This window comes from Anabrus simplex, chromosome 1, assembly GCF_040414725.1.
Source record: "Anabrus simplex isolate iqAnaSimp1 chromosome 1, ASM4041472v1, whole genome shotgun sequence".
Classification (NCBI taxonomy): domain Eukaryota; kingdom Metazoa; phylum Arthropoda; class Insecta; order Orthoptera; family Tettigoniidae; genus Anabrus; species Anabrus simplex.
The window spans coordinates 1,342,148,430-1,342,725,145 of NC_090265.1; the positions used below are offsets into that span (position 1 = coordinate 1,342,148,430).

General features: G+C 38.6%; 2 protein-coding genes across 9 annotated transcripts in view; one reads left to right on the plus strand and one right to left on the minus strand.

Annotated features, from left to right (window-relative positions):
• Nucleotides 1-11,914: 11,914 nt before the first annotated feature.
• Nucleotides 11,915-336,704, minus strand: Sec10 (Exocyst complex component Sec10). 4 transcript variants are annotated; one of them, XM_067137790.2, is made up of 17 exons: nucleotides 336,360-336,704; nucleotides 307,296-307,420; nucleotides 306,321-306,438; nucleotides 289,801-289,998; nucleotides 260,598-260,662; nucleotides 245,772-245,955; nucleotides 219,068-219,208; nucleotides 159,288-159,364; nucleotides 159,100-159,210; nucleotides 158,932-159,027; nucleotides 127,680-127,839; nucleotides 65,709-65,941; nucleotides 53,134-53,220; nucleotides 52,920-53,022; nucleotides 37,279-37,435; nucleotides 17,968-18,128; nucleotides 11,915-12,160 (listed from the first exon to the last, which is right to left on the minus strand). In XM_067137790.2, exons 1-17 carry the CDS (start codon nucleotides 336,384-336,386, stop codon nucleotides 12,062-12,064), a joined length of 2,142 nt encoding a protein of 713 aa, XP_066993891.1. In that variant the 5' UTR covers nucleotides 336,387-336,704; the 3' UTR covers nucleotides 11,915-12,061. The 4 variants fall into 4 exon arrangements, with proteins under 4 accessions (XP_066993891.1, XP_066993892.1, XP_066993893.1 ...); XM_067137791.2 differs by having other exon boundaries at nucleotides 336,653-336,700; XM_067137792.2 differs by lacking the exon at nucleotides 11,915-12,160 and having other exon boundaries at nucleotides 17,973-18,128; nucleotides 37,259-37,435.
• Nucleotides 336,705-453,432: 116,728 nt separating this feature from the next.
• LOC136878797 (mitochondrial mRNA pseudouridine synthase RPUSD3) overlaps nucleotides 453,433-576,716 on the plus strand; it is a 192,446-nt gene continuing 69,162 nt past the window's right edge. The window contains exons 1-2 of one of the 5 annotated variants that reach the window (XM_067152298.2): nucleotides 453,433-453,742; nucleotides 455,511-455,651. In XM_067152298.2, the coding sequence (XP_067008399.2) occupies nucleotides 455,648-455,651 (4 nt within the window). In that variant the 5' untranslated portion in view covers nucleotides 453,433-453,742; nucleotides 455,511-455,647. Of the gene's footprint in view, nucleotides 453,743-454,002; nucleotides 454,024-455,510; nucleotides 455,652-501,559; nucleotides 501,628-502,862; nucleotides 503,019-576,716 lie in introns of those variants that run through there. The other 4 variants (XM_067152288.2, XM_067152279.2, XM_068228939.1 and 1 more) reach the window with 4 other exon arrangements.

Here is a 576,716-nt window from a genome sequence, read left to right on the forward strand (position 1 = left end):
ATACATGCAATTAGTATTTTTACAAAGATTTTATGAGGAGCATTTATTAAGGCGTACGTTTTCATTCTGTACTAAATGCATGAGGCCGGACAGAAGAACTAGCTGGAAGCTAAGAGTCTTGCAGGGGTGTCGCTTCCTACTCTGTTCACTTTTCCAAACCAAACTTCATGACGTAACAGCCCCGAAGCACCATAGCCTACCAAGCGACGGCTGTTCAGCCCGGAGGCCTGCAGATTTACGAGGTGTCGTGTGGTCAGCACGACGAATTCTCTCCACCGTTATTCCTGGCTTTCTAGACCGGAGCCGCCATCTCACCGTCAGAGCGCTCCTCAGTTATAAGCACGTGGGTTGAGTGTACTACGAACCAGCCCTCAGTTAAGTCCCTGACCTGGCCGGGAATCGAACCCGGGGCCTCCGGTAAGAGGCAGGCACGCTACCGCTACACCGTGGGGCCGGCTGGTGACTTTTAGGTCTCCTTATTTTCGAATTTGACTTAAGGCATCCTGCATTCGATTCCCTGCACTGGCAGAGTTAAGAAAGGCATGGGATGGGGAGGATACAGCCTTGTTTTTGGGTGCAGTAGAGCTTTCCTTGAGTCTGCCGTAATCGAAATATCTACGGCCTGGAATGTAGTCACCTGCACGGGGTGTAGTACCAAAGTGGTCCTTCTTTTAAGAAGACAAATTAAATGAAGAATCCACTTCCTCACAAACGAAGAACGATATTATCAATTTTACGAACAGTTTCAATAATGCAGACGGCTTATGTTAAGAGTACAGAAGCTATGATTGTACACGATAACAATCAAAAACCAACAATATCTACTGAAGATCCGTCAGCGCACTCGGTAGGACTGGCTTTCTTTTCATATCCACCGGGCGAGTTGGCCGTGCGGTTAGGAGCGCACAGCTGTGTGCTTGCATCCGGGTGATAGTGGGTTCAAAACCCACTGTCGGCAGCCCTAAAGATGGTTTTCTGTGGTTTCCCATTTTCACACCAGACAAATGCTGGGACTGTGCCTTAATTAAGGCCACGGCCGCTTCTTCCCACTCTCAGCCCTCTTCTTTCCCATCGTCGCCATAAGACCTACGGTGCGACGTAAAGCAAATTCTAAATAAAAAATCTTTTTACAACCCCTTCCAAGGAAAAGTATTATCCACACTACTAGCCTGGACTGAAATCATTTTGTGGGTACGCCACTGCATCCACTCACCATTTAAGGTACAACGGAAGTCCGAAGAACGGTTGGATACTCAAAATACGCCACCATAAATGATGCGGTTCTGGCTCAAAAGTATAAGGAAAGGTAAGGGACGGGATCTAGTGTTTTAAGTAGAATCCGTATCAATAGAACGTGACTTCCCATTTTAAAAATGCTTCATGTATCGACTGCGATTCAAGCCTGGGCCGTCCTGATGAGAAGATAGAACCATTGGAACTGCGTCCCCGGGCATTTGACAAAATATATAGGCCTACCTATCAAACTTAGGCACGCATCCGCGATTTTCTTGCTACTGTAAGAATAAAAACCTTATTCATAACTTACCGAGGATGCACATAGTGTTGGCTTCTCAGTGACAAAACGGTCCCTCTTCAAAAAAATTTACTTATATGGCACAAAATGAGGAACTAACTTGCAGCTCACAATCCTGTCACAGTCTTCCCAACGCTGCAACTTAAACACAGGCACACAGCACATCTCTCAACCACGGTACAACCCGAGGATCCCTAGGACATTGTTGTTTCCGGGAACCGATATGCAAAAGCTGACACGATGTTGTAAGCTTGCAACTGTTTCTGGACGTGGCCCCCGTTATCTCGGTGGTCACGTTCCGGCTCCCTACTGAGTAATCCCTTGCTAATTGCCCCTTTCTTCATGTCTTGACATTCGTCAACACATGGTTACATTCCCAGTAATGAAGCCTCTACAGGGAAATATCCCCGTGCATCACAATCCTGTCTTCCTTTCATTCAAGCAGTACAAATATGGAGAATTGTGTATGGCCCTATTGAGCACTGCTCCCTAGATTCTTGTCGCTACGTTAAATTAACATTTCGGCGTACGTTTTTAAGTTGTTCGTACCGTACGTAAAACGGCTGATCCTCGCTCTAGTTTCAGGAAATATTTTTGGGGGGGCCCGGCCCCCCTGCCCCCCCCCTTGGCTACGCCAGTGAATCAAGGTACCTTTTCTTTCTGGCAATATGTGAAGACAGGTGCCCACCAGGCTCAACTCTAACTCCTTTGCTATTTTCAGTCTATATCAATGACCTAACTAAACAGCTGACACATTGTAAACGTCACATTTAAGCTGACGATGTATAATTGTACATTCATGCAAAACCAACAGACATGTCAACAGCAATCGAGCAAATTAACATGGATTTAAAGGCCGTAAGCAAATGGTCTTCCCAGCATGGACTTATTTTAAACCCGAAAAAATCCAAACCATAGCAATTACTCACCCTAGACTTATTTCCAGTAACTACTACATGTCCATCCCTGATATACGACTTCAAAATCAAGTTTTGCTTTTGTGCAAGAGCGTAAAACACCTGAGAGTAGTCATGGGAGTAATCACTGACCAGCACCTCCTGTGGTCGGATTAGATAATATCTGTGAGTAGATGAGTTTTTGCCATGTTGCACACTTTAAACAATTTCAAATTGACTTTCCCGTTCAGTTTAAAGGATAAACTAGTTGAAACCCTTGTGCTTACAATATTCGACTATTGTTACATAGTTTTACAAAGATGCGAAAACCGTACACGAGGTAAACTACTACGTGCAAGATTTATATGTAATTTGAAATTTTTATATCATGTTACCCAGTCTTAGGTCGACCTCAGATGGCTGCGTCTCAAAGACAGACGCATGCTGCATACCCTGACTTCGTTGCACCGAATCCTTACTTTACAATCCCCAACTTATCTGTATGAATGATTTCATAGTCTTTCTGAACACCTTGATAAAAATACCAGAGTACTGAAAACAATGCTCGCTATTCCTAAGCATAAATCCTCAACCTACAATAATTTCTTTACTGTTGTGGCCAGCCATGAACGGAACTTCCTTTCGCAGGTTAGAGGGACATCAAACCATGGAAGGTTTAAAAGAGGGTGTTCAAAATATCTCCATGAAACAAGATCGTAGTGAGAGTTTTCTTCTTTTTCTCCTCCTCCTGGTCCTCCTTCATCTTTTTTCTTCTTCTTCTTCTTATTCATCGATACTGTTAATGAAAAAGGACGGCAAGGGGGAATTATAAACAATGCTAATACAATACAAATACAGTAGAACCTCGATTCATCGTTCGCGGAACTGTCGTTTTCCCGTATTCATCGTTGAATTTATTCGGTCCAAAGAATGTTCCATATAAACCAATGTTAAATTTCCCCGCATCCATCGTTTCTCGAACTATCGTTTTACCGCATCGATCGTCGAAAAATTATTTGTCCTCGGACACAATTTTCCCGCATTGATCGATCGTACGTAAAAAACCCGCAACATTTCTTTGAATTTAGAGGGACTGCTCAATACTCTTAGCATATAATAGTGGCAACCTGTTGCGAGAATGTACGAGCGATTCGGAGTTGCTAGTCTTGAACAAGGATATTGTAGGCTGGAGTGCTGTGCGCAGGTTATTCATGCGCAACCTCACTACGAACCTCGTGGTGCGAACGCTTCTCCTCGACCCACTAGCCGACCCCTAGAAATAGTCTTATTTACAAGAATTAAAACGTAGACAGCGTAAAACTCAAATTTGCCACCATTTTGTGTTGTTATAGGCTGGCTAGGGCTGCCAACTTCGTTGAAAAAAGAGAAAATCGCGCAGTGCGCCAGATTCGTTTTAATTACTCACAGGGTGATTAATCGCGTCACCTTGTGGAGTGTGTGGGATGCTATTCTCCGGACCACCTTTTGAGCAGACTAAAACGGATGTGACGTCATTGTCTCGTCACACTCGCCGTGGTTGCCAAACGAGCCGGCGCGCCATTCAAAGTTGTACTCCACCACTATAATACAGCACAGCTCACGGATTAAACCTCGAATGAATTTAAAAGAATTAATACACTAACGTCTGCGTGTTAGAATCCCATACAGTTTTTTAACGGCTTTAAACAATTAATTTACTGAATTAAATTTTAAATGTTTTCCAGTTAATGACCGGGTCAGGGATGGAATAAATGAAGCCTCATCTTGCGGAGAGGATAGGAATTCAGCCGGTTGCCGAAGCCTGTCTCACTCCTCTGGGGCAATGATTAATAACTGACAGATGAAATTAAATTATACTGGAGAGTGATGCTGGAATGAAAGGTGACAGAGAAAACCGGAGTACCCAGAGAAAACCTGTCCCGCTTCCGCTTTGTCCAGCATAAATCTCACATGGATTGACCGAGATTTGAACCACGGAACCCAGCGTTGAGAGGCCGACGCGCTGCCACCTGAGCAACGGAGGCTTCCACAGTTTTTTTTGCTAGGGGCTTTACATCGCACCGACACAGATAGGTCTTATGGCGACGATGGGATGGGTAAAGGCCTAGGAGTTGGAAGGAAGCGGCCGTGGCCTTAATTAAGGTACAGCCCCAGCATTTGCCTGGTGTGAAAATGGGAAACCACGGTAAACCATCTTCAGGGCTGCCGATAGTGGGATTCGAACCTACTATCTCCCGGATGCAAGCTCACAGCCGCGCGCCTCTACGCGCACGGCCAACTCGCCCGGTTTTCACAGTTTTAATGTACTAACTACAATTTCACGATTAAAGCATTGCGAACGAATTCTTTTGACATAAACAGTAAGTATTACATTCATTAAATTATTACTATTTTTATTTTATTATTTTATTTTATTATTTATTATTCACTATTATTATCTAAATATATGGCCTGATTCCTCATGGGCGATTTTTGAATAAGCGAGAGAAGTGAGGATTATGTCTTCGTACTGGAATTAACTTGAAACTGACAGATGAAGTTGGGGATCCAGGCGAAAACCTGTCCCACCTCCGCTTTGTCCAGCACAATTTCAATAAATTCATTATTACAAATATATTTTTATAAAAAATATTATTATATATCATTATTACTATTATTATTATCATGCAGGAAGTTTCAGCGTCAGCTTACCTTGTGCCACAGTAATTAATGTGTGTCACTATCGAGTGGCTGCACACCCAAGTCGGAATCAGAGCCGGGGTCAGCACACGAGGTAAACTAATCCCGCCGTCAATACTATTCGCTCGGAAGTGCTTATAAACAGGCAGAATCATATTTCTCTTGCCGGAAGTAAAAATGTTGCGTTTCTTCTTCAGCTTATAACAGTCTGGTGAATTTTTGTTCGGATCCATTGGACAATAATGTCCAATAACGAGTAAGAAGAAACCTACAAACGTACAAGAGACTACAAGAATTATGAATCAGCACACAATACGCACATACACTGTTTTTGTAAAAGCGAAGCACACTGATAAAATTATCTCACTGCTGTTTTAAACAGACTATGATTGGAACTGCACTCACATGTTCAGGACATCCACTGAGTAAGTACGGCAGCTCCGCATTGACTGCACCATTGCCAAAACTCGCACTGAGTAGCGCACCCCCTTTGCCCCCTCACCTACCGTGTGACAACACGGTAGGCGCTGCCCCTATCGCCCGCGCCAGCCCCTGGTCTATACACGCACTTCCGCTTTAGTCTGCTCAAAAGGTGGTCCGGAGAATAGAGACCTGTTGACCGCTTTGTTGCCCTCTGCCTAATTCTTTTCTCATAGTCTAGTCCCGTAACATGCAGTTAGCAGCTTCGCACAAGCCGCTGTGACATCATTCGACATGCGCTGCGTTGAATTTCTAACCTCTGTGACATCGTCTGAGCTGAGCTGTGGGAGCCGCGCCGTGTTGGGCATCTAACCAACACCACCTAGATATATCTAGGTGGTGTTGATCTAACCTATCGTTCGCAAAGGGTCTACGGAATATTTTCCTAAATACAGGTTATCGCTGTAATATCCACGTATATATTTATTTTGCAATAACAGGACTGAATGTTTTTCAATTATTACAAAATGTGTAAAGAAAAGTGAAACGAAACGGCGTAAAAGTCACGCTTTTTCTTTTCACCTCGTAGGCCTATATCATGGTTGCAATATTTGGATACCGTTATGGTTATGTATAGTATGAGCTAAATGGTTAGCACGTGTTGGCCTTTGGTTCAAGAGGTCTCGAGTGGATCGAGGATTTTAACTTTCCTTGGTTAATTCCAACGGTTCGGGGCTGTCTGTCTGCCCAATTACACATTAGAATTCATCTAAGGTAGGGCCGCATTTTAATATGCGCGTAGACCGCCTATCACGCGACAACTAGAAAGACGTGCACCCGGCTCCGAAGGCCACGTGCCATTATTGTTGTTCTTATAATAATAATAATAATAATAATAATAATAATAATAATAATAATAATAATAATAATAATAATAATAATATTTACAAAACGACAAATGTCCCAATACAGTACCACCCGTATTTTATTATTTTACTTTCCCCCCTATTTTTATGTTTCCCGCATTTATAGTCTTCTCCACATCCGTCGTCATTTTCCCCCTGCGCCCTGAAAAACGATGCATCGAGGTTTTACCGTATATGTTATGATCAACTCTGAAATTAAATACACGAAGTTACATCTTGATGAGTGCTCATCTGTTTTCACTTTACACTGGGAACACTTTCCGTGGTCGTATAAAACAAGGAAATTAAGCAGAATATGCCTCAAGAAAATACTGATAATATCGTGTCTTAGTACATTACTAAATCGCTTAGAAATTCGTCACACAATTCCACGAGTTTCAGAACTACCGCCAATGTTACACACGCACACAAACAAAGCCTTTCAGCTGCTACGAAGCACGACGCAGTTACTAAAGGTTGTTTTACATAAATTCACAGCCTGCTACTTTTTACGGATTTCTTTTCTTCAAAATCGCAGCCTGCTACTTATTTGGGAACATCTGGAGTTGGTCTTGATCTGACTGAATCGCTGAATGAAGTAGCAGTTGCGGTCGAACAGATGACAAAAGCACGTTGATAACCGATAATGTGATTATCGATACATTTACCCGTCGAATTTCGAACACTGCATCTCGTATTACCAGCTACTATCGAAAGTCAAACAAATCCGATTTGACCCAGAAGCGAAACCAGGCGCGGATATTCAAAATCCGTACAATAACGTTGTTCATCCGTACAACCGTAAAACACACTCAAAATCCGTATATTCTACGGAAAAACCGGAATACTTGGCAGGTATGCAATCCTCATTTTGTAATGCTTTATACCCACAGTCACAACATGAAAACAAACTTTCGTCAGTGTGAAAAATTTCTGGAAGTACATATTAAATTTTAAATAATACCGGTAGTAGGTTCATCTAAAATTATTATTATTATTTATTGTATTTTCATTTCTTCATAGGTATTATATTTTTGTACTTAGGAAGCAAAATGTTCATTTATATTGTGTATTATAATAAATATTTTACGTACAGTAAGATTGCATAGTACCATAGTAATTTGTTTCATTCTCTCTTTATTTAATACGAGGGGCGTACTAAATTGTTTTACACTTTAATTTTTGTACGTCTGTGTATGGTTCACATTTCACTTTTGAAGGTGGTGACGTGTAACTAGTGTCTTGTTCCAACGTTTGGTAGCAGCACATGCACAGGAGCCAACGAATGCACTCTTCATAGCCATTTCATAACAACACTGTCAGCGCAGGAGGAGACAACATGGAAAGCAACTGTTCAGGGACAGCGCTATACAACTTGGTTCCTATGTAAAGAAGGCGTGACCACTACAGAAATTTATCTCCGCTTGGTGACAGTCTGTGGAGAACTTGCGCCGTCATGGAAAACAGTTTACAACTGGATGGAAGGTTGGTAAACAGGGCGCACATCGGTGGACAAAGGAACCAGTTCTGGAAGGAATGTGACAGTGTCAACACCAGCCAACATTGTCTGGGTCGAACTGGCCATCCAAAGAAACAAATGCATCACATTTATGGAAATGGAGGCAGCACAGGAATTATCCGAAACACCCTGCAGTGGATCGTGCATGGCCACTTACAGTTGGAAGGTGTCATCCACATGGGTGCCTAGACTCTTGTCTGCAGACGAAAAGCAGAGGTGTATGGACGTGTGCAGAGAACTTTTGCAATGCCATTATCAAAGTCCAGCCGACTTCATGGCTAGGCTTGTGACTGGTGATGAGACCACCGCTGCCATTGATCAAATGGGATTCATGGTGCTGCCACACCCGCCATACTCTCCCGACTTGGCACCAAGTGATTATCACCTGTTCGGGAATATGAAGAAACATCTGCGTGGTCACCGTTTCACGGATTTTGCAGAACTGGATACAGCTGTCAAAGCATGGGTATGCAGCACTCTGAAAGATCGGTTTCAGGAAGGTCTGGAGAGACTGACACATCGATGGCGAAAGTACATACAGGTACAAGGAGATTATGTTGAGAAGGTGGATGTAACAACTGACGTGTAATGTACTTCATCTGGGTAGAAAAAACTGAAGTGTAAAACAACATAGTACACCCTTCGTATCTTTATTTTATGTTATTTATGTATTCACTGCTTCAGTGTAAGACAGGGAAACGTGTCCCTACTTTGCCAGTTAAAATAAATCGTATCTTTCTATCTATCTATGTCACATAAGCTTGCGAAGACTCGATGACAGCTGACATCACACGTTAGCTCTCTCGCCCGCTCTTGGATGGAGCATATGTACAAGTGGTCGCTGAGGTTTTATGGGATTGCTATGGACCGGTACGATATAAATATTCTTAACGAGTGAGCAAAATAAATAATCTGAATTTGATGATGACGTGCAAAAGATAATACTATAACTATATACGCATAATAAAGTATGAAAATATCCGTTCACAGCATCTTTCATCCACTTCACTGAATATGGCCTATATTCTAATAATGATAGCATAGCTTCTCTGGCCTTCAGCCCAACTTGGCAGGTTCGATACTGGTTTAGTCCGGTGGTATTTGAAGGTGGTCAGATACATCAGCCTTGTGTTGGTAGAATTGCTGGCACATGAAAGAACTCCTGGGTGACTAAACTGTGGCACCTTTGCATCTCCAAAAACCATAAAAAAGGACATAGTTGGACGTAAAAGTGGTGGTGGTGGTGGTGGTGGTGGTGATTATTGTTTAAAGAGGAAGTACAACTAGGCAACCATCCTCTATATAACACTAATCAGAGAGAAAAAGGAAGGGATCCAACTCATAACATTATTATTATTTAAAATCACTGTCACAGTGTCCGGCTCCATGGCTAAATGGTTAGTGTTGGCCTTTGGTCACAGGGGTCCCGGGTTCGATTTCCGGCAGGGTCGAGAATTTTAACCATCATTGGTTAATTTCTCTGGCACGGGGGCTGGGTGTATGTGTTGCTTCATCATAATTTCATCCTCATCACGACACGCAGGTCGCCTACGGACGTCAAATCAAAAGACCTGCACCTGGCGAGCCGAACCCGTCTTGGGATCTCCCGGTACTAAAAGCCATACACCATTTCATTTTTTTCACTGTCACGGTATGCCTACAATCGTCCGAGGGGACAGGTGAATAGTTTATACTTACATCATACTTTCGGTAGATATAACGTAGGGTATTAACATTAGGCGTCCGGAATGTGATGTATGTACACAAATCATCAGACAGAACATCATTCTGTTCTAGCTAAACAATGAACGCAATGAAAAAAATACACCCTCCGTTTTGACGTTTATCATTGCAACACACGACTGTGCAAAGGAACAAAACCGAGTGTAGTCTTTAGAAGTTGAGCGAAGGTCGAAGAATAGCGGCGGGATGTAAGCAGTACTTTTTTTTGCTATATGCTTTACGTCGCACTGACACAGATAGGTCTTACGGCGACGATGGGATAGGAAAGGACTAGGAAGTGGAAGGAAGCGGCTGTGGCCTTAATTAAAGTACTGCCCCGGCATTTGCCTGGTGTGAAAATGGGAAATCACGAAAAGCCATCTTCAGGGCTGCCAACAGTGGGATTCGAATTCACCATCTCCCGGATGCATGCTCACAGCCGCGCGCCCCTAACCGAACTGTGTGTTTCTGTGGTGATTTGTAGTGTAGTGTGTTGTGTGAATATGAAGAGGAGGGTGTTGAGACGGACACAAACACCCAGTCCCCAAACCAGGAGAATTAATCACAAGCGATTAAAATCCCCGAACCGGCCGGGAATCGAACACGGGACCCTCTGATCCGAAGGCTAGTACTCTGACCATTCAGCCAACGGGTTTGACAATAACAATACAAGTTTTCCTACAAGGAGGTCACAGGAATAATATTTCATAGCTATCAACAAATCCCTGGTGGCTACTTCCACGCTGCACAGTAATAAAAGTAATAATAATAATAATAATAATAGAACGCTGCCGTTATCGACATTAGAAAAAGTCCCCACTACAGTGTGGAAATTGTCCCCATCCCACGCTCATCTTCGGTCCTACGTGTCTATCTTTCAAGTTGACGGTTTGTTAGTAAGTCATAAATATTTTGCCTATGATGATAATTATCGTAACAATCAAATTATTGACGACCGATGACTCAATAAAACCAATCATCAGTAGCAAACATATTGCAATCCACATCACAAAAATATTCTGTGAGTGACCCTGAATGCCGTGCAATCCAGTTCAATAGATTATAGTTCTAAGACATGTCCACAGATAGCGACACTAGTATGCTTAGACTCTAGTCTGGAGTCGAGTATACCGGTTCTAAGAGCACTCTACTCGATTCCGTCGCTAGCCCATCACTAAATGCCGTGCCACATCCGTGTATTGGTGCCGTGTGTACTTCACCGATCTCATAAATGAACGCGATAAAATGTCAGGCTTTGAGATTCTGTGGAAATGTTCAAAGAAGTTCTGTACTGCAGATATACTACTCAATTTCGCATGTTTTGAAAGCGATCTGGTGTTATTTCAGCTTTGTTGAAGTGGAACATCTTTCTTGCTTACGTGTAACCATCATGGCATCTTGAAGTATACATTCATCTCTTGATGATGAAGAAATTGAATGTTTCCTCATAAACAGTGATTCTGAAGTGCTAATTTTGATTATGAAGGTGGATAATATCTAAGTGGTGACAATGAACTATAGTACGCAAACCTTTTCTAGCCCTAGTTCCCATTCTGTTCTATGGAACTCGTGGCTCAAGAAAAGTTTCGTGTACTATACAAGAACGTGCGAGACAAAGTGGTAATGATGAATCTCATGCGGAATTGTCACCCCTTCCTCAGATAAATTATTTTTTCCCCAAATGTAAATGATTTTGATATTACGAGTTCTTGGATAAAGAAATTTATATTATATGTCAGTAATAGTATCACCCAGCGGAGTAGCCGCGTGTATTAACATGCTACAGCTATGGAGCCAAGCTCTGCACTCGGCAGGCGAGTGGGTTCGAACCTCATCGTCAGCTGTCTTGAGAATTTCTTTTCTTTTCTTTGTGGTTTCCCTTTTGCTTTCCCAAGTAAATGCTGGGACAGTTCCTATTCGTAAGACATATAGATTCCTTCCACTTCTGTACCCAGTTTCATTCACCATCATCATCATCATTCTTATTCATTATCTTCTCAACTGAGGTTTGCGCCGGGAAGGGCATCCAGTCGTAAAATATGGTGTAAAATATAATCTCACTTCATCCCCGACATTGTATTGGGCTGCAGGGCTAAGGGGACATTGTGCATTCCATAAATAGTATCAGTAAATATGTATCTGTCAAAGTGCTTCTTCCTTTAAAAAAAAAAAAAAACGGCCCACAGGGCTCGGCTGGTCATCAAAACTCGGCAGTGAAAAGGTTAAAAGAGAATCTATCACCAATTTCTTATGTAAATTTATTCATAACTTATATACATTTGCCTACATATGAAAATAAGAATTATCAAACAGAACAATCTACAGTTATTTGTACCAAATCTGAGATAAGCACCAGGTATATTTCCGATGTCAACTGCAGTTGGTATTATGTAGCAAGACCTTTCAAACAGTTGGCAAGTTTCTGTGTCTTATAATCACTTCTTAGCTGAATGAAGTTCAAAAGAATTGAGCGATCCAAACCAGCCTGAAATAAGAATATGAAAATATTAGTAAATTCAAGAACTGTAGTTAAATCTACCATGGATCATACTTTATTTTCAAATGGTTTAATGTTGCACAAACTCAGACAGGTTTTCTGGCAAAGAGCTAGGCAATAAAAGACATGCTAGAAATAATAATTAAAATATTCAACAACATTTTTGACAACAGGAAATTCTGAAGATTTTGGCATGAAAGAATAATATGCCCTATTTACAAAAGGGAGATACCGTATACAAAAGGAATTATAAAATGGGCAGAGGATTACTCTGTATTATCTGCATACCAGTCAGGATTCAGGGAAGAAATGAGAACCGCAGACAATATATTTATAACTAAAACAATACTTGATAAACACATAAAAGAAAAGGTTATATACTATATATTACAGCTATAGACCTAATAAAATGCTTTTGATTCGGTCAGCAGATGGGTTAATTTAAGATATTACCAAAATTTATTAGGATCAACCTATTCAATTTTGGTAATATCTTAAATTGATGTACATTTCAATACGGACCAAATATGAAATTTGTAACATGTAAAGCAGCAGATGGGTTGTCGTTACAAAGCTGGCTAGAATAGGACTGTCAAAAAAAATGATTAAGGCTATAGAAGATCTATGTGGAAGTGATATGCATGATTAAAGTAAAGGAAGACTAAACAGTAAGAGAGAGACATTCAAATATTGGTCTTGAGCAGATATTTAAACTCTCACCAATATTGTTCATAATCTTTACTAATGTTGTTTTGGACAATGAAGGGAATGAGGATAGAACAATCCTATGTCTGAATAACAGAGAATTTCCTGGCCTGGTTTTTGCAGACAACATCCTTCTGCTGTTTTTGACATCATTTAGTATCCAAAACAAGTATCAAGAAAATTGCTGAATGCTGCAGAAAATGGAATTTTAAAAATTAACATTAAAAACTTAAGTAACTGTATGTAGAAATGGAGATAAATTTAAAAAACATTCAAGGTGATTGTTAGAAGAAGAACAGTATGATTTGAGGAAAGACAGATCAACGTTTGACCTAATCTTTACATTAAGACATATGATGGAGAAAAGATGGGAGTTTGGAAAAGACATAGTGATGACATTTATTGATAATGAGAAAGCTTATGACAGTGTACCTAGACAGTGGTACTAATCGCAGGTAATCTCATGGTTCCAAAAACATCATCCCTTTATCGTCCCTTTTAGTTGCCTCTTAAGGCCGGTCTCCACTGATTAACATTTAACAACAACATGTTAAATGTTAAAAGTGTTAAATGTTAACTGGTGACACCATCAGCATGTTAAATGTTAAATGTCAAAAACTGTTTCATTTAACATTGTGTCCACACTTAATAAACATGTTAAACTTGACATCCTTTGTTTATATACAGGTAGTTCATCATATCAATTTATGGTAATACATTTAGATGGTGTCTAGTATTTTTAAATAACGACAATGGACTCAGATGAAGAGGAATTGGCCTTTGTTATTGCCACTGTTGCTTCTTGTTATGATTTAGAAATTCAGTTTTATTAGGCACATTTCCTCCCCTCACTCTGCTCATAGCTTCAAAAGCAAACCACTTTGAAGTACAGGGTATAAACTTCGTCCGCTCCCGACTACCGACTTTTCTGAACTTTCTGCAATTCTCGACTGTACTGGGAGCGGAGGGACGCTAGTTTTCTTTTTTTTTTCGATTTACTCGCGGGAACAATTATAGATATTTTCGAGTTCCTGGAAACTGTCGGCTTTCTTCGCTTTATATCTGTATTCCTCTGATGAGACATCCCACAAATAAGGCCTTTCTATTATATCATTAATTAAGTCCAGAGTAATCTCCTTGCTCTACCCCATTTCTGATATTTTAGTAGTGCAGAGAGAACGACACACGTGCGTGTACTGTATTTGTAGCTTATAACAAAGAGAAGGAGTATTGCGGAGTGTTGTAATTATAATCCAACTTCATGAGGAGCACGTCGTTTGCATCGTTTAGGTTATGTGTTGGCATGGAAACATCATGGAAGTTGCCGAAGCTGTGCCGACAACGCACGAACAACGAATTGACTTGACATGTTTTCCACTTGGAGCGGAAAACACGCCAACATGTTAAAAGTGTTAACTCAACATTCTGAGTTAACATGCAAAGTCAATTGGAAGACACAATCACAATATACATGTCAACTGTAACATGTTAAATTTAACATGTTGGTGTTAAATGTTAAACAGTGGAGACCGGCCTTTACAACAGGCAGGGGATACTGCAGGCGTATTCTTCATCTGCATCCCCCACCCACAGGCGGTAAAATCATTGTTTATTTTGTGGAGAAATAATGGAAGAGGTGCATCATTTATTTTTTTATTTTTGCTAGTTGTTTTACGTCGCACCGACACAGATAGGTCTTACGGCGACGGTGGGACAGGAAAGGGCTAGGAGTGGGAAGGAAGTGGCCGTGCCCTTAATTAAGGTACAGCTCCAGCCAGCACTTACCTGGTGTGAAAATGGGAAACCACGGAAAACCATTTTCAGGGCTGCCGACAGTGGGGTTCGAACCTACTATCTCCCGAATACTGGATACTGGCCGCACTTAGGCGACTGCAGCTATCAAGCTCGGTAGAGGTGCATCTATTAAGAGTTTGTAGGGAGAGGGATGCAATAAAAATATCTAGATAGGGAATATAAAAAATTAAAAAGAGAGAAATAATTCTATACAACTGTTAAATTATTGAACAAAGAATGGGTTACGTCAGGAAGAATAGCAACATTTTTCATATTTAAAAAGAAATGGGGCAAAAAAAAAAAACAAGAACTAGAATATGTATTATTGTATTACATGTAGGAAAAAAAAAAATTGATAACATTGGGAATGGATATAATTACTATTAGGTTTAAATATAATATTTAGTGTAGTACTAGATAAATAGTTGTAACAAAGATAATGTAATGCATGTAACAAGCAAATGGAATGCAATCCAGAACTAGGAGATGGGAGTATTCTATTTGATTCTAATAAGCAGATAACAGATTAATATTAAATCCACCAGATAACAAAAGCAAAATGGGCAATTTTGGATTCTGGGCATGATTTAAAATGTATAAGGAATTACAGTACTTCTCTGATGAGGTTGAACTTCAGTATGAAGGGGAAAATATAAATTTAACTTCTATAGAAAGCTTTATGGAACTGTTATTTCTGAATCTTCAGAACTTAAAAGTCTATCTCAAGCTAACATAAACTTGACATCAGTCTTCATTCCAAAAAATTAACAAAGCTTGCTTTGTCAGAATGTTGCTGATGGAATAAAATATTTTCAACAAACAGGACCCAAGGATTTCAAAAAATCTCAGAAAAAAATAAAAATTCATGAAATATTTAAATGTAGTTCCTGATGCATTAAATTCATGTATTCTTTCAAAAGTACTGTATAAAGATTCAGACTTACACACAAAACTCTTTAATTTTCTCAATCTTCTGAAGACTGCTAGCAATAGTTTACATCATTTGGAACCATGAATCACTAATAATGTATACTAAGAGAACCTTGCAGTTAAGTAATTGGCTGTGGGACAAAGGGGAAAATATATTTTAACATCTAAACTTAACCCAGATCCTTTGAAAATCCACTATGGAATTTTGCATTCTTTTATTTGTGATGACCATACTTCTGTAATCGATTTCCTACATTTGCTACTTGCTTTACGTTGCACCAACACAGATAGGTCTTGCGGCGACGATTGGATAGGAAAGGTCGAGGAGTGGGAAGGAAGCGGCCGTGGCCTTAATTAAGGTACGGCCCCAGCATTTGCCTGGTATGAAAATGGGAAACCATCTTCAGGGCTGCCGACAACGGGGTTCGAACCCACTATCTCCTGGATGCAAGCTCATAGCTGTGCGCTCCTAACTGCATAGCCAACTCGCCCGGTCCTTACATTTGCATTACTGCAATGTATTATATATATAACAGCGCACAGATGTGCATGAAGTTTTTTTAGGGAGTCAGATCTCCTTACTGTACTCGTTCGGGCCAGATGACCTTCGATGTTAGGCCCCTTTAAACAGCAAGTATCATCGTCATCATCATCATCATCATCATCATCATCAACTGTACTCGTTCAATGATCTAGTTTGATTTTTGCAGTACGTGAAGTGATATCTTTCACATGGTTTGTCACATAAGTTGCATACGCAGTGATTGTTTGGTTCATGGAAGTGTTTTGTTTTACACAGTTTGTGGTGGAATTTGTGAATAACGAGTCTTGCGATGGCGCTTCGCATGCTCTGGTTGGGTTTGATCCAGCCACTGTCAATCATTGCATCTGTACTACAGAATTCAATCCAGATTTCTTCTCTTTTGAGTTTTCTCTCATTGACCACGTCTTCTACTGGTCTAGTGGATGGGAGTAGGGATGTCTTTAAGTCTTCGATGAGGAAAGTATTGTTGGCTAGTTCGTATATTAGTTTTGATGGTGCATATTTTGAAGTCCCTAATGCTGTTTTCAGGAATCTCGCTTTCACTGATTCCATAAATTTTATGTCTTTCTTTGTTAGTTGCTGCCAGGTGATCGATATTCCATATGTCAGTGTTGGTATGATTTTTGCCTTGAATATTTTTTTAGCCGTTTTCAATGAGAGGTTTGTTAGGTATCTAATTTCGTAGATGGCTCTGATTGCTGCTACTGCTCTGTCTTTGGTGTGTGCACTGAAATTGCATCCTGAATATTGCAGTGTAATGCCCTAGGTACTTGAAATGGTTTACTACTTCTAGTTCTGCAATGTATTCATGTGCCTATTATAGAAACCTTGCTATCTGGAGCAAACTGTAAACAAATGTATCTCTCACTTGGTTTATTAATCAAATGTGACTGCTGCCAGAAAAGTATAAGATCATAACAATGATGCTGTAAGGTCTGTGGAGGCAACTCTGAACAATAAGATTATAATTCAGGATTCAAACCCACAAGGTAAAGATTGGGAAAGTCAGATACCCTAATTAGAAACATCCACTGCTGGGCTAGATAACAGAGATATATTTAGTTCTTCACTGGGCAGGATACATTCTAAAATATTCTACTACATTTATTCAATGCACACTCAATACCAAGCTTCTCCCTGAACAAAACCCTACATCCACAAGTGAGATAAAAAACTGGCTCCAAAAGGAACATGCTGTTTTTAACCCAGCCATCTGTAAGTGGTTTTGAAATATTCCTTCAAATTGAAAGAGTTACATTCTAATATGAAGTGCAGAGTGATTTTTTTTTTGTTTTAGTGCTTAGACAATGTACCAAATAAGAAAGTGATTTGATCCTCAAATGTAGGATGCTGTTCAGAACATATAGAAAATACAATTCTGAAATTGGTGGTCCATTGTAACTTATGAAGAGTGTTTTCTTTTTCTGAATGAAATAAATTTGCAGAGAACTTCAAGCTTCAAAATATTTTAATTCAACCTGGAAACTTTCCAAAATAAAAAATAAAAAGAAACATTTTGGTGAGTGTGCAACTCATTCATCTACAATTAGTTTACATCATTTTTGGTTTTTACATACCTCAGTTTCTATTTCATTTGATACATTTTATATAACATTATGTTGAAGGATTTAAAATCACTATGGTCATAGACTAGAGCATGCAGAAGTGAGTGATGTATCACAGCCCAGCTAAAAATTAGCACCATGCTGCAGCCAGCCCATGCAAGAGAAGTGGGTCAGCACACTAATACTTCTATACATGATGATTTTACTAAACAATACATATTAGCACAAAAAAACAAGGTGTCCCACAAAATACATACCAGTTGATCTCCTGTACAAACTTGTTTCAAATTTTCTGGCTTCACCAAAAGGAGGTTACATAGAGCATGCAATGTATCGAACAATGTGTTCACCAAGGGCACTTTGAATTCCTTCACACATTTCCTGTATTCATTCATATCACAGATAGCGCACATGGCACCTGAAATAAAAGATAAACTGTATTTATTGTTTAATTCAAAAAATGTGTACATGAAAGAAAAATTAACAAACATACATACATTAGATTACACACATGTCCATTTCTGTTAAAGAATATTATGTCTAAGTGGTCAACAAGTCTTTGTACCTGAACTGCCTCTATAATACTACATTCCAAGTAATACTAAAACAACTTCTGTTTCAATATATCCTGCCAAAAATTAAATGAATACTGTTTCTCTACAGTGCGTCCTATGTTTTGACCAAGTCCATTAACTTCATTGATGAATATTGCTCTCCCACTTACCTTGTATGTTCCAAATATATTGTAATTAGGATACGTCTGAACATAGTTTAAAATTATTGTAGTGTATAGTAATATATAGTATGTAGTGTAGTGTATAGTGGAAATATCTGTAGAAACTCTCTTACTAGAATTCTGTCTTAACTGCAGTTTAGAATTGTGTAATTCTTGTGTATTCCTTTCGGTATTCAGTAATTAACGGCAGTTTTTATCCTGTTTAGGGTGTTGTAGGATAAAAATATAGTACGACTAAGTAGTACTGTACTGTAGTAGTATATTAATTACCTTATTGTCGTGTGATCTTTGTGTATTATCCTAGACAATATTTCTTCACTTTCATTTTTTATTGCACAGACGAAGTTATTTTTCCTTTTCTTTTCATTTTTCTGTAAAGAATGGCTAAGGAGTGCAAGTGTAGGAACTGTGGGTGTGACCAGGCATTAAGGAGTGTGAGGGAGGAGGGAGATAATTAGGATTCTCTCAGAAGACAGGAAAGAAGGTAGGCCTCCCTCAAACTATGTACAAGATACAGTAGGTGTAAAAGAGGGATGGGAAGGACAGGGGGGAACTGTAGAAGAAAAGTAGTCTAATGCTTTCACCCAGCAACGGGCGCGTGGTGAGGGGATCACTCACTCCTTGATTTTGTCATATCCCACTGCGCAATGGTTTTGCGCACGAGTCTCTCCTTCTAGGTATTCCATGTTCATTGTTTTCCGTGTAAGTCTACAACTGTTGCTTGTTGGTGAGGGTTTGTTGTTTTTGTTTGTGGTGCATTGTCGTTATCCTTGCAGTTCAGTGAGATTTTCCCTCACCTTGTGCATTGTTGCATTATTATTTCTGGCATTGTTAAGTAAGGAAGAATATCCTGTTTGTAACTAAAATATTCTTAAATACAATAATTCTTATGAAAATAAATACAGAAAGCTTTAAAACACCAATTAAATCTAAATACATACAATAAAGACAATTTTCTTTATTCATTTCATGGGCGAGAGCAAATCTCACCAAGCGCCTGTAGAATATCCTAAATTTGTAACTATAATAATGTAAAATACAATAATTCTTACAAAAATAAATAAAAAAGCTTTAAATCACCAATTAAATCTACAAATGTACTATAAAAATGAATTTCTTCAATCATTTCATGTGTGAGAGAAAATTTCACCACGCTCCCACCCCGTTCCAACTCACCATGCACTCGCTGCCAGGTTAAGGGGAAGGAGATTGCAGGCTAAGGGCTCTATTCAGGATCAGAATTCAAGACAGGTGCCTGTGAGAAATTGGTATGAGTCACTGCAGTTAGAACAACAGAGGGAAGATGAAGAACAGAGAACTGTTGCTGAGAAGTGTGAAATTAGGAGGATGGGAAAAGGTAGGAAAAGGAAATGTGGAGTAGAAGACAGGAAAGTGTGTAAAGGAAAGGGAAACTGGTAGAGTGTTATTCAGGAATTAGGTTGAGGCAGATGAGGAAAGTAGAAGAGAAGGAGGAGGGAAAGGAGAAGGTGGTAGTGTTTCACGTTGGTACCAACAACGTAAGGCAAGCAGGTATTAGGGCTGGTTTACACGGGTAGAGTAGCGAGGCGAGTAGAGTAGATAGTAGAGTAGCTACGTTACTCTACTCTACCACTATCTGGTCGAGTTGACACTCATGTCGTTCATATGGGAGTAGAGTCATACAGTAGAGTAGTAGCAAAATGTTAAGACGTAAGCACATAGTAAGGAAGTGTTTAAAGACATTTGCAAACATATTAATGCAAGAGATTAGTGAAGCATTATAAGAAGTAAATGAGGAAAGAATGGAATGGGTAAGAGTCTGGCTTAGTAGGAGAGATACACTCGGGGCATCAACATTAATTCTGAGAGAACTTGCGACAGAGTATAAAGAAGAATAATGAAAGTGTATGAGGTTGACGCCTGATAACTTTCAGACATTGTTAGATGCTATAACACCGCAAATTCAAAGACATGACACAGTGATGAGAGATGCAATAACACAGAAAGTTAAGCTTGAGGTGCCTCTGAAGTTCTTGACCACTGGTAATAGCCATCAGTACACTGTAAATCATGCTGGCGTAAGCGTAATTTGTAGTAGCTTCTTCGCCAAAAATACCCCAATTATTGATCTATGTATATCCTTTTTCTTTGTTCGTTGCTTGTACGGCCCAGTTGTAGAGTTTCAAGATCTGACATTGTACAGTACTGTAAACAATAATTATTTTGGATATTCCAAACAAAATATGAAAATTATTCAACTTTTTGGGGAAATTACTTTTATTGCTGGAAATTAATTGCAATGGCAAGTGACATGTAGAAGATCCCTATGTATGTTATTAATATAAATAAAGTACACAGTCCTGCACCAATGTCTTGCCTAACTTAAACACGTCGAGACACATTATGGACTCGCTGTGTAACAATTAAACTTGAGAAACCTTCATTTAAAGGGACAATTCAGCTGACACTTGTTTATATTTTATGTTGCATCTTCGAAATTATTATAGGTATAGGTATTTTTAAAATCCTTCTTAGACAATACACCTGCATTTGTTTGACCTCCAAAGGTGTACCTCCCCTTAATATCACTCAGCTATAACGTTACGTTGTGGATGAATAGGCCTAATATACCTAGCTTTTGGTATTGCCTTGCAAAATACACTTTACTAAATCACTTAAGAGGGGCAAGTAGAAGTCTGCAGCACCACCTCCTGACTTCTTGGATTTACGAATTTTCATCAGTTCTTGGTTGTAGGTACATCGTAATTTTTCATTTATTTTCTGTTTAAGTTCCATTAAACCAAAACCCTCTTTACCCAATTTCGTAATCAAGTCCTCTTCCGCCGTCCGGTGCATATTCTTGTTTCTGTAAATAATGCTGTTTATGTTCCATAAACATTCTTTTTCACGGTAAAGTTCTACAAATTTGCACGTTTCTTCTTCCGTCCACTTCATTTTACCGCCAAATAAACGCACAGATTCTCAGTACACTCAACGGAATACCATCAGAACACATATGGAAATAGTCGAACGATGCGCTAACTGAAAAATCGAGCGTCCTCGGCCTTCTCCGCTAGCTCTCGGAGCTCGGTTCCGATGGAGGGGGAAGGATAGTGGTAGAGTTACTTTACCATACCGGAAACCCACTCTACTCTGTTGCCTACTAGCTACTCTACTCTACTTGCTACTATCCCAGTCGTTTACACTATGCTAGTAGCTTTACTATCCACTCTACTCGCCTTGCTACTCTACCCGTGTAAACCAGCCTTTAGTACCAACGTACTTAGGGGTGTGTGGGATCAGGCAAATGCAGCACGGGTGAAGTTTAAGGAAGTGCAGATTGTTATCAGTGGAATACTGTGTAGGAAGGATACTGACTGGAAGGTGATTGGGGATTTAAATGAGACTATGGCGTGGGTATGCGGGAAACTGGAAGTGAGATTTCTAGATCAAAATGGGTGGGTAGGAGATAGGGATCTGCACTCAGATGGCCTTCACTTAAACTGCAGTGATATGTAAAATTTAGGAAATTTGTTTAGAAGGGTTATAGGGAGGTACATTCAAGGAAACGGGGTGGTCAAGGGAGCAATGATAAGGGTACAGAAATCTGAAAGTTAAGTAAGGATGACATAAAAATGTTAAGTGTTGAAGTTTAAGTATTGTAAAGAAAGGAATAGAATTACGTAATTTAATAGATATGTACTTACCAGATATTGCAATAGGAGTTGAATCATGGCTGAGAAATAATATAATGGATGTAGAAATTTTCTCACGGAACTGGAGCGCGTATCGTAGAGATAGGATAGGAATGGTAGGAGGAGGAATATTCATTCTGGTGAAAGAATTTTTTAGCTTCAAAAAAGTTAAAGATGACAAACATCAAATTCTAGGTGTAAGGCTCATTTCTAAAGTAATAGGCAACTTTATGTCTTCGGAATATACAGCCTGGGAAAAGGTAGTGCTGACGCTGATTGAGAATTATTTGATAAGATAATCAGCTATGTGGGAAACGATATGGAAAGGAATATAACTGTAGAGGGAGATCTCAATTTACCAAATGTAAATTAGGAAAGAAATGCGAATGACAGGAAGCATGACCAACAAATGGCAAATAAGTTAATATGGGAAGGGCAGCTGCTTCAGAAAGTGATGGAACCAACTAGGGGGAAGAATATTCTGGATGTGGTGCTGGTAAAACCAGATGAGCTCTATAGAGAAACCAAAGTAATAGATGGTGTTAGTGATCACGAAGCTGTTCTTATCGTAGAATATGATACAAAGGAAGATCTTAAAAGTAGGACTATTAGGCAGTACCATATGGCTGATAAAGCAGGCATGAGGAGTTTAAAAATATAACTACGATCAGTGGAAAATAGTAAATAAAAATGTAAACAGACTCTGGGATGGGTTTAAAGCAATTGTTGAGGAATGTGAAAACAGGTTTGTACCTTTAAAGGTGGTAACGAATGGTAAAGACCCACTTTAATATAATAGACAGATAAAGAGACTAGGAAGGAGGTGCAGATTTGAAAGGAGAAATTGAAGGAACTTACCACGAAAATGAATCTAGCAAAGAAGTCAGCTAAGGATAACATGATGGCAAGTATAATTGGCTGTCATACAAATTTTAGCACAAAATAGAAGGTATGTATAGGTACTTTAAGGCAGAAACAGGTTCCAATAAGGACATTCCAGGAATCATTAATGAACAAGAGGAGTGTGTATGCAAGGATCTTCAAAAGGCAGAAGTATTCAGTCAGTAGTATGTAAAGATAATCTCCAGATATGATATTCTGCTGTTTGTTTAAAGGGGCCTACCATCTAGGTCATCGGCCCCTAATGGTACAAAATGAGACAGAATGCAATGACAATTGAAGTACAAAATTCATCCATTGACCAGAATTCAAAAGGTGATGATGAAAAATGTATGGTTGAATATGAATTTTAAAACATCAGTGGATCTGACCCGCAATGTCTCACCTTCCCAGAAACTATATGACCGACCAAGGGATTGCTTCCAAAGCACTATCCTGAATCGATGATGCTTGTTGTCTAAAGGGGTTCAAGATCCAGGTCAACGGTCCCTCATAATGGCACTTATCGCTAGTACTGTAAAGTAGAACCATGGTATTTCTCATGTTGTGGTACTAAACAAAGGTAGCGTTAATTCACGGTGTTCCAAACATCATGGTACTACTCACATGTATTGTACGTCGTACAGTACCTGTACCTGTGATTAGTACCATTAAGTAAGAAACACTGCGGGTCTGGGCGTTGCCTGTGATTAGTACCTCTATATGTGTGACACTTGGTCTGTGTTGCCTGTGATTTCTACCCATTATGCGAGGAACACCACAGGATAGTACGAGTCCCTGTGATTAGTACACCTATGTGACGTGCACCATGGGTCTAACTTAATGCACATTCTACAGGTAACACAGACCTATGTTGTTTCACACATAAAGGCGCTACTCGCAGGTAATGCATGGCTAGTGCATACCGTGGAGGCCACTGCGTAGGCTATACGTCTTGGTGGGTGTTCTAGGTACCAATTGATGAGCCCAACCTAGCACACGGGGGCAAAATGTTTGCAACTAGGAATGAGTTAGCTGGAAAATTTATAATGTCCAATAATGGACCATTTATATTGATATTATAAATTTACTCATGTGGGACAAATATTTCAGGTTCCCTATGGGAATCAACATCTATATCATGAAGAAACCTCTGCGTGGTCGCTGTTTTGTGGATTTTGCAGAACTGGAGGATACAGCTGTCAAGGCATGGGTACGCAGCACTCCGAAAGAATGGTTTCAGGAATGTCTGGAGAAACTGACACAGTGATGGCAAAAGTGCATCGTTACAAGGATATTATGTTGAGAAGGTGGACGTAACAACTGCTGTGTAATGTACTTCATCTGGGTAGAAAAAACTTAAGTGTAAAACAACATAGTACACCCTTCATACATTATTAAGATACGACTTAGACAGGGAGGAAGAGCACAGAACCGCAAGAAAAAACACGCGGCCTACAACTCCAACGAAACTACGCACAGAAACGATGTTAACAGTGCACGAACCATCCAAAAACAAACTCATTCTTTCATCTCGATTAACTGAGTCACTAGCGCACGCTAGCCTCCCTTGCTTGTAGGACTATTTCCGTCCTGAATCCCCAGCTGTAAAGCACACACTGCTGTGGTGACATGCTTGTGAAATTAATAACTGGTTCGATAGAAGGCAGTGTGTGTTTAGGAAAGGATATCCTACTGAAGCTCAATTTGTAGGATTCCTGCAAAATATAGCAGATATCTTAGATTCAGGATGTCAAATGGACTGTCGTTATTGAGCTGGCGAATGCATTTGATAGGGTGGATCATAGGAGACTACTGGCAAAAGTAAGTGCAATTGGATTGTAAAGAAAGGGTACAGATCTCTGCACACGGTTATGAGGGTGTTTAGGGGTTGTAGTAAGGATGTAAAGGAGAGGGCACATAATACTTTCGTAAGACCATAAATAGAGTATGGTTGCAGTGTATGGGACCCTCATCAGGATTACTTTATTCAAGAACTGGAAAACATTTAAAGAAAAGCAGTTCGATTTGTTCTGGGTGATTTCCGACAAAAGAGTAGCGTTACAAAAATGTTGCAAAGATTGGGTTGGGAAGACTTTAGAGAAAGGAGACGAGCTGCTCGACTAAGTGGTATGTTAGGCATAGATATCAAGGATAATTAAAAAACCACCTATTCAATACTTTCCACGTTTAATGTGGTTATTATCTACATGATTTTATGTAGACTTTTATGTAGAGTTGTTACTTGTAAGTGGTATGTTACAATTTACAAACTTCATCATCTAGATCCGTATTGATACAGTTTAAATTAAGAACCAGTGTTAGGTTTAATGGTCCATTTAATCAATACACTTCACTTTACAAGTGAAAACACACACTAATTTTAAGATTCAAAAACTTATTTAAAACTTTCTAGCCTGGTTGGCTTCACTGTCACAATTTACAAACTTTACCATATAGATCCGTATTGATACAGTTTAAATTAAGAACTAGTGTTAGGTTTAATGGTCCACCCAATCAATACACTTCGCTTTACAAGTGAAACTGCACTACTTTTAAGATTTATAAACTTATCTGAAACTTTCTTAGCCTGGACCATTCTGACTTTGTCTTGTATTTCTTGCTTGCCCAAGCACTCTTGCCTTTTCCATTGTGCCCCTTCTACTTCTTGCAGCAGCATTTAAAGACGAATTTCCTGAATGAAGCAAATTGTTGTAAAATGATTTATTTTGAGTGAGGGGCAGAAATTCCTGTGGGATTTTAATTTTTGCTTCATTGATCCAAAGGGGACCCTCATATAAAGGAGTGATGGGAGTTGTCCTCTCACTAACTCATAAATTGGATTCAGTGACTGCTCTGAAAGCGTAACAGATGGCTGCTCCTTTTCAAAACACATCTATCTTATGTAGAGCCATTTAACTGGATGTTCAGTTTCATCTTTACATTGTATCATCACAACAACTGAACCGACTGTATCACGTGAAATAAAACAAAACTTACATAAGTTAATTACAAGTAAACCAAGACACACCAATTTTAACCACTGCAGATCCAATATATCCTCCAACCATCAATGAAGAGGAACTGTTAATTAAAGAATTAAAAATTTACAAGGCATATGGTGAAGACCTAATCTTTGCAGACAACTAGAAAAATGCCAGAAAGCCTTCGATAATAAATCTCCATGAACATCTAATGGAAATGTGGATCACGGAGAAAATTCTGGAGCATTGGACCACAGAAATAATCCATCCATTATTTGAAAATGAAGATAAAACCAACTCAGATAATTACAGAGTAATAACCCTTCTGGACAGCACACACAAAATTTTCTCTTGGATAATTTACAAATGGATCAAAAACACACTGGAACTACAACTTAGTGAATACTAAGAAGGATTTTGCTTATACAGAATCTGCCCAGACCAAATTCTTGGCCTGAAACTTAAAATCCTCAGATCATATGGTCTTCGTCCCAAATGAATAAAAATCATCAATCTAACTTTAACCAACATGAATTCCAAGGTAAAGTTTAGAGAGGAAGTAACAAAAGCTTTCACAATAAAAACTGGCCTCAGACAAGGTGATGGGTTATCTCTACTGCTTCTCAATATGGCTCTCGATTACATCATGAAACTGTGGCAAAAGAAAAACCTATCTACAATCAAAATTGGAGCTAAGCCCTCAATATGAATAAACTCCAGGAATTTGCAGATGATTTAACTCTCTTAGCCACTGACTTGGAAGAAGTTCATGCCTAGCTCACCAGTCTCCAAAAAATCACCCTAAAAATAAGATTACAAATAAGCTTAAAAAAATTAACATAATTCTACAATTTAAATATCTGGGAGAAATCATCACACACAACTTAAACAAGAAAGAAACATGGATAAATGGAACTAGCAAAATGAAACAAGCCTACATTTCTAACCTGGTCAACATATAAGAAATGCCTGTCAATAGACATTAAGATCCAACACTATAAAACCGTAACTCTCCCGGAAACCACTTTTGCTAGTGAAATCCTGTTCGAAATTAAAAACAAAAGAAGAACTGATCAGCTCCTCAAAACTGAAAGAAGAATCATCAGAATTTGCATAATAAAAAATACCAGGTCGAAGGAGTCTAGAGAATCCTTCCTAATGAAACTGTTTATCAAGAGACTGACCCAATCATCAGCACAATGAAGAAGAAAAGAACCTCATATTTCTTTCCCATCGCGCCAGGAAACCAGATTTTACGACAACTAGTGATGAGAAATCTTGGAAAGAAGGATCCATGAAATTCAGCAAGATCTCAAAGCAGTTGAACTCAAGATAGCAGATGCAGAGGACAAAAATAAAATTAACACTCACAAATTTTCAGCAGAAATGACGCATAGAAGGGCTGTAGTGATTTCAAATGAATTGAGAAAATTATGATCAGAACAAATGAGAAAGTACTGGGCAGATCACAAGATCCAAAACGGTACAACCTTCAAAGAGAAAGAGAACACGTAATGACTCAAGTGGTGAAATGTGGCCAATAAAGTAAATAACGACAACAAATAGGAACAGGATAGAGAACTCTTACCTTTTGCAATTAAAACCCAGTCCATCATCTAAATTCATATTATTCTTCACATTCTTCATGCTGCAATACACAGAAGTTCACACTTACATCCACATATAACGGCATCAACTGGATATACAAGTGTCACGTTTTTCCTTGTATCTCTTGATAAGTGTAGAGCACATATGGACGGTCCAATAAATAAAATCACTAAGTCCATTTTTTGACAAATGGAGATAATGCATGTATCCAGACCAAAATTTCCCGCTCTTTTCAAATCTCCAATCAGTTTCAACGATAAATAACCCTAAGTCTATGTAACTTGCATAAGTATAATTCGTACTTTCTAGTAATTAAATTTAAGAAATCTGTAAGTCCAAAGAAATCACTAAGTCCACTCGCAGCAAAATAAATCACCAAGTCCACTCAAGGCAATTAAAGAAATCCCTAAGTCCACTAAATCCATTGAAATAAATCCAACATTTCCCTCTTCCCATCTTAGATATTGTTGTCAACAAATACACTCTGCCAATTTCATTTATTGCTCAACAATCAAGTCAGAGGAATAATATTGCTTAGTAGTGTGTTTGTAACACTCCCATGTGTAGTGAGGAAGATGTCGAAGTACATGTTAGGTGCAGATGAAATAGGTATGTACAAGAAACTAAGTTTTGCTTTATTCCACTTCATTCATATGGTTTTACTGAAAGTTTAGACTATAAAAGTATCTGTATACAAACATATTTCACCTTTTGGTTTAATATTCAGAGAGAATATTGATGGACCTTGAGGCCACCTCCAAAGAACACGACAATGAATCTGTGTGAGAGACTACAGAGCAAGCCGAGATATCCACCATTATTCAGTTACAAGAAGACAATGGAAATATGGAAGAAAGTGGCTTGAGAAAAGAAGGTATCTTGTACACTGAAACAGGAAACAGCCAGGCATCAGTCAAGTTAGAATAGGTGGTAACTGATATATTTTCTGCAGAAAGAGAGGATGATAATTTACCAGGTCAGTAAAGAAAATTCACTTAGCAATATAGTATTTACCTCCCCAAGTTCATTTGCCATAATTCAAAATTAAAGGGTTATCTTTTGTGGTATTTCCGCTTAAACATTCTTGTGTTTTTTGTTGCAGAGCATGAGAGTCCTGTTCATCAACAAAGCAAGAAATCTGTGACAGCCAATGTTGATTATAGATCATCAGGTACTGCAGATGGTATGAAGAGGAGCGCCGTTATAGAAGGAGAATATAACGACAGTGTTAATATTCAAAGTGTTAAGAACGTGAAAGTGGGCAAGAAAAAGAAAGCTTTATGTAAAAAAACTGGAAACAAAATAGGAAAATAGCCAGTAACACAAAGGGTGAAAAAAGGGTGATGGGGAACATTCTTCCATGCCGGTGCAAGTGTGCCAGTAAATTATCAGTGCTTGACAGGAAAAAGTTGTACGACAAATTTAACAGTCTGCAATCACACACGGAGCAGAACATATATTTACAAGGCTGTCTGCAGTTAATTCAACCGAAAAGACATCGTCCAAGGGTATCTGATATTCCTTCCCGTCCTAGGCGACTTTTCAGATATTCTGTAACTGTAGACAACAATCAAACAATTTCATTGTGCCTCTCTGCATTTACTGCTCTTTTTGGTATTAAGCAGGATAGTCTGGTAGCAAAAGTGCAGAAACCAGGTAACAGGGTAATAGATATGAGAGGAAAGCACCAACATCATCAGAGAACAAGTGAGGAGACACTAGAGAAAGTTAGAAATTTTATTGACAATCTGCCCTGTAGAGAATCACACTACACACGATCAGACAATAGGCTGAGGAAGTTCTTAGACCCAGAAATGAACACTTCAAAGCTTCATAAAGCTGAACATAAAGACAATGTCATCTCATACGAACTCTTCCTGCGGGTTTTTACGATTGAGTTTAATATATCGTTTGGTCTGCCTAGAAAAGATATGTGTAATATCTGCACAAGATACAAAATACACATTGATGCAGCTAAATCATCCAAAAATGACGGAACTGAAGAAAATCTGGTGAAGTGCTTGGAGCAGCACCAGAGAAATGCAGAATTTTTTTTTTCAGCAACTCAGTGCTGCGAAAAACTATGATTCTCTAGATACTCCTGCCATTTGCTTCGATTTACAGAAGAATTTGCCCTTACCTGTCACAAAGGTGCAAGTTGAATATTATCGCCGTCAGTTGTGGATTCACATATTTGGAATTCATAATATAAAGACAAACAAAGCCGTTATGCACATGTATGCAGAACATTTTGCTGCAAACTGCCCTGATGAAGTAATAACCTGTCTTGAGGATTACATTAATGTTTACAAGTCAACAGAAAGGAATCTTGTTCTTTTTTGTGATAATGCATTCTCACAAAACACGAATAGGTATCTCTTTTGTTATTTAGATCAGCTATGTGTTAAGAGGATTTTTGATAAAATAACAATAGTGTACCCTGTACCAGGACACAGTATGATGTCTATTGATTCAGATTTTGGAGCAATCGAGCGATATAAGAAGAAGTCTGAAACAGTTTATGGTCCTGAAAAGTATGTGAAAATGGTAAAGGAGTGTAAGAAGAAGAACCACTTTGATGTTGTGTTTGTGCAAAAATCCCTCACAGGTAGTTCTGAAGATCCTAGGAAAGAGGACAGAGTCATTCCTGTCCTACACTATCAGGAAATGTACAGGGGCATATTAAAGCCCAGTTTGCCAGGTATATCGAAATGTCGTCGGGTCGTTTTCCAAGCAGGGGGAAAGATGCAATTATCTGAAGAGACCAACGTAACAGGTTTTAAGGAGGTGTCACTGTAGAGATATGGTGTATCTAAGAATAGCCAGCTGAATTTGAGACCCAAGCAGAAGTACAGAACGTACTTGCCACTGAAGGAGGGAAAGGTGAAGGACTTAAAACACATGCTCCAGTATGTGCCAGTAAGTGACAGATTGTTTTATAGCAGTGTGTTTCAAACTACTGACTCTAGTCTTGATAGTTCTGATGAAATGGGTGATGTGGATGAGTACGAGTGACATTTGAAGCCCAAAAATGAAAACAGGAAAACATTATACAGACCAAAAAATCACTAAGTCCATGAGTGTATTTTGCATTTTATAAACTATATTTCACTGCTAATAAGAGCTTTTAGTTATTTTAAATAATAATTCATATGTACATTTCCATATAACAGAAAATTGGATTACAGAAGTGAAAAATATAGATTCTGTGTAAGTTTGAAACTTTGTATTTCATTTCCTGAAAAGTTGAAAAAATGAACTTGGGATTTTATTCATTGGACCCTCCATATATCTCTAACTAGAGATTTTCAATTTTGTATTTTGTACCACTTATTTTATTAAGCATTTGATTTCTTGAAAAGAAGCTGTCCTCGCCATTCTTTAACAGCATTAGGGGCTTGTTGCACACAATCTTTCTTTCATTTTATGGGCAGCTGCCAACATACTCGGAACACACCAGAGAAAACCTTTTTCAACTCCTCGTGTTTCATCATTCTGCACACACTTGCTTCCCAAACTTCTGTTTTGCTCACGGTTACACATTTACTGTCCATAATCACATTGTAAATGTGCTGCACATCGGCAGGTATTTGCGTGATGTGTGGTCTGCTACTGCAAAGAAAATCTTCAAATGTCTATTGTTGCCCAATTGTTTCCATGGCCAGGAACTTATTGTACTGAGATTGATACAGTTAGTCCATACACTTGTTTCAACCTTGTCAGTGTTTCCCAATGTTTCATTCCCACAAAACAAGAATTGCATACTGCACCATGTGCAGGAATTAGTACAATTAAGTTCAAATATGTGTAGTAAGGGTGATTCTATGTACTTTATTAATAGCAAAAGTGTAGAAAAAATTGGCTTTGTACACAAAATTTGGTGCATTATTTGTGGAGTGAACCTTGTAAAAATGGAGAAAAATAGATTGAGATGATTTGGACACAATGAATGGATGAATGCAGAAATAATGTCAGTTCAAACTAAGGAATTGCAAATTAAAGGAAAGAGGTTGAGGTAAACCTAGACTATCATGAATTGACCCACTTAAGAATTGGATAGGAATATATTAGTGGATCAGGAGTGGTGGAAAGAGAGATTAAATGGAAAGGATGATGATGATGCTTGTTGTTTACAGGGGCCTAACATCTAAGGTCATCGGCACCTAAATGGAAAGGAACCATGTTTGTCCTCATCTAGTTGCTTACAGGTAAAGGAAACAGTGATGTTGTGGCATAACCATACAACATCATTTATTTTATCTGTCATCCTTCATATTAGCCTGATATTACATACTTGATTCAGAGTCAGTAATATACAGTAGAAGTCCGTTATAGCGAGAATTCATAACAGCGAAAAATTTACTTGCTATAACGGATTGTCGTTATATCAGATTTTTGTATAAAAGTCAGAAAACTCCCCATATACCTTAAAATCGGTATGAAACGGCAATCAGTTTGTTCAAAACTTGCGTTTCCGCAGATGATATTCAGACTACGGCTTATTTGTTTGTTATTTTTCGAAATCCGATACTACGTGAAAATGTATGTTTAATTTCATTCTGAAAAAAATATAGTACCCTATTTCTCCAAATCCAAGATGAACTCCACTTTTTCCTTCAAAAAAATTTAAATCAGGCTCAAAAAGTACGTTGTAAAATCATATGAATGCCTTTGTTGTACAGTAGGCCTACGCATTTTTAGACTTATTTTTAGACGCCGAACATTAACTTTCATCATGCCGTATTTTTTTTGCGGCTGTGCAATTATTCTTTATTTCCGCGGGTTTAAAGACCATTAACTTAAAATTGGCATCATAATACCGAAGAGAACCAGTTGAAAATTTGCCGGCAAGACCTATTCCATGCGTCTCTATAATACGACGATCCATCAGGAAATTATTCTTGCTGTCTATAAAACTTTTACTTTTCTCAGCATCAGATATAACCGGATACCACTACACACACGTCTCGCTTGTCGTGTTCGGCTAAATTCAGTGGCTAGCGATGTATAGGCCTAATCGCGGACGTTAAAAGTCAACGAACGAGTTTATCGCGCCACGGTATGGCCATTCCGCCCTTGCGTTTTTCTTGCACATACCTCACAATTTCATCTTCGACTTCTTTCAAACGTCCTTGTTGTAGACCACTGAATGCATTTTTTGTACATTACGCATTTTTTTAGCTCCCTGTCTTCACGCTAACACCAAATATTGGCTTTAGTTAGGCCTATGCCGTATTTTCTTGCGGCTTCACAATCATTCTATATTTCCGAATGTTTAATAACCATTAACTTAAAATTGGCATCATAATATCGACTAGAACCCGTTGAAAATTTGCCAGCAATACCTTTTCCATGTATCTTTACAATATGACTATCCATCAAAAATATTCCTGCTGTCTACAAAACTTAATTTTTCGAAGCGTCAAGTACAACAGACGCGTTATAACTCTGCCAGTGAGTAGCCATGGCCTTTCTAAGAATTTGAAGGCTCGTATGTTTTGATGCCATTCTGCAGATTTGAGAAATGTTTTTGTACAAGCTAATAGAACGCCATGCTCTCTTCACTATTTCCTGAGATCCAGTGACGTTACACACAGGCACTGAACAACCGGTTGTCACAGCTAGCGATATAGGCTATGGTAAAGAGGCGGTCGTTTCTTGTCAACGAGTTTTGTGCACGTGTGAAAAGAAGCAGCGTGGTTACCGCGGTAGTTGCCAGTGGTATCAATTAACTTATTGTTAGGCCGCGAATGCAAGACAACCCTTGAGTTTTCGCATGAGATTCTGAGAAAAAAAAAAACAGTCTTGGATTCGGAGAAATACAGTATCACTCCAGAGGTTTCTGTGGCAAACACTTCAGTTTTCTTCTTCAAACGATGTCACCTAACGTAGTCGTATATGTATCATGAAAACATATTTGAAACGCATGTAGATAAATGATAACCTACTTGCGAAATACTTGTAAATAGCCTTTCCGAAACTTAACTAGACGCGAGAAGATATGAAATATCCTCTGAAATCAGTGATGTACTCTGCCATATCTTTAGGTGTATCATATTCTTACTTAATTTCCGGATATAACATTCAAATCAAGATATCATTTACTTCAGTCACTATTTTTAACGAGTTAAGAACTGCTATCGGCCACGTTATTTATGCATTTGTTACGAAAACGTGTTATCCTCTTTTATTTCAAATTTTCTTTAGAGAACAGCAGTCGACGGGTATTACTAATCAATTCCAACATCGCCTTTGAATGTCGACGAGAGCGCTCGCAAATGTACTAAGTGAGAAAACTATACCGTACCGAAGATGATCGATTGCATTTTGTTGCAAACGTTACAGTTTTCTTATTCAAACGGCTTTACCTATCCAAACTTTACCGTACTATACGTATGATGAAAACACACTTCAAGCGCCAGTAGAGAAATGATAACCTTCTCGCTATAAATTTTCATAATAGCTTTTCCGTAATTTAACCAGATGCGAGAAAATATAAACTAACCTCTGAAATCAATTAAGCACTCTGCCATATCTTACTTAATTGCAATATTTAGCATCAAAATTAAGCGCTCGTTTAGTCAGCCTTAATTTTTAACGAGTTAACTACCATTATCGGACACGTTATTTATGTATTTCTTACGAAAATATGTTCCGTTTTATTTCAAAATTTCTTTACGGAACAACAGTGGATGGGTATTACTAATCGACTCTGACATCGCCTTCGAAAGTCGACGAGAGAACTAGCTAGTGCACATAGCGAGGAAACGATGCCGAAGGTAATCGATCGCATGCAATATCATCGCTGGGGTGCATAAATATCGGTAACGGAAATAATCATGCGTGCTTAATCACTCGTAATAACGGATGCGTCAGTGATAGGGCTCTCGCTGTAACCGAAGGACGATACACAGTTTAATATAGGAATTTTGAAGGGACAGAAAACAATCATCGCTATGGCAGAGTTCTCGTTATATGGTGTACTCACTATAGCGGACTTCTACTGCAGTTGTATTGGAAGAAATGGAAGCATCAGCTCAGACACTGCTAGAGGATATTCGCATGACAAAAGAGCACAACAATAGCACTTGATAAGAAATAAAAAACCAAGTGGTAATAAAAACAGCAAACAAAACAAAAACAAACAAACCACCCATCATACAACAGTCCCAAAGGGCTATGGCCTACTAAGTGACCACTGCTCAGCCCGAAGGCCAGCAAATTACGAGGTGTTGTATGGTCGGCATGACGAATTCTCTTGCCCTTTATTCTTGGCTTTCTAGACCAAGGCCGCTACCTCACCTCAGATAGCTTCTCAATTTTAATCACCTACACAAAGTGGACCTTGAACCAGTCCGCAGATCCAGGTAAAAAACCCTGACTTGGCCGGGAATCGAACATGGGGCCTCTGAGAGGTAGGCATGCTACCCACACACTATGGGGCCAGTTGGAAGTAAAACACAACTGATTCTAAATGGTGAATCTGTTGAATAAGATGGTTTCAAATACCCAGGTTTCCTGATCTCAGCCTGAAAGATGGCAGTTCCAAGCAATTTCAATGCCTGAATTGGCAGTCCCCAAGGCAGCATTTACCAGCTTAAAAGGGTGCTTGTAAAAAAAAAAAAAAACCGTCAGCCCGAAGGCCAAAATGAGGGTTTATAATGGTGCTGTTCTTCCAGTTCTTCTGTATGGTTCTAAAACCTTGGCATTTTGCTTTCAGACCTTGGTGGGACTTGCAAATTAAAAAAGCATGTTCTAATCAATTAGACAACTCCACTACTTTGGACACATCTACAGGATGGAGGAAACCCATCTTCCAAGACAACTATTGGATCGCTCTCATTCTCCTGGCTAGAAAATTGTATGCAGAGCTCAATGGAAAATGTGGATCAGCCAAGCAGAGGCAGAGGCCAAGCATCTGAGTTCAATGATGTAATAACTGAAGAAAGCAGCTCAAAATATATTGAATTGGAAGAAGAGCATCAACAACTGCTTGCCATGTCCACTACAGAAACAGCAGGGGTGCACTACCAGCTTTGGTCAGGATTTCCTGCTGGTTCTTGAGCAAATAACTGACTGACAAAGTCCAAAATATATTTCCAAAGAGTTTTTAGATTGCTGGGGAATTTCCCACAAAACTGTGACAAAACAAGACATCGTTTTCATGGTAAAATGCAATAAATAACACTGCAGTGTGTTTCAATATCCTGTCTTTTTAATCACAATTCAAGCACTTTTTTCCTAAAAATGTTTAATAATATGCTTTCATATGCACACACAGAAATAAATTAAATATGCAGCAACATTTTAAATGTGCATACACAGGGTGTATCAGAACTACACCAACAAAAGATCAGGGATGCACTTCATGTTATGTTAAGAAGGATGGTGCAATATGAATGACAGAGAATTTTTTTTTCCCCAGAGAAAATTAGGTGGTTTTATTACTTCTGGATGCATATGAAAACATATTATCAATCATTTTTAGCAAACTAGTACTTGAATCATAATTAAAAACAGAGCATAAACTGCTGCCATGCTTCAGGGAAGAGAAGGGAGGGGGGCTGAGGGAAAGAGGGATGTATGATGGAGACAGAGATAATGCTTTGCGTAAGCGCAAGTTTCCTCGTTTGACTCGCACAGGATTGCCGTTGTCTCTTACAGGCAATATCCGCAGTTCATCTATTAAAAAGCTGTAACTGCACACACAGTACAAGAACATACTGCAATTAAGATACACTTGCCAGTCAATGCACCAGACCATTTCTCCTCTCGTCTGTTCGTCGCAGTAACGTTCTTTATTATTTAACATGCTCAAAGATACAATGGTGCCACCCCACAAATGTGTATTCCTTCACTCACAATATTATAAGTGGAATGAAATAGTGAATGAAGGAAACAATATGATGAATGGTTTGATTACAGTAGATGTTCAATATGCCTCCCTCTTACTTCGATGCACAGTTCACAACGGTGTAGTAGTGACATTTGGACTCTGTTCAGGATATGCGGTGTCATGAACGACCTGGAAAGCTGCCTGTTCATCTTCCCTTTCTATGGGGTTCACACAGTAGTCAATTTGTGCAGAACAAACTGTACACTGCCTACTGGGGCTGGGAAGCTACTATGTGAAATGAACGAGGAACTTGGGTATTCGCACCAAGCATTTCCTCTGTCTCCCATTTCCCTTCCCTCCTCTGGTGCACAGCAATAGGCAGCGGCTGGCTCTCTGGCAAAGCAAATATGGCAAGTTCATCAATTTGAATTGTGCACCCAGAAATAACAAAGTAACTTCATTTTCTTGAAAAGAAAAATGTTCTCCACCAATCTCATTGCACTATAACATAACACTAAGAACATCCCACATTTTTTTGTTGGTATAGTTCTGATACACCCTGAATTATAAACACTGTAACCTTTTATGCCTTCATAGCAATTGTACATATGTAAACAAAATGTTTTGAATGAAGGAATAAAGCATGCAAAAACACTCAAATCAACCCTCTAGCTTTAAGGAAAAACCTCCTTGATAACCAAAAACTGGGTGAGTGTGTTTCTGGACAGGTGTTTCAGAGATCAATAAAATATTTTTGGAACATTCTGTAGCACCCTCATGTTCTATTATTTTATGCATTTTTTACTGAAAATTTATATAAATATGTAAGACCTTGAGTGCAACATATTGACCTGCAGAGTTGTACTGGAACTGCTGCAAATGTTCAAATATTACTCTGTGGAAACGACTCCCCAATTCCATCATTAAAGATTCCACATTCTTTCCATCAAGGCTATCCCGGATTTGCTCCACCATGCTGCCCACATACTGCACTACAGCAAGACAAGCCTGAAAATATAGAATGGTAGATCAGATTTTAAATTTGTGAATAAAACAGGAATACAGCAAATTTAGTGGTTGCTAAGACGTGATTCAGAAACCAAAAGAGATGATTAAATACATGGACAAAACTTGGAAATACAAGTAGATACCAAATAGAACTTATAACAGATAGGCAGAGACTAAGTGTTGAATTGCAAAACCTTCTCAGAAGCAGATGTAGACTCTGATCACAACTGAGTGGACATGAAATGCTGACTCATGTTGAAGAAACTGAAGGAGGTCAGAAAGCAGAGATGGCATTCACGTTGATTAAAACAGAACTGAGAAAAAGTTTCAAGGAAAGTGTTACACTAGGACTATCTGTAGAGAGTGAAAAAAATATAACAGATCAAGAGTGTATAGTTCAATGAGATCAGTAGGGGCTGCTGATAAAAGTCAAGTAGATAGTTTATCTCCTACTAGATGAAGTAGGATAATTCAGGAGATACTAGACCTGACTGATAAACTCCACACATGAAATACAAGACTAAAAAGGGTAAAAATGATTATAGGCAAAAAAAGAATGAAGTATACAGAAAGTGCCAGATTACTAAGGACAAGGAGTGGTTGAAAGAGATTTGTAAAGATGTTAAAGAGTCTACGATTGTAAGAAATGTAAATGATGCCTACAGGAATATCGAAGAAACCTTTGGAGAAACGAACAATAGGTACATAAATACTAGCTTGCAAGCAAGATGTAATCTCTAAATTCTCAATCACCAACAACCTTCTAAAATTTTTAATTTTTTGTTCAAAGTAGTTGTTTATGGTCTGCAGTTGTTGACTAGTTGACTGAAACATTTGTTCTGATCTGTTGTAAGATTCTTAGAAGAATTTTGTAAGCTCCTTTAAGAGAGAAAATTTACAAAGATATTAAAACAGAAACTTCCAGAAATAATGATTTACACACACAGTCAAAGCAAAAGTCTAAGCAATTCTGTACAATTTTGTGATGAACATCCTTCTGGAGGAGCAAAATGAACAAGAACTAGAGAGGCATTCTGACTGTTTGAAATGCTGATTAACAGTTCAGCATGTATTCAGAGAAATTGATGTAACACTGGAAGATTCGAAAACATATCAAGTGGAGGAAAAAAAAAAAAGCCTTGATATAAGAAGATATGAATTACTAATAATATAATAGTTCATCTTCCAGAAGACTAACCCAACGTCTATGTCATGAAGTAAGGGACTGTTTGTAGGGTAAATTACAATGGGGACTAGGTGTGCCCTGGGACCATTACAGTAGATACGAAGGTCTTCAGGAACCCTGAAAAATTATGGCTAACAGGGTTGTGGTGAATATGCTCCTGCCTTGTAGTGTAGGGGAGTTGGGTCTCGAAAGGCTAGGGCCAACAACTCTATGCCAGAACAAAACCTTTTTTACAGAACCAAGAAACAATAAAAGCCAAATGGATGTATCAAGTAAAGGACCATGCCAAAGGAAAAGGAATATGAATTGGTATTTAGCAACAAGCAATATGAAAATACTGGGTAAACCTGGGGCACTGCAAAACTTAAGAGGAATGGAAGAAATATAAAGTGACTGTATGAGCAATTAAAGAGTCGAAAAGGAAAGAGTGGCCGAATACACTGTTTTATAGCTGTGAGGATGGAGTAGGCCTACACGGTGGTGCTTGGTTCCTTATTAAAAATGTACACAAGGTAGCTATATTGAACTTTAAACCTGTTAACGAAACACTGTTTTGCTTCTGTGCGAAGTGACATCTTTGATGTAATGAAGTGCGTTGTCTGCGACTTACGTGTTTGAGTGGAGATTGCGCCAGACTCTTGTCAAACGAGTTTAGTTTTGCAACTCTTTCTTGTAATTTTTTTTTGTGTGTGGACAGGCTAGTGATGACCTTGCTAAGTTAAAATAAATATGTTACGGTATATTTAACAGCCGACTTCTCAAGTGGTCTACTTTGTAATGGTATATAATTGTTCTAGAATTGAACTGTAGCTTGACTCCAGTGCCTTCACCATGTAAAATCTCATGATAAATATTAATGAGGCAATGGTGTGATGATAAACAAGGTTAAAAGTCAGGTTGTGAGTTTCACAAATAGGAAAAGTCCTCTCGGTTTTAATTACTGCGTTGATGGGGTGAAAGTTCCTTTTGGGGATCATTGTAAGTATCTAGGTGTTAATATAAGGAAAGATCTTCATTGGGGTAATCACATAAATGGGATTGTAAATAAAGGGTACAGATCTCTGCACATGGTTATGAGGGTGTTTAGGGGTTGTAGTAAGGATGTAAAGGAGAAGGCATGTAAGTCTTTGGTAAGACCCCAACTAGAGTATGTTTCCAGTGTATGGGACCCTCACCAGGATCACTTGATTCAAGAACTGGAAAAAAATCCAAAGAAAAGTAGCTTGATTTGTTCTGGGTGATTTCCCGACAAAAGAGTAGCGTTACAAAAATGTTGCAAAGTTTGGGCTGGGAAGACTTGAGAGAAAGAAGAAGAGCTGCTCGAATAAGTGGTATGTTCCAAGCTGTCAGCGGAGAGATGGCGTGAAATGTCATTAGTAGACGAATAAGTTTAACTGTCGTCTTTAAAAGTAGGAAAGATCACAATATGAAGACAAAGTTGGAATTCAAGAGGACAAATTGGGGCAAATATTCATGTATAGGAAGGGGAGTTAGGGATTGGAATAACTTACCAAGGGAGATGTTCAATAAATTTCCAATTTCTCTGAAATCATTTAAGAAAAGGTAGGAAAACAACAGATAGGGAATCTGCCACCTGGGCGACTGTCCTAAATGCAGATTAGTATTGATTGATTGACTGATTGTGAATATGTACCATGTTTAATAATGAAAGATTAAATAACATTTGGCAATGAAAATCCTTCAAATAATTTTTTACATCAGATTACAGTGGCATGTGTGAAACTTATTTGGTGTTATGATGTGGTGCAATTACGGACATCAATTGAATGACCGGCTTCTGTGTGACGTTAGGGATGTCAAAATTCTGATTACCCCAGGGCTCACTTCCTGGTTGGTGATATTTCATGCTAGAGGTTTCAGTCCTCGAGTCCGAGATTCTCTCCATAAAGTATGTATTATAGCAGACAACACCACCACCAAGCAACACTGAGAACTTCTACTTATTCTTTCTGTATAAACTTCAGCTATCCTAGGAACACACTTTTCTACAAGGGATAATAAGTTCTTTGTGTTTCATAAAATACAAGACTAAAAAGCGTAAAAATGACTATAGGCAAACAAGAAATGAAGTATACAGAAAGTGTCAGATTACTAAGGAAGTGTGGCTAAAACCGATTTGTAAAGATGTTGAAGATTTTATGATTGTAAGAAACTTAGGTGAAGCATACAGGAATATCGAAGAAACCTTTGGAGAAATGAACAATAAGTATCCCGAGAGGATTTCAACGTGGGATGAACTGGAGTTAGGATGGAGTTCTTTGTCTTCTGGAACTACACCTTCAACATGATTGTCCAAAGAGTGGAACTGAGGCTGACAGCTTTAAGACGTGAAGCAGCTCATCCATAATGATCATCGAGGACAATCTCCAGCCATCCAAGATGGGAGAAAAATTTAAGTTAACAACCTTTATAAATGGGGTAGATTTAATATCAGTTCTTTGTAGAAGTAAACATAATTTATTTAGTTTTGTGGCGGAGAATCCATGCCTTATTTGCTCTCAATTTCTCACTGTAATACTGTATTTTCTTTCAAATTTCATGTTTGGTGAGACAACAGACTGCCTAAATGCAGATCAGTATTGATTGATTGACTGACTGTGAAGAATGAAAGATTAAATAACATTCGGCAATGAAAATCCTTCAAATAATTTTTTACATCAGATTACAGTGGCATGTGTGAAACTTATTTGGTGTTATGATGTGGTGCAATTTATTTGATATTTTTGAATAATTGGTGATAGATTTTCTTCTGATAATGGCCATTTGTAGATGACAGAATCACAATTATCATGACTCTAAATAATATGAAGTCCATCCACCATAAATTTAATTAAGTGACTTGGTTAACCATGTTGTATCTGTTACCATGATATTTCTTTCTTTCTGGTTCTTGGATGGCATTGAAGATTAGAGATTAGTCATAAGTTAAACATCCCTTATTTTGGTATAACACAGAACACATGACCAGGGATATAGGTGGAAACCTCAACGGATGTGAAGGTGGAAGCGAAAATCACTGTTGCGGTGGATATACTGGAAGAGGCAATATCTGATCCCTGAGAACTGACTCAAGGCCTGTTGCCTTGCAGGTTGATAGGGGACTATTAAAGGCTAAGGGAGATAATCTTGACAGAAAAATCTTCGGAAGTGATAGGACCACCAAGTCACCTTCTGAGTAAATTGGAATTGCTTTCAAAACTAAACGAGGCCTCAGATGAAAGAAAATACTGTAATCACCAAAATAATTACTATTTCTCCACTTGGTTATAATATTAATTATGAATCAACCCTCCATGCTTCATCACAACCAAAGAGGACAAAACACAAAACTTCATATGAGACCTTAATCAAAATTGCCATGCTAAACATTCTGACACTAACTAGCAAAATAGACAAATGTAAACAAGGAACATCAACATACTGGAACTCAGTGAAACCAAGTGGAAGGGAAAAGGATCAAAAGAACTCTGAGGGATATCATCTATTCTGATCAGATAGAGATCAAACAAAAAACAGAGTTGATATTATGGATCATCGAATGAAAAATCTTGTGGTAGAAGTAAAATATGCTTCTGATCGGATTCTTCACATCGTTCTAAAATTAGGTTCTTCCCAGAACATCATCATTCAGTGCTATGTATCACAAACTGGCAGTGAAGAAGAAAAAGAAAATTTTGAAGAATATATACAGGGTGTATCTGTGATGTTACAAACTTTCAGGGATGATGGCAAATTGATCAATGTGAGATAAGGAACATAGTCCAGAAACTTTGAGTCAAAAGTTATTACTAATTCAAGTTGTTTAACGTCCGTCCATTCTTAACAGGCACCAAGGTGTCGGAATTTCGTCCCGCAGTAGTTCTTTAATGAGCCGGAAGCAAACGACATGGGGTTGTCACCTTTAAACACCCTTAAAAGCCACCAACCTCAGTCGGGTTTGAACCCACTAACTTGAGATTAGTAGACCAAAGCCATATCCACTACACAACTGCAGCCAGCAGTCAAAAGTGAAAGCAAAAACCGGTCTGATACCTCCGAATGTACTGCACACTGTCCCTTTTCCATGGTTCCTCTACTCAATATCAAGGAAATGTTTTACATATCATTAGACCACCAAGTCAATTTTTATCACAATCTGAACAAATACACCAAAAAAACAAACATTCTTTACGAGGCCACCCATCCCCTTATCCTCAAGACATATCTAGGCAGAACGCCGCGACAACAAATCACTCCCCCACTCTCTCACACTCCCTCCACACCACAACCAACCCAAAGCAAGCCACCCCCCCCCCCCTCTCTCTCTCTCTCTCTCATAGCCAACAATAAGCACCATACACACAAACAGTCGAACAGAGCGCATCCTACTCTTCTAACGGCAGGTCAACCTGAGCGGGAACAAAGGAGTAAGTACTATTCAAATCACTTTATAATTAAACCCGAACACACACATTAGTTTCTCATTTCTTTTCTTTTCTTTTTTCTCAGACATCCACCTTTAATGATACTGTGCCATAAACCAAGGCCATACAACATCAATTCTTACATCAACAACAATAGTAGACTAGAGTTTCAACTTCAAAAGCAGATGTTCCACAACGAAGGATGTTCCCCCAATTCCTCAGTTAATTTTAACTACCAACTATTCTTAACATCAGCTTTCCACAAGACCAACAAGTTTGATCCATACACTACAAAAGCACTGCAAGATTATGAGACCTAGAGCAAAGCAATTTCTATATCTGTCATATGTTTCATTGTCAAATGTGTTTTATTTCAACCAGTTCATATGTTTTCAAGTTGATTGAATCAAGACCGACAAGTCTGTTCCATGTTCTACAAACACGCGGCAGTATTTTTAACCCAGATCCAAGAACTTTCTTAAAGTGCCAAGCATTTCATGTCATTGTGTATATAATTTGTCATTATGTTTATGTCAACCTTACTTACTTACTTACTTACTCCATGGCTCTACGGTCCTTTAAGGACCTTGGCCTCCTTGACCACAGCTCTCCAGTCGTCCCGGTCTTCAGCATGCCTACGCCACCTCCTGACTCCAACGGTCCTCAGATCAGTCTCCACATCCTCCAGCTATCTCATCCAGGGCCGACCTTTCCTTCTCCTGCCCCCAGGGTGTCCTGTCAGTGCTTTCCTTGGAAGTCTTCCCTCCTCCATCCGTTGTACATGCCCCAACCATCCAATTCGTCTCATTTTGATTGATGTCACCAAGTCCGGCTCCTTATACAATAATCTTATTTCTTCATTTGTTCTGATTCTCCATAAATCTCCCTCCTTCACCGGTCCAAATATCTTCCTCAGTACTTTCCTTTCCCACACATTTAATCTCCTCTCTGTGGCCTCAGTCAATACCCATGCCTCACTCCCATACATAAGCACTGGTTTAATTATTGTTTTGTAGAGAGTCAGTTTTAATTTCCTGCTTAAGTTTTTACTTCTCAGAAGGGGATTCAGTGCCCTGTAGGATCTGTTGGCAGCCTTAATTCGATTTACAATATCTCTCTCAACTTTATTTTCTGATGTTATTACTGAGCCAAGATATGTGAAGCTATCTACTGCTTCAAAGGTGTAACCATCCACTTGGAGTTTTTCAGTGTTCCTTCCATTTCTCTCTGTTACCATATATTTAGATTTAGCCTCACTTATGTCCAAGCCCAAGGACCCAGCCGCATCTTTCAGCTCCCTCAAGGCAGTTGTGAGTGCCTCGTTACTTCTAGCAGATATCACCACATCGTCTGCATAAGCCAAAATTTGGATCAGTCTATTGTAAATATTACCACCCGGATTAGTAGTTACTGATCTTACAGCTTTCTCCAACACTAGATTAAATAACACTGGTGATGAGGGGTCTCCCTGCCTTAGGCCTTCTTCGGTTCTGAAAGATCTTGACAGACTTCCCTGCACTTTTACCTGACTTCTGCTGTTCTCCAGGGTCATCTTAGTCAATTTTATTAACTTCTGTGGGAATTTAAACTCCTTCATTGTTTCCCACAATGTCGATCTCTTAACTTTGTCATAGGCTTGTTTAAAATCTATAAAAAGATGCCCTAGTCGAACGTTTCATTCATATGTCTTTTCCAGAGTCATTCTCATGGTGAAAATATGGTCCATCGTCGATCTTCCAGGTCTGAAACCAGCTTGGTACTCCCCTATAATTCTTTCCGCTCTACTACTAACTCTCTTTGTTATGGCTGTAGAGAGGATTTTGTATACTATACTCAGTAAGGATATACCTCGATAATTCTCGCATTGCATGCGTGACCCCTTCTTATGTATAGGACATATATTTGCTAGTGTCCAGTTCTCCGGCACTGTACCTGTTTCCCATACCGTTTTAATTATCTCGTGTATTTTCTTCACCAACACTTCTCCTCCATGTTTTACCATTTCTGCTGTTATGAGGTCATTCCCTGGGGCTTTACTGCTCTTCAATTGTTTTATAATATCTCTTATTTCTTCAATCGATGGTGATCCCATATCGTCTTCATCCTCATCTCCATTCTCCTCATCCATCCCTTCCTCCTCACACTCATCTCCATATTCACCCTCCTCATCTCTCTCTGAAGTTTCCATACGGTCTGATCCTTCTTTTTCTTCATTTATTGGTCTGACAGAAAGTAATGTTTCAAACTGTTTTGACCATTTTTCCAGAATTCGTTCTTTCCCAACAATGAGTCTATCAGTCTCATCCTTAAGCATATTCACTCTGGGTTGATATCCCTTCTTTACTTGTCCAACCCCATGGAAGAATTTTCTGCCTTGTTTGTTTTCAAAATTCTTCTGCATTTCATCCACTCTCTCCTTTTCTTCTATTCTTTTCTTGTTCCTTATCAATATCTTTGCTATTCTCCGTTTCTCTTTAAAAACTGCAATATCATTTCAAGTGGGTCTCTGTAGCATTCTTTGTCGGGCAAGACTTCTCTCTTCCAGAACCTTATCCACTTCTTCGTCATACCATTTATTTCTACTCTGTTTCCATCTCTCTCCAAGTACTTCCTGCGTCGTTGTATTTATTGCTAGCTTGGTTTCCTCCCACATTGTGTTGATGTCCACATCTCCGTTTCTGCCCATCTGTAGCTTTCTTTGCAGCCGGTCTCTATACTCTTCCTCCTTCATCTCATCCCTCAACAGTTCTACATTATAGATTTTGCTCTGCTCAGCTCTGTCCCTGGGTTTAATTGCCAGTCTTTCTCGGAACTTGATTCTCACCAGTATGTGATCTGAATCACTGTCTGCACCACGCATGCTTCTCAAATCCATTATATTGGAGGCATGTCGCGCATCTATCAGCACATGGTCTATCTGGTTCTTTGTCAGACCATCCGGTGATATCCATGTCTCTTTATGGATCTCCTTATGGGGAAAACATGTGCTCTTAATCACCAGCTCCTTGCTAAAGGCAAAGTCAATCAATTTCCACCCGTTTTCATTTGATTCTTGGTGTTTACTATGATATCCTGCCACTGGGTGGTTTTCTTTCTCTTTGCCTACTTTGGCATTATAATCCCCTAGGACAACTTTAACATCATACTTGGGCATGGGCGCCCGCAGGATCTTTTCCAGGGGGGGGGGGGGGCACATTAACAATTTTCTTGAATATAAAAACCAATATAACGTCAGCAACATTAAATTGTTTACAGAAACTTCCAGTTATAACATATGCTAGATGACTGTCAGTAATTTCAGTTTATTAAATAATCTGGTATGATATTAAACAATTGAACATCAACATCTTTAGAATTCCAGGGGGGGCAAGCGCCCCCCCTTGCGGGCGCCCATGTACTTGGGCAACTTGTCATATACTTGCTCCATTTTTTCATAGAAATGTTCTTTCTCTTCCTCATCGGCATCCTCTGTTGGTGCATGGACACTAATTAGTGATATGTTGGCCAATCTCCCTCTCAATCTTAACCGGCATAGTCTGGGGCTTATTGCTTCATATTCAATCACATTATGACTGACCGATTTCTTGACCATAAACCCTGTTCCTATTCTATTTTCTTCCTCCCCACTATTGAACAAAATGTAGTGCTGTAGATCTGTCACCTCGATTGTCTTCCATCTTATCTCCTGTAATGCTGCCACATCTATCTGATATTTAAGTAATTCCTCCTCCAATTTTCTACTAACCCCGGCCTGAAAGATACTTCTCACATTCCATGTTCCAATATATCCATATCGTTGCCATTTAGCGCGCTTTAGTCGTCTTAAGTTTGGAACCGTCCGGTTATCTTGATTTGGTTTCTGAACAATATGTAGTTTTGTGGTAGTGGAGTTGTTAGCCCCACGTACCAACCCCCAACCTGGAGGACCAGGGTATCACTCTTAGTCTGGATCATCACCTTAGACCTGTCCGGCTTGGGTGGCCCTACCAGGAGCATATGCTCCCGCCGGCATAGCTCTAAGGATCATTTGAACACGCAAGCCTCCAAAACACCCGGCAAAATGTATTTTGCCTTCGTCAAGGTGGTGATACCATCGGGAGGTTATGTCAACCTATTGATATGTATTTAGGCAATTGTCACTGTGTTATATAATTTTGTCATTATGTTTTATCTCAACCTATTGAGATGTATTTAGGCAATTCTCATGTTGATTGTTATGAGATTCCCTTTGATTTAATTACTCTGCAAGAACTGATGATGACTCCAAGGGAGTCAAAACCGGTCTTCGCTTAATAAATTTCAAATATTTTACATTGTGTTGAATGGTGAAACATCCCTGAAAATCATAATATGATAGTCAATTTGAGTTTCGACAAGGTAACTGTACTACTACTGCTGTTCTTGAAATTGTTAATCATACATTAACAGGTTTTGAAAACAAGAAGGCCGTCTCTTTGGTGTTATGTGATCTAAGTAAAGCATTTGATTGTATTAATCATGACATTTTACTTGCAAAGCTTGAGATGTATGGTGTCTAGTATCCCTCACTGCACATAATCAAGTCATACTTGAATAACAAGTTAAAAATAGGTATTCCGCTTTGAAGAAAGTTACAACTGTGTGCTGCAGGGCTCTGTCCTTGGTCCATTTTTATTCATTCTGGCAATCAATGATTTACTGCAAAATGTCACAGCTAATGCTCTTATATCCTATGCGGATGATGCAACTTTAATTACAAAACACCAGAGCATCTCAGATTTGAATCAGATGTCACAGGAAGCTCTTGCAACTGCAATGCATTGGTTTTCATACAATAGGCTGTTGTGCAATCAGGATAAAACTCAATTTCTCACACTAGATTTATCCAAAGATATTGAAAGTCAGTCAGTCAAACTTTTGGGTTTTCATACTTGATGCCAAATTGAACTGGGAAGCACAAATTGATCATATTTGTAAAAAAAAATATCACGAGTGACCTATTTGAGGGACTATGGGATTTAGGTAGTAGTGACTACCTAAGGATGGCATATTTTGGTCTCTTCCAGTCACACATTACTTATGGACTGTTATTATGGGGCCATTCTTCTTAAGTATATAATATTTTTCTAATACATAAAAAGATTGTCCACACAATGTGTAGGGCTGGTGCAGTTGAGCACTGTCGACTTCTTTTCATTAAGCTTAAACTACCAACATTTGTAAATTTGTACATTTATGCCTCTTCAACATATGTTAAAAACAACATAAATGAATTCAGTACTAGGAAACATTTTCACCTTCATGATACTCGGGGCAAAGCAGATATTGTCATCCCAATTTATAGGCTGTCAAAAGTGGCTCATTCACATAAAATCAGTTGTTTAAGATTATTTAATAGATACCACATTCTGCACGGTCCACTCCTTTAAGCAATTTTAAAAGGAAATTGTATGATTGGTTAGCAGAAAATCCATTTTATAATATCTCTGATTTTTAGAAATTTTAGTTTTGTGCACGTGTGGGGGTGATGGGAAGGAGCGTGATTACTGTGGTAGCTGCCAGTTGTGTTTTTACTGTTAGGTCGCGAATGAAAGACTACCCTTGATTTTTCACATGAGATTCTGAGGGGAAAAAATCTTGGATTTGGAGAAATACGGTATTACAGATAATGAAAGAGAAGAGATATACAGTATACAAGAACAGCTGTTTGTAATAGGAATTACTTTGCTCTGGGCAAAGTATTCAAAGCACAAAGTCTCAGCAGAAACCTAAAGTTAACTATGTATAGTATTGTGGTGAGACCTGTAGAGATGGACAATGACATATGCGAATGAGGAACTGTTAAGGAGATGGGAAACAGAACTTTTAAGCTTTTCAGTCAGTTGAAACAAATGTAATACTTATAACACTATAATATACCTGTAAAAATGGACAAAAAAAATTGCAAATGGGAAAGGAAAATTCTTAGAAAAATTTATGGTCCAGTGAATGATTACAGATTTTTCAAGAGTGAGAAGCAATGGAATGATCAGAAAACTGTAGAAAAGACCAAATACTATTTCAGAAATTAAAAGTAATAGACTGAAATGGCTGGACCATGTGGAAAGAATGCCAGAGGATAGGGTGGCTAGGAAGGTTTTCAAAGGGAAACTAGGAGGATGTTGAATGAGAGTCAGGTCTAGAACCAGGTGGCCAGATAATGTAGATCATAACCTGAGGATGGGAGTTAGATGATGGGAAATAGAGCAAAGGAATAGAGAAGTGTGGGCAGAAGTTTTCAAGGACCATTCAAGGGTTGTAGTGCCAAAGAGTAAAGAAGTATGAATGGTTCACTTGGAAATAAAAAAGTCATCTTAACTCTGAACACAGTAAAGCTAACTTTACACAAACAGTACATAATGAAATTCAGAAATGGCAGGTTGAGAACATGTTGACATCTGTCAGACTCAATTCTGATCTGAGTACTATCAAAATTTTGAAATATTCAGTAGCATAATGGGAAATAGGACACTTGATGACATATCCTAAAAATTACCAATGCCTTTGGAGAAATCAGCATAGTAAAGCTATTCCATTCGTACACAAATATACGAGACAGGGGATGTGCAATTCAATTTTGGAAAAAAATGTTATCCCTACAAGTATGAAAGCAAGTCCTGACAAGCATGATAACTATTAGTAAAGTATTTCAAAAGAATACATTTTTACCACAGATCATTTGCAGAAGAATAGAAAAACAAGGTAAAGCCAAACTGGGAGATCAGTTTGAATTCTTTTTAAATGTAGGAAACAAGTAAAGTATACCAACTACCTAAAGTAGAACCCCTATTTAATATTTTTACAGAGACCTGATTTCTTTAACCTTAAATGGGGCTTTACCTTAAATGGAGGTTTCAGTATAAAGCACACCTTTTCCAGAGATCTTTCCCTGTATTGACATAAATTTTACCAACACACATTATTTACACAGTGACAGCAATAAAACAGGGAGATATTTACCCTACACACTGTACTGCAGTTACGGTTTGTGCTTCATTTTGACAGATTTTTGTCAGTGAATGCAAAACCGCTTCGGTTTAAGGTTGTTCTTATAACATTATGCATGATTTTCCATAAAAGTCGGGAAAGATACTAAACACGCACAAAAAAAACGTTAAAATTGGTATGAAACAGCAATTGGTTTGTTTAAACATTTTTGCGGATGTTTCCCAAGCAGTGGCTTACTCATTAGCATGTATTTTCTAATTCCAATAGACTGAACATGCATTTTCCGTTTCGTTCTTAAAAATTGTGCTGTAATAGCATCACTCCAGAGGCTTGTGGCAAACATTTCCAATTTCTTACGGTACTTCAAATGGCGTCACCTAACCTAGTTTTACTGCACACGTATTATGAAAACATATTTCAAGCTCCCTGTAGCATAATAACAATTCCAGAATAAATATACATGGGAACAGCCTTTCTGAAATTTAATAAGACATGAAAGTACGTAACCTAACCTCTGAAATTACTTACACACACACAGCTGTATCTTGAGAAGAAGTATCACATTTTATTTCAGAACATAGTATTAAAATTAAGCAATCGTTTACTTCAGCCTTTATTTGTAAGGAATTAACCCTCCATTAGGTGTGTGGGCTACAGGTGTAGACCAGCCATTTTGTTTTTGCCCCCACTCCTAGGCTCATTGGCCGAAGATGGGGAGACTATCAGTACCTTTCTTCATCGCGCTGCTCTCGGGATATAGTGTGCTCTGGCACTGCTTACTAAAGTTGTCTTTCCACAACCTCGCTTCAAATTTGGTTGGGCTAGAAATGTAGCCCGCGCGCCTATCCATGTTATAGCGAACAGTGATCGCGTTTCAGTGACATCTACTGGTTTTAGTGATAAGTTTCGTATTGTGAAATGGTTGGATGAGGGCTGTGAACTAGAATAGGAAGTGGATGGTGATAGCGATGAAGGGGAGGAGGATCACGTGACAGAGGAGATCCATAACTCTGACACGGAGGACGGAGGGAATTATAGATGGCAAAGCAAATGTGATGGAGGATTCTGACGATATCACTTCCGAAGAAGAGGAACACGTGCGAGGGAACATGTTTTACTATGGAAAATATAATTTTTGATGGAGAAAGGATATTGCGGCTCCCAATGTTCGTACTCGAGCAAACTATATTGTTATGCACTTTACAGGGCCGAAGGGGAGTGCTAGGAATACCCAGTCATGGCTTCAATGTTTTGAACTCTTTTTCGATTCTAATACTGTGAAAACCATTACTGCTTATACAAACATTTATATTGAGGTGAAAAAGAAATTTGTGCGTGAGAGACGCAAGACTTACTGATGAGACAAATTCGTGCCTTCATTGGAATTTTATTGCTCACTGGTGGTTTGGGACAATTCTTGTGGTTCTGGAGTGGAATCATGTTTTCTTGCTATGAGCGAAAAAAGATTCCATTTTCTCTTGCGTTGCTTTAGGTTTAACAATATAGGTGATCGCGCACTGCGCCGAGAATTAGACCGATTTGCACCGATCTGAGAAATATTTGATATGTTCGTACAAAATTTTCAACATTCATTTTCACCCAGTGAGTATTGTACCATCGATGAACAGTTGGTTGCATTCAGGGGAAAATGTCCATTCAAAGTGTACATGCCCAACAAACCAGCTAAATATGGAGTAAAAGTTTATGCTTTGGTTTGCGCAAAGAGTATTAACACTGTTAATTTAGAGCTTTACATTGGAACACAGCCTGATAGAAGTCCCTTCCAAATGTCAAACTCTGCTGCTGACATCGTTCTAAGGATGGTCCAGCCCATTCAAGGTACAAATCGAAATGTGACAGAGGACAACTGGTTCACTTCCATTCCTCTGACTGAAAAGTTGTTCACTGAGAAGAAGCTGACGTACTTTGGGACCATTCGTAAGAACAGACGAGAGATTCTGAAAGAGTTTCAGCCGAATACTAATTGTAAAGAACATTCATCCCTGTTTGGGTTTCATAAAGACATGACCCTTGTGTCTTACTGTCCCAAAAAGAAGGCAGTGTTGGTGCTGTCGTCAATGCACCATGACAAAGAAAGAAAGAAAAAAAAAGAAAGGAAGGAAACTCTGAAACAGTAGTTAATAAAATTATTAATATGATAAACAAATAGAAAACAAATAAAGCAATATTAAATGGTAACGACTCAATATTTTGCCAAGTTACAGGCATTAGCTGGGCCTTCCCCAGATCCCCCATCGTGCAGAGTACCTGCTGAAGTACATGGTGATAATATTGAAGAATGTTGAAAGTAAGATGGGAAGTTTGAATTATGAATCAAAGGAAACAGGATCAAGTTGGTGAGAAGAGAATTGATTGGGCTGAATTTGACCAGGAGGAGAGATAAATTGATTAGGCATATCTTGAGACACCGAGGACTTTTTCAGTTGGTTTCTGAGGAAGGGTAGTAGTAGTAGTAGGGGAAGCTGAGACATTAATATAGCAGATAATTCAGAGTAGTAGATGCAGCACGCAATAGTTATGTTGAGGTTAAGAGGATACAGTATCATGGAAGGCTACATCAAACCAAACAATCCGGTCAAGTTAATGCTTAGTATGTCTCTGTAGTATCCCAAAACAGTCTAGGAAACAGATAATGAGATCTGATATTGAGAGTACCACACTAAAGAGTTTGCCAGCTCCAAGAATGGATACTTCAGACACTCTGGCTATGAATTTGTTAAATAAAACCAAAAGTACCAGTAAAGTCCTTTGCTTAAAACCTAATTATCTGCATCTGGCATGTTAGTCACTGTTGTGATAATGTTGATGAAAAAAACTGTGACAAAGTAAAAATAGTAACATGTGATTTACTTTTTCTACAAATGAAAAAATAAATACAATCTCTTACAGGAGAAGCTAGTGTATCCACATCTGTCTCAGGTTTGAAATCAGTCTTCTTCTGTTCTGTCTGCAGATATATCTTTACCCAGCCAACTATAGCATTGATGGACCTGTACAGAAGAGAGGGAAATGTTTTTATACTGAACAGCCATAGAACAAAATATTACTCTTTACATACCTGTATTTTAAAGAAAGATTTCTGGGAATTTCCCCAGAATTACCTGTCAAGCCCTGTGTCCAATTTGAGTTCAATCTGCTCCAGCAAGTACTTCTTCTTTTGTAAGCAATCTCCATGCTTAGGTGTTGAACTATTAACAAAAAAATCACAACAGAAGCTTTTTAATCACAGACAATTGAGACTTTCAATACACACTACTTCTGGTTGAATTACACAAAGAACAAGATGAAAGGAAATGAAAGAATGATAAACCATACAACTTCAGTAGCAACAGACGATGATCAACACTGCCAAGATAAACTAAAGATCAGCTGAAAATTTGGGGACTCTTCTGCTGACAGTTTCATAATCAGAAGGCACACACACTCCAGTTCAACACAAGTGTACAAAACCAGATTAAGGACCAGTGGCGTATTCTGGGACTACCAAGGCTATCGGTGAAGCCAAAACCTCAAATGAGAACGATGGAAATCTAAAAGCACATTATGATGTAAGCATCTGGCACTTTGTTCCATTTACAAAACTTGAAAGCGATGAGAAAAAAGGTCGCACATATTTCTAGAGCAAGGCATAGGAGAATGGTATTGCCTTCCAAGTGCTGCATCTCTCTCCCCTCGCCACACCTCGCGCGTATTGCTACTGGTTGTCCGATTGATGCGGAGACCGGAGGGATAGGTGTGCTAGGCTTCCGTTCGTCAGATCACCACTGCTATCAACCATGCGTTCCTCATCGTATACACTTCCTCACCTCATACTCATAGATAACAGAGTGCTGATATTTCACTCCCGTTTACTTCTACATCCTTGTAGGAAGACACTGCAGAGCTGTTGTTACATGAGTAATATAGTTTTCTTTTTATAGGTAGATCTTCTAAAATGAAATGCAATCTTTCCGGTTTAGTGTTCTCTTTTGTTGGTTGGAATCGAACCCCCTAATCATGGGTCGCACACCACCACTGATCTCCCGAGGAAGGTAATAAACCAGAAAACGATGGGTACGACCACTGGTAATGCTGTAAAATTCAAAATTTGTATTTAATATTAATAATAATAATAATAACAACAATAATAATGGTGGTGGCTTAATTAGGATGAAATGAATGGCGAAGATGTCATAAACACCCAGTCCCCAAACCGGGGGAATTAAGAGTATGAGGGGGTTGATTCTGAGAATTGAACCGAGGCCATTGGATCAAAGGCAAGCATTCTATCCAATTAGCCACAAAGCCAGACTTCTGCTAAGGAATTTATTTTGCTAAACCTTAGGCTACCATCTCCACTGATCAGGTGTTTATTATTGACAGTAGCAGAGGCTAGGGCAGTAGCTTGTGAAGCAGCCTTGACTACTCCGTTGGCTATTGGCTGCAGTTCAAAACGCTTAAGACTTGGTGCTCACTAAACCAACCATCGAAGAGGTAACCTAAGCCTCATGGTAGCCCAAGTCTTGATCCCAGCATACACCACTGTTAAGGACACTAAATAACTAGTTCAAAAAATAAAACATAATCTTCCTTAGTCCCTCGCCAGATATAAGCTATATAGGTCACATCAAGAACATAACATATTGTACCAGGAATGCCTACGGCCTGGCACATTGTATTTTTAATTTGTAATTTATTTGCGATATGAAGGCGCTAGCACTTGAAGTCAGCATGCAAAGCGGATGTTCGAGATACTGCTGCAAGTTATGTGAGTGAGAGAGAGAGCACTACATCACAGGCGGGGAGCTAGCCGGATGACGTAATCCACGTGGTGCCAGCTCAGCAGTCTTTAAAGTGCTGGAACATTTTTTATATCTGCTAAACCCTTTTAGCTATGAAATAATGAAGTACACCACCGTGAAGCATGTATTTTAAAAGTAAACTGGCCAAAATTTCAATAAAATCGAGCTACAGATTTCCAAGATATTGAGGTGGAAAGGAAACATATTTTTTCGTGAGAAGCAGAGAGCCAGCTTCACTGGAAGTATATAAGAGCCTCGACAAGTGGGGTATAATCAGTTACAATCTACAACTCTACTATGACAGTCGCCGTGAGCAGGTGTTGAACCTGAAACTCTGTCGCATTACGCAAAGTTAGTCGTCGAACTTGTAAAAATTCTGCAGTGCTATGGACTTAGAACAATCCGGCGTGTACCAAGACAAATAAAATTTCTGCAGTGCTACGGACTTATAAAAATCTAGCGTGTATTAAGTTGAACTCTATTATTCTCAGTAACTTATAAAATTTCAGCAGAGCTTAGACTTAGAAAAGATCCAGCGTGTAATATTTCCGATAACTTATAAAATTTCTGCAGTGCTACGGACTAAGAAAATACAGCGTGTGCCAAGTCGAACTGTATTATTTTCGGTGACATCTCCGAACTTAGCAAAATTTCAGCGTGTGCGAGAATGAGTGTTTGATGTTGGACAGTGACTTATCAGAACTTAGAATATTTCGAGAACACGGAAATTAGTATTTGTCGTAGCCGAGTGGGGACAATTTTGCCAACTATTAGTTATATTAGATACCAAATGACTTAGTAAACCTTAAGGATATTTTATGGCATTTCCATGAAACATTAACCCAAATGAAGTAAAATAACACTTAATATCCTCTTTTGTGTTAGTAATAACTAGAAGCAGTTATTTACATCTTGCGTGTGTAGGACATGGACTGAACTTATACTTAACATTCCGATAAGCTTTGAACTTAAGGTTTCATTTTGAAACCAGTACGTGTTCTGAATGCCAGAAACATTTTTCTCTTGTGTAAATAGTCTGAATTATATGAACAGTGTTTTCAGAAACTCGTATTACTTGAACTATGCTTAAGAAGTGTGACTACTTAAAACTGTGGAAACTTCGAACTGTGATGTCTGTTTCAAATTCATAAATGTTTCAGACTGTGATTTAATTCATTCAAAATCCAAAATGATATTTGTGATTATTACTTTGAAGTTACGTAATTGTGTGTGATTAAAATGCATGTAACAGACCGATTCAAAGTTCACGTAATAGAATGTGATTCAAAGTGCAATTCTGAGTACGGTTTTCCAGTGACTTGCTAGTTTTCACTTGACCAGATAGTGATATTTTTAACATTCACAACCAATCGTCAATTGAACTTTCTCGTGTCTCTTCACAATTAAGTGACACCAGAAATTTTGACCGAGTGTTTAATCCTCATATCAACCTAACACCTGACTCGACGTGGGAGATGGTACGTGGTTCGACGTGGGATATGATACGTGGTACAGCGAGGGAAATGGAACATGATACAATGTGAGATATGGTACGTGGTACAACATGGTGCTGACAACATTGATGGAGTTCTAGATGCTGTTTGTAGAACCACATTCACCTGTTCCAGCATCAAACATTCAGGTGATATGAGTGCATTTAGCGTTAAACTTTCAAACTATCAAAAGCAGTGATTATTTTGAAACCATTTATAGCACTAGACATTTACGAACCTACTGAAGAGGCACTGTAATATTTTTAAATCATCCTTTTCAAGTGCTAACTTAACTACAAGTCTTAATCTAATTACAAGTGCCAATTTACTTTCAAGTGACAATTTCAAGTGATAATTTGAACAGACTTTAGGTGCTTTAAAGTAATTTCATCTTAAAGTTATTCAATTAAGACTGTGAAGTGCATAACTTAGAAAAGACTGCAGGCATTATCAGTGGATGATTTAAAAAGACTGTAGGTCTTACATGAGAATAATCTGTAAGGACTATGGGTATTTATTCCAGAAAATTCTAGAGACTCGTGAAACAATATTTAATTTACGAATTTCATGAAGAAATAAGTTCATTTTTCAAATTTCATTTATTGCAAGAATTTTCGAGAATTCAAATTTTGATTGAGGTATTCAAGAATAAACATAACAGAAGATATTTCCAATTAATCTCACAGTTTCAATGCGAGATAATAAGAAAGTTATTTATGCACCTATTCATTTGAATAAATATTAATTTTGCAAAATAACATCTATTATTTCGCTCTGCGAACTCCTTTCTCTGTACCGGCTCCTAAGAATCGATCGCTACCCGAGACCTTTCTCATGATCCTTATCCCAACAACTTTTCCTGGTACAATATCTTATCCATGATATTTAGCATTCACTGATGGACCTATAATTCACTTGCCTGAAATTGCATACTTTCCTATTGGTTACGTTTGCTGCTCATCTTTTTTTTAATATACAGTAGAACTTTGTTAATTTGAGTGTTTTTAATTAAAAATTCAAATTTTTCTCACAGTCCTTTGACATCTCTATACAATATAGTGTAAAATAAAAGCTAAAGGTTTCCACCTATTCAATACTGTTTGTTGTAACCTTAAAAAAGTTACATATATTTGCTGAAACTAGTTTTGGTCTTACCAGAGACCATCATCAGTCAGACCGAAACTAGTTTAGAGAAATATATGTACAGTGGAATCCTGTTTATCCGAAATAAAGGGGGCGGAGCCAGTTCGGTTGATATGTTTTTTTTTTTTAGGATGACACATGGTAAATTTTCGGAAGTTAAATGTTAAATAAAAATGCATAAACTCTGTTAAGCAAAGGTTCATACTGTATATTAACATTAAAATGTTTACATAATGTCACTCATTGTATAAAATCAGTGATTTTCTTCTGAATTTTCTTGGTGCAGCGCTGTCGTCCAGCTATGTCGTGCCACCGTTTAAACAACAATACATTAGCTGGTGTAGATTCATTGCCTTGTTCAACAAAGCACAAAGCAATCTGAAATAATGAAACAATTATTTTGTTACTATTCAACTGAATAATGTATATAGTAATTTTATTCTAGTACTGTAATTTAAGTGCGAGGTACTGTTCAAAATCAATCTTACCTCCAATGCATTAAATCCATCATCTGCTGTAACTCTGTTCTCAAAACTGCTATTGTCAAGGTCAGAGTCATCTGCATAATCTTCATGACGAATAATAATAATAATAATAATAATAATAATAATAATAATAATAATAATAATAATAATAATAATAATAACAACAACAACAACAATAATAATACAGTAATAATTCCTGCTTGTTCAAGAAAAAATGTATCATGGAATGAACTAGAGGGTAAGAAACTGTTTTGTTTTGTGCTACATGTGCATTCTGGGATAAGTCATAATATAAAAGTAAAGGTTTGCCTAGTACCTCTCAGCACTTAAAACAAGAGAATTACTAATTTCGACCACTAACGAGAGGGTAAAAACAAAATATTGAAATACAATTTTGCCACTGCATTTCGGTTAAGCCTGGTTTTGGTTAAGCAAAGTACGGATAAGCAAGGTTCTACAAACTTTTAAGTTTCAACAAACAGTACTGAATAGGTGGAAACATTTAGCTTTTGTTTTACACTATATTGCTCTTCAATATGGATTAATATGAAATTTATTACCTATAATCCCTATACAAGATGGTGTTAAAAATTTGTGTTTAACTTGAATATTATATTGTTCAATTTGGAGGAAAAACGCCCTATTAAAAGTCAATTTTCAAGACATAGTGTTTAAGGTAGATGGAATGCTGCCTGGGTGGAGGAATTAATGTGCTGGAAATGGAACTATAGTTACTGCAAAGCTAAGAAAAGGTTTGGCCACTTGTGAGTATACAGTACATTCCTTGATTCTAGCTAAAACTGAATTTTGGTAACCAAAAAATCTGCTCATTAGCCTAAGCATGGATTGGAAAGAAGCTTGCTGGAGATTCTAGAAGTGAAGACATTGCAATGGTATGGTCACATGAAAAGAATGAACTCTCACAGGATTCCTCGAACATACACTGACCACGATGTTCCTGGGAAGAGACCAAGAGGAAGATCTCATGATGTTTGGGAAAAACAGATAATGAAGGACCTTGAAATTAGAGATGTGAACTGGAGTCGCATGTATGAGCAGCACCTATGGATGGATAGAACAAACTGGAGGCGGCTCGTACACAACCGCAACTGGCTTACTGGAGTGAAGAAATTAGGATGATTATGATGAGAAAAAAAAAGTAGAGATCGATTTGAATTCAAGATTCGGGTAAATACAGTGTGTGATATTATTATGTATTTTGAATTTGTCATTGATTCAATTTGTCTTCCTGGATCTTTTAGGTTCAAGTTAACCAAGTTCTACTGGTACTGTGGGTGTAAAGTTCACAGTAAAGGTTCCTTTTTATAACACAGTCACTACCAATCTGCATTTAGGGCAGTCGCCCAGGTGGCAGATTCCCCAACTGTTGTTTTCCTAGCCTTTTCTTAAATGATTGCAAAGAAATTGCAAATTTATTGAACATCTCCCTTGGTAAGTTATTCCAATCCTTAACTCCCTTTCCTAAAAACAAATATTTGCCCCAATTTGTCCTCTTGAATTCCAACTTTATCTTCATATTGTGATCTTTCCTACTTTTAAAGACACCATCCAAACTTATTCGTCTACTGATGTCCTCCCACGCCATCTCTCCACTGACAGCTCGGAACATACCACTTATTACATGTTATAATTCTCATGTTTAGGTCCGTATTGAAATGTACAATGAAGTCAGGTGGAATAAATAAACCTTAATATTTATTTGACATACCACTTAGTCGAGCAGCTCATCTCCTTTCTCCCAAGTCTTCCCAGCCCAAACTTTGCAACATGTTTGGAACGCTACTCTTTTGTCGGAAATTGCCCAGAACAAATCAAGCTGCTTTTCTTTGGATTTTTTCTAGTTCCTGAATCAAGTAATCCTGGTAAGGGTCCCATACACTGGAACCATACTCTAGTTGGGGTCTTACCAGAGACTTACATGCCTTCTCCTTTACATCCTTACTACAACCCCTAAATACTCTCATAACCATGTGCAGAGATCTGTACCCTTTATTTACAATTCCATTTATGTGATTACCCCAATGAAGATCTTTCCTTATATTAATACCTAGGTATTTACAATGATCCCCAAAGGGAACTTTCACCCCATCAACACAGTAATTAAAACTGAGAGGACTTTTCCTATTTGTGAAATTCACAACCTGACTTTTATCCCCGTTTATCATCATACCATTGCCTACTGTCCCCCTCACAACATTATCGAGGTCATTTTGCAGTTGCTCACAATTTTTAACTTATTTATTACTCTGTACAGAATAACATCTGCAAAAAGCCTTATCACTGATTCAACTTCTTTACACACATCATTGATATATATAAGAAAACAAAGGTCCGATAATACTGCTTTGAGGAATTCCCCTCTTAATTTTTACAGGGACAGATAAAGCTTCATCTACTCTAATTCTCCGAGTTCTACTTTCTACAAACAGAGCCACCCACTCAGTCACTCTTTTGTCTAGTCCAATTGCACTCATTTTTGCCAGTAGTCTCCCATGATCTACCCTATCAAATGCCTTAGACAGGTCAATCGCGATACAGTCCAATTGACCTCCTGAATCCAGGATATCTGCTATATCTTGCTGGAATCCTACAAGTTGGGCTTCAGTGTAGTGTTGGGTCGCTCAGGAGTGAGTCGTTCCTGATGAACGACTCTTTTTGTGGAGCAACTCCCCACTCGCTCCTTTCAAGAGAGCGGACCGTTCAAACATAACACTCGCTCATACTGAGAGCGTCAAGGGAGAGAGTGAAGAGAACTTACCTTGACATTCAGCTCATCCCCCAAGCTCGCTCCGCTCTTCACCATGCCGCTCTTCCCTCTCCAACTCCACCCCTTAGACACGTACATGTAACCAGTCTGTTTTTAAAGCCACATTTGAAACTACGCCCTTTGGTAATACACAGGGCCTGTCCAAACTGGCTATTCAACATTTGTTTCGTGCCCGTAAATTATCACTTAAAATGGAATGAAATAGTTTTTAATACGCTAAACTAATGCGGCTGCATTCCTATAATAATATTCTTAGGCATATAAAACTAGAAGCTAAAGTTTATGTACAAACTATTTACACAAAGCACATCACCCGAAATACATCACTCACTTAAATTAGAATTTAAAAATAAAATCTGGGACACTTGCTTTCCTGTGAATCGGCTCCTCCTCTCAGTTATAGTCTGTCCTGCCTTTGAAAAAATTCTCTCACAAGGCGTTGAAGTAGCGACTACACACAAGCGCTTCAATGCCAGTTTGTGGAGAGAAGGGTACACATGTTGTCTTTCTGACCACCAAACAAGTGGATTTCCTTTCAGAGGCAACAATGGCTCTTGAAAGAATTTATCCACTTGAATTACCGCAGCTCATTTTGGGTGTGGACTCCGGACAATACTCAAAACTTTAGCTGTGAATGGACTCCTTATCAGAGAGGGCAATAGGAGAAACATCATCTGAGCCGACGGGAAGTTGGTGACTTTCACAGAAGCGGATAAGTCCTTGTTTGCAGGAGTTATAACAACTCTTATCCGTGAAACCATGTAATTTAAAGCGTGGATCTACTGCTGTTGCTTCTGAAAATATGGCATTCTCTTCGTTATTCCTAAACCTTACTGTGAAAGCTTCCAGTATCTTTTGAGCCATCTCCTGCACTTCCATACACATTGCAGAGTTATTTACAAACTGGGTACACCATTGTTTAAGTGACTGGCTCAACAGAATCACTTTAGAGGCTGTCACTCGTTTCTCACTGCTCATCTTTTCAGTGACCAGTTTGAAAGCTCTGAGCACTTCACAAACTTGCTTAATCTTTTCAATGTCATCGCTAGTTAGCTGCGGCAGATCAGGGTAGTTTAAGGCAATTGTTGAAATTAGAGCTCGTTGGACCTCAATAATCCTCTCGAGCATAACGAAGGTGGAATTCCACCTTGTTACCACATCTTGTTTAATACTCAAGACTGGTTCACCCATCTGCTCCTGCATTTTTCGCAGTTTGCCTTCAGCTTGTGAGCTGCGTTTGAAAAAGTCCACAATTGTTTTCACTTTTGCAATGATGTCTTTAACACACTGGAGTCCGCACTTCACAACTAAATTTAAATTATGGGCGAAACATGGGATATGCCTCCAGGCTGTCAGATGTATTGCAGCCTTAATGTTTGCAGCGTTATCGCTAACAATACACATGATTTTAGTCTCCACTTTCTACTCACGAGCAACTCTTATGAGTTCTTCAGCCAAGTTTTGAGCCATGTGCTTCTCGTCGTACTTGAAACATTCCAGTAGAACAGCTACCAACTCGACTCCCTTGATGAAATGAGCCGTCATGGACAAGTAGGAATCGTTGTTCATAGAAGTCCAACCATCAGTAGTTAATGTCACATAGAATGCGGACTCCAATGGTTCTTTGACAAATTCTTTCGTCATGTTATACAATTGTGAAAGAATTACTTGCAACAGAGTCTTTCTTGTAGGCAAGTTATAAGCGTTATTGAGTTTATGAATCAGTGTCCTAAATTTTTTACTTTCAACGATGCGGAATGGCAAGTAGTTTTCCACAATTGTCTCCAAAACTAAAAAATCAATTTCTCAACTAATGGACGTCTGACCTGAATTGTGGTGCGGCGTTCCGCTTTGCTCAGCTGATGCTGGTGTGACTGCACAATCATCTTCATTAGAAGTTGCAATAAAAGCCACTCCTGACCTACGATCATCCAAAATTTCTTCTGAAGAGGGAAGAGCGGGCGTAAACCGTTCTATAGATAAAGACATAGTAGGAAGTAAATTTCGAACGTGGTGCGAGAGATTGAACGTACTGCCACTTTTATATGAAATATGTTTTGAGCAAAAATTGCACTTTGCTTTCCCACCGCCTAAATCTTTAAAAAGTTCCAAATGTCACTCTTTTTCTTTTGCCTCAAAGCCATGATTTCCACTGAGCACTGTAGACAAAACTGACCATAGACCGATATTCGACAAACTCCAGTTCACAATGGATCATTGGTGCCAATGAATAAAACGGAAAAAGCAGATAATGTTGTCTACTTGAAATTTTGACGCATTCCTTTTTAGTGTACAATAATTAAAGAAAGACATAGGAATTTGTTGCGTTATGGAATTTTCTCAGTGTACACTGGAATTATGAGAATTTATTTATTAATGAATGGTTTACGGGTTGAGTTGGTCATAATGCCTTTATGGCAGGGGCAGGTACACTGAGAGTGACACATCTGGTTAACAGATGATACCCTGTCTCTTCCTGTGTATGTGTTCCTCACAATTTGTCGGGTTTCCAAAAAAGATATTCTTTGAAAAGAACCGTATTGCAAAGCTATCTATTGCCTATTTGATGAATTACGTCCTAAACACAGTTTGTAGTAAGGGGTGGGGGTGAACAAGGGTACAGCCTACCAACACAGATTGTTTGTCGTCTTTGTTTTTAAAATATTTAACAGGAAAAAATATTATTCTTCTCGGAGTTATATGATTCTAATATTCTATGCAAGGACATACATTAGAATGTATTTATTAATAATATAGATTTTCAACCATTTCCTTCCTTTTCTTCTCACAATGTCATTGGCAGCAGTGGCACAGACGCACACATCTTTAAATGAGGGAAGGAAGAGCGATGCAATACTTGGAGCGTGTCGAAGGAGCGAGTGAATGAGGGAGGGGGTGTGGAAGAGGCTAAGCTCTTCGAGCCATGCGATGCTTGGAGCAAACCGCTCCTTCGAATGACTCCCCGGAGCTGACTCCATCTGGAGAGCGGAGCGAAGAAGCGCGTTCCTTTCTTTGAAAGACTCCAACCCAACTCTAGAATAACCTTTCCTAAACCCAAACTGCCTTCTATCAAGCCAGTTATTAATTTTGCAAACATGTCTTATATAATCAGAAAGAATGCTTTCCCAAAGCTTACATACAATGCATGTTAAACTGACTGGCCTGTAATTTTCAGCTTTATGTCTATCACCCTTTCCTTTATATACAAGGACTACTATAGCAACTCTCCATTCATTTGGTAAAGTTCCTTCATGCAAACAATAATCAAATAAGTACTTCAGATATGATACTATATCCCAACCCATTGTCTTTAGTATATCCCCCGAAACTTTATCAATTCCAGCTGCTTTTATAGTTTTCAACTTTTGTATCTTACTGTAAATGTCATTGCTGTCATAGGTAAATTTTAATACTTCTTTAGTATTAGTCACCTCCTCTATCTGGACATTATCCTTGTAACCAACAATCTTTACATACTGCTGACTGAATTCTTCTGCCTTTTGAATATCCTCGCATACACACTCCCCTTGTTCATTAATGATTCCTGGAATGTCCTTCTTGGAACCTGTTTCTGCCTTAAACCACCTATACATACTCTTCCATTATGCTGGCCATCATGTTATCCTTAGCTGACTTCTTTGCTAGATTCAATTTCCGAGTAAGTTCCTTCAATTTCTCCTTACTTCCACAGCCATTTCTAACTATTTCTTTCCAACCTGCACCTCCTTCTTAGTCTCTTTATTTCCCTGTTGTAATATAGTGGATCTTCACCATGCCTTACCACCTTTACAGGTACAAACTATTTTCACATACCTCAACAATTGCTTTAAACCCATCCCAGAGTCTGTTTACATTTTTATTTACCGTTTTCCACAGATCATAGTTGCTTACTAAAAACTCCCTCATGCCTGTTTTATCAGCCATATGGTACTGCCTAACAGTCCTAATTTTAATCTCTTCCTTTCTTTTACATTTATTTTTAATTACCACAAAAACAGCTTCGTGATTACTAATACCATCTATTACTTCGGTTTCTCTATAGAGCTCATCTAGTTTTACCAGCACGACATCCAGAATATTCTTCCCTCTAGTTGGTTCCAACACTTTCTGAATCAGCTGCCCTTCCCATATTATTGCTTCCTGTCGTTCTCATTACCTTCCCAATTGACTTTTGGTAAATTGAGATCACCTGCTACAATCACGTTCCTTTCCTTATCATTTCCCACATAGCTGATTATCTTATCAAATAATTCTGAATCAGCATCTGTGCTACCCTTTCCTGGTCTGTACACTCCAAAGACATCAAGTTGCCTATTATTTTTAGAGATGAGCCTTACCCCTAGAATTTCGTGTTTGTCATCTTTAACTTTTTTGTAGCTTACAAATTCTTCTTTCACGAGAATGAATACTCCCCCTCCTACCATTCCTATCCTATCTCTACGATACACCCTCCAGTTCCATGAGAAAATTTCTGCATCCATTATATCATTTCTCAGCCATGATTCAACTCCTATTACAATATCTGGTAAGTATATATCTATTAAATTACTTAATTCTATTCCTTTCTTTACAATACTTCTACAGTTGAGCACTAACAGTTTTAGGTCATCCCTGCTTGTTTTACAGTTCCCTGTTCCCTTAACACCGCTCCCTAGGCCACCCTGTTTCCCTGAATGTACCTGCCTATAACCCTTCTAAACAAATTTCCTAACTTATATGTACCACTGCGGTTTAAGTGAAGGCCGTCTGAGTGCAGATCCCTATCTCCTACCCACCCATTAGGATCTAGAAATTTTACTCCCAGTTTCCCACATACCCACTCCATAGTCTCATTTAAATCCCCAATCACCCTCCAGTCAGTATCCCTCCTACACAGTATTCCACTGTTAATCTCCGCTTCCTTAAATTTCACCCGTGCTGCATTTTTGAAAGGTATAATGAAGGAACAGTTAATTCTTAATGTGAGAAAGGAATACTGGCACTTACATAACAAGAGGGACCAAGCTGTCAATGAACTGCTTTTCCAGTAAATGCACAATGGCATTGCACTGACGAACTACATCAAAGAAGTAGATCTGAGGCTGTGTCTTTGTCTCTGGGATAGGAATTGCCTGCAACCCCAGTTCCAGAGCATAGTCAAGATGTTCAGCCATTAGGTAATGGAGAAGGATCTCAAATATCTGCATTGCATTGCCTGGAAGATCGGATTGTCTGGACAACTGAAACACACAAATAATATCTAAAACTGTATTATATATTATTTCTTCTGATGCAGTTTCAGCTCATATTACACAAAATATCACAAATATTGTAATATACAGTAAAAAAACTTGCATGAAATTTCTAGTTAAATTTATTCACACAGAATTTATGAATAACTAAATTATTCACACTGTTCTGAGATGCATTTTGTTTCTTAAGAGCCAAGCAGTGCTATTTTCATATGAATTATTTTAACTATGTCAATGTAAATTTACCAAGTGCTTAACACACATTGTCATTGGCTGTTGCTCATCTCTGAGTACGCAATTTTTTTGCCTGACAAACCACTTCACACATGATCCACATGTTCAAGAATGGATCGCCCCAAAGTAAGCGATTCTAAGCAAGGTCCGTTTGCTGAAGTTTGTCTTTATAGCGTCTCAAAGGGGCACCTCGGGGTCATGTGCAAGAGCAAGGTTCACCATACAGAATTTGGTTTAATAAGCCTACCGTCATTTGCATGATGGACATGCCCAGTCCATCTTAGTCTATGACCAATGATGGAGGCTTCCACACTACTAATATGTGCTTTCTCTAAAACTGCAAGACTGGCGATATTGTCCTCTGCATGATATTCACAATGTAGTGGAGTTTCTGCAGGTGAGTGTGCTCAAGCAGGCGTACGAGGTCCAGGCTTCACATCCATTAAGTAGTGTTGAAATTATGACAGCCTGGTAGACCATGAGTTTGGTAGGATGCTTAAATCTTTGTTCTTGTAGGTTCTCTGGGATAGTCATCCAAATGCCACGTAAGCAGCATGGAGTCTGTTATCCCCATCCTGTTCCAAAATACACCACATGGACAAAATGCTCCCAAGGTATGAAAAGTGGTCTACTTGTTCTACTGTCTATATCGATGGTGAAATTGAATTCCGCACTGGGTGATCCTGGAGCAGGTTGTAAAAGTACCTTGGTTTTATGAGTGTTGGTGAGGCCAAAATTATCTCAGAAACATTTGAAACAATTGACCGATTGTTGTAGCTCAATGGGTGTTTAAAGCAGGTGATGCAATATCATCAGCATACTGCATTTCAGTTACCTAAGTAAAATTGGTTAAGTCCAGCCCTGTGGTGTAGGGGGCAATGCGTCCGCCTGTCACCCAGCAGCCCCGGGTTCGATTCCCGGCCGGGTCAGGGTTTTTAAATTGTAACTATTAATATCCCTGGCCTAGAGACTGAGTGTTTGTGATGCCTTTAATCTTCCTTTCCTCACACACAACATTCCACACTACCGCCATTCCAATCGCACGCAGGTTCATACAATAGGGTGCCAGTAGGGGGCAAAAGATCCACATGGGTCGATGCCCTGAACAAATAGCATTTTAAAAAAAAATTGATTAATCACTGTGAGCGATGTCGGCCATCTTTGATGAGTCCCTCCACCAAAATGATACTTGATCTTTATCCCTGAGTTGTTCACAATGGTATTTCACAAAGCATGGCAGCCAGGTAAAGAGCAAAGAGTGCTGGGGCAAGTACACAGTCCTGCTTCAAATGATGTGTGACTGGAAAAGGTTCAGAGATATTATTTGTTGTAAAATTTGCCCAGATAATGGCATCATGAAGTGCTTGGACTGAACACTCAAAATGTTCTGGGCATCCAAAGCCCATACAGCAGGTCCTGGCACAGAATGGAAGGCCTTTTCCAGATCATAAAATACCATAAACAATGGTTTCTGTTGGTCTCTACATTTTTCCTGAAGTTGTCTTGTACAGATCATATCAACTGTGCCTCTGGAAGTTTGGAAACCACATTGAGATTCAGGGACAATCCTCTCAGAAATACGATAACTTAGAGGCAGCTAAGCAGAATTCTTGCTAGGACTTTACCTGATATAAATAGGAAGAATATACCATGGATAGTTTCTACATACACTACGGTCACCTTCCTTGAATATAGTGATGATAGTGGCATTTTTGATGTTATCCAGTCTTGCCTAAGCCACGGACGAAGGAGGTCGCAGTGAGCTGTGGGTCCCGAGAGGGGGAGTGGAGTTAGAGAGTGTGAAGTGCTGGAAGGTCGCCGAGAAGTGGGCCGATAATGATTGGCATAGAGCAGTACAGAGTGACGATAGGAAGATGGCAGAGGAGAATGAAGAAAGAAGAAAAGAAGCCAGGTGGGTGTAAAATGGATATGGAGAGGAAAGGAGAACTATTGTTATCGGCAGCAGTGATTATAATTTTATTATGTATTGGGGGGGTCGAGTTGAACCCAGGCCCGTCATCTGGTAGAAATGAGGATAGGGAAAATATGGATGCAATCAAAAGAGCTGTAAGAGAGGTGTTGACAGAAGTTTGCCCTTTTGGGCAAATAAAAGAGATGATTGAAGAACAAACCAGTAAGATTGAAGAAATGGAAGTATGGATAAGAGAAAAAACGGACGACATCGTTGCACAGGCGAGAAATAACACCGAGGAAGTGGTAGCATTAAGGGAAAAAGTAGGAAGACTTGAAGAGGAGAATTGCAAGTTGAAAGCAGAAGTGGAAGCAAATACTTTATACAGAAGGAAGAAGTGCTTGTTTATTTATGGAGTGCCTGAGGAGTCGAGAGAAGGCAAAGTACTTACTACTTATAAAGTAGTGGACCTTATACAGGGGAAAATGAAAATAAATTTTAGTGAAGTAGATATTGACGATGTGCAGAGAGTGGGGAGAACTAGAGGCAACAGGCCTATAAAGCTACAATTGTTTTCAACGTTGATGGCGGATGTTGTGTTAACAAATGCGGGAAACATCCAGAGGGAGAAAATATGGATAAAGAGAGACGTTGGAAGCGACGCGATCAGAAATGAGAGGATTCTCAGAAAACACAAGATACTGGCTGTAAAACAGGGGCTGAGGGCAACTATTAGAGGTCAAAATCTAGTGGTGTCAGACAGAAGCTGGAAGAGGATCTGGTCTGCGGATAGATTGATGGAGTTAGAGAAGTCAAGACAGGCCGAAGAAAAAGAGTGTAGTGCAGCGATTAGTGGAGAGGATAGGCAAAATACCAGAAGTAACAGTGTACCGTGTGAAGAGAGGCAGGGAGAAATGACAAGTGCTAACGGCAAGGAAAGAGCAGTGGACGGACAGTGCAGTCGAGAGGCTGAAGAACAAATGGGTGATGGGGGCAAGAAGAGTGAGCAGCAAGAAGCTGAGAGAGCCGAGTGTAGTGGTGTAGCAAGGCAAGATCAGGGTAAAAAAGTAAGGTCAGTGTTAACCCGGGAGATTTTCGAGCAGAATCAGAGTTTTAGCGGAGGGAGGAATAGAAGCTTAAGGGACATGTGGAGAGTTGCGCAAAGTAATGAGGGTATTGTAACAAGAAGCAAAAAACAATAATATAGCGAGTAAGTAAATAATGTAGTGTTGAGGAATGAGTGCTTGGTATTTGTAGGTGAAGATGAAGTGATATTTTGAAGGTTGTGATGATGTATGAGTGTATGGTATTTGTAGATGGAGATTTATTTGATGGTAGACGAGTGTGTGCTAGAGCTGAAATGTGGTGTTGGAAGTAGAGGTGGTATATGTTGAAATGTGGTGTTGGAAAGGTATGGAGAAGTGAGGGTGTACTCATGAGTAAGTTGTATCTAATGTGATGGTATATGAGTGGGTGGTATTTGTAGATGTTGAAATGTGGTGTTGGAAAAGTATGAAGATGTAGTGATGTAATTTGGCTATTTGTATGTGGAGTTGGTGTTGTATGAGGTGTTATGTGGTGTGGGAGAAGTGGTGATATAAGATAGTGGAAGGCAGAAGGTGAGTGTAATTGTCGGAGAAGTAGAAGTGGTATATATAGAAATGAGGTGTTGGAAATGTGGTTATGAGGTGATGTATGGCTTGGTATTGAGATGGTTTATTTACGGCTGAATTCGTAGGAGTTGGGAGGTGGTATTATTGTATTGGTGTCTGGTATGAGTATTGAATTTTTGGAGTTGGAGAGAGATGATTTTATTATCATTTTGTAAATTTTGGTTTGTTTGTGTAGAAGGGACGAAGAAATATGATGTTGGAGAGGTGTTGGTATATGATTACCGAAATTTTTTGGAGATGGAGAGGTAATTTTAGTATGGAGTGCTATGACGGAATGAAATGAAATGAAGCAATGTTACCGAGGATTTGTAAAAGTTGTGGTATGGTGGATTGGAATGTAATGACGGAATATTGTTGTTATTATGGCTGGTTTGGTATGCAATCGTGTAATGTTGCTGTGGTAGTTTATTTTGGAGTAGGTCAGGGAACAATAAAGGTGATGAAAATGCTGAAGGTAAACATAGGCATGGTTGGCCTGAGCACACCAAAGCAGAGTAGGTCAAACAGAAAAACAATGGCGGTGTGGGAATGTGCTGAGTAAGAAAGGAGAGTCGGTGGAAGGTGTAGTCTTGCTCCGGGATCGCATATGTGATATTTTTAGTTTATTATTTACTGCAAGTAAGGCAAACGGTTCATAGAGGGAATCTACCGTTGGCCAGTTGATTATTAATTTTATTATTACTTTATTATTATGATTATTATTATTATTTTATTATATTATTATTATTATTATTATTATTATTATTATTATTATTATTATTATTGACATCATTATTATTATTTTATATGTGGGTAGGGGGTATTTTATATTTAGTTATCTATTTATTTATTCAAATAATTATTTATATGACGTGATAGTGTAGAGTGGCTTAGGAATTGAGTATTTTTTAGAAGGGAAGCATGGACGTGCCATGGGGAAAAAAAGGATGGCTGCCGTGGTGACCTATATTTGAAGGCACGTTTCCGGAGCATCTGATGGACTCCATGGCGCGCCCAAAGGAGTGCAGGATGGCATGTGGTTTTCTCTCCCTAGTCATGTATAAAGACGGAGTGGGGGTGGGCCCATTCCAAATGAAGAAGGGGGTGGGAGGGGCCCACGCAGATTAGAGTTAAGAAGATAAGATGGGAATAGAGGAATAGGAGAAGGGAGCGGCGCCAGTGAAGTGGATGGGCCGCATTGGATTGGTGAGAGGGAATCACATTGTCACCTGTGAGGATTATGGGGGCCCATAGTTAGACCCCAGGGAGAGGGCCGGCCATGTCATCGACGGGAGGGTGGCCTTTCTCTCACCAAGGGTGATGACATGGCCGGACAGTAGTAGTAGTAGTAGCTAGTTAATATTATGCTCTAATGTGAACATGTATTGGGGCTAATCGCCTGTGTTGTTCATTAATAAACCAACCAGAATTTTTGATGTTATCAGGAATTTTCTGGGCTTCCCAGGTTAAAAGAATAAGTGTGAAAAGTCTTATCTACAGAGGTAAGCCTCCACTTTGACTCCGCTCCTGAGGGATGTTATCTGGGGCCTTTCTGGATTTCACCCTATTCAGTGCCTTGCTGAATTCCCTGTATGTTGGTGGCACTGCCATCCTTAGCTGTTAAGGTGGTTGTGGAACATCATTGAGAAAGTTATCAGTAAAAGAGTGTAAAAGTGTTCCTTATAGCACTCCAGGATGTTGTTGCTGTCAGTAAGGACCATATCACTGCCAGCAGATTTCAAAGGTTCCTATCAAGTTGCAAGTTGGTCCATATAGTTCTTTTATTCCTGTGCAGATGTTCTGCAGGTGTTGGGCATGAGAAAACCTCTGAAGATTTTGAGCCTTCTTTTTACTACCAGCTATTCATACTTTCTCTTAGGCATAACATTTCTGTTAGAGGCCTTGAAAGTGAGCCTTCTTCAGGCTAAAAGATGGATCTTAAAGGGACAGATGAGCTTCCTGTTTGGCACTGATGAAGCTCAACATTTCTTCAATGTTGTACTCAAACCAGTCTTGCTTCTTTATTTTCTCGAAGCAGATAATTTCCTCTACTGACTCTGTAACCTTATGGAACAATGACCGTTTTTGCTCAACGTCTTTCATGTTATTTGGATTATTTGCAAACCTGTCTAGATTGTGTTTCAAAAGTCTGTAGCAATACATTAATCAGAGTACTTAGAAATATTACAATTCCAATGGAACAGATTTAAGCAAAGCACAGGTGGCTTTCTGCAGGAAAAGATCTGAGTTCATGATCTGTCCAGTAATCATTAATATTTGTCACTATCTTGGTGAGAAAAACATCTTTCTTATCAAATTGTCAGGTGATGATGTAATCAAGAATATGCCAGTGTTTAGAGCATGGGTGCATTCATGTAGTCTTAAAACGATTTTGCTGGTGGAACTAAGTAATAATGATGAACAACTGATGTTCAGCATAGAGACCAAGAAGCAATAGTCTGCTGGCATTTCAGTTACCAAGTCCTTGTCTGCCCATTATATTTTACCCAGAGTTGGTTATTTCTTTCAACTCTGGCAATGAAGTCACCAAGGAATAATAGTTTGTCCCTAGATGGTACCTGTAAGATGACTGTACTCAGGAGTAGAACTCATTCTTATTATCGTTAAGTAATGAACAATATTCTGACATATACCTGGCAATTACAACCCAGAAAATAAGAGGATATCCTTTTTTCGTGTGGCTCTTTCTAGCCGAGTGCAGCCCTTGTAAGGCAGACCCTCCGATGAGGGTGGGCGGCATCTGCCATGTGTAGGTAACTGCGTGTTAATGGGTGGAGGATAATGTTATGTGTGGTGTGCGAGTTGCAGGGATGTTGGGGACAGCACAAACACCCAGCCCCCGATCCATTTGAATTAACTAATGAAAGTTAAAATTCCTGAGCCGGCCGGGAATCGAACCCGGGACCCTCTGAACAGAAGGCCAATACACTGACCATTCAGCCAACGTGTCGGACAGGATAATTATACACTGCAACTACAGCCACTCTTATTAATAATGTTATTGGCTTTTTTACGAAAGACTTTTTACGGTTTTCGGAGACGCTGACGTGCCGTAATTTAGTCCCGTAGGAGTTCTTTTACAGCCAGTAAATCTACTGACACGAAGCTGATGTATTTGAGCATCTTCAAATACCACTGGACTGAGCCAGGATCAAAGCTGCCATGTTGGGGTCAGAAGGCCAGCGCCTCAACCGTCTGAGCCACTCAGCCTGGCACAGTTACTGTTACCTCACATGAACTGAAAATTCGCCTTCCTGTTTTTCATTGAAGCACGATGTTGGTAATATTGTGGGTGGTCTGGTATGGCATGGAAAAATTACCCAATAAGTTGGCCCTGAAGATGGTTTTCCGCAGTTTCCCATTTTTACACCAGACAAATGCTCTGGTTGTGCCTTAAATAAAGCCATGGCCACTTCCTTCAAACTCCTAGCCCTTCCCTATTCCATCGTCGCCGTAAGAATTATCTGCGTCGATGCAACGTAAATGAAATTTGTAAATTTAAAAAATCGAAATGAATTTCCTCTGCAAGAGGAGAGAAAGTAGGAATGAAGTAATCTCCACAGAGTGGCGCAATCTAACGGGGACATTTGGAACTGTTTCTCGATAGGGGACTTGCTAGTCTCGTGCAACTCCCTGACACCGATACTGGCGAGCATGCTACCTGATGCTATGCAGGTTTAGGCTCGTCCCTGCTGAGGTACATTGCGCCGCGCTGTCCGCTAGGGAGTTGCCATAATAAAGCAAACCCCCTGATTGATTCGAAGCCAGCAGCGTTTATTGCTCCGTTAGTTCAGCATTAGTTCAGCGAACGACCAAAGATGGTTGATTTTAACATGTTTTCGAATATATGTTAGGTTTCTTAAACTAAAACATCAGAAGAAAAGACGACAAATGAAGAGTAAAATTATTGGGAGTTGTGCAACACTGCAACAATACCACGCACCGCCCCTGATGGTATAACCAAAGCCTTACTCCGCAATTTTTCCTTCACTAGACAGTCTGATTTCACTCAATGAAGCAACATCGATGTTTAATCTTGCAAGTTCATAGGTGGTGGGTACTGTTGTTCTCTGAGGTCTGTTGCTATCTCTTACATCAGGGAGTGTTCTGATATTCCAAGTTCCAATTACAATATGCAATAATTTGTGTCGTTTGGACCACATGTGCAGTGACTCGTTAGGTGTGACTGCCCAATCAGGTAAGCAACTACCACTGTTTAGAACATATTTATACATTTCCCACAATGTTTTTGTTGTCATTAGAGATTAAGTATCCTAAATATAAATACATTGGATGGTATTCTTTGAACTATCTATTGAAAATCTCAGGTTGCCTTGTCTTTGAAGATCTGTATTGATGAACGACATCAAAGAAGATGATCTGAGGCTGTTTTTGTCTCTGAGATAGGAATGGCCTGCAACCTCAGTTCCAGAGCATAGTCCAAGTATTTGACAATATAGGACATCATCACCTAGAAGTTACCACTGAAAATTCAGCTTGGCCATAGACTATGAAATTAAATAAATCTAGTGCCAAATAATACCTGCTCAGTGGGACTCAGTCAAGCCCTATCAACATTATAAAGGGAGTAAAGCAAGAGACCGACTGGCATCTTTTCTATTTAACCTGAACATTTTAAACAAGCTGAGTGACAGAAACAGGTAACAACAACAATAATAATACTGTATGTCTGACACGTCATGATTATAATCTCCATTTTTATTGTTTCACTGTATCCATCTGTGATTTACGCCTGTAATAAGTATTGTTATTTTAATATAAACTGTGCTGATCTTATTATTTTCTGAAACACTGTGCCTTTTCAACAGGTTATGGGCCCAGGATGCGAGTTTGGAAAGTGATTAATAGAGAAGGTAGTTACATATCGTGACATGATACTGTATCCTAATCCATAACAGTAAGCTGTTCCAGAAATATATGTTCCTCCGGAGACCCTAATACAAAAGTAACTGTCTCAGCGAAACTAATTGAAGGGTAGGGAGTTTCTGATTGGCTAGCGGGTATTAGGAAGCATAGCAGCTCGTTTTAAAAGTGCACTCCTGCGCAGGTGCGAGAGGTACTTTTTTAACAGTTTAGGGGCAGTACTGATATGCCTATCCTGTTACTTGCTGGTCGATTACAGATATTCTGTAGTTATTCGAAGTGCTTTGTATTAGGCTTAATGGTGGTAATACATACAGTAGCGTAGTTCCTCGGAACAGTTACGCATAGTCTTCCCACCTTGCATCTCGAGTTTCACTCCATGTTCTGGGCAATGAGTGAGTGGATGTATGCTGTTACATCTGATACGATTTATGTGGACAAAAACTCAATTACAGGAAAACTGTTTCTTAGAAACGCGTTGAAATAAGGTACCCAATAATAATAATAATAATAATAATAATAACAACAACAATTTAAAAAAATCTACCCATTCATATAGTTCTGATAATGTACATGGTACTCAAATATCAGGTCCTGAAAAGCTATTGCGAGTCCCATCACACGAATATGTGCGTCCTGAAATTTTGTCAATGACTGCAACCTGTGAGGCAGTGCAGCAAAAGTTTGTATTATATTCTTTACCAGTACAAAAGAGAAGGTGTGATATACAGAAAAAAAAAGTCCAGCTCCATGGCTAAATGGTTAGCGTGCTGGCCTTTGGCCACAGGGGTCCCGGGTTCGATTCCTGGCAAGGCCGGGAATTTTAACCGTCATTGGTTAATTTTGCCGGCACGGGGGCTGGGTGTACGTATGGTCTTCCATCATCATTTCATTCTCATCACGACGCGCATGTCGCTTACGGGCGTCAAATCAAAAGACCTGCACCTGGCGAGCCAAACTTGTCCTCGGACACTCCCGGTACTAAAAGCAAAACGCTGGCAACCAGGAATGAGTTAGCTGAAAATTTATAATGTCCAATAATGGACCATTTATATTGGTATTATAAATTTACTCATCCGGGACAAATATTTCAGATTCCCTATGGGAATCATCTATATCAAATTTAGCCAAATCGACGTCTTCTCACCAATTCGATTCAGTATTCATTCATGATTTTATCTATCCATCTCACCTTCAGCATTCCTCTGTAACACTAAAATTCAAAAGCTTCTATTCTCTTTCTTTCTGAGCTGGTTATTGTCTATGGTTCACTTCCATACAATGCCATGCTCCATATGAAAGTCTTCAAATGCATTTTTCTAATTCCTATATCAATACTCGAAGAGAGAAAATTTCTTTTCTTGAGAAAGGTCTTCCTTGCACGTGCTATTCTGCATTTTATGTCCTCCTTATTTCTGCCATCATTAGTTATTTTACTACCCAAGTAACAATATTCATCTACTTCCTTTATTTAATAAGCTAATATTACCTGCATCACTTGACTTTGTTTGACTGCACTCCATTACTTTTGTTTTGAAATTTATTTTCATCTTGCAATCCTTCCCCAAGTCTCCGTCCATACCATTCAGCAATTTCTTCAGATGATTTGCAGTCTCAGATAAAATAAAAATATCATTGGCAAATCTCGGGGCTTTGATTTCCTCTCCTTGGATTGTGATTCCCTTTCCAAATTCCTCTTTGATTTCCTTTACTGCCTGTTCTATATAAACAATGGAAAGGACAGGGAGAACAGGTGGGGGAGAGGGGAACTGCAGCCTTGCTTCACTACTTTCTAGATTCCTGCTTCTTTCTTAAAGCCAATGATTCTTATCACTGCAGAAATGCCTCTTCTAGATCTACGAATGCCATGTAAATGGGCTTGTCCTTCTTACTTCAGTCTTCTAAGATCAGATGTAAAGTCAGGATTGCTTCATGTGTTCCTACATTATTTCTGAAGCCATATTGATCTTCTCTCAGCTCAGTTTCAACTTGTCTCTTCATTCTTCTGTGAATAATACATGTTAAAATTTTGCAGGCATGAGATACTAAACTAATGGTGCAGTAATTTTCACACTTGTCAGCACCAGCTTTCTTAGGAATAGGTATAACAACATTCTGCCACAAATCGGATGGCACTTCTCCTCTTTCATACGTCTTACACACTAAATGTAATAATCTTGCTATGCTGTTTTCCCCCAAGGCAATCAGTAAGTCAGAGGGAATACCATCAATTCCAGGTGCCTTGTTCATATTTAGGTCTCTCAAAGCTCTGCTGAATACTGAACTCAATATTGGGTCTCCCATTACATCCACATCAACAGCCTCTTCTTGTTCCCATCTTTACTTTGATACAACTGTTGGATATGATCCCTGCCATCTTTCTGCTTTGTTTTCTTCCCCTAGAAGTGGTTTTCCATCAGAACTCTTAATATTCAAACACCTATTTGCATTTCTCCAAAGGTTTTCTTGATTTTCCAGTATGCAGCACCTACTTTTCTGGCAACCATACAACCTTCAAATTCCTGCAATTCTCTTCCAGACATTCTTCCTTAGCTGTCCTGCACTTTCTACCCAATTCACTGTTTAATTGCATGTAGTCTTTTCTGCCCTCCTCATTTTTTGCATTCTTGTACTTTCGTTGTTCATCAATCAGGTCTAGTATCTCCTGAGTAGGCCACTGATTTTCTATAATTAAAAAGGATCCCACATCCAAGATCCAGCAGCACCAATTAAAACAAATTCTCAAGAATACATCTCTTTTGTTAACTGACTATGATAATACCAATATAGTTGGTCCGTTATTGGACATTATAAATTTTCCAGCTAACTCATTCCTGAATCCTGGATTTCCAAAAGCTACAGCATTACCCAAGATTCATAAAGCTGGCATTCTCATTAGACTGATATTAACCTCAGACCTAGTCCATTATATAGAGTCTCTCAGTTTATATACAAAGATTTCTAAACAAAATTACTGCCTTTCAAAACAAAAACAAAAAAAAGAAAAGAATTTCCATATATCCATCTTATAATAACAAAAAGTTGCTTTTATGTCGCACCGACACAGATAGGTCTTATGGTGATGATGGGATAGGGAAGGGCTAGGAGTGTGATGGAAGCAGCTGTGGCCTTAATTAAGATCCAACCCCAGCATTTTCCTGACGTGAAAATGGGAAACCACAGAAAACCATATTCAGGGCTGCTGACAGTGGGATTTGAACCCACTATCTCCCGAATGCAAGCTCACAGCTGCGTGTCCCTAACCACACTGCCAACTCACTCAATATATCCCATCTTAAAACTTGATTTACATAATTATTTCTGCTTTGATAACACAATCAACCAACAAAATGGATTAGCCATGGGCTCACTGGAATTTGGAATCTTAGTTAAAATTTACATCGACAACTTAGAGCATCCTAAAATCGTTAATAGTAGGCCTACAGTTTTTAACAACATTTATTTCTGGGCTAGATATGTAGATGATGTATTTGTCATAATGGATAAAAGTACTAATAATGTAACAGTCACTTTGTCTAGTCTAAAAGCACTTAATTCACACAATAAATTTACTTGAGAGTCCTAGTTTCATCAAGCCCTTAATTTTCTAGATTTGACTATTACCAGACACCCAGAATTCCTTAGCTATCTTGTTTACGGAAAACCCACCCAAACAATTAAATCATCTTCAGGGCTGCTGACAGTGTTGAATCAACACCATTCAACACGACTCTTTGCACCCTTAATTCCCCCCCCCCAAGGCTGCATACTGCAGTATGGTTCATCATGCCTTGAGTATCCCCCCATCCAATAAAGATCTTAAAGATGAACTAGACACAATTCGCAATATTGCCAAGAATAATAATAGGCAATTTAGAAAAAAAATAAACAACAAAATCAAATATCATCCTTCAACCAACTTTATCCAGAGATAAAGGGTCGATTGCAGAAACGGTGTTTAGACGATGTCTATGGTTAAACAATGCCTAAGTATGTTTGCCACATAGCAGAGACGTTATTTATCACTTAGACACTGTCTAAAACCAAAGTTCAGCCGATCATGTTTAAACACTGCCGAGAGCACTGTTTAACATCAAATGAGAGGAGTGAATCACAATCAAAGGTTATGTACCATGAAACATGTAATTTGTATTATCATGTTGAGACGATTCCAGGAAGAAAGGTTAGTCTGACTGCCTCTCTGTGGGTTGCCTGCTGCTAAATCGCAGCAATTCATTTAACATGTATGGGGAGATAGGTCTTAAAATAATATTTTGCTTTTCAAGAGACTTGTTTCTTGAAACTGACAAAGGGACAGTCCGGTAACTGTCAACTTGAATACAATTCTTGGCAACCGATATATTTTATTATATACATGGCGTAATTTCCATGGAATTATAGGTCACTTCGACTATATACATATCAGAATTACGTGTTGGGATCGTCAGAGGGCTGTCACATACATCAACCAGGAGGGATTCACTTATATTTACTACCAAGTAAACACATATAACAGTGAAAACTAAAACGTAGGTTGTATGTGGTTTTTATATAACGTATATAATCGTGTAAGTTTTCAGCAACTATCAGATAGGAAAAGGCAAGTGATGGTGATGGTGGTGATTACTGTTTATAGAGGAGGACTGGGGAAGAAGAGCCGTGGCCATAATAAAAGCCCTAGTATTTGCCTGGTGTAAAAATATGGAAACTATGGAAAACAGTCTTCAGGGCGGCCAATGATGCGTTTCAAACCTATGATCTCCAGAATGCACGCTACATCTATATATATGGCTCGTACAACACACTCTGTTACACAGACATTACTATTGCTTCATCTTCCCTTCGTCGAAGCTATCGTATTTATGAGTAGATTGCACTCACTGTAACAACGCTATACTCAAAGCTATACTTCCCCGTATAGTGGCGTGTCACTTTAGTGTTGATAATATTATGAGATTTAATTACTACTGAAAGCGATACTCTTATCTGAGGGTAAGTCATGCTAATGCTTAGCCATATTTCAGTAATGTGTAGGAAGACTAACACCTGACTGGCGTTTGGCGCGCACACCGACGAATTTCATTGGTTGCGACATGCAAAGAGTTATACTATATTAAAGAGAAGGAAGGATCCACCTTTTAATACTCTGTTGTTAGGTTGAACCAAACAGAAGTTACAACCTGTTTTTTTACTCTTTGGACTGTGATCATTGTGTTATGAACATCAAGTGGAATTGCTTCGGCATGAAATAGTGTTAATTTTTTGCCTGTGATCATTGTGTTAGTTGCTTTAGATCTTTATGACGTAATTTTTGCACTGCTTTGCTAATTGGCTGATGATGACACTTCAAATGTGCTGAAACCAGTCCCAAATGAACAGGTTGTAACTTCTATTTGGTTCAACTTAACAACGAAGTATTGAAAGATGGATCCTTCCTTCTATTTAATATTGTATGTTTCTCTATTCAATACAGAACAATCATGAAATTTTTTACTTTAAAAGCAAAGAGTAGCATGAAAGACACTTCTATCTCTATTTACAAACGAATATTGAAACTTTAAACGATGTCTGGTTAAACATCGGCTGAACATTGTTTATGCAATGGAAGATCGTGCTTGATTTAGACGTTGGTTAGGTAGACGTTGTCTAAGGCTTAAAACTAGTCATCATTTCTGCAATCGGCCCTTAGATCTTAAAGATGAACTACACACAATTCGCAATATTGCCAAGAATAATAGGCAATTTAGAGAAAAAATAATAAACAAAATCAAATATCATCCTTCAACCACTTTATCTAGAGATAAAGTACCTGAAACCATTACTTCCACCTTCACATTCAATAATGAAAATGTACACCAGATCTCTAATATTTTTAGAAAATACGACCATAAAATAGCTTATTCAAGGTTATAAACTTCATTATTGGTTCTGTATTGAATTAAGATTACATATAATATACGAAGTTTATTCCACCTACTCAATACTGTACAGTAATTGCAATGTTTATAAATACATTACAATATATTATCAAGGTACTAGTTTCGACCCTATATGGGTCATCATCAGCCTAACTAAGATACACTTATGGATTTGCCGAAGTCTAAGACAGAATTACATTGTGGAAATAAGATTTAAAAGAATGAACTGTGAATGTGATGCGATAATGTACATATAAATTGGTGGATTGATAAACTATACTTATCAGTGACAATTAAAATTTTTAGGATTTACATCAATTACAACTAGTTGCACTCCACCGGTCAGGTTGTTCACATTGCGCGCAAGGTTCTATTGGTTCCAACTTGGATTGGGAATATTCCTCACACTACAGCAAGAATTCATTATATTTATTATAAGAATGTTGCATGGTTTTATCTACATTTAATTTCTGTATCAGAAATATTGGACCTCAAGCAAGACAGATACCCTCTGCGCCAATGTTCAACTTTCAATTCTCCACCTGACGATACACTCGGAATTCTAGAACTCAATAGAAGCATCTGGACTTTGCATTCAACCGGCATATTACGTTTTTAAAGTGCAATTTTAGAGTATTCACTAACAAGGGCATATTTTAATCATTATTGTAATAATTGTATGATAACTATTCTTACAGTCTAATTGTAATTGACGTAAATCCTAAAAATTTTAATTGTCACTGACAAGTACAACATTATTTTATCTATAACAGTTCATCTTTTCTTCCTTCCTAACATTTCTTCAGCAACCCTACTGACTTCATTTTTCATGACTCTCCACTCTTCCTCTATAGTGTTTCCTTCAGCCTTTTCATTTAGTCCTTTTGCAACATGTTCCTTGAAACAATCCCCCACACTTTTTTCTTTCAACTTGTCTGGATCCCATCTTTTTGCATTCTTTCCTTTCTTCAATTTCTTCAACTTCAGATGGCATTTCATGACCAACAAGTTGTGGTCAGAGTCCACGTCTGCTCCTGGGAAAGTTTTGCAATCGAACACCTGGTTTCTGAATCTCTGCCTAATCATAATGAAGTCTATTTGATACCTTCCAGTGTCTCCAGGTCTCGTCCACGTATACAGCTGTCGTTTGTGGTGTTTGAACCAAGTATTGGCAAGGACTAAATTATGATCAGTGCAGAATTCAACCAGCCGACTTCCTCTTTCATTCCTTTGTCCCAATCCAAATTCTCCTACTGTACTACCTTTTCTTCCTTGGCCTACCACTGCATTCCAGTCTCCCATCACAATTAGATTCTCATCACCTTTTACATATTGTATTAAATCTTCTATCTCCTCATATATTCTTTTGATTTCTTCATCATCCGCTGAACTAGTAGGCATATAGACCTGCACTATTGTGGTGGGCATTGGTTTGGTGTTCATCTTGACGACAATAATTCTTTCACTATGCTGGTCGTAGTAGCTTACCCGCTGCCCTATTTTCTTATGCATTATTAAACCAACTCCTGCATTTCCCCCGTTTGATTTTATGTTGATAATTCGGTAGTTGCCTGACCAAAAATCTTGTTCTTCCTGCCAACGTACTTCACTTATACCAACTAGATCTAACTTTAGCCTATCCATCTCACTTTTCAGATTATCTAACCTACCACAACGATTCAAACTTCTAACATTCCACGCTCCGACTCGCAGAATGTCAGTATCCATCTTCCTCTCGTGTAGTCCCCACCCGGAGATCCGAATGGGGGACTAGTTTACCTCCAGAATATTTTACCCGGGAGGAAGCCATCATCAGTACATCATTCATACAGAGAGAGCTGCATGTCCTCGGGAGGTAGTTACGGCTGTAGTTTCCCATTGCTTTCAGCCGTGTAGCAGTATCAACACAGCTAAGCCATGTTGAGTATTATTCCAAGGCCGTATCAGTCAATCATCTAGACTGCCGCCCTTGCAACTACCGAAAGGCTGCTACCCCCCATTTCGATAAACCATTCATTAGTCTGGTCTCTCAACAGATACCCATCCGATATGGTTGCACCTGCGGCTCGGCTATCTCCATCATTGGGGCACGCAAGCCTCCCCACCGCGGCAAGGTCACATGGTTCGCAGAGGAGGCTCTATTTTTTATAACACCCATTTTATTTATCAACAAAACAGGTTTTCTGAATCAAAGGTTTATAAACTTGAATGCAAATGTTGTGCAGCCACGTATGTAGATCAAACAGGCCGTAGTTTTACAATACAGTATTTAGACATGTTAATGTTTTTATAAAAAAGACCATAAAATAGCTTACACAACCAAAAACAATAATGCCTCTATTTTTCATAACACGCATTCTATTTATCAACAAAACAGGTTTTCTGAATCAGGGGTTTATACATTTAAATGCAAAAGAACAAGTTAATAACAGATTTCCTGCCATGGGCCAACATATGTCGGAATCTAATCATATTCACAGTTACTGGACATGAAGAAAGTAGTTTACATGGGTGCATTACTTAAATCATGGAAAATTGTTTCATTCATTTAGAGCAATATTTTTTTAAAAAATTTGATTTACGTCACACTGACACAGATAGATCTTATGACGTTGAGAGCAATATTTTAATGCTAATTTTAACCTCAGTAAGATTTCTGAAAAACATAATATTCTGACAATTATTCCAATCTATACGTATATATAATAATCTGCCTGCTGTCATTTCTTGATGGATACAGTACTTTTGCATCCATCTCTTGGCACAGGCCAGAGTAAAGTGTAGCTTCCATCGAAGTCCCAGTCAACATCCATGGCCGTGACAATATGGTAGTTGCTGGGGTATGGGTAGTGCTGAGTAATGACGTTCAAGGTATGACTAGTGCATCTGAGTGTTATGAAAGGTGCTGCTCATAGGGTCAGTCGTGCTGCAATAGTACTTTCTGACCCAGTGAGGAAAGCAATGGCAAACTACCTCACACCTCATTTTGGTGCTGTCATTGGTTTTTGGGGTTTCCTTATAACCTCTGAGCTGATGACCAAACAGACAGACAGACAGACAGACAGACAGACAGACAGACAGACAGACAGACAGACAGACAGACAGACAGACAGAATAATATAATAAGAGAGTGCGAATTTTGGGAGTTTGTTTATATCTGGAGGGTAATCTCTGGAACTACTGGACCGATTCTAAAAATTATTTCACTAATAGAAAGATACATTATCCCTGAGTGCTATAGGCTATATTTTATTTCCAAAACAATTCGAGGGGGAGGGCGACGGAGGGAGATATAAAAATAATAGACAAATACAGGTGAAATAGCTAATTTGTCGTGCTAGGACGAGACAAAGCTCATTTTAAGCCCCTTGATGCAAAGAACAAAACTTGGTAGCCCCTACAGACCTGAAAACCATGTTTTAAGGCCCTAACACCAACTGTTATGGAGATATTGGCACCCCACTACCCCGGCTGTAGGAATACGATAAAGAAATGAACTGTCGTAACCATGGCAACGTCAGCTCCAGGATTCCAGAGCAGCGAGATAATGCATGTATGTTTGGGCATAGCTGCCAACCAAAATTGGTACACACAATCCCTAAGGGACATTGGCTGTATTTAAAGGGGGATGAAAGGATTGAAACGTTAGCTGAATTAGTTGGATGATGATACTTATATCTACAAAAACTTAAAGATGTTACAGACGTAAAAATGGGTATTTGGAATCTCCTTTAAAAATTAAAAGAACACGCATTGTGGGGGGGGGGGGGGATCAACTTTGGGAAGGGGGGGGAGGAAATAGGAGTTAAATTATTTACATGAGAATACAAATACCTCAAAAATTGAAGATGTTACAGTCATTATACTTGGTATTTGGAAGATCCTTTATAAATAAACACATTTTTTTTGTTTTCGGAAAATTCACTGAAGGGGGAGAGGGGTGGAAAGAAGTGACAAAGAAGTTGAACTTTTTATGAGCACACTTACATCTCAAAAACAGAAGATGTTACAGACGTGAAAACTGGTAAAAATAAACACGTATTTTTTGTTTTCGGAAAACCACTTCAGGGGCTGAAGAAAATTGATAAAGCAGGTGAATTTTTTAAATGAGTACCTGTATAACTACAGCGTATGTCAAAAACTTAACATGTTACACACATGAAACTTGGTACTTGGAAAGTCTTTTAAAAATAAAGAAACATGTACTTTTTGTTTCCAGAAAATCCACGTAGGTGGGGGTGGAGGAAGGGCTGATAAAGGGGTTGAATTCTTTTTATGGGGATACTTATATCTCCAAACCTGAAGATGTAGAAATAGGTACAATAGAGTCTCGTTAATCCAAACTAATTGGGACCGGAGTCTGTTCGGATTACGAAATTTTTCGGATTTAAAGTTAAAAACTTCATTATTGTTCCGTATTGAATAGAGAAATAAGATGTACAATATAATAGGTTAGGATCCACCTTTCAATACTCCGTAATAAGATGGTAAGAAGTAGTTACAACCTGTTTAATGGGACCGGTTTCAACACATTTTAAGTGTCATCATCAGCCAATTTTCGAAGATCTTAAAACAACTAGCACAATGAATACAGGCAAAAAATTAACAATGTATCATAACGTAGCAATTCAGTAAATGTTCAAAACACAATAATCACAGTCAAGAGAGTAAACAGAACATCACTATCTTGCGCCGAAAACAAATATAGCTGAAGTTCAAAAGCAGGTCAAATATTCGCTTATGTAAAGTCGTTGCTAGGCAGGTCTTGTAGGCATTTGTTTTTCCGGCCGAAGAGCAAAAGGTGACGTGAATGAAGTCTTAGGAAAACAGTATAGGATTTAATTTCGTCAAATTTCAAAGTGGATATATAGGTTTTATAAAATAATTTAAAACGTTAAAAAAGAATAAAGCCAAATAAAAATATATTTAAAAAATAGGGAGAAATAATGAAAGAAATACGAGGTTCAACTCGAAACAACTTGCCCTTGTCTTCCTTTGGCTGATATCTTCATTTTTCGAAGTATCGGATCCCTTCCATTTTTTCATTTTTTCTTTCCTTCCCATCCTCCATCCCCCAGGGGCTCTGAACTTCAGAGCGTGGATTGGCGACCACGGGGCCCTTAGCTGAGTCCTGGCATTGCTTCCACTTACTTGTGCCAGGCTCCTCACTTTCATCTATCCTGTCCGACCTCCCTTGGTCAATTCTTGTTCTTTTCCGACCCCGATGCTATTAGGTTTGCGAGGGCTAGGGAGTCTTTCATTTTCACGCCCTTCGTGGCCCTTGTCTTCCTTTAACCGATATCTTCATTTTTCGAAGTGTCGGTTCTTTTTTCTTTTTTCTTCGAATTCATATTATATTAAGGATTTTTGCCCAATTATATTTCCTCTAATAACAATAACCACCACCACCACCACCACCACCACCATCACCACCCTCTAATTAACGTCCCCCCTTTCTCTATTTATCATTTCTTTATCAATTACTACGGCAAGTTGTTTCGAGTTGAACCTCGTATTTCTTTCATTATTTCTCCCTATTTTTTAAATATATTTTTATTTGGCTTTATTCTTTTTTAACGTTTTAAATTATTTTATAAAACCTATATATCCACTTTGAAATTTGACGAAATTAAATCCTATACTGTTTTCCTAAGACTTCATTCACGTCACCTTTTGCTCTTCGGCCGGAAAAACAAATGCCTACAAGACCTGCCTAGCAACGACTTTACATAAGCGAATATTTGACCTGCTTTTGAACTTCAGCTATATTTGTTTTCGGCGCAAGATAGTGATGTTCTGTTTACTCTCTTGACTGTGATTATTGTGTTTTGAACATTTACTGAATTGCTACGTTATGATACATTGTTAATTTTTTGCCTGTATTCATTGTGCTAGTTGTTTTAAGATCTTCGAAAATTGGCTGATGATGACACTTAAAATGTGTTGAAACCGGTCCCATTAAACAGGTTGTAACTACTTCTTACCATTTTTCGGATTAACCGAAAAATATTTTCTAATAATAATGTTATTGTTTTTACGTCCCGCTAACTACTTTTACGGTTTCCAGAGACGCCGAGGTGCCAGGATTTTCTCCCGCAGAAGTTCTTTTAAGTACCAGTAAATCTACCGACACTAGACTGACGTATTTGAGCACATTCAAATAACACCGTACTGAGCCAGGATCGAACCTGCCAAGTTAGGGTCAAAATGCCAGCGCCTCAACCGTCTGAGGAAAATAGTTTCTACAATACAGTACAGTAATACCATAATTCGAAATGTCCATTCTTTAGGAGTTACATTAATAAAATACTGTCTAAAATTACAGTAGGGTAGTTAAGAACCCGTAGAGGAGAAAATGACAAACTAGGTTAAAACTTGTCTCCTAAAACTGCTAAAATAGGTACAGGTTACACTTTTGCATTGTGCCCGGGATGCGAAGAACTGCTTGCGATGTTTATTTAATAGTTCTGCCGCTCTCTCAGTGGTAGCGCTGCAGAATGTGAGAGTGTCAGTGAGCAGTTCATGAGGAAAACCTGGAAGAAATTGTGGCCGAGTCTCGCATTCATCGAGAGTCCAGCGGAAGCGTCTGCACATGTCAATCTCCTTGAATCTAATGGAAACAAAATAGGTCCACCTATTCAATACCATATAATATTATAAGAAAAATTATAACATTTTATTATACTCAGTACCGGTTTCGATGCTGGTGTGCATCATCATCAGCCAAAAATAAGAAAAATATACATAGACAAGGTTACAATAAACAATGCATAAAGTATACACAAATTTTACAAAACTGGCAAGACCTAATTAAAAAACGAAATTCATAAACATTAACTTATGACAACCTTAAAAATAGCACCGTCTTAAAACTTTGAATATACTGTACCCGGATGAGATGGGCCCTAGTTATCCAGATTTGATATTATAGTATAAATGCAGACATATGGGAATATTAAATTATGTACAGTGTCAGTTTGGTGTGTAAGGAAAAATTTCAACATAGACGTATTCTCGACAATCTGTCGCCAAGAGTTAAGCCTGTAATTATGGGTAGTATTATTTCCTTGTCGAAAGCTAAGAGGATGAAATCTAGAACTCACAACAACAGTCCTAATTGCAACAAGGAAGTGAGAGAGCATTTATTTCTGAACAAGGTGCAGCCGGTGTGTCACAAAATATGAAGAAGATGACGAAATACGGTTTCCAACGCCTCTAGGCATTTTGTCGTTAGGTTGCAAGGAAGAGATATTTCAACTAACCGCTGCGGTGTTAGCCAATGACAAAATTTATCAGAGAATCGCAGATGCGCCAACATAAGAGAAACCAAGATGAACTCCAGTTAGCTTCTGCGATAAAAGTAATGAAATTATTCCAACCACAAAATTGAACAGAGGGGATTTTTGTGATATCATCCCAATGTTGATTAATTGTAATTGTAATAAATTAAAGTAATGAATTCTTGGAAATGAGATACGCTAGCTCGCCATTGGTCAAGACGATCACGCCATCAGGGACGCCGACTTAGCGCGCAAAAAGTGGAGGACAGAAATCAAGTGATATCTCCGTGATCGCCGAACGATATGAGATCAGAATACGACACGTGAATGTGTATCGCCAGTTTATTAAGTGGGATTAATTAAGAGATCCAAATCCACCTGCAAATGCCGATTTAGGATAACCAACCCCCCTCCCTTTGGTATGACCTCGGATGACCCACGTGCAAAACCAGGTCGACCATATATACTAGGGAGTCGAGCTTCACATCAACCAGTCATTTGAAATAATTTGATACGCTGATATGGTGACTCTGTAACTCAGTACCAGAAAACGCATTATAGATTCTGTTAGAGTTGAAAGTACGTTAGTAGTCATGAAGGTGAAGACGAACAGTGATAATTATTCAGAACATCGAGTGTAAATTATCAGTATCACTGTATTTGAAAATAATATATTTCTCAACATTTCATGTGTTGGAATTTGAAGGATTGACGGAATGCCAATGGTAAATTTTGAAGGCATTGTTCAGAGCCTGAAATAAATATTTCATGATAGACGGTGTAACAATTATTGTAGCGGGGAACTGTAGGAGCGAGGCGATCATGAGACGGCCTTGTATACATCAGGAACTGGAAAAAATCCAAAGAAAAGCTGCTCGATTTGTTCTGGGCGATTTCCGACAAAAGAGTAGCTTTACAAAAATGTTGCAAAGTTTGGGCTGGGAAGACTTGGTAGAAAGGAGATGAGCTGCTCGACTAAGTGGTATGTTCTGAGCTGTCAGTGGAGAGATGGCGTGGGAGGACATCAGTAGATGAATAAGTTTGGATGGTGTCTTTAAAAGTAGGAAAGATCACAATATGAAGATAAAGTTGGAATTCAAGAGGACAAATTGGGGCAAATATTCGTTTATAGGAAGGGGAGTTAGGGATTTGAATAACTTACCAAGGGAGATGTTCAATAAATTTCCAAATTCTTTGCAATCATTTAAGAAAAGGCTAGGAAAACAATAGATAGGGAATCTGCCACCTGGGCGACTGCCCTAAATGCAGATCAGTAGTGATTGATTGAATGATTGAGGAAGTGCCGGATAAAGAACGCGATATGCGCCGGTTCGAATGAAACAACACTTCGTCGTATTGTGTCACATCTTGTAGTTCGGGCTTAAGGAAGAATATATTGTGCAAATGTAATGGGTCTAGAGGCACCTATAAGTGTTTTTTATTCTTGTATAAATTAGTGTAAATTCTCTAGTTTTCACCCCAGGCAAATGCTGGGTCTGTACCTTAATTAAAGCCACGGCCGCTTCCTTCCAACTCCTAGTCCTTCCCTGTCCCATCGTCGCCATAAGACCTATCTGTGTCGGTGCGACGTAAAGCAACTAGCAAAAAAAAAATTCTCTAGTAAGGTATTAATCATGGGTAGTCACCCAGAAGTGTTTTATTGTGTTAAATTTATAAAGTGCGATATGATGTTTGAGTAAAATTACCATGGGGCCATGAGGCTTCTCATCCGCTACAAGACAATTGAATTCTACATAGGAATGAGTACACAAATTTAATATTTGGGGATGTTATCGTGACAAAATGGGGTTCAGTGTAGATTAATCATGGTTACTTAACATGGTTCGCCTCCCAAATCCATGATTTTTTGATAGACGGACGAACTAATTTATATGAACGTAATAATGGGTTAGATTAATTAATTGAGTATTTATTGTTGTATATAATGTAAATATGGGATATTTCTTTCAATTAATGCATGCTGTTTGTGGATACCTGGATTTAAGTTCAATTCAAGTGTTACGATTTCTTTTGTGCTAACCCATTTATTTGATTATCAATCACTGCGGTGATTATTTGTATGTTAGTATGAATATTTGTTACCGGACAGCCAGATTATGAAAGTGCCAGAGAGTAAAGTTTGTGCTGCGTACGGAAGGTAATAATAATAATAATAATAATAATAATAATACTGCTTTATGTGCTTTGTGTGTTCACAAGTTCTATAATAATAGTAATACTGCTGGGTGTGTCTGCGAGTGAGAGATAATAATGTTTGTGAGTTGGCAAGTTAAAGTATAATAATAATAATAATAATAATAATAATAATAATAATAATAATAATAATAATAATAATAATAATAATGACAGTGCTTCGTGAGTTGGCTAGTGCAAATAATAATCAATGTGGAGATGACATGTAGCGTTAAAGAATTTAATTCGGGCAGTAAGTTTGATTTTACGTAAATTGTTGATTTCACGTTTTTGGACTATCTTAACCATTAAAATTTGTTTCAAAGCGATAGAGGCACGTGAATTGGAATAGTCACGATATGTTGAAAGCCCAGAGTGGTTTGAGCCCATACTTAGAGTGGGAAGTCATGAGGGACGAAAATCCGGCATGAAGTAAAATTGAGCCGCACTGTTTTTAATGATGAAATAGATGAATCTCAAGGCCTAAGATGATATAAAATGCCGATTCCGGTGTTATGAGTGGCAGAATCCACGCACCGAGGATTAATTTACGAATTAAATGTTTGAAGAGTTCCAATGAAAAAAAGATGGACTTCAAATGAATTGGAAGGAATAGTTTAGCAATCGCCGGCATTGGAGGTATTTGCCCAGCTGCGATGTGCCATAGGTTGAGAGATGTGTCTTGGGAGGACATGTATCCCCATAAAATTAACGGCAGTACGAAACTGAAGGTGCGATCCCGAATACCGTGTTGTCCCGACCGATATAAAGCAGATCTTGGTGGTTCATAACGGGATTTAACATATGTGACTGAATTCTAAAGAGTGGAAATTAAAATATCAAACTTTCCATTTTTAACAATAACAATAATAATAATAATAATAATAATAATAATAATAATAATAATAATAATAATCATCATCATCATCATCCAAGTGAATCTTGTCTTAAATCATTTGCTTAGTGCCAAAGTAGACCGAAATTGTAAAAGCTTATGTATTAACCATAAATATCGCTAACGGTAGTGTAACACGTGAAATTAAGTTACCATAATAATAATAATAATAATAATAATAATAATATGAAGAGGAATAATAGGAAGAATTTATTCGATTAATTTGAGAATAATTATGGTGAGATCTCTGTAAAATATTAAATCCATGATGAATAAGTGATACAATAATGATTATCTCCACTAATAATAATAATAATAATAATAATAATAATAATAATAATGAAAAGTTGAAGGAGCAGAAGAACAACTTGCAATAGTAATTTGAGAATAATAATAATTGATGAAAGGAAATTAAGATGTTTAATGGACGATGATTCATTGTTACGAAAATAATAATAATAATAATAATAATAATAATAATAATAATAATAATTTATTAGGAAACTGATCATTAATTTGTGCGGATAAATTACGAGGAAGAACGACCCTTCATTTGAAACGTCGGCAAGGGTTAGCATATAATCATCCCGGATGACGAATGATAATAATCAAATATAGGATTATAATTGAAATTAATGATAATAATAAAATAATTGATGGTAATCAAAGAATATGATAATGATCAGATAAAGAATGATAATGATATTATTTAATAATCATAGGAGGATATGATAGGGACAGTCGTCCTGTGTCGAACTGGTCGGAACCAGATGTCGGGTCTCCACGGGGGAGATTGTTAGCGGTAGTTACGAAATTACCATTGTCAGAGCATGGTAATGAACCTTTCCGTACGTCTTGTCGTATTGACAAATGTAAATATTGAGACAAGCTATGAGTTAATGAGCTATACTTGGCACGTTTGTGAATCTGGAAATATAGGCTAGGGTTTGTCCGTACTTTAAATTCCCGTTTTAAATACGATAATATTTCCACGGTGGGGGTCCGGCTCACCAGAATGTACATACTGGAAGTGTCTCATGTCGCACGGAACGAGGAGATGACAGTAAATAGTTACTCTCATGCCTTCGTCTCCGAAAGAAGATCTCCAGCGGTGAAACGTCCACTCATACGGATGTGGATTCGATCCCCAATGGGGCGAATTCACCAAATATTGTACACTACCAGAGTAGTGAGGTGAATCCAAGTATTAAGTCATTTGTTATTGAGGATAAAAGTGTCCCAATGTAATAATTGTCATCATGAGCAGTTTGCAAAATAAGTCAATAAATTGCTCCTCATTGCAATTTCAATAGGAAACTGTTTCCATATCTTTTTATTGTAGTTAGTCCAGTATGCCTATGAAATTTAAGTTGTCACTTCCCAGTCCTATTGTGGAGTCTATAATTTGTATCCATGAATGAGCCGCCCCCCATTGCCTTAATTTGTATGCCCTGTTCATCCCTGTGTTCATTTGGTGCGCCAATATATATTTTGATTTTTTAAAATAATTATTTTTCTTTTACGAACTGATCACCCCTGAGATTAAGGCTAGTCTGGGACTCAGGTGAGCGGGTGCAATACGTCCTCTTGATAAAAGTCCTCTGAATCTAAAAACGTTAAACCATGTGCGAGCAGATTATATTAAGCCGAGGACAAAAAACCAATGCTTCACTATCATAAACTTGAATCTCCTTGAAATCGTTCAAAAACTTCCTGGGTTTAGGAAGCCAATAGAAACGACATTAGCAAGTGGATGGAAGCTGACTGTCATCAATTACAGACAGGCAAATAAATTATAGGTATGGTGGAGAAAGAATCTGGAGTTGATGAGGAACAGAGTGACGATGAAGAAGACCACAATGAACAACTAGTGTCACATTCAATGCCGCGGCCACCTTAGAACTTGCCGTATGCTACGTCGAGCAACACTCCGCTGCTACGCCCACTGATGTGATGATTATGAGACGCTGGTTTAACACTGCATCTTCGAGTACGTTCCAATCACTACGGCAAAAGAAACTAACAGACTTTGTAAAGATAAACGACCAGTGATTGATGGTTTATGATGTGTAATTATGTTTAGCCTACATTAAGTTATTCTAGTAAAATATGACCAATAAAATGCAAGTAAATCTTCATTCTATAATACGTTCTTTCATTTCTATAACGAGAATTAAAAAAAAAAAAAATGAATATTTCAGTTCGGATTAATGGGACTCTAGTGTATTTGAAATGCCCTTTAAAAATAAAGTGTTGGTTATTTTTTTACTTGAGAGAAGACTTTCTCACATGTACAGTTCTATGTCGCATGGTCATCTTAGCTCCAAAAGGCAATACCACAAACGTGGTTTACAAACAGTTTCTGGGGTAAATGAAACTCAATTTTTCAGTGAGGTTTTATACTTTAAGGATTTTCAAATGTCTTAGTACAGTACCGAGGAACGGTTACTTTTATCAAATTATGAAATCCACGCGAGAGAAGCCACGGGTAACAGCTAGTCTATGATAAATGCACATCTGATGAAAACCAAAACACTCACTCGCTTAATACTTTTGCATTACCCCCTTCAACAACCTCCTATTTTTCTGCACCTGCCTCAGCCATAACCACACCCTACCCCTTCCATTCCTGCTCCTCCTTCCTACAACCTACATCCTTTCCTATTCGTGTCATTGTGGTTTTTGTCACAGGATTGACAACATACATATACTGGACTGTATATTCATGGGGGTGAGTCTCTTATAAGATTACTCATTCAACTCTCCTTTTCTTCACACATAGCTAATCCTTTTTATTTTCTTTCATCCACTACTTTGTCTAATTTGATTTGTATACAACAGGCTATTTTTGAACTTAAACGATCTACTGATCAACTTTTAAGATGTTCCCCATTTGAGATACAGCCATGTTATCTATATTTTTTATCATGTACACCCAAATGGGTAAATGCCTAATGTCATACAAATGTGAGATAACCTTTCATTTGGATGATTTTATATTCAACTGGCTGATGTACCCGTGCTTCGCTACGGAATTCCACATTGTATATGGAATTCTAGTGTACACATCAGCAAGATTGTATTAAATTGCATAGCTCTTAACGTTACCCTAGAAACGCGATGGGGAAGTCACCAAACATCTATTCTCATATGAAGACTGAGTTAGCGCAGTCACGATCAGGTTGGGGAGATAATGGTAGACACTCACTCTCCACCTGCCTTTTTACATCCTCAAAAAGACTGTCTTAATGGTTTTGCGAACTGAAATGAATGTACATTACAATGACGTCAGTAGGAATGGCGCGATTAAAAGCAGTGCTTTCATCATATGAAATACTCGACCAAATGAAACACCACATATTTTCTCATTTTTAACGAACAGGACCACACTGCCAATCAAACAGTCCAAAGTTCCAGAGCTGGAATGACTAAGCCGCAGACAGCCGTGATTCGTGAACACTTTTTGTCCTTTTCGGCGGGGAGAGGGTCGAATAGTGGAGACTCCCAGGGCAAAAACCATAGCTTTTACTAATCTGTTTCCTACGAGTACCCGATGAGTCAGAAAATATCAATTCACTGCACTGGTGGCGGAAAAATCTGACTTGGAGGCAAATTTTTCCTCCTAGCCAGAGGAGAAAGCCCCTCTTCACTGATGATTTGGAATAAAATGAATGTAGAATTTAATAAAAGTGAAGAGGAAGAAGCTTTTCTTAAGAAACAGCTCTTTTCAGGGTTGAATTCTGAGTTATTTAGTGCATTGTGGTGTTATAATTTGGAATAGGCCTAAATTGTTATTCTAGACCAGGCCATACTACTACTACTACTACTACTAAGTCAGCCTCTGCCTTAAGTATACACACTGCTCATTAAACAGCGCGTCAGAGTAGGGATCGAATAACTGGAATACTATGAAGAACCAGTGTGTTACCTACCAGCTGTATCAGAAAATGTATGAACCAGAGGAATGGCATGCTGGAGAAGAAAGTTTTCTAACTCCCCAGCTATTTCCCGCCAATATTCTGTCAGGCTGTTATACTTAGTACGCAGCAATAATCCCATCTATCTGAGTTGAGCGGCAACATAAGAGACAAAGAACATCACAACAAACAATGGTCAATGTAATTTTATTGTTGATCAATGTTATGCACTTTCGATATTGTAGGCCTTCACATTTAGTTTTCTTCCAACTCTGAAATACCACTCTTATCATAGTCGGTACGGTAAAACTGAATAAAACATAAATGATCGGAAATTGTATTCTCTGTAACTTTTGTTATGTAGTACTTTTAGATAGGACCAAACACACAGGTACCTATTTAAAAATTAAATTTTAGCCACCTTCCCCTAAACTGCAATTTCATACAGAGCGTATAAAATTGTTTATAACTTAGACTGTAGTTTCTTATACCCCGACTCTATATACCGACTTTGATTAAATTCTGTTAACCCATTTTCTCGTGACTCGGCGTTGATATGGACTTGGCAACAAAAATACAAATTCATGAATATCTGTGTTATCAAAGCTGCTAACGGTAACAATGTACGACATAAATGATCGGAAATTTAATTCTATTTAACTTTAGTTATGTAGTATATATCGATAGGACCACTAATAATATAAATATTTGAGAATTCAATTTTAAGCCTTGTGCCCATTTACATCTCGTAGACAGCTTTAATATGAAGGCCATACACGTCACGGAACGGTCATATATTGAAGGCACTACGGACAGTGGACTGTCAAATGAATTTTTTTTGCGAAAAAAAATAGAAGACAACGGATTGTTAAAAAACTCCATCTTAAAAATTTTCATCGGAGGGTGAAGACGCCCCCGAACGCGCTAAGTAATTTGAAGAAGACGGAAAAATTTAGTAGAAGTACTTGAGAAAAAGGGATCGTCGTAGTAAAGAAATGACGTAATTCACCAGCCGACGAAAGAAAGCCGATAAAAAAATATAAATTAGGCAAGTTACGACGAAATACGCGTGGGAGGATCTCGACAGTAACTGAGCTACATTCCACAAGGAAGAAGCAAGTGAAACCTAGGAGAAAGATTCCCATATGGGAAGAAGACTATCTGAATTTAGTTTCAAGAGAAGAACAAATTTTTTCGACATTTGCGGGAAGCAGCCGCTATAGATATATATACGCAGAACTTAAACCCGACGAAATTAAATTCACCTCTGAGAGCAGCAAAAGAAATAATAATTGAGGAATTATTATCGTCGAATGGAACATACCATGGCTATTTACTGCTCTGAAATCTGCATTTTTGTTGCTAACAGAAGTAGCATGATGATGGCTTGCTAAATACGCATGATGGACTGAGCTGGAGGAGCAGTACATCCTTACCGGAAGACCAACCCACGATGAGGAAGGCAATGGGAAACCACACCACCAACCCATGATGAGGAAGGCAATGGGAAACCAGTTGACCAACCCATGATGAGGAGGCCGAGGACCTACCAAGCGACCAACCCATGACCTGACCGCAGAGCCAACTACATCCGAGTGGAGGCGGAACAGCTGGACCAGATGTAACGATAAGCGAGCTAAGTCATTTACATTATTTAATTACATAGTTTTTGGTTCGCGTACACAGGTGCTTTTTGCATGTGCCGATAAATTGGTTATAGAAACCGTGGAATTTAAAGTGGAAGTGAATAATGAAAGTGATGTGTGAGATATTTAAGTCCATAGTAATACGATTAAGCAGTGTAGAATAAGATTCTTGTATGTTATATATATATATCCATCACCGCATTTTGGTCAGAATAACTCGTGAGTAACTACAAGCGGAAAGAAGTGTCTTTAATAACAGCTGATAGTAATGACACATTGTGGAATTGCAATGAATTCATATTTGTTATGCTATATGTCTACGCCACGTTGGTATGCGCGGTGGTAATGAATGCATAGAATCACGTACTCTTTGCTTCGCAATAAGTACATTGAACTCAGTTTTAGGGTTATGATAAATAGCGATATTGAAACGCGTTTATGAAAAAGGAATTGTGGCATTTTGACATGGTAAAGTGAAGATAATCGCGACCTGTTGTTATGGAGGCTATGATAGTTAAGATGTTAAATGAATGTGGAAATATGGTTACAATAGTGGTAACTCGACGAAGTATGTTGTTGTATATGAAATGCGAAGATTTATTAATGTATTACGTAGAGGCCAAGGAGTGCCTGCAGCTTAGGATATGCCATGCCACACTTATTATAGGGAAGGAATTATGTGACAGGATACAGGTACGTGAAATTGACCACACCGCGGAGATGAGCTAAACAAAGGTATGGATGGAATTCATTGAAGTAGAATTAAATTTATGACAGGATTATATGTCAATTGTAGATGCTTTGTTTCAATTACGAGAATATTACCATATGTTTTATGACGATGATCTTGACCAAATGCATTCAGGACACCCATAAATGCGATGATATATTCTCATGTACAAATACGTATTATTTACATTACGACTGCGCATAAGAATTCGGTAACTTGCCTAAACGAGAAGTGTTATGGAATATAACAGAGAGAGGGCATATTGAACCTCAAATACGTGTGTATGTCGACCAAAAACTTATGTTGAAGTTAGATAGCTTATTTATCCTGAAACGGAGTTTGTTGGAATTTACATTCTTTTAATGAGTAATGGTTAGGGAAATGATAGGCTAGGAGCCAGATTTAACAGGCACTAGGGGGAAATGCCTTAGTCCGTAAATCGTTAGCCATGCGCAACATTGAAGAAAGAACAAATAAATGAGTTCAGATTTATGATTTGCAACGTATAATTTAAATATGATTCATAATTCAAATATAATTGAGATATATAGTTCAAAGTTATAAATCAGAATTATTTTCAAGCTTAGATCTATTTGTTGATCTTACATTCACTTCAGATTAACTGTACGTCTACTCAGATCTATTTAGCTTAGGTTTATAATGAAACTGAGCAATCCTAACAACATAATGATATTGGTGTCGTCTCAAAGACTTGATTTCAAGGAAGACCGTAGGAATCCAGTGATTAATTGTAAATATTTATATCCGATTTTGAATTCATGACGGAACTGATGTACATAACTTAACGTTGTGCCCGTTCGCATCTCGTAGACCATTTACAAAATGGCGGCGTAGGAAGGTATGGCCCATGCGATCTATTAAGGCAATGAACTTCTTATTAATACGGCATATAGGAGACCATGCACGTCACGGAACGGACTGATTTGGAAGACACTGCAGGACAGTAGAGGCTCATTTTGAATTGTTTTGAAAAAAATATAGCAGCAGAATGATTGTTTAAAAATATACTCTAAAAATTTCAACTGCAGAAGTAAGACGCAAATACAAGTGAAGCTTTACATCTGAAGATTATCCTAAACTCCTGAGGAAGATATTGACTGTTTACAATCAGCGATAACATCCGATAAAATAATTCACCCACGTATGTTATAAAGAGACGAGATCATAGAAATAAATAATTTGTGGTGAGATACGTCTGACTTGGGTCCGGTGAGCAACCACTCTGCGATTGAAGAATAAGGACTCACCATATTGCAGAACCGACAATTTCGTATGAGAAGAAAGTTACCCCTGTGGTTATAAACTTAATATCTATATACGGAGAACTTATCCCAACCGAAGAAAACTTCGTCGTTTAGAATAGCAGTAGAACTATGGAATATATCATGACTGATTGCTCCGCAAAAGGAATTTTCTACGCTGACTGCAGATTTGGAATGATGACTGCTTGCTAGATCTACATGATGGACTGAACTGGGGATGAGCACCGGCGAGCCAGAGGACCGGCCGATGAGGATTGCACCGGCCAGCCAGAGGACCGGATGATGAGGATGAGCACCGATCAGCCAGAGGACCGGACGGTGAGGATTGGACCGGTGAGCCATGTGACCAGCTGATGACCAGGAAGACGTTATCCAACCAGAGATCCAGATCCTAACAGAGGGTCTAACCACAACCTAGGAATGGAGCGACAACCAGACCAAACGTAGCATCTGACGAGCTAAGTTCATACATTTTTTTAGTAGAGTAGTTTCTTGCAATCTACACCCTCAATCTAACTTCGGCATGTGCTGAATAACTGGTGATATTTATGAATTAAGAACGTGTGTGAAACAAAGTGAACTGTGAGATATTTAAGGCTATAAGATAAGATGGCAGTGTAGAATTAGAATTCTATTATATCATATACAGGCTACCGCACTTGCATATATACAGTAGAAACTAGCATGAGTAAATGAAAGAAGTGTTACTTGTGAAGACCTAATAGCAATGAGTCTATATAACTAGTGAAATTTTGATTAATCTCGTTTACCTGTACAAAGATTACGTCACGAATTTACCTGCGCGACACAGATGAATATAGTTAAGTTACGTATTCCTTTCTTCATAGAAAGAGGGCACTGAATTCAAACTGCTGTTTTTAAGATAAAAGGTTATTAAAATGTGTTTATTACAAGGCAATTCTAAAACGTTTGGCATATAGTTTTGGGTGTTTTCGGCTATATGCGTACGGCAATATGTATGCCGGTGGTATGATAATGTATATTTGAATGGTGTTGAAATGTGGTTATTTCTTGGAGCATATTAAGGAATACTTGAAATATAGATGTTTGTTTATATTCTGCGGTAAGAGAAAGAATTGCTATTCGCCGAGGAAACGTTGTGTTAGATTTACATGAGGTGAGTTTCTGTGTCAAATGGAAAGAATATGTCAAAGTGTGAATATCGCGCAGATGACCATTTTAAGGTAAGATTGACATGTATTATGGTAGAATTGTGAATTGTGACAGTTTTTATCTGACATGGGTAAATGGCATGTACCGAGTATAAGAGAGTTCTTTAATATACGGTTTACTAGGCTCATGACTAAGTATACATGTGATATTCTTTGGTGTGGTGATGTTTCAATATAATACGTATTAATTTCATTCTGTACTGTCCATACGAGTAGCTCGTACACATAAGAGATATTGAGTAAGAGCAGTTAGCTAAAGCACATTGAGCCATTGATGGAGGAGTGTGTGGATCGGAAACTACTTGAACAGTTAGATAGATGTTCATTTCTTTTCACGCAGATATGATTTCAATTGAAGTGTTTTAAATATAAAGAATAGGATAATGGTTAGTTAGGGGCCATATGTCGTAGGCTCTAGGGAGGTATTGTCTTAGCCCGTAAGTTGTTATTTATGCGTATTCAAGATGGGTGACCAAATAATCAGAGTTCAGATTTATGAATGGAAAATTTGGAGAACAGTTTTACGATTTCACACTTACGCAAGAGTTTGTTTGGGAAATACATATGTAAAGGTATGATCAGATTTACATTCGCAACCTGACTTTATCCCATTTAATTTTTATTACGTTTCAATTTAGCAAACCATCCATTTTTATCACAGTGAGACGACTTAAATGTGGTGAGAATAATTTATATAATTAGCGTGACAGTATTCACAACGAGTATTTATATGGAGACCGTGATTGCTCAGTGATCTCTTGAATATAATTGGAGAAAATCAATTACATTTCGGAACATGGCTACGAATATAGAAGTAAATAACTAATATGAATTTGAACATTAAATGAGAAAGAATGTAAATAATTTGAAGCTTAATTATTTTACTTTTATTTGAGCCAGCGCTGACTCTAATCCTTTATGCTTAAATATTATTAAGATAATACTACCCAGAATTCACATTAACTTACATTGAACATGATTTATTCAATAAATTTTCTTATATTTTTCTTTTAGAAAGTACCTGTGTTTTGAATTCCTTTTGGGTAACGGCTAGTTTGTAAGTTAGCTAATAAGTTTTGTAGATATAAGTAATTGATGAGTTTGACAAAAAGAGATTCTTTTTGAGGTTTTCGGCCACAGGTCCTTACTTGAGCGTATAGGTATTCCCATGATGTGCATCTCAACAGACCGAGTCTCTTCCGAAACCACGTAAAAAACAAACCCATATAAAATCATAGATTTTATGAGCGATAGATAGAATACCCTGAGAAGAAATTGAGTTACCGGGAGAACTTGGCACTGACCGCTCGATAGGTGGGTACAACGTTATATTGATTTTCTTTTTCTACGAGCCAGCGCTGACTCTGAACTTTACTTGTAAATAATACCAGACAAATACTACCCCAAATCAGATTACATTTTCATAGGGCATCTGTTTATTCAATAAATACTATTATTGTGCTTTTCTATAATTTGGTGTGTTATGAATTCTTTCATCTTGACATAGTTAATAAGATATGTGAACTAACGAATGGGTATTTACCCAATTTGAATATATTGAGTTCTCACATCGTTGGTACCTTAGTTAGGAGAATTAATTGATATTAACGACCGCAGATAAGTTTACCGTGGATCGCCATTCTCTTCGACCTCACGTAAAGCGAAACCTAGTGTAAAATCTCCAGATTTTACTTGACAATTGGATACCCTGAGAAGAAATTGAGCTGTTGGGAAAAATGTCCAGTCAACGACTGTGTCACAGCCTTCCCCTAAACTACCATTTTACTCAGCGTGAATAAAATGATTTATAGCCTAGACTGTAGTGGCTCATCCCCTGACTTCACATACCGATTTTCATTAAATTCTCTTCAGCCGTTTTCTCGTGATGCGTGTACATACATACATACATACATACATACATACATACATACATACATACATACTATGCCTTATGATTTTATTTGATTTGCGACCTTTACCGGCATCTCTGTCTTATGTTATTGGAGTCATACAAAGATTCCAAACTGGAATAATATTTATGAGCATAAGTTCCAACATATGGCATATAATCATTTCTCAGGGTAAAAATTTGCTTCGTTGTTCCCATATGCATTAAATAAATTGCGGATTCCGTTGAAGAGTCGCCGACCGTTAAAACATTCATACCATTTCCTTATGTCAAAAGAAATTATCCGAACCTCACCTAAAATTCAGTGTAAGCTAACTCAATAATTCCGTATACTATCCTACTACTACCTACTTAAAGAATGGAAATGCAAAATCAAATCTATATCTAATTTATTAGCATGCTAATGTATAATAAAATTGAATAATATATATTCATTGGCAATAACGAAAGGAAAATCATAGAATTATAAGTATCATTCTCAAAAATGCTTGGTTTCCGGGATAAACATATTTGAAAGAACTTTAAATCTTCAACATATTTGCTTACATATTTGTTAAATATCAAATTATACCATATCTTCCATGATTAAATTCATATAAGGGGAAAAATAGGGATCAGAACTTTATTAAACCAAGGAGGAGTGGAATATCTTTCTTTTAATGTTGTTTGGGAATTTCTTTGGGGCATAAGTTAAGTTTCATTTTGGTTTTCGGTCTATTTGACCAAAATATACTCGGACACATGTTTAGATTCATGTTTGGATTCTTGTTTGCGACTCACCACGTTACGAGATAAGCATTAGCATGTTTAATTATGGGTTCAAAACACCCATACAGTAACCAATATTTCTATCATAACCCACATGAATAAATTAAATCAGTACATCACTATATGTACAACACAAACCAAGTAAATCTAGTACGGAGTGCCATAGATTTGACGGTACGTCATTCTAATCTGCGAAAATCGTGCCAAACAGTCCTATTCATGTGCCAAAATATTTACATACTCCCAAATATTTCTTCGCTGTGCCATAATTTCGATAAAGCAAACCGTTCTCCGTATAAGCGCTAACGTGCTGACCTTCAAATACGTAAATGTGCGAGATTCCTTTCTATTCCCAAATATATATAACGTAATGCATATCAAACACGTAACCTCTCCATATCCTCCTCCGAAAGTTACAACGAAACACATACAGCTTGGCTCGAGACATGTATTCAACTCAACATGGCCTATATTCCTTACTTGCAGTGCTAACCAAAATCTAAATATAATATGTAACACAGGAATTCGCATTTCAGTTATCTATCCCATTTTTAAATAACGAACAGAAACATATCTCCTCATTCTACTTATAACATGCCACATTAACACTTCATTTCCTTTATATATATATATTCCTCCATAATTAAAATATATCATCATTCAATTCCACTAAAATAACCTCTGTGTTACGGATGCAATATTCATTAACCTGATTATTCTCTTATACACTGCAACTTCGTAATATTTCAAACACTTCTTTTCCATATTATTATCGTACTGGCCACGATTGGTATACATATTGACCTGAAGTTCTAGGTTACGTCTTATATCTCGCTTATATTTATATATCCATAACTGGTTAAAGTGGGTTAAACGCTTCACGGTCTACACGTATTAACTGGCACAAAACATGCACAAATACTCAGTCAGATCTAGTTTCAAATAACCTTAAAATTATCACATTAGCATTGCAGTTATATAGCATAAAATAGCACATTTCATCGGCTAATAATTGGCATTTATATTCATATATCCTTTCATTGGCACTTGATCTCATATATCTAGCACTCCAGTACACCTATAAATATTTTTCATCAATTGATTTGAAATTTATTACGATGCAACTCATAATACTTATCTCGTAACGGGATTTTGCCGCTGGATCTTTGCTGGACTACGGCATCTTGGAGTAGGCAACCACTGCGATCCGAAGACTACGTCATCTGCGGCTTCATCTTGCGTCTTGGCTTGAGCTAATCAGTCTTGAGCAAACATCCCTTCTGTTTAAAAGCTGAGTCCATCTTGTCACCAGTCATCATGCAATCATAAAAGAACAAATACATAGCAGAAATCATAGTATACTGGTGAATAATAGGCAATTCAATTCGCAATATTTGTTTTTGGAAACTCGAGTTGGACGAAAATATTCTTTTCTTTAAATTTATAGATTTCTCTAATTTGGCCTATTCCTTGCTCTTTCTTTTGCTTAAACAGATATTGTCTCCCTCCTGGAAACAACAAATTATGCCGCTATGGTACTAATTTCGGCAACGTGTAATTCGGCTGAAGCTTCCTTTCCGTTTCTGAATTCTGGCCTCACAGTAACGAATATTTCTTTCAAATCTACTCTTTTTCCGTATTATGTTCTTGCAGATATAGTCTTCTATTCTGTTAATATACTAATATTTTCGTATTTGACGTTGAGTTGATCTTTTTTATAATCTTTTTATAAGCCGTGCAACTTCCCTTCAACTTGTAACTTTATCTTCACAAAGTAGTCAAGAATCGTTCCCTTTCAAAATTTTTCGTCCATCATTATTTAACTCTTGAGATTCTTTTCCCTTGCGGCCGGGCGATATCGATTTATTAGATCACTACTCTGTGTACTTGCACCTGAAGCTATTGTCCGCCATCTTTGTCCACTGTATCCATTACATTGACGGCCGCTAATGTAACGTAATGGTACAATACATACATACATACATACATACAGAGAGACAGACAGAAATTATGGAAAAGTAAAAGGTGCATTTCCTTGTTACTATGGGCATGACCGATACAGAAATACCATTCTTTTCAAATTCTGAGCAATGTACAGACAAAACTCTTATATATATATATAGACAGATTGTAAACCACAAGCCAAGACAGTTAATGTTTACCTTAATGCTATGACTGTGTAATAACTTCATAACTTTTACTCCGCATGTATTATACATCCTGATGAACTGTTGTTTATAATAATAATAATAATAATAATAATAATAATAATAATAATAATAATAATAATAATAATAATAATAGTTATAATAATTATATTATATAATAATAATAATAATGATAATAATAATAATAATAATTATTATTATTATTATTTTTTTTTATTATTTGCTTTACGTCTCACTAACTATTTTTGTGGATTTTGGAGATGCCGAGGTGCTAGAATTTAGTCCCACAGGAGTTCTTTTATGTGCCAGTATATTTACCGACACGATGCTGACTTATTTGAGCACCTTTAAATACCACCAGACTAAGCCAGGATAGAACCTGCTAAATTGGAGTTTTTAATATTTATTAATGTACATTTTGTTGTCAATGATTAAGGCAAATATTGGTTATAAGGCTGAAGATGACCTCTTAGTAGGTTGAAACTAGTCCCAAGATGTTGTAATGTTTACATAACTTACATCTTCAATAAATGTGTACTGAATAGGTGGACCTTTGCTTAACTTTATATTGTTATAATCCAGTATTTTTCATAGACTTCCCAGTCTCAGTACTGTTTTTTGGTGCATCATGCATCACAGATTTCAGAATTAAAGCTTGATTTTTTTTTTAAATGTAAGATGTGTTACATCTTCCTAAAATCCAAATAGAAATGATTGCATTTTTCACTTTTTATTAGCCTGAAACTCAGCTGGGATTTCTTTGTTATTTTTCAGTGTAGCAATGCAAGTAAGATTCTTCTATAGAACAGACTTTACCAATGGATAACTGGGTACGATTTATCAATGGTGATGTTCCTGTTGGTACCTTCAATATCAGAAATCATTCTGCAAACAATACCATACTTGACCTTTGCTGGTTTATTTAGGACAAACAAATGCACCCGTGCTCTGCTATGGTATTCTACACTGTATACAGATTTCTACATAAATTACTGTACATGCAGGGAAGTAAGATGATATTAAATTGCATATCTCTTAGCGTTGTAAGAGAAACACCACGGGGAGGACCCTACACATTGTTTCCGATGCAAGGTGTACACTGGAGTGTTTTGATAATAATGACAGGCACTTTTTCCTAATGCCAGTCACAATCTTGTTGGGGAAATTGGGTTATAATTTTTAAAATGCAGCTCTATCTTAAGTATAAGGGATCGAGATAGGACAAGAAAGTCAGAGGACCAAAGTTGATCTCTCCAAATTGAAAGCTGATCTTATGATACGGTTTACCGTTAAGCCACGAATTACCCCAAAACAAAGGTCTACACCACCATTAGAATTACCTCCATATTTTTTTGGAGCCAAAAGTTACACAGTTGAATGAGTTTTAGGGATTAGCACTTGCATACATAAAGAGGAATTAAGGAAGAAAGTAATACAGTTAAGAAAGTAGACATTAACTGAAGATAACAGAGGACAGCTGGATAGGACAAATATGTATATACCACAAGGATGAAATGGCAAAATGAAATGTTTCTCACTAAATAGTGATGATATGAGTTACGGATTTAAGAAAGCGGTAACAGAGGAGAAATTTAGGCAAAGGGATTCTTAGATAAAAAGATGGTTTATGGTATTACTTAAGCCTGAAAAAGCAAGCAAGAGGCAAGAAATTAAAACAGAAAATGGAAGTACAAAGGCAGTTCAAATATAAACTGGAATTTGAATGTACCACTGCCGTTGGTAATAATTCTGAGGCAGGGCTTTGTCAGGATGTTGGTGGGAGTGTCTGGAGAAAGGGTTTGCATGTGCAACAATGGTGGAGAGCTGGGCTGCTTCAGTATACCACGAGTGAGCAAGCAAGAGGTGCACACGTCTCGCAAAAGAGGGCACCAAACCTTCCGAAATTTTGAGACGGCTCCGCGCACAGTTTGGGAAAGAAATACTTTTGCAGACTCGAGTGTATGAGTGGGCTAAAAATGTTGTGGCAGGAAAAGAAGCTGTGGAAAATGAACCTCTTGGAAGGAGACCGTAGACAAGCATCGCTGCAGACAACATTGTTGCCATTTGTGACATTATTGGTGAAGATCGGCGAATAAAAATTTTGGAAATTATTTTAGCCGTAGGAATAAGTTACGGAAGTGTTCAAACCATCACCCGAGATGATATCCGTTTCAGAAAATTGTCTGCCAGGTGGTTTCCTCGTCTCCTCACCCTGTGACTACCATTTGTTTGGACCACTGAAACAAGACCTAGGAGGACAGTGGTTCGATGATGATGCAAGTGTAGAAGAGTTTGTGCTCAACTGGCTCTGCACACGTCCCACTTCTTTCTATCAGGACGCCATCAAGAACTTACCAATCCGATGGAAAAAATGTGTATCAAAGACAGGGCCACTACGTAGAAAAGTGATCTCTGTGTGTGTATATTTTTGGTTGATGCATTAATTAAAAAAGTAGTTCTCGTTTATATTTGATCTGCCCTCATACAAGAGAAATACAGTAAAAATTATATCAAATGCCATAAAACACCTTATGGTGTGAAATAATAGGCTTCACACAACGGTACTGCTGAAATATTAACAACCACCCTTAGTGCTATTTGAAGACTGGTAACTTCCAAGGGTATTCCGAAAATAACCTGCAGAATGGCAGCTTGACGTCTCTCTCACCTTCTACACAACTAAAAATCACGAGTTTGCAGGAATAATGACGAAAATAGCATTATGTTATCATCAGTTAAGATTAGGCAACTCCTGCGACCAACTAAGGATAGTTTGCCTAAATTACAACAACCTGGTATCTACAGAGTTCCCTGTACTTGTGGCAAGGTTTATATTGGGCAGACTTCGAGAACGGTGTGTACTCGTATCAAAGAACATACCAGATGTATCAGACTCAACCAACCTGATAAATCAGCTGTTGCTGACCATGCCCTAACACCTGGTCATGATGTCTTGTTCCAAGAAGTGGATGTTCTTGCCCGTATAAAGCAATATCGTTCAAGAATTATCAGGGAGGCGGTTGAAATACGTAAACATCCAGATAATTTCAACCGCGATACAGGTTACAACCTCAGTGAATAATGGCTACCTATAATCAGAACCATTAGAGAGTAATGCTTTGCTGTTATTATTCATTGTCTCTAGCATTGGGCTAAAATGGCGTCCCCTTTACATCTTTGGGCACCATTTGAAGCTTCCTTGTTGCTTTCTCCTAGCAACCATCAATACGTCGTTTCTCTTCTCTTTTGTCTCCTGATGAAGAAAGGCAAGATTCCTTTTGAAACGTTGAGTGTGTTTTATAATTATTTACACAGCATAAGCCCAAAAATAGAACTCGTGAATAGCATTATGTTACTTCCCCACTAGCAAACAGCCAGGCACAATTCCATGGTAACCAGTATGTTCGTTGTCAAGTCTGCGCGGGTGTCCGTCACTCAATGCAGAGCATGGAACCTACAGAATATAGCCATTTTCTCCGTCATTTGAAGAGTATTACAAGTAATGAAAATCATTGTGAATCCATATTGAAAGTAATCTTATGATAAATGTAAGAAATTTGCTTCTCTTCCACCTATTCAATACAAATCGATATATTAGAGTCAAATCCTCATTAAAATAAGAATTGGTACGTTTTGCCCTTTCCTATGAGGGTATCATCAGCCGTATCATTACCTCAAACAATATTAGGTACCTGGTTAAAATTGATCTAAAATCTACTACAAAATTGAATACATTAAAAAACTTCACTTAAAAAAGCCGTCATTATATGAGTAACTTGATTTAGGTACAAATGAAAATTAACAATATTGATGGCCTTGAGCCATGGTCAATGTTGAATATGAATGAAAGTTTAAAAATATTGTTACAAAATGATGAAAGTGAGTATAGAACAATACAAATGATTATATACAAAATAATAAGGAAATGCATTCCAACACTGCCATTTTTTGTAATATTGGACCTTAATATGGGTACTTGATATAGTCTTATTCAAAAGTAGCAAATAAGTTGAAATTTTTTAGTTTGTAACTAGCCCAGAAAGACGTTATATTTATGACACTGTATAGGCTTTTGGGCTTATACCATGTCAAGAAAATAAGGTGAAATTCTTTACGTGCTCTGCATCATCAGAAGAAAATCTCGACTGTCCACGAGAAAGACTTCTTAACAATGACTTTTTGAAATTAGATGTTATAATAGAAGTGGAAATGGTACGTTCATTCGTCATCAGATGGCACTGCTGGTGGCCTCCACGGTATGCACTAGCCATGCGTCTTGGTGAGTGTGCTATTTACCAACTGATGAGCCCAACTTAGCATGCTGGGGCGAAACGCTGGCAACCAGGAATGAGTTAGCTGGAAAATTTATAATGTCCAATAACCGACCAACTATATTGGTATTATATTGGACCTTGTGATGTGTACTTGATATAGTCTTATTCAAAAGACAGCGAATAAGTTCTAATTTTTTTTAAAAGTTTGTAACTAGCCCAGAAAGATTTTATATTTATGTCGTAGTTCTACTTGAGCACCTATGTTGAACAATTTATTAGAGAACAACTTAATGAGGCTGTTGAAATGTCATTAGACCATCTTCTGTTGAGCAATATTCTGTGTTGATAATGTGCCAAGTACAGAAAGACGTTGCTTTCATGTAGTAGTTCTACTCAAGAACCTATGTTGAATAGTTAATTAACAACTTAATGAGGACTGCTGAAGTGTCATTGATTATTTTCTTCTGTTGAACAATATTCTATATTTATGGTGTGCTTCTGTTAGTGTGTTCAGATGGTAGTTTACTAGTTGAAACGGGCTGTCAAACTGTGGTTTAAGTTTTTAATGTTAAGCTGTCCAATGTATACAAGCTCTGAAAGGAAGGAAAAATCCATAATTAATTAGGTTGAAAAAATGAAAGAAAAAGAAACGAGGATTTATGCGTAAACTTTGAGTCGATGGTGTTAACGCTTACCTTTAATATTGTTGTCTTGTTGTGTGAGAGGTTTTTGAAATACTGGCAGTCACTAACGTTCTGCTCCTCGTATTGTAAGTATGTCGTCTTGGTGGAGGGGAGTGGACCTGAGAAACTAACATCTTAACACACTAAAAACAGAAGCACACCATCAACATAGAAAATTGTTCAACAAAGAAAATAATCAATGACACTTCAGCAGTCCTCATTAAGTTGTTAATTAACTATTCAACATAGGTTCTCGGGTAGAATTACGACAAGAAAGCAATGTCTTCCTATACTAGGCACACTATCAACACAGAATATTGCTCAACAGAAGATGGTCTAATGACATTTCAACAGCCTCAGTAAGTTGTTCTCTAATAAATTGTTCAACATAGGTGCTCAAGTAGAACTACGGCATAAATATAACATCTTTCTGGGCTAGTTACAAACTTTAAAAAAAAATAGAACTTATTCGCTGTCTTTTGAATAAGACTACATCAAGTACACATCGCAAGGTCCAATATAATACCATTATAGTTGGTCCGTTATTGGACATTATAAATTTTCCAGCTAACTCATTCCTGGTTGCCAGCATTTTGCCCCAGTGTGCTAAGTTGGGCTCATCAGTTGGTAAATAGCACACTCACCAAGACGCATGGCTAGTGCATACTGTGGAGGCCACCAGGTCCAATATCACGAAAAATGGCACAGTGTTGGAATTCATTTCCTTATTATTTTGTATATAATTGTTTGTATTGTTCTATACTCACTTTCATCATTTTGTAACAATATTTTTAAACTTTCATTCATATTCAACATTGACCATGGATCAAGGCCGTCAATATTGTTAATTTTCACTTGTACCTAAATCAAGTTACTCATATAATGATGGGTTTATAAAGGAAGTTATTTAATGTATTCAATTTTGTAGTAGATTTTAGATCAATTTTAACCAGGTACCCGATGAGGTTTGGAAGTTTTTTAATGTATTCAATTTTGTAGTGCATTTTAGATCAATTTTTAACTGGTACCTGATATGGTTTGAGGTAATGATACGGCTGATGATGCCCCATAGGAAAGGGCAAAACATGTACCAATTCTTATTTTGATGAGGATTTAACTCTAACTTTAATATATTGAGTTGTATTGAATAGGGGGAAGAGAAATTTCTTACATTTATCATTTGAAGAGTAAGCGAAATTATGTACATAACAAAAGTTGTTTAAAATGAAGGATCATTTCACATATAGTCTATGGATTTTACAGAAAATAACTAGTATAAGAGAAAATTGAAAAAACCTGTTGTGGTCTTCCTAAAATCCCCAGTCTGCTCAGAGATTTTTAAATAATATGCATATCTGAACCTGCTCCTGGTTGAGTATTTTCTGAATATGGAGTTTAGTCGAGATCTATCCAGCCGTTTCACCGTGATGGTGGAAGAGACAAACAGACATGAAAGTTAAAAACCACTGATGTAGTCTTGAGTTGACCTAAAACAAATAAATATCCGAAAAATTGGCAAAATAAACAAAATTACAGATAGTGGACCCCCTACAACTTTATATGGATAAGCTTGGGCACGCTTATAAGTGCAGATCATCATTTCAAGATTTACTGCTTTTAGATGGTACATCATATCGACAAACAGATTGCACCATCAGACACTGCTTTATGTGTTCTACAGGGCTGGTCCTACAACATTTTCTTGTCTCTTCTATATTTATGGGTTAGATTGAGTTAGAAACACTGAATAGGTGAAATCTGAGTAATTTTCACACATTGCTTTATTTTACGGATGCTTATGTGGCAGGTGGAATCATAAAATTTGGCCAGCAGACGACCACTGGTCGTGTCAGTGTGTATCCCAAATTTGATAATTCTATCTTTCCCGTAAGTGTGTCAAACTATAAAATACACACGTAAAAAGTACAAAATTAACCTAAAATGGAGAAATGCAGCTCTATCCAATGTATAAGGGATAGAAATGTGACAAAAAGTCATAGGACCAAAGTTGTGAATCTCTCCAAATTGAACAGCAATTTGTGCTGTCTGTTTTGTGATATGTCTTAACGGTTAGCCACCAATTAGTTTGGAACAAAGGTCTGCACCATCATTAAAATTGCCTCCATATTTCAATATTTTTGGGGTCAAAAATTTACACAACTGAACATCTGGAATTTTTTCTCAAAGTGAAGAGAGTCCAGGTTTTGGGATTACCTCTCGTATACGCATGGAGAAATTATGGAAGAAAGTAATACAGTTAAGAAAGTTGATATTAATTGAAGATAGGATAATAACTGAGGACATCTGGATAGGATACATATGTAAATACCAAATGGGTGTACGAAAAAAATGAAATGTCCCTCACTTAATTGTGGTGATATTAGTTACGGATCCCCCTGTGGGTGCAGGCGGTAGAATAACACCCATGGTATCCTCTGCCTGTTATAAGAGGTGACTAGAAGGCGCCCCAGGGACTCTTAACTTGGGAGCAAGAGTTGGCGACCACAGAGCCTTGAGCTGAGTCCTGGCATTGCTTCCACTTACTTGTGCCAGGCTCCTCACTCTCATCTATTCTATCTGACCTCCTTTGGTCAACTCCTATTCTTCTCCAACCCCGACGGTATTAGAGCACTCAAGGCTCTAAGACTCAAGGAGTCTTTCATTTTCACGCCCTACGTGGAGCTTGTCTTTCTTTGGCCAATACCTTCATTTTTCGATACCAGATACCTTCCATTTTTTCCCTCTGATTAGTGTTATATAGAGGATGGTTGCTTAGTTGTACTTCCTCTTAAAACAATAATCACCATCACCTGAGTTACGGGTTAGCGGAAACTTTTCTTTTGGCTAGTGTTTACATTGCACCAACACAGATAGGTCTTATAGCAAGGATGGGAAGGAAATGCTTAGGAGTTGGAAGGAAGCAGCCGTGGCCTTAAGGTACAGCCCCAGCATTTGCCTGGTGTGAAAATGGGAAACCACGGAAAACCATCTTCAGGGCTGTCAGCAGTGGGATTCGAACCCACTATCTCCCGGATGCAAGCTCACAGCCGCGCGCCCCTAACCGCACGGCTAACTCGCCCGGTAAAGCGGAAACAGAGGAGAAATTTAGGCAAAGGGATTTTGAGATAAAGGAATGACTTATGGTGTCATTACTTAAGCCTAAAGGGGCAAGGCAGTGGGAAGAAATTAAAGCAGAAATAGAAATACAGTCAAAATGATAGCAAATGCCATGAAACGCCTCACGGTGTGAAATAATGCGCTGCATTCCGCAGTACATTTGAAATATTAACAGCCACCGTTAGTGCTATTTGAAGACGATTGTAACCTCCAACGGTATTCTTCAAACATCCTGTTGCTACGGTAACCGGTAGGATTGTTGTCAGTCTGCCACTCAATGCAGAGCATGAAACCTGCATCTGAAGAGTAAGCAAAATTATATACATAACGGAAGTTACAAGTAACAACTCTCATAATTGTTCCGTATTGAAAATGATGTTAGGCAAAAATATCGTAAAGATAATAAAACCACCTATACAATACATACCACGTTTAATGTGGTTTTAATCTACATGAATTTATATAGACTTATCAGATACATGTTTCACCCTTTTTGGGCATCTTCAGCCTGTAGTCAACCTTAAGATCAAGGTCCGGGACCTTACTTAACCATTTATAGTATGAAATATGGACGTTAATGTTACACAGCAATAACCTCTTAAAATTAACATGCCACAATAATAATTTTTTAAATGTGAACAATACATATATGTAGGAGACATAAATTAATGGTATTTTAAAACAATTAAAACTTGTCAGTCCTATTCTATCTAATTTAAAAAAATGTCCATTACTAAAACAGATCTTCTACATCCAACTTGAGGAACATTAGGATGACAATGATCTTAGGTAAATAATATATTCACCCGGGGGCTCATTTGGCCCAAAACTAAAGGGCCCTTTACACGCTCAGACATTTACACAGATCTGTCTGTACAGATCGTGTTTGTGCAGACAAGTCGTTGCGTGTAAATGAATCGCCGACCGTAATTTTGGTCTGTACTGCGGTCTGTGTTCGGCCTGTGCAAAGTCTGGCGGAGTTTTAATTAACACAGACCACGCTCAGACAGATAGCGCAATCCTTCGTCTGGGAGCGTGTATGTAGTGTTGTACTGTAGCGTAGTGTTTGCTCTCAATACAGAAACAGCTATGAGTGAGTTTACTCAAGATTCGCGTAATTGTACCCGTACATTTATGATTGCATTAATAGAACTCTATAAATCATTGCCAAGTGTTTGGAAGATGAAGAGCAAAGAATACAGTGTCCGCAATGAAGAAAACGCGGCATATGATGTATTAGTTTCTAAACTAACATTTCCTTATCACAACTTGTCCATCTATCACGATATTAAACATTAAAATTAAGCCTACTAACTAGTTACACCCAATCTTGAAATTGTATTTTAATTAATTAATTCACTGATTCATTCATTCATTCATTCATTCATTCATTCATTCATTCATTCATTTTGTCCTTGATGTTAACAGTGTTATATGATCTAGGACAACATGCAGGCCTATCTTAACACTTCGTGAGTTCAGTTAGTGCTTCATGTCACAATTCTGTACTTGATCCAGTTATACTACAATTACAACACACTTTGTGAATGACTGCATGAATTGATAAATGAATGAATGACTGCACGATTGAACTGTATTCATGCATATTTGCATGACCCTATAAATACCGCTACTGTTCTCTCCCTGTCACGGATAACCACCAGATGAAAAGAGAGCCCTTATTATTGATGGATGGATGAATAAATGAATGAATGAATGAATGCACTCAACTTATAGCTACGGAACTCCAGCAGCTGAGGAAAGAACACGCAATCTATTTTACCTAAGCAAAATAATGCCTTTGAATTCTCACCTTCAAATATTCCTCTCTTAGAACGTCATATATAGCACGGCATGTTTCCGGAATGATGTGGCTTAAAGATGAAGGAGACACTATAGCAGAAAATTTAAGGTCCGCATAGCTTTTTCCCGTTGCCAGAAACCTCTATGTTACTACAAGTCTTTCTAAAGTGCTTAACGATTCTCTCATTACACTGTCTTCTCTCCTTATATACGGTGTGACATACTGCAACAGCACTAAGAATTTCTTTTCGTCCATTCTCAAGTATTACAAGTTGTCCATTTCATGACCGTATCGATGTTTAATCAAGAAGTAAGTATAAATAACCACCTAATCGATACTTTATTAATGCCTCAGGCAAAATTGAATAAAATTAAAACTTACAGGACATGTTTCGACCACTTAGTGGTCCTCTTCAGTTGTATAAATAAAGAACTGAAAAGAAAAACATTGACAATAAGCACAAATAAAAGTTCTTTGGAGACTCCTTTGATAAAAATGGAGGTCGTCAGAATAGGTCATCTTGCCTTTCGTTCTTGTTTGGAAAAGATGTTTATTCTGCGCTGTCTAGAGGGTCTGTCTTTGAGCGCGACCTGGTGAAGTAACGATGTGATACAGTTTGACAGTTCATGGAAAGCTCTGGAGAGAAGGGAAGTAGAGTTTCATCGTCATCTAAAATAACATGTGAGGGAGGAGGGAGATTGGGCTGTGCTTCTGCGATGTCGTGTTTGATTATATCTCTTGTTCGTCTAGTTTGTTTCATGTCTCAAACAGACTAGACGAACAAGAGATATAATCAAACACGACATCGCAGAAGCACAGCCCAATCTCCCTCCTCCCTCACATGTTATTTTAGATGACGATGAAACTCTACTTCCCTTCTCTCCAGAGCTTTCCATGAACTGTCAAACTGTATCACATCGTTACTTCACCAGGTCGCGCTCAAAGACAGACCCTCTAGACAGCGCAGAATAAACATCTTTTCCAAACAAGAACGAAAGGCAAGATGACCTATTCTGACGACCTCCATTTTTATCAAAGGAGTCTCCAAAGAACTTTTATTTGTGCTTTTTGTCAATGTTTTTCTTTTCAGTTCTTTATTTATACAGCTGAAGAGGACCACTAAGTGGTCGAAACATGTCCTGTAAGTTTTAATTTTATTCAATTTTGCCTGAGGCATTAATAAAGTATCGATTAGGTGGTTATTTATACTTACTTCTTCATTCTCAAGTAGTTAAAGCAGTCATCTTTTTCCAATTTTAACTCCTTCAAAAGATCAACGTGCGAAAGCGAAACGTGTTGTAGAAGCCAGTCTTTTGTCCACCTTCTACGTTGTGATTTCTTCCTCGTTTTAACTTCCGAAATAACAACACTAGACAGAAGTACCACTTTGTAAGTTAATTGACTTAATGTGGCCATGGTCAGGAAATACTACCTGTGCTCGTCTCGATTAGAAATACGGGACTGTGCGAAAGCTGTACAAATGGTCGGAACGTGTAAACACAGCGTGGACAGTGCAGACCAGATGTGCAGACCAGATGTGCAGACGGTCGTTGCAAACGTGGTCTCTGCAGACAAATCTGAACGTGTAAAGGGCCCTTAAGAAGCAGCCTACGAATGTATTCCTCACATTTATTGTTAACACATTCAACAGGAAACCAAGAAGTTTATATTTTCCATCACAACAAAATTTAATGTGGTATTAAACAATCTTATCCAGCCTACATAATACAATTGGTTTTAAGTCTCCATTCGTGATTGACAACACATTCCAAAATTGGTTTCGTCAAGATTAAGTAAATGATATATGTGGGTCAAATGAGCCCCAGGGTGAATATATTCTTTACCTAAGACCATTGTCATCCTAATGATCCTCAAGTTGAATGAAGAAGATCCATTTTAGTTTTGGACATTTTAAAAAATTAGATAGAATAGGACTGACAAGTTTTAATTGTGTTAAAATACCATTAATTTATGTCTCCTACATTTATGTATTATTCACATTTTTAAAAATATTATTGTGGCATGTAAATTTTAAGAGGTTTATGCTGTGTAACATTAATGTCCATATTTCATACTATAAATGGTTAAATAAAGTCCCGGACCTTGACCTTAAGGTTGACTACAGGCTGAAGATGCCCAAAAAGGGTGAAACATGTACCTGATAACTCTATATAAATTCATGTAGATTAAAACCACATTGAACGTGGTGTGTATTGAATAGGTGGTTTTATTAAATTATCTTTAAGATATTTTTGCCTAATAACAGAAGTTGTTTAAAATGAAGGATTATTTCACATATAGATTTTACAGAAAACCAATAGTATAAGGGATGTTGCCATTGATGCTTCCACGGCCCGTACTAATAGACATGATGCTGTATAGGCTTTTGGGTTTATGCTATGCCAAGAAAATAAGGTGAATTCTTTAAGTTTCGAGAAAGCCTTTCTCGTGGACAATCGAGATTTTCTTCTGATGACAGAGTGCAGTTCTCTGCAAAACATAAAGAATTTCACCTTATTTTCTTGACACGGCATAAGCCCAAAGGGCCTAAGCAGCATCATGTCTAGTATAAGAGATAATTGAAAAAAATCTGTTCTGGTCTTCCCAGTCTGTTCAGTGATTTTAAAATCATATGCATATCTAAACCTGCTCTTGGACGAGTAAACTCTATATATGAAGTTTGGTCGATAACTATCCAGCCATTTCACTGTGATAGGGGAATAAGTAGACAAATGGACATGAAACCTAAAAACCGATACGATCTTGAGTTGACCTAAAATGTATAAATATCTGAAAAATTGGCAAAATAAACTAAATTACAAACAGGGTACCCACTACAACTTTATTTATATAGATAAACTGCAGGAAACTGCACTGTCCACAGAACGATTGAAGGTTTTTTTGTTACTTGTGATGTAAACATCAATACTGTAACTATTCCAACAGTTCAGTATAAAAGCATCCAAAAAAGGATGTATGGCCAAAAATTTATTTTCTTTTATTTTGTCTACCCTTGTTTCCCCATTATTGAATCACAGAGTATGGAACAAGAATAAAAATCTTTGATAGCATATTGAAGCTCTGAGTATGTGCATTCCAGTTCCATCTGAATTCCAGAGCTCTATAACATTTGTGTCGTGTCCTTTATTAGTGCCTACTCTAGGCATCTGTGTTCAATGTACACATTTGCGTGAGTCATGATGTCATCTACTACATTTGTATCAACTTCTTTATGAAATTAAGATATTTCATTCTCGATTTCTCAAGGACTATATTTAGAACCAGGAAATACTCTAATGATATTTCTGGATTTAGCTTTTCATGCCCCAAAGAAAACTTTTTCTCTGCATGTTTATTTATTTTTTACAATCTGCTTTCCATCACACCAACACAGACAGGTTTTACGGTGATGATGGGATAGGAAAGGGCTTGGAGTGGGAAAGTACAGTCCCAGCATTTGCCTGGTGTAAAAATGGGAAATCATGGAAAACCATCTTCACGGCTGTCGACATTGGGGTTTGAACCCACTATCTCCTGAATGCAAGGTCTCAACTGCACGCCCCTAACCGCAAGGCCAACTCACTTGGTGATGGTGGATGTTTTGTTTTTCCAACAAAATATTCATCACAACATTTGTTTTCACTTTCTTCTTAGTCAGTTCCATCTTGTGAAGTGAGGTCTTCCCCCCTGAGATTCAGTCTCGTCACTTCTAGTGATGATTTTATATTCTTCATCTGATTCTCTACTGTCCAAGTGTTCCTCTGGTTGAATGTGAAGTAATTTGGCTATTCCCTCGGGCAACAATTTCCTAAATAACTGGATAAATATTGTTTTTGAGTAAATAGTGTATTTTAAATGTTGATGTGTTGGAAAATATTAAGAAACTAGCAGGATACCCACGCTTTGCTACAGTTTTGAGCTGAATGTTATCTTTCAAAGGTTTAAATTTTGGGGAGTCCACTGTCTGTTGGGCCTGTAAATACACCCTCAGATCCTATGTCAAACAGTTTTGGAGGAATGATTATTTTCGGATCCAACACTTATCTGAATCCCAAAGAATTGGGATGTTTTAAAACCGTATCTTATTTAATATCCAGGATGTATAAGCGACCAACATGTGAAATTTAGACTTCGTACATCAAACAGTAATGGAGGAATGAATACTTTTTATTAGCGATAGAAGATTTAAAAAATATTTCTTATTTAACATCTAGGACCAACCTTCAAGTAAAATTTTTTATTTTGTACCTGAAACTGTTTTGGAAGAATGAATATTGTGATTTTCAGGGTCAATCCCCATTTAATTCACTGTGGAGGTTATTTTATTATTTTTTTTTTTTTCCAAAACCTTCCTTTATTTAACATCTTTTATCAACTTAACAACTTTTTAAGTCAAATGGTTTCAGACAAATTAATATTCTTGTCATCACACCTCAACCGCTGTCCCTAAAAATCCCTTAGAGGTACAGTGTTTTAAGATCACTAATGATTTAAAATCAAAGACATATAGGAGCAACCATCATGTGGAATTTTAACCTTGTGTGTGTAGTAGTTTCAGAGAATTGAATATTTTCATTATTATCAGGCCTCAGCTCTCTCCCTGGCCAGTAAAAACTCTTACAGGAGTATTATTTTAACACCACCTCATACTTAAAATCTAAGATATATAAGAGAAATCTCCATGTGAAATTTTAACCTTGTATGTCAAATGGTTCCAGAGAAATGAATATTTTTTACAACAGGCCTCACACCCCAATCAAAACCCTTTAGAAGTGTATTGTTTTAAGACCATGCTGAAATACGTGTTTCATAATTTCTATTGTAGAGTATTTCTGCTAAGTTTCAAGAAAATCCGACCAAAAAATTTTTTTCCAATACAAACTTTTATACCCCATTTTTACCCCTTTATGGGTTGATTTACCAAAAGAGTTTATTTATATTTTGGAGTACTTTTACAGAGATTTAAGTCAGTAAACATGTTTAGTAACATTACTCCCTATAAACTTCGAATCCTTTTATGAACTCTGCACAGGGTGAATTATGAGAAATCCCTTCTTACTCTCTACATCAGGGCCTCTCAGGGTGCATGCACCAGTGCATTGCTCTGTGCAAAAGATGACTTTGCTTGGTTGACCAGAGTGCAGACCCCCACTCCTCGATTTGGAGCAATAGCACTGTCTCTCTCTTTCCCCACGCTTGTCTCACTCTCTCCGCCTGTTCCCCCCTTCCTCACTTGCTTCGTAGCGCTTCAAATCTGAGCCGAGTTGAGCCGAGCTTAGCCGAGTAGCCCAGAGACGAAGTGTTGGTCCGAGCCGAGCCGAGTGGGACCGATGCAAAGTACACAGGAAGTCTGCACCTCAGTTTGCACGCATGAGGTTTTGAGCATTCGAGAGGCCCTGCTCTACATGATAAAATAAAACTACTGAGCAAATTTCATAATTACAGCTTCAGTGGTTTCAGGCTCTGTGATTATGAGTCAGTCAGTCAGGACATATTTAATATATATATGAATATAATCGAAACACTTATTCGAATGGGAGTGATGGATACACTGTACCCCGCTTAATCCACAAAAATAGTTAGACGATTATCTTAGTTGCAGAGAGAATATTATAATTCTAGAAGACTTATCACTGTGCTCAAATTGAGTTTCCAATCATCAAGATTTGGACTACACAGTGCTGCTGCAGCAATGAAGACAACAATGAAGCTCAACTGCACTCACAGCGACTCCAATTACCATATTCAACAACCAAGGTCACACTGCAGGAATAGAAGACAAGTAAGCATCCTTAGAAAGACTACAGTGAAAAATTAATGGTGTTGAACTTTATACCCCATCTTCCTCAATTGTTCCCCAATGATTGTTAATCAAATTTTTTATCTATCCTTTTTGTTTGTAAGCACCATCTCAATCTTCTTTATACCAAAATTTCATGCTGTATCGTTGTACTATTTCATTGCAGGCATCCAACTGCTCCTGAACTTCCTTCTATGTATTCTCCCCCACATCATTAATAATCAATGAATACCATTACTTTAATCTTTTCCTCCTCTATTTCCTCATCCACTCTAATTATGATATTCATTACTACAACGAAAATAAACTATGTGAGTGCACTTCCTTGTTTCAAATCATTCTTCTGCTCTCTCTCTCTCTCTCTCTCTCTCTCTCTCTCTCTCTCTCTCTCTCTATCACACAGCTCACACTCCCCTGATACAGGGACTGATGAGGGGAAAGCCTATCTATTCAAAGATGGTAGTGTAATGAAACCGTACAGAGTCTGGTACAAGTTTAATTTACAAGTGCCGAGCTGAGTGGCTCAGACGGTTAAGGCGCTGGCCTTCTAACCCCAACTTGGCAGGTTCGATCCTGGCTCAGTCCAGTGGTATTTGAAGGTGCTCAAATACGACAGCCCCATGTCGGTAGATTTACTGGCACGTAAAAGAACTCCTGCGGGACCAAATTCCGGCACTTCGGCATCTCCGAAGACCTTAAAAAGTAGTTAGTGGGACATAAAACAAATAACATTATTATTATTATTATTATTATTATTATTATTATTATTATTATTATTATTATTAATTTACAAGTGCGAAGGTGCGAGTGTCATACCTACCTTGTCAGTGCTTTGGAATTGCTACAAACACAAGCTTTGGTGGGAGATCAAGGTCAAGAGGTGTTTGGAACAGCTGTATTAAAAAGAATGAGTTAGTGCATGTATTTAAACAAAAGGAAATTTGTACTCTTTCAAAAACTGTGCCAAGAACTATTGCCAGTGTTTTCTAGTATAATCTTGTGGTTTAGTAAAGAGGATAAGTGGAATTACAAGCTTCGACATGCTGTCATTAATAACCAATCCAATTCCATTCCATTCTACGTCACCTTAGGCCGAGTTTATGAGTGTCTTTGCCACACAATTCATGTTCTCATTAACTTGTCGTTCTTCAAGGGAGCAAGTTAAGTATCCTTCCCAACAGACAGTTGTCATTGGAACACTTAATCCACAAAAAATAGTTAGACGATTATCTTAGTTGCAGGTGGAGAATATTATAATTCTAGAAGACTTATCACTGTGCTCAAGATGAGTTTCCAATCATCAAGATTTGGACTGCACAGTGCTGCTGCAGCAAGCATGTTTGACATGGAGAGTTACTAAGCAAGTATACAAGGCCTTTACTTCAATTAAGAAGCCCGGGAACAGCTAAATGCAACCATAAGGAAACCAAGAGACCTCGAAGAAGAATGTGACAGCAAAATTTATGTAAAACTGTAAACTAGTTACTATCTTACCTTACTAAATTCTGTTTGTAGTGGTAATGGTAGGAATTGTAGTAAATCTTTTAGATAAATTTCCATTTGAAATTTCCTTAGTAGTGCAATTGGGGTATTGTAATTATTTGGCGATGTGCACAACAGCAGAGCCGTGTAACGTGTAACTACTATATAATATACTATGATCATGAGTGAACTCATGAGCACAACAAAAACAGTGTGGATCGAAACCACACAACAATAAAGATCACATAAATGGCAAATATACACAATCAAAGAACAAAAACATGTCATATTTTCCCGGTATCACCAAGAAAAAGCATGCTGCATTTATGCAACTCTCACTCACTCACTCACTCACTCACTCACAGTCTTGATGGAACATACAAGAAAATAAATGTACACTTTGAGCAATCACTTTCTATTCAACACAGGTTCCTGAAATAGATTATGTGACACAAAAGCAATCAACTGATGGACTTTACAACATCACGCATAAATCACCGTGGATTCCTGAAATAAATTACATGACACAAAATTCAAGAAAACAGAGTAGGCTTTAACCTACAACACAACTCAACGTTGGTCTCTGAAAAAAATTACATGACACAAATATTCCTCAGCGCGGTCATATCATAAAAGAAAACTCAAAACTAAACGTTGCGATATAAAAATCTCTTCTATAGCAACAACCATAGTGACATGGACAAAAGCCAATAAAATCAACATGAAATATAGGCTGCTAAAATAAAACTCTCTTTGGTAGAAACACACAACATCCTCGCCAACCACTCAAATGACTCAAAAGCAGAGATTCAGTCTCCTAAAATAATGCAGCAAATACCAAAAACATCCAGGGTCCAACCCTTAACACACACTGCTCACAAATCTACCCTAGGCAAGTTACTCAAACATGAAAATGCACGCCTATCAAATGAGGAATGCATCCCGTTGCTCATTATCACACAAAATATCACATGTCCTGAAGTTGCCAAAAGGAGATACAAATACAAATGACGTCTCACATTCACTCTCATGAAAAAGAAACAAACACCGCATTGGTCACAAATCATAGCACCCGTGCTCGTAAAGTTAAACTTTAATTAAAATGGCCAACTCTGTAATAATACCATAACTTTAAATTAAGAAAAAAAAACACATAGACATAGACCATGTCTGAAAATCGCATTAATAATAATAATAATAATAATAATAATAATAATAATAATAATAATAATAATAATAATAATAATATTTAAAGAAACTGATTCTAATATTCAGAACTTGGAATATGAAACTGCGTTTGAAGAACTCATGAACCAAACACTAATTCAGACTCATCTTTACATTCAAATAATCATGCAGATGACGCTACCAGAGGTCGTGAATCCAAACTCCACCATCTCACACATTCTCATTCACACTTCATGCAACAAATCAGGGAAAACGTGACGGTTTGTTTTCGTACACTTTGAACTCCCATTATCAATTGAATCTAGTCCTTCCTGACTTTAATTTAAATCCTTTTTACATTTACATTCAAGCCCCGAGACGTTCACTGTGTCTCAAACATCCAAGGAAAACAAATCAAAAATCTCGTAAGTATACTACTTCTCACGACGTTACACCTTCGAAGACTTCTAATGGGGTCGCTAGCCCATGCACTCGCTTTTATTAATTCGTCTTCATAGACGCTGTTGTATGCTCATTTAAGGCTACCTCTCGCTTTAATCATTGCATAGCCAATATCGTAATGATGTTACCTTTTCAATGGTTCAAAACATTGCGTGCGTGAATATTACTTCAAACTTTTATCAAATGACCTCCTAGCCTTTTGCCAGGCTTCCGAAAATGTAGTCCATTGGTCCATGCCGTTGTACTTATATTATTTCCTTGTTCTAATAATAATAATAATAATAATAATAATGTTATTTGTTTTACATCAAACTAACAGCTTTTTTTACGGTCTTTGGAGATGCCGAGGTGCCGGAATTTAGTCCTGCAGGAGTTCTTTTACGTGCCAGTAAATCTACAGACACGAGGCTGTCGTATTTGAGCACCTTCAAATACCACCGGACTGAGCCAGGATCGAACCTGCCAAGTTGGGGTTAGAAGGCCAGGGCCTTAACCGTCTGAGCCACTCAGCCCGGCATTTCCTTGTTCTAAACCAAGCACATTAAAGTTGGCTGCATCATGTAGAAATCTCTCCTTAATATAGCTTGCAAACAAATAGACCCTCGGCTCCAAGTTTCCTATTGAAATTGTGAAATGTACTGTGAATGTATTTGGTCCCTGCAAGTTACTAAGACTCAATAAAATGAAATATTCTCTGTACTCTCAAATATGAATGATTAAATGAGCACTTCAATAAGGGCACAGTAACTCACAGTGGTCCAGCTAAAGCGAATGGGACCCTTACAGTGTTGTACAGTTCAGTGTGCCTGGTCAACTGCAGGGACTGCACTGGGCAAAACTATACAAACTCCAGGTAAAACATGTTTTTAGGAAAAATTGTCATATTTTTATGAGTGTGGAAGAAAGAAAAAAAAAAATTACGTTTCTAGCTTAACTGCTTTGTAAGCTACTTTATACACATGCAGTAAACAAATGAGAGTCTCACTATGATAATAAAAACCAATCTTGCATCTTTATCTACAGGAAGCCAGTTGCAACAAATTGATCATATTTCAATTAAGGCAAGATAAAAACATTAAAAATAATTATATCTGCTGCCCGTCTTTAGAGAGTTATCCTACTGATAGCAGTAGAATGTGCATCGACAACATATACCGAAATACGCATGCAGCATTCAAATCTAAGTCAGACGTTGAGAGAAGATCACAGTCATCTAGTGAACTGGCACTATTACTTGAACTGGTTGGACTTGAGATATCTAGAGCGCACTTTTCATTGTTTCCTTCTCAAGCAGTAAGATAAGAAGCTTTAAAATTACTCAATGTACCTTAAGTTGCGGCCTGAGTTACATGTTGGCGTTTGGAAGGGCATCCGCTATGCTTATTGTACCTATGTTCAAGTAATCCATTTTAATCTTTACATACATTGTTTGATATAGGCCCATTGTTCTTATTAATTTCTGGTGCCTTAATCTATAAAATAAAATCTTCAAATGACAATTCATTCATTGCTTTTATGATGACATATCCCAAATGGCAAGTGTTGTTTATACAGCTGGCCGTAACAATAAACAAACCTTTTACTACTCTGTTTCTAACAGTTATGAACAGAGAGGCAACTGAAAAACATAAACAACATAGACAATAAATGAAATAAGAATATTACGGCAATTTCTGATGGCACTGTGTGTTGTGCAGTCCACAGCAATTCATTTAAAAGAGGGTTTGGAACTTTGGAACCCACCTATCTTCAGAATCTATGGTTCACTGAATTTAACATGCTGAGCTACCTTGGTCAAAGGAAGAGGCCATTTAATCAGTAATTTACTTGGGATAGGGTGGTCATTTCCCTCCTCCCCTTAACTTCAGCGATTAGCCTCATGGGGCTGGTGAATTCTTGTTTCATACTGTTATGACTAAAACAGCATCCATTTTATCACTCTAATTTCAGGATGACCCAATAAATGTACATACACATGCACGCGTGTGCATCTTTTCCACTATGAAAGGCCACAATTACTAATTGCTGTCTGTTTACAATCTCCCTTCCTTATGGCACAGCAGGCCGTCTGGCCCATTGCTATTACCTGGGTACAGCTAATCTTTACTTTCACTTTCCCAAGTCCAGTCACCTCGTACAACAGTTGTGTGTAGACCACTGGATTTGAACACAGGGCTAGGGGCTAAACAACACGTGAAGACTAACACCCCTGTCGCCCTCAGCCCAGCCACCGATCCCCTACAAATTGAGTCTCACACTGACTACACCACGGTGTTCTACACTGACTCCGAGTCCAGCACCAACACCGACTCCACTACAGAGTCCAACACTGACTGAATCCAGCAGTAATACAGTGACTGACTGTCCACAGCTAGCCTCCATTTTTATTGCTCGGGTGATGTAAACCAGAATATTCGCAAGGTAGCTAGAGGTGGAATATTCTCGTTAAATCTCCAAGAAACTCACAGGTAAGCCAGTCAATGAATGACAACAGTACACAGAAATGCAAGCCATGCACTCCAGGCCAGGTGGGAGCTCCCTGGTCGGCTAATTTACCAGTCTTTTCCAAGAAGTAGCAAAAGGAGCTACCACAGGCCTGGCACATAACCAATACTTTTAAGCAGTCATCAAATTCATGGCTGAACTGGGAATCGAACTAATAGTCCACGATCAGTGATGAATGCCACTCGACTGACACGACTGTAATTTTATATTAAAATGATATAAATATTAAACATAAAATACTATCTAAATAGGTCCTAATACAGGTTGATTCTTTTGCTATGGCCCCAAATAGTGCACCATCTTTAAATACACTGTCTTTTATCATGAACTACTATTGTTAGCAACATGAAAACCATTCTAAGAGAACATCTGAACCTTATTCTCCAACTTAGCTCCTGGAAGTTATTTGAGGTAGCGATACCCTGTGTTTAAATAGCATTCTGAAGTACGTACTTCTGCAGAAATTTTTTTTTAATTGCTGATTATCATTATTGTTAGTAAGCCATAAAATGCAAACTACTCAGCATAGAAATGCGATTTTTATTTCTATATATTCGGAAAAGTGTTTCATTTCATTCTAACCACATGCAGAATCTCAAATACAAAAATCATGTTTGAGCATGCATAATATTTGAATGTGAAATTTAGATGCAGTGAGGTGACGAGCTGTATAACTTCCAATAACATCGCACTTGCACGCTATTGGTGCAAGGGAAAAAACCTCTAGGTTTACAGGTTTGACAGAATCCTCTCAAGTGATACCATTGCAAGTATTCATGTAGTATCAGAATTAGAAAAATAACTAACGAGTAAGCCACGGTAAGGAAATCATCCACCGTTTTATACCAGTTTTAATGTATGTGGGTTTTCCCCTCACCAACTTTTACGAGAAATCTGATATAATGACAATCCGCTATAGTGAGTAAATTTCTTGCCATTATGAATTCTTGCTATAATGGACTTCTACTCTATTTATAATTACAATAAGGTCACAGAAAGAACTGATAGTAGAATGAGTTCTTGGTTCAAAGTAGTTTTATGGGTTAGATAAGGTTGTCATTTTTCACCTTCATTGCTACTAGCAAATGAGTGAGGGAACAGGAAAGGGCCTCACCACTCTCTTGCCATAACATGGGAGGGGCATGACTGTCTGGAATTTTGCTGTATTTCTCAGCATTAAGTTTCCTGGTTACAGGAACAGGAATGTCTGGTCCATTTCATATAAAACAACCGCAAGTTATAATGCCGCCTCAATCAAATTTTACAACTGGTACGGCCCATGTAAGATGACATTCACCTGGCATTCTTGAAATCTAGACCTGTCCAGCAGATTGCCACAGAGTGTAATATGATTTGTCAATCCAGAGAATCAGTTTTCAATGTTCAGGAGTCCAATGAATCCAAGATTTACATAACTAACCATTGCTTGCTTTGTGTTCTTCAAGCTATAGAGCAGCTGCTTGGAAATGGAATATTAATTTATACAATTTTTGAACAATTTTGGTAATGTCATTGCTTCCAGCGATTTAAGAACTTGGGAGTGTGGTATTTCTTCTAATGAGATGTTTAAATTTGCACAAACACAATTTTTGAAAAGGTGTAGGACTGGGGAGTAAATATGGCTCTAATAAAGAACAAGTCCCAGCATTTGCTGGATGTGAAAATGAGAAACCATAGAATTAGAGGTCATTTTCCACAAGGTAAAACAATATGGAGTTCTAAAATATTTACAAGAGAAATCCAGAGTACATGTCTAAATGATCCATAAACATAAAATCTAGTTTAAAGATTTGGTCAATAAAAATGTAAAGATTGTGAAGTTCACTCACCAGCTCACAGCGACGAAAGGCCAACTTACTTTCCTGCAGTAAGGCAATGGCAACTTCTTCAGACAAAAATGTTTCTCCTCCATAATTTTCTATCTGAGCAATATTGAAATTTGCTCTTGTTCCAATCACAGCTTGTAAGTCTCTTCTTAAGTCCTGGAATCTATTGAAGGAATAATGATCACATCATGGACAGAAATTGTAACAATACTAGGCCTGTATGAAAAAATAAAAAAATTGTAACGGTTATCTTGCTTTTACTGCTTTAGTTCATAAAATAGTATATCTCAGTATCAGAGCGTATGTCACAGCGTGTATAGGTTATTCAGTATTAAGAAAACAGTATTGCTCTTATGACAACAACGTTGCCATAACGAACGACTCTGCTCAACATAATCATGAGAAAATGGAGACAAATTCACCTAAACTCAGTATTCAAGTTCAAGATAAGAGCAGGAACTATGCTGCAAATTAATTTTACTAACTCAAGGGGCCAGGGGTTTTAGTGGGGACTCAACTTGGTTTTCACGGCAATACAGGAAACTGGTGGCACATTATTGTTGTTGTTGTTTGGGTCATGAGTCCATAGAATGGTTTGATGCAGCCCTTCATGCCATCCTATCCTGTACTAACCTTTTCATTTCTACATTGGTACTTCCTACATCTACTCTAATTTGTTTGTCATATTCATGCCTTGGTCTTCCCTTGCCATTTTTTCCACCTACACTTTCCTCAAGAAGAAATGAACAAGTCCTGGGTGTCTTAAGATGTGTCCTATCATTCTATCTCTTCTTGTGATAAACTTTTGCCACATTCTCCTCTCACCAATTCGATCCATTATCTCTTCAATTGTGATTCGATCTACCCATCTCACCTTCAGTATTCTTCTGTAACACCACATTTCAAAACCCTCTAATATCTTCCTCTGCGCTAATATCATCCATGTTTCATTTCTTTACAATGTCGTGCTCCAGATGAAAGTCTTCAAAAAAGTCTTTCTAATTTGTATATCGATATTCGAAGTGAAAAAATTTATTTTCTTACGAAAGGCCTTCCTAGCTTGTGCTAGTCTGCATTTTATGATGACGTTATTTCTGCCATGATTAGTTATTTTAGTACCCAAACCAAACCCCATGGCACAACAGCCCGAAAGACCTTGGCCTAGTAAGTGATCGCTACTCATCCCGAAGTGGAAATTCTAAGTTCCCATAGAGGGAATTAGATTCTTTTCCACCAATAGAGCATATCAAAAATCAGATCAAAAATTAGATGGATGGCTTTTCCGGCGTTTGCTCTATTAACCAGCGTTTCGTCTTAGGTCTGACACTAGACTCTTCAGAGTGGGATGTGTCAGACCCTACCCACTGACGCTGGGGTGTATGCAGGTGAACTTATCAGAAGCTTATTTATTGAAGCACAGTCTGATAACTGCATACGGGAGATAAAACTCCACAATGGAATTAATGCCCGCCTAGCAATTCCAAATGGAAATTCTAAGTTCCCTGCCTGCAGATTACAAGGTGTGTGGTCGGTACGACAAAACCTCTCTGCTATTATTCTTGGCTTTCTAGACCGGGGCTGGTATCTCACCGTCAGATAGCCTCTCAACTGTAATCACGTAGGCTGAGTGGACCTCAAAACAGCCCTCAGATCTCTATAAAAATCCCAGACCCAGCTGGGAATCAAACCTGGGGCTTCCAGGTAAGAGGCAGGCATGCTACTCCCACACCATGGGGTTGGCATATTCTACTACTCAAGTAACAATATTCATCTACTTCTTTTAAGACTTCAACTCCTAATCTAATACTTCCTGCATCACCTGACTTCATTTGCCTGCACTCCATCACTTCTGTTTTCAATTTATTAATTTTGATCTTGTACTCCTCCTCCAAGACTGTGTCCATACTATCCAGCAATTTCTTATGATCTTCTGAAGAATCAGATAAAATAGCAATATCAACAACATATCTCAGTTTTTATTCTCTCTCCGGTTGTGACTCCTTTTCCAATTTCCTCTTCGATTTCCTTTACTGTCCTATATAAACATTGAGAGAGGAGACAAACTGAAGCCTTGCCTAAATCCTTTCTGGACTGTTGCTGCTTTTTAATAGCCTTTGATTCTTATCACTGCAGACTGATTTTTGTACAGATTGTAGGTAATTCTTCTTTCTTGGTATCTGATCTCGAACACCTTCAGATTCTCAAATAGCTTGGTCCATTCAACATTATTAAGTGCCTTTTCTAGATCTACGAATGCCATGTATGTGGGCTTGTCTTTTTTAATTTGATCCTCTAATATCAGACAAAGTCAGGATTGCTTCAGGTGTTCCTAAATTTCTTCTGAAGCCAAACTGAACTTCTCCCAACTCAGCTTCAACTTGTCTTTCCATTTTCTGTAAAAATATACATGTTAAAATTTTGCAACTATGTGATAATAATTGTGTGGTAGTTTTCACACTTATCAGCATCTGCTTTTTTGGGAATAGGTATAACAACATTGTCGGAAATCGGATGGCACTTCTCCTGTAACACATATCTTGCCCACTAAATGGAATAACCTAGTCATGTTGGTTTCTCCTAATGCAGTTAGCATTTCTGAAGGTACATCATTAATTCCACAGCCTTGTTCCTGTTTAGGACTCTCAAAGCTCTATTGAATTCTGACCTCAAAATTGGATCTCTCATTTCATTGGCATCAACGGCCTCTTCAGAACCTTATCTACTTCTTACTCTTGACACATTGTTTACTATGTTCTTGCCATCCTTCTGCCTTGTTTTTCAACTTATCTAGACCCCATCTTCTTTCATTCCTTCCTTTCTTCAATTTCTTCAACTTCAGATGACATTCCATGACCACCAAGATGTGTTTAACGTCAAAAACTTCATAACTGGTCCGTACTGAAAAAAGATTTACATTCAAAGATAAAGATATAGGATATTCCACCTGTTCAATACAACTTCAAATGTGATATAAATTAAAATGCCACATTTTATTATTAATTTTTAGGTACTGGTTTTGGCATTTTTTATGCCATCATCAGCCTAATGTTAAGCAAACAAGGACATAGAGTAAATTACATATATATACACACAAATAAACCTTCTAAAAGTCTAACAATTCAAAATTGCATCACAACATAAAACATTTGAATGTATAAAACTCTCATATGTACATCATAATAAAGTTCATAACAAAAGGTAAAATTTATCTATGTAAAGCTCTGTGCATTTCTATCACTTGGTGATGTTAAATGCTATGATTGTGTATAGAGTTACAGTAGCCAATAAGTTTTTGTAAAATCTTCTGTCTAGACTATTTACACAGCTGATTAAAATTAGAGTATTGACCTTCATGTAATATATAAAAACTTTTTGAACGTTCTACCATAAGAGATTTTAGCATATATACAATATTAACTGAATTTTTCAGAGTACGGTACCGGTATTGTATTTATGCTAAAATCTCTCATGGTAGAACGTTCAAAAAGTTTTTATATATTACATGAAGGTCAATACTCTAATTTTAATCAGCTGTGTAAATAGTCTAGACAGAAGATTTTACAAAAACTTATTGGCTACTGTAACTCTATACACAATCACAGCATTTAACATCACCAAGTGATGGAAATGCACAGAGCTTTACATAGATCAATTTTACCTTTTGTTATGAACTTTATAATGATGTACATATACATTCAAATGTTTTATGTTGTGATGCAATTTTGAATTGTTAGACTTTTAGAAGGTTTATTTGTGTGTGTATATAAATGTAACTCGCTTTCGCTCGTTGGGGGCTGCGCCCCCAAACCCCCAATTCCTCTACATTAGAAGTGGTCCCATGGAAATTTACTGTGAGGAACCGGTACTTCGTTACGAAAAACGGATTGTGCCACCAGAAGGCCCATTTATTTGCATATATTTTTGGTCCTATAATATTTTATCGTACCGAATATTCACGATTTATTGCAGGGATAGCGTTAAACGTTTGGACGTGGTGCAAATTACGTACGGTTCTCACAAGATATTTTCCTAACGTAACAGGGAGTTATAGTTTGAAACTTGGTAGGTTTATCGTGGTTGAAACTCTCTATATTTACGTTCATTGATGTTCTGTCGTATCTGCATCGAGTTCAGCGAAGATTGGTTCAGAACCTTGGATTAGGAGTACAGGGCTTACGTATTACTTCCGTTTTTCCATTCTTACAGGTTGCTAGAATCATGCATTTTGCTCACATATGATCCACGAACGTCCAATGAGCCTGCCAAATTTCATGATTCTATTGGTCTTATAAGTGTGTAAAACAGTAACATTTTTATGGAAAATGTTAAAAAATGGATGTCAAATCTGAAAAAAAGAAGCTCTATCCAAGGCATAAGGGATCAAGAAACGACTAAAATTCCCGGGACCGAAGTTGTAGATCTCTTCATGATGGGATCAACATATCTTGTCCATTTGGCGGTACGACTTACAGTTTAGCCACCAAAATCCTCGAAAAGTTAGTTATCACCATCATGAAAATTGCTTCCAGATTTCAATAATTTCTGGAGATAAAAACATTAAACAATGCAACTCTTTCAAATTTCTCCGTGGGTTGCAGGCCAAAGTTGTAACTGCGACAAATATTAATTTTCTTGCGCACGGTAACACATCGTCCACAATTTAGTTTAAGGGAAAGGAAATAAAAATAACAAAAATCAACATTTAGCCAGGCAATGTGCATGCTAAATAGTGCAGGCTTTCATTTGGAATTTTATTGCGGGCAAACGGTGCGTCGTATCGCGGTACGGATTGCGGCGTTATACGACCCTTTTAGTCGTCTATATTACTGTCTTAGGCGCTTTCTCGTTTCCCGCATATTTATACCATAGAATGAGGTGAGGAAATAAAAATAACAAAAATCAACATTTAGCCAGGCAATGTGCATGCTAAATAGTGCAGGCTTTCATTTGGAATTTTATTGCGGGCAAACGGTGCGTCGTATCGTGGTACGGATTGCGGCGTTATACGACCCTTTTAGTCGTCTACATTACTGTCTTAGGCGCTTTCTCGTTTCCCGCTTATTTATACCATAGAAAGAGGTGATCGTTTCGACCCATGTCAAATTTCGTCCACTTTTCACAAATTGAAAAATAATTTTTCCAACTTAGCAGATAGGTACAGTCTTGAAACTTTGCAGGCAGGTTGACTATGAAACGACCTATAATTTTGGTTATTTGAGGTTTTGCCGTATCACAACGGGCTTCGCCATAAATTGCTTAAGAATCATAAATTAGGCTAAAATTTCAGTAGTGTTTCCACATGTACCCACAGTTTTCCCCTATTTGCAAGGCAGCTAGAATAACAAAAGTCGGTCTACATATGGCCAGTGACGTTGCCAAGAAGCGTGCTGAATTTCGTTCATCTACCCATCTTATGAGTGTGTGAATCAGTAAAATCATTTATGGAAATTTAACAAAAATTACCAAAACCGGGAAAATGAAGCTCAATCTAATGTAGAAGGAGTCGAGATACGACAAAGTCATAGGACCAAAGTTGTAGACCTCTTCATTTTAGGTCACGGAAGTGCAATCCGTTTATTGATAGCATTTACCGTTGAGCCGCAAGATAGCTCGAAACGAAAGTCTGCACCGTCATTAAATTTTGCTTAATATTTCGAATTTTTGAGTGGGTAAAAGGTTAAATATTTGAACTTCTTGCAATTTCTACGTCTCTAACAGGTTAGGAGCTAGATTTTACCAAATTTTAATATTTTAGGGTACTGCATTATGGCGTCCGCCACTTTGTTTGGTGCTAGGGGGGCAGAGGATTTTGATTGGGCGGTGTAGGGGTAAATATGAGAGGGTCGCATAGCTGTGAGCTTGCATTTGTGAGATTGTGGGTTTGAATCCTACTGTACCGGGCAAGTTGGCCGTGCGGTTTCTTGTAAGTTATAGATTGTATGACTGTCGTTTTTGCTGATGCATGAACCACGGGCAACTGTTAAGTGGCCACCGTTGGTCCCATAACCCGTTACAGTGAGGCATTTTACTCAGTGGGACAATGTGTAATACTTCACAGAATTTCATCTAGTATAATTCAGGATATGAAAAGAGGATGGGTAACATACAGGTAGGCTATTCCGTGCATAGTAGAAACAGCAAGGGAATGCCTTGGAACAACTATATGTAAAAACTGATGTCTTCAATGGCAGGAGGGTATTCAGAACAAGGAAATAAAGACTAAGTTATGAATGAACTCTATGTATGACCTGGCTTCGGTTATGAGATGATCAAAACCGTAGGCATGGTGTCAAAGTATGCAACGTTGTGGTTGTGTTCCCAGTGGCAAACTTTATTTTCCAGATTATAGGTTTCCAAACGGAACCGAGTGAACCGGCCGTGCGGTAAGGGTCGCGTAGCTGTGAGCTTGCATTTGCAAGATTGTGGGTTTGAATCCCACTGTACCGGACAAGTTGGCCCTGCGGTTAGAGGTCCGCGGCAGTGAGCTTGCCTCCGGAAGGTAGTGGGTTCGAATCCCACTGTCGGCAGATCCTAAGATGGTTTTCCGTGGTTTCCCATTTTCACACAAGGCAATTGCTGGGGCTGTACCTTAATAAAGGCTATGGACGCATTGCCGAATTACAAGTTCCCAGCTCATATGGAAGGGTCTAACCCGAAAATAGAGTCCGAAATTTTGAATCACGGGGGGGGGGGGGGGCTAAGTATGAAAAATTTGAACTTTTGGAATTTTCCTTGGGTTACAGCGTAATAGGTATCAGATGGACGAATGTCAACTTCCTAGCTCATCTGGAAGGGTCTAACCAGAAATTTGAATCCGATATTTCGGGATGGTGGAGGGGGGGGGGAGCAAATGTGAAAAATTTGAACTTTTCGGAATTTCACCTTGGGTTGCAGCGTAATAGGTATCAGATTGCCGAATTTCAAGTTCGTATATCATCTGGAAAGTTCTAACACGAAATTTGAGAACGATATATTGATTGGGCGGGGGGGGGGGGGGCTATATATGAAAAATTTGAACATTTTGGAATTTCTCATTGGTTTGCAGCCTATTAGCTATCCGATTGCCGAATATCAAGTTCCTAGCTCATCTGGAAGGGTCTAACCCGAAATTTGAGTGATTCGTTGGGGGGGGGCTAAATATGAAAAATTTGAACTTTTTGGAATTTTTCCTTGGGTTACAGTCTAATAGCTATCCGAGTGCCGAATTTCAATTTCCTAGCTCATCTGGAAGGGTCTAACCTGAAATTTGAGTGATTCGTTGGTGGGGGCTAAATATGAAAAATTTGAACTTTTTGGAATTTTTCCTTGTGTTGTAGCCTAATAGCTATCACATTGCCGAATCTCAAGTTCCTAGATCATCTGGAAGGTTCTAACATCAAATTTGAGCCCGATATATTGATTGGGACGGGGGGAGCTAAGTATGAAAAATGTGAACTTTTTGGCATTTCTCCTTCGGTTGCATCCTAATAGCTATCAAATTGCCGAATTTCAAGTTCCTAGCTCATCTGGAACGGTCTAAAACGAAATTTAAGTGTTTCATGTGGGGGGGGGGGCTAAAAATGAAAAAAATGAACTTTTTGGAATTTTTCCTTTGATTGCAGCCTAATAGCTATCAGACTGCCGAATTTCAAGTTCCTACCTCACTTGGAAGTGGGCAACGACGTTTAGCCACAAGAGATCTCGAAACAAAATCCTGCACCGACTTTAAATTTGGCTTAATATTTCGAATCTTTTAGTGGATTGAATATTAATTATTTCAACTTATTGCAGTCTCTACGTCGGATACGGTCTAGGAGCTAGAACTTCGCCAAATTTTAATTTTGTAAGGCGCTGCATCACGGTGTCCGCCATTTTGTTTGAGGGAGGGGGGAAAAATTAAAAATTTATACTTTTATTAATTTTTCCGCACGTTACACGCTAATAGCTATCACATTGCCAAATTTAAAGTTCCTAGCTCATCTGAAAGGGACTAATCCGAAATTTGAGTCCGATAAAATTGTGCGTGGAGGGGGGCTAAATATGAAACATTTGAACTTTTTTAAATTTTTCGTTCGGTTGCAGCTTAACAGCTATTAGACTGCCGTATTTCAAGTTCCTAGCTCATCTGGAAGGGTGCAAGCCGAAATGTGAGACCGACATTTTGATTCGTAGGGGAGGGGGCTAAATAAGGAAAATGGACCTTTTAGGAATCTTTCCTTGGGTTACAGCCTAACAGGTATCAGATTGCCGGCTGGAAGGGTCTAACACGAAATTTGAGTCCGGTAATTTGATTGAGCCTTGAACTTTCCAGAATTTTTCCTTCGGTTACAGCCTAATAGGTATCAGAAAAGGTCTACGAAATTTGTGTCCGATAATTTGATTGGGCGGAAGGGTGTAGCACGAAATTTGAGTCCGGGATTTTAATCCAGTGTGGGGTGCTAAATATGAATAATTGGAACCTTTTGAAATATTTCCTTCGGTTAAGAAATAACAGCTATCAGATTGCCGAATTCCAAGTATCTAGCTCATCTGGAATGGAAGGGTCTAACCCGAAATTCGAGTCCGATATTTTGATTCGATGGGGGGCTAAATAAGAAAAATTTGAACTTTTTGGAATTTTACCTTGGGTTACAGCCTAATAACTATCAGATTTCCGAATTTCAAGTTCCTAGCTCATCTAGAAGGGTCTATCACGAAATTTTACTACGATATTTGGATGGGGCGGAAGGGGGCTAAATATGAAAAATGTCAACGTTTTTGAATTTTTCCTTGGGTTGCAGCCTAATAGCTATCAGACTGCCGAATTCCAAGTTTCCAGCTCATCTGGAATGAAAGGGTCTAACCCTAAATTTGAGTCCGACATTTTGATTCGACGGGGGGCTAAATACGAAAAATTGAACTTTTTTGGAATTTTGCCTTGGGTTACAGCCTAATAGCTATCAGATTTCCGAATTTCAAGTTCCTAGCTCATCTGGAAGGGTCTAACACGAAATTTTACTACGATAATTTGATGGGGCGTAAGGGGGGCTAAATATGAAAAATGTCAACGTTTTTTAATTTTTCCTTGGGTTGCAGCATAATAGGTATCAGACTGCCGAATTCCAAGTTTCCAGCTCATCTGGAACGGAAGGGTCTAACCCGAAATTTGAGTCCGATATTTTGATTCGATGGGGGGCTAAATACGAAAAAATTGAACTTTTTGGAATTTTGCCTTGGGTTACAGCCTAATAGCTATCAGACTGCCGAATTTCAAGTTCCCAGCTCATCTGGAAGAGTCTAACACGAAATTTTAGTCCGATATTTTGATGGGGCGAAAGGGGGGCTAAATGAGAAAAATTTAAACATTTTGGAATTTTTCCGTGGGATGCAGCCTAATATCCATCAGATTGCCGAATTTCAAGTTCCTAGCCCACTTGGAAGTGGGCAAACATTAATGTCAGTGAGTTAGTCAGTTAGTTAGCCTTGCGGCTTTATATATATAAGAATAAGAAAGATAAGATAGAGCCAGGCAATGTGCACGCTAAATAGGTTTGGAAATTGATTGCGAGCAAACGGTGCGTCGTATCGAGGTACGGATTGCGGCGTTAGACGACCCTTTTAGTGGTCTACATTACTGGCTGAGGCGCTTTCTCCTATCCCGCATATTTATGCCATAGAACGAGGTGAACGTTTCGATCCATGTCAAATTTCGCCCACTTTTCACAAATTGAAAAATAATTTTGCCAACTTGGCAGACAGCTACAGTCTTGAAACTTTGCAGGCAGATTGACGATGAAACGACCTATAATTTTGGTTATTTGAGGTTTTGCCGTATCTCAACGGGTTTCGCCATAAATTGCTTAAGAATCATAAATTAGGCCGAAATTTCAATATTGTTTCCACATGTACCCTCCGTTTTCCCATACTTGCAAGGCAGCTAGAATAACGAAAGTCGGTCTACATATGGCCAATGACGTTGCCAAGAAGCGTGCTGAATTTCGTTCATCTATCCATCTTATGAGTGTGTGAATCAGTAAAATCCTTTATGGAAATTTAACAAAAATGACCGAAACCGGGAAAATGAAGCTCAATCTAAGGTAGAAGGATTCGAGATACGACAAAAAGTCATAGGACCAAAGTTGTAGATCTCTTCATTTTAGGATCCGAAAGTGCAGTCCGTTTATTGATAACAATTACCGTTTAGCCACAAGAGAGCTCGAAACGAAAGCCTGCACCGTGATTTAATTTGGCTTAATATTTCGAATTTTTTAGTGGATGAAATATTAAATATTTTCACTTTTTGCAATTTCTACGTCGGTTACAGGCTAGGAGCTAGAACTTTGCCAAATATTAATTTTGTAGGGCACTGCATCACGGTATCCGCCATTTTGTTTGTGGGAGTGGGGCAAAAATTTAAAATTTAAAATTTTTGGAATTTTTCCGTAGGTTACACGCTAATAGCTATCACCTTGCCAAATTTCAAGTTTCTAGCTCATGTCGAAGTGGGTAAACATTTATGTCAGTCAGTGAGCCTTGCGGCTTTATATATATAAGACTCGCTTTCGCTCGTTGGGGGCTGCGGCCCCAAACCCCCCATTCCTCTAAATTACAAGTGGTTACATGGAAAATTACTGTGACGAACCGGAACTTCGTGGATTGCGCCACCAGACTGCCCATATATTCGCGTACATGTTTGGTCCTCTAATATTTTTTCGTACCGTACATTCACGTTTTATAGAAAAGAAGAATAGCGTTGAACGTTTCGACGTGGTGAAAATTACGTACGATTCTCACAAGATAAGAAATTATTTTCCTAATGTAACGGGGAGGTGTAGTCTTGAAACTTGATAGGTTTATCGTGGTTGAAACGCTCTATATTTCCGTTATTTGATGTTTTGTCGTATCTGCAAAGTTTTCACCGTAGATTGGTTTAGAACCTTGGATTAGGAGTACAGTGTTTCCGTTTTACTTTCGTTTTTCCATTTTTACAGGTTGCTAGAATAATATATTTTGCTCACGTGTGACCCACGAACTTTCCAGTGAGCCTGCTAAATTTCATGAATCTATCGGTCTTATAAGTGTGTAACACAGTAAAATTAATTGCGCAAAATGTAAAAATTTGACGTTAAATCTGAAAAATACAGCTCTATCTAAGGCATAAGGGAGCAAGATACGACTAAAATTCCCGGGTCAGAAGTTGTAGATCTCTTCATGATCGGATCCGAACGTCTTGTCCGTTTGGTGGTAGGAGCGTGCGGAATTTCGTTCATCTACCCATCATATGAGTGTGTGAATCAGTAAAATCATTTATGGTAATTTAACAAAAATTACAAAACCGGGAAAATGAAGCTCAATCTAAGGTAGAAGGAGTCGAGATACGACAAAAAGTCATAGGTCCAAAGTTGTAGATCTCTTCACTTTAGGGTACGAAAGTGCAGTCCTTTTATTGATAACAATTACCGTTTAGCCACAAGAGAGCTCGAAACGAAAGCCTGCACCGTCATTTAATTTGGCTTAATATTTGGAACTTTTTAGTGGATAAAATATTAAATATTTCAACTTTTTGCAATTTCTACGTCGGTTACAGGCTAGGAGCTAGAACTTTGTCAAATATCAATTTTGTACGGCACTGCATCACGGTGTCTGCAATCTTGTTTGGGGGAGAGGGCAAAAATGAAAAATTTTTACTTTTTGGAGTTTTCCCGTAGGTTACACGCTAATAGCTATAACATTGCGAAATTGTAAGTTGCTAGCTTACCTGAAACGAAAGGGTCTAACACGAAATTTGAGTACGATATTTTGATTCGATTGAGGGGGCTAAATATAAAATTTTGAACACTTTGGAATTTTGCCTTGGGTTACAGTCTAACAGCTATGAGATTGCCGAATTTCATGTTCCTAGCTCACTTCGAAGAGGGCAAACATTAATGTAAGTCAGTGAGACTGTGAGTCAGTTAGCCTTGTGGCTTTATATATATGTAAGATAGAGCCAGGCAATGTGCATATTAAATAGTGCAGGCTTTCATTTGAAAATTGATTGCGGACAAACGGCAAGTCGTATCGTCAAATTTTAATTTTGTAAGGCGCTGCATCACGGTGTCCGCCATTTTGTTTGGGGAGGGGTCAAAAATAAAAAAATTATACTTTTATTAATTTTTCCGCACGTTACACGCTAATAGCTATCATATTGCCAAATTTAAAGTTCCTAGCTCATCTGGAAGGGTCTAATCCGAAATTTGAGTCCGATAAAATTATTGTGCGTGGAGAGGGGGCTAAATATGAAACATTTGAACTTTTTTAAATTTTTCGTTCGGTTGCAGCTTAACAGCTATTACACTGCCGAATTTCAAGTTCCTAGCTCATCTGGAAGGGTGCAAGCCGAAATGTGAGACCGACATTCTGATTCGTAGGGGTGGGGGCTAAATATGGAAATTGGACCTTATTGGAATTTTTCCTTGGTTTACAGCCTAATAGGTATCAGATTGCCGGCTGGAAGGGTCTAACACGAAATTTGAGTCCGGTAATTTAACTGAGCCTTGGGGGGGGGCTACATATGAAAAACTTGAACTTTCCAGAATTTTTCCTTCGGTTACAGCCTAATAGGTATCAGAAAGGGTCTACGAAATTTGTGTCCGCTAATTTGATTGGGCGGAAGGGTGTAGCACGAAATTTGAGTCCGGGATTTTAATCCAGTGTGGGGTGCTAAATATGAATAATTGGAACTTTTTGAAATATTTCCTTGGGTTATGGAATATCAGCTATCAGATTGCCGAATTCCAAGTTTCCAGCTCATCTGGAACGGAAGGGTCTAATCCGAAATTTGAGTCAGATATTTTGATTCGATGGGGGCTAAATACGAAAATTTTGAACTTTTTGGAATTTTGCCCTGGGTTACAGCCTAATAGCTATCAGATTGCCGAATTTCAAGTTCCTAGCTCATCTGGAAGGGTCTAACACGAAAATTTACTACGACATTTTGATGGGGCGTAAGGGGGCTAAATATGAAAAATGTCAACGTTTTTGAATTTTTCCTTGGGTTCCAGCCTAATAGCTATCAGACTGCCGAATTCCAAGTTTACAGCTCATCTGGAACGGAAGGGTCTAACCCGAAATTTGAGTCCGATATTTTGATTCGAAGGGGGCTAAATACGAAAAATTTGAACTTTTTGGAATTTTGCCTTGTTTTACAGCCTAATAGCTATCAGACTGCCGAATTTAAAGTTCCTAGATCATCTGGAAGGGTCTAACACGAAATTTTACTAAGATATATTGATGGGGCGGTAGGGGAGCTTAATATGAAAAATGTCAACGTTTCTGAATTTTTCCTTGGGTTGAAGCCTTATAGCTATGAGATTGCCGAATTCCAAGTTTCCAGCTCATCTGGAACGGAAGGGTCTAACCCGAAATTTGAGTCCGAAATTTTGATTCGGGGGGGGGGGGGGGCTAAATATAAGAAATTTGAACTCTTTGGAATTTTGCCTTGGGTTACAGCCTAACAGCTATCCGATTGCCGAATTTCAAGTTCCTACCTCATCTGGAAGTGTCAAACCTGAAATTTGAGTGATTCGTTTTGGGAGGGCGGCTAAATATGAAAAATGTGAACTTTTTGGAATTTCTACTTCGGTTGCAGCCTAATAGCTATCAGATTGCCGAATTTCAAGTTCCTAGCTCATCTGGAAGGGTCTATAACGAAATTTAAGTGTTTCGTGGGGGGCTAAATATGAAAAATTTGAACTTTTTGGAATTTCTCCTTGGGTTGCAGCCCAATAGCTATCCGACTGCCGAATTTCAAGTTCCTAGCTCATCTGGAAGGGTCTAACCTGAAATTTGAGTGATTCGTTTTTTGGGGGGGGGGTAAATATGAAAAATTTGAACTTTTTGGAATTTTTCCTTGGGTTGCAGCCTAATAGCTATCACATTGCCGAATCTCAAGTTCCTAGATCATCTGGAAGGGTCTAAAAGGAAATTTAAGTGAAATTTAAGTGTTTCGTGGGGGGGGGGGCAAAGATGAAAAATTTGAACTTTTTGGAATTTCTCCTTGGGTTGCAGCCTTATAGCCATCCGATCGCCGAATTTCAAGTTCCTAGCTCATCTGGAAGGGTTTAACCCGAAATTTTAGTGATTCCTTGGGGGGGGGGGAAATATGAAAAATTTGAACTTTTTGGAATTTTTCCTTGGGTTGCAGCGTAATAGTTATCACATTGCCGAATCTCAAGTTCCTAGATCATCTGGAAGGGTCTAAAACGAAATTTAAGTGTTTCGTGGGGGGGGGGGCCAAATGTGAAAAATTTGAATTTTTTGGAATTTCTCCTTCAGTTGTAGCGTGATAGGTATCAGATTGCCGAATTTCAAGTTCGTATATCATCTGGAAGGTTCTAACACGAAATTTGAGCCCGATATACTGATTGGGCGGGGGGGGGGCTAAATATGAAAAATTTGAACATTTTGGAATTTTTTCCTTGGGTTGAAGCCTAATGGCTATCCGATTGCCGAATTTCAAGTTCCTAGCTCGACTGGAAGGGTCAAACACGAAATTTGAGTCCGATAACTTGATTCGGTGTGAAGGGGGCTAAATATTTAAAAAATTCGACTTTTGGAATTTTTCATGGATTTAAGGCCTAATATCTATCATATTGTCGAATTTCAAGTTCCTAGCTCACCTGGAAGGGTCTAACCCGAAATTTTAGTCCGATACTTTTATTGGGTAGAGGGGGGGGGGCTAAATATGAAAAGTTTCAGCTTTCTGGATTTTTTCCCGAAGATTGCAGCCTAATACCTATCAGATTACCGAATTTCAAGTTCCTAGCTCATCTGGAAGCTTCTAACACGAAATTTCAGTGCGCCATTGTGAATGGGGGGCTAAATAAGAAAAATTTGAGTGCTTTGGAATTTGTCCTGGGGGTACAGCCTAATAGCTATAATATTGCCAAATTTTAACTTCGTGGCTCATCTGGAATGTTCTAACCCGAAATTAAACTCCGATATTTTGATTGGATAGTGGGGGCAAATATGAAAAATTGGAAGGTTTTGGAATATCTCCATGGCTTACACCCCAATATCTATCAGACTGCCGAATTTCAACTTTCTAATTCATATGGAAAGGTGTAACACGAAATTTGTGGCCGATATTTTGATTGGGAGTTTGGGGGGGCTAAATATGAAAAATTTGAACATTTGGATTTTTTCCTTCAGTTGTAGCTCCATAGCTATCAGATTACTGAACTTCATGTTCCCAGTTCATCTGGAGGGGTCTAACACGAAATTTGAGTCCGATACATTGATTGGGCAGAAGGGGGGGGCCAAAAATTAAAAATTCAACTTTTTGGAATTTTTCCGTGGGTTGCAGCCTAATATCCATCAGATTGCCGAATTTCAAGTTCCTAGCTCGTCTGGAAGTGTGTAACACGAAATTTAATCCTGATATTTTAATTGGCCGGAAGGGGGGCTAAATATGAAAAATTTCAACTTTTTGGAATTTTTCCTTGGGTTGCAGCCTAAAAGCTATCAGACTGCCGAATTTCAAGTTCCTAGCTCACTTGGAAGTGGGCAAACATTAATGTCAGTCAGTGAGTGAGTGAGTGAGTGAGTGAGTCAGTTAGCCTTGTGGCTTTATATATATAAGACTCGCTTTCGCTCGTTGGGGGCTGCGCCCCCAAACCCCCAATTCCTCTATATTACAAGTGGTCTTATGGGAAATTACTGTGAGGAATGGGTACTTCGTTACGGAAAACGGATTGTGCCACCAGACGGCCCATTTATTTGCGTATATTTTTGGTCCTATAATATTTTCTCGTACCGTATATTCACGATTTATAGCAAAGATAGCGTTAAACGTTTGGACGTGGTGCAAATTACGTACGATTCTCACAAGATATGAAATATTTTCCTAACGCAAAGGGGAGTTATAGTCTTGAATCTTGGTAGTGTTATCGTGGTTGAAACGCTCTATATTTACGTTCTTTGATGTTCTGTCGTATCTGCATCGAGTTAGGGGAAGATTGGTGTAGAACCTTGGATTAGGAGTACAGTGTTTACGTATTACTTTACGTATTTTTACAGGGTGCTAGAATCATGCATTTTGCTCACATATGATCCACGAACGTTCCAACGAGCCTACCATATTTCATGATTCTGTCGGTCTTATAAGTGTGTAAAACAGTAACATTAATTAGGGAAAATGTAAAAAAATGGACGTCAAATCTGAAAAAGCAGCTCTATCCAAGTCATAAGGGATCAAGATATGACTAAAATTCCCGGGACCGAAGTTGTAGATCTCTTCATGATGGGATCCGAACGCCTGGTCGATTTGGCGGTAAGACTTACAGTTTAGCCACCAAAATCCTCGAAACGTTAGTTATCACCATCATGAAAACTGCTTCCAGATTTCGACAATTTCTGGAGATAAAAACGTTAAACAATGCAACTCTTTCGAATTTCTCCCTCGGTTGCAGGCCAAAGTTGTAACTGCGACAAATATTAATTTTCTTGCGCACGGCAACACATCGTCCACAATTTAGTTTAAAAGAAGGGAAATAAAAATAACAAAAAAATCAACATTTAGCCAGGCAATGTGCATGCTAAATAGTGCATGCTTTCATTTGGAAATTTATTGCGGGCAAACGGTGCGTCGTATCGAGGTACGGATTGCGGCGTTAGACGACCCGTTTAGTCGTCTACATTACTGTATTAGGCGCCTTCTCGTATCCCGCATATTTATACCATAGAAAGAGGTGAACGTTTCGACCCATGTCAAATTTCGTCCACTTTTCAAAAATAGAAAAATAATTTTGCCAACTTAGCGGACAGCTTCAGTCTTGAAACTCTGCAGGCAGGTTGACGATGAAAGGGCCTATATTTCGGTTATTGGAGGTTTTGCAGTATCTCGACGGGCTTCGCCATAAATTGCTTAAGAATCATAAATTAGGCTGAAATTTCAATAGTGTTTCCACATATACCCTCCGTTTTCCCATACTTTCAAGGCAGCTAGAATAACGAAAGTCAGCCTACATATGGCCAATGACGTTGCCAAGAAGCGTGCTGAATTTCGTTCATCTATCTATCTTATGAGTGTGTGCATCAGTAAAATCATTTATGGAAATTTAACAAAAATGACCAAAACCGGGGAAATGAAGCTCAGTCTAAGGTAGAAGGAGTCGAGATACGACAAAAAGTCATAGGACCAAAGTTGTAGATCTCTTCATTTTAGGGTACGAAAATACAGTCCGTTTATTGATAACCATTACCGTTTAGCCACAAGAGAGCTCGAAAAGAAAGCCTGCACCGTCATTAAATTTGGCTTAATATTTCGAATTTTTTAGTAGATGAAATATTAAATATTCTAACTTTTTGCAATGTCTACGTCGGTCACAGGCTAGGAGCTACAACTTTGCCAAATTTTAATTTTGTAGGGCACTTCATCACGGGGTCCGCCATTTTGTTTGGGGGGAGGGGGGCAAAAATTAAAAATGTGAACTTTTGGAATTTTTCCGTTGGTTACACGCTAATAGCTATCATGTTGAAAAATTCCAAATTTCTAGCTCATCTGGAACGGAAGGGTCTAACCCGAAAATTGAGTCCGACGATTTGATTCGACGGGGGCTAAATACGAAAAATTTGAACTTCTGGAATTTGTCCTTGGTTTACAGCCTAATAGGTATCAGAAAGGGTCTACGAAATTTGAGTCCGATAATTTGATTAGGCGGAAGGGTGTAGCACGAAATTTGAGTCCGGTATTTTAATCCGGTGTGGGGGGCTAAATATGAAAAATTTGAACTTTTTGAAATATTTCCTTGGGTTATGGAATAACAGTTATCAGATTTCCGCATTTCAAGTTCCTACCATATCTGGAAGGGTCTAACACGAAATTTCAGTCCGATATTTTGATGGGGCGGAAGGGGGGCTAAATATGAAAAATGTCAACGTTTTTTAATTTTTCCTTGGGTTACAGCCTAATAGCTATGAGACTGCCGAATTCCAAGTTTCCAGCTCATCTGGAACGGAAGAGTCTAACCCGAAATTTGAGTCCGACATCTTGATTCGACGGGGGGCTAAATACGGAAAATAGAACTTTTTGGATTTTTGCCTTGTGTTACATCCTAATAGCTATCAGATTTCCGAATTTCAATTTCTTAGCTCATCTGGAAGGGTCTAACACGAAATTTTAATCCGATATATTGATGGGGCGGAAGGGGGGCTAAATATGAAAAATGTCAACATTTTTGAATTTTTCCTTGGGTTGCAGCCTAATAGCTATCAGACTGCCGAATTCGAAGTTTTCAGCTCATCTGGAACGGAAGGGTCTAACCCGAAATTTGATTCCAATATTTTGATTCGATGGGGGGCTAAATACAAAAAATTTGAACTTTTTGGAGTTTTGCCTTGGGTTACAGCCTAATAGCTATCAGATTGGCAAATTTCAAGATCCTAGCTCATCTGGAAGGGTCTAACACGAAATTTTAGTCCGATTATTTGATGGGACGGAAGGGGGGCTAAATATGACCAATTTCAACTTTTTTGAATTTTTCCTTGGGTTTCAGCCTAATAGCTATCAGATTGCCGAATTTCAAGTTCCTAGCTCACCTGGAAGTGGGCAAACATTAATGTCAGTCAGTCAGTCAGTCAGTCAGTGAGTCAGTCAGTCAGCCTTCTGGCTTTATATATATAAGATTTACTCAATGTCCTTGTTTGCTTAACCTTAGGCTGATGATGGCATAAAAAATGCCAAAACCGGTACCTAAAAATTAATAATAAAATGTGACATTTTAATTTATATCACATTTGAAGTTGTATTGAACAGGTGGAAAATCCTGTATCTTTATCTTTGAACACCAAGATGTGCTCACAGTTCAAGTCTGTTCCTGGGAAGGTCTTGGAATCCAACACCTGGTTTCTGAATCTCTTCCTAATCATAATGAAGTCTGCTTGATACCTTCCTGTATCTCCAGGTATCATCCACGTATACAGCCATTGTTTGTGGGGTTTGAAATAAGTATCAGTAAGGATCAGTGCAGAATTAACCAATCGACTTCCTCTTTCATTCCTTTGTCCCAGTCTGAATTTTCCTCCCCTTCCTTGAGCTACCACAGCATTTCTGTCTCCCATCAGAATTAGATTCTCATCTCCTTTTACACATTGTATTGAATCTCCTATCTCATCAAATATTATTTTGATTTATGCATCATCTGTTGAACTAGTAGGCACAAAGACCTGCACTATTGTGGTGGGTACTGGCTTGGTGTCTATTCTGACAATTTGTTCACTATGCTGGGTCATACTAGCTTACCTGCTGCCCTATTTTCTTATTCATCATTAAACCAACTCTTGCATTTCCCATGTTTGATTTGTGTTGATAATTCTGTAGTCACCTGACCAAAAATCCTGCTCTTTCTGCCAACATATTTCACTATGCGATCTTCATCTAATTTTAGTCTATGCATTTCCCTCTTCAGATTTTTTAACCTACTACAATGATTCAAACTTCTCATATTCCACGCTCCAACTTGCAGAATATCAGTATTCATCATCCTCATGATTGTTTCCTGCTGTGGAGATCTGAATGGGGGACTTTTACCTCTGGAATATTTTACCTAGGAGGAAGTCAGCATCAGTACATCATTCATTCATACACAGAGCGCTGCATGTACTTGAGATTTAGTTATGGCTGTGGTTCCCTGTGGCTTTTAGTCATGTGGCAGTATCAACAGAGCTAAGCTATGTTAAATATTATTACAAGGCCATATCAGTCAGTCATCCAGACTGCTGCCCTTGCAACAGCTGGAAGGCTGCTACACCCCTTTCGATGAATCATTCACTAGTCTGGTCTCTCGACAGATACCCATCCTATATGGTTACACCTAACGATTGACTATCTGCTTCACTGGGATGCGCAAGCCTCCCTACCGTGGCAAAGTCACATGGTTCATATGGGAGAGGTGGCATATAAATTTACAAAACTTGGTTTTAGGTTAAAGAGATGATGATGATGATGATGATGCTTGTTGTTTAAAGGGGCCTAACATCGAGGTCATCGGCCCCTAATGGTACAAAATGGAATGACAAATTAAAAGTCAAAAATTCTCCACCGACCACAATTCAAAACGTGAGGACGAAGAATGAATGGATGGATATGAACTTAAAACAATCAGTGGATGCGACCCGCAATACCTTACATTCATAGAAACTGATGGAAGAACAATAGTATTACTGACCAAGGGACTGCTGCTATAGCATAACACTAAATCGATTATGCTTGCAGTCTAAAGGGGGTCCAAAATCCAAGTTATCGGCCCCTCATAATGGTACTCATCACTAGGAATGTAGAACCATGGCATTTGTCATATTGCGGTACTAATCAAAAGTAGCAGAGACTCGCGTTATTCCACACATTATGGTACAACTGACAGGTTATGAAATTCGACATATAATACAGTCCTATGGTTTTTCTCACATTGCGGCGCCATTTACAGGCAAAGCAACCCTATGGTGTTCATCACATGAGAGTACTAACCGCAGGGACCTGCACAATCCCGTGGTGTTCCCCTCGTATAGTGGGTACTAATCACAGGCAAGGCAGAACCATGGTAGTTATCATCCCATGGTACTGCTCATATGGTGGTACTAATCACAGGTACTGCAAAAGCCAACCGCACAGTGAGGTTAAAGATATAACAAGTAAGAAACCAAGCTGCAAATTATATTTAAGGACTCAAGAGGACAGGAGTTTTAGAGGGGGCTCATTGTGATTTTCACAGCAACACACAAAAACAGTGGCACATAAATTTGTGAAACTCAGTTTTAAATTCAAGACAAAAGGGGGAAGAAACTAAGCTACAAATTATTTTTATGGACTGAATGGGATGGGGGTTTTAAAGGGGAAGAATACTGGCTACAAATTTATTTTTATCAACTCAAGGGGGACAGGTGGTTTAGAGGGGGCTCAATTTGGTTTTCATGGCATAACGGGAAAATTATGGTGCATGAATTTGTTAACACTGTATTTTAAGTCAAAGCAAAAGGGAGGAGAAACTAAGTTGCAAAGTACGTTTAGTAACTCAATGGGATAGGTGTTTTAGTGAGGGCTCATTTTGGTTTCCCATAGTATAATGGGAAAAACAGTGACACAAATTTGCAAAGCTCAGTATTTAAGTTCATGATAAAACTAAGAAGAAACCAAGCTGCAAATTATTTTTATGAAATCTAGGGTACAGGAGTTAAGAGGGGATTTATTTAGGTTTTGACAGCAAAAAAGAAAAAACTACTGCTCATACAAAATCTCAGTAGTGAAGTTAAAGGCAAACTGGGGAAGAAAACAGACATCTGATAATTTTTACAGCTTCGTGGGGTGGGGGATGCAGTTAATTACATTTGATAAATTTGGCCAGGCAATGCCAGATACTACTATGCCATTGTATCGAACCAAGAAAAGAATGGAAAAATTAAATTTGGTTGTAAAAACACAGTGCCTAAAAGAAAATGCGCTTAAGAAATAGCAGCTAAACATAAAACTAAGCAAAGATAAAAATCATAGCGAATTTCTGTATCAGTATAGAATGCCATTATGTATCGCTGCACACTACAGTATCAGAACATTCAGCAACAACTACTGTACAGTACGAGAATATTAGAATACACGAATACTATGCAAGATACAGCTAAAGCAAAATATATGCCATTAGATAATTGCTTTTTGGTGCTCTCCAAACATTTCTTCCTCACTGCTGTAGGCTGAAGCACCCCCTATCAATCAAAATCTGAATAAGATTTACTACCAACAGCAATGGTGAAGGACTCCATTTCATCTTGGATTAAGTTAGATTTCCACATGTCTGCTTCAATATCTTTCAAATACTTCACACAGTTTGACCCATTTTTCAGCAGACGTGTGTGAAACCTTCATCAATGAGTCTTTCAGTTTTTATTTTGGAAAAGATGGTGGTCATAGCAATATAGTGCTTCACTTCTATTCTAGTGTCTTTACGTCGCACCGACACAGATATGTCTTATGGCGACGATGGGATAGGAAAGACCTAGGAGTTGGAAGGAAGTGGCTGTGGCCTTAATTTTAAGGTACAGCCCCAGCATTTGCCTGGTGTGAAAATGGGAAACCACAGAAAACCATCTTCAGGGCTGCCGATAGTAGGATTCGAACCCACTATCTCCTGGATGCAAGCTCACAGTCGCGCGCCCCTAACTGCACAGACAACTCGCCCTGTAGTGTTTCACTTTTGCCAAAACTAGTTCAATAGAATTAGCTTACAATGGTACAGTGGCAAACAAAGAACTATGACTCGAATTTCTCTTGCCATTTCATTGATTCTGTGGTAATCATATTTCCTTCGTACACTGCTTATGAGGGCTATCAAGTCTGTTTTTACCATGCTCTCTGCGTACACTAAACCATGTTCTCAAAGCCATGACTGCAGGTTCTCTTTCTTCTATGCCTTCCTTCCAGCCATGATAGGTGTCACTGTCAAGAACGACAAAAGTTTGGTGGCAGGTTCAGTAGCAGACATTCTTTTAAAATATTCCTCACTTGCTGATGTACCCATGCTTCGCTACAGAATTCTACATTGTATACAATTGTATACAGAATTGTAGGTTAAGTAGTAAACACATCGTGGATAAGATTGTATTAAATTGCAGAAACACAATGGGGAAGTCACCATATGCCTTTTCACATGTAAAGACTGGGTTAGGGAATTATCATTGTAGTGGCAGGCCCTCTTGCCTACCAGTCACAATCGAAATGGGCAGTTTTCACTGTAATGGCAGACACACTCCACCCACCTTTTTACATCCTCCAAACTGAAATCAACATAGGTCATTATAATGACATCAGTAGGAATGTCGCCATTAAAATCAGTTATCATATGAAATACTTTATCAAATGAAAAAAAACACATTTTCTCACTTTTAACAAACAGTACTATGCTGCTAATCTAACAGTCCAAAGTTCCAGTGCTGAAATGACCAGGCCGCAGACAGCTGTGAACACTCCTCTGCCATTATTTCATTAAGTATGCACACTGCTCATTCCAATCAACACTTCAGAGTCAGTACTGAATAGCTGGAATAATATAAACCAATGTGTTATGTACCAGTAGTATCAGAAATTTTATAAACCAGAGAATGGCATGCCAAAGAAAGTTATCTAATTCCTCAGCTACTTCCCACCAATGTTCAGGGAAGCTGTTATACTCGGTATGCAACAGTAATCCCATCTATCGGAGATGAGTGGCAGCAGAAGAGAGAAAGTACATCACGACAAACAAGGGTCAATGTAATGTTATTGTTGATCAATTTAATGAGCTTTCAATATTGTAGGCTTTCACATTTAGTTTTCTTCCAACTATGTGATATTCGGACATCTAATGTAAAGGAAGTCATCGTTTCTTTCATGAATCATCCTTGTCTTATTCTTCAAGCTATCGTTCCCTTATGATTTTTTCTCATTTTTATGATCATCTTCATAATTTTCCTTGTCGATATGGACTGATGACCATGTGTTTTTCACACCTTAAGGAAACATGACAAAAACCATCGCCAGTTAACATGACTGAACAATATTTCTATGTCTGCGTTGATAAGGACTAAGCAACAAAATTATAAATTCATATAAATTCATGAATTCCTTTATCACAGTCATTCCTCTTTAGGTGAGGGCCGTAGAATAACACCCACGGTATCCCCTGCATGTCGCAAGAGACGACTAAAACGGGCAGATGGGGCCTCTGAACCTGGAAGCATGGGTTGGCAATCACAGAGCCCTTAACCGAGTCCTTGCATTACTTATGCTTACTTGTGCCAGGCTCCTTATTTCACCTATCCTATCTATCCTATTTTAACCTTTGCAATACTTATTGAAGATAAAAAGTTTCCACCTATTCAATTGACATAGTGATTCAATTAGACATCACATATTTACTATAAACATTATGGTGTACATTATGGTACCGGTTTCGGCATCTCGCGTGCCATCATCAACCATTAAGAAAATAATTGCAAGGTATGTTGGAAGAATATATTAAAAAAACTATTAGTACAATATAAAATATATACAGAGCATACTATTCTGATTAGTGAGTCTTACATTTTATATATATACACAGCCCGCCTGGTGGCCATGATCGTTAAGGCGCTGAAGTCTAAAACGGTCTAACACCGAGGTTAGCCGGTTCGAGTCCCGTTGGTCGAAAAAATTTTCACCACCAGAATGTTGGCCGGCAGGGTAGGGGAGGTGGTGGTATACAATTTCTAATCACTAGATTGCGTGCCAAAAGCCTGGATTAAATTCCAAACCTCTCCGCAGTGCTCATATGGAGTGAGGGCATATGACGCTGTTGATGGTGATTCGTCCGTCGGATGGGGACGTTAAGCCTTGAGCAGACCCCTTGGTGCTATTCGACAGGAGTAGGCTATGTGCCGGCACCGGGTTTCACCCTCTCCCTACTATCATATATCACGTCATTCATTTCATCTCCCATTAACTCCTCTGATGAGGTTGACGTCAGGAAGGGCATCCGGTCATAAAAAACCGCCACGACAAATTCATCTCACCTCATACCCGACCCCGTAGGGAAACGGGACAAGGGTTGGACAAACATATATATATACACACACACATTAAAATATATGTGACTAAGTAGCAAAGACCAATTCATCTTTGGAAAGTTAAATACGTTTTAAAACACAATATTATCTTGTATGTCAAAAAATCTGTTAATAGTTAAAAATGTCTGTATTTGGCCTAGAAAAGTACATGGATTTCCTTATAAAATTTATCATCAGTCCTTCAATAACATCTGACGTGTTGAATACATAATTTCTAGAACATTGTTCTTTGGTTAGGTGCGAGTTATACGTATTTATGTAAAACAGTCCCTCACAATATATAATTGTAATATTAATATCGTATACAAGTTTTTCTTCCTTTTTAAAAATATCACAGTCTTTGTGTGACTATTGTAAAAACATCAACCGCCTCCCTGATAATTCTTGGGCGATGTTGCTTTATACGGTCGAGAACATCCACTTCTTGGAACAAGACACCATGACTAGGTGTTAAGGCATGATCAGCAACAGCTGATTTATCAGGTTGGTTGAGTCCGATATATCTGGTAAGTTCTTTGATGCGAGTACACACCGTTCTCGAAGTCTGCCCAATATAAACCTCGCCACAAGTACAGGGAACTCCGTAGATACCAGGTTGTTACAATTTAGGCAAACTATCCTTAGTTGGTGGCAGGAGTTGCCTAATCTTAATTGATGTTCGAGAAACAGTTTTTACATGGTACCTACTGTAAATATTTAATACTAAAAGGGTGTGGGGTAATAAGCTTACTTTTGACAACATACCATATGTATGTATGTATGTTTAGTCCTCAGCCCGAAGGCTGATTGGATCCTCAACAGCTTCGCCATCAGCTGTCATAAATGGCCTAGGCATCACTGAAGAGGCGTACTAGGGAAATGAGGAGTGAGGTAGTTTCCCGTTGCTTTCCTCACCGAGCCAGCCGTTGCTATTACATATCAGTCTGCCAAGCCCACTGAAATGCATGCACCAACTGATCCTATGAGCAACATTTTCACACCATTCATAGCAGGGACTGGCTGCATAAGGAATGGCATTACTAGCATCACTCATACCTCAGTCACTTTCATCTTGTCAAAGCCAAGGATAAAGCTGAGACAGATCAATGAAAGTAACAATATTGCTCTAGCCCATACCAGAAGACATAGTGCACCGTAAACACAACGTCCTGCCAGCAAAGGCATACATACCATATAAGTTCTGGAAAAAGGAGATTGGCGTTTAGTTTCTCTATTAAATTTAAGGTTACGATATTTTACTGTCATTGAAATAATACTATGAATTCATTTGATAGAACAAAATATATTCTTGAAATTATATATAAAAAATAGTAAGTCTTGTTGCTATAAAACAGATGAGAATATGAAATTAGGACATTGCAACTGAAAGAAACTAGGCATGAATTTGAATTCTTCTTTACCGGACATTTAACAATTTATATGAAATATATCTCTCACTGTTTCACTTGACTGTACTTTCAACACTTTGAGTGTAATTACGACGTATTCCTTCGATCTGGTGTTTACTGTAGATGTGTCACGCCTAATTTGGTGATGTATCCATGTGACTGCTTCTTCTCCATATCATATGATTTCTTGGTAAATCTGTATGGTATTTAACTACGTGACCGACCAACTTTGGCCTCACTCTCTCAACGACCAAAGACTAATGGCTCATTGAGTCTTCTCCATCTCGTTCACACTTGTTGACTCTCGTTGACTGACCGACTTAGGCCTCTGCTTCCAATTGAATAATGACTGACGCTACAAGATACACCCAGCTTATGTAGACGTTAGGTTGATGCACCTACGTAACCTCCAGAAATAACTATAATATACTTCCACCTCGCGACAAGTGTTACCTACAATGGCGAAATAACTTGGAGCGGCCTGGGTTTCTCAAAGAAAGTGAGCTCAGTGCTAAATACTCACGATGACGTAGCCATGACTCTGCATTTACTCCAGCAATATTGCACAATGTAGCAATGTCACATCCACATCTGATAGACAGCAACTCTTACTGTACATGTCTCGAGTGTTATTCTACACACACGTATATATGCATACATTTAACTGCAATCATGCAAGCGACAAGCATTGCAGAATTGAACTGAATAAGAATGATAATACAATAATAGTAATCTCACAGATAAAATAATAATAATATGATCATAAATAATAATAATAATAATAATAATAATAATAATAATAATAATAATAATAATAATAATATCACAGATGAAATAATAACAATAATGAAAATACAGATATCACCTTGTAACGGGATATGAACCGTTACACTACGTAAGATTTTAGCAATATGATCTGTCGTGTTATGCATCACCCCGCCCAGAAACATGGTATCCTTACAACTCTGACTACCAGGGCCAGGAGGATTTGTGAAGTGTCAGCTCTACAAGAGGAAATTAACACCTTGAGAACCACCTTTGAGAGCAACGGTTACAGCAGAGCTTTGATCTCAAGGGTTCTGAAATCGACACATAATTGGACGTCTGTTAAGGAAAAAGATGTAAAAGGAACTGCTTACCTACCTTACATCAGTAGAGTGCATTTATTGCAGATAAAGGTACCCTAGTTATTGGTATTGGTGATGTGCATTCCTTTATCTGTGACCATTTATGTCTTAGTTGTAAAAAATGTCTGTATTAATTTATGGCTGGCCAGCCCACACGTGTGTTAGCCCTGTGTATATAAACCTTTGTGTATGATCTGTATCAGTAAGTTAAGGAATAGAAATTGTAATTTGTGAATTAGGTATCCTCTTTAGGTATTTTTTTAATATAACGGATTTTGTGTAGTTATCATTAGGTTATGTAAGTTTCATTTTTTTGCAAGTTGCTTTACGTCGCATCGACACAGATAGGTCTTATGGCGACGATGGGACAGGAAAGGGCTAGGAGTGGGAAGGGAGCGGCCATGGCCTTAATTAAGGTACAGCCCCAGCATTTGCCTGGTGTGAAAATGGGAAACCACAGAAAACCATCTTCAGGGGTGCCGACAGTGGGGTTCGAACCCACTTTCTCCCCAATACTGGATACTGGCCGCACTTAAGCGACTGCAGCTATTGAGCTCGGTAGATTTTGTTTTTATAGTCATGACTTGGAGAATTGTAACTGTAACATTGAGGCTCTGCGGTAAACTCCTGTAGGCTTTCATATTTCATCTTTGATCCTTTTTCGAAATTAATAAAATAGTGCTTGCTCTGGGTTCACTGGTATCCCGAGTGTGGGAGGGAATCTCTCAATGGAGCACTTACTGAGCCACTGGTTGGGTGATGCTCGTTTCATTATTGTAACAAAATTTAAAAAACATCCTTGGATATCATCGTTTATCTTCATCAAAACCCTTCAGAATTGTTGGACACTGGCCTTGCCTGTTCTATTCCCCTTTTCTGGTGTGTTGCAGTTGCTACAATATTTTTGGTCCATCTGGTGGACATACTACTGTGCCTGTCTAGATGCTGCACTACACTATTTGGTCGCAACAATCCAATACTGGGATCAGAGTTAACGGTATGTTCCTGCCTTTATGTGGTTGGGTTGCAAGTGTATGGGGAGTTTGTTGGCAGACGGCCGGTGTCTACAGCTACCTAAATCAGCGATACCCGAAAGAAAAGGCAGTGGGTGCACATTGACGTTCCTACAGTGAATAGCATCAACATTGTGTGGCGTGTGGCAAAAACTCCAATGAATGAGAAATGTTTGTCAGTTTTCGAGCGTAGCTCAAGTTTGTGAAGTGGAGGATGTGGCAGTATTACGACAGCAGTGGGAATTGATTGAAATTAATTTATTGTTTAAAAATTATTTTTGTTGTTGTATAAGATATTTTGTTTGGACCTTTGAACTTGGAAGAATTAGTTTTAGAAACACTTTTTGTGTGTTGTATCAAAATTATAATTTATCTGTGAATTTTAATATTTTCGTTTCTTATCAAAATTTGTGAAATGGCGTGTACCTAACATGTGGAGTTCTAGAAATGCATATCCTGTTGCGTAAACAAATACTTTTCTTTAATATTTGTCAGCAAGAAAGAAGAGACTTTTGATTGGAGAAAATAAGAGTTCATGTAATTGGTGAATGTGAAAGTCGAGGGTAAATTCCATATTCTGATTGGTTCTCTTTGGTGGTTGCACCATTTCCTGTTTCTGGACCTTACGCTGCTTCTTCGTTCAGAGTGAGATAGGCTCTGGGTCCTTGAGCATCTGACCATCTTAGAGAGTGGACGTACTCTTCCTTCGGTTCCGTCATGGGATACCTGTCCTCAGGGTAAGCACTGTTTCTACGTTTATTTTGTTTTTTAACTTGATTTAAGTAATTCCTTTCCTTATGCAGGAGTTTATCCTCAAGATTCACCTTCATTACTAAAATTTGTCGAAATGACTTAGCCTTTCAGCTAAGATCTTGTACCTTTTGTTTCAGAGGCTTTTTTTTTTATTTTTTAAACCATGTAACTAATAATGTAATTAACTTATGCCTCGGGTTTGCCTCCCGTATTTCTGTGTCACCTTACATAAGTACTTAAGATCTATGCTCATTACCTGAAGTGTTTTAGGTAGTGATGAGAGTTTTCTGTGCCTCTGTGTCAGATCTTAATTCTACTTTGTGTAGATTGGGATTAGCCCTCATTTTAATCGTCATGTATCATTGGATAATTTTACTTCCATTCAAACATGAGATCAAATTCCTTTTGAGCATTGCACATGTCTGCAGGTGTGGTTAACACTTACATTTACCTTTATAAATATCCTTTTTGAGTTTTTGATTTGTTCTTTCTAATATGAGTTTTGATTTGTTTCCTTTTTCTTAAAATAAATGTGTGTGATCATAGGGCAATTACCCTCTACGTTTTCTTTCTTCGCAAAAGGCTATGTTCCATTACCTCTCAGGGCTCTACACCGCTTTCCACATCCATTCTGTAGTTGTCATGTTTCCCAACCTGTTGTTTACATTTTGTAGTGCATCGCTTTTGTTGAACCTTTAGTTTTCTTTTACTGTGTTTAAAATTTCATAACTTTTATTATTATTGTCACCTTATTTGTGTAATCAAGCCATAAACGGTTACAATATCCACCTGATAACACAATCTTGAGTGAGTAGATTCCAAATACATAGTTTGGTTGAAGCAAGTCCAGCAGTTTTTCACTTTTAGGAATATACAGACAGACAGACAGACAGACAGACAGACACCAAAGGGGAAAATTCTACCTCATGTTTCCTCTGTGTTCAGTTACATTAGGTGGGGTTAATTTTCAAGCCGAGCTAAATATTATACATCCTCTGATTTTCTTCTGTTATGGATCCTCCAAATAACTGTAGGTCTGCAACGATGTCAGTCACTGGCTGCAGATCATGAAGCCCGTAGAAAATAGTAATTTTCTCAGTCATTTCAAGAGTAAACAAAATTATGTACATAGGAAATTTTTTTCAAAATTAAGGGTGTTTCACATATAGCGTACAGATTTTTACATATAATCAATAGTGTAAGTGAAAAAAAAATCCTCTCTGGTCTTCCTATAAATCTCCAATCTGTTCAATGGTTTTTAATTGATATCCAATCCAAACCTGCTCCTGGATTTGTAGACTCTAAACATAAAGGTTGGTCAAGATATAATGAATAATGTAAGAGAAAATTGAAAAAAAAGAACTCTTCTGGTCTTCCTATAAACCCCAGTGATTTTAAAATGACATGTATATTAAAACCTGCCCCTGGATGATTAGACTCTAAATATAAAGTTTGCTCAAGATACAATCAATAATGTACGAGAAATTTGAAAAAAAAGAAAAACGCATCTGGCCTCCTTATAAAACCCTCAGTCTGTTCAGTAATTTTTCAATGATATGCATATCGCAACCTGCTCCTGGATAAATAAACTCTACATATCAAGTTTGGTCGAAATCTCTTCAGCTGTTTACAGGTGATGGTGAAACAAACAAAAAAACAAACAGACTTGAAAGCTAAAAATTACAGATATGATCTTGAGTTGACCTGAAATGGATAAATATATTAAAATTGGGAGAAATGACATTACAGACAGCAGACTCCCTATAACTTCATAAGATTTGTCACTTCTATGCTATTAGAATGAGTAGGCGATAACATCCACTACAAATTGCCTCAGACAATGTATGCAAATTTCCTAGCATAACAGAACTACGCAAGCTAATTGGAAAAGTTTGTTTTGAACAACTATACATAAGAGTGAGATAAGAAATATTTTAAAATATCCAAGCTCTTTAGCTCATTTCAATCATGAAATTACCAGAAATTCGCCCCAGTAGGGCAGCAGGCTCACCAGTTACATTTCACAATTAAAAAGGCCTGAAGAGCCTTCAACACTTGCAATCAGCAAAATTAAAATATGGTTTTTATCCTGAAACTTATTTTTTGGTAAAAAATATTTTATTGTGAAAGACCATAGCATGGGAAGAGGTATACAATATTTGATGCTGAATCTTTCATAAAAGAGCAGTAAATATACCAATATACAGAGCCAATGACCTACAGGTTAAGCCCCTTAAAACAATAACCATTGCTCCAATCTAAACAAGGAAACAAAGTAATGCAATAACTATTGTTGTATTTCCTTGAACAGTGTACCTGGCACAGTGGTATAGACATTTCAGATTATCTGTGAGGGTTTCTAACAGAGTATGAGTGGTAGTATTAAAAAATACAAAATGATACTCACCCTCCAGTTTGAATTGGTTTCTTCTGATGGTTCTTTGACTCATAATACTTTTGTAACACTGCAGCACTTTTCTCCTTAAGGCATTTAGTCTCTACACTGTGAACAAGAGGTAGTTTTAATGAAATGAACTCTTTACCAAACAAAACAAGTCAAATAATGATCACCCACCTTATGTATGAATCCAAATATTTTTGGAAAATGTTTCTGGTCAACTTGCTTAGATAGGTATTGTCATTTCCCATATCAAAATGGGATAAATCTTTGGCCAAACTGATAGTCCTGAAATAGGAAACACACATTAAAGATACTGCTATCCACATGTACATCAATCTATTAAATGCAATCATTCCACTTGCCTGGAGTATAAATCATACAAATTCTTCAGGTACTTATCAACAATGCTTCTATCAGCAAGGTGATCATTAATGTATTTCTGCAACAAAAAAGTCTATAGTTAATTATAATTTGGATGTGCATGAAATACTTTTTCATGATGATGATGAAATACTTAGGCCTATAGAAATCAATGGAAAAGTATAAGGTGACTACATTAACTTAAAGTTTGCTTTTGTTGAGGCTATCCTTTCAAATCATTTATACAGTACATATGTTAGAAAATCTAGTTTGTCTAAAAGATTATGATACCAAGAGAAGGTGCAAGGACGCATATAATCAAGCTAAAGTTTGAGTCCATGACAAAATTACTTACATGTAATTTATAGTTTAATCTCCATGTTGATTCACAATGACAATGGAAACTGAAAGGATTGTTCCTCCTAATCAACACAATATAATTTTAAAAAAAATATTTTTAAATATTTTAAAAATATTTTTTTTAAATGTTTAAATAAGAACTAGTTTCAACCCTTATCATTAAGTCATCTTCAGCTGTATAAAGGGTCTCTCCTATAAAACCACACTGTCCAGCAGCATTTTTACACTTGGAGACCTAAACAACTGTACGGGAGGTGTGCGCATAGTTCTTGACCTTGTAAGGAGCGTGTACATGTTTGACCTAGCATCAGTATCCAGTCTGAATCTCAGCCATTAACATGGTGAGACAGTTATCATTGCAACACCGTATTTTCGTATGTAAAAGTTACTTTAAGTACGAGTCTGCTCAACGGGTACGCGATGCATTTGTTAACCAATTTCCTAGTGAAGTGCCACCTTCACGAGCACACATTCACGTAATTGTAAATAAATTTGAAGCTACTGGCTCACAAAATTAGCACAACAAGTAGGGGTTTTGGTTTCTTCTGCACACACAGTTACAAAGCTATTACACATCAAACCATACAGGTTTACATGGGCCCATTGTTTGAAAAACCTGTTAATCCAGCCACAAGTGAGATACTGTGAGTGGTACCTTGCACCACTGAATGATCATTTATTCGACCCAGAGCTTGTGTTCCTTTCGGAATAGGCCTGGTTTCCTATGGAAAATTCTAAATTCCCATGGAGGGAATTAGATATTTTTCTTAATGGTCCTGTGAACAGTCGTAACCCTCGCTATTGGTGTGCAGAAAAAACTAATGGTGTTAATGGAGGATGACACTGCCAGTATCTTTTATAAGGTAACATTTCAGATAAGAGTACATACACGCTTAAAGCAGGGCAGCCGCACGCGACGTAAGTTGGGCTGAGGCAGCTGCTGCAGCACAGAGTAAAAACACCACACGCTTGGTCTGAGTTTATAAGAGACCCCGTAGATAAACATATGTAATCTCATAAAACAAATTAGCACACCACATTAAAAGGGTTATTTAACAAACATATAAAAAGAAACATATAAAAAGACATAACAAATGATGACAAAATTTTTAACGTAGTTTTCGACATGTTGTTCGAGAGGACTTTGTAAATATTTGTAATTAATCTAAAAATTCTAATCAGTACTGATCTATGTATTGAAGTCTATACGACTTATTTATATAGTAATTTACATAACTAAATAACAGTATCGTTTCATTGTAGTTTGTGTTGAACCCTACAGAAAATTTTAATTGAATTATTAAAAATATATATGGATCATGGTGTGGGTTACTGTAGTCATATCCTAGTTCATGAACCGTGGGCAACGACTGAGTGGCCTATTAAGTGGTCATGAGAGTCGGGATTGCAGATGCTATGGAATGGGAGTGGGCATCTCCGACATATTCTGAATTATGGCTCTCCTTGTGCTCAGGCGGCTAGGACTATGCAATCCACCGGTGGTCCCTAACCTGTTAGAGGACAGATCATCACTTGGACTATGTGTAAGTAAGGGTAGAATCCTGCTTCACAGAATTTTTCATCGAACAAGCCCAGGAAGTTTTTTTTTTTTTTTTTTTTTTTTTGCTAGGGGCTTTACGTCGCACCGACACAGATAGGTCTTACGGCGACGATGGGACAGGAAAAGCCTAGGAGTTGGAAGGAAGCGGCCGTGGCCTTAATTAAGGTACAGCCCCAGCATTTGCCTGGTGTGAAAATGGGAAACCACGGAAAACCATCTTCAGGGCTGCCGATAGTGGGATTCGAACCTACTATCTCCCGGATGCAAGCTCACAGCCGCGCGCCTCTACGCGCACGGCCAACTCGCCCGGTTCAGGAAGTTTTAAGCAAGCCTCGGGCCTATGGAAGTAACGGAGTTCCACTCCCATCTGACAGGTGAGGGACTCCTTGGAAACAACTTGGTGAAAGAAATGGAATTCGAAGGGAAGCTATCAATATCAATGGGGCTTATGGAAGAAAGAAAGTAGAACTGGCTGAGTCAGCAAAGAGGATGCATCTGAATATGTTAGGAGTTAATGATATTTGGGTAAGAGGAGATAACGAGGAAGAGATAGGAGATTATAAAGTGTTGTTGTTGTTGTTATTATTATTATTATTATTATTATTATTATTATTATTATTATTATTATTATTATTATCGCTAGTGGCTTTACGTCGCACCGACACAGATAGGTCTCATGGCAATGATGGGATACGAAATGCCTAGGAGTTGAAAGGAAGCGGCCGTGGCCTTAATTAAAGTACAGCCCCAGCATTTGCCTGGTGTGACAAGGGGAAACCACGGTAAACCATCTTGAGGGCTGCCGACAGTGGGATTCGAACTCACTATCTCCCGGATGCAAGCTCACAGCCGCGTGCCTCCAACCGCACACCTAACTCACCCGGTATTATAAAGTGTACTTGACGGGTGTTAAAAAGGGAAGGGCACAGTGTGGGGTTGGGCTGTTCATCAGGAATACTATTGCACGCAACACTGTTTCTGTTAGGCACGTAAATGTTATTAGCTATAAATTTCATTTTTGTTCCGTATTGATATGGCCTGCCTGCTTCCTCCAGCAAGTCAATGCTTGTTCTACAACAGCCATTAGAGATTTACTTCTTTGCCTCAGGTCCAAAGTCAACTTAAAGACATCATATTGTGACAAGATCATAACCTTAATTTTTGTTATATATATTTTTATGTTATAATTATTTCTACAACAATGTCCTTGTCTGGTATACATATGTTTTAGTTATCACTTAATTTGCTTAATTTTTATTTGGCTGAAGATGGCCACTATGTGGCTGAATCTAGTTCCATGACTTATGTAATATCATTTACTTGATATATTGTATTGAAAAGGTCAATTTATTCTTATAAAGGCACGTAAATGAGCAAATGATGTGGGTAGATTTGGTGGTTGGAGGAATTAGGATGAAAAATGTCTCTGTGTATTCACCATGTTACGGTGCAATGAGGATGAAGTTGACTAGTATTATGAAACATTGAGCGACATCGAGGTCAGGGTGCACAGCAAGAACAGAAGAGTGCTAGTGGGCAATTTCAATACGAGAGTTTGAAATTGAACTGAAGGATATGGAAGGGTGACTGATAAATGTGGGGAAGATATTGTACCAGGAAAAGTTGATTTCAAGAGCATGAGGTCTTTCTGAGGGGTGCCTAGTCCTTAGGAAATGGTACAGAGAGGGAAGATCGCAAGGCAAAATAATAGATATTATATCTTTCTTTCCTTTATTCAATCTCTGGGAGGTCACCCTATTATATCGCCGAATCATAGATATTTACTAGAAAATAAATCCCAATTTCAACAACAGAATATCGAAAATCAAGTTGATCAAGTAAAATTCAACTGAATAATGTCTTTCTCACTCAGTTATGTCCACCATAACTCTCATGGCATAAATTAATAATAAAGCATGTTGTAAGTAAATAAGAAATCCTGAAGTCTTTTCTACTGGCACTTGCGATTTCTGATTACGTTTTCTACATAAATTAAATAAAGTAAATTTGGTAATTCCTTCTTGTAAACACATCAAACTCAAATATGAGGCACTTGAAATTAAATCTGATCTTCTAGTATAAAGTTCTGAGTATTGTCCTATTTTTCTTTGTAACTTATTGTACACCCTATGTAAATATTGTAAATTGAGAGTTTATGATACACTTTCACTATGAATAAAACACTCAACTGATATCCTAAAGTTCCGATAAATGAGAATATACGACATTACGAAAGCACACAGTTATTTGGAAGTCTGTCCTTACTTTAAGAGTTGTAAAACATCAATTTTCCAAGCTCATGAAATATTAAGTGAGCCTTTTCATATTCTTTGTCACTAATGACACTGTTTATAAATGTTCTGTTCAAAGTTAGAATTATGTTTCTGAATGGAAAAAGCACTGATATCACCTCACATACGCCTTCTTGTTGAGCTCGAACAGTTGAATACTGCTCTGCAAGAAGCAATCTGGAACTCAGCTATCAGCAAACACCACGATGTTCCATAGTACCACGTCCCTGGAACTGTCCCTTGTAGTACCAAGTCCACGTTGATCTGCATCAAATCTCCATCGATTTACGTCGATCTCTGTTGTCTCAAGTCAGGGTTTCTCATGTTACTAAAAGAGTGGCTTTAACACGAGAAAGTCCAACTGACTAGGTTAAAATGTGCACCAATTGATTTTGCACTGTTAGAACATTATCACTGTCTCATAAATAATCACCATTCACTGCGTGAGAAATACGTCGGAGCACTGTCTATTATTGTAAATCATGATAATGAGAAAATACACTTCCCTGCACGGTTCATCTTGACACTTACTGCACACTGTTTGTATTGAAAAAAAAAAAAAAAACCTTTCATTCGAAGCACAGTTTATCATGGCTCACTTTCACAGCAAATAAATAAATAAATAAATAAATAAATAAATAAATGGCTCTCTCTCGCAATATCTCGTATGTTCCTTCTCACTATTAGTTCTACAAGCATTCATGTACGAGTCCTATACTTCACAATATCACTGAATTACGAAGTTCATTATACAGTCTATCCACACGGGTTGTTTTAAATGGTACAGTGTGTTAAGATGATACGCAAACAGTCTTTCAGCAAAATTAAAGTGTTCTAGGCTCTGATAATACTCAAAATAGTCAATGTGTTGCGACCTACACTCACGATATGCTGAGTTGAAACAGTTCAAGATCATTACAATTTAAAGTAGCCTTGCTAACTCCAAGTTTGTTATAATTATTCACACAAAAATTCCGATATTTGTCAAGTTCAAATATATGTTAAAAATTAAATAATTGAAAAAGAGGTTCAACCTATTCAATACATAGGAAAGAAATGTAGTGATTACATTTTTATTTAATAGTAAATATAAATGGGACCGGTTTCGACCCTAGTCCAGGTCATCGTCAGCCGTAAAAACATGTAAAACAATGCATATGAAAAAGAAAAAGAAAAAGATTAATTAAACTCTGGATCGGTATATGAAACAGTACGTAATATTAAGAATGGTAGTATGGCACACGCAATGATAGGCGAAGTCTCACAATGTTTATGAATATTGGAGAACAGTCAAAAGGGTCAGTTTCCACACTCTGTCAGGCACAAAGTCACAACACTATCAAATAATATATGAAGATCATAAATAACTTGAAGTCGCAGACGAATAGATTTGTAAAAGCAAACCGCCAGCTCCCGCTGATCAGCGCGGCACATTCAAGGTCATGCGCTGCGGTCTCGAACGCCAAAGTAGAATGGAGAATATCCTGAAGGTCCAGTATTTGTCTCGGTTGCGGGAAGGTAAGTACGTGTATATAGAAATATACAACGCAAATCAGTATAATTGAATGAGTACTTGTGCTCCTGCTAAGTTCTTGGAAAACAGTTGACTTGAAAAAACAATTGTAAAGAGAAAAAAATATAGTAAAAAGCGCAATATCGGAAAACAAATGAAAACTTATATGCACAGTGCGCTATTTTTTAAATTGAAAAAATTTTAGGTCATGATTGAAGTAGTCGAAGTTGGCGCAAGACAAGAGTTAAAATTTGAAAGAGGAGAACCGAAATGAAGGTCGATGGTTTTTTTTTTTATAATAGAGAAGGTAGAGTAAATTAACAGAGGAAGAGTGATAGTGAAATAAGAGAAAGAATATAAGAAATTGAAGTTAGATGGTATTGAGGAAGGATAAGATAGGGAAATGAAGGAGGGGTAGTTTAGGGTGGGTTAGGAGGGTGGGTTATTGGAGGTAGAAAATGTGGGTGGGAACTTTGTAAGGCATGGAAAATAGAATTGGGGTTTTGGAATTTGGAATTTTTGAGAAGAAGAATTAGGAAGTCAAAAAGGATATTGGGTTTTTCAGAAATGTCGTTTAAATTGAAATTAGGGTTGAAGTACTGGTCAAGGTGGATAAAGCAATTTTCAGTAATGTTTAAGAGGGGGCCTTTGTTAATGATTTTAAGTATATTCATGTCATTGTCAATACTGGTGAAACTATGCTTGGAGTCTTGTATGTGCTGTCCTATGGCGGAGAATCTGTTGTATTTAATGGCGTTGACATGTTCAGAGTACCTGATATTGAAGTTGCGGCCAGTTTGTCTGACGTAGGAGGAATTGCAGTTGTTGCATTTGAATCTGTATACACCAGATTTAGAAAAAGCATTAGACTTATTTAGAGATTTAGAGTTGTATAAGATATCAAGATTTCTATTGTTAGTTCTAAAAGAAATTTTCATGTTATGTTTTTTAAAAATATTAGTTATTTTATAAGCATCCTGAGTGAAAGTGAAGGTGGAAAAAGCAGTTGGTTTTATTGTGTCTTTAGATAAAGTGGTTTTTGGACGGTGTTTGAATTTGTTGATGATGCGGTTTATGAAGGAGTTGTTAAAGCCATTGAATTTAGCAATGTTGCGGATGGTGTTTAATTCATTATTTAAATCTTTTTTGGACATAGGGGTGTTGAAGGCATGAAAAATTAAGCTGTTATAAGTAGCACGTTTATGAGCTTGGGGGTGCGAAGAATCTTGTCTTACTGTGGTTGCTGTTTGGGTTGGTTTTCCGAAAATTTTGTAAGATAAAGAAGAAGGATGTCTAGTAATGGTTAGGTCTAGAAAATTAAGAGTTTGGTTGTGTTCTGATTCGAGGATGAATTTAATGTTAGAGTTTAAGTTGTTGAGATGAAGAAGTGTAGAGGCTGCGTTGGTTGAATCCTCATTTAATATTACTAATGTGTCATCGACATATCTCGCCCAAAAGAGGATGTTGGAGAAATTATTATTATTATTAATTCTTGTGTTTTCTAAGAAGTCGAGGTAAATTTCAGCAAGAATGCCAGAAGCTGGTGAGCCCATAGCTTGTCAATGGTGTTGTCAAAGGTAAAATAATTATTGTTGAGAACTAATTTTAAAATAGACATGAATTCTTGAATTTCAAGTTTACTTAGGTTATTGAATTTGTTTAGGTTGTTGTTTATAATGGGGAATAATTTTGAAATTGGAATACTAGGGTACATGTTCACAATGTCAAAAGAATGGAGAGAAAAATTTGGTTGGATTTCAAAATTCTTTAATTTGTTGATTAGATCAGAAGTGTTTTTGATAGATTTGTTGGATAAAAATCTATAATTTTTTAGTAAAAATGTTTGGATGAATTTAGAAGTGTTGTATAGGGGACTGGGTCTGTAATTGATTATTGGATGGATGGGAATGTTAGTTTTGTGAATTTTAGGGAGGGCTTTGGCAGTGGGTAGTCCTGGGTTCATGTTTATTAATTTAATTTTTCTTGATCTGTGAGGAGAAAGGAAGCGTTTTTTAAAGTATGTTTGAGTAGGCGTTGGATTTTTGTGGTTGGGTCTTTTTTTACTATAGAGAAAGAAGGGTCACTGAAAAAGTTTTTGGTTTTATCTAAGTAGTCAGTTTTTTCCATTATGACAGTAGTGTTGCCTTTATCAGATTTGGTGATAATGAGATTATTGTCACTGATTTTCTTTTTAAGATCTGAAATGATTTTATTATCTTTAATTAAATTATTATTATTATTATTATTATTATTATTATTATTATTATTATTATTATTATTATTATTATTATTAAGAAAAATGTTTTTGTTATTGTTAATGAAGATTTTTTCTAGTTTCCTTTTTACTTCATATCTGATTTCATCTTGTTCATCTGTTGGCATTTTGTTAATGGCTATTTCAGATTCAATAATTACATTGGTGGCTACATTGAAAGTGTTGAGATTGGGCCAATTGTGTTTGAGGCCCTTCGAAAGAATTGAGTTTTCAACATCACTCAGAGTTGTTTTAGATAGATTTACGATGGGAGGATGGAATTGTTCAATAGTTTTGGAGGGTGTGTTACGGTTCTTAAACTGGAATTCATGTGAAGAAGAGTTGTTCTTAAGAATTTTGAGTTTTTTCTCTAGGGTTTGTTGTTTGATTGACAGTACATGAAATAACTTATTGTCTACTTGAGTTAGGAAGAGGTTCCATTGTGCACTCGGGAGAAGATTAGCAATTTCTAGATGTGTTTCGTATAATCTGTTGTTTAAAAATGATTTTTTCTTGTATAAGAAACAAATTTTGTTTTTTACCCAAATTTTGTTGGTTATTCTTTGGGTTTTTAACATGCGAGGAGAAGAAATGTTTTTTCTGGTACAACTTTAAAGAAATTTGGGGGTAAGATTGTAGGATATGCATTGTTTCAGGAAGTCGATGTCTTTTCCTAATTTAGCGATCTTGATCTTAAGGCCCATGTAAGAGAAGGCTTTTTGTTTAGCATGGTTAGCTTGTGCATTTAAAGATAAAAATTTCATTGTTCCGTATTGAAAGTATTAACGTTAGAAATTAAATAATTGAAAAAGAGGTTCAACCTATTCAATACATAGGAAAGAAATGTAGTGATTACATTTTTATTTAATAGTAAATATAAATGGGACCTGTTTCGACCCTAGTCCAGGTCATCGTCAGCCGTAAAAACATGTAAAACAATGCATATGAAAAAGAAAAAGAAAGATTAATTAAACTCTGGATCGGTATAAGATGAAACAGTACGTAATATTAAGAATGGTAGTATGGCACACGCAATGATAGGCGAAGTCTCACAAGAATTAATAATAATAATAATTTCTCCAACATCCTCTTTTGGGCGAGATATGTCGATGACACATTAGTAATATTAAATGAGGAATCAACCAACGCAGCCTCTACACTTCTTCATCTCAACAACTTAGACTCTAACATTAAATTCACCCTCGAATCAGAACACAACCAAACTCTTAATTTTCTAGACCTAACCATTACTAGACATCCTTCTTCTTTATCTTACAAAATTTTCAGAAAACCAACCCAAACAGTAACCACAGTAAGACAAGATTCTTCGCACCCCCAAGCTCATAAACGTGCTACTTATAACAGCTTAATTTTTCGTGCCTTCAACACCCCTATGTCCAAAAAAGATTTAAATAATGAATTAAACACCATCCGCAACATTGCTAAATTCAATGGCTTTAACAACTCCTTCATAAACCGCATCATCAACAAATTCAAACACCGTCCAAAAACCACTTTATCTAAAGACACAATAAAACCAACTGCTTTTTCCACCTTCACTTTCACTCAGGATGCTTATAAAATAACTAATATTTTTAAAAAACATAACATGAAAATTTCTTTTAGAACTAACAATAGAAATCTTGATATCTTATACAACTCTAAATCTCTAAATAAGTCTAATGCTTTTTCTAAATCTGGTGTATACAGATTCAAATGCAACAACTGCAATTCCTCCTACGTCAGACAAACTGGCCGCAACTTCAATATCAGGTACTCTGAACATGTCAACGCCATTAAATACAACAGATTCTCCGCCATAGGACAGCACATACAAGACTCCAAGCATAGTTTCACCAGTATTGACAATGACATGAATATACTTAAAATCATTAACAAAGGCCCCCTCTTAAACATTACTGAAAATTGCTTTATCCACCTTGACCAGTACTTCAACCCTAATTTCAATTTAAACGACATTTCTGAAAAACCCAATATCCTTTTTGACTTCCTAATTCTTCTTCTCAAAAATTCCAAATTCCAAAACCCCAATTCTATTTTCCATGCCTTACAAAGTTCCCACCCACATTTTCTACCTCCAATAACCCACCCTCCTAACCCACCCTAAACTACCCCTCCTTCATTTCCCTATCTTATCCTTCCTCAATACCATCTAACTTCAATTTCTTTTATTCTTTCTCTTATTTCACCATCACTCTTCCTCTGTTAATTTACTCTACCTTCTCTATTATAAAAAAAAAAAAAACCAATGACCTTCATTTCGGTTCTCCTCTTTCAAATTTTAACTCTTGTCTTGCGCCAACTTCGACTACTTCAATCATGACCTAATTTTTTTTCAATTTAAAAAATAGCGCACTGTGCATATAAGTTTTCATTTGTTTTCCGATATTGCGCTTTTTACTATATTTTTTTCTCTTTACAACTGTTTTTTCAAGTCAACTGTTTTCCAAGAACTTAGCAGGAGCACAAGTACTCATTCAATTATACTGATTTGCGTTGTATATTTCTATATACACGTACTTACCTTCCCGCAACCGAGACAAATACTGGACCTTCAGGATATTCTCCATTCTACTTTGGCGTTCGAGACCGCAGCGCATGACCTTGAATGTGCCGCGCTGATCAGCGGGAGCTGGCGGTTTGCTTTTACAAATCTATTCGTCTGCGACTTCAAGTTATTTATGATCTTCATATATTATTTGATAGTGTTGTGACTTTGTGCCTGACAGAGTGTGGAAACTGACCCTTTTGACTGTTCTCCAATATTCATAAACATTGTGAGACTTCGCCTATCATTGCGTGTGCCATACTACCATTCTTAATATTACGTACTGTTTCATATACCGATCCAGAGTTTAATTAATCTTTTTCTTTTTCTTTTTCATATGCATTGTTTTACATGTTTTTACGGCTGACGATGACCTGGACTAGGGTCGAAACCGGTCCCATTTATATTTACTATTAAATAAAAATGTAATCACTACATTTCTTTCCTATGTATTGAATAGGTTGAACCTCTTTTTCAATTATTTAATTTTTAACGTTAATACTTTCAATACGGAACAATGAAATTTTTATCTTTAAGTTCAAATATAGGCGAAATCTTATAAGTCTTATGACTTTGATGTTATACACACGATAATTTCCTAAGTTTGAATGTCTGACGAATTGCAAGTCCCACAATTTATAAGTTACTTACTGGTATTCACAGAAACTAAGTGTCAACTTGCTGTCAAAATTATCTAAGTATTATGATGTCCGGCAGTATGAATACTGAGTTCGACTAGTCGCGTGCAGCATGACATGCGAGCCAGCTGTGAAGAATGTGAACTGAATTGCCACGGTCTGGTCTGCTGCTTATATTCCGTATGACCCAAGGTTGCTTGCCACGTCAGTGGGGGAAGTGTGATTCCTTTCTCGTTTATATCTCTTGAATGCCGTGATGGATTTTATTGAAATCGACATATGTTTACGTTCAGAACATGAGCTACATGATGATGTATGTCTCATTTCCATAACTTTATCGCCTAAAAAGTTAGACATTTTCCTTCAAGTACATTTGAGAGAAAGGCGCACATGTGGCAATGATGTCATCCGCAGGTTCATTGCTCATCACGTGTCCAGCTCGCCGCGAGGAGCCTCGTACCGCGCTCGTACAAGATGTCGGGCATACGAACACGTAATATTGCCGTCCCATTTCCATATATTCCGGCAATTATAAAACAATGTACAGGGTTGGAACAGTTGCTGGTACATATTCCTCCCTCCTCGAATTAAGAAAATTCAAAGGATTTTCTTATCTCAATTGCCTATCCTCCTTGTGAAACATATTTCTTGAAGTTGACATATGGGGTGACACATGGCAAAATTATGCCATCATTCTTCATCTGACTAATCAATGCCCTTGCCTCATCTCGATATTTCTCAGGAACGGGATATGCTTTCCGTATATAAGGAGAACTATCATTAACATTGAGGTGATACTCAAAACCTTGAATTTCCCCTGGTTTCTCATCAAAGACAAAAACTTCTTGTCTAGCCGAATCAAGCTTTGCTTCGAGTTCTGACTCTTCAATTGCATGGTTACGGATCCTAATAAAGAAGCGCCGATAACGGAACATGCATCAAATACGGACATTCCCTCGTCCATTCCAGGGTTTCCCATTTTCAATAGATTTACCGCGGCTAGCGCATCCTCGCATTCAGAGGGCTTATCCATGTCGCTACTGGGTTCTTCAGCAGGGGTTCCCTCTTCACGAATTTCCGCATCATAGCGATCCACCAGCTGCAATTCTACAGTCTCAGCGTTGCTTAAACTGACAAGATTCAATTTGTAATTTATGGTTCCCTTATACTTGATCATGAAGTCTGATCCCAATATAACACTGAAATTGAGACGTGAAATGACAAGAAAAGTATGTTCGAAAAGTCTTCCACTTATATAAAATTCTATAAATGCTTGTAATTTACACTTAATGTTGCGATCAGGTACCACACCTCGAACCTTCAGTTGAGCTACAGACATTAGTGAGACAGTGTCTTTCCCCAAACAATCTACGAGTTTGTCCGAAATAAGCGAAGCTTGGGCACCGCAGTCAACCAAAGTCATCACATTAAGGTTTCCGACTCGTATAGATATGACTCTTAACTATAGGCCTATCCTGAAATTCATCCTCAAATAATAATTCAGAATCATCGATGTGCCAGTACTGTACTTCTGTAAAACAAATAACTTTATGATCGTCCCCTTCTTCGTTTTCAGGCAATCTCCAATTTAGTTGATCTGAGTTTTTTTTTATTGCGCCAGTCGATCTGAGGTCTTTGTCAGTCTCTTCTTGAATTCTTACAGGCTTTTGGTGTTCCAATGATGTGGCTCCCAAGTCCTCATTAGTTCTGTTCCTGTCTCGAATATATTCTCTAGTTTCTTTCCATCTATTTTCAAGATCTTCCCTCCGAGCACTTCTGGCTTCTTTGGAAGTTAATTCAGGTTTTCTCCACGGTGGTCTCGTTCTGTACGTAGGCTGTCACTGGTCCGGTTGTCTTTGGAATTTCCTAAACCTGGGAGGAGTACGTGAATTATTTACATTTTCCTTCGGTGTTGTTTCTTGATTCGTAGTCTGCACCTTGGCTGAATTACTGGATACCCCTTTAAGTTTTGTACTCTTTGGAATTGACTGCGTATTAGCTGTGTCTAGTCATCTCAATATAGCATCCAACTGTTCAAGTGTTTGGATGTTTGCTGCCACTAATATTTCCTGTACATGGGACGGAAATTGAAGTGTCATTATTTGGATAAGTTCTGGGACCTGTAGTGAAGGATCCAGATATTGCATCTTCTTTAATTGCATCAAACAATAATCTGAGTATCTAGATGTATTCACCGATGTATTGTATTTCCGCGAATACAACTGCATTTTCACAAGATGCTGTGTCTCTGTGTCCTAAAAACAATTTAATAATGCCTTTTTTAAATCATTATAGGTCTTGAAATTGTTCTTAAAGGATATGAACCAAGATAATGCCCTGCCTTCCAACAATTTAGATACTGTGCGTAACTGCCTATCATGTCCTATGCGATTTTCTTGAAAGAAATCCTTAACATTTTGAAGAAATTCCCTAGCAGTATACTTATCTCTACCCGAAAATTTAGTGGGTTTGTCATCTTGAATTTTAATGAGTGTTGTGGTGTTAACTAACTCTCTAGATGTACCTGGACTGGAAATAAATGACGAGTTTTCTCTTAACTTAATCGAAGAGACTTCTTCTGTAAGGGTGTCTACTTTTATCTGAAATGTGTTATCAAGAGTTTTAATTTCAGATTGTAAATCAGTTTTCAAAGCTTGAACATCCTTACAGAAGGCGGTGAGTTGTGTGTGGGTGCTATCCATTCGACTCTTGAAACGCTTGTCCATTTCGGCTTGTGTGGATTTCATAAGTCCCACTTCAGTATTGAGTTTGCTGACATCCGATTTGAACGAGTCCCTAAGGTTCTCCTGGATTTGTGCCATTTTTATTTGAGCCTGTGAAATATGTCCATGAGATTCTTGAAATTCGGCTCGAAGTTCTTTTAACTCCGTAGAAACGGATTGAACATTTTTGAGATCTTGACCAAATGAGTGAATAACTTGACCTTTAATTTCTTCCTTCAATGTTTCAAGATTCTCTACGAATTGAGTTTTTATTTCTCCTAACTTGGATTCAACTTTGTCACTGGAATCTTTGAGCCTCTTTTCTAAATTAGCATTTGCCTCACAAAATCTTTGTTCGAGATTAGCAATTGATTCAGCAAATTGGTTAATAAAGGATTTATCTGCCTCTGCAAATCTTTTCTCTAAAGAAGCTTGTGCTTCATCGAACCTTGAGTTAAGGTTATTAGCTAACTCTTGCATTTTATTATGAGTGGTTTTTATCTGTTGACCTAGTTGTTGACTTAATTGTTTGTTAGCCTGATCAACCCTAGCATTTGATTTCTTGATTAGAGTATTTAATTGTGCGTTTGATTGATCTATTTTTGTATTTTGACCGTTAATACTAGTACGAAGAGCTTCAATTGCTGCTAATATATTCTCCATGATGAAACTGAAAATTAATTATGTATTCTGAAGATCAAAATTGCAATTGGCTGTGCATAATCTGGCAATGCCTGTGTTTCCTAGCGTTGTCTAAAGAAATTCACATGCCATTTCGCATATCGTATTTCAAAATATGTTATGCTACAGTTTATCACGTAAAGCTTAAGTATAATTTTATTCAATATCCTGTTATTTTTCGTGCTATAACATCCAGCACAGTTCCTATTGAAATCCCTAAGTTGGCCTTCATTTATTATTACACACGGGGTGTCGCTACGCATTTGTTGCTAGCGTTGTGTATCTCCTTCCGAGGCCGCTTAAGTTGGCCGCCATTAATACCTTCCCTCCTCTCTGTACCAGGAAAAGTTAATTTCAAGAGCATGAGGTCTTTCTGAGGGGTGCCTAGTTCTTAGGAGATGGTACAGAGAGGATCGCAAGGCGAAATAATAGATATTATACCTTTCTTTCATTTATTCAATCACTGGGAGGTCACCCTATTATATCGCCGAATCATAGGTATTTTTAGAAAATAAATCCCAATTTCAACAACAGAATCGAAAAATCAAGATCAAGTAAAATTCAACTGAATAATGTCTTTCTCACTCACCTCTGTCCAACATAACTCTCACGGCAAAAATTAATAATAAAGCATGTTGTAAGTAAATAAGAAATCCTGAAGTCTTTTTCTACTGGCACTTGCGATTTCAGATTACGTTTTCTACATAAATTAAATAAAGTAAATTTGGTAATTCCTTCTTGTAAACACATCAAACTCAAATATGAAACACTTGAAATTAAATCTGATCTTCTAGTATAAAGTTCTGAGTATTGTCTTATTTTTCTTTGTAACTTACTGTACACCCTACACACATATTGTAAATTGAGAGTTTATGATACACGTTCACTATGAATGAAACACTCAATTGATATCCTAAAGTTCCAATAATTTGAGAATATACGACATTACAAGAAAACACAGTTATTTGAAAGTCTGTCCTTACTTTAAGAGTTGTAAAGCATCAATTTTCCAAGCTCATGAAATATTAAGTGAACCTTTTAATGTTCTTTGTCAGTAATGACACTGTTTATAAAAATTCTGTTCAAAGTTAGAATTATGTTTTGGAGTGGAAGAAGCCCTGATATCACCTGACATACGCCTTCTTGTTGAGCTCGAACAGTTGAATACTGCTCTGCAAGCAGCAGTCTGGAACTCAGCTATCAGCAAACACCACGATGTTCCATAGTACCACGTCCCTGGAACTGCCCCTTGTAGTACCAAGTCCACGTTGATCTGCATCAAATCTCCATCGATTTACGTTGATCACCGGCGTCTCGAGACAGGATTTCTCATGTTACTAAAAGAGTGGCTTTAACACGAGAAAGTCCAACTGACTAGGTTAAAATGTGCACCATTTGATTTTGCACTGTTAGAACTGATTATCACCGTCTCATAAATAATCACCATTCACTGGATGAGAAATACGTCGAGCACTGTCTATTATTGTAAATCACGATAATGAGGAAATACATTTCCCTGCACGGTTCATCTTGACACTTACTGCACACTGTTTGTATTTTTTTAAAAATAACCTTTCATTCGAAGCACAGTTTATCATGGCTCACTTTCACAGCAAATAAATAAATAAATAAATAAATAAATAAATAAATAAATAAATAAATAAATAAATAAATAAATAAATAAATGGCTCTCTCTTGCAATATCTCGTAATGTTCCTTCTCACCATCACAGTTCTACAAGTATTCATGTACGAGTCCTATACTTCACAATATCACTGAATTACGAAGTTCATTATACAGTCTATCCACACGGGTTGTTTTAAATGGTACAGTCTGTTATGATGATGCGCGAACAGTCTTTCGGCAAAATTAAAGTGTTCTAGGCTCTGAGAATACTCAAAATAGTCCATGTGTTGCGACCTACACTCACGATATGCTGAGTTGAAACAGTTCAAGATCATTACAATTTAAAGTAGCCTTGCTAACTTCAAGTTTGTTATAATTATTCACACGAAAATTCGAGATATTTGTCAAGTTCAAATACAGGCGAAATCTAATAAGTCTTATGACTTTGATGTTATACACACGATAATTTCCTAAGTTTGAATGTCTGACGAATTGCAAGTCCCACAATTTATAAGTTACTTACTGGTATTCACAGAAACTAAGTTTCAACTTGCTGTCAAAATTATCTAAGTATTATGATGTCCGGCAGTATGAATACTGAGTTTGACTCGTCGCATGCAGCATGACATGCGAGCCAGCTGTGAAGAATGTGAACTGAATTACTACGGTCTAGTCTGCTGCTTATATTCTGTATGACCCCAAGGTTGCTTGCCACGTCAGTGGGGGAAGTGTGATTCCTTTCTCGCTTACATCTCTTGAATGCCGTGATGGATTTTATTGAAATTGACATATGTTTATGTTCAGAACATGAGCTACATGATAATGTATGTCTCATTTCCGTAACTTTATTGGCTAAAAAGTTGGACATTTTCCTTCCAGTACATTCGAGAGAAAGGCGCAAATGTGGCAATGACGTCACCCGCAGGTTAATTGCTCGTCACGTGTCCAGCTCGCCACGAGGCGCTTCGTATCGCACTCTTATAAGATGTCGGGCATATGAACACATGTTATTGCTGTCCCTTTTCCATATATCCGGCAATTATAAAACAATGTACAGGGCTGGAACAGTTCCTGGCACAATATGTAAGCTAATAGGGCTAGAGAGTGTTTGCTGGACTCTGTGCTAGTATGGGATATCGGTCTCAGTATGCGATTTTTCTTTTTTCTTACGAAAGAAAAATATCACATGAGAACACGTTTACTTCTTTGTGTAACAGCTTTATTGACAATATGATACATATTATAACCTTCTAATGGTCTCCGGATCAGAGATAGAGGAACCATTGAAGGTTATGAGAACGAGGAAATCAATGGAAATTATACGATAGTATACGTCCAGCTATTATATGTCCAGTCACCATACACCCAGCTATGTCTGTAGGCTGAGATAACTCTCTCATTTGAACAGAAATGTTGATGGAATGGGATGAATGCATAAATCCATAAGCTCAGAACCCCATGATTTTTGGATAATTATGTCCAGATGCATATTATCTAGTATTCAAGCAGAAACCAGTAAATGAAAAGATCACATATCAGCGGGAGAATAAATCAACTCTTTATATGCAACATTTTGGTCTAGCAATGACATAGTGGAGGCCATGGAATGGTTAGAATGATGCAAATTCAGTAATCAAGAAGGCGTTTGTGAAATAATCATATGTTAAGAAATAAAGCGAATAGTTAAGCGAGTTGCTTTGAGTGCCAGGCGTGGTCTTGACTAGAGGATCTACTCATGATTGGCTGGCCAGGATGAATCCAGACGTGTCATGTGAGAGGAAGGGGAAAGCTGATGTCTATTTAGGCATGTGAGGATACACTAAGGGATGACGACACTGTACGGGATTGAAGTAGTGCTGACACATGATACGGGAGTGAAACTTCACAATATGGTACTGGAGTGACACTTCTGCGCTATACTGGACTGGACTTCAAACGTTTGTGGAGCATAGTCTTTTTATGTTTGTGGAACGTGACTGACCTATGAACTGCGGAGTGCTTATGCAATGGGTATTGTATCACTTGTGGCAGCCTGGTATTATAATGTTGGTGAAAGCTATCTCAGACTTTCCATACTTTATGTTCAGGAACGACAAGCATGTGTTGTTCAAGTGAATATATCTTTAAAACAAGTGTTAGAATCAGTGAACAGTATTATGAGGTACAGTATCTGTGTGATATAATACAGTATTATGAGGTACAGTATCTGTGTGATATAATAAGTGCCAATTATGAGAATCTACAAGTTGTGCTGATACACAGAGACAGTGAAGGGTACTTATCTACATATATGTGCATATAAGTGCAAAGATGTCGAAGGCTGTATGGTCCTGGGAAAGGTAGATGCTGCATACAGGAAAATCAACGAAACCTTTGGAGAAAGGAAATCTAGGTGTATGAATATTAAGAGCTCAGATGGAAAACCACTTCTAGGGAAAGAAGACAAAGCAGAAAAATGGCAGGAGCATATCCAACAGTTGTATCAAGGTAAAGATGTAGATAATTTGGTTCTGGAACATGAAGAGGCTGTTGATGCTGATGAAATGGGAGACCCAATTTTGAGGTCAGAGTTTGACAGAGCTGTGAGTGACCTAAATAGGAACAAGGCACCTGGAATTGATGACATTCCCTCTGAATTACTGACTGCCTTAGGAGAAACCAGCATGGCAAGGTTATTTCATTTAGTGTGCAAGATGTATGAGACAGGAGAAGTCCCATCCGATTTTCAGAAGAATGTTGTTATACCTATTCCCAAGAAAGCCGGTGCTGATAGGTGTGAAAACTACCGCACCATTAGTTTAGTATCTCATGCCTGCAAAATTTTAACACGTATTATTTACAGAAGAATGGAAAAACAAGTTGAAGCTGAGTTGGAAGAAGATCAATTTGGCTTCAGAAGAAATGTAGGAACACGTGAAGCAATCCTGACTTTACGTCTGATCTTAGAGGATCGAATCAAGAAGGACAAGCCCATGTACATGACATTCGTAGATCTAGAAAAGGCATTCGATAATGTTGATTGGACCAAGCTATTTATGATTCTGAAGATGATGGGGATCAGATACCGAGAACGAAGAATTATCTACAATCTGTATAAAAATCAGTCTGCAGTGATAAGAATCGAGGGCTTTGAAAAAGAAGCAGCAATCCAGAAAGGAGTGAGGCAAGGCTGCAGTTTGTCCCCTCTCCTTTTCAATGTTTACATAGAACAGGCAGTAAGGGAAATCAAAGAGAAATTTGGAAAGGGAATCACAGTCCAAGGAGAAGAAATCAAAACCTCGAGATTTGCCGATGATATTGTTATTTTATCTGAGACTGCAGAAGATCTCGAGAAGTTGCTGAATGGTATGGATGAAGTCTTGGGTAAGGAGTACAAGATGAAAATAAATAAGTCCAAAACAAAAGTAATGGAGTGCAGTCGAACGAAGGCAGGTGATGCGGGAAATATTAGATTAGGAAATGAAGTCTTAAAGAAAGTAGATGAATATTGTTACTTGGGTAGTAAAATAACTAACGATGGCAGAAGTAAGGAGGACATAAAATGCAGAGTAGCACAAGCAAGGAAGAGCTTTCTTAAGAAAAGAAATTTGCTCACTTCAAACATTGATATCGGAATTAGAAAGATATTTTTGAAGACGTTCGTGTGGAGCGTGGCATTGTATGGAAGTGAAACATGGACAATAACTGGCTCAGAAAGAAAGAGAATAGAAGCTTTTGAAATGTGGTGTTACAGAAGAATGCTGAAGGTGAGATGGATAGATCGAATCACGAATGAAGAGATACTGAATCGAATTGGTGAGGAGATCAATTTGGCTAAATTTGATGAGAAGAAGAGTTAGAATGATAGGACACATCTTAAGACACCCAGGACTTGTTCAGTTGGTTTTTGAAGGAAGTGTAGGGGGTAAGAACGGTAGGGGTAGGCCAAGATATGAATATGACAAGCAGATTAGAGGAGACGTAGGATGCAATAGTTACGTAGAAATGAAAAGGTTAGCACAGGATAGGGTGGCATGGAGGGCTGCATCAAACCAGTCTATGGACTGATGACTCAAACAACAACATGTGCATTATTCAACGGACTAACTGGAAATGGTGGCTTAGTCCTCGCTTTCGTTTTCCCACTGTTTACACTGTTATTATTGTTGCTGTAAATATGGAGTCATCCAGTAATATTTTGTGTGTATATTATATGTACATTTTGGTGTGTTGATGAGGTGCTCATGCACAGATTTTATTGAAAATATAGCAGTTAGTTTAGAATCGGTGGAGTTATTGATGAACCTAGGTGCAGTTCCTACCTATTTAGTCATTTTTTCAAAGTTACGTGAGGCCTAAAGTAGATGTACCAGTACACAGCTTTTGTGTACACGCCCTGGGAGAAAAAGAATTATCATCATGCTCTATTAAAATTCGAGGGATCCATTCTGGTGAACTCTGGAGCCCATACAACGGACATTTTGAATAGTTAATTTTATAATTTTTTTCAAGTATTTTATTAAGTTTTTGAGTAATATTATTTATAATCATTTATTAATATTAACATGAAGTTACAAAGGTTTACCAGAATTAGGATATCGGACCTACGAGAAATATCCCCCTAAAACCTTCAATATCTATCCTGGACCTTCCTTTCTCTAGGTCTTAAATTATATCTAGGTGTCCTGATACCTATGTCTTAAACTCTCCACCACAACCAGCCCTAACACACACAAAATACTTACCTCGTGGACCGGTCAGAACAGCCTAGAGACTGACCGGAACTGAATTTGTGCCTCTTAAACATATGAAAGGATGTAGAAAAGGCACGTACCCACAGTAAAAGATTGGGATCACAAGAATAAGGTTTATTAACATAACATGAAATTCAAATGAATATGCAAACAGCAAAAGAAGTAGGGTATAGAGAGAAAAAGGTACTCATGTTTACAGACGTAAAGAGAATTCGACACACAGTCATGTTTTTTCTTTAACCACAGAATTCTGCTTTGTAAATATCAAGGATGCAACAGAGGTGTTACAAAATGTGATAATTGTGATTAAAATAGATCTTTCATGGAAAAATAAGGTTTATTAACATAACATGAAATTCAAATGAATATGCAAACAGCAAAAGAAGTAGGGGATGCAGAGAAAAAGGTACTCATGTTTACAGACATAAAGAGAATTGTACCCGCAGTCATGTTTTTTCTTTGTAACCACAGAATTCTGCTTTGTAAACATCGAGGATGCAACAGAGGTGTTAAAAAATGTTATTGTGATTAAAATAAATCTTTCATGGAAAAATAAATTAACTCTTGACGCAAAGCATTCCTTTCTCCAGAGTGAAAAGTTGGACACGCATGAAAGAAACAAACATTACTTTAAAAGCCACACAAAGCATTCGGTAATCATACATTCCAAGATGCGAACATAACAATTATCTCCAAAGAGACAGCATCCCCAGATACAAAAACACTGAGAAATAGGCCCGGCAAAGAAAACAAAACAAAACAAGGAGACTGAGAGGTAGCCATAGTTACGAGACCAATAACCAAATCGAACAATTAAACAGATAAAACAGAAAGAAAAATCTATTAAAATAAACAAGTAATCAGGTGTGTAACGCCGAGAGCAAACGTAATAAAAGGAATAAAGATGGTGTAAAAAAATAACACCCGTGAGATGCAGAAAAATAACAAATCTAACCAGCCAATCCTCACAAACGCATGCACGGTGTAGAGACGAGAATGTGCAAGACCAAATAGGTAGTGGTTGTCAAGACACGTTACGAGACAATCCGTACAGCATGACAAGCAAAATCACAGGCTCGCGAACTTGATTCAAATACCCAGATTGTAACCCTCGACCGCCACATAGTAGGCCAGGCTCATCCAGTTACAATCGTGACTGTAAAACAGTATGCACGCTACATGACATATTCATATCGCCTTGCCCAAAGCGAACATGAAATGCATAGCATTAGTGTAAAACAATATCAATACCAAACAAGCTCAGCCAGATGTAGACAAAGAAAAATAATAAAAGGTCTCAAAAACTAAACCACAGGCAAGCACCTCATTCACACAGATCGATGTTATCCTCACCCTCACATATGTATAAATGTACGAGAAACAGATGCACAAAATGAAAGACATGTAAGGTCTGCAGCAAATGAATAATGAAAAGTCTGCAGAGCTAGAGTCTCAGAACACAATGTCAGCATAACTATGACAAACCAAAAAGTGCTATAAATACCTTAAACCTCATAGGATAGAACCCGACATTTCTATATAATTATGAACATTGACTCTAGATAGTCGTGTAAGGCAAATGGTAAATCCATTTATAAAACCATTTAAAATTTAGCATAATTATTTCACAGCCGAACGGTTCCATCTTATCAAAACAAGCCATTGTTGACTCTCTCAGAGAGCAAAAGATAAAGAGTAGCAAGAGAGAAATGCTTCGTTAATCTCTCATGGCAAGAAGTGCCTTCTGTCTAATAGAAGCAAATTACATGTCACGTTTGGGAATATTACAGTTTTATATGTCTGTGACATTGCCAAAGAACGCAATGTTAGAATGGTGCAACACACGGAAAACTTAGTGTGGCACAGTCTTCATAGCTCTTATCCTCCATGGTAGGTATCGGTGTGTGTTGATCCTCCCTGGAGTCCGCATTCTTCTAAGGCTCCTTAAAGAATGTCCACTCTACGGTCTCTCCGCCTTCTTGTAGGAGTCGAGGTAAGGTCTTCAATAGCGACGTATGCACCTTCCTTTTTGAGCTTAAATCAATAATCCACCTTTACAATACCAAAATTTTTATTATCTAATTATTTAAACAACATTTTTTAAAATATGACGGGACATGTTCCGTCTAACTCGTAGACATCCTCAGCCGCAAAATATTCAAGAAAAAGCACAAAAGGACAAGGACAAAATAACACATTAAAATAATTCGGACCGCCCAATACGTCAATTAAAATAGTGAGAATGTTCTAGATTGTTCAGAGCATAACATTCAAACTGTTGATGACAAACTTAAAATTATACACATGAGTTGATACATTAAAACTTGATGTTAAAATTTTTCTTTGTTGGTACTTGTTGACATGCAGTATTGAGATGTGTCGGTGAAAGATGATGTAGAGGTGCACAATCTTAATTTCTAGTAGAATAAAGACGATCAATGAGTAAGTATATGGAATCCAGTAAAAGGATATTAAGATAGTCTTATTGGTGCAAAGTTGTCATTTCTTGTTAAAAATTAGGTGGAATATCTGATCGTTTGACGTATATGAATGTACAGTGGAGGGCCCTAGAATGAAAATAAAGACTATTGTAAATATTGAAATTAGGCAAGTATTTGGTGTCATTACGATAGAAAAGGCAGAAGAATGAAAAGGAAGAATTATGGCACATCTGATTACTTACGTTTTCGCCTCTCCAAGAGCGATTAGCTTAGCATGGATGATTGTGGCTGACTGAGGACAAACTTTGGAGGTCATGTGTGATGGGAGCTGGTGTGAGGGGAAGTTAGGGGAAGGTTGGAATCGATAGGCGGGGAGCAATCACGTTTACTTGAATGTTTGTCAAAAAAAGGAACTGTTGAGTAATGCCTCAAAAATTACGTTCGTAGTTTCTGAAATCTCATTCAAATTATGAGTGGGGTTGCGTTTTTTATCTATGTTGATATAAATGTTTTCTAAAACATTGAGTAAACTGCCCTTATTATGAAAATAAAGAATTTTTAGGTCCTGTTCTATGGAAAGGAAGAAATGATTGGATTCTGTCATATAAATGCTCATGGCGGAGTATCTTCTATGTTTAGCGGCGTTAACATGTTCCTTATATCTGATTAAAAAGCCTCTTTCGGTTTGCCCAATATAGCTCCCGGAACATTGATTGCAATTCAACTTATATACATCTGATTTATTGTATTTATTCACAGTGTTGTTGATTTTATGATGGTTGTAATAGAGATTAATATTATTGTTTACTGTTTTAAAGGCAATGTTGATCTTATGCTGCTTAAAAATGTTGGCGATTTCATAGACCTTATTGTTGGTGTAGGTGAAAGAGGCGTAGTTGTCTGTTTTTCTTTTTGTTTCTCGAAGGAGGGTTGAATTGGGTTTGTTGACAACTTTTTTGACTATCCTGTCAATGAAATGCTTACTAAAACCGTTTTTTCTCGCTGTAAAGCGAATGGAGTTGAGTTCAATGTAATAGACAAGAAAAATGTTCCACCGATCAATACTATTTATTGTGAATGAATTATTGCACTAGTACCGGTTTCGGCCTTTCTTGGCCATCATCAGCTAGCATACAAATTTACAGTCATTAGACAAAATTACAAAGATGTTGCGTTAGAGCATCCGGATGTCTAATGAAAAATGGAAGTAAAATATATTGCAGTATGTTGCGTTAAAATATCTCTGATTAAAAGTGGTGATGGTTATAATAAACTAAAACCTATTGATTGAGCATAGACATGAGTACATAAACACATTAAAACATGGTATGTTTTAAAAAAGTCTATTAAAATTTGAGTTCATGTTGCATTGCATTCATTCTTCAATCCTCTTGTAGTTCTTGTGTTGATTAAGTTGTATTAGGTGATCATCGAGAATGTTCTATGGCTGATATACTTTGTATTGGTATGTTATAAGAACTCTTGTCATTAAAATTTGAAAATTGAGTGCTGTGCAATTCAACTGTTGATGTAGTCCAGTAAGATTTATATATACAGCGAGATAGGGTTTATTTTAGAGCAGTTGGTGGTGACACCTCTCTTGTCTATGCACGTTAAATGGTTGTTATCTGTAAAGAAAAGCTAATATGAGTATAGCGTGTGTATGAAGGAATGCCTGGATGTATGTGTGAAATGAAAAGAGTACTTACTGTTGTTGCTGTGGAGGTTGTGTACCAATATGTTTGGAGATTTGTTGTGTTCTGCTACGAGTACGTGCGGGGATCATGTTAGCTGTGTGGAGGGATGTTGGTGGAGGGGATGGAGGAGTGGCTATTGTGGAGGTAGGGGCGGGGTTAGGTTTGTGATTCGTCGGTTTGTTATGACGTGTGTTTACTAATTTGAGACAGTCATTTTTTATTGCAGGAATGGCTTTGTCAAAGATGATACTGGTTTTCTCTGTAATGTCGTTAATGTTATGATTGGGGTTAGCGTATTGATCCAAAGAAATGTAGAAATCTTCGGTTATGTTGAGCAGGGGGCCTTTAAAAGTTTATGTTTAATATCATCATGTCATTATTGATGTCTGTGAAATTGTGCTTAGATTCTTCTACATGTTGGCCTATTGATGAGAAATGGTTGTGCTTTACTGCATTTATGTGTTCATTATAACGGACGGTGAAGTTTCTGCCTGTACGTCCAATGTAGCTTGTGTTACAGTTGTTACATTTGATACGGTAGATACCTGATTGGTTGTATTTATAATTATTATTATTATTATTATTATTATTATTATTATTATTATTATTATTATTATTATTGACTGTTTTGGTGTTGTGTACAGTGTTGGTGCTGTTGTGTATGGTTTTGAATGCTATTTTCAGGTTGTGCTTCTTAAAGATATTAGTTATAGTACATATATTAGTGTTGTTGAAGGTAAATAGGACATAATCTTTTTTGGGTTTGGCTGTTTTGATTAATTTAGTTTTAGGTTGGGATTTTATTTTGTGAATGATTTTGTTGACCATTTCTTTGCTATATCCATTGTATTTGGCTATATCGTGGATTATTTCACACATACATCCAGGCATTCCTTCATACACACGCTATACTCATATTAGCTTTTCTTTACAGATAACAACCATTTAATGTGCATAGACAAGAGAGGTGTCACCACCAACTGCTCTAAAATAAACCCTATCTTGCTGTATATATAAATCTTACTGGACTACATCAACAGTTGAATTGCACAGCACTCAATTTTCAAATTTTAATGACAAGAGTTCTTATAACATACCAATACAAAGTATATCAGCCATAGAACATTCTTGATGATCACCTAATACAACTTAATCAACACAAGAACTACAAGAGGATTGAAGAATGAATGCAACGTAACATGAACTCAAATTTTAAGACTTTTTAAAACATACAGTGTTTTAATGTGTTTATGTACTCATGTCTATGCTCAATCAATAGGTTTTAGTTTATTATAACCATCACCACTTTTAATCAGAGATATTTTAACGCAACATACTGCAATATATTTTACTTCCATTTTTCATTAGACATCCGGATGCTCTAACGCAGCATCTTTGTAATTTTGTCTAATGACTGTAAATTTGTGTGCTAGCTGATGATGGCCAAGAAAGGCCGAAACTGGTACTAGTGCAATAATTCATTCACAATAAATAGTATTGATCGGTGGAACATTTTTCTTGTATATTACATTGAATCCAATCAGTACGGAATATGAAACTTATAAATAATAAAATGGAGTTGAGTTCTTTTTTTCGATCTGCATCAGATAAAGAGACATGGAAAGCTCTATGGATCAAACTATAAAAGGTTGCTCTTTTTTGAGAGTCCGGATGCACTGAATCTTGCCGAATAGTATTAACAGTTTGGGTGGGTTTCCTAAAGATATTACAAGAGAATTTATTGGAGCTGTCTTTGATAGTGATATCCAAGACGTTTAAAGCATTGTTGACTTCAACTTCTGAGGTAAACTTGATCCATGGATCGACCGCATTTAACTGTTCAAGAACAGTGTCACCATTGGAGATGTTATGATCTATTATGGCAAATGTGTCATCAACATAGCGCGTCCAGAATACAATACCTTTAATTTTATTGTGACTTTTGGAATTTTCCAAATAGTCTAAATAAATTTCTGCCATTATTCCTTAAGCTGGGGAGCCCATAGGAAGACTGTCCTGCTTTTAAATTTTTTCATTAAAAGTAAAACAATTATTGGAGGTTACAAATTCTAAAATATTTAAGAATTCTTCTATTTCTTGTATGCTTAATTTTTTGTGTTTTAGAAAATTGTCCTTAATGATCTTTAAATTTTTTTGACCAGTATATTTAATGTCAAAGGAGTACATCTTTTGTTGTGGTTGTAACTCTAGGTTTTTAGTTAAATTACAAAATTCTATGGAATTATTAACAGAATTGGGATTTTCAAACTTGTAGTATTCTTCAAGAAGTTGTGAATAAATTTAGAGGTTTTGTAAGTCGGGCTGTTCCTATAGTTGACTATGGGTCTTATGGGGATATCTGTTTTGTGGACTTTTGGCAATGTTTTGGATGTGGGAATACTGGGATTCATATTAATTTTTTGAGATTCATAATCCGTTAAAATAAAGGACGTTTGTTTTAATAGTTGTTTCAAGTTCTTTTGAATGTTGTTAGTAGGATCTTTTTTCATCAGTTTAAATGAATTATCAGAAAAGAAAGTTTCGGTTTTTTGTACATAAGTCTCTTTGTTCATGATAACTGTGGCATTACCTTTGTCTGCTTTTGTGACTATCAGATCATTCTCGTTGATTTTTTGTTTTAACGAGTCAATGTCTTTTTTTAGGAAATAAGGGAGCTGTAGATTTGTTACCTTCAACTAAACTAGAAAGTTTTTTACGAATGTTAAGTCTAATTTCTGTTTGATTTTCAATTGGTAATTTTTATATAGCACTTTCAATTTCAGCAGTAATGGTAATGGCATCTTTCAATTTAAAGGCAGTAGGCCAATTAAATTTAGGGCCCCTCTCCAAGATGTCGATATCTGATGCGCTAAGTTGTGTATCAGAAAGATTTTTAATTGGGTCATGAAACTTCAAGTCTCCCGAGTCGGATTTGTTAACGTTCCTACTGTGAAAAGTGAAGTTTTTGTTGGAATTGTTATTACGCAAGAGTGTGTTAAATTTATTATCTAGAGTAGCCTGTTTTTTAACGATGATATTCACTATTTTTGTGAACGCAAATTTCTGAAAAAAATCCCATTCTAGAGGGGTTAGGGAGGACGAAGCAATCGGATGTGCTTCATATAACTTTGTGTTGAGTAAAGATTTTTTCCTATATAGGAACTTGATTTCATTTCTGATCCATAATGCATTAGACTTAAATTGGGTTCTTTTGTGCCAATAAGAAGTATTGTTCTTATTTTGATTAAACTGCAAGAAATTAGGAATAAGTTCATTATGTAAACATTTCTTCAAGAAAGCGATGTCCATGCCTGTTTCTGATAGCTTAATCTTATAGCTCAAGTAGGTGTTAGCTTTGTTTGCCTGGTTGGCATAACCATTACATAAAATAAATTTCATTGTAAAGCCCGTATTGTCGTACGTATACTTTTTGAGGTTAAATCAATATTCCACCTTTACAATAACAAAATTTTTATTGTCTAATTATTTAAACAACATTTTTTAAAATAGACATCCCCATAAGACCCATAGTCAACTATAGGAACAGTCCGACTTACAAAACCTCTAAATTTATTCACAACTTCTTGAAGAAATACTACAAGTTTGAAAATCCCAATTCTATTAAGAATTCCATAGAATTTTGTAATTTGACTAAAAACCTAGAGTTACAACCACAACAAAAAATTTACTCCTTTGACATAAAAAACATGTATTCTAATATACTGGTCAAAAAAAATTTAAAGATCATTAAGGACAATTTTTTAAAACAAAAAATTAAGCATACAAGAAATAGAAGAATTCTTAAATATTTTAGAATTTGTAACCTCCAATAATTGTTTTACTTTTAATGAAAAAATTTACAAGCAGGACAGTCTTCCTATAGGCTCCCCAGCTTCAGGAATAATGGCAGAAATTTATTTAGACTATTTGGAAAATTCCAAAAGTCACAATAAAATTAAAGGTATTGTATTCTGGACGCGCTATGTTGATGACACATTTGCCATAACAGATCATAACATCTCCAACGGTGACAATGTTCTTGAACAGTTAAATGCGGTCGATCCATGGATCAAGTTTACCTCAGAAGTTGAAGTCAACAATGAACTTCTTGGATATCACTATCAACGACAGCTCCAATAAATTCTCTTATAATATCTTTAGGAAACACATCCAAACTGTTAATACTATTCAGCAAGATTCAATGCATCCGGACTCTTAAAAAAGAGCAACCTTTTATAGTTTGATCCACAGAGCTTTCCATGTCCCTTTATCTGATGTAGATCGAAAAAAAAGAACTCTACTCCATTCGCTTTATAGCGAGAAAAAACTGTTTTAGTAAGCATTTCATTGACAGGATAGTCAAAAAAGTTGTCAACAAACCCAATTCAACCCTCCTTAGAGAAACAAAAAGAAAAACAGACAACTACGCCTCTTTCACCTACACCAACAATAAGGTCTATGAAATCGCCAACATTTTTAAGCAGCATAAGATCAACATTGCCTTTAAAACAGTAAACAATAATATTAATCTCTATTACAACTATCATAAAATCAACAACGCAGTGAATAAATACAATAAATCAGGTGTATATAAGTTGAATTGCAATCTATGTTTCTGGGAGCTATATTGGGCAAACCGAAAGAGGCTTTTTAATCAGATATAAGGAACATGTTAACGCCGCTAAACATAGAAGATACTCCGCCATGAGCATTTATATGACAGAATCCAATCATTTCTTCCTTTCCATAGAACAGGACTTAAAAATTCTTTATTTTCATAATAAGGGCAGTTTACTCAATGTTTTAGAAAACATTTATATCAACATAGATAAAAAACGCAACCCCACTCATAATTTGAATGAGATTTCAGACACTACGAACGTAATTTTTGAGGCATTACTCAACAGTTCCTTTTTTGACAAACATTCAAGTAAACGTGATTGCTCCCCGCCTATCGATTCCAACCTTCCCCTAACTTCCCTTCACACCAGCTCCCATCACACACGACCTCCATAGTTTGTCTTCAGTCAGCCACAATCATCCATGCTAAGCTAATCACTCTTGGAGAGGCGAGAACGTAAGAAATCACATGTGCCGTAATTCTTCCTTTTTCATTCTTTTGCCTTTTCTATCGTAATGACACCAAATACTTGCCTAATTTCAATATTTACAATAGTCTTTATTTTCATTCTAGGGCCCGCCACTGTACATTCATATACGTCATACAATCAGATATTCCACCTAATTTTTAACAAGAAATGACAACTTTGCACCAATAAGACTATCTTAACATCCTTTTACTGGATTCCATATACTTACTCATTGATCGTCTTTATTCTACTAGAAATTAAGATTGTGCACCTCTACATCATCTTTCACCGACACACCTGAATACTGCATGTCAACAAGCACCAACAAAGAAAAATTTTAACATCAAGTTTTAATGTATCAACTCGTGTATAATTTTAAGTTTGTCATCAACAGTTTGAATGTTATGCTCTGAACAATCTAGAACATTCTCACTATTTTAATTGACGAATTTGGCGGTCCGAATTATTTTAATGTGTTATTTTGTCCTTGTCATTTTGTGCTTTTTCTTGAATATTTTGCGGCTGAGGATGTCTACAAGTTAGACGAAACATGTCCTTTAATATTTTAAAATATGTTGTTTAAATAATTAGACAATAAAAATTTGGTATTGTAAAGGTGGAATATTGATTTAACCTCAAAAGTTATACGTACGACAATACGGGCTTTACAATGAAATTTATTTTATGTATGCACCTTCGTCAGCGGTGTAGTCTTCAGGAGATACATAACATTTCCCAACTTTTTATCCACCTTGAAAGGTCCGAGCGACTTTGGAGCCACCCCAGCAAGGACCTTTTGAAGCTAGTTGCTGAGTGGATGGTTTCGACGAAGAACTAGTGTTCCAGGTCTGAACTCCCTTTCCTCCGGTGCATCGTTGTTCTTGGCTTCTCTCTTTGAACACTCTTCGGCTTGGCGGTGCGCCTGTTAAATTTGCTGCTGGTTCCACACATGCCATGTATCAGGATCCTCCGGTTCCTCTCCTTGCCCATGGATGAAGTTCCAGTCGCTAGTTCTCTTGATTGGACGTCCAAGGAAAAGTTCTGCAGGCGAGAAACCTGTGACACGATTAACCCGCTGTCTCATGGCGAGAAGGGACTCATGTAGGTGTTGGTCCCACTTGGTATATTGTCTGTTGACCGAATGAATCCGTAACATCATCTTTAGCCCCTGGTTTCTCCATTCGGTGAGATTCATCTGTGGATGGTAGATCGGTGTCGTCCAGTGTTCAATTTGCCACTCCAACAGAGCTTGCTACCACTGTCTTGAGGTGAGTAGATACCCACACCGACTGAAGACTTCCGTCCTTAAGAGCTGTACGATGCGTCCTGATGTAGCTTCAGGGATGGCAAATGCTTCCACCCAACTGGTGAATAGATCAGTCACCATGAGGATCTCTGTTTTTCCCTGAGATGTACTAGGGTAGGGTCCCGTAACGTCAAGGGTGAGGACCTCGCAAGGTTGAGGTGGTCGGTGTCCTCTCGTGCTGGTACTCGCCTTCTGGTTGTTCCCCTTAGTGTGAGCACAGATTGCTCAGGCTTGAACGTAGTTGTTGATTTCCTGATGCATATGTACCCAGAAGAAACGTCGCCGAATCAAAGAATAGGTTTCCTCTTGACCAGGATGACTGGCTTCTGGATTATCGCGGTATTTGTTCAAAATTCTCACGGTTTGCGACTTCAGAATGACGATGACCGGACAAGATCCAGGCAGGTGGAAAGTATACTTAAGTATGCCATCTTCGAGTCAGAAGTTCTTATAGCACATCTTAAACTGAACTGGGACAGATCGACAATTAGTGCTGCGTTTGCTGATCCAGGATGCCATTCTGTTACAGGGCATGTCCTCAGCCTGCCACTTCCTTGTCAAATCTAAATCAATCTCATTATTTCCTTGCCGGAGAGCAAGAAGCACAGGGTCGGTTTGAGACCTCTTAGTTGGCCCAGGAATCTCTCTCCAATAAATTTGTGGCCAATTTCTGTCCGTCCTCAGGATTTCTTGATAGACTGTCTGCAGCTTGATTGGCTATGCCAGGAACATGACAAATTTCAAAGTCAAAATCGGCAAGGATCAAGGCCCATTGCATCAGTTGACTTAGTTCCAGAAACTTGGTTCAACCACTGAAGTGAAGAGTTGTCTGTAAAGAGTCTGAACTTCCTTCCTTCCTTCTAGATAACCTCTGAACTTCCCAACAGTCCATACAACTGCTAATGCTGCCTCCTCGGCTGTATAATAGTTTCTCTCGGGAGCAGAAAGTTTCCTACTGGCATACTCAATTATACAATTCTTGTAAATACCAGTAGTAAGTTCAATACGGGTAAAAAACATGAAATTTGCCTTGTGCAATACTCAATTAATCCTTGCCTCCTCCTCTTCTCCTTCGTGGAACAGTAGAGCCCCAAGACCGATGTCACTCGCATCCGTCTGCAAGCAGTGTATCCAGATAAACTAGACTTGGAGCGTCACAAATAGATCATTTTAGCTCCTGGAAGGCTGCTTCTTCCCCTTGGGCCCATTTAAATGTTTTTTTTATTGAGGAGGTCAGTTAGTGGAGCAACTTTAGTTTCAAAGTGCAGTACAAAGCTACTGTACCATCCACAGAGGCCTAAAAATTGATGTACCTGGCGTTTTGTACAAGGCCTTTTCTGTTCCTGAATGGCCCTATTCTTCTCAGTTCGTCTCTTCAAGCCCTTATCCATCCTAGGTACTCAACTGAGTTTGATGCGAACCGACACTTTCTGACTTGGCAGGTAAGTTCGTGAATCCTCAACCTCTCTAATATTCTAGCTACGTGTTCCAAATGGTCCGAAAATGTCTTGCTGTATACGAGGATGTCGTGCAGATAGACCTGGCAGAATTCTCCTGTGTATCCGGACAAGACTTCGTCCATCAGATGCATAAAGGTGGCTGGAGCATTCTTAAGACCAAATGGAATGACTCTGAATTGATAGAGTCCTCTTGGGGGTGGAAAAAGTAGTCATTGGTGAAAACTCTTCTTCGACTTCTACTTGCCAATAGCCAGAATTCAGATCGAGGGTACTGAAGACTTTTGCCCCACTCACTTGCTTTATCAGATGGCGGAGACTCGGTATGGGGAAGGCATCTGATATAGTCTTGTTATTTACCTGATGTAGGTCTACACAAAGTCGGTAATCACCATTTTTCTTCTTAGGTAGTACTATTGGAGAAGCCCATCCAGATACTGAAGGTTCAATCAATTCCTGATTCTCCACTTCCTTGACTTTTTCTACTATCAATTTTAGTTTATCTGGGTTAAGTGGATAAGGCCTTTGTTTAATTGGGACATTATCCTTACAAATTATTTTATGTTTTACCGTTGTGATAAATACGATTCTATCAGTAATGACCTCAGAAAATTTATTCAGCAACTTCTCAATGTCTTCCTTCTCCTCCACCCTTAACAGTCCTGTTTTCAGCTCGGCCAATACATTGGTTTCTAAAGTTTCCGACTCAAAGGCTTTATTTTCAACCCATGCCAACCTAATTATGTTTCTATTACAAAAGAATATTTCATTGGCTATATAATCTATCACTACCCTATATTTAACTAAGAAGTTGTGTCCTAATATGTCAGGTATCAAATCTTTGACAACCCTCACCGGTATATTTATGACATCAGTAGAGCATTTGGCTTGAAGAAAGGTACAACCCTCAATCTGGCAAAGCGTGTGATGAGTTGACCGCCTGACTGTTGCCACCTTGGCAGGACGAATAGGTTTTAATAATTTTGCCACATTCATGCTCACAAACGAGTGTGAAACTGAGTGTCAAGGATAGCGATAGAAGGCTTATCATCAATTGTCAAGTTAATAGTTGGCTGGAGTGGATTAGGTTCATCATCACTACAGATTTGACCATTATCTTTACCTCCTAGCCAAGTGTCATTTATCTGGGGCTTCTTCATTCTTCCGGAACCCTCCTTACCCCAACTCCAATGGTCCCATGCTAGTTTCTGGGCATTGGCCTTTAAAATGCCCGGTCTGCCCGCATTGGTAGCATTTCCGGGGTTCCTCCGCTGTTGAGGTTTTTGTTTTTGAGGCATGGTAACTTGTTCCTTCATCCAATTTTGCTACAATGTGATGGAGCTCTTCAAAGGTTTTTGGCTGTGCCACCTTAATAAGCGATCCAACCTTATCATGTAGTATTTAAAGATAAAAATTTCATTGTTCCGTATTGAAATTATTGATGTTAAAAATTAAATAACTGGAGGTTCAACCTATTCAATACTCAAAAGAAAGAAACGTAGCAATCACATTTCTATTTAAATGGGACCGGTTTCGACCTTAGTCTAGGTCATCATCAGCCATAAAAAACATGTAAAATGTTTAAGAATGTTGGAGGTCAGTTTTTCACTGTTAGGCACAAAGACACGACATCACATTCTGTTCTGCACAAAGTCACAACATTAACAATCAACTTGCGAAGATCAAAAAGGCTTGAATTCGCAGACAAACAGATCTGTAGATGAAAGCCGCCAGCTCCCGGTGACTACGTGGCACACTCAAGGTCACGCGCTGCGGCCAAACACCAAAGCAGAGTGGAGAACGTTTCGAAGGTCCAGAACCTGTCACGGCTGCGGTAAGCCAAGTACGTATATAAAAATGTACGATGCCAATTAGTATAACCGAATGAGCACCCGTACTCCAGCTAAGATCTTGGTAAACAGTTGATTTGAAAAAACAATTGTAGAGAGAAGAAAAAAATGTAGTAAAAAGCGCAATATCGGAAAACAAATGAAAACTTATACGCACAGTGCGCTATTTAAAAAAAATTTTTTTTAGGTTATGATTGAAGTAGTCGAAGTTGGCGCAAGACAAAAATTTTTGAAAGAGGAGAATAAATTAAACGAGGAAGAGTGATAGTGAAATAAGAGAAAGAATAAAAGAAATTGAAGTTAGATGGTAATGAGGAATTAAATTCTTAAGAATCGTCTCACTGCGAGACGATAGCACTTCAACTGGGATCCGAATTGTCTCGTAGTGAGACAATAGCACTTCGAGGGTTAATGTTCTGCCATCAAATCTCTGCTGACACTTTTAGCTGCTGGCTGACAATTTGCAAGTATATTTCCCGTAGGTATATTTGTATTACCCAGTAGAGACTCTGATGTCTTTAGAAATGCTTTAGGACACTCTTCGAGTCTCCCATGAAATTCTGAAAATTGCTTTATCCACCTTGACCAGTACTTCAACCCTAATTTCAATTTAAACGACATTTCTGAAAAACCCAATATCCTTTTTGACTTCCTAATTCTTCTTCTCAAAAATTCCAAATTCCAAAACCCCAATTCTATTTTCCATGTCTTACATAGTTCCCACCCACATTTTCTACCTCCAATAACCCACCCTCCTAACCCACCTTAAACTACCCCTCCTTCATTTCCCTATCTTATCTTTCCTCATTACCATCTAACTTCAATTTCTTTTATTCTTTCTCTTATTTCACTATCACTCTTCCTCGTTTAATTTATTCTCCTCTTTCAAAAATTTTTGTCTTGCGCCAACTTCGACTACTTCAATCATAACCTAAAAAAAATTTTTTTAAATAGCGCACTGTGCATATAAGTTTTCATTTGTTTTCCGATATTGCGCTTTTTACTACATTTTTTTCTTCTCTCTACAATTGTTTTTTCAAATCAACTGTTTACCAAGATCTTAGCTGGAGTACGGGTGCTCATTCGGTTATACTAATTGGCATCGTACATTTTTATATACGTACTTGGCTTCCCGCAGCCGTGACAGGTTCTGGACCTTCGAAACGTTCTCCACTCTGCTTTGGTGTTTGGCCGCAGCGCGTGACCTTGAGTGTGCCACGTAGTCACCGGGAGCTGGCGGCTTTCATCTACAGATCTGTTTGTCTGCGAATTCAAGCCTTTTTGATCTTCGCAAGTTGATTGTTAATGTTGTGACTTTGTGCAGAACAGAATGTGATGTCGTGTCTTTGTGCCTAACAGTGAAAAACTGACCTCCAACATTCTTAAACATTTTACATGTTTTTTATGGCTGATGATGACCTAGACTAAGGTCGAAACCGGTCCCATTTAAATAGAAATGTGATTGCTACATTTCTTTCTTTTGAGTATTGAATAGGTTGAACCTCCAGTTATTTAATTTTTATTATCATGTAGTAGTTCAATTATATAAGGGATGCTTGTATCAACATTTTCCCTTTCGTGGACTCGCTTAAAGAGCGAATTACAAATTTTGAATTACGAAAGCTCCTGCTCTCATTCCACTGGGTTGTGCTTCAGTTAGGAACTTTTTTTGTAGCGAAGTTTGGACAGACTACGAGTCAAATCTCTGGATGAATTCTTCCTTAAATTCTTCCCAGTTGAGACTGAGCCCTTTAACCCTCGAAGTGCTATCGTCTCACTACGAGACGATTCGGATCCCAGCTGAAGTGCTATCATCTCGCAGTAAAATCAATATAACTCCTAAAATTGGTATAACAATTTTAGGAACATTCTCGCTGCGGAATTAAATTCTTAAGAATCGTCTCACTGCGAGACGATAGCACTTCAACTGGGATCCGAATTGTCTCGTAGTGAGACAATAGCACTTCGAGGGTTAATGTTCTGCCATCAAATCTCTGCTGACACTTTTAGCTGCTGGCTGACAATTTGCAAGTATATTTCCCGTAGGTATATTTGTATTACCCAGTAGAGACTCTGATGTCTTTAGAAATGCTTTAGGACACTCTTCGAGTCTCCCATGAAATTCTGGTAGGCTGTCTTTGATTACTCTGGGATCGATCAGTATCCCAAGGGGGAGGTCCATATCTCTGCTAGGTTGACCACTGCCTACAGAAATGTTTTTCACCAGGGTTAAAATTTTTCTAACAACCTCTGATTCAAACTTCGTCAATTTCTGGCCTACTTCAGTTTTAAAACTTTTGGATTCCCACTCTATTTCTCCAATCTTCTCCTCGACTTTGCTTTCCAAGGTGTGCATATCACTTACTACTTTATATCTAATTCTATGCTGCTGATTTTGTCATTAATTTCTGAAATATTTTATTTAAGATCTTTGACCCAAGAATTGATTCGGCCCGTTATTTCTTGAGACTGGGTCTTGTATTTCCCTTCGAGTTTTTCAGATAGGGTCACGATGTTTTTACACTGGGCCTTGATCAAGGTAGGTAGTTGTGCAAGCATAATGCTTACCCGGTTGTTGGTTTCCTTCGCCGAGGCGACTTTAAAGTCAAAACTGCCTGGGACCTCCTTGTTTTCTATCAAATCCTGGTGCAGCCTCTCTTGTAACTCCACCTTGCTTCCAGCCGTCGGTAAACCTCGGGATGCCAGTGCCTTTTGTAAACTCCCCACGGTCATTTGATCAACCTTCATAGTCGAGTTTCGAAAAGTCCTGTTGCGGTCGCCAATTTGTCGTTCTCAAAATGTGATTTTTCTTTTCCCTTACAAAAGAAAAATATCACACGAGAACACGTTTACTTCTTTGTATAACAACCTTATTGTCACTACGATACATATACTGTTCTCTTCAATCGTCCTGTTTTCTATTCTCCAATTGTGATTTTTTTATTCCCTAAAAAACAATTGCTCTTTTTTAAAAACAATCTACAAAGAATATATACATGTTTCACACCAATGACCTATTGGTGATGTTTCTTGGTGCCATATTGGAAGTTTTTGTGTGTTAATATGCCCATTGCTATGTCACAAGTTTTTAAAAATCCTGTCCACTGGTACCTTACTCATCGTAAACTGAGCATGCTAATATAAAAGCAGGATAAGTATATGGACGTTACATGCATAGGGACACAAAACATCAATATATTAACACAATTTATAGATCATTGTAACTCCTATTATTTTATCTATTATATTAAATATGATTAACTTATTGAAGGTTTTACCACAATTAGGATATCGGACCTACAACAGGGATTAGCGGTTACAAACATTCTTCAAGCATAAGGCTATTCACCACCACAGATGACAGAGTCCAGATCCATAATAGACTATATCAAAACGGACTTTCAATTCAAGAAATCTGTCAGGAATGTGAGGGTATTCAAGCGATTTTTTAATGATACAGACCACTATCTGATATGTAGTGAACTAAGTATCTCTAGGCATAGGATAGAGAAAGTGAAATCTGTCTGTACATGGATTAGGGTAGAAAATCTCCAGAATGAGGAAATTAGACAGAAGTACATGAATATGATTAGTAAAAACTTCCAAACAGTGGACAGTAAGCAGGTTCAGAATATAGGAGGAGAATGGGTGGCATACAGGAATGCTGTAGTAAAAACAGCAAGGGATTGTGTGAAAGGTTGGGAGAAGGCGGATGGGAAAAGACAAACATCTCTGTGGAATGATAAAGTGAGAGCAGCCTGTAAACGTAAAAGGAAGGCTTATCAGAAATGGTTCCAAACAAGGACAAATGCAGACAGGGAATTGTATGTAGAAAAAAGAAACAGATAAAAATAAATAGTTGTTGAATTCAAGAAGAAGTCATGGGATTTTGGTAATAACTTGGAAAGGCTAGGTCAAGCAGCAGGGAAACATATCTGGACAGTAATAAAGAATTTTATGAAGGGAAGGAAAAAGAAAATGAACAGTGTTTTGGGTAATTCAGGTGAACTCATTATTGATCCCAGAGTGTCACTGGACAGGCAGAAATATTTCTAAAATCTTCTCAATGTAAAAGGGTACCTTCCCTATGATGTCTCAAACAACCAAGTTCATGGGGAGGAGGACAATTATGATGGTGAAATTCACTTGATGAAGTGGAAAGGATGGTAAACAAACTCCTTTGTCATAAAGCAGTAGGAATAGATGAAATCAGACCTGAAATGGTGAAGTAGAGTGGGAAGGCAGGGATACAATGGCTGCAGAGAGTAATAACATTAGCATGGAGTGTTGGTAAGGTACCTTCAGATTGGACCAAAGCAGTAATTGCACCTATCTATAATAAGGGAACAGGAAGGATTGCAACAACTATTGAGGTATCTCATTAATCAGTATAAAATGCAAAGTGTTCACTGGCATCTTGGAAGGGATGGTGCAATCAGTGGTTGAGAGGAAGTTGGATGAAAACCAGTGTGGTTTCAGACCGCAGAGGGGCTGTCAGAATCAGATTTTCAGTATGCAGTAGGTAACAGAATAATGCTACGAGAGGAATAGACAGTTATGTTATGTTTTGAAGATCTAGAGAAAGCATATGACAGAGTACCGATGGAAAAGATGTTCGCTGTACTGGGAGATGATGAGTTTAAGGGTAGATTATTAAAATCAATCAAAAGTATTTATGTTGACAGTTGGGCTGCAGTGTGAATTGAGAGTAGAATGAGTTCTTGGTTCATGGTACTTACAAGAGTTAGACAAGGCTGTAATCTTTCACCTTTATTGTTCAACGATTACATGGATCATCTACTGAAAGGCGGCTCTTTTAAGTTTTTTTTTTTTTTTTTTACACAATTTGTTTTACGTCGCACCGACACAGATAGGTCTTATGGCAATGATGGGATAGGAAAGGCCTAAGAGTGGGAAGGAAGTGGCCGTGGCCTTACTTAAGGCACAGCCCCAGCATTTTTCTGGTGTAAAAATGGGAACCACAGAAAACCATCTTCAGGACTGCCGATGGTGGGGTTTGAACCCACTATCGCCCGCATGCAAGCTCACAGCTGCGCGTCCCTAACCGCATGGCCAACTCGCCCGGTGAAAGGTATTAAGTGGCAGGAGGGATTCGTTTAGATGAAAATGTAGTAAGCAGTCTGGCCTATGCTCACGAATTGGTCTTAGTAAACAGATTGTGCTGAAAGCCTGCAGTCTAATATCTTGGAACTTGAAAATAGGTGCAATGAGTATGGTATGAAAATTAGCCTGAGACTAAATTGAAAAAAGTAGGTAAGAAATCCAAGAGAATTGAATGTCAGATTGGGAATACAAAGCTGGAATTGGTAAATAATTTATAAAGTATTTAGGATGTGTTTTCTTCCGGGATGGTAGTATAGTGAGACTGAATCAAGCAAATGTAGCAAGTTTGCAGTGGCGATCAACAGTATTCGGTAAGACGGAAGTCAACTCCTGGATGAAACTATCTTTACATCAGTCTGTTTTCAGATCAACTTTGCTTTATGGGAGTGAAAGCTAGGTGGACTCAGGATATCTTATTCACTTGCTAGAAGTAACAGACATGAAAGTAGTGAGAATGATTGCTGGTACAAACCGATGGGAACAATGGCAGAAGGGGAATCAGAATGAGGAAATAAAGGCCAAGTTGGGAATGAAACTCAATGCATGAAGCTGTTCGCATAAACCAGTTTTGGTGGTGGGGTCATGTGAGGCGAATGGAGGAGGATATGTGACCTACGAAAATAATGGACTCTGTTATGAAGGGTAAGAGGGGTACAGGGAGACCAAGACGACGATGGTTAGGCTCAGTTTCTAATGATTTAAAGATAAGAGGTATAGAACTAAACAAGGCCACAGAACTAGTTACAAATAGAGGATAGTGGCGACAATTAGTAAGTTCACAGAGACCTGCAGAGTGAACAGTGAAATGCATAACAGTCTATAATGAAAATGTATGTATGTACGTATTACAAATATACTGTCCACTCCAATATATACTGAATATACTAGACGAACATCTGAGCTTCTGATAACTGCAAGAAGTTGAAATACTGCCCACTTGACTTGTTTATAAAACTATTTACAAGCAACTTTAATAGTCACTTTGATAATTAAGACACGTCCTTGACTATCTGAAGATTTGTAGTCATAGTTTCGTACTTTTTTTTTTTTCAAGTTGTTTTATGTCGCACTGACACAGATAGGTCTTATGGCGATGATGGGATGGTAAAGGGTTAGGAGTGGGAAGAAAGCAGCCGTGACACTAATTAAGGTACAGCCCCAGCATTTGCCTGGTGTGAAAATGGGAAACCACAGAAAACCAACTTCTGGGCTGCCGACAGTGGGGTTCCAAGCCACTATCTCCCGGATGCAAGCTCACAGCTGTGCGCCCCTAACTGCACGGCCAACTCACCCGGTTTTCATATATGTATTCAACGGTGAAGACACTTGAAGCTGTACTGATAAAGTTGAAAGTACAAGAGAATATCCTTCGTGGTTTCAACTGTCAATGTAAATTGTCAATGTTAACTGAACAAAAGACTCCTATGATTGAAATTATATCTTGTGTCTGGTTGAAGGTAGAGTGGAAGTCTAAAAAAACAAGGAAAATAACCAATGAATATGTGTATGAACAGCTATAAAATGCATAATCTAGCCAACGTCTAATTTAAGCTTATTCCTCTTTGTTCTCTTGGAGTGCTTGCCAGCCGTGTTTACCGTATACTGCTCGCTTCCATATAGGATGGTAGGAGAGGAGATAGATGACTTCGTGGTGGGATGGAGTTGTGGATCATGAGCAGAGAGAGGAGTATCATCTGTCTGCTACTTAATTTGGCATATTTTTTGAAATAAATTGTGAAAATATAAGGAATGACAGAATTAAGCCGTAGGTTGTCTTTCTCTGTTGTTTCATTTAAATTCTGTTCGGAATTATACATGAAACAGTCTTACATAATATTGAGCAGGTTGCCCTTATGTATAACTTTTTATACTTCAAGGTCTTGTTCAATATTATTAAAATTATGTTTGGAATTCACCATATGTTGTCACACAGCAGAATGTCTATTATGTCTTTCAGTATTGGTATGCTCCAGATAACTGGTTCAAAACTTCCTTCCCGCCTGACCTATGTAACAGATAAGTAAAAATCCACCTTTTCAATACTAATATTAAACCAAATAAGTTATAACATTTACTTGGAACTAGTTTCGATGCTGGTGAGCGTCATCTTCAGCCAAATATGAGAACAGGCATCGTAAATATACATATCATTAAATCAATGCACATACACACACTTAATATGGGACTTATAATGCCTCTAAAAGTATCTGGAGAATAAAACTTCAAATAATCACAATTTCAAAATCTTGAAGTCACGATTAGCACGACACTTAACACAGTATAATCCTCTTCACTCAAGTTAGAACTTTGAAAGTCGAACTCAGTACGGATCCATTCTTCCTTGCTAGTTAGTCGCCGTGAGTGGAGCAATTAGTGCCTGCTCCATAGAGCAACGAATTGATGACCTATGATCTATACAGATACAATCCACAAGAGAAGATTGAAGTTTTATGGGCACCTCACAAGAATGAGTAAGAACAAACTGACAAACAGAATCTTCAAATACATCACAAAGATAAAAGTGTTCACAAAATGGTTGAGGAAACAAAGAACATGCAGGGAGTTTGGATCAATCCAATCTGGAATAAAAAGGTATTTCAAATTAATACTGACAAGTTCAAGGGGTTGTGGGAAAAAGCAAAGTCAAAAGACTAAGATCATCTGGTAGGAGGAAAGGAGGAGGAATTTCAGCAAAAGAATGGAGAAATTATTGGAGGAGAAGGAAAGACTAACCAAAAAACTAGTAGTTTCCTGCAGTCCACAGTAGGCCAAATTTAACAATAACAATAACAATAATAATAATAACAATTACAATATTAAAAATACTAGATACGGAAATATCGTGGAACAGAAAGGCGTAAGAAGGTGCCGGGGTGAATGGGTGGACAGGGAAGTGACCAGAGCATAAGTTAAAGCACTAAATTTAAAAGTTTTATTTCTTTCCTTCTTTTCTTGTGCGATTTTAAAATGTGATTTGGGATAAATAACAGTCAAATAATGTAACAAATGAGCTTGTCAGCTCTGATAACAACAGGGGACTACAAGTCCAAAAATCAGGTACAATAGAGAAAATTATAGACAAAGTGATGAGCAATATAGCTCTAAACAGGTACACTTTTACAAGAGCATGTTTGCTCCACTCATTTACATTCCAGGAGACTGAGCTCCTAAAGTTACTACGGTCCAGCCTCCCAGAGGCACAAGCTTCTTACAAAATGATGCCTGATAAACTTCAACTACTGTGTTTACAGTCACTTATGCTGAACAGTCTTTTACACATATGTCTATCAATAATTACAACTTAAACAGGGGCGATGAGTTCCCATACTAAATGGCCTGATTGTAAAAATAAAAAGTTTAAGACAATCAGCCATGTACAAAAGCTAGGAGGCAAAATATTTCACTCCCTTTAGAAAAACTCCTAACACCTTATGGGCTTATGTGGCCTGAAGTTGCAGAGGCTAAGCCTACACTACAGAGGGATTACTAAGCAGGAAATATTAAATGCTGAAGGAGAGTGAAGAATTTAGAGGTTTAGGAAATTTTAGTCACGCCATGCTAAGTTTAATGGGAATTAACAGAGGGTGAACACTCTTTGTTCCCTTAATTTACATGTTTTCCAGCAGGGATTTGAACAGAGTCGTCAGACTTGCTGAAAATTTACATTTAAACTATGACTTTAGAACTTTACATTAATAAAAGAAGTATGAAACCTTCCCCTCAAGCTATCTGCCTGGAGCTATCACATGTTAAGAAATGTCTGCCATTACCTTGAGTAGTTGGACCTTCTGAATGCCGACTTGCAGCCCCTGCCTCCTACTCACGCTGCACTCACTAGACCTGAGCGATGAAGATGACAATACGGCCCTAAAGCGCCCAGCTGTTATAGCACATTTCCAATGAGAAGTTTCCAGAACTCTTTTTAGATAGGAAGGATGCTTGTACACACCCCCCATTTTAATTGACTTGATAAATATACACAAAATTCCTGATTGGTTAATAATTAAGGAAGAAGGAAGCCGTAGGAGTGTTGAAAATTTTGAGCAAAAAAAATCTACAAAACTAAACCTTGAAAATTGAAATTCCCTCAAGAATGAATTGTCTTTAATCCCACCAGAGGGGGCACATACACCAATGGTGGAGACATCTAATGGCTGAAGGTCCAAGTATCTTATATTACATTACTTCAAGATTCATAGCACAAATGGCCTTCTAGAAGGCATGCAGTTCAACAGGATGGAGAAGGTGTACCCCTGTAAGAATAATAATAATAATAATAATAATAATAATAATAATAATAATAATAATAATAATAATAAGAAGAAGAAGAAGAAGAAGAAGAAGAAGAAGAAGAAGAAGAACTGGAGAAAAGAGAACGCAAAATTGTGAGAGGAATCTTGGGATCAAAGTACAGGAATGGAATCCATCAAAAGAGATCCAACAAGGAAGTCTACAGCAAAATAGAGAAAATTACCGACACAATCAGAAAAAGACGGACATGATTTTACGGTCATCTGAAAAGAATGGACAGAAGAATGTTAACTAAAGAAATCTTTCACTTTTTTGATTCAAACCCCAAAACCACAATTCCCTGGTTTAGAAATACCAAAGAAGACCTGCAAATGCTACATATATCAGCTGAAGACGCCCTTAACAGAGATCTCTTCTGCAAGAAAATATTGACGAATGGGCGAAACCGAGACAAGCAACCGAAGAGAAGACACGGTGCCCCTTGGACAGATGAGCGTAAGCAGGCCCACTCACAAAGAATGAGGGAAATTTGGGCTCTAAAGAAGGCCAAGTTCAGTGTCGAATGCAACAAGACTTAACGTGGTCCTTGATGGCCCCAGCGAATTATATATAATAATAATAATAATAACAATTAACCTGGAGATTGGCCATGCGGTTAGGGGCACGCAGCTACGAGCTTGCATCCGGGAGATAGTGGGTTCAAAACCCACTGTCGGCAGTCCTGAAGATGGTTCTCTGTGGTTCCCATTTTCACACCAGGCCACGGCCGCTTCCTTCCCATTCCTAGGCCTTTCCTATCCCACTGTCACCATAAGACCTATCTGTGTTGGTGTGACGCAAATCATATAGAAAAAAAACCTTTTAGAACCCAAAATAGCTGAATATCAAGCAGGAGTGAGACCAAATGGGTCATGCCCCAAACTAATTTTTAACCTCAAAACCATACTCAAAATGTGAGATTTCAGACAAAAACCCCTCGTTTGCACATTTGTAGATTTTAAAAAGGCTTACAATTCGATTGAGAGGCCTTCACTGTTCCAAATTCTAGAAGAGAGGGGACTAGATCCCAAAACTTGGGAACTCATAAAACAAACACTGTCTGGCACGAAATCCAAAGTGAAATTTATGGGGAATATCTCGGAACACTTCGGCATTCAAACAAGCGTGAGGCAAGGTGCTCGACTCTCTCCTATTCTGTTCAACATCGTCCTAGACAAGGTTTTGGAAGAATGGGAGAAAGAACTCAAGAAATGTGAGTTTTGGAAGCCAATCAGACTGGAATTTCCCAAAAATAACTTCTACATACCATAACTCGCTTTTGCAGATGATCTGGCGATACTAACAGAGGATGAGGAGACTCTCGTTAAACAGCTCAAGATACTTGTAGAAAGTGCAGAAAGGGTGGGAGTACAGATATCGTTCGAGAATATGTTCAAAGACAGATATCAAGAGCCTGGCAACAAAATATGGTACAATTTATAGGGTACCTTACTTTAAATACCTTAGAAAATTTATCGAACCTACAGGCCTTGAAAAGATCTCGCAACAAACTCTTCTCCAAAAAATTATTAGGATTAGTCCAAAACATGTACAACAAAAAATTCCATGTCAAGATAAAAAATTTGGCATTACAACACAAGTGAAACACTGGCACCCAACAGAAAACAAGAACTTGATGAAGAGAAGAAGATCATTAGGAAAATCTTACGAGCAAGATACACCCAAGACCGTTACAATCAATCAAAACAGAAAATTCCTCCAACATCGAAATTAACATTAGGAAAAGACAAATTAAATTATTCGGTCATCTTCATCAATCATCAATCAATAGTGATCTGCATTTAGGGCGGTTCCCCAGGTGGCAGGTTCCCTATCTGTTGTTTACCTAGCCTTTTCTTAAATGATTGCAAAGAAATTGGAAATTTCTTGAACATCTCCCTTGGTAAGTTACTCCAATCACTAACTCCCCTTCCTATAAGCAAATATTTCCCCAAATTTGTCCTTTTGAATTCCAAATTTATCTTCATACTGTGATCTTTCCTACTTTTAAAGACACTACTCAAACTCATTCGTCTACTAATGTCATTCCACACCATCTCTCTACTGACAGCTCGGAACATTCCACTTAGACAAGCATCTTGTCTTTTTCCCAAGCCTTCCCAGCCCAAACTTTGCAACTTTTTTGTAACACTACTCTTTTGTCGGAAATCACCCAGAACAAATTGAGTTGCATTTCTTAGGATTTTTTTCCAGTTCTAGAATCAAGTAATGCTGGTGAGGGTCCCATACACTGGAACCATACTCTAAGCTCAATAGCTGCAGTCGCTTAAGTGCGGCCAGTATCCAGTATTCAAGAGATAGTGGGTTCAAACCCCACTGTCGGCAGCCCTGAAGATGGTTTTCCATCATAGCCGACTACAGTTACAAGCCAGAGTCATGTAAGTTTTGCAACGTCCAGTGGAGGCCAAGGTGAAAGCGCGGGATCTATCCGTGTATGTTGTCTAGTGAACTTCATCTCGTGTTTCGTTTGAATTTTCACGAATATGTTCGAGTACCTATATATAACAAGATAAGTGATAAAATAAGCATACGTAGAGCCTATTCTAGAAATAATAGGAGGGCTAACCAGGGCTGAATAGCTTGGACAGTAGAACTGGCTTTCTCAGTCCGGTGGTATTTGAAGGTGCTTAAATACGTCAGGCTCGTGTCGGTAGATTTACTGGCATGTTAAAGAAAAATTCTGGCATCTCGGAGTCTCCCAAAAACCGTAAAAGTAGTTAGTGGGACGTTAAATCAATAACGTTATTTGTGATGGTGCGGACTGAATTTGGCGTATTAATAAAATGTTTCATGTACTTGCAGATGCTCAGAAAATGTTGTGCTCCCATGTATCGTAACAACTATAGCATTAAAAAGTGTTTTCTTACCTCGTTTAGTTTTCCTTCAGACGAGGAATTAAAACAAAAAGGATTTGTCATTTTAAACAGGATAACTGGGAACCAGGGAAGAATTCAGTCGTATGCATAAAACATGTCACACACGAAAGTTTTTCAACAGGGGATAAAATTTGTGATAATAAAGTCAACGTAACTCTACTACCACCTAAACTTAATGAGATTCTCCCTAATGCATGTCCAATTATTTTCCCAAATTTTCCAAAATAGGTCATCAAAAAGTGTTAAAAGAAAAGATCCTGAAGGTAGGAGCCTGGAAATGTAGAGTAGGGTAAACAAGAAGATAGATGTAATGCCAGGTATAACCCATTTACTCAAAATTCACCAAGATATGAATGCCACTGTATACGTATGTTAAGTTATCAGGTGTTGGTAAAAGAAATGACATGTTTAGCAAATGGTAAAATATCAAAGTAGTCTCAGCTAAATGCATATTTATTAAATTATATAGGAATCACTTCTTGTAGTGATAGTCTTAAATGTGTAAAAATAAGTCCATTACAATGCTTCACAATCTCATAGAGTATCGTGAGGTAAGCGGTAAAAGCACACTCTTTGTCTTGTCTCATATGTTTAAGGAAACACTTCGAACTCTGCACTAAATGGGCTGGGCTGAGTGGCTCAGACAGTTGAGGTGCCGGGCTTCTGACAGCAACGTGGCAGATTCGATCCTAGCTCAGTCCGGTAGTATTTGAAGGTGCTCAAATACGTCAGTCTCGTGTCGGTAGATTTACTGGCACGTAAAAGAACTCCTGAGGGGCTAAATTCTGGCACCTTGGTGTCCCCAAAAACCGTAAAAGTAGTTAGTGGGATGTAAAGCAATGATGATTATTATTATTATTATTATTATTATTATTATTATTATTATTATTATTATTATTATTATTATTATTTGCACTAAAAGGAAAAGAGTTAGGCCCTACTCAAAGAGTTTAGTTTGGAACTGTGAAAGCAAATTATTTACTGTCTAGAAACTTTCAAAGTGATAACTTAGAAAGACATTATTATTCCTTGGAGTTGTAGAAGAGAGAAGTTTCATTTTCTGCAAACGAAATAATAGAAAGCTTGAAGAATATTAATCCATTTTCACAGGAAAGTAGAAGTTACGCGAATTTGAGGAATTACTATCATCTCAACTGCAGTAAATAGAATAGCAGCAGTTTGAAAGTTCCTTTTGTGTGTGTTTAAGTGAGTGCATCATGAACGATCCTCCTGACACGGGTCAGGTAATTAACGCTGCCTTACAAGCATGCTACAGCAACTCTCCATCGATGATTCCAGACTTTACTTTAAATGCTAAAATTCCTCCGAATCCACATCAACTTCTGTCGACTCAACAACGTGTCAACACCTACTCAACAGAGATGCAAGGAGCATCTGCCGCATTACTTCAAAGAGGTCAGGTACCAGCATCCATTGCTTCAGCACAACCAGTCATCAAATCAGGTAATTCTGATTCTGAATTTTTATGTGAATTCAATCCCCAGAGCAAAAAATACGTCCTAGTCGAAGTGAACCCCGTCCTACAGAGGAGTCTGACATGCTCCTTGATGTCATAAACAGTTCTGGTTCAACTGATACCACAAATAGTTCTAATGGTGCAGATGGGGGGGGGGAAATAAATACTTTATCCCATCTGTAAATCAGCACAACACTAATCAAACAGTTGTATATCGCAATAGAAGCGAAAATAGATACAATCCCAATGATCATGGCCCTTTCGTTGTTATCGTTGAAAGTGTAAACAAAGACGTGGGTAGTCTCCATCCAATGGCGCTTGGTAGGCTTTTATTTAATGAGCAGGTCGTTTGCCATCAAAACATCCTGGACATAAAACCCATAGGGCGAAACAGACTTCGAGTTGAAACCACTTCAGGAGCAGTGGCGAATCAACTAGTGGAAACAGAATTTTTTCGTAAACAATATCTAGAAGCTTACATTCCGTCTAGTGTTATTCAAAGACAAGGTTTAATTAAAAATGTCGACCCCTCACTTAGTGAAGATGAAATATTACGGGAGAGACAAACCCCGTTACCAGTTGTTCGTGTAAAGCACTTCATTAAGATTATTTGCGGGGAGAGAAGGCCTATCCCAGTTTGTCTGTTAACTTTTCGTGCACAACAACTGCCAGCATATATCCACTTACTCGGAACTAGATGCCCAGTGCAACCATTTGTGATGTCTGTGCGATTATGTGAACGATGCTTGAGATTCAATCATTCTAGCCTGCAATGCCGAAGTGCGCAACGCTGTAGCCGTTGCTCAGGGCCTCAAGATATTAGTCAGTGTTCAGATTTAATTACTCCCTGTTGTGTTCACTGCAAAGCAGCTCATCTCCTCACTGACAAAAATTGCACAGAATATAAGAAGTGGATTTCTGTTCGGGAACTTATGGCATTTAACAATATCTCTCAAGTGGCTGCGCTTGATATTTATAACAACAGAGCGTACGCGGACTCAGCGTCACACCCACCAGTTAATTATCAAAATCAGGTGGAATTTTACCCCGCTACCTAATATTTCTGCAACCTCTAATATGTCAACAGTAAGAAACTTTCCAAGACAACATGAGCTCTTGACACCAATGGTTACAGCAGAGCCACCAATGAAGGAAGATGCCCCATGGAATATCACACAACAGAACTCTCCCCACTCAACATTTCACCAACAACTCGACCATCGACTCACCTCTCAGCGTAAAATTTCAGTTCCTGTAAACTCGTCAAGACGTCCGGTACAACCTTTTAAACACCATTTCCCCCCAATTTCTCAACTGGCCTATATTCCTCCACATTTATCTGTTACTCCGATTACTTACAATCCTTACCCTCCCCAACCCCATCGCGTAACATCAAATCCTGCTCAAAACAACGATCAACTCATTGAGCAAATATTCAATATTATTATGCTCATCGTAGGTCAGCTCCAATCTTCAGCGTCCAGCAACATTCATCCAACAGCAATCCGCGACATGATTACCAATATTTTCGCCTCTGAAAATGGCCTTTAAAATCTGACAGTGGAACAGCCGGTCGGTGATCTCGAAGAGAGGTGTTCTACAGCGTGAGATTCAAAGCCAACATGCATCCATAAACGCACTATCTGGGACATGGCTCCTTACTTTACTGATCCAACAATTTTCGTCTCAACCATCTGACTCTCTACAACCCATGGAGATCAAGTATATGCTGCGACAAATTTTCCAAGCTCATAATGGCATTTAAAATTCTTCAATGGAATGCACTATCGGCTATTTCAAACAAAGAGAGTCTAGATAATACACTTCACAATATAAACCCTCACGTTGTTGTCCTGACAGAAACATGGTTCAAACCTCAAAGATGTATACATTTTCGCAACTATACCATCTTAAGGGAAGACTATGATGATGGATATGGTGGCGTTGCTATTCTGGTACACACAACATTATCTTACCGAGCTAACTATCCAACGTAGTGTACTATCGCCATTTCAACTGATTGCAGCTAGTATACAACTACCTTCTAGAACTCTTACGATAGCATCTGGATTTGCCCACCGAGAACAGAAATCATGACGCAACTTCCTCCCCCACAGATCATCTGTGGAGACTTCAATGCTCACTCCACAGCATGGGGTTGTCCATCCACCGATCACTACGGCAATGATATAGTCAATATGGTCGAACATTATAATTTAGTCATCCTGAATGATCATTCCCCTACATTGGTTCCTTCACCGAATCGGCAAAAATCGGCAGTTGACCTCATTTTTGCCACCCCCTCTTTATCCTTGTCCACCAACTGGTCCGTCCTTACTGATTCTGGGGGTTCCAACCACTTTTCCATTTTGATCACAATAGACTTCTTCTCTACCTCAGCACCAGAAAGTGTCAACAGGAAAATGGAACTGCTCTACAGCAAATTGGTCAGTATTTACAGCCAATATGGATGAAGAGATATTACGCCTTCCAGTACGAAATTCTAGTGGTGTCAGCTACAATCTCTATATCTCCGCTATGGAGAAAGCTGCATCCAATTCAATTCCTCTGAAGAAAGTTGGATCTACACACAAGGGAAAACCAGCTGTCTGGTGGACCCCAAATTGCTCTCGAGCTGTTGCACGACGACGGACAGCGCTTCGTCAATATCGGGGACAACCCACTTTTGAGAGGTACCAGCAATGCCTGCACACTACAGCTCAAGTAAGGAGATTTTTGAAGGAGAGGAAAAGACACAGCTGGAAGGAATTCTATGCATCATTAGATAGGAATGCCAATATCTCCGACGTCTGGAACAAAATCAAAGCCTTCCGCCACAAAGATCATAGTTCACGATCCCATACGATCTCACCAGTCTGTATAGAGGGATTCTTTGACAAAATAGCTCCACCGTTTATTGATTCTCAACCCCTTCAGTTCAACACGAACCCGAGTACTCATTTCTTATGTTCTCCCTTCACATTGGCTGAGCTGCAAAATGCAATAAAACAGTCCTCAAGTACTGCACAGGTTTTGATAATATTTGTTTGGAAAGGAACCAGAGGATCCAAATGCTTACCGACCTTCATGTATACTGAAAACCCTCGAGCGAATGATTAAACTTCGACTCGAATGGTGGTTAGAATTTCACAATCTTCTAACAATCTTCTACCACGAACTCAGAATGGTTTTCGGAAAGGAAGAAGTACCTATGATAGTAATGCACTGCTCACTACGGACATATATAAGACATTTGCTATGAACAGTTATATGCTTGCCCTTTTTCTGGATATTTCTGCTGCATACGACAATGTTGATATCGCAAGATTAGTATCTAAACTGATGGACGTCAGCCTTCCTCATCCGCTCATCAAGGGCATTTACGATCTTCTACACACCAGATGGATATATGTGCGTTATCATGACAAACTACTTGGCCCAAGGAAAGTCTCACAAGGTCTGCCTCAAGGTGCTGTGCTTAGTCCCCTGCTCTACACTATTTACACCAGTGATCTAGAGAACATATTTTCACACAGGATTAAAATATTACAATATGCTGACGATGTGTGTGTGTGTATACTAGTGCAAGCTCTCTCCAAACTGTAGAAGCCCACACGGCTTTAGCTGTATATCAATTAGACCATTGGCTCCTTGAAAATAATTTATCCCTACCGCCTTCCAAGTCTCAAGTAGTGATATTTACACGAAAATACCTGAAAGTTCCACCCTTAACCTTGAACTTGGGACCATACAACTTCAGAGTCAAACCTCAGGCAAGGTTTTTACGTCTCACATATGACACTCGACTGACATGGTCGCCACATATATCTGAGCTTACACCAAAACTGGAACGATCTATGGATATTCTTCGTGCTCTCACCTGAATATGGTGGGGGGCTGATCCCTGTGTTCTCCTTCTATATCGCAGTTTGATCCAATCCAAAATGGATTATGGGAATATGTTTTATCATAACGGAAGCAAAATCGCTTTGCGCAAGCTGGACAGAATACAATATAGCTGTGTCAGAACCTGCATTGGAGCAATGGCTTCGACCCCAACAAATGCGTTGTTACTAGAGTGCGTCGAACCTCCTCTTGCTGTACGTCGACAGTATTTAGCAGACAAATTTGTATTAGCCAGGATGTACAACAATAAACCACCAATCTGCAGCAGTCTGGCTGATTTAGAAACAGTTATGAGAGAGCACGGACACCGAAAGTGGATGAAAAATATATGCCTTCTGAACAATCTTCAGTTTCTACGCCCCATACTTCCATCATCAACACCCCACAAGCCTTGCCCTGCTTTTGAGATTCCGTACTCCTACTTATTGTTTTCTGTTCCAATACATCTTTTTACAACAGACTTACTTCCTTTAACCAGAGTTCAGTCTTACTTTGTGGAATATACTCAAAGACAGTGGCCCAATGCTCTTCAAATCTTCACTGATTGCTCAAAAATACCCTCACCACCTGCAGTGGGATGCGCTTTTTACTGTTCCGCAACTGAAGAATCTTGTTTATTCACCTTACCAAACGACTGGACTATTTTTACAGCAGAAGCTGTCGTTATTTCTGAAGCTCTAGCATACAGTTTAAGAGTTAAACCTTCTCAGTTCTTATAATTACCGACTGTCTCAGTGTCTTGAAGACTTTACAGTCACCTGCTACATACAAACTAACGGTTCATCAAATTCAGATCATTCAGAGAATTAGACAACTTACTCGTCTCAATATTGCTGTGCACTTTCTTTGGATACCTAGTCATAAAGGTATCAAACACAACGAGTATGTTCACCGGCTCGCTAGAGCAGCAACGCATTTGGGCGAATGGCTAGATTCACCAGTGTCTATTCGAGACTACGTGCCACGTATCAAGCAGCGTTCCTGGACGCAAATTGAAGAAGAATGGTATATTACAAAAGGGCAACGGGGAAAACAATATGCTGCAGTCCAACCATACCCTCCTCACTCACCTTGGTTCTCCAAATGGAATGCTTGTCGCCGATACATCACTTCTCTTATTCGCATGAGGTTCAATCATGGCAGTTTTGCAAATCATCTCTATCGGATAGGAGTCCTAAACTCGCCCTACTGTTCCTGTGACCGCCAACCAATCGCTGACCTCAACCACATCTTCTTCTCGTGCCATCTTTACAATGTACAGCGGGAAAAATTCATATCAACTTTACTTTCATTGAACTTGCAACTACCACTCAACATCCAGTGCATTTTATCATCCCAACAACCAGAGGTGTATAATGCAATCGCTATATTCTTAAAAGACACCGATTTCAGATTATGAAGTTTGACGTGATTCTACTTCAGAAAAACTACGTAAATATACTATAGTTGCAGTGTCTCAATTTATTCTTTTTTCTCTTTGTACGTGTGTGTGCGCATTCTGTACGGGCTCAGAACGTCATACCAGTATAATATTATGGAGGATTCATATGTTCATATGTATTCTCAGTGTACATTTAATGTATACGCTTTGTATTCTTATGTATTTCTAGCTGGCTGTTTGGTCTGGCACCTAAAGCCAATAAATTAAAAAACTTAGAAAGAACGTTTAGTATAGCGTATTGGTTGTAACTACAATGTTACTGCACCTCAAGTCCTAGAAAGTGAGATGAAAATTAGGATTAAGGGTGTTCTAGGGTTGCGGTGGTGGTGATGATGGTATGGAAAAGTGAGGTTTGGCTGTAGCCAATTAAAAATGTCTTGATTCTATCAAGACAGATGTTATTGGGTTCAGTATGGAAATAATAAACAAGTTAGACTCACATTTATCATGTGAATGTTTTAGTGGGCATTTTGAGATTTCAGGGATAATATGCTGTACATTTCTGGGTATACAATAAGGGCAATATCAAGGATAAGCTGTGACACTTGTTTAGGTCTCCTGCAGAGTAATGAAACAGGTGATCCCTATACTGGAGAACTTCACAGAGGTGAGTTAGGGGTGCCATCACATTTTATTGTGTGTGTCTGCAGAACAGGGTATGAAGACCATCTGGGTTGTGAAAATTATAAAGAATTTCTGTTTACTCTATCCTGAGCTGCTTTAGGAAGATATGACAATCAACAGTTCCGGTTTGAACGCCGTCATTGTGGGCGTGAAAATAATGATGCGATAGATTGTTTATTGTCTTCATTTTTCAATATCGTGTTAAATAAGTGCTGAAAGCAGACGAAGAACACGAGTTATGTCAGCAGTGAGGATAAAAACACTAAGCAGAGGAAGCTGTCAACGCTACACAATAATCAAGCTTGTGAGTACTGTTCTTAAAATGTTTTGTTTTTATTCATGTAAAATGTGTATTTCTAACTTCAGTGAATGCATTTACTGATGTGTGTGTTTCTTAGTGCCATTTTACGAAGAGTGTGCATTTAACACAATCATCGTGTTGGTCTAAATCAGGGCCATCCAAACAGCGCTCTAGCCGTGCTCCAAGCCAGTGCTCCGAGCGCTTTGGGGGAAGGTAGTTTTGGCAGTGGTGAGAGGAGCTTGGCTAGCTGAGCGAGTGGTCTGCCCACCGGGCCAAAGAGAACAGCCGATTTTTTAGTGTGCCACTGAGATTTTGTGTGTTAAAAAACACAATTTGTAACGGCATTACAGTGCCAACCACAGGCATGATTACGGTGATTTGACAGACGCCAGTCGCCAATCGAAGTTGGAAGATATGAAAGAAAACTTCAAACAGCACTGTTCTGTAAGTATTATTGTTTTAATTTTTAAATGCTTGTTTACAAACGGGAATGAATAAATGATTGAATTATCTGAAGAACACGAAAGTTGTGACTTGCCGTATTTTTGTCTGACAGGAGATTGAGGAGAGTGAGGTTGGTGGACCCACTTTACGAACAAGCTACAAATGTTCGTCGCAAATTGCCAAAGCTAGGAAACCCTTCGCGGAAGGGAACGTTATCAAGGAGTACCTAATGGACGCGGCGGCATGTATTTGTCCTATGAAGCTAGTTGAGAAATTTCCTAAAATCTTTCTTTCTCCTCACACTGTGGCTCGCAGAATAGACAATATAGCGGTTGATATGAAACAGCAATTAATGGAGAATGCAGCAAATTTTGTATCCTTTTCCATCACCCTCTATGAATCAACCGACATTGCGGACACAGCTCAGCTCATTTTCATTCGAGGGGTAGATGACGATATTTGGGTCACCGAGGATTTCCTAGACTTGGTAGCTCTCAAAGACACCACTACCGGTTTCGATATTTTCAAAGCAGTGGGGGGCGTTTTGAGTCAATGGGATTAAAATGGGAGCGGTTGACGAGTGTAACGACAGATGGAGCTGCTGCATTACGTAGTCTACGCACGGGGTCCCTCAGCTATGTAAAATTAAAATTGACTGAGAGCAGTACTACCCTAAAGGCGGCGATCCAGTGCTTGATACACCAGGAGGGAATCTGTACAAAAGTCGCCAAACTTAAAGATGTAATCGAAACAGTTGTGCGAGTGGTAAATTTTCATCCATCCCATGGACTCGCGCACCGTCACTTCAAAGAGCACCGGGCGAGTTGGCCGTTCAGTTCGGGGCGCGCAGCTGTGAGCTAATATATAATTAATAATAATAACAACGTAAATGTTTCCACCTTTTCAATACTAAACTATATTCACAAAATTATAAATTACACGGTACTAGTTTCGACCCATCTAGGGGTCATCATCAGCCGTATTGGAGCAAAGAAAATGTTATTTTAAAGAATAACAAGTGAAAAGAGAAGTTATTATGGTAATAGTTAATAATACAAGGAATATACATACTAAGAGATTTTTAACAAAGAATAAAGTATAAATGGGGTGTTGTAAAAATTATAATCAAGGAAATCAGTTTCTTGTATTGAAATGACATATATAAAATTATATATGGCTTAGGAAGAGGGCTTAAGGTGGGGCTGTGAGCTCGCAATCGGGAGAACCCCACTTTTGGCAGCCCTAAAGATGGTTTTCTGTGGTTTCCCATTTTCACACCAGGCAAATGCTGGGGCTGTACCTTAATTAAGGCCACGGCTGCTTCCTTCCCAGTCCTATCCCTTTCCTGCTTCATCGTCGCCATAAGACATATCTGCGTCGGTGCGACGTAAATCCAATAGAGAAAAAAAAAAAAAAAAAAAAAAAAAAAAATCTTTGCTTCAGGGCGGAAAGCACAATATCTGCGATTTGTGGAATAAATTCAAGCGTTCAAAAGAAAATTGATTTTGTGGGAAAACCAGTTGCGTGCAAGGAACACAGGACATTTTCCACTGCTTGAAACAGTGAAATAAGGTGTCGACCTTGATGAGTAGGCCTACTTGCAGGTAATTCGCCAATTACAAGAAGAGTTTGAAAAGAGATTTTCAGAATTATCAGAACTCCAAGCGGTGTTAGATGTATTTGTTCGAACATTTTCACTTAGTGCAGACAGTGCTCCACAGCTATTTCAATTAGAGTTGCTGGAACTGCAGTGCAATGTTTGTCTTAAAGACCGCTTTCTAATGTCACAAAGTTTGGAAGAATTTTACAGCGGTTTTCCGCAAGAAGAATACCCCCTTTTATATAAACATGCATGTAAAGTTCTATCAATGTTCGGCTCAACGTACATTTGGGAGTGTTTCTTTTCGGTTCTTAAGCTTACCAAAAGTAAACATCATCCAACAATGAGCAATAGAAACTCGCGTCATTGTTTAAGAATCTTGGTAAAATATTGGTAAAATTTTGTTTAATTTACCTCTCAGATATGTTCATAATTTCAGTTTTGAATAAATCGCATTACTGCATTCTTTACTTAACACTTGATTTCGTTTCCTGCATATTCCATACATCGGAGTACCTTTCGATTTGTATATGCGGTATATGTGTTATGGCAAAACAGCCCTATCAATATGATGTCAACAAACCCACAAAAGCCGTCGGACACACGACTGTACGTACATATCTATTCAGCGCGGTCCGAACATCGTCCGTCTCAGGTCTCCTCGCTGCCACACTGTAGGAGTGGTAGGGGAAGGAGCGCTCGTCTGATCGCCCAGTGCTCTCCAAGCGCGGGCGCGCTCTCGGAGCGCAATAGCTGGATGGCCCTGGTCTAAATGTAGTGAATATGGGTGAAGTCATTCAAAATCGGACACGCCCCCTTTTCTCTCGGCCTCCGCTTGACAGATAAATACAGAGTTGCCAAGCGTACCTTCCAGCTTTAACTATAGATGGCTCTGTTTTCCATGGTTTCCCATTTTCACACGAGGCACATGCTGGGGCTGTACCTCAATTAAGGCCATGGATGCTTCCTTCCCACTCCTAGCCCTTTCATATCCCATCGTCGCCATAAGACATATCTAATACCAATGTAAATGGTCCGTTATTATATATCATCTGATGGCCAAGCAGGCATCAATTTTTTGGTAATGAGACAAAGTCTCTCATAGTGCATTGGCACTGCCGGTGGCTCCAATTAGCTTATGCAGTGGCCTCCACAGTATGCACTAGCCATGCGTCTTGGTAGGTGTGCTAGGTACCAACTGATGAGCCCAGCCTAGCACACGGGGGCGAAACACTGGCAACCAGGAATGAGTTAGCTGGAAAATTTATAATGCTCAATAACAATGATAAATTTACTCATTCGGAACAAATATTTCAGATTCCCTATGGGAATCAACATCTATATCATCAGCCATATCTGTGTTGGTGCGACGTTAAGCAGCTTGCAAAAGAAAAAAAGGTCTTATCAGAGACTTATATGCCCTCTCCTTTATATCCTTACTACAACCCCTAAACACCCTCATAACCATGTGCAGAGATCTGTACCCTTTATTTACAATCCCATTTATGTGACTATTCCAATGAAGATCTTTCCATATATTAACACCTAGGTACTTACAGTAATCCCCGTAAGGAACTTTCACCCCATCAATGCAATAATTGCAACTGAGAGGACTGTTCCTATTTGTATAATTCACAACCCGACTTTTAACCTTGTTTATCATCATACCATTGCCTGCTCTCCATCTTGCAACATTATCAAGGTTATTTTGCAGTTGCTCACAATCTAGTAACTTATTTATTACTTTATACAGAATAACATCATCCGCAAAAAGCCTTATCTCTGATTCCACTTCTTTACTCATATCATTTTTATATATATATATATATATAAGAAAACATCCAAAAAAATTTTTTTAAATACCGGGCGAGTTGGCCGTGCGGTTAGCAGCGTGCAGCTGTGAGCTCGCATCTGGGAAATAGTGGGTTCAAACCCCACTGTCGGCAGCCCTGAAGATGGTTTTCCGTGGTTTCCCATTTTCACACCAGGCAAATGCTGGGGCTGTACCTTAATTAGGGCCACGGCCGCTTCCTTCCCATTCCTAGGCCTTTCCTGTCCCATCGTCGCCGTAAGACCTATCTGTGTCGGTGCAACGTTAAGCAAATAGCAAAAAAAAGCATAAAATGTCCAATAATACTGCCTTGAAGAATTCCCTTCTTAATTATTACAGGGTCAGATAAAGCTTCGCTTATTCTACTTCTCTGAGATCTATTTTCTAGAAATACAGCAACCCATTCAGTTACTCTTCTCTCTAGTCCAATTGCACTCATTTTTGCCAGTAGTCTCCCATGATTTACCCTATCAAATGCTTTAAACAGGTCAATCACGATACAGTCCATCTGACCTCCAGAATGCAAGATATCTGCTATATCTTGCTGGAATACTACAAGTTGAGCTTCAGTGGAATAACCTTTCCTAAACTCGAACTGCCTTCTATCGAACTAGTTCACTAGACTGCTAGAAAATAGATTGTCACAAAGGATAATACATTATGTAACCTCACTTAAGAACTCAACAACCTGGCTTAATGAACTTCGAAAGGACCTCAAAAATTCAGACATAAGTTCAACAGACATTCTAGAAAGAGACAACTTTAGACACAAACAACCACAATAAAAACAGTACAGACCAAACTGGTCGGAAGAACGTAAACAAGCCTTCTCGGAAAGAATGAAAGCCTGTAGGAACAACAAGAACAACCCACATAAAAATTAATTGAGTTATTTACTTAACACCTTCCAATATTGGGAGAATTTATTACTACTACTATTACTGATAATAAAAAACAATATTAACAAGAACAAATGTCTCGTGTACTAAATGAGCAAGATCTCCTTTTATATCAATTAAAGACAATAAATAAAAGCTTTTTATAAATGCTGACATACCTGAAATCTCAAGTGATATATATTGAGGACATACTTTGCCATTACTTGCTCTGGATTGCTGAATACCTCTTTCATTATAGCAAAGTTCTTCTCGCACAATGGAATGACATCCCGGAAAATGTCCTTACTGGTAAAGGCTCCCTGAAAACACAACACAATTTAATGAATAATAGCAAAAATTTAAATTATAAATTCCCTTGCTGATGACCTATTATGTTAATTACAGTAAAACCTCTGTTATCCGTCCCGCGATTAACCGTTCTGCATATTATGTCACAAAAAAAAAAAATCTCGATTTTTTTAAAAGCAATGTACAGTCACTCCAAAACTGAATGAGTGTACTCTTGATGTCAACAATAATAATAATAATAATAATAATAATAATAATAATAATAATAATAATAATATTGATTTTACATCCCACTAACCACTTTGACGGTTTTCGGAGATGCCGAGGTGCCGAAATTTTGTCTCGCAGGAGTAGGGTATACTGCTTATTTAATCCGTGATAGGCTAGAGAAATTAAATGGACAACATCCCCCCCACTCTCCCGCTAAGAGTCCACATTTATTGCCCTGCGATTATCATCTGTTTGCACCACTCAAACAGGAGACAATGAGTAAAGGAGTCTGTTTTTGAACTGGCTGCAAACCCATCCCCGTCCTTTCTATGAGGATGGAATTGCAAGTTATAAATCTCATTCCACATTGATGGTTGTTACTTTACAAATAAAGATATTTATAAAATCCTCCTTATCAATACAAATCAACTCATCTGTTAGATGGAACAAGGTCTATACATGTTTCAGCCTATTCTCAAGGCCATCATCAGTAGCACAACAGATTATTACATAACACAAACAAATTAAAAATCTTGATGAAGTGAAATAAAAGTGATCATGATTGATGAATTAAAAACATAGAGGTACAAAGTCCTCTCGTCTGATGGGTCGTTCTTGATTGACAAAATAAAACTTGCTGACTGTTAAAAGGAAAAACTTGCTAGGCAGTGTAGTGAGACCGTCAATACCATGGATTAAAAAGTGTGTAACATCTGTAATGAGAAAAGGAATTATGACTGGATGAAAACGAGTCAAAAAATAATGTAAGAAAAGAAAACTCAATTAACTTACTTGTAAATAGAAGTTGTCGTCTCGAATGGAAATGATGTCAGTCTCAAGAGACATTGACAACTAAGCTTGTGTGTGGCTTACCGTGTATCTGTGCCGATAGGTTGGGTGGAGGAAAGGAGTGGAAGGGGCGGGGGGGGGGGAGTGTCACGGGGGGGGGGGGGGGTGTTGAAGGAAGTGCGGGGCTTGTTCTAGAATGTCGGTAGTGAAACTTGTTTTTATTAATAAATTGTTCACAGATAAGCGGGACAAAGGTTTCCAATAACATATTTTTCTTTTCATTGATTTCATTTAAGTTGTGCACAGGATTCTTATATTGGTCGATATCTGTATAAATATTCTCTAGTATATTAAGTAAGGGACCTTTCTGTTCATAGTGTAAGATCTTTAAATCTTGGTCTATTGTTGTGTGTTTGTGATTTTTTCATTCTACAATGTTCGTTCATGACTGAGTAGCGGTTGTACTTCAGAGCACTGAGGTGTTCAGAGTATCTCATATTGAAGCTATGGCCTGTTTGTCCAACATATGTTGAAAAACACGATTGGCATTTTAATTTGTATATCCCACTGTTTGAGAATTTTTTGTTGCTGTTGACAGTATGAGAATTAAAGAATGATTTTGCATTGGTGTGAATGGTCCTGAAAGCTAATTTTAACTTGTGTTCTTTAAAGATGTTTGAAATAGGATATATGTTATTATTATTATTATTATTATTATTATTATTATTATTATTATTATTATTATTATTATTAAGGTAAATGTGGTGAATTTCCCTTTAGGGGAAGATTATTTTTCTAAGGTGGTTATGGGTTTACTTTTCAATTTATTAAGAATTTTGTTCACGAAAGCTTTACTGAAACCATTACCTTCGGCTATTGTATAAATGGTGATGTTTCATTGCAGGCTTGCGTCAATGTCATACACCTGTCAATGTCATATGTGTTGTACACATGTGAACCTTTTAGACTGATTCTGATGGTTCGGTCAGCTTCTGCTTTGAACGCTAACGCTGTGTTATGTCCTGGGAGCCATCTGGTGGTGAATGAATGTACCATTTCCACTTCTATTATAACATCTAAATTTAAAGAGTCATTGTTTAAGAAGCCTTTCTCGTGGACAGTCGAGATTTCTTCTGATGATGCAGTGCCCAGTTTTCTGCGAAATGTAAAGAATTTCACCTTGTTTTCTTGACACGGCATAAGCCCAAAAGCCTATACAGTATCATATCTGTAAGTACGGGCCGTGAAAGCATCAATGGCAACAATACTTGTATTATTTGTGACGAGTTACAATGATCGATACAGATCAAAACCAGTACAGTAAATAGTGTACTTTTAAGCATAAATATATTGTACTTTTAATAAGCAATATTGATTAGGTGGAATTATCCCCACCTTAAAATCATGAGTTACAATTATTGGTCAGTACATATTTTGGCTTGTTTCAAGCTGCTATCAGCTATAACCACTAACAGACATACATAAAATACACACTAAAAACACGAGGATAACTTAAAATATTAATGCCTCTTGAAAATTGTGGACCGGGCGAGTTGGGCGTGCGGTTAGGGGCGCGCAGCTGTGTGCTTGCATCCGGGAGATAGTGGGTTCAAACCCCACTGTTGGCAGCCCTCAAGGTGGTTTTCCGTAGTTTCCCATTTTCACACCAGGCAAATGCTGTACCTTAATTAAGGCCACAGCCGCTTCCTTCCAACTCCTAGCCCTTTCCTATCCCATTGTCACCCTAAGACCTACCATCTGTGTCAGTGCGACATAAAGCCACTAGCACAAAAAAACACAAACAGTGGAATAGGATTTTAAAATCAATAAATATAAAATAACTGACCCTTCTCACAAATTCTTAAAATTGATGTTTCTTAAAAAGGAATGTCATGTTGAAACACTGCACATGAATTTGGTGATGAGTGCATGAATCCTATTGTATTATAAGTACTTGTTACATCAATTGACATAAAGGGAGGTGTGCATTTTCATGTGGTTTGAAGTTAAAGAATGTGTGGTGTTCTGAAATGAGGCTAAAAACATACTAAAACACTGCACATCTTAGGAAATTCCAAAAAATTTGTGCTTCTTGATGAAGAGAACATTCTGTTTGAAACACTGTTTAGTTGGATGTGAAGAGCATATTAAATTTTGAAGCAGAACATAGACCTTGGTTTGATTGAATCCTTAAAATAAAAGTGAAAATTTCTAAATTGAGATGCAAGAAATGTAGATATTAACTATTATGTGGTCAACATGTTGTTGACAAAACAGATTCATTATTTGGATGATGCATGGTCTTGGAACAAACTGGATACTTTATCTTCTGATGTTCTGCCAATACAGCCTAAATTGTTCAAATGGATGAGTTTAGAAATCAGATGAATGTCTAAGATGCACAAGATCTGAGAGTGAGAATAAACATACATTATAGAGAAATTTACTTTTAAATGTTGATTGGAAACTCACTTCTATTTTAAGGATTTAATCAAACCAACGTCTATGTTCTGTTTCACAATTTAATATGCCCTTCACATTAGAGTTGGCTAGAGTGAGTATGCTTCAAAACACTGAGCCAGCGCAATCAGCTGTCTCAATGCCTCGACACAACAACGCTTCATTGTTTCGAAGCAGTGAGTTTGCTATGTGTGTCATGTCGCGTGAACAGAAACTCCAGTCGTTCCGTATATGTCAGCTACATCAATGCTTTGAAAGAGTAACAGTGCTTTTTTTTATCCCCTCGCCTCAATAGTAACACTTTACATGATATTGCCCTGAAGATGAGCCGACATTCCTGAACAGACACTTCATATTCCGAACCGCCAGTCAAGTTACTAAAATAATAATGTATTCGGCAATGTAACGTCTGTTTTGTACATAAAAAGGACATTATTATTTTCAAAGCAGGGTTATACTATAACAGGAAGACGCTTTCGTTTGTCAAGTGCAAAAGATTCAAAATTATGTTTTTAAACTTCAATTTGAAGTAGATTTTAAAATTAGGTCAAATCTGTTACTGCTCATATAATACCGACCTTGGACTTTTCTTAGATTTAATTATTCACTTTATAATCATTTAAATTAGTTCATTTAGTTAACTATCTTACTATGCTTTCATAACTAGTTTAGGTTGCTTGTTAATGTAAGTAAAATTCTGATTTTGGACTCTTCTTAGATTTCATTACTCATTTTATAATTATTCAAATTAGTTAATTTACTTAGGCTACTATGCTTTTGTAACTGGATTAGATTAAATTTGTTGCTGTACACAGAATATCTATTTTGAATTATTCTTTAATTTCATTAATCATTTTATAATTATTCAAATAAGTTACTGTTTTAGAGTGCTTTTAACCGTAAAACTGATCTCTTTTAATATCATTGTAAGCGCGCAGTGAGGAAGCAAACGCAGTTTATTACTGTATATTGGTACTTATTATACTGAACATCATCTATTAATTATCATACTGTATTTTGTACATTTGTTCGTTAAATATTTCATGAACCTCATATTTTATCATTATCAGAACGTGGAACATTTTATTCGGTGAATTGAAGTTAGCTTTGAAGCGTGGTTCATGTTTCACCACGCCATCGTGAAATACTGCTGCTCTTCCAGTCCGAGACGGACACACTGCTTCACTATGCCATCGCGAGACACTGTCAGTCAAGGTACAACACTGCTTCTCTTGCAGTCTGAGACAGAAGTGCGCCATGTGTCGACACACTGCTTCACCACGTCATTGTGAAACACTGTCTAGGTACCCCTATAAGGAACACTGTTCCTCTTGCAGTCCGAGACGGAAGTGCACCGTGTGCCGACGCACTGCTTCAAAGCAATTCGCTGTACCATATCCAATGTTTCAAAACAGCCAGCAGTGTTGCTTTGCCCAACTCTGCTGCACATCCAACGAAACACATTCAACAGGATGTTCTCTTCGCCAAGAAGCATAAATTTTTAAGAATTTCCTAAGATATGCAGTGTACTAACTTGAATAATTATAAAATGAGTAATGAAATCTAAGAAGAGTCCAAAATCAGAATTTTACTTACATTAACAAGCAACCTAAACTAGTTATGAAAGCATAGTAAGATAGTTAACTAAATGAACTAATTTAAATGATTATAAAGTGAATAATTAAATCTAAGAAAAGTCCAAGGTCGGTATTATATGAGCAATTTCATGAACAACACACATTCTTTAACTTCAAACCACATGAAAATGCACACCTCCCTTTATGTTAATTGATCTAGCGAGTGCTCACAACAGAGGATTCATGCACTCATCCCCAAATTCATGTGCAGTGTTTTAGACACTCTTTTTGTAAGAAACATTGATATGAAGAATTCCTAAGAAGGGTCTATTATTTTATGTACATTGATTTTAACATATGATTCCACTGTTTTCAAGAGACAATATTTTAAGTCATCCTCATGAAGGTTCATATGTTTTTAATGTATATTTTACGTATGTCTTTTAGTCTATAAGAGAATGATTACTCTTTAGCATTGTTTGTCAGTTGATGATAGCTTGAAACAAGCCGAAACATGTACTGACCAATTGTTAAGTCATCACAAGTAATACAAATATTGATTATGTTGAGATTAATTAACATTTTATTTTGTAACTGGTAACTGTCAATGCGGACCACAATGACATTTGTAACAAGGAATATAGCCTCTCTTCACCATCAATACTGGAATATATTAGGGATCAGCATTTTCACCCTATTACGTGTGACCAGCAAACACCCCACCTGTGGATACTCCTCTACTCCAATGACATCTTTTTGGTGAATGTATGATGTGAAGGCTTCCAAGAGAAAACGCAGTTAAAGAAAGAACAGCTTGGTGAATTTGGGCTTTGACTTAATCTCAAGACGGAGTATGTGGAATATGGTACACAAACTGATGTTACCATCTGCGCCAGTGGAGAAAATTTTTTTTAAATGAAGCAATTCAAATACCTCGGCTCGCTCACATGCAGCAATGGTGACAGCCTTCCAGATGGCCACACTCAAGTCAATGCTACCTGGATGTCTCAACCAACCTGAAATAGCATCAAGTGACCGGGGGTCGTGTGTGATCATCGGAAAACTCTACGCCTCAGTAAAAGGTATACAGGTATGTATGTCGCCAAGTCACCCTCTACGGACAGGAGTGCTGGCCATCAAATCATAAGCAGGTTCTACATGCAATGAAAATGAGAATGCTGCGATGAAGCCTTGGACTAACATGATCTGACCACGCAAAGAATGATTATGTTCGACGATGACTGGGAACCACGCCAATTGTAGAGAAACTATAGGAAGGTAGATTTGAATAGTAAGGAGACTTTTTTGCAGAAAAGAAAGCTCTGTAGCAAGGACAGCCATGAGTCTGTAGCCTAAGGCCAGCAACTGTGTAGTCGACGAAAAAAACCCGGATGGATCACATTAACGGTGACAGAATATGTGTATAGATAAGAAAAGTGTTTTTCCACCAATCAATACACAATTTATTTTAAATAGATTAAACTAATACCGGTTTCGGCTCTTTAACGGCCATCATCAGCTAGTACATGATTTGTTTCCAGCCATTAGACAATTCAAAAGTTGTTATTGTATTAGACATCCGGATGTCTAATGGGGGATGGAAATGTATACAGTAGCATGTAATTAAAATATCAGTAGTCAAGGTAAAAAGTTACAATAAGTTAGAACATGAGTATGTAGGACATTAAAACATATGGGCCATAATATAAAACACTTAAAAAGTTTTAACACATTAAAATTTGGTAAGTATAGGTAGACACTTGTTAAAAATTTTTTGTTCATGTTACATAAATTCCATTCTTCTATCTTCTGTGTAGTTCCTTTGCTTCTATGTTATGTTGATTTTAGCTGTGTGAGGTAATCTTTGAGAATGTTCTGAAGCTGGTATGCGTCATATTGATATGGACCTTTGTCATGAAGAAATTTTTTATATTGTGTTATATATTCCAACTTGTGATGTACTCTGGTAAGTTTTAATATAGTAAACAGTAGGTCTTGAGTTTGAACTTAGAAGTAGTTGGTGGCAACACCTCTCTCGTCTACGTTTGTGGTTGTAGTCTGTCAAGATAAGGTAATATAAGTATACCAGTGGTGTGTGTGTGTGTGTGTGTGTGTGTGTGTGTGTGTGTGTGTGTGTGTGTGTGTGTGTGTGTGTGTGTGTGTGTGTGTGTGTAGGAATGCCTGGTGTGTATATGGAAAGAGTACTTACTATAGTTGTTGTGGAAGTCTTGTGCCGATGTGTTTGAAGGCTTGTTGTGTTCTACTGCGAGTGCGTCTGGGGCTCATATTAGCTGTGGAGGGGAAGAAGGAGTGGCCGTTGGGGAAGTAGGGGCGGGGTCGGGCTTGTGATTCGTTGGTTTGTTGGAGCGTGTGTTTACTATGTTGAGGTAATCATTTTTTAATGCCGGAATGGCTTTGTCAAAAATGATGCTGGTTTTTTCAGTAATATCATTAATGTTATGATTGGGGTTAGCGTATTGGTCTAAGGAAATGTAGAAATCTTCGGTTATGTTGAGCAGTGGGCCCTTGGAGTTTATGTTTAGTATCGTCATGTCGTTATTGATGTTTGTGAAACTATGCTTGGATTCTTCTACATGTTGGCCTATTGATGAGAAATGGTTATGTTTTTCTGCATTTATATGTTCATTGTAGCGGATGGTGAAGTTTCTGCCTGTACGTCCTATGTAACTTGTGTCACAGTTGTTACATTTGATACGGTAGACACCTGATTGGTTGTATTTATTGTTATTATCGACTGTTTTAGTATTATGTATAATGTTGGTACTATTGTGTGTGGTTTTGAATGCTATTTTCATGTTGTGCTTCTTGAAAATATTAGTTATAGTATATATATGGGTGTTGTTAAAGGTAAATAGGGCATAGTCTTTTTTAGGTTTGGCTGTTTTTGCTAATTTAGTTTTAGGTTGTGATTTTATTTTGTGAATGATTTTGTTGACCATTTCTTTGCTGTATCCGTTATGCTTAGCTATGTCGTGGATTAACTTCAATTCATTGTTTTGGTCTTCTGTTGTCATTGGGATGTTAAAAGCTCTATAAATCATACTATAATAGGCTGCTCTTTTTTGTGTATTGGGATGAATGGAGTCATTTTTTATTGTATTTGAGGTGTGTGTGGGTTTCCTGTAGATCTTGTAAGATAAGTGGTTGTCGTGTCTGGTTATTGTTAAGTCTAGGTAATTTAGTGTACGGTTATTTTCTGTTTCTTTGGTGAATTTAATTTGGGGATCTAGAGTGTTAAGTTTGTCTAGTATAGCTTGTGCGTCAGTGGATCTATTATCTGAAATTACGAAGATATCGTCAACAAATCTGCACCAAAAATGTATATTATCTATTTCTTTGATTGACGTGTGTTCTAAGTAATCTATATATATTTCTGCTAATATTCCGGAGGCAGGAGACCCCATAGGTAGGCCTTGTTGCTGATAAATGGTATCGTGAAATCTGAAATAGTTATTGTTTATGGCGAATTCAAGTAAGTTTATGAATTCGTTTATTTCTAAGGTGCTCAAGTTGCTATTGTTTTTTAGGTTAGATTCTATTATTTTGATTGTTTGTTTAACAGGAATGTTAGGGTACATATTTATTATGTCAAATGAAGCAAGGGTTGTTCGATCTTTAGCTCTTTGGTTCTGTTGCAGAAATCTATTGAGTTTAGTATTTTTTTGTTTGCTAAAAATGTATAGTGCTTTTTTAAAATTTTTTGGATGAATTGTGATAATTTGTAGGTTGGACTGGCTCTATAGTTTATAATTGGTCTCATAGGTACGTCTTCTTTACTGTATGTATTTTTGGGTAGGCTTTCGCGGACGGTAATTGGGGGTTCATTGTTATGAGTTTAGCAGATTCAGTTTCGGTGTGAAGAAAGTGTGTGTTTTTAAGTAAAATTTTTAAATTCCTTTGTATGTTATTGGTTGGATCTCGGTGTTTAATAGAAAAAGTATTGTCTTGGAAACATTTTTTAGTCTTTGTTATGTATTCATTTTTATCCATAATGACCGCAGTGTTGCCTTTGTCGGCCTTCGTTACTAGTAAATTGTTCTGTTTTATTTTATTTTTAAGTTTGTTTAAGTTTGATCTATTGGTGGTATTCATGTTTAGGTTATTATTGTGAATGTTATTGATGTATTGCGGGATCTTTCTACTGATTTCGTGTCTAACTTCATCTCGTACGTCATATGGGATCCTTTGTAAAGCAAGTTCTGTTTCGGTAATGGTAGTTATAATATTCTGGTAGGATGATGCATTACCCCAGTTGTGTTGGGGTCCCCTGCTCAACATATCCATTTCTACGTCGTCAAATACGGTTTGCGTAAGATTTTTTATAGGCGGATGGAATTTATGTTGGGAATCCTTGTTAGGAAGAGAGGGATCTTTGTTTTGGATTATGGTTAGTGGCTTTGGTTTACTTTGTTGCTGTTTCAGTGTTTCCAGTTTTTTGTTTAGTGTGTTTTGTTTCTTTATGGCTAAGTCTTCTATTTTTTCTCTGGAAATTCGTTGAAAGTAATTCCAATAGCTGTGTGGGAGTTCATGGGATGCTTCCAGGTGTGTTGAGTATAAAGTTCATTATTAAGGTGTTGTTTCTTACGATATAGGAATTTTATTTCTTCTTTTAACCAAATTTCATTAGTCCTGTTTTGTTTTTTGCGTGTCTGAATAGGCCAACATGTAGAAGAATCCAAGCATAGTTTCACAAACATCAATAACGACATGACGATACTAAACATAAACTCCAAGGGCCCACTGCTCAACATAACCGAAGATTTCTACATTTCCTTAGACCAATACGCTAACCTCAATCATAACATTAATGATATTACTGAAAAAACCAGCATCATTTTTGACAAAGCCATTCCGGCATTAAAGAATGATTACCTCAAAATAGTAAACACACGCTCCAACAAACCAACGAATCACAAGCCCGACCCCGCCCCTACTTCCCCAACGGCCACTCCTTCTTCCCCTCCACAGCTAATATGAGCCCCGGATGCACTCGCAGTAGAACACAAGCCTTCAAACACATCGGCACAAAACTTCCACAACAACTATAGTAAGTACTCTTTCCACACACACACACACACACACACACACACACACACACACACACACACACACACACGTATACTTATATTACCTTATCTTGACAGACTACAACCACAAACGTAGACGAGAGAGGTGTTGCCACCAACTACTTCTAAGTTCAAACTCAAGACCTACTGTTTACTATATTAAAACTTACCAGAGTACATCACAAGTTGGAATATATAACACAATATAAAAAATTTCTTCATGACAAAGGTCCATATCAATATGACGCATACCAGCTTCAGAACATTCTCAAAGATTACCTCACACAGCTAAAATCAACATAACACAGAAGCAAAGGAACTACACAGAAGATAGAAGAATGGAATTTATGTAACATGAACTAAAATTTTTTAACAAGTGTCTACCTATACTTACCAAATTTTAATGTGTTAAAACTTTTTAAGTGTTTTATATTATGGCCCATATGTTTTAATATGTCCTACATACTCATGTTCTAACTTTATTGTAACTTTTTACCTTTACTACTGATATTTTAATTACATGCTACTGTATACATTTCCATCCCCCATTAGACATCCGGATGTCTAATACAATAACAACTTTTGAATTGTCTAATGGCTGGAAACAAATCATGTACTAGCTGATGATGGCCGTTAAAGAGCCGAAACCGGTACTAGTTTAATCTATTTAAAATAAATTGTGTATTGATTGGTGGAAAAACACTTTTCTTATCTATATTTTGAATCTGTCAATACGGAAAATGAAATTTATAAATAATAAGACAGAATATGTGAACTCCACTTCAGAAAATGCCTTGGATAGGTCAAAATGGAAGATGGATGTGCTGACAAAGTGGGTCCTGCCACTGTGCGGGAATAATGCTAGGAAGGTTATGATTGTAATGATGAGAATATACTCCGAAAATTTAGTAAGCTCAAGAATTTCATCAGAATTTCTTTTGTCCAAACCCTTTTTGCTGATTGTTCATGTTCAGGGAACAGTGTCTCAACTAACCTGAGAACTGAAGTCTTCTAAAAGGATTATTTTGTTGGAGCAACATATATTTGTTAGGGCTAAATCTAGTGATAGAGGTCTTCTTTCTGGTCATCATATGATGTTTCTATGGCTATGTGGCTAACTGGTAAACAAGATTGCCTTTAGTCCAAAGGATCCTGGGTTCATTTAAAGTACAGGTCAGGAATTTTAACCTTCAATGGTTAATTCCTCTGGCTCAGGGACTAGATGCATTTGCTGTTCCAACATCCTAGTTAGCACTCCATCCTCACAGAAGCACAAGTTGCCATAAAAGACCTGTGCCAAGCCTCTCTGGAGGTCATATGCCATTAAAAACATCTGATGTTAGAGCACATATACTGATTACAGCAGCCCACTAGTTGTTACTAAGCTTGAGGTGGAGCATCATGATTATTTCACTCATTCCAGAAGGAAGTTCATTGAGGTAATCAACAAATTCATACTTGATTGCAAATCCAACTCCAAGAATAGAGGATTCATTTTTATCTTCCTTTCCCAAAAGAAAGTGAAAGTGAAAGTGAATTAACCACCTTGCTATTTATGCTGACCCTTTCCTGGTAGTCTAGTTTCACTTAGCAATGCCAATGACAAAAATGTTCAATTCACAAGCCACAATTTCTGTTCAATGTTGGGTCGAGTGTCTGCGTCAATGGCCATCAGAGTTTGAACTTTCCATGCACTAAAATTAATTTTCTTTATAAGTCTGCTCTCTCCGTGTAGCTGTCCAGTGAAGTAATGGTTAGGCTTTTTCTAGCTCCCATTCCCATTCAGTGCAAGCGGAGTGGATACCAAATAGGAGTGCTGAAACAAGTGCAGCGGTGGTCATTTAACAGCCAATATTTGAGCAAAAACAGCAATCAACAATCGCTGTCTGCATGTCGGTTAGTAATAAAAGCTCTCAGACAAGAACGATTCTGTTTTTGTCGAAACTCACTACAGAACTTTGTAGTGCATTTAGACTTGTAAATGTCACACACAAGATGCCAATGGTGTAGTTGGGAAACCACACCTGCCCCTTAATGGTAGCTGTCAATTTGATTCCCATCTTGACCAAGGAATCCAATTCTAGACTGAGGAGTGGAATCAACTTAAGTGATGTCTGATACAAGAGGCAGCGTACCCAGTTGAGAAAACCAAAACAATGCCTGAGCATGCTGTCACATGCACCATGTATTCACTTCAGCATTTACAAGCCACCTGACTAGACAACAGTTCTCTTGGCAGGTCAGGGCTCTTAATGAGCAGAATATGTTATGCAGTATGTTTTTATTATTTTTCTGCTACTGGTTTAATGTTGCTGTAATGTGGATTGGTGAAACACTATTACTTAGAGCATATTTAACCTGTGTATTGGGAAACTATTCCTGTTTAACCATCCATTATTTGGTACGCCTCTTTAATTGGTGTAATTCCACGGTTCCTAATTATTTAAAATGTGTGATATGTAATTGTTGTGTCCTTAATGGCATGCAGCGATTGGCCTCTCAGAAAGATAAACACTAGCACACATGTGCTGAGCTGCTTCTTGTTTGAGCAAGCTCGTTACTGAGCACTTTGCCCGTGCCTGTAATCGAAGATGGATGTGCATATGTGCGTGTCCTTTGGGAAACGTCCTGTGGTCGACGGAATGGAGTTTGATACTCCAGGATAGACTGATTTAAGATATCATCACACTTAATTTTCTATATGTAAATCTAGTTTTGATTTTTTAAAAATGTAGATCAAAGTGTTTTAATGTGTTAAAATTTACAAACGGCAGTGTGATGATCCTGGTATATCACAAGGTATGGATTACCTTCTTTATTTTCGTCTCGGCTGATGTAAGTAATTTCAAACTTTTTTGTTCATAAACTAACCTATTCTACAGCCCGGTGGATTAATGCAGGAGCATTTTACCTCAAGTTTGAGTAAACTAAAAAAAATGATTCAACAACAACTCTGTATTGATCGCAATGATCTACATATAATCAGTAATCTAAACTGGAATCAGACAGCTGATGTCAAAATCAGGAACAACTTCAATCAGAAAAGGTGTACATCAAGGTTGTGTATTATCTCCTCTTCTGTTCAATATTTATTCTGAGGCAATCTTCAAGGAAGCATTGGCGGATGATTGTGGAGGGATCACGATAAATGGAAAAGTTATTAACAATATTAGATATGCGGATGACACTGTCGTCATAGCAGATGAGCTACCTGCCCTTCAGTGCATGATAAACCACCTAGTTCAATGCAGTGAGGAATATGGCCTATTTATTAACACACTAATTCTCTATTCTCTAAAAGGAAAAAGTCAATAACCCTCATAATAAATGGAAAAACAGTTGAGCAAGTATTCTCCTTCAAATATTTAGGCACTATTGTGGACAGTCAATGTGACTGAGAAAGAGGTTAAATCTAGAATAGAACAAGCCCAGAAAAAATTCACTGATATGAAAAAATTCTTCATACGATCAGCTTATCACTGAGAATCAGAATGATCCGCTATTACATATTCTTTGTCCTCCTTTACGGGTGTGAAAATTGGACCTTGGACCCAAATACTGAGAAACGAATTTAGGCATTTGAAATGTGTTTGTACAGACGTATTCTACATATACCATGGATACTGGAAGCTTCAAATACTGAGGTCCTTCACCAGATGGAAAAGCAAAGAGAACTATTGCTTGTTATAAAAAGCTAAAAACAAGATACTTGGGACATATGAGAGGCAATAAATACCAGTTACCACAATTAATTATTGAAGGGAAAATTCATGAGAAAAGGTCTATTGGAAGACGAAGAAACTAGTGGTTGAAGGATATCCGAAGATGGCATTGTTGTACATCGGAGGAGGTCTTTTGTGCTGCAATGTCAAGATCAGAGCTGGCTGTATGGATCGTTAACCTCCATTCGAGAACAACGTTTTAAGAAGAAGGTGTCTACCCAAGCCATTAATGACTCCATGAGAAGAAGAAACAATTGTTGATTTCATATAACCTGCAAAGACTCGCCGGCGATTTTAATTCTAAATTAACTCCAAGAATGATTAAGTGGATGAATTATACGAATCAACTTTTCATAAATGTTTAAAAACATTCTAAATTGTAACTGAGGTGATTTGGAATTGTGGTATGTGGGCCTATGAGAGTAAAGGTTACCCTGCAAGTCTTTATTTAATTGGAATTCTTGCTGGTGTTTGATTTTTTTCTCCTGGTTTCATTTTGGGGTATTTTATTCTACCTCATTTGTTCGTATGCTTGTAATGTGAACTCTATTTGTATTATTATTATTATTATTATTATATTGTGGGTTTTGCCTGTGTTTGGTATTTTCTCATAATGGGATCCTTCTTCTTCTTCTTGTGTTGGGTGTTTAAATGTTACCTCATAAGTCCATCATGTTGCTTCCAAGGCCACCTTACATTAAATTCAATAACCATGATTTTGTCCTCTGTTAAATTAAATGATTGTATACAATGAAATCTAAATAATAGAATCTAATGTACTTCTTCTTCTTCTTCTTCTTCTTCTTCTTCTTCTTCTTCTTCTTCTTCTTCTTCTTCTTCTTCTTCTTCTTCTTCTTCTTCTTCTTCTTCTTCTTCTTCTTCTTCTTCTTCTTCTTCTTCTTCTTCTTCTTCTTCTTCTTCTTCTTCTTCTTCTTCTTCTTCTTCTTCTTCTTCTTCTTCTTCTTCTTCTTCTTCTTCTTCTTCTTCTTCTTCTTCTTCTTCTTCTTCTTCTTCTTCTTCTTCTTCTTCTTCTTCTTCTTCTTCTTCTTCTTCTTCTTCTTCTTCTTCTTCTTCTTCTTCTTCTTCTTATTATTATTATTATTATTATTATTATTATTATTATTATTATTATTATTATTATTATTATTATTATTATTATTATTATTATTATTATTATTATTATTATTATTATCATCATCATCACCATCACCGTGGTATGTAGAGAATTGAAATTTGATTCTCCTATCTTAATTTATATTTTTTAGCCACTCACCAGTCTGATCCACATCTGTGTTGTGTTTTCTTCCTTTCCCGTTATTACTAGCGTAGATTTTCCTTTTTTTAAATTTTTTAAAAAAATCATGCTTTGGTTAAGCCTTGTCTGATGTTAGTAGTAGCTTGCCTTGGTCAACTTCATTCCCTTTCGTGTGTAATTTTGTTCGGCAGTTTTGGTGGAAAACTCATATTTTCTTTAACGTTATGTGATTATATCGGGGAATGTTTTACTATGATATTATATTTAATCATTCAATTTGAAGGCTTAATTAGAGATTAATTTCAACTTCCATTGAGGTTGCATTTGAAATGCATTTGAAATTTGAACTTGTTACCATGATTATAATTTAACCATTTTACTGTGCAGGTTATTAGCTTGAAACAAATTTCAACTTTCATTAAGTTCATTATACAATTTTTTTTTTTTTCAATTGGATCAAATTAACTGTAACTATCAAAAGGAACTATGTTACTTACTGGCCAGTATTTGAGATTTATATGAGAATTATTTTCTGTTAGCATCAATATATATATATATATTAATCTTTGCTAAATACTATGAGTATTTGAACCATCTCCCATTTTGCTTAACTGTAAGTTAAATTTTTACTAGTTATTAAATATATTGTTTCCACCTTAGAAAGGTCTTATCATTTGGTATAAGTTACTGAGTATCATTAGTTGCTTGTCAGTGTATTTTCATTTGAGTCCTGGTCTTTTTACCTCTAATTTATTAAATCACTGCGGGCAAGGTAAGTAGTACTTGTTTCTTGTTCTCGTATTTGCTCATTTGTGACTTGTTTGTTTTTGGGTGTTCCTTATGCCAGTTCAGTTGCACTAACATATATATATATATATCTGATGAAGTTGGAGTGGGAAAGGGCCATCTTGGGCTGGGAAGGTATCAACCATGCTCTTCATTAAGGCATAGACCCAGTATTTCCATGGTGTGAAAATAAGTAACTATGGAACATCATCTTCAGGCTGGGAACAGCTACACAATCTGTGTACTTGGTGTGGGCTCTCTCCTTTATTTTTGTTTTGTTATTTTCAAAAAACTTGATTGGGTAAAAAATAACACCTATGTTTCCAAAACATATTTTTGCAAGTAGCAGCTAATTATAGGCCTGAACAATCAGCTACAATTTAATTACAGAAGGATATTGAGAAAATGCCATGATGTTGAAAAAGCTGTTGCTGGTACTGAAGAAATTTAAGTATTAACAATTTATGCCAATCAATAAACAGAAAGGAAAATTGAATAGAACTGTATTAAGAAAGTACTGTGGCTCATCTAAAAGAAGGAAACTATAAACCTCTATTACAAATATATTTTTAAATTTTATAATTAAAGTAATGCTGAAGTGAATGTAATTTTCAAGAATAATTGAAAGGATTCCAGTATTAAGAAGATTGCAGAATTTATTGGACTATGTTCAAAATTATATTGCAAGGACAATTTAATTTAGCAAGGCCACAATGTTTGATTGAAGGACCCAATGTTGTCCATAACTTCCAGACACGCTGAAGACAGTTTTTGGACAAACATCTACTGTGAAAACCTTATTTCCTGACGATGCCCTCTCAGTAGATACCGGCCACCAGAAAGCCTACAGTTCTCCCTGCTGCCTGGAACCTTGTATGCTTACCAACTTACCAAGGGAGATGTTCAATAAATTTCCAATTTCTTTGAAATCATTTCGGAAAAGGCTAGGAAAGCAACAGATAGGGAATCTGCCACCTGGGCGACTGCCCTAAATGCAGAACAGTATTGATTGATTGATTGATTGATTGATTGATTGATTGATTGATTGATTTGCTCTGTCCAGGTTCTTACCTTCAAGCAAACTATGAATTTTATGAAGCAGCATGCAACAGTATTTTGAGTATTTTGCATTGCTTTTAGGGGGATTGCCTTTAATGGCAAAACATAGTGTTTACAGTGTACTATGTCTTCTGGTATAGCAAAAAAAAAAAAAGTCAACTCAGAACAGGACATGAAAGCCCTTGGAGGGCACCCTCACCACCTCAGCCAGGCAGCCTCTTGTTCTGGTATAGGCTGGAAAAAAATTTGTTACTATTGTTGACCTGTCTCAGTTTCATCCTTGGCTTTGACAATATGAAAGTGAGATATGAGCGATGCTAATAATGCCATTCCTTATGCAGCCAGTCCATTATGAATGGTGTAAAAAAATTGCTCACAGAGTCAGATGGTGCATTCATTTCAATGGTATTAGAAGACTTTCATGCAATAGCAACTTGTGGCATAGTTAGGAAAGCAACAGGAAACTACATCAGTCTTCTTCTCCCTAGTGCACCTCATCAGTGATGCCTAGGCCCTCTATGACTGCTGATGGTAGAGCTGTTGAGGATCCAACCAGCCTCTGGGCTGAATACTCAACACAGGAAAATTGTGTACATAGTCCAGATAGAATTGTTTTTCCTTATGTTGGGATGCCTATCCACTTCCCTGCCCTCCTGTTTCTTAAGAGATTTATTCTGACTAATAAAAAATACAATCCATAGGACTATAGCAATGTAGGAGCAAAATCCTCTTCCCCCTCTTCACATACTTGGAAAATATAATTTCTGCCAAACCACCCCAGATGTGTAGGTAAATTGGCCAGTGATACATTGACATTTCATCCTATTACTTTTGAAAGCCAATGCCTATTCATTCCTCTTTCTTCTCATTTTGAAATTTGTTTAACTTTGCTCTACTGATATCAAGCCTAGGGCCCCATCTTGCAAATGATGGAGAAGGAGGCAGAGGAGTAAATCTCATTAAAAAAATCTGGGTCCACTTGGCTTGGGTGGTAGCATCCTGTTTATGGGGACCCTTGCCTGGGTACAGGCGAAGACCTCAAAGATAGTGATGGGGGGGAAGAAAGACTTTGGTGTGGTAGATCTAGCAGAGGAGACAACCCTTCTGTTAACGGTAATTAGAACAACAGGACCTACTGCCTTGTGGAATGAAGAGGGAATTTCGAAGGCTAGGGGAGGAGACCTCAACAGGAAACTGGAAAGCTATTAGGTCCAGGAGGCAGCCTCTCCAACTGAATATACCGGGTGATGCTCTTGTGCCTACTAATTTTATTTTATGCAGCCCAAAAAACATGTGAAAATGTTGTAAGGTTGATATTTCAATACTGACATCCTTTGTGATTCTAATGCCCTGTAAGCTCAGCATTTAAGCAACTGAAGACTTGAAATAAAGAAGGCTCTAAGTGCCAAAATAAATAGTTTTAAGGAAAATGAAAGTATAAAAGGCACTGTCGTGGAGCACAGAGCATGCCATCTGTTGATAGATATTGTTACTACACCATCATTCGTGGCAGTTCGAGCCTTTTCTACACTGTTAGGCTTGGCGTGTAGATTCCATTTCACACAATATCTCAAAATGTGTAACTTTGGTGCTTAGAGCCTTATTTATTTCAGGTTTTCAATTATAATCATGCCCAACAGTTGCTATAATTTGTCCAAAACACACATAGTTTAAATCAATTATCTACGTCAGTCTACCATGTCACTACGTTAATATGCCGTGCCTAGTGACCGGGTGTAGCAAAGCGCAAAATTAATGCTTAAAACGAGGTTACAGTGACGTGAAGAGCATATGAAATAGTGAACTGACAGAGTAATATACTCTAATCTACTCATACCACAAGCACACACTCACTCTTCCACCATAACACATGCAGTTAGATTTCTAGACTAGCAATAAATGGAACATATCATTGATGGTTTGAATACTACATCTTTCACATTTTTCTGCATCGATATGATGATTTAATACTTGGGCACAGTCCAGTATGTGCCACATGCAAATAGTAGAATGCCGCTGTTCTTGAAATTGTGCGCTCAACTGCTATATAGCTTGAATGAGTCACTTCAGTCATTCGTCATGTTTTCCATGGATGAATACATGAACATGCTCTGTATCTATGGGGAAGAAAGGTATCCAGACAGGCGACATCTGACTGGCAAAGACTTTCAGCAGTGTTAAGAGACACGTACCAACAACAGGCATGATTCATAGAGTACGACTTGTCCAAGAGAAAACTAACATCTGGTGAGAATGAGAAGGCAGTCCTAGACACAGCTTACAATAATCCATACACAAATACACAGGCAACTGTACAACAGTTGAACATCAGCCTGCCATCCGTATGGCGAATACTGCATGCACATACCCTACCATCTACAGCTACACCAAGAGCTCCACAGGTGAAATTTCGAAGTTTGAATGAATTTCTGTCAGTGGCTATTAGGAAATGTGCAAAACAATGTAGCATTCTTGTTGAAAATCTTGTTCTCGAATGAATCGCGATTCCACAATAATCAAACCGTGAACTGCCTCAATATGCACTATTGGAGTGCTGACAATCCTCAATGATGCGAGAGGCAACCTATCATGTAAAATGGAGAGTGAATGTATGTGTGGGATCTTGGGTGATCGCCTTATCGGACTGCATTTGCTCAACGGTCATTTAACAGGCACTCGCTACCAGCACTTTCTCTGCCATGAACTTCCACTACTGCTGGAGGATGTAGCACTTGGAGATCATTTAATGATTATATTTCAACAGGATGGAGCTCCACCACATTCAATGTTAGCTGCCCGTCACCATCTGAATAAGACTTATCCAGGAACATGGACAGGAAGTGGAGGAACGATTTCCTGGCCCACCAGGCCACCAGATTTAACGCCATTGGACTTCTTCCTGTAGAGGCATTTGAAACAAATAGTTTACACTGAAGCGCCAGGAAATTCCGAGCATCTCCGGCAACTCCTCACCAAAATTTCTAGATAAAGAACACCGGACATGCTTCAGCATGCTATAAGGCCTATTCAGCAGTGGGCCCAGATGTGCTAAACAATGGAGATCATCATTTCAAGGATTTGCTACCATAGCTAAACATTGTCAGCATAGTTTGGTTCTCCCTACTTCCTATTCTGTATTTATGTGGCTCTGATGTCAAATCGTCCTTCGTAGGGCAACATACACTGTCATTCACCGAAAATATGTATAGAAGATGATATCTCGCGTAAAATGAGGTAAAAATTACAAAAACGGAAACTGAAAAAGTATCCTCGGCCTGGATTCAAACCTCCCACCTCACACACAAGACCTGCCTGCTTAGCAACTACAGTACAGTATACGGAGGCACAATGTGTGCAGATTATAGCTCATGTAATAGTTTTACTGGGTCACAATGCCAACTTTGTGTTTTGCAGAAGTTTTATTTTCGTATAATTTAGAGAGTGCACTTATGATTGCCATTGCTTAATAACTTACAGCATAACATCTTCCTAAAATGGTTAGGCAGTAAATACGAAGATATCTGTTTGTTTTTGTTTGCGTACCAGAAGGGCAGATGTTCTCAAGACATACTCAGAGACAAAACAAAGAAAGATCCAGACAGATGAAAGGTGGTTGAAAGACTGCTGCCTACCAGCTCAAAAAGTTTCAAGAAAGAAGAAAAATTTGTTTAATATATTTGTAACCATTTTTCAGAGCAGCAATTTTCACTGAAGCAGGATGCAGGTCCTAATTACACATAAATCCCATTGAATGATCAGCTAAGAAAGCTAGCAGGAGTGAAATATACATACAAATCTAGGAAACAGATGGAGAGCAGCAATTTACCATATAAGACCATCTAAATCCAGTAGACAAAATAAAAACATGGGTCCAAACTTTTCGGTTAGAGGGAATAATTTCTTGTAGAAGATCTCAGGACAAGTATGCCCCTACCGAACACCAGTGCATCAGAGAAACTGCTGGCAAAACTGACAGAGAAGAGAGAAGAAGTCCAACCAGACTTCTATGGCACAGGGACAATGATAGATCACTCATGGACAAAAGCTAATTTTGAATTAAGACATGTCATTACAAGATTAGCAGTTTACAGTTTTCATCACCTACTCTGCAAATCAAAACACTTCCATGACCCAAGTATAGACTGAGTGCACACTATGTGGAAAAATGTGTGAACATACCACATTGAATTCTGTACAAGAAGAACAATGTCTATAAGTGATTATGCAAAAATGTAACCCATCAATGCAATCTATATTCTCAGTTATGGCTATTTGGCTGCATTAATATATAATTATTGAACTTTTCAGCTAGAGCCTTCATCAGGGGAGGATAGTAAAATCAGGGTCATTGTTCAAGTAGACGCTGTGTGAGGTGAGTGAAGGGAATGGGGGAGGGGGACAGACAAGATAATAGAGAAAAAGAGTGGTTATATAATGTTAAGGCTGGGTGCTTCCCTGACAAGAGGGTGGGAAGTTGGTAAATGTTTAAGGACTAACTATGAAACAGTCATCAAACGTAGTTTGATAGTGCATGGTGTGAATGGGGACGGGAACATGTTGAAGGCGGGGTTGCAGTTACTGCAGTGGCCACATATATATTTAGATAGTGTGTTTGTAGTTAAGCCAATGTAGAAAGCTGGGCAGTCTGCACTGAAGCTCGTAGATGATGTTGAAGTACAGTCATGATGACCTTGTACAGGGTAGGACTTTGTGATGCTGCTGGCAAAGGTGGTGCTAGGTGTATGTAAATGGCATCATTTACAATAGGATAAAAAAAACATTCTGGAACAACAACTTGGAGAATACCAAGGAGGATTCCGCCCATACAGAAGTCGCCCAGACCAAATTTTCAGCCTGAAACTAATAACGGAATATTACAAATACAGAAATAAATGGCTGTTTATTTCATTCATAGATTTCAAAAAGGCTTATGATAGTATACACAGACCCACTCTTTTAAAAATCCTCAGATCATATGGCCTTCATCCAAACTTAAACATTATTGAACTAACTTTAACAAACACAATTTCAAAGGTAAAGTTCAGGGAAGAAATGTCAAATAGTTTTACAATAAATACAGGCCTCAGACAAGGTGATGGATTATCCCCATTGCTCTTCAATGTGGCTCTAGATTACATCATGAAAATTAGGCAAAAAGAAAACCTACTTAAAATCACAATTGGAGCAAAACCCTCAATAAGGACAAAGTGCCTAGGATTTACAGATGATTTAGCTCTTTTAGGCCTTGATATGGAAGAAGTCCTTGCTCAGATCACCAGTCTCCAGAAAATTGCATTAAATATAGGATTACAAATATCCTTTGAGAAAACTGAGATCATGTCAATGAAACCTCTCAACTTAAATGAAGTCTTAAAAAATGATTTAAAAAATAACAAAGTCCTACAATTTAAATACTTTGGAGAAATCAGCAAAACTTAAGCGAGAAAGCAACATGGATAAATAGAACCAACAAAATGAAAAAAGCACAATTTCTAACCAGGTCAACTTATAACAAAAAATGCTTGTCAATAGACACTAAGATCCAACACAACAAAACTGTAACTTTGCCCAAAGCCACTTACGCTTGCAAAACCTTGTTCCAAATTAAAAATGAAAGAAGAACTGATCAGCTCCTCAAAACTGAAAGAAGAATTATTAGAACTTGCATAAATAAAAAGTACCAGGTTGAAGGCGTTTGGAGAATCCTCCCCAATGAAACTGCCTATCAAGAGATCAACCCAGTTACCAGCACGATGAAGAAGAAAAGAATCTCTTATTTCTTTCACATCTTATGATTATCAGAAAACAGGATTTTACGACAACTAGTGATGAGAAATCTGGGAAAGAAACCAGGAGGGCATTGGATCAAAGAAATTCAAGAGGATCTCAAAACAGTTGGACTCGAAATTACAGATGCAGAGAACAAGAATAAAATTAGCACCCTTCTTAAGAATCACAAATTTTCATCTGAAATGATGCACAGAAGGCCTGTAGAGATTTCAGATGACTTGAGAAAACTGTAATCAGAACGAATGAAGAAGTACTGGGCAGATAAGAAGAATCAAACAGTAGAACCTTCAAAGAAAAAGTGTACATGGATGACTCAAGTGGTCCAATGTGAATAATAATAATAATAATAATAATAATAATAATAATAATAATAATAATAATAATAATAATAATAATAATAATAATAATAATAATAATAATAATAATAATAGTAATAATAGTAATAATAGTAATAATAAAAAATGGCAGGTCTTACAGCGCTTGTGTTCACAGGGGAAAGCCAAATGGGGGGTTGAGGTCAGTGGGACTATAGCGCCAAACGGGTCTTGCTCCACAAAACGAGGCAGTTAAAGGAATGGGACAAGACAGCGTGAGTCAATCAGCGAGCTGTTATGGTGGACTTTGGAGGTGTTATTCATTACAATATGGCCCAGAGACAACATCTGGATGACTTCACTTGGGGAAGAATCATTGGGAAACTGGAAGAAGGACAAAGTGTGATGAGTGTAGCCCAGGAGTTTGGTATTGCTCACAGAACTGTTTCACGTGCATGGAGAGCATTCCGAACCATAGGCACTGCTGCCCGAAGGAGAGGAGGGCGTCGACCACAGTCAAGTACAGCAGCAGATGACCGGTACTTTGTGCAACGTCAAACAGGGGGTGCAATTGGAACCACATTTAACAGGACTGCAAGGTACCGAACCTCATGCTCCACAGTGGCATGATGATTGCATGGGGCTGGTCTGTTTGCCCGATGACCATTACGTTGTGTTCCGTTAACACATGCACATCAGCAGCGCCGTTTGCGATGGTGCCAAGAGCATCAGGTCTTGACCAACGAGGAGTGGGATCGCGTTCTCTTCTCAGATGAGAGCAGATTGAATCTGAATAGTGATTCTAGACGTATCCTCATCTGACAAGAAGTAGGAACACGTAATGCACCCAGGAACATTGTCAAACATGATCACTTTGGTGGTCCAAGTGTTATGATGAGGGGAAACAATGTAGCATAGGTGTATTGACCTCCAAATCTTTGAACAGGGTACACTCACCGGTTAACGTTATTGTGACAGTGTACTCCTTCCCTATGTATATCTTTTCAGGGGTGCGTTCGGCCCTGACTTAATTTTATCAATGACAATTTACGATCACGTCGAACAGTGCAGGTAGAGAAGCTCTTGGAACAAAAGGATATTCGGTGAATATTCCTCCGACTTGAATCCCATTAAGAACGTGTAGGACATGTTGGGCAGACGTACTGCAGCACGTCCACATGCACCAATGACCATCCAGCAGTTGTCAACCGTGCTGGTGGAGGAATGGAATGCCCTTACCAATCTTGTGGGCAAAATGGGAACATGTTGCAGAGCATGTATCGCTGTCTGTGGTGATCACACACCCTTTTAAGAACCATATCCCTTCTTTTGTGATGTCCATGTCTTCGTGGGTGTGCCATTTACGAACTGATGAGTCCAATTTAGCACACTGGGGCGAAACGCTGGCAACCAGGAATGAGTTAGCTGGAAAATTTATAATGTCCAATAATGGACCAACTACACTGATATTATAAATTTACTCATTCGGGACAAATATATCAGGTTCCCTATGGGAATCAACATCCATTTAAAGATAAAAATTTCATTGTTCCATATTGAAAGTATTAACGTTAAAATTGAATAATTGAAGAAGAGGTTCAACCTATTCAATACATAAGAGAAAGAAATGTAGTGATTACATTCTTATTTAATAGTAATTAGAATTGGGACCGGTTTCGACCATAGTCCAGGTCATCGTCAGCCGATCAAAACATAAAAAACATGAAAAACAATGCATATGAAAAAGAAAAAGATTAAGTGAACTCTGGATTGGTATAAGAGGCAATATAAAATGATGAAGGGGGTAGAAACTGTGAGTCACTTAAAAGAAAACAGTGCGTAATTTTATGAATGGTGGTACAGCACACACAATGATAGGTAAAGTCTCACAATGTTTATGAACAGCGGAGAACGGTCAAATGGGTCAATTTTTTTACACACCGTCAGGCACAAAGTCACAACACTATCGAACAACATATGAAGATCTATATCATTATATCTGCCAGCTGAGAGTTTGAGAACAACCAGTATACCGCATGGTACAGCTGATTGGCGTTATGTCAAAATGATGTCAGATAGACAAGAGAATGGTGATAGAGAGGTGTTAGTGGAGTGCGGGCCGTGTAGACGGGAGATCAGAATGGAACTTGCGCATATGTTAACAGTTATGCCATGATTGAAATGGTCAAATATCCAAGGTAACACAAATTCCACATATACACAGGTCACAATCTGTGGGTTTGATATGTATACAAGTGTCGATTCTGCCATCCTGCAGATGGAGGTTAACGGCAAGGAAAGTGGGAGATATGCGGGAGATCTGTCCAGTAAAATACAATTGAAATTTAAGTTCAGGCAGTGCAGGAATAAGTCAAGTAGGCTTGCTTCATGGTGCCACAAGAGAGAAACATTGTCAATGAACCTCCACTAGACTAGGGGCTGGAGTTCAGTTGTGAGGAAATAGTTCAAGTTTTCCCATATAAAGGTTTGCACAAGATGGAACCATCCTGGTGCCCATAATGGTGCTGCAATTCTGGTGGAGTAGTAAGATTCTACTAGTTTAGGGGCCACAGTGGACTCGACAGCCTCAAGTTGGCTGAGCATAGGGAGGGCTACATCAAAGAATATGCCCTACATGACCACTCCTGTTCGATAACAGACTGCTATTTCACCTCCTAAGATGATTTACTGGACTATTTCCCATAGTTCTTGAAATAGGATATGACTACAAAACCCACACCATGAACAATGCACAGAAGCAGGGGTTGTTACAGCGTTAGCTGTTTATACTGGACTGTGTAGGTATTTCTTTCCTTCTTTCATTCATTCATTCATTCATAAAAGCATGTAGACTGAATTTTCATTAAAATATCTTCAGCAGCTGTTGCATGATAGAGACAGACATATACAGATTTTTTTTTTTTTTTTTTTTTTTTTTGCTAGGGGCTTTACGTCGCACTGACACAGATAGATCTTATGGCGACATATACAGATTAACTGCTGTAATTTAAATATCACAAAAAGGCAGAAAAACAAACTGCAAGGCTGGCATTACTCTTATATTCATGCAGACTATTTGCTCATGAATCACTGATCAATCCAGTATAAGAATGTAAATAATTTGAACCAATCGCAGCTTCCAATTGCCAAAATTTTATCATTTTTGTTTCATCACTTATTTTGTAGTTATTTAGTGAACAGTCAAAATAAATACAACTTGAGCTCTAGATTCTCTCACGATAAATTCACTCCCAATTTAATTGTCCACGAATGTATCAATAAAATCTGGAATTCTCATTATATTACTACAGGACATTTTCTTTTCTGAAAACACGTTTAAACAAATCGCAGGTAGATCATGGTACTTTAAACACAAGTCTCTGAATAACAAGCAAAACCAGACAGGTAAACAATAAATACAATCTTTTGGATCCATTTTATCTCCTTTATGTTCAAATTGAAATTTTTAAATACTTGTTTACAACTTGCAAAAATAACCAAAACAAACTGTAATTTTTTACTAACCATCTGACTTTGTTCAATGAAGGCATCAACACACTGTGTGTATCCTTTGAAATGTGACAAAATTGATGCAATTTCCTTCATCCGTCCCTTGTCACCTGAGCGGTGAGCTTTAACAAATTCTTCTATGAGAGTTCTTTCAATTTCATCATATTTCATTGCTATCTTCTTTTTTGCCTTCTCAAACCTAGACATATGAACACATAATATAAACAAAGAGTTAGAAAATAAAAAAATAAAATTAATTGAATATTAACATAAGTATATAAACCATAGAGAAAACACAGAAAAATTTGTATCACACTGTAAGTCACAGATTTTCTAATAGATACAGTTTCAAAAAAATCTAAACAATAAAACCAGTGAAATAAGAGTTTAAATGCTCATACTGACTTCTTATATATTTAAATATAATACAGCTAAATCAGCAGAAGGGGCTGTTCCTGAAAGGAAAATAGACCAGGAAAAGGCAGTCCGACAAATATTTATTTTAAAAAAACACATCGAAACGTGAAGCACCACACAAATATACATTGGGATCTACAACATGGCAGATAGCTGTTAGCGCTAGTAAGAGTGTGCTCCCAGAAGAAGTATTTGTGCAGGTGAACTTCAAGTATATCATCACCATCATCATCATTATTTCACTTTTCCAGCTGACACCACGTGGGGGCAAATATAGTTCCTCCCTACTTCTTCCTGTCTTTCCATCATCCTTCATTCAACACTGTGTTCGAGTCCAGGTTCCGTTGTCCTATGCTGTTCTTCACAGAGTCCATCGTAATCTTGGGTTTCTTCATCCTATCTTCCCTGTCATCTGTCTTTCCAGTGCTTGTTTTGGCAGTCTCTTCTTTCATCCACTTGTATGTCCAAACCAACCTCTATCTGTTCTGTTCCAATTTGTGATTTAGTTATTGTTATTTAGTTATGTCTTCATTTCTCACTCTATCCCTCCTCGTCTTCTGTACAACACTTCTAAGGAATTTCATTTTAGCTACTTGTACTCTACTCTCGTTTCTCTGAGTCATTGTGCAGATTTCTGCTGCATATCTCATTATAGATAAGTAATATCCCTTGCACATTACTTCTTTAGTCTTCATTGGTACATCTTTATTCCATATTACTCTCTGTACAAGATGAAAAAGGCACTCCCCAGTTGTATCCTCCTACTAATTTCCATATTGAGTCTACAATTTTCTGTCAGTTCACTTCCCAAGTATTGAAATATTATAATATTCCCTGTTCTTGTCTCCTTCTTTACTTACTCTCCTCATCACCATTAACTTGCTCTTCTCCACATTGATTCTCTATCCCCATTGCTCAATCCTTCTATTCAGTATATTCAGCAGTTGTACCTCTTCATCTTCTCCCCAGATCACATCATCTGCAAACATCACTATATTAATTCTTTCCCCTCTATAACAGGCACGGCAGGTCTATGTTTGCCTGGTGTGAAAATGGAAGCAGCCGTGGCCTTAATTAAGGTACAACCTACTGTCAGGGGCTTCAGCTTGGACAATTCATGAAGAAAATAATTTGTAATGTTTCAGTAATGAGATAAAAACCAAATTCAAGCTTCAACAATCCAAATTTCAAGTTCAGATGAATTATATTTTTAAGTGTTTCTTGAGTCTTCATGTAAAGCAAAGCAGTAAGACATACAGCATAAATAGTACATTTTACTTATTGCCTTCAGATAAGTTTATAACTTTACTGCACAAATTTCCTTAGCAAAATATAACTTGGAACATCGCTTAAAAACCAAGTATAATTTGAATTATCAGTGTTGTTCACTTGAAGTTTTATAATTCTTACATGTTCTGTAATCCACTCATCCTTTGTCAGGAAGTAAACAATAGCAAAACAGAGAAGTGCATATTGAAAAGGAAAGTGCAAGAAACTGTATTTTTAATGAGAAATTATGTTTTAATAAAAAATAAGTGGAAAAGTTGCAAACATTGTAGTAATACAAATTAAAAATATTCAGAGAAGCATCCAATGTTTCTGAAAAGTTGAGGATATTGAAACTCAGTGATTGTTAATATCATGCTAAGTTATATTTTCTTTTCTGTGTGCATTTTAATCATAGTCATAATTTTAATCATAATCTGAACGAATCCACCAAAAAAACAAACATTCTTTATGACGCCATTCATTCCCCCATCATCAAGACATATCTAGACAGAACGGCTCGACAACGAATCACTTCCCCTCTCTCACACACCCCCTCCACACTTCAACCAACCCAAAGCAAGCCAGCCCCCTTACCCTCCTCTCCTAGCCAACAATAAGCACCACACACACAAGCACAGTTGAACAGATCGCAATCCACTCTTCTAATGGCAGATCAGCGCGAGCGGGAACAGAGTGAGTAAGTAATATATATATCATTTTACAATTAAACTCTAACACACACACAATAGTTTCTCATTTCCTTCTTTTCTTTTTCTTTTTCCTCAGACACCATCCTTCAACGCATGGTTCCATAAGCCAAGGCCATACCATCACTAATTCTAAATCAACAACAATAGTAGACGACAGTTTCAACTTCATAAGCAAGTGCTCCATAACGAAGGATGTTCCCCCAGCTCTTCAGACAATTTAAATCTACCAATTATTTATAACATCAGTTCACCACAAAACCAATAAGTTTACACCATACTATACTAAAGCACTGAAAGATTACATAAACAAGCAATTTCTACATTTATTAAATGTTTCATTGTCAAACGTATTTCATTTCAACTATGTCATATATTCAAGTTGACTGAAACAGGACCGACAATTATGTTCTGCGTTCCACAAACACACGGCAATTTTAAATCAGATCCAAGAACTCTCTCAAAATGCCAAGCGTTTCAAGTCAACGTATATATTTCAACTGATTCATTTTTCAAAGTAGATGAAACAAGTCCAACAAGTCTATTCCGCGTTCTTCAAACACACACGCAGTGTTTTAGACCAGAACCAAGAACTTTCGTAAATTACCAAACATTTCATGTGATTGTATGGTATAAGTAGTCATTAAGTTTTGTTTCAAAAGGTTCACATGTTTTCAAAATGATTGTGGCAAGACTGATAAGTCTGTTCCGAGTTATACAATAAAACAACAGTATTTCTTAACCCAAATCCAAGAACATTCTTAAAGTACCATGTGTTTCATGTCAATGTATACATTTCATGCCAATGAGTATATTTTCAACCAGTGCATTTGTGTCCAGTAGATTGAAACAAGACCAAAAAGTCTGTTCTGTGTTCCACGAACACACAACAGTTTTTTAAACCAGAACCAAGAACTTTTTAAGTGCCAAGTAGTTTATGTCTTTGTATGCATTTCATTTCAATGTGTATATATTTCATCTAGTTTAATTAGACTGAAGACCAGTAAGTTCAAGAAAATTCTTAAAGTACCATGTGTTTCATATCATCATATGTGCTTCATGTCGATGTGTATATTTTTAACCATTGCATATGTTTCCAGTAGATTGAAACAAGACCAACAGATCTGTTCCATGTTCCATGAACACACAATAGTTTAGACCAGAATCAAGAACGTTTTTAAGTTCCAAGTATTGCATATCATGTTTACGTTACATTTCAATGTGTATATTTCAACTAGTTCACATTTTTTCAAGTAGATTGTAACATGACCAACAAGTCTGTTCAGTGTTCCACAAACACTTGGCAGTATTTTCAATCCAGAACCCAGAACCAAGAACTTTCTTAAAGTGCCAAACATCTTCAGTTAATATGTATATAAGTTTTCATCATTTTTTAATTCAACTGATTCACATATTTTTCAAATTGATTGTAACAAGACCGACAGCCTGCTCTGTGTTCTACAAACACATGACAAGCGTTTTAAACCCAGAACCAAGATCTTTCTTAATGTGCAAAATGTTCCATGTCATTGTGAGCATAATTTGTCACTATGTTTTACAACCCATTGGCATGTTTTCAAGCAATCGCCATTATGTGTATAATTTTATTATGATGTCTTATATCAACCAGTCGAGATGTATGTACGCAACCCTAATGATGATTGTTATCAGATTCCCCTTGTTCTGATATTCAATAAGAACTGATGACTCCAAAGGAGTCGAAACCGGTCTTCGCTTAATAAATATATTTTACAATGTGTTGAATAGTGGAACATCCGTCAAACTCTATTATATTAGTTATATGTCAACACGGGAATGAAAATCATAACCTATGATCCTTAATTTAGTCGTACTTTCAAACAAAAGGTAATTTTATGCACAGCTGATTTGTTGCCTGCACTCCTCTATTTCAATTAACAATAACTTCCCCCTAGCCCCTCGTGTTTATTTGTTCACTTTAGTGTTTCCCATTCTTCCAAGTTGGCAACAGTTATGAGTGATAAACCAAATTCCTCTGATGTTACTAGTCTACTTCAACAGCCACTTCATGTCGCCATCGACCCGTTATCCTCTCCCGCCCTCCCACTGCCATCACTCTAGCAACAACCCTAAACAAAGTACCGCTATCATTCTTAAGAATTTCATCTCGCAACATCCCGGAGCCCTACAAGTCTATCATATAAACCGACAAAGCTAATTAGCAGCCAACCGAATGGAGGAGATTACAGAAATATTTACCGCAACTGTCTTCCATGTGCTATTACTGTCTGAGTCGTGGTTAACAGATAACAGCCAGTCTTCTTTGTGTCGTCTTCAAGGCTACTTGCTTCTGAGAAATGACCCCACTCGTAAGCGCAAGGCGGTTTGTGGTTATTTCTTAATAAGCCTAAAATCCAAGTAGTCAGGTCATTCACTAGGCAGGTATGAGAAAAAACCAGAATACAAGTTTGTTGAAATAACAGCAAACCAGATTAAAGGCCTTGTAGAAGTGGTTTACAAACCTCCTAAGATAGCCCACTTGGAAGATTTTGAAGCTGACTTAAGTAGATTACCGACAGACTACCCTCACACAGTCATTTTAAGGGAGACTTCAATACAGTTTTTACAATGCTTGGTAAAGCTGAAGGTTCCACCTATTCAATACATTATCATAATGGTCTGTTTAGAACATCATATATTTATTTAACTTATTGTAAAATACATCTTTGGGACCAGTTTCGGCAATCCACTATGCCATCATCAGCCAATGAAAGTTTTATAGCAAGGAACATTCAAAAAAGTAAAAATATGCTGTAGAATCAGTATAGAATGTATGCTTGGCATACTTTTAACAAGAAGTCCTATTCTACATGAAAAACATTAAAAATAGCTAGATAACATTGACCCATTGTATTATACAAATAACATGTCTTTTTTTTTTTTAATGTAGTATTATTTGGTGCGTCTAAAATGGTTTTTTAGGTATAAGTTGCATATCATGAGGAACCAAAAAACTGTGCTTTAATAGTGGCAGATGTTTTCTAGAATCATCTATCAATTTTATATGAACTTCCTGTACATCAACTACACCAAATTATAGACTTTTTCAATCACCTAAAAAACAATTTTAGACGCACCAAATATTACTATATTTAAAAAAAAGACATGTTACTTGTATAATACAATGGGTCAATGTTATCTAGCCATTTTTAATGTTTTTCATGTAGAATAGGACTTGCTGTTAAAGAACTGTGGTTTAAAATGGCAAATGCTTTGTAGAACCACTTATCAATTTCATATGAATTTCTTGTACATACGCTACACCAAATCATCGACTTTTTCAATCATATATAAAATAATTTTAGACGTACCAAATAATACTGTATCTTTTCAAAAAAGACATGTTATTTGTATAGTACAATGGGTCAATGTTATCTAGCTATTTTTAATGTTTTTCATGTAGAATAGGACTTGCTGTTAAAAGTATGCCAAGCATACATTCTATACTGATTCTACAGCATATTTTTACTTTTTTGAATGTTCCTTGCTATAAAACTTTCATTGGCTGATGATGGCATAGTGGATTGCCGAAACCAGTCCCAAAGATGTATTTTACAATAAGTTAAATAAATATATGATGTTCTAAACAGACCATTATGATAATGTATTGAATAGGTGGAACCTTTAGCTTTACCAAGGCCCGGTTTCATCAACACATGTTAGTACTTAACAAGATGTTAAATCATTTTAACATACGATTTAAGAAAATTTGCGTTTCATCAACAAATGTTAACATTAACAAATGTTAAACTGCGTATTAAAGTTAACATCAGCCATTTCCAATGTTAAATGGCTAACATTAGCATTTAGCAACCTGTTCCAAAATGGCTGCTGTGAATCTCGCTTTCGAGGCGGAATTGCTCTATTTAGATCTTTTACAAAACAATCCTGATCGAAGAAGAGTTCAGCGACGTAATGACTTTGAAAATTTGACGGATCCGAAATGTCTTCGTAGATACAGGTTATCGAAAACAGTCGTTGCTAAGGTTGTTGACGAAATTCAAGTGAGGTTAGAATATCCTACGAAGAGAAACTTACCTCTTTCTCCAATGTTGCAGGTACTGATAATATTACGAGTTTTTGCTACTGGTTATTTTCACATAATGGCCGGAGACAATGCTGGAATTTCTAAAGCCACTGTTAATAGAGTTGTTTGTCGAGTGTCTGCAGCAATAGCATCCATGAGAAGGAGGTATATAACATTCCCTTCAGTAGAAGAGCGTCAGCAAATTATCCGCGACTTCTATGAAATAAGCCGTTTTCCTGGTGTCTGTTCTACGTGCAATAGATTGCACATATGTAAGAATCCAATCACCTGGAGGCAATTGGGCCGAAATATATCGTAATCGAAAGGGATATTTCTCTGTTAATGTTAATGTTCAGGTGATTAGTGAGCCTAACCTCCAAATCAGGGATATACTTGCTAGGTGGTCTTGTTCTGCACACGACAATACAATATTTAATAACTCCCATATCGGAGCACAGTTTGAAGTGGGACAATTAACGAAGTGATTTTGTTAGGTGACAGCGGATACCCACTAAAAAAAGTATCTGTTTACCCCATTGAAACCCTCGCGGACTTTTCCCGCGCCTCGTCCATTTCTTTTATCGTCAAGCCATCTGTGCGCTTGCACTCAATAACTTACATATATTTACTAACTAATTCAATTAACAACTCTTTTTCGAAGGAGGAAAAATTAGAACTACGATTCCGTTTCACTTCACGCGCCATATTTTACAGCTGTGCTCAAACAAAAGTGCATCGGAGCGCGCTGTAAAACAGCATGTTCGTACCACTGCCTCCTTGATTCGCACCAGTTCGCAATATTGGGAGAGTTAACAGTCGATTAGTTAACATTTCACAAGAAAAGTTTGATGAAACGCAAGAAACCTAACAAGATGTTAAATTTCTAACTCCGTATTAACTAACTACTTGTTAGTATATATTTAACATGTGTTGATGAAACCAGGCCCAAGCATTGTAAAATCTTGAGTCAATACGGACAAAAAATGAAGTTTTTAATACTTCAATACAGACTTAACTGATGCAACCTCTTCAGACTGAAAACAGTTTCAAGCATATAACACTGACATCTTGCCTTCCCCCCCCTCCTCTCTCTCTCTCTCTCTCTCTCTCTCTCTCTCTCTCTCTCTCTCTCTCTCTCTCTCTCTCTCTCTCTCTCACCAATTCAACATAAGTTTCATTAGTACACAATTAGATCTTGTAATATGAAGGGATATGGTGAAACCCGGTGCTAGCACATAGCCTGTTCCTCTTGAATAGCACTAAGGGGGTCTGCTCAAGACAATGTCCCCATCCGATGGACAAATCACCTTCAATAGTGTCATATGCCCTCACTCCATATGAGACTTGGAATTTAATCCAGGCTTTTGGCATGCAATCTAGTGTTAGATATTGTATAGCACCACCTCTCTTACCCTGCCGACCAACATTCTGATAGTGAAATTTTTTTCGACCAACGGGACTCAAACCAGTTAACCACGGTACCACATCATATAGATTTTACGCCTTAACAATCATGGTCACCAGGCAGGCAGGCTACCGTCACCTATGTGTGAGAGGTAATACTGAACTTAGTTCTTTGTGGCACCACGTGAACAGAGGAGTTCCTCAAGGCTCTGTACAAGGACCTATTTTTTCACAATCTTTGTGAATACCATATGTATACTGATGACCTTAAACTCTACACAGACTCCACAGTAGCAGACCTCCACAAAAATAATGACTTATTACACACAGACTTACCGTTAGCGACTTGTCTGCTGATCACGGTCTGAAATTGAACCTTTTTTTTTTTTCCTAGTTGCTTTACGTCGCACCGACACAGATAGGTCTTATGGCGACGATGGGACAGGAAAGGGCTAGGAGTGGGAAGGAAGCGGCCGTGGCCTTAAGGTACAGCCCCAGCATTTTCCTGGTGTGAAAATGGGAAACCACGGAAAACCATTTTCAGGGCTGCCGACAGTGGGATTCGAACCTACTATCTCCCAAATACTGGATACTGGCCGCACTTAAGCGACTGCAGCTATCGAGCTCGATAAATTGAACCTTACAAAGTCATAAGTAATCCTTCTTGACCATCAGAACAAATGACAACTATAAGGAAACATTGGTTGCCCAGAGTAATCCTTCAAGACGTTCCAATTCCTTTCAAATCACAATTGAACAATCTCGGTATTATCATGGATGAATGCACGACTTGGTCTGCAAATGTCATACATATCTGCCAAAAAGTTTTCAGTTCTACATTCTTTATATAAACATATCTTTCCAATAAAACTTAAAAATAAATTAACTGAAGCTCCTGCAATGCCACATTTTTATTATCGTGATGATGTTTTCAATGATGTTAGGGGAGAATTGTCCCAAAGGCTGCAGCGTGCTTAAAATGCATGTGTAAGATATGCATCAATTGAAGAAAATATGACTCCTTTTCCTAGCATTAGAGAGGTTGCGACTCCAAGTTCGTTGAAACCATTATACTTTGTCTCTCCCCCACCAAGTTCTTACTGCAGCTTCTCAGTCTTACCTTTCTTTGCATTTTCCATTACTTATCAAATGTTAATAACAAAAATAAAAGATCACAAACATCAAACTTGCTGGTCATTCCTCACCACTGAACTGCCACATACAACAACTCATTTTCTGTGTCTGCCAAATTAGAATGAAACCGTTTACCAGATGATGTCAGAGGAATACAAACACAGTGTCATTTAAAAGAGCGTTAAGGAGTACAGCAGGATGTGAGCAAACTGTGCAATTCTAATCTTTCACTGATCGTGTCATTACAATATTATTATTAGCTATTATTATTATCATCATTCATTTTATAATTGTGTAACTATGTATGTCTCACTGCAGGGAAATTTTATTTTAATCACAACATATTTTGATTGTGTTGGAGTAACTTTGCTTTGTTTAGTATTAATTAAAATAGCATTAATCATGATTCCAATGTACAATAATTGATTTAGTGTAAGAGAAGGCCTAATGGCCTTAACTATGCCAATGAAGACATCTATCTATGTCTAGTCTCCAAAATATCATTCTTGTATTCTTTCTGAGAAATTTTGGAAGTACTTAATCGTTTAGAAAAAAAAGATTTAGAATTATGTAATTGAAGATTGAAATTTGATGTTCAATTTGATCACGTGAAGGTGCACATGGTTATATAGTGCAATGCTGAGAAGAAAGGGGAATATGAGGTATGTTTTTTTAAATTATATTTTACTTCAATTAAACATTTTGTGTCTACGGCAGCTGTCAACACATTCATCATTCTGATAACAAATATGATTTTCATTGATTTGCAGGAGCAGCAAGAAGGTCCATGTCACCAATGTGAACCACTGCAATATTAATGAAAAATAACCCAAGCTACTGATCACAGTTTAATGACTGATAATGAAGCTAGAAGGGTTATATGATAATGATCAATGAATTTGTATCCAACTCAAAGGCTGAATGGACAGCGTTGAGGCCTTCGGTTCACAGGGTCCCGGGTTCGATTCCCAGCTGAGTCATGGATTTCAATCATGTCTGATTAATTCTGCTGGCCTGAGGACTGGGTGTTTGTGTTTGTCCCAACACTTTCCTCTTCATATTCAGACAACACACTATACTACCAACCACCACAGAAACACGCAATAGTAATTACATCATTCCATATAAGGTTGGCGTCAGGAAGGGCATCCAGCCGTAAAACATGGCCAAATCCACGTGTGACACAGTTTGCACCAGTGACCCCTTAGATGTGGGAAAAGCAGAGGGGGAATAAGAAGAAGATGAATGAATGAATTTGCATTATAGAGACGAGTGGAATTAAGTTAAGAGAACTAATACAGAAATAAAATGAACTATAATAAGATTTTAAAATGAATTTTATCATTAATGGAAAAAATCATTTATTGGAAATACATGTACTTGATCAAGTATTCCATTTTTGCATCATATGTAGCTATTTTTAAGATGATATTTGCTGGCATATTTAGGCGATTTTTATGTCTTAAACATCCAAACCCTATTACTGGAGAACAGTAACTGTAATTAAAGACAGTAAACATAAAATTCTAGATGTAAGGCTCATCTCTAAAGATAATAGGCAACTTGATGTCTTTGGAGTGTACAGACTGGGAAAGGGTAGCACTGATGCGATTCAGAATTATTTGATAAGATAATCAGCTATGTGGGAAACGATATTGAAAGGAACGTCTTTGTAGTGGATGATCTCAATTTGCCAGATGGCAATTGGGAAGGTAATGCGAATGACAGGAAGCATGACCAACAAATGGCAAATATGGTATTAGTGATTACGAATTTGTTTTTGTCGTAGTTAAAAATAAATGTGGTAAAAAGGAATATGTTAAAATTAGGACTATTACTGTAGGCAGTACGATAGGGCTGATAAAAGAAGCACAAGAGTGTTTTTAAAAAGTAACTATGATCGGTGGAAAATGGTAAATAAAAATGTAAACAGACTCTGTGATAGGTTTGAAGCAATTGTTGAGGAATGTGAAAACAGGTTTGTACCTTTAAAGGTGGTAAGGAAGGGTAAAGATCCACTACATTATAACAGAAGTAAAGAGACTAAGAACGAGGTGCAGGTTGGAAAGAAATAGTCAGAAATGGCTGTGGAAATAAGGAGAAACGGAAAAAACTTACTAGGAAGTTGAATCTAGCAAAGAAGTCTGCTAAGAACAACAATTTTTTTTTTTGCTAGTTGCTTCACGTCGCGCCGACACAGATAGGTCTTATGGCGACGATGGGACAGGGAAGGGCTGGGAGTGGGAAGGAAGCGACCGTGGCCTTAATTAAGGTACAGCCCCAGCATTTGCCTGGTGTGAAAATGGGAAACCACGGAAAACCATTTTCAGGGCTGCCAACACTGGGGTTCGAACCTACTATCTCCCGAATACTGGATACTGGCCGCACTTAAGCAACTGCAACTATCGAGCTCGGTAAGGACAACATGATGGCAAGCCTACAGGTCGCAGGATGTCATTCACGTAGGTTAAACTGGTCACAGTGCCCTGGACATGCACCAACTGTGATTTGTGGTCGTACCCAATAGCACCCCACACCATAAGCCCTTGAGTTGGTGCAGTATGTCTTGTGCGAATGTGGTCAGCGTGATGCCTCTCCCCCTGTCTGCGGAAAAACAAAATGCGGCCATCATTTTCAAACAAACAGAACCTGGATTTGTACGAAAACACTAGCTGCTGCCATTCCTGTCCCCAGTGACGTCGTTCCATACACCATTGCAGCCTAGCATGTTTATGCACATTAGTCAAAGGAAGGTGGAGAAGAGGATGACGCGCCAATAATCCAGACCGTAATAAACAGTCACTCCTGATAGTGCACGATGCATTACACTGTACCACTGTTGCGCCAGAGCTGTGGAGGACTCATCTGTCCTGCAATGCCATTCAGATGAGCAACAATTTCCCGGATGGATGCATCACATTCTCTCATGTCAATAATGCGCCCTCTTTCAAACTTGCTCATTTCACGGTATGGTTCTCGCATACATCTGTGAGGCATCCCGCACATCTGCTCACTGATCCATTACCTTTGGTTTATGGTGACTCATATCATTAATCATTAATATAGACAAAAAAAGAAGTCCCAAAACAGACTATTTTATATATAGGCCTAAAAGTCATGTGTTCACCATTTATTGTCTTTTTAAATTTAGAAATACTGTCTTCCAACGAAAGTCAGCATGATCTTCCATTGCATAAACAATGTTCAGCCGGTGTTTAACTAGACATCGTTTAAGGTTTCAATATTGGTTTGAAAATGGAGATAGAAGTATCTTTCATGCAACTCTTTGCTTGTCGCAACCAATGAAAATCGTTGGCGCGCGCGCCAAACGCCAGTCAACTGTTTGTTTTCCTACACATTACTCAAATATGGGTAAACATGAGCACGACTTGCCCACAGATAAGAATATCGCTTTCAGTGGAAATTAAATCTCATAATATTATTGACACTAAAGCAACACACCACCGTAAGGGGAAGTGTAGCTTTGATTATAGCGTTGTTAAGGTGAGTGTAATCTACTCGTAAATAGCTATGACGAAGGGAAGATGAAACAATAGTAATATGTAACCGAATGTGTTGTACGGGCCAGATAGATATAGCTTGCATTCTGCAGATCGTAGGTTCGAAACACATCATCGGCAGCCCTGAAGACTATTTTCTGTAGTTTCCCTATTTTTACACCAGGCAAATACTAGGGCTGTCATATTGGCCACGGCTCTTCTTCCCCAGTCCTCCTCTTTAAACAATAATCACCACCATTACCAACACTTGCCTTTTCCTATCTCATAGTTGCTGAAACCTTATCTGAATTAGTGTGACTATTATATGTATAAAATCCACATAAAACCCACTTTTTAATTTTCACTATTATGTGTGCTTAAATGCCTTTGCTGGCAGGACCTAGTGTTTACAGTGCACTATGTCTTCTGGTATGGGCTAGAGCAATTTTGTTACTTTCATTGATCTGTCTCTGTCTTATCCTTGGCTTTGACAAAATGAAAGTGACTGAGGTATGAGCGATGCTAGTAATGCCAATCCTTATACAGCCAGTCCCTGCTATGAATGGTGTGAAACTGTTGCTCATAGGGACGGTTGGTGCATGCATTTCAGTGGGCTTGGCCGACGGATATGTAATAGCAACTTCTGGCTCGGTGAGGAAAGCAACGGGAAACTACCTCACTCCTCATTTTCCTAGTACGCCTCTTCAGTGATGCCTAGGCCATATATGACAGCTCATGGCGGAACTGTTGAGGATCCAACCAGCCTTCAGGCTGATGACTAAACATACATGTGTGTTTAATTGGCAGTAAATGTAAGTGAATCCCTCCCGGCTGATGTATGTGATAGCCCTCTGACAATTGGGACAAGTAATTCTGACGTGTATGTAATCGAAGTGACCAACAATTCCGTGACAATTACCATATGTATAATAAAATATATCGGTTGCCAAGAATTGTATTCAAGTTAACAGTTACCGTCCCTTTGTCAGTCTCAAGAAACAAGTCTCATGAAAAGCAAAATCTTAGTTTACACTCTACCTCACCGTACATTTCAAATCGATTGCTGCGATTTCGCAGTGGGCGACCCACAGACTAATCGGACTAATCTTTCTTCCAGGAATCATTCAACATAATACAAATTACATGTTTCATGGTATATAACCTCTGATTGTGATTCACTCCTCTCATTTGAGGTTAAAAAGTGTTCTCGGCAGTGTTTTAACATGGCCGGTTGAACATCGGTTTTAGACAGTGTCTGTGTCTAAGTGATAAATAACATCTCTGCAATGCAGCAGCCATACTTAGGCATTGTTTAACCGTAGACGTCTAAACACCGTTTCTGCAATCGGACCATAATATCTTTCATTGGTGGAGTCAAAACCTGGCGTGCTACTCAGAATCCTTTCCAGAATTTAATGGTGTAAGGTAAGGTAAATAGCAAATTTGAAGTTTTGTCAGCATATGATTGTTGTCTAGGGAGAACAAGAAAACTCATGTTAGGCAAAATTCTAGAATTCATGAACTTCTGTAATATTAATGGTGCTGAATTTAATTGTAGAAAGGGGAATTAATTTTAATTGTGCCCCTGGAAATAATCATACGTTTCAATTTCTTTGAATTAAGGCCATTCATGTTGAGTTGTTTTAAAAGAGTGAATAAATCTGACCAGCCAGATGGTTACAATGTAGTTCTTTGGAGTAAATTATTAATTAGTATATTTCTTTTGGCTCAAAACTTGTTATATAAAATTTTCCTTTTTTGTTATTCAATCTTATTTAATTCATGTTTCTGAGTAAAATAAAATTAAGTCAGTACTAATTTTGCCTTTAATTTATGGTGGTTAGACCGTTCTTGTTCTCCGTTGATCAAGTCAGCAAGTGACAGAAGAACCCAAAAACCTTCCAAGAATACAAGAATCTACGATCACATGCCTCCGACACAGCAGAGGTAATTGCAAATTGAGTTAAAGGGTTGAGTATGTCAGCTGTCAGTCCAAAACACCAGCATACGGAACTGTTCCGTAAGTTGGCGGCAATGGGTTAAGGAACGGGATGAGCACTGTGATAAATCTCAGGAGCAGACCTGGTATTTAATATGGACTGAGAGGTCAGCTGTTACAGAAACCACTGCACTTAGTCAATAGAAGTGAATTTCTAATGCAGATTACATTACAGAATCCAAAAACATTTCTGATGTGAATTAAGCAAACAAAGATTTATTCTCATATCTATGCAGAATAAGGGATAATGACTGATTCTTAATCCCACACATTATATACCTACATTAGTTTTAAAATAACTTTAAAATTAGCACAAGAGGAATATTGTACAATACATATACTCACTTTCCAGATGGTAGTTCTTGAGCAATCAAATGTAATTTTTGAATGATATCAGCTGCTTCATCAATCTGTTGAACAGAATAATGCTCTATGAGTACAGACATACAATAAATTCAGTAAGTAAAAGATGTTAAATTGTCGCCATTTTGTCAGATAAAATATAATGAAATACCTTACTTAATTTTTTTTACAACAGGAACTAGCCCAACATGTTATGATGGAACGTAAGGTTCATTTTTTTTTTTATTATTTTTTTTTTTAAGAAAAATTCTCCTTCAGTCACCTTTGTCTCTGGAGCTTCTGAGTTGGGCTGTGGATCACTTATCTTCAGTTTGCACTCTCCTTGTCCTGATCCAATTTGATTCTTCATATAGGTTATAATTAAGGTGAGCTTGCCACTCTCAATGGCATTTTATACCTAACTGCCACATTTCAATGATTTGAGAACAAGGTATGTTATAAATTGCAATTGTACAGGCTTTATCAAAGAGAATGGCAAAATCTGTATTAAAAACAAGGTAAAATGCTCTAATGAAAAAAGAAAATGTATAGGGTAATAAAGAGCAAGTTTGCAACTTGGTAGCGGTTTTCATGAGCAATCGGGTAATCCATGGGCAATGGCAGAATGCCGGCTGAACCTTTCACACCAGAATCATCATCCAAGCCATTTTTAAGACTGTAGTTAACTATTTTCTCTATTAATATTGAAGTTATGTCTTTAGTCAAAGAGAAACAGATACAAAAACCTATGCAAGCAAGAAAAATGCTATATTCTGTATACAGGAGACACATAGAAACAGCAAAATGTGTTGACCAAATTTCAATTGTATGATCCAACGCCACCATAAATATGGAAGTACCATATTTGTCCGACCTGATGTTCAGATTGTATCCACAGTCTTCACAGAAGAAAATGACATTGAAATCCTTACTGTTGAGCTTAATGACTATGCAATCACATCTCCATATAAACCATCCAGCACTGCATTTACAATCAAGAAACCTTCCAACTTTCAGAACCAGTATTATACTGATGATAATTGGAAATCTCAACTGCAACAGTACCACATGGGGTTATGAATCTGACAACAATGGTATTGCATTACAGGAATGGGCAGAAATAAATAACTCTCACACATGGTCCTACACTACCAGGATCCTTAAACAGTACGAGATGGGGACATGTCTATAACCCTAATTTTATAATTATTTAGCAATAACATCAGTAGCAATGTGTGAAGTCCATCTCCAGTCCAAAACCAAACATGCAGAACAGACTAATCATGTGTGAGGTATTTGCATCAGTAAGACCCAAGAGAGTTTCTCATTTTCACACCAGGCAAATGCTGGGGCTGTACCTTAATTAAGGCCACAGCCGATTCCTTCCCACTCCTAGCCCTTTTCTGTCCCGTCGTCACCATAAGACCTATCTGTGTCGGTGCGACGTAAAGCAACTAGCAAAAAAAAAAAAAAAAAAAAGAGAGAGTTACTTTCCACACGAGGCACAGGGGGTATAATTTCATGAGAGCTAACTGGTCAAAGTTCACGGAGATGAAAGATGCTGCAGCGTTTATACTATAGATCTAACACCAAAATCTTATGATACATTCATTGAAGCTGTGAAAAACTGCTCCAGAATGTTTATAACACACTATCAATAGTCATATATCCCAGGTCTCAGCTCAGATCTGGCTGCCCAGTTCACTGAATGTAAATCTCTGTACGCCTATGATCCCTTCGGCAAAGAGGTAGTGGAAGCTGGCAATCACCTCATCTCCTCCCTCTGTGCAGCAAAAAGAGATCACTGCATCAGGAAGATCTAGACCTGACAAGAGATAGCCACAAAGCATGACGATTGCTGGAATATCTCAACAATGACAACGAAAACCAATGGACACACTAATATCAGCACAAACCAGATTGCACATTAGTTACTCCTGAATGGAAAGAAAATCATAATGGCAGACTGCACAAAACCTGAAGAAACAACTGGAAGCAAGAACCAATCTTACTGTACCCTTCAGTTTGTTGGAAATGGACAAGGTTACCACAGAATGCAAAACTGGAAAGTCAGCAGGCCTGGATGACATCCAGTCACAGTACATAAAGAACTCTGGACCTAAACCAAGGAATGAATTCTCCAGCTCTTCAAGGAATGTATGAGCAGATGCCATATCCTGAAGTTGTGGTGGAAGATAAAGTGATCGCCCTGCTGAAACCAGGAAAAGATGTGAGCGATCCAAAAGATTTTAGACGTACAGCGCTTCTGTGCCACCTGTACAAACTGCTAGAAAGACTTATCCTAAATTGCATCCTACCTGTAATTGCCCCATTAATTATACCACAGAAAGATGCGTTTTGTCCCAGGAAGAGCTATGCAGGGCATTTGTTGAATGGCATGCTACCCAAATTTATTCTCAGAGTTAAATAAATTTTTGTTAAATAATTTGTAATATAAAGTAGTGAATATAGTGCGAGTTTGTTGAATTAAGATGTAAGATTATAAAAGGATCTGTAGTTAGGGAATACTGAACATGTATATCCTTATATTTGTATAACTTTTAATTTGGTTAAGAGTCTGTACACATGGCCCGACATGCAGATTGTGCAGCATGGGAAACAGTGACTATATTGGTAAAGATGGCTGAAGTTGGTTGAAGGTGTTGCAGCAAGAGGCTTGGAAACCTGGGGTACAGTGGAAGTATAGGCTGAAGATTTTAATTCATCAATGTGGATGAACGCAAGACTTCGCTAATTTTTGTATCTGTTGCTCCGTAACCAATCTGAAAGCTCCAGTTTTGAACTAGGTTGCATTAACTGAGAGATGCTTGGAGATGTGTTAGAGCGTTGCTACCAGTAGACTTTTGGAAATGCTACAGTAGCCACGTGGAGCAAGACTATATATACATGTGTGTGCGATAGATCATTAAGAGTTCTTATGAGTTCATTATGGAATCATTACTGTAAGAGTTCATTACGGAGTTATAACGACTTCATTACAGATGCATACAAGGTTATTAAAAATTCATTCTCTGTGTGAATTCTGTGGAAGACACTATATGGTATTCTTTTGCTTGTTCATTCTCCGAGAGAATGTACAGTGCTCGGTGGTTTATATGTGCAACTGGGAGCCAATGTGTTATTTCGCACAGAATTGAGTATTGCTAGATGAAACAGAGTAAGTGTTTATTACTTGTTCATTTTTTCATTGATTCGACATGGCATTCGTCGTTCATTGACTCTACATGGTGAAGCTGTTGACAAAGTATAGTGAGGTGACATTTTAAAACATCTTGTGTAATTATAATACATGGTAACTTCATTCCATGGTGATGGTGTTATTTTGTTCATGTAAAGCAGGTTAAGAAAGGGACAGCAATCTCCCCCATATGAAATCACTTTGAAGCCTGGCCTTCAAAACTACAGTATGTACATCTGTGAACCAAGGAGGCAATTCATGTATATTAGTCAGAGGCCACACCAACTTTGGAAATAGTTGTTGGAAGCTGGGAAGACTCAAGGCGTCAGTGAAGATGAAGTGTGTAATTAAGGTTAGGGATTACCTTTGCCGAAGAGGGGCATCCAAGTGTAAGGAAGGTTGTCATACCTACCCTTAATAGATAAAGTAGAATTCTAGTAGTATCAGGCAGTGCCTATCAGACTATTACCTTGAAACATGTTATAAGTATAAAGATGTATATCAAAACCGAGTGCATCTAAATTGTTCATATAATGTACATTTGTAGTTTATCGATTGTGGATTTACGAGTTCATGTAAATGGCAAAATGAGTTAGTCTCATCACGTGATTGTTGTTTTATTGTTTCTGGAGTAAATTCAAATACTGAAACTTATGGTAACTTTTCTTATTGGTGGAGAAGAGAAGAACCTGACATGCTACCCAGATTCAATTTCAGGGTTAAATAGTAGCAGGTAAGGTAATGAAGCAAGTTTGGAGCCTCATCAGTCTGATGACCGTCTCCTTGGAAGGAGGAGTTCTTTCATGCTCAACTGAGTTATTTATTTATGCAAGTATTTTGCAGATGGCACCAATTTACATCACCTAATTTTGTTGTTCATTTTATCAATTGAGGAGTGGCAATGAGAAACGCCCTAAGTGCCAGAAGGTACCTAGTGGAGAAATATGGACAAAACGACTGCTGTCAAGAACATGGCACTTACGTTGTTCTCCATTTCCCTCAGCTGGCACATGTAATGTTTTCCAGGTCGTTATGCAACACAATAATGAATGACCTATCATTCTGTTTTGGAACGTACTCTGTGCATTTAGGAACATTTTAATGAGTGGGTATGTATTCATCACATTTTCTCTCTCATACATTGTGATGTAAGCCTACATACTATCTAACATGAAAAGGGTAAACAAATGACACATTTCTAGTTAAGTTTTATGATTGTGCACGTTTCGTAACTGAAGACACACAAGGTATCTTTCCTATACAGAACATGTTAAAGAACACTGTAATCATCATTATGAAACTAAATATACAATACGTTCAGGACTTGTTATGAAGTGGATAATATCTGCATATGAATGTTCCACTGTAAAGGTAATGAACACACGGTTTCTTCTTGACACAGCTGACGATTGTAATCTCTAAACTCTATATCTAAGCTGTTGCAGAGTGCCAGCAGATCCTCCTTTTCTGCACACGGGGAAGCTGTGATGGTGGAGGAAGCCCCCACAAATTTACATTTTCTTAAATATCTTGTAGGACACCCAATCACCTTCGAATGATGTTCTGACATGTATTACTTTAGGGTGTCTGTTACTCTAATGTGTGAGGCTTTACTGGGCTGCAGCTTGGTAGTATTGGTGTACTCATTGGCGAGAGCTCCAAAGTCAAACCAATCATTTTTACCCATTTTAACTATCTTGAATGTTTTTTTCTTTGATCTTGCAGGCTTAATAAAGGCCTCTAGCTCATCTGGAATCATGGCTTTCGTATTTCCTTTACTCGATGAGACCAAAGTCCCTGTCACAGTCATGAAACTATGTCCGGACACAAAGAATTTTAAATCAATAGTTTCAAAATGGTCTTTAGCAACTACAGAAATGAGTGTCAGTATCATCCTGTTTTTGTTTTGTGATGTGCAGTTGTCACACCATATAAGAACGTTTCGTTTGAATATCCGGAAGTCATCACTTTGAATAAACAAGATGATATTTCATTACCCCCTCGACCTCCGCTCCCTTCATCCTACAAGCACATGAAACTGTCATTGGTGCCTGAATCATGTATACATTCAGTTGTCGTTAGTAAAACATAATGGAATGCGTGAGGGTCGGAACAAACAGAACTTGCTGCATATCCATACTCACTGTGCAGGTACTACTGGTGAGTAACTGAGAATCACAGATATCACTTTTCCTAAGTGTGTTTGTTTTTTCCACTCGCTCTACATGTAGCTGTAGTTCTCTGTTTGCCTTATGTCATCCCGACTCTGAAGACATGGCTTTCACAGCAGCCTGCAGCTTGTCACAATGACGGCAAGTGTTTGTTCTGGGTTTAGCAATGGAGAGTGTCTTAAAATCGGTCTTGAAGATGCCGCAATAGTATTTAAAAACAGATCAGAGGTAAGGCTTTTCAGGCGTTTGCTCTATTAAGCAGCGTTTTGTCTTAGGTCTGACACTAGACTCATCAGAGTGGGATGTGTCAGACCCTACCCACTGACGCTGGGGTGTATGCAGGTGTATGCTAGGCGGGCAATAATTCCATTGTGGAATTTTATCTCCCGTATGCAGTTATCAGACTGTGCCTCTTATAATGGACTTCTGATAAGTTCACCTGCATACACCCCAGCGTCAGTGGGTAGGGTCTGACACATCCCACTCTGATGAGTCTAGTGTCAGACCTAAGACGAAACGCTGGTTAATAGAGCAAACGCTGGAAAAGCCTTACATCTGATCTGTTTCTGACAAGCTCTATAGGTGAAAAATACCTAATTCCCTCCATGGGAACTAGAATTTTCCATTCGGAATTGCTAGGCAGGCAATAATTCCATTGTGGAGTTTTATCTCCCGTATGCAGTTATCAGACTGTGCCTCTTATAATGGGCTTCTGATAAGCTCACCTGCATACATCCCAGCGTCAGTGGGTACGGTCTGATACATCTCACTCTGATGAGTCTAGTGTCAGACCTAAGACGAGCCGCTGGTTAATAGAGCAAACGCTTGAAAAGCCTTACATCTGATCTGTTTTTGACAAGCTCTATTGGTTTTGCAAGCTGTCCACTTCATGGCCGTATCAATGTGTTTAATCAACAAATTAATCTAAAAAACCACCTAATCGATACTTTATTTCTTTTGCCTTTGGCAAACTTAAAAATACATTAACAAACACAGTACATGTTTTGATCACTTAGTGGTCATCTTCAGCTGTATATAAAAAAATCTTAGATGATAACATTTAAAAGCAAGCACATTGGATCTTAAAACTATATCCCATGGGAATCCAAAAACTATTGTTCTAGATACTTTAAATGAAATGGAAGATGGGGGGGGGGTTGGGGGTAAGGAGATTTATGTGAATGATACTTAAATCACAGTATCGTTTACAATTGTGTTTAAAAACTTAAATGATGAAAAACATATTTAAAATATTTAAAAGCGTCTATGGTAAAATTCTTTTTGATAACATTAGGTGGCGTGAATAAAAAGTTCGTGTTTGTAATAATCTTCAGGCATTTGTGAGAAAATAATAAATTAAAATTACGTCTGTGGTGCTGTTAAACACTTTGTTTTTAATAAACATATTTTAAAATATTCTAAAGTGTCTATGGTAAGGCACTTATTCAAAAACACTTGTGCTTGAATGAAAGTTTATGTCATATGCACCAGTCTTCAGGTATTTATTGTTTATATTTAATAACTTCCTTGAGTGATATTCTTGTGGTTAAAAGGCCGTGTTGACTGTTTAACTTCCGAGAATTGCTCTTCGGAATGTGATAAAAGAAATTGTGTTAGTCGTTTAACTTGCTAAAACCCTGTGGTGGCTTCTGTTATACAAAATGGCGATCTGATTCGGGCAGCTTGCTTCGCGATCTGTAACCAGCAGGAGATCGTAATATATTAAAATATGACATATGATAAAAGTAAAAAGCTCCAAATTCTAAATAGACAGCGGGAAGATATTTGTATTCAAGATTGCGTGGCCTTGACTTACCTTATCTGGCAAATGTTTAATCCGCGTTGCCTTGGAGAACTGCCTTCGTGCACGACCTAGTGTGATAGCGGTGTGACATGGTCTGATTATATGATATAGATGTTGATTCCCATAGGGAATCTGAAATATTTGTCCTGAATGAGTAAATTTATAATACCAATATAAATGGTCCGTTATTGGACATTATAAATTTTCCAGCTAACTCATTCTTGGTTGCCAGCGTTTCGCCCTCGTGTGCTAGGGTGGGCTCATCAGTTGGTACCTAGCACACCTACCAATACGCTGGCTAGTGCATACCGTGGAGGCCACTGCGTAGGCTAACTGGAGCCACCGGCAGTGCCAATGCACTAAGAGACTTTGTCTCATTACCAAAAATTGATGCCTGCTTGACCATCAGATGATATAGATGTTGATTCCCATAGGGAATCTGAAATATTTGTCCTGAATGAGTAAATTTATAATACCAATATAAATGGTCCGTTATTGGACATTATAAATTTTCCAGCTAACTCATTCTTGGTTGCCAGCGTTTCGCCCTCGTGTGCTAGGGTGGGCTCATCAGTTGGTACCTAGCACATCAGGAACATGTTAATGCAGAGAAATACAGAAGATACTCTGCTATGGGAGCTCATATGAAGGAAGCAAATCACAACTTCACCATCATCACAGAAGATCTCCAAATTATCAGTAGGATTAATAAAGGAAGTTTAATGAATAATCTAGAAAACATCCACATTACTCTCGATAAACTAGAGAACAGGGAACGGAATCTAAACGAAACGAACGAAAAAACCTCCTATACGAACAATTCAGTAAATACGTGGAAATGGTAAACAGTAAACAAACAAGACAAACAAATGAAATACTCGAGCACGACATCACTGAAACACAACCAGTAATCCCTCCCCCCTCACAAGACGTACTAGATGACAACACAACTCTACTTCCCCTTTCTCCGGAATATTCCACGGACAATCAGACCATGTCACACCGCTATCACACTAGGTCGTGCACGAAGGCAGTTCTCCAAGGCAACGCGGATTAAACATTTGCCAGATAAGGTAAGTCAAGGCCACGCAATCTCGAATACAAATATCTTCCCGCTATCTATTTAGAATTTGGAGCTTTTTACTTTTATCATATGTCATATTTTAATATATTACGATCTCCTGCTGGTTACAGATTGCGAGGCAAGCTGCCCGAATCAGATCACCATTTTGCATAACAGAAGCCACCACAGGGTTTTAGCAAGTTAAACGACTAACACAATTTCTTTTATCACATTCCGAAGAACAATTCTCGGAAGTTAAACAGTCAACACGGCCTTTTAACCACAAGAATATCACTCAAGGAAGTTATTAAATATAAACAATAAATACCTGAAGACTGGTGCATATGACATAAACTTTCATTCAAGCACAAGTGTTTTTGAATAAGTGCCTTACCATAGACACTTTAGAATATTTTAAAGTATGTTTATTAAAAACAAAGTATTTAACAGCACCACAGACGCGAATTTTAATTTATTATTTTCTCACAAATGCCTGAAGATTATTACAAACACGAACTTTTTATTCACGCCACCTAATGTTATCAAAAAGAATTTTACCATAGACGCTTTTAAATATTTTAAATATGTTTTTCATCATTTAAGTTTTTAAACACAATTGTAAACGATACTGTAATTTAAGTATCATTCACATAAATCTCTTTACCCCCAACCCACCCCCCATCTTCCATTTCATTTAAAGCATCTAGAACAATAGTTTTTGGATTCCCATGGGATATAGTTTTAAGATCCAATGTGCTTGCTTTTAAATGTTATCATCTAAGATTTTTTTATATACAGCTGAAGATGACCACTAAGTGGTCGAAACATGTACTGTGTTTGTTAATGTATTTTTAAGTTTGCCAAAGGCAAAAGAAATAAAGTATCGATTAGGTGGTTTTTTAGATTAATTTGTTGAAGCTCTATTGGTGAAAAATATCTAATTCTCTCCACGGGCACTAGAATTTTCCATTCAGAAATGCTAGGCGGGCAATAATTCCATTGTGGAGTTTTATCTCCCGTATGCAGTTCTCAGACAGTGCCTCTTATAATGGGCTTCTGATAAACTCACCTGCATACACCCCAGCGTCAGTGGGTAGGGTCTGACACATCCCACTCTGATGAGTCTAGTGTCAGACCTAAGACGAGGCGCTGGTTAATAGAGCAAACACCTGAAAAGCCTTACATCTGATCTGTTCGTGACAAGCTCTATTGGTGAAAAATATCTAATTCCCTCCATGGGAACTAGGATTTTCCATTCGGAATTGCTAAGCGGACAATAATTCCATTGTGGAATTTTATCTCCTGTATGCAGTTATCAGACTTTGCATCTTATAATGGGCTTCTGATAAGCTCACCTGCATATACCCCAGCGTCAGTGGGTAGGGTCTGACACATCCCACTCTGATGAGTCTAGTGTCAGGCCTAAGACAAGGCGCTGGTTAATAGAGCAAATGCCTGAAAATCCTTACATCTGATCTGTTTTCGGTCATGTGTCTCACTGAACATCTGTTCCCTGAGAACATTACTAAGCTATTTTACCACTGCATGACTTCCAGCTATTTCTTGTGTGGGGTGCGAATTTTTACGAACAGATGGACGGAGTGGCTATGGGAAATCCACATTCGCCCGTAGTGGCTAATTTCATTATGGAGCATTTTGAGGAGGAGGCTATTGCTTCGGCACCCGTCAAACCTATGATATGGTGGAGGTATGTTGTTGATGCATTTGTGGTCTGGACAGAAGGTCCTGAGAAACTTCATCTATTTCTAAACCACCTAAATCAGCAATATCCTTCAATAAAATTCACTATGGAGATTGAGTCGGACGGATGCCTTCCTTTCTTGGATGTTCTAGTAAGAAAGAAACCAGACGGCTCCTTAGGACATACCGTCTATCGTAAGCCTACCCACACAAATCGCTATCCATGCAGATTCTCACCACCATCCAGCACAAAAACAAGGCATTCTCACGACACTCGCCAAGAGGGCGAGACGAATTTGTGAACCATCACATATACAGGTGGAGATGGACATGCTCAAAGTCGCGTTACAGCGATTTGCAGATTCATAGAGCCCCAGAGAAACGACCAAGCAAAGCTCACAGAAGGAAGAAGTGAAGGGAACTGCCTACTTGCCTTACATCCACAACACCACAGATCGAATTGCCAAGGTCCTCCCCAAACACAATATAAAAACCGTGTTTGGCACCGCCACTAAAATTGCTCACAGTCTGAGTAAAACCAAGGACAAATTGTCCCCACTTTTACATCCTGGGGTACACGTAATTCTCTGTACTTGCGGTAAGGTATACATCGGCCAAACATGCCGGTCCATTGGTACCTGTATCAAAGGATACGAACGTAATATATGTCTCAACCAACCAGACAAATCGGCAATAGCTGAGCACACTCTATCGTCGGGTCATGATGTCATGTTCCAAGATGCTCGAGCTCATACCCACACTAGACACTACAGGTCCAGGATTATACGCGAAGCTGTAGAAATACGTAGAAATCCTAACAATTTCAACTGGGACACCGGCTATCAATTAAGTAATACCTGGTTGCCAGCCATTAAGAATTTACATAGGTACTTCCCTTCCCTGTCTTTTCACTAGTGTTATTTCATCTCTGTGTTTTCCAAATTTGTATGTTCCTCGGCGCCAGATGTTTCATTCCAGGCTTGTGTCTATATCATACACATGTCAAGTTCATATGTTACGTATACACATTATGTGAACCGCTTAGTCTGAAGGTTCGTTCAGCTTCCGCTTCGAACGCTAGCGTTGTGCCACGTCCTAGGAGCCATCTGGTGGCAAATGAATGTACTATTTCCACTTCTATTATAATGTCTAAATATTAAAGTCATTGTTTAGGAAGCCTTTTTCGTGGACAGTCGATATTTCTTCTGAGGACGCAAGGCACAGTTCCCTGCAAAACGTAAAGAATTTCACTTTATTTTCTTGATATGGCATAAGCCCAAAAGCCTATACAGCATCATGTCTATGAGTATGGGCCGTGAAAGCATGAATGGCAACACTAAATTGATGCAGTAAGTAAGAAATCCAAGAGAAGTGAATGTCAGATTGGTGATACAAAGCTAGAACAGGTAGATAATTTGAAGTATTTAGGATGTGTATTCTCCCAGGATGGTAATATAGTGAGATTGAATCAAGGTGCAGTAAAGCTAATGCAGTGAGCTCACAGTTCCAATCCACAGTATTCTGTAAGAAGGAAGTCAGCTCCTGGACGAAACTATCTTTACGTCGGTCTGTTTTTGGACCAACTTTGCTTTACAGCAGCAAAAGCTGGGTGGACTCTGGATATCTTATTCATAAGTTAGAAGTGACAGACATGAAAGTAACGAGGATGATTTCTGGTACAAACAGGTGGGAATTATGGCAGGAGGGTACTCTGAATTAGGTTATAAAGGCTAAGTTAGGTATAAACTCGATGGATGAAGCAGTGCACATAAACCGGCTTCAGTGGTGGGATCATGTGTGGCGAATGGAGGAGGATAAGTTACCAAGGAGAATAAAGGTCTCTCTTATGTAGGGTAAGAGAAATAGGGTGAGACCAAGATAATGATGGTTAGACTCAGTTTCTAAAGATTTAAAGACAAGAGACATAGAAACGAGGCCACAGCACTAGTTGCAAATAGAGGATGGTGGCAACATTTAGTAAATTCACAGAGACTTTCGGACTGAACGATGAAAGACATAACGGTCTATAATGATGTATGTATGTATGTATGTATGTATGTATGTACAAAGGTCGAGTCATAAGTCATGGCAACTAATTTTTTTTTTTCGCAAACAGGAGAAGACTTGGAAAATCTAATATATGCATTTGGAAATGTATGGTATGTACTTGGTATGTACTTGCGTATGATGGTGTATGTAAACAACAGTGTGGGTCTAAGCATGCCCCCAAGTTCAGTGTGTGAGTGAGAGCATCACAAAATGGAAGTCAACAAGCAGGAGCAACGATCGTATATTAAAATAGCAGTTCTCCGCAGCAGAAATGCACGCCAATGCCATGCAGAGCCCATGTAACTATGATCTAATCCCCAAAGTCAAGAAGCCATTACGTGGACAACTGTTTGCTAACAAAGAGGACATCGTGACAGCATTTTGGAGAGGTGTCACACGTTAGTGATACACATGCAGCGAATGGTATTCAGTGCCTGCCCCATTGCTGGCAACGCACAGTGGAAACCTTGGGTGATTATTTCAAAGGTCTGTAACCAGTAGAGACCTGTCCTTTGTACGTAGTCTTGTGTATTTGCTATCCATACAATAATAAAACAATGTTTACCAACGGCGTGTGTTCTGTCACTTTCCTACGAGAATCTCCTGAAGTCGAAATTTGTCTTCAGGCACTATGCATAAATACATGCCCTATATTTCCAAATGCATATCTTAAATTTTCCGTGTTGTCTCCTGTTCGCGAGAAAAAAAGTAGTTGCCATGACTTTTGGCTCGACCCTCGGATGTACATTTTATCAATATTTATGTCAAATTTCTGTCATCTCTTTTATTAATGTCAAACTTTTGATTTGATGCCTTACATCTATTGAATTGAACAGTTAATTTTTAAAATAATACATCCACTTCTTCCGTTACTTGTTGACATTATTTCAAGTAATAATTAGATTTCCTTATGCCACCCACCAATTTATGTCAACAAGTAACGGAAGAACCTGGAACCCCTGAGACCAGAACAGCCTATATTTACAAGAGCTAGAGGCAGATGTTGACAATCAGTAAGCAAGGGTGTGGTTTATTTTATTTAATGTAATGATGTATACAAGACAATAAAAAATACATTTACAAAAAAATACAGTTTACAGCATTATGATCATATTTTCATATTTGGAGTGAAAGGTTTGTAATCCATGTGATTGCTTCAGAAGTTACTGAGTGGAATTCATCCAAGTAACTGGATTCTTGTACAAGACAATGCTATACAATATGTTAGATGGTCAGCATTTCAAAACCAGTCCCATCAAGGAGAGCCTATCCAACACCAATGATGTAAGGCTGCACCAGTTTGAGCAGTACCACCCAGAATTCTGTTCAATTTTGGCTATACTGTCCGAGACAAACTGAAACCAGCTAGTCTTTTGGTAGGGTCACAGATTTGAACAAGGCCACGAGGTGATGAGTGACCATTCATTTCAGAGGTTGAAATGAGTAGTTAAGATTAGTGATGAGCAACGTTCTCGCTCGAGACTCTCGAGACTGACGTCGCAGATCTCGAGACTCTCGCGAGAAGAAACCAATCCTGTAGCGCAAGCTGTGCGACGTACCAGTAACTACGACTGTAAACTTGATAGTATATCATTGGCAGTTATTGCGTAAAATAACGTTCTCATATGAAAACGTGTGAGCCAATACATTTTGTCAAAAGCCTGGAAAAGTACTGCATATTCTACTATGAACCCCTTAATACCATTAACTAAAGTGGAAACAATGTCAGTATCTTAAACTGTTCACGACTTATTTGGGGTGGACATCTTAGGTGAATAACAATGCATACTTTGTGAATAACTGTAGATAGGATGTACACCTACTTGGATACTAGAGGCGTGCATTATTCGAACCTGAGACAGGGAAGATGTGCTTTGCTACATATGCAACCCCCATTACACAGGAGTGTAACAGGGGTGATGGGCAACGCTCTCGAGACCGATTCTCGAGTGCTGCGAGCTGTGCGACGTCCCAGTAACTACGAGTGTAAGCTTGATAGTTATCATCAGCAGTTCTCACATGGAAACGTGTGTGACGATAAATTTTGTCAAAATCCTATGAAAGCACTGCATGTTGAACTATGAGCTCCTTACCATTAACGAAAGTGAATACAGAATGCCAGTATCTTAAACTGTTCACGAGTTATGTCAGGTGGACATCTTAGCTGAATAACCCCTATAATTTGTTAATAATTGTTATTAGGATGTAATCCTACCTGGATGCCTCACAATCGTTGTCGGCAGGGTAGTTTCTTGTGATTCAGACCGGGCCGGAGGTGTTCTGTGACGATTCCTCTTCATTTATTTGTGGTTTTTTTTTGTTTTTTTTTGCTAGGGGCTTTACGTCGCACCGACACAGATAGGTCTTATGACGACGATGGGATAGGAAAGGCCTAGGAGTTGGAAGGAAGCGGCCGTGGCCTTAATTAAGGTACAGCCCCAGCATTTGCCTGGTGTGAAAATGGGAAACCACGGAAAACCATCTTCAGGGCTGCCGAAAGTGGGATTCAACCTACTATCTCCCGGATGCAAGCTCACAGCCGCGCGCCTCTATGCGCATGGCCAACTCGCCCGGTCTTCATTGATATTATGCGTTTGTAAGTGCTGGATCATCCCAGAAGTATTTCTGCCGATGTATATTACTTCTTTTGAATAAGCAACACAGTGGGCTGTGCTATGTGACATCTCTTAAAAATAACCGACATCCACGACTTACGTTGCATTTCGGACATCGTCTTCAAGTTGTCGCGTACAGTTCGACACAGTTCACATTGCACCGTCATATATCGAAGTACCTACCTAATTATGACGCGAATACTCTATAGCAATTTAGATTGCACATTCCACTCGTGCGTAAAGGTGGTTGCACATGCAGCAAGGCGCGTCTTGCCTCGTCTCAAGTTCGAATAATGCACGCCTCTAGTATCCAGTTACGTGTACCTACAGTAGCCGTCAGGTTCTGTACTTAAACCACTCATTCGTGTACCTGCCAGTGCATACAATGCCCGAATGTGTATCCTTTATAATTATGTTATACAGTACTTCGTCAAAATAGACCTCGGTATAAACGAACGCCCTAGTCGCTTGTTGACACGTATTTACGAAAATGAGAAGGCCCATGGGCTATTCGCATATTCGGAACAAACAACATTCAGCTCCGACTACCTGCAGGCCTACGACACGCTGCTCGCCGTACATTGTGGGGACAACGCTCTCGAGATTTCTAGAAATTTCTCGCGAGAAATAATGCCTGCGCTAGTCACGAGAAATCCCGAGAAATCTCGAGACCTCGTCTCAGACTGCCCATCACTACTTGTAATATTTCCTTTCTATGGAATTGCTTGTTGTACTCCTGTTGTTGTTGGGTAATTATGCTAACTTTACATATGACGCGAATACTCAATAACATTGTAAGGAATTATTTCCCTCGTCACCAAAATATCACAAGCAGTGGTCATATGTTATTGAATGTGGGGTCTGATAACGATGTACACCTATCTGTCGAAAGAATTGGAGCAAACTCTTTTAGATTACACATTCCACTCATGCGTAATGGTGGTTGCATACGCAGCAAGGTTCATCTTGCCTCGTCTAGAGTTAGAACAATGCACGCCTCCAGTATGCGGGCACATGTACCTACAGTAGCCGTCAGGTTCTGTATTTAAACTACTCATTCGTGTACCTACCAGTGCATACAATGCCAGAATGCGTATCCTTTATAATTATGTAGAAATGAACACCGTAGTCGCTTCTTGACACGTATTTACGAAATGGAGAAGGCTCGTGGTTGGCTATTCGCATACTCGGCACAAACAACATTCAGCTCCGACTACCTGTAAGCCTACGACACGCTGCTCGCCACACAATGCGGGGACAACGCTCTCGAGATCTCTCGAAATTTCTCGCGAGAAATAGTGCTTGCGCTAATCTCGAGAAATCCCGAGAAATCTCGAGACCTAGTCTCAGACTGCTCATCACTAGTTAAGATCTATAGCCATTTTGCATGCTGGCTTTTGGGATTTCAACCTGGTTGTAAAGAGCTGCCTGACATCATGATAAACAGAAAAAGCATCATTCTTCTTAATCCTACACCATACATGAGATAAGGGCTTGCTGTCTCCTGATGTGAGAGGGGAGCATTATTACTGAGTGCAGGTAGCTATTATGAGGGAGTGCAATGTAGGGTAGCAGAGTTGATCTGCATTGTCTGACAGAGTTGAATATCAACCACACGCCTGCACAGTATACAGCTGGAGAATATACAAAGGCCAGAGCAGTAGTCCTGATATGACATAATGAACATTAAGGACTCTCTTGATTTTGAACTTTTAAAACTATTTTCTACAATGAAATTTATTTCTCCTGCATATGGCCACATATTATTTACTAGATCATGCACTTGAAATCTAGTAGTGGTCTTCTGAAAATCATAATGTGTGTATGAAAAATGAACAGTCAAACAAATCCTAATGTTTCCTAAAATGCATTACATCTCTTTCTGTGAGTGAGAACTGTGCACGCTATTTCATTTGTATGTGCTTCCAATATCCCCATGCCTAGTGCATTTTCTTTGATTGTGGACTGCCACGCCATCTACTCCGGAACAACGCAACTGTGACGTTGCTGCCGATGGGGCACGCTGCTTCCACCAGGGCACACTAATTTCGCTCTCTCTGGACTTGCGTTATTCCCTCTGTATCAGCATCTGTTCGGCGGGAGGACTCACTGTGAGTGGACGTGTGCTGGTGGCGTGTCTATTATGACACGCCGAATTCCATTTAAGATGAAATGCCGAATTGAACCATCCTACAGGAGTGGGGTGAAGGAACTGATTTATTAAACCTTTATTTCAAAACAGTAATGTTAAAATTTTTCTTTCTCTAGGGGTATTTGTGGTAAGGTCAGTGATGTAGGATAGCTTCTGGTAAGTCTAATCAATTTATTCCCCACCCTCACTTGTTGTTGTTGCTGCTGCTGTTGTTGTTCATCATCTTTGCATTTTCCCATTTATGCGGGGTCTGCTTTCCTACAATGTTTCCTCCACTTCAATTGGTCCACAGCATCTTGAGGGATGAGTTTGGTGAGCCACATGTCACCTCTTACCCTATCCAGTCAGCATGTTTGAGGTCACCCTCGAGGTCAGAGACCCTCCACGTTCAGTTGAAGGGCAGTCTTTGCAACTGAAGTTTCACTGCCCATACCATCACAAACGCGATTCAAGCATTTTCTCTGTGATTGGGGCAATCTTGAATTTCTTTTGCACAGCATTGTTCCTGGTATGGTCCAGTCGAGTCAAGCCATTGGACCACTGCAGCATCTTCATTGGCACTGAATGAAGTGCCTGTTCGTGCTTCCATGTTGTAGGCCAGCATTCACATCCATAAAGGGCCACCTGTCTAATCACTGTGCAGTAGACTTTAGATTTTAGATGCAAAGGAATATTCTTATCACACAGGACTCCAGTAACTTGGCACAATTTCATCCATACAGCGCTGACTCTTGTCTTGACATCAGGAATCGTACTGCAGTCTGAGGTGATGCATGACCCAAGGTACTTGAACTGGGTCACTATTAAGTTGAACCCCACCCACAGTGATCGTGCCATCAGTTTGGTCACTGCATTCCAGGTACTCAATCTTCTTTAGATTTAATTTCATCCCAAATTTTTCAAGACGCATTTTCCACTCTTGTACTGGTCTAGCCAGGTTTCGTCCTGCCACAATAATAGAGTAGACTGTGCAGCCAGCGTCTCTACGCTGAGTGTTGGGTGGTGGGAAACAATGCCCTGAAGGAGCCAATGGCTTTGGGTGGAGGAGCTTCTTTGGGAGGGCGGTGGCCGCTCAGTTGGAGGAAATGCCATTGAAAACCACCGTGCAGCGGCTGTATTCCATGTTAGGAGCAGCTGCAAAAGGCATCTGTTCCCCATGTTAGGGGCGGCCTCAAGAAACCATGGCAGTAGGTGTAAAATGCCCTTGACGAGAGGCAGAGCGACACGTCAGTTGAGATATTCTTTGTCGTATCAACATGCAGTTGACTCTTCTTCATTATTATTATTATTATTATTATTATTATTATTATTATTATTATTATTATTATTATTTCTAAGCATTCTGATTAATTTTGTTTTAGGGTGTTTCTCCCCTTTATTTAGTTTACCTTATCATATTACATGTTAACATTTTATCCCTTACATCTATATATTTAAAAAAAAGTTTATTAAAAGCAGGTTTGGCAAATCTGTCCGCCCATTCTACTGGACCGTATTGCTTCATTATTGTTTTATTCTCTCCGGAATTATCTGCTGGTGTATCAAGAGACAATGATAAGTCTCTAAATTCAGCCAACTTTGAGAAATCATACAATTAAGTCATTAAATGATCACTCCAATAATTGCAGGTGAGGCTTACCCTAACCCGCAATTTATTCTGTACTTAGCAGGTTGCTAAGTGACTGACATTTTCATTAACATTCCGATACATGTGATTTTCATCCTTAGTAATGCCACTGCATGCAGCCATGTTTGATACTATCTGCCAAGCCAAAGCATAGACACTTCCTCTGATCATGGAAGAATATTTATTATTCTGTGCTATATACTCCGATTCTCTGACCTTCCCCAGCTTCTAAATATACTCAGCAGATGGCAGAACTTTCCTAATAACTTACGCGCTGCTGATAGAAATCACTGACGTACGCGCAGCTGGGAAGGTATCAAGTCAACTAGCCTTCTGTATGACCATTAGCAGTAATATGGGTATGGGTATTGTACTTATTCATAAAGGTTGGAGAATCTTGTATCTTGGCTTACCTCTTTATTCAGTTGCACTTATGGTTTTGTTGTTTTAAGGGGCCTAACATCTAGGTCATCAGCCCCTGATGGCGCAAAATGAAATGACAAATTAAAAGTTTATAATCATCCACTGACAAAAATAAATAATTGCATGAAGAATGAATGGATGGATGGATATGAATTTATAACAATCGGTGGATCCTAAACCACCATAAAAATTAGTATTACTGACCAAGAGACCCCTTCTAAAGCACAATCCTGAATCAAGGATGCTTGTTGTCTAAAGGGGTACAAAATACAGGTCAACAGCCCCTCATAATTGTACTTATCGCTAGTATTTGGTATTTGTCATGTTGGGGTACTAATCAAATGTAGCGTAGACTCACGGTGTTCCACATATGATGGTACTACTCACAAATAGTGGACGTCATACAGCTAACACAGACCTATGGTGTTTCTCACATAATGGCGCCACACATAGCTAACACAAACCGATTGTGTTCCTCACTTAGGTGTACTAATCACGGGCGAGGGTAATCCCGTGGTGTTCCTCACATACTGGGTACTAAGCGCAGGCAAGCAGACCCACGGCGCCGCTCATATAGTTGTACTAATCATAGGCAATGCCCAGACGCATGGTGTTGCTCACGTGGGTACATCTCAGGTGGTGGTGGTGGTGGTGATTTTTGTTTTAAGAGGAAGTACAACGAGGTAATCATCCTCTCTGAACAAATAAGTGGAAAAGAAATTTAAAATATTAAACAAAATTATTTATTCAACAAAGGAATTTGGAAACGCAGTACAAAATAAAACAAAAAAATAATTATAAAACTAGGCCGAAAGGATTACTAACGTATCAAAAGGGAACGTACGTTCCCTGAGTAACAGTACACTTGTAATTTACATACCCTTGATAAGTCCACTGTCGCACATAAAGCGGATGACGAGATCAGCAGTAGTCGCGTCATCGGCTAGTATGCGTTCGAGTGTTTCCTGCAGGCCGAGGCTCCGTCTTAGGCCAGAGAGATCGGCGCACTCTGTGAGGATGTGGGCCACGGTGAAGTCGGCACCACAAGAACACACTGGGGGGGTCTTCCCTCTTTAGGAGATAAGAGTGCGTGGATCGTAAATGACCTATCCTCAGCCTGCACAGTACTATGGCCTCTCTCCGTGAAGGTCGGAAAGAGGACCGCCACACGGTAGTTGTCTTCTTAATTGCTCTCAGCTTGTTGGGAGTTCGGCTATCTAGCCACTCCGATTCCCAGAACGCCAAGATGGTTCGACGTAGCTGAGAACAAATATCCTTAGCAGGTACATTGACGGGTCTTGGAGGTAAAAGTGCAGCTTCCTTTGCTGCTTCATCCGCAAGTTCGTTTCCCGCAATCCCAACGTGGCTTGGAAGCCACGCGAAAGTGATTCTGGTGCTAGCATCGCTTAACCTGGCTAGAAGGTCATGTATCTGCTGCACCAGTGGGTGTTGCGAGAAACAGGTTTCAATAGACTGCAGAGAGCTTAACGAATCGGTACACAACAGAAAGTGGCTTCTTTCGTCACGCAGTGCAAACTGCAGAGCCTCTAAGATGGCGTAAAGCTCTGCAGTATACACGCTACATACTTTAGGGAGCGAGATCTTCGTACTCATATCATCAATGACAAAAGAGCAACCAACATTATCTCCGATTTTAGAACCATCCGTGAAGATAAGTCTCGCGGCCGGATATTGGTGAACAAAGTCCTGGAAATACCTCCGATGAACAGAGGAATCAGTGTTCACCTTGGGTCCACGGAGCAGATCTAGACGTATATCCGGTCGCGGAACCAACCACGGAGGTACCTCGCTATGAGTTCGTTCAAGACAACCACCGATATCAATATTCAAATCATGACAAGCTATCAATCCGAAACCCAACCGGTCGTGTGGCATTCGGCCGGTTTTGGCACCGCTGGTGGTATTGGGTGCGATAGATGCATTGATAGCTTGGATGTAGCGGCATTTCACGAATTTTGGCAGCGTACGTTAGGAGTAACTGCTGCCTCCTTATCCGTAAAGGTGGAACTCCCGCTTCAGCGAGCAGGCTGGGAATGGGGCTAGTACGGGAAAGCACCCGTTGCCAGCCTTACTCCACTGTGGTGAATACTGTCTAAAAGGCTCAGCGTAGATTTTGATGCTGAGCCATAAGCCGCACTTCCATAGTCAATTCGGGAGAGGACCGTCGTCGTGTAAAATCGTAGCAGTACCGCACGGTCAGCCCCCCACGAAGTGCCACTGAGAAACTTAAGCATGTTAAGTCTCTTCATGCAGGCAACCTTTAACTGACGGATGTGGGGCTGCCACGTAAGTCTCTTATCAAAATGGAGACCCAGGAATTTGCAGGTGTCAACCACTGGCCAGACACTGTTTCGCAAGCGGAGCTCTGGTTCGGGATGCACAGGCCGACGTCGACAGAAGTGTACAACTGAGGTTTTCGCTGCTGAAAATCGAAAACCATGTTGCAGGGCCCATCTGTCGACTCGGTTAATAGCTTGCTGTAGCTGTCTCTCTGCAAACGCCACCCTTCCGGAGCTGTAATGTAGAGCCAAGTCGTCTACATACAGCGAAGGAACGACTGCGGGCCCAGCAGCGGCAACTATGCCGTTGATGGCGATTGCGAACAGCGTGACACTCAGTACCGATCCCTGAGGTACTCCATTTTCCTGAACGTAATATTGAGAAAATGCATTCCCTACTCGGACTCGAAAGAGACGGAGGGACATGAAGTTCTCAATAAACGTTGGCAAATTTCCCCGAAATCCCCACTGGTATAGAGTGGAGAGAATCCCATATCGCCAGGTAGTATTGTAAGCTTTTTCCAGGTCAAAAAACACGGCGACTAGGTGTTCCTTCCGGAGAAAGGCCTCCTGAATGGCGCTCCCCAGTCTGACCAGATGATCAGTGGCAGACCGATGAGAGCGAAAACCACACTGGTAGTTAGACAAGAGGCCCTCCCTTTCCATGGCCCACACAAGACGCCGGTTAACCATCCTTTCAAATAGCTTACAGAGGCCATTTGTAAGGCATATTGGCCTACAACTACCCAGAAGTTTTGGATCTTTACCTGGCTTGGGAATTGGTATTACAATTCCCTCACGCCATTGAGATGGAAACACTCCCTCACTCCATATTCTGTTGAATAGGGTGAGGATATCCTTGAGACATCTGTCACTCAAATGCTTAAGCATTTGATTATGGATTTTGTCCGGTCCAGGAGCCGTATCTCTGCATAGCGCAAGTGCACTTCGCAACTCCCACTCTGTGAAGGCCACGTTGTAGGGATGCGAAGCACTAGAGGCAAAAGAGAGATGGTGGGCCTCTGCTTCGCGCTTAATTGGAAGAAATGCAGGGTCGTATCTCCTAGAGCTGGACGTATCTGCGAAATGTGACGCGATGTGGTCTGCAATGACTGAAGGAATCGTAACTATATCTCCATTAATGGAGATTCCGGGTACTGAGGGCACATTCTGTACTCCGACAATACGGCGGAGTTTTGTCCACACTTGTGATGACGGAGTATGTGCCGTGATGGATGACACATACTTTTCCCACGTAGCTTTCTTACTTTCTCGAATCAAAAAAACGAGCCTTCGCGCGCAGACGCTTAAATGCGATATGATTGACCATCGTAGGATTCCAACGATAATGCTTAAAAGCCCGTCGGCGATCACGTATGGCTGCTGCAATTTCGTCCGTCCACCATGGGACCTGTTTCCGGCGACGAATACCGGACGAGGAAGGAATTGTTTCCTCTGCAGCAGCCAAAATTCCAGTAGTAATGGAAGAGACGGTGTCGTCAACAGACTCCAGCATATCATCAGCCATTACTGCGCGTTTTGTAAATTCTGGCCAATTTGCCCGCCGAAGTAACCAGCGCTTGGGTACTTCGGACTGTCTTTGATTCAAGAGAGACAGAATTATCGGGAAGTGGTTACTATCACAGAGGTCGTCGTGAACTTGCCACCGTAGCAGGGGAACTAGCGCACGGCTACACAAAGTGACATCCAGGTGTGAGAATGTGCCATGCGCGCTACTGAAATGTGTCGGTTCCCCTGTATTGAGCACACAAAGATCAAATAGGTTGATCATTCGCTCGAGCTTCCTCCCCCTAGAACAGGAAGACGGAGAACCCCATAGTGTGTTACGGGCGTTCACATCCCCCAGCATGAGGAAAGGAGGAGGCAACTGAGCGATCAAATCTTGTAGTGCTTGCATATCAAGGTTATAATCCGGTGGAAAGTACACGTTGCAAACCGTTGTCATGACTGGCAACGGAGTGCGAACTGCAACTGCATCTAGCTGAGTACGGAGCGGTACTTCTTCGCTGAAGATGTCGGAGTGAACTAGGGTACAAACGCCCCCAGTTGCCGCGCCATCCACAGCTACTCTGTCTTTGGAATAAAGACGATATCCTCTCATAGTCGTGTCGTGTCCAGGTCTCAAACGAGATTCCTGTAGACAGACTATGGAGGCCGCATAGACGGATATCAGTTGACGTAACTCAGCTAGGCGACAGTGGTAACTACTGCAGTTCCACTGCAATAGTGCCATTGTGTGGATTGGTAGTGTTGCGAAATTAGGACAATTGCTTGCCCTTCTTTTTGTCAACTACCTGCCATTTTCCGCCGTTGTTGTCGGTATTGTCGTCACCATCCACGACAATGAGTGGTTCAGTCTCCATTGTCTCCTCAGAAGAAGGAGGCGCAGTGACTGGACCCTCCGCGGACGGTGATCTCATTGGTCTGGAACAGTGGGCCTTCTTTCTGGGAGAACTAGGTTCTCCAGAAAGTGATCGAACAAGAGGGCGTCGGGGCCTCTCGCTCTTGCCCACCGTTTCTCTCTTTTTGGGAGGAGAGCCGGCAGATGGCTTGCCGGATTTCTTCGGTGATCCTGTGGACCCCGACTGAGTTGGAGAAGGCTTCTTCTCCAATTTTTTGAGGGAGCTCTGTGGCTTCACCTTCTCCTCCTTTATGATCTGGGCATTGGAAGGAGGGCTGGACTTTCCAGCCCTATTTGGGGAAGTCTTCCCCCCCGCCCTGTTGGGGGAGGACTTCCCAGCCGAACGTTCCTGGGAAGGGCCCTTCCCAGGCAACGTCGACAGTAACACTCTTTTCGGTGCTTCGCATGCTGAATCTCCAGTTTCTTTAGTTACTAAATTTTTTTGCTGGCTTTGACTTTTCAATGCATTTTCAGTACCGATGTTCTGTACAAAACTCTGTGGAGTGATCCGTACGTTTGCGACCTTTTCCGCGAATGAGATGGAGAACTCCGGAGCAGCCATGGATTTGAACTTCCTCCGGGCGTCTGGATAAGATAGCTTATCCAGCGTTTTTATCTCCTGGATCTTCTTCTCCCACTTGAATGTGGGGCACTCCTTGGAGGTTGGAGCATGCGTACCCGGGCAGTTGACGCACACAGGTGGTGGTGTGCATTCAACCCCAGCATGCTCGCACTTCCCACACATTTTGCAGGTCGTCGAACCTGTACATCGCAATGAGGTGTGGCCAAACTTTTGACAGTTATAACACCTCATTGGTGCCGGAATGTACGGACGAACAGTCAGACGATACATAGCTACTTTTATTCGTTCAGGTATGGTCTCAGCGTCGAAGGCAAGGATGAAAGCACCCGTATCGAGTAGCTTATCACCCACACGCCTCTTCAACCTCTTCACGTCGGTTACACCCCGACGTGCTAGGTACCGGATCATTGTATCATCGGAAGACTTAACCAAATCACTGTGGAATATAACTCCCTTGCAGGAGTTACGGGTTTGGTGCTTCTCGATTTTCACCTCTACCTTACCGAATAACTTGGCTTTAAGTAGCCGTCTGGACTGTTCAGCCGTAGATGTCTTAATAAGTACGGATCCATCTCGGAGCTTGCGCATCTCGTCGACTTCACCAGCAACAATTTCTTCAATTGAATTACTTATCATAAAAGGACATTCGTCAAGGAAACTTTTACCATCGACCCTGGAAGCAACCAGGAATCGAGGAAGACGTTCGTCACTCATGTAGTCTACAGGAACTGGAGTATACCGCTTACGTTTTTTACCAATATTTGACGCTGTTTTTTGAAGGGTGCCACCCTTTGTAAAAGAAGGAAGAGAAAGAGGTTCCGTCTTTTGTCCCACGAGTACTCACGGAAATATGAGGTCGACCTCCGGCAGAGCCAAGGAGATTTACCGGAGGCAAGGCTATATACTCCAGAGGGCGCCCAGTATCTGGAGGGGGTCGCTTGGAACTACTCTCCCAGTAGCCATGCATCACCTCGCCACGACCCGAAACTTGTGATTGGGGGAGGATAAAACCTCCGTACTAACCTAATTATTTTTTTATTTAATTTTTTTATTTTTTATTTAATTTGTTATTTTTCTGTAATGTCTAACCTAATCTACCCGAGGCAGAGAGGGTGGCCAGACAGGAAGAGGAATGAAATTAAAGATGGTGAGAATAGAAGGGTAGAAATAGTGATGAAGAATAAAGAGCACAGACACCTCTCAAGCAACTCGGGGGACACCTTGTTAGTCTGGCCCTACACCGAGGCCTATCCAGCATGGGTAACCCTGAGCTGGCACAGCCCTCGGGATCAACAAGCACACAAGCCCCCACACCGACTTCAAGGTCATGGTGTCCCTAGAGGGGGGGGTTACATCTCACGGGTACTGGAAACCCACAGTGAACTACTCTCTGCTTCTACTAATCACAAACCTATCTCGTACCTAATATAGTGGTACTACTCGCAAGTACAGGCAACCCATGGTGTTCCCCGTGTGATGGTATGAATCAAAAGTAGTTTCATGGTTCTAATTCAATCACCCCTTGGTCACCCCTTTTAGTCGCCTCTCACGACAGGTAGGGATACCGTGGGTGTATTTTTCGTCTGTGTCCCCCACCCACAGGGGGTAGAGAGAGAGAAAAAAAGAAGAAACAAGGGACCCGTCACTTCAAAAAATGAAGTAACGGACGATGAAAGGCAAGGGCCATGAAGGGCGTGAAAATGAAAGACTCCCTAGGCCTCGAATGCTCTAATACCATCGGTGTCGGAAAAGAACAAGAGTTGACCAAGGGAGGTTGGACAGGATAGACGAAAGTGAGAAGCCTGGCACAAGTAAGTGGAAGCAATGCCAAGACTCAGCTAAGGGCCCCATGGTCGCCAATCCACACTCCCAAGTTGAGAGCCCCTTGGGCCCCTTTTAGTCGCCTCTTACGACAGGCAGGGGATACTGCGTGTGTATTCTACATGTGTGTCCCCCACCCGCAGGGGGGTGCACATATGGTTTTATTCATATTTGATGTGTCAATGCCTTCGCCGGAAATTTCAGTGAATTCCAGTGCAGCAGATCAAGCAATTTTATTTTGTTTTCACATGCAATTTTTTGTGATCTTGTTTTTAAGTTACAGCATGATCCTGTTTAATTTAAGTTAAATTTTCACCACAACTGTTCTTTGTTTTGGGAGTTTATCATTAAGTGTATTTTACAACCTCATTAAGATTTCTGCACACGTGTTTGTTGATTGAGTTTTAATTTCAAATTAAATTTTTCTTTCTAAAGTAAAGTTTTCAGCATGCTTCACAATGAACTTTCATAGGAATAAAAATGGGCAAGTTTGTTCTGTGGTAGTGTTGGATGCTGTATTCATGTTTGTTGCTCTTGTTTACCCAGTATGTTATAATTATCTCCATCCCCTGATGATCAATCTACAAGCATAGCATCATTATAGGAGGTGACAGTGTGTTGACATCAGCGCCCTATGATGTTCCAGCTAACCGAATGAGTAGGTTGTTGCAACTTTTTAGTTTTGCAGCAGTTTTTAAATATATTTTCAGTAAGTCAGTACCCTATCCAGTGTCACACCAAAGTACTTAGTACAGCTGTTGAACTTCACTCTAAGATGGTAGGTTGCAAAGATGAAATGCAGCTACCAAAGATTTGAGGGACTAGGCTGGAGCTGCCACTTTCTGAAGTACTCATCCATCTTCTAAAGGTCTTCATTTGGTTTATCTTCTGTTGCATTAAATGTGATATTCAGGCAGACCTTGGATAAAGAACATAGGGGATAAAACTGATTTCTATGGTAGACCACTGTGGAGTGAATGGACCCTGCTCTTGACATTTTCAGTGTGAATACCCTGTTACTCAACATACTGCCAATAAGGATGACTGTTTTAAAGTCAAGGAACAGTCTTTATGAGTTTGAGAAGAAGCCTTATCTCCACACTGTATCAAGATCCAAGAAGGAAGAAACACATCTGAGTTTCTTCTCAAAGCCAGAATCCAGCTCGTTCGACAGGAATCAGGTGCTCCATTATAGGAGCAATCCTCTTTAGTACAAGCCTTTAAATTAATTTGAAGGTGACACTAAACAAGGCAATTAGTCTGTAGCTTAGGGTTAGCCTTAGGTCCTTTCCTGGCTTCAAGAATGCAATCATTTTGGTCTTCTTGAATGACAAAGGCAAACACCTGTATACAAAATGGAGCTGAAGAAGGTGGCAAGCCATCGTTTGGTTGCTGAACCAAATTTCTTGCGAATTTCCGGCCACCCGCACCATTGAATCCCACTGTTTTGCCACTCTGTATACCACTTAAAAACTTTTTATTATCTCTTCTAAAGAGAATGGTCGTGAATAAAACGTGAGTGGTAGGATTTCTCATTTTAAATTTGAATTCCAATCATATCTGTCTGCTAAATTTATTGGGTCTTTCTGTCCTGGATGTAGAACAAAGGGGTTAGCTATGGATTCTACATTGATAGAGGAACGTTTTCTTGCTGGTATATATAAGTGTTGAATCCAGTTTTCATTCAAGGGGCCATGCTTGCTTGCTTGCTTGAGTGGGTTAAGTTTACATTACCCTCTTCTAGTGCTGTCCAAGGATTTCAACATTTCAATTGCTTTCTTGTGGCTGTTGTTTTTTTCAACTTCATGGTTTAAGCAAGATGTTTTTTAATTCCAACCAGAAACATAGTCTTTGTGGGATCCTCCAGGAATGCTGCTTTTGACAACAGACATGATTAAAACAATAAACCAGCCATAGTTCTCAGGGGTTGGTTGCATTCATCAAATGTTAGCATTGGTATATCTGGCAAACATATCCCAATTAGCTTTTAGGAAGTTCTAGAGTTTCAGCAAGGTTGGCGTGTAGATCTTATTACAGGAATATGAAACCCAATCTTATAAATTATAGGTCTGTCTAAATGTGCAGAAAATCATTCAAAACTTGTCTGTTGATTCATAGTGTTGCAATCATTACACACTATGCGAGACAAAACACAGATCGGAAGAATATTCCTGGTTCCACCGAGCAGAATGAAATGTGCCTCGATCTTCAGCATCATGTATCGGTGATAGGTTATTTAAATCCACCCATTCAAATAACTTCCTTGTCACCATTATAGGCTAATTACTTTTGTCATATCCCCAGAAAATATGGTGGCTGTTGAAACCACCAAGTATTACACTATCTTCTTCAGGTACTAAGTTTGACAGGATCAGTCCAATAAACTGTTGAATGTTTACAGATGTTCATGATGGTAATATTATGTATTTTGATGGAAGCTGAGAAGACATTTTGACATATGTCAGAAGGCAAGACTGAAATGTAATTCTTAATGTAGATGCTAGGGCTGATAGCAATAGCTACGCCATTACAGTTAGGTGTTTCCCCGTGGTAGAACAACTTGTATCCTTCACCAATATCTTTAGCCTAGGAACCAGTCCACTTTGTTTCTTGGAGGCAGGCAATGTCTCTGTGCCAGTTATTAAGTACATCAGCAAGTTCTCGACTTTGACTCTTGAGGGTTCCAATGTTGATGGATGCCATCCTGATTTGTTGGAGTTGCTTCTTTAACCCACCCCATTCTTGAGTGGGTAGCCCTTACCCATTTCTCACACCATTCATGTGAAAATGATGCTCGTCGCTTAAAGTGGGGAACGCCCTAGCAGTTTGTATAAATCAATTGCAATATCATGCAAGTTGCACAATGCAATGTGCAACTGGAATTATATAGAAAATTCCTTACACTGGAAATGGGCTATTGGAGACTCTTAAAATTAGAAGAAAATATGCTGTGTCATTCTTCTAGGAGCCTGGCCAGGCAACGTATATAGAGGCAGTCTTGAGTGTAGAGTTGAGTTGTGTAACAAGAGTTGCGAGTCCAAGTTATCGAATATGTGAACTCGTTGTGATTGGTAGTACGCTGACATGCTATTGTGGCAGTCTTCTTCTTCCACCTCTTCATAGTAGTGTTTTGTTTCAAGATGGCAGTTAATTAGTGTGTGTGTGTGTGTTTGTGCGTGTAGAATATGTGTAAATTGTTTATCCACAAAAAAAATCTATAACCAATGACTTAAAAAAAAAAAAAAAAAGAGTAATAAATATCTGATTACCACATACCTGGGATTTATCTGTGAACACTTCTGAAAGTAAAGGGCCTGGACTCAGGAAATCAGCAAAGTGATTCATAAGCTTTTGTGCTTCGACAGCACGAGCCCTTGGGATGTTTACGCTCTCCAACTGATCTCCTAGATGCAACACCTTGATAGCCACATATTTAATGCGTTCATCAAGTTTATGGAACATGTTTACAGCTACCTGTAAGTAATATAATGCTTAAACTTAGTAATAATATTAACAAGTACAACCCAATACAGCAAGCAAAGAGTTAATACAATAAACAAAAAGAGACAATGAAAATTGCTAGTCTACTCAGGATATGGAAATTCACATGAAGGAAAGCAGCTCAGTCCTCGGTCAAGTTGCCATCTATTCCCTGTGCCGTGTCTAGGCAAGTGGATGACACAATAGCCACCTGACCCATATAGCTCAGCTCATGGTCACAGCTAGTCTGCAATCAGCTTCGGTACAGGGTACAGTGCAAATGTTTCTTATACAGCAGTAACTGTCAGAGTTTAGCGTATTTCTTGGGTTCTGAATTAAGCGTTGAACAGAGTATTTTTAAGCGTCGTAATTTTTAAATGCGAATCATACCAACATACTGAAGATTCATGAGGCTAAATTGCAGAGAGTGAACTGAAATATCATCACACACTACAATGCTTGTCTACAAGCTGAGGGAGAGCATTTTTCAACACTTACTGTAATGGGGTTTGCTTTATTGTTCCTGTTTTTCAAAATGATTATCCATTCATCGAAGTTGACGGTTTGTATACGAGCATATGGGAATGGTATAACGGCAACTGCATTCTCGTTTACGGACATGCAGCATGCACAAAGTGCAGCAACTCCTGTGAGATTTGTCCTGAGTTACAGGTAAGTCCATACCTTTAATCAGTAACATTTAACAATAGATCAAGGGTACTAAAATCATTCTTATTAGTATAATCATGAACTATTATGTCTCCAAATCTAAGGCAGCAGTGTAAGACAGCCCTATATCAATCTCTTGCAAGTGCATTCAAATTTCACTTAACTGATGGTAGTAAAAATTGAATTCATGAAAGATGAATCATAAATCTTACTTCACATTCTTTGCTAACGAGTGATATGTTCATTGCCAAGGCCACCAACCTGAACCTATAAATATATTTACTTTGGTAAGAAAATAACATACATCGTGCTACATTTTTTAATTCCATTCATGTCAACAGCCGCCCAGAGCTGGGCCTTGCCATGTGCATCAAGAGTGAAGCTGAGCCTCATGCCACCTGTTTCTCAGAGTTTGAGTTCAAACGTGGTGACCTGTGGCTGCCCAAAGATCATTATTCAGCATGGTGGCACAGCATTCAGAGTTCCCCCAAGCTGAATTTCAAAGGGAACAGTCATCAACTGCAGTCATAGCCTTTGGATGACCTGTGCGAGGCAAGTCATCAACAGTCTTGTCTCGCTGTATCACTTACATGTTCGAACTGCATCGCTTCGATTATGGACCACATATCTAGAAACTGCTTTTGTTGACCATTCTTCTGGACATAATGTGATGTATTCAAAGTCACATGTTGACAATGAACAATGTGCCATCCTAGATTATCACTACACTGCTTAGAACAAAACCTCTAATGCTTCTACACTAGTGTTAGAAATTCTACTGAAATACAGCTTCTCATTTGAGTGTGGCATTCTGCCTGTGGATTGAGATATGTGTAGTTGTAAGCTTACAAATATCCTAAGATTCATCTTTCCAGTCTGCATAGGACAAGCCAAGATAGCAACACTGCTCAATGCCAAACACAGGTAATGCAAAAATTTTTTTTTTTTAATGTGTTTGTATACAATTACCCCTGTCATCTGTTCAAATTATGCAGTTCTTTGGTGCCACATAGCTCTAGTAATTTTTCACCATAATTATTATACCCATTACTTTGACTTGTTCTTTTTTAATTACAATTTCCTTTGCCTCTTTACAATATAGTGGTTTATGGTGCGAAACCCTCACATTGAAGTCCCACATTAGCACAATACCTATGTCATCAAGCTTATTCCTTGATCTATTAATTTCTATTGCTAACTCAGTGAAAAAACCTCAAAAGGGTTATAGAAAAAAAATGATAAGTTTACTTCTCCCTTCTGGTTTATCTGTTTTTACCTGAAGTATTTCTTCTGAATTTTCACACCTACTGCCTCCCTTATTAAGTATAGTATTCCCCCCAAGATATCTCCCTGTATGAGCTCTCCTATCGCTTGTCCTGCTATACATTTTAGAACCTTCGATATGTATTTCATATCCTGGTGCAAACCAACTCTCAACAAAGGTAATAATGTGCATTTTGGCCATTAATCATTTCACCTGTTGATGTTCAAAAATCCCTCTATATTGAAACATCCTAGTCTCCATTACATCTATTTTTTTAACTTTTACCCTCTCATAACTTGAGAGTATTACTCCCATTTTCTCCATTTCTAAACACTCCCTTTCGCTGAATTAATCATTTCTTTTTCGCACTGTCCTCCTGTGCTTTACCTTTTTTTTTTTTTTTTTTTTTACCAGAAGTCCTTTAAACTTATACTTTTGGCTATCATTTCCTTTCTTCTCTCCTCTGCTTCTCCACTGGATCCTGGACTTGGGTTGACCTGATGGTCAGCTGCTCAGATGTCCAATGCTTCTGGACGTTCAGCTGTCTGTCCTCTTCCTTTCAGCAGCTCTGTAGCACACAAGCAGAATTATCCCTTGCAGCTACCTTGCACCATCGAGCAAGTATGCACTTCCGAAGCTGGCAAACTCAGTTGCTTATCTGTTCCCTTCAGATGTGCTGGAGCCGAATTTTCTAGTCAATTTCAGCCACCTAATATGAGGTGCTTACGTCGTATGTAGGTTGCAAGTCCAGAATTCCTTGCATTTCCTAAATGGAAACAGGATTTTCCATTCCATAATGGTTTCTCCAACCATGTCTATTTTCATCCATATCCTTTCCCCTTTTAAATTCTTTGCTTTCAATATGACTGTTTCCCATCAGAGCAGTGCCCAACTTACCTTTAATCTGTAACTTTACCATTACTCTCCACAGTCTGTGTACATCAGTCATTTTCACAGCAGTTTATCTTCATATGGTGATTTATAATGTCCAACACTTTACTCATTATATCAGGGGTCTTTAAACGGTGGACTCCGGTCCAGATCCTGACTCCAATGCCTTTTTTTCCTCAGACCTGCACAGTTTATACAATGTGAAGAGTAGGGAAGAAAGAAAGAAATAGCAATTAAAAACAGCAAAAATATTTTAAGAGAGTAAAATGTAAGTAGGTCCCATGGCTTAGAACAATGTATGCTTCACATATAGCAGTATCGTATTTTGAAAATGTGCGAGTGAATAGGTTTTCTATTTGCTCCAAAGAAGGCAGTGAGTGTTTACGTTGTTTTTCTCTAGTCTGCAGCCTTATCCCTGCTTTAGTTAGTATGTGGGTAACTGTTGCTTGCTCCACACATGAATTAAAAACTAATGCATGGCTTATGTCTGTCTGTTAGGTCATCAGCCCAGAGGCTGGTTGGATCCTCAAATAGCACCGCCAAAGGATATGCAGTTATAGGGAAACCACAAAAACCAATGGCAGTACCAAAATGAGGAGTACTAGGCAAGACGAGGAGTGAGGTAGTTTGCCATTGCTTTCCTCACTGGGCCAGACTGTACTACTGTAGCACAACTAACCCTGTGAGCAACACCTTTCATGACACTCGGACGCACTGGCCGTGCAGTGAATGGCATTACTGAGCACCACCCACAATCCAGCAGCTTCCATACTGTCACAGCCATGGATGAGACTGGGACTTCGGTGGATGCTACACTTTGCTCTGGCCTGTGCCATTAGATGGATCCAAAAGTACTGTATCCATCAAGAAATTACAGCAGGCAGGCATGGCTTATACACCAGTGTAAGTTCTCAATCATTACAGTGAATGCTTTCATCATGAGTAGGGTGACAGAACAAGAGACGTAAAGTGGATCTGAAAATTGTATCTTCAAGAACTGCATTTCTTCTTAGTTTTGCCTGAACACACAGATGCAAAATGGACATGTTTAATATGGAATCAGACAGTTGCTTTAATTAAGAGTGGCATATCTGCCAACTTTACTAAACCAAAAATCAGGAGATTTTGATACGAAAATCAGGAAAACCAGGAGATATAATTGGTCAAAACTGCATATTCTACATGTCTTGTACAATTCAGGAGCACTATGGTATATATTATAATACTTATTGTCTCAAAACCGGACTGTTGCTATACAAAGCTACGAGGCTAAAAATTACACATCTCTATTCCCTCACAGGAAGTATGTGAGTGAGATGATCGGTCTCTGATAAGCCTTCCTCTTTGGCCTGCGACGACGCATCAACAGTGTCGCCGGCTATTCCCCAGCGGATCTGTTCCTTTGTTGACAGCTATACGGCACCGGGGATTGGGAGATTCGTCCACCACCCACTTCTGGTCGAGATGATGCAACTGTTTTGTTAGCAGAGTGGCAGCAGCAGGACATCAAGGAGATGCAAGCTTTAGCCGAGAAGAGATCCCTTACCCAGGCCAAGGCTCAAGATGTCGAAGAGACCCAGATCTTCCTACCAGGACAACAAGTACTGTGACATAACCACCCAGTCAGTAATAAGATTAGAGGGTTTCACACAGGTCTTGCACCTAAGTCGGTTGATCCCATCGAGGTGGATAAGCAACTGGGCCATGGGGTCTAGTTACTAAAGAGCAACCCTCCTGTCAAGATCTATGCATCGGACTTGCGACAAATCAACCAACCGCTGCGTACACAGACTAAAGAGCAACCTTCCTGTCAAGGTCCACGCATCGGAGTTGCGGCGAGTCAACCAACCGCTGTGCATACAGAATAAGCCTGGTAAAGTAAACTCGTGTCCTCATCCCGAGGTAGTGCAGCTCTTTTCAGGCACACCCCCATTGGAGGTGAGCTGCATGTACCATTTCAACCACATACCAGCCCTCCTGTCATTCTTAAATTTCTGGCAGTACCGGGAATCGAACCCGGGCCCCCGAGGACGGCAGCTAATAACACTAACCGTTACGCTACGGAATAAGCCTGGTACTACCACGGGTCCACGTGGAAAAGAGGCTACTGATGACACAGCTCAGTCTGGTCATGGGGAGAATGCATTGACTATCATTGAGGAAGAGCCTGGTGGCGAGGCACAATCCGGTCGTCAAGAGGAGGAAAGCACATCCAGCGATGTCGAGGAAGAGAGAAGATACAATCTACAACCAAGGCAAAGTTGACGAGGGTGACAGACAGTGGAAATTATTTCAAATTATAGTGGGGATATTGACGCAAGTATGATAAACTGATATAACTTGAAAAAAAAAATGTTCTCTCACCCAGGGGTAAATAATGCAAGTATCAAGCTCGAATTATTATTATTAATATTATTATTATTATTATTATTATTACTTGTAATGTATGGCTACGAAGTGTTTACATCCATTTAGTATTATTATTATTTACGTACTTGGATGATCGCATTCTTTGTGAGGTTATGTCATGAAACCTGTACTGTATATAGACATTTATATGAGTTCAGTTAACGTAAGAACCTGTATATAATTTATTATTACCTGTATACTATAACCGTTCACGACATCGTCAAAAGAATGTCATGATACCCCGTAAAGAGGATATGCTGTTTTCTGCGATTCTAGGGCAAATAGTGTCCAAACCAGCATATTTTACCTGTTCTGGTACACGAGTGGCTCTCTGCCGGCTCGCGAGACTGAGGTCTCAGTTTGCGCAATTAGAAAAAGGAGGACTTGCGCTCGCTTGTAATTGAAAAGCGCTCTCTTTCTGTGGGAGAGAGAACAGGCTAGGCACGCGGCACATGAATCCAGATTTAGGTCACCAGGCGGGACTTAAGAAGTAGTCTCAACACATGAAACTGTATGTCTTCGTAGGTTTCCCTACATATCCACTGGTACCAACACACAGTCTTCAATTGTTTTAATAATAATAATAATAATAATAATAATAATAATAATAATAATAATAATAATAACCATGGCTTAGCTCCACTCACTGGAAAATATCTGATGACGCTTTGGATATTGTAGACAAACGATGCGATCAGGACGAAAATCGTTCAGTAAAAGAGGAATATTCAAGTTTTAATTTGATACCTCAACCAATGTCGAGGACCCTTATTAGCGGACCGATGTTTGGCCAGTAGGCGTGTTTCGCGCCCCCCGCCCTCTCCTAGCGCCAGGCATGTTCATCTATAAGAAGACAGAGCTTTGAGGCCCATTATCCAGTCTTTCAGTCTTCGTCATATCTTTACGCAGAATTCAGTATCGCACTTTTCGGCAGTCATTGTTCTTTATTCAGTGTGCAGTTTGACTAAAATCAGGATTTGTTGTGAATTCAATCATACTTTCAGTGATTTCATTATAATGTGTGGCATGCATACAATTTTCCGCTGGAGAATTCGTAAGCACGATAGTAATAGTGATCTGTGTAGATTACATGCCGAGCCATCACGGAGCTGTGAATTTATTTACCCTGTAAAGTATAATGCTATGGGTGAAACCCGCAGAATGCGAGTGAAGTGAGTGCGGTTTGATTACATTATAATATGCACAGAATGTAACTGAGCGCATAGCTGAAATAAAAGAGGAAAGTGCTATAGGAGAATCTATAACTTCATGATAGAATATTTTGGAAGTGAATTAGGTGGAAGAATGAGCGGCTTACTTACGGTATTATAAAACGGGCAGCATCTGCTAGACACCTTACAAACGTAGTGAGTAACCTGTCCTACGATTAACCATTGCCGTGAATTAGGCAAATCTAATATCACAAACACATAACGTGTTGATATAAATAAACATTGTGAATCCAGTGACTGTGACCAGATGAACGTGTGTAACTTCAGGGCCTAGATAGCCGTTAATCATCGAGATTAGCAAATGAGAGGGAATCAGTAACGGGTTACAGGACAATTACCATTACTGGACTAGAATACTCGAGTCTGAGTGGTTCTAGTTGTAACCAGTTATAATGTGTGACAAAATTAACACATTTATAACAAATCAATTTCCTCATTTGCATATTTGAACCAGCGACATCGTCGGACCCAGAGGAGTCTTCAAGCCATTTGCCTGCGTTCCATCTCAACGAAGCAGAGAACTTCTGGATTTTCCGATGCGGATTGAAGATCCAGCCAACATGAATGTAGTCCACCAGCAGGCGAACCCAGGATTCTGCACCGTTGAAGCCATCACCATGACAGTCTAAACCCATGGTTGTACCTGCCTGATAACAAGATGATTGCAATGCCCAAGTGATGAGTACATTTCTAATTGTAGGCATGACAAAGTCGATATCAAAAGATAACTGTAAATAATTAATTTATGCATGTAAATAATTGTAACGCTGTTTCAAAGGGAACCGAGCTGGATAGCTGCAGTCGCTTAAGTGCAACCAGTTCCCAGTATTCGGGAGATAGAGGGTCCGAACCCCACTGTCGACAGCCCTAAATATGGTTTTCCGTGGTTTTCCATTTTCACACCAGGCTGTACCTTAATTAAGGTCACGGCCACTTCCTTCCCGTTCCTAGCACTTTCCTGTCCCATCATCGCCATAAGACCTATCTGTGTCAGTGCGACGTAAAGCAACTTGCAAAAGAAAAAGTTTCAAAGGGATTGTAGTTTCATGTTTGTTACATTTTATAGGGGAATTTTCTTCATGGTTTGGATAATGATTTAGTTCATTTATAAACAGGGAAATGTAATGCATGATGTATTCATAAGACCCTAGAATTAATTACGTGTGAAGTACCATCATGTAAAGGGGCTAAGGATCATTAGAATGTTTCCAGCCATCATCAATTTATAAGTCAGTATGGGTAGTCAAAAGTTCTCATGTTATTTCATTGTACTTCACACATAATGTAGGAAGTTCCTCCAACCTTTAATTTTAAGAGTGCTGATCAAGATGACGGAGATATGACAACGGGGTGTGAAGTGTATGTTATTTAGATTGCAAGAAGTGAATTTGTCCCGAAGGTTAGAGTCTTTTCAGTAAACATGCATGTGTCTGAGGTATCGACGAGAATGGAACTTGCCTTGCGGGTCACTGTCCTGAATGTTGAGATTGTAGATGAAAATGCGAATTACCCTAAACGATCATGTATCAAGTGCGATGTGGAATGCCGCACCAAGATAATGGAATTAAAGCCACATAAGCGCCTGAAAATGATATGGATGCCAACAGCATCCAGTGAATTAAATAAGAGAAATATGCTTCCGCGATAATAATAATAGAAACGGAAACTGCTCCATTGTGTTGGGGAAATGAAAGTGAAAAGGGCGACCACCAGCGAGCGCGCCTGACTGATTTATGGCTCAGTTGCAGAGAGAAGGCCTGAATGAACTTGTGCTTTACCACTGCTCGGGACAGAACTGTAGGTTATTCGCTCTGCCTCTCTACGATATAACAATTGCATACAAAGATTAAGACATTAACACCATTGTGTAGACTGAAATGTTCACTAGATGAGAGAATTCCTCCTATTTTTCTGCTTGTATTTCATTAAATTGCTGTAGGAATTTGCAGGTCTGTCAGAGGAGCTTGGGTTCTCTCCCAGGCGGCAGTAAAAGCTATACTCACTGTACGTGATCGTGGATGGACTAGGCCATCTATCGGCCTTCTTGTGAATATAAAGTGTATTGTTCTTGTCCTTTCTTTCAGAGAGTGTAAATATTTATGTTGTGTTTTGTGATGGATATTGTTTTGCCATATGTGTTGTACTACAGGAAGCAACGTTGTTGAAATGTGTCTTTGCAAGTAGTGCTTAGTAATATCCCGGTGAAACAAGCATCGCTTATGATTTGATACTTAATAATATAGTCAGATAGTGTTTGATATAGTAGTGTTGTGATAAGACTTTCACATGTCTATGAAATGCGCTCAAGAAAGCTTTATTATACACTTCAGTCAACAAGATATTAGGGCATTATAACTTGTAATTTGTAAGATACACATCATGATGTGAGAATAATGAATTGCTGCGAGATATGCTTTTACTTAATTATATTTGTTCAAAGATGTTTCAGTGTGTCTTATAGTGAATTTTTTTCAAGTGATAATAAGTCCGAAAGGGGATGCCCTTTCGACAGTATAAGTTTAGGAAGTGAAAAATGTGGATCAGTAAGAATTGAAGGACATTAATTCGCTCCTCATAAATCAAATATATATTTGTTTGTGTGTGTAAATTTTCATGGCACACCTTCGTATAGATTTTTGGCATGTGCTTTCTTAGTTCATTAAAGGTTGTGTTTTCAAAAAGTATAGAACCATTCTTCTCATTTAGTAATATAGTCTTATTCCCCTCACAATTAAGATTCCCCTACTTTAGAGATAATTAGTTTAACCCATTGAGCCCTGCATATTTGTTGGATTGAAACTGCATTGGGGCTGGGATTATTTTGGAGGAAATATAGTGTGCTTCATACAGTGACAAATTTCTCACTTGCAAGACCATTAAGGATTTAAATATACATGAAAATAAATGGCTTTCATACCACGAACTGCGGAACAAGGAATACATTAAAAACCTTTTATTTTATTATCATGGGTCCGTACTCAGTCCGCCTGCTGAGCTGTAACACAGTCTTCTCCTTACACTTCCTCTTCAATTTCAACATCTATTTGTTCTTCAGGAGCATTGCTCACACTATTACTAATATTACTACTTATTTCACTGAATGAATGACATTCCTAATGAACATTACTTTCTGAAAGGGGATATAAATCGGTAAATTTCAGTTGTTTACCAACAGCCATCTTGTTTACAAGCGAATCTCAAAGTATAGAGATAGCCCACTTCAAATTAATATTGCCAAGCACACTATCGATATACATTACCAAAGAGCATATAACATTGCTAAGAAAGAGTCCCTACACAAAGTAAAAAATGCAACTCACTCTGCCATCTCTTGAGGAAAATTTTAATTACGTAGTAAAGTGAGACAATGGAACAGTTCCGTGGTCCGGCATTTGGTCCACAAAGACGAGGCATGGAATGGTTCTGTTGCTGGGGCCCAATGAGTTAATGCCCACTTTCCAGACGTACCATTGACCCGTATGCTCAGCCGCACATGTTGTTCAAGCAGGGGTGATGGGACTTTGATGCCGAAATTGTTTCCGAAGGTCTCATCTAAAATAATCCTTTCAGCCAAAGGCATTTGGGAATTACAATAAATCATTATGCACTGGAGCCCTGGACAGGTGTAATATATGATGTGTAATCTACTACAGTATTGTGAAACACACTAACATCCAGAATGACACTAGGTAGACGAGAACTACGGAGAAAATTCTGCACATTATATCTATGTATTAAGCACTCTAGAATTTACAAGAAGGTATTTTGTAACAGATCTTTCTAGAAGCCTGGCCAGGCACCTATATAAGGAGGTGGTCTTGATGGAACAGATGAGTTACTGTTTGGTTGGAGTTATGGTTTAACAGGAGTTGTACTTATGACCTTGTGGCCGACATGTTTGTAAGCATTATTATTATTATTATTTATAAGTTTAATTTTCTGTATTGATTGGATGCACTATACAGACAAGAAATGTGTTCCACCTATCAATACTTATTTATTATAAATGGATTTACATTAGTACCGCTGATGATGGTCGTGGAGGGCTGAAACCGGTACTAATGTAAATCCATTTATAATAAACAAGTATTGATAAGTGGAACACATTTCTTCTGTGTATAATGTTTGTAAGCAGTCAGCAGTCAATTGTTTTAAGGTTGCAATCTCCATGTGGCATATACTTAGTGATGGGCAACTGTTAAAATGGTGGTTTGATGATGTTTTCGGAGTGAAGCATTTTGTTTGCAACGGCAGTGATTAAGGTTATGTGTATTTAATTTGTAAATAATTGTAAATAGATAAGTGTACCAACTGACAGCATTTTGTGTGCGTGTTTGTGGCTACGTCAACTTTTCATTTTTAAATTGCTCACTCCTTGGTGAATTGCCCACAACTCCCAGAAAAAGTAACTTACATGTACCAGATATATGTACAAGGCTTAATCATACATTGTCTACAGATTGACATAGAACTAACTATGCATTCCATGGGCCAATTGAATGAATGTCAAGATTGTTAAACAAAATGCTCATTGTCACAATATAGAAATCACTTACGCTATCTCCAGAAGTGATTATTACTTTCCTGTGCTTACTTGTACTACAACCTCAGTATATATTTGTACATTATTTTTTCTTATACTCTACTGACCTTTCTTTTTAATTTGTTTTGTTTATTTTTCTCTACTGTGTTGTAAAATGGTATTACCATTAATGAAGTACAATATCATTAAAAATTTGCCTATCAATATACGAATACAGTATTTACCAATATGTAACTTTGTTTATATTGTTTATGATACTGCTAACAGAATGCTGCTGCATGCTGTTGTAATTGTTGTAACAATGTGAGTTCATACCTAAGTGCATAGAGGACTATGGAGCGCTGTCCCAGTTTGTGTATTTACCAAAGTATAATCACGAATGATAACCGATCAAAGGTATCCGATGAAGATATGACAGTTCATTTCCAACATTCAAGACTCGCTGGAAGGGCCCCCAGTCAGTCTAGTTTGTTACCAGAGTCAGAAATGTATGAATGTACATCTGCAATAAGGACGTCCGACACAGGCACTTTGGCACAGCACACAGAGAAGGTAGTAAGTACTGGTATACAGTAAAGCAAATGCAATTAGGCTACTGCATTCATTTCTCCCCAGGGGAGGGAAGTGTCATGCCTGTCCCTGGATTTGAACTCAAGACAGTCATTCCCTCTGAGAATCGATCCTACAGCCAGGAAGTAGGAGGAATGATGACACTGGGTTTCATGTAAACAAATTGAGAGTGTAATACTGACTCCAGGAGTGTAAGAAAATTTATAAATTAAGAATAAGATAATAACTTTAGGGAATTATGAGGAATTATAAAATTGACATTGGTACTGAAAGTAAAACAATAATATGTATTAGAGACTTAATGTTTCATGCAGTTGGGAAATGGCCAAGTCAAAAAAAAGTTTCATTGCAAAGCAGTAGACTCATTGTGGAAATAGGGATAGTCCAGTTTTGAGGAAGCCAACATGACCGTGTTGGAAGAAAGGAGGTTTCTGGCCACCAGATTGGTTGAACTGTAGTGTAATACAAATCCATGCAATGGAGGCTATATAAGCAATGTAACCCATGGTTTTGGACTCTTTCTGTTAGAGTTTTGGAGTCATTGCTAGACTAACCACTATCAGTTTGCAAAGGGATTGTGTAATAATAATAATAATAATAATAATAATAATAATAATAATAATAATAATAATAATAATAATAATAATAATAATAATAATAATAATAATTAGAATTCAAAGACTGGAGTAGAAGAGAGACTCCTCGTCGATTGTGCCATACTTGATAACTGCACTAGGGTCTGTACAACATTAATTCACTGTGGATTAAACAAGCAGAAGGAAGAATTGCCTTCTTATTCTCTACACACAGTCTGTGCTTCCTCACCCGAACTTTCCGACCACTCGCAAGTCAATCAACCAGTTAGCCCCAAGTTCCTGCCCCTACCACAGCACTATAACAGTGATTGAATCAGGTAAAAACCAAACTCAGACATATACCACCACAGGACTAGCGACCCATGGATATCACCACAAATAGTGCCAAAATACAAAATTCCACCAACTGGATGATAAGCAAATAATGTGGAAAATTAGAAGATGTCCAGCAATGAAAAAGCCTCCAAGGCAGACAGTAAATAGACAGCAGCAAATAGTATGAACAGGATCAAGTGAAATCAAATGCATCAGAGCTGGGGAAAGATCAGCCTGGCTATTTACTCAAGAGCTCCACAGCTTGACACCCGAGGAAGACCTGAAAAACTAATTGGACGAAGATGGCATACAAGGAAATATATTCATGGAGAACCTTAAGTCAAGCATAATAATCTGTTTTACAAATTCTCTGCTCAACTTTGGTATAACCTTCCTGGTGTAATAAAGGACCTTCCTACACAAAAATGTTGTTATAAAGTGAAGGATCTAGAAAACCTTAAAACCCATGTAAATTGAAAGTGAGTGAGTGATCCCATTTATTTATAAGCTAAGTGTTTATGGGTCATGTATTGAAGTTGTGTGTATATTTATCTAGCAATGTTAAGGTATAAAATTGTACAGCAGCAACAATAAGTATTTTGACAAACATATTTTGACCCCCTGAGCATGCATTGAGCACACAACTCACTGGACTTTGTGGCTCCTGCATACTCCTCAGTTAGATGCAGATGCGTGAACACACTGATCAGAGCTAAGCACAACCGTGGTGAGTACAGAACGATAAATTGTAGTCTGGTCGGTCAAAAAGTATTTTGACCCTGTTTGTCACCGAATACAGTTGGTTTACATTCAGTTTTGTTTGTTCAGACAGCTACCAACATGCCAAAGACAAAGGAATTTTCAGCAGACCTAAAAAATTGTGTAAAAAATACCCTACAACAAGGCAAATTGCAGGCACAGATGGCAAAAGATTTGGATCTGTCCAGAAACATGGTAAACATTTGGTGGAAAAAGAAAGACACCAGGTAGTGCCAGTAAAATCATGCCCCAAGTCAAAAATCTCATTCGAAGAATGTTTATATCCTCTTTGGACCAGTTTTTGACGAAGAACTACGTCAATACCTCAAAGTCAATATATCCCAGAGTAACATAATATCGAACCTCAAACAATCCAATTTGCAAGGACAATGCCCCAGCAAAAAGCTGTTCATATCACCGAAGAACAGGAAGGTACATCTTGATTTTGCAACATCGCATATAGATGGGAACAGTCAATGATGGTCTCGCGTGATTTGGAGTGACGAGAGTAAATTTGTTTTCTTACAATGGAATTCGATACATACGCAGACCTGTAAACAAAAGGAACAAGTCCAGTACCAAGGTACACACTGTAAAGCATGGTGGAGACCACGTGATGGTGTGGGGATGTTTGTCCTGTTCAGATGTTGGTCTGTTGGTACCTACCGAAGGTAGTATGGATGCCATCAAGTAATATAACATGCTTAAAAAAAAGCATCATATTGTCTCATGTTAAAAAAGACAATGGGCCAAAATTGGACATTTCAACAGGAGTAGATTATAATGCTTGAGTGACTGACCACAGCCCAGATGTAAATCCGAAAGAGCATTTGGGGGAAGTAGACCGAAGACTGGGGCAACGGACATTCAACATGAGGGCTGGTCTTCTAAAGTGTGTGAGCGAAGAATGGAAGAAAATACCTCAGAGCCGCCTGACCTAGCTGATCAACTCCATGCCCTCGTGCTATGCTGCAGTCATGAAGTCAAAATAGTACACAACCAAGTACTAATGAGCTCTAAACCATCTAGAAATATTAATGTTGTTTTATGTTACAAACAATTACACTGTTTGTTAAAATACTTTTTATCTAGCATTCTTCAATAAATATACCGTAATGTCTGAAGTATAATTTATTTTGTTTGTACTACAGCATATAATGCCGTTAATTTACTTTCGCAACAAATGCACTGCTTTCATAGAATGAAGTACAACAATTTATATACCGTACTGTCTCATCAAAGTACATTTATCCAAATATTTATTATTGCTACTGTATATATCATATGCAGATTTTTAATACGTACAATAACTTATATTTAATCAACAGAGATGGTGACACTTCTGTGTATGTGAGGCTAGCTCTTGCTCCACCTGCCGTCCACAACTTGTAGCTACAGTTTTTGGAGAAGAAGAAGAAGAAGCCCAAACAAAAGCATTAAACTTCATGACAAACCTCTCACTGTGAATGCTTATAAGAAACTAGAGCTTTATTCATCTGGCTTACATTTGAACCTCTAAGCCTATGGGCAAATAATGCAATACACCAGACCTTGACGGTCCCAACTTTCCAGTTTGTCATTCTGGATATGTATGAGTGCTACCCAAGACAAATGAATTGGTGAAGGCTCTTATTAAAATGAAGCAGTGTGCACTCCCTCTTAGTTGCCAGGATGGTTTTTTACTATTCACCTCCAATGATTTAGACCAATGTAATACCACTACAAGTCAGGTCTGTCCAGGCCAATCGAGAATCACTAACATATCTCATCTTGCTGCTAACAATAAAAGATCATCGAGCTGCAGGAGTCCCATTTTGAACTGCAGGAGCCTGCTGTCCAGGCCAGCAAACTACACTGAAGTTTTACTATGATAGTTCTGAAAAGTTAATTTTGTTCTGAAAAGGCTACCTTTCTTCTTTTTTTTTCCCCCCCCTGTGTCAATAAATATACTATCTACATCACATTGAAATTCATAATTCCTAAATATCGATTAAATGAGAGTTGACTGCAGCAGAAGGCAAGCATAAAAATAACAGTGATACAAAGCCACAGTCAATTTCTTTAAGGGAAGTTCAATTATGACTGATACAAAGTTGTATAAAAGATCCACTGTAATTACAGTATAACCTGTAATTACTGTATAGTGTACAGAGGATGGTTGCCCAGTTGTACTTCCTCTTAAAACAGTAATCACCACCACTACCACCTGCAACAAAATTGATTCCTGGATCCAAAGTTTCTGAATAAAATGAGCAAATAAGAAAAATAACAGAAGAGGGGCTGGACAATGGAAATGAAATAAGTTTTGAACCCTAGAGACTGACAAGACCATGAATAAGGAAACAAACTGAGCTTTAGAAAAGAAGAAGGATATACAGTAAAATTTTATAACAATTTTCTAGGTAAAATGTGATGGAACCTGCTACTAAAAGTAGTATATCATCACTATTAATCTGGAAGATAAAACTACTAGCACATAGACATAAAACTAACTTTTCTATATTCGTCACCATGGGGTATTCAGTCTTGTAACTGGTTCGACTCTGTGATAAGTCTTTTCCATTTAACTCTGTCTTGAGCACTACATTTTGCCTGTTAACAGCTTTGCAATCCAGTACAAGAGCACTGTCTTCATGAAGGTCTTTCTTGGTCTTCCTTGGGAACGATGGTATTTTGCCTTCAGTAAACTCTGTCATCAAACTGCCATGCCAAATCCTATGGCCTATTGACCTGAACTATCTCCTCCTAATCTGACTCATCAGCTGCCTCCTCTCCTAGTCCAACACCTCAGCACAGGTCATCTTTCTCCAACATATTTTCTACATTCGATGCCAGCACCACAACTCAAAATCTTCCTGCCTCTTGATGACTTTCTTATTCAGGGTCCAGGTTTCGGCACACTACAGTGCAACAAACTAAACATGTGCCTTCATTATTCATTCATTCATTCATGCCTGCTTTGCCATAGCTATTCAAATCATAATTAACTTTAAAATACAATGGTAAATTTTCAACACCGTCAACCTATAAGAAGATTTTCTACATTATATAAATGAAAAAGTGATTACCGTATTTCTTTCCTGCATCTGAGAAACTTCATGCCAATGATTTACTTCTTCTTCCCGGCAAATCATTTCCAAACGCTCGCATTTCTTCTGCTGGCGTTCCTGAAGCACTTGTAGATCCCTAAACAATATGTTTTTAAAATTGTTAAGTGTTTATTTTCCAGTCCCCTTCATTATAGCAGTAACAAATACATTCACATTCTCAACAGCCAAATTTACAACAAGAATAAATGCTATATACCTTTTACAATAAGATGAAGACAACATTAAGAAAACAAATAATTAACAGAAGATGATGTAAGGGAAGGATTTTATTGCTCTATAATGCAGGAAGAGATTGAAGGGTTTAAAAAAAACTTTAAAAAGCAGAACTTTATAGACCATGGTCAGCGTCATTGCTAGTTAATACTTCAACCGTAATATGGTTCCGGGGTTGTGGGTGTAATCTGTGTTGTACATGTGAACTCGGCCCAGTTTTGTGATTTGGTGCCCTTTCTGATGCCAACTGTAAGTGGAGGGATGTATTCACAAACTGAGTTTTTCTGTGGTGGTTCAGAAAGCAATGTGCTTTTTGTGAAATGATCACAAACACCCAGTTCCAGAGGTACAGTAATTAACCAGACATGGCTAAAATCCCTGACCCAGTTAGGAATCAAACCTAGGAACCAACGAACCAAAAACTGCTGACCATTCAGCCAACATAATAAATTACTTTTTGTAAAAGGGATTGTAGGCTGATAATTTTGTATTGGTTCAGAATGTTGCCAAGGCTTTCTGAATCAGAAAATGCTCACCTCAAGGGAGAATTATTATGACAAATACTTTGATGTGCAGATTTGATATATAATATGTATTACATATAACAAAGGGTTTCAATTTTAAATTATCTTCATCTATACAAAGATACACCAATTGATCACTATCTGAAGAATCAACAAAAATAAAATACATTAACATATATTGAGGAAAATAACTTACTTAATTGCCTGCAGAAATGTTTCATGAAGCAACACAGGATCAAAATTGCCAGTTCCCTCCTCTCTTGTTCCACCAACGGTTCGCCATGCCATCCGCTCTACAAATTCTTCAGGATCAAATGGTTCCTGCAAATATATGGGAGAAGATTACAATGAAATTGTGAAAACACTAGAGGTCTACAGCCTATTGTAGCTCTTATCAGCCACACTCCTTGGGAAGTTAAGCAACGTCTGTTGTATTCCCATAACAGCTATCAATGAAAATGAATTACTGTACGGTTTTCTTCTGGGAACTTAATTTTTGATATGAAGGCCAAAGGCAGGCATTTATACAAAGGGAGACACATGCTTCCCCTAGTGCACCGTCGCTGCATTGTCCTACATAGGAGGCTTGCAGTGGTGTCTCAACGGCGCACTACCGCCAGCATTTTGGAAAGATGTAGAAATCCAACTCATGAGCCCACTGCTACACTGCGGCGAAACACTGGTAATTTCACGACTGAAAAGGCCTGAAGAGCTTAAAGGTTTCTAGCTATAGTTAAATTTCTCCACTAGATTTTCATTCATTAGAGGCAGCATTTTAATGTGAAACAGTTGCATAACCAGTCATTAATGGGTTACTGAATATTTCCATGTCAGTGATGTTCGTCATAGACGGACTTAGAATTTAAGAATCTGTAATTGTTCCGTATTGAACTTACGGAAAAGAAAATATGTAATTTCAGTAGCCCACCTTGGTCAATACATTAAATGTTGATTAAAAACACATTAACGATACATGTTTTGGCCCTATTGGACTTTCTTCAGTCTTGAAAAAAAGAATGTAAAGTTTATAGAAATACTCTTAAAAAAAAAACACCACACTAAGAGTCCATGAAAAGAATTGATCTTAAAAGGTTTTAACTTGTCATAATGTGGAAACCCAAACATAACCAAAAATCATAAGAAAATAATATATAAAAAAACACTTATTCTTGAAGTCTTCTTATGAAGTAAGTGAAGTACCAGTAGCATCAGAAATACTGTGCCGTAGAAATGTTAGGAAACTGTCAATTTCCTAATCTTTCTAACTTTCAAGACGTCCTGATGATTTGTGGAAGCTCATCTAGGATGCCTGGGACGCTCTGGCTGAGAACAATCGTTATTTGACTAATTGATTCCATGCCCACTCGACTTCGTGAATATCAGTCCAACTTGTTACCACTACACCACAATAACAGTATGCAGAATTGGTTCATTACAATTACATGTATAATTTAAACATGTAAAACAAAATTGTGAGAAAAACATAATACTAACGCCTGTGTGTTACACATCAAAAAAAGATTTCCATCTCAAGATTACTAGAAAAATATTCCATTAAGCCATTTAATTGCATCAAATAATAATTTATTCCATGGTTCTATGAGGTTGTCTCCGCTGATCTTTCTATGGCAGCCCGACAGAGGGCTCTGTGCAGACCTTTCTCTGTTAGTCCGATAGATGGCTCTGTGAATTTTTTGTTTTTAAACGTCACATCAACACAGATAGGTCTTATGGTGACAATGGGATGGGAAAGGCATAGGAGTGGGAAGGAAGCAGCCATGGTCTTAATTAAGGTGCAGCCCCAGCATTTGCCTGGTGAGAAAATGGGAAACCACAGAAAACCATCTTATAGGGCTGCCGACAGTGGGGTTTGAACCCACTATCTCCTGGATGTAAGCTCACAGCTGCGTGCCCCTAACCGCATAGCCAACTCGCCTAGTGAAATCAAGATATTAGAATGTAAATTGTTGCACCATGTTGGTTCTAACAAGCAAGAAACAGAAAGGAATCTGTCTCAGGATAGTCTGTAAATCAAAAATCTTTTATTTGTCTCAAAATAATCATTTATTCACAAAATACGATGCTGTGGGCATTTAACTGCATTTGCCAGTAGATGGCTATATGCGTCTGTTAATATGTGTCTGCATATTCCGCTGATCTTTCAATGACAAGTTTCATCGATTGCCATGGGAGTGAGCTGTCCGTGCACAATGTTGGCTATTTCATTGCATGTGCACACAACACCATTGTACCAATAAATGAGTATTCTCTAAGACAGTGGTTTTGTTTGTGGTTCCTTCAGTGCATTCATCTAACTGCATTTGCTTATATCATAGTCCACAGCTAACAAAAATTTAATTATTGATTCTGTTCGTCATTTGTAGACATACTTTACAAAAGAAAATATTTATAAAATCCTCCTATCAATACAATTCAAGTCATCTGTTAGATGAAGCAAAGTCTATACATGTTTCAGCCTAATCTCAAGGCCGTCTTCAGTAGTAAAACAATGATTACATAATATACAAACAAATTAAAAAACGTAATGATGTGAAGTGACAGTGATCATGATTAGTGAGTTAAAAACACATTGAGGTGCAAAGTCCTCTCGTCTAATAGATCTTGCTGACTGTTAAATAAAACACTATGCTGAGGAGTGTAGTGAGACCGTCAATACTACGAATAAAACGTGTAACATCTGTAATGAGAAAAAAGGAATATATGAGTGGATGAAGAACAAATTAAAAATGATGTACGAAAAGAAAACTCATATGACTTACTTGTAACTAAAAACTTTGCACCTCAATGTGTTTTTAACTCACTAATCATGATCACTGTCACTTCACATCATTACGTTTTTTAATTTGTTTGTATATTATGTAATCATTGTTTTACTACTGAAGATGGCCTTGAGATTAGGCTGAAACATGTATAGACTTTGCTTCATCTAACAGATGACTTGAATTGTATTGATAGGAGGATTTTATAAATATTTTCTTTTGTAAAGTGATAACCGTCAATACGGAATGAGATTCATAACTTGCAATTTGTAGACATAAGCACACTTACGTGGTTGCATATTTTCTTCTTCATATCAAACAAACTGCTGTTATTGGGTAAACGAGACTAAAGAGCATGTCGAGTGTTAGCTGTTTGATTTCACAGCGCCACTGTGGCACCATCATGGCATATTTGATTATTTATTCGTAGTAACAGTGCCATTTTGTTAAATTTGGAACACAGTGACAGAAGAACGTGTTATTGATAACTGAGCATTCTGTGTTTGTCCTATATAAAACTGTTTTCTTTTCATGGTTCCTTATTCCTTGAATGAATGTCCTGCTACCTAGCAGAAAGCCAATTACTATTCTGTTTATCATATTTAGCGTGTGCACACACACGCACGCACACACACACATGCACGCTTATTTTCAATTTTCTTTTATGAAATGAGAAATGAATTCTGTTCCTGGGAGAGGACGCCCAAGAAGGTATGCTGTTTTATGAAGCACTGCAGATGTCAGAGCTTGAATTATTAAACTGATTAAAACAAGACTGCTACAAACATGCACAAGAAGATTACAATTGGGCAATTGCCAAGTTTCAAAATTTCCTTAGGTACAGTCACAAAGGAAGTGTAAGTTAAAGGCAAATAAATGGTATTTCAGAGTATATTTTCCATTACTTCTCACACTTCCTTTATCAGCAGTTTCATTTTCAGTCTTTGTTCACAGCTACTGCTGCGACAGGCCACTAATAATTATAGATATCAGACCACATCAGATGTGTAACATAGCCTGCCTTGTAGCAGTGGACTTGTGGTTTTTTGTTTTTTTTTCGTTGTTCACAGCTATACATGCTACACAATATTAAATAATAAACGTATTAAACCTCTACAAGCTACCACATAAATATCACCTGTGCTAGGGCCTGGAGAGCTAATACTATGGGAATCTAGTATGGTAAAATCACAAGTGGAAGGAACATCACCGTTTTTTTTTTTAAATAGTTGGATATTGCTAAGACAGATGCCACAAAGTCTTTCTTGTTGAGAATAAAATCTTTCATACTTCCTACCCGAAGCCAAAATATAATAAATACTGATAAAGTCCTAGCATAATAAACTCATGAACCTAGTGTTACTAAGACAGTCATAAAAGGGACAGAGCATTTATACATTTTATTTTTAATAACAATCAGTAGATTGTGTTTGAATGTATGCATACATGATCATTGGAGACTGTTATGCCTTTCAGCATTCAGTCTGTAAGCCTCTGCGAATTTACTAAACATCACCACAATCCTCTATTTGCAACTACTGCTTTGGCCTCATTTAGTTCTAAACCTCTTATTATTAAATTGTTAGAAACTTAGTCTAACAATCATCATCTTGGCCTCCCTCTACTCCTCTTACCCTCCACAACAGAGTCCATTATTCTCCTAGGTCACCTATCCCCCTCGACCCCACCACCGAAGCCAGTTTATGCGCACAGCTTCATCCATAGAATTCATTCCTAACTTAGGCTTTATCTCCTCATTCCGAGTACCATCCTGCCATTATTCTCACCTGTTTGTACCAGCAATCATTCTCGCTACTTTCATGTCTCACTTCTAACTTATGAATAAGATATACCGAGTCCACCCAGCTTTCGCTCCTGTAAAGCAAAGTTGGTCTGAAAACGGACCGATGTAATGATAGTTTCGTCCGGGAGATGACTTACTTCTTACAGAATACTGTTGATCATAGCTGCGAGCTCACTGCATTAGCTTTACTGCACCTTGATTCAATCTCACTATATTACCATCCTGGGAGAACACACAACCTAAATACTTGAAATTGTCTGCCTGTTCCAGCTTTGTATCACCAATATGACATTAAATTCTCTTGGACTTCTTAGCTACAGACATCAAATTAGTCTTCAAAAGGTTAATTTTCAAACCATACTCATTGCACCTATTTTCAATTTCCAAGATGTTAGACTGCAGGCTTTCGGCACAATCTGTCATTAAGACCAGGTTGTCAGCACAGACCAGACTGCTTACTAGTTTTCCACCCACCTGAACACCTCCCTGCCACTTTATACCTTCAGCAGATGATCCATGTAAACTATGAACAAGGGTGAAAGATTACAGCCTTGTCTAACCCCTATAAGTAGCCTGAACCAAGAACTTATTCTACCATCAATTCTCACTGAAGCCCAATTGTCAACATAAATGCCTTTGATTGATTTTTATAATCTACCCTTAATCCCATAGTCTCCCAGTATAGCAAACACCTTTTCCCTTGGTACCCTGTCATATGCTTTCTCTAGATCTACGAAACAAACATAACTGTCTATTCCTCTCATAGCATTTTTCAATTACCTGCCGTATACTGAAAATCTGATCCTGACAGCCCCTCTGTGGTCTGAAACTACACCGGATTTCATTCAACTTCCTCTCAACCACTGATCGCACCCTTCCAAGATGCCTGTGAATATTTTGCCTGGTATACTAATCAAAGATACCTCTATAGTTGCTGCAATCCTTCCTGTTCCCTTGCTTATAGATAGGTGGAATTACTGCTTTTGTCCAAATTGAAGGTACCTTACAAACACTCCATGTTAATCTTATTACTCAATGAAGCCATCACATCTCTTCCTTCCCACTATACTTCACCATTTCAGGTCTAATTTCATTCATTCCTGCTGCTTCATGACAATGGAGTTTATTTACCACCTTTTCCACTTCTTCAAGCATAACTTCACCATCATAATTTTCCCCCTCCACCTGAGCTCGGTTGTTCATGACACCACCAGGAAGATTTTTCACTTTGAGAATGTTTTGAAAATATTCCCTCCATCTGACCAGTGATTCCCTGGTATCTATTATGAGTTCACCTGAATTACCCAAAACACTGTTCATTTCCTTTTTCCTTCCCTTCCTAAGATTCTTTATTACTGTCCAGGAAGGTTTCCCTGCGGCTTGACCTAGCCTTTCCAGGTTATTACCAAAATCTTCCCACGAATTCTTTTTGGATTTAACAACTATTCGTTTCACTCTGTTTCTTTCATCTACATGCAATTCTCTGTCTGAATCAGCCCTTGTTTGGAGCCATTTCTGATAAGACTTCTTTTTAAGTTTACAAGCTGCTCTCATTTCATCATTCCACCAAGATGTTTGCCTTTTCCCATCTTTACACTCAGTTGTTCCTAGACATTCCCTTGCTGTTTCTACTACAGAATCCCTGTATGTCACCCATTCTCTTTGTATGTCCTGAACCTGCTTACCCTCCACTGTTTGAAACTTCTCACTAATAATATCCATGTACTTCCCCCTAATTTCCTCGTTCCGGAGATTTTCTACCCTTATTTGTTTGCAGACAGATTTTACTTTCTCTGTCCAAGGCCTAGAGATACTTAGTTCACTACAGATCAGATAGTGGTCTGTATCATCGAAAAATCCTCTGAAAACCCATATGTTCTTAACAGATTTCCTGATTTCGAAGTTAGTTAAGATATAGTCTATAATCGATCTGCTACCCCCATCCTCCCATTTGTAGCGGTAAATAATCTTATGCTTAAAGAATGTATTCGTAACTGCTAAACCCATATTAGCACAGAAGTCCAGCAAACGCTTCCCATTCCTATTATCTTCTATATCTTCCCCACATTTACCAATCACCCTTTCGTATCCTTCAGTTCCGATATAGATGTTGATTCCCATAGGGAATCTGAAATATTTGTCCCGAATGAGTAAATTTATAATACCAATATAAATGGTCCGTTATTGGACATTATAAATTTTCCAACTAACTCATTCCTGGTTGCCAGCGTTTCGCCCTCATGTGCTAGGTTACTAGGTGCCAACTGATAAGCCCAAGGGCGAAACACTGGCAACCAGGAATGAGTTAGTTGGAAAATTTATGTCCAATAACAGACCATTTATATTGGTATCCTTAAGTTCTATTTCCAACTCTCGCATTGAAATCGCCCATTAGCACTATCGTATCCTTGCTGTTCACCGTGACTACGATGTCGCTCAATGTTTCATAAAACTTGTCAAATTCATCCTCATCTGCACCCTCACATAGTGAATGCACTGAGGCAATTCTCGTCCTAATTCCTCCAACTGCCAAATCTACCCACATCATTGTCCGACTCATTGGCTGAATGGTCAGCGCACTGGCCTTCGGTTCAGAGGGTCCCGGGTTCGATTCCCGGCCGGGTCGGGGATTTTAACCTTCATTGGTTAATTCCAATGGCCCGGGGACTGGGTGTTTGTGCTGTCCCCAACATTCCTGCAACTCACACACCACACATAACACTATCCTCCACCACAACAACACGCAGTTACCTACACATGGCAGATGCCGCCCACCCTCATCGGAGGGTCTGCCTTACAAGGGCTGCACTCGGCTAGAAATAGCCACACAAAATTATTATACCCACATCATTCACTCATTTACGTGCCTAACAGAAACTATGCTGCGTACAATAGTATTCCTGATGAAAAGTCCTACCCCAAACTCCTTCTTACCTTTTTAACACCCATCAAGTACATTTTATAATCTCCTAACCCATCCTTGTTATCTCCCCTTATTCGAATACCACTTACACCTAGCACATCCAGATGCATCCTCTTTGCTGACGCAGCCAGTTCCACTTCTATACACCCCATTAATATTGATAACTCCCCATCGAATTTCATTTCATTCGCCAAGTTGTTTCCAACGAGTCCCTTGCCTGTCAAATGGGAGTGGAACTCCGTTACTCCCATAGGTCCAAGGCTTGCTCAGTAAATTCATCATGAAAGATGCCACCCTACTTACACACAGTCCGACCGAGGATCACTCTTCCAACAGGTTAGGGACCACCGGTGGATTGTGTAGTCCTAGCCGACTGAGCACAAGGAGGACCATGACTCAAAGTATGTCCGAGATGCCTACTCCCATTCCATATCAACTGGTATCCCGACTCTCAGGACCACTTACTAGGCCACTCACGATATTCCGCATGGTTCATGAACCAGGACGTTGACTACAATAACCCATACCATGAGACATCATGAAAATCAGTCCAACTTTTACCATTACACCAGAATAGTATCATGCAGAACTGGTCCATGATAACTATAATTATAGATATCACGTCTCATCAGACAACGGGCAACAGCGCTTGCCTTCTAATAGTAGAAAAGGTACCGAATGGAAATTATATTCAAGTATATTCAAGACCGATCACATTTTTTTGTTGATGCTGTACATGCTACACATTAGTGTTGTATTTGTGGGTTGATAAATAACACAAACTGATTAGAGAATTCATGTATTTAGAGGATAAAACTACAGTTACATACGGAGAGGAACAAAACTCATGGTTAGCAGTTGCAAGTCTTTCCGAGTCCACTATACTACCAACTGTCGGGTGTGAAATCACATTTGTTACACAGAGTTTGAATACACAACAATGATCTATATAAATAAAGTTGTAGGGCATCCACTGTCTGTCATTTAGTTTATTTTGACAATTTTTCAGATATTTATTCATTTTAGATCAACTCAAGAGCGTATCAGTGGTTTTTAGCTTTCGTGTCTGTTTCTCCTCCCCACTCACATCATGACTGCTCCGGTGCTCTGATGCCCTATGCTTAGATAGCCTAGAGGGTCATGCATGTATAACCATAAAGTGGTAACACCAGTGCAGATGCAGCAGAGCTAGGAGCAGACAAGAGAGCTGGAGTTGCTTCAGTCAAGGACCTTCACATGCCAACCCTCTCAATGCTTTATTTTTCACAATGCCCTAATGGGCTACAAGTATAGCAGAGGAACCTCTCCTGAATACCAAATCAAAGAACAATATGCAAATACAAGTACACACTGAACCATAGTACAAGAAGCTAAGTCTACTTCTAGGAGGCAAGAACATAGAACACACAAACACCAAACTGGTCATTTTGCACTAAGTTACCCAAGAAACAGGAGTGATTCGGCCTAGAGCTGCCCAGTAGGGCCATACGGCACACACACGAAGGTAGGCCTTTGTCTAACAGGGCACATGAGAGAGTCAGAAACACATATGTAAACTATCTCCAGGTCCTGGGAGAGTTGAAATAACGGAATCAACCAGCAGTGGCTAACCAGTAGAAGCACGGTACAAGCAGGCGAAGAAGATCAGAAGTCCGATGAAGGCCACGAGGAACAACATGGCAAACCATCACCAAAGGAATGGATGAACACCGGAGCAGTCTTGAGATGAGCGGAGAGAAGTTGTTGTTGTTGTTGCTGCTGTCACCTACTCCTCCCCGCTCATCTTGCACCTGCTCTGGTGCTCTGAGGCCCTTGGCTTATATAGCCTATAGGGTCGCGTGTGTATAACCACAAAGTGGAGGCACCAGTGCAGCCATGGCAGAACGAGAAGGAGCAGACGAGAGAGCTGGAGGTGCTTTGGTCAAGGACCTCTGCATGCCAACCATCTCAATGCTTACTCTTCAAATGACGGAGAAAACTACTATTTTCTATGAGTTTAATGCTCTGTGACAAGTGATGGACACCCTGGCAGACCAACAACAAACTACCGGTTATCATAGCAAAGTCTCTGGCTGCTTGCCAGCAGGGAAGTTACATAATATCATTTTCATCACCATTTGTATAAACTTGTGGTTGGTTGTTGGGTAGAATGTGAAAGAGACATCAAGCTGCCATTATGCGGAACACCGTTGAAGGTTACAATCATCTTCGAATAGTGCTAGGTGTGGCTCTTAATATTTCAACAGCACCGTGGAGTGTAGCCCATTATCACACACAAGATGTTCCCTGAAATTCGTTATAATTTTTGCTGTATTTCTCTTCTACTTCCATTTTCTGGTTTAATTTCTTGCCTCTGACTTGTCTCTTTAGGCATAAGTAATAACACCAAAAGTAATCTTATCTGAACACGTAAGAATCCCTGCTCCTAAATTTTTCCTCCGTTACTGAATTCTTAAATTCTTAACTCATTATCAGAATTTAGCACTTCGCCATATTCAGCCAACCAACATGCGACATCATGAGGAAGGGTGTCATCTGGCGCTGACATAACTCTGCAGACTGTCGTTTTTGAAATACCATCAATCAATCAATCAATCAATACTGATCTGCATTTAGGGCAGTAGCCAAGGTGGCAGATTCCCTATCTGTTGTTTTCCTAGCCTTTTCTTAAATGATTGCAAAGAAATTGCAAATTTATTGAACATCTCCCTTGGTAAGTTATTCCAATCCTTAACCCATTTCATCCCACTGGCAGGATTTCCTACCGGTGTAGTTTTCTCTATCTAGATGGCAGTGCATTAAGTTAATTTGTTTATTCACTGTTTTAGCATATTCCCTGACCTTCATAGAGAATCCAGTTATAAAGATCCATACAATCATTTTGTGCTATTAATCACCACAGGTGTATTAGTTTGAGCAAAAGATCGAGTGGAATGAAGTGGCATACAGCAACAGACATACATCGTAAGTATTCCTTTACTTCACCTTGGATTTGAGTAGTATTATGTATTTAAATTCTCAAGACAGTCAGGAAGACAGTGTTGCTACTGGAATTTTGCTCATTATTCTTGAAAGGGCAACAATGAACCATTTAAATCCTCTGGCAGGATTTCCTGCCATTGGGATATAACACTATCATTGTTAGCCATAATACTTATAGTTCTAAAAATGCGTGTTCGTTTTCATTTAGGCTGTGCGTCAATGAAATATGTGACCTGTTAGAATGTGATGCCTTGGATGATGTCAATGTGACTGGAATTTCTGTACTCCCGCCAGTTGAAAATGCAGACGCAGAGACAGATGCTGACTCCGACAAAAGTGATGATGAAGTGGATTTTCAGTTGCATCATTTACCTAGGCGTATACTCAAAAGTTCTGCTGAACTACTTATAGAAACGGGCGAAGATCAGCCAGTATTTAGTAATTCTAACACGTTATGCTCACCATCAACCTCAGCAGTAATACCCATTGACCCAGTCAAAGAAAGCTGACTAGAGAAAATGGCTTTCCTTGCACCCAATATGTCATCTAAATCTCCTATATCCAGAGAGACCTCCAATGTCCTCCACCAGAGGTCTGCGCGCCATACTTCGGTTACATCATTAGCTGGATCAGTTGTTACAATAGATGAAGACAGAAAAAAGAAGACAAATCAGAAAATAAATTTTGGTGCTTCTGACAAAAGAGTTGGACTAAACAAAAAAAACAAAAGGTAGTGGCCTTTGTTTGTTTGGGGGCTGAATGCAGCTGTTGTGAACACTTGGCGCCTTTTCCGAAGTCTTGGTAATAATATAACATTGCTAATGTTCCAGCAAGATATTAGTCAGCAACTGCTCCTGCAATATGGAAGTGAACGGTAGTGCTCCGGTCCAAGATTTCAAATCAGTGGCACCGCCGATAATGCAACACGGTTTGATGAAAGAAATCATTGGATAATAAAAAGTGAGCAACCTAATTCGAGATGCAAGCAGTGGAAAGGTAGAACAACGTACAAGTGTGAAAAATGTAACACACCTCTTCATCCTGAATGTCACAAGTACTACCATGTGAGACCTCTGTAAAGAAACAACACAGTGCAAGTTTTCGAACAAGTTTGTTTCAAAACGTTTTTATAGTTATGTAAGAATGTGGACTCAGTCATCATTGCTGATATAGTTTGTAACATTGCTGTAAATGTTTAACCTGATGAGCATTATTATGTAGTACTTTGACAATAAGTTCAAATAAAAGTGACAAGTTGAAACAGATAATGATTAATCCCAGTGGCAGGAAATCCTGCCATGCTAAAAATAACCCTGAAAATTATGTTAATTCAAAATCTATTTTTTCTTACAATTCCACACCCCCTATTGAGTAACTTTTGTGAAAATCAAGGCAATCCTTCAAAAATAAAATTCTGGGAACAAATGGGTTAACTCCCCTTCCTATAAATAAATATTTGCCCCAATTTGTCCTCTTGAATTCCAACTTTATCTTCATATTGTGATCTTTCCTATTTTTAAAGACAACACTCAAACTTATTCGTCTACTGATGTCCCCCCACGCCATCTCTCCACTGAGAGCTCAGAACATGCCACTTAATTCGAATAATAACAGTAAGTTATTTATTAAATAGTCTTAGACTTTGTATTGATTAGGTGGTCTATTTAATAAATAACTTACTGTTATTATTCCAATCAAATATCATCAATACAGACCAAAAATGATATTTATTACACGTAACATACCACTTAATCGAGCAGCTCGTCTCCTTTCTCCCAAGTCTTCCCAGCCCAAACTTTGCAACACTTTTGTAACACTACTCTTTTGTCAGAAACCACCCAGAACAAATCAAGCTGCTTTTCTTTGGATTTTTTCCAGTTCTTGAATCAAGTAATCCTGGTGAGGGTCCCATACACTAGAACCATACTCTAGTTGGGGTCTTACCAGAGACTTATATGCCCTCTCTTTTACATCCTTACTACAACCTCTAAATACTCTCATAACCATGTGCAGAGATCTGTACCCTTTATTAACAATCATATTTATGTGATTACCCCAATGAAGATCTTTCCTTATATTAACACCTAGGTATTTACAATGATCCCCAAAGGGAACTTTCACCCCATCAACACAGTAATTGAAACTGAGAGGACTTTTCCTATTTGTGAAATTCACAACCTGACTTTTATCCCCGTTTATCATCATACCATTGCCTACTGTCCCCCTCACAACATTATCGAGGTCATTTTGCAGTTGCTCACAATTTTTAACTTATTTATTACTCTGTACAGAATAATATCATCTGCAAACAGCCTTATCTCTGATTCCACTTCTTTAGACATATCATTGATATATATAAGAAAATATAAAGGTCCAATAATTCTGCCTTGAGGAATTCCCCTCTTAATTATTACAGGGTCAGATAAAGCATCGCCTACTCTAATTCTCTGAGATCTACTTCTAGAAATATAGCAACCCATTCAGTCACTCTTTTGTCTAGTCCAATTGCACTCATTTCTGCCAGTAGACTCCCATGATCCACCTTATCAAATGCCTTAGGTCAATCGCGAAAGAGCCCATTTGACCTCCTCAATCCAAGATACCTGCTATATCTTGCTGGAATCCTACAAGTTGAGCTTAAGTGGAACAACCTTTCCTAAAACCGAACTGCCTTCTATCGAACCAGTTAGTAATTTAGCAAACATGTCTAATATAATCAGAAAGAATGCCTTCCCAAAGCTTACATACAATGCATGTCAAACTTAGTGGCCTGTAATTTCCAGCTTTATGTCTATCACCCTTTCCTTTATACATAGGGGCCACTAAAGCAACTCTCCATTCATCTGGCATAGCTCCTTCGACCAAACAATAATCAAATAAGTACTTCACATATGGTACTATATACCAACCCATTGTCTTTAGTATATCCCCAGAAATCTTATCAATTCCAGCCGCTTTTCTAGTTTTCAACTTTTGTATCTTATTGTAAATGTCATTGTTATCATATTTTAATACTTCTTTAGCATTAATCTCCTCATGTATCTGGACATTATCCTTGTAACCAACAATCTTTACATACTGCTGACTGAATACTTCTGCCTTTTGAAGATCCTCGCATACACACTCCCCTTGTTCATTAATGATTCCTGGAATGTACTTCTTGGAACCTGTTTCTGCCATAAAATACCTATACATACTCTTCCATTTTTCACTAAAATTTGTATGACCAATAATTATACTTGCCATCATGTTATCCTTAGCTGACTTCTTTGCTAGATTCAACTTCCTAGTAAGTTCCTTCAATTTCTCCTTACTTCCATAACCATTTCTAACTATTTCGTTCCAACCTGCACCTCCTCCTTAGTCTCTTTACTTCTCTGTTATAATATAGTGGATCTTTACATACCTTACCATATTTAAAAGTACAAACCTATTTTCACATTCCTCAACAATTGCTTTAAACCCATCCCAGAGCCTGTTTACATTTTTATTTACCATTTTTCCAGTGATCATAGTTACTTTTTTTAAACTCCCTCATGCCTGTTTTATCAGCCATATGGTACTGCCTAATAGTCCTAATTTTAATACCTTCCTTTCTTTCACATTTATTTTTATCTACGACAAAAACAGCTCCGTGATCACTAATACCATCTATTACCTCGGTTTCTCTATAGAGCTCATCTGGTTTTATCAGCACCACATCCAAAACATTCTTCCCTCTAGTTGGTTCCATCACTTTCTGAATCAGCTGCCCTTCCCATATTAACTTATTTGCCATTTGTTGTTCATGCTTCCTGTCGTTCACAATACCTTCCCAATTGACATTTGGTAAATTGAGATCACCTGCTATTATCACATTCCTTTCCATATCATTTCCAACATAGCTGATTAACTTATAAAATAATTCTGAATCGGCATTAGCGCTACCCTTTCCTGGTCTGTACACTCCAAAGACATCAAGTTGCCTATTGTCTTTAGAGATGAGCCTTACACCCAGAATTTCATGTTTTTCATCCTTTTGTAGCTTACTAATTCTTCTTTCACCAGAATGAATATTCCCCCTCCTACCATTCCTATCCTATCTCTACGATACACACTCCAGTTCTGCGAGAAAATTTCTGCATCCATTATATCATTTCTCAGCCATGATTCAACTCCTATTACAATATCCGGTAAGTATATATCTACTAAATTACTTCGATTCCTTTGTTTGCAATGCTTCTACAGTTGAGCACTAACATGTTTATGTCATCCTTACTTGATTTCCAGTTCCCTCTTTGCTTAACACCGCTCCCTAGGCCACCCCGTTTCCCTGAATGTACCTGACTATAGCCCTCCTAAACAAGTTTCCTAACTTACACGTACCGCTGCGGTTTAAGTGAAGGCCATCTGAGCACAGATCCCTGTCTCCTACCCACCCAGTAGGATCTAGAAATTTCACTCCCAGTTTCCCACATACCCACTCAAGAGTCTCATTTAAATCCCCAATCACCTTCCAGTCAGTGTCCCTCCTACACAGTATTCCACTGATAACTCTATCTCCGCTTCCTTAAACTTCATCCGTGCTGCATTTACCAGATCCCACACATCCCCAACTATGTTGGTACTTATACCTGCTTGCCTTACGTTGTTAGTACCAACGTGAAACACTACCACCTTCTCCTTTCCCTCTTCCTTCTCTTCTACTTTCCTCAACATCTGCCTCAACCTAATTCCTGGATAACTCTACCCTGGTTCCCTTTCCTCCACACACTTTCCCCACATGTCTAACGATGGAATCTCTCATGACCAGAGCCTCAACCCTAGCCACCTCATTTGATCCCCTCCACTCCTGGTCAGCCCTATCTTCTCTCACTACTGCAGAAGCTACTTCCTCCTCCCTTTTCTCCCTCCCATGACCCTGTTTCACCTGTCTTTTCCTACATTTTCCTTTCCTACCTTTTCCCTTCCTCCTACTTCCACACATCTCAGCAACAGTTTCCTGTTCCTCATCTTCCCTCGGTTGTTCTACCAGCAGTGACTCGTACCGATTTCTCACAGACACCTGTCCTGAATTCTGATCCTGAACAGAGCCTTTAGCCTGCAATCTCCTTCCCCTTAAAACATTAGACCACCTGTCTTCTACAATTCTTCCAATTCCTTCCCATCCCTCCTTTACACCTACTGTATCCTGTACATTATTTGAGGAAGGCCTACTTTCCTTCCTGTCCTCTGAGAGAATCCTAACTTTCTCCCTCAAACTCTCCAACTCCTCCCTCATACTCCTTAATGCCTGGCCACACCCACAGTTCCTACACTTGCACTCCTTAGACATTATTTACGGAATAATGGGAAGAAAAGGAAAAATAAAAATAAAAATGAAAGGAAAGAAATATTGTCTAGGATAGTTCAAGATCACATAACAACAAGGTAATTAAATAAGCTACTACTACACTACAATATTGGTTGTACAAATTTTTTTCTACAACACCCTGTTAATTACTGAAAACCGAAAGTAATACACTAGAATTAGGCCTACACAATTCTAAACTGCAGTTAAGTCTACCCTAATTACTGCAACAGAATTCTAGTAAGAGAGTTAATACAGATACCACAGATACTATACTACCGATACTATACTACACAAATATTTCACAGTAATAGAATATAATAATAATAATAATAATAATAATAATAATAATAATAATAATAATAATAATAATAATAATAATAATGATTTCGTGTGGCTATTGCTAGCCGAGTGCAGCCCTTGTAATGCAGACTCTCCGATGAGGGTGGGCGGCATCTACCATGCGTAGGTAACTGCGTGTTACTGTGGTGGAGGATAGTGTTATGTGTGGTGTGTGAGTTGCAGGGATGTTCGGGACAGCACAAACACCCAGCCCCCGGGCCATTGGAATTAACCAATGAAGCATTTAACTTGGAAGATCTTTAAAATGTGAGTGATATGAGCAGTGATCATGGTAAGTCATTTTAATGTATTGCTTTTATTATTTATTGCACTTGACTTCGCCTAAAATAATTCCAAATATCACTTAAATGTGCTTTACTTTACATCCAATCACTCTAAATCACATTTAGATGGTCATAACTTCATTATTTATAGTGTTTTATGTCTTTAAAAACCAACATGTACTATTAATTCAATGTATTTCGCGCGAACAGCATAGCACAATATCGAGACCTCTAGCGGACGTTCGTAAAACTACTTGCGACCTGCATTTCTACTGGTCCACTTCCCAGCCTTGTATATCTCGTAGGCAATGAGTAGACACATTATACTCTGCCACTGAGCCGTGGCCTTTCTAAGAACATGAAAGCTCAATTGTTTTGATGCCATTCTGCAGATTTCAGAAATGTTTTTGTAAAGGTTACTAGAACATCATTCTCTTTTCACTATTTCCCGAGAACCAGTGACATTAGACAGAGGCACTGTACAACCGGTTGCTGCGGGTAGCGATGTATAATAAAGAGGCGGTCATTTATTGTCAGCGAGTTTTGTGTGCGCGCGCGCGCACGGGGATGAAAGGAAGCAGCGTGGTTACCGCGGTAGTTGCCAGTGGTGTTCATTACTGTTAGGCCGCGAATGCAAGATAACCCTTGATTTTTCACATGCGATTTTGAGAAATAAACGTCATCTTGGATTCGGAGGAATATGGTATCACTCCAGAAGCTTCTGTGGCAAACATTTCAGTTTTCTTCTTCAAACTGCGTCATCTAACCTAACCGTATATGTATCATGAAAACATTTTGAACTCATGTACAGAAATGATAACCTCCTCGCTATAAATTTACATGATAATAGCCTATCCGTAATTTAACCAGACGCGAGAAAACAAACCAGCCTCTGAAATCAATGATGCATTCTTACTTAATTGCAGTATTTAGCATTAAAATTAAGAGGTCGTTTATTCAGCCCTTATTTTTAAGGGATGAACAACTGTTATCGGACATGTTATTTACGCACTTATTACGAAAATATGTTCTCTTTCATTGCGAATTTTCTTTACAGAAAAGCAGTCGACGGGTATTACTAATCGACTCCGACATCGCCTTCGAATGTCAACGAGAGTGCTCGCTAGTGTACATAGAGAGGAAACGATGCCGAAAGTGATCGATCGTACATAACATAATCGCTGGGTGCATAAATATCGATAACGGAAAAACTTGCTTGCGCTTAATTGCTCGCAATAACGGATGCGTCAGCAATAGGGCTCTCGCTGTAACCGAAGGATAGTACACAGTTTAATATAGAACTTTTGAAGGGACAGATAAAACTTGTCATTATAGCGGGGTTCTCGTTATATACCATACTCGCTATAGCGGACTTCTACTGTAATTAGTTAAATTCCTCTTTGGTTCATTAAGCAATATTATGTTACACCTGTGACTGACAAGAACAGCGCCATGGGGTTGGTCAATTAGCTACTCCAGGATAGCAATCTTGTGCCTTACCCACTGCTATGGACTACATCAGGGCCTCTCAAACGCCCAAAATCTTATGCGTGCAAACTGAGGCACAGAGGTCCTGCGTACAGTGCACCTGACTCACATGGCTCGGACTAGCGTTTTGTCTTGGGGCGACTCGGCTAAGCTTGGCTCAGATTTGGAGCGCTACGGAGAAAGTGAGGAAGAGGAAGACAGGTGGAGTGTGCAAGACAGGCGAGAGGAAAGAGAGAAACAGCACTATTGCCCCAAATCGAGGAGTGGGGGTCTGCACTCTGGTCAACCGAGCAAAGTCTTCTTTTGCACCGTGCAATGCACTGGTGCATGCACCCTGAGAGACCCTGGACTACATGATACATGCTATTATCTTTGGGATTTGAGAAGAACTTAAAGAGAATGTATTGGAAGTGGGCCAGTAGACTGTGATCAGACAGAAATTGTGCTTATATTCCCCACAGCATTGCCCCTTCAAGCTCTAGTTTTGTAATACCCCCAAGTTTGCAGTTCACAATGGGGTTGTGATCAGCTGGTGTGGCACACGATTCAAATGGAAACGGAAAGTGAATCGACGCTTACAACTTCTTAAATTCGTTCTCCACGTACAGAAATCTTGTCCTCATCATGCAATATCATCTAATTTTCAACTGTTTTAGGATTACCAGGATGTTCACATGCTCACATGATCCTTATGACGAGACACCCCTGTGCTCAAGAATATGAAGATGACAAAGGGCCACTGATAGAAAAATGGGAGGTGGAGAAAGTAATCAATCTACGATCTCACAGAAAGGGAGGTTACGGGCTGTGGTAGAATACCATCTAAGGCACTGAAGGCCATAGAGAATGGTACATTAATTAGACTGACCATCTAATCAACATAATGTATTGTACCAGGAAAAGTTTTTGGAGAAAGGGCATGAGTAGGACCTCAGGGAGTGGAACTTGGTTTTGGAGCCGATACAGAGTACGATAGACTCGCAGAGCGAATAATAGATGGTTAAACATTTTCTTTCTTAACAATTTATTAATTCTTCACCCTGCAATATGATTATTGGACTCAAATCTGGCACTGAAATTAAAAGTTTGAACGCAATCTTCCTGAATTCTGTTCATGAAAATTAAATGAATATCACTGATTCCAAAGTCTTTCATATGTGAGAAGACGAGGTATTAGATTTCCACCTAAAGTCTTTCTAAATATGAGCACACACTTGTAATTGCAAATTGACATGAGAAATTAAATTTCTGTTAAAAGTTTTCAGTTTTTCAGTTTGTAAACCTTGATGTATAGCACACTTGAAAAGCCTAAAGTCTTTCTATGAGATATGAAAATGAAATTCGAAATTAAATTAATCACTTCTGAGAAACTATGAGAACTCTGAAATATTTGTTCACCCACGGCACTGAAGTTTCCACTGTTCAAAATTAATGAGAAAATTTTAGTCAGTTTGTTACTACTCACTTAATGAAATAAATGTTGCTACAAATGTTGAAAGATGGACATCTGGAATGTTCCGTGGAGAATCAGGATCGGCGGTGTTCCCTTAACACACCATGTTGACGTCCCCCGATGAGGTGATGACGGCTGGAACTGGATCGTGTACAATTGCAGCTTGTTAAGGTGATTTTTCGCACACGAAAAATTCACTTAGTGCGAGTAGTTATCACTGACACTGTCATTTACTGTTGAACACAGTTTATGGCGTAATTGAACTTTAAGACGTTAAATGAATAATCACAGTCCTTCCTGTATGAAATACTATTTAAAGTCGTTACTGAAACGTCCATAATTACACAGTTCACACTTGAAAAGGCAAATCATAGTCTATAATCAGTCTTTGAACACGGTCATTAAGTCACTAAGGATTATTTTCTGATTATCTTGTTATTATAACGTCATATTACCTCAGAAAAAGTTCTTAGTATTCACCCAGATTACTACTGTAAGTCGTATACTAATATGGCGTGAATAAAGAAATACAGTTCAATACTCGAAAAGAAATGAGTTCTGTTAATTCTACACATTAGTTTCTGTAGAAGTTCAATATCATGTGAAGTAACCTAAGTCTACACGTAATGACATATTCTGTGAACGTTAAATATTTGGTATTTGCACTTCAATAAGTTCACTCGTATTATATTCTCAAATGTCTTTAGAATTAGACTGTAGTCGCGACGCGATGTACTAAATACAGTGCGACGTCTTTTATAATTTTGTCGGCGATATAACTTCGTGTTCCAGAAACGCGACGGCAAGTACTTTCACCGTGACTGCGCGAACATACTGTACAACACATGTGTGTACTCGTCCTTGTACTGTGCTGCTCTGCTTGTTAGCCTTGACATATATATGCTGGCGCTGGGAGGGGTGGTTTCTCTTGGCCATGTGACCGTGAGTGTATAGTTTTCTTAGACTTTAAATTATTATAACTCAACAACCATGGGATGGATTAATTCAAAATTCACAGGGATTAACTTTTATGACGTCCGCTACAATTCAGCGTTTGTCCCGTTGAAATTGGTTAAGGCGTTGAAAAACTTGCGAAAAGAAAATTCTTTTCGAGAAATATCTCTAGGGGAGGTGAGCTTTGAGCGACAGGTGACGTCACTTGACTTCGCCTAGTGCACTCATGAAGTCTGGCACCTGCTGGAACATTCCTTTATTTAAATGTTCGTACGTCGGACGGATATTTTATGCTGGAATAACGTTTCTTTCGATTAATATGGGCCAGGACATAGGCTTTCCTGGTACAGTATGGTAGGGATTTCACAATACTGGTTCCATCAAGTCTACGAATAAACTAGTGCTGTGAAGAATAGAAAAGAGATAAAAGAAAATACAGAAGACCAATTTGGGTTTAGGAAAGGAAGAGGAATCAGTGATACAATTGAGTGTTTGACAATGACGACAAAGAGTTTTGGAAGTATACGCTTGTTTCATTGATTGGAAAACAGCACCTGACAGTTTTTATTTTCACGTGCTGCATTTAGGACTGTCACCCAAGTGGCACTGGTATCATTACAGAAAATGTTGAAGGATTTTGGTATAAACTGGAAGGACAGAAAGCTAACTGAGGAGGTTTCTAGAAATTTCAGGATATATGGCAATGTCCTGAAAAGTATTGCAACTGTGACATCTTCAGAATAATATTTAATCATAATAAATCATAGCAGTCAAACACAAAAACTTTTTGATGCCTTTATCGCAGGTGGACATACCTTAAACTGCGTATCAGCCATTGTTTGGAAAACAGTACTCTGCAAAAGAAAATCCTTCTAGGATTCAGAAGTGCATAGTGTTATTTTACAAACTGAACTCTTTTGCTGCATCTACAGTTTATGCAGGACTTTATCAACATTATTCTTTGACTCAAGTTAAGCATCTCTCTGAAAAAACTGAAGAAAATCTCAGCTTCAACCCTCTCATGAAACCAGGGATTAAACTAGTTAAGAAATTTCTATTGCATTGGTTGTATGAATGTCCATGTACAGGGCAGAAATATTTTATGGTCACACAAACAGAACTGAACCATGCACAAGGCTTGAGAACAGTGATGTTCTTGTTCTGGGCACTCATGAATCAGAGAACAGAATGATATGTTTCACTTGTGAAATCTAAGGTAGTTTTTCAGTCAAGAAGCAGCAAAGAAATAACACAATGAGCTGAAGTCTTTTTCTCCCTTCACTTTTCACAAAGCAATAAAATTTGCTGTTATAATGGCAGTGCTTGTTGAATATGTACAGCCAAAGGAATCTTCTGTAAAACTGAGCAGTGCTGATTAGTCATGGTAGGCATAAGTTTTGATCACAGTTAAACTCAACTACATTTGTGTCACAGTTTCTTGGTTTCTGACTGACTGGATGAAGTCCTGTTTTAAGAGTATTATAGCACCTCACTTTTCTTACATGCATATCCAGCTGAGTCCTACAAACTTTGCTATTTTAGGTTTGATTTTGGAGCAAACTCTAATGCCAAACAGAAGTCACAAAAGTCAGTCCTGGAAGCCGAAAAACTAGTGATAGGTTTAGTACGAGGGTTAGAGCATATACCGCAGAACTTCAAGGACAGCATAGAGCTCTGCTGTGAACATGCTACAGGTATTCAGTAGATGAAAAAGAAACCTCTTATGATAGACTACTTTTGCTTCTTACCTCGAACCATCCATGTAAGTAACTACTGAAACTGGATACCTGCTAACAATGGCCAGGAAGAGCCTCTGATAAATGGAGGGGTCTATGTTCACTTTTGGGCCAACGTGGATATCAGGATGATTTCAGGTCACTGTATTAACCATGGAGGTACCTTACCTGGTCATCTAACAAGACAATGAACTGAAGGTACATCAAACAATCTATAATTGCTATCCAAGCATATACCAACCGGCTGCATTGCTCGTGAACAAGCAGCATACAGCCGATGGTTTCCATTGTGGAAAAAGCAGGGACAGCTTGGGTGAAGAGGCATCTGTTGCAAATTCGCAGCATGGGACAACAGCATTTGCTGGTGCTTCAGGTGTAAAAGTGACATACCAGACACAGCAAGCAGGCTAGCAACAGACTTGTGTGGAATGCTCCTGTTGCCAAACCAACTCTGCTGTGGTGGATGCTACTCAGTTTCACAAGAATGCTTTGCCTTGCTGATCCATATGCTGCACTGCCGTAGTCCAATCTAGATAAAATATGTACCCTGTAAAAGTGAAGAAGCACCATGGTGTCACCCCCCACTAAGAAACTTCAAATATACTCTTCAGTTTCTTAGCGCATTTAACTTTTAACTAATGCACATGCGGCTTCCATGATAATTTACTATCAAAAAGGAATCCAAGAAATCGGTACGTGTCAACAACAGGAAGAGCGACACCCACTACAGAAAGCTCAATGCGCTTCCGGCAGAGGTGAACAACAGAAGTCTTTGCAGTTGAAAAGCCATATTCTAAGGTCCACTGTTCCACTCTCCAAATAGCTTGCTGTAATTGACACTCTGCAACTGCCATATTTTGTGAGCCATAATGCAGAGGAAAATCATCCACATGTAGTGACTCTGCTACTCCTGAAGCAGCAGCAGCAACAATACAGTTTGACATTCCCGAACAGAGCGACAATGAGAACCTATCATTGTGGAACTCCATTTTCCTGAACGTGATATTGCGAATATGGCCTCCCTACTCGGACACGAAATAGATGAAGGGACAAAAAATATGCAATAAAAACCAGTAAGTTACCTCAGAATTTCTACCGAGATGCAAAGCTGAAAGGATGCTATATCGCCATGTGGTGTCAGGCCTTTTTCCAAATTGAAGATAACAGCCAGAGAATGCTGTTTTTGGAGAAATGCATCCTGGATAGAACTCACTGGGCAGACCAAGTGGTCGGTGGTAGAGCAAGCAGCTCGAAGATCACACGGGTACTATGATAAAAATCCTTTTTTCTAAATTAAAAAAAAAAACACCCATGTCATCCATTAATCCTCTCAAATAGTTTACACAAACAGGTCTGTAACTTGCTCCATTGGGATCTTTATCAGACTTGAAGAGAGGAATGTTCTTCCCTCTTGCCACTGTGGCAGAATCTCACCCTCTATCTAGATTCAGTTGAATACCCCAGGAAGATATAGGCCTAATACGTTATCATTGAAGTGTTTCAACATCTCGTTATGGATATTATCTGGTATAGGAGCAGTGTCCTTGAAAAGTGCCGAGGCGCTGCAGAGTTCCCACTCTGTAAAGAGCAAGTTATAATCCTCTGAAACGTGAGTGGCAAAACATAGATGATGGCATTCTGGCTCCTGCTTCAAAGTAAGGAAATCTGAATGGTTATTCCCGGAGCCAGACACATTTGTGAAATAAAAGTAGTAATAATAATGCTATTTGCATTACGTCCCACCAATTACCTTTTTACAGCTTTCGGAGATGCTGAGGTGCCAAAATTTAGTCCCGCAGTTCTTTTATGTGCCAGTAAGTCTACCGACACGAAGCTGATGTATTTGAGCACAATCAAATACCACCGGACTGAGCCAGGATCGAACCTGCCAAGTTGTGGTCAGAAGGCCAGCGCCTCAACCATCTGAGCCACTCAGCTCGGTGAAATAAAAGTAAACTTTAGTGCTCATCTTGAGGTGGTGCAGGTCTTTTCAAGCACACCCCCAATGGAGGTGAACTGCATGTACTATTTTAACCACATACCAGCCCTCCTACCTGGCAGTAGCAGGAATCAAACTGGGGCCTTGTACACCTGAATTACGTTGAAGTTTAGTCAACACCTGAGATGGACAACACATACCTTTCCCATGAAGCTTTCTTACTCTGTTGAATAAGAAATCGCATTTTATCATGGAATTTTTTTTAAATGTTACCAACTTGACCACAGTAGGCTGCCAGCGATAGAATTTATGAGTGTGACATTGTTCTTTTACATCTGCTGCATTTTCTTCATTCCAGTAAAGAAAGAATTTTCGTCGAGGAGTCCCAGAAAAAGATAGAATGGACTCCTCAGCAGCAAGAATAACTTGTACGATATAGGTTACATCATTGTCTACACTCTGGTTATTTGTTTCGTTAATGAGAGCTAGTGAAACTTTGGCCAATCAGCACATCTTAGAATCCACTGGGGAGGAGCCTCGATGAATTTCTGTTTCAAAAAAGTAAGAGCAATGGGGAAACAGTCACTGTCACAGAAGTCACCAAGTACATCTCACTGAAGCAGAGGAATGAGAGCACAGCTGCACAGACTAATGTCAATGCAGGATAAGGTATGTGCACTACGCTAAAGTGTGTTGGTTCCCCTGTAATCAAAGAGCATAAAACCAGCTCTCTTATCATTGAGATAATTGGCCTGGTGGGAAATAAATATTACAAACTGTAGTTATGGCAGGCAGTGAAACAAGTATTGCTAACGCCTTCGGCTGGTTCTTAGTGGAACCATTTCACTGTAGGAGTCAGAACGAGTGAAAATACCAACGCCACCAGAAGCCCGGCTAGCATGATCCCATTATGTCGAATATAGTTTAAAATTTCTCAAGACCGTATGACGTCCTGGTTTCTTGAATACAGATTATACTTGCCACGAACTGATTGACTGACAAAGCTGGCGCGGCTCAGTAAGATGCCTGTCGTTACTATTACAATTCCGCTGTAACAGTGCCATAGTGTAGATTTTTTAAAAAGTTTTAAATTAAATTGTGAGATGCTTCTTAACCTAAACACCAACATCTCCATACGAGGATGAAGATGAACGTCGAATGTCTCTTTGGCAAATTTCAGTGGAGGGGTTCCCTTCTATGAGGGAGCATACAGATTTTACAGCAGGTGCTGACACATCCTCTGGATGGAGGGCATGCTTCCCCATTTGCAGGGGCGGGGGAGCGTCTGATAAGGGTTGTATTCTTCCCCGCCTTTTCTTCTAGTTTACATGGATTGAGATGTAGATTCCCAGCCCCACTTGATGATGCTGCCTCTGCCGGCTTGGGCACGGCTATCGCCGACTTCTTGGAGTGGGCAGACTTTGTCTTCTTTCCCTGCCATGCCGGCATAGGTTTCTTAGCTAACACAGGCTTCTTTGCGGTTGAAGGCTGGGTGGTCCCCACCTTCAAGCTTTTACTGATTGCAGTGTTGCTCACGGTGGCAAATGCCACCTTGGACACAGCAATATTCACAGGTGTTGCTGGAAAAAATTACAAACTTTGTAGATTCTGTACTATAATGCTGAGTCTAGTGGCTTGGCAGATGCATTCAAGGAATTAAACTTATGGTGCACTTCCTGGTATAGAAGGTCATCCAGTGTCTTGATCTCTTGGATCTTCTTCTCACTGAGATAGGCAAGACAGTTTCAATCTCTTGGAGAATGAAGGTGGTGTGCACTGTTCCGCGCCATGAGCTTTTCCACATGTGCCACAGATAGAGTGATTCGAACGAGAAATCATGTCCAAAAATTTGGCATTGATAGCACCGCATTGGCTGTTACCTGAACTTTTTCTGGTAACAATGACAACTTGAAGGAGTCAATGAAGGCACTGGTGGCAACATCTTCACCGATGTCTTTGCACATAACGTGCCGGACGTTATCACGCCACAGTTCATGTCTTCCATCAGCTCACTGTCAGTGTTCAAGATCAGATTGCAGTGGAAGAGGACTCCGCAAAACAGATTCAAAGATTTGTGCTCTTCCAATTTTATAGGGATTTTGCCAAACTGGTAGCACGTGAGCAACTGATCAGCCTGCACTGCAGTGCATGTCTTCAATAACAAACTACTGTTGCATATTTTCTTTAAGTCTTCAAGTTTGCCATAGATATCTTTAATGTGTCTTCTGAACAAAATAGACTTCATCTTGAAATCTTGCCCATTAGTTCTGGTAGCAACCAGGAACCTAGAGTAGCTCAATCCCATGCTTTCACACTGCACTTGTACTCAGGGGGTTGTCCCCCTGAGGGAATCAAAGGTTAAAGACCTGGGTGGCAGACCATCCTGGACTGGCTTTGGACGTTTATTTCCAGCCAAGCTCGAAACCATCCTCCCCAAACGCCACACACTCCAATCAGGGACCCCTGTAGCCAAACTAAGCACCCAAGGCAATACCCACCTGGTCATAGCAGGTATTGCCCAAGGTCTGATGTTGAACAATGCCTAATACGGGCTGACTGAGGCAATGAGCACCAGGGCTCCCTTCCTCAAATCATCCATAATGGCACGTTACCCCCACCCCCCTCCCATGTAAAAAGAGTGCGATAACAATAAAAAAGATATACAAATACGCTCTGATGTTCGGCTGTATGGGACCTGTACTGTCAGGCGGATATTACTACAGGGTAAATGGTGCTCCCACCTGACGGACTGTGGATAGACCTACCATCTGGACTTTCGAGCAAAGTCACACACGTAAGAGGCTCTTCCTCAAGCAACACGCAATTAATTTTTCATCGGTGTACAAATAACCCTTGAGAGGGAACTGATGGCCACATAAACCTTTTAGGTGCCTTCTAGGAGAGGCAGAAATGATCTGTGGATGTATTCAAACCCTCCCATTGACGCAAGTGTAACAGACTAATATAACTTGGAAACAATACTTTTTAACCCATGGGCAAATAATGCAAATATTTATTATTATTATTATTATTATTATTATTATTATTATTATTATTATTATTATTATTATAACTTGTGAGGTATGGCTATGAAGTATTTATATCCATTTATTATTATTATTATTATTATTATTATTATTATTAGGTATTTACATAGTTATGTAGGGACGATCGTATTATTTGCAAGGTTGTCATGCTGTATATATATTGATATGAGTTTATTTAATGTAAGAAATCATAATTAATAGTATGTAATTTATTATTACCTGTATATATGATGTATAATCCAATGCAACATTGTGCTACACACTGTATTAAGTCCAGAACAATGCAATGCATGACTAGATTGGTGTAGAAACTTCCTTACATTGTAAGTAGGCTATTGGAGACTCTCGAATTTATGAGAAAACATGTTGTGTCATATTCTTCTAGAAGCCTGGCCAGGCAACGTATATAAAGAGACAGACTTGTGAGCAAGAGTTAGTTGTTTTTGTGAATTCGTGTTGTGATTCTGCCAACATGCTACTGTAGCAGTCAAATGTTTGTCAAGTATGTAGTCTTCTTATTCTTTATAGAAGGCAGCTGTTCAAAATGGTGATTTATTGATGTGTATATAACATGCATTATCTGCGCACTTTTTAGCGATAGATTTACACCCTGATGCTTAATCGGTCGACTTAGGTATCTTCGAGATTCGTATTGGCAACCTTTGAAACACAAACTAAGAATCGCTTATCATCGCTGTGCGACATCTGGCGAACACTTTAAGTACTAGTACTGTTGTTGCTTACACAGCAAAGCCTAACTACAGAATTCATGCTAGGAACACGTTTCGCATCGGAAAATGTTATATAGTATTATATATTGTGTGTGTGAGACAGTTGTTGGCGTAAGATATTAAAGGTTTAGAAAATTCATATTGATTGATCATATTATCGATTCAATTCAGATTTCACTTCCATTCAGTTGGCAGTACTACCGGAACCGGCAGTGCTCCCTTCCTACTCCTCAACTGAGTACAAAAATCTATCACTAAAAAGTGCGCGTACAGTATATAGTTTGTAAATAAAATAGTGTACACAACTGACAGCATTTTGCGTGCATCTTTGTGGATACATCACCATTCACAGGGGGAACAATTCATGGTTCCAAAGACACAGACCATTTCTGCCCCTACGTTGCCCCTTTTAGGTGCCTCTTATGTCAGGCAGAGGATACAGTGGGTGTATTCCTCATCAGTGGCCCCACCCTGAAGGGGGTAACTTCAAAAAATTCAGGATTGCATGATGAAGTAACCACCATGACAGTGAATTTACCTGGAAATCCTGCAGATGTAACGAGAAAACATGTTTCAAAATTAGTCAACATTTTCTGAATGGTCTGATATTTCATAAAGAAATACCAGTATCTGTTTTTAATGCACAATCAAGTGAATAATATCCTTTCACACTTAACTGAACATTAAAGAAGAAAAAAAAGGAAATTCTAGAGTACTTTATGAAAAAAATGTCTTTATAGCATTTAACACTGAAGAAATTGAAAGATTATGAATTTTAGTCATTGGGCATTAAAACATTATCAATTTACTTGCTTCCACAACATTGCAACTCCTTACCTGTATAGTTTGCATTGAATTCCCTAAGACTAAGTTCACTCGCTCAACTAAACCTGTACCTGTACGTGTCACTGACCTTTTTCTAAGCAAGGCCTGATTATAAATGAGCTTAAGAGATCACAAGATAATTAACAAGCTTAGATGACTAAGGCACACACCATCAACCAATACGTTGCTGCAGATCTCCATTGTAGAGAGGTCAAAGTAAGTTCCAGTTGTTATGTTAATCGTCATTACGTTCAAAACCTCAAGAATTTGTTTTATCATTTATAGATCATAGACCTATCTAAAGAGATTATTTTTTCACATTCTGTAATGTTTCAAGAAAAACTTATTTCCAGGCTTCTCCTGTTGATGAGACGACGTACCCCTACCAAATTATTCCGCGCTTATTTTACCTTTTCCCGATAATGTGGAAACAAACAGATCAGAAAAACTACATTCATGGCTAATTAACTGTTCATAAAGAAATACCGGTGTCTGTTTTTAATGCACAATCAATTAATTATATCCTTTCACACTTAACTGAATATTATAGAAAAAAGGAAATTCTATAGTACTTTAAGAAAACATGTCTCAATCTATTTAAAGATCGTATATAATGAAACAGCCATAATATTAGCATGATTACCTGTTCCAGTTCCTTCATATACATCATTTTCGGGCGTGGAAAGGAGATCACTCCGGGAGCAAAATAAATTAAATAACGTACTAAGAAATGAAAAGTGTCAACATGACACTATGACATTAATCTAACTGTTTAAAAAAATATCAATTACGACTGATAACCATGTTCTCATGTTATATGTGCAAGTACACTTTCATTAACTGTAATACCTCCCGTGTATCCTGTCATAAAACTCGCATTTTCTGACTTCCAATATCGCATCGGACAGCGTTTAACTCAACTATTCATAACCTCACCATATAACAGCTGATTGACAGTTCATTTTATACACCCAACTTGCACCTACAACCAAAGATGATACGATAGAAGACAGATAATTCTATACTCCATGCCAAGGAGTATTTATCATTAAAAAAAAGGAATCATGTAAGAAAAAAGCCTACGGGCCGCGTCAAACAAATTTTAACGTGATCCTGGGGGCTATTCCACAAAAGTATGGTCTTGTACCTTACAAGTTAATATAGTGTGGGTTCTTGAAATGTATGAAATTGTGCATTTGTTTGTTTGTCCAACCCTTGTCCCGCTTCCCTACAGGGTCGGGTATGAGGTGAGATGAATCTGTCGTGGCGGATTTTTATGACCGGATACTCGTTGGCTGAATGATGATGATGATAATGATGATGATGCTTGTTGTTTTAAAGGGCCTAACATCGGGTCATTGACCCCGTTGGCTGAATGGTCAGCGTACTGGCCTTCGGTTCAGAGGGCACCCGGATTCGATTCCCGGTCGGGTCGGGGATTTTAACCTTCATTGGTTAATTCCATTGGCCCGGGGGCTGGGTGTTTGCGCTGTCCCCAACATCCCTGCAACTCACACACCACACATAACACTATCCTCCACCACAATAACACGCAGATACCTACGCATGGCAGATGCCGCCCACCCTCATCGGAGGGTCTGCCTTACAAGGGCTGCACTCGGCTACAAATAGCCGAAATTAATGACCGGATGCCCTTCCTGACGTCAACCTCATCAGGAGTTAATGAGATGAAATGAATTACGTGATATGTGATAGTTGGTGCCGGCACATAGCCTACTCTTGTCTGCTCAAGGCTTAACGACCCCATCCGACGGACGAATCACCATCAACAGCGCCATATGCCCTCACTCCATTTGAGCACTGCGGAGAGGTTTGGAATTTAATCTAGGCTTTTGGCACGCAATCTAGTAATACCACCAACTCCCCTACCATGTCGGCCAACATTATGATGGTGAAATTTTTTTCGACCAACGGGACTCGAACCGGCTAAACTCGGTGTCCGGCCGTGCGGAGTATACATTCAGTGCCACCAGGCGGCTGGAGTTGTACATTTCTGTTCCACAAAAGATTGAAAGTCACTTGTATACTGTATTACCAGTGAATTGTTACTAGTTTTACAAGTGACGACATATCAAAAAACATACTACGTCATAGCAAGAAAAAGCTGTTTATGTTCGTATTTCATTCGTTGAATTAGGTTATGCTTGCCTCATTTATCATAATATCTATATAGGTACATAAAATAAGAGTTTTGCCTGTACATTGCTCAGAATTTGAAAAGAATGGTATGTCTATATCGGTCATGTCCACCGTAACAAGGAAATGCACATTTTAGTTTTCCGTAATGTCTGTCTGTCTATCTGTCAGGTCGTGGTGATAGTGGTGATTATTGTTTTAAGAGGAAGTACAACTGGGCAACCATCCTCTACATAACACTAATCAGAGAGAAAAAAAGGAAGGTTTCCGACACTTCGAAAAATGAAGGTATCGGCCAAAGGAAGGCAAGGGCCACGAAGGGCATGAAAATGAAAGACTCCCTAGGCCTCCATACGTAATACCGTCGGGGTCTGAAAAGAAGAAGAGTTGACTAAGGGAGGTCGGATAGGATAGATGAAAGTGAGGAGCCTGGCACAAGTAAGTGGAAGCAATGTCAGGACTCAGCTGAGGGCCCCGTGGTCACCAACCCACGCCCCAAAGTTCAGATCCCTCGGGGTCCCTTTTAGTCGCCTCTTACGACAAGCAGGGGATACCGTGGGTGTTATTCTACAACCCCCACCCATAGGGGGATCTGTCTGTCTGTCTGTCTGTCTGTCTGTCTGTCTGTCTGTCTGTCTGTCTGTCTGTCTGTCTGTCTGTCTGTCTGTCTGTCTGTCTGTCTGTCTGTCTGTCTGTCTGTCTGTCTGTCTGTCTGTCTGTCTGTCTGTACATGCATCACGAAAAAACACCTGAAGAGAATTAAATTGAAATCGGTATGTAAAGTCGGGGGATGAGGCACTACAATCTAGGCTATAAATAATTGTATTCACGTATTCATGGTAGTTTAGGGGAAGGTCTAACATTTAATTCTCAAATATGTATATTATTAGCGTTCCTATCGATATATACTACGTAACTAAAGTTATATAGAATTAAATTTCCGATCATTTATGTCTTATACATTTTTACCGTACCGGCAATGATAACACGTATATTCATGAATTTGTACTTTTGTTGCTAAGTCCATATCAACGCCGAGCCACGAGAAAAAGGGTAAACAGAATTTAATAATAGTATAATAGTATAATAGTATAATAATAGTATAATAGTATAATAGTAATCCACCAGCTGTAATAATCACATAACCACATTTCAGTAGAATTGTAGTGAAGGTAAGGTATAATATATTAGATAGTATCTTGCCAGTTATATTCGTGTTTTTCTTCGTGTACGGCAATCCTTTTGATACTTAAGCATTTAACCAAACGCAGTGTAGTGTAGTGTAGATACATTGTAGTATAGATACAGTACATTTAGATAGTGCCGTATCTTGCGTGCTATATTCGTGTGTTATCTTTCGTGTATATCTATTAGACCGTAATACTAATAATAATTTGTCTAAGCATTTAGCTTCGCTGGTAATCTTTGAGTACAGTAGTTCTTGCAAATTTCATTTCTGTTGTGCTTAGTAGTGACATACAGTACGGTACCGGTATCGTAATTACGATACGTCTGAAAGTAGTTTAAAAATTACTGCAGTGTACTGTACAGTAGTATACGAGTAATATTCTATTAGAATTTAGTGTGCTTATTTTATTATTGTAAAATATTTGTGTAGTACTGGTGTGGTAGAGGTATCCGTAGAAACTCTTACTAAAATATTGTTGAAATTAGGATAGGCTTAATTGCAGTTTGGAATTGTGTAGTTCTTGTGTATTACTTTCGATATTCAGTAATTAACAGCAGCTTTTATCCTGTTAGGGGTTGTAGGATAAAAAACAATAATAGAGCACGGCTAAGTAGTATTGTAGTGTAATAGTATATTAATTACCTTATTGTTGTGCACTATCCCAGACAATATATCCCTCCGTTCATTTATCTTTTTGCAAATAAGTTATTTTATTTTTTAATTTAAAATTTTTCCCCCGTAAAGAAAGGCTAAGGAGCGCGAGTGTACTTATTGTGGGTGTGGTGAGGCATTGAGGGGTATGAGGGAGGAGTTGGAAAGTTTGAGGGAGATAATTAGGATTCTCACAGAAGACGGGAAGGAAGATAGGACTCCCTCAAACAATGTACAGGTTACAGTAGGTGTACAAGAGGGAGGGGAAGGAAAGGGAGGAGTTGTAGAAGACAGGTGGCCTAATGTTCTAAGGGGAAGGAGATTGCAGGCCAAGGGCTCTATTCAGGATCAGAATTCAGGACAGGTGTCTGTGCGAAATCGGTACGAGTCACTCCAGGTAGAACAACAGAGGGAAGATGAGGGACAGGGAACTGTTGCTGAGATGCGTGGAAGTAGGAGGAAGGGAAAAGGTAGGAAAGGGAAATTTAGAGTAGAGGATAGGAAAAGACAGGTGGAACAGGGTCATGGGAAGGAGAAAAGGGAGGAGGAAGTAGCTTCTGCAGCTATCAGGAAAGATAGGACTGACCAGGAGGGGAGGGATCAAATGAGGTGGGTAGGGTTGAGGCTCTGGTCATGGGGGATTCCATCGTTAGACACGTGGGGAAAGTGTGTGGAGGAAAGGGAACCAGAGTAGAATGTTATCCAGGAATTAGGTTGAGGCAGATGTTGAGGAAAGTAGAAGAGAGGGAGGAAGGGAAGGAGAAGGTGGTAGTGTTTCACGTTGGTACCAACAACTAAGGCAAGCTGATATAAGTACCAACATAGTTGGAGATGTGTGGGATCTGGTAAATGCAGCACGGGTGAAGTTTAAGAAAGCGGAGATTGTTATTAGTGGAATACTGTGTAGAGGGATACTGACTGGAGAGTGATTGAGGATTTAAATGAGACTATGGAGTGGGTATGTGGGAAACTGGGAGTGAAATTTCTAGATCCTAATGGGTGGGTAGGAGAAAGGGATCTGCGCTCGGAGGGCCTTCATTTAAACCGCAGTGGTACGTATAAGTTAGGAAATGTGTTTGGAAGGGTAATAGGGAGGTACATTCAGGGAAACGGGATGGCCTAGGGAGCGGTGATAAGGGAACAGGGAACTGGAAATCAAGTAGGGATGATATAAAATTGTTAGTGTTGAACTGTAGAAGTATTGTAAAGAAAGGAATAGAATTAAGTAATTTAATAGATATATATTTACCAGATATTGTAATAGGAGTTGAATCATGGCTGAGAAATGATATAATGGATGCAGAAATTTTCTCATGGCACTGGAGTGTGTATCGTAGAGATAGGATAGGAAAGGTGGGAGGGGGAGTTTTAATTCTGGTGAAAGAAGAATTTGTAAGCTACGAAAAAGTTAAAGATGAGACACATGAAATTCTAGGTGTAAGGCTCATTTCTAAAGATAATAGGCAACTTGATATATTTGGAGTGTACAGATCGGGAAAGGGTAGCACTGATGCGGATTCGGAATTATTTGATAGGATAGTCAGCTATGTGGGAAACGACATGGAAAGAAATGTGATTGTAGCGGGAGATCTGAATTTGCCAGATGTCAATTGGGAAGGAAATGCGAACGACAGGAAGCATGACCAACAAATGGCAAATAAGTTAATATGGGAAGGGCAGCTGATTCAGAAAGTGATGGAACCAACCAGAGGGAAAAATATTTTGGATGTGGTGCTGATAAAACCAGATGAGCTCTATAGGGAAACTGAAGTAATAGATGGTATTAGTCATCATGAAGCTGTTTTTGTGGTAGTTAAAAATAAATGTGATAGAAAGGAAGGTCTTAAAAGTAGGACTGTTAGGCAGTACCATATGGCTGATAAAGCAGGTATGAGGCAGTTTCTAAAAAGTAACTATGATCGGTGGAAAACGGTAAAAAAAAAGGGAACAGAGTCTGGGATGGGTTTAAAGAAATTGTTGAGGAAAGCGAAAACAGGTTTGTACCTTTAAGGGTGGTAAGGAATGGTAAAGAGCCACCTTATTATAATAAAGAAATAAAGAGACTAAGAAGGAGGTGCAGACTGGAAAGAAATAGAGTTAGAAATGGCTGTGGAAGTAAGGAGAAATTGAAGGAACTTAACTAGAAAATTGAATCTAGCAAAGAAGGCAGCTAAGGATAACATGATGGCAAACATAATTGGCAGTCATACAAATTTTATTGAAAAATGGAAGGGTGTGTATAGGTATTTTAAGGCAGAAACAGGTTTCAAGAAGGACATTCCAGGAATAATTAATGAACAAGGGGAGTGTGTATGTGAGGATCTTCAAAAGGCAGAAGTATTCAGTCAGCAGTATGTAAAGATTGTTGGTTACAAGGATAATGTCGAGATAGAGGAAGAGACTAAGGCCAAAGAAGTAATAAAATTTACGTATGATAACAATGACATTTACAATAAGATACAAAAGTTGAAAACTAGAAAAGCGGCTGGAATTGATCAGATTTCTGGGGATATACTAAAGACAATGGGTTGGGATATAGTACCATATCTGAAGTACTTATTTGATTATTGTTTGGCCGAAGGAGCTATACCTGATGAATGGAGAGTTGCTATAGTAGCCCCTGTGTATAAAGGAAAGGGTGATAGACATAAAGCTGAAAATTACAGGCCAGTAAGTTTGACATGCATTGTATGTAAGCTTTGGGAAGGCATTCTTTCTGATTATATTAGACATGTTTGTGAAATTAATAACTGGTTCAATAGAAGGCAATTCGGTTTTAGGAAAGGTTATTCCACTGAAGCTCAACTTGTAGGATTCCAGCAAGATATAGCAGATATCTTGGATTCTGGAGGTCAAATGGACTGTATCGCGATTGACATGTCTAAAGCATTTGATAGGGTGGGTCATGGGAGACTACTGGCAAAAATGAGTGCAATTGGACTAGACAAAAGAGTGACTGAATGGGTTGCTATATTTCTAGAAAATAGATCTCAGAGAGTTAGAGTAGGTGAAGCTTTGTCTGACCCTGTAATAGTTGAGAGGGGAGTTCCTCAGGGCAGTGTTATCGGACCTTTATGTTTTCTTATATATATAAATGATATGAGTAAAGGAGTGGAATCGGAGGTAAGGCTTTTTGCGGATGATGTTATTCTCTATAGACTGATAAATGAGTTACAAGATTGTGAGCAACTGCAACGTGACCTCGAAAATATTGTGAGATGGACAGCAGGCAATGGTATGTTGATAAACGGGGCTAAAAGTCAGGTTGTGAGTTTCACAAATAGGAAAAGTCCTTTCAGTTTTAATTACTGCGTTGATGGGGTGAAAGTTCCTTTTGGGGATCATTGTAAGTATCTAGGTGTTAATATAAGGAAAGATCTTCACTGGGGTAATCACATAAATGGGATTGTAAATAAAGGGTACCGATCTCTGCACATGGTTATGAGAGTGTTTAGGGGTTGTAGTAAGGATGTAAAGGAGAGTGCATATAAGTCTCTGGTAAGACCCCAACTAGAGTATGGTTCCAGTGTATGGGACCCTCACCAGGATTACCTGATTCAAGAACTGGAAAAAATCCAAAGAAAAGCAGCTCGATTTGTTCTGGGTGACTTCCGACAAAAGAGTAGCGTTACAAAAATGTTGCAATGTTTGGGTTGGGAAGAATTGAAAGAAAGAAGAAGAGCTGCTCGACTAAGTGGTATGTTCCGAGCTGTCAGCGGAGAGATGGCGTGGAATGACATTAGTAGACGAATAGGTTTGAATGGCGTCTATAAAAGTAGAGAAGATCACAATATGAAGATAAAGTTGGAATTCAAGAGGACAAACTGGGGTAAATATTCATTTATAGGAAGGGGAGTTAGGGATTGGAATAACTTACCAAGGGAGATGTTCAATAAATTTCCAATTTCTTTGAAATCATTGCGGAAAAGGCTAGGAAAGCAACAGATAGGGAATCTGCCACCTGGGCGACTGCCCTAAATGCAGATCAGTATTGATTGATTTCTTAATAAAAATCGGTATATAGCATCGGGGAATAAGAAAAAGCAGTCTAAACTATAAACAATTTTATTTATCCTGGATTAAATTGTAGTTTAGGGGAAGGCACCTAAAATTTAATTTTCTTAAATACCTATGTTATTGGTCCTATCGAAAAGTACTACATAACAAAAGTTATAGAGAATACAATTTCCGATCATTTATGTGTTATTCAGTTTTACTGAACCGACTATGATAAGAGTGGTATTCCATAGTCGGAAAAAAACTAAATGTGAAGGCCCACAATATCGAAAGCGCATAACATTGAGCAACAATAACATTACATTGACCATTGTTTGTTGTGATATTCTTTGTCTCTTATGCAGCCACTCAGTTCCGACAGATTGGATTACTGCTGCGTACCGAGTATAGCAGCCTGGCTGAATATTTTCGGGAAATGGTTAGGGAGTTAGAAAACTTTCTCTGTTTCATACATTTTCTGATACTGCTGGTACGTAGCACACTGGTTCATCATAGTATTCCAGCTATTCGATCCTTACCCTGACGCGCTGTTTTGAATGAGCAGTGTGGACACTTAAGGCAGAGGCTCACTTAGTAGTAGTAGTAGTAGTAGTAGTACGACCTGGCCGAGAATTACAATTACGCCTATTCCAAATTATAGCACCACAATTTACTAAATAACTCAAAATTCAACCCCGCAAAAGAGCCGTTTCTTAAGAAAAGCTTCTTCCTCTTTACCGTTATTAAATTATACAGTCATTTTATTTCAAATTAGCAGTGAAGAGGAAGTTTTTGCTCTGGCTTGGAGGAAAAATTTGCCTCCAAGTCAGATAGATTTTTCCGCCGCCAGTGTAGTGAATTGAGATTTTCCGACTCATCGGGTACTCCTAGGAAACAGATTAATAAAAAGGCATAGTTTTTTCACTTGGACTCTCCACTATTCGAAACCTCCCCCCAAAGAAAAAAGACTAAGAGTGTTCACGGATCACGCCTGTCTGCGGCTTGGTAATTCCAGCTCTTTAACTTTGGACTGTTAGATCGGCAGCGTAGCACTGATCTTCAAAAGTGAGAAAATGTGTAGCTTTTCTATTTGATCGAATATTTTTGCATTGCTTTCAATCGCGCCATTCTTACTGACGTCATTGTAAAGACCTATATTCATTTCACTTGGGAAAACCACTAAGGCAGTCTTTCTGAGGATGGAGGGAGGGTGTGTGTCTGACATTATAATGAAAACTTCTCAACCCGATTGTGACTATGGGTAGGCAAGCGGGACTACCTAACCCAGTCTTCGTATGTGAAAAGACGTTTGGTAAATTTCCCGTCACTTTTCTAGGGTAACGTTAAGGAGCTATGCAATTCAATACAATCTTGCTCACGATATGTGCACTACCTTACCTAGAATTTTGTATACCAAGTAGAATTTCGTAGCGAAGCACGGGTACATCAAGTAACAGTATTTTAAGGTAAGTTATGCAGCAAAGATTCAAAGAACTCTAATATTTCTCTGAATGTCTTAGTTCTACAGTATTATTTTTCAGTTTATTTCTTTGATGAAGGGAAATTACTCCGTTATTGTCCGCCTCCGTAGCGTAACGGTTAGTGTTATTAGCTGCCGTCCTTGGGGCCTGGGTTCGATTCCCGGTACTGCCAGAAATTTAAGAACGGCAGGAGGGCTGGTATGTGGTTGAAATGGTACATGCAGTTCACTTCCAATGGGGGTGTGCTCTGAAAAGAGCTGCAACACCTCGGGATGAGGATACGAGTTTACTTACTTTACTCCGTTTTTAACACCATTTCTGTTCTTCCGCGATCCTCGCATATGTTTCACGATAGTCTGGCATATCTTGGTTTGTCATTAGGAATCAGATGCCGCTAATAACGCTATTCGGCCGCCAAACTTAATTGTTACGAAATTGCAAACTCTGCATGAATTGTTAAAATGGTGTCAAGAGGAACCAAGTTATTCATTTTCAAGGAAATAGAAAGAAGGAAAGATAATCTTTTCGGTGGATTCAGCGAGAGTCTAAAAAACAAGACAAAATAAATGGTTGGATGGAAATATTTGACTTGGGAAAAGCTCATGGAGCTTTTGAGGGAAAAAGTTGGACGTGCCATATGTAAGAGATATTATGTTCATTAATGATTCCTGGAATGTCCTTCTTGGAACATGTTTGTTCAGTATTTTCAGGCCAACGAATAATTTGAGGATACTTTATATCATTTATTACAGCTACCGCAGAATGTATTGACCTACAGACTGAAGATTTTGCCATCCCGTGCATATCTGCAACACCATGGTACTGACCACCATTTCCTAGCCAATGTAGTGTTGTTAGTAACTGTTGTTTAGCACAGGGAGATTTATTTCTTTTCATATGATGATTTAACCTGTGCCCAAGTTCTTCCAATTGTGTTGTGCTCATTGTATTCTAATGATTTTAAACTGGAAATTTATTCTTTCTCTGTACAGCTGGTAGTTTTCATTTTCATCACCATCGCTATCACTACTGTTAGACCACATATTTATAAAAATGTATCTGAAATAAGCATATTCCAATAGCACTAGTAAATTTATATATTATAGTCCTTTCACTGGTAGAGAATACTGCCCAATTCACTAGTAAGTTACAAGTACTTTCGTGGAACACACCCATAAAAATTCACTGGTAATTTGTAAGTATGGAGTAGTAAATTACAACTGTAGAAAATTCTTTGTGGAAGAGAATCTCTGGTATTTGTACTAATTACTAGAAAATTTACTTGTAATGTACAAGACCATACTTTTGTAGAATAGGCCTCTGGTGGTGTTGGTGATTATTGTTTTAAGAGAAAGTACAAGTGGGTAACTATCACTTATCAATCTATCAAGCAATCAATCAATCAATCAATCTATCAATCAATACTGATCTGCATTTAGGGCAGTCGCCTTTTCTTAAATGATTTCAAAGAAACTGGAAATTTATTGAATCTCTCCCTTGGTAAGTTATTCCAATTCCTAACTCCCCTTTCTATAAATGAATATTTTCCCCAATTTTTCCTCTTGAATTCCAACTTTATCTTCATATTGTGAACACTAATCAGTGGCGAAATTGGAAAAGATCCGTCAATTCGAAAAATGGAGGTATCGGTGAAAGTAACACAAGGGCCATGAAGTGCGAGAAAACGAAAGAGTCCCTAGACCTCGAATGCACTTATACCGCCGGGATCGGAAAACATCAAGAGTTGACCAAGGGAAGACGGATAGGATATCTGAAAATGAAAAGCCTGGTACAAGAAAGTGGAAGTAATGCCAGGACATAGCTTAGGGCCCTGTGGTCGTCAACCCACGTTCCCAACCTAAGACAACCTGAGGCCCATTTTAGCCGCAACTTACGATAGGCAGGGGATAACACCTGTGACAAGGCACAAACACATAGACCTGTGTGCAGGATATAAAATTTTGTTACTCCATGGACGATGTAGCCTTTATTGTGTCCTCTACGTTTTTCTTATTATTTATTCGTTGCCGTCAAAAATGACGTAATGAAAGTAATCAATTATTTTTAAGGCCTCCTTGTGATTAAAACTTTTTTTCAAGTCGTTCCGAGTTTCAACTATTTAGGTTGATACACTAAATCGGGTAGATTAATATCCTTTGAAATTTGTGACTGGCCGATAATTCATGAGTCCAACCACACCTTTCAAGGTGAAGGGGAAGAAAAAGAAATTTGTGGCGACCCTGACAGGACCAGCTTAATTGTACTCGTAGATACGAAACGATTGAACGACAATCATGGAGAGGTTAAAGCACTGCCTTCGTGATATATACACCGTAGTGTAGAAAGCGCGCCAAGCCCTTCAGCTGATCAATTGTGGCGAGCTGATCGAATGTTACAAGTTGTATTTGTGAATGTAATTCATAAGGATTGGGAGAATTCTTTGGATAATTGTGACTGTTGAAAGGCAGAACTTTATATTTAACTATATTGCGTGTTTGTTCTTTAAATTTATCACATCAGGATTTATGTAAACAGATGTTATTGAGATAATGATATCTCATAGTTTAGGTTAGGTATGGTATCTTCAAATGGTGAGTAATATAAATTCAAGGGACGTAATTTGAATAATTTAATAGCGATAGTGGGAAAACACTAATACGTGATCTTGAAATTCAACTAAGAACCTTAGAAAAGAAATGACATCATTAGTGGTGTTTACTGAAAATTTAGAAATTCCCCCAAGCAACATAGCCAACGGATGAGGCAAACTACTGAAACCGGGTGACATAATTGGTGACAGCATAGGGGGTTGAGAGGTCTCTAACACAGCATTGTTCAAGAAGAAGGGTGGAATTTGTTTCGGTCGACCAGACTCAGTTTCCAATGGGGCTGATGTTTGTTGAGTTGCCGCAGATTTTCTACTTTCTAGCATTTTGGAAGAATCCTCCTCACTTGCTATGTTTATCACAGGGGCTAAGTCGGTTTAGGGAGCGGCTGCCCCAGTCAACAATTGATTAACTCTATTAGACATTTCTGAAAGATGGTCAACAAGATAACTAGCCTTCTTAGCATGATCTTCTTTCAACTTTAGAGACAATAGGTCCCTAGCCCTATTTTCAAAATGGAACAATCTAGAATGAACTCTTTTAAGTTGGTTATCAAATGGATCGCTTACTTCAAAAAACTTACTACAGATGCTAATTCGGTGGTGTTGTCAGTGATGGTGGATAGAGCCTCATCAATTTCCTTTTTCCCCCAAAACTGGGATACAAATAGGCAAATCTAATGACTCTTTAAGTTTCGATGTATCTGCCACAACTGTGGCTCCAGATTGGACCTTTCTGCTGAGTAACTCGTAAATCAATTCCTCCTTACATAAGTACCCGGGAGCGAGGACTTCGTGAGGGCCAGACATGTTGACAGAAAGTTCATAATTTTGAAAAATTCCCACCAACCGAGAAAATTCTTAGAGTTCGGCGTGGATTCGGTTTTAGCAGTCAGAAGGGGCTTAATTTAGACCCATTCAACCACGCTCTGCTACCACTTGTTACCGAGGTTTGGTGGATCGCAGAGAGGTGAAAGAATGTGCTGGGGTGAATGGGACTGTCTACAACAACAAAATTAATTTAAAACTTGAACTGAAAGTTGTATTTCTTCAAAACAACAAACTTAACAAATTTTTCACTGGGTGACAATAACAATGATATCTCAGGTACAATGCCAAACAAGGGTAGAACACCCCAGAATAGTGAATTTAACAATTTTGGGCTTCAAGCCCTCGATTTACAATTTCTGAACTACGAGCTCAAGTTTACGAAATTCACAAATGAGGAATAATTTAGGCAAGGGCAGAAATCCCCTAATTCAAGAGCATTTGCTCCCAAAATTACAATATTTAATCTTCTAGAGGCATCCTTCACTATTACAAAAATTTGAAAAGAGCTTACATGCTCACGATTTCTTACAGCCTACTCAAAGCAACATCACATCACAATCTTACACTCTCTGGCCTCATAAGGCACGAATTACAAGTGGAAATAGTTTTACACAGGGTTATCTAGTACCCAACCTACCGGGCCTTTGCGGAAAAAGAACAGGTAAAAAAATGGCCCGAACACAACCTGAATGGAGGTGTACACTGCGCTCCCAGATAATGAAATATTAAAAACCTACAGGACTCTCGGCCGATGAAACTGGAGCTACTGAGCTACTGAGGTGGCTCGCATGGATATAACTTTAATATATTACAGAAGAGAAAACAGTTGAGAAATCGAAGTCACCTCATACCAAGATGAAGGGGAGCTCGAGAGGGTAACTAACTCTCTATCCCCGATTTACAGTGAAAGACAAGAAAAGGTAGAAATCTACATTAAAACGGTTACATAGTTAAAAATTCGGACCTTTCCCTCGGATAAGTATGCGGAAACATCAAGAAATATTGAATTTATATGGCCATTACTTGTCCTCCTGCCTTAACACACACACTCAGAAAGACGACGATCAATAGACAAGGAAACTCGAAAAGCCGCAACTTATATACCCTCAGGGAAGGTTCGAGGCTAATCTGTACACACCCTCGCATTTTTTTTTTGGTTGAACCCAAAAGTTACACTCAAAACCGAACAAGAAGCCTGTGACAGGCTGAAAATTAATTACAGAAAGTTTCATTGGCCAGATTCAAAACTGGCGGAACGAGACAAAAGTGTTGCAAACCTAGAATTACATTAAAAACAATTGAAAGTTGAGAAAACCTATAAACACAAAATTTATTTCAGTAACACTTCCTTTACCTTCCACCAGAATTCGTGACTATAATTTTTTGGTAGTGACATCTGTGGAAAAAGGTCCAAACTTCTTGATGTAAACAAACACACAGCAAATAAAACTAGTAAGTTTAGGCGACTTCGGAATAACACAGTTACTTAATACTTCGGTAGTGACATCTTCTGATTAAAGTCTCAACTTTACGTAGTAGCAATTCCACATTTTGTTCGACAGAGGAGTTCATTGAGGCGCTTATTTTGAATGAGCGGAGTTGAGGTGTACCTGGTAAAATTATTATTATTATTATTATTATTATTATTATTATTATTATTATTATTATTATTATTATTATTATTATTATTATTATTATTATTATTATCCTGATATGCTATACTTTGTCCATTGTGGCAACCCGTAATTGCGGGAAGTCGTTGATTCGTTCAATAAATATATATATTGCACCGTTCCCGCGTCCAGGTGAGGATACATGTGTTCCAGACTAGCTCTTGATAACGATTCCATTTGTTTAATATTGCTGGGTTGTGGGTTCCGCGTGAAAAAGTACGCCGATGGCCTATGGTAAATCTCAACCTACGCAGAAGGACGTCTCCAACACGCTATCAGTCGGATACCATACTCGCATGTCGCCGAAATTTATCGCAAAATCCAGGTTATTACGGCATTTCAAGAAATTCGTGCATGTTGCTATCGAAATCGCAAACAGAAATTGAGTCATTATAGCCTTATATCTAGCTCTTATTCTAAGTAGGCATTAAAAGAATTTTCATATTTCACTACTCAGCTTTTATTGGCAAATCAGTCTAAGTATCATTTAAAAGTTACGTAAAATATCGTTAGAAATTGTTTCATATAACGTAGATAGTTTCATAACGCAATCAGCATCTCTATGCGCTGTAATTATGTTGCAATGAAAGGAAAACAGGTTTTGAAAAACTTTTAACAAGTAATAGGAAACCAGGCTTCAATCATCGAGACGCTAATTCTGGCTTGTCGAAATATTAGGTTGTAATTAAGTCATGTCCGTAAAAATCAAAATGAAAAAGAAAAATTAAAATATATATAATCAAGTGAATCATATTAAATATAGTTGAAATAATTAGATGCATCCAATTGGTTTAAGTGAAAACAAAATTATACTCCCTACTATATACAACATTTCAAATTATGGTTTCAATTAAGAATGTAAAAACGCAGTGAAAATAACCAATAATTAATTAATTAATAAATTAAGATCTGGAATCTTTTCTTAGTGAGCTGGATTGCTCCTCAAAGTTACCAAAAATTCTATCATTTGATCTTTAATTCACATGTGACTAGTGAAATGAATATCACTTTGTTGAAAACTTAACATCCGTGTCCATGCACAGTAGGAAAATCGTGTGAGAAAGCAATGTTTGTTTTCTAAGAACTTCCACTAATTTATAAGTTTGAACATTTCCATAATCGTTTCATATTTCATGCTGTCTGATCTCCATATAAGCAAATTCAAGTCCACTTTAAGTCGTAATTAATCTCAAATTAATTCTATCATAAGGCTTATGTGGCTAACTCACTCAATTATCATCTTAATTCATGGTTGAAATTCAATTAAAGTGCGTATCTGGCTGAATGTAGCATTGGCAAGTGTGTTTAACTAACTTTCCAACAAATTATACCATAAGTGAAAAAATTGGCATGTTAGAAGACTTTACCTTCATCTAAAAGTCCATATATGAATGACTAAGTTACCAGTGATGTGTCAAACTGTTCTCATAAAATCATAAATTAAGTTGCCATATGTGAGAATATTTGAAAATGATCGTAGATAAGTCAGTGAAGGCCTAAATATTAACGTTATTGGCCTCTCGGCTCCTCTGATGATCCTACATACTCAAATAACTCTGTATTGATGGCATTGAGATCGTATCCTAACCTATTTTGTATATCAGGGAACAAAAACAGCAATTGAAAACAGTACGTTTCAATATATACCTTAGCATGCGCAATTTACACATACTATCATCTCTCGGAAGAATACTATGACCAACTTTCCAAATAACAATAACTATCACCATCATAACTTACTATCAACTCATATTATTATTTCATTCACTATTTATCACTTCAAATATCACGTAACATTCATATTAGTGCGTCACAGGCACTCATTTCATCAAATACGCTGCATATGTGCCATAACTTACACAAATAAAACATTATCTTTACCGTCATAGTATCAAAGAAAAGTACATCACAATATTAAACTGTGGTACAATACTTCGTCGTAAACATTCCCTAAATACGATCTCCACGCTTGTTATTCTGTTAAAGCCATCACGCATGTATATTAACCTTCATATAATACTCTAACACTTCACTGACAACGATTTAAAAATATCAATCACTTTCTCTCGCATCACATTGATAAATTTGCGAACGGCTTTCACTGGTATTTTACGCCTATGTATAGGATTAACGGTAACTTCAGATGAATACCTACTTCCTTGTAACTACACTTGAATATTATCTACGCACGCACAATGTCACAAATTATGTTACACATAGCCAAATAAATAAAGGTTTCTACTTACGAAACGACTCATAGGGGACTTAACTTTGCTTATTGGGTAGTGTCTCCCATCTCGCTGTTGTTCATCGGGAATGGTAGGCCTCGCTCCATAGTTCGGCTTAGGTAATCGGGTCCATCTCGTCCTCTCAGCTGATTACCAACCCTCCTGGGTCATCAATCTCGTGAAGCGCCACCATAGTCGGAGTAGTCTCTGCCTCAGTTTCTTAGAACATCATCATAGTGGTCTCTAGTACGTCAGGGACAAAATAACACAATGCATTAGTTGATATTGACATGCTGTAATTCGTTTCGTACTGCCAATGATAAAGGAATATCTGTGCTCTGGGCTGTCTAATTTAACTATAACAGCTCTAAATGTGCTCTTATTTGTCAATTCTCTTGCTTGTTGGACGAATGTAAATTTTCTGTGCTTTTTAGAATTGCACTTTATAGCCAGTTGAATTCCGTTCTCTACGGTGTGCAGTATCGGACAAAATATAATGCTTCCGAGCCCAACCGTGACGTAGTAACTGAATAAAGCTTGACGTTTCCTTATCGCTGATCTTAAATTTCGCGTATATATGTCAATCTACAGTTGACGTTGAGCGGGCTGTCGCGGATTTAATTTTTCTTCAATAATTTATCATAAAATCAGATATCTAGCTTGTTTCTTTACTCGATTCCGTCCTTCCTGCTGCAGTGCTGGATTGAGTTTTTTGTTCTAATGGAAGTAATTTTTTTAATAATCAGTTTAAATAATCCGCTTCTGTCATTCTTTTCTCACCGCCTTCTAAGAATGGTTCTTTCGGTGATTGCCGGTTGAAATTATTATCTTTTCGGCTCGTACCGCTGTTAATTGCTTTTATATTGATCTTTTAATGGCTAGAACGCCATTTTTGTTCCTAATACTGCAACTATAGAACGGTGAAATGGCACAATATATATATATATATATATATATATATATATATATATATATATATATATATATTATTATTATTATTATTATTATTATTATTATTATTATTATTATTATTATTATTATTATTATTATTATTATACGTCTGTTGTCTCCATATTTTATTAATGCATAATAATTATTTGGTGGGTACATTGATGAGTAAAGCACTCAAGATTTGACCCCGTAGATCGCACTTCAAACCTACTTCTCCTAAAATTACAGATACCTGACTTATGAATTACGATGAGATTACAGGTATTAGTGATATAACCTGATATATCAATACATTTGTGAATATTTCATAATTACAATGTACAGACGTATCAAGTCTTCGTATTGCACGGACTGGACGGAGGACACAGTTCGCCTCTTTGCGTGACGTCATCGGAGTAATAGTACGGCCTGTACATCACGAAGGCGGTGGTTAAAGCAAGGAAGTCAGCATGTTCTCTTTGGAAGCCAGTACGAGCGTTGCCTACGAGATATACAAGGCCCGGACATAGCTACTAATTTGTCGCTGAAAAAGCGGCCCGACCGTGTTCACGGTTTGGCCGCTAGATGTCAGATTTCCCTTCTGTTCTTGTAGGACTTTAACATTTGATATGCGGAGTAATTGTGATGCTGGGTTGATTTTGTGCAATTTATTGTGAATATTGTTTCTGTCGGTGAGTGTCTGTGAGGGTGAGAAGAAGGTGCACTGTTGTGTACCTCTCTGTATTTCGGATGACACTAAAAAAGCATGAAAATTGACGTTCCATAGTTTCCCTTCCGAGTGTGGTTTAGGGGAGAAATGGAAGCAAACTATTTCTAGGCAAAGTGATATAGTAGCAATTCTTCTTATAAAACAGATTTCAGTGTAAGCACATCAATCAAACTTCCTTCTGTTTTCATTGTGTATCCTGTTCACAAACAGGAAAATGTCAAACGCAGGAAGCGTCCAGCTCCCAAAAGTGATGTATTGCCATCAATTTTTTTGCTAGTGGCTTTACGTCGCACCGACACAGATAGGTCTTATGGCGACGATGAGATAGGAAAAGCCTAGGAATGGGAAGGAAGCGGCCGTGGACTTAATTAAGGTACAGCCCCAGCATTTTCCTGGTGTGAAAATGGGAAACCACGGAAAACCACCTTCAAGGCTACCGACAGCGGGATTCGAACCCACTATCTCCCGGATGGAAGTTCACAGCCGCGCGCCCCTAACCGCACGGCCAACTCGCCCGGTCCATCAAAATTTAGTAAAAGTTCCGATTCAGATAACGATGAACATACCATATCTTCATACGTCAGCCACAAACAAAAAAGGAGTACAAGTATCGTTTCTATATCAAGGAAAGTCTACGAGTATCTCTGTGAAATCTAAAGAAAGAACGGATGAGAAAATTAAATACCAGATTACAGAAAAGCAATATGTAAATTGAGATGTAGGATACGGGTAATGAAATCAGAAAAAGAAGTTTTACGGTATCTGAACTTGACCAAAAAAAGCAAGCCAAATTGAAAAGCATGTTAAAATTGTTCATTTAGGAGCTTTATTCCTGTTAGAACGAATTTAATTTTCTTCTTCTTTCTTCATCCGTTTACCCTCCAGGGTCGGTTTTCCCTCGGACTCAGCGAGGGATCCCACCCCTACCGCCTCAAGGGTAGTGTCCTGGAGCACCAGACTTTGGGTCGGGGATACAGCTGGGGAGGATGACCAGTATCTCGCCCAAGCAGCCTCACCTGCTATGCTCAACAGGGTCCTTGTGGAGGGATGGGAAGATTGGAAAGGACAGGCAGGGAAGAGGGAAGGAAGCGGCAGTGGCCTAAACTTAGGTACTATCCCGGCATTCGCCTGGAGGAGAAGTGGGAAACCACGGAAAACCACTTCCAGGATGGCTGAGCTGAGAATCGAATCCACCTCTACTCAATTGACCTCCCGAGGCTGAGTGGACCCCGTTCCATCCCTCGTACCACTCGTGGCAGTGCCAGGAATCGAACCCGGACCTCCGGGAGTGACAGGTAATCACACTAACCACTACACCACAGAGGCGAACATAAATTCAATTTTACGGGAAGGAAAAAGATAAATACGGTGAAACGCCGCTAAATATTTGCGTAACGGGCATAACATCGCTCGCCAAACAGCGGTTTCAATACGAATGTCAAAATATCAGATGTGCGGAGGAAAAGATTGGATCGCTGATAATTGGTGAAAGGGCGATTAAACCCAGAGTTATTTATGACCGCAATCTCGATCCGCTTATCGGATACTCTGAGGCACAATTAAAGGAATCGGTAAGAAGTGACAAACTCGCTATCAGATTTCTCTGCTTCTTTCGTGAATTACTTATTTCGGTTAAGCATATTGTAAGAAATACGTTGTAGAAAATAAGTCAAACAATTGCTCTTGGTCTATCTTTGATCTCATATCTGTTTGCTGCCTTCTGAAATTACTAGTTTTAATGATTTTTTATAGTTTTTCATATCCGAACTTGTTGCAATGAGCGGGCGAGACAGAACAGTAAATAGAAATCTAGCGGCACTTCCGGAAGTATCTCTAGGACTAGTCTAGTGTGCTGTATTTCCCGGCCTTGTGTATCTCGTAGGCAACGGTACGAGGTTCCTGTACGAAAACGATTAATGTAGTTCAATAAGCTATCAAAACAGAAATGTTTGATCGTGAATCTATGAAATTATTGAGGACCAAGTTTGAAAGGACTCTCATTGCTGGATGAAAATGTAGTAGATTTGTTATTAGATACAAGTGAAGAAACCTGTGTTGCAGAATACGTGGAGGTAGAAAACTATCGGGATAAGTTGGATTAAATAAGACGTAAAGATGAAGTTATTTTACTAAAACCAGACGCTGCAGAGGGAGATCTGAGAAGTGTGGACCAATCATCACGATGAGAGAGAAATCCACCCAATTGCTGGTTCGTTGTTTACATCCAAGAGCGAAGAGAAGAGAAAAGTAGCCTGCATATTTTGTAAGAAAGCTCACGAGAGCAAGCTATGTTTTCAATCTCACCAGATGAGCTTCGCGGAAAAGCAGGAAAAGTTGTCCGGGAACTACGATTGAGGTTAAGTCGCCGGGCGAAAAGTTACAAGGCTAACCTGCTCTGTCCTTTGTGTGGAAAAAATCATGTCATTGTGATGTGCCCTAATTTGAAAGTGAAAGGAGATAATGTTGAAGGCAGGGTTGCTGGTTAAAACTGAAAAATACGGAAAGTGAATTGGGTAGTGTTGAATGAATGCACAAAGCATTGTACAAGACGTTTTTCTTCAAACAGTGCTAGTGAAGTTGACACTAGATGGAAAGGAGAGAAGAGCGAGGGCTCTTATTGACAGTGGCTCCCAGCGATCTTATATCCTACAGAAGACGGCGACTGAGATGAGTTAGCCATCTTGACGAAGGGAAACAATGGTATATGTACACTTTGGAGGAATTGAAAGAAGTAACGAAGAACATCGTCTTTATAAGATAACTCTGAACAGTCTGAAAGTTGATCAGTAAAGTGGGGTGCAAGTGCTGAATTAAAAAGTGATTTGTGGACGAAAACAAAGACTGAAGTATGGGCCACGGATGAAAGAGATGAAGGAAGAAAAATATGGATTTCCTACTTCGGACAAGGAACCCAGAGATCGAAATCCTTATTAGATGTCAATGTGGCTAGAAGACCGATGGTTGGTGATATCCGTGAACTAAAATCAGGTCTGGTAGCTATAAAGACGTTGTTCCGTTGAAGGCTGGTGGGAAGATTATTTACAGACAGTAAATCTAATTTTGTTTCAATGGTAAACTCTATGTTTATCCAGAGTGCGTCTATAGCAGAGCTTTGGAGATAGAACACTATCGACATAAACGAACCCATTGAAATCAAAACTAGAGAGGAAATGGAGTTAGCTACTCTCATGCACTTTCAAGAAACATGAAAAACTGAAGAAGAAGAAAGATACGCAGATAGTCCCTTGGTTAGAAAGTCACCAGTACTTGAGGTGATATAAAGATTTAGGCGAAACAAGATGTATTTCTGCAACCGACCGACTAGTTAGAGAAGGAAACTTTGAAACTAACGGAGCTGTTTTTAATGACTGGCCTCGTGAAGGCATCATCTATGAGGTCCCAGAAGAAGACATAAAGACTATCAACTATAACTTGCCTCACCGAGAGTCTTCAAAGACAACTCAACGTCAATTGGGAGACCGGTTTTCGATACTTCCTGTAGAACTAAGGAATACACCTCTCTCAATTAATACTTCGGGAAGGGATCAAATCATATGGAAGTACCCCCGCTACCCTCAGTAGATTTCGTGAGAATGTAATAGGTGCAGTGTCAGACATTAGAAAGGCTCTTCTTCAAATTTCTGTAAATAAATATGACAGCAAATACTTAGGGTTTTCATGGTGGAAAGATTTTTAAGAAAAGGCTGAAGATCTTTCTTCATCGCCGAGTAGACTTCGAACTTAACTGCAGACCCTTCCTGTTAGGAGCGGTATATAATTTACACTCGAAGACTTCGCGAGATGTCAGAGAAATCGCAGAAAACTGAGAAAGTATTTCTATGTAGACAACTGTGTAACCTCTATAATACACCAGAAGAGTTACTTACATTTGTTGATGAGTCCAGACATTTTTTAAATATTTTTTGCTAGTTGTTTTACGTCGTACCGACAAAGATAGGTCTTACGGCGACGATGGGCAGGAAAGGGCTAGGAGTGGGAAGGAAGCTACCGTGGCCTTAATTAAGGTACAGCCCCAGCATTTGCCTGGTGTGAAAATGGGAAAAATCGGAAAACCATTTTCAGGGCTGCCGACAGTGGGGTTCGAATCTACTATCTTCCGAATACTGGATACTGGCCGCACCTAAGCGACTGCAGCTATCGAGCTCGGTCAGACATTTATTATCCAGGGCACAATTCGACTTTCGAGCATGAGAGAATACCTTCTTGGAGTAAGAACCTATATTAAGAAATAGGAATACTTCTGTATTGGGGCTGTTATGAGATCGACAGGACGACGACTCGTCCTGCGAAAGGATTGAAGTGAAGTGCCATGATGGAAAGATCACGCGCGGTTTGTTTGATCCCTTTGGGTTCACGTGCCCTGTTATGATTATTCCTAAACTCCTGTTACAAGAATGTTGGCAGATGAAGACAAGCTGGGATGCAGAGTTGTATGGCGTAGCAAGAAAAACTTTTCACCGTGGTTAAAAGACATAGAAATGTTGACAAAATTAAGAATTCCTAGATGTTTTACAAATTGTTCGAACGAGCAGCTTCGTGTTTACACCCTTTTTGTTACGCTAGCTAGGCGGCATACGCCGCAACATTATTCCTGCTATCTGAAAATGACCTGGAGGTGAATGTCCAACTTGGGCAAGCTAAGTCTCGTGTGGCACCCCTGAAGAGCAAAGCGATTTCAAGACTGGACTTATTGGCATATTGCATTACAGTCCGCGTAACTGAATCAGTGGAAGGCAGTTTAGATTTTATAGATGTAACCACTTATTACTGGACAGATTTGTCAACTGCACTTTGTTGGTTAAAGAGCAGTGACACATAGGGAACATTTGTGGCGAATAGAGTGAAGCAAATAAGGACCATTTCTGATACAACTTGTTGGAACCGTGCCTCTGGAAGAGAAAACCCTGTGTACTTTCCCTCGACAGGACATATAGCAGCAGACTGTTGGAAGGTAAATTGTGGGAGGGATCAACATGGCTGAAACATAGCCCTATACTTATTCGTCTCCCAATGAAAATGAAGTCTGCAAAGAAAGATGAAAAGGAATTTTTATACACTGTCATCGACCGGCAGAATTGGCCGTGTGGTTAGGGGCGCGCGGCTGTGAGCTTGCACCCGGGTGACAGTGGGTTCGAACCCCACTGTCGGCAGCCCTGAAAATTGTTTTCCGTGATTTCCCATTTTCACCTTAATTAAAGCCATGGCTGCTTCCTTCCCACTCCTAACCCTTTCCTATCCCATCGCCGCCATAAGACCTATCTGTGTCGGTGCGACCTAAAACAACTAGCAAAACACTGTCATCGTTAGAAGACGGAGCGAGATGGTACTTGTGTTACTTTCCGAATTATTGCAGAATCGTGAGAATGGTAGCATGGATGTTAAGGTTTCTGCACGACATTAAACCTAAGAAAGATATTCTTCGACGGAGTTGTCTTTATCTGAAGCAAAGAGAGCCGAACGGAAACTGTTGAAATCGGTGCATTTTGAAGCGTTCTCTCACAGAGAGAATTCTGATTTCGGTAGCTTATGTGTATTTGAGGATCAAGAATGTATCCTTCGAATCAAGACTAGAATAACTCAACCATGTGATGAAAATGAATTTAAGCCCCTATCTTGTTTGCCTTATGAACATGTTTTGGTTGTCACGATAATTATCCAGGAATACGTAAGAGAGTCCAATGCTAGGGTGCAAATTCTGCTATCCATTCTACGTGAACGATTCGCAAGGTTCTTTCGACATATGTCAGATGTAGAAGGTTTAGCGTAAAGAAGACTGAAATTGAAACAGCTCCTCTTCCCGAAAATAGAGTTAAAGCGTCCGCGGTGTTTGAGGTTTTTGGAATGGACTTGGCAGGATCGCTACATTTAAGCTGTGGAGAAAAGGCTTGAATAGAATAGAATATAACAGAATTTTATTATCGTTAGGCAACTGGCAGTCGCAATGGACAGAGCCATAGGTACATAGTTACACAACATTACAAGTATCTCATTACGCACAGTAAATAAATACAACTATATACACAAGAGTTAAAATAAACATAACACTATTCGTCCAAAAGAGTGATAAATAACTACTAATTTACCAATGTATTCGGATAGCGTTGGCCTTTATTACCCACCTTGGAACAGTGTTATATTTCCTTCAAATTCAGATACGGAATAGAAGCTATTGGATGTCAACCAATTTTTAAGGATTCTTTTGAAGTTACATAGGGGCATATCCTTTACATGGGCAGGCAGTTTGTTGAATAATTTAATGCCATTATACCTATAGTTTTCTTGTGTTTTCCTCAGCCTAACAAATGGTAAATCTAAATCGTTCCTACATCTTGTGGCTTATGAGTGTATATTGCTGCGAGTTGTTAGGTCGATGAGATTTCCTTTAGTATTGAGTATACTATGATAAATATATAATGAGGGGAGAGTCAATAACTGCAAGGTCTTGGAACATTGGTCTACACGACTCCCTTGTGGCTTTACCCTTCATACATATTATTGCCTTCTTTTGCCACTTGAACACTTCTTGAGCCCCTGTTTAGTTACCCCGTAACATGGTACCATATGATAAGTGTGAGTGAAAGAAGGCATAGTATGCATCTATCATCTGAATACTACTAACTGATCCTTTAAATCTGCGAAGCAGAAGTATCACTCTAGCCAGTTTTGTACATAACTTTTGCGTGTGTGTGTTCCAGGTTAACTTATAAACCAGATACAATCCCAATAATTTGACAGAATTTTGATCATTATTACCCAGAACTGAATTGATTAAATTGAAGTAGATCACTTCTGTCTTGTTATTATTTAGGATAAGTTTATTTGCCTTCAAACAAGAGGATGATTTGTGTAGTATTTCTATCCTTTCCTTCTCAACACATTTTTAGTCTCTGTTGCTTATTATGATAGTAATATCATCTGCATAGAGCCCTGACCTACAGGGTAAATTACTAACAATATCATTTATATACATGAGGAAGATGAAAGTTCCTATAACTGAACCCTCAACCACCCATGTTTTTACTTTGAGAGCCCTAGATCGTTGATTTTCTACCAGTACAGTTCGATATCTGTCATTGAGGTAGGATATAATTAATAATAACACTAAGTATTTCACGCCATAGTAGCTAAGCTTACTTACTAGTATATTGTGCGGTACTGAATCAAAAGCTTTGCTGAAGTCTAACAGTGTAGCACTTGTAATGTGGTAAGACTCAAAGCCTTGAATGACTTCAGTCACAACAGCTTCTAAGACTTTAATGGTGGATTTATTTGTTCTGAACCCAAAATCTGCGGCATTTATAAATTATACTTTTCAAAATATACAGATAGCTGTTCCTTTATACCATGTTCTATTATCTTAGATATGATTGGAACAACTGAAATGGGTGGATAACTGTCTGGATCCATAATATCTCCATTCTTAAACACAGGAATTGTAACTGTAATTTTTAGACAGCCTGGGAAATTCCCCTCAGCCAGTATCCAATTGATGAGGCGAGTTAAAGGAATTATTATTATAACAATAATTTGTTTAGAATAAAATTACTTATGCCATAGTAATCTTCACAGTTTGAAGAATTTCGTTCTGAGACTATTTTGCAGACTTTCTTATGGTTTATAACTTGCCATTTAAAGGGGGGTCTGTTATTTTCAGGAGTTACACTATTCTTTAGTAGATTGTTGAATGCAGTTTCACTGTCCCCCGAGGTGTTACTGATATTCATATGTTTGGCACTGTTTATAAAGTAATCATTGAGTACATTCGGTTCTATTGGCACAAAATTCTCCCTCTTTGCTCTCCCAATTTAATCATTTATGATGGACCAAGTCGCCTTACATTTATTTTTAGAGTTATTAATAAAATAAGCATTAACTTGTTGTTTTGCCAGTTCAATTTCCATACGGTAGATTTTTAATGAGGGTATAATTTTGTTTATCTGTCTGTTTTACTTGTTTTGCTTTATTGTAATAGACCATCATTAAGTTCCTGATAGTTGCAAGGCGAGGAGTGTACCATTTCCCTTTATGCTTCCCATTGATTTTACCTGATCCGTTAATTACCTTTGAAGTTCGAGGACAGCACTCTTCCACATAATATCCTAGTAATTATATAAAATTTTCAGTTGCTTCTGAGGCATTATTAGCGTTTAGTATAATTTTTTCAAAATTGATGTGAGTTAATTCATTTCTTAGCTTTAAAATGTTATTTTCACCCAGCCTCCTGAAATGTTTAAATTGCCTATTGCCATGTTGCTTTTCCAATTTAGTTTTCACTTTCAGCCAGAGAACGCTATGATCAAACAATATATGGTCTGTGATATTAATATTAATATCACCCATGTAATAGACTTTTTCATTCCGATACCTCGCTAAGTACTCTGCAAAATGATCCCACATGTTCAGAAAGGCACGACTATCAGAATCTGGTGTTCGTTACAGGGAAATAATTATCAATTTATTATTTGTAAATATCACCCCAGCCACTTCAAATAGCTTTTCTATACAGTACACCTCTAAATCTAAAACAGTGTAGCCTATTTCATATTAGAGTTTATTATCCCATATATTGCAACTCCCCCATTTGAAGTCCTACTTCTAAACAAATATGTAAGTATCTCATAACTCGCTGGGATATAAGAACCAACCTCATCCTTTACAAGCCAATGTTCATTAATACATAAAATATCAAATGGAAATGAAGTCAAGAATATTTCAAGTTCACCTAGCTTATTTCTAATGGATTGAAGATTGGTATGAAAAACAAAAGGTCTGAATTTACATAATGCTCTCTTGAAACCTTGACTGCTGGTATAGGTTGGTCCACTGAAAGACGTTGTCTGGTATTAATATTCCTACTATTTTCTAGTGTTACATTTGACTCGTGAGTTGAGAACTTCCCTGGAACGCAGATCCTTGTACATGGATCTTGATTTAAGGATCTGTGTTTTCTGGCAGGTTTCCCAGTATGTGCCAGTTTAGAGGCATGGTTTTCTTAAATGCAGATTAGTTTGCAAATCTCTTTTGAAATTTGTAGCAATTTGTCTACAGAGATTTGCTTTTCCATTACCATTCATATGTAACCCATTCCTAGTGAACATTTGCCTTCCAAGACCTAAAGTATCCACTACATAGACATTTCCAAAACTTTTACTTAATCTCTTGATTTTTATATTTACATCATGTACAGCTTTGTTCACACACGAGTCCTCTAAAAGGTCATACCTGGGTGGCACATTAACCAATTACTTTTGAGTCAGGTAGTTTGGAAATCTTACCTCTGAGGGTCATAATTAGTTCCTCCCCTTCATTTACAGCAATGTAATTTGTACCACTCACAATCACCACATAATTCTCCTTCTCTAACACGGGATCACAACTTGAAAATACGTCTTCAGTTTTGGCACCTGGTTTTACTAGTCCCTCAGTTTCTGTATTCTGCAGTTCATCTTTGATGCCTTCTGCCATACCCCGCCCTTGACTGTCTGCGTAGAGATGAAGTTTTGGCGATCTTGACTTTCGGTTGGTTTTCTTCTTCCGTAGGTTACCTCCACTGGATGTAAAATTATTCGGAAAACTTGATGTGTCTTCTTCTGGGACTTGTTGCATTGACTGGAATCTATTTTGGAACTGCAAAGTTTTTTTCCCGGTTTTAAGTTGTACGTAGCTTCTCCCACATGTTAAATATTAGGCTTAAAATGGCAACGCGTCACTTCCGTCCACGGCAATCTTTCTTTCCCAATGTCTTCTTTATCTTCCAGTTTCTTTATTCTGTCCTTTAAGCTTTCATTTTCAAGTTTCAGGGCACATAAGTCTTCTTGCAGCACTCCTAAAATCTTAAGTATAGTTTCGTAAGTCACTCTTACTTGTTGTTCTGCCTCACTATCAGTTTTTTTACAGTTGGTACACAGCCATACACTTTCTTCGATATCAGTCCTATTTACAATATTTGCACAACTAAAATGGTACCATTCATCACACTTACGTCACAGAATCCCTTTTTTAACTACTCTTCTGCATTTGCCGCATTTGAATAATGATATTATTCAACGCCTTTTACAGTAGTGATGGGCGCTATCGAATGTGCACTATCGAAATATTCGATAGTTCTATACTATCAAAATATTCGATTGTTTTAAACGTTATTCGAATGATTCATTCGCTTTTCGAAAAGCGAATGCAGCTGTTCCCTCCCACATCCCTTCACTCGAAAAGCGAATGAATTTACGACTTCTACCGATTGGCAGCCGATTCAGTTCGCATGATATCGGAAGAATTCTGTCTCTCTCTCTCTCTCTCTCTCTCTCTCTTTCTTTCTCAAACTCAAACACATGATATCTGTGAGGAAACGGCGGGATTTAAGAACCAATTGCAATGCATTCTAATCATAACACTGCACATTAACCAACTGAAATGTATTATTACTCAAAACTATGCGCACATCCTCATTATACCCGTTATTCATAGATGCAAATGAATGTCTTGCGCCGTTTCAGTGAATAGGTCTTTGCAAAATATGATTATTAATAAGAGTGCACTTTAAAATAAATAGTTTTTACGTGCTTAGTTTTATAGTTTCTCTTAGTTTTGTAGTTTTCTTCGTTTTCTTACTTTATACTTGGTTTTATAGTTTTTCTTAGTTTTTACGTACTTAAGTGCTAAAATAAATATACAACATGAACAGAAAAAATAGTTCTTTAGTGTGGGACCATTTTGAGAAAAGAACTCCGGGCACGGCATTATGTTTACTGTGTAGAAGGGAATTTAAGTATAAAAATCATACTTCAAATTTGAGAGATCATCTGAAGCGCAAACATGTAAGTGTATTCAGAAGTGAACGAGAAGGAGCAAGAGAACCAGGTGATCAATTCAGTGCAACTCCTAGTCAAAGAACAAGGACAGAACATGTTCCCTGTGCACCAGTAATTCCATCTTCATCAGCAGAATTATCTGGCATGATTAGAAGAGTTCCTGCTCTTCAATTAACACTTGCTGGAAATGTTCAGTCAAGAGAACTGTCTGAAGAAAAACTAAGTAGAATTAATATGGCATTGTCTGAAATGATTGCAACAGCTTTGCAACCATTATCTGTAGTCGACAACAAAGGTTTTAAGAAATTAATTTAGGAATTGGAACCCAGATATTCACTTCCAAGTCGTAGAGTTTTGAGTCGTTCTATTACTTCCAGACCTCTATCAGAACACCCAACAGTCTGTTCAAGATGAACTTAATACAGCACGTTATGCGTCTGCAACAACTGATATCTGGACGTCTTCAAGTAACACTTCACACATGACAGTACCAGCTCATTTAATTAATAATGAATATGAGCTGAAATGTTATGTTTTATCTACAGTACACCTCACAACCAACCATACTGGCACTTAGCAACTGTTCTTAAGGATATATTTGAGCAGTGGAATATAATGTCTAAGTTGGTGGCAGTGGTAACTGATGGTGGAGCCAATATCAAATCTGCTGTCAGCATTCTAAGACTGTCTCATCTACCTTGTGTAGCACACCTACGTAATTTAGTTATTCAGCATGTATTGACAGATACTCAGGAACAAAATAGTGTTCTTCAAGCAAGCAGAGCAATAGTATCATATTTTAAATCTAGTGTTCTTGCTTCTGACAAACTCAAATCAGTTCAACTTCAAAAGGGACAGACTGATTTGAAAGTAACGAAAGATGTAATAACAAGGTGGAACTCTGTCTATTACATGCTTCAGAAGTTGCTTAAAATCGAAGAGGCTTTATCTGCAGCATTGAGATCATTTCCAGGTAGTCCAATGGCATTAACAACAAATCAGTGGAAAGTAACTGAAGACTGTGTCTTTCTATTGAAACCTAAGACTACAGAATTGTCTGGCCAAAAGTACCCAACCCTATCTTCGATCATCCCTTTAGTAAGAGGGATCCAAATAAGTATTACAGAAAAAACTGCAAGTACGGCTATCGGCAGATCCCTACAAGAAACATTACTGTTTGAAATAATAAAAGGTTGGGGAAAGTTGAGAAAATGGATCTACCGTCCGCTGCCACAATGTTAGATCCCCGTTTCAAGAAAGCAGGATTTGGAGTAGACAGTAACTCAGAAAACGCAAAAAAATTGTAACAGATGATTTAGCCGCTCTCTTCCAATCAAGAATGAGAATGAATATCCAGTGCCTTACTGACCAAGACATTCAAGATACTGCTGCAACAGATGTGTATCCTGATGACAATGAATGTCTCCTTGGTTATGTGAATGCTAAAGTAGCAGATCATATGAGAAATGAGAATCCAGTGAGTAATGCCATTATCATGTTTAGGCAATATCTTGACCAACCATATGAGGACAGAAGAAAATTCCACTTGCTTTCTGGAAGAGTAAGAAGTTGGTGATGGAAGAACTCAGCAGATTAGCTGAGAAGTATTTGTGTATTCTTGCAACTTCTGTCCCATCTGAAAGGGTATTTTCAAAAGCAGGCCAGATCATGAGTGAGAGGGGGAACATGCTAAAAAGGAAGAATCCGGATATGTTGCTGTTTCTAAATATGAATTTGTAAATGTGACAAAGAGAGACATCACCGAGCTCGATAGCTGCAGTCGCTTAAGTGCGGCCAATATCCAGTATTCGGGAGATAGTAGGTTCGAATCCCACTGTCGGCAGCCCTGAAGATGGTTTTCCGTGGTTTCCCATTTTCACACCAGGCAAATGCTGGGGCTGTACTTTAATTAAGGCCACGGCCGATTCCTTCCCACTCCTAGCCCTTCCCTGTCCCATCGTCGCCATAAGAACTATCTGTGTCGGTGCGACGTAAAGCAAATAGCAAAAAAAGAGAGACATCCTCAAGAGGTAGGCAGCTGTCCTTTATAAAGGAAACCAAAAATATTCAGCCTGTCAATTAATCTCAAGACAAAACATTAGTAAAATTGATGTTATATCTTTAATATTAATTTGTTTGTTGTAATGTATAGCAGTAATTATTATTCTTTTTTTCAAGGGCAGCTATCCAGTGATGATCCCTTTTCATTTTTATTAATTCATTGATGTGTAGATGATTGTGTCCATTTTGGTGCAATTCTTTCAGAATATGAACGACCATAAGTACAGCATTAATTGACAGTGCAAACTGTTTAAAAATGTATACAGTAAATTACTTTGTATGTATTCTGGTGCTTTTGCAATACTTACAAATCTTTTGGTTTATTGGTATTGCTGCAGTATTTGTTCTTTCACACAGTACATAAATTTTGCTTTACTGATACTTTTGCAATGTTTGTACTTTCATACATGTTGCTTGATCAGTCAAAAGCATTTTCTAATTTAGGTTGGTGCAAATATGTAATATTTCTTAATAGGAAGAATAATTAAGAATTGGAATAATTTACCAATAACTTTCCAAATAATTAAAATAATTTAAGAAAGGCTAGGCTAACAACTAACTGGAAATCTGCCTCCTGAAAGAAAACCCTAAATTCAAATCATTGGTGATTGATTGATTTTTGATATTTCTCAATGTATCTAGATATAAACATGACTTCTTAGGTATATTTGTGTCTTCATAATATCCATAGATATACTTTATTTTCTAGTTTGGTTGTGTGAATTGTGATAAAGTAGGCCTACAAAAAATACAGCAATTAGTTTACATTGTACTTTAAGGGGGCTACTGTGAGGTATGCTTAAAAATGTAGATATTACTCCCAAATGTAATTACTGTATATAATGTAGAGCTACTTGATTTTATATTTTATTTTCAGTTGGCCATGTGAATTGTGATAAAATAGGCCTACAGAAAATAGAGCAATAATTAAACATTGTACTTAAAAGAGGCTACTGTTAGGCACACTTAAAATATAGGTATTCTCTTCCAAATATATGTAATAACTGTTTACAATGCACAGGTCCCTAATTTTCTACTTTATTTAGAGATGGTCTAGTAAATTCTCATAAAGTAGACGTACAAAAAGTGCAGCAATGTCATTGTACTTCAAAGTGTCCGCTGTTACCTTTAAACATCTAAATGTTGTTGTTGTCGTTGTAAACAATAGTTTTATTGGGAAGTAATTCCAATACAAAATTGATATCTCTAAACAACAGTAATATACAAATAACATTAATAATGTACAGATGTATTAGGAGAAAGACTCTTGTTTCATCTTGTTCCTGGCCGTCCAGTATAGGGCTGAGTTGGGTTGAGTCCTGTGTTCTGCAGTAGGTGTTTCGAGTCCATCATTGACCCAGTAAATTTGAAGATGGTACACGTTTCTGTCGGGTAAATGTTGATTCTAGCTAGATGTGAAGCTAAACAGTCACGTCCTGCTTCCAATCTGAAGATCGCCACTGCTTCTTTCCTCAGCTCGCTTTTATTTTTCTCCGAGAGGTCATTTATTTTTTCCATTTTTTCATTGCAGTAAGTTGGGTAGTTTCTTTCTTCAAATTTTCAAGGTTTTTATTTGTGATTATCATCTTGATTGGGTTAGCTGCCAGAGAATTGTTCTCATGTAGGTACGGTACTTGTGCCTTTTCTTGCTAGTTTATCTGCCAGTTCATTGTCTTCTACTTCTACATATGTGGGTATCCATTGTAAATTGATGTTTCACTTTAAAGCTTTTCATTTTGTTAGTAGGTGTTTAATGTCATGAAATCTTGATAAATGAGTTTTGATACTTGAGGATACTGCTTGTATGGCAGCTAGAGAATCTGTGAGTAGGACTGCTGTTTCAAATTAATTGACTCTATAAATTAGATGTTGCAGGTCAATAATTACGGTAATATTGTACTTAAAAGTTGCTACCAGTACTGATAGGTGCAATTACAAATGTAATTTTTTTCAATATATATGTAATAACTGTGTACAATTCCCAGGTACTTAATTTTCTACTTTATTATCAGATGGTCATGTAAACTGTCATAAAGTAGGCCTACAGGATGTGTAGCAATATCATTGTACTTTAAAGTGTAGACTGTTACCCTTAAATATTACACCCAAATGCATGCAATTACTGTGTATAATGTAAAGGTACTTGATTTTATACTTTATTTTTAGTTGGTTGTGTGAATTGTGATGAAGTAGGCCTACAGAAAATAGTGCAATGACATTTCAAAGTGGCTACTCTTAGGTAATACCAATATAAATGGTCTATTATTGGACATTATACATTTTCCAGCTATATCATTCCTGGTTGCCAGTGTTTCGCTCCAGTGTGTTACGTTGGGCTCATCAGTTGGTAAATAGCATACCCACCAAGACGCATGGCTAGTGCATACCCTGGAGGCCAGTGCGTAGCCACATGCCCAGGCAGGCATCAATTTTTCGTAATGAGATACAACTATAGATATTACTTCGAAATTTATATAATTACTGTGTGGACTGTAAGGATCAAGGGTATATGTGTTTGGTACAGTTGCAAAATTATTTTGTACTTTTCCATTTTCCATATGTCAATGTTATAAGCTGCATGAAAATTTGAGTTGTACGACATGATTTTTTAACCATTCGATTTCCACAGAATTCGTGGTTTTATTCGCGATAATAACCTATTTAATTTATGGTCCGTCTAAAAATGTACAATGCAGAGGATTTTGTCCTAACCTAACAGTTACCGGTACTACTTGCAATCTTCTTGTAAGAATTTTAGGTTATGAAATATCACAAATTAAACGTAATAATACAGCTAAAATAGGCTACTTTTACATTATAACAGAAAATGTCCTGTGTTTAAAACTAATTCCTAAGTGTCAATTGTCAATTGTGAATATATTACTATTTTGTGGTGTATTATAGGTATAAACTTCACTGAAATATAATGTGTTCAATGGGTTTTTTCATTGTTTACTCGATCACGTTAGTCATTTTCTTCTGGACTCACGAATAAGTAAAGCGAATGAAAATAGCAGGAAAATTAACTGGAAACTATCGAATGTAATGCTCCTTAAAGCCGTAAACAACTTACAGAAACCGAATGCAATGCTAGCGGAAAACCGAATGAAAACAATCTAATGAATATTTGATAGTTTTCTCGTAGAATCGAATAGTATTCTTAAAAGTATTCGATAGTGCCTACCACTATTTTACAGAGCAGCACATTCTGAATTAGTGACTCCCTATCGACTGGAGTGTTCGTGCAGACTTTAAGTAGATTTATTGCAAGACGTGGTAATCCTCAGTCTATTTACAGGGACAATGGTAAAATTTTGTCGGCACTGAGAATATATTCAAGGAACTCAATTGGATGAAGATTTCTACAGAATCTTCGGTCATGAGAAAAGATTGGAAATTTAACCCTCCTGCTGCATGGTGTGGTGGATGGTGGGAGCGCATCATCCAAATGGTAAAGGGCTTGTTACGTCGTTTCTTGGGTCGTGCATCTCTGAAATATGTGGAAATGTTGATCGTACTTACAGTGGCGAAACGTGAAGTAAGTAAGGGGGTAGACAGAGATATTTTTAAATTTAAACTACAGAGTGCGGTAGAAATACCTGACGAATTTCAGACGTAAATAACTTAGCAACGCAAGAAGCCATTCAAAATTTTTTGTGCAGTTTAAAAGAGCAGGATTTGCCATTTATGTCACATACAGAAGATTGGAGCGAACTAAAGGTCTATTGGTCACAATTTCAAACAGAGGTTATTGTCGTGGTGCACGCGGTCTTAGCCTTGGCCTTAGAGAACACGTGCATCGTCTCGTCCTTACTAGTCAGTCAGCTAGCCAGTCCTAGCATGGCGTGGAGTGGTTTCGTGATTGAGACTTATTTCAAAAATGCAGACTTTGTTACCACAACACAGCGTTTGTTTCGCAGACACACTGACTTAGTTCGACATGAGAAAGTTCCGAGCAGGTACACCATTCTGTTATGAGTGAACAGTTTGAGAAAAAGTGGTTCGAATGTGAAAACGAAGCCGCCTGGTAGGACTCGTGGCGTCCGAGCACCAGAGACCGTCCGTGCAGTGAGACACGCAGTTACGCAATCTCCTCAACGTTCGGTGCGTAGGCATTCACGTGCTCTGGGTCTCCCGGATCGCAACGTAAGGAGGATTTTACATGCAGACATGAAGTTCCATACGTACAAAAGGGTGGGTGTTCAGAAACTCAGTGAACGTTATTGTGCCAACCAAAGAGCGTGTTGTGAGACTATCCTGGAAGCTGTAGCAGCTGACACCAGTGTCGTGGCAAGTGATGAAGCGCACTTTCATTTGTCAGACTACGTTAATTAAAAAATCTTTTGGTTCTGGTTCTCAACCAATCCTCGACAGATCCATGAGCAACCTCTCCACAGCGAGGGTGTTACTGTTTGCAGCGCTGTCGCTAATTTCGGAATTGTAGGCCCTTACTTTTTTGAAGAGGAGGACAGAACTGTAACAGTGACATCGGATCCTTACGTACAGCTGTTACGCAACTTCCTGCCGCCGACACTCACCAACTTAGGGAATCCTGCTGTGTGTTTCCAACAAGAAGGTGCCACTGCACACATAGCCAAGGTGTCGATGAGTCTCCTCAGAGAAATGTTTCCAGGACGTCTAATCTCTTTACCGAGTGACGTTCCATGGCCAGCCCGTTCCGCTGACATCGCCCCGTGCGATTTCTTTCTCTGGGGATATTTGAAGGATCGCGTCATCCAACGTAAGCCGCCAACACTACATGACCTGAAAGCTGCCATCCATGAAAAAATCGAAGCAATACCACAAGACATGCTCAAGCGCGCAATGCGGAACTTCAGGGAGAGGCTTCAGAGGTGCATCGAACAGGACGGTCGGCATTAGGATGACATTATTTTCAAAACCTAGTGTGTATGTGTATGTGACGGAAGTGTCAAACACTACTCTTTCCAACTGTGCAATAAATATTTAATTGGCTTGTTGCGTTGCCGAGTTATTTACGTTTGAATTTCGTCAGGTATGTCTGCCGCACCCTGTATTTTAATCCTATTATATACAGAATTTCGTTATCGACGCATACAGATCTGTATTCAACATTATATTAATGACTCTGAAACTAAGACAACCCCTATAACAACCTATAACCCTGCATGCACTCGTTTTATTTTCAAATATAGACTAAATAGGCAAATAATGCCAAATAACATACTTTTAGAATAACAAATAGCGACCCTTTCTTCCACACAAACATTTGTATCTTTTTTATTTAGGAGTAGCCCACGTTTTCGCAAATAATAATGCACTGACCAGCAAGATCTGTTAGTTACTTCCCACATGCACAAAAATTTCTGAGGAATAATTCCTTAATTACTACTTGAGTATCAATTACTTAATTATTAAGCTGCATTGCTTCCAACAACTAAATGGTATCTACCAGCAATAGTTCAAATTTACAAAGTATGCATAAAACATGGCGGAATTTGTGGTGACGCTGTAAGTGTGCTCCGTTTTTATCCCCTGCTAACTGCAATTAAAGCAGCATATATAGTCCGTAAGTTGTCTGAAAAGCGGTGTTAAATAGTAACTAGTGTTACTAGTCTACGTTGGAGGATGCCTTCAGTCAAAGGTGCACACGAAAGCCTGGATAAACTTCAAGCGGCTATGAACAGGCTCGAGGCACGCCTAGAACTTGTTGATGGCTCCCAAGGCTCCAGCACAACTAACCCTGCTGGTAACGCCCTAGCTTCCTTGAGGCAGGAATTCATGGAATTTAAGTCCGCGATAACCAGTGAACTAAAGTTGCTTAGAAATGAACTAAACAGTCTAGAACATAAACCGGTGGAACAAGACGAGCTACTGGATGAAGCAGAGCAGTACAGTAGAGGGAACTGTTTGCTGATACATGGTATCACCATGGAGCCAAATGAAGACATGTATAGAAAAGTGAAGGACATATTCTCAAAATATCTAGAATTGGAAGTGCCCATGGAAGGGATTGGTAGAATCCACCGAATTGGAAATCCTCAGAGGAGAGCAGCAGAGGTACTAACAGCGGGTAAGCAGCCGATTATCGTCAAGTTCGCTCGCTACTGGGAACGTGAACGCGTGTGGAGTGAAGAGCGCAAGGTAAAAGGCACGAAAATCCTGATCACTGAATCGCTGACAAGAACACGTAAGGCAATTTTAAATGCTGCACGGGACAGATTCGGCATGAAAAATGTGTGGACACTAGATGGTCGTATTGTAGTTCTGCTTCCAGACGGCACTAAGAAGATTATTACCACAAATGCGGATTTGAAATCCTTAAAGTGATAGTGGGATAAACGATAACAACTATGTTTCTTGTAATTATTATTGTTGATGTTATTATAATGTTCTTAAGAAGGTGTGAATGTGTGTGTAAGTGCCTGCAAGTGATTGTTAGCTGTCTTATTCTCCAGGAAGTTGAGGTGAGTTTCTTTCTTTTAAATAGCATGTATTGTTATCTTATAATCCACTTGCTAGAATTCTTAGTATTCACGTAGACAGTTATTGTGCACCTGGACCTGACCTTGGCAGTGACGCTATCAATAATCCCTCCCTCCTGGGCTCACACTTCTCAGCAGGTACTCTGTTGAAACAAGCATTGGCGTCCTCTTCTTAGAGCCTACAGTGTTGCCATGTAAATGCTCTTTCTCTTCCGGCGCATTACGACTAAATTCAGTCAATACTAACGGAAAATAATTTCCATATACTTTGCATCTCTGAAAATTGGCTGACTCCTAGCATTCCTTCCTCCATGGTTGATATCGATCGATATGATCTAATACGTTTTGATCGGTCGGATGGATGCGTGGAGGCGGGACAGCGATTTAGTGTAGAAATTATCTAAAGTGCCGAGCGATATGTACATCTTCCCAGGGTGTACGAACACGGCCGAAATTCATGTTTGTTGAAGTAAATATCAACAGACAAAAAGTGATGGTTTCTGTCATATACAAACCGCCTGTGTAACAGGTATGACCGAATTCGAAACGTATTTACTAGACTTCCAGGCTAATTATGAGCACATTATCATTATGGCTGACTTTAGCTGTAACCTACTTTATACGACTCATAACAGTAATCGATTAGTAGATTTGTTCACTACTTGTAGCATGACTATTCTTCCACTACAACCCAAGAACCACGTGTATGCCACAAACCATTCATCACACACACACACACACACACACACACACACACACACACACACTCATAGATCTCATTATAACGAACAACCCAGATAAAGTAATAACTCATGGGGAAATCCCTGTACCACCCATTTCGACCCACGACCATATATTTATCGTATTCCCTCAAAGTGCCTAAATACTAACCCAAGTATATAACTGTCAGAAATACGGAGGACATAAACTTAGATTAATTGAATTTTGACGCTTATCAACTACCGTGGGACGATATACGGAGTCTAAATCATACCGGCGCTAAAGTTAACTTGTTTAATACGATGGTAAAGAACTTATATGACAGGCATGCCCCTAAACGTCGAATAAAGTTTTCTCGTCCTTCTTGTCCATGGCTAGATGATGAAACCAAGAGAATGATGGCCCAACGTGACTCGTTATTTCGACATTATAAACAAACCCTAGATGACACAGACTTCGAATCTTACCGCACCTTAAGAAATCGCACCAAGCAGTTAATCAGAAATAAAAATGTACATATAATCGTGCATGGGACCAACTTAGAGTTCTGGGAATAGGAAAACATCAGCAGTGACAGATAACTCCTGACATTCCACTTGACGAAATGAACGATTACTTTAGTAGAATAAATGTTCAACTGCACAGACTCACAGCCCTCCCCTCCACCCAATTCACCATTTACATTTCACAATGTCACAGAAAATCAAAATCAAATCAAATCAAATCAAAATCTCTTTATTTGCAAATGAGGTGTCTACCTCGGTGGGAAATGGTACACTAAAATACATTATTGTCAAGCACTAAATTTTAAATTAACAAGAGACGAAGAAAATTTTCCTAGAATACAATATTATACAATTTACGCTATTAACTTGTTGTATTAAACACATACATCATCCTTAATAAATGTATATTGTTTACAAAATTCTACTTATAATATCTTACAAACATAGTCAATTCATACACAGTATGTGAAATTACTTCTAATAATAATATACAACTGGTATAAGATTAAAATTAACATTGAATTTATTTACATATTTATATTTTACCCATTTTGGAACCTAAGTAGCATAACGACCTGCTGCGTCTTGACCAGAACCCCTTTTGCCACCACTTTTCAGAGTTCCTGAAGGGCCTTCACAGCTACCGTAGCGGTCCCAGGGCCCTCGAAGTCCCCACTGTACTTCACCCCTCCAGGCAGTCCCCTACTTGGGCTGTCCAAACTCCATAGACCAGGGGATGGAATTAATTTAATCACACACATTTTTTATTTACAATGTCCTGCACTGGTCGAATGCTCTCTAACATTTCATTTATTTTCTCTGTTGTTTATTCTCTTCTTGAATATCTGTACAGATTTTGGAAAAGGATCAAACACTACCCCTGGTAAACTGTTCCACTCCTTCACGCCCTTCCCAATGAATGGATGCATTCTTATCCTCACGGACGTCAACAATGTGTGAAAGGTAATAATGGAATAGTTTCCTCGTGACGCCACCTGAACAGAGGAGTCCCTCAAGGCTCTGTATTTGGTCCTCTTCTTTTTGCACTCTTTTTGAATGACATATCATCGAATTTAAGACACTGCAAATGCCATATGTACGCTGACGATCTTCAACTATACACAGACTCTACAGCACGAGACCTTCATTAAAATATCGACTAAGTAAACATTGACTTACAGGCTGTTAGTGATTGATCTGCTGCGCACGGCCCGAAATTGAACCCTACAAAGTCGCAACTAATCCTTCTTGGCCATCAAAGTCAAATAACAAGTAAAACTAAACGTCCGCTGCCAAGAGTAATCCTTCAGGATGTTCCAATTCCGTTTGTATCACAAGTGAAGAATCTCGGTGTTATCGTGGACGAACGCATGACTTGGTCTGCACATGTCTTACATATCTGCCAAAAAGTTTACTCAGCTTTACATTCTTTATATAAATATAAATATAAATATAAATATAAATATAAATATAAATATAAATATAAATATAAATATAAATATAAATATAAATATAAATATAAATATAAATATAAATATAATTATAAATATAAATTTCCAATAAAGCTTAAAAGAAAATTAATTGAAGCTCTTGTAATGCCAAATTTTGACTATTGTGATTTTGTTTTCAGTGACGTGAGGCAGCAATTTTTCCTAAGGCTACAACGCGCTCAAAATGCATGTGTGATATATATATGTATGCAGTTTGGGAAAATATGACCGCGTGTCACCATCTTTCCTAAAACTAGAGTGGTCGCGACTCCATGTTCGTCGTAACCATCATACTTTATCTCTCCTCCATCGACTTCTTACAACATCTTCCCCATCTTTCCTATCTTCGCGTTTCCATTACTTCAGAAATGTTCATGACAGTCATACAAGGGCTCAAACATCCAACCTGCTCATCATCCTCCTCCATCGAACTGCTGCATATAACAGCTCATTCTCGGTGTTTGCCCAAAGTGAGTGGAATCGTTTACCGGACGACGTCAGAGGAATACCAACTACAGTGTCATTTAAAAGAGCGTTAAGAGGTACAGCAGGATGTGAGTGACCTGTGAAGTTCTGGCCTTTCAGTGATCATTATTAGCTATTATTATTTATTGTTATCATCATTACTATTATATTATTATTATTATTATTATTATTATTATTATTATTATTATTATTATTATTATCATTATCATTATCATTATTATTGCTGTTGTATGTATGTCTCACTGTGGTGGAATTTTATTTCAGCTATATTTTGATTGTGTTTAAGTTGTGTCTTCTAGTATTAATTGCGATAGTATTACTTATGACTTTAATGTATACTAATTGGTTTAGTTTAAGAGAAGGCCCAATGGCCTTAACTACGCCAAGAAAGACATTTATCTATCTATCGATCTATCTATCTATCTATCTATCTATCTATCTATCTATCTATCTATCTATCTATCTATCTATCTATCTAATATTTTTATTGGGTCATGTTATGTGCATTATTATTGGTGGCTATTTTGATTTATGTTGAGTTAGTGGCGAGATTTTTTGTTTTTATGTCCTGTTCCCATTAAGTTATGCCGTTTGAGCATCATTTTGGTGATATTTCGAAATTATTTGTGCATTTTTGACCCCTTACTAAAAATTTATTTCACTTACACAAGTTTTATTTTTTTCTCTTATTACTATTATTTCGATTTGTTTATTTTGAATTCTTGTATTATTTCGTTTTGTGCTTGAGTTAATACTATTATTTTTCTTGTGTTCTTGTGGATATGGTTTCCCTTGCCCTCATTGTTTTGGGTTATTAATGTATTTGATCCTTCTGTTGCGGTTTGTTAATTAATTGTTTTATCTTTGATTCCATAAATTGCCTCGTGTTGAGCTCATGCACTGAGTAAGTCGCAATTTACTCTCTTCCTATACTTAAGTTTAAAATTTATTATTATTTGTTGACTTTTGATATTTTAAACCATTCATTCATTTAAAAATTGGTTTATTAATTATTTATATTCATATATATAAGTCATTAAAAGGATATGACAAAATATTTATTAATTTTGGGCCGCCTTAATTATTTAAATATTGTAATTATTTTCAAACCTATATTTTAACTGTAATATTCAAAAGCGTATTTAACTTAAAATCCTCTTATTACGTGGGAATTCATGCGTTACTACTGGAATGTTTCTAGCATTTAACTTTTTTTTAGTATCGCATTGTTGCATTTGTCCTCCCTCTATGTTTGCCCTATGTGGTAATTATGTCATTCTCGCCTTGATCTTCTTTCTTTTGTTCTCGCGTGGGGACGCTGATTTGTTTTTGGTTTGATATATGGGATGAATCGTTGTTGATTCTCAGTGTATGGACGCACTGGTTACTGGGTCTGTGATTATTACTATTGTTTTCGTCGACGTTGTGATTTGATTTAGTTTGTTTACTGATCCGTTTGATTTTATTCTGGATTTTGATTTGTTTGACCCGTAATTGATGTTTTTTAAATATTTCGGTGCTTGCTTGTATGTTTAAATATTTCTTCTGGATGATCCTTATGATTTCATTTTTTGGACAGTTAATGGGCATATTCCTCATGTCATTTTGGTGGGTTATACCTCCGCTAGAAATTGGTATAAACCCTCGTGTTGAGCTCATGCACTGAGTAAGTCGCAATTTACTCTCTTCCTATACTTAAGTTTAAAATGTATTATTATTTGTTGACTTTTGATATTTTAAACCATTCATTCATTTAAAAATTGATTTATTAATTATTTATATTCATATATATATAAGTCATTAAAAGGATATGACAAAATATTTATTAACCCTCTACTGCAGGAATTATTTTTCGTTTCCGTTTGGTGAAGAAAATTTCAAGCTTTAATGTTCAACATACACTCAGTGGTTTAGATATACCACCAATTCTTAACTGGGCCTAATAGCTTAACACTCGTATGTGATGTGGATTGCCATACTGGAATATATATACGATTTTCCACGATTTTACTCTAAGCTTTTAACATTCAAAGACCAAGCATTACTGCCTACTGGCCATGGGTACGTATTGCAGGGCGCAAGTATACTTGCACGACCGTAGGTCGGTAATATCTCTGAGGTTGAGCAAGAGGTACTTCTGAAGCCTTTGGTAATATGATGGTGAGGGCCCACGTAAAATAAACGGTGGTTGGTTCGCGTGGATTCTGACGGGGTGGAAGGAGTACCTTTGGTTGTAGGGCTGTTTTGTCTTATGTTATGTACATATATATATATATAAACAAGGCATCACTGAGATATGTGTTTAATTGACTGTACAGTTGAAGGTGTGCCGTAAAACTACCTCTGTCTATAAAATGTATCCATTTACACAGGTGAAAAGTTATTTGTTGCCTACTGGCAACAGTATGCAGTAGAGGGTTAATTTTGGGCCGCCTTAATTATTTAAATATTGTAATTATTTTCAAACCTATATTTTAACTGTAATATTCAAAAGCGTATTTAACTTAAAATCCTCTTATTACGTGGAAATTCATGCGTTACTACTGGAATGTTTCTAGCATTTAACTTTTTTTTAGTATCGCATTGTTGCATTTGTCCTCCCTCTATGTTTGCCCTATGTGGTAATTATGTCATTCTCGCCTTGATCTTCTTTCTTTTGTTCTCGCGTGGGGACGCTGATTTGTTTTTGGTTTGATATATGGGTTGAATCGTTGTTATTCTCAGTGTATGGACGCACTGGTTATTGGGTCTGGGATTATTACTATTGTTTTCGTCGACCTTGTGATTTGATTTAGTTTGTTTACTGATCCGTTTGATTTTTTTCTGGATTTTGATTTGTTTGACCCGTGATTGATGTTTTTAAATATTTCGGTGCTTGCTTGTATGTTTAAATATTTCTTCTGGATGATCCTTATGATTTCATTTTTTGGACAGTTAATGGGCATATTCCTCATGTCATTTTAGTGGGTTATACCTCCGCTAGAAATTGGTATAAACCCTTCACGTTTATTCCACCTAGCTATTCGTCCCACACTTAAATTGATTAAATTCGAGAAGGTAAATTTTTAAATCTTTAATTGATGTTGGTACCTATTTATTTTATGAATTTAGTAATGTATTTTCAAAGTACTATATTTCCTATGGTTAAGGTGCCCTTTTATTTTCCATAAATATTCTTATGCTTATTGTACCGTGTGGTACACCTCCACGCCGCTAATTCAAACTTTGCGCCAGTTAAAACTCCTCTACTGGAGGAAGCCTGAACTTTAACTTCCATACTAATTCAACGATTTCTCAGAAGATGTCATTACTATAAATTTTGAAGTGTTCTGAACTATGTCAGTTTCGATTCGTTTTTGTTTTATCTGTAGCAAGAAGTGCGAACATTCTCTTCTAGATGGCACTACTGAAGGACTACAATTATGCACCCTAGTGCGAAGTGAAAGAACTGTGTTTTGGGAGAAATTTTGGGTTCATAAGTTTGTTCTTTGTTAAATTTCTTTCAGTCATTGTTTAAGTTGGCAAGATCAACCCTTTCTTTCCGCCAGTTTTGAATTTGACCAATAAGGAATTTCTGTAATTAATTTTCCACCAATAAGGTGCTTCTTCTTCGTCTAGTGTAGTAGTTTTTGCCATTATCTAATAAATGGCTTGTGGGCGGGTGTTCTCATTCCTGAAACGCCTCGAACTTTCCACGAGGGTATATAAACTGCTGATTTTCGGGTCTCCGGGCCACTTCAGTAACATCTATCAGTGTGTAAAGTACCTATCAGGGGGCGGGAAGCGCCTCTTTCTTCGGGCAGCAGTTCAACCACCAGGTAGTGGCCTTTTAATAACTTCTTTTCTTGCTAGCTCAGCAGTTTAACTCTCGGGGCAGGTCCGAAGCCTTTGACCATGTAACGTTCCTCTAAAATATAAAGACACTTGGTATCAATTCTATCTTTTTAAACTACAAATTGGGATAGAGAGTGCTTAACCCTCTCGAGCTCCCTCTCATATTGCATTGAGGTGAACTTATTTTCACAACCGTTTCTTCCTTAACGTAATGTAAATCGTTTTCTTGTATAAGTCACCTCTTTAGGATGGGATTAGCCCTTGCATTAACGGCCTAGTGCCAAGTAGGTTTTAAATAAAGTGTATTAGGAGTGCAAGGATGCCTCCTCTCAAGTTGGTATTTTGGAGGCCATGTAATTGACCTGTTTCTTTACTTAATAGGCCTCAGTAGGTTGGGTATTTTTACACCTGTTTTCATGTACTTGGAGGACAGCTTGAAAGTAGAATTTGGTGTGGCCTTTGATAGGCTTGAACTTAAGAGCGGGTTGCTCTTTCTTAAAATCTGTTTCTGCGTGGCTCGAGGAGGCTTGACTGTGTAATTGGAAGCAAGTGCTCCTGGGCATGATTGGGGTGTTCTGCCCCTTTGTTGAATCCTGTATATCGTAAGGTTGGGCTTATAGCTCAAGAATTGTGTGTCTGGCTCTCGGAGCCCAAATTCTGTAACTCTGTAATTGTACATTCTCGATTTGTGTTTCGGCTACTGAGTACCTGTTATATTTGTTATTTCTTAATCTTGAAAAGAAAATATAACCTTGTTAAATTTTAAATTAACTTTAATTTCGTAGATTGAGACCTGTTCATCCCAGCACCTTCTTTCACCTCTGCACATCCACAAAACTCCGTAACACTTATAAAAATGATTTATTTTCTCTTTTACTGTAATCTGTTCCTAAAAATAATTATAAGTCTAATTTAAAGTATACCGGTGCTTTTTTTCTATATTTTGACTCCTCATTGTCTCGGAGATCCTTCTTTTCGTGTATGGGTTGGTTTTCAGCTAGTTTCCCTGAATGTGTGCTTATTTTTGGGTAAGTATATTTCTTAATATTTTTCTGCTTTGAATATTTGGCTTCCTCATCCGTCCTTCTTCTCCGTTCTCGTAACTCCTATGACGTTCGTGTAGCGTAACTCCATTGATGTTCTCCGAGGGTTTACGTTGCATCGTTGGTGTTAAAACGGTGGCGGAAGTAGTAGGCGAAAACTTCCAGCTTCTCCTCTGTATATGCTCGAGCTATGCCTCCGTGGATAACGGGGTAACGGGGGGATTTGGTCCCGATGATGGTGTTAAATTCGACACAGAAATTTGTTGGGTGGGTTTGTACCTCATTGAGTATGAAGCAGGTTTGTGACTAGGAACTACGTGATTGGGCTGCTATGTAGTTTTGTATGGTTCGGAGGATTTGGCGGCGCAGGCGTAGGAAGTAGTGATCTTGGGACCGCACGAATTCGTCGCGGTAGGGTTGGGATACTTTTTGGAAGTGGACGAAACACGGGGATATGCGGGTTTTGGAATGGGGAGTGGAGAATTGAGGGTAAACTGTATTCAGAGGCTGAGGATATGGCGGAAAATGTAAATGTGTTTAGGGTGTCTACGGATGTTTGGTCGGAGTGTGAGGCAGGATATTCTCCAGGGCTCGATTAAGTGTGGTTTGGTAGGAAGGCCAGTCGATTTTGGAGATGTTAAGGATTCGCACAGGGGGAGGATTGGGGCGTGTATTGGTGGATGGGATTTGGAGTAGGACTGGGAAGTTGTCGCTTCAAATGCTGAGGAGTAGCTGTGCGGTGATTTTGTGGGTTAGGGAATTGTGGGATATAAGGGCATTGAATAAACTTGAAATAATTATTTTAGTATTGTGAAGTGGACTGTATTGCCATGAGGCTGGTTCTCTCACAGGATGCAAGAAGGGATAATATAAACAACGGTAAACTTCAGTAACTATATTAAACATTGTCATGTGAACAATCAATACATGCTGTAGGCCTATAGGTAGTTAATACACTGGTGCAGGACTAAGCTGCACAATGCAGGGCTACGCTGCCACTAACACTCAAGTAAACATAATGTCTCCGTCCCTTATGTCCAGGGCACGTCCACTCACCCTCCCTCTCCCTCTCACACCGAGCTGCCAGGGGACATCCGAAGGCCATCTGGTAGCGCCAGAGAGAAGTGCATCACACCAAAGGGAAGTGGTGCTACCTACAGGCTCCTGACATATATACATCACTCTAATATTACCCATCCTCCGCCCCGTTGAACCTGTTCAAAACATAATTATATGACAATGCACAGAGTTAAGGAGGAGGCAGAGGCACCAGCTTCGTGATAGCACGCCTTAAGATATTGGCATTGCATCTTACGTCGGCAACTCTTATTAAATTGTCCCTTCCTGGAAACACCTGCTCAATAATGCCCATCTTCCACTGCAAAGGTGGCAGATGATCTTCCTTCAGCAGAACAAGCGTGCCTGCTTGAAGATTCGGATGCGACGTGGACCATTTCTTCCTCTGTTGCAAAGTGTGAAGATAATCCTTGGACCATCGACGCCACCAGTGCTGCTGCATCTGCTGAAGGTGTTGCCAGCGTGACAGTCTGTTAGGATGAGACTCAGTCATATCAGGGTCAGGAATGGACATGAGTGGAGCTCCAATGAGAAAGTGACCAGGTGTGAGAATAGAAGGATCGCTAGGGTCATCGGATAATGCACACAATGGTCTAGAATTGAGGCAAGCTTCAATTTGCGTGAGTATGGTAACCAACTCTTCGTAGGTTAAAACTGTTTGACCCACAACCCGACGGAAGTGGAACTTCATCGCCTTCACTGCGGACTCCCATATTCCGCCAAAGTGTGGGGAACGTGCCGGAATGAAGTGCCATTTGAATTTTGATGCTGCAGCATGATTGCTCATTTCCTTGTTGAATTGTTCGTCCTTCAGCATTTGCTGCAGTTCCTTATTAGCCCCAACGAATGTTGTAGAATTATCACTGTAGAGATCTTGAATATGTCCACGACGGGAAACGAATCTTCTGAGGGCTGCGATGAATGCCTGAGATGTCAAACCTGTGACAGGTTCGATATGTACAGCTCTCGTGCTGAAGCAAACGAATATCGCAACATAGCATTTGTAGATCGATTTACCCTTCCTGGATCCTATTTTAACATCAACTGGCCCTGCAAAGTCAACACCTGAGGACAGGAATGGACGAGACATCTGGATGCGAGCCTTTGGCAGTTGGCCCATGAGTTGACTTGCATTCTTTGCCTTAAGCCTGAAGCACTGCATACATTTGTGGACGACTGATCGAATGGTTTGTCTTGCTCTAGGAATCCAGTACCTAGATCGTAAGGATGTGAGCAGTAGCTGAATCTCAGCGTGGAGAAGTCTGTGGTGCTCATATTGAATGAGTAGACGAGTGAAATGGTGATTAGGAGGGAGGATTATTTGATGCTTCCTATCGTAGTCTAGGTCTGAGTTGACAAGTCTTCCTCCAACTCTCAAAATTTGTATTTCATCCAGAAAAGGGCTTAGACATAAAATCTTGCTCTTATGGGAAATAGGCTGCCCCTTGCTTAAGGCTTCGATCTCACGTGGGTAGCTGACCTGCTGAATCAGTCTAATACAGGTCAGGCTTGCCTCTTCAAGCTCCGTTGAAGAGAGTGGTGTGATGTGTTTGTGTTGAGGGTTGCGGCAGTTTAGGACGAAGCGTTTGCAATAAGCAACTATTCGGACTAGTTTACTGTAAGAGGAATATCTTTCGATTACATCTTCGGAGGCTCCTGAAGTGGTTAGCAGTGAGGTGACTGGTCGTACTTCGGGCAAGTCTTGAGGAAGGTCTCTGGGAGTTGAATTTAACCAGAATTCATTCTGTTCTTCGAGCCACTTCGGGCCCTTCCACCACAATGGCGTTGACTGAAGTGCTGCGGGATCTGTGCCCCTAGAGATTAGATCTGCTGGATTGTCGTGCGTGGATACATGTCTCCAGGATTCCATGTTGGTCTGCTGCTGAATCTGAGACACTCTGTTAGCTACAAAGGTCTTCCAGCGGGTGGGTGTGCCCATTATCCAGGCGAGCACAATCATAGAATCAGAGTATAAATGAATGCTATGGATGTCGAGTCCAACAACAGGAACTACCCTTTCAATTAATCTTGCGAGTAATGCTGCTCCACAGAGTTCCAGTCTGGGCAGAGTGATCCGTTTCACTGGAGCCACTCTTGATTTGGCGCATAATAGTTTGCTTGTGATTGTGCCGTGAACATCCATGGCACGAATGTAGAGGCAAGCTCCATATGCTCTTTCACTAGCGTCACAAAATCCATGAAGTTGTATATTGGAAGCGAGGTGAGGAACCACAAGCCGCTCAATTCTAATGTAGTTCAAGTGTTGTAGAAGGTTGACTAGGCTGAGCCACTTATCCTGCAATTCGTCTGAGAAAGGATCATCCCAGCCCAAACCAGAGCTCCATAAGTCTTGCAAGAACACCTTATATGTAATAACAACTGGGCTTATGAGTCCCAACGGATCAAATGTAGAAGCAACTATGGACGCGACCTCACGCTTAGTTATAAAGTGTCTTGCAGGGATCTTGTTATCCATCGTTCTTGAAATGCTTCTTATCAGGAAATGGTCTGTTGACGGGTTCCAAAGTAAGCCGAGGGTGTTGACACTATCATGTGTATCGAGTGAAATCAAATCTTGAGTTTCCTTACAGGTGGGTGGAATTCTTTCCAGAAGCTCGCTACGGTTGGCTGAAAACTTTCGAAGCTCAAACCCTCCCCTTTCGAGCAAGGCGATTAAATCATCTTGTAGTTGTACAGCTTCTTCAACCGTTCCAGTCGCGGTGATTAAGTCATCGACATAGAAGTCCCTCTTCAGGATTTGAGATGCTAATGGAAATTGTTTCATTTCGTCATCGGCTAGTTGTTGTAGAACACGTGTTGCAAGAAATGGTGCACAACTTGTACCGTACGTTACCGTTGTCAATTCATAGATTTTAATATTCTGATCTGGGCGTGATCTCCAGAGGATGCGCTGGAGTGGAGAGTCTAGCTGGTGCACGTAAACCTGTCTGTACATTTTGCAAATGTCAGCAGAAAATGCTACAGGCTGCATCCGGAAACGCAAAATAATGGAGTAAAGATCCTGTTGTATGTTGGGGCCCACCATTAATGTGTCGTTCAGTGAAAGTCCGTTGCTAGATCGCGCAGAACCATCGAACACTACTCGGGTTTTCGTGGTGCTACTTGTATCCTTGAAGACGGGGTGGTGCGGCAAGTAGAACACTTCTCTTTCGGAACTGCCATTGTCTGAAACTTCTGTCATGTGACCTAGTTGCTCATATTCCGACATGAATTCATTGTAGGCACGCCGAACATCTGGTTGTCTATGCAAACGACGTTCTAACTGTAGCAACCTCTGTTTTGCGTGTGAGCATGAGTCTCCCACCGGACCCACTTCTGAGCGACGAGGAAGGCGGACAATGTAGCGACCTGTAGAATCTCTCGTTGTGTTGTGAGTGAAGTGTTCTTCACATCTCATCTCTTCAATCGTTCGAGGTTTGTTTGGGAGGTCTTCTAGTTCCCAGAACCGTTGAAGCTGGTCATCCAATGAGGTTTCTCCACGGATGAAGAATGAACGTTGCGGCTGTACAGTTGAAGACGGTGTGCTCGATGCATTTATTGTTCCGGACAGTATCCATCCAAGCTCTGTTTCTTGCAACACTGGATAGTTCCCTGGTTTGGTCATCTTCCCACGACGCAAAATTTCGAAAAAGATTTCAGCACCTAGAAGTAAATCTATTCCTCCTGGCTGATGGAAGTTAGGATCCGCGAGTTGGATGTCATCTGGGAGATTCCAATCATCATAGCAAAGCTTCACAGATGGCATGTCTCCCGTAATACGTGGTAGTACAGCGCAAGTGACTGTTACCTTGTAATTGCTTGCAGTAGACTCTAAGTGCAGACATACTGAGTGTTTCGACTCGGACATGACCTCATTAATCCCTTGGATTGGAAAAGATATGCGAGACTTCTTCAACCGGAGCTTCTGAACTAAGGATTCTGTGATGAAATTAGTTTGTGATGCAGAGTCTAGAAGAGCTCTGCATTTTTGAAGTTGTCCCAACTGATTACGGACCATGACAACGGCTGTAGCAAGCAATACATGAGCCGAAGCCTTAGGTTTAAAGGAACAATAGGAACCGAATCCTTCGTGTGAGTCTTGTGCCGAATCCGACTCCGTACTATTCTCGGCACTTACTGGCATGGCAGACTGTGTATGGTGCTGATGGACAAGTGTATGATGTGCCTTGCCACACTGACGACACACATTACCTGATGGACAATTAACAGCATTGTGCCCACTAGCCAAGCAATTGAAACACAGTTGATGTTCCTTAACAATGTCTAACCTTTCTTGAACACTAATGTCCCTAAATCTTCCACATTTATAGATAGGATGAGAGAGCTTACAGGCTACACATGCATTGTTAGTTGAAACGTAGCTGTGTTTAGTATCTCTGTTTAATTTAGGTTTTGTTTTCTCTTGTTGGATAGTGCTAGGCATGTTAGATTTAATTAATTCTAAGGCATGACACCTTTTTTCTAAGAATTGTAGAAATTCGTCGAGTGATGGAGATTGTTTTGCTGATAACATGAGTTCCCAGTCCTTCCTAGTATTGGCATCAACCTTATCTAAATACAGCTGTGAAATGATTAGTTCATGTAGTGGAGTTGACAATTTTAGTGCTTCAATGGCATGTAAATGACCCTTACAATGACTTAATAAAATGCGTAGGGAATGTGGGCAATCCTTATTTGTTGCTGGCGGAGATAACAATGCCTTTATATGTGTACTGGCTACTAGGCGTGGATTGTCATATCTCTCACAGATCAGATTCCAGGCAATATCGAAATTGTCAGCAGTGACCGGCAAGTTCTCAATTAATTTATGTGCTTCACCTGATACTGCTGACAATAAATAATAATATTTCTGAATCTTATCTATAGTGTCATTATTGATCACCAAGGAATTGAATGTGTCATAAAAATGTCTGAAGTCAATAATATTGTTATTAAACACAGGCACCTTTATAGGCGGCAGTTTTACATTAGCCCTGCCTGAGCCCACAGAATGTAAACTTGGTGGAAAATTACTGCCCTCTTGATCTTCGATTAATCTCGTCATATGAGCCTGCAGATCATAATACACCTCTGAGAATTGTTCCCTATCCCTCTCATGATGTTGGGAGTCGTCATCTTCTATTTCTAGTTGATCTTGCACGACAGTATAGTCCTGCCACGCTTGTTGTAAAGCATCAAGTCTAACCTTAACACTGAATTTATCAATATGACCAGTTAAAGAATCGGTATATTTCTTTATGTTGGTTACCTTCGATTTCGCGATTCCACGCTTCTTTATTAATGACTTTCTAATATCGGGATCCATTGTGTGCAAGGATTTGACAAATGAAAGGAAGTATATGAACTGAGCTTACCAATTGTTGATTCTGCTGATGAACTCGCAATGGTGCTGGATCCAGTGTCAGCGCAATGAATGTGACGTCACGCCGCAAGATGGCTGCTTACAACACACGTTCGAACGACTGGCCGATATGCACAAGCGTATATTGTATCACAGTCACAACACTCTCGAAACTACATTTAGTTCACAGTATGCACAATCCGTTAATTTTAAAGTACACCTTCTATGCATCCGGCCCGTGATGGCCATGAATAAACTTGAAATAATTATTTTAGTATTGTGAAGTGGACTGTATTGCCATGAGGCTGGTTCTCTCACAGGATGCAAGAAGGGATAATATAAACAACGGTAAACTTCAGTAACTATATTAAACATTGTCATGTGAACAATCAATACATGCTGTAGGCCTATAGGTAGTTAATACACTGGTGCAGGACTAAGCTGCACAATGCAGGGCTACGCTGCCACTAACACTCAAGTAAACATAATGTCTCCGTCCCTTATGTCCAGGGCACGTCCACTCACCCTCCCTCTCCCTCTCACACCGAGCTGCCAGGGGACATCCGAAGGCCATCTGGTAGCGCCAGAGAGAAGTGCATCACACCAAAGGGAAGTGGTGCTACCTACAGGCTCCTGACATATATACATCACTCTAATATTACCCAGGCATCTGGTGTGGTGTTGGAGGCGGGGCTGGTGGGGCCGGGGAAGTGTATCAGGGAGCAGTTTCGATCGCTCAGGAAGTTTTGAAATTTCGTTCATTGTACGGCGGGATCTGTGGGTGAGGTTGAGGTCGGCTGTGATTATGAAGTGGTAGAAGATGTCACTGAGGTAGGTAATGAAGTCTATGGGGAGTGGGCTGTTGTACCTGTGGTATGTGGTTTCTAGGTGGAGGATACGGGAGCGGAAGTATACTCTGGTGATTATGGCTTCTGTGTAGGTGAGGGTGTGGGTGGGGTGTGGGGGCGAATGGGGGGAGAGGAACGAATTGCTATAGCTGAGCCCCTGTGGCCTATGTCATCGGAGTGATTAGCTCGGTGGATGTTGAAACCAGAGAAGTTTGCGAACTGGTGGGGACGGGGCATTGTTTCATTAAGGAGGATGGCGTGGATGGAGTGTTGTGTGATAAAGGCTTTAAGGTGTAGTCGTTTGGAATGAAAGGGCTGGATACTGAGAAAGAGAATGCAGATGGAATCAAGGGGCCGGGAACGACGTGTTGGGTTATTTTCCATGGTTACACTGAAGTTTTTAGGTGGGTGAAGTGAAAGTGGGCGTTTAGGCCGGAACGGGAGGTTTGGAAATGGGAATTGAGTGTCTGGTTGGCCAATGCCTGTAGTTGGGCTAGGAGGAGTGGTCGGTGGTATGACTGGATGTTCAGGAAGGAGACTAACAAATCGGATTATGTCTTCAAGGGACTGGGGAAGGAAGATGGATTGAGTGGGTTGGGTGGGGGTGTCTATAGTTCGGGCAGGGGCGACTATTTCGGGGTGGATTTCAGTTGGCTGGGAACGGGATTTACATTTGCGGTAGTAGGTGGGGTTGCGTTCGCCGCAGGTATTTCATTTCGGTGGGACTGGTTGTTGGGCCTTCGTGAGGTAGGGTGGGATTGGGACCAGTGGCTGCACACCGGACATTGAGCGGTGCAATTTGCTGTGTCGTGTTGATTGTACGTTAGGCACCGCTCATATCTTATGGGTTGGGGTGCTGGTGCGCGGGAGGTTTGCACTTTATTGTGGTGCATAACCGTGGATACCCCATTGGCGTGTACCCTATCCATGTCCTGGCGGGTACCAGTGTCCGCACGATGATTGTGGGACCCGAGTTGTGCGCAAGGCGAAACGCTTTCTGGAATGGAATCCCCTCCGCATTCAGCTCTTGGACTACAATATCCTCTGGAATTTCGGGGTCCAGCCCACGGACCACGCAGCTGAAAATATGACGTGGTGGTGGGGGGGAAGGATTTTGCCTGTAGGTGGGAAGAGGGGTTTCGTGGATGCGGCTGAGCTGAAATGTGATGATGCCTCTGAACCCTTGAGCCGTAGTGCAGCTTCCTCCCCATTGATCTGTATTATAACCCATATTGGGTGGGTCGAATATCAGCTATTTCCTCCGTATTAAAATTGAATTGAAGGAATTTATGAATTTTTTTGTGGGTTTCGGTATTCGAGTGATAGGTGTAGGAGGAGGAATGCATGCATGGGTTCATGAGGGACCTTTTTGAAGGGACCGAGGTTTTGAGATGTGTCGTCGGGCTCCTGAGAGGAGGTGGAACTCGTTACTGGACGAGGTATTGGGAGGGGGATGATTTTGTTATGGGCGTTTGATTGCTGCTCCCAGTACCAGTACCAGTACTTTTGTTCGCGGTTCTTGGTAACTATTTTCTGCGAGGCAGGAGATTGGGCGTTTGGGATGAATCACGGGTAGGGACTGTGGTTATAGGATGCTGGAGGTATTTTGAAATTGTGAACGGCTCATTACTGGAACATGACTGAGTTTTGTGCGCCTAGCCTTGTAGCATGTAGTCCATCCCGGCCTGTGAGATGGTGGTGGTGAATGTGGTGCAATTGGTCGCTTTGTTGGTGACGGACATTGAGGAGACTTCCAGATCACAGTTCACATATTCAAAAATATATTTCATAGTTCACGATGCAGCAGTCACTGGCACTTGCACTGACATAATCATCATCATCATCATCATCTTCATCAAATGCTTTCATTCCCTACCCTGAACGCGTGGGGCGTGCCACCTAGAGGGCAACACCCCCTCTGGCAAAGAGAGATGGTGTGATATAGGAGAAGTGATGGATAGGTGAAATGGATGGAATAGTATTATGATTTCTGGGGTAATTTTCGGGGTGCGTGGGTGAATGGGCCGTGATAGAGGGATAACTTTATTACAGGTATGTGGTGGTGGACATTTCTCTTCTTTTTTATATGTACTACAATTTTTCCTGAATCAACACATACAATAAATAAATAATTTTAGCAGATAAACAACATACAATGATATGATGAAATTTCAATGACAGGGTGAGTATGTTAGATACATTTTCATAGATGACCGAGCTATATATACGTGTTAAGTTATGAATGAAAATGTGATGGTACATAGTTCAATGTTAATACGTGAAAGGTGAATTATAAATTGTGTTGCGGTAAGGTTAATGGTGAGTTGTGCCTATGGTGAACACAGAACTGTATCACCTGAGAATGATTATGTGGGATGTGTAATGTAGAAGGTGGGGGTGTGTTGAAGGTAAGGGTTTACCTCAGTACAGTCCGTTCTCCGGGAGGTGGCCGGTCTGTAGGTTGAGTGAGGATGCGGTGGCAGTGGAGTGGTGATAAGGTGATTTGTAAATGGTGATACGGTAAGGTAAATGGTGAGTTGTTCCTATGGTGAACATAGAACTGTATCAATGAGAATGATTATGTGGGAGGTGTAATGTAGAAGGTGGAGGTGGGTTGAAGGTAAGGGTTTACCTCAGTACAGTCCGTTCTCGTGGAGGTGGCCGGTCTGTGGGCTGAGTGAGGTTGCGGTGGCAGTGGAGCGGTGATAAGGTATGGTAGGGGGGTAGGTTGGTCTTTGGGAATTGCGATGTGACCGGGTTTTTGGAATCAAGGGCCTTGGATAGGAATCTCTGGAAAAGTAGGAGGACGTGAGTACCAAGCTTCGGGAAAGGGAAGATGTCATGAAAGCAATTGGTATGAAATAAGGGAGGGAGTCTGAGGGTAATATGGACAATTCGGCGTTCTAGGGACAGGACAGGACGATCTATGTTGGGTTTGGTGTGGGCTACGGCTGATCAGGCGGAGTGCCAATAAGTAATGGCAGAGCGGATAAAGGATGTGTAGGTGAGGAAGAGGAGCTTGGTGTTAAGACTCCCAACTGGTGCCAGCGAGCCCACGTACCAGATGAAAACTTTTAGAGGATTTGGATTTAAGGTTGAGGAAGCGAAGGTGGAATGTTAGGTGGTGGTCTATGGTGACGCTTAGGTATTTGCGAGATGGTTGGGTACGGATTGGGGGTCTCATCAAGAGTGAGTCGGAGGTTAGCCGGATTGCGGGTAATGCAGAAACGCCATTTGGAAGGTCGAATTAGGATAGACTGCGTGTTGGAAGGATTGAGGCAGAGGAACAATCGATCACACCAGGCGGAGAAGATGTTCAGGAAGTGCTCCAGGGATCGGTTGATGTTCTGGACAGACGGGAGCGGGGCTAGGATGGCGGTGTCATCGGCAAATTGGAGGATTTGGATGGGCGGTGGTGGTTGAGGGATGTCCACGACGTAAAGAATAAATAGCAGTGGGAATAGGGGCGAAAACTGGTATACTCCTACTGCCGTGGGAATGGCGGAGAGAGCTGGCCGTTGTGTGATATGCAGGTGAGACGGTCGGTGAGATAGGCAGGGAAGAATGGGATGTACGATGCAGGGAACGTGAAGAAGTGGAGCTTGAAAATTAGGGCGGGTGCCATAGAGAATCCAAAGCCAGGTTAAAATTGAAGGTAATCAGAAGGGACAGACGGGTTAGGTTGAAGATATTGGCTATTGATTGGATTAGGCTAAGAAGCTGGTGTGAGGTTGAGAGGCCAGGACGGAAACCACGTTAGGATGTGGGTAGAAGGTGGAGTGATTGCAGGTAGGGGTGTATAAGACGGATGATAATTTTGTCCAGGATTTTGGCCAGAATTTTGATGAAGCAGATGGGGTGATATGAATCGAGGTCGGAGGGTTCCTTTCTTGGTTTGGGAAACAGGAGCATTGTGGATCCTTTCCCGGAGGAGGGATAAAAACCTGAGGTTAAGATGAAGGTATATGGGGATGCTAGTATCATGAGAAGTTCAATTGGTGCTCAGCGGATGTGGCGGTATCGGATTTGGTAGGGGCCTGGGGGTGTGTCACGGATGCGGGTTAAGGCATTTGTTATGTCGACGGCGGTTATGGGGGTGTTTAATGAGTGGGGTGTGAGTGTGTGTGTAGGAGAAGTTTTGAGTGAGGGGGAAGAGGAGATGTTCTGGTAGAGGGTGGTATCTGACTGTTGTGAATAGTGGTACGGCGAAGGGCGGAAATGAGAAGAGAATATCTCCAACTTTACCTGTGTGTAGGTTGGAGCTTGTCCGCTGTGGATGATGGGGTAGGAAGGGTTGCTGCGTTTTGCGAGTAGAGAGGATAGCTTGCGCAAGAATTGAGAGTGTATGGCATGTAGGGACTTGAGGTTCGTGCAGGTCCTGAACCAAATTTTGCGACGGTGAGCTTTTAGGTATTGGGATACGGTTCGCGGTGTCTGACGGTGGAGACGAAGGAAGTAGTGTCACGTGTGCGGTAATATTCAGATAGGTAAGCCTAGGAGAGTTTCTGGAGATGGAGGAACCTGGAAGGGAGGCGGTGTTTGGATGGCATGTGGAGTGAGGTGGGGAGGTTTGCTTCTAAGGAATGGGTTATGGTGATTTGGATGAAGTCGGCTACGATATTACGGTTTGGCATCAGCTGGAGAGAGGGTGATTGTGAGAGGGACTTGGTGATGTGTTCAGGTTTGGCAATGTTTGGAATTAGACGAGGGGCGAGGTGGATTTGATCTGGAAGAGAGTGAGGGTATTTGGAGTAGGATGGGAAGATGATTACTGCCAATGCTGGGAGGTAGGAAACGTTTACCAATTGGATAAGGGAGTGGGAGTACAGACGAGTCAATACGGTTAAGAAATGAGTGACAGTGTCGAATCTCGTCGGGTGAACGGCTATGGAGGTTGAGGTCAGCTACGATTAGATAGTGCTGGAATGTGGTATGTAGGTATGTAATGAAGTCCATGGGAATGGGGCAGCGCTGGCGGAAGTAAATTGTTTAGAGGTGAAAGATCTTGGCTGGGAAGTACACGGTAGCGATCAAGGATTCATGGAGGGATTGGGGATGGAGGGGAATATGGATCAGGGTGGGGAGACAACTGCGAACGGCAATAGCTGCACCCCCGTCCGAAGTCCAGTGGATGATCAGCGCGATGGAGGGTGTAGCCGGGTATGTGGGCGAATTGGTGAGATCGGACCATGGTGTCGTTTAAAAGAAGGGAGTGGGCAGGATATTGCTTGAGGAGGGTTAGGAGGTGAAGGCGCTTTTTGGAAAAGTGCTGTATGGGAGTTGATGATCTGATTCTATTGGGTCTACTAGCCATACTTAAGCAAGGGTTTCTAGGCGGTGGAATTTAAAATGGGTGATGAGGCTGGAGTGAGTTGTCTGAAAGTGGAGGTGGTTTGCTGCTGTTTGGAGGCGGGTAAGGAAGAGTGGACGGTGATACGGGAAGATATTGGGAAGTGATAGGGTGAAGAACCTGACGAAATCTTCTATGGATGTTGGGGCGAGGATAGTATTTGTGAGAGTGGTGGGAGGGTCGATGGTTTCGAATGGGGCTACAAGATCGGGTGGTTTTCGCGAGGAGGACGGGCTTTGCAGATTCAGGAATGTGTGGGATGGGCCTGACTAAGGTTTTGCAGAGGGGTGGGAACTGTGTGTTTAGGCATTTGTTGATAGGGTGGGATTGTGAACAGTGCCCACAGACCGCCTGTTGGGCAGTGCTCGATATAACACTGACACTGTTCGCAGCGTATGGCCTGTGGTGGAGGGGCTTTCGGAGGTTCTACACTGCAATGCTGTTTAAACAGCGACACTCCGGTCAATAACAGACGATCTACGTCGGCGATGGTGGGCAGGAGCATTCTGACCATGAAGGTCGGCCCGGACGAATTGCGAATGCGAAATACTTATCACAGTAACGTTTTCAGCAATAAGTTCTTGGTGAATGACATCATCAGGTATGTCCGGGTCTACTCCCATGATCACACAGCTTAACAGGGTGTACCAAGGGGGTGGTGGGGATGCTTTTAATGGCAGGTTGGGATAGATGCTTGAAGGGAGTTTTAGATCACAATTGGGTCGCTCCGATGTTATGAGTCAATTTGTAGGCGGATTCCTCACCATTAACCTTGATGATGAAGGCATTAGATGTAGGGCGAATGCTGGCGAGGTCTTCTCGTTTCATGTGTAACCGACGTAGTGTGCTTGGTGGGGACGGGTGCGATGAATCTTCCATGGCGTCCGGTGCGTTGTGCTGAGGAGGAATGAAGTCTATCTCGAATTTCTTCTTCAGGGTGACTTCTTCTTGAAGCTGAGTTGATGGGCGTTTAGGTGCTACTCCTCTGCTGTAGTTTCGCTGAGGCGCTGGTGGAATAGGTAAGTGGCGTGTCTGCGTGGAAGTTGACGGTGTAGGGTTAAGCTCAGGGCACATTATCCCTGTGTACTGCAAAGGACATGTTAGAGTTGATGCAGTAGATGATGCGACGGTGGCGGTTGCGGTGGTGGTCTGTTGAAGTTGTTGTAGTTGTAGTTGTAGTAGTGATAGTGCTTGCCAGGAGAGGCATGGCGAAGTAGGAGTGTTCAGCGTGTGGAGTATAAACACCTCTCAAATCCAGGCTGAAAGTCAATTGGCAGGTGGTTCTCTTGGGGAAAAAGCCCCGTCACGGCGGTGCCGTGGGTGAACCCGATAAACCGAAAGTCGGCCAGCAGAGTCCAGTGAAGGGCGAAAAGACTGAGGATTGGACCCCGATAATAGCAGTGCTGTGTCCAGAGGGGAAGCCTCGTTGTCGGTTTCTCAGTCCAACTGTTGGTCCACGTTTTTAAACGTCAATAAACCGTTGTGGCCAAGTTGGGCGTAGCTGCTGGCTTTGGACAAGCGTTTCAAGCGAAAGATAAGAGCATTGCACTCGTGGATCTCTCGTCGAAGCTCTTGCACTGACACTACGGCGGAACTTACAACTCCCCTTGATTGTATATAGCTAGGTAGTTCTAAGCGAGGGTTGCAACTAATAGGGTTCTTTGTTGCACCCAGTTGGTCTGGGGTACCCCTCTGGCTGCCCCCTATAGACCCTGCACAAAAAACAACTATCCTGGTGTATGACCCCCGAAAGGCCGCTCAGTCACATGTTTGAACTCCTTTCTAAGCTCATCTCGGGAGCAGCTCCAGCTTAAGCCATAGGTGCCCTCGCTGGATGTAGAGAGAACTAGTAGATGACAGCTTACCAGGCTTACCGGGGTCCGCTACGACGTGGCCTAACAGTACCGGGGGCTCCGCAGGATGGCGCTGGCTTGCGATATTCGCTGGATGGCAAGAGTAGTTCGGGGTAGACCGCTAGACCGCTCTGAGCGAGCTTTCCTTTTTCGGCAGGGTCTTCGCCGCCCCCTCCAAACGAGTGGCAATCATTTCTAGTCTGCATTGTCTCCGACATGCTAATAATTTCTAAGGAGAAATGAGATAGCAGGGATGAGTGGGAAGCGATACAAGGAGTATCTGCCTGCTTCCATGTCGAACATAACTACTAAGGCCAGGTGTTGTTGAGACGTCGCATTAAGGGCCAGGGAAAACCCACATAGGCGGAGAAAGAAAGAGCCCACATATACAAACTGACAAAATATAATAGTTCCTGCAATGATGTAGTTTCTAGACAGGTGCAGGTGATTGTATTAATTGAGAAAAGGTATCATGCACCAGTCAGGGGCCATATTCTCGCCAGTCCAGTTATCAGGGGATCAGGCCGTCTGGGCACTGCTGAGACTAGAGTGGTCCTTACCGGTTGCAAAACCATGCACTAATAGCCACTAGGGCCTGCCGCATAGCTCCGCCCCCTTGGGGTCCCTAATACACAGTCTGCGATCCCGGAAAATGAGGCCAAGACCACCAAGAAGGCGGCATCCTGAATGGGGGTGAGATATGACACCGGGCCTCCTCATTCTCTTCCCGTGAAATTGCCATGTAGACGGGGTGATCAGAGGCCGGGTGCTCCCCGCGCAGTTGGCGCACTCCAGCACCTCCTTAAGTGGCTCGCAGGCCCTGTAGCAGTGATCAACCCCACAACGATTGCACCTAAGTAAGAGCCCACACCTATCCTGAACGTGGTCGTCCCTCAGGCAGTGGAAATATTGCAAGAGCTCCCGATAGGGACGTTTCGGTCTCACCTGACTGCCGCTACCCGCTGAGGTCCTCTCCTGATTGGCTTCTCGGTTGACTGCTGTCCTGGGAGCTGTCCTGGGTTGCGACTGGGCGGCTCTCTCCTGGTGGGCACAGCATGTACTTCGTGGAGTACTGCAATTCGACTTGTTGCGCCGCCCGGGGGAGCCAAGAAGCGTGGGTCTGTTTCATTAAGCCTATCCTAATTACAACAGAATTTTACTAAGAGTTTCTAAGGATACCACTACTACACCGGTACTACACAAATATTTTACAATAATAAAATAAACGCACTGAGTTCTAATAACATAATACTCTTATACTACTGTACAGTACACTACAATAATTTTTAAACTACGTTCAGACGTATCCCAATTACAATACCGGTACCGTATGTCACTACGAAGCACGAACAGAAATGAAATTTGCAAGAACTACTGTACTCAAAGATTACCAACAAATCCAAATGACTAGACAGATTATTATTAGTACTATGCTCTAATAGATACACACGAATTTAGCAGGCAAGATACGGTACTATCTAAATATACTATATCTGCACTACAATTTTCGGCTGAAATGTGGTTATATGAACTTTTACCGCTGGTGGATTACTATTATTTTCCCTACTACGCGGGACGGAGAATTAAAGTGTCCTTAAATGCTGAGAAATAAGAGGCTGCCTACAATAATTTCTGTCAAAACCACGATGGGGTCTTGAATTGCAATATTATTGGGGATACAGGAATTTGATTATTAACTTTTACTCGATGAATGAACGAAGGTGGAAAGTACAAAGTGTGCAGAGAACTAAGACTACAAATTATCGGAATAATGAATCAGCTGATTTTGTATTTATTATCACGACTACCGTGTGCATGTAGCAACAATCCTCAATAGAGATGGGCAAAAATAACACAACAGTAATTTTGGAACTGTTCCGAACTCGGAACTGGTCTCTAAGTGAACAGTACGCCGGAACATCCTGTTCCGAAAGAACAGTGCTCCGTATCGCCTGCACGCGGCGGAACTGGTCTACCAACACCCTGTTCGGAAGGAACAGTGTTCTGTATCACCCTGTTTCATAAAACTAACTGATACTATTAGAACTCATAAAAATATTTATTGGTTAACCAAATTCTGTTTCATAAAGATGTATACATGACTAATAAAATGTCTTCACTCATGATATTAGTTAATTAGTAAGCTGATCCAATTGGAGGTTAGAATCGGTTTGTTGCATTTGTGTTGGTTTGTGTTTGTTCCCAGCAGTAGGCTATTGCTTGACTACAACTGGATATTAAACCATATGTTCAATAGGATCACTTGACATTTTCGTTGTTCTGACTTTCGGTACTAGGAGAAAGGGTAACGGTAAAAAGATTTAAAGTAATGTGAGAGAAGAAATGTTCTTTGAGGTAAGTTTTTGGGTTGCAGCCTATTGTAAACTCTATAACTCTCCTTGCTTTTTCCTTTTTACGTGCTCTTAAAAATCTCTGTTGAGATGGACTAACAACATCTTGGTTTACCGGTGGTATAAGCGGAGCATAAAAGGATAGACTGATTCTCCGAGCAGAACTGCACAAAAGCGATTGCTATATGCTCTAGCGCAAGAAGCCTAGTATGATAGTCGAGCATGTAAAATCGATAGGTTATGCTAAGATAGCAGCACACTTACACGATCTTAGCACAATCTAGAGGAAAAAGTTTAGTATGATAGTCGTTTCATGCAATATAATTAGGTAATGTGTACACGCTTTGAAACAAGGCTATTCTTTGTACTTTAAGTTCATGCGTACAGGTTATGCTAAAATAGCAGCACAATCTAGCGCAAGAAGTTTAGTACGATATTTGATGCATGCAAAATCGATAGGTGATGTCTACACGCTTTAAAACATGGCTATTCTTCGTACTTTAATTTCATGCGTATAGGTTAGGCGAAGATAGCAGCACAATCTAGCGTAAGAAGTTTAGTACGAGAGTCGATGAATGGAAAACATGGCTATTCTTTGTACAGTAAGTTCATACGTATAGGGTATGCTAAGATAACAGCAAGATCTAGCGGAAGAAGTTTAGTACGAGGGTCGATGCATGTAAAATAGATAGGTGATGTGTACACGCTTTGGAACATGGCTGTTCATATTGCTGCTCTGTTCCCAAGACTCTTAAGCATAGCTAATCCTAATACTGCTCTTAACGACGTCGAGCTAAGGATTGGTTACGTGATCGTGACGTCACAGCCACGTGCTCTTGTTTAGTAAACAATGCCACGTGCTTTTTTGACAGCTGTCGTCTTGACGGAACCTACCCTCACTTTGAAGGACAATAGAGCGTCGCTAACCTCACTGCTGCCATCTTGACGGCGGTAAACCTCAAGGCTACCACCTTATGCATGTTATAGTGCGGAATTTAAAATCCAACAACAGAACATTGCTAACCTTACTCCTGCCATCTTGATGAGCTTAAACCTTACTGTTGCTACCTTGGTTATACGTTTTTATGTTAGTTTACTGTTAATCGCTCAGCTGTTCGCATCATCGAAGTAGAGAGTAACAAATGTCAAGTAGATTTAAAGAAGAATCTGTTAGCAGAAGATAAAAGTCCGTCATGGAAAATCCTATTTCAAGGTATATTTGCGAAGAGTGTGGGAAAGCATTTTCCCGAACCTATCACAAGAGACGTCATGAGATATCATGTAGGACAATTTTTCAATGCAAACATTGTAGAAGAGAGTTCAAGAACGCATACAACGCTCAACGTCATGAAGCCGCGTGTAATGTAGCTTCATCGGGAACAAAATACAAAGAGCTCAACCATATTGAAGCGAACACTGACTTATGTTTAAAATGTACACCTCTGCGAGAGATTTTTAATTCTCCCTTGTTGTCCAGGCCTGCTGCAAGTTCTGTTACTAAGCACAAACTTCAAGATAAAGCGGGGCAAGATCATGATTATGATAATAAGGATAATGATGTTGATCCAAACAGTAGTAAAGGGAAAGGAGCAGAAGGAGAAAATCTTAATGTTTCATTGCCATTACAGCTTGATGATTGTACTTCATTTCCTAAGCCTACTACACGTTCTGCTGCTTCAGCATGCAAAGTTCAATGTCTACACCTACGTAGTTAACACTCTGCTATGTTCACAAGATTTTTACACATAACTATTCTTTATGCTTTACGTTCGTGCACACAGATAGCAGCACAAGTACAAGCGATGGTCGCAAACTCGCGTAGAGGTGGTTTAGTACGATAGTTGATGTATGCATTATCAAAAGGTGATGTGTACACGCTTTTAAACCTTGCTATTCTTACTGCTACTATGTTCGCAAGATTTTCAAAGATCGCTATTCTTTGTGCTTTAAGTTCGTTCGCATAGGTCATGCTAAAGTAGCAGCGCAAACACATGTGAACGTTGTACATTCTAGCGGGATGTGTTTAGTACGATAGTTGATGCATGCAAAATCGATAGGTGTTGTGTACACACTTTGAAACTTAACTATTCTTCGTGCTTTAAATCCGTGCACATAGGTTATGTTAAGATAGCAGCACACTCTCGCGGGAGAAGTTTTGTACTCTAGTTGATACATGTATAATCGATAGGCAATGCGTACACGCTTTTAAAACATTGCTATTCTTACTGCTGCTGCTATGTTCACAAGATTTTTATACATCAGTATTCTTAATGCTTTAAGTTCATGTGTGTAAGTTACACTAAGTTAGCAGCATACTTATAAGGTTGTCGCACACTCTAGTGGAAGAAGTTTAATACGAAAGTCGACGCATGCATAATAGATAGGTGATGTGTACACGCTTTGAACTTGGGTATTCTTTGTGCTTTAACTTCGTGCACATAGGTTATGTTAAGATTGCAGCACACACAAGCGATGATCGCACGCTGTTGTGGAAGAAGTTTAGTACGATAGTCGATGCATACATCATCGATAGGTGATGTGTACACGCTTTGGAACATAGCTCTTCCTTGTGCTTTAAGTTCGTGCACATGGGTTAGGGATACACAAAAGGGATTTCTACATGCTCTAGCGGAAAAAGCCTAGTACGACAGTCGACGCATGCATCATCGATACGTGATGTGTACACGCTATTCTTTATGCTTAAAATTCACGCACATAGGTAGCAGCACACAATTGCCATCGTTGTACACTCTAGCGGGAGAAGTTTAGTACGATAGTCGGCGTATGCAAAATCGATAGGTGATGTGTACGCGCTTTGGAATATAGCTATTCTTTGTGCTTTAGCTTTATACACATACGTTAGCAATACACATATGCGATTGTTGTACACTCTGGCGGTAAAAATAGTCGATGCATGCAAAATCAATAGGTGATGTGTACACGCTGTTAAACATCGTTATTTGTTGTGCTTTAAGTTCGCGCGTATTGGTTATGCTAAGATAGCAGTACAATCTAGCGGAAGAAGTTCAGGGTGATGTGTACACCCTTTGAAACATGGCTATTCCTTGAATTTTAAGTTCATGCACATAGGTTATGCTAAGATAGCAGCATAATCTAGCGGAAGAAGTTTTAGTACGAGAGTCGATGCATGCGAAATCGGTAGGTGATGTGTACACGCTATAGCTATTCTTTGCACTTTAAATTTATGGGTATAGGTTATGATAAGATAGCAGCACAATCTAGCGGAAGAAGTTTAGTACGAGATTCGATGCATGCAAAATCAATAAGTAATGTGTACACGCTTTGAAACATGGCTATTCTTTGTACTTTAAGTTCATGCGTATAAGTTATGCTGAGATAGCAGCAGAATCTAGCGGATGAAGTTTGGTGCGATATTTGATGCATGTGAAATCGATAGGTAATATGTACACGCTTTGAAACATGGCTATTCTTTGTACTGTAAGTTCATGTGTATAAAATTATGCTAAGATAGCAGCACAATCTAGCGGAAGAAGTTTAGTACGAGAGTCGGTGCATGCAAAATCGATAGGTAATGTGTACACGCTTTGAAACATGGCTATTCTTTGTACTTTAATGTCATGCGTATAGGTTATGCTAAGATAGCAACACGATCTAGCGGAAGAAGTTTAGTACGAGGGTCGATGCATGTTAAATCAGTAGGTGATGTGTTCACGCTTTGAAACATGGCTATTCTTTGTACTGTAAGTTCATACGTATAGGTTATGCTAAGATAGCAGCAAGATCTAGCGGAAGAAGTTTAGTACGAGGGTCGATGCATGTAAAATCGATAGGTGATGTGTACACGCTTTGAAACATGGCTATTCATATTGCTGCTCTGTTCCCAAGATTTTTGAACATAGCTAATCCTAATGCTGCTCTTGACGACGTAGAGCTAAGGATTGATTACGTGACCATGACGTCACTGCCACGTGCTCTTGTTTAGTAAACCAAGCCACGTGCTTTTTTGACAGCTGTCTTCTTGACGGACCCTAACCTCACATTGAAGGACAATAGAGCGTCGCTAACCTCACTGCTGCCATCTTTACGGCGGTAAACCTCAAGGCTGCCACCTTATGCATGTTATAGCGCGGAATTTGAAATCCAACAACAGAACGTCGCTAACCTCACTCTTGCCATCTTGATGGGCTTAAACCTTACTGTTGCTACCTTGGTTATACGCTTTTGTGTCAGTTTACTGTTAATCGCTAAGCTATTCGCATCATCGGAGTAGAGAGTTACAAATGTCAAGTAGATTTAAAGAAGAATCTGTTAGCAGAAGATAAAAGTCCGTCATGGAAAAACCTATTTCTAGGTATATTTGCGAAGAGTGTGGAAAAGCACTTTCCCGAAGCTATCACAGGAGACGTCATGAGAAATCATGTAGGACAATTTTTCAATGCAAACATTGTAGAAGAGAGTTCAAGAACGCATACAACGCTCAACGTCATGAAGCCGCGTGTAATGTAGCTTCATCGGGAACAAAATACAAAGAGCTCAACCATATTCCAGCGAACACTGATTTATGTTTAAAAAGTACAGCTCTGCGAGAGATTTTTAATTCTCCCTTGTTGTCTAGGCCTGCTGCAAGTTCTGTTACTAAGCACAAACTTCAAGATAAAGAGGGGCAAGATCATGATTATGATAATAAGGATAATGATGTTGATCCAAACAGTAGTAAAGGGAAAATAGAAGAAGAAAATCTTAATGTTTCATTGCCATTACAGCTTCATGATTTTACTTCATTTCCTAAGCCTACTACACGTTCTGTCACAGTGCAAACATCTCAAGAAAGGATGCAAGGTAAATAAGAAGGAAATTTCAACGCTTCATCGCTATCGAAACAAGTTAAGTTTGTACCTAGAAACGCTACTGCTGAAGCATGTATTACATCAAAACAAGTCCCTACACATCAACTGTCTGCATATAGATTCAATGTTCACAACAAGCCTCTGTTACCCTATGTAGATATAAGATACTGTAAAGACCCCAACGTACTCGTAAAACGTTTACAACTGCTAAGAGCCTATCATGATGCTGGTTACACACAGTACAAAGAAGATATTTTTGAAATAGAGCATGAATTACGTCGTGTAGGTATTATTAAGTAAGCGCTTACCCTCACCTAAGTCATCCATCTGTAGTATATAGTCGATCGAGTAGCTACATTCGTATAGATTATTTTCCAACATTCTTCCTTCCTTAGGGTGTTAACTCCGCCTCTAGTTGTAGAGCCGGTCTCAAGTCCGGATAAAGAGAGGAGAGGCACACTAGCCCTTTAGCCCCTTAGCCCATTAGCTCTTTAGCCCTTTAGCCCTTTTGCCCATTAGCCCATTAGCCCTTTTGCCCTTTTGCCCATTAGCCATTTAGCCTATTAGCCCTACAAGGAATGTGCGGTAATCTAATCTTCTTAGAACAAAGGTATCCCCTGACATGTTCTAAACACATGTTGTATCGAGTACAGTGTTTATTTTAGTCTTGATCACTTATTTAGTGTTATAATCACTTCAATCAATGTTCCGATCACATGATAAAGTTAACGGCATAGAGTGCAGTGTTCGATTCTAGTCTTGTTATGTTTCTTTAGTGATTTGCAAGTCTAAACATGCATAATGACGTCATCACTGCAGCGCGTGCTTACTCTAGCTATCCCGATGCAGGTTTAAACTTGTTCGATAGAGCTATGCCTTGACATAATCAATCAATCAATCAAAAATGGCGGACTTTGAGGTGACGCTGTGAGTGTGCTCCGTGTTTATCCCGCGCTAACTGCATTTAAAACAGCATATATAGTCCGTAAGTTGTGTGAAAAGTGGTGTTAAGTTGTAACTAGTAACTAGTGTACGTTGGAAGATGCCTTCAGTCAAAGGTGCACACGAAAGACTGGATAAATTTGAAGCAGCTATGAACAGGTTCGAGGCACGCCTAGAACTTGTTGATGGCTCCCAAGGCTCCAGCACAACCAACCCTGCTGGTAATTCCCTAGCTTCCTTGAGGCAGGAATTCATGGAATTTAGGTCAGCGATAACCAGTGAACTCAAGTCGCTTAGAGATGAACTAAATGATCTTCAACATAAACTGGAGGAACATGACGAGCTACTGGATGAGGCAGAGCAGTACAGTAGAAGAAACTGTTTGCTCATACATGGTATCGCCGAGGAACCAAATGAAGACATTTACAGAAAAGTGAAGGACGTATTCTCCAAACATCTAGAGTTGGAAGTGCCCATGGAAGGGATCGATAGAATCCACCGAATTGGAAAGCCTCAGAGGACAGCAGCAGAGGTACTAACAGCGGGTAAGCAGCCGATTATCGTCAAGTTCACTCGCTACTGGGAACGTGAAGGCGTGTGGGGTGCTAAGCGCAAGCTAAAAGGCACGAAAATCCTGATCACTGAATCGCTGACAAGCACACGTAAGGCAATTTTAAATTCTGCTCGGGACAGATTCGGCATGAGAAATGTGTGGACACTAGATGGTCGTATTGTAGTTCTGCTTCCAGACGGCACTAAGAAGATTATTACCACGAATGCGGATTTGAAATCTTTAAAGTTTTAGTGGGATAAACGTTAACAACTATGTTTCTTGTAATTATTATTGTTGTTGTTATTATTATAGTGTTTTTAAGAATGTGTGAATGTGTGTGTAAATGCCGGCAAGTGATTGTTAGCTGTCTCATTCTCCAGGAACTCGAGGTGAGTTTCCTTCTTCTAAATAGCATGTATTGTTATCTTATAATCTACTTGTTGGAATTCTTAGTATTCAGCTAGACAGTTATTGTGCACCTGGACCTGACCTTGGCAGTGACAGTATCAATAATCCCTCACTCTCGGTCTCTCCCTTCTCAGCAAGTACCGGTACTCTGTTGAAACATGCATTGTCGTCCTCTTCTTACAGTCTACAGTGTTGCCATGTAAATGCTCTTTCTCTTCCGGCGCACTACGACGAAATTCAAGCAATACTAACGGAAAATAATTTACATATACTTTGCATCTCTGAAACCTGGCTGTCTCCTAGCATCCCTTCCTCCATGGTTGATATCGATCGATATGATCTAATACGCTTCGATCGGTCGGATGGAAGGCGTGGTGGCGGGACAGCGATTTACTGTAGAAACGATCTACAGAGCCGAGTGATATGTACTTCTTCCCAGGGTGTACGAACACGGCCGGAATTCATGTTCGTTGAAGTAAATATCAACAGACAAAAAGTGATGTTTTCTGTCATATACAAACCGCCTGGTGTAACTGATATGACCGAATTCGAAACGTCTTTACTAGACTTCCAGGCTATTTATGAACACATAATCATTATGGGTGACTTTAAATGTAACCTACTTAATACGACTCATGACAGTAAACGATTAGTTGATTTGTTTAGTACCTATAACATGACCATTCTCCCACTACAACCCACGAACCACGTGTATGCAACAAACCGTTTATCACACACACTCATAGATCTCATTATAACGAACAACCCAGGTAAAGTAATAACCCATGGACAAATCCCTGTACCATCCATTTCGACCCACGACCTTATATATTTATCCTATTCCCTCAAAGTGCCAAAATACAAACCCAAGTACATAACTGTCAGAAATACGAAGGACTTAAACTTGGATTACTTGAAATATGACGCTTATCAACTACCGTGGGACGATATACGGAGTCTAAATGATACTGACGCTAAAGTTAACTTGTTTAATACGATGGTAAAGAGCTTATATGACAGACATGCCCCCAAACGTCGAATAAAGGTTTCTCGCCCTTCTTGTCCATGGCTAGATGATGAAACCAAGAGAATGATGGCCCACCGTGACTCTTTATTTCGACATTATAAGCATACCCTAGATGACGCAGACTTCGAATCTTACCGGATCTTAAGAAATCGCACAAAGCAATTAATCAGAAATAAAAAATGTGCATATTTCCGGAATTTAGCTAACAACATAAATTCTAATCGTGCTTGGGACCAACTGAGAGCTCTGGGAATAGGAAAACATCAACAGAGACAGACAACTCCTGACATTCCACTTGACGAACTGAACGATTACTTTAGTAGAATAAATATTCAACCTACCCCAATTAACTGTACCGTCTCACCGCCCTCCCCTCCAGCCAATCCACCATTCACATTTCACAGTGTCACAGAAAATCAGGTTAAAAAGGCTTTGTACTCCATTAAATCAAAGGTCACAGGTGTAGACGATATTCCTATTGCTTTTATACATAACATTATGGGTGCTGTCCTGCCTATACTGACGCACATACTGAACGTTTGTTTACTAAACGGAACTTTCCCAACTGTTTGGAAAACAGCCAATATTATACCGGTACCTAAGAGTTTAGACCCACAATCACCCTCTGACTATCGTCCGGTGTCCATACTCCCTGCGCTTTCTAAAGCCTTCGAACGTTTAGTATACGAGCAGGTTCTGGAGTACCTAAATAAAAATGCTCTTTTGGACCCTTTGCAGTCTGGATTTAAGAAGGGGCACAGTACCGCGACAGCACTTTTGAAGGTTACTGAAGACATTAGAAATGCTATGGACAAACGACTGCTTACTATACTTATCCTTCTTGACTTCAGTAGCGCCTTTGACACTATAGACATTCAGACTATGATAAAGAAAATGGAACTACTAAATTTTGACCTGGCTGCGCTTAAGTTTTTTAGTTCTTATTTGAGTAACCGTCAGCAGCGTGTAACAGTAAACGACAAGGTCTCTAAATGGAAAATGAAACTTAGTGGTGCCCCACAGGGCAGTATTCTAGGGCCCTTACTTTTCTGTATTTATATCAATGACATATCATCGGTGACAGGAAATAACACACATCACCTCTATGCTGACGATCTTCAGATTTATCGACACTGCAAGACTTCAGACTTAGATGAAACAATACAAGATATTAACAATGACCTCCGACGACTCAGTATATATGCACAACGAAATTCTCTTATACTAAACGCCACAAAATCTCAGGCAATCATAATATGAACACGAAAATTACTGAACCGCTCAAACAATATTGCTATCCCGCCTATCCTACTGAATGGTAACATTATTCACTACAATAAAACAGTTAAAAATCTGGGCGTAATTATGAATGAAACACTTGATTGGTCTGATCACACGAAAATCATCTGTAAAAAGATTTTTGGAGCGCTACACCCTCTTAAACGGCAAAGGGATGTATTTACATTTGAGCTTAAGGCCAAACTAATACAGACACTGGTTCTCCCTATTCTTGATTATTGTGACGTTGTTCTAGTTGATATGACAAGAGAAGAAACACTTAAACTTCAACGAGCACTGAATTCCTGCGTGCGATTTATTTACAATATTGGGTACGATGTTCACATTACTCCATACTATAAGGCTCTCTCATGGCTGAAGCCTGATAAACGTCGGCAGCTACACATTTTAACGATGGTATTTAGAGTACTAGCGGAAAGTCAGCCACTGTATATTTCTTCTAAATTCACCTTTCTATCATCATTTCACAACTTAAATACACGTTCCAGATCCACTCTTTCTATTCCAGTGCACCGCACAAATAAAATTAATAGATCGTTTGTAGTGACCGGCACCAGATTATGGAATTCCCTGCCAGCTCAGGTCAGAGAAACTAGCTCTTTACAAAGGTTTAAGGTCACCTGCCGAGACTACCTGCTGAGGACAGCTAACTGAATGGTTGAAGTATGAATGTGTGCGCGCCTGAGGATAAGTCATTATTAAGAGTTCTTACTTTTAATTAGTTTTATTATTAACTTAGTAATGTATTTAAAATTGCTCTCAATTCTATTAATTTTTTGTTTGGTTTTAACTATTTTAAATATCTCATAACTTTATGTATGGTTTTGATTAGTATGTGGTTAAGTGGAAGAGAGGGCCTCGAGCCCTAACTTCGCCACTGAAAAAAGGCATTAATAAATAAATAAATAAATAAATAAATAAATAAATAAATAAATAAATAAATAAATAAAACATAAGAGGAGGCCTTAACAGCTTATGTATAGCAGCTATTGTTTAAAGATAGCTGCTGTTAAGAAAAAGCACGTCGAATTTATCAAATTACCCGCCACCATATTTCAAAGGTATGAGGTTTAGCGCTGTAAAGATACCTGCACGATGCAAAGCTAGCTTTCTTCATCAGAGCAGCCACCATCGTGTGTGAGCAGATCTAGGCTGTATCATAAGGAGCTGTGTATATTCACCGTCTTGACGCTGCTACCTTGCGCAAGCACCCCTAGGGCGTCTCATAAGAGCAGCAGCCATATTGTGCAAGCGCTCTTAAACTGCCTCATAAAAAGCTATGTATAGCCGCCATCTTGTAGAATTAGATAGCTGGCAATGCCAAAGGGTCTAAGTAGGATCGAACCGTCGATCGCATCATTAGACTATGTTTTTCTTATGCTATCATGTTCCTGATACTGCAAACCTAGGTATCAGGTGGAAAATGTTTATCCCTTTTGCTCTACGATGTACCGTTTTCGAGATATTTAACATTTTGCATTTAAGCCACAAATTTAATGAATCTAACCTGCACAGCACGTTATACTCTCTACCATAGCTAGACCTGATCATGTTACGAAGACTTGCTTCAATACAAGCTAAAACAGAGCGAATGCCAGAGGGCCTAAGTAGGAACCGAACCGTTGATCTCATCATTAGACTATGTTTTTCTTATGCTATCATGTTCCTCGTACTGCGAACCGAGGTATTGGGCAGAATTTTTTTGTCCGTTTTGCTCTACGATGCACCGTTTTCGACATATTTAACATTTTGCATTTAAGCCCCAAATTTAATGAATAGAACTAGCACGACACGTTAGCCTCTAAGCTAGCTTTCTTCATAAGAGCAGCAGCCATCTTGCGCAAGCACCCTTATGGCGTCTCATAAGGAGTCGTGTATAGCCGCCATCTTGCGTCCGCCATCTTGCGCAAGCATCCTTGGGGCGTCTCTAGTCATCTTGTGCAAGGACCCTTAAGCCACCTCATAAGAGCAACCGCCATCTTGCGCAAGCATCCTAGGGCGTCTCATAAGAAGCCTTGTATAACCGCCATCTTGCGCAAGCATCCCAAGGGAGTCTCATAAGAACATATGTATAGCGGCCATCTTGCATAAGCAACGTTAAGGAGTCATGTATAGCAGCCATTTTGTGCAATTAGCGTCGAGAGATGGTTGCTTTAGAATTTTTCTTTTTAAATTATCCGCCACCATATTTCAACTAAAGTGTGTAACACTGAGGTTTGCGATGTAAGATGGCGGATGGCAGCTGACAAAAAGCGCGTGAGTTTGTTTGCTAAACAAGAGCACGTGGAATTTTTCAATTTGCCGCCACCACATTTCAAAGGTATCTAGCTAAGGATGGCAGCACGGTGGTCTCTTGATTAAAGATGGCGGATGACAGCTAACATAACTTTTCAAATTGCCCGCTACTACATGTCATAAAGAGGGCAGCACGGTGCTCTCTGGTTTTAAAATGGCGGATGACAGCTGACGAAATTGCCCGCATGATAGCAGCACAGTGCACTAATGATTACGGATGGCAGATGACAGCTGTCAAAAAAGCACGTGGTTTTGTTTCCAAACAAGAGCACATAGAATTTTTCAAATTGCCGCCACCACATTTCAAAGGTATCTAGCTAAAGAGTGCAGCACTGAGGTTTGTGATGCAAGATGGCGGATGACAACTGTCAGAAAAAAGCAAGTGAGTTTGTTTACAAACAAGAGTACGTGGAATTTGCCACCGCCACAAAGAGGGCAGCACGGTGCTCTCTTGATTAAAGATGGCTGCTGTCACGAGGAATTGCCTGCCACCACATTTCAAAGGTATCTAGCTAAAGAGGGCAACACGATGCTCAAAGATGGATGCTGTCAAAAAGCATTTTTCAAATTATCCGCCACCACATTTCAAAGGTAAGTAGCTAAGGAGGGCACTACTGTGCTCTAGGGATTAAAGATGGTGGATGACAACTGTCAAAAAAGCACGTGGATTTGTTTACCGATTCAAATCTCACGCTAGTAAGGTTAAGTTGGTAGCACTAAGGTTTAGGCCCGTTAAGATGGCAGCACTGCGGATGACAGGTGACGAATTTGCAGCTACTGCGATAAAGAGGGCAGCACGGTGCTCTGTAGTTTAAATATGGCGGATGACAGCTGTCAAAAAGCACGTGGATTTGTTTATCGATTCAAATCTCGCGCTAGTGAGGTTAAGTTGGTACTACTAAGGTTTAGGCCCATCAAGATGGTAGTACTGAGGTTAGCGATACGTTGTTGTCTGTCAAAAAGCACGTGGCTGTCAAAAACACGTGGCTTTGTTTACAAATTCTAATCTCGCACTAGTAAGGTTAAGTTGGTACCACTGAGGTTTAGGCCCATCAAGATGGCAGCAGTGAAGTTAGCAATGCGTTGTTGTCGATGACAGCTGTCAAAAATCACGTGGCTTTGTTTACAAATTCAAATCTCGCGCTAGTTAGGTTCAGTTGGTACCACTGAGGTTTAGGCCCGTCAAGATGGCAGCAGTGAGGTTAGCGATTCGTAGTTGTCGATGACAGCTGTCAAAAAGCACGTGGCTTTGTTTACAAATTCAAATCTCGCGCCAAAATTCAAATCTCCCGCCGAAATTCAAATTTCCCGCAGGAGGCGCAGGCCTCTCCCGAGAGGCGGAGGCGGCGGCCGAACCATCCAATTAGACTACTTGAGATATTTAACATTCTGCATTTAAGCCCCAAGTTTAATGAATCGAACTGGCGTGACACGTTAACCTCTAAGCTAGCTTTCTACATAAGAGCAGCAGCCATTTTGCGCAAGCACCCTTAAGGCGTCTCATAAGGAGTCGTGTATTGCCGCCATCTTGCGTCCGCCATCTTGTGCAAGCATCCTTTGGGCATCTCTAGGCATCTTGTGCAAAGGACCCTTAAGCCGCCTCATAATAAACCGCCATCTTGCGCAAGCATCCCTAGGGAGTCTCATAAGGAGCCTTGTATAACCCTCATCTCGCGCAAGCATCCCAAGGGCGTCTCATAAGAACCTATGTATAGCGGCCATCTTGCATAAGCACCTTTAAGGAGTCATGTATAGCCACCATCTTGTGCAATTAGCGTCGAGAGATGGCTGATGTAGAATTTTTCTTTTTAAATTATCCGCCACCATATTTCAAAGGTATGTACCTAAAGAGTGTAGCACTGAGGTTTGCGATGTAGGATGGGGGATGACAGCTGACCGAGAGCGCGTGAGATTGTTTACTAAACAAGAGCACGTGGAATTTTTCAATTTGCCGCCACCACATTTCAAGGGTATCTAGCTAACGATGGCATCACGGTGCTCTGTGGATTAAAGATGGCGGATGACAGCTGACGAAATTGCCCGCATGATAGCAGCACAGTGCTCTATTGATTAAAGATGGCGGATGACTGCTGTCAAGAAAGCACGTGGATTTGTTTACCGATTCAAATCTCGCGCTAGTGAGATTAAGTTGGTAGCACTAAGGTTTAGGCCCGTTAAGATGGCAGCACTGCGGATGACAGGTGGCGAATTTGCAACTACTGCGATAAGGAGGGCAGCACAGTGGTCTGTGGTTTAAAGATGGCGGATGACAGCTGTCAAAAAAGCACGTGGATTTGTTTACCGATTCAAATCTCGCGCTAGTGAGGTTAAGTTGGTACCACTGAGGTTTAGGCCCGTCAAGATGGCAGCACTGAGGTTAGCGATGCGTTGTTGTCTGTCAAAAAGCACGTGGCTGTCAAAAAGCACGTGGATTTGTTTACAAATTCAAATCTCGCGCTAGTAAGGTTAAGTTGGTACCACTGAGGTTTAGGCCCGTCAAGATCCAGCAGTGAGGTTAGCGATGCGTTATTGTCGATAACAGCTGTCAAAAAGCACGTGAATTTGTTTACAAATTCAGATCTCGCGCTAGTAATTTTAAGTTGGTACCACTGAGGTTTAGGCCCGTCAAGATGGCAGCAGTGAGGTTAGCGATGCGTTGTTGTCGATGACAGCTGTCAAAAAGCACGTGGCTTTGTTTACAAATTCAAATCTCGCGCCAAAATTCAAATTTCCCGCGGGAGGTGGTGGCCTCTCCCGAGAGCCCGAGGTGGAGGTGGCGGCCGAATCCCTGTATTGTACTACTTGTGCTTCTTTCTCAGTTTTCATTAATACCCACTTTTTTTGATAAAAAATCTTCTCTACAGACCTTAAAATTAAAGCATGAAACTAACAGCGAGGAAACAATTTAAAATGAGCATTTATGAGGCTCGTTTATATTTTCTAATTTTCTAATTCCCCACTGCTCAAACCTTTGGAACTGTTATTCGGAACATAGAATTTTTTTCGGAACGGGAACAACCGGAACTGTTCGCCCATCTCTAATCGTACCGTGTATTCTCTTTAACTTCTTTTTAAGTCGAAGTTTACAGGCGTATCGTGTTATTTAATGTAATAAATTATTACCTTTGTGATAGTTAGCACGGATATCTATACGAAATATCGGAAAAGTTACGGCTGAAATTACAATGAGTTACAACTCCTTATGATAATCTGCCTGTGTAAGTATTATACCAACGAACCTACAGATATTTAAAAATATTGTTTTACAAGTTACTATTATTACCTAAATAATTGTCTAAACCTAAATTCGAAACAAAGTACGCCTACTTAACCTAGTAAACGTAATCTACTAAACAACAAATGAATAACTTGTTATAAAATTCAAATAAAAATCACTACTCCCAATTTCTACCAACAAGCACTAAACACCAATATATGAACAGCACTAAACGGTACACACACACACACACACACACACACACACACACACACACACACACACACACACACACACACACACACAATTTATATAATTTCAATAGGTTTTAACTACTTTTTCACTACAATAATTCAAGAGCTCTCTCAACAGCCAACCGTTCACAAGCGCATCCAACAATGGAATCTAACGCCGGGAGAGAAGGATTGTTCCGTAGACTCATCAACTGATGTTGAGGGGAGGTTCGGGACAACAGTTATCTTGTCTGCACTTGTCATATCTAACTTACATTTCTCAATGTTTGTATCAATATCCATGAAACGTTGTAGTGGAACTTGTTTGGAGTTCTGTGGATCCTCATTCTCTGGCGGTGTGAACTCAGGTACTGTGTCAACTGTGTGTGTGTGTTGTTGGTATTGTCCGCTAGTTTGAGTTTGGCAGCTGAAAACGGAACTCGTTTGGTCGGGAGTTTGCCGCTCGCTAGTGTTGCCCAGGTCGGGGCATCGACCTCGGCCGGCGTATGAACTGGATGTTTTCTTTTCGTAGCTGAGTAAATCTCAGAAACCACCGATATCAATATAGGAAGGTATATGCTGTTTTGACATGATTTTAACTGCTCGGATACAATTATTTACTTGATATCGAAAGCTTGAACCCCAGGTCTCATCGTTAATGGAAACCACTGTACCGACTTTATCTATCCGATCGGAGATATGTCTGTGTGGCTCTTCAATCGGTAAGTTGAAAATTCTAATCCATTTGGTACCTAGGCCGGCAGAGTCTACAGTCAATTTACTTCGGAAACCATTATATGAGTAAAGGTGTGGTCACCTGAATAATGTTGGAGTAATCGGTCTGATGTTTCAGAATTCTAGCATTTAAGGAAGATTTTTCTTGATACATCGTTGAGCTGTATCATTTCGAAGTCATTTTCCTCAAGTTTCAGGTTGTCGAATTCCTAGTCGTACAATTCATACGGTTCAGCTCGGGAAATATTGCGATCAACGAAACCAATCACAACGGTGGATTTCGTTCGATTGCTGTCATGTTGATTTGTCTAGTTATCGTTGCCAATATGTAGAAGCACCTTTTCTGGGATTGGTAACAAAGTCACACTTTGCAAAATTCCGAACACGACTAATACAACGGGACTCGTAACTGCCTCACCAAACTACTACTAGCACGTCCGACGCGGAATCATTGGGCTCACTGTCTTTTGAGGGAAGCAGCTGGGCATTAATTCCCAACTAATATAATTAACGTCGATAACGTTCATAATATTCATAAAGAAGAATTAGTACATGCAATATAAATCATGTTTCCATAGTTAGAAAACACGAAATGATTTAAAATAATATACCAGAAGCCAAAAAAGTATTCAACCAACTTACATAATCCTACAATGACAAAATGTATGTTAAGTACCGTAATTAATATTCGTTGGTAAAACAGCCACGCATAACACGTTAAAAAACACACACAACATCCATAAGAGTGAAGTGACACACTGCGCTCAGTAAATAAGATATTCAGCAACCAGGCCTATTTTAAATATCACTTAACTTAGTAACATAACACTGAAACACTTGAAATTGACAAAATTTAATAAATATTTGTTGGTGAAACACAACAGTGCACACGCAACAAATTACAAGAAAAAATTAAAGCACTGATATAGCGTACCGTACTCAGAAAATAAGAAATTCAGCAACCAAGTCTAGTTTAAATATGCACATGACTCACTAACATAACCCTACAGCCAGTACACTTGAAAATGACAGAATTAAAGCAACATTCGTTGGTAAATCACATCAATACATAACGCGTATGTATGTTAAGTGCTCACTCCGGAGGCTGGTTTAATTTTCAACAGTTCCACCATCAGCTCTCATAGGTGGCCTAGATATCACTGAAGAAGCATATTAGGGAAATGAAAAGTGAGGTAGTTCCCCGTTGCTTTCCTCGCTGAGCCAGAAGTTGCTATTACATATTAGTCTGCCAAACCCACTAAAATGAACGCAACGACTGACCCTATGTACAATATTTTCACATCGTCCATCACAGAGACTGGCTGCATAAGAAATGGCATTACTAGCGTCACTCATACCTCGGTCACTTTCATGCTAATATCAATATTTTTGGTCCGTTATTGGACATTATAAATTTTGCAGCTAACTCATTCCTGGTTGCCAGCGTTTCTCCCCAGTGTGCTTAGTTGGGCTCATCAGTTGGTAAATAGCACACCTACCAAGACGCATTGCTGGTGCATACCATGGAGGTAATGCACTATGAGAGACTTTGTCTCATTTTCAAAAATGGATGCCTCCAGCCCATCATGTTCCCTAAGGGAATCATCATCTATATCAGTTCCATATTGTCAAAGCCAAGGATGAGACTGAGAGAGTTTAATGAAAGTAACAAAATCGCTCTAGCCCTTACCAGAAGACATAGTGCACTTGGAACACTTGGTTTTGCCAGCAAAGGGATATTGCACGAAAAATACAAATTACCCAGGACAGTGAAATAACATGCTCTACAAATACACATTCAAGAGCCACAGCCTAATTTAAATATACAATTAAAGGTGTCTTTATAGAAACATCAGGTTATTTTCAATGACACTAATCAAGATTAGAGACAAACTTAAGTGACATATATAAAAAAAATCTTTTCAATCTGTCGAGCATCCATAGGCTAAATATTACACTATAAGATACCTGTAAAAACAAATTATTCAACAAAAATGACATGCTTCATTCTTAAATGAGCATCAGATACTATCAAGTCACATTCAATATCTTTAAATATGTGTTTACTTTGTCCCAACACCTCTAACCGGTATGTCCTCCAGGCCACCAAACCAGCCCTTTGGACGATATGCAGAAGAACCTTACACGCCTAGGAATAATGCTCCCAGGTGAGAAGGTTAGTAGTGCATTCGCCCCCAGCGGGAGTTACAGCGAATACCAGAAAGGGAGAGACCAAACACTGTCGGGTAAAAACAAATATAACACAGCATAAAATCACCAAAAGGAGAAAAACACACTTACCGCAAACAGAGAAGGGACGCGGCTTAAGACCGTGGTCACAATGACGTAAAGGGACAGTGGCAGTGCTCCATTGAAAATGGCGAAATGAAAAACAACACCTTGGTAACACAAGATAACTTTAATTTGTACAGAGTTAGATATAACAACATAAAGAGAAAAATAAAAGTCCTAACTGAAGTGAAATTCTATGAAAACTTTGAATTAATAGACAAAAGAAAATGGTTTGACAGAAAATAAATTCGGTAAAATGTTGAGTTTAAATTAATTGAGAGTAATAAAATGATTTTCAACCAATAAATTAGATAATATGTTGACTTTAAATTAATTCAGAATAATAAAATGATTTGTAGCAAATAAATTAGATAATATGTTGACTTTAAATTAATTGGGAATAGTAAAATTATTTGCGAGAAAATAAATCAAATAATATGTTGACTTTAAATTAATTGATAGAAGTAAAGTGTTTTGCAACAAAATAAATCAAATAATATGTTGACGTTAAATTAACTGAGAATAAGAGAATGATTTGCAACAAATAAATCAGAAAATATGTTGACCTCAATACCTTTCTACCAAAGGTTACTAATAACTAACATAAAATGTGATCGATCACCGGTATAAAATAAACTAAACTAAATTGTAATTCCAGTAAACAAGACTACGGTTCAGCTACAGTAGATGCTGAGGAGATCACTTCGTCTTCGTCACCTCGAGTTATTAACACCATTACCACCAAGGGGCCGTTCGCAAGATAAGTAATAATTTATCAGAGAAATTTAAACACGCGCCCCAACCAAACGAAAAGGAAGTTAAATAGATGGCGAAAATGGATTATGAAAACACAAATATCATTAACAAATTCCACCAAAACCAACAACATCAACTGAGAACAACGCAAAATGCACGCGTATCGGATCACTCAATCCAAACCCAACAACAATCAAATCAACATCACGTTGCTAAGGTAACACCAAACAACGCAAAGCCTCCTTCCAGAGCGAGGAGGAATAGAACCCGCTGTAAGGAAAAATATATACCGAAAACACATAGCGGAAAGAAAAGTTACCAATCGGAGCAGAAAATCACACAGAATTACAGACAGGAAACAACAGAAAGAAAAAAGATCATAAGCTCAATACCTTGGAAAAGCCACCTTGGTTCACAAGGAAATATTACAATACAGGCCAAAAACGAAATTTATTAAATTTAAAAATAAATTTTGCCAACCATTCCACCGTGCATTTTACACGCTCCGAGTAATAATTGGTTAGTAGAACGCATCATTTAGAAGCACATGAGCACTCACGACGCCAAGTCCGAAGTCGATTATATTATTATTATTATTATTATTATTATTATTATTATTATTATTATTATTATTATTATTATTATTATTATTATTATTATTATTATTATTATTATTATGCTCGACCTGATTAAAGTACTTTTGGCATATACCGACACTTTTCTTCGCTGGGTATGAGAAAATAATTGCACAGGTACATACCTTTTCCAGACAAAATTTTAGAAAATCCAAAACCTGGTCATTGTTTATAGTGTTAACACGAGGCAACTAAACTTAATCTCTCCACGAAGAATCCAGAAGAAGCTTTTTATGAAAAATGAAGTAGTTGAAGTATATGGCATGTCAACCACAAACACGACGGGAAGAGATCCCTGTTAAAGGTGAAATACACCAAGGCTTTGGTGTAAGATCCCACGCAATAGTGCAGAAAACGTTTCCACTTGTACACATCATGGCTTCTCAGTTCGAACTAACGCTTGGGCACGCTAGGCAGACGAGAATCGCCAGGGAGCTCCCAGCGCCTGCGCAACCAAGCAGAGGCATTGCACATACACAGTGCGAGAGCGAACGCTGCTTTACGTGAAATAATTAGAGTTCTTTGGCTTGAAGCCGGTTGACACGGATTTCGATAGTTATTATACCAATCCAAAAAGGTTGTTGGGGAGGTTCTATACTGTGAATACTGTCACAGTCCTCCCACCCTGAAGCACAACACATTCTCGTGCATATTTCAACGATGATGTGGTGGTCACACTTAAACTAAATTTTGGTGAAGTAGTCCAATTGAGAACGACCACCGGGATAATCTCGTTTTTATCAGAGGTCCACATGACCAGATTAGTAGTATCAATCACAGTTCCACATAACGTTGCTTTTCAAGATAATTGACGGGGTGCGATCAACATTAGTGACCAGACCCATTAATTGTCCACTCAGGAAATCGCAGTAGTAACATTTCATACCAGATAGAGAGCATATTGACCAGAGTTTTCTAAATTGCCGATTGCACTCGATATACCTTCGTCCAAGGTGTCACACGATAATATAGTGTTCACTTTTGAGGTTTTGCAAATTCTACATGAGTTACAAATTTTCCAACCAAGGACCAAAACGAAGTTCATTTGCTTACTTGTTCATGCATCCAGGTTACTTCCTAAAGGACGGTGGTAACATAATTCTAACGCTAAAATACAATTTAGGTTTTAAGGATGTGGATCTTCTCGTGTTGCAATGAGCAACAACAGTCTAATCAAGCGTACTATCAGACCCGGAGGATGGAAAAACACAAGGAGAGCATGTTTAAGAGAAAGAGGAAAAAAATAAAGCAGGTGAGTATATGGTTACAAGGATCAATAGATCCAACAATTAACTTTCTTCTTCTTCTTTATGAGCCATGTCCTCGCAGAACGCTGGCGATCAGTAGCATGATCTGTTGTTTGTTCATATCTGTTCTGAACAGAGTAAGCATTGTCACGCCAAACCACTGGCTCAAGTTTCCGAGCCATGATGTCCTACTACTCCCCGGACCAGGTTTTCCATTAATTTTCCCTTGGAGTATTACTTGCAGAAGGTGGTATTTAGAGTTCCGCATTATATGACCAAAGTATTCTAGTTTCCTTCTCTTGATGGTGCACCGTTCCCGCGTCCAGGTGAGGATACATGAGATCCAGACTAGCTCTTGATAAATGATTCTATCTGATTAATGTTGCTGGGTTGTGGGTTCCGCTTGAGAAAGTACGCCGATGGCCTATGGTAAATCTCAACCTACGCAGAAGGACGTCTTCAACACGCTATCAGTCGGATACCATACTCGCATGTCGCCAAAATTAATCACAAATTTCAGGTTACTACGATATTTCAACTGATTCGCATGTGTCGCCAACGAAATCGCAATCAAAAAATGAGTTATTACAGTCTTACATCTAGTTCTTATACTAAGTAGGCATTAAAAGAATTATGGAGTTTCACTACTCAACTTTATTGACTACTCAATCCAAATATTAAGGAAATGCCTCACACAACGTAGATAGCTTCGTAATATTATGAATATCCCAATCAGTTACAGTTAAGTTGAGATAAAGAAAAATAATTTTTGAAAAACTCGTAATAAGTAGCTAAAAACTAGGCCCTAATTATCGATTCATTAACCCTGGCCTGTTGAAAATCTAACTCATAGATAAATAATGTTCGAAGAATCAATTGAAAAATTAAAACATATTAATCAAATAAAACATATTAAATAGAGTTGTAAGAATTAGATGCATCCAATTGGTTAAAAATGAAAAGAAAATTATACTCATTACTATATACATCATTTCAGATTATAGTTTTAAAACAGAATGTAGAACGCAGTGAAAATAGCGAAATAAATAATTCATTAAGATCTGCAATCTCTTCTCGCTGAGCTGAATTGCTCCTCAAAGTCACTTAAAGTTCTGTCATTTAACCTTTAACTCAAATATGACTAGTGAAACGAATGTCACTTTTTGCTAAACCTAATATCTGTGTCCATACACAGTAGAAAATCATGTGGGAATGCAATGTTTGTCTTCTGAGGACTTCAGTTAACTAATATGCTTGAAAGTTCACTTTGTTTTTCATGTTTCATAAGATCTGACCTCCATATAAGCAAATTCAGGTCCGCTCTAAGTCGTGATTGATTTCAAATTAATACTATCATATGGCTTATGTGGTTAATTCACATAATTATTATCTTAATCCATGGTTAAAATACAATTTAAGTGCGTGTCTGGCTGAATGTAGCATTGCCAAGTGTATTTAATTAACTTTCTAACAAATTATACCACAAGTGGAAAAACTGGCATGTTAGAAGACTCTACCTTCATCTAAAAATTAATATATGAATGACTAAGTCACCAGTGATGTGTCAACATGCTCCCATAAAATCAGGAATTAGGTTACCATGTGTAAGAGTACTTGAAAATAGACATAAATAACTCAGTGAAGGCCTAAATATTATCGTTATTAGCCTCTTGGCTCATCTGATGATCCTACATACTCAAAACAACACTGTGTTGATGGCATTGAGATCGTATCTTAACCTACTTTGTGTATCTGGGAATAAAAACAGCAATTGAAAGCAGTACGTTTCAATATATATATCTTAGAATGCCTAATTTTCACGTACTATCATCTCACAGAAGACTACTATGACCAACCTCTCAATTAAAAATAAATATCACCATCACAACATCCGCTTATATTATTACTTCATTCACCATTTACCATTCCAAATATCACGTAATATCCATATCAATGCATTTCAAGCACCCATCTCATTAAATACGATGCATATGTGCCATAACCTTCACATACAAAAACATTATCCTTACCGTCATAGTGTCAAAGAAAAGTGTATCACAATACTAAGCTGTACTACTATATTTCGTCGTAAACATTCCCTAAATACGATCTCTAAGCTTGCTATTCCGATAAAGCCATCACACATGTATATTGACATTCATATTACACTTTAACACTTCACTGATAACGATTAAAAATATATATTGCTTTCTCTCACACCATATTGATAAATTTGCGAACGGCTTTCACTGGTATATTACGCCTACATATGGGATTGGCAGTAACATCAGATGAATACCTACATCCATGTAATTACACTTCAATATTATATACGCACGCACAATGTCACAAAACATATCAACACATAGCCAAAAATAAAGGTTTCTACTTACGAAAAACGACTCATAGGGGACTTAACTTTGCTTATTGGGCCCTGTTTGCCATCTCGCTGTTGGTCATCGGGAATGGTAGGCATCGCTCCATGGTTCTGCTTTAGGTAATCGGGTCCATCTCGTCTTCTCAGCTGACTTTCAATCCTCCTGGGTCATCAACCTCGTAAAGCGTCACCATAGTCGGAGTAGTCTCTGCCTTGGTCTTTTACAACATCATAGTGGTCTCTGGTACGTTAGGAACAGAATAATACAATGTATTAGTTAATATTGTCATCTTGCAATTAATCTTCGTTTCGTAATGCCTATGATATCAGAATAAATTATGTTCTGGGACGATTAGTTTCGATATAGTAGTTCTAACTGTGCTACTATTTGTAAAAACTCTCTCGCTTGCCGAGCGAATGCGATTTCTCCGTGCTTATTAGAAATGCACTTGACAGCTGGTTGGACTCTGCTGTTTACGATGTGCAGTATCAGACAAATATAAAACTTCTAAGTCCAGCCGTGACGTGTTTGTTGTACCAGACTTGCTAACTTCTTTTTGTTGGTCTTTAAATTTAGCGCAGTTATTCAATCTATGAAGCTGACGTTGAGCGGGCTGCCGCGGATTTTACCATCTGTCAATATGTGATCTTAAAATCTGATAAGCTGGCTTCTTTCTTTGCTCGACTCCGTCTTACTCGCCGTGTCACTGAGGTGTCATTTGCTTTCACCTTCTCCTTCCTAACGTTTTTGGACCTGGTACTATGCTCGTAGAAATTGGTATTTTTCCACCTTAATTTGCCTTGAATTCCTGTCGTCGATCTCCCTAACTACTTCTAGTTCTAATACTCTCTTTGACTCCGAGATGGCGTGAGTATCTGTTCCTTATACAAGGTGACATCTAGTCGGAAACTTGGTACTACGTCGCTCCGCCCACTGGCCAATGGGAGTTTACTGCCTCAGCGAGGCCTTTGTTCGGTTAAGAAGGTGGCCATTTTTCTATAGTGACTGGGAGAAGATATATCGTGTGTCGAGTGGCTACTTGGTACTTAAGTATCTTCCAAAAAACGTGATGGACTACGGCTGAAGATTTACGGGTGAGAGGGCTCACCTATCAGCCCTCGGAATTTGCTGCTTTTTATTTCACCTGGGGAACGTCCACAAACTGTATGTATCTTTGTTTATTAAACTTCTTTTGGAAAACATGAAGATAAAATGGTGACCGGCGTCCTTTCAAACTTCTGATCTTTCGATATTGGGGAACCGAAGTAAAAAGGAAATAAATCGCACGGAAGAGGTGATGTGTCTAGAAATTGTCTGCGTAGAAGCGATCACTCTCTTAAAAAAATAAATAAAAAAATAAACTTGGTATGAAATATATTGCAGTGCGGATTGGATTTATCAAATACTATTATTGGCACTGGATCCTTGTAATGTTTTGGTGAAGGACTAGTAAATTTCAATCTAAATTGTTTTATAAGAGAATTGAATACGATACTAAACTAATTTTAACGACGCTGTTAATTTCATGGTAATGTGACTGATTTTGAACTACTTAGCTCTAATCAAGGGGCAGTGAACTTATTTGATTGTTTTCCCGGCTTCCTATTTTTTTCTTCCCTTTGGTCCTTTGACCTAAATTTGATTTTTATTTCTGCCTTTGATTCCGGTGGGATTTGATTTTGCGATGTTTTGGCGTGGGTCCGTCGGCATGGCAACGGATGTTGTTGTTGATTGTTGAAGGTGGATAACCTTGCTTTCTGGTTCGTCCTTCTGGACTTAATTTCTTGAGTTTCCTTTAATTTATTGTATGTCCCCCTTCTCTTGCATCCGTGTAATATGTTATTCTGATTCATTTGTTAATTTTAACTTCTCCCTACGTGTTGTGTTTTTAGGTGGAATAGTTAATGGTCTCCCAGTGAGGACTGCCTTTGATTGAACTGGGTAGTTCATGTGACTTGGCGTTTTAACTGATGTTGGTTCGTTTTATAATAATATTTTCATTAGTTCTAGTTCGTGGGGCCCCCTTAATAACCTTAGCATACGATTAGATTATTTTTCTAGCTATTAATTCTATTTCATCTTCAATGTTATATTTTCAATCTTACGTCGTGGACGTTTTCCAATTTCTATTTGCTGTTTTTTCTTTTAACTAATAAATACTATCTTACTTTAACAAAACTCTGGTGTCCTTCCTTTAGTAAAATGACTTCTGATACCCGGTTTAATTTTCAACTGTTTGATGTGTCATGCCGTTGCTCCTTGAGGTGAGTAGCATCTATTTTCTTACTATTGTTTGGTGGGTACGTGAGCGCGCTTCCTGGCCTTTCTTTTGACTCCTTGTGCTTTACCTGATTTGTTTGTTAAATCTTTGCTGACCTTAACGTGGTGTTTCGGGTTTTGGCTGCGTGTCGGGTCAGTATTTTGGTAGCCGAGCTGCGTTTTTTTATTCATGCACCTGTGGCTCGTACCTACCCGGAGGTTGTTTGTATCCTCTTGATTTTAATTCACCTGGTATCAAGTTCAAATTTATTGAAAGAAGGACATAAAACTGGTATAATATCCTTTGTAAAATAATTGCAACCATCTTATTCCAGCTTTGAATTGTTTTGTTTCATATTGTCTATCGTCATGGCCCGACCGGTTATTCACCCTCACCACCTTTGCAAGTCGGAGTTGCAGTATGAGCTTGCGATCCGAGGTTTAGAACCAGTGGGTACTGTCTCTGAGTGTGCCGCCTTACTTTCAGCTCATCTTCAGGTGCCTCTTAACCTATCTAAATTAGATATCTCCAAGATTGGTGAGTTTTTACATTTAATTAATTCTTCTTTAAATGAAATTTCCATAATTCTTAAAGAATTTACTGAAACGCCACCTACGAAGTCTCAGGTTAGTAGACTCAAGGCTAGAGTGTACCACCACTCGGGGCGTATCCAAGATCTCCTTACTTTGAAACCTGAGGGTGAATTCATTAGCGAATGCACCCGACTTTTGACATTAGCGTCCAGTATTTCTACTGAACTTGATTTAATAATTGCAAGTAGAGAAATGGAGAACTTGTCGGTTACGGATAGGACTAATCCTGTTTGTAATAATGAAAGTGTAAGTCAAAATTTATCTCCTCCTATTCAAGGTACATGCTGCGTAACTTCTCCTGTCCTTGAGTCTATTTTATCACGGTTAAGTGGTACATCGCATAATTCCTTGAAAGAGCTGTTTCATGGTGTGAAGTATTTCTCCGTAAACTCAATTGAGGAGTGCCTTAGATTTTTAAGGTTCCTTGTAGAATTGCAGGAATCCGCTAGTGTATACTCTGTGGATGAACTAGGCATGTATAGGGCCTTATTTTCCCATTGCGAGGGTATTCTAAAAAAGGAAATTTCCGAGGCTATCTCTCAGAGGTGTAAAATTGATTAATTTCATGAACTAATTCTTAACAAATTTATCCCCTCCTTAGCCCTTCAGAGTCTCATTCCTCAGTATTGCTTCCGAACTCAGTACCTTCACGAAAATTTGCTAACGTACATTGTTGATGTAAAGTTCTATTGTAAAGTGTTTCGAATTTTGGTTCCTGAGGAAGAAATGGTAACTCGCATATTAAAATGTATATCTCCTGCTTATCGATCTTACCTTTCCCTTGTGAAATGTCCTACTAATTTCATTGAACTCGAGACTGCGTGTACCTTCGCTGAGGATGTAAAGCACGGAGACGCCTCCAGGCCTGTCCACCTTCCCCCTCCTCTTACCAATTCTAACTGTACTGGTTATGCTAACGTACCCTGTAACATGAAAACAAAAAAATGTTTGTGTGTGGTTCTACGGAACATCTAAGGAATTCGTGCCCGTCTAAGAGTAATGGACGTGATGTTTGTTGTTATCTTTGTGGCTCTAAGCAGCACACTAAAAAAATTTGCCCAAATTCATTTCAAAGACGCCATAAATGACTAAAACCTAAAAACCGGTCTCGTAAGTTTCAACCTTTTAAGAATGTAGGGGACTCTGATGCGGTTATTTGTCCTCGTAACTGTAACAGAATTTGTGGAAATGTTGTCTCTGTAGGAACCTTCACCAGTGTTGAAGTGAATAATGAACCATTGATGGCTTTGATTGACTCTGGGAGCGTTGTAAATTTAATCAATTCTGATTGGTATTCCAAAATGAAATATGCTTGTAAGTTACCGTCCTTACAACCTTCCGATGTAAAGTGTGTTACTGCTAATGGTAATAATGTAGAAATTCTAGGGACCGCTAGGGTGAAATTGAGAATTGGAAATTTCACCTGGAAAGTGTCCTGCCTGGTGGTTCCTAACCTTTTGTGTAATTTGATTCTAGGAACTGGGTTTTTGTCCACAACTGGACTTGTTCTCGACCTCCAAGACAGGAATTTTTTCTTTAAGTTTTCCCCTGCTAATAAATTTAACTTGTCTGACGGTTCTAAGGGTAATTTAAATGCGAATTGTGTTTCTGAGTCTGTCCCTGATGAAATTAGCAATGTTAAGGAATTAAAACTTAATCATTTGAGTAAGGAACAAGCTGATGAAATTCGTGCACTTTGCAGCGAATTCCCTGAAGTGTTCACTAGTATACTAGGGGTAACTGATGTTATGGAATATGATATCGAACTAACTGATACCAAACCTGTGAGATCCCCTCCATATAGACTCTCTCCTCCACGTATGCTGGAATTGAAGAAGATTATTGAAAAACTTCTAGCCGAAGGGGTTATACGACCTTCTAGCTCCCCATATGCCTCTCCTGTTTTCCTTGTTCCCAAGTCCACTGGGGGCTTTCGGGCTGTTTTGGACTTTAGAAAATTAAACCAGAAGGTGGTCCTTCAGTCAATCCCGTTACCTGATCTGCACACATGCTTTGGGTGGTTTTCGGGGGCAAAGTTTTTTACAGTACTGGTCCTTAACCAGGCCTATTATCAAATTCCTTTATCCAAGAGATCCATTCCACTAACTGCCTTCATCACTGACTAGAATTAGTATGAATTTGTCAGGTTACCTTTCGGTTTGAACTCTGGTGCTGGAATTTTGACACGTTTGCTGGATACTATCTTCTCTGACATTAAATTAAAATGTGTTTTTCACTATCTCGATGATTGCGTTGTCTATTCTAAAACCTTTGAAGAACATGTGATTAATGTACGGGAAGTCCTTGAGCGCTTGAGGAAAGCTGGCTTGACTGTTAAGCTTTCTAAGGTAACATTCGCCCAGCCAAGTATGTCTTTTCTTGGACATATTGTGTCTTCGAGTGGAATCTCGGTTGATCAATCCAGGACCCAAGCAATTCGTGATTTTCAACCTCCTAAAGATGTCAAAAGCATTGCCCGTTTTGTGGGAATGGTTAACTTTTTCAGGAAATTTATTCCTAACTTCGCTGAGGTTGCTGCTTCTCTCAACCATTTAAGGCGAAAAGATGTTAAGTTTGTCTGGGGTCCTCTCCAACAAGCAGCTTTTGAGAAATTGAAGTTCGCCCTCTCGAACGCCCCTGTTTTGGCAATTCCTGACTTTTCTAAACGCTTCATTGTTCAGACCGACGCACCTGGAAGAGCTATTGCCGGAGTACTCTTGCAAGAGTACGAAGATGGTCGTAGACCTGTTGCGTATGCCTCCCGAACCCTCAATGATCTTGAGAGCAAATACTCGATTTACGAGTTGGAATGCCTTGCTGTCCTATTCGCTCTCGAAAAATTTCGGCCCTTTGTCGAACATGTAAATTTTGACCTGGAGACGGATAATCAGGCCTTGTCGTGGGTTTTGAACCGACCCAAAAGAACTGGGAGAATCACCCGTTGGGCGCTTAGGATTTCTGCCTTCAATTTTTAAGTCAAACATATTAGGGGTACAGATAATGTCATCGCTGATAGTCTCAGCAGAATGTTTGATGGGGAACCTTGTCCGGAGGTAAAATCTAATGTTGAAAATTTTGATGATGGTAATGTGATTAAAGTCAATGCCAATCTTTCTGAGCTACCTTTGCTTTACCATGAAATTGAAGATCTCCAGAAATCTGACCCTGAATTGAATGAAATCATAAACAAAATTTGTAATGGGACTCTTGTAAAACCTTATTCTCTTGTCAAAGGTGTTCTATGTTGTAAGGGACGAGGAGACCATTGTTTCAAAATTGTTGTTCCCAAGGTACTGGTACCTGTCATCTTCAAGTATTACCACCACTGTCCCATTGGAGGTCATTTAGGAATGTTCAAAACTAGGCAGAAAATTAGGGAATTTTTCATCTGGAAAAGAATGGACAGTGACATCAGAAGCATGATTAAAACTTGCAAGGTTTGTGCCATAAGTAAACCCAGTCTAAACAACCGTGTGGGTTTGTTGTCTTCCTCACAAGCTTCACGCCCCATGGAACGTCTGTTCATCGACTACGTGGGACCAATGGTTCGATCTTCTTTGGGGAACACGCACATTTTCGTGTGTGTCGATGCGTTCTCACGGTTCACTTGGCTTATTCCAACTAGGTCTACCACTTCTCGGTCCACTATTAACTGTCTAAATTATATCTTTGCTTCTTTTGGTCCTCCCAAGTTCCTTGTCTCTGATAACGCTAGTGGGTTTACTAGTCATCTGTTCAAAAAATACCTTTTCGAGTTGAGCATCTCTCATGTCACTACTACCCCATATTATCCTAATCCATCCTATGCTGAGAGGGTAAATAGAAATTTGAAGTCTGCATTGATAGCCTACCATCATCATAACCAGGCTAAGTGGGACTCCTGTTTACATTGGCTAGCTCATGCATTTAACTCTGCCATCCATGAGTCTCATGGGAAAACGCCCATGTCCCTTATGTTTTCCTACACTCCATACTCCCCAGTGTCAAATGTACTAGGCATCGATGACCTTTTACCTGATTTATCTAAACCTCTCGATGTCCAGAAGATTTGGGACGAAGCAAAGACAAATCTGTCTGTTTCATATGAGAACACCAAGAAAAGGTACAATTTGGGTAGGAAAACAACTAAGGTAAAGGTTGGTGATACAGTCTTCATAAAATGTTACCCAGTCAGTAAAGCTGTTAATAAGTTTTCCGCCAAACTGGCACCCAGGTATCAAGGTCCTTGCACCGTATTGCAATTTCTGTCCCCAGTATCAATGTTAGTTAGCGATCCGGTTGCTAAAAGGATTAGGAGAGTCCATCTGTCACAAGTTAAACCTGGTTAATGTACAGTACTGGTTCCTAATTCCCTTCCTTTGGGTTTCTGCTTTGTGAAGTTCTAAGGTACTGAAGGAGACATACAGCTGAGATCTACATTTGATGTGATGTGAGGTGTGACATCCCAGGTATTTAAATGTTGCCACTCTCGCGATCTGTTCCTTCGCTGTTGTGAGATTACCTCGAATGCCATCTTCTTTCCTACTTATAACCATCCACTTGGTCTTCTTTACAGTAAGCTTCAAGCCCATTGCGCTGCTGGCTTCAGTGACAGCATTAAGTATTTCCTGTAGATCCTGGAGATTGGTTGCAAGTAGCACAGTGTCATCGGCGTACCTGATGTTATTTGTGATGAAACCATTAACCACAATTCCTTGAGTCTTTCCGTAAAGAGCATCTCGAAAAAAATTTTCTGAATAGATGTTGAAAAGCATGGGGGAAAGAATACAGCCTTGGCGAACTCCTTTCATAATTGAGACTTCTTCCGAGACACGACCATCAACTCTTATGCTAGCACACTGGTTCCAGTAGAGATTACCAATAATACGAATGTCCCGTCCATCAAGTCCTAATTCCCGAAGAATGTTCATAAGTTCATCATGGCGGACTGTATCGAAAGCCTTTTCGTAAACGATGAAACAAGCAAAAACATCGACATTGACATCTCGGTACCGTTGGACTAATACCTGCAGACTGAATAATGCCTCTCTAGTACCAAAACCATGTCTGAAGCCAAACTGCGAAGTTCCGATATTCTCCTCACATTTATGATAAATTCTCGCATGCAAGACTTTTAGGAATACTTTCAGAACGTGGCTCATCAAACTAATTGTTCTATATTCATTGCAGAATTTTGCATTGGCTCCCTTAGGCAATATTACGAAAGTCGATTTGAGCCAGTCTCGAGGAATGGTTCCACTGCGGTGAATACTGTTGAATAGGTCAACTAATAATGAAAAGGATTTTTCTTTCTCAAGTAGTTTCAGTATCTCAGCATACATCTCATCAGGACCTGGAGCCTTCCCATTCTTCGCTGTTCTTATGGCATATTCTATTTCTGCACGTGTGATATCCACACCATAGTCTGTCCAAGCACCATGATCCACATTTCTGCGATAAAAGAAGAGATTATGTGCATATTCCATCCATTCCTTCAGTTTCTCTTCTGTGCTCGCCATTCTTATTAAGGACTACCCTTCCTGTTATATGCTCCAGTTACTTGTTTCTGCATCGGATCTCGTGAGTAAGGTCCCAGTCATCATTGATGTGACATCTCAGGTATTTAAATGTTGCCACTCTCGCGAAATCATGTTTGGAATTCATTAATTCCATTTCGTTGCATTCCTCAGAGAGTTGTTGTTCTTTTGCATTCCTTATTCTTTGTCGTATTAAATTCTGCAAACTTTTGTACTTTACAGGATCTTTGTTTTTAAAAGACCTTCTCTGGTCCATCAGCTTCAGGATTTCTTCTGTCATCCACGGCTTGTTTTTCCTTCTTCCAGCATTCATTAATTTTACTTGACTTACGTCGTTAATTGCACATTTGATGTGATACCAAGTGCCTTCAACATCATTTATATTAACGCTGTTTTGAACTTCCGCAAGTTTTACACGTAGAGCTGACTGGACTTCATCCTTCAGTGCTTGATCTTGAAGCTTCTGAATCTCAATCCGACTAAAACTCCCCTTTTAATGACATTTCTTCAGCCTGAGATTCATGGAAGTAAACAGTAGACTATGGTCTGAGTTGATATCAGCACCTGGGTATCACACATTTGATGGAATTTCTGAACCGCTTGTTAATTGTGATGCAATCAATCTGGTTCCTAATACTGTTGTCAGCTTTAGAGGTCCACGTATAGAGGCGACGTGGAAGTAGCTGGAAATACGTGTTTGCTATAATAAGGCTCTGCTTTTGCCACATCTGGACCAGTCGATCACCTCGAGTATTGCTTGTTCTTAATCTGTAGTCACCGACTACATCAGCCCGTCGACCATCGCCGACTTTAACATTGAAATTGCCCATCACAATGTTTATCTCAGATGGTTTGGTATATGACAGGGCTGCTTCGAATTTCGTTTAAAAATCTTCGACATCAACGTCTGACGCATCACATGTTGGAGCATATACTTGGATGATATTCACTAAAATAGGTCGTGCATTACGCTGTAGTAAACATACCCTATCTGATACTGGTATAAAATTTTTCACAGACTTACTGATATCTCGATGTACAATGAAACCCACGCCTTTAAGATGGCGAGGATCGTCATTACCGGAATAGTATACTTGATAACCACTGACCACACTCTTTCCTGAATGAGGCCAACGCATTTCGCTAATGCCAAGAACGTCGATCTTGAGTCTCTCCATCTCTCTGATGGCGTTATGAGTCTTTCCACTTTGAAACAAGCTGCGAACATTCCACGTTGCTATCCTTCTCATGACTATCCGGAGATTCTTAGCACCCCCTGCCCACTGAAGGGCTGCCGGGGACTGGGGGCCTTGGTTTCGTGTTTTCCAGTCATGTTAAAGATTTTCCTGGGGATTAAATACGAGATGGTTTCCCGTTGTCTTCCTCGCGCAGTTTTGAGACCGCTTACTCCACTATGGTTACGCTCCCAAAAGTATGTCACATCACCGTATCAGCCGATACGATGGATGACGCCAACGTGCACTAAATGCGAAGCTGCTTCCCTCCGTCATTATGGATTCCAGTGGCATTCGTCCACTGAGGGCCATATCCCTCCCTAAAGGTTCAACCGCCCGAAGCGGTTGGCCTTTCAGGTTGGTCGGGTTATTTCCCGCCGCCCAACATTCGGCGTTGAGACACTAGCTGTACGGTCTACTCCATATATCATAACGGATTCTGTGGTCTAGGTAACATCGGATATGTAGTGTGAAGTTCCTATATGAATCGTGGTTTCTATGGCAATTATGTTGAATCGGACAAGATGGCTGACACTTTGGTCAAGAGACTATAGATAGATATAATAAATTGCCGTTCTATCTAGTGTTATCTATGGAATGATTGTGGGAAATCCAATATGGCTGTCACTTAGGGCGTAAAACTTTCACAATTATAACCCTAATAACAGCAAATAGAGATCGTAAAACTACTAAATAACACCAGCACTAGGTAAGCACATCAAAATAAGCCAAAAACATCCAACAGAAATCACAACAGAAGCATACTTCTTGCATTTAGTTCGATATATTATGCAGCACAACTTCACTACAACCTTTGCCACAGATGTTACATAACTTTACGTGTCATAAATTACCAATAAACTAACCGAGGCCCAGAGCGCTGCACATGGTCCGGTTAGGCACGGAAAAAATTGAAGGGTCAATACAACAACAATCAAGAAACAAGAACAGAGGATCACATTAGATACACTAGATTACTCCACCACGATAAGTACCATTAAAGGTATACACAGAAGTAATTAAATAAGAACATGCTAGGGCATAAGGTACATACTAACACTTAGTTCTATACTAGAGAACCAGGACAGGTACCACAAATGATTTATAAAACTAACAGAAGAAGAAGAGGTAGAAATGTTTCAACGAACACAGATCACCAAATGATAATCTCACAATTAAAGGTACAGGAACGCACAATAGCAATGGCGTGGTGGGGACATATGGTATGGTATAATTGGAGCAAAATCAGGGGGGGGGGGCAAAACATCAAATTACATATATAGATACATGGATAAAACACACACAACTACAGAGCGGTGAACTCGTCAATTTGCCCAAGATAAGAAATCAGCAGCCGAAAACATACTCGCTAAGATAGGATCACCAACTTATCCATAGTTACCTACTACATCTCGGGGGAAAATCAAGGAGAGTTAACTTATACATTCAGCAGGCCAAAGGAATACCAACAGAAAAATCGAGAAGACGTAGAAAATGACTCATGTTTAGGGGGATTATATGTGGCAACAGTAGAGTCGATGGGCAGGTTAGTAGACTCCTATAGTTTACAAGATGGAGGGTTTGCGATCAGTATGTCATCCATAACAGCCGCATCAAAGGTACCACACAACAAACAACGCCCAGACAAAAAGAAAACTAACTCATGTACTATTCATCTTAAACACCATGAGAGACACAGGGTAGACATGGTTCAAGCAAGAGTGACCGGAGGAATGGTCCACAAAAGTATACATGGTAGATAATGAAGCCGTTCCAGAGATAACGGTCGGTAAAAGAAAGATGAAGGAATGGAACGCAACCTAAAGATTCCATTATTCTTTCACTAGAAAAAATGCCATAGGTTGGCAGGGTATTTAAGAAGAGCCTGGAGTTAAAAAATATAGAATGGTGACGACGGACCGAGATCAAGTGGGAAAGACCAAGTTTAAGGGGCAGGAGACTACTAAAATCAAGATATTTCCATCAAGAAAGGTTACTTCATCAGAGTGTTGGATCCACTAACAAACGGCCAAATCTACCGTAACACCGAGGTAAATTAAAGGACAAATCGCATTCCACCCAAAGTGTCCTGACAACCAAACATCTGAAGCACAAACACTATTACAATAATGACAAGCTAGACACACGAGTCATCTCAAAAGAGGTCAAAGGATATCCATCCTCAATGCGTGCTTACCAGCCATTACACAAATTCAGCACAATACAGAGCAGAAATTACATCACCAAACCAGGTACAAGCCAAGGACTAGGACCACACCATATAGGCACAAAGGAGATACCCCCTCAGGAAAGAAGTTCTACATTGTACCACCGAAAAACCCATACAGCAATTGGTAGATAAGGTTAATTACACTCCATCATTAACGATCCACAACACAAAGGATGAAAACCATACCACAAATACATTACCAAGTTACAAGACAGAGGATACAACCACAATGCTCGCAGTAGTGCACAAATCAAATAACAGTAGATAAAGAACGGGGAGACTGAATTTCTATATAATTTATACATAATTTCAAATCAATTTCAAACCGAAAGGTTAGGATGATAAATACCACACCAAAACAGTTACAGGTAAAATAGGTTAGCTATGGTTCGCACATAGAATACAACACTAGAAACAGCTGCCTAGTATACCCGAAAAGTAGAGTGTTAGCTCAGTTAGTCATAGATGGACACAAAACATCAGTAGTCGGAAAATAAAACACCTTTAAGACGTACAGTCCATGCACAAGGCAAGCAGGCCGACACCAACCATACGTAATACACCATAACCAGTAATCGCACAATACCAAAATGCCGCAGATTGCAACCAAATCATTACTAAGCTCATCACACCCTCACACACATACAATGAAAGGATGACAGGATGGAAAAACATTCAATAAACAACACACTCCCACTCACTCCATTCCAAACGCACTATAGCTCAGCAATGAATAAGCCGGTTGATGATAGATGGATCCAGAACAAGAAATTCCATGCAGAGCCACGAAAGAAATAAGTCCATTTATTTACATTTTAAAACCTTGAGTAAACAGGAGATCAGTTCAGAAGCACAATTTAAAGTTAGATAAAATTAGATTTCCACCACGACAATTCAGTAGCACACCACACAAGCACAAGGTTCAATTACACAAATATAATATTTTAAAGAAATAATACCACCACCACAAGACAGGCAAAGTTAAACAGTTTTCTGGTTATAAGAAACAAATCAGAGTAACAGTAACACATAGCACCAAGATAGAACCACAAACACAAGACACAATAAAGACCAATTGGTTCGCTCACCAGCCCCCAGTATGTGTGCCAGGTTTAACTAAATGTACGGCTCAGTTACCAAAGATGTATCCAACCAGCAGAGGATTCAGTACAGTATTGCCCGTTTAACCAGGTTTAATTTGGAAAACATGAACGCGCCTAATCCGTTTTCCTACAGGATCACTTACCAAAATTGAAACCGGAGACAAGAACTCCAACAAAGTACACGGGCCTTGGTATCTAGGGGGCAAGCTTTGCCGAAAATTAATTCGCGGCCTTACTTATGGGATAACATTTAACATACACTAGGTCACCAACTTTTAACTTCGACGGCTTTCTAGCTTTATTGTCTTCCTTTCAACCTTCTCTTATGATACAGACAAATTCTTTTTGGCTTCGTTCCAGATCTTTTGAACATCATTAGGCTTTGTCAGTTCTGGCAGAAGATCTTCAATACATAGGACATTAGGCATAGGGGAGTACGGGGTATAGCTGAACATTAAAGACATAGGCGTCTTACCATGTGACTCATGAATAGCGGAATTAAAGGCATGGGCTAACCAGTGCAGACAGGAATCCCATTTGGGCTGATTGTCATTTTGATACGCTATCAACGCAGTCTTGATGTTCCGATTCAACCTTTCGGCATATGAAGGATTAGGATAGTACGGGGTAGTGGTGACATGGGAGATGCACAACTCAAACAGATACCTTTTGAAAGAATTACTGGTGAAGGAACTAGCATTATCAGATACTAAGAACTTGGGTGGGCCAAAGGATGCAAAAATTGAATTTAGACAGGAGATAGAAGTACTGGAATTGGTGGACCTAGTGGGGAAGATCCAACAAAACCGGGAGAAGGCATCTATACAGACGAAGATGTGCGTGTTGCCTAGGGAAGACCGAGGGAGTGGACCTACGAAATCGATGAACAGCTGCTGCATTGGGCGTGAAGCTTGTGATGATGACGACAATCCCACCCGGTTATTTAAATTAGGTTTGCTGATGGCACAAGATTTACAGGATTTGATCATGTTTCGTATGTCAATGTCCATTTTCTTCCAAACGAAGAATTGCCTAATTTTCTGTCGGGTTTTGAAGTTACTAAATGACCACCGATGGGAGAGCAGTGATAATATTTAAAGATGACAGGTACCAGAACCTTTGCAACGACATTTTTGAAGTTATGGTCCTAGCGACTCTAACAACAGAGAACGCCCTTAGATAAGGAGTAAGGTTTTACTTCGGTCCCACTATTAATTTTGTCAATGATGCTTTTCAATACAGGATAAGTTTTCTGATGATCCTCAAGTTCATGATACAACAAAGGAAGATCAGTAAGGATGACACTAACACCAACGGCATTGACTGGAAGTTCATCGACATCCGTGATCACTTCAGCACAACAATTACCATCGAACATCCTGGTCAAACTATCGGCATTGACAATCTCGGAACCACGGATATGTCACACATTGAAATTAAAAGATGAGATTCGAAGTGCCCATCTAGTTATCCTACCGGTCATTTGGGGCCGATTTAACACCCAAGGAAGAGCCTGGTTATCGGTCTCTAGTTCAAGGTTCACATGTTCAATAAAGGATCTAAACTTTTCTAGTGCAAACAGTACAGCTAGACACTACAGTTCGTAGATGGAGTATTTAGTCTCCAGATCGTTGAGGACCCTGGATACATAAGCCACCGGCCTACGTCCAGCATCATGTTCCTGTAATAGGACACCAACAATCGCACGCCCAGAGGCATCAGTTTGAATAATGAAACGCTTCTCAAAATCTAGAATGGCTAACACAGGGACATTAGTCAATGCGACTTTCAGTGAATAGAATGCTTCCTGCTGGGTACTATCCCAAGTGAATTTAATATTTTTCCTCCTACCATAGTTCAACTGAGCTGCTTTCTCTGCGAAGTTGGGGAATTAAATTTCTGAAAAATTTCAGCATACCGATGAATCGGGCGACAACTTTAACTCATTTAGGAGGTGGAAAATCCCTGATGGCCTGAGTTCTGGAATGATCAGTTGAAACACCTTCAGAGGAAACTACATGTCCTAGGAAGGACATGATGGGTTTGGTGAACGCAAACGTTGATAACTTCACTGTCAGTCCGGCCTTCTTTCGCCGTTGCAAGACTTCCCTGACGTGTACCAAATGTTCCTCAAAGGTATTTGAAAAATTACCAAATCATTTAAATAATTAAAGACAAATTTGAATTTTATATCCGAGAGAATGGAATTTAGCAGTCCAGACAACACCCCGGCTCCACACGATAGCCCAAACGGCAGACTTAGAAATTCATACAGGTTCCAATCCGTTATGAAAGCAGTGAGGGGAATGGATCTCTTGTATAAGGGTACTTGGTAGTATGCTTGGTTCAAATCTAGCATGGTGAAAAATTTTGCTCCTGGGAACCATCCAAAACAAGTATGACGGTCAGGTAACGGGAGAGATTGAAGCACAATCTTGTGGTCAAAGCCCTATAATCTATAACTGTGCGATAGCCACCAGAAGGCTTGGGTACCAAGAACACTGGGGACGCGCACGGAGAAGTGGAAGGTCTAATTAATCCATCTCTCTCCATTTGCTCAACAACCTTCTTCATTTCCAGCATATGAGGAGTGCAAGGACGGTAAGGAGGAGATCGAACAGGCTGATGGTCAGACAACTCAATATCATACCCGAGAACATCGGTCAAGCCTAACTTGCTAGTGAAAACTTCCGGAAATTCATTATATAAAGCGCGGACTTGACAGGCTTCAGCGACCCTTAAATGGATCAGGATAAGGCGATCAATGTCACTAGGCTCATCTGACTTAGTGTAACCCACACAAGAAACAATAGGCATCTTCAGTGGACGTTTATCAAGTTAAATTTTAAATTAGGGTAAAATTTGAAAAAGAAATTCCGACCTTGTAAATCCTAAACAAGTCCAGCCCTAGACAGAAAATTGGCCCCAAGAATTACGTTACAGGATAGATTGGGTGTTACCAAGCAATTGCTTTTCCATGTAAAATTACCAATTCTTTACTTGACCTTCACTGAACCCAAGATTTTCAAGAACTGACAATTGGCAGAAACATATTTTAGGTTAGTAGGTTCCAATTTAGGTAAATTACATCAGGTTTCCATCTGATGGTACATGCAGAATTCATTAAACATACCACACTACCCGTATCGAGCAAAGCATCGATTGGTTCATTATTAACCTCAACAAAGGTGCACGTACCAGAGGAGGGGACATGAGCGGAGATTCTATTGCACAGGTGAGGATACACAGGCTTTTCAAAAGATTCAGACTGTACAAGTTTAGGATGGGCAGGCACTGCCCTCTTTCCCATGTAGTCATTGACCACCACACTAAATGACACGGGGCAGTTCCTTTTAAGATGCTGTTTCGAGCCACAGGTATAACAACCACCAGAATTACGTTTCGAAGTCGGGCAATGGTTTCTAAAATGATTTTGGAACCACAATTGAAGCACTTGAGATTATTTGCCTCATTAGAAATCTGAGGTACAACTTGATAGGAGGGCACGGCAGGAGGGGGAACATTAGTAGGTCTTGAAGCATCCGCGTGTTTCACGTCCTCTGCGAACGAGCATGCTTCTTCCAACTCTTAGAAAATGGTAGGACGCTTGGATAATGGGAGGTAGGAGCGGTATGAAGGAGAGATACCTTTTAGGATCCTAGCTACCATTTCCCCTTCGGGAACAGAAATTTTAAAAACTTTGCAATAGAACCTTAAGTCGATAACATAAGCAAGCAAGTTTTCATTAAGAAACTGCGTCCTGAAACAGTACTGTGGAACTAGACCTTGAAGAGCAAGGGAGGGAATGAATTTAGACAATACAAACTCATGAAATGCATTAATAGTTACATTTCTAGAAATAGCTTCTGAAATTAGGCTTTTCAGGATCCCTTCACAATGAGGGAAGAGGGCACGGAAAATCCGCAAGTCATCGCAGAGTAGACGTTTCCAGTGTCTGTTAACTCTACAAGGAATCGTAGAAATCTAATACTTTCGTCGATTGAATTCACCGAAAAGCTCTTCACTCCACGGAAAACTTCTTTATGCAGTTTGGAGAAGAAACAGAATTTAAACTAGACACTAAACTTTTCAGGAAAGGAGCTGTCACACAGCATGAACCTTGACTCAGGGAAGAGGACACAAATTGGTTCGAAGGGAAATTTGCGTTAGGTACAACAGGATTATGACCGGCTGAGATAGAGCAATTCTCCACATCCCTACTGACTAACAACAAATCCAGATCAGCAGCAATACCTGAAACGACCGTCAACAATCCTGCACATTCAGAAATAAATTCAGCATTGGGCTTAATGGACAATAGGTCCTGAATTCGGCCCGAGTAATGGCTGGCTCTGGCTCTCAGCCGGTTTACTTGGGCCTTCGACGGAGTCAACTCAATAAATTCCTCCCCAATAATATTCATTTCATTAAGGTTCTCACAAATTGAATTCAGGTACTCACCGACTCGACTCCTGTTAATTACCGATAGGTTAATGGGGACCTGGGAGTCAGCTGATAGCCAGGCAGGACATTCTGCAACAGTACGGGCAGGTTCAAGGCCACGAATGGATAACTCAAACTCCAACTCGGCACGAGGCATATGGCTCGCAAAGGGGCAGGGCGCGCAATGGTAGTGTCCATGAAACAAAATAATAAGAGAATTACACGAGATCCCTGCATTTCCTTTCACAATAATAACACTACAACACTTGTTGTTTATTTCCTTTCACCGCCGAATCAATACAGCACTGCACTGTACCAAGCAAGGGAAAATGGGGAGGGGAATTTGGCTGCCCACACCAGAAACAACCGAAAACAGGTGCAGAATAACAGTGAAAGAATCAATCACTGCTCTGCGTCTACCACTCCCCGACAGACACCGTCCTCCAGGCCACCAAACCAGCCCTTTGGACGATGGGCAGAAGAACGTTACACGCCTAGGAATAATGCTCCCAGGTAAGAAGGTTGGTAGTGCATTCGCCCCCAGAGGGAGTTAAGGCGAATACAAAAAGGAGAGAGACCAAACATGGCCGGGTAAAAACAAACATAACACAGCATAAAATCACCAAAAGGAGAAAAACACACTTAGCGGAAACAAAGAAGGGACGCGGCTTAAAGCCGTGGTCATAATTACAAAAAGGGGACAGTGGCAGTGCTCCTAAAAACGGCGAAATGAAAAAACAACACCTTGGTAACACAAGATAACTTTAATTTGTACGGAGTTAGATATAACAATTTGAAGAGAAAAATAAAAGTCCTAACTGATGTTAAATTCTATGAAAACTTTGAATTAATAGAGAAAAGAAAATGGTTTGACAGAAAATAAATTCGTTAACATGTTGAGTTTAAATTAATTGAGAATAGTAAAATGATTTGCAAGAAAACAAATCAAATGATATCTTGATTTTAAATTAATTGATAATAATAAAGTGTTTTGCTACAAAATAAATCAGATAATATATTGACTTTAAATTAACTGAGAATAATAAAATGATTTGCAACAAATAAATCAGAAAATATGTTGACCTCCATACCTTTTTACCAAAGGTTACTAATAACTAACATAAAGTGTGATCGAGCACCGGTATAAAATAAACTAAACAAAATTGTAATTCCAGTAAACAAGGCTACTGTTCAGCTACAGTAGATGCTGAGGAGATCACTTCGTCTTCGTCACATCGAGTTATTAACACCATTACCACCAAGGGGCCGTTCGCAAGATAAGTAATAACTTATCAGGGAAATTTAAACACGCGCCCCAACCAAACAAAAAAAAGTTAAATAGGTGGCGAAAATGGATTAACAAAACATAAATATCATTAACAAATTCCACCAAAACCAACAACATCAACTGAGAACAACGCAAAATGCACACGTATCGGATCACTCAATCCAATCCCAGACAATAATCAAATCAACATCACGTTGCTAAGGTAACACCAAACAACGCAAAGCCTCCTTCTCGAGCGAGGAGGAATACAATCCGCAGTATTTATTTATTATTTATTTAGCGTATGGCTAACACATCACATTATAGGTATAATAAAAAATACTATTTACAATTTAAAGTATTTACAGGTTCAAATTATTTACATATTCAACACACAAGGGCGAGAGCAGAAAAGTTTCTTGGGTTTCCCTGGTAGGCAGTGAGAGGACACTGCTCCAAAATATGCCGAACTGTTTGCTTCACAGCAACACAACTGCACGCTGCCGAATTAAGTATTCCCTATTTATGGAGTGAGGCGCAACATCTGCCATGGCCAGTGCGAATCCTGTTGATAGTTGTCCAGGTCTTCCGTGGAAGATGAAAACACTCTGGTTTGTTTTTCAGCCATGGTAGATAGTGATATTCTGATGGAGCACTGGATATCCATACTTGCTTCCAGGCCTGAAGCAGATTAAATTTAGCGTCTGCTAGGTTTCTGGCTGTTCTCTCAGGTGGGCGTCTTGATTTTAGCCTGTTAATAAGAACATCATTCATGTCACCATGGATTGGCAACTGACTGTTGTTAGTTATTTTCTTATAATCTCGTAGGAGAGCATTTTCTCGGCGGAGGTGAGGTGGTGGAATATGGGATAGAACAGGTAGCCAGAAAGTGGGAGTAGGTCTAATTGTCCGCAGTAAGGAAAAATATATACCGAAAAACACATAGCGGAAAGAAAAGGTACCAATCAGACCAGAAAAGCACACAGAATTACAGATATGAAACCCCAGAAAGAAAAATATGATAAGCTCAATAACTTGGAAAAGCCACCTTGGTTCACAAGGAAATATTACAATACAGGCCAAAAACGAAATTTATTAAATTTAAAAATAAATGTTGCCAACCAGTCCACCGTGCATTTTACACGCTCCTAGGAATAATTGGTTAATAGAATGCATCATTTAGAAACACATGAGCACTCACGACGCCAAGTTCGGAATCGATGATATTATTATTATTATTATTATTATTATTATTATTATTATTATTATTATTATTATTATTATTATTATTATTATTATTATTATTATTATTATTATTATTATGCTCGACCTGTTGAAAGTACTTTTGGCATATGCCGACACTTTTCTTCGCTGGGTATGGGAAAATAATTGCACAGGTACATACCTTTTCCAGACACTAAATATTAGATAGTCCAAATCTGGTCATTGTTGATAGTGGTACCACGAAGCAACTGAACTTAATCTCTCCACGAAGAATCCAGAAGACGCTTTTATGAAAAATAAAGTAGTTGGAGTATATGGAAGAAGGTCAACCACAAACACGACCGGAAGAGATCCCCGTTAAAGGTGAAATTCACCCAGGCTTTGGTGTAAGATCCATCGCCATAGCGCAGAAAACGTTTCCACTTCTACACATCATGGCTTCTCAGTTCGAACTAACGCTTGGGCGCGCTAGGCAGATCAGACTCGCCAGGGAGCTCCCAGCCCCTGCGCAACCAAGCAGAGGCATTGCACATACACAATGCGAGAGCGAACGCCGCTTTACGTGAAATAATTAGAGTTCTTTGGCTTGAAGCCGGTTGACACGGATTTCGATAGTTATTATACCAATCCAATAAAGTTGTTGGGGAGGTTCTATACTGTGAATACTGTCACAGTCCTCCCGCCCTGAAGCACAACACATTTTCATGCATATCTCAACGATGATGTGGTGGTCACACTTAAACTAAATTTTGGTGAAGTAGTCCAATTGAGAACGACCACCGGGATAACCCCGTTTTCATCAGAAGTCCACATGACCAGATTAGTAGTATCAATCACAGTTCCACATAACGTTGCTTTCAAGATAATTGACGGGGTGCGATCAACATTAGTGACCAGACCCATTAATCGTCCACTCAGGAAATCGCAGTAGTAACATATCACACAAGATAGAGAGCATATTGACCAGAGTTTTCTAAATTGCCGATTGCACTCGATATACATTCGTCCAAGGTGTCACACGATAATATATGTTTAAAAATTAAAGAAGTTCACTTTTGATGTTTTGCAAATTCTACATAAGTTTCAAATTTTCCAAACAAGAATCAAAACGAACCCCATTTGCTTACTAGTTCATGCATCCATGTTATTTCTTAAAGCACGGTTTTTCTCCAGTCCCTCCAGTTTTTTATAGGTAAGGTACCCTCCTATGAGTTCAAGACCATATGTCAGCACCGGTATTACTTTTGTCTTAAATAGCTGCATAGCTGTCTCTACTGCAATGTCGTTCATTGCTCTGATCGCAGCAACCATCCTGGATTTGATGAGTATTCGGAAGCAATGCCCACTTGTTTGCAGATTTAGTCCTAGATATATGAAATGATTTACCTTTCTTAGACGCGATCATCTACACATTATTTTGTCAGCCTCCGCGAATTTACCATCCTTTCTGAACATCATCATTTCTGTTTTGTCCTCGTTTATGCAGATTTCACTTTCTTCTGCCCATTCCACGGGTAAGTCCGTAACCCGTTGCAGTTCATCGACGTTCTCTGAAGCAATCGCCATGTCATCCGCGTGGATATACATTTTCGAATTGGTACTTTCTTCTATCTTGTCCCCTACATCACAAGTGAAGGCGTTAAACAAGTTTGGGCTCAGTGGATCTCCTTGGAGAACCCTTATTTTCTGTGGTATCCACTCTGATACGTCTATCCCATCATCCATTTGTATATAATTTTCCGCTAATATATTTGATATAAGCGTTGTCACGTTAGATCTTCCAGTCAATTTCACCAGCTCCTTGACTAGGATCTCCCTGTTCACTAAATCGAAAGCCTTCGAGTATTCTACAAATATCACGTAGATTTTTCTTCCTGGCGTGTCCAACGTACATTTGATGTGTCCTAGCAGATTTTCCACATCCTTGGTAGTGGACCTTCCTTTTATAAAGCCGAACTGTTAGTCTGGTAGCAATGGATATACCATTCCCTCTATTCGCTTGATCAGGACTCTTATTAGCAATTTTAGGCCTGTCGACACTAAGGCAACTCCTCTATAGGAATTAGGGTCGTCTGTGTCTCCTTTACCGTTTTATAAAGGCTTTATTGTGAGTTTCTTCCATTGTGTTGGTATTCTGCCTAGTTCTAGACACTTATCATGCAGAGCAGTCCATATATATATAGTTTCTGTCGCTGTCTTGCTCATTCCTAATACCATCTGTACCTAGGGCCCTGTTTTGCTTAGCTTTACTGATGACCCAACTTACTTCTTCTGCTATCAAAGGCTGGGTCTCATGACAGACCCCTGGTTGTCTGAACTGCGGCCTGGTTTCCTTCGAACAGATGACCTTGCGCGGATGCTCCTCCCAAGTTTCTATCGGTAATCTTCTTTCTTTGGGGCGTAGTGCTCAGCTTCCTCTATAACTTTCTGTTTTTCTCTTTTGATGTCGTCACTTATTTCCTTTTTCAAGAGTTTTTTGTACACCGTTCTCTTGGCTCTATATCTTATTTTCTTTTTCAAGAGCTTTTTGTACACCGTCCTTTTGGCTCTATGTTTCTCGTGTACTTCTGTAATTTGTATATTCTTACCCTTTTGAAATGACTCTATCGTTTGTTTCCTTTGTAAGTAACACTCTTTGTCAAACCAGGGTTTTCCTTCCCTTTCATATCGCGGTAATACCGCTGCCTTAAGGATTCTTTCTAGAAAGCTGCTTCATCTAAATTTTCCTTCTCTATCAAGTTCTCGATATGTCGTTTTGGAGTAGCCTCTGCCTTTATTTTCTCAATGTCGAATTTCTTGCCAAGTGTGTTGGCTTTCGTTTCTTCCTTAGTCTCGCTTATGCTTGAGATGATCTTTGCGCTGACCGGGATGTGTTTTCTCACGACGGCTTCTTCTGAATGAACTGGTTTAGCCGAGCCAACTATCTTGAATCCCTTAGTAAGGATGAGATCTATAGTACTCCCTCCGTTTGGATAGACAAACGTCCAGTCGGATTGTCGGTTAAGCAGCTTTAGACCTTGTGATTGCAGGAACTCCATAACTTCTCCGATTTTCCCTTTTTGGTTATCTATGGCACCGTTTAGGTCACCTGCTAATATAATACTCTCATCTTTTTTATCTTGTTCAACGCTATGCCAAGACTGTCAACAATATCCATTGCAGAGCATTCGGGGTTGAAATACGCTGCTAAAATTACACCAATCTTAGTCCGTACGACGAGCATGTCATCTTCTCCCATTAGCTGTTTACAGGGGATTGCTGGGGTTTAACCAATACTGATACTCCTCCTGATGGTCTTCCTCTTCTTCCGGGCAATTTTGCTGTTACCTCGTAGTGGAAAAAACCTGGTATAATGATGCTAATAAGTTCTTTGATTAAGGTTTCTGTCAATACGTAGATATCGTACTTTACTATTATGTTTTTCGTCAGTAGATTCTGGGCATATCTTAATCCTTCAACATTCCAGTTCATGATGTTAATAGAGTTGCTGCGAGGCTCTCCCAGGGTTGCCGAAAGGGCCGGCAGAACACGCTAGAAGGCTCTCAAGATCATTAATTGAAATCCCTGTTTTGATTGCTCTTGAACCAGGTTTCTCACTAATTATATCGCAGAAAATTCTACACTTCACTTCATTTTCTCTTAGGTAATCTACAATATCGGCCTCGGTGGTGTCAGGATTTAGTCTTCCTATGTATAACCAGGCATTTCTATCCGCCACTTTCAGTTACGTAACGTCCGACTCGTTGGCTGGATGGTCAGCGTACTGGCCTTCGGTTCAGAGTGTCTCGGGTTCGATTCCCGGGCGGGTCGGGGATTTTAACCTCCATTGATTAATTCCAATGGCCCGGGGGCTGGGTATTTGTGCTGTCCCCAACATCCCTGCAACTCACACACCACACATAACACTATCCTCCACCACAATAACACGCAGTTACCTACACATGGCAGATGCCGCCCACCCTCATCGGAGGGACTGCCTTACAAGTGCTGCACTCGGCTAAAAATATCCACACTCAATTATTATTATTAGTTACGAAACTCCTCCTCTCCTACCTCGTACTGGTTCCTTCCGTGAGTGCTCTTTGTGTTCAAGGGTTTCTTGTGTTGTTATTCCTCTGGTATCTTCTAAGTTCCTGCAATTTTTATCTCTTTGTTGGTCTGCTTTCCGTTTCTTTATTTTTTCATGAACGTTACTAGTAATTTCCTCCGCTTTGTCGTTTTACTCCAGATCAATTATGTCCCTTTCACGGTCGTTTTCAATACGGCGTTTCCTCTTGTATGTAATTTCGTGGGGATCCCAGTCTTCTTTGGCTTTCCCTACCCTTTCTGAGCTAGTTTCCTTCCTTTCTTCCCTCTCTTTTTCCGAAGTTTCGGAGCTCATTTCTTCTTTTTTGTGCTGTGGCTCTATTGCGGGTCCATCATTTCCCACACATGCCTTACGTCCCATTTTTCCTCGTTGATGTGAAGTTATAGTATCTATAATCATTGCTGAATGCGGGTTCGTTGTTCCGATATCCGAAGATGATCCTTCCCCTTGTATTTAGGGAAGACTCGGAGCCTTACACTTAATTACAAAAGATCTGCGAGTTTTGAATTCCTTCCGCAACGCATTGTGCATTTCTTCCCTTACTTGTTCTCTAAGCTATTCTTCACGGACGCTATTATAGTTTGAATCTGTGTCGATAGTTTATCTAGCAGTTCTTCTTCCATATTGATTGTCTTTATTTTTGATCTTCATTTCCTGCATAGCCAAGTTGTCTTCTTTTTATTACATCAAATTCCCCTTTAGTCATTTCCATGCAACCGAAGTGCTGCCATCTGTTACAAATCTCGCATTCGAATTTTAGCTAATATCGATAGTCGATAGATGCCAGGGAGATCACTTACAAATACAGTAGAGACAAGACCGACTCCAATCCTCAGACCTTAATGCTACTCTCGATCGTTCAAAGATGGCGAATCGAGTAGCCGGAATTGTTGGAAATCTGGATTTGTTTGTTGTTATCGTATGTAGTCAGTGTAATTTTATGAAAGTTGACGATAAATGTTAGTTTCTTTGTAGAATATGTGTGTGCGAGTGTATTTATATGAGTCAGTGGACACATACGATCTGTAATTATACTCAGTAATGTGAGAATATGCTTGTTTTGATCGTGTTTTTACCCATTAAAGAACACGAGTGCACTAGGTGTACCAGGTTTTAGTCTAACTATGGCAATGCCTCTCATGCAACTATTCTTAAGTTTCCTACGGAATACAACATTAAGATAGAAATGGATTAGTAATATACATCGTGATTATTTTGAAGTCCATGACAGAACTGTAGCGTGCATACATCATTTTGAGAATAAGTCTGAGGGAAACCATTTCTCTACTTCCAAACTATTCGTGTTCCTCGAAAAATATCAATTTAGATAGAATATAATTGATGTTGTGTTATTGCGTCAGTGTCTATGTGTTTCGAAGTGGCGAGTGATTTAGATGCAAGTTTATTTTACAATAATCTGTGTTTTGCCTGTGGAAATGTTTTGCTGGTTCTTGAAATATAACAAAACTTATAAGTATGACAGTTGGAGCAATTTGTATACTGTTACACAGAAGATTTACTGACCTGAGGTATTGGCTGAGTTTGTAACGTGGGGTTTTACACTACCAGCACCTTCCGATTCATGCTGTAGTTATGTTATCAAGCAGACTGCGCCGAACTGAAGCTCGTCCATTTGGTTAAGTATCAATGCTTAATCAATGTTCTTTAATGGGTAAAATCCTGTTATATCTTTAGTGTCTGAACGTTTCATTACTAAGGTTACTGTCATTGTGTGAAGTGCAGCTATGGCATATGTCAACATTATGTTAGCATTACCAGGGCCGTTCATTGGCTTAACATAATCAATTCGGGTGTACTGGGGCTGAGTGGTCAGACGGTTATTTATTTATTTATTTATTTATTTATTTATTTATTTATTTATTTATTTATTTATTTATTTATTTATTTATTTATTTATTTATTTATTTATTTATTTATTTATTTATTGACTTGTTTTATATGGCGTGGCTCAGGCTATGAAGACTGCTGTTATGCCAAACCATCTCATATGTACTACATTGTACAAACTACAGAGTATTAAGATTTCTAATTACATATAATTAATTATACAATTAAACTTTAATCGTTATAAACAAAAGGTAAATTTCTGAGAATCACTATTAAAAACATTAAATACTAATTTCTTAAGTCTATGTACCATTTATAACATATTTTTTAAATACATTTCTACTATGTATGTCTCTAATTACAGCCGGAAGGGAATTCCAACAGCGTATGGTTGCAGGTATGAATGAGTTGCCCCGGTCGTGCGGTTAATTGGGAAGCTCAGCAGGGAAGAGGTTTCTGACCTTGTAGGTATAATGTTTGGAGATGCCAAGTATTAAAGATCCATTCTCAGATAACTTAGTGTCTGTACGGTGAATGTTGTGAACAAGCGAAACAGAGTGAAGGTTTCTTCTCTCCGCCAAATATAACCACGACAGCTGCTCAAGACAAGGTGATATATGACAATACCTGGGCATATTTAATACAAAACGGATGCATCTATTATAAGCCCGCTGAAGTTTAGCGTTAAGTGTGGTGTTTAGGTTGTTGTATATTACGTCACCATAATCGAAGATGGGTAGAATAAAGCTTTGAACAAGTAACTTTCTCGTATTTAGAGGAAGGAGATCCCGTAAGCGTTTAAGAGCGTGCAAAGAAAATAATACTCGTTGGCATATTTTCGTCGTGTGCTCCGTCCAGTTTAAGTACTTATCAAAAATGAGGCCAAGGTTTTTACAGTTTCGATTATTTGTATTGGTGTTGCGTGGAATAGGATTGGGGGAATTTTAACACTTTTCAGTTTATTATGATTGCTTGCGATTTGAATGGATTTACTTTAAGAAAATTATTTTAGTCCAGTCTTTTATATTTTCTAGGTCATCGTTTAGTTTGTTAATGTCTAGTTGGATGTCTTTCGGGTTTGTTTGTATATAAAGTTGAATGTCGTCTGCGTAGAAATGGTATTTGCGCGTTTTTATATGTTCTGGTAGGTCATTTAAGTACAGCGAAAATAGCAGTGGCGCTAGAACACTGCCCTGAACTACGCCAACTTCAGTTTGTTGCCAGTGTGATACTTTCGTACCTGCTGACACGCACTGCTGCAGCCCAATTAAATAAGAGTGCAGCCACGTCAGTGCGCTTGAAGAAACTTTTTGTGCTTGTAGCTTAGCTAATAATATTTCCCTGTCCACACAGTCAAATGCTTTACTTAGGTCTAAAAGTACAAGGATAGTCATTTGTCCGTTGTCCATGCCTGCTTGAATGTCATTTGTAAATTTTGCTAGTGCTGTCGTTGTGCTGTGGTTAGGTCTAAATCCTGACTGGTATTTGTCGAGTAAATTGTGTTTGTTAAGGTAATTTGTTATCTGCTGGTGAACGACCTTTTCCAATAGTTTACTAAGACAAGGAAGTATGCAAAATGGCCGAAAGTCTTCCGGTTTTGTTGGATTATCGGTTTTTCTTATAGGTCGTATTATGGCACTTTTCCATATATTGGGAAAGATTCCTGTCATGAGTGAGGTATTTATTATGTGTGTATTTGTTGGGAGAACAATTTCAGGGAGTATTTTAATTAATGTCAAATTTATTCCGTCACATCCTGTAGCCTCTGACTTTATTTCATGAATTGCTTCTCTGGCGTCATTAAGAGTTACATGTGTAAAATAAAATTCTTCTCCATCGTGTTTTGTTTTTGTATGTAGCCTGTCGATTGTTTCCCTTTTTAGTTCGTTCGTCTGTATGTGAATTTTGTGAGCAGAAATATTTATTTAATTCGTCTAATGGAAGTCAGTGTTGTTTTCGTCGGTTTTAATTTTTGTCAAACCAATGTTCCGAAGAATTTTCCGAACATTGTCAGAATTGTTATTTTTTAAGATTTCATTTGTGTGGCGTATCTTAGCATTCCTGATGGTCTGAGTTGTTGTGTTACGCAATTTTTTGTACTTTTCAAAATTGTCTGCGGTTGGATCTTTTCTATAATATTTGTAAGCTGCATTTCTTTCCTCTATTTTTTCCCGTATGTCTTGCGTCAGCCAAGGTGATGGTTTTCGTTTCACTCGTGCTGTCCTCACGGGGGCGTGTTTGTCATACAGTCCTAAAAGTAGTTTGTTAAACAAGGTTATTTTGTCGTTAATGTCATGTACGAGCTGTATATTGTGCCATGGTGCTTTGAGTGCGTCCTCAATGAACGCCTCTTCGTTTAGGCTTTTGAAGTCTCGATAGGAAATTAATTTAGGCTCATATTTGGGGCATTTCAGTGAGTAAGTTGCGTAAATAAAGTCATGTTGGGAACGTCCGGGAGCTGGTTGTTGTCCGTAAGTCTGCATTCTATCAGTATTGTTTGTAATGATTTAATCCAGTAGTGTATGGGAAGTAGCTGTGTAGTGTGTAGGATTTAGGAGAAGGATCGTCATATTGAGTGAGGTGAGCATGCTTTTGAGTCGTCTAGATTCAGCAGAGTCACATTTCACCATGTCAGAATTAAAGTCACCCATTAAAATAACATGCTCATACCTGGGTAATAGGTCCTGTAGTGCTCCCTCCAGGTATTCGATATATCTCGTCTCCGGTGCACGATACACAACACCCAATAAACACTTAACACTGCGAATTTGTAATACAATAAATAGGAACTCCGGCCCGTTGAGAAATTCACTTGGTGTTTTGCGTAATTCTTTGAATTTCATATCCTTGCGCAGATATATCCCTACGCCTTCCCCACCTTTTCCTACTCTATCGTTTCTTATCAGCGTGTAACCCTCCATATGTACTAGTGAAGACGAGGTACTTGGTTTCAACCACGACTCGGATATTAATATGGCATGGAAGTTGTTGTTGGAGAATATGTCTGAGAATTCAGTGAAATGGGAAAGAAGGCTCTGTGTGTTCACGTGGCCCACCTGCAGAGAGCCTGGAGGTACAGGAGGAATGTCACTGGGGCAGCCAGCAGTGGTTTGGGAAGGTGTGGTTGTAGTTTGACCGATCTGCGTTAGGGGAGGTGAGGTTTGCAGGCTGTAATTAGAGACATTTGTTTCCTTTAACCTAAGAAAAGCCAACTTGACAGTTTCTCAATGCTAACTGAACTAGTTTCCTGGAATTTAGTTAAGCCTAATCTAAGTTATCAATTAAATTCAACAGATATTTACAAATCTAGGTATTTTCCTATTCAATTACAGTTATCGCCTAGTTTTAGCTTAGGCTCATGATTAACTATTGCTGTTTAGTTCTTGGCGATTTGTGACCCGTATTTTCCTCTCACCTCGTTTCACTATCACTGTCCCGTCCTTCGACCACGTATTTTTTTACGCCATACTTCGAAATTGCCTCCTGGAGAATGTGTAGTCTCAGGGGAGTGAGATCTTCTCGGATAGTTTTGTTTGTGCCCTTCAGTTTTTCCTTGTTTGTGAACATTGCATTCCTTTTCCGATAGGACACAAACTTCACTATTAATGGTCTCGGACGACCGCCTTCTCTTTTCCCTACCCTGTGCGACCTATCAATGTCTTCTAGACTGAGATCGACCCCATCCTCAGCGATATTTAAAATTATGTCGTCTGTGTTCTCATTTGCGGACTCTGCTACACCGAACACTCGCAAGCATTGGCGCCTCGTGTACTGTTCCAGATCGTCGGTCTTCTCCTGTAACTGGGACTCTAGTCTTTTTTATGATTTTGTCCCTATCTTCGAGAGCACTCCGCAAGTCTTCAGTTACCTTAGTATTGAAGTCACTTGCTCCTGTATTAGGTTGGCAAGCGTGCTCAAGAGTTCCTTTCTACACAGTGCGTCCTGGACGGCGTGCTTCACCATGTTCTCCACTGGCACTTGCTTCACTGTGCGCGGCATGATATTTTTGTCTGCTGGTAGATGTTAATCACACGTATCACGTCACTAACACTTCTGTATACGCACAACAATGGTAGGAAAAAGTATTAGCGTCACAAATCGTTTACACTGCGAAAGTACACCTTCAAAATTAACGATAATCAGGGGCCGTGCCTTGTCCGACTATGCACTGTCCGCCATTGGCCTTCTGACCCTAAGTTGGCAGATTCGATCCTGGCTCAGTCCGGTGGTATTTGAAGGTGCTCAAATACGCCAGCCTCGTGTCGGTAGGTTTACCGGCATGTAAAAGAACTACTGCAGGACTAAGTTTCTACACTTCGACGTGTCCGAAAACCGTAAAAAATGTAGTTAGTGGGACGTAAAGCCAATAACATTTATTTCGGGTGTACTTCCTGTTCGTTGGGTGCTGAGTTTAAGAAATTGTTCACCACTTCAAGACTAAGGCAACAAATTGAGTTCCACGGTTCTCATGAGAGCGAAGAAATCGAGGAATTTCGTACCGGTACCTTAATTTATTTTAAAACATTCAAAATGATGTTAGAAGTATAATTCAAAAGTTTTATCATGTATTTTCATCTATACAGCGAAGTGAGATCTAAGAAAAAGCTTTATTTGACGAATTGAAATCCCTAAATAATCAGCTTGTTGATCTCTTTTCTAGCAGAATATATGTTATTCTTTTTAGCGAAGCGTTTTCATACGTGTAAAAGTAATTTTCTCAATGACGTTACATTTATCATGTTAATTTACCACCGTTTATGTAATATGTACGTGATATTTTCGTGTTAGCCTATACCAGCAATCCGACCACTTCGGCCATCATGTTTTTTTAATATTGCGGTCTGAGGATTGGAGTCGGTCTTGGTAGAGACAATACGCGACACTCAGCAAGATATCGAGGTACAGCTCTTAAGAGCTCTCTCCTCTCTCTCTCTCTCTCTCTCTCTCTCTCTCTCTCTCTCTCTCTCTCTAGCGGATTGACCTGAGAACTACTGATTCTATCATAAGAGCACATGTGTTTGTGTGGAAGTTTTTGGTGTTATTTATGCGTTTCAGTGAGTTGACATAATTAAATAGTAGCGTGTGTCATTCCTTGACATCTCCTCTCAACATGGGGTGAAAGGTATGTGCTGTGTTTGGCTACAGTGACTATGAAGTAAAGAAATACGTCAGCCTCGTGTCGGTAGGTTTACTAGCATGTAAAAGAACTACTGCAGGACTAAGTTTCGGCACTTCGACGTCTCCGCAAACCGTAACAAATGTAATTAGTGGTACGTAAAGCCAATAACATTATTTTTCGGGTGTATTTCCTATTCGTTGGGTGCTGAATTTAAGAAATTGTTCAGCACTTCAATACTAAGGCAACAAATTGAGTTCCATGGTTCTCACGGTCTTTTTCCGTTTTCCTCGTGACAAGAAAATTTAAGTAATATTGTGTTTGCATATATATTCTTCTAGTGACAAAGATATTTTTATAATACTCCATAATCATCTGATCTGCTCGACCGATATTTTAACTGGCTTAAAATATAATACGCATATTTAATTGTATAGTGCAGCAATTAACCTTCAATACTGATGTGTTGTTGTAGGTGTGATCTGTGGGCTTTAATTCAGGAAAATACATATGCACATGAGTGTGGCTGGTTGTGTCGTAATGCATTGTCAGGCACTGAAGAAAAAATGGGTGACTTGAGAAATGTACATATTTTGTTGAAGCAATATGATGATGCAAATTTGCTTTACGCTAATGTAATGGTATTATGGCAGGTATTGCTTATAAGGAAAGTTTGAATGTTTTTGAGGCTAAATTTATAGTTCTCTCTGTTAGTAGGCTTCAAGTTAAAAGGAAAATTGTCCAGCTCTTAAATGTAAATTCATTGAATCATGTGTGTGAGGAATGTGCCGATATTTTTGTTGACAATTTTTTAATATGATACAATGTTTTTAAAGGAGATAAAAGAAAGATCTAGCCGTGAACGTTCAGGCAGGAATTCTAAAGCTATAAAAGTAATGCATACGTGAAAGATCAAGCCCTTTCACAGCAGTCCATTTCACATCTTGGTTATATGTCTAATTTCAGTCTTTAAATAATAACCTGTTAAATAATTCTTCATTAATTTATCCAGAATTACTTTAGCAACTTTGAAATGAATATCTTAATAACGCTTTCTTTCTAGACGTAATTTATTTATCCATTTCCATATATAAATTTCCATTGATATTTGAATTTAGCGCGAATTGTCAGGTCAAGCCACTAGGAGCGCCACTTGCGACTTGTCTCCCATTTTAACAAGGCTAAATCCGGAAGAATTGCGTATTGTCTCTACTGTATTTGCCACTGATTCTCTTTGGTCCGGATGGCGGTGGTTTAAATAATAAACATTGTTTTAGGTTAAGTAATATTGTTTTTTAGACTGCGTTTGTTAGTGATTTTTCAAGTTGAAATTGAACACACCAATCCGTTTTTAATAATACTTACAGTAGAATGTGTTTAAGTTATGTTGCGTTGCGATGTTATTCAAGTGGGTTGAATCGTTGGAAAGGAAGGCTTCATGCTTATACAAATTCGTGGTATAGTTCGGAGACGTTTTCACGAGTAATGGTAAATAATGTATTATTGAACGAAGGTAAGTCAATCAGACAGAGACTTTAAATGCAGTGTAATTTCTCTTCTACATTAGTGATACTGTAAGGGTGTTTGTAACTATTTAAATGCGGTCTAATTTTTCTCTTCGTTGGCTATACTGTAGGGGTCTCTTGAACTTGGTGCAGATAGTCCTTTTCCTAGCCTATCTCAGTTACTTGGTGTCTGTATCTTGTATTGAGCCCAGTTTTACGGCCGGAATTCTTTCCTGATGTCAACCCGATGTGGTGGTGTGATTATTGGTTTGGTGAAACCAAAGAGAAGGTGAAACTTGCGTACCCGGCGGGCGATGTCATATAACACTCAGCAGGCTTGCCAACATCTGCGTTGTTAGTGACAAGACCAATGTGGCTTGATTGGTTAGGTCCGGCTAGTGACAAGACCTTTGTAATGTGGGCTAGTAAAGTTTAGAGCCGTAAAGTGACTTTTAGGCCTCTAGCATCCCGCATGCCATCACCATTGGTCTGGATTGGTTAGATCCGGCTAGTGACATAATCATTGGCTTGGATAGGTTAGGTCGGGCAAGAAACAAAACCATTGGTCTGGATAGGTTAGGTCCTGCTGGTGATAGAACTTTTGGGCAACTCTCAAATTGGCTGCTCTCTTACTTCTACCAAATATGGCAGCCCTCTACTTGCACACAAAGCGAGCTCTGTCGGAGAGAATGCACAAGTTAGCCGGCGAATAAGAACACAGCACATGGTCACATTGAGGGCCAGTGGTTGCAGTGTTGTCTTTGGCCTACAAATGGCCTCGGCTGGTCTGTGGTTCGACAGCTCTGCACTCCAACTGACCAACTGGACAGAGGAGGGGTGGCCACGGCTCTGCCATGGCTTTACGCCTCTGAATTCAGGAGATGGAGAAGGCTGGTCCCCACCGTCGGCCGTCCTGAGAATGGTTTTCAGTGGTTTTTCCATTCTCCTGCACTAGAATGCCAGGACACTAGGCAGTATAGGCCATGGCCGCCAACCCCCTCACCTTTACCGAACATCTCTTTCACTGTAACAAATCTCCCTGGCCTGAAGGACAGTCGTACTGTCAAGGGGGCCCGCCTTCAATAACTGTTTAGTACTTAGTCGTCTTCATATTCAGCTGATTTACACAGTCTCGGTTTTAATTGTTCTATATAAGAATACTTCTAGGACGGGCTAGTGGATCCCTGCCAAGCATAAAGGAAGAAAGGAAGCGCCAGTACGGATGCAAATAATGTACAGTATTATTGAATGATGGTAAGTCGGACAGAAAAAAATGACCAGGCAAGTTGGCCATGCAGTTAGGGTCGTACAGCTGTGAGCTTGAATCCGGGAGGTAGTGGGTTCGAACCCCACTGTCGGCAGCCGTGAAGATGGTTTTCTCTGGTTTCCCATTTTCACACTAGGCAAATGCTGGGGCTGTACCTTAATTGAGGCCACGGCCGCTTTTTTCCCACTCCTAGGCCGTTCCTTTCCCATCGTCGCCATAAGACCTATCTCCCTGTCAGTGCGATGCAAAGCAAAATTGTAAAAAAGAAAAAAAATTAAAAAAACTTAAATGCAGTCTACTTGAACTGACTCTCAGTTACTTGACATCAGGGTTGTGTACCTATTGATTGAGCCCAATATTTTGGCCAGATGTCTGTCCTGAGAGTAACCTTGTGTGGTGGTGTGATTAGTAGTTTAAGAGGAAGTTCTGTTATATTAGCCATTGCATGTTTTTGCGATGGTTAGCAGTGTGATGTATTGCATGTAAATGAAGATTTTTATTAAGATCAGCACCAAACGCAGTCCCCAAACTTGACGTATTAACCAGGTTTAAATCCTCTATCTGGCTGTGAATCAAGCTCAGGGGCCTCTAAACCGAAGACCACTACGCTGACCAATCAGGCAAAGAGCCAAGCTCTGTGGAAAGAATGGGTAAGTTTAAAGAACATTAATTGGTGCACTCTGCCTTTAGTCTGTTCTTTAGAACACAAAGGAATACCTGATTTGAGCTTGGGAAAGCCTGTTAATTAGCCACTGGCCTATTCAGAGTTTTATAAAAAGAATTGCATATTTGTGTCAACTGTCTTAATTCAGTTGCTGATTTTATCCACCAGTGTTTTGTTCAGTGTATGGAAAATTTAATTCTAATTACAGATATTGCTGTGAATGTCTAAGATAGTGCCATTTGTAAAACCAAGAAAGTCTGGGTTTTTATGTTTATTCTTCCTGTGCAGGCCTACTAATTCATGATCACATTTCAATGTTGAATGTACGTGTTTCACCATGGGCGCCCGCAAGGGGGGGCATTTGCCCCCCCCCCCCCTGGAATTCTAAAGATGTTGATGTTCAATTGTTTAATATCATACCATATTATTTAATAAACTGAAATTACTGACAGTCATCTAGCATATGTTATAACTGGAAGTTTCTGTAAACAATTTAATGTTGCTGACGTTATATTGGTTTTTATATTCAAGAAAATTGTTAATGTGCCCCCCCCCCCTGGAAAAGATCCTGCGGGCGCCCATGTGTTTCACTACTTTTTGTCAAGCCTTGTCATCATGGTCTGCTGGTCAGATAGTGGACCACTCCTGTAAGGATGCTGTTGACTATATCTCCTTTCCCTTTTACTTTTTATCTGTTGGAACTTGTTCATAGAAATAATATAAAGAATAGTTTATGTAAAACACATGTATTTCCTTCTAACAGATGTCAGGCAGTTTAGCGAGATTAGTGCGTTTTAGCCAGTCCAGAAAACCTCCTGCGTAATGTTTTGCACTGAAACAGATAACAGATACGGTATAAGTATTGTGTATTATTTATAATTCTAAATACATTAAATTTCCCTCTTCTTATTTCTTAACTTAGGCCTTCTACACATACGATAATAGATACAGTATAAAGGCTCATAATTGATCTGTGTTATAAAACAATTATGCATTAAAAATAAAACAGTTTTGTAGTTTTACAAGATGTAATATTTTCTGTAGTTTTACATGGCTTGATATTTACTTATAACAGCTATTGAACATCATTTACTTTCTTGATGTGATAATTGTGCATGCCTTACAGTAACTGGAATTTGAATCGTGGTGCCTGGGTCCAAAAGATTTTATTGTATTAGAAATAAATAACAACTAGTATAAGCATGGTCAAATAGACACTCTGAGGAAATATATCTGCAATATGCCAGAGAGCTGCATTTCCAATTTAAAAAGATAAGTAGGCCTACTTATGTGCAAATTTCCTGCTGGTAAAATGATAATGGCCGGGCTGAGTGGCTCAGACGGTTTAGGTGCTGGCCTTCTAACCCCAACTTGGCAGGTTCGATCCTGGCTCAGTCCGGTGGTATTTGAAGGTGCTCAAATACGACAGCCTCGTGTCGGTAGATTTACTGGCACGTAAAAGAACTCCTGCGGGACTAAATTCCGGCACCTCGGCGTCTCAGAAGACCGTAAAAGTAGTTAGTGGGACGTTAAACAAATAACATTATTATTATTAAAATGATAATGGCTGATTAAAATAGAGGACAAGAACTTATTCTAATAATTGGTCCAACTTATTCAGTTATCCTGTACAGGCCTGCATTGAAAATCAGTAGACCATCCATTCAAAGTAACCTCACTCTTGAGGGAGAGAGAATTAAATATGTGAAAAACTAAAGCTATTTTGGAAGTGGTGTCTCCAGTAATGAGGATGTTAAAGTACCTTGTTTATAGGATTTGTGTTATTTATTTTGTCTTTAGTGATTTTTTATAGTGGGGAATATATACATGATGATTTAGCAATTAATGTATTGTTTTGGTTTTTATATGTGTTTTATCAATAATATTCATTATTAGACCAAATTTAATTAGATAGGATATGTTTTACCTTGAGGACAAATATCTTCCTGAGGAGCTACAGTTATTACAAACTTTTTAACTGCTGTTACTTAGAAATTGATCTAGTATAATGTGGGGGAGGATTTGCTGTTGATAACGCTGGGTAGAATTACTGGTATAAACTAATGTATCCAAAGGGTTTAAATTCTTCTACCAAGTATGGAATCCAATCTTGGACAAGGCAGTCCTTTTTAGAACAAAACACACAATGTTCACATTATACCTTTTGCCAATTATGATATATGTTGGAGAGTTGTGTATTAAATACACGGAGACATTAGCAGATTACAAGCATATGGAATGAAGTTTCTAAGGTCAGCTGAAATGGTCTGGCCATGTAAAGCAAATGCAGGAGATGCAGGAGGAAGTATTTAGGGAGGATAGTGCCTGAAAAAAAGACCAGTCAGATATCCAGAAGAAGGTGGCAAATTAGATATAACAAAAAAGGCAGAGAGATTGAAAGATTTAATGAGAGAAGTACCGGTAGTTTACAAATCCTACCTGGCCTACTGAAAGGATCCACAGATGACAATGTCAAGGACAAATGATAAAAGAAAAAACACCAGATTTTGCACAGTTCTGTATTCTGACTGATCCACAACTCTTTCCAGTATGTTAATGGAATAGAATACTATACTAATGTTTATTGTAATCCAAAATGTGTTTTGATACATGCCTTCTTCTCCCTATTACAACATTAAATAATCAATTAAACTTATTAACTATTTCAATCTAACTTCTAAATTGTACTTTTTTCCTTAAAAGTTTATTAATTTTGTCGTAGACGTTGACAGAGTCATATAGTCCAGGACGAACATGTTTCTTACCATCCCTAAGTTGTATTATTGCTTAATTATCTCATCAGTCTTTATAGAGTTATCGTACACTTACAATAGATATTTTGAATGAAATGAATGACTGAAAGAATGACCGAGTGCCTATATGAATTGATGAGCGAATGATTTCATGACTGAATTGTGTTTGTGCATGAATGATTGATTAGACATTCCCACCCAGTCATGGATAGCCACCAACTGCGGAGAGAGCATTCATGATTGAGTGGATGAATGAGGAACGAATGCATGAATAAATGAATGAATGTTCTCATTCAATTCGCATGCAGTTTAATAGTTAACTTAAGAAAAAAGAATAACAACACGACAGTACAACAATTTATCTATTGCTACATTATATATTATATTTAAATCTACTAGTAATTATGTCTCTTATCCTTCCTTTTCATTAATGCTTCTTTTAATTTTTTAAATTTTCTTTTGCCACATACTTCCTAGAATACAAAGAAATTTGCAGTTCTTCACGGTGTAATCCATTCGTTATTCAATAATTTAACAATTGTGTAGAATTCATTCTCTCTTTGTAGTTTTTCTTTATGTTCTCTTCCTAGATATATTACTCTAATTGCCTCCGTCTCCCTACAAACTCTCAATAGATGCACCTATTCCATTATTTCCCCACAAAGTAAACAACAGTTCTCATCATGTTTCTCTCTCTGGCCCTTATTCTTATATAGTCCCATTAGCCACCACACCATACCTCTTACTTCTCTGTTTAAATAGTTTTTGTACAATTTTGTAAGAAGTTCAACCGTCAGTACAGTTTTAACAATGAGATTCATAGTCTGAAATGACATTTTTTGAGCAGTTTCTCAGAATTCGAATAACGTCCTTTTAAAAAACATCATACTGTATAGGCTTTTGGGCTTGTGCCGTGTCAAGAAAATAAGGTGAAATTCTTAACGTTTTGCAGGAGACTCTATATTGTCTCTATAGCGTCTATATTGTCTCAGCTATATTGTCAGAGCCTTTTTACAGACTGACTCTTGTGACCCCACCACTTGTGTGTCCAACGCCACTGTGAAGCTCTTAAGGCAATCTTCAATTCCAAAAGAGGAGGCTAAACATCTGTCCCCGGGGGATGCAGTGCCACCTAAATTATATGGACTGCCTAAGATCCATAAAAAAAGATGTTCCCCTCAGACCTATTGTTAGTGCGATAGGTTCTCCTACGTATGCTCTGGTTAAATACCTAAGCAAATTGCTTCAGCCACACATAGGATGTACTGAATCATACGTCAGGGACTCTTGGTATTTTGTCAACAAGCTGTCAACCATAACCCTTCAACCTAATGCACTTCTGGTGGTTTCAATGTGGATTCCTTGTTCACTAAAGTGCTGATTGACTCGGTCATGTCTCTCATTGAACACCTGTTCCGTGAGGACATTACCAAGCTATTTAACCACTGCATGACGTCCAGCTATTTCTTGTGGGGTGGGAATTTTTATGAACAGACGGACGGATTGGCTATGGGAAGTCCACTTTTGCCCGTAGTGGCTAATTTCTTTATGGAGCATTTTGAGGAGGAGGCTATTGCTTCGGCGCCCGTCAAGCCTATGATATGGTGGAGGTATGTTGATGATGCATTTGTGGTCTGGACAGAAGGTCCTGAGAAACTTCATCTATTCCTAAACCACCTAAATCAGCAACATCCATCAATAAAATTCACCATGGAGATGGAGTCAGACGGATGCCTTCCTTTCTTGGATGTTCTAGTAAGAAAGAAACCAAACGGCTCCCTAGGACATACCATCTATCATAAGCCTACCAACACAAATTGCTATATTCATGCAGATTCTCACCACCATCCAACACAAAAACAAGGCATTCTCACGACACTCGCCAAGAGGGCGAGACGAATTTGTGAGCCATCACATATCCAGGTGGAGATGGACACGCTCAAAGTCGCATTCAAGGGTAAGGGTTACAGCGATTTGCAGATTCATAGAGCCCTACATCCCAGAGAAACAACCAAGCAAAGCTCACAGAAGGAAGAAGTGAAGGGAACTGCCTACTTGCCTTACATTCACAACACCACAGATCGAATTGCCAAGGTCCTCCGCAAACACAATATAAAAACCGTGTTTGGCACCGCCACTAAAATTGCTCACAGTCTGAGTAAAACCAAGGACAAATTGTCCCCACTTTTACATCCTTGGGTATACGAAATTCCCTGTACTTGCGGTAAGGTATACATCGGCCAAACATGCCGGCCCATTGGTACCCGTACCAAAGAACATGAACGTAATATTTGTCTCAACCAACCAGACAAATTGGCCATAGCTGAGCACGCTCTATTGTCGGGTCTTGATGTGTTCCAAGATGCTTGGACTCTTACCCACACTAGACACTACAGGTCCAGGATTCTACAGGAAGCTGTGGAAATACGTAGAAATCCTAACAATTTCAACAAGGACACGGGCTATCAATTAAGTAATACCTAGTTGCCAGCCATTAAGAATTTACGTAGGTAGTTCCCTTCCCTGTCCTTTCACTATTGTCATCTCGTCTCGGTGTTTTCCAAATTCGTACGTTCCTCGTCGCCAGATGTTTCATTCCAGGCTTGTGTTTATGCCATACACCTGCCAACGTGATGTGTTACGCAAACACGTTATGTGAACCGCTTAGACTGATTGTGATGGTTCGGTCAGCTTCCGCTTCGAACGCTAGCGTTGCCGCGTTCTGGGGGCCATCTGGTGGTGGTTGAACGTACCATTTTCCACTTCTATTATAACGTCCAATTTAAAGTGTCATCGTTTAAGGAGCCTTTCTAGTGGACAGTTGAGATTTCTTCTGAGGACGCAGAGCACAGTTCCCTGCGAAACGTTAAGAATTTCACCTTATTTTCTTGTCACGGCATAAGCCCAAAAGCCTATACAGTATCATGTTTTTAAGTACGGACCGTGAAAGCATTAGTGACAATGTCCTTTTAGTCTTATGTTCTGCCATAATTATTTGCTTTTCAATGTCTTACACTCTAATCGTTACTTTCTTGCACCATTTCTTGTCTTTGTTCTGCATCTTTCCATCCTAATATTTTCCCATTCCTATTCTGTCAAGCATCCTTTTAACTTTTGTTAACCATTAGTCATCAGTTAAATGTTTCATCTGGTGTTGGTATGCTGAATTCGATTTCTCCCCTCCCACCTGCCATTTCCCCTTTTTAATCTCAGCCAATATTTTATTACCTTTCGAGCTATATCTGCTTGTATGTTTATATCTTCACATAGTATTCTGACTCCACAGTTAGCTGTACATTCTGGTAAACCCACTATTATTTTGCAGAATTTATTACTAATTACGTCTAATTCTTTTGTGTCTACTTCCATACCCCATACTTCTGCCCCGTACAATGCTCTTGATATCGAAAGAGTGTTTTAAACATTTTTATATAGCTCCGACACAGATAGGTCTTTATTACATTACATGTAACTAATCTCATTATTAGACCCGTATTGAACTATGTTATGATATACTAACAATTTGTTGGTTATTTTGATTCACCTTTTCAATACAAATTACAGTTTGTGTTGTTAAGTTGTAATGTTACAACACTAATTTACCGGGACATGTTTTGCTTTTATTCACAAGCATCATCAGCCTATACAATTGCCTCAAGGTTTGTCATATTTGGATTGTTGTTACAAATTTCATTACATTGAATGTAAATCTAATTTCAGTGATAACAATATTTAAAACACAAGAATAATATACACATTAAAAATTATGACAATATGATTTGCAATGTTAAAATGGAGTAACTTTTAATTCTAAAACACATTGACGTCCAAAACACAGTTTTTACAATTTGAAAATTTGGCTAAAAATTGTTTGCAATGTTAAAATAAAATTGATTCAACTATAATTTGGCATTAAAATTTGAGTCATAAATATAAATATTGGATGTTAATATATAGGAGCCATAGTTTCTGAAGTGCATTGGTTTCTAGAATACAGTAACATTTCAGTATTGAGAATTTTAGTTAAGAATTGTGCTCTCTAAATAATGTTATTTAAAAAGACTAATTTTGCATTATGCGTGATTAGTCATGATGATAATATAGAATTGAAGTCTTGGGTTCGTTGGAAAATGGCTTCTAGATTTGATGAGGCTTGCTGCTGCAGTTTGGCAATTTGATCAGAGGAAGTATTGACATATTTAATTCGTGTTTGTAGTGACCAGACTCTCCGTTGGAAGTTGGTTGTTTTGATGTAAGTTATGGTTAAAAGGGGGTTCAATCCAAATTTTGAGTATCTGATTATTCTTTCGATTTATAGAATGGAAGAAGCATCCCTTTGTCTGCTGCTACAGAATCTTGTTGACCTTATTGCGTTACTGTGACTATTCATTCATGTAATGAAATTTGTAACAACAATCCAAATATGACAAACCTTGAGGCAATTGTATAGGCTGATGATGCTTGTGAATAAAAGCGAAACATGTCCCGGTAAATTAGTGTTGTAACATTACAACTTAGCAACACAAACTGTAATTTGTATTGAAAAGGTGGATCAAAATAACCAACAAATTGTTAGTATATCACAGATAGGTCTTACGGTGACGATGGGACAGGAAAGGGCTAGGAGTGGGAAGGAAGCGGCCGTGGCCATAATTAAGGTACAGCCCCAGCATTTGCCTGGTGTGAAAATGGGAAACCACGGAAAACCATTTTCAGGGCTGCTGACAGTGGGGTTCGAACCTACTATCTCCCGAATACTGGATACTGGCCACACTTAAGCGACTGCAGCTATCGAGCTTGGTTTTATGTAGCTTAAAGTCAGTGTTTGGCATCTTCTTTTCAAAACATACTGTGCAAAAAAGAGCAGCCAACCCTTTCATTTTAGCTCACCTTATTTGTTGATTCCACATTCCATTTGATGTTATTATAAGAACTAAGTATTTTAACATTTTTTTACCACTTCAAGTTCTATGTCTTCTAACCAACGCCTTTCATTTTTCTTTAGTTTGTTTCCCTGTTTACAAACCTTTACATTTGCTTTTTAATGTTGATTTTCAAATTCCAGTTCCTGCAATATTTCAGCGGCTTTCTTGATACTATTTTGCATACCGTCGGGTGTCAACAACAGCGAAAACCAGGCCAGGAATTTCCCTATTGTTCAGACATGGGCATGTCCTATCCTCCTTCCCTTCATTATCCAAAATATTGTTAATAAAAAGTACGAGGTGATAATTTACATCCCTGCTTTAGACCAATTTTTGAATATTTCTCTCCTTTCGCTAGATCTTCCTTTACTTTGATTGTACATATCACTTTCGCATATAGATTTTCTATAGCCTTAATAATTTTATTCAACATTCCTATTCTAGCCAGCCCCAGAGCAACAGCCTCTCTGCAGACCGAATCAAAAGCTTTTTGCGGGTCTATAGCTGTAATATACATAATCTACCACATTTTCTTTTTATGTATTTATCAATTATTGTTTTAATTATAAATATATTGTCTGTGGTTCTCATTCCTTTTCTGAATCCCAACTGGTATATGGAGAGTTAAGAGTAATCCTCTGCCTGTTGTGTAATTCTCTTTGCTAGTATTTTGGTGTATATCTTACTCAGTGTATCCAACAAGGAAATACTCCTGTAATCATTTGTATCCAATCTGTTTCCCTTCCTTTTGTATATAGAACATATTATTCCTTCTTGCCAACATTTTGGGTTTTTCCTGCCATCAAAAATGGTGTTAAATGGCGTGATTAAGAGCGATGCTTTCATATGAAATACTCGATCAAATGAAAAATCACACATTTTCTCACTTTTAACGAACAGTACTACACTGCCGATCTAACAGTCCAAATTTCCAGAGCTGGAATGACCAAGCTGCAGACAGCCGTGATCCGTGAACACACTACGTCTTATTTCGGCCAGGTGGGAGTGTCGAATAGTGGAGACTCCCAGGGCAAAATCTATGCCCTTTTACTAATCTACTTCCTAGGAGTACCTGATGAGTCGGGAAATCTGAGTTCACTACACCGCCGGCAGAAAAATCTATCTGACTTGGAGGTAAATTTTTCCTCCAAGCCAAAGGAGGAAATACTCGATTCTCTCCTTTCGCTAGATCTTCCTTTACTTTGATTGTACATATCACTTTCGCATATAGATTTTCTATAGCCTTAATAATTTTATTCAACATTCCTATTCTAGCCAGCCCCAGAGCACAGCTAATTTAGAATAAAATGAATGTAGAATTTAATAAAAGTGAAGAGGCAGAAGCTTTTCTTAAGAAATAGCTCTTTTCAGGGCTGAATTTTGAGTTATTTAGCGAATTGTGATGCTATAATTTGGAATAGGCCTAAATTATAATTCTAGACCAGGTCATACTACTACTACTACTACTACTACTACTACTACCACTAAGTGAGCCTCTGCCCTAAGTATGCACACAGCTCATTCAAACCAACGCGTCAGAGTAGGGATTGAATAGCTGGAATACTATGATGAACCAGTCTGTTACGTACTGGCAGTATCAGAAAATGTATGAACCAGAGGAATGGCATGCTAAAGAAGAAAGTTTTACAACTCCCCAGATATTTCCTGCCAATATTCAGTCAGGCTGTTATTACGCAGCAGTAATCCCATCTATCTGAGTTGAGCGGCAGCATAAGAGACAATGAACATCACTACAAACAATGAAAAATAGGAGAGGATTTCCACCAATCAATACTTATTTATTGTACACATTAATACTTATTTATTGTACACATTAATGTGTACAATAAATAAGTATTGATTGGTGGAAATCCTCTCCTATTTTTAATTGTGCAATTGTCAATACGGAAATGAAGATTATAGATTACGACTACAAACAATGGTCAATGTAATGTTATTGTTGATCAATGTTATGAGCTTTCAGTATTGTAGGCCTTCACATTAGTTTCCTTTCACCTTTGAAATACCACTCATGTCATAGTTGGTACGGTAAAACTGAATAAAACATAAATGGTCGGAAATTGTATTCTCTATAATTTTGTTATATAGTACTTTTCGATAGGATAACATAGGAACTTAAAAATTAAATTTTAGTTGCCTTCCCCTAAACTACAATTTCATCCAGGATGAATAAAATTGTTTATAACTTAGACTGTAGTTTTTTATTCCACAACTCTATATACCGACTTTCATTAAATTCTGTTAACCCATTTTCTCGTGGTTCGGCATTGATATGGACTTGGCAACAAAAATACAAATTCATGAATATGTTTGTTATCCAAGCCGGTACGGTAACAATGTGTGACATAAATGATCGAAAATTTAATTCTATACAACTTTCATTATGTAGTACTTATCGATAGGACCACTAATAATATAAATATTTGAGAATTTAATTTTAGGCCTTCTCCTAAACTACCAGTTCACTCAGCGTGAGTAAAATTATTCATAGCCTAGATTGTAGTGGCTTATCCCCCGACTTCACATACCGATTTTTATTAAATTCTTCTCAGCCGTTTTCTCGTGATGCGTGTACAGACATACAGACAGACAGACAGAAATTACGGAAAAGTAAAAATTGCATTTCCTTGTTACTATGGACATGTCCGATACAGAAATACCATTCTTTTCAAATTCTGAGCAATGTACAGACAAAACTCTTATTTTATATATATAGATTTATGCGGGTTGGTAGCTATATTACCTCATATCAATTGTTGTAATCTAGTGTTGGAATACATATTGTTGCAGTCGAGTGTTAGTGTGAAGCATTGGCAGATGTGAGCAGTAAGAGTTACACTATTGAGGAGCGGTTAGTGGCGAGAGAGAGAGAGAGTGTGTGTGTACACGAATGACAAAACACAGGGCAGACAATGAGACAGAATATGCGAGCATTCCAGGAAAGATTTAATAAGGCTCTACCGCGAAAAGCAACACTTATCGATTGGGACAGACGTGTTTGTGCCTCGGGCAATGTTAAAAACAGATTGCGGAGTGGAAGGAAGAAGATATGAGAAGAAAAATGTGCTGGAGTCTGTGCTTCGATTGAACCATCTCCTATGAAGTCGACGTGTAAACATGCTTCGAAACTCGGTATACCGAGGACAACAATGCGAGATACATTAAAACAGACCTTAAGATCAGACCTTTGTGACCGATGTTCGTGAGCAAGTTATCGGATACAGACGGGAAGGAGGGCGTTTTAGCACTACACACTTTGTTTACTAAATTCTCAAATACAGTGAGCCGTACCAAGGTTATGTTTTCAGATGAATGTGTTATTTAATGCAGCTCACGTGCTAGAAATGTTGTCATGTGGGTCAAAGAGAATCCTCATTACAGAGTTGAGTTGGAAGGGAATCCGCCTCACGTAATGATATGGGCAGTAATGCCATCATAACATCTGCTTGGACCATACCTTTTGGGACTGTGAATGGCGCAAAATATTTACACATGTTACAAACATAGTTAATAACCCAGCTTGAGGAAAGGAGCCTCACAGAATGCATATCGTTGCAGAGCGCGAGTTTCTAAACAAACATTTCCCAGGACGGTGGATTGGTCGTGTTTCACTAGCAACACCAGCTCTCTTGAAATGGCCACCAAGAAGTCTTGACCTCACCACACCTGACAACTCGTTATGGAGAGTTGTTAAGGCTTATGTATCTGCATATCATTATGCTACAAACGAAGAATTACGCAATGCTGTTGAGGATGCGTTTTGCACTATAATACCAGACACGCTCAGAAATGTGTCAAGAACATGGAGGCATATGAAACTGTGTTTACAATATGATGGGGAACCTACAGATATATTGGACACTTAATACGTAAGTAACACAACCTAAATAACTTTTGATACTGAACAGTTACAGGGGTACGGGGACTTCTCACCCACCCTGTATAACTGTTAGCCTCTTCAGTCTATCGAAACTAATTACTTATTAAATAGAATTTAGAAAATACTTGAAAAAGGAAACATTTAACCACAGATTATACCTGGGAAAGAAACAGTTTAATCACAAATGTTTCATTCTTGAAAGAACATAATTAGATTCCATCAAATCACACTTTTCATTTTTATTTATTTATTCAAGCAAGCTAGCTATCTTCATGCTTGTTTAAATGGATCACAGAATTCATTCTTATGAAGGAATAAGTTGTTACGCTGACCTTTTGGATAAAAAATTGCACAGGACAAAACCAAAACATCATGAAGGTTTAGATGGATTTGTGGTTGCTTCACAAATGTTCAAACGTAAAGGATCTAAACCATAAGTTTCTTTTAAGGGGACACAAGTTGATGGTGTACACATTATCATAGATAAGGCTAGAAAATAAATTCCTGAATATAAAAAGAATTATACCTTTAATGACTGGGTGCAATTATATAGGCAAATCTAAAGCCATGATTCCAAGAAAGATGGAGTTGCATGATTTTTTTAATTTCAGCTCATTGACCAGTAAATCTGGACCTTTCATGTCAAGAAAAAGAGATCAGGATGGAAATAATTTCCATATTTCTTCAGTGGTGTGGCTATAAGTTAGGAGAAATTAACTGGGTAAATCATACTACAAAACTGATTTTGGAAAAACAAGTTTTAAGATAGTAGACCTGATGTCAAGTGTGCAGTTAGAGGAAGAAGGAGGAGGGTGTTGTGGTGGCAGGCTATGATGTTATCTTGGGTCATTAAACTAAAGAAAGCATTTAGTAATCTCATGTTCTTATACTTAACAGAAAATCTGTAATGCTATTTTCTTATAACGAAATGGAAGTAAAAATGAATTAGTTTGATACAGTGGTAATTAAATGCGTATTTATGAAGCAAAGAAGATGCAAGGACCTCGTCCTCATCTTTGGGCTTAAGAAACACATGTTTTTAGTAAATGAACTGCACATATTTTTAGTACTATAACACTTCTACATTACAACACCAAAGGTTTTTTAGATATTTGGTCGTAATTTAGAGCATTAAAATGACGTTATTTTGAAGAACACAGTTATTACACACATCCCTTTTAATCCACCATAGTTCACCCCCTCCCTCTCTTCAGGGGCTCACAACATGTGAAACAAGCAAGGCAACACATGATCATGGGCTGAGTCTGGCATTGCTTCTATTGGTACCAGGCTGCTCCTGCCAGACCTTCCTTGGTTAACTCAACTGAAAATGAAAATCCACAGCCTGTTTCCAGTCATTCGATCAGATCAGAAATGGATGAATGAAGCCCCATCTAGTGGCGAGGATAGGAATTTTGCCAGCTGCCGAAACCTGTCACTCCTCTGGGGCAATGATTAATGAATGACAGATGAAATGAAATGATATTGGAAAGTGTTGCCGGAATGAATTATGACAGGGAAAACCGGAGTTCCCGGAGAAAAACCTGTCCCACCCTTGCTTTGTCCAGCACAAATCTCACATGGAGTGACCGGGATTTGAACCACGGAACCCAGCAGTGAGAGGCTGGCGCGCTGCCACTTGAGCCACGAAGGCTCTTTAACTCAACTAAGGAAAGCAATTTCAAGGATGGCCAACAGTATAATTCAAAGTTGTCTGTCTCGTGGTTCAGTGGATAATAGCAGGTGTGACTAGTGTTTACGGTAAATGCACTAAGCTTTCCTTGTTGGTATTTTGAAACGATTTTAAGCTGAAGAATTAAAATAATGCAAGAGTCCGGGTCGTATAATTCTGTCAAGAGATACTTTTGAATACTAGAAATAAATAAACCAATAGCCACTGTCACAGTCACAATAGTCACTGGCCGCCAGACTCCAAAAACGTGAAAAAACTACTCTGACAGGCGTTATGCATCAGTGTGGGCACGTTGAATTGTATTCTCTTTCCAACAAATTGTGAAGAAGTACTGAAAGGAAGAATTTGCATTTCTGAGTTCATAGGCCAGCCCCGTGGTCTGGGGATAGCAAGCCTTTCTCTTACCTGGAGGCTCCGGACTCTATTCTCAACCAGATCAGGGATTTTTACCTGGATCTGAGGGCTGGTTCTAGATCCACTCAGCCTACAATTGCAGTGTAGAATTCAACTAGCTGACTTCCTCTTTCATTTTTTTGTCCTGGGTCGAATACTCCTGCGGCCTTACCTTCCCTTCCTTTGCCTACCACTGCATTCCAGTCTCCCATCTCTCTCTCTCTCTCTCTCTCTATATATATATATATATATATATATAAAAATAAGAGTTTTGTCTGTACATTGCTCAGAATTTGAAAAGAATGGTATTTCTGTATCTGTCATGTCCATAGTGACAAGGAAATGCACTTTTTACTGTGCCGTAATTTCTGTCTGTCTGTATGTATGTATGTATACGCATCACGAGAAAACGGCTGAAGAGTATTTAATGAAAATCGGTATGTGAAGTTGGGGGATGAGCCACTACAATCTAGGCTATAAATCATTTTACTCACACTGAGTGAAATGGTAGTTTAGGGAAAGGCCTAAAATTGAATTCTCAAATATTTATATTATTAGTGGTCCTATCGATAAATACTACATAACTAAAGTTATATAGAATTAAATTTATGATTATGTCATACATTATTACCATACCGGCTTTGATAACACAGATATTCATGAATTTTTAATTTTGTTGCCAAGTCCATATCAATGCCGAGCCGTGAGAAAATGGGTTAACAGAATTTAATCAAAAGTCAGTATATAGAGTCGGGGAATAAGAAACTACAGTTTAAGTTATAAACAATTTTATTCTCCCTGTATGAAATTGTAGTTTTGGGGAAGGTGCCTAAAATTTAATTTTAAATACCTATGTTATTGGTCCTATCGAAAAGGGTGTACTACATAACAAAAGTTATACAGAATACAATTTCCAACCATTTATGTTTTATTCAATTTTACCGTACCGACTATGATAAAAGTGGTATTTCAGAGTTGGAAGAAAACTAAATGTCAAGGCCTACAATATTAAAAGCACATAACATTGATCAACAATAACATTACATTGACCATTGTTTGTGGTGATGTTCCTTGTCTCTTATGTTGCCGCTCTTATGCGTACCGAGTATAACAGCCTGACAATATTAGTGGGAAATAGCTGGGGAGTTAGAAAAGTTTCTTCTTTAGCATGTCATTCCTCTGGTTCATACATTTTTTGATACTGTACTGCTGGTACGTAACTCACTGGTTTTGAATGAGCAGTGTGCACTCTTAAGGCAGAGTAGTAGTAGTATGACCTGGTCTAGAATTTAAATTTAGGCATCAAATTATAGCCCCACAGTTCACTAAATAACTCAAAAGTCAACCCTAAAAAGAGCCGTTTCTTAAAAAGAGCTTCTTCCTCTTCACTTTTATTCAATTCTACATTCATTTTATTCAAAATTGGCAGTGAAGAGGGGGGTTTCTCCTCTGGCTTGGAAAAAAAATTTGCCTCCAAGTCAGATAGATTTTTCCGCCGCCAGTGTAGTGAATTGAGATTTTCCGACTTATCGGGTACTCCTAGGAAATAGATTAGTAAAAGGGCATAGTTTTTGACCTGGGACTCTCCACAAAAAAAAGACTGAGAGTGTTCACGGATCACGGCTGTCTGCGGCCAGGTCATTCCAGCTCTGGAACTTTGGACTGTTAGATCGGTAGAGTAGTTCTCTTTGTTAAAAGTGAGAAAATGTGTGGTTTTTCATTTGTTTGGATATTTCGTGTGAAATCATTGCTTTTACTTGCGCCATTCCTACTGACATCATTGTAATGACCTATGTTCATTTCAGTTGGGAAAACCACTAAGACAGTCTTTCTGACGATGTAAAAAGACAGGTGGAGAGTGAGTGTCTGCCATTATAATGCAATTCCCCAACCTGATTGTGACTGATGGTAGGCAAGGGTAGGCAAGTGGGGCTACCATTACATTACAATGAAAATTCCCTTTTGAACGCAGTCTTCATATGAGAAAAGACGTTTGGTGATTTCTCCATTGCGTTTCTAGGGTAACGTTAAGACCTATGCAATTTAATACAGTCGTGCTGACAACATGTACCCTACCTAACCTACAGTTCTGTATACAATATAGAATTCCGTAGCAAAGCACGGGTACATCAGCTAGTCACAAATAAATTCTTATCACCTTTTCGTATTGTATTAAATCTTCTCTCTCTCTCTCTTCAAAAATTCTTTTGATTTCTTCATCATTTGCTGAACTAGTAAGCATATAAACCTGCAGTAGTGTGGTGGTCATTGGCTTGATGTCTATCTTGACGAAAATAATTTGTTCAGTTTGCTGGTCGTAGGTTTACCCACTGCCCTTTTTTCTTATTCATTATTAAACCAACTTCTGCATTTCTGATGTTTGATTTTGTGTTGATAATTCTGTAGTTGCCTGACCAAAACTCCTGCTCTTCCTGCCAATGTACTTTACTTACACCAAATACATCTAATTTTAGTCCATCCATTTCCCTCTTCAAATACTTTAACCTACCGCAATGATTCAAACTTCTAATATTCCATGCTCCAACTTTCAGAATGTCAGTATTCCTCTTCTTGATGATTGCCCCCTCCTGTGTAGTCCCCACCCGGTGATCCGAATGGGGGACTATTTTACCTCCACTATTCCACTATTCAATACCTTATATGTTATTATTTATTTATTATATATTAGGACTAGTTTCGGTCCTTCTATTGGGCCACCATCAGCCTTAACCCTTCTTTAGTCGCGCGAAAATTATTACGTTATTAGGCGCACACGGAGGTAACCTCCGGGGCTAAAAATGCGCGTAATTTTCGTCCTTTGAGATGTTGTTTTGGCATGTTCGTTTGCATTATTCTTCGGTATAATTAAAAGAAACCCTTTTAAGTATTAGTAGGTTATTCTTACACAGTTTGTTTGATCTAAAAACAGAATACTGTAGACCTTAACTGTGATGAATGGTCTTATGATATTACCTACGATGATCACATCATATGAAATAATATTTTTCTAAAATACGTTTAGAAGAACAGAACAACAAAGTCATCGGCCTAGAAAATAAATAATATGCACTAAAATATAAGGTTTTTTGCTTATTTGCACACGGAGGAAACGTCCAGGTGTTGTCACTTGTCACAACAATGATCCCACACTCGCTCACAGGATGCACGATCGCTCCGAAATGCTGACAGGACAAGTCTAAATGAACAAGAAGAAAGGTATAGGGGTGGGGAGACCAACAGTTCAACTGAGAAGTTCAGTACCGTGCAAAATGTAATTGGCCTGGAGAAGACATATGTCATTTACAATCACCAAGACCTGATATATAACATAGGTATCTCTTGACTCATTGATACAACATGCTATGATCATATATGAGTCTTAAACTTATATCACTTGCACATGTGAATCACTTGTTCTTGTAAGAAAACTATATGGTGTAAATACCATATTACACATTTAAGATAACACAATAACACATTAAAAATATATTCTTCTAACATATGATTTTTATGATGTCCTTTGATGTAACCGTCTTCCAGAATAGGTGCACTAGTTAGATAATGTGAGAAATGTATAATAACATTTTAACATAGTCTTAATATATGATGTAAACATCAAAGGGGCTAAGATAACACAATAACACATTAAAAATATATTTTTCTGATATATGAATCAATTGTGTTGTCCTTTGGTGTAACTCAGCTTTCTTTTAGGATAAGTGTATAAGGTAAACAACATGAGAAGTGCATAACAAAGATAAATCTTTATATTATGAACTAGTACGTAAGCCTGCCTTCGCTGTTGAAATTGCTATCTATAAAGTAATTGGAAGTTCTAAATGAACTATTAATATATCTTATGAATAAAACGTACACATTCCAGTTTTTATACGGCATTCGAATGGAATCAATGGAATATCCTTACGAACCACATTGAGTGCAGTTGTAGCTCTGAGTTGTACTTTGATGTCTATGGATCTGTGTACTTTTAAGAAACCTACATATGATGGTCCAAAACACTGGAGTGGGGAGATTTATCCCAACTTTAAAGTTTATCCTGTTGACTTATTTGTTGTGTCCGCCTCTGTAGCGTAACGGTTAGTGTGATTAGCTGCCGTCCTCGGGGGCCCGGGTTCGATTCCCGGTACTGCCAGAAATTTAAGAATGGCAGGAGGGCTTGTATGTGATTGAAATGGTACATGCAGCTCACCTCCAAAGGGGGTGTGCCTGAAAAGAGCTGCACCACCTCGGGATGAGGACACGAGTTTACTTACTTTACTTATTTGTTGTGACAGAGGAGGGTAAATTTAGAGAAAACTGCCTCCATTTATGAATGAAAGGTATAACTTATTCACAGGTGATAAATATATTCTTGGAATAAAACACTTTCTTCCTGAAGCTGAGTCCGTCTGAATTTCTGCATGAACAATGTTTTCAATCTTGTCCCAATGCACTAAATAACTAAATAACTTCATTAACATCATCACACAGTATGGAGTCAGTGTTAATTTGTGTTATTTGATCACCCATCAAACTATTCAGAACCTATTGGTTGATGATGTCAACTTGTCCTTTTGTTGGAAAAAAAAAAATTGCTAATTTGGACTGCGATGAAAAGAAAAACCAAGAGAATCTCAAACAATATTTTTAAAAATATTTGGCCTGGTTCTTCATTTTCAAGTTTTAGAAGCCATTCAGTGGAATTAATTATTAATTTTGGGACCATAAAGTAGAATACTTAAAACTTGTTTGGATAACACCTGTTCTGTAACAGTGAGGAATTACTGCCAGGCACTGTCTGAAGCCTGCACTAAGCAAGATCACTTTTCTAGCAAAAGGTGACTTGTTGTTCATTATAAGTAGCTGGCCTACTGCTGAAAGAGCATAAATGGGAGTCATGGTTGCCTTGTCCCATATTATTAACTCAGCCTTTCTCATTTACTCAAAGTTTTCTGACATTCTTATGTTAGACATAGAGGCCTGTGAATGTAGAGTCATTTCTCTGTCTTTCCTGTGACTTAACTTTACTTACTTCATCTTTCTCCAAATGCATCGTTTTAGCTTCAGTTGCTTGTAACTGCATGTTTTATCTTTGCCACTTTTGCCTTTCTTTAACCTTTTCGTCTTCATCGTGGAATTCTAGTACGTTGGATGGTCGGCTCGTTAAAAAAAAATTAACACATGAAATTCATACAGCCTTTTATCGAAAATTGAAATGAATGATGTGATGTATGCTAATAGGAAGGAAGAGGGTGAAGCCCAGTGCCGGTATATAGTCTACTCCTGTCGAATAGCACCAAGGGGTCTGCTCAAGGTTTTACGTCACTATCCGACAGATGAATTACCATCAACAGCATCACATACCCTCACTCCATATGAGCACTGCGTAGAGGTTTGAAATTTAATCCAGGCTTTTGGCATGCATTTTATTGATTAGAAATTGTACCCTTCACCTCCCCTACCCTGCCAGCCAACATTCTGATGGTACATTTTTTTTTTTTTTTCGTTGAATGGGACTCAAACCGGCCAACCATGGTGTGAAATCATATTGACTTCATGCGTTAACGACCACTGCCACCGTACTAACTGTTCTACCTGATACTTAGGCCCTATTGATGTTAATGTGATTTCATACTCCAGAATGGAAGACAGTTATTCATTCATTTCACTGAAAGATGGTATTTTTCACTAAACAGTTCAAATATGATGGTAATCATTGCATTGTTCTTCTAAACCATATTTGGTACCAGTTTTCTCTCAAATGTTCCTGTTTTTGCAATAAGGTATATGCAGGTATACGTATCTGTGGAAAGCAACAGAAGATGTACATAGTTTGAATTCATGCTGGTGTACGTACATTATAATGGCGAATGTGAGACAATAACTTCGGTGATAAAAATATATTTTTCTTTTAAAAAGTTCAAAAGTCGTGGTCGTGATAGGTTCATTGTATTTTTCTTGTAAAGAAGACGCAACAAACTCTAACTGGTACCAATTGCAGCTGTTGGAACATTCTCGTTTTCTCAATTTCATTATGAATGACAGACAGAATAGGGATTATATATATAGTTTTATTATCAAGTCCATGGACAACTGGTATAATTGAAGTTGCAATGATTAGTCTATATGTGAACATGTGAACTATCATTTTGCAATATACAGTATATGGGGATATTTACAGTATGAATTTGTGGCCTTCTGATCTGGTGGATTGATATGTTAAAATATTCTGTATAAAATTGAATATTTGGAAAAGAAAAATAAGGAACATTCAATTGGAAATGGAATAAAAGATAATTATTTAATTGTATGAGATTTATCTTCAGGTATTTTGTGAAGATATTTAATACCAATACTAGACTGATTGGTCATTAGGTATAAAGGAATGGCTTATGATAGTGGAGAGTGGGAAGAGTGTGGGTGGAGAGGTGATATCAGTCAGTGATCCAGACTGCCGCCTTTGCAGTTTCCAAAAGGCTGTTACTTCCACCTTTCGATGAACCTGTCGTTGGGCTGGTCTCTCGACAGATACTCCTCCGATATGGTTGCACCTATGGTTTGGCTATCTGCTTCAATGCAACACTCAAGCCTATCCACTGCGGCAAGGTCATATGGTTCACAGGGAAGGAACATAGTTATACCGAAGAGACAAATTTTATATTGATAGTTTAATTTTTAATAAGTTTGAAATTTGATTTAACTTCTTGCCTGTCAAAGTGCAGTATTATGTATTTATTTTTAAATTCTTTATTTAATTAATTAATTTATTTATTTATTTATGTACTGTATTTATTATTTGCTAATCGGGCAACTAGGGACCATGATAAGAGCCACGAATGATTTTTCCATGACGGTAATAATCTCAAAACATTGCATAGCAAGGCATAACGCCCAAAATATTATCTGTATCTCAAAGACTCTCAACAGTCACTTGAAGTGTGCCTGCATGTTAATTTGAGAAAGTTTTCTGTATTATTATTGGTTCTGTTATATTTCTGTTTCCTTATTGGTTGTTCCCCCTCATGTTTCTTTCCTTGTCAAACAGTCTAGGTGGCTAGCTCCATCCAGTAATATGAATTCATATTCAGATTATTCATCTGACAATTCACCTGTCTCGTTAGGGGTTCCTTTCAAACCTGAGATTGCTGGTCTGGGGCATAGGAGAGTAAGTCCTTTGAATGTATGTTGAATGAAAGCTCGGTGTTGGTGGTAGTAGCTTGGCGTGTGATTTCTAGATGTGTTTTTGTGATATCTGACCACGTCTCTTCAATTTTGACTCAGTTAATTTACTATAGCTGTTAGGTTCTTCAGTCTGCCAAACCTAATTTTGAATAAATAACTTTATTAACTACCTGAAAAAGAAAACATATGGTAACAGAATTACACCTGAAAAAAGGAACTTCTATGCTAGAGTGGACAGAAGTGTGGCACATGGGTCATCTGAACCTGTTAATGAGGATTGATGCAAGTGTAATGTACTAGTATAACTTGGAAACAATTCTGTAAAACCATGGGTAAATAGTAGAAATATCAAACTTGATTAGTAGGTGTTATTATTATTATTATTATTATTATTATTATTATTATTATTATTATTATTATTATCATCATCATCATCATAGCAGCTTGCGAGGTGTGGCTATGAAGTTGTTTACGTCTACTAGAATTACTATTATTTATGTAGTTATGTACAGATTTTATCTATATATGTAAAATAAGAGTTTTGTCTGTACATTGCTCAGAATTTGAAAATAATGGTATTTCTGTATCGATCATGTCCACAGTAACAAGAAAATGCAGTTTTTACTTTTCCGTAATTTCTGTCTGTCTGTCTGTCTGTATGTATGTATGTATGTATGTATGTATGTACACGCATCACGAGAATACAGCTGAAGAGAATTTAATAAAAATCGGTATGTAGAGTCGGGGGGTGAGCCGCTACAATCTAGGCTATAAATTATTTTATTCACGCTGAGTGAAATGGTAGTTTAGGGGAAGGCACCTAAAATTTAATTTTTAAATACTTATGTTCTTGGTCCTATGGAAAAGTACTACATAACAAAAGTTATAGAGAATATAATTTCCAATCATTTTAGTTTTATTCAGTTTTACCATACCGACTATGATAAGAGTGGTATTTCAGAACCAGAAGACAATTAATAATGTGACGGCCTACAATATCGAAAGCGCGTAACATAGATCAACAATAACATTACACTGACCATTGTTTGTTGTAATGTTCTTTGTCTCTTATGCTGACATTCAACTCCGATAGATGGGATTACTGCTGCGTACCGAGTATAACAGCCTAACTGAATATTGGCGGGAAATAACTGAGGAATTAGATAACTTTCTTCTTTAGCATGCCAATCCTCTGGTTCATACATTTTCTGATACTGCTGGTACGTTACACACTGGTTTGAAAGGAACAATTAAAAAACATCGTTACGCACCACATTTGATCAAAACTCAGCAAAAAACAAACAAGATTTGGCTGAAAAACGAAATTTGTTTTTTACATAAGAAAAAATCCTTCTTAAATAACAAATTGTATGAAACTCACCTTGAAGCAGCTCATCTGCTTTCTATAGCACAATGGAACATATTTCAAAGTCAAATTGACAATAAATTGTTTGATATTCTTTCGCAAAAACAGCTTACTTTAGATAGAAAATTAAATATTTAAAAAAAGAAGAAACAAACGGTTTCACTTGTAAATCAACCTAAAAAATTCAATTTGACAAAAAACATAATCGAGAAATTTCATCCCCCTGTAGTTAACCTTTCCAATGTAAACTTTAATAAAGAAGAAATCGCCATCCTATCAAAAGGCCCTAACCAAAACTGTCCTAACATGAATAAAATAAACATAATGACTAACATGATTATAGAATCAGAAGCTACAATAAACAAAATGCCTTTGGAGAAACAAGACGAAACTAGATTTGCAATAAAAAGAAAACTAGATAAGATAGGCAGAGCTAAAAACATAAGTAGGAAAACTATTTCCACTAACTCTAATGACGACAAATTTACCTCTGAACACAAACAAATCACAGAAATTAAAAGTAAAATAAAACATAATGACTTAATAATTACAAAGGCAGATAAAGGTAAAGCTACTGTCTTAATGAATAAAACTGATTATGTATCCAAAACTAAAGAATTTTCCAACAACAACACATTTAAAATAATCAAGAAAGATCCTACCCAAAAAATCCAGAGGCAACTAAAGCAAAATTTAAAGAACTTAACATTTCGTTTTACAGACCATGAAAAATCTAAACTGATAACCATGAATCCAGGCCTTCCTACAGTCAAAGCCCTACCTAAAATTCCCAAACCTAATATTCCTATCCGACCCATTATCAACTACAGACCCAGTCCACTCTACAAAGCATCCCAATTCATTCAAAATTTCCTAACAAAAAATTATCACTTTCTCTCCAACAAATCCATTAAAAACACTACTGAACTGATTGAGAAATTAAAGGTATTAAACCTACAACCTAACCACTCCCTCCACTCCTTTGATATAGAAAATATGTACCCGAGCATACCAATTTCTAAACTTCCAAAAATCATTGAAAATAATCTAAGTAAACATAGTTCTCTTAGCAAACTAGATATACAAGATTTCATTCAGCTTCTAAACCTGGTTATCAACAATAACTTCTTTGTTTTCGACAAAATTATATATCAACAGAATGGACTGGCGATGGGATCACCTTCATCAGGAATTTTGGCTAATATTTATTTAGATAACTTAGAACATACAAAAATCAATAATAACAACTTTCCAAATATTCTCATGTGGGCTAGATATGTGGACGACACATTCGTCATTATGGATGAATTAATCAAGAACGCGGAATCCACTCTTCAAGACTTGAATAGTATTGACCCATACATTAAATTCACATTAGAGTCAGAAACCAATAAAGCAATAAATTTTCTAGATCTAACCATTATTAGAAATACATCTGGCCTGTCTTACAAAATATACAGGAAACATACACAAACTGCTAACACTATACACAAAGATTCCATACATCCCATAATGCACAAACGTGAAGCATACAATAGCATGGTATATCGAGCCTTCGCCATACCCATGGCAAAGAAAGATCTTAATAATGAACTTAATACCATAAGGGCAATTGCCAAGTTCAGTGGGTACAACAGGCAGTTTATAGAACAAATAATAAACAAATATAGGTACCGGCCCAAAACCAAACTCATAAAAGAAAAAGAAAAAACTCCTATTTCAACCACCTTCACTTATAATAATGACGTCCACAAAATCACCAACCTTTTCCGAAAACACAATATAAGAATTTTATTCAAAACTAACAATAGAACCTCCAAAATTTTACACAACTCTGCATCAATCAATACTCCCAGTATCTACTCCAAATCTGGAATATATAGACTAAAATGCAATGAATGCAGCAGCTCCTACATAGGTCAAACAGGACGCAACTTTATGATTAAATATTCGGAATACGTCAACGCGATGAGACACAATAAGTTCTCCACCATGGGTATATATGCACGACACTAATCACAAATTTACCGACATTGAACAAGATATGGAAGTTCTTCAAACAGTAAACAAGGGACCCATAATGAATATCATTGAAAGTTGTTACATCAACTGCGACCAATATTTTAACCCCAATTATAATTTAAATGAGATTTACGAGAAACCCAATATCCTTTTCGATCTTTTAATCGATTGGCTTAAAAATACCAAACTATCGAAAAACAGTTCGATTTTCCAAGTAATCCGGAATACACACTCCTGTCAATTACCCCCACTACCCCATCCTTCCGCCCCGCTTTAGTTCCATTGCCCCGCAAGTGCTCCGCCTCCTTTCTTCCCCTCGCCTCCTTTACCGTTGCCCACACACTTCGTCTGGCTCCGTCTGTGTAACAACACGTTTACATGCTGCTCAAGGTGAGTCAATCATCATTCAACGATGTTTCTAGTAACTTCCATATATTGCTTCCAACGTCTAACTTGGCTATTTTCTCCTTCAGGTTCAAATTGAAGTGGGAATTCATCTCTAATTACATCACGATCTTACATGATCAAAGTAAACTTCCCTGGAACCACCTAATATCTAAAGGAATAAATTAATGTCATTCACATAGACAGCATACAACTGAAAAAATTCACTTATCCCGGATGCACACAGACTGAATTATGTAACGAACAGCCGGAATTTTAAGAATTTTATATCACACCAATTGTATCATAATTTTATCGTATTTCATGTATCACCACATTAATAGTATGTTATTTTATAATGTGTTAAAATGTGTTTTAGATGTTTTAGGAATAGGTATATATCTTGTTTTAATTTGTACTCAAGGCTGATGATGGCACATAGATGCCGAAACTAGTACCATTTGACTATTTGACATGTGATTAAATCACAATAAAATGTCATTGTATTGAATAGGTGGACATTGAAAGAATTTAATTTTACTGTAATCCCACTTCAATATGGAACCAATGAAATTGATAACTATAAGTCACCATAGTATGCCAGCTATTCGATACCTACTCTGACACGCTGTTTTGAATGAGCAGCGTGCACACTTAAGTCAGAGGCTCAGTAGTAGTAGTAGTAGTAGTAGTAGTAGTAGTAGTAGTAGTAGTAGTAGTAGTAGTAGTAGTAGTATGAACTGGTCTGGAATTACAATTTAGCCCTATTCCAAATTGCAGTACCAGAATTCACTAAATAACTCAAAATTCAACCTTGAAAAGGGCCGATTCTTAGGAAAAGCTTCTTCCTCTTCACTTTCATTAAATCTACATTTTATTCCAAATTAGCAGTGAAGATGTGGTTTCTTCTCTGGCTTGGAGGAAAAATTGCCTCCACGTCAGAGTTCTTTCACCCGCCAGTGTAGTGAATTGAGATTTTTCAGACTCATCGGGTACTCCCGGTAAGCGATAAGTAAACGGGCATAGTTTTTGCCCTGAGACTATCCACTATTTGAACACACACACACCCCCCGCCGAAAAAAGGACGGAGATTGTTCCAGCTCTGTAGCTTTGGACTGTTAGTTCGGCAGCATAGTACTGTTTGTTAAAGTGAAAAATGTGTGGTTTTTCATTTGATCAAGTATTTCATATGAAGGCATTGCTTTTAATCGTGCCATTCCTACCGACGTCATTGTAATGACCCATGTTCATTTCAGTTGGGAAAACCACTAAGAGAGTCTTTCTGAGAATCTATAAAGGCAGGCGGAGAGTGAGTGTCTGCCATTATAATGAAAAATCCCCAACCTGATTGTGACCGTCGGTAGGCAAGGTGGCCTACCATTACAATGAAAATTCCCTAATCCAATCTTTATATGAGAAAAGATGTTGGTGACTTGCCCGTCGTGCTTCTAGGGCAACGTTAACAGCTATGCAACTTAATACAATCTTGCTCACAACGTTTACACTACTTAACCTAGAATTCTGTATAAAATTTAGAATTCCATAGCGAAGCACGGGTACATCGGTATAAATAGTGGTCATATCATTTATTATTTGTGTGTTGTGTGATATGCCTTGTGTAACAAAACATGTGAAGTTCTGTCACAATACATCTGATGTATGTATATTAATAAGAGTTTATTTAATGTAAGAACACGTAATTAATAGTATATAATTTATTATTACCTGTAAATATGCTGTATAAATCCTATGTAATGTTGTGCAACACAGGGTAATAGTCTAGAACAACACACCTTTGTCACAAGAATTTTTCAGAACATTCTATTCATTTGTACATAGGTTATTGGAGACTCGAGAAGATTCGAGATAAACATGTTGGGTCACACTTTTCTAGAAGCCTGGCCAGGCAGAGTATATAAAGAGACAGTTGTGGGTAGTGGAGTTTAGTTTTTAGTGAGAGTTGCTAGTGCAAGTCGTTAGTCAAGTGTGTGAATTTATGTTTTGATTTTGTTGTGTTGGTAGGCCTAATCGGTTGTCATGCTAATGTGGTAGTCTTCTAGTTCTTCTTCTTCTTCTTCTTCTTTGTTGCAGTGTTTTGTTCAAGATAGCAGTTTATAGTGTGTATGTGTGTATAATGTGTATATAATTTGTAAATAAAACAGTGTATACAATTGACAGCTTCTCATCTGTCCGTCTTTGTAGTTACGACAGTGGCGACTGTGTGACAGGACTTGAGAATAATTTTCGGTAGTGAATAAGAGTGTAAGTGGAAATTGGAACAAAATGCAAGTGATGCTGGAAAATTTGTTTGTATAACAACGTTAAGACAAACTCACAAAAAGAAATTTTCTGATGAACGGCAATTAGAAATCGTTGAAGACATGGCTATTAGAAGACCTCATTAAAAACGATGATCCCGAAAGGTTTTTTATCGAGGTGGATGAACAACCGGACTCGTTATCGGAAGACAAGGCAAATATGACCGCAGTGTGTTCCAACCTAATGAGCATGATACAGGCACTCAATTCCACCTTAACAGAACAAATTTCACAAATTAATTCTGCCTTAACGAAACAGAATGGCAAAGTTTCATATTAAATTTCTCAAGCGAATACAGTTTTAACTGGACAACTATCTCAAGTGTACACGCAGGTTTACAAGGTAGAACAGTGCCTAGAATTGAAAATTTCAACCGTAGATGATATCATTTCATCCAAAATTAGTGATGTCACCAATCAATTAACACAGCAGATATCAGACATCAGGTCAAAACTGGGCAGGTTGAGCAAATCGTTAGTAGGGTAAGCCAGCTGTATGGGAACATCTTGAACCTCAGGGAGGGAAATCCGGGTTTCTGGCATCAAACAACAGGTTGAGGGGAGAATTTCTACTGTCGGAAATTTTGGGAGCCGTATTTCTGCCATTGAAGGAAGGTTAGAAAACCGGATTTCGACGGCATCAAGGGAAATGTGCAGAATATTAGAGAGAGCATCCTTTACGCGGTAGAAGATAGATTAACTCGAACAGGGCCTATCACCTTCACTCCCTTCAAACCTAACCAGCAATACAGGACACTTGGACCCAAAGGTGATTATAGAGAGCCTTCTAGAATTCCATAGGCGACTGGAAGAGCCCGACTAGCTTCATCGAAGAATCGGACCATCTACTAGGAAGGACTAATCTCCTAGAGGACATCTTCTTCAACTCGTCACACCGCAGTTAAAGGGGCAAGCCGCTACTTGGTGGAATAACTTGAAGGGCTTAAACTTAAACTGGACTGATTTCAAGAGGGAATTCCTTGCTAGGTTTAATTCTGAAGGGGTGAAGAGCTCTGTGAAGTGGAAGCTACTGACTGATGCACAACCGACCGGTATGAGAGCTAGCGCATTCATCCTCCAGAAGTACCAGCTCTTCAAGCAGCTGCATCCTGAAGGAAGCGAGAACAAGATCTTATCAGACATTGTACAGCTACTCCACGATATGATTTAGACCCCTAGTGAAGGTATCGCAACCAAGTAAAGCCACAGAAGAGACCAGCTTGGTTAGGAAGTGCTACCAGTGTGGAATAACGGGACACCTGAAGAACAAATGCGCCACTTGGTGTCGGAAGAACTAGGTCCGGCTCATTCTGGATTGGGGGGGATGGGACCAGGAACAGGAAAGTGTCTCAAGACCTGACAAGCAGCCCTTAACAAGTTGTAAGTCGATTGGTCCGATTGTGAGCAGAACAGACCAACTTCACCTAGCTATCATCTTAAGATAGGCAACGAGAATTTTTCAGCCATACTCGACAGCCAAGCAAGCCATTCATTTGTAAATGGGACTGTTGCCAGATTACTACCGGCTATGAAGTCTCACAATCTCGGAAGGGTAGTGGGAGCAGCGGATGGGGTAACCTATTCCATCCAAGGACAGACTAACCTGACCGCTAAATGCATGGACCTGCCTATTGTAATTAACATTGCAGTGATTCAGAACCTAATACCTGACATTATATTAGGTCATGACGTTTTGGTAGAATACAAGGTGATCCTAGACTATGCAGCTTATGAAGTCTTTTTTGGAGGGTCGCCTGGCACAATGGAAACCTCCGAACGTGCAAGGATGTGGAAGTCGACGTAGACCTGGAAGATATCCAGTAATGCATCTTCTAGGCACCCGGTGGTGGAAGCTAAAGCTAGGAGCACCATTGTTGAGAGGGAGTTTCCACAAAAACACCAGAGCAAACACAATAAACCTGTTCTTATGACCATCAAGAAGGAACTTGATCTGGCTGTAATCAGGCAGTGGCAAGAACAAGACAAGCCCTGTAGGACCGTGACACAGTGGATTAGGAGACGGAACACCGATAGTCGACTCTTCCCGAGGGAATTCAAGATGTGCTACAAGAACTTCTGGGTTGACGGAGGACTCTTAATGTACAGATTTCACCTCTCCGACACATCTGCAGTAGTGGTGATCCCTAGACAGCACATGACGGACATCCTCGAGAAGTTCCATGACAACACTGAAGCCGGACATCCAGGAGGTGAAGAGACATATCAGTCTATTCGATGAAGATTCTTCTGGGTCAACATGCGGAAAGACATCCTTGGCTATGGAAAGGGTGTTACATCTGCTCCTGCACCAAGGCGAGCAACAGAAAGGCAGATTCCAGTTAGCGAGGAAGATGGGCACAACATCCTTGGGAGGTCATAGCCCTGGACTTGATGGGTCCTTACCCTAGAACACCAAGGGGTAAAACAGGACTCCTAGTGATCACTGACCTCTTCACAAGATGGATTGAAGCCTTTCCTATACCAGAAACCATGACAGGACGCATCAACAGTCTTCTATAGGATGAGTTATTCAGCCACTATGGTTATCCACGGTGCATTCTGTCAGTCAACGGGAGTCAGTTTACATCGAGGAAGTGGCAGCAAATGATGATTGAATGGGGTGTGGAGCACTGGACCACCCCTATCTACAACCCAAGGGCCAATCCAATGGAACGACGGAACCAAGAGCTAAAAAGGATGCCACGGATCCATCTAATAGACAAGGAACATCGACTGTGGGACCGTCATTACTGCAGTCACTCTTTACCCTGCGATGACGCATCAACTGTGTCACTGGCTATTGCCCAGTGGAGCTGTTCCTTGATCGACAGCTATACGGCACCGGGGATTGGGAAATTTGTCCACCACACACTTATGGTCAAGATGATGCAGCTGTTTCCCTAGCAGAATGGCAGCAGCAGCAGCAGGACATCAACGAGGTGCAAGCTTTGGCCGAGAAAAGATCCCTTACCCAGGCCAAGGCTCAAGATGTCAAAGAGACCAAGATCCTTCTATCAGGCTAACAAGTAGTGTGACATAACCACCCAGTTAGTAATAAGATTGGGGAGGTGTTCTAGGTCTCGCACCTAAGTGGGTTGGTTCTGTCGAGGTCGATAAGCAGCTGGGTCATGTTGTCTACTTACTAAAGACCAACCCTCCTGTCAAGGTTCATGCCTCAGAATTGCGGCGAGTCATCCAACCGCTGCGCTGCAGAGTAAGCCTGGTACTGCCATGGGTCCACCTGGAGGAGAGACTACTGATGACATGCCACAATCTGGGTGTGAAGAGGAGAAGGCATCGACTACCACTTAGGAGGAGGCTGACAGCGATGCGACACTGACCCCTGACATGGCACGAACCGGTCAAGACGAGGAGAGCAAATCCAGCAATGTCGAGAAAAAGAGAAGATATAATCTATGACCAAGGCAAAGTCGACGTGTTTCAAGTTATGGGGGGGGGGGGGATATTGATGCAAGTGTAATGGACTAGTATAACTTGGAAACAATTCTCTAAACCTATGGGTAAATAGTAGAAATATCGAGCTCGATTAGTAGGTGTTGTTGTTATTATTATTATTATTATTATTCTTGTTTCGTTTCGGCCAACTAAGGACCACGTCGTTTCAACTGTTTCCCTTGAGCTTTAATGTTGGTCCAGTATTCCTTCATTCGAATACGGTGTTGCTCCTTTCACTCTTCCGTCCACGCCTTTCCAGTTTTCATCTTCGGCTTTGGTTGGAAACTCTGATGTTCTTGGAGTTTTTTCTTAAGTGGGACACGCTCCTGGATATCTTCAAATGAGATCCCAATCTCCTGCAGATCTTTCTGTACCTCACTGAACCATGCCCACTTTGCCTTTTTCTCTTGGAGGAAAGTGAAAATGCGGTTGGTTAACCGTGTTGAATTCATTCGGGCTATGTGTCCATAAAAAGTAATCCTCCTTTTTCGCATGACATCAGTTATATTCTCCACATGCGAGTACAACTCCTGGTTGTGCCGTCTCCTAAACTCGCCGTTGTCTTTGACTGGACCTAAGATTTTTCTTAAAATCTTTCTTTCCTTGGCCTCCAATTTCTCCATCATGCCTTTTTTGTTCATTGCGAGACATTCCGCTGCATATAGAGCCTCTGGCCGGATGACAGTGCAATAGTGTTTGATTTTTGCATTCAGAGATATAGATCTTTTGTTATAGACATTTTTAGTCAGATGGTAAGCCATTTCCATTTTATTCATGCGTGAATAGTTTAGTTTTCTCAAAGGAGATTTGGAGGCCCGCCTTTGCAGCTTGTGTTTGAAGCTGGTTGATCTGCTTCGTGGCCACATCCAAGGAATCAATGAAAACCGCGAGATCGTCTCCAAATGCTAGACAGTCAATTGAAAGGTTCTTGTTCTTGTGGCCTAGTCTGACTCCGCTTTCGACTCCTTCATAACTCATTTCTCTGCACCATTCACGGATCACTTTCTCAAGAATGCAGTTGAACAACAGAGGTGAGAGACCATCTCCTTGCCTAACTCCTGTACGTATCTTTTTTTTTTCTAGTTCCTTTACGTCGCGCCGACACAGATAGGTCTTATGGCGATGATGGGACAGGGAAGGGCTGGGAGTGGGAAGGAAGCGGCCGTGGCCTTAATTAAGGTACAGCCCCAGCATTTGCCTGGTGTGAAAATGGGAAACCACGGAAAACCATTTTCAGGGCTGCCGACAGTGGGGTTCGAACCTACTATCTCCCGAATACTGGATACTGGCCGCACTTAAGCGACTGCAGCTATCGAGCTCGGTGTGTCCGTATCTCAAAGGCATCTGAAGTCTCTCCTCTAAACTTCACTTTTGAGATGGTGTTGGTGAGAGTCTGTTGGATGATCACTCTTGTTTTACCGTCCAAACCAAATTCCTTTAAGATCTGAAGTAGGGTAGTTCTATCAATTGAATCATAGGCCTTCTTAAAGTCAATGAACGATACTACAAAAGGCTTGCTCCTTAGTTTAAGATATGAAAGGACAGATTTCAAATTCATAATCTGCTCCACACATGACCGTCCTTTCCTGAAACCTCCTTGGTAATCACCCAGCTCTGGATCTAGCTGTTCTTCTGCCCTGATTTGAAGAGCTTTCAAGATAATTTTGTAGGTTATAAGTAGGAGGGAGATGCTGCGATAGTTGTTAACGTCCGACTTGTCGCCTTTCTTATGAAGTGGGTGGATTAGAGCAAATGTCCAGTCACTCGGAAGTCTTTCAGTGTTCCAGATTTCATGTATGATGTCCGTTAATTTCTTCACTGCATTGTCACTAGTAAACTTCCACAATTCAGCTATTATCGAATCTTCACCCGGCGCTTTATTATTCTTCAATGATTGGATAATCTGTCTGACTTCCTCTTTCGTAGGTGGAGCTGAATCTCGGTGGACTGTTGTTTTATCTTCAAATGTGAATCTAGACATTGGGGCCTCACAGTTAAGAAGGGATTCAAAGTATGTTGCAAGGATCTGACAGTTTTCCTCTTCGTTATGGGCTAGTTTTCCATTGGAATCTCTAAACTGTAGGCTCGGTGGCTCGTATTTCCTCAAGTTGTTTTAAAATGTTTTATAAAGTCGCTTGTATTGTTCTTCTTGAAATCCTGCTCAATTTGAGCCAGCTGGTGTGTATCAAAAGCACGTTTAACACTGCGGATGGTTTTTGCTGCACACTTTCTCTCATTCAAGAAGTTTGTCCATTTTACTTGGTTCTTTAGCGAGTTCCATTTCTGCCAGGTGAACTGTCTTTGCCTTATCGCTGCATCACATTCACTGTTCCACCAAGCATGCTTCCTGGGCTTAGTAAGCTGAACCGTCTCCTTAGCTGTTTTGACTAGGGCCTCGCGCAGTTGTTCCCAGTTCTCTGCATCCACCGATTGTAGTTTCTGAGTGAACTCATGGTTAGATCGTATTTTTTCTCTATCAAATCTTTCAATCCTTTTGGCTCAAACTTTCCTTGTGTTTCTCGGGAGCAGTTTGATTTTTATCTTGGATAGATAGTGACCTGAGTCCAGTTTGGCTTGTCTTAGAACTTTCACATTCTGAATTTCTCTTTGAGCCTTCCGTGCAATCGCGACGATCAATCTGGAATTCACCAAGGTGGTGATTTGGGGATTTCCAGGTCTTCTGTTTCTTGGGCAGGTGTTTAAAAGCAGTAGACTTCATTACGAGGTTAAATGCCTTACACAGCTCTATTAGCCTTTCTCCATTACGATTTGTTCTCTGGTGAGCAGGATAGTTTCCAATGATGTTTCGGAACTTTCTCTCTTTGCCTACCTGGGCATTGAAATCTCCAAGCACGATTATGGTATGTTTGTCTGGAATCTTGGATAAAATCTCCTCAAGTTCTTCCCAGAATCTATTGGTTCCCTCTGGGTCTCTCTTGTTCGCTTGGTTGATCGGCGCATGAACGTTCACAATAGTATACATTTTGTTTGTGCTTCGAAAGGACAGAGTCGAGACTCTGCTATTCACAGAGGTGAAATTTGTTATTGAGTCCAGAATCATTTTGCTGACTACAAATCCTGTGCCAAGGTGGGGGACAGTTTGTATGACACGTTTACCAGGTTTACCCTTGAAGATCCTGTAACCTTCAGATTCAAAGGCCTGCTCATCTGTAAATCTCGTTTCCTGAATTGCTGCAATCAAAATTTGCTGTTCCGATAGGATATCTGTGAGCTGTTTCAGTTTTCCTACCTTCTGGAGAGAATTGACATTAAAGGTAGCAAAGAAATTCTTGGCTCTATGTTTGATCTTTTGTGGAGTCTCCGATTATTATTATTATTATTATTATTATTATTATTATTATTATTATTATTATTATTGTTATTACTTGTGAGGTGTGGCTGTGAAATTGTTTACGTCTATTATTATTTTTATTATTATTATTTACGTAGCTATGTACGGACTTTATTTGGTATAAATCGTGGTCGTATCTATTATTTGTGTGTTGTATGATCTGTCTTGTGTAACAAAACATGTGAGGTTATCTCACTATACATCTGCTGTGTGTATATTAATAAGAGTTTATTTAATGCAAAAACACGTAATTAATAGTATATAATTTATTATTACCTGGTAAATATGATGTATAAATCCAATGTAATGTTGTGCAACACAGAACAACACACCTTTGTCACGAGAGTTTTACAGAACATTCTGTTAATTTGTACATAGGTTATTGAAGACTCGAGAAGATTCAAGAAAAACATGTAAGGTCATACTTTTCTAGAAGCCTGGACAGTCAGGGTATATATTGTTGCTATTTGCTTTACGTCGCACCGACACAGATAGGTCTTATGGCGACGATGGGATAGGAGTGGGAAGGAAGTAGCCGTGGCCTTAATTAAGGTACAGCCCCAGCATTTGCCTGGTGTGAAAATGGGAAACCACGCAAAACCGTCTTCAGGGCTGCCGACAGTGGGGTTCGAACCCAATGTCTCCCGGATGCAAGCTCACAGCTGCACGGCCCTAATCGCACGGCCAGCTTGCCTGGTACAGGGTATATAAAGAGACAGTCTTGGGTAGAAGAGTTGAGTTGTTAGTGAGAGTTGCTAGTGAAAATCGTTAGTCAAGTGCGTGAACTTGTTGTGATTTTGTTGTGTTGGTGATCGGTTGACATGGTAATGTGGCAGTCTTCTTCTTCTTCTTCTCCTTCTTCTTCTTCTTCTTCTTCGTAGTAATGTTTTGTTCAAGATAGCCGTTCATTAGTGTGTGTGTATAACGTGTATATAATTTGTAAATAAAACAGTGTACACAATTTACAACATTTTATGTGTGCATCTTTGTAGTTATGACAGGATAGGACACGTGAATGTTTCATTCTTGAATAGCTGTGAACTGGAGCCTGGTTATGAACTCAGTATTAGGGGCGTTTCACCAGCTGTTACATTAGAGGATAATGTTAGATTACTTTGTTCCTTGTTAAGGAAACCTGTCAATCTATCGAGCTGTCAACCTTCCTTTGTTCTCAAAAGTGCAGTAGGTTGTATAGGCGTTTCTCTGTCAGAAAATTGAGTCCAAACTGGATGAGTTCAGGCAATAACAAGGGGATGTCACTTGTAAGCAGATTTGTAGTATTAAGGCTCGCCTTCCGCATTATAGGAACTGTGTGTCAGATCTCCAGTTATTATTTGGGAATAGTATGGGTGATAATGTCTTGTGGTCTAGTAAAATTGATTATCTTTTCTGATTATCTTCTGTTAATGTTGAAAATAAGCCTGTGGAAATTAGTTATCAGGAGATTTTGCAACCACCACCTGATCATTGTTTCATCCGGTGCTGACTCACTTGCCACTGAAACTGTTTCATCGGTCGTTAATTTCGCAAAGCTGCCTCACCCGCTTTGGTTATTAAAGAGATAAAGTCTTTTTCTATAGACTCTATCAAAGAAGTTGTTGAGTTTCTGCGGACTTCGATTCAATACCTCGAGATGATCTGATTTAAAAAAATAATTTATAATAATAAAAAATGTTATTTGCTTTACAGCCTGCTAACTACTTTTACGGTTTTCGGAGACGCTGAGGTGCCAGAATTTAGTCCCACAGGAGTTCTTTTACGTGCCAGTAAAGCTGCCAACACGAGGCTGATGTATTTGAGCACCTTCAAATACCCCCAGACTGAATCAGTATCGAACCTGCCATGTTGGGGTTAGAAGACCAGCGCCTCAACCGCCTGAGCCACTCAGCCCGGCAAAAAAAAATTAGGATGTTAAAAGGTTTTTTTTTTTTTTTTTCACCTATTCAATACATATAAATTTTATAATTTAGGAATTTATTGTAGATTCCACTTGAGACATGTTTCGCCCTTCATTGAGGGCATCGTCAGTCAAAATATCACCTCAAGGTAAAAAATCAGGTAACTGGTTAGTAGTAGACATGTACAAATTAATACATATTATTAACAACATACAAAAATTAAGTATGGGAAATAGTTGCACAAAAGTGATGGTTGAACATGTAGGTTTATAGATGAAAGGTCAGCACCAATGCCTAAAAATAACATAGTAGAGTTCTGCAGTGGTGCTCTGGAGAAACAGTTGACGCAATCATATGATAATAAAAAGTTAAAAATATTTACATTATAACAATTAAGGGAGAAAAGGTGTAGTGTTTGGCGTCAATGTTTTTAACCTACAATTGATGTCAAAGGTTGGTAACTATACAGTATTTACATTGTTCTATTGAACAGTTGAGAAAAAGTTTTTTAAATATTTACATTTAACATTCAGCGTAAATGTTTGTAAATAAAAACTAATGTCAATGGTTGGTAACTATTAGTAATTACATTATCTAATTGAATAGTTGAGAATTTACAATTAAATACATATTTACACAAGAGCAGTAGGTGTGCAAGGATAAAAAATTATTATTTTTTTTTTTTTTTTAGTACCAAGTGCGTCCTGATGTTTTAGAGGTTGGAAGAAGGAAATAGCATTGACATTTCAGAAATATGTAGAGTAGTTTATTTTAGTTAAAAATCACCGGGGGTAGGGAAAATTTCATAGCCGTATGAGGTTTTTTAGGCATCAAACTGAAAGTTTTCCAGTTGCAGCGCCGAGATCGGGATGGAGACTGGTCAGTGTGGCTGGAGATTCATGGGTAATCCGTGCGTTTGAACGGCAACAATGGTGACAGTTAATAGTGGGTAATTGCTAATTAGGAAAAATGTTGCGGGTTGAGACTTCCGCTTATTCTTTTAGTTGACTTCTGTAGCATCGATTGTGATGTGAAGACATCGGTGTGAAATGCCGGTGAGACAAAATGATGTTGTTCCGTGGAATAAAGTAAGGCGGACTACGGGATGAAGTTGTTGTTCTTTACTGGTCTGGTGAGATAGAATAGAGTTGCTTGTGTTGTGGACTGCTGCGGAGAATTAGAATGTATACAGCAACTGCAGAGTCAGAGCGTTAAAGCTGGGGTGAGGCATCTTCTTATTCTGACTGCGAAGAGGAGCCGTAGTGGCACGCCATATTTGTGCCGATGTGCGCTGGGATCCGGCGAGTTGTTGAAAGTTGTATTGTATGAAGTGGAAGCTATCTGTAATTGAGATGTTAATAGTATTAGTTGGTGTGTAAGAAAGGTTTATGGTAAGTAATGAAGAGTGAATGTTATGTTACGTACCTGTTGTGTCGCAGAGAGGTAATTGTTGATGAGAATTGGTGGACTATGAATGAGGCTCAGTCGGTAATACGCACATACGGTTAGCAATGGCGGCGGGAGGAGTGGAGAGCTTTGGGGGGGGAGGGGCATGGGCGGAGTCATGCGCAAAGGTGAGCTGTCAGAATGGAGGAAGGTAGAGTGGAGGGGCGAGCTTGTTGTGTATAGGGAGTGCAGGTTGATGTAGTGTCGGTTATAAAAAGCGGGGGGGGGGGATAAGGAACTGAAAGTTACGCGGATAATATTGATGCCATTTGTTAATGTGGTGAATGTTATTTGCTTGTGCTGGGTGTTGTACTGTTTTTGAAGGTCGAGTGGTTCTTATTTCTCGTGTTGTATCGGTGGGGTCGTGGTGGAGGGGGAGGTGCTTGGGTGGGAGGACGTGTGGGCTTGCTGTCGTCGTGTGTGGGGGAATTGGTCGGAAAGGGGGAGGTGGGGGGTAGGGGGGTAATTGTCGACGTGCTGGGTGAGTTAGTTAATGTGGTATTGAGGATTTTAGACGCGTTGTTGCCTTGAAAATTTATTTTTTGTAGTAAGGTGGGAATTTGTTCATAAAGGGGGTTTTTTAAATCTATTATCTCGTTGAGGTTTTTATCCTTGTTGAAGTGTTGGTCTAGATAGATGTATAGGTTCTCAAACTCAGTCATTAGTTTGCCTTTCTCGACTTTTTTTAGGATTGTTAAGTCTTGTTCTATTGTGGTGAAGTGGTGGCTAGTGTCCCTCATGTGGGTGCTCATTGCGGAAAATTTATTATGTTTTTGGGCATTGTAGTGTTCTAAATAACGGGTTTGGAAGCTTCGGCCAGTTTGTCCGATGTACGAGGAGTTGCATTGTGAACAGGTGAGTCTGTAAATACCTGAGCCCGCGTAGAGGTTTCTTCTTGGGTTGACAGAGTTCTGGTTGAAAAATATGTTCTGGTTCGTGTTCTGCGTTTTGAAAGCAATGTTGACTTCGTGCTTTTTTAGGGGGTTGGCTATCTGGTGGATGACTGAATTAGTGTATGTGAAAGTTGCGTATTTGTGTTTATTGGGTTTTATTGGGGAAAGATTTGTTGTTAATTTTAGTTTTACCTTATTGATGATCTTGTTGATCATGTTGGTGTTGAAGCCATTGAACTTGGCAATATCTGTTATGTAATCAAGTTCTTTTTTCAGATTGGTAGGTGAAAGGGGGATTTTTAAAGCTCTGTATATTAAGCTGTAGTAAGGGGCTTGTTTGTGGGAGTTTGGGTGTAAGGAATTATTGTTTATTGTTAGTGGGGTGAAGGAGGGTTTTCTGTGTATTCGAAACTCAAAAGCGTTGTCCATTCGTGTGATGTTGATGTCTAAAAAATTGATGGAGCCGTTGTCCTCATCTTCTTTTGTGAATTTTATGTTGTTGTCTAAAGTGTTAAGGAATGTGAGGATGTTGTCGCTGTTGTTGCACTGTTTATTGATGATTACTAGTGTGTCGTCGACATAGCGGAGCCAAAGATGAATACCATTGATGGAATTTATAATTTTATTGTGTTCTAAGTTGTCCATATAGATGTTCGCTAGAATGCCAGAAATAGGGTCTCCCATAGCCAAGCCCTTTTGATGGTAAATCTTGTTGTTGAACGTGAAGTAATTATTGTTCAATACAAAGGTTAATATTTTAATGAACTCATCAATTTCTATTTTGCTTAGTCCACTGTGTTTGGAGAGGTTGTTTTTTATGATGTTGATGGTTTCGAGAACTGGGATGTTCGGATACATGTTAGTGATGTCAAAGGAACACAGAATGTGGTTTGGTTGCAGTGTAAATTTATTCAGGGTTTGACAGAGGTCAATTGAGTTCTTAATGGGGTATTTGTTGTTGAATTTGTAGTGTTTTTTGAGAAAGTAGTGTAGAAATCTTGAAGTTTTGTATGTTGGACTGCCTCTACTGTTGATAATTGGTCGGATGGGGATGTCTTTTTTGTGGGTTTTGGGTAAGGACTTGGCTGTGGGTAAAGTTGGATTCATGTTGACTAGTTTAAAGATTTCTTGGTCATTTAAGAGGAAAGTTGAATTTTTGAGAAGGGTTTTCAAGTTGCGTTGTACTTTTGGTATAGGATCCTTGTTGATGGTGGTGTAGGTTGTATCGGAAAAGAATTCTTCAGTTTTTTTGATGTAGTCCTGTTTGTTCATGAGTACAGTTGTGTTACCTTTGTCGGCTTTTGTTACTATAACGTTATTGGTGTTTATTTTGGTCTTTAAGGCATGGATTTGTTTTGAGAGGGTACTGTTTTTGTTGGATTTTAACTCATTAACTAGGGAGGGCAGTTTCTTTTTTATTTCGTGTCTGATGTCATTTTGTTTCTCTGTGGTGATCTGTTTACTAATGTTGGATTCTACTTCTGCAATAGTGGTGGTTAGGTCATCGATAGTATTGGGGTTAGGCCAATTGTGTTTTAGGCCTCTGTTTAGGAGGTTCATTTCTATGTCAGAGAAGGTGGTGTCAGACAAATTGATGGTGGTAGGGGTGTTGTTTGAAATAATGGATGTAGTATCATTGTTCTTATTGTGGTTTGATGTGCTTGGTTTGGTTCCCTTCAGATGGGCTAGTTTGAGGTTTAATGTGTCTTGTTTCTTTTCTAGTACGTTGGTTAATTTATTGTCAGTATGTCTTAGGAAAGATTGCCATTCAAGAGGAGATAAGTATTGTGCAAGGGTTAAATGTGTTCGATAAAGCTGTAAATTTAAGAATGATTTTTTCCTGTATAGTTGTTTAATCTCGTCCTTCAACCAGATGTTGTTGACTTTGTTTTGGGTGATAGTCGAGTTTTGAAACGGAATGCTTTTCCTTTGCAGTGGTCTCAAGAATTTGGGTACTAAATTTAGCTTAACACATTCTTTAAGGAAATTAATGTCTTTTGAAATTTTGCCGATTTTTACCTTGAGGTTTAGGTATTTGTTGGTTTTCATTGTAGCCTGGTTGGCTTTGACGTTGCAAGTGATAAAAATCATTGTTATCCGTATTGAAGATACTGAATGTAGGATGTTAAAAGGTTTTTTTTTTTTCACCTATTCAATACATATAAATTTTATAATTTAGGAATTTATTGTAGATTCCACTTGAGACATGTTTCGCCCTTCATTGAGGGCATCGTCAGTCACAGCAGTCCACAACACAAGCAACTCTATTCTATCTCACCAGACCAGTAAAAAACAACAACTTCATCCCGTAGTCCGCCTTACTTTATTCCACGGAACAACATCATTTTGTCTCACCGGCATTTCACACCGATGTCTTCACATCACAATCGATGCTACAGAAGTCAACTAAAAGAATAAGCGGAAGTCTCAACCCGCAACATTTTTCCTAATTAGCAATTACCCACTATTAACTGTCACCATTGTTGCCGTTCAAACGCACGGATTACCCATGAATCTCCAGCCACACTGACCAGTCTCCATCCCGATCTCGGCGCTGCAACTGGAAAACTTTCAGTTTGATGCCTAAAAAACCTCATACGGCTATGAAATTTTCCCTACCCCCGGTGATTTTTAACTAAAATAAACTACTCTACATATTTCTGAAATGTCAATGCTATTTCCTTCTTCCAACCTCTAAAACATCAGGACGCACTTGGTACTAAAAAAAAAAAAAAAAAAAAAATAATTTTTTATCCTTGCACACCTACTGCTCTTGTGTAAATATGTATTTAATTGTAAATTCTCAACTATTCAATTAGATAATGTAATTACTAATAGTTACCAACCATTGACATTAGTTTTTATTTACAAACATTTACGCTGAATGTTAAATGTAAATATTTAAAAAACTTTTTCTCAACTGTTCAATAGAACAATGTAAATACTGTATAGTTACCAACCTTTGACATCAATTGTAGGTTAAAAACATTGACGCCAAACACTACACCTTTTCTCCCTTAATTGTTATAATGTAAATATTTTTAACTTTTTATTATCATATGATTGCGTCAACTGTTTCTCCAGAGCACCACTGCAGAACTCTACTATGTTATTTTTAGGCATTGGTGCTGACCTTTCATCTATAAACCTACATGTTCAACCATCACTTTTGTGCAACTATTTCCCATACTTAATTTTTGTATGTTGTTAATAATATGTATTAATTTGTACATGTCTACTACTAACCAGTTACCTGATTTTTTACCTTGAGGTGATATTTTGACTGACAATGCCCTCAATGAAGGGCGAAACATGTCTCAAGTGGAATCTACAATAAATTCCTAAATTATAAAATTTATATGTATTGAATAGGTGAAAAAAACAAACCTTTTAACATCCTACATTCAGTATCTTCAATACGGATAACAATGATTTTTATCACTTGCAAAAAAAAATTATCCGTATGCATCTGGAGCGTTAGCCAGGCTGTTAAGAGAATGAATTCCTACTAGAGTACTGTAATCTTCAGTGCAGTGCTAGTTCTTTAGTAATGAATCAATATCTGAGTATGTTAAAGAAATTAAATGTATTCAAGGGTCTCCACCTGAAGTATTCAGAATGTAAGATTGTGAGTTCCATTGTTAAAGGAGAACACAACACAAAAATCAAGTTGCCTCAGAATCAAAGAGTGTATTGGACAGTGTTCAGGCCGGTGAACTAAGGAAACACGAGTAGCTGTGACGTCACTGCGCTGTAAGCGCTGAGCGAGCCATCCAGTTGATTATTGCAGTACGCGCTCAGTCGCTCTTCCGTTTACTTGAAGTGTTGTTTATTATAATAGTGCGGTGACTGTTTGTCGAAATGCCTTCCTGTAGTGTGTACGGCTGTAACAACACAACGAGTAGAAACCGAAAGTGTAGAGAGAAAGAAATACATTTCCATAGGTTTCCAAATCGAAGTAAGTCGCCTCGAAGGTTTAGCAGTTGGGTACAATTTTGTAAGAGGAAACACTTTTCTCCCGGTAAGAGAGCTACTGTGTGCTCAGTTCATTTTAAAAATACAGACTATGATGAAACGCAACTTTTGAAAATGTTGATGCCTACAGAAAATCTGCAAGGTCCGAAATTGAAGCCAGGGTCTGTTCCTTCAATAAGATGTCTGGCGTCGACAGATGGAGATACTTATCAGGCAGGAATGCTCATTCATACGGAAGCCGCTTCACAAAGTACACTGTGGGAGTACTCGTCAGTAACTAAAAAGGGCAGGACGGAAAGGTATGAGGCTAAAAGACGAAGGGAGTTTGTTGACACAGTATTAAACGAAAGTGATAACGATAAGGATGTACATATGATAATATAAGAAAATTTACTGGACTCCAACCTATTCAATACATTATAGGATGTTAACATTTTTAGTTAAAAATCGTTAAAATGGAGACATGTTTTGCCCCCTATGTGGGGCATCATCAGTCATATCAAAGCACCTCAAAATTACACCAGACATCTGGTTGGACTTATGAACATAATATGCGAGAGAGAGTACATTAAAAAACACTTACAAGGTCCTATCTTAGACAAAATAACAAATTGACTAGTTACACATAGTAAAATACGTTAGTGGTTCTTAATATTAAAACAAGGCTATCATATGTACAGTATAACAATGAAGGTAATTAAAGCCTATTTGATGTTGAGTTCGAAGGTAGTTTTACGTAGTATATACAAATGTTGGAAAATAAAATACAATTTACAATTAGTGTACACTTATTTATAATTGTTAAAATTGATGAGGAGAAACATTCCAATTTTGTCTATTCGTGATTTTGGCTCCAACCAAAATAATTCGCCCAAGGATTCAAGTCACCTCCGTTGGTCACTCTCTATATGGATGGAGTGCCTAGTGCAAGTGAACTGCAGAAGACATAACATGTACAACACGAGGAGCAGGACATCAGCAACAGCCAGTGCTCCACAAACCTCCTAGCAATTAGGTAACAGCTCAACAGCTTTTAAGATTCCCTCATACGTAAGACAGCTCAAACACCGATTGCACTGCACAACATTTTCGACCGTTGCCCATTCAACCAACAACTGACTTTTCCACACTTCAACAACAAAAATATATGCAAACCTCTAGTCAACTAGGAAGAATCTAATGAAATTTTAACTGTCTTCATTTGAAGCCATTGTTGTTTTAATTCTGTCTTAACACAGCCTCATTTTATAATCAATAATACTGCAGTTCACTTGCACTAGGCACTCCATCCATATAGAGAGTGACCAACGGAGGTGACTACCTCATGAATCCTTGGGTGCATTATTTTGGTTGGAGCCAAAATCACGAATAGACAAAATTGGAATGTTTCTCCTCATCAATTTTAACAGTTATAAATAAGTGTACACTAATTGTAAATTGTATTTTATTTTCCAACATTTGTATATACTACGTAAAACTACCTTCGAACTCAACATCAAATAGACTTTAATTACCTTCATTGTTATACTGTACATATGATGGCCTTGTTTTAATATTAAGAACCGCTAACGTATTTTACTATGTGTAACTAGTCAGTTTGTTATTTCGTCTAAGATAAGACCTTGTAAGTGTTTTTTAATATACTCTCTCTCGCATATTATGTTCATAAGTCCAACCAGACGTCTGGTGTAATTTTGAGGTGCTTTGATATGACTGATGATGCCCCACATAGGGAGCGAAACATGTCTCCATTTTAACGATGTTTAACTAAAAATGTTAACATCCTGTGATGTATTGAATAGGTTGGAGTCCAATAAATTTTCTTGTATTATTATTGAGATTCTTTCAATACGGAAAATAAAATGATTTTCATTACTTGTAATGATGTACATGACGTTCAGAATGATATGAGTGAAAATATTTCACCAGACAGACATGAATGTAGTGTAGAGATACAGTGTGAGTTAGGAAGTGAAATAGCTAGAAAATACTTTGACGTTGCAACTTTCAGCACAGCCGTGAACAGTAACGTAATGGGAGAACAGTTGAATGACAGTTTCTAAAAGTTATATTAGTGATACTGATAACGAACACACTCAGGATGATGTACATATTACAGGTTCATATTTCTTTGTAGCGGGGACAAGTTTGCTCACACTCTTTGAAATTTGTTACATTTGTAAAAGTAAAATGAAAAACATTTCACATTACATTAAAGGGACTATGTTGTGTGTAAAATCACTTTGCGATTGTGGTAATAAAGTCCGTTGGTATTCTCAACCTATGGAAGGAAAGAAACCGGAAGCAAATGTCCTAATGTCATCAGCATTATTGTTGTCAGGCATTCTGTTTGAACCTTTTCGGTCATTCTGCAAGTCCATTAACTTACATATGATGTCACAAACTATATATGATAGAATTATTCGTAGAGTAACTGGTCCGATAGTGGAGGATGCTTGGGATCAAGAAAGGACTAGTGTTATTGATTGTTTGAAAAGCAGTGCCAAACCCATTTGGTTAGCCGGAGATGGCCAGTACGATTCTCCCGGCTTTTCAGCCAAATATTTAGTGTATTGCCTTTTTTTTTTTTTTTTTTGCTAGGGGCTTTACGTCGCACCAACACAGATAGGTCTTATGGCGACGATGAGATAGGAAAGGCCTAGGAGTTGGAAGGAAGCAGCCGTGGCCTTAATTAAGGTACAAGTTCATTTGCCTGGTGTGAAAATGGAAAACCACGGAAAATCATCTTCAGGGCTGCCGAGAGTGGGATTCGAACCTACTATCTCCCGGATGCAAGCTCACAGCCGCACGCCTCTATGCGCACGGCCAACTCGCCCGGTTTTAGTGTATTCACTAATGGATATAAATACAGGCCGCATAGCTCATTTGGAACTTTTTCAGAGAGTGATGGTGAAAGGTGATCTTGAAAGGTCTGCATGTGAAATCGCGATGAGGATGATTGTACAGGAAGAAAATTGTAATATAAAACTCTTCCTTTCTGATAGACACAAAGGAGTAAGGTATTTACTGAGAATGCAGTATCCTGATATTGAACATGAATTTGATGTTTGGCACATATCAAAAAGTCTAATGAAAAAGATGAAAGCTCTTGATAAAAATCATCCAGAAGTTGAAGCCTGGAAGGCCAGTATAAATAATAATTTATGGTGGGCAGCACAAACATGTAATGGAAACAGTTCTGTGTTAATTGATAAATTTATGTCAATTTTGCACCACATAAAAAATGAGCATAAGTGGTTAGAAAACGGTGAATGGAAATCCTGTGAGCACGATACATTAACGGAGGAGGAAGAGAGAAAGAAAATGTTGATTGAAATAAATTCAAGTTCATATAAAGCCTTGAAGAAAATAGTTTTAGACAAATCTTTTTTAAAAGATATGGAACATATAAAACACTACGTTCACACCGGAAGTCTAGAAAGTCATCACAACCTTCGTTTGAAATACGCTCCTAAAAGAGTTCATTTCTCGTACAGAGGCTTAAAGCTCAGGTCAGTGATTGCTGCATTTGGACTATATAATTGTGATATAATTGGAATATCAATAAACTGAAAGCGGTTATCAAAACTCAGTATTCAAAATCAACAGGAGCCTGGGTGATAAAACAGAAATATGAGGTGTCAAGCGATGGGTGGAAGAAGGCAATAATGAACAAAATAAATCTCTTTTAAACTAACTATAGTAAAGCCTCACCTAAAGATCAAGCAATAGATCTGTCACTGCCTAAAAACATCGCTCCAATACCTCGATCTTCCAATGACCTGATCAAGAAGCACTTCTCACGATTTCACTCGCAACAATAAATGAGGTACCGTACTTCATGTCAAAATAATACATTATCTATATTTATCATACAAACAAGCTTAGGAAACTCTTACATAATTCTACTGTTTTAATTCCATTTTTTCATTTACAGCTTGAAGCCCACACAGGTGCCATCGGGTTCCGGAAATGTGTTCCTTATGGTGATGACAACACATGATGGTATGAAAACTCTGTTCTTTTTTCCAATCGCAGTCCATGAATATACCCACGAAGTGAACTGTTTTTAACAAATAAAACGCCAAGTTCTATTTGATGGATTTAAAGCTGTCAGTACACGTTTCCTTGCCATGTTCTTTGTTTTTAAGCTCATGTTATGCCTTGTCATTATCAATAATTCACGGTCTAAAATAAGCCTTGTAAACGTGGGATTTCTTGTTATACACATACATTTCTCAGATTTCACTGCTTTTACATTGTCTAATTCACAACAGCATACACTTTCTTCATCTGTATCCATGATTACTCATTACATTGACACCAAATTCGCGTGCTGGCATGTCAAGATCGCTATCTGAATGGACATCAGCAAACGTCATTCGTTCTGGCTCATACTGATACGGACGGATGATATTTACATTCATTATAAAAAAAATTAGCCCACTAACACTGTCAACAGAAGAACACGGCAGTAGCAGATGGAGTGCGGGAAAAGACTGCGCGAGTTTACTCCCAGCGTCAAGGCTGCCAGGTAGACTCTACAGCGCAGTGACGTCACGACCCTTTACCACTTCCGTGCATAACTTGAGAATGGTTGGACATAGAGGCACCGGATTAACGGCATTGTTATTACATTCCCATAATACATATTTAGCAATGAATAATGAAATATGTGTTTTTGTGTTGTGTTCTCCTTTAATGGTTTGGCACCTAAGTGTAGGTCTTATTTGTCATTTACATTAAGGCCTAATTCTTTCTTAGAGCTAGAAAACGCTTGTGTTATTGCAGGAGGAGTAAAATATGCAGACTCTCTCTGTAATATCGATAGACCATCTGACCAACTAGTAGCACTTCTGTCCCTGTTTTACCTTCTGTAGATAAAACACGATGTTGTTTTCTGCGAAAAATCTTTTGACCCTCTATGTAATGCTTGCCCTAGATCGCAATTCTGTAAACCTAGCAGAGGTAATTATGGTTCTCAGCCCATTGAATATAAGTGTTAACAGTTTGGATCTGCCACAACGTCCTCACTGTCCTATACTTCTATGAAATTGTACCCATTCATCTGATGGTGAACCAAGCAACAGGACTTGACAATGAAAGAACAACAATCATCATCAGCATCATCATCATTATGATTTTCTCTATCTGATGCCCATGGATGACCTGCACAGCTGGGTGTGTGTGGTAAATGAAATGGCGTATGGCTTTTAGTGCCGGGAGTGTCCGAGGACAAGTTTGGCTCGCCAGATGCAGGTCTTTCGATTTGACACCCGTAGGTGACCTGTGCGTCGTGATGAGGATGAAATGATGATGAAGACGACACATACACCCAGCCCCCGAGCCAGCGGAATTAACCAATTATGGTTAAAATTCTGATGGATGATACTGAGGTAAGAAAAGAATGAAACCTGGTTTTGGCACATAGCCTACTCCTGTCAAATAACACCAAGGGATATGTTTATAGCTTAACTTCTCCATCCAACAGATGAATCACCATCAGCATATGCCTTCTCTCCATATGAATACTGCAGAGAGGTTTAGAATTGAACCCAGGCTTTAGGTGCACAATCTAGTGATTAGAAAGTGTATACCATACCTTTCCTACCTTGCTGGCCAACATTCTGAATAGGACTGAAACCTGCTAACCATGGTGTCAGACCATAGACACTTGACGCCTAAATAATCATGGCTCGTCGCCATAAGACCTATCTGTGTCGGCGTGACGTAAAACAAGTTGTAAAAAAAAAAATCATGGCCTCTAGGCAGGCTAAAGTTGTATTTATTTTTTATTTGTTTTATTTCCATTTACCTATTGGAAGTGATAGAAAAGAAAGAGTAATATCTTTACTTACTTTGTATAGCCTAAGGCTTCTGCTACTATTACAGCATCCTTACTTCTGCCACCAGATTTGCAGTGGAATACCAGTAGATCATCTAAACCTGGTTTACGAATGCCATACTTCTCTTTAAATCCCTTATCAGATAGCATTCCCAGAGCATATTTTAGTTCTTGCACTGAAAGAAAAAAGCTTTTATTCAGTATTGCCTACATTATATATGGGAAGGATGAGTTTGCCAAGATGTTCACCTCTAATAACTCCCAAACCATTAAAGATATTCAAGTCTGTTTTTGCTTTTCGTAATGCTACCGGGCCGATGACCTTCGATGTTAGGCCCCTTAAAACAACAAGCAAGCGTAATGCTACCAAATGTAATAGTCAGTTTTAATCTTTATGTTGATGCTTTCATGGCCAGTAATTATAGACATGATAATAAGCTTATTTATCTGTTCATTTAATTTATTTGTATACCTACTATACTTCTCTTTTAAATCATTTTCCTCTTTTCTTTATATGCTTTAAACTGTTGCTACAATTTATTTCTGATCTGAATGGATCTAGTTAACGCTTGAGTTATCCATATTTTTCTCTATCAAAGCTTTCTGTTCAATCTTATAACCGATGTCTTGTTAGCCTTCAGTCAGTTCTAGCCTTATTTAGCAGTTCATTGAATTTATTTCTATACTTTTTATACTTCTCTTGTAAATCATATTTTTTTCTGTATTAGCCTGAAACTGTTGATTCAATTTATCTCTAATGTGAATGGATCTAAGTGCATATGTTATCCATGCTATATAACTTATTTATATTGAAGCTTTATCATTAATCTTTTTATGCATTAACAGTTTTGTTGATTTATGCATTTAATGTGTAGTCTAAAGTTTTATTTGCTGGTGCAGACTTTCAGTTTACATTCCATAATTTATTTGTAAGCTGCTCAAATAAAAATTAAAAAAAAATTGTCGTCACCATCTTCATCCAAACAGGTATTAGGCCAAGTGGCCATTTATGGTCTTGATCCATCTCTTCTGGCTGAGCATCCAATAAAGCAACTCCTCTGGGCTAGTATTGTAAAATCTGCTTTGGGATTCTTTTGCTTCCCATTCTGTTCACATGGTCCTTCCAGTTCTTTTGGTATTTTCCTACAAATTTTAACATGGGTCCTTCAGGTTCTTTCATCATCTCCCTGTTCCTCTTGTGGTCCCATCACATGTATCCTACTGTACGTCGCATGAGTTTCATCAGCGGTTATTTGGGATTAATCTCTTTTCCTCGATGGTCCATGCTTGATTCCTGACAAGAGAACTGGTCTGGCGAGTGTGCTATAAATGTGTAGGCTTGCGTTTCTCTGGGCTATAGACAGTTTCATGACTGAATTGATAGTATCCGTGGTTTTATAAAAATTTTCTATACTGTTATAGATATCGGTATCGCTGTAAAATGATCGTGAGTAGCCAAGGTAGTTAAAGGAGTTGATTTGTTTTACTGGCCTATTATTCAGTATAATTTTACTGGGAACTGCTTCTTTACTTATGAAAGTAAGGGAAGAATTCTCCAATCTTTTATACGAGCATTCATTATAAAAAACACTGGGTGAATATGCCGCAGCCTGTCGTACACCTCTGTTGATTGGTTTCTGTTCTGATATGATTCTTGTAGTATTTCTAAAAGTTTTGCTCTATTTACTCTGTTGAATGCCTTTTTATAGCCAACAAATGCTATGTGGGTGTTTATATTGAATTCCTTATGCTTCTGTGACAAAATTTTGAGGATGAAATAACTATCAGTGAATGACCTTTCTTTGTGGAATCCATTTTGTTCTTCTCCTATAAGTTGGTGTAGTAGCTGTACAGTTAATTTTTTTATCTATGTTGACATAGATTTGTTATCCTGAGTTTAGAAGGCAAATGCATTATAATTATGGTAATTTTTCAGATCTCTATTTTTATGAATGCTTTCAGCCAGCTAACAGGAGGATTTCCACTTTACTATATTCTTTCAAGAAAGTGGAGGGATCTGTCTTTGAAACTATTTCCTGCATATTTGAATAATTCCAGGTTCAGGTTGTCTTCTCCTGGTGCTTTATTTGGTTTCAGTTGTTTGAGAACTGTGTTCAGCTCATCTATTACGACTTCATCTGTAATTTTGCTCAGGGGTCTTTGAGGCGATATGTTTTCCTCTTGTGATGTCCAGAGGTTTTGAAAAATCTGGAGCCATGCCTCATGCGAGATGGGATTTATTCTGACATTTTCTCTAATTTCATTATTCAAATGATTCAGAATTTTATGTCTGAGATTGTGGTCTGAATACATCTTTCTAATCAAGGTGCAAAATCTTTCCATGAGTTTCTCTTTATTTTCCTGACTTCTTGTTTAGTTATTGCCTCTTATTTTGGTAGGCTAGTTTATCTTTTACTTTATTTGTTGATATTTCTGGTAGACTTCCCTTTTGTCAGTGATGATTTTATGGATGTTCTCATTCCATTGCCTCACATTCTCTCTCTGTGTATCAATTTTGGTTTTATTCTTAGGGTCTTGAAGGCAGCTTGCCTTATCATGGCTTGTAAGTTTACCCAATCTGTCTCTATATCTTCACTTTCTGTTACTGATCTTACCATATCCGAAAGATGCCAATTAAACAACCATTTGAAACTTTGGTCTTGGAGAAGATATGTCTTGAAGTACATCTCATCAGTTTCGGTGGGCTTCTGCTTCGTAAATCATTTTGGTCAATGTCTTACCATATTAACATTTAGGTAATTGTCTCTTCTAACTCTGGCTCTCTAAAGACTCTTAACATCTGAAATGATTTCTGAGACTTTTAGTTGCATATAATGAAATCTATTACTGATTTCTGTCCTCTTGCTGACCAAGTGTATTTGTGACTGTCTTTATGTTGGAATTTTGTGTTCATTATACTCAACTTGTACAGTGCAAAATCAATTCCTGGTGGACTCTTTGAATTTCCCAACACTGTTTTCTACTGGTTTGTTACCAACTCTTGCATTGAAGTCTCCCATCAGGATTATCATATCCATTTTATTTTGTTCATCATTTTCTGGAGATTGTCATAAAATTCATCAGTTTTCTCTTCTTTCCCTTTAGCTGGAGTGTATATATTAAATGTTAAACAATTAATTTATTGAAACCAACTATTCAATACTAGTCAAGTGTTTAGGACTATAACACTGTCATTATATTAAGTTTGAGTATGATACATGTTTCGCCTGTTATTGCAGGCATCATCAGCCATGAAATCTATCTCCAAGTCAGAGCTCTGAGTGGATGCTATACTAGGATTATTCATAAATCAATATTTTTTATATAACAATTTGCACTGAAGAAAAAGACATTAGGTCTTATGACCGAGCAATTGGCTGTGTTGTTTGGGTCATGTAGCTGTCAGCTTATATTCGGGAGATAGTGGGTTCAAACCCCACTGTTGGCAGCCCGGAAGATGGTTTTCCATTGTTTCCCATTTTCACACCAGGCAAATGCTGGGGCTGTACCTTAAGGCCATGGTCGCTGCCTTCCCACGCCTAGCCCTTTCCTATCCCATTGTCACCGTAAGTCCTATCTGTGTTGGTGTGATGTAAAGCAGATTGTAAAAAAAAAAAGGAATGGAAGAATATTACAAACAATTTGTCACAGATCCTTTCAGCAATGAAACTATTACATGTAGAAAGCAGGTTATCTTGTCCATTTCAGCATCAAAGCGAGGACAGTGTTTCAAATTAATGGAAGAACTTAATATGGGGGGAAGTAGCATTCCTTCCTTTTTTCAGTTTCTTCAACTTCAGATGGCATTTCATGACAAGTTGTGGTCAGAGTCCACATCTGCTCCTGGGAAAGTTTTGCAATCCAACACCTGGTTTCTGAATCTCTGCCTAATCATAATGAAGTCTATTTGATACCTTCCAGTGTCTCCAGGTCTCGTCCATGTATACAGCCGTCGCTTGTGGTCTTTGAACCAAGTATTGGGAAGGACTAAATTACGATCCGTGCAGAATTCAACCAGCCAACTAGGAGTTACTTTACCTATAAAGGCCACTGTCTGAATGCAAAACAGAAAGTATCAGCAAGAAACAATGTTCTCTGTAAACTTGCTGGTACCAGTTAGGGGATATAACCTGACGCTCTTAGAACAATTGCCTTGGCCCTCTGCTACTCCACTGCAGAATATGCATGCCCTGTCTAGTATACATCTAGTCATTCGAAGCAAGTAGACATCGTTCTGAATACCTGCCACCTTACTACTGGTTGGCTGTATTTAAAGTTTACTTCTTGCTTGTAGATTATATCCAGCTAAGTGTATGATGAAGGACTTGATAAGGGCAACATCTGAAGCATATGATGTGACAAAATAATATCTAATGCAGGTTCTCTGTATCATTGATGGTTATGATGTGACTTTTGATAGTACCAGCTAAATGTTTACCCTTTATATTGTACTTCTTATTGTTACGGGGATGCCCGTGGAGCAGAAAGAGGTTAAAGAAGGTGCCGGGGTGAATGGGTCTAACTACAATGTCAAGGATTGATTTTAAATCTTAAAGTGAAGGTTATATTTTCAGAACTTCAAACTTAACAATTTTTTCATGACAGTATTATAGGTACAAGTAGCAATCATTAAACAAGATTGGGAAAAATCCAAGATTCAGAACCTTAACACTTTGGGCTTTAAGCCCCTAGCTTTACATTTCCTGAGCTACAAGCTCAGATTTACAAAAGAGCACAAATTATTCAGGGGCAGAAATCCCCTAATTCAATAGCACTTGCACTCCAAATTCTAAATATCCAGCCTACCAGAGGCACTCTTTACAATTACAAAATTTTGGAAAAGAGCTAACAGGCTCTCAGTTTCTTCTAGCCTATTCAAGGCAATATCAGAAAATTACAATCACTCGCCCATCAAGGGACGACTTATAAATTGAAAGGTAATGTTATACAGGGGTATCTAGTACCCAACCTACAGGGCCTTTGCGGAAAAGAACAGGTTAAGTAAATGGCCCGAAACGCAAACTGAATGGAAGCATATGCTTGCACTCCTAGATATGAACACTAAAACAACCTATGATGAAATAGGGACTATTCCCAAACTACGGAGGTGACTCGTATAGAAATTACTTTACCACATTACAGAATGAAAAACAGTTATAAAAACGTAGTCACCTCAAACCAAGATGAAGGGGAGCTAGAGAGGGTAATTCACTTTCTATCCCCAATTAACAGTTAAAGAGTTTACAAAGTTTTTACATTAGCCGAAAGAAGATTTACATTTTAGAAAAGTTGGTTACATAGTTAAAGATTCGGACCTTTCCCTCGGGTTAAACTGCGGAGGTAGCAAGAAAGAAAAAGTTATGTGGCCGTTACCTTGTAGAAGTTCTAGCAGCTGACGAAAGAAGCTTCCCGCTTTGACACACACACTCAGTAAGATGACGATCAATTGGCCAAGAAACGTGAAAAGCCACAGTTTATAAACCCTCAGGGAAGGTTCGAGATCATTCAAGATGAATCAGGACACGCCCTCTTAATTTTTATTGGCAGATACAAAGTGAAGAAGAAATACGGGATTGGTTGGAAATTAATTACAAAAATTAGGGATTGGCTAGATTCAAAACTGGCTGAAAGAAAAGGAAAAGTTGCCAACCCAAAAATAAATGAATCAATCAGTTACAAAAACCTAGAAATACAAAACTTCTTTAAATCATAAGTTCTTGCACTTTGCACCAGGGTGCATTATCATAGTTTCTTGGTAGTGTCATCTGTGGAGAAAGGTCCAAACTTCTTGATGAATGTCAAACAAAACAAGTAGAAATTCACTCAGGTTAAGAAACTGCACAATAACAAAATTACATCATATTTCAGTGGTGACATCTTCTGAGTAAAGTTCTAAGTTGGTGTAGTTTCAATTTCACTGTTTTACCAATAGAGGAGTTCATTTAGGCACTAGTTTTGAATGCGCGGCGTTGAGGTGTACCTCCCGGTACACTTATGTTAATCTTTCTGATGCTATTAAATAAATAAATTCCAATATTTGTAGTGATCAGTCACTTTCTTATGCACCATTAGCATTACACCAGCTTGAGTTCTGATATCTTCATCTACTCTGCTATAGAATTTAAGATAATTATTTGTTTCTTTAGAATTTTCAAGCTTTCATTTAGTTTCAGTTATTGCTGCTATTGAGATACTCTTTTGGACGAGGATATCATCCACATAGTCGTCTTTGTAGGATATCCCTTGGACATTCCAAGTTCCATATTGTGTTATTTTTTGTTTCTTCCATTTATGATTCATTACCTGAGACATTGTTATCTTATTTAAGATACCGTATATCCAGCTATTCCTCCTTTCGAGGCTTGAAAGCAAAGCAGTTCTCTCAGTTGGTTGCTAGCCAATAGAAAGCAAGTCTAGTGGTGGAACTGCCACCTCTAGACTGACTTTTATTAATTGGAACAACATTTTCTGTGTTTTATCTTTAAATCTATCTTTAATCTGTTTTCAGTGTAATACTGTTTGTCAGGAACATTTTCTTCTTCTAAATTAAAATTAACTTGTTCTGTTGTCTTGAAATATAGCTGGTAGAATGTTTTCATTAGAAATTCTACTTTGAATAAGTGTATAGATCAAATTCAATTATACTCAACTATTTAGGCAGAAAGAAACAGTTAAAGCCTAAATGGAAACCAACCTAAGCAGACTAAAAGTAATTACTGTAACCTTCCAAGTTACCCAGTTATCTTAGAGCAAGAAGTAGGTCATTCATCATGATTACTTGATATCTTTTGCCATCAGTTTCCATAACGTATACTGGACCTCTGCTTGTCCACATGGTCAACTAGTGAATCCTTTTGATCTCAGTTTAGAGCAATACCAGTAATACCAGTCTTGCTACAATAAGATCTTCTTTCTCACTGAGTATTCTTTTTAGGAATTTCTTGTGAGAAAGTAACTTTGTTTAACACTGTATGAAAGTAAGTTTACAGTATTATGGGTTTGGATTTGTTTCCTCTTTTGGGACCAGTCTTATGGTTACAGTCAGATCTATGAGTTCTTTACAAGCATGTATGTCTCCAGCAACTTGTAAAACTAATACATCAGTAGGGCCTATCTTCCTTTGACTGTTCAGGTACACTGAAAATCCTCAGATTGAAACCCCTCACGTTTGATCTAACTGATCATCCTTTTCATTTAACTCACTTTATTCTGCGATTTTAGTTCCTGTTTTAATTCATCACACACATTTTCTTCTTATTTATTTACCACGGTGTCTCTGATCATATCTACAAGGCATGTTCTTTAAGTAAGTACCATTTTTATATAGAGAAAAAAGTAATGCAATTATTTAAACAGTTTCTTTTTTTTTTTTTTTTTTTTTTTTTTTTTTTTTTTTTTTTTTTTTTTTTACATGTAAGCCTGTACCTTAAACTACTTCTCAACGTAAATTCCAAGCATATTAAGGCACTTGTCATATCGTTAAACCAGCTTCTGAATTCCATCTTCATAGAAATCTGCCACCTGATGTGCCAGCCACTGCCACAGTTCATTTTTAGGTCATCATCGTTGTCGTGGCGTTGACTTCCTAAATGCTTTTTCAGGTGCAGGAACAAGTGGTAGTCACTAGACACTAGGTCACGACTATACGGAGGATGATCAAATTGTCCCCAACCAAATGAAGTGATGAGGTTTGGGGTTCCATCAGCCGTGTGAGATCGCACATTGTCATGAAGCAAAAGAATCCCCCTTGTGAGCATGCCATGCTATTTGTTTTGGATTGCGTGTGGACAACTTCCGATAATCTAAGCATCCTGACACAATTTCATAAAGAACACTCCTTGAAATTTCAGGCAACTCATAATTTTATGACAAAATTGTAAAACATATGTTTTCTCAAACCTCTGCATCAACGTTTTGCACCAAGTCTTCAGTATTGATAGACGGTCGCCCAGTATGCTTCTTGTCATGGACATTAGTACGGCCTTCTTTAAATGCTCTTACCCATTTTCTTACCACTCCTTTGCTCATAGTGTGTTCTCCATACACTTCACTAATCTACCAATGAATTTCAACAGCTTTCACGCCTTTTCCATTTTAAAAATCGAATCACAACGTGTACTTCACACTCGGCGGGACCGTTAATTGTCAGAGGCATTTTCAATACACACAAACGTAAATACGGGTGAATGCTTTCGTAATGGCGTTTGTGGCTAGCCTACAGATGTACCTACTGAGCGCGCATGCTCTGAACCACGATCAAAGTGCTGCAGTAGCCATATTTAAAAATGATACTTGCTTAAAAAACACACTGCTACATACTAATTCCATTACAATAACGTCAATAAATACCTTTGATAGAAGGGATTCTTCCATCATCCCCTTACAGTGTCCTCTACAGAGATTGTAGCACTGCCATTGTACCTCTGCTATTGTTGCTTCTCTTCCTTTGGTGGCACTTCATTTTTATGTTTATTTCTGTAATAGGATGGCGATCTAACAAAAATAACACATCCCTTTAACTATAGATTTTATATTGGTTCACTATCCCCTACAGCTCACGAAAAAGGTAATTGTATATATTCTTTTTCTATGCTAATTACAGAGAACTTTCATCTTTGTTGTTGACAGAAAGTCTGATAGCACCTCAACATTAAGTACCATACTTTATCATTGTAAAGTGAAGTTACTGTCACCACTCCATTGCTGATGAAAAACCTCAGAGGTCCCATTTATCATCAACTGACACTGCAGATTCTCTCCCCTGATATTTCCTAAAATCTCTTGCAGTAGATAATGTTGTCTCTTCTTCCAGCCTGATGATAATTTTTCCTTTTGCACATTGTGAAGCCTTTTTGTGTGGCATGTAACAAAATTTGGAAGTGATTTTAATCTGCTGCCAATTTCACAAAACAGGTATACTTAACATCCATTACAATTAAGGAAACTGTTCTCTTACTGGCGTGCATTTTATCTGAAAAGGAAACGGCATTCACATTTTCAACTCCAGATATGGAAGTATATCCCTTTTCTTCACTCATACAACAGAGATAGAGCAGGTTCCAAACATTTCATATACTAGACACCAAGAAGAGACTTTAGTATACTCAAGCATCTTGTGTCTAATAACATATATCTCGAATGGTCTTCACTATTATTTGGCTCAGCATATACATGAAATGTATTCTCACTCATGTGGACCAGGAATGCGTACTGGTTTTGACATTGTATGTTAGTACCCACTAAACCTTCATAGCTTCTACTTATTTTCTCTGCATGCAAAACTTACTAAAAGCACAAGAATATGGTGTAGACAGAATAGGATAAGCAGGATCTCATTATCATGAGTAAATAAAGTCCAAATTCAAAACAAAGGGAGCTTTTTCTTGCCATAAAATTATTAATTAGTTCTTTAGAAGCCACACAGTGAAGTAGTTATTAAGTACAAAATTGTAGACTTCTATTAAAAGTGAGAGCAATTAGAAAAGAACAACAACTCTCATAATGTCAAGTTGACAGCTCAAATAGGGGTGTACAAGTCCAGGGTTGTAGAAAAGATCACATATAATTTAAAAGAAAGTAAAAAATGGTTCAACCTTTCAGTACTATTAAAATAAGAAATGTAAGATTATATTTCTACTTAATTAAAATTGGTACCAGTTTTGACCAGTATTTTTGGTCATCATCAGCCAATCACAAATAAGTTTAAAACAATGCACAGATAAATAAATTGCGAAGTATAAAGAATTCTGTAGATTGCTGTTAGTGAAGCACTAAAATCTTTGGGGAGTACTGTGCGTTGAAATATAACCAATCACAAATAAGATGCACAGGTGAAAATATGAAGTGTGGATGATACTGTCAGGTATAGTTTATGAAGCACTATAACACAACCATTAGAGAGCATTGTGGGAAGAAGTCCAGAATCAAATACGTATCCAAATATAGTACGGAGCAAATTCTTGAAGAGTTCAATTGCACTTTATGAGGCACTGTATAATTTTAGGGACTAGTACTGCCCGTCAGTAGATCCAAAAAAGAAGAAGTCGCCGATCAAATACGCACATGTACTATGGAGCAAGTTCCTGAAGAGTAGATCGGCACTGTGCTTCTAAAAGTCTCTTTAAGTTAGATGTGTTAGAGAGCACTGTGTGAAGAGGTCCAGAATCAAATACGTATCTAAATGTAGCACGGAGTAAATTCTGGAAGAGTTCAGCTGCAGTCCATGAGGCACTGTATAATTTTAGGAATTAGCACTGCTTACATATAATTTAAAAAAATATTTGTTTAATGTCAACCTAGTCAATACTTACAATTACCACTATTGTGGTTAAATGATTATAAATAATTGAAAAATCGTGAACATGTTTCGCCCTTCTTAACGGGCATCATCAGCACTATGAACAACTTTAAAAATAATAGTTACATTTAAGACTGTCTTACAATAATCAATAATATAAGATTGGAATAAAATATGACATTAAAAGTTGTTTTTGATACCATTATTAAAAAGTTATAAGTAAATCTTATAAACAACAAGTTTGGTAATAAAATCAAAATAGTAACTCAGTTTAAATATCTTGGAGAAGTAATAACACATAACTTAAATGAAAAAATCTCAATCCAAGTAAGAACAAATAGATTAGCTAAAGCACAAAAATTAACATGGGATATCTACAAAAAGAAATGTCTATCAATAAATTCAAAAATAAAACACTACAACACAGTTATAAAACCGGAAGCTACATATGCAGCAGAAACACTCTTTTACCTGAATAAACAATCAAAGACTGACAGACTTCAGAAAATTGAAAGGAGGATTGGAAGAACCTGTATCAACAAAAAATATCAGAAAGATGGACAGTGGCGGTTAATACCTAACAAAGTCGTGTACAAAGAGCTAGAACCCATTACAGATACTATGCGTAAGAGGAGACTGGGATTCTTTGGACATATCATGAGGATGCAGGACTCAAGACTTCTGAAACAACTAGTACAACACAATCTCGTCTCAAAAAATACCACAACAGGATGTAAATGGATCAGAGAAGTAAGAGAGGATCTGAAGGAAATAGGCCTTACAACAGAAGACACCAAAAATAAGATAAAATTGAATACAAAACTCAAGAATACAAACCTCCGCTTTACCCTTACACAAAACAAACCAACAACACGCACATTTTCAACTGAGGAAAGGGCACGAAGATCGGAGCGTCTGAAGAAGTACTGGGAGGACCGCAAAGCCCGAACAATCCCTTCAAAGAGACCTGAACGACGGACTGACTAAAGTGATCCTATGTGGTCATAAAAGAAGAAGAAGAAGAAGAAGAAGAAGAAACAACAAGTTAAAACAATTGTAGGTCAATCTCATAATCTAGTCTAAAAAATATATATGTTAATGTTGGTAGGAAGATTGTCAAACAGCATTCGTCTGAAATTGAAATGGATCCATTTTTATGTAACCCATAACCGTATACAACCACAACTGTTATTTTTGTACATACACTTTAAATGCATTTTTTTATATTTTTCTTTACAATCTATCCAACATTCTAATCATTGAAAATTTACACAACAGAAGGGATACTACAATTATATTGATAAATATCTTCAATCCAGTGCATTGTCGTGAATTTACGACGTGTATTTTTAATTCAACGTATTCTTATTCAACTGGTTTCATAACCAATTTAACTCAAGAAGAATTACCATGATCATCCCTGACCTAATCTTCTACTACATGATTAATTAGAGCCCTTATTTTGTATATATTTTATTCTTTGAATTTTCTACTTGCTGATGAATACAGCTTAATATGGACCTTCACCAAATGTTAAAGAAGTGGAAAATGTTGGTAGGAACTATATAAGGACTGGAATATTGAATATGGGTTTGTAAATTTAGCATTTTAAGGAAGTTGAATAAAATATTAGGTTTTTCAGAAATGTCATTTAAATTCAAATTGGGGTTGAAGTATTGGTCGAGATGAATAGAAGAATTTTCCGTAGTGTTTAGAAGTAACTTTAAGTATTTTTATGTCTTTATCAATCCTGGTGAAATTATGATTAGAATCTTGTATGTATTGTCCTATTGCAGAGAATCTGTTGTATTTTATGGCGTTGATGTGTTCAGAGTATCTGATATTAAAGTTACGTCCTGTCTGTCCAGTATACGAAGAGCTACAGTTATTGTATTGGAATCTATACACACCAGATTTAGAGAAAACATTAGACTTATTAATTGAATTAGAGTTGTGTAAGAAATCAAGATTTCTGTTATTGGTTCTAAAGGATATTTTCATGTTATGTTTTTTAAGAATGTTGGTGATTTTATAAGCGTTTTGAGAAAAAGTAAAGGTGGAAAATGCAGTGGGTTTGGTTTTATCTTTTGTTAGTGTAGTTTTGGGGTGGTGTTTGAATTATTTTATTGATAATAGTTTATGAAAGATTTGTTTAATTTTGCAATAGTACGGATAGTGTTTAATTCATTATTTAAATCTTTTTTTAGACATTGGGGTGTTAAATGCATGAAAAATTAGGGTGTTATAGGGAGCTTGTTTATGTGCTTGTGGGTGTATAGAATCTTGCCGGATAGAGGTTGCTGTTTGAGTTGGGTTTTCTGGAAATTTTGTAAGTTAAAGAATAAGGATGTCTGGTAATAGTTAAATCAAGAAAATTAAGGGTTTTGTTATGTTCAGATTCAAGGGTAAATTTAATGTTAGGGTCAATGTTGTTAAAAAGAAGAAGAAGAAGAGTGGAGTCAGCACTGGATGATTCTTCGTTTAAAATAACTATAGTGTCATCGACATACCTAGCCCAAAATAAGACATTTGAGAAATTATTATTATTGTTGATTTTTGTAGTTTTCCAAGAAATATTTCAGCTAGGATGCCTGAAGTTGGTGAGCCCATAACTAGACCATCTTGTTGGTAAATGGTGTTATCGAAGGTGAAAAAGTTATTGTTGATTACTAATTTTAATATGGACATGAAGTCCTTAATTTCTAATGTACTTAGATGACTGAATTTATTTGTTATCAATTATGGGTGGTAATTTGGAAATTGGAATACTGGGGTACATGTTTACAATATCGAAAGAATAGAGAGAGAAATTTGGTTGGATGTCAAAATTTTTTAATTTTTCAATTAATTCGGAAGTGTTTTTGATAGATTTATTAGATACAAATTGATAATTTTTTAATAAAAAATTTTGTATGAATTTAGAAATGTTGTATAAGGGGCTAGGTCTGTAATTGGTGATAGGTCGGATCAGAATGTTGGTTGTATGAAGTTTGGGATGGGCTTTGGCAGTAGGTAGGCTGGGGTTTTTCATGATCTGTGAAGAGAAAAGAGATGTTTTTTAAAGTTTCTTTAAGCAGACATTGAATTTTATTGGTTGGGTCTTTTTTAATTATAGAAAAGAAAGGATTGTTGAAGAAATCTTTAGTTTTTGATATGTAGTTGGATTTATCCATTAAGACAGTTGTGTTGCCTTTATCGGCTTTGGTAATGATGATGTTATTGTCATTAATTTTCTTTTTAAGATTTGAAATATGTTTATAATCATTATTTAAACCTTTAATGTTAAGATTGGAGACAGTATTATTGTTATTATTAAAAAAACCTTTTCAAGTTTTCTTTTTACTTCATGTCTGATTTCATTTTGATGTTCAATTGGCATTTTATTAATGGCTATTTCAGATTCAATTACTAAATTTGTGGCTATTAGTGAACTCACTTCCATACAGAACAATATGAAATTCGTATCTCTTAAAGATCACATATCTCAAGAACCAGTTTTTAATTTATTTTATTGGATAGAACAAGCAGAAAAAAGTGGTTCAGAAGGTTTTAATGTTGGAAATAGTGTTTTCTTCACCAGTACCATGTCAACTTATGCTAATGAATCATCATCATCATCATCATCATCATCTGTGGATCCTTCCAGCAGCTTGGGTAGGATTTGTGTGAATAACATGCCTCCATCGGGTTTTGTCTCAACCATGTTCATTCTCTGCACAGACTCCTAATGATACAACATCGGAAAATCTGTAGGCCCATCACTCAATGCAGCACTAGATGAGAGGGCCCAGGTGTCACGCCACCTATTCGTAACTGACAGCAGTACTGGACTAAGGTTTCTAGTAGATTTTGGGGCAGACATTTCAGTCATACCTCCAACACAGAGCAGAAGAATGCTAATAAGAGACAGCTCTTCGCGGCAAATGGTACCACAATACAAACATATGGTGAGCGTTTATTCAAATTAGATTTAGGCCTCAGAAAGAGATTCTTGGCTTTTTATTCTAGCAGATGTTAATCATCCCATTATTGGCGCTGATTTCTTAGACTATTTTAGGCTTCTGTTAGATGTTCAGTCCAAACGCCTGTTCAACAGAGAATCTCTCATTTCCAACAGAGATGTCCTAACTTGTCAGGATCAAATTCCAGCACTCACCATAAGCCCACACAACAAATTCGAGGTCCTCTTAAGAAAGTGATAATAGGAATGTTATTTGCTTTTCTTCCCACTAAATACTTTTATGGTTTTTGGAGACTCCAAGGTGCCGGAATTTAGTCCCGAAGGAGTTCTTTTGCGTGCCAGTAAATCTACCAACACAATGCTGAGCCAGGATCGAACCTGCCAAGTTGGTGTCATAAGGGCAGCGTCTCAACCGTCTGAGCCACTCAGCCTGGCCTCTTAAGAAAATACCCCAATCTACTCTCTATAAAGTCCAGTTTCAACCAACCTGCAGTTAGTGTGCATCACACCATAAACACAACAGGATCACCACTTTGTGCATAAGCTAGATGATTATCACCTGATAACTTTGCACAAGAAAAAGTTGAGTTTCAAGAAATAATCAACCTAGGAATGTGGAGACCTTCCAAAAGTTGCTGGTATAGCCCTCTTCACTTAGTTCCAAAGAAAGATGGATTGTGGTGACCTTACCGTGAATATCAGGCTTTAAATGCTAACACAGTGCCAGACCACTATCCCATTTCTCATCTACAGCATTTTAATTGCCAGCTCAGTGGGAAGACCATATTCTCCAAGGTGGATTTCATCCGTGCCTACCACCATATTCCTGTTGCACCTGAAGATATTCAGAAGACAACAGTCATCACCCCTTTAGTCTTTTTGAATTTGTGAAGATGCCATTCGGACTATACAATGCAGTAAAAACTTTCCAGTGTTACATGCACAGTATCCCCAATGATCTGCCCTTTGTGTACTCTTATCTGGATGATATTCTTGTAACCTCCGAATCAGAAGAACAACACACTGTACACCTCCAGAAACTGTTTGAATGTCTGAGCCAACATGACATAACATCACTATTAATTTGTTGAAGTGCATTTTTGGTGAAAAAGAAGTATCATTTATAGGTTGTCAGGTCTTAAATGCTGGGGCATTTCACTTCTGATCAGCAGAGTAAAGAATATTGTTGACTTTCCTCGCCTTCAACACAGTAGCAGAACTAAGTTGATTTACTAATAAACGTCTACTGATGTTCACTGCCGTGCACAGCAAATACTCAACAGCCCCTTTTTTACCTGTGCAAACATAAAAAAAGGAAAGACAATCGCAGATTCATTGGAACATTTCAGCAAACCCGGCCTTTGCTGCTTTAAAAGAAGTGCTTTCTAAGGCTTGCCTACTCACTCATCCATCACCTGAACTCACTCTCATCCTAATGGTTAATGCATTAGACTCTGCAATTGGTACCGCACTCCAGCAACTTAGGAATGGCATACCAGAGCCTCTTGCATTTTTCTCACGATGTCTGACAGACACACAGTGCAACGAAAGTACATATGACCATCAGCTCTTGGCAGCCTATTCTGCTGTGAAACACTTTCGGTACATGCCAGAAGCTGTACAGTTCACGACCTTCATGGATCACAAGCCTTCAACCTTCTCCTTCAAACAACATCCAGATAGAGCGATGCCAAGATAATTGCACCAACTAAACTACATAGACCAGTTCACCACAGACACACACTGTATTCAAGGAGGAGAAAATGTTCCAGCAGGTACTTTTTCTCTAATTGCAGACATTACATTTCCAGCGAGCATTTCATTTGGAGCCGGGCTGAGTGGCTCAGACGGTTAAGGCGCTGGCCTTCTAACCCCAACTTGGCAGGTTCGATCCTGGCTCAGTCCGGTGGTATTTGAAGGTGCTCAAATACGACAGCCCCGTGTCGGTAGATTTACGGGCACGTAAAAGAACTCCTGCGGGACTAAATTCCGGCACCTCGGCGTCTCCGAAGACCTTAAAAAGTAGTTAGTGGGACGTAAAACAAATAACATTATTAATTATTTCATTTGGAAACATTGCTATGCTTCAGAAAGATGATGTATAACAAGCCAACCTTATGAAATCAGAATCCTGTCGCTACAGTTCAGCGAGATGACTTTGCTTGGTGGATCCCAAATAATTTGTGATCAACCACGGAGAAACTCCATCCATACATTCTTGCAGCAATCCACAGAGAAACTTCGTCCATAAATTCTTGCAGACTATCAAGAAACAATCTTCTATTCACTGCATAACTTGTCTTATCCTGGCATTAACGGCTCAGCTAACCTGATTAGTAGACAGTGATTTGTTTGGCCTTCATTGAAACAAGATATTAGCTTTGTTCGTGCAGCAGTGCGAAACTATCCCAAACTGTCATGCGCATGTGCACATGTACTTCACTGTATTTGAAGCGTTCATGCAGTGAGAGTTCTGTATTCTGACTGCTAGTCTGCTGTTCTTACATTAAAATGCTGTTCTTACAGGCGTTGATTCCAGTTTTGTATAGTTTTAGAACAGTCAACAGAATTTGGGGATTGTTTTCGGATTTCTAAATGACGCATGCACATCACCCCTCATCACACGTTATTCACAAAGCACAGATCCTTATAAATAAACTTGTTCCTGTTTTTCTTGAAAATAATATTCCTTGATGGTGATATTCTTAAATATATTTTCTTAATTAAATATAGCAATCGCGCATTCAGTTTTTATGAACATAAATGAAGGTTAATTTTCATCTAGTACATATCCTTAATTAAAAACATCACTATTAATACTGTGATATTGTTGACAGGATATACACAATTTGGCTCACAAATCTGAGATAGTTCATGATTTGTACAAGTGCGCACGATAAAACACATAAGAACTGTCAGTGTAAGTAAGTCTAGGTATTGTAGACAAACTAGATACATTCTAATGATCTGTTGGTTTATGCTTACTGATAGGGTGGTAACTAATAAAAAATATTACAGATCGTTGATGAAATAAAAACTTGAATATTTTCAGATAACAGACATTTGTTTTACGAGTGACTCCAGTGCATCTTCAACTGATGACGACAATCTAGATGTATTTGATATTAATCTGAATAGAGCAAGGCCGAAGAATGACAATAATTGTATTGTATCATAAATAAATATTCATTGATCCTTGCATCATATTATTGACACTGATTGAGCTATTAATACTATCCCGTACAAATTTATAGAAATGACATAATGTACACTTCAAAATAAGTTCTTTTATTCGTACCTTGCAATATTTACAATAAAATATTATGTTCAGTAGAACACAATGCCAATCAATTGATCATTCCATCAATCAGTCAATCAAATCCTATAGAAATTAATGGAAATTAATTGGGAATGGTGCTGACATCTAACAGCAATATTTACTACTACATGACCGTTCGCGCAGGAAAGAATCAGAAACCGTTTTTCCAACTGTTCCTAATCCGCACATGCGCTCTTGTACAAATTACGAACTATCTCAGATTTGCTGCACGAACAAAGCTATTATATTGTGGGCCAAATCGTGTATATCCTGTTAAGAAACTAAAATCTGGAGATGTTCGAATAGCACTATTGACAGCTACAGTACAAGGAAGTAGATGATTAATTCTCTCACATTAATCTCGACATTGTTGAACCCTTACCCACTTCTCAAAGTCCACCTACCTGTTGATAATGATCGACACATCTTCATGTTAACAAGAAGCTTTACTTCTCAAAGACATTGACATAAGACTATTGCCAAGACACTTTTCTCTTCATAGATTACTTGTTTTGATATCCCTAAATGTATTAGGCCTCCAACTGATCATGGAAGACAATTCGATTGGCAACTTTTCATGCATCGCACCATGTTGTTAGGTATCCAGCATATTAAGACGACTGTTGACCACCCTGCAGCTAACGGTACAATAGAGTGCTAGCACAGAAATCTAAAGGCAGTGTTAAAAGCTCAACTTTCATACATCTGGGTTGATGAATTGCCTACTATCCTAATGGGACTCCATTCTTACGTAATTCTAGAGTACAAAACAACATCTGTCAAAATGACCTACGGCACTCCCATAAGATCATAAATATATATTCATTCGTCCTTGCATCATATTATTGACACTGACTGAGATATTAATACTATCCGGTACAAATCCATAGAAATGACATAATGTATACTTGAAAATAAGTTGTTTTATTCACACCGGTACCTTGCAATATTTACGATAACATATTACGTTCAGTAGAACACAATGTCAATTAATCAGCAGACTTCATCTACTCCTGTAGCCCAAAAGAAAATATCCCAAATTTTGTGCTCACAGGGCGAGTTAGCCGTGTGGTTAGGGGCGCACAGCTGTGAGCTTGCATTCGGGAGATAGTGGGTTTGAACCCCAATGTCGGCAGTCCTGAAGATGGTTTTTTGTGGTATCCCATTTTCACACCATGCAAATGCTGGGGCTGTACCTTTTTTAAGGCCACGGCCGCTTCCTTCCCATTCCTAAGCCCTTCCGATCCCATCGTTGCCATAAGACCTATTTGTGTCAGTGCAACGTAAAGCAAATAGCAAAAAAGAAAAAAAATGTGTTCAACTTGCAACAGCATATGAACTCTCTTCAGCCAGGAAATAACAACACCACTCATCCAAATCTATCTTCATCCATCCAGAGCTTATGACCAGTTCACATGTTTTCATCTGCCAGGATGCTGTGAAGATATTTGTACAATCCTTCTGCAGTGGACCCTATCGTGTTCTTACTTGCTCAGATAATAACTTCACTGAAGAGCAACCAGAACGTATCTATCGATAGACTGAAACCAGCCTTCTCACTAAAGAATTTAGATGACCCATCCTCAATCCAGCCAGCTACAAAACAGGCCACTCCATTTACCCCTGCTTCAGATGAACAGCCCTCCAAATGTCGCATTCTGGTCGCACGGTGCGCTTTCCTTTGAGGTTCCTGGACATTGTCATTGGGGAGGGAGTATGTGGCCGCGACTCAGACCATCTTCATTTGTTTGGTCAATGCCAGACCTCTACTGGGTCAAAGAAGGAAAAATTTTAAAATTTTCAGTAGGCTTAGACTTTTGTTTTTAACTCTTTGGTAATCTCATTTCTGAAATAAACAAAATATCTTCTCTTCTATGTTCTTAATGTAATCTTCAATATAGTCATAAAATTTAGTTAAAATAATGTGTGTTTCAGTTAAACAACTACACTCCTAGTCTCTTCTTTATGATCTTTTCCATTATCTTAGGGCAGTGTGACAGCAGGATAATCCCTCCGTATTTGGTACTCTTCCTCCTACTTCTTTTCTGAAATAATTGTTTAGATATGTACCATTTCACTGTTCACAACAAGATCCAATGGGAACAAAAATGGAGCTTAAGTCATCAGAACGTCGATATTAAAGCGTCAGAATACTACTATGAGCCGAAGGAGTAATGTTTTCGTCAAGCGCTCGGCGAAAAAGAAGCATAGAAGGCGGTGATAAAGAATGACGTATGAAGATTGTTAAGAGTTATTATTAAACTTTTAACATTCAATTCGCATAGAAGGAGAACATCACGGTCATTTGTAAGAGGAAGAAAAACATCATTACACCAGAATTCTAGCCATAAGATAGAGTGAAACTTTTGTTCACAACTGTTTACGAAATATTAGCGCTACAGAATATTTCATGCCACGAAATTAAATCGTATTTTAAAGTATGAAGAGTTCCACATTGCTACGTCACGATATACACCCAAGACGACGTATTAGCCGATACCATCAATTTTTAGAGGCTAAAGAGCTGTAATATCGACAAGAAGGGAGAGAAGAAAAATATATAGACACATAAATCTCCATTTGATTGGAATATTCACTTTTACATACTCCAAATTTTAGAATATTTCCAAGATTAACTTTTCTAAGAGCAATATTCATTTGCAGATGGTAGAAAAGCATATCCATAAGATGACGACATTAACCAAACTGACGTCTTGTTTTGTTCCAATTGCTCGAGAGACCAGCAGCATGCATTAGGAAAATTAAGGCGAGGCTACCTAGATGAAGGGCGCACACGATGATGTTTCCAGCCCATAAAGACTGGTAACCAGACGAGACAGTCCCAGATGTTCCCATACAGATGAGGGAAATGCCAGGAGCTGTGCCCGCATGTCCATCCACCTGGACATGAGACGACTACGGGGGAATCGGAGCAAAGATGAGTTTCTTTAAGTCAACCCTACAAGTAAGAATTTATTCATTTTTCAAAGTGCTATTCTAATTAATGTCAGTGAAATGATTATATACGAGAAGACGAATACCATAGTTAGGTTAAAGGTTGATAGGTATTCATCAGACTTACATGTCAAATCCATGTGTAGGATATAGTCAACCAGTGATAATAAAGCATCCGTTCATAATGCTGTCAATGTAATATGAGAGGAGGTTAACTTTTTATCTCTTTGTGAATTTCATACGACGTTGCGATAATATTAGGCTTATGTGAGAACTTATGACATCATATAGTAGTGGAAATGAGATCGTATGTAAGATATGTGTACTAAATAGAAGGATGTGGTAATATTTTACGGAATTATTAAAAGATTGAGACTATGACAGAGTAGTTAGGTACACGGTCCATGATGACAATTAGAAATATGTCGAGTTGGAATGAGTTAATGCAGTTACTGTGAAGTGAAATGCTACATTGATATGAAATGTGAAATGTTGGTTTTAATGTGTATAATATGAGGTTATGATGATTAATGTTGGTGATGATTATTGTTCTTCGTGAGTGTAGTCATAGTTTGTTCTAAGGAAGATAGTATTCCAAGTTACGTATTCTTGAGGTAGTTAATGAATATAATTTGTCTTCGATCAACCGTTTATCCTTGAAAAAGCCATAAGTAGAGTAGGATACAATCTCAATGACGTCCGTATGTTGATATTTTTATTGAAGATCACCAAATGATTCTTGATGAGGAAGATGATGTTAAATTAACCTACATCCATGTATTTCTTCTAATCGTAAGAATTTTCTCACATATTAGGGAAGCTTTGAAGTTTATTCCAATACAGTACCCGATATCACTGGTACTTAGCTTCACAACTAAGAGTTGTTGGTAGTAAGTAAAGTCTTCTCACAAGGTAGACCACCTAATTACAGTATGATTTGATGGAGTGATGGTCAGATACACTTGATAGCACAATGTTATGACATACATATGCACTTGAATTAATTAATGATCTCAAATAAGAGAACAATTTGCATAATTTGTAGATATGATGTTTGATCATAATATTTTAAGGAATATATTGACTTAAAGGGAGTTGTCTTTGTCTCTGTAAGAAGAAATGCCAAGAAATATGAGAACATATTTGGAAAGTGCGATATATGTTATATGTTTTAAATATTTCTGAAGATATTTTCTCATGTCAATCTGGTTGTGTATTTGGACACAAATAGTTTGAGTCAAGCAAAGTTAACTTATTGTCATGAATTAACGAATATTAGATGAAAGCAAATAAAATTTTCAGAATAACCTTTCAAGAATTTACATAATGAAAGATGTGATTCCAATTTTTGATTTATTCATTACCAAGTATGGAAACTGTGTCTAACATTTAAAGACTCTCAATCTACGACAGTGTATATAGTGTGTTTCAATGTAATTTTCATTCATTTAATTAGATGCATCTAATGTCTTTGTCTAGCTTAAATTATTTTCTTTTCAATCAGATATTTTCAATCTAGTATTTTTCAATTAATATCTTTTAATGTAATGTTTTTAATTTTTAATTATTATAATTTGATATTTTATTTCAATTCAATGTATACAACTTAACATTTCAAGATGAATTTTGAGACATATATCAGTACTCATTACTTACCATTTCAAAGAGGAAATCTTGACAACCTTTCTTGATTTATAATAAATGACGCATAGTAAAAGTTAACCATTCTTTTAACGACTTTTAGAATAGTTGCTTAGATGTAAGTGCTAACAACTTGATAATTCCGTAAGCCGGAGGTGGAAACTAACTAGGAATATGGGTAGGAGACGTCCTCTGCGTAAGTTAGATATTTCCACCACTAGCATAAATCGGTGATCTTTTCTCTAATGCGGAACCCATAGCCTGTAAACTGTGAACAGCGACAAATGTGATCATATTTGAGCTAGCCTGGATCTTGTGCGTCTCGACCTGGACGTGGGAACGGCGCAGATAGCTTTCCTTCCAATCGTCCAGAATCTTATTCTCTTTCCACCTTGCTTCTAGTATTTGGGGTAGCCACTGCATACCGTGTATTCCTGCTGCTTTCGTCATATTTGCTGACAATTCATCTGGTCCTGATAACTTTCCTCCTTTCAGCAGTTTCAGGTCATGTTCTATTTCTATCCACATAATGTGACTCATTCTCTTCTGGTTCATCAAACTCATGGATTTCATGTTCTTCATCCCCATTCAGCAACTTGTCAAAATAAGTCCATCTCTGTTCTTCATTCCTGAGAATGGCCCCAACATCTGCTTCAGTTGCTTTAATATACCCTCTGTCTGATCTACTCTTGGTACTGTATTTACTGGTTCTCTTTACAGTCCTCTTCTAGTTTTGTTATAAATGTCTCCCTGCTCTTGACCTTTTCTTTCCTCACAATTCTCTTTACCAGTAAATTCCTATATCTGTATTCTTTTTCAAAGTTTGCTATTTTTCGAACATCGTTTGAAATGATCCTTTGAATTTTTTATTTTTTATCATCACCCTTGTTTTTTCTGGCTATATGTTGATCTTTAATAGCCTTTTTCCAATTTTTCATTTCACCAACTAGTATTTTTCTCCTTTACTCTTCCTCCAGTTTTACCACAAAGTTACTGCACAGTTGACTCAGGTTGTTTTAAACAAAGCCCATTTCTCAGTTACACTTTGTGCGTCATTTCTTGATAACTTCTGTATTACCTATCAGATTTTGAAAAGCCTTCTTATTTTCTTATTTTTGTAATTGCCACTACCTTTTGTTTTTTGTTTTTTGAATTTTGGCATCTCCAACAACTTTTAAAAAAAGTAATTAATGGGATGTAAAAACCAATAACAGTATTATTTTGGGTATTTTCTTTGTACTTGATGTATGTGCAACCTTTTAATTTATTCCAGCCACCAGGAGCCTGTGGTCACGTAGTAAACACTCACTTGGGATAATCAGTGTATCACTCACTCCTTTTCCAGTTATCTTATCAGCTATCACATAATCATTAACTCTTTTAGATCTTTCATCCTAACTGTATCTAGTTATCTTATGACTGTTATGTTTCTTGAAGGCAGCATTCTTTATTAGAAAGTTATTTCTTACACACAAGTCTAGGGACAGGTTCACCTTCGGTACATAATCATTAACTGTTTTAGATCTTTCATCCTAACTGTATCTAGTTATCTTATGACTGTTATGTATGTTGAAGGCAGTATTCTTTATTAGAAAGTTATTTCTTACACAGAAGTCTAGTGACAGGTTCACCTTCGGTATTCCTTACGCCATAACCAAAGAAGCCTGTCACCTTCTAATAGCTATATCTATCTTCTTCAACTTCATAATTCAGTTTCCCAATTAGAATGATGTTACCTTCTTGAATTTGGTCTTCCAGATTATCAAGAAACTTTTCCTTCTCATCATCATTGAATCTTTCCTTTGGAGTACATACTTGAGGTATGGTGAATGATTTTTCCTGGATTTACTCTTCCTTTGATGATTCTTCCATTTACAAAGCAGACGTCTGTGATGGCCTCATTATGTTTGTGTATCACCAAATCCATTACATTCCTTGCCTCTTTGTCGTTTCCGTCCAATATAGTATGTATTCACCTCTCTTCCATCATATCGACTTTCCCTTCCGTTTTGTCTGTCACTGTAGTCAGTTATCACATGTAGAGTTTCCACCCTCAGTTTATTTTTTTTTAAATTTTTTTTGCTATTTGTTTTATGTCACACCGACACAGATAGGTCTTATGGCGACGATGAGATAGGAAAGGCCTAGGAATTGGAAGGAAGCGGCCGTGGCCTTAATTAAGGTACAGCCCCGGCATTTGCCTGGTGTGAAAATGGGAAACCACAGAAAACCATCTTCAGGGCTGCCGACAGTGAGGCTCGAACCCACTATCTCCTGATTACTGGATACTGGCCGCACTTAAACGACTACAGCTATCGAGCTTGGTCAGTTTATTTTTATAATTGTGTATATTCTGAGTGCCGTGTCTTCCATTAGTCTCATGTTCCCGATTCTGAAAAACCGTAATTTATTTCTGGGAAAAAAAAGAAGTGGGGTCTACGTTTGGGAGAAAAAGAAGTGGGGTCTACATTTAGTTTAGTATTCATTTGAGGCTCATTCTTACCTCAGAAACAATGAAACATTACTCCTCTACTGGCTTGCTAGACTTAATATAAAAGATTTTATTTCAGGGTTCGGAGTTACAGCATTACTAATCAAAAGGAATGGAGACCAAGGAAATTCATGATTACGGGAGACAGACTAAGTGCAGAACAGCACAGAATACAGTACAGTTTGCACTGGAATGCAATTGAACAAGGAATGTTGTACAGATAGAATAAAGTGGAGACATTTTCTCTAACCCAGCATGTGCTAGAAAAAAAGAGATGATGATGATCATATAAAATCCGTTTGTGTATATTGTACATATGAGATTTATTTTCAGTAATTTAAACTTTTTACAAACCTACTCACATGGGATATTAATACTTCCTGGTATTTTTCCTTCCTCCTGCACTTCACATGGGTGACGGACATCTATGAGAATAATACCACCTTTCTTCATTAGTGCTACAAGGTCATGGTATGAGATCTCTGGATCCCCACAGTTTGCTGCATGAACTTGGTGTATAATTAGAGCCTGTATTGTGATATTTTGTGCTGAAAAGAGCAAAACTAATATTAGGAAAATCTGTATTATGTCCATTAGAGTGGTCCTTATGTTGAGTGATTTCAATGCACACCCCCTATTTCTTTTACTTTTGGCATGTTTTGATAATGTGCCAAATTTAATTACAGTTAGTTAATGTTAACCCTCGCTGCACTGGACCGAAACATCTAAATAAGACTGCGTAAAGTAGTGAAATGATGTGTGTATTCTTCTGTGCTCATAAACAATTTAAATCAACATATATATTTTTGTAAATATACTTAAATAACGTGTTGCTCTATAATAGAATATTACAAAATGTAACACACCATAAATCAGTACCAATTTTACCACAATTTTATTTACCCTGTGTTTTTCCTATAATCAGGATTTTGTCTCTGTTGATCTTGCACACATAGCAAACTGAATTCTTGTTTTTCTTCATTGGCCGTTAATAGTCCAATTAATTCTTGTGTTAACTTCACTCTGCCGCGTCATTCACTACCTTAAGAATTTTCATTATCTCTTTGGCGTTAAAGTAGCAAATGTTTTCATGCCAAGAAGCAGGATGCATATTTAAGAAATCTAAATCTATGCTTAACTTCTTCAACACGTCCACTCTCAGCTGAAATGAACTCATCATTTCCCTACCTGTGTAAGAGATTTAGTAATGTCTGATTATAGATTTTGATATTCTCTGAATAGATCATGCAAAACTGCTTAACTTAAATTTATAGAATTATCCATCTGAAAAAAACTTAATGAAAAGTTTTGTATCTGAACCAGATAAAGCAGTGTACTTCCTTTCGGTTCCCAAGGTTTCCCGCTTCAGATTTCTAACTGTACATCCTTTTTGTATCATTGCTAACCTTACCGTCAGTGTCATCATACAAATCTCTCCAATCAAATACCATAAATGCTGACAGAACTACAAGGTGTACAACTTTGCTTCCGCCGTTTGCCGATGGATGGCGACAACGGTACGTAGCGGTTGAACGAAACAGATCGCAGACGTCAGGCAGTTAGCTTGGACCTCAGTCAACATAACCCCATTCAAACTTAGTCGATGTGTGTCTGCATCATAAAGTTGTTCTTGATTGAGCATGGCAGTGTACGAGCCAAATTCTCGGCATTTGTGGGAGGTGTTACTGTTTTGTTTCAGTATGAAGAAAACAGCGGCTGAGTCTCATCGAATGCTCTCACATACTTATGATGAGGACGCTGTTAGTGGAAGAACGTGTCGTAAGTGGTTTCAACACTTCAAGAATGGTGATTTTAACTTCGAAGACCGACATAGTGGTGGAAGAGAGAAAGTTTTCGAAGATGCAGAATTGGAGACATTGCTGAATGAAGACTCGCATCAAACTCAAGAAGAATTGGCACTATCAGTGGGAGTGACACAGCAAGCCGTTTCAAAACGTCTCAAGACCATGGGCATGATTCAGAAAGAAGGAACTTGGGTCCCTTATGAGTTGAAACCAAGAGACGTTGAACGGGGACGAAAAATGGGTTAATTACGATAACCCTAAATGAAAAAAATCATGGGGATATCCCGGCCATGCTTCAACGTCGACAGCAAAACCGAATATTCACGGCTCCAAGATCATGCTCTGCATTTGGTGGGACCAGCTCGGCGTTGTGTACTATGAGGTGTTAAGACCCGGTGAAACAATCACAGGTGCTCGTTATCGAACGCAATTAATGTGTTTGAGCAGAGCATTGAAAGACAAACGTCCGCAATACAGCGAGAGGCACAATAAAGTGACTTTGCAACACGACAACACTCAACCCCACGTTCCAAAAGAGGTCAAAACATACCTGGGAATGTTAAAATGGGACATCCTACTCCACCCGCCATATTCTCCAGACATTGCTCCCTCTGATTATCACCTGTTTCAATCAGTGGCGCATGGCCTGGCTGACCGACACTTCCGATCTCATGAAGAAGTCACAAATTTTATCGATTTGCGGATCGCTTCAAAAGATGAACAATTTTTTCGACACAGGATTCGAACACTGCCTGAAAGATGGGAGAATGTCGTGGCCAGCAATGGACACTACTTTGAATGATAAATGTGTAAGTAATCTGTTTCATTAAAGCCTCCAATGTTGGGGACAAAACGGCGGAAGCAAAGTTGTACACCTTGTACTTTAGAGCACATGAAGGCAACATGGCATTTACTTCTTCATATTGTTTTAACTCTTTTAACAAGGGCAAGTCAGCTCCAATTACTGATGAACTCAAAAAACCCAACTTTGCATGTACTATTGCCACACACAAAAAAAGGAAAATCACAAACAAACGTTCTTTAGGCCATCCAATTCACTGTCACTGAGGGGCAACTGAGAACAAAAGAGGAACATCTTGAATAGATAAATTCCTTTGGCCATCCATCTTGCATGATGCAAAGCTCCAGGTGGCTTTAATTTTAGATTCAAGTCCACAGTTGCCCTCAAAAGTATGATACAAAATTCACTCAGTTCACGCTAATCATTTTTCAAGTGTCCGGCTCCATGGTTAAATGTTTAGCGTGCTGGCTTTTGATCACAGGAGTCCCGGGTTCGATTCCCGGTGGATTCGGGAAATTTAACCATCATTGGTTCATTTCGCTGACACGGGGGCTGGGTGTATGTGTTGTCTTCATCATCATTTCATCCTTATCACAACGCGCAGGCCGCCTACGGGTGTCAAATCAAAAGACCTGCACCTGGCGAACTGAACTTGTCCTCGGACACTCCCGGCACTAAAAGCCATATGCCATTTCATTTCATTTTTCAAGTGTTCCTCTTCAAGTAGTTTTCCGTAAAAGATAAGTGTTTCTTCAATTTCGACACCGCTGAAAGCCTCCTGTAAATGTTTTTGCCCATCTTCATAATTTGCTTTTTCCTTGGTATCTAAGTTTTTCAAAATGTTACGTCGGGACTTACTGCCAACTGGGGTAATTCATTTTAGAACACAATCCGTATCACTAGCTCGTACATGTGATGATGGCAAGGGAATAACAACATCTCTGTTCCTGCTCACTGTTCCAGCAAAGTAACAGCTACACTGTAACTACCTGTGTCAGATGCAGTGATGTCGTAACGAAGAATTTGACCTGTCTCATCCAGTCCCCAAATTTTTATGGCATTCCAAACTGCCCTTGATTATTCTTTCCCACTAGAATTCGGTAATGCAGGCACATCAATTACTTGTTCCTGATTTTTGTAAGTTATGATGACTGGTAGTACTTCAGTTCTTGAATCCCTGAAATTTAACATCAGTATCAGCTTACCGTCCCAGTGAACAGTCACAAAAGTTGGTTTTCTTCTCTTTAAACAAGTATTTAATACTTTACTGCCTGTTTCTTTCTGAATTGTTCTTTATATCTTTGAATTGAACTATGATTAAGTTCTGTTTCATCAACACTATGTCCTAAGGCTTTAGCTGTAGCTTCAAATACCAACAGAGCATATCTCTGACTTAACGGACATCTGTCTAAAATAGCTACTAGTTTTGATGTCATAAAATACTTTTGTCCACGTTCCTTTTATGAATTTTCCTTTTTGCCATCTATAGTTGCATCAAAACCAGAAACTGAAGGTGAGCTCCTGGATGGTTCTGTAAAAATGGGATCACCATCAGATCACTCACTTCAGTTGATTCTTCAGACAAATCATTAGTAATCTCCAGAAACTGTGAACTGTTATCTCCCTTCATCTTCTTTTCCACCTCTTTTATAACTCTAATCCTTGTTCTTTCCTCTTTCATTGCCAACTCCGGTCAACCCTTCCAAGGTAGCCTCTACGGCCTAGCTTTCTTTAATGTAATAAGAAAAGGTTTAACCTATTCTATTTTGAGCATGTTCAAAGCATTAGCATGGGCTACATTTAGATTTGCAACAAACTTACACTCCCATTCTTTGTGAGCATTTTTTCTTCTGTGGGCACTTTTTTGCAGATTACAGCACTCTGAATGCAGATTTTTTCTTTTTTCCTTTTTTTTCCCTGGTATAGTGAGGTACATCCTAGCCTTCTTCCAACATATTACATTCAAACTCAACTAAATTAGCATTCCACCTTGCATATATTATAAAATAAGACTGACAAGGCTTGTCCATTAGATGGTAATGTATGTCCTCTGATCTGGTGTTTAACTTCAACTAAATAAGTAACTGTGTCACTACTTCTGAAACTTCTCCCCATGATGTTAATGAACATTCACAACCTTACCGGATAGAAGCTGACAGTCATCTGAATGTAGACAGCATTGGAGCACACGCATCTGCAGGAATAAGCTAACATAAGGCAACATTATGCAACTTCCCAGCCACTGCGACATGGGTTCCTCCTCTTCGATTTACAACAAAATATGTATTAAAACTCTTCTTATAATCAAAGGGAAGTATCTACGGGGCGTGCGCCAATAAATTTGAAAATTGAAAAATAAGTACCACTCTAATGTCCATTGTTAATTGTTGTGCCTTGGAAGTTACTATTCTCATATCTTTATACAGTAATTCCATAGAAAACGATACCTGTTATTCCTGTTGTTAGTTTTCTGTACTTCTGTGGCAGTCTAGATGAAGAAAGTTTCAGTATTGTCACATGAGATCTCTTTAAAACATTCAGTAGGAATGATTTTGTAGCTGGAGGGGTAAAAATTGAGCAGAAACGAAGAAATTGAGTTGTTAGTGGGAAAAGAATAGGCATTTTTTTAAACAGGATCTCTCTTAAACCTACTGGTGTTAGTCATTTAAGTTAATTGATGAGTTTATTTATCTATACAGAATGATTTTCCGGAAGGCATCATTCACTTGTCTTTTAACAAATGAATGAAAACATTTCAGTAATTCCATTTTGATGTTTCTTCTGTAAATGACTCATTTAAGTATCCTCATACTTTAACTTTCTGATATTCTCCAGTTCATGTGTTATATTCTATTAATTTAGGAAAAGTAATTGTCTTCATTTTCACAAGGAGCTTGTGATTTCTTCTTTCAGTTCTTCACTTATATTTTAAGCTTTAACCCTTCTCCTTTGGTTTCAGTTCTCAGCCATAGGATACTAGCTGTGAGTAATTCTGTTGTCTGTTTTCCTGTAACATAATGAGTATAATTATATATTTACCTGCTCATACATAGAACCATGGGAACATCTGCAGTCTCCCAGTCACACCACACATTTTACTAATAACAATAGCTAGCAGTAACAGAACAGGAGCAGTTTGTCAGACTCCATTTTAAAAATATATTTATTTTTAAACCACTTTTTACTTAATAACAATAGCTAGCAGCAAAAGCATGAACAACAAGAATTAAGCTCATTAAGCTTATTCTATCATGAATTTTCCAGCGTTTTGCCCCAGTGTGGCAGTGGGCTCGTCAGGTGGATTGCTACATCTTTCCAAGGTGCTGGTGGCTGGTGCACTGCTGAGACACCATTGCAAGAACTCCTATTGTAGTACAATGCAGTGACCGTGCACCAGGGGAAGTATGTACCTCCACTTTTGTAAATACATGCCTTTGGCTTTTATGTCAAAAATTAAGTTCCCAGATGGAAGCTATAATTTAATTTTATCGATTGCAAATGTTATAAATGTGCAAGCTCTTTAGGCCTTTTCAATCATGAAATTACCAGCGTTGCTTCCCCGTGTGGCAGTGAGCTCAACAGTCAGACTGTCACACCTTTCTGAGACGCTGGCGACTAGTACACCGTTGAAACACCAGTGAAAGTTTCCTACGTAGGACAGTACAGTGACGGTGCACTATGGGGAAGTATGTACCTCCACTTTTGGGTCATCTTCAGAGGATTGAATCTTAAAGGTACATAATCTACAGTTCAATAATATCCTCATAAAAGTTACTGGACACTGTGATAATAGGTCTCACTAGATTCTTGAATCTTAAAAGTACTTAACCTACAGTTATGTAATGTCATGAAATGGCGTATGGCTTTTAGTGCCGGGAGTATCCGACGACATATTCAGCTTGCCACGTGCAGGTCTTTTGATTTGATTCCCGTAGGCGACCTGCGCATCATGATGAGGACGAAATGATGTTGAAGATGACACATACATCCAGCCCCCCTGTCAGCGTAATTGACCAATGATGGTTAACATCCCCAACCCTTCTGGGAATCGAACCCGAACTCCCTGTGACCAAACGCCAGCACACTAACTATTTAGTCATGGAGCCGGACTGTAATATCATAATAAAAGTTGATAGACACTGGTACAATAGGTCTTGCTAGAATCTTGATTGTGTATAGGTAAAAACTTTGTTAAAATATGGCTTGGGATGTGATCTCTGGTCTTAAAACTATAAAATCATGTTGTGTGGTAAAATATCTAAATCTTCTCTCTTAAGTTGAACTCGTTTCTTAAAACTCCGGTATAGTCGTCAAATCAATGTTATAAGGAGGTAAGTGGTTTGTTACATTTTCTTATGTGCATCATATTAATTGAGTACTGTCAATAGAATGTTCGTGTGACCTGTAAATAGAATTATAAACTAATGTAAGTATATGAAGGTAAAGGAGTCTGTATTCTATGTGTGATTAAACTGATATACAAAACTTACATGTTCTACTATATGTCTGTAATCTGTTGGTTACGGAGTCTTCCTGTCATAGAACGTGTTTTGACAGATGAGCTGCCGCTACTAGTATCCCTGTGGGTTGGTATTGTAGGCAGCGGTGGGGCATGTTGGGGAAATGTGTGAGGACTAGGGCCAGGAAGGGATTCATTTGCAGGAGGAGGCACCAATCTTCTGTGCTGTGGGTGGAATTTATTTTGGTTTTGTTTACAAATAATTGGGATAAAGGTATCTAGTAATATGTTCCTTTTATCATTAATTTTGTTTAAATTATGGGATAAATTCTTAAATTGATCAATGTTAACGCGGATGTTCTGTAGAACATTCAGCAGTGGGCCCTTTTGTTCAAGTTACAATATTGTTAGATCCTGTTCTATAGTGGTGTATCTGTCATTCATACTCTCATGGCATTTACTTATTGCCAAGAACCACTTATATTTGTTGGTGTTATAATGCTCCTCATATCTCGTAATGAAGGTTCTCCCAGTTTTTCCTATAGAGGAACAATTGCACATGTGGCATTCAAGTTTATAACTTCCAGCATTCATATATTCGTTATTATCGTTGACAGTATCGGTATTGAAAACCAGCTTAGCGTTAGTGTTATTAGTTTTAAATGCTACATTCAAGATATATTTCCTAAAAAATATTAGTTACCTGGTATAAGTTGTTAGGTATATATAAAATAAGAGGTTTTTCTGTACATTGTTCAGAATTTGAAAAGAATGGTATTTCTGTGTCGGTCATTAACACAGTAACAAAGAAATGCACTTTTTACTTTTCCATAATTTCTGTCTCTGTCTGTCTTTATGTATGTCCTTATGTATGTATGTATGTATGTATGTATGCATGTATGTATGTATGTATGTATGTATGTATGTATGTATGTATGTGCATGCATCACGAGAAAGCAGCTAAAGAGAATTGAATGAAAATTGGTAGTTGGGGGATGAGCCACCACAATCTACGCTATAAATAATGTTATTCACGCTGAGTGAAATGGTAGTTCAGGGGAAGGCCCGAAATTTAATTCTGAAATATTTATGTTATTAGTGGTCCTATCGATAAATACTACATAACTAAAGTTATATAGAATTAAATTTCCGAGCATTTATGTCTTATACATTGTTACCATACCAGCTATGATAACGCAGATATTCATGAATTTGCATTTTTGTAGGTAAGTCCATATCAGCGCTGAGCCACGAGAAAATGGGTTAACAGAATTTAATGAAAATCAGTATATAGAGTCGGGGAATAAGAAACTACAGTCTAAGCTATAAACAAATTTATTCACCCTGAACAAAATATTGTACTTTAGGGGAAGGCGCCTAAAATTTATTTTTTAAATACCTATGTTATTGGTCCTATCGAAAAGTACTACATAACAAAAGTTATAGAGAATACAGTTTCCAGTCATTTATGTTTGATGCAGTTTTACCGTACCAACTATCATAAGAGTGGTATTTCAGAGTCGGAAGAAAACTAAATGTGAAGACCAACAATATTGAAAGCGAATAACATTGATCAACAGTAACATTACATTGATCATTGTTTGTTGTGATGTTCGTTGTCTCGTATGCTGCCATTCTTATGCGTACCGAGTATAGCAGGCTGACTGAATATTGGTGAGAAATAACTGGAGAGTTAGAACGTCATTCCTCTGGTTCATATGTTTTCTGATACTGCTGGTACGTAACACACTGGTTCATCATAGTATTCCAGCTATTTGATCCCTACTCTGATGCACTGTTTTGAATGAGCAGTGTGCACAGTTAAGGCAAAGTCTTATGTTGTTGTAGTAGTAGTAGTAGTAGTAGTAGTAGTAGTAGTAGCAGTAGTAGTAGTATCGTCTAGAATTACATTTCTGGCCTATTCCAAAGTACAGCAACACAATTCACTAAATAACTCAAAATTCAACCCTGAAAAGAGCAATTTCTTAAGAAAAGCTTCTTTCTCTTCACTTTTATTAAATTGTACATTCATTTCATTCCAAATTAGCAGTGTTCCTCCTCTGGCTTGGAGGAAAAATTTGCCGCCAATGTAGTTTATTGAGATTTTCCGACTCATTGGGTACTCCTAGGAAAACAGGTTAGTTAAAGGGCATAGTTTCTGCCCTGGGACTCTCCACTCTTCGATTCCCCCCTCCACCACCAAAAAGAGATGAAGAGTGTTCACGGATCACGGCTGTCTGCGGTTGGTCGTTCCATCTCTGGAACTTTGGAATGTTAGATCGGCAGCATAGTACTGTTCGTTACAAGTGAGAAAATGTGTGATTTTCATTTGATTGATTATTTCATATGAAAGCATTGCTTTTAATCGTGCCATTCCTACTGACATCATTGTAATGACCTATGTTCATTTCAGTTGGGAAAATCACTAAGACACTCTTTCTGAGGATGTAAAAAGACTGGTGGAGAGTGTCTAGCATCATAATGAAAGCTCCCGTTACAATGAAAATTCCCTAACCCCGTCTTCATATGAGAAAAGACGTTTGTTAACTTCCCTGTCGTGTGTCTAGGGTAACGTTAAGAGCTATGCTATTTAATACAATCTTGCTTACAAATTGTACACTATGTAACCTAGAATTCTGTATACAATGTAGAATTCTGTAGCGAAGCACGGGTACATCACCTAGTCTTTAAATATGAAGGTGGCAATTTTCTTTTTGGGCTTTGATATAAGTCTTGTCTTTGGTTTACTCCTGTGTTTAATAATATTATTAATGAATGTCTTATTGAATCCATTTATGTTTGCTATGTTGTGAATAGTTCTGATTTCTCCTTTGAAATTTTTCATAGATAGTGGTTGTTTGAAGGCTCTATTTACCATGCTGGTGTATGTCACGTTTTTTGGCGTACCTGGATGCTGGGATTTTTGCCTAATGGTGTTAAGGGTGTGGGTGGGCTTTCTGTAGATATCAAAAGAGAGTTTATTGTCCTAGCCACGTATTATTGTTACATCAAGATAATTAATTGACTTTTCTTTTTCATTGTCAGTTGTAAATTTTATGTGGATATGTGTCTGATTAAGCTGTTTAACTGTCGTGTTACCATCGTTGACCTATGTATCCATCTATATCATCAACATAGCGTGCCCAGTATTTTATTGCGCTGATTTTGCATATAATGTATGAGGCAAAGCCTGCTGGCGAACCTATTGCATGTTGATTGACAGCTAGTATACTAGTGGAATGCAGAAGAGGGGCAGGAAGTCTTGTGACAGACTTGACTGAGCAACAAATCGGTTCATTGTTAGTACAAATTCCTACCGTTCGTGCACAAAGTGAATTATGCCGCTGAAAATTCTAAACTGAAGTTTGCGACAAGAGGAGAAACGTGAGAGATTGTTCAGTGTTCATAGTTATATGAATAAGGAAGCTGAGGACAGAAAGAATAAAGCACAAGAACAGTATAGGAGGGAGTTGTTAAAAGTACAACAAAAAATAGCAGATGCAACTAAAGTGTTGTTGAGGATGATCAAGAGAATTTTAACCGAGCAAGTTAGCCATGCTGTTATAGTTGCGCAGCTGTGAGCTTGTATTCAGGAGGCAGTTGGTTCGAATCCCACCGTTAGCAACCCTGAAGGTGGTTTTCTGTGGCTTCCAATTTTCACACCAGGAAAATGCTGGTGTTGTACCTTAATTAAGGCCACAGTCGCTACCTTCACAATCCGAGCTCTTTCCATCCCTCCCTTGCCAAAACCTTCAGTGTGTTCGTGTGATGTTAAACAGAAAAAATATTGGTAGAACAGAGACTGAATAAACATCATTGGGTAAGTTACACCAGGAAAAATATGGAAAGGGAAAATGTGTGCAACAGATATTTAAGATTTTGACGTACAATACATGAATTTTACAATCTTCAGAAAACAACTTCATAAATATCTAAATTACGACCTGTGTCAGGAGAGAGGATTGGTTTCCAAGGAGGTTGTATCAGTTTGAGAAGTATTGTAAAAGAGTTAGGCTTCAGACTGGAAGAAGATTAGAAATAATAGAAGGGTTTTAATCGAAGTAATCTGTACGGCAAAAGACCTGCTCCAGGCCTCTCTGGAAGCCACACTCCATGACATGACAGTACTTATGTTGTGAATAAATTTGTGAGTTGCTGCGGAAACTGAGTGTACATCTGACGACTCATGGGTGATATCCAACAAGGAGATTAGTAGGTGACACAAGACAAAAATCTTACAACTCCAAATGCACTGATCTATTACCACAAACAGATGAGGAGGAGAGATAAAAAAATTAATTTCTAAATATTGTTCTGTAATCTGTTATTTCCACTTTGATTCTCTTATTGTAGTGTAGTAAGTCAATTTTCCTATTATTTATCTATATTTCTTAATACAATAATTTAAGAAAATCTCTTATTATTCTCATGTCTTACATTCATTCAAACCATTCCCTCCAGAATATTGTAAGCACTATAAAAGCTATCATAAGAAAGCCACTTTGTTAACAGTGCACTCGGCAATGACCGGCAAACAATCTTAAGCGACATTCATAACTTTAAAATAAGTTCCTTCTTGCTACAATATACCGGGCAAGTTGGCCGTGCGGTTAGAGTCGTGCAGCTGTGAGCTTGCATCCAGGAGATAGTGGGTTCAAATCCCACTGTCAGCAGCCCTGAAGATGGTTTTCTGTGATTTCCCATTTTCACTCCCGGCACAAATGCTGGGGCTGTACCTTAATCAGGGCCACGGACGCTTCCTTCCCAATCCTAGGCCTTCCCTATCCCATCATCGCCATAAGACCCATCTGTGTCAGTGCGACGTAAATCAAATAGCAAAAAGTAGCTTGCTATGATAAATACGTAGCAATACATTAAGGTGAAACATTCATTTCTGGAATAGAATAAAAATCAAAACTGTAAGTATTTGACTCACTAATCGTTTTTATCATCTCCTGTAAACATATTTTGTTGCTTACGATACTTTACCCTTCCAGGGACGATTGCTTTAAACCCATCCCATAGACTATTTACATTTTTATTTTTCATTGTTCATAATTACTTTTTAAATATTTCCCTATGCCTCTCTTATCAACCATAAGGTATTGCCTAAAAGTCCTACTTTTATGATATTCCTTTCTATTACATTTATTTTTAACTAAGACGAAAACAGCTTCATGATCACTTATACCATCTTGTCAGTTTAGTTTCTCTGTGGAGCTTATCTGGTTTTATCAGCACCACATCTAGAATATTTTTATCTCTAGCTGGTTCTATGACTTTCTGATTCAGCTACCCTTCCCATATTAACTTATTTACTATTTGTTGGTCATGCTCTCTGTCATTTGCATTCCCTTTTCAATATATATTTGTTAAGTTCAGATCACCTGCTACAATAACATCCTTTCGGTGTCCTTCCCTGTAGTTGCCTATTATCTTTATATATAAGTCTTACACCTAGAACTTCTTGTTCCTCATTCTTAACTTTTTCATAGCTTGGAAATTTTTCTTTCACCAGTATGAATACTTGCCCTCCTTCCAGTGTCTTGGAAAGGTGTGGAAATCAAATGATGAGCCCACTGTCATACTGGGGCAAAATGCTTGTAATTTCACAATTGAAAGAACATGAACATTTTATCAGACTTCACATTCAGGCTATACATGCAATATATGGCAAATGTTTTAGCTGTGTCCAGACCCAAGTTAGGAGGACAGAAGAGTTCAGGAATGTTACTGGGCTAAGACAGGAAGTGTTCTGTTACTGCTATAATAATAATGGATGAAATTGTGAAGGAGTCGAGGGAAGCATGTGATGAAAGAGAGATGAAGGTAATGGCATTTGCTGATGATATTGTGGTGTGGGAAATGGACATTAAAGGAAGTTCAAGAACAACTGGGCATACTGAATGAAAAAAAAAAGTGACATTCGGTGTGGAGAAGAGCAGGATGATGGTGACAATAAGAGGTTAACAGAGTAAGAAAATGAAACACAAATATTGCAGGTTAGAACCTTGAAATTGTTGACAGCTTCAAATACATATAAACTGAACTAATGCAAAATGCAAATCTGAGTATAGAGACTTGCAAAAGTGTGAATCAAGCATATGCATTCTACTGGTATGTACTGATTCTACAGTTTGGAAGGAGGAGATACAAGGTACACCCATATGCAGTTGAGACCTGGGCAGTGACAAAAAGAGAGGAGAGTAAAATTTATGCTTGTGAAATAAAATTCTTAAGAAGTGTGGTGGGAAAACCAAGGAAGAACAGATTGAGAAATGAAGATATCAGGAAGGAAATTGGCGTAAAAAAAAAAAAAATTAAAAAAATTGAATGACGGAGTTGAGAATAATAGACTAAGATGGTTTGGACATTTAAAGAGAATGGAGGAGAAAAGGATATCGAAACAGATGAAGGAAGCTAAGTTTGAGGGGGGGGGGGGGGGTGTAGCAGAAGGGAGACCCAGAGCAAGATGGGTAAGACTTGGTCAAGACTAACATAAAAAGGAGGAACCAGGAATTGGTAGATTTACAGAGAAAGTAAAATAATAATAATAATAATAATAATGTTATTTGCTTTACATCCCACTAACTACTCTTTTACAATTTCTCGGAGACACCGAGGTGCCGGAATTTAGTCCCGCAGGAGTTCTTTTACGTACCAGTAAATCTACCGACACGAGGCTGACGTGTTTGAGCACCTTCAAATACCACTGGACTGAGCCAGGATCGAACCTGCCAAGTTGGGGTCAGTAGGCCAGCAGGCCAGCGCCTCAACCATCTGAGCCACTCAGCCCGGCCTTACAGAAAAAGAATTGTGGAAGAGAAGAAGGTGGAGAAGTACTGTATATGTCCCAACCCGCCTGGGACTGGGTAAGGAGAAATGATAATGATGATTGATTGTGAGATGTGGTCTGCTGGATCACAAGAATATTCTCAATTTTAAATACATGCTATGTGCCCTTCTAATGTTAGTATTCTCACATTTATTTTGCCAAACCTAACTTGTAAGTCTATGCATATATGCAACTAATTTCATTATAAAATTTTCAGTTGGTACCTCAGACCAAAGGTCATTGTTCGTGATTCACATTTACCATTAGTGTATAAAGGTTATTGAAATGAAATGAACATTTCTTCCCTCAAAAGTAATCACCAGAACTGTTGAGACATTTATCCCACTGAGTAATGAGGTGGTCAGTCCAATTCTTGAAAAAGTTGCCGGTCTATTGACAGGACCATATCTGTACCCAGTCACACACTTCACCGCCCATGCAAACAAATGTCCATGAGTGTCTTTCTTCAGCTCCCCAGAGATGTGAAAATCGCATGGGCAGAGATCTAGGTTGTTCGAAGATTTTTCCTCTCAAATCTCTGAAGTGTATGGCAGGCTGAGTGGCTGAGACGGTTGAGGCGCTGGTCTTCTGACCCCAACTTGGCAGGTTTGATCCTGGTTCAGTCCAGTGGTATTTGAAGGTGCTCAAATATATCAGCCTCGTGTCAGTGGACTGAATTGGCATTGTGGGGGGCAGGTTTTCTCACGAGGAAGGACAATGCCATCATTCAATAGCATGCCTGGAAATTTTGACTTTATAGCATGCTTCATTTTCTCCAGAACGTCCTCATAACACCATGCATTAAATGTGCTCCCATGCTTTGAGCTGAAGAAAGATATTTGTGGACCTTGGTTTGCATCAGATGACAACATGTGTGATTGGATACAAACGTGTTTCTGTCAGCAGCCTGCCAGCTTTTTCAAGAATGGGACTGACAATCTTGTCACCCAGTGAGATAAATGTCTTAACAGTTCTGGTGAATAGTTTTATGACCGAGCTTGATAGCTGCTGTCGCTTAAGTGCGGCCAGTATCCAGTATTCAGGAGATAGTAGGTTCAAACCCCACTGTCAGCAGCCCTGAAAATGGTTTTCTGTGGTTTCCTATTCTCACACCAGGCGAATGCTGGGGCTGTACGTTAATTAAGGCCACGGCCGCTTCCTTCCCACTCCTAGCCCTTTCCTGTCCCATTGTCGCCATAAGACCTATCTGTGTCGGTGCGACGTAAAGCAACTAACAAAAAAAAATGGATAGTTTTATGGTATGAAATGTTCTATTATACTTTCTGACAGGTGATGTGTTTCCATTTAACTGACATGGTTTGGTGATTATAAATATGATGTTATCTTAAGGGGCAAAAGAACAGGATTTATCAGTCCCTAATTTCCACGATCTTACCCAATTGCATTGAAAAGAACTCGCACAGTGGAATGAAACTGTAACTAATTAAGGCTACGGCTGCTTCCTTCCAACTCCAAGTCCTTTCCTATCCCATAGTCACCATAAGACCTATCTGTGTCGGTGCGACATTAAGCAACTTAAACAAATTGTAACTTGAGAAAGAACTCAACAATTTTTTCTTTAGCTTTAGGTCTAGGTTGATACTATAGTACCTTGAGTAATGGAAAGGAATAAACAAGTGTCAAATCAAGTTATAGAGAGAGAGAAAAACAAGAAAAAGAACACATAACAGGCCAAACACAATGGCAGATTAGTGTGGGTAGGGGACTCGAGAACAAACATGAAAATAAATAAGGACAAGGATAATCTCCACTTCTTCATACACTACCATTTTCAAATAGACAGGCTCTCTCCTTATCAATCCCAATTATTCTACACCCATCTCCTATCAGCCTCCAATGAGGTTATTTCTGCTCTTCAGCTTCATCAGGAGGGCGGGCATCAACATTCATTGAGGGGCCATCGTGACAGATCTTCAATCTTCATGTGGGAAGTGTAGGATAAGAAAGCCACGTAAGTACAGGAAAAGGGAAAAAAACATGACAAAATACGTATGATAAAAGATTAGGAACACAGGACAAACACAAAAGGAGAAAAGAATCTATAGTAGTGTTTACCTTATGTTTCTTCCCTTTTCCTGTACTTATCCAGCTTTCTTTTTATCCTACGCTTCCCACATCAAGACTGAAAATCTGTCAAAATGACCCTTTGGTGAGTATTGATGCTTGCCCTCCTGATGAAGATAGGAGTAGAATTAAGCTCAGTATATTTGAGAGAAATTGCCCCCTTTCCAATTCTATAAAATATGTATTTACCTATTAAAATACAATTGAAATATGGTGGAACATACTTCATCCCTTCTTCTGGGACATATTTAGCCACTTGCTGAATAAGTATCATTCTAAAACACACACACAAAAAATACGTAAGTTATAATCAAATGACACAGTGTGATACTCTGTCTAATTACAACTGTTTTGCAATATTGGTGGAGTACTTTCCATTAAAAGTCTTAGGAACAAGATCTTGATAATGGTGAACAGTCAAATGAGCCCACGTAGGGTGATAATGATAATACAATTTACGATAGTTGACAAAACTGTATAAGATTGATGATATGATTTGGGTGTTCTAAAATGAATAATAATACATTCATAAAAATTGTCTCATAATAAAAAATCTTGGTGTTGGAGGATAGTCCTTACAAGCTTTATTTATAAAATTGGGCAATGCAGCAGAATGTTCCCAGGAAATGATATGCTATATAGTTACTAAGAATAGAACTTAACCATGAAATTTATGCTAGAATTAAGCTCATCGGGGTCTTACAGGAGATGGATGTAGAAGAACTGGAGTTGATGGGGAGATTAGCCTATCTATTGCACCATTTCCTGTCTTTAAATCTGACTAACTCGGGGGGTGTTATAGCTTGCAGTGCTGTCCGAAAGTGGTCGAAAGGAAATCTCTATATAAACTTATACTGAGTATATGGACTGGAGATATGGAGGCATATCTTAAAATGGGAAATATATATATAAGGAGTAGAATGGATTTATTGGTCCAAAAATATATAAAGAATAAAATTAGGAATCTTGACCCAAAAATCAGTCATAAAAATGCGACTCGCATACATGACAATAAATATTTTTTTAAACATCTGAACAGAGAAAAGCGGGCTACGACCCGAAAAACGAAGTTACTAAGTCTATTAACATGGAGAATTGATATGTGTTATGTAACAATTTTTGTAGTTGCGCCTGCTAAGTACCTAAATCCATTTGCCCTTGGGCATCAATTATAAACTGTTCATGTGATGTCCCGGAAATACTAATGCACTAGTACAAATAACTAACAATCTATATTTACACTTCGACATATTCGGTCACAAATAATAATAAAGCCCTTTGGCACAGGGTGGTTCCCTTATGTATCTTAGAAATAACACTGATTGTACTGTATGAGGCCGCACTCATATGCAAATTAGACCAGACAGAGCTGGATTACCAATGAAAAAATCAGCTATCGAGCTAAAAATCCCATGCTTAAAACAATACAGGACACATAATAACAAGCAGACATACATAAATAGCACAAACCTGTGGACAAAATACACACACACAAAACATATACTCTAAATCAAAGAGATATTGGGGATCAAACCCGACATTGGCAGGCTTCGCAGGCTTGCGTCTAAAATAGACACAGTCGTACATCACTCTCGCTCCTTGTGGTTGGGTTGATCAGCTGTTGGGAAACAAAAACACACTCTCTGACAGGCAAGGATGACATTACTCGGGGACATGGCGGGACCTTGAACTTCACTTTCACTGAGAGGGTGCGTGCATTACAGCTGGCAGCACACTTGCTACCCGGGGAGCTTGTTCTCTTGTCGGGGCTGGCCGATTCTCTTTTCTTCTTCCTCTCATCAATACAAATGGATAGCCTGGGCATAATCAAGCTAAACTCAAGCTCCGTTCACAATGCATTTCAAACCAGTTCTCCCAGTAAAAATCACGGCTCTATCGCCTATCTCATAAAATTCAGCCCTCTTAAATAGCGCATGGCAACACTGGCCTTTCACATTGCAATATCACGGCTCAATCACCCATCTCATATTAAATTAGCCCTCTTAAATGGTGCATGGCAACACTGGCCTTTCATATTGCAATATAACGGCTCAATTGCCCATCTCATATAAAGTCAGCCCTCTTAAATAGCGCATGGCAGCACTGGCCTTTCACATCGCATATCATCGCTTCAAGCTCCTACATGTTCCCGAACTTGCCTTCGTCCCAATATAAATGATCCTAACATAACCCTGCGGTGGATGTATTCTCACTGCACATCTTGTAGGTCCTGAAATTATCCATGCAACATGCATTAAGAAAACACCCTAGCTAATTCTTGTTACCAGTTATCTGAGTTTAATCCAACACAGCGGGCGTATAGCCTGTTTGACATTTCAAAGAACTCTATCTGCAATATCTCTAAGAAAAACACATCAAAGAAAACAGAATACACTAGTCAAACAAATAAAAACCAACAATAATTATCCTATCATTTTCCCTTTTTCCCATATAGCTAAATATGTACACTTCAAATGGGCTAAATCATGCACACCAGCCCTGACCAAACATTTAACGTTAAGCAAAGTTGAACAAAGCTTTTGCCAGTCTGGCTGACATTTAATTACTGACATATTGAAATTAACCCTAGCCTAATGTACTAGTATTTCCTGAAACATGCTCAAATGGACATTGGTACTTAACTTTTACCACTAGGTGTCATTCACCACGTATCACATGTCTGCTGTGACATGATCGCTTAGCACATCATGACAATGGTGAGTGAAGGTTGCCTGGTGCTGGCGTCAATTCCACGTACAGCCATCGTTGTTTTCTTCGTGTTCCTGGAAAAATCTGCAATGATGCTGTGAATTATAGTCTCCTCTTGCCCGCTTTTGCATGCACGAGTACACAATGTTGATTCTAATGTTAGGCTACAATTGGCTTAGCCTACGGGCAAGTATGAGTTCCGTCCTGTGCGTCATTAAATTAAGGGTGAATACCCACTCAATATTCGTCCTTCTTTGCGATTCAAAATACGCGGAACGCACACGATATGTTCATGACATGCAAATACGTAATGACAGAAGATGCCAATTACAATTTGAATTGTATTTCTACTTCACTCGCAGGTCTTGAGCTATTATCAGTCTCAGATTAGCTAATATATCTGCACAGTACCAAACCGCACTTGGTCTTTCAAAGTATTTGAAAATGGACTAAGATAGAGGTAACTCTCTTTTGAAAGTACTGCTAATCACAAGCAAAATGTTCATTCTGAACGCGCACATAGTGTGTAACTAACTGTGATCTACACACTGAAAATACTTCCGGCGAATGAGAAAGCTTCCCCCATCAGGGGTGTTTAAATAGACTGTCAGTTTGTCCGTTGCATCAAGTGGTTCCCCAGCTAACAGAGACGGGGCCTGCTAACGGCTCTCCCAAAGTCCAACGGCTTTACGTTTAAATGAGTCTGAACCCTCCAAGTGAACGACTCATTTATACCTTTGTGAAATGATAAAGCCGTTATTAACGACTCATTCCTGTAGAGCCGTGTTGCTGGGCAACCATTTAATGAATATCGTCGAACTTTGCACTAATCAATAGTTCAGTTCATTGGCTATTTCGATTCATCTAGCTGAATTAACAAATAGGTCTTTTTGCTTATGTACTGACTAAAACAAATCTTAGTGTCAGTCGCTCGAAGCGTCACACCGCATGGCAGTGTTCTAATGTTGTTCTACTTGATTGGTTAGTGTTTCAATAAACTAAAATGAGCGATCCATGTTGTTCTGACGATATTCGGGATATGATAGAAGTAGATTATGAAAATTATGTTTTCAGTGACGACAGTGACTTGCCAGGTGACGAAATAGCAGAAGCAGTTTCTTTGAGTCAGTTTTCTTGTCAGAAAATGAAGATGATAAAAAGAAAGCGAAGCAAATTCTGGTGCCCCGAGTGTAATTGTGGCATTCATCCTACTTGCTACCATAAGTTGAAACACTTCTCCCGGCCCATAGTAAAGGGGAGGAAAAGAAAAACTCTTGCAAGTGACTTTGAAGTAAAGAATTATGCCCGAAGAGATGTACATAGTTTTGGGTTTTTCTACATAACTTTCTGTTCTTTAGTTTTACGGTAAATATGTACTCTAAGTCTTCTGTTGCTAACAAAATGGTGGACATTTTATACATTTACCTTTTGTTTCGGTCTTTTATAGTTTTGAAGCTACGTACAGTGAAAGTTGGAACATTGTTTTTTTCAAAAGTGAAAAATTGTAATTCACCACCCGCAATAAAATGGAATCAACGCATGTACCCAATATTATTACATAATCACATTCTCTAGTTTATACTGAACAAACAGATATGTAATATGATATATTTTACTGTCATTTTTTATTTTTTATGAATTTTTAAAAAGAAACTTGTACTAAGACATTGCAGTCGCTTTTCACTTAAGAGGTTTTTATGTATCACTTAGAGGGTTAATATCAAAACTCTCAAGTAGGCAATATTATCACACAGAAGTGAATGATAAATCTATTTCCAATTTCTCATTAATTCGGACCTGTGGAATTTTAGCTTGGTGGCAAATATTTCCAATTAAATTCAAAGATCCCACTCCTGCAAAGATGAAGTTGGTCAGCCTGAAATAGTTGTCTCAGGGTTCCCGACATTCAAATATTACCTCCCCCTCGCTCGTATCGGATTGAATTTGAAAAGTGGAGTGGGGTCAGCGTGCCTGAATACCTAGCCAACAGCTCAATTTAAACTTGAAAAAGTTCGCTGCTGATGAAAAAGTACTGGGTGTACCTCGCCTATATCGCAGTTCAACTGACTTTCTGACTTCATTCCCAGCTCCTTGCATATGCATAAAATAAATGTTTCCACAGTGTTATGATTTATTAATGGCTCAGTATGAAGGTGTGGAGATTGTCCTTGTCCTTTGGTGTTTTCATGTTTGCCCTTGTGTCCTCTTCCTACACTGGCCTGCCATTGTGTTTCTCCTATTACATGTTCCCTTTATTGTTTCTATCTCCCTATATATGAGTTGAATACAGTACCACGAATTATATATATTTACAGAATATATTAATACATAATTATAATTTGCATTGGCATTTTTATAAGTAGTGAGAGAGTTACTGTACCTTCATTGTGTATTTGCATTTGTTCTTATGCTATGTCCTAAAAACTGATACTCTTACAATTTCTTTTTCATATTGAGTATGTATTCCTCCAAATTATCCACAACTAAAACTGTTACATTGTTTTTTATTCCTATGGTTACGATTAAGATTGCTAGCTATTGTTAAATATTGTTTAAATTCCATAGTTTCTCAACAAAATAATCAAAGAGAATATATCTTGAAATGTTTTTTACCTGTTACATTTCATAGATGCGGTCCAGCTTCTTGGCTGAAAGGTCACTATCAAGGCCATCAGTTCAGAAGGTCCCAGTTTCGATTCCCAGCAAGGCCGAAGATTCAAACCAAGTCTGGTTAATTCCTCTGACACAGGACTTGTGTGTTTGTCCCATTCACTCCTTGTCATTTACATACAACACACCACCCTACAAATCACCCAGAAACACGCAATAATGAATACATCCCTCAACACAGGGTCATTGTCAGGAAGGACATCCAGTCGTAAAACAGGGTCAAGTACTCATGTGCTATACATTCTCACCCGTGACCCCACCAGTGTGAGGGGCAAAAATGTTTTTGATAGCTGTTTATTTCACATAACTTGCTTAATCTATGAACTGTACATATTTAGAACGCAGGCCATTTATGTATGATTTCCACTTTAAAGTGTAGTCTTCAATAAATAAGTAAATAAATAAATAAATTTGGCAAATAATTGAGTAAAAGTAAATGATAAACTTGTGACGATTACTTTTGTAGTAATTTTTACTCGTGATCGTTATTTTTCACGAAATGTAATTTTTAAATGGAAAATTCTAAATTCCCATGGAGGGAATTTGATATTTTTCACCAATAGAGCATGTCAAAAATGTCAAAAACATGTCAGATGTAAGGCTTTTCAGGCGTTTGCTCTAGGCGTTTGGGTAGGGTCTGACACATTCCACTCTGAGTCTAGTGTCAGACCTAAGATGAAATGCTGGTTAATAGAGCAAACGCCTGAAAAGCCTTACATCTGACATGTTTTTGACATGTAATTTTTACTTGTAATTTACTTCTGAAAATAAAATATTGTTGTCATTACAATTTAGTAATTGTTACATTTCAGTAATTGATATACATTGCATCGAGAGCTTGGCAACTTTAGAGCCCCAACACTTGCAAGGCGTCATACCAAGAATATCATTCCAGGATACGATGTGCACTCGTTCAATTACTCGCAGGTTGTTGTGGATACTGGTTGAGATTTAGATAATTGTGTACTACGTGGTCAAGATGGTGGTGGAGATGGTGATTATTGTTTTAAGAGGAAGTACAAGTGGGCAACCACCTTCTCTAAACACTAGTCAGAAGGAAAATGGAGGAGATCCGATACTTCAAAATGTGGTGGTATCAGTAAAAGAAAGAGACGGTCCAGGAAGGGCATGAAATTGAACAGTAGGAGTGATTGGGAATTAGAAGTGGGAGAGAACAAAAATTTATAGACAATTAAAAGTACCTGGGTTTGAGGTATATAGTGAGCGGCGATACACCAAAAAATAACTATTAATAATCTTGACCATAGTGGCCAGTATTTGATCCATTTTGTGATGCTCTCTGAGCAAATTTCGACAGAGTGGTGAAGGTTCACAGTCCACCAACTTAACTGCAGTAATAATAGTTTTTGAGATTTTGATCCAACACCATATGCATTCAAACCTCTCTTCTGTGGACATCGTCGGTTCCGCGGCAAAATGTCCGTTACAGTATGGGTCCACTGAAGTAAGTTTGTAAATATTAATCAAACATTTTAACTACACAGATACACTGAATGGGCGAGACTGGCAGACAGACAAATGCACGCGACAAGCAGGTGAATCATACCCGTGTCCATGACTTTTGCAAAAATATACCCCTGCTACCCTTTCTCACAGCACGTGCTACATGGTGCTGCACGAGTCTCCGTTACTTTCCTATGGTGCTGTACGAATTGGTTAGTCACAACAGAACAAATATGATCTAGGCCACCATAGCTCAATGGTAGAGCAATCGACACGAAATCGGGAGGTTGTGGGTTCGGATCCCACTGGTGTCCGGTCGGCCATTTTTGTTATGTACTTAACATCTCTTCAACACGTACTACATATACGTAATATGACCTAATAGGTTGAAAGTCTATTTTGATTACAATGCAGTCATGAAAATTCAATATTCAAAAGACCATCCACATTAAATATAAATTATTTCTAACTAAATATTTGCCTGGGAGATATTAGAAGTGATTTTACAGTCTTTACAAATATTATAGCTTCAGGAAGTAGTCGTGCAGCTGTGTCTGTGTAAATTTAGCACATTTTTCATTCTGCGATATTCTTGAAAAGGGGACTAATTCTGTAAAATGGTTGTATTATCCCCGTACTCGCAATCGAGCATGACACACAGATTCTTCATCTGTTTTATAATCTAAATTTTCAGATTATTTGTGATTTCTCATGCTTTTACTTGTAACATTGCCCAATCAGCCTCAGTTCATTTGCTTGAACACACCTGAACCACTCATATACTGCAACGTTCGCTTCTGCAAAAAAATTAATCGTGCTGTCTCTTCACTCCTCAATTTCTATTTTCCTCCCACTCACTTAAAATTTCATTTTTATTCTTCGCAATTGTGTTTATTTGGGTTTCTCCGCATTCGAATTTTTCAGTGAGCTTTCCTACTGAAATTCCTTTCTCAGTTTCTGTAATTACATTTTTCTTGTCCCTTGTTACTGGGCAATTGAAATGCTACAGTATTTCTGTTTAAAAATTAGCAAATATGTCTCATCCTTTCCAAGTTTAACTGAACTACCTGACCTCAACCTTCTCAGCGACAATCTGATTTATGGATAAAATGATGCAAGCTAGGTTGGAGAATCCTGTGGTAACACGCAAGTAAAGAGTCACTGGCAGCATTCCTGATCAACTAAAATTCTCAGTATGAATACATTTAGAATGCAAGATGACCATAATGAAAGGTGTGGAAAGAGACCTCTACAGAAGAATTAACTCTATGGCTATTACAATATCCCTATGGACATTTTTCTGTCTTTCTTTTCCTAGTACACCAAATAGTACAAACATTCAAAAAAGGAATTCTTGCATGTCTGCAGAATGGTTTTAACCTCCCGTCAGGTGCAGTATTAAGTACGGTGGTAGTGGGCGCAATGAGCCTTACAAGGACACTTTAGAAATCAGAAACAAAATAATTTACAACATTTGCTGAAGGAAACTTCTATTATTTCAATAATTGACCTTTAAACTATACTTATCACTAGGGCCCAGATGTTTTTGGCATATTTTTTAAATATTATTTACATGGAAAATACAATTTAAGCATGATTTTATCCATGGTGACTAAAATTATACAATTTTCACAGGTCGTATAAAGTCATATTTTGGCCCTTTTAATGTTTTTTTGTCATTTACTGGTAAATTTTCATATTATGAGCACATTTCCACATGAATTTTTGTGATATTTTTATCTTTCTATTCCATTTCTCATACCTGTTTACAGTTGTTTCAAAGACTGATTTTTCACATCTCCTAATTGTTGTCTGTAATTTCTTACAATTATCTTTCTTAGAAATAAGAGGGCGACCAAGACTCAAGTACAAGGACATGGTGAAGGTTGACATTCAACAGCGAGGACATATTTTCGAAAGCATCGAAGAAGGAGAGAAGTTCAGAGACCGCAGGTGGTGGAGAAACCTCATTCGCCGACCCGTTGCTTAAGATGGAACGACGTGGGATATGTATGTATTTTCAATGAAAACCTACAACCTGTTTTCCAGTCACTGACCGGGTCAGGGATGGGATGAATGGAGCCCCCAATTTGCGGCGAGGATAGGAATTGTGCCGGCTACCGAGGCCTGTCGCACTTCTCTGGGGCAATGATTAATGACTGACAGATGAAATGATAGTGGAGAGTGTTGCTGGAATGAAAGGTGACAGGGAAAACTGGAGTGCCTGGAGAAAAACCTGTCCCGCCTCCGCTTTGTCCAGCACAAATCTCACATGGAATGAGCAGGATTTGAACCATGGTATCCAGCTGTGAGGGGCTGCCGCCTGAGCCACGGAGGCTTCATATATTTTCAATATAATGTTAATTTAAACAGCGGCAAGATTTTAAAGATATCGAAAATGTGACCAAAAATCTTTTTAAAGTCATATTTAATACATTTTTAGGTCATAAATGCTTGCATATTTCTAACATTTTTAGGTCATAAACATCTGGGCCCTTCTTATCACTTAAGTTTACATAAATATTATCCTAAGAAGTCAATTTTTATGTGTAAAAATATATTCTTGAAAAATCAAACCATAGTCATTACAACAATCAGTTTTGGTACAGTAGTGAATAAACTTATTCATGCTCTACATTTTGGTCATTACTATAACTACCATAACACGAGTCATAAACGAGATTAGTAAGCAACATACAAAGCACACATTTACATTTTTTGTACTCGTATCTAGTTGGTCTTCTGAGGCCAGTTTCTCTCGTATATGTTGCTCATCATCTTTTTATGGCAGGCTCTGTATTTGGCTCATCTTGATTTTCCTCCTCCCGATTTGGTCAAAATTTGTTCAGTTTCCTTTGAAAATCCAAGGGTACACCGACAGCTTTCATACTTCTTCTAGCTACCTCTCCCACAACAAGTTCATGTGACAGCTGTTTCAAGAAAACTCTCCTTCATATTGGTACCAGTCCATTACCCAGGTATATAACCTGAGAATTGATGCCCCCCTATATTTAGCATGGTAAAAAATATCACCATAGGTCATTGCGTGGTGTTTCGAGTCACATCAAATGAAGCACAGTTTGTCTGCAGTGTCTGCCCCTCCTTTTGTTGAGTTATAGAAGGTTGTAATGACTGGCTTTTTTTTTTTTCTTCTTCTTTTATGTCAGGATCAATTGATGCATCATTATGGAGCATAAATACAAGAATCACATTTCTTTGTTTCTTTGGGATGTAAGACACTAAGGTTGTGTCCTTTCTGAAGGCAAAAATGCTGGTATGTTCTTCCCTTCCATTGGTATCGACAAGTTTGAGTGGCAGCTGTCTTTTATTTTTTTTTTTTTTTTTTTTTTTTCAATGTACCCACATAGGATAATATTTTCTCCTTTAGTTCCTCAGTAAGTTCTAAGTCTCTGAACCAGTTATCAGCTGTTATATTATGACCTGAGCCAAACAAAGGGTTGGCCATGCGTTTAATCACATCAACTGGCTTGTTACTGATCATGAAAGGTCCTTGTGTTTGCTGCCTAGCATAAATATCCAAGTTATAGGAATTAAAAATTTTTGCATCCACAAGTGCATACATACATTTTTATCCCATATTTGCTGGGCTTTGATGGAATGTATTGGCGAAAAGGACACTTTCTACAAACCTGGAAGCAATAAAATACTGGGCATGCTATGATGACACGCTAGTAATTATAGATGGATACATAGGTCAACAATGGTAACACGACAGTTTCACCAAGTGAATAATTTTTCTGACAGTTGAGCGCAAACTGGGAGAAAATATCATGAATTCGTACAAGTCTTGTCTTCTGCTCTACTGGCTAACCTACTAGTCATCAAAACTAAGGCAACACATTAGAGTCTTGAACCTTTTAATATTCATCACCAGGCTAAACTTTTCTACTCCATCTTTGTTTGTCCCCCATAGTTTCTCTAGACTCTGCCTATTTCCTCGATAAGCTCCTGTTAAGTACAAAAAGTCTTTTTTTTTTTTGCTTTACGTCACACCGACACAGATAGGTCTTTGGCGACGATGGGATAGGAAAGGCCTAGGAAGTGGCCGTGGCCTTAGTTAAGGTACAGCCCTGGCATTTGCCTGGTGTGAAAATGGGAAACCATGGAAAACCATCTTCAGGGCTGCCGACAGTTGGGGCTCGAACCCACTATCTCCCGATTACTGGATACTGGCCGCACTTAAGCGACTGCAGCTATCGAGCTCGGTTACAAAAGTCCTATAAAAGCCCTTATTTCTATCACATCAGTACTTTTTAAAGTCTCTTTCCTGAACAAACTTATCTTTGATGTTGCTGATGTATTGATTTGTGTATTTTACTACAATATCCAAAATTTCTTGTGTTTATTCCAGCACTCTATTGCAATTTTTGCAAACCCAGCATTTCCTATTACTCCAGGAAGGCGAGTAAGAAGATTGTGGGATCTCCTTCTAACACTTTTTAGAGATGGATTATGACTCCATTTAGTTCCATTTTCCTTTCCTACAAAGTAATTGCTACCCGAAGCTGTTTCATCCTCTTCATCTGTTCCATTGTCCTCTTGCTCAGTTTCAGAATCACCATCGCTGTCCTCTAAATGGTCTTCAGAACTTGTAGCACTGTTGTCATCAATATCCTCATTCAGGTCTTCATCATTGTCTTCCAGAGATCTCATTACCTCTGCTAGGGCACAGATTTATTCAGGTTGTACACTTTTATCAAACTTGACGTCCTGAAGTATAAATCCTGAAACAAAATAATACAATAGAATTTTATATCGTGTTGGGGCGCAATGTGCCTGACAAACACATTATTGTGAATATTTATGAACAACAGCATTTTTTCATTATCAGGTAAGTAAAATAAAAGATTCTGATTAAAATAAATTGAGAACACCTACCTCACATAATGGTGCACGATCAGGCGCAGTGTGCCTGACAGATCGTTTTCACAATAACAGCGTGTTTGGAGGGTCAGTGATGAACTGGCCGATATGTGCTTGAAGGTCACATGGAAACAGGAAGCTACTGAAAGGAGGAAAGTAGCTCTGTCCCCACGAATGACGAATATGAGATAAGAATTGACACGTGCCTCTCAGATCGGTTGTGCCTGTCAGACATTTAAAAAGGATGATATATCCCAATGTAAAAAAAAAAAAAAAAAGTGTCCTAGAATGTGTAAAGTGTCAGCTTAAGACAGGTGGACAAGACTAATAGCTGTGTCCGCTGTCCAGAATTCGAGGTGTTTGCTTAAATGAGACTTATTTAACATATGTACAGTAGGTGTCCATAATGGACAGGTTCTACTGTAATAAAACTTTCACCAAATGAACAATAATTACACATGTATTTGACTTCACATTAATAGAGTAAAAGACACTAAATAGAACTACACAGAGACACTGAACGAGTGAGACTGGCAGACTGACAAATGCATGCGATAAGCGGGTGAATCATACCGGTGTCCGTGACCTTGCCAAAAATATACCCCTGCTATCCTCTCTCACAGCACATGCTACAAGCTGCTGTGCGAATCACCATTACTCACTGTGACACTGTACGAATTGGTTAGTCGCAACAAACAACATTTTATGCGTATTTCCGCTGAGTATTTTCCTTGATAATAAAGAAACTAAAGGAAAGATTTAGCTAATAAGACAACAGGGTTGGTTCAATTTTTTAAAAAATCCTATAATTTTTACTTGAGTCGGCAAAAATGTAATGTAATGTCGCTGATACTTAATATGAGAGATTCTCTAGGCCTTGAAAATCTAATACTGTGGAGATTGGGAAAGAACAATTGTTGACAAAAGACACTGACACAAGTAAGTGGAAGCAATGCCAGACTCACCTAGCGTAGCCGTGGTTGCTAACCCACGCTCCCAAGTTGACAGTCCTTGGTCTTCGTTTTAGTCACGCATGGAATACCTTAGATATTATTCTACCTCCCCCACCCACTGGGGTTCCTTGGTCGAGGGGGCACCAGGAATAATCATGTGATGGTGAAGGGGCTAAGGCATTTCCATTCCCCTGTTTGAATAAATATTTTGAATGAGTTGTACTTAATTAATTTCGTGTGGCTATTTCTAGCCGAGTGCAGCCCTTGTAAGGCAGACTGTCCGATGATGGTGGGCAGCATTTGCCATGTGTAGGTAACTGCGTGTTATTGTGGTGGAGAATAGTGTTATGTGTGGTGTGTGACTAGCAGGGATGGCCCCTGGGCCATTGGAATTAACCAATGAAGGTTGAAATCCCCGACCCAGCCAGGAATCAAACCCGGGACCCTCTGAACAGAAGGCCAGTATGCTGACCATTCAGCCAACGAGTCGGACATTAGTTGTACTGATAATAATGAAAACTTGAAAGTGATGTGCAAATTTTGCTTGGGAGAAATCATTTTGAACACTCCAGATTAATCTTCCAGTAATTTCCATAGTCCTCTGCTGTGGGACCGCAGATGGAGGTGAGAGGGCCAGCCTAGCACCAAGTGTTGCTCGTGATTGGCGCGCTCGAGCGTAAGGGGGGTGGGGCCGATACGATGACGCCCCCGGTGCGTAGTGAGTTGGCATGGCGGACGCTATATCCGTTACAATATGTTCACAAACTTTTATAAGGTTAAATCAAGCTTATTTTTAGATTGGTACCTATTTATACCAATTTAATTAATAAGTACACCAGTTTCGATTCTCTTGGGATCATCCTCAGCTTATACAGTACATTAAATAAGAAGAAATTAAAATTAAAACACATATTACAAAAGATATATCTAAAAATGCCAACAGCCATAGCCGTGTTGAAGCACCGGATCCCATGAGATCTCCAAAGTTAAGCAACATTGGGCATGGTCAAGAAATGGATGGGTTGTCACGCGCTGTTGGTGGGGGTAAGGGAATGGAGGAGCGGAAAGGAACTGGCCACCCTACCATACGTAAACTCCGGCTCAGGCACACCTCTGTGGAGGTTCGGACCTGCCTTCGGGCAGAATACACCCTTACCCCCCGTATATCTAAAAATAAGCTTGATTTAACCTTATAAAAGTTTGTGAGCATATTGTAATGGATATAGCGTCCGCCATGCCAACTCACTACGCGCCGGGGACGTTATCGTATCGGCCCCACCCCCCTTACACTTGAGCGCGCCAATCACGAGCAACACTTGGTGCTAGGCCGGCCCTCTCGCTTCCGTCTGCGGTCCCACAGCAGAGGACTATGGAAATTACTGGAAGATTAATCTGGAGTGTTCCATCTCGCGAGGTTCCTGGATCCATCGAACATCCAGACGATTCTAGAAGGTCCAGCGCAGGTATATAAGAGAGGAACGACCTGCCTGCAGTTGGTGAGAGTTAGTTAGTGAGTGAGTGAGTGAGTGAGAGCGAGATTGAGTTCGCTGATGTGAGTTCGCGAAGAGCGCAGTCAGTGATAGCCTGGGCTTGAGGTGTCAGCCTGATGGAGTATCTGCCAGTTGGAGCCGAGGACTTGTTCCTGTTTCCTTGATGTCGTGCGTGTGTCCCTTGAGGCCGGCTGCTGGAGGAGAACCTGGAGTGTTCTGGAGCAGCGCGAAGGGAACGCTGGATGCTGACGTGTGCGGACTGCGAACGGGGTTCGACGGATTTAGTGAACAGCGGATACTATCCCGACCTGCGAGACTGACATGTAGGCTGTGGGCTGTGACAGCGCTAATGAATGATGTACGCTCGTACGGTGCACTAAGCACATGCCACATGGAGATTACAACCTTAAAAGAATTGACTGCTGACTGCCACAGCATGTCAGTACAAACACAACACATGGTCACAAGTACAACTCCTGTTAAACCATAACTCCAGCTAAACAGTAACTCGTCTTACCATCAAGATCCCCTCCTTATATAGGTGCCTGGCCAGGCTTCCAGAAAGATACGTTACAAAATACCTTCTCGTAAATTCTAGAGTTAAAAATTTGTGATGTATGGAGATGGCTCTTACTGTAGGCAATCCTGGGTTCATATTTATCATCTTTTGTACTTCTTGGTCGTTTAGGAGGAAGGTACTTTGTTTAAGAATTCCTTTCAGGTTTCTTTGAATTCGTATAGTAGGATCTTTACTTACGACTTTAAACTTATTCTTATTGAAGAAAGTTTCTGTTTTTTCTATATAATCAGTTTTATTTAAAATAACTATGGTGTCCTTTATCTGCTTTAGTTACGATTACTTCACTTTGTTTGATTTTGCGTTGTAGTTCCTTATTTACTCTGGTATTTTCCTGGATTTTCTTTAAACTGTTTATAAGGGAAGGGAATAAATTATGTTTTCTATTCAAATAAGAAATGCTAGTGATTTTAGCAAAACCATCAAGGAATTTAAACTTAAACCCTCTCATGTCACATGTTCATTCGATATAAAGGACATGTATACTACAAAATCATAAAAACTAATTTATTAGAAAATAAACGTATAAGCATACCTGAAATAGAAGAGTTTATGACAATACTGAAATTTGTACTCAACCAGAACTATTTTTTATTTAATAACAAAATTTATCAACAAGAAGGCCTTCCAATGGGAGCTCCAGCCTCGGGTATATTAGCTAATATATATCTAGACCACCTTGAACATGCTTAAATTGTAAACCTTGTTAAAGGACTAGACCTATGGGTACGCTATGTGGATGATACATACGCTATAATAAACAAGGACCTTAACGATACTCTTAGTATTCTCAATACCCGGAACAATCTAGACCCTAAAATACAGTTCACTATTGAAGAAGAGAAAAATAACTCAATCAATTTTTTAGATGTAACTACAACTAGAAAAGGGAACCAATTTTACTTTGGGATACACAGAAAACCAACATTCACTCCAACCACGATTCATAATAACTACTTACACCCTGATTCACAGAAAATATCCGCTTATCACAGCTTTGTTAACAGAGCCTTCGAAATTCCATTAACCGATAAAGAGAGGAATACAGAACTAACTTTCATTCGACAACAAGCCCTCCTAAACGGCTTTAATTTGAAAATGATCAACGGGCTAATCACCAAACGCAAATATAAACAGCAAACGGGTTTAACTAAACAAGCAGAACAAACCAAAAAAATACGTGAGGTTCACTTTTAATAATCCGAACATTTATGCAATCACTAACTTGTTTAGGAAGCACGACATTGAGATAGTGTTTTCAATTAACAACAATACTAGGCACAGGTTCTTTAATCATAACAAAGTCAATGAGAATAGTGAAGGAAAGTTTCAAAATTCAGGAATTTACAAGTTAACATGTAATCAGTGTCAGGCCACATGTCAGGCAATCCAGACGCAACTTCGCAATAAGATACCAAGAACACGTTAACACGAAAAAACACAGGCGGTTTTCAGCTTTCTACAGCATCTTCTTCAGTTCTTTAAACTATGGTTGTAACGTTTTTGTGGTGTTTGTGCCAGTATGAAACATGCTTCATTAAATGAGAGAAAACAAAACCAGCAAAGGCTACTCATAAATTTCTTTTCCATCTCGTCAGTGGCAGGGGAACCAGCTTCAAGTACCAGTATAGTAAATGATCGTGCAGTTTTTTAACACCAGTGCATTGTGTATCCAGGGAGGCTTCAGTGATTGAAAACTATGATGAAAGTGAAATGGGATCACAAAGTTTAAGTAAAGATACACTGGGAAAAGAAAATTCAAGGAAGAGTGGTGCAAGGAACTGACATGGCTTAAATATGACTAAGGAACAGCATTTTGTAAACAGTGTACATATTTTCGTCATCTTTCTGACCTGAATTCAAAAGTTGTAAAAAGATTCGAAAGACTTTTCAAGCTTGAGACATTTTTAAAACATGAGAAAATCATATCAACACAAAAACTGTGTATACCCTGCACAGTTGGCATCAGAAAATACTCGTATGGCAACATATCTAAAGAAAATGGATAAAAGTGCATTTGATAATTTTAAAACACTGTTTAATATGGCTTATTACATTGCAAAAAAAAAAAAAAAAATACATTTTCAGACTTCTAAGGCTGTTGGAGCTTGATGCAAAATTGGGAGTTGAAATACAAGGGAAGTATTCAAATGAAAAAAAGATGCAAAGACTTTATCTCATACATATCAAAAGTGTTGAGGGATGAGTTGACTTGTGAAATGAAGAATTCTCATTATGTCAGTTTAATGCTCGATGGATCCGCAGACAAGACTGGTGATGAAAAAGTGATTTTGTATGTAAGATATATACAGGCCACTGAAGTGCAAGAAGCATTTCTTTCACTTGTATACCACTTGAAAGTGTTTCTACAGTTGGTTATTTAAATGCCATTAACAAAGAACTTGAAAAATGTTGGCTTTCAGAATGTCTGTCATCTAGTTCCAGTAAGTTAACTGGCATTTCTATTGATGGTGCTACAAGTATGATTGACTGTGATGATGGTCTTGTACAGAAAATAAGATGGAATGTGAATCATATCATAGCTGTACATTGTGTAGCACACAGATTAACAGAACAGAAAGTACATTGAAGATCTTGAGTCGGTTTTAACAAGATTGTATAAATTTTATCACCATTCTCCTAAAAGATTGTGAGAGCTGAAACAAGTAGTTCAAAGTCTTCATTGCAGTGTACAAGTTTCAGTACCTAAACACTGTGAAAAGGGTAGCTAGCAAAGTTTGTGCTGTTTCAGCTCTTGTGAAAGACTGGAAATGTGCTACAGTGCATCTAGAAAGCGTTGCAGCAGAAAAAGGCAATGCTTCTGTGGCAAGGATTTTATTGAAACTGCTTACCAACTCCAGGTTTGTGCACATCCCAGGTTTGTGCACATCATTCATTTTCTGTTGGACTTCCTGAGCATTCTTAAAAACTTGATCACCCCTGTTTCAAAGGGAGCAACATTTCCTGAGCACGGTGGAATACCATGTGAAAAGTTCAATAAGATGGTTAAAATCATTAAGGAATGGTCCAGGAGAAAATGAAACAAGATTCATTTCAAATCCATCTTTAAATGGCATATTTCAGGAAGTTCAGCTGCATGAGCTCAGTGTCAATAGAAGAGCTTCTGTTGAAACAGAAAGGGACCACCTTATCCAACATGCAGTAAAGTATTTAGAAGAGAGATTTTTAAATCAGAAGGCATTAAAAGGTTCATCTCAGTATTCAACACTTTTGCTTGGCCAACTGGAAGCACTCTGGAAGATTTTGGAGTCAGTGAAATAGCATCTGTAGTTCAACACTTCAAGAAACACATTTGTCCCTTTGATGATGATAATAAGTAAACTCGTGTCCTCATCCCGAGGTGGTGCAGCTCTTTTCTGGCACACCCCCAATGGAAGTGAGCTGCATGTACCATTTCAACCACATACCAGCCCTCCTGCCATTCTTAAATTCCTGGGAGTACCAGAAATCAAACCCGGACCCCCGAGGACGGCAGCTAATAACACTAACCATTTCGCTGTGGAGGCAGACTTGATGATAATGATGAATAGAGACAGAATCTGGCCTTGTATCAGTAGGTAACCACACGGTGCAGTCCAGTTTAGTTATAGACACATTTTCTTATCTCTGTTTAAATCAGTAACTCAGTAACTCCGGTCCATTGAAGTAAAATCTACTAATGAAATTATTGTCCCACTTGATAAACACCACCCAGCATTAGAGATTTCTTTACTTATAATTGAGCTATACAATTCCTTACCTGCTGATAGTTTTTATTTTGACTTTTTCAATGGTGACTATAAGGGACTAAATGATTACCTGTCACAGTTCAGCTGGAAGGTGATGTTTCAAAATGTATCAATTGATAAAGCAGCAGAAACCTTCTATTCAGTACTACATTATGGCATGGAATTTTACATCCCTATACAGAATTTTAAGACTTCCAAATTCCCAAAGTGGTATAATCATAAATTGAAGTCACTGATTATTGAAAAGAAGAAAGCACACAAGCAGTACAAAATATCAGGTCTCAATAGTCATTATCAGCATTTCTCGAACTTAAGAAATGAATGTAAGTCTGAATCCAAATCTTGCTATACAAACTATGTCTCCAACAGTGAACAAAATATTACTTCCAGTCCACAGAAATTCTGGCAATAATATTCCTATGACAATGCATCTTAATGAAGTTACAGCAGATACTGGAGAAAATATTCTCAATCTTTTCATCAGTTTATTCTTCTTATCAGAAGAGTAATAGTATGTCATATGATTATCCTTTCTCTGTCAATCTGTCAGTTATAAACATTAGTAAGGCAGAAATTTACAACAAACTGATATCTCTGGAATTAAAGAAAACTGTAGGACCTGATTGTGTTTCATCTTACCTGCTCAAGTACTGCTCATTTATTTCATGTGAAGCACTCTTTTATCTGTTCAACTTATCATTAAACCAAGGTGTTTCCCAGTGGAATGGAAGAAAGGATTTGTTAGTCCAGTTTTCAGAAATGGTGATAAAACTGATATAAAACAATATAGATCAGTTACAATTTCTTCTCATATTTCCAAAGTTTTTGACTCAATAATTCTTGACAAGATCACACCTCTCTTTAGAAATATCATCATTGATGAGCAACATGTATTCTTTTCAGGACGGTCAACCTGTAGCAATCTTCTTTTATTCTATAAGTTCCTCTTGGATGCAGTAGAGAACCACTCTCAGGTGGACTCAAAAGCTTTTGACACTGTTGACCCTGATATCTTGCTGCAAAAACTAACAGGTTATGGAATTAATGGGCCTCTCCTGGTTTGAATCGTATGTTAAAAATCGCCTGCAGATTGTTAAAATAAGGAATCATTTTTCTGCACCTATTATTGGTACCGCTGGAGTTCCTCAAGGGCACCTTGCGCCCTTACTTTTTACGCTCTACACAAATGACATACTTAAGGATTCTGAATTGCTTTTGTTTGCTGACGATGCAAAAAAAATTATGCAAATTAATTGTCCACTTGATTGTTTAAAACTTCAAGAAGATTTACATCATGTGGAAAAGTACTGTATTTGAAGTAGGTTGAAACTTAATCATGAAAAATGTAAAATAATATCTTTTTTTTAAAACAAGAAGAAAATATCATTTCAGTACAAATTTAGTAATAACAACATTCTAACTCCTGTTTCACAAGTTGATGACTTTGGTGCTTTATTCAGTTATCACCTATCATTTAATGAAAATATTGAAAATATTTGTAAGAAATCATTACAAAGATTGGGTTGCGTTACTAGATATTCCAGAGAATTTTCAAACTTAGCTTTATCGATTGCTGTATGTATCTATGGTACGCCTTACACTAGAATACTGTACACCTCTGTGGAACCCTTCTCATCAGACCTATATCCATAGATTAGATTTAGTACAACATAAATTTCTTCATTTATATTCATTTAGAGCAGGATTCTCGTATGAAAATGTTGATTATACAGCCCTACAACAGTCTTTAAGTCTGCAGAGTCTGTCACAACGTCGTGAATTCCTGGATACACTTTTCATTTTTAAATTGCTTCACTCCTTGTTGAATTGTCTACAAATCCTTGAAAAAATTAACCTATATGTACCAGACAGGCACACGAGGTTTAAGAATAGCGTACATTGTCTACAAATTGGCATAGAACTGTGGTAACTGTGCATTCAGTGGGCCAATTGAACGAATGCCAAGATCTCTAAACAAAGTGGAAATTGATATATTTAACTGCTCAGTGTCAAAATTTAGAAATCATTATATAATCTCCAGAATTGACTATTACTTTACTGTGCTTACTTGTAATATAACCTGTGTATATATCTGTAGGCCTACGTCTTTTTCTGCTTATACTCCACCAAACTTTCTTTTTAGTGTGTTTTGTTTTCTTTACTTTTCTCTATTGTGGTGTAAAATGGTATTACTGTTAATAAAATATTATTATTAATATTCTCAGTGAGTGGTATGAATTTAAAGTATTTGGAAAGGGAAAGAGACTCTATGAGCTTCTTGGCTTGGCACTAGAAAATGAAGAAAGATCTCGCATATTAGGAAATTTACTGTCCATAGTTTCTGTTTTTCCAGTGTCAACTGTGTGTTTTGAAAGAGGCTTCAGTGAAATGAATCTAGTCAAAAGTAATTTCAGGTCGTCATTGAAAGTTGAAAATGTAAATAATGTAATGATCGAAATGCATGGCCCATTGGTGAAGGAATTTGAGTACAAAGAGAACTCTATCGGAGAGAATACAAAAGTTGGCCGGCGAATAAGAATACAGCACATGGTCACATTCAGGGCCAGTGGTTGCAGAGTTGGCTTTGGCCTACAAATGGCCTCGGCTGGTCTGTGGTTCGACAGTTCTGCACTCCAGCCGACGAACTGAACAGAGGAGGGGTGTCCACGGCTCTGCCATGGCTCTGCGCCTTTGAATTCAGGAGATGGAAAAAGGTTGGTCCCCACCGTCGGCCGTCCTGAGAATGGTTTTCAGTGGTTTTCCATTCTCCTGCACTAAGGCGAATGCCAGGACACTACGCCACGGCCACCAACCCCCTCACCTTTTCCGAACATCTCTTTCACTGTAACAAATCTCCCTGGCCTGAAGGACAGTCGTACTGTCTAGGAGGCTCGCCTTCAATATCTGTTTAGTACCTAGTCATCACACTCAGCTGATTTACACAATCTCGGTTTTAATTCTTCTATATAAGGATACTTCTAGGGCGGGCTAGTGGATCCCTGCCAAGCATAAAGGAGGAAAGGAAGCGCCAGTACGGATGCAAATAATGTACAGTATTATTGAATGATGGTAAGTCGGACAGAAAACTTTAATGACCAGGCGAGTTGGCCGTGCAGTTAGGGTCGTACAGCTGTGAGCTTCAATCCGGGAGAAAGTGGGTTCAAACCCTACTTTGGCAGTCGTGAAGATGGTTTTCCCTGGTTTCCCATTTTCACACTAGGCAAATGCTGGGACTGTACCTTCATTAAGGCCACAGCCGCTTCTTTCCCACTCCTAGGCCATTCCTTTCCCATCGTCGCCATGAGACCTATCTGTGTCAGTGCGATGCAAAGCAAAATTGTAAAAAAAAATTAAAAAACTTAAATGCAGTCTACTTGAACTGGCATCAGGGTTGTGTACCTATAGATTGAGCCAGTTTTTGGCCAGATGTCTTTCCTGACAGTAACCCTGTGTGGTAGTGTGATTATTGGTTTAAGAGGAAGTTCTGTTATATTAGCCATTGCATGTTTTTGCGGTGGTTAGCAGTGTGATGTATTGCATGTAAATGAAGATGTTTATTAAGATCAACACCAACCGTAGTCCCCAAACTTGAGGAATTAACCGGGTTTAAATCCTCTATCTGGCTGTGAATCATGCTCAGTGGCCTCTAAACCAAAGACCACTACGCTGACCATTCAGGTAAAGAGCCAAACTCTGTGGAAAGAATGGGTAAATTTAAAGAACATTAATTGGTGCACTCTACCTTTAGTCTGTTCTTTAGAACACAAAGGAATACCTGATCTGAGCTTGGGAAGGCCTGTTAATTAGCCACTGGCCTATTCAGAGTTTTATAAAAAAAATTGCGTATTTGTGTCGACTGTCTTAATTCAGTTGCTGATTTTATTCACCAGTGTTTTGTTTAGTGTATGGAAATTATAATTCTAATTACAGATATTGCTGTGAATGTCTAAGATAGTGCCATTTGTAGAACCAAGAAAGTCAGGGTTGTTATGTTTATTCTTCCTGTGCAGGCCTACTAATTCATGATCACATTTCAATGTTGAATGTACGTGTTTCACTACTTTATGTCAAGCCTTGTCAGCATGGTCTGCTGATCAGATGGTGGACCACTCTTGTAAGGATGCTGTTGACTGTATCTCCTTTCCCATTTACTTTTTATCTGTTGGAACCTACTTGTTAATAGAAATAATATAAAGAATAGTTTATATAAAACACATGTATTTCCTTCTATCAGATGTCAGGCAGTTTAGTGAGATTAGTGCATTTTAGCCAGTCCAGAAAACCTCCTGCGTAATGTTTTGCACTGAAACAGATAACAGATATGGTATAAGTTATTGTGTATTATTTATAATTCTAAATAGGGCCTACATTAAATTCCCTCTTCTTATTTCCTAACTTAGGCCTTCTACACATACAATAATAGATACAGTATATAGGCTCATAATTAATCTATGTTATAAAACAATTATGCATTAAAAATAAAACAGTTTTGTAGTTTTACAAGATGTAATATTTTCTGTAGTTTTACATGGCTTGATATTTACTTATAACAGCTATTGAACATCATTTACTTTATTGATGTGATAATTGTGCATGCCTTACAGTAACTGGAATTTGAATCGTGGTGCCTGGGTCCAAAAGATTTTATTTTATTAGAAATAAATAACAACTAGTATAAGCATGGTCAAATAGACACTCTGAGGAAATATATCTGCAATATGCCAGAAAGCTGCATCTCCAATTTAAAAAGATAATTAAGCCTACTTATGTGCAAATTTCCTGCTGGTAAAATGATAATGGCTGGTTAAAATAGAGGACAAGAACTTATTCTAATACTTGGTCCAACTTATTCGGTTATCCTGCACAGGCCTGCAGAGAAAATCAGTAGACCATCCATTCAATGTAACCTCACTCTTGAGGGAGAGAGAATTGAAAATGTGAATAACTAAAGCTATTTTGGAAGTGGTGTCTCCAGTAATGAGGATGTTAAACTACCTTGTTTAGAGGATTTGTGTTATTTATTTTGTCTTTAGTGATTTTTTATAGTGAGGAATATATACAGCTATATACAATATATATACAAGCTATATACAATAAGATACAAAAGTTGAAAACTAGAAAAGTGGCTGGAATTGATAAGATTTCTGGGGATATACTAAAGACAATGGGTTGGGATATAGTACCATATCTGAAGTACTTATTTGATTATTGTTTGGTCGGAGGAGCTATACCAGATGAATGGAGAGTTGCTATAGCAGCCCCTGTGTATAAAGGAAAGGGTGATAGACATAAAGCTGAAAATTACAGGCCAGTAAGTTTGACATGCATTGTATGTAAGCTTTGGGAAAGCATTCTTTCTGATTATATTAGACATGTTTGTGAAATTAATAACTGGTTCGATAGAAGGCAGTTTGGTTTTAGGAAAGGTTATTCCACTGAAGCTCAACTTGTAGGATTCCAGCACGATATAGCAGATATCTTCGATTCTGGAGGTCAAATGGACTGTAACGCGATTGACCTGTCTAAAGCATTTGATAGGGTGGATCAATTCAAATCAAATCAAAATCTCTTTATTTGCAAATGAGGTGTCTTTATTATTGTCAAGCAATAAATTTTAAATTAACAAGAGAAGAAAATTTTTTTTTTTCTAGAATACAATAATATAATATACAATTTATGCTAACAATTTTTTTCTATTAAACAAACAGATCATCCTTAATAAATTTATATTGTTTCCAAAATTCTACTTATAATATCTTCTATACTTAGTCAACTCATATACAGTATGTGGAATTACTTCAAATAATACTATGCAACTGGTATAAGATTAAAATTTACATTGCATTTATTTTTTTTATTTTTTTTTAATACCCATTTTGGAACCTAAGTAGCATAACAACCTGCTGGGTCGTAACCAGAGCCCCCTTTTGCCACCACTTTTCAGAGTTCCTGAAGGGCCTTCACAGCTACCGTAGCGGTCCCAGGGCCCTCGAAGTCCCCGCTGTACTTCACCCCTACAGGCAGTCCCCTACTTTGGCTGTCCAAACTCCATGGACCAGGGGATGGAATTTTTTTTTTTTTTTAACACACATCTTTTATTTACAATAGCCTGCACTGGTCGAATGCCCTCTAACATTTCATTTATTTTCCCTGTTGCTGTTTATTATCTTCTTGAATACCTGTACAGATTTTGGAAAAGGATCAAACACTACCCCTGGTAAACTGTTCCACTCCTTCACACCCTTCCCAATGAATGAAAATTTACTCCAGTCGCTTCTGCTAAAATTCCTTCTAATTTTATACTTGTGGTCAGTTCTGCCAATATAATTATTTTCCAACTGAAGCCTCTCACGGATTTCTCCCCATGCTTCTTCTCCTGTATAGGCTCTATATAATCCTATAAGTCTAGTTTTCTCCCTTCTCTTACTTAAAGTTTCCCACCCAAGTTCCTCTAACATTTCTGATACACTACTGTTTCTCCTGAAATCCCCTGTTACAAATCTTGCTGCTTTCCTCTGCACACTATCTATTTCTTTTATTAGGTATTCTTGGTGAGGATCCCAAACACTGTTTGCATATTCCAATAATGGACGAACCATACTTAAGTAACTTTTTCTTTTAATTCTTTGTTGCATCCTTTAAGTAGCCTCATTATGACATGTAACGATCTGTATGGTTTCCCAACAATGTCATCAACATGACCCTTCCAGTGCAAATTACTTTCAAATCTTACACCTAAGTATTTGCACTTGCCATCTTTTGGGATAACTACCTCATCCAAAGTATATTCAAATTCAGTTTTAAAGCTCCTGTTTGTAAATGTTGTAACAGTTGATTTGCCTCCATTAACCTTCATATTATTTTCTTCAACCCACTGTTGGATACTTTCAAGGTCCCTTTGTAATTCTGAACAATCCTCAATGTTATTTATTTCCCTATAAACAATTATATCATCTGCATACAGTCTTATTTTTGATGTTATATTGTTCCCTAAATCATTTGTGTATATTTAGAAAAGTAACGGACCAATTATACTACCCTGTGCGATTCCCTTCCAAACTTTTTCTTCCTGTGATATATTATTCCCTACTTTGACTTTCTGAACCCTTGAATTTAGAAATGTTCTTATCCAACGTATAACCCTTACGTCCAATCCTATTCCCTCCAATTTCTTTAATAATATTCCATGTTCCACTCTATCAAAGGCTTTGGAAAGATCTATGGCTATGCAATCTAACTGGCCTCCTGAATCCAACTGATCTGATATGTCCTGCTGAAATCCCACCAGTTGTGCTTCACAAGAAAATTTCTTTCTAAATCCATACTGGGTCCTCATGAGCCAATTTTTATCATCACATATCCCTCTGATGTACTTTGCTATTAAACTCTCCAGTATTTTACAAACTATACTGGTCAGGCTGATTGGTCTGTAGTTCTCCGGCTTCCTTTTATCACCCTTTCCTTTATAAATTGGTATTATTATAGATTCCTTCCATTCTTTTAGTATTACACTATTATTTATGACATTGTCAAAGAGAAATTTTAACCCTTTGGCATTCAGCCTATATGCAGGTGTTTGCTCGAAGACACTCAGACCAAGTTTTGTGATTTTCCAAAGCAAATTACAAAAATTCACCACGTAAAGTGTTTAACACACATTAAAATAAAATGAATCACACTAATGCAGGAAACTATGAGCATTTCAGAAATGAATATACCTCGGACGTATTGTTATTGGTTAAGCCCAAAAAATTTATTAAATTTCGAAAATAATTTTTAAAAAATAAATTATTGTCTTCAAAGACAGAAAAATTAGACATTGTTGTGTCTTCCTTCTTTACTCCTAGACGTGGATGAAAGAACATTTAATTCTGAATAATTTGATATCAATATGATGTGTGTGCTGCAATTCACTCATGAAGCATTGCACAAAGTTATTCAGTGTACATGTAACCGTCAGCGATGTCAGGGCCTCGCGGTCCGATGCACGGTGAGCAGTTACGACCGTGTCACTTCCCACATAACGGGAATCACTTTCGGCAAAAGAAGGTCAATATTACTGTCTAAATCATCTGAAAATTCATGGATATCGGCCTCATTCGCCCTTGAATATGGCCTAGCCATTACTATAAAAAGATGCCGCAAGCACGTGCAAGAACGGAGTTATGAAAAGGAGTAAAATTGTAGTTTACGAAGTGCATCGAACACACGATATACCAAAGAAATTAAATAAACTATAAACAAAACTCATAGCAATATCAACTTGTTGTATTCATAAGCCAATCAAAACAGATCTACGCAATAACAACTTCAAATAACCACAACATAAACATTCACGGTCAACAGATTTCATTTGTCGAAAATAAAAATATTTTGTAAGGCTGGTGGATATGTCTGTTGAGTTAAACGCAAATTCAACGCTTTAATGTACCGTCACGATCAACTGTTGCGATTTAACAGCTACGCAAATGACCAAAATCCGTAAATAAGACAGAGCCGATGTATCGGCGCCGTGAGCGTTTTCACCATAACCTCTCGCGCCGATAGATCGGCGCGCTGATTGCGAAAGGGTTAAATAAGGCACTATGTACCACCCCATTGTCTTTAATACCTCCCCAGTAATTTGATCACTTCCTGCTGCTTTTCCTTGCTGAAGCAGTTGGATTTCTCTGAAAATATCTTCATTTGTGAATGAGAAGCTTCTCGTTTCCCTATGTGTCTCTCCCTCTCTATCTTCTGTTACAGTTTCCAACTCCTGACAATCTTCTACTGAATCTCTGAATTCCCTACCAAATAGATTTGCTTTCTCAGTATCTGTTGAATAGTGTTCACCCCCTTCTCCCACCATTGTAGGAATTTGGATTCCTTTTCCGTTTTGATTCCTAATATATGAATACATCTTTATCCATTTCCCTTTGTGGTCATTACCCTCTTGAAGTATGCCATTCATGTATTTCTCTTTTGCTTCCTTTTTCACTCTATTCAGTTCCCTCATTAGCTGTTTTCTAGTTTCTCTATTCTCCCTACCCTCTTTGATTTTCCTGTTTACTATTCTACATTTTCTTTTTAATTTCCTTAGTTCCCTTGTATAATAAACAGGGTCGGAGGTCATTTTACCCTTCTTAACAGGTACAAATCTCTTCTCTCCTTCCCAAATGATGCCTTTAAATTTAGCCCAAAGTGTATCCACATTACTCCCTTCACTTATCCAACAACTGAATTGTGATTTAAGGTAAGTCCGAAATTCATCAACTTTAGTCTTTCTGTATAATTTCTTGTCTTGTGTGACCCTCTTATTAAGCATTTTTGGTACAAGTCCTACATCCATTATTACAGCCTTATGGTCACCTATTCCTTCAATTACCTCAGTTTTATCAACAATTTCCCATGGTTTAACCAAGAATACATCTAGCAAGTTGTTGAGACGAGTCGGTTCTTGTACTACTTGTGTAAATCCTCCCTCCCAAATTAACTTATTTGCCAGTTTCTGTTCATGGGCTTCACTTGCAGCTCCATTCCATTCAACTTCAGGCAAGTTTAGATCTCCCCCAATTATTACCATATCATTATTATTGTTTTTAAAAGTATAATCTATTATTTTCTCAAATATTTCCATGTCTCTTTCCTCTCTTCCATGCCTATATGTTCCTATAATTCCCACCTCCTTCATATTTTCACAAACTAATTTTATCCCTAATATTTCATCCCTTTCATCGGTAAACCATTCATGTGAACAATAAGTTTCCTTTACCAGAATAAACACCCCCCACCCTTTTTATCTCCTCGGTCTCTACGATAGACTGTATACCCTTCTGGAAATACTTCTCTATTACCCACCCCTTCTCTCAACCATGATTCTACTCTTATCACCACATCAGTCTCATAAGATTCCATCATTGTACTGAATTTTATTTGTTTATTTACTACACTCTGACAGTTTACCAAGAGCAATCACAGACCCCCTTCCTCCCTAAAACTTGACTGTTGTAATTGGGTAACATTTGATTCATGAGTTGAGAACATCTCTGGAACCCAGATCTTTGTACATAGATCTTGATTTAATGATCTGGGTTTTCTGGCAAGTTTCCCTTTATATGCCAATTTAGTGGTATGGGTTTTCTTACGTGCATATTAGTTTGCAAATCTCTGTTGATAATTGTAGCAATTTGTCTACAGAGAGTTGCTTTTCCATTACCATTCATATGTAACCCATGCCTAGTGAACATTTGCCTGCCAAGACCTAAAGTATCTACTACATGGACATTTCTAAAACTCTTACTTAATCTCTTGATTTTTATATTTATATCATGTACAGCTTTGTTCACACACGAGTCTTCTATAAGGTCATACCTGGGTGGCACATTAACTACAGTTACTTTTGAGTCAGGTAGTTTCGAAATCTTACCTCTGAGGGTCGTAATTAGTTCCTCACCTTCATTTGCAGCAATGTCATTTGCACCACTCACAATCACCACGTAGTTGTCCTTCTCTAACACAGGTTCACAACTTGAAAGGACGTCTTCAGTTTTGGCACCTGGTTTTATTAGTCCTAAAACCTCAGTTTCTGGATTCTGCAGCCCATCCTTGATGCCTTCTGTCATACCCCGCCCTTGACTGTCTGCGTAGAGATGAATTTTTGGCGATCTTGACTTCCGGTTGGTTTTCTTCTTCTGTAGGTTACCTCCACTGGATTTAAAATTATTCGGAAAACGTGATGTGTCTTCTTCTGGAACTTGCAATGACTGAAATCTATTTTGGCACTGCAAAGAGTTTTTTCCCGGTTTTAAGTTGTACATAGTTTCTCCCATATGTTTAACATTAGGCCTAAAATGACTACGCGTCACTTCCGTCCACGGCGATCTTTCTTCTCCACTGTCTTCTTTATCTTCCAGTTTCTTTATTCTATCCTTTAAGCTTTCATTTTCAAGTTTGAGAGCACGTAAGTCTTCTTGTAGCACTCCTAAAATCTTAAGCATAGGTTCGTAAGTCTCTCTTTCTTGTTGTTCTACCTCACTATCAGTTTCTTTACACTTGGGATACAGCCACACACTTTCTTCAATATCAGACCTATTTACAACATTTGCACAACGAAAATGGTACCATTCATCACACTTACAACACAGAATCCCATTTTTAACTACTCTTCTGCATTTGCCACATTTTTCACTGCATCTTACACCATTATCCACCACGGATATCACAGACTCACACACAGTAGTCGCCATCTTGAAAAAAAAAAGACCTATGCTGTTAAAAACTATGTTGTATAAAATATATTGGAGATTGTTAAACAACTATTACAATATAAAATGTAGTAGGTATGCTGTTATTTGACAATATTAGTGATAATATTGGAGTCTAAAACATGGCAGTTGTTTAAGGATTATGACATAATAAAAGATATTTCAATGAAGATAAAAATCAGAAAATACATTCCATTTTGTTGTCAAATGGCGTATTGTTAAAAAGAAAAAATATGGAAATTTAAGCAATGGTAATGGTCGTTGGTTCTTGCAATTAATAAATGTTGATTTTCATTTATTTGCTTATAGATTCTGAAGAGTTGTTTTTATGGCCTGGTTCCTTTTGAGATGATATTAGTTGGAAATGTTGGTGCCGTAGGCTATATTGAAATATTTGTAGGCGTCATTAGACCATCTTCTATGATGTGGTAAGAGTTTGTGATGTTGCCGTTGAGCGTGTTGAGCTAAGCGTGTTAGTTGGAAGGGAACGTTGTTGTCATTCGGTGATTAGCCAAAGGTATGATGAGTTCTGTAATTAAAGAGATAATTTGAGAATTTAATTAATTACTATAATTGGAATTAAGGGGCCGAATAGTGGAAGTTAAATTTGGAGTGTTGACACTTACCCCTTCGACCGCTGAGATGTTAGTTTACATTGAGAGTTTTAGAGTAACTGGCAGCCACCGAGCTCTTCGTGTTGTATTTGTGGAGTCTTGTTGGACGGGGTTGAGCTTGAGAAGGCGTGGCTGAGGGCCCATTCGCTGCGCGTGAGGAGGAGTTGTCGACAGTGGAAGGAGGGGAGGGTGGTGCGTGCGTGCGTGATTGGTGGGCGTGTTTACTGATTTGGTGCTAAATATTTTGTAAAAGTTATTCAGAAGGAAGGTTTTTGTAATAGAATTGAAATCTGTTCATAAAGAGGTCTTTTGTTATCTATTACGTCATTTAAGTGACACTTAAGTAACATTTAACTCTTCAAAATCTATAAGCAAATAAATGAAAATCAACATTTATTAATAGCAAGAACCAACGACCATTACCATTGCTTAACTTTCCATTTTTTTTTTTAACAATACGCCATTTGACAACTAAGTGGAATGTATTTTCTGATTTTTATCTTCATTGTAATATATTTTATTATGTCATAATCCTTAAACAACTGCCATGTTTTAGACTCCAATATTATCACTAATATTGTCAAATAACAGCATACCTACTACATTTTATATTGTAATAGTTGTTTAACAATCTCCAATATATTTTATACGACATAGTTTTTAACAGCATTCATAGATTATTTCCAATCAGGTACCTGATCTATTCTAAGGTGGAAAATATGGCTGATGATGCCCACTATTGATGGTCGAAACATGTACCATCTAATATACTAATTTCATGTCAACAATTTTAATAAGGACAATGTCCTAATTTTTTAAAAATTGTATTGTATTGAATAGGTGGATGAATATTAAAACATACAAGTGTTATTTAATACAAATATTTTCAATACGGGCCCAAAAATGAATTTTGTCACATGTAATAAGTGGTATGTTCCAAGCTGTCAACGGAGAGATGGCGTGGAATGACATTAGTAGACGAATAAGTTTGAGTGGCGTTTATAAAAGTAGGAATGATCACAATATGAAGATAAAGTTGGAATTCAAGAGGACAAACTGGGGCAAATATTCATTTATAGGAAGGGGAGTTAGGGATTGGAATAACTTGCCAAGGGAGACGTTCAATAAATTTCCAATTTCTTTGAAATCATTTAGGAAAAGGCTAGGAAAACAACAGATAGGGAATCTGCCACCTGGGCGACTGCCCTAAATGCAGATCAGTATTTATTGATTGATTGATTGATTGATTGATTGATTGATTGATTGATTGATTGATTGATTGATTGATTGATTGATTGATTGATTGATTGATTGACAATTGATTGACAATTGATTGATACATACATACATACATACATACATACATACATACATACATACATACATACATACATACATACATACATACATACATACATACATACATACATACATACATACATACATACATACATACATACATACATACATACATACATACATACATACATACATACATACATACATACATACATACATACATACATACATACATACATACATACATACATACATACATACATACATACATACATACATACATACATACATACATACATACATACATACATACATACATACATACATACATACATACATACATACATACATACATACATACATACATACATACATACATACATACATACATACATACATACATACATACATACATACATACATACATACATACATACATACATACATACATACATACATACATACATACATACATACATACATACATACATACATACATACATACATACATACATACATACATACATACATACATACATACATACATACATACATACATACATACATACATACATACATACATACATACATACATACATACATACATACATACATACATACATACATACATACATACATACATACATACATACATACATACATACATACATACATACATACATACATACATACATACATACATACATACATACATACATACATACATACATACATACATACATACATACATACATACATACATACATGACTCTGCAAAGGCTGTGGACAGGTAGTGTTTTGATGCAAAAGCTCCTAGGAATGTGCATGGACATATTCATGCAAAAGCTCCTAGGCATGTGCATGGACACAAAAAGCACAATAAGGATGTTCTGTAAAGTTTGGGTTGTTTCTTGTATCATATTGTTTTCAGGTAGGTAAACTTAGAT

Coding starts and splice junctions, on each gene's coding strand:
- Sec10 (XM_067137790.2), bottom strand. CDS start 336,386: ATGATGTATATGAAGGAACTGGAACAG. Junction 219,209..245,771: donor TCATTGAACAAAGTCAGATG/GTTAGTAAAAAA, acceptor TTGTGTTTTCAG/GGAGCCTTTACCAGTAAGGA. Junction 18,129..37,278: donor GTTCCAGTACAACTCTGCAG/GTCAATATGTTG, acceptor CTTTTATTTCAG/GTGCCATGTGCGCTATCTGT.